The 573,727-nt window shown below is 41.6% G+C and overlaps 26 protein-coding genes, 1 non-coding gene and 1 pseudogene across 40 annotated transcripts; 14 read left to right on the top strand and 14 right to left on the bottom strand.

Annotated features, from left to right (window-relative positions):
• Positions 1-8,814: 8,814 nt before the first annotated feature.
• On the bottom strand, positions 8,815-42,523 carry mtrr (5-methyltetrahydrofolate-homocysteine methyltransferase reductase). Of its 2 annotated transcripts, none has more exons than XM_084939168.1 (15): positions 42,452-42,523; positions 41,323-41,467; positions 40,740-40,893; positions 40,450-40,567; positions 39,823-40,327; positions 39,620-39,733; positions 39,358-39,514; positions 39,177-39,265; positions 31,056-31,236; positions 25,974-26,016; positions 23,423-23,603; positions 22,650-22,768; positions 16,563-16,655; positions 12,582-12,776; positions 8,815-9,853 (listed from the first exon to the last, which is right to left on the bottom strand). In XM_084939168.1, exons 2-15 carry the CDS (start codon positions 41,464-41,466, stop codon positions 9,709-9,711), a joined length of 2,238 nt encoding a protein of 745 aa, XP_084795294.1. In that variant the 5' UTR covers position 41,467; positions 42,452-42,523; the 3' UTR covers positions 8,815-9,708. The 2 variants fall into 2 exon arrangements, with proteins under 2 accessions (XP_084795294.1, XP_084795293.1); XM_084939167.1 differs by lacking the exon at positions 42,452-42,523 and adding an exon at positions 42,054-42,165.
• Positions 42,524-42,755: 232 nt separating this feature from the next.
• Positions 42,756-46,753, top strand: cct5 (chaperonin containing TCP1, subunit 5 (epsilon)). Its single transcript, XM_084939161.1, has 11 exons — positions 42,756-42,994; positions 43,379-43,439; positions 43,636-43,800; positions 43,998-44,196; positions 44,664-44,856; positions 45,016-45,165; positions 45,297-45,416; positions 45,577-45,762; positions 45,852-45,989; positions 46,092-46,272; positions 46,441-46,753. Exons 1-11 carry the CDS (start codon positions 42,890-42,892, stop codon positions 46,566-46,568), a joined length of 1,626 nt encoding a protein of 541 aa, XP_084795287.1. The 5' UTR covers positions 42,756-42,889; the 3' UTR covers positions 46,569-46,753.
• A 74-nt stretch (positions 46,754-46,827) lies between these two features.
• cmbl (carboxymethylenebutenolidase homolog (Pseudomonas)) lies at positions 46,828-50,771 on the bottom strand. 3 transcript variants are annotated; one of them, XM_084939165.1, is made up of 6 exons: positions 50,728-50,771; positions 47,981-48,198; positions 47,747-47,854; positions 47,502-47,644; positions 47,331-47,422; positions 46,828-47,210 (listed from the first exon to the last, which is right to left on the bottom strand). In XM_084939165.1, the coding sequence occupies exons 1-6, from the start codon at positions 50,737-50,739 to the stop codon at positions 47,031-47,033; spliced, it is 753 nt and encodes a 250-aa protein (XP_084795291.1). In that variant the 5' UTR covers positions 50,740-50,771; the 3' UTR covers positions 46,828-47,030. The 3 variants fall into 3 exon arrangements, with proteins under 3 accessions (XP_084795291.1, XP_084795289.1, XP_084795290.1); XM_084939163.1 differs by lacking the exon at positions 50,728-50,771 and adding an exon at positions 48,479-49,127; XM_084939164.1 differs by lacking the exon at positions 50,728-50,771 and adding an exon at positions 48,479-49,124 and having other exon boundaries at positions 46,829-47,210; positions 47,981-48,195.
• trnat-agu (transfer RNA threonine (anticodon AGU)) lies at positions 49,448-49,521 on the bottom strand. The gene has a single exon. It is a non-coding gene; the product is annotated as a tRNA-Thr (tRNA).
• LOC146380222 (E3 ubiquitin-protein ligase MARCHF6-like) lies at positions 50,109-67,713 on the top strand. Its single transcript, XM_084939160.1, has 25 exons — positions 50,109-50,498; positions 50,969-51,068; positions 53,966-54,039; positions 54,295-54,438; positions 54,913-54,985; positions 55,143-55,311; positions 56,659-56,845; positions 57,725-57,786; positions 57,896-57,928; positions 58,011-58,062; positions 58,189-58,247; positions 58,364-58,444; positions 58,629-58,697; positions 58,961-59,035; positions 60,117-60,251; positions 60,389-60,609; positions 60,870-61,007; positions 61,099-61,321; positions 62,196-62,265; positions 62,415-62,596; positions 62,878-63,012; positions 63,124-63,213; positions 63,431-63,563; positions 66,702-66,837; positions 67,148-67,713. Exons 1-25 carry the CDS (start codon positions 50,480-50,482, stop codon positions 67,233-67,235), a joined length of 2,748 nt encoding a protein of 915 aa, XP_084795286.1. The 5' UTR covers positions 50,109-50,479; the 3' UTR covers positions 67,236-67,713.
• On the bottom strand, positions 67,322-68,954 carry LOC146380221 (arylamine N-acetyltransferase, pineal gland isozyme NAT-10-like). Its single transcript, XM_084939166.1, has one exon. The coding sequence runs from the start codon at positions 68,824-68,826 to the stop codon at positions 67,966-67,968; it is 861 nt and encodes a 286-aa protein (XP_084795292.1). The 5' UTR covers positions 68,827-68,954; the 3' UTR covers positions 67,322-67,965.
• A 534-nt stretch (positions 68,955-69,488) lies between these two features.
• LOC146380220 (palmitoyltransferase ZDHHC20-B-like) lies at positions 69,489-78,607 on the top strand. Its single transcript, XM_084939162.1, has 14 exons — positions 69,489-69,651; positions 70,816-70,842; positions 71,212-71,306; positions 71,423-71,543; positions 71,634-71,703; positions 71,790-71,822; positions 72,092-72,212; positions 72,815-72,850; positions 73,095-73,227; positions 73,436-73,562; positions 74,905-74,994; positions 75,081-75,193; positions 75,285-75,332; positions 75,488-78,607. Exons 1-13 carry the CDS (start codon positions 69,534-69,536, stop codon positions 75,326-75,328), a joined length of 1,128 nt encoding a protein of 375 aa, XP_084795288.1. The 5' UTR covers positions 69,489-69,533; the 3' UTR covers positions 75,329-75,332; positions 75,488-78,607.
• An 8,631-nt stretch (positions 78,608-87,238) lies between these two features.
• Positions 87,239-101,850, top strand: slc51a (solute carrier family 51 member A). The gene is made up of 8 exons (XM_084939159.1): positions 87,239-87,523; positions 90,873-91,024; positions 91,106-91,179; positions 91,493-91,651; positions 93,299-93,410; positions 99,311-99,448; positions 99,580-99,685; positions 101,454-101,850. The coding sequence occupies exons 1-8, from the start codon at positions 87,403-87,405 to the stop codon at positions 101,597-101,599; spliced, it is 1,008 nt and encodes a 335-aa protein (XP_084795285.1). The 5' UTR covers positions 87,239-87,402; the 3' UTR covers positions 101,600-101,850.
• Positions 101,851-105,468: 3,618 nt separating this feature from the next.
• pdk3a (pyruvate dehydrogenase kinase, isozyme 3a) lies at positions 105,469-116,634 on the top strand. Of its 2 annotated transcripts, XM_084939155.1 has the most exons (12): positions 105,469-105,810; positions 108,035-108,176; positions 108,320-108,391; positions 108,831-109,015; positions 109,113-109,202; positions 109,894-109,971; positions 110,194-110,270; positions 110,404-110,505; positions 110,616-110,723; positions 110,840-110,953; positions 114,539-114,659; positions 116,470-116,634. In XM_084939155.1, the coding sequence occupies exons 1-12, from the start codon at positions 105,708-105,710 to the stop codon at positions 116,553-116,555; spliced, it is 1,278 nt and encodes a 425-aa protein (XP_084795281.1). In that variant the 5' UTR covers positions 105,469-105,707; the 3' UTR covers positions 116,556-116,634. The 2 variants fall into 2 exon arrangements, with proteins under 2 accessions (XP_084795281.1, XP_084795280.1); XM_084939154.1 differs by lacking the exon at positions 116,470-116,634 and having other exon boundaries at positions 105,470-105,810; positions 114,539-115,359.
• A 3,769-nt stretch (positions 116,635-120,403) lies between these two features.
• pcyt1ba (phosphate cytidylyltransferase 1B, choline a) lies at positions 120,404-130,994 on the bottom strand. 2 transcript variants are annotated; one of them, XM_084939156.1, is made up of 8 exons: positions 130,781-130,994; positions 125,646-125,745; positions 124,261-124,377; positions 124,005-124,156; positions 123,097-123,175; positions 122,871-123,013; positions 122,405-122,593; positions 120,404-122,085 (listed from the first exon to the last, which is right to left on the bottom strand). In XM_084939156.1, exons 1-8 carry the CDS (start codon positions 130,859-130,861, stop codon positions 121,861-121,863), a joined length of 1,086 nt encoding a protein of 361 aa, XP_084795282.1. In that variant the 5' UTR covers positions 130,862-130,994; the 3' UTR covers positions 120,404-121,860. The 2 variants fall into 2 exon arrangements, with proteins under 2 accessions (XP_084795282.1, XP_084795283.1); XM_084939157.1 differs by lacking the exon at positions 130,781-130,994 and adding an exon at positions 129,571-130,726.
• Positions 130,995-131,943: 949 nt separating this feature from the next.
• On the top strand, positions 131,944-189,945 carry pola1 (polymerase (DNA directed), alpha 1). 2 transcript variants are annotated; one of them, XM_084939152.1, is made up of 37 exons: positions 131,944-132,108; positions 132,560-132,687; positions 132,936-133,032; positions 133,138-133,215; positions 133,297-133,412; positions 133,604-133,666; positions 133,939-134,040; positions 134,148-134,316; positions 134,408-134,576; positions 135,312-135,484; positions 135,602-135,714; positions 135,946-136,059; positions 136,134-136,208; positions 136,310-136,448; positions 136,583-136,737; positions 136,850-136,934; positions 137,111-137,172; positions 137,929-138,018; positions 138,122-138,238; positions 138,344-138,519; positions 138,686-138,815; positions 141,352-141,471; positions 141,563-141,653; positions 141,745-141,869; positions 142,004-142,153; positions 142,926-143,048; positions 155,544-155,576; positions 155,900-155,992; positions 156,098-156,303; positions 156,415-156,547; positions 156,685-156,816; positions 156,917-157,091; positions 157,612-157,793; positions 160,320-160,451; positions 169,370-169,486; positions 177,498-177,594; positions 188,906-189,945. In XM_084939152.1, exons 1-37 carry the CDS (start codon positions 132,060-132,062, stop codon positions 189,040-189,042), a joined length of 4,446 nt encoding a protein of 1,481 aa, XP_084795278.1. In that variant the 5' UTR covers positions 131,944-132,059; the 3' UTR covers positions 189,043-189,945. The 2 variants fall into 2 exon arrangements, with proteins under 2 accessions (XP_084795278.1, XP_084795277.1); XM_084939151.1 differs by having other exon boundaries at positions 134,145-134,316.
• Positions 189,946-194,536: 4,591 nt separating this feature from the next.
• On the bottom strand, positions 194,537-202,179 carry arxa (aristaless related homeobox a). Its single transcript, XM_084939150.1, has 5 exons — positions 201,634-202,179; positions 200,751-201,315; positions 199,283-199,328; positions 197,299-197,630; positions 194,537-196,607 (listed from the first exon to the last, which is right to left on the bottom strand). The coding sequence occupies exons 1-5, from the start codon at positions 201,821-201,823 to the stop codon at positions 196,340-196,342; spliced, it is 1,401 nt and encodes a 466-aa protein (XP_084795276.1). The 5' UTR covers positions 201,824-202,179; the 3' UTR covers positions 194,537-196,339.
• A 10,782-nt stretch (positions 202,180-212,961) lies between these two features.
• hgd (homogentisate 1,2-dioxygenase) lies at positions 212,962-220,483 on the top strand. Its single transcript, XM_084939147.1, has 14 exons — positions 212,962-213,157; positions 214,334-214,405; positions 214,543-214,631; positions 214,735-214,840; positions 215,708-215,767; positions 215,853-215,944; positions 216,039-216,073; positions 216,205-216,284; positions 216,569-216,668; positions 217,614-217,738; positions 219,453-219,557; positions 219,651-219,777; positions 220,014-220,195; positions 220,277-220,483. Exons 1-14 carry the CDS (start codon positions 213,020-213,022, stop codon positions 220,418-220,420), a joined length of 1,455 nt encoding a protein of 484 aa, XP_084795273.1. The 5' UTR covers positions 212,962-213,019; the 3' UTR covers positions 220,421-220,483.
• Positions 220,484-220,980: 497 nt separating this feature from the next.
• On the bottom strand, positions 220,981-223,561 carry ndufb4 (NADH:ubiquinone oxidoreductase subunit B4). Its single transcript, XM_084939149.1, has 3 exons — positions 223,351-223,561; positions 221,967-222,110; positions 220,981-221,140 (listed from the first exon to the last, which is right to left on the bottom strand). The coding sequence occupies exons 1-3, from the start codon at positions 223,525-223,527 to the stop codon at positions 221,078-221,080; spliced, it is 384 nt and encodes a 127-aa protein (XP_084795275.1). The 5' UTR covers positions 223,528-223,561; the 3' UTR covers positions 220,981-221,077.
• Positions 223,562-223,595: 34 nt separating this feature from the next.
• LOC146380212 (sperm-associated antigen 16 protein-like) lies at positions 223,596-224,438 on the top strand. The gene has a single exon (XM_084939148.1). It carries the CDS (start codon positions 223,635-223,637, stop codon positions 224,412-224,414), a length of 780 nt encoding a protein of 259 aa, XP_084795274.1. The 5' UTR covers positions 223,596-223,634; the 3' UTR covers positions 224,415-224,438.
• A 12,262-nt stretch (positions 224,439-236,700) lies between these two features.
• Positions 236,701-256,191, bottom strand: LOC146380211 (uncharacterized). Of its 3 annotated transcripts, none has more exons than XM_084939143.1 (7): positions 256,123-256,191; positions 241,561-241,842; positions 239,817-239,864; positions 238,048-238,158; positions 237,612-237,731; positions 237,277-237,357; positions 236,701-237,182 (listed from the first exon to the last, which is right to left on the bottom strand). In XM_084939143.1, exons 2-7 carry the CDS (start codon positions 241,672-241,674, stop codon positions 237,132-237,134), a joined length of 525 nt encoding a protein of 174 aa, XP_084795269.1. In that variant the 5' UTR covers positions 241,675-241,842; positions 256,123-256,191; the 3' UTR covers positions 236,701-237,131. The 3 variants fall into 3 exon arrangements, with proteins under 3 accessions (XP_084795269.1, XP_084795270.1, XP_084795268.1); XM_084939144.1 differs by lacking the exon at positions 256,123-256,191 and adding an exon at positions 241,929-253,197; XM_084939142.1 differs by lacking the exon at positions 256,123-256,191 and having other exon boundaries at positions 241,561-253,197.
• Positions 256,192-256,249: 58 nt separating this feature from the next.
• LOC146380209 (rab effector MyRIP-like) lies at positions 256,250-382,111 on the top strand. Its single transcript, XM_084939139.1, has 17 exons — positions 256,250-256,365; positions 263,943-264,149; positions 321,427-321,648; positions 354,613-354,749; positions 366,098-366,178; positions 368,082-368,179; positions 368,495-368,575; positions 369,266-369,427; positions 370,869-371,049; positions 371,370-371,896; positions 372,673-372,822; positions 373,072-373,845; positions 376,867-377,055; positions 377,145-377,306; positions 377,459-377,554; positions 377,769-377,829; positions 379,468-382,111. The coding sequence occupies exons 2-17, from the start codon at positions 264,040-264,042 to the stop codon at positions 379,509-379,511; spliced, it is 3,075 nt and encodes a 1,024-aa protein (XP_084795265.1). The 5' UTR covers positions 256,250-256,365; positions 263,943-264,039; the 3' UTR covers positions 379,512-382,111.
• Positions 342,006-343,970, bottom strand: LOC146380210 (E3 SUMO-protein ligase ZBED1-like; annotated as a pseudogene).
• Positions 382,112-382,195: 84 nt separating the features above from the next.
• Positions 382,196-395,483, bottom strand: prlh2 (prolactin releasing hormone 2). The gene is made up of 4 exons (XM_084939146.1): positions 395,398-395,483; positions 384,080-384,182; positions 383,481-383,664; positions 382,196-382,576 (listed from the first exon to the last, which is right to left on the bottom strand). Exons 1-4 carry the CDS (start codon positions 395,424-395,426, stop codon positions 382,374-382,376), a joined length of 519 nt encoding a protein of 172 aa, XP_084795272.1. The 5' UTR covers positions 395,427-395,483; the 3' UTR covers positions 382,196-382,373.
• On the top strand, positions 386,672-399,463 carry shrprbck1r (sharpin and rbck1 related). Its single transcript, XM_084939140.1, has 14 exons — positions 386,672-387,355; positions 388,002-388,176; positions 390,233-390,307; positions 390,420-390,561; positions 390,685-390,775; positions 390,895-391,216; positions 393,672-393,772; positions 393,882-394,052; positions 395,154-395,314; positions 395,406-395,517; positions 395,630-395,809; positions 396,296-396,394; positions 397,864-398,007; positions 398,171-399,463. Exons 1-14 carry the CDS (start codon positions 387,077-387,079, stop codon positions 398,249-398,251), a joined length of 2,133 nt encoding a protein of 710 aa, XP_084795266.1. The 5' UTR covers positions 386,672-387,076; the 3' UTR covers positions 398,252-399,463.
• A 1,011-nt stretch (positions 399,464-400,474) lies between these two features.
• Positions 400,475-414,467, top strand: oplah (5-oxoprolinase, ATP-hydrolysing). Of its 2 annotated transcripts, none has more exons than XM_084939137.1 (28): positions 400,475-400,617; positions 401,807-402,013; positions 402,242-402,433; positions 402,840-402,954; positions 403,782-403,905; positions 404,560-404,755; positions 404,986-405,151; positions 405,387-405,525; positions 405,711-405,778; positions 406,338-406,513; positions 406,604-406,729; positions 406,830-406,942; positions 407,029-407,199; positions 407,937-408,074; positions 408,302-408,440; positions 408,786-408,898; positions 409,160-409,311; positions 409,397-409,557; positions 409,659-409,760; positions 409,848-410,022; positions 410,278-410,462; positions 410,707-410,853; positions 410,964-411,098; positions 411,238-411,387; positions 411,604-411,761; positions 411,849-412,009; positions 412,132-412,229; positions 413,781-414,467. In XM_084939137.1, exons 2-28 carry the CDS (start codon positions 401,843-401,845, stop codon positions 413,931-413,933), a joined length of 3,924 nt encoding a protein of 1,307 aa, XP_084795263.1. In that variant the 5' UTR covers positions 400,475-400,617; positions 401,807-401,842; the 3' UTR covers positions 413,934-414,467. The 2 variants fall into 2 exon arrangements, with proteins under 2 accessions (XP_084795263.1, XP_084795264.1); XM_084939138.1 differs by lacking the exon at positions 400,475-400,617 and adding an exon at positions 400,642-400,733.
• Positions 414,468-415,695: 1,228 nt separating this feature from the next.
• foxh1 (forkhead box H1) lies at positions 415,696-422,612 on the bottom strand. Its single transcript, XM_084939141.1, has 4 exons — positions 422,432-422,612; positions 420,277-420,829; positions 419,549-419,653; positions 415,696-419,336 (listed from the first exon to the last, which is right to left on the bottom strand). Exons 2-4 carry the CDS (start codon positions 420,727-420,729, stop codon positions 418,371-418,373), a joined length of 1,524 nt encoding a protein of 507 aa, XP_084795267.1. The 5' UTR covers positions 420,730-420,829; positions 422,432-422,612; the 3' UTR covers positions 415,696-418,370.
• Positions 422,613-425,531: 2,919 nt separating this feature from the next.
• On the top strand, positions 425,532-445,506 carry ppp1r16a (protein phosphatase 1, regulatory subunit 16A). 3 transcript variants are annotated; one of them, XM_084939135.1, is made up of 12 exons: positions 425,532-425,693; positions 427,529-427,583; positions 437,539-438,575; positions 439,133-439,203; positions 440,895-441,040; positions 441,306-441,409; positions 442,424-442,548; positions 442,868-442,993; positions 443,074-443,149; positions 443,247-443,376; positions 443,482-443,650; positions 443,778-445,506. In XM_084939135.1, exons 3-12 carry the CDS (start codon positions 438,329-438,331, stop codon positions 444,303-444,305), a joined length of 1,722 nt encoding a protein of 573 aa, XP_084795261.1. In that variant the 5' UTR covers positions 425,532-425,693; positions 427,529-427,583; positions 437,539-438,328; the 3' UTR covers positions 444,306-445,506. The 3 variants fall into 3 exon arrangements, with proteins under 3 accessions (XP_084795261.1, XP_084795260.1, XP_084795262.1); XM_084939134.1 differs by lacking the exon at positions 427,529-427,583; XM_084939136.1 differs by lacking the exons at positions 427,529-427,583; positions 442,868-442,993.
• Positions 445,507-450,484: 4,978 nt separating this feature from the next.
• On the top strand, positions 450,485-469,590 carry LOC146380203 (alanine aminotransferase 2-like). The gene is made up of 12 exons (XM_084939132.1): positions 450,485-450,588; positions 450,687-450,875; positions 456,082-456,171; positions 456,735-456,843; positions 457,027-457,160; positions 457,551-457,794; positions 457,997-458,076; positions 458,286-458,422; positions 458,906-459,080; positions 460,812-460,967; positions 461,053-461,165; positions 469,095-469,590. Exons 2-12 carry the CDS (start codon positions 450,729-450,731, stop codon positions 469,183-469,185), a joined length of 1,476 nt encoding a protein of 491 aa, XP_084795258.1. The 5' UTR covers positions 450,485-450,588; positions 450,687-450,728; the 3' UTR covers positions 469,186-469,590.
• A 78-nt stretch (positions 469,591-469,668) lies between these two features.
• On the bottom strand, positions 469,669-473,454 carry pdia4 (protein disulfide isomerase family A, member 4). The gene is made up of 10 exons (XM_084939131.1): positions 473,125-473,454; positions 472,689-472,863; positions 472,305-472,510; positions 472,083-472,221; positions 471,787-471,992; positions 471,519-471,677; positions 471,221-471,372; positions 470,819-470,975; positions 470,468-470,701; positions 469,669-470,356 (listed from the first exon to the last, which is right to left on the bottom strand). The coding sequence occupies exons 1-10, from the start codon at positions 473,198-473,200 to the stop codon at positions 469,941-469,943; spliced, it is 1,920 nt and encodes a 639-aa protein (XP_084795257.1). The 5' UTR covers positions 473,201-473,454; the 3' UTR covers positions 469,669-469,940.
• A 3,997-nt stretch (positions 473,455-477,451) lies between these two features.
• pkd1l1 (polycystin 1 like 1, transient receptor potential channel interacting) lies at positions 477,452-497,390 on the bottom strand. Its single transcript, XM_084939935.1, has 52 exons — positions 497,255-497,390; positions 496,228-496,371; positions 495,891-496,096; positions 494,215-494,278; positions 493,140-493,305; positions 492,548-492,787; positions 492,198-492,330; positions 491,911-492,114; positions 491,610-491,788; positions 490,734-490,937; positions 490,442-490,605; positions 490,116-490,346; positions 489,858-490,016; positions 489,523-489,588; positions 489,264-489,443; positions 489,102-489,179; positions 488,745-488,887; positions 488,328-488,448; positions 488,087-488,222; positions 487,646-487,838; positions 487,108-487,164; positions 486,673-487,023; positions 486,364-486,591; positions 486,053-486,166; positions 485,763-485,914; positions 485,544-485,644; positions 485,082-485,280; positions 484,884-484,967; positions 484,346-484,553; positions 483,861-483,967; positions 483,619-483,718; positions 483,400-483,528; positions 483,077-483,250; positions 482,798-482,984; positions 482,607-482,698; positions 482,194-482,501; positions 481,998-482,082; positions 481,718-481,903; positions 481,515-481,633; positions 481,329-481,439; positions 481,132-481,240; positions 480,909-480,974; positions 480,614-480,699; positions 480,288-480,522; positions 480,078-480,182; positions 479,679-479,819; positions 479,413-479,547; positions 479,005-479,229; positions 478,637-478,801; positions 478,292-478,444; positions 478,079-478,176; positions 477,452-477,976 (listed from the first exon to the last, which is right to left on the bottom strand). The coding sequence occupies exons 1-52, from the start codon at positions 497,388-497,390 to the stop codon at positions 477,760-477,762; spliced, it is 7,974 nt and encodes a 2,657-aa protein (XP_084796061.1). The 3' UTR covers positions 477,452-477,759.
• Positions 497,391-507,889: 10,499 nt separating this feature from the next.
• skida1 (SKI/DACH domain containing 1) lies at positions 507,890-513,887 on the bottom strand. The gene has a single exon (XM_084939130.1). It carries the CDS (start codon positions 513,478-513,480, stop codon positions 510,964-510,966), a length of 2,517 nt encoding a protein of 838 aa, XP_084795256.1. The 5' UTR covers positions 513,481-513,887; the 3' UTR covers positions 507,890-510,963.
• Positions 513,888-522,196: 8,309 nt separating this feature from the next.
• mllt10 (MLLT10 histone lysine methyltransferase DOT1L cofactor) lies at positions 522,197-569,664 on the top strand. 3 transcript variants are annotated; one of them, XM_084939127.1, is made up of 21 exons: positions 522,197-522,612; positions 525,511-525,590; positions 532,318-532,372; positions 534,594-534,703; positions 535,137-535,240; positions 536,436-536,529; positions 539,452-539,541; positions 545,907-546,005; positions 546,312-546,648; positions 547,340-547,558; positions 547,678-548,169; positions 553,434-553,594; positions 557,569-557,686; positions 560,956-561,046; positions 562,070-562,260; positions 563,574-563,723; positions 564,391-564,446; positions 565,723-566,024; positions 566,371-566,394; positions 566,715-566,805; positions 567,157-569,664. In XM_084939127.1, the coding sequence occupies exons 1-21, from the start codon at positions 522,450-522,452 to the stop codon at positions 567,436-567,438; spliced, it is 3,309 nt and encodes a 1,102-aa protein (XP_084795253.1). In that variant the 5' UTR covers positions 522,197-522,449; the 3' UTR covers positions 567,439-569,664. The 3 variants fall into 3 exon arrangements, with proteins under 3 accessions (XP_084795253.1, XP_084795254.1, XP_084795255.1); XM_084939128.1 differs by lacking the exon at positions 566,371-566,394; XM_084939129.1 differs by lacking the exon at positions 539,452-539,541 and having other exon boundaries at positions 522,199-522,612.
• The last annotated feature ends 4,063 nt before the right edge of the window (positions 569,665-573,727 follow it).

Here is a 573,727-nt window from a genome sequence, read left to right as displayed (position 1 = left end):
CGTAGTCTGTTTCTGACAGTCTGGTAAAAAAAACATGCACATATTTTTCTGGGTTGTCTTGTCACCGGTGCACCTGTTGTCACTTTAATTTGCAGCAAACACATGCACTTTCATTCGCTGGAGGTCACTCTGTAGTGGTCTGGCAGTGCTCACCCTGTTCTTCCTCGTACAAAGGAGCAGATACTGGTCCTGTTGCTGGGTTGATGCCCTCCTGTGGCCCTGTCCAGCTCTCCTCACATAACAGCCTGTCTCCCGGTATCTCCTCCTCACTGTTGAAACTGTGCCGGGAGACACAGCAAACCTTCTCGTGACGGCACCTATGGATGTGCCATCCTGAAGGAGCTGAACTACCTGTGCAACCTGAATGTGCAGGTGCTGTCTCACGGTATCAGCGGTGACGGGAACAAAAGTAGCAGAAAAATCAGCCGGGAGATATAAAGAGAAATAGCGATGGCCTGTGGTTACCACCTGCATAACCATTTCCTTTTCCTGGGCTGTCTTGTTGCATCTCCAGTGCACCTGTTGATACTTTCATTTGCACCAAAGCAGGTGAAAAAAAACAAAGGTTTCTGTTTCCTAGCTGGACAGACCGATATCCCTGAGGTTTAACTGACTTTGTGTTATACAATAATGGTCAAGTGTTCCCTTCTTCTTTTAGAGCAGTGCATTTATGTTAAGTATATTCATTCTATCCTTGTGTTTTACAACCCTGGATTTATTGTTTTGAATTACTCTCACTGCCCCTGTTAAGCTCTGCCCACAGTGAAAAGCTCCAAATATCAGACAAATTCAGCAGCTTAGTGTTGAGCATTTAGCATTTAAGAATTTGGTAATTTATCCCCAGGGTTGGTGGAGACCCAAACAGAGGTAAAAGTGTCCAATACTATGTTCAAAGGCCACAAGTGGTTATTTAAGTGTGTTTACTTCCATTCCATTTAATCTATATAGTGCCAAATCACAACAACAGTCATCTCAACAATCAAACAATGCCCTACGAGCATGCATTTGGAGACTGTGGGAAGAAAAAACTCCCTTTTAATAGGAAGAAACCTCCCGCAGATCCATTTAAAAAACAAACAAACAAACATACTTTTATACCTCTATATTAGCCTAAAGCTTGAAGAATGAAAGCTTGTATCACCAGAAGTTTCTTTGCTAAAATACTACATGCTGTTTTATTAAAAAAGAAAGGTAAAATAATGGAGCTTGCCCATACTAGCCATATGGTTAAAAACGTTTATCATTTAAATGCACTTAAAGTCTGTTTTTGAAAATTACTTTTTCCTTCCAGTAGTTTGTTTACCCTGTTTTTAATCTCCATTTTTAATACGTGTGCATATCTCCGCATATCAAATCCATTTAATGCCCAATCTCTCAAATGGGCAGAAAACATAATTCCTGCACTGATGCATGGTTTGCCTTGAACACTGATAAACTGCACTACAAACAGTTTATGTTGTAACCTTCGTAATTGCTCTTCCGTATGTACAGATTTTTCAATAAAACCGTAATTACGCAGCAAAATCCCAGACGTCCCATTACATACACACAGGCTGTCACTTTGTGGGACGATGATTAATCACACAAGTAGTTGCCCGTTTTTAAATGCATCCTTAATGCTTTCTTTTGCCTCAGGGGCTATATTTCACTTCTTTTCCACGTTATGAGTTTTGATGAAGGTATAAACTTTTTACGTGGCTCTTGGACCCTGGATACGAGGACAGCCAGTTTGTGGTGTATTATTTATTAATGTGCTAAAGTGTGCGTGTGTGTTTGTGCTGTGGGATGACTCTGTGCCCATCTCTACAGGAGTCAAACCCAAAAAAAGGTTCAGGTGTTGTTGTAACTCAACCTGCTTCCCCTCCCACTGCACAGAAAGCACACTAATAGATTCAGGGTCAGGCACCTCTCACATTTTCCTGTCGCATTTCTACCTGTTGTCCATTTTATCTTCACCATCTTTATCTGCCCATCCTTATCCTCTCAGAGGAAAATTGATTTTGAATGCCTCTCTCGGTCTCCGCTCTTTTTCTATATTTTAGCCCAATTTCCAGGCTTTTATGGTTAGTCTTTCCCTCTCAACTGTGTCATTCTACTTTCAGCATCACTTTGTTCATCCCTTTCACAGCATGGTGCGGGGAGTACAGCTGGGCATTAATCTGCCACTGATGAGCCCCACTCACCAGACAGCTCATGCCTGCTTATCAGGCGTTGGGTGATATTAGGACAGTTGCCAGTGCTACAGTAGAATAGCAAAAGTACAAGGCAAAGGCTTTGGATAAAAACATTGTCACAGCAGAGAAGCTTTTTAAAACTGCACACAAAAACTGATATGACAGCGTTTTGAATTCAGAGTGGACACGTTAGCTAAACTAGTCTGAAAACAGCAGTACATTACAATTTCCTGTTTGAGAGCTGAGGGGACATGAACAGGTTTGAGGGGGAAGAGCATCAAAAGTGGTTAAAGAATAAAAATGGATAGGAAATAATGACAAAAATGGTTAAAGCAAAACATGCAAGAGCCAAAAAAGTGAAAAGTATGCATAAGTAAATTAATTATTTACCTTTTTATCCTATAAGACAGTTAATGTAGCTAGCTAAAATTCCAAATAAATAGTTATTGTTAGCTAAAACTAGGGCAGCCGCTGAAATTATTAGCTAATAGTATGGATTAACAGTTATGGATAAACTACTGAGCGCACTCACTAAACAGTGGATAGCTATCAGAGGTTTTAATGGCAAAAGTAGCGATCGATTGGTACAAATAGTAAGCTAACAATTATCCCTGAAGCATTGAAATGGTCTTTCTAGAAACAAGTCTCACAACTTAGAGAGTATAGGTATGCATGTTGTTCAAGATTTACCTGCCATGTTGGATGTAATACAATCACTGCTTGCTTTGGAAAATTCTCCAATTAGTTGGCAGTGGCAGTTGTTGGCTTTCATCGGGGAAAACTGTCTACAAAGAAGATGTTGCACCAAAAACCTCCTAGTGACTGCTTTGGTTGCAAGAAGCTTGCCAGTGTTACCTGTTCTTTTTATCTGCAAGTACTTGCTAACTACTAGCCGAGCAGCAGCAAAAGTGCAGAAGGTTAACCTTCAAAGTAAAAGTTGTGCCTCTGTGCTGCAGCCAACATGTTTCAACAGGTGTAACTTTTACTTTGAAGTAAAACTCACACCTGTTGCACTTTTTACAGTTTCCCTACAGCTCTAAGAGTAGCAAGATAATGTTCAAAGCCACTTCTGTCACTTGTATTCAAATGACAACCACAACAATCTGCCAGGTTTTGTCAACCAGCTGGGAAATATACATTTTCTCAGGAAACAGGTGGGTTGCTAGAGAAAAATGGGGGTCGCTGACTGGTCTGTAGTATGTGTGTGACTGGGACTTCAGCAATAATTTACCCAGTGACTGCAATCAACCTCCAGCAAACACTTGCACCCAGTCAGGGAATAGATCATTTTCCCCTTCTGACCAGTGGCTGCTGCTCTTAAACCATGTGTAACTGGGGCCGTATTCACTTGATCCGACATCGCCATCGTGACGCATCCAAAATGGCCTGGAAGTTAACGTGATCATAGTTAGTTAGTCTGCAAATCTCAATAAAAGATGGATGTAGCGACCTTGACATCATCTTTTCTTTTGTGAAGTCCCTCTAGTCCCTCTTGCTCGTTGAGCAATATCTAATGAGCATTCACCAGATAAGCCTCTCTCTTTATGACACATAGAATCCCCCAAATTTAGAAAATTGTCTTATTATTTTATTTTGAATGACCCGAAATCAGTGACTGAGATTATAAACTAATCAGTGTTTACAGAGACAGAGCCACAGCTGTCTCTTTAGTTCCTACTGGGCTAACTGACTTCAACACAAAAAGTTTATCTCAAGGACAGAGAGCTGGTGGTTGTTATAGTCAGACATGTTCACTTCACCATGCAACCAATTAGTCAAAATGTAATTTATAGAAAAAAATGTAAAAATGTGTTAATAGCCACATGCTAATCAGATTAGCTGCTGACACGTGAGACACGTGAATCTAATTGCCTCGCTGCAATAATCTCATCTATACTTCTCACTTTGTTAGAATTGTACTCTACATGGAAACACTGACAGCATCTTATAATAAATTTTTTTTGCAGTTGTGCCATGATCAGTTTTGACCAGGGACATGACTTCAGGGCTTCAGCTACATTTCCAGGTTTTTTGAAGCCACAGCTGTCTCCTCTCTGGGTGGTCTATACAAAGAACACAGGTTTAAGAATCTTCCCTGTCTGCTTTACTTTACAGACCAGGACGTCCAGCTATCATGCTTTCTATTGCAATGCTAGGATAAATATTTAAAAAACACTTACCTAAATTAATGGGGAGAGAGCTAGTCAGTGGTCCCAGAAGAAGTGCTTAAAAAGTTTGCCTTCACTTCGGACATTTACATTTACAGAAAGTTATCCTTCTGCTAGATGTGTGCAAAGTTAACACTGAGCTTTATTAACTAAGAGCAGTGAACAAATGTCATGCAAATTTATGCTACAGGTACAGTAAGCCAAGGCTAACAATACACAGGCTCCAGGCTCCAGCTGAAAGTGTAGTGAAGCTCTACTGTGTACAGCAGCACAACTGGTTCCTGTAATTCCCAGCTCAGCTTTTGATTGGGTCTTTGGGACAGAATTTCTCCTATAGATTTATGACCAGACTTCTTTTGGGTGCAGTGAGTCCCTTTTAAACTGTCTCCACTACAACTGAAAAATGCCATTCATCCATCTGGGTCGCAGAGGTCTAAGCAGTCCCTCACCTCCTCTATCTCCCTGCCACCCCCTTCAGCTCTTCTGGGCCAAGCCAGCCGAAAGATGTAACCTCTCCAGCTTTTCCTGGGTCTGGCCCGGGGCCTCCTCCCAGCATGACATACCCAGAACATCTAACCTCGACTCCTTTCAGGCTCCATGTAATTGCTAAAGTGGTCCATATCTAGTTTGAAATGAGTTTAAATAAGAGGCGGTGTTGCTGAAGGGGTTTTGAGTCTATTTGACAGGGCTGTGGGGGTCAGATCCCAACCATCTGGCTGTCTAAACTCTTAAAACTTTATTATCGTCTTTTAGTCACAGAGCAAATATATCACTGTGAGATCAAGCTAAACATGAGGTGGCACTTTTCACCCACGGTATCTGTTAGATTTTTAAATTCATTTAATCAAGTGCATTTTTAGATATCTCCAGACGTGTTTAATTGCGCTACATAGCAACACAAGCTCGCCGTATCCCGCTCGACAAATAAAGACGTCTGTTGGGCAAATGTCAAGCGGTCACAGTTTACCCTTCCATCTGCATTTCCCTCCACCTTTCCATCCATCCTGGGTGGTACGTGCATGTTTTTGCTGAACTGCCTCATCTCAGCACTTAACCTCCAATTTGCATAAGTCATTATGGCTGTCAGGACAGAGGAGACCATAAATTCTGCTAAGTGTTCATCCGTCGTTGTAAGTTTAAAAATGCCCAACCAATTTTTACATTTCTTTGACTAATGGAGACAGAAAGCACATCCATCGCTGAAACATCATTAATACATTTGATGAGCCAAGCACTTTCTGCTTAATTCATGTGGACACACAGTACCTGAGTGGTATGGAAAAATGCTTCCCACACAGGTCACATGTAAATGTCCGCGAGTATATGTTTTAAATTTATTCTGACACTTCTCACAGAGCGCTCGCTGTAGCCATTTGAATCCATCCCAGTGGGAGAACAATACTTTCTTATTGAGCACTTCCTCCTCCTGCCAGTATCAATTACAGCAAATGTTTGTTCTGCCAAATCAGAAGCAGGGGTATCTCTCGCGGTGCATCAATAAACAGAGACCAGAACAACACTGGTATCTCACAGTGAAAACAGGAAACTCAATAGAAGCGCTGCAGACTCTTTAGGAAAACATAAATTTTTCTCCAGCAATGACAGATGCTGACGTTAAAGTATGTGTGCGCAAGCTGGGATGCAGCTGGGATGCTGAAGCGCAGGCTGACTCATACATGCGTGTGTGTTCACAGGGCTGCCATCGATGCCACGTGAAAGGAATGACTTTACATTCCTGAGTCACTGATGGCAGACAGAGCTGATGGCTAAACACAATTAAGGACAAGTTAGTGGAACTTTAAGGAGACAAATATTTTCTCTGCTTGTGTCAATGGAAGGATTCTCACTAGCTTTCCGCTTAAATCAAAGCCTCAACCTTCACAGAAAATACACCATGTGCACAAGTATTATGCACATGAGTGTTTTTGACTATATTTTCATTTTTATGCATATTTTCCAACTCCACTCTATAAAGTTGAAAGCTTATTGGATTTAAGAATAAGTGCATAATTATTAGGCAGTTGTTGCTGTTGTTGTCCAGGTAAAATGGGCCAAAAAAGATGTTTAACTGACTGTGGAAAGGTGAAAATGGAATGCAATATTCTTGAAATTGCTAAGATGTTGGGCTGTGATCACAGAACCACCAAAAAACTCTAAAGGGGGGGGGGGGGAGAGATGCAAATTAACTGCAGAAGATTTGAATGTCAACACTAGGCCAAGAAATATCTGGATCATGGCTGGATCAGTAACGGAAATAGAGCTCCACTTCTAACGATGCCAGCAAGGTGGAGTTGGGGTCCTGGTGTTATTAAAGATGAGCTAGTTGGACCTTTTCAGGTTGAAAATGAACTCAAAATGAACTCAGAAATCTACCGCCTGCTTTTAGAAAACACTTTATTCAAGCAGTGATGCAAGAAGATTATAACAATGCTCCATCGCATCCACTGAAGCGCTTCATTGCGTAGCTAGCCAGCAAAGACCTTCATTTTTTACCCCTTGAAAGCCTACTGGGAGTAATCCTCGAAGCTCTTTTCTGAACTTAGTAGTTTGTGTCATATTTCAGGCCTGCTTACAGGTTCCTGCCTATGCAGCTGCCCTCGGAAAAACTCAAAAACTATTCTAAAGGTTGCAAAACCAGGTCTTTATTGACACCTACTGAGTTATCAGAACTCATCATTTCGGGTGCAGGAGATCATCTTTATGGGGCAAAGAGTCCAACAAATGAAAATAATCCAGATAGTGAAATTGTTTGTCATGTAGTTGCATCATAATTCTGCACTCTAATTGTGCACACACAGATGTTCTCCTACAAAAGCCTAAACCTCACTTCTACTGTTATTAAATAGTCAGCTTTGACTTTCATTTACATTTTGGATTGACCAAACACACTTTAAAAGAATTGAGCCATTCAGGGAAACTATCAGTTTTAGCTAAAGCAAACACACACTACCCATTTCCTGCATGCACACACACACACACACACACAGCATCTGAAAACGAAATCTTCCATAGGGACGAAACTTGCGGTTTACTTTCAAAACTCCCACCGTTGTTTGAGCGTTAGTCATATTGTCTGAGGACCTTTGCCAAATGAATTGGACATACTGTCACTTGCCTAATTAAGGAACCATCCTAGCAGATCTCAGGGAGGGAGCGTGTGGGAGGTCTAGTGACTCTCCCCCTCATCATCATCATCATCACCGCTACTTGTACTTTCTGCACCGAGGAGTCGAATGTTAAGCAGGTCTTCTCAAAAATTCTCAGAGCTCATTGACATAAAGTGCATCTCCCCACTTGGCTCACTCAACACTTCCATAATAAGAGTCATTATCTTCAGCACACATCTTTCTGCTTCATTTAAGCCATTCTTAACAAGGAGCATCGATCACGGAGGTGCTACTGTTCTGCGGTCGTGCTGACCTCCAGCACTCTGATTTATTCCTGACCGTCTCCTCGGCTCCGTCTTTCACTCGCGCTGCAGGACAAAACTGCCACTGTGAGCCTTTTTAATTATCAACACATAATTTAATACTTCATCAGTCGTAGGTGGTCGCTGGACAGGGTGACATAAGCAGCCGTCAGGCTCTACGCTGGGATCATTTTTTATAAATGGAGACGAGGGCATGTTAATAGAGCAGGTAAATAAGGGCAGAGCGATTACAGTCACGTCACTTTGATTAAACTTTGTTTCTTGTTGCAATTTGCGTACCGGCATTTAATCTCTGCAGCATCAGATTGCAGCTTTGAACTCGACAGAGGCCACGCATCACGCGCGTGTGTGTATGCATATGAGTGCGAGATGAGATTGGTGACGCCGTTAGATTTAACACAGCATCATTATTTTGATTTCGTCCTCCTCTGCTTCGGTGACTTGGTGAAGCAGCGGGGCGGTGAGAGATGAGAGTGAGGAGGTGCAGCCAGCTGCGCCTGGACAAACACAAGGACAGCTCCACCTTTGATGACACTGTATTAAACCAATTATTCACTATCAGGGATTGTTTCCTGCCAAAGTAAATGTTGTGTTTTGTGGTTGGAGAAAAAAAAGAAAATTAAAAAAAAAAAAGTAGCGAATGAGTTGTCATCTACAGCTCAGGCAGTGGTGGAGATTGTAAACATGTTTTTCTTCCCCCCACCTCCTACAAGAGGATAAATAAAGAAGACCGCTGTTAGAAGATTTAATTCTGAGAAGCCTCTCTCTGGGGTTCTGCGCTGCACTAAGAAGCCTATTGTGAAAAGTCTTCAATTAGCAGAGCAAGCCTTCATCTTCTGACCAAAGTCACCTTGAACAATCAAATTATCTTTAAATTTAAATAAAACAATCGCTCCCAATCAATCGGAGTTCATTAGCGCCATATAATTCCCATTGCCTCTCAAACGCCACTCCTTTTCATGCACTTCAAACGTATGCGTGTAAGGTCATCTACAAACACACCTGTGGGTGCGCAGCAGAGAGAAACACGAGACAACAAAGGTTTACTGTGAAATGTCTTTTATTTCCCGACCACACAAAGCACAGATGTGTTTGTTTTACCCACAGTTTGAGAGGTTTTAGTCGGTTTTTCGGGACTTAGAAAAGTTTGCAGTTCACTGCCTCCAAAGCTGGCACTCTGCAGGGTGTGTGGGGGCAGACAGGCACAAACAAAGTCAGTTAGATAAATTGCTCTAGTCGGGCCTTTGCATTATCATTGAGAATCACGCCCTCTGTGCTTGAGTCTTGACACGCGGTAATGATAAATGACTGAAAATCCTCCCTCATCTCCGTGGAGTTAAATTATACAGCTGTCAATCAGACGATTTTTAGGATCGCATACATTAAAACCGGCATTTGAAATTTGAGACTTAAGGTAAAATGAAGAAGGCGTAGTAGTTTTGCAAAGAACAGCCAAACTTTTATACCTGAATGATCATAAACCATTTCCCGTGTGTGTTTTGTTTAACAGCTACAGATTGCTGAGTTGTTTCCATCTACGCAGGAGTGATATCCCGCTCTCGACCCCATCGAAATCACTCCATCACAGCCAACGGAAGTAAATGCCTCTTTTTTTTTCCAGGCAAGGACAAACGGAGGAGGCTTGTCTACACTAAAAGCATTTCCACACTGCAGGACTAATCTGCAGCACCACTGCCCTGACCAAGGTCATTTCTGTTCAAAAAGCAAAGCCAAAGATGGTGTAGTGAACCAATATCCCCGGGTCAGTGTGGTGCATTCCTTCTTGGCAGCACTGAGTTGTGTAAACTATCTCCAGGCTTCAGCACCACAATTTTATGGTTCTCTGGGTCACAGCTGAGGATGCTGATTTTTTTTTTTTTTTAAAGAAGGTTTAAGAAAGCCCCGTGAATCCTGCAAAGTATCTAATCATCAACTGTCAGCCCCAGATGTCCTGTAAGTAGCGCTTCTCTTCTCTAAGCGCTGCCAGTCTTTTCATGGCCTCCAGTTGGTCCACCTGCAGCTCCGTTTTAATTATTTCCACCAAGGTCTCATTCACGTCTTTAGCCATGTTTTTAGCATCCCTGCAGAAAGGAGGAAAAAAAAGAACAGTCATTTTAGGCAAAAGAGCAATATAATCAAGCGACAGGATTTTTATACGTCTATACGCTGCGGCAAGCAATCTTTTAGAAAACCACTGAGCACAGCCGATGCTGGAGTCTATCCTGGAAGGAAATAGCTGAAATATCCATCTTGCTGTAGCAGTCGTATTGGGGGAGATTCATCATCCAACTGAGATATTTTCTGACTCTAAAAAAACTCCCACACGCCTGACGTTTCAAAAGTCATCTACTCCAAGGTGGGGAAGGGTGAAACATGAGAAAAGGAATGTGGTATGTAGCTACATCATGCATATATGAGTTGGCATGTTGGTTTTGCACATGCAATATAAATGATAACATAATGCTCCATTTGAGTGAAGGCAACAGTTGCAAAGATGTCAGAAAAATGATTTTATGTTCTGTTTAAACAAAAAGAAAAAAGAAGACAGACAGTTATCTTTCTTATTAACAAGCCACGTCTATCACTCAGAAAAAACCTCGTTGTACTTTCATGTCAAAGCAATTCAGCACTAAATTATTAGATTTTCTTGTAGGGTGCTTTATTTGATCCATCGGTGAGCTCATGATGAAGCACCCAAACATTACAGTCGCACTCAAAAGAAATATCTTCAAAGACAAGAGGAGTAAGAAGTCCTGCGACAGATGGTATTGCTCCCTCAGCGCCCTGATCTCAGCGTCATCAACCGAGTTTGGGATTACACGAAGAGACAACATGAAACAACTGAAACCTCTTCACAGAGCATGTTCAAGGTGGGAATATTACACCTTTATTTTGCCCGTAGCTTTCTGCATAAAAGGTACAAAGGCAGAATGGGAAGGCTTTCTTGTTGCTCCTTCAAGCCAGCAGCAGAGGCAAGTGACGGAGCCGAATCGTAGCCTGTGTAAAAGTCAGAGCCGCCGCAACGGGAAGCCGCCGCCGTGTTAGATGTCACGCCTCTCTGATTCCACAACGTTGCCATACCTTGTAGAAATCACACGTCGGGGTGGTGTGGTTTAGTCTAAACAAGCCAACGTGTCATAAACAGGGGTTTTCTTAAACGCATTAAGGCAGAATTGGTTTAAAAAGAGCTCCTGATTGTAAACCCACATTAGAATCGTGGCAAATTCCCCGGCAGGCGTGAAACAACGTACCTGCCAAACACCTGCGAGTGTTTGCCGTTTACAAGCCAAAAGGTGGTCATATAAAATACAAAGCTTCATTACTTTTTAGTGTGTACATTTTTCTGGATGACTGCATGCTGAGCGGATAAACAATAAGGACGATTCATATGTGCTTTATGGATTTCATGCTCATTCGCTGCACACTTGCTATCGACCACTCTGAAAGCACCAGATCGAGCTGGATTGTCTTCAGTGACTCAGGAGTCCTTGGCAAAACTGACGAGAAGCCTGCACGCTAACTCAGAAAGCCTGACTCAAATCTTCTGCCTCGTGTTCTGTGTGCGCTGGCACATAGTCAGCCTAACAGAGTTACAGCCTAGATCCCAAATGCTGCCCATATTTCAAAGTTACCCAAAAATTCATTCTGCGAGAAATGATGAACTTGATTATGGTGTTATACGCCACAGGTCTGGAATAACTACAGGAACTTTATTTGGAAGCACTGGCTTTATACACAATAAACCACATTCAGAATATATTTCACCACGACTACAACTAAAATGTAACTTATAGTTTCACAAATGTGTCCATCTGCGCACACATTTCCTTTTGGACAGAGAGGGCTTCTCACCTGCCCCCAAATATCCCAGCTGCACATCGCTGGAAGCGGATGACATATGCATCTGCTGACTGCTGATTGGACGACAAGTGGGCCGGAATAAGTGAGGGATCGACAGCAGAGTTCACAGGAATGGGAGAACCACAAAAAAACATCAAAGATCAAAAATACTGCACGAAAAGCGCAGAGTGTGGCGTCAGTGGCCACATTCTTTGTTACACTTTTTCACTTCAGCTCTCTGTATGTTATAACTTTGTCTGCAGCTGGCTGAAGGACCGACAACAGCAAAAGCCTTGTATTTTGTACAATGCTTGAACACTGCCTCCATCTGACAACAGTTCTCTGCAGGTAGACCGGACCCCCCCGAACTGCCAGACTGTGAACCCTCGCTCTCTCCTGAACCACCCAAACAGTCTAGCTCTCATCTAGCTTTCTCTTACATTAAAAAGTTGAAGTTTCATATGTGCAATTATCCAGTGAGCCAAAAGTTTGGCTTCACAGGATTCACAGCTCCGGCTGTGAGCACAGCAGCCCCAGTGACCTTCTTACCAACCTTCTGTTTGTGTGGGTCAGCTTATCAGGAGAAAGCCGGCTTAATGGGAAAGGAGCAGAAATGTCTTGTTTCAGACACTGGCTGCACAAAGGCCCAATATACAATATTTAAGAAACATTTTGAACTGGAAATAAAAAATACAAAACTGGAAATGTGAAATTTATGAACATCAAACGTGAGCATAGAAAGGAATCTATACTGCAAGGCAAAGCAATGTGACAAAACCAGGCCTAAGTGTTAGAAAGAGGAGCTGTGAGTGAGATGCAGGCTGTGATAAACTTAATAGAAGTGCAGCCGGAACATGATAAAGCCGAACAAGGTGGACGTCAAACAAAACAAAAAACAAAACAAAGAAAAGAACAACCATCACTCAACACGAATTAAGGCTGAAATAAGATCCAGTGTGTCACTCTTACCCGCAGACATAGAGGTAACCGTTTTGTTTGAGCAGGATGTCAGTGATGTGCTGGCTGTTAAGCAGCAGATTGTGTTGGACGTATCTGGGACGTGCGGCTGAGGTGGCGGCGTCCTCGTGCTCCCTGTGGTCCCTGGAGAAACACACCATGAGGTGGCTCAGGATACCTCTGGACACAAAGCCCTCGAGTTCCTCTCTGGGACAAGACAAATTGCAAGCAGAGGTTATTAAAGTTATTCCTGTAATCTTGGACAGTCTGTTCCTCATTTTGTGATGATTAGACTTGTCAAAAGCAGTCGGGAGGCCTCATTTTTAGCTGCTGGTGCAGAGCAAAGATCAGGCGATACGTGAACTTTTATGTGCTTTTTACAAGAAAAAAAACCCAATTTAATTTAACATTTTTTCATTGGCTGTTTATTCTTTCACATCCAACACTCCCGTGGGATATTTAGCAATGGTTTCCACCATCTCACAAGATCGGAACTACAAACATTTCCTATGAACCAAAAAAAAAAAAAAAAAAAATACTGTCAAGCTCAACACCGAACACTGATGGACAAAAGGTCTGAGCAAAAATGTGCCAGACAACCACTTTGTCTTCTTTAACAAGAGAAGTTTGAAAAAAAATATGGATTTCATAAGCAAGGTCGAGTCACTGTTATAAGCATCTTTTTACAATCAATCCTCCCAGTCTGGCAGTGGGGTGTAACCTTGCTCTCTATCTGTGTTTTGCTTGCCAACTACTTCTTCTTCTGCCTCAGTGTTTTTACAGGGCCTGGGGTGCTATTGGAAGGGAAGGCAGGAGGAAGGTGGTGAGGGAGTAAGGTTTATTGTGGCTCAGAGCATCTTGTTTAAAGTTAAGCAGTCGGAATGAGCAGAAACACACACGCAGACACACGCACCCAGTCATAACAGCCCCAGCTCCGAGATCAGGGGTGAAGGTCTTTGCCTCGGGGGGGGGTCTGTGTTTTGCAGTAACCCCTAGACTAAAATAAGGCATTTTTTGATAACACAGAGACGCTGTGGTGTGAATACTAAAGGGAGAGGCGAGCGCCGTTGCCCTTTGTTCTATTTGAAATGTCCAGAATTGTTAGTTCTTCTGCAGCGTGTTTACCATCTAACCTTCATTTAGAGACATCATTAAATTAAAAAGAAAAAAAAAATTCTTCGAGGAAAAAATCTTTTGACCAAGATATGTGATTACAAAGTCTGTTTGAACACAGGAGCGACCAGATGAATAACAAGGAGAAGGATTGCCGAGTTTGTTTGTTTGACGTCTGAATATAAATCATCACAGATTGATAACCGTGCGAGCAGAAACCGGCAGATGATAAATGACAGTTGACTTCTTAGAAACACACAACAACCCGGGGTTTTATGAGAGCCAAACCCTGCCAGATTCCTCTTTGTGCTTCGACACGTAACAGCCTGTGGCAATTTCCCGGACCCTGACGTGAACCCAGCGGGCCTTCCAGTCGTGTTTTCCCTGCAGCGTGAAATCACACGCCATAAAGAGGCTGAGGCGTTGCAGGGAGGGCGGGGGGAGAGGATAAGTGCGGCAGAGGCAAAAGGGGAGGACAGGTTTGATGTGGCATGCAGGCAGATGAGCATGAATCTCTCGCAGGGATGTTAAGTGCTGCGGCTGATTGAGGCGTGTCACGAGCCTCGTTTGTCTTCTGCATTCAGAGCACGACCGGAGGGGTTGGTCCTTTACATTCTTTGCATTGCATTAAAAGCAATATATGCTTCAGTTTACATTTCGACCTGTGATTCTGACAGAGGCAGCTGAACTTTTCTTTTAAAATCTGGGACGTTTATACAAAAAAAAGAAAAACATTACAGACTATGCTAAGAAGGTTTTTGCATTCCAGGGCAATGCCAGACATCAAATTGCACTTAATTTAAGAGAAATCCAGCAGGGATGAATGCAGGCAGTCAATTCAACTGCAGGCATGTTGTTCTCATTCTGCTAACCTATTTAAATTAAGTACAACGCTTCATGGGTGGCTCATAAAACACAGACTAATCATATTGGTCAACACTGTGGGGGTATTCATCAGAGAAGCCCACACTGTGAGCAAACACTGCCTGCTACCTGGCTGCGAGTTCGTATTTAACTATGAGATAGAGGAAACAAAAGGGAACAAACAACATCCTCTGTGATCTATCCTTGTTTGATTAAGGATGCTAATCCATTCATGCTTTTTAATCCTGCAAAAGAACTCGATCAGCGCACCGGTGTTGAGCACACGCTCACTGCTGGTACTACCAAGAGCTGATCAATTAGTATGGAGTCAGGAGAGAGAAAAGCCAAAACAAACTAATCAGAGCAAAGATCTCCTCTGAGGCTGACGTCGGCTCAGAAATCAAGAGCGGTGGTTTAATATTTAGTACAGTTTAAATGGATCAAACTTAAGGTAACTTAAGATTGGCGTTATAATACAACCTAGTGCCTGCGTTGAAATCTAAACCATTAAATGTTCTCAGTGTTTCTACTACCAGTGCCTTCTGGGACCTCCCCTCCTCAAAGGTACCGCTCTCTTCCCACCCAAAAGAGAAAGAAGGTAAAAAGAAACTGAAGGCTTTTTATGTGAAACTGTTTGATTTCAGCACTGTGTCAGAGTCTGTTCTGTCATTTACGGTTGCGCTAGTAACACTCATCTCCTCTGCTCCCTGCTACCGTGTGTGTGTGTGTGTGTGTGTGTGTCCATTTCATTGTTTGCTCCAGTCCAACTCTCCTCACACAACCAAGATAATGTTACTTGAGATGAACAAAGCTCATTACAGGGAGGGGGGCGGTCCTTCAGATCTTAATTTTTTTTTAAAGAAAATAAAGGGCGAGAGAGAAGGGGGGACACAAAAAACAACCCCTTCTTCAGTTAATAAAACAAAAACAGAGCCGGGCTGTGATTGAGTAGAACCAATCATTGAGTCTAAATCCATTAGCAAATATTGAATCTGTTTAGGTTTGGCTGTTGACATTTAAAGCCGCTATGGCTAACATAACTGTTGCATTTGGAGGTCTGGGCAGCAGACAAATTAAAGTCTAATACATTTACTTTATTTATCTATTTTTAGCTGTGAATCCTGCACCGTATTTGTTGTGGAAAATATTTAGTATTAAGCTATTAAATGCTTTACCACCACCACCACATGCTAACTTGCTAACTACATGCTTTTTAAAGCTTTTTACAGCTTTTAAGGCTGTTGAATATAAAAGTGAACTAAAACAGTCAGAATTTGATTTATAGGCTAAAACAATGAATTAAGAGAAGCTAAAAGTGATCCTAATGCTACAGACCCCCTGAGGGAAAACAGTGGATGTTGCCTTTGAAATGGCATTGGGGAGGGGCAAATTGGCAATAACCTGGAGTCTTCCACTAAAGGTTGGATTTCACTGTAACATGACATTGGTTGTATTTATCACCAGAATACAACCAGTTGAGTGAGTTCTGAGTTGACTTGCTGGGACTGACTGTGTTCACAATCCATTTGCGTTTATAAATTAAATGGTAATTATCCCTAAAACCAACATTAACCAGACTATAGATCCCATGTTTTAATAAAATATACCTTTAGTGGAGCTTTAATATTGCATATTTTAATACTTTAATTTTTAAAATATTATTTGGATATTCTAGGAATTTCCAGATAACAGCTATATAAACCAAACCATGTTAAAAGGTCAGAGGATCTTGCAACATTAAGTAAAGTAGCTGCGTATGCATGTTAGTTTTCTTCCCAAACACCCTAGAACATACCCTGAGCATTTAATATACAGATATAGATATATATATAAGTGAATAATAAAACTCACACATTGTACATTCAGACTGCAGTCTTCATTATGCAGGTCACAGATTTTAATAGATGGAGAAGTGCAGCAGCAAGGTAAAGAGGGTTATGGAGAGGACTAAATCTGAATCACAAAAGGTATGTGGGTCTGAATGACGACTGAACTGAAAGGAAAAATACACTTTACCGAAACAGGTAGTCTCGGTCTCTGTGGCGGCATCCAAAGAACAGCCAGGTCTCTCCAAATATGGCCTCGGGGTTCGTCTGTCTCTCCTCCTCTCTGAAAGTCAAACAACAGATGTTAGTGGTCAATCAATACAAACAGACACAGGCCCGATGGAGGACAGTCCTTCGTCACAGCAAAAGGCTAAAGAAGAGATGTGACGCTGTTGAGCACTGTCTGTAATGACAGGAGTGGCGCGTGCACAGAGACGACCTGTGTGTTTAAGGAAGGACATTATATGCATTATTAAATTCCACCCGAGCACAGGTTCCATCACAATAAGCAGCTGCTGAAAATGAAACTAGGGCTCAGTGTGTGAGTGTGTACAAGTTTTACTCCTACGTTTATGTGTGTCTGTTATTCGGTGCAACAACATAAAAAAAAAAACTGCTCCTGAAAAAGTGATTTCTCTTGTGGCTTTGGAGTTTGGCAAATCTCCCAGAGTCCTTTGCAGGCAACAGCAATGCAGCAGCACAAAGCGGCTCTGAGGATGCCGTTATCTGTGCCACACACCTGCCGCAAAGGTGACAGCTCTCTCCCAGATAACAGTTGACCTCCAACCTTTCATGATGCCATCAGTCAGTTGACTGTCTAAAGAGACCGGCATTATCTGTTACCCTAGCTGTGGGTGAGTGATTTGGGGAGGGGCTAGCTGAAGTGACCAACCATGACAAGGGGCTGAGAAATACCACAGAGAGACACTGAGACTGGGCTCTTTGTGCTGCACCGCTGCGCTCCGAGGATACGGTGCCTGTTTCCCTAAATCCCATCCTTTGCTGTTCACAGACAGACTGAATCCTGCTGTGTTTTCCAGCTATCACAAAATGAAAATGGCAGCCAGCTCCTGAGACTAATGGAGGGATATTGTGCTAAAAGAGGTGATAATACTTTTAAATCTGTGCTGAAATCATTTACTGGTTAATCTAATAAGTATTTCAGCACAAAAAATAAACGACTAACCTCAAAATTAAGACAAAATGAACTACATTTATCGAAATATTTTAAATGATCTGAATGTTTTGCAAATTTTCACCTACTGGACACAGTCTGAGTCATCTCACACCTACGTCTAAAACTGCAAGATGAGCAGAGACGAAGACTCAGGATGTGGATAAGAAAACAAGCCGACTGCACGTGAATCTCCAGGCAAAAGATATTTTTGCATGGAGTTGGAGGCAGTTTTGTGGGCAAGACCTCCTTTGAAGGCACGGGTTAGAACTGGACTGGACTGGATATGTTTCACGAGGGAACAATAAATAATCTAGATTGCTTTTGCACAACAACAGCTAATAAGACTCAGGTAACCAAGACGGTTCAAACAGCACGATGCAGATGACATAAACAAGGTGGAAACATCTTTGATTGGAAAGGCGAGATGAAATATTCGATATCCACTGCACAAAAACAAAGGTGTGAGTCAAAGCCAGGAAGAATCTAAATTTAGCAGAAGACTGACTGGATTTTATTGTCACTATGCTATTGGATGATAGGTCGCTGAATTGGTTTAAAAAGGTAGAGGACACTTGTATCTGTTTTTTAAAAGATTTGTACTTTTTTAATATAAATTTGAACTCAGCAACACAAAGAAGTCACTTTGGCCTGTAGACCACAAAGAACTCTTAATTACAGTGTTTCCAAACAACACTATGTAAACTGGTAAAGGTCAGATCTATGAGTCGCAGGTCTATTAGCCCTCATATTTAATTACAGATTGCATAAAGACAACATAGTAAACACTGAAACTCTGACGTTTTGTTTTTCCTTTTAGAAAACATGCTCATTTTGAATGTGATGCCAGTAATAAATCTCATTAAAAACTCTCTATTTAGTTATGTTTACCACATTGCAGAAAAGTAACTAAATTTAACACTCTCCAACTGTTTTTTTAGTAAGAAGGCACGCTGCTGAAAAAACATGAAAACCATGGTTCAGCACTTGCTTTGTTAAAATAATTAAAGTATTCCCGAAAAAGTAAAGTGTCTGGATGACAGCATATGCTGCTCCAAAACTTAACTTAGCATTAATGGCGCGCTCACAGATGTGCAAGTTTATAAAACCATGTGCAATAATGCCCTCCCCCCATACAATCAAAGATGCTTGCATTGAACTGAGTGCCGATAACAAGCCAGATGGTTCGTCTGCTCTTTAGCCTGAAGGACGTGGCGTCCACGATTACCAAAAACAATTTAAGATATTGACTGGTGAGACCACAAGACACTTTTCCACTTCCCCTCAGTCTGTCTTAAATTGACTTGGGTCAATTTCTAAATCTTGTTTATGTATGGATTTCCCTTGGAAGACACAGATTTAACTTGCAATCCTGGATTCTGTGATAAACTGACACTGACAAAAGTCTTGTTGGGCCCACGCGGTGAGTTTCACAACAGAGACGTGTCTTCAAAACTGTTCCTGAAGAACAGAAAAATCATGACTGATTGCTCCCTGTATACTGTGATTTTACTGATATGATGTACCACAGGTGATGGAGTTCCCAGATTCTACATAATAATACATTTTTTTATCCTGAAATTGCTGAATTATTTGCCCACAAAGTCTTCCAAAGAGCAGTCATACCCTCCTTCTCTTTACTTTGGGAAAAGCAAAATCAATAAATAAACATCTCCATAGGAGTTTCTATTCATTGCCACTCATTTAACTAAAGTGTTGCCAGTTACTTATTGGGGAATGAAATGTTTATGAAGTGTCTATTTAGCATAACACATCTCTGAATTTCATTTCCTCCATCTCATGTTTTGAAGCATGTTGCTGGCATCTGTGCAGTCTCTGCAGTACACTGAACCAAATAAAGGTTTAAATGACTTGCAAATCATTGCTTTCTGTTTTTATTTACATTTAACACAGCATCCCAGGTTATTCTGGAAATGAGGTTGTATTTTCTGACATTTTATAGACTGAATTACCAGATTCATTACATTTTTTTTTAAAAATAATGAAGAGATTAATCAATTGTTTTGTTGTAGCGCTACACTAATTAGCCATAGGCAAAAACAAATCAATGCGCAAGTGTGACTGCGAATACTAAAAGCTTAGCTCTCATTAATTAAATGTAAAGTTGACCAGTAAGTAAGAAAGATTCAGGGAATACATTTGTTTGAACTTTGCGACTGAGACCGGGTAACAGAGCTGTCTGGCTGACTTCATCTGAACGCTCAGATCCCGTCCATTAGCATCCTGGACGAGATTCTTCTGATCTGCAAACAGCCTCAAGTAAACTCATTTTAGTGGGCTCGTCTCTCCTCTCGCCGCCTGCCCTAAAGGGATCAATACCAATATGAAAAACCTGGATTCCATTCTGAGTAGACCACACCGGCGCCTTTCCCTGAATACAAATCACATCACACCACATACCCACACTATAACAGCCTGCAATAAAATCCCAGGGGAATGCAGCATCTACAGAGCACTCCATTTGGGGTCGAAATCAGAGGCGGTTGCCTTTCAGCGCCATTCAGTTGATCAGCAGGAGGGGAAACTGCAAGGGAAGCTGAGGTTAAGGCCTGGTAAACATCACAATTATCTCATATCTTTCATTTTCATCTTTGCAGCTCAATGCGAGTGGCACTGAGTGCCTTTTTACATTCTAAAAATACAAAGAGCCAAAAAACAACAACAACTTGAGACTTAATCACTGAAATTGCATTGCAGAATTACTATATACATCCAAAGTGATGAATTCAAAATGTTTTCATAATACGGAAGCAAGATGCTTAAGCTGCCTAATTGTTGTCAGCTTTCTGTTTGAACTGATAAATGGAAGCTAAATATTTGCTCACACAAAAACACAAACTTTAATACAAATTGTTGTAATGAATGTACCAAATATGCCTACTGGTGCACCTAAAACTGAGAAAAAAAGATTCTTTTTTTTCCACTCCAAAAGAAAAACTTGTTATGTTATGGCTTCTAAGAGGATTAAGGCAAACCACTCACTTAAAATACAATATTTGTTTAACTGCCACTGCTCCCAGCTAAACTGAAAGACGCTGAAAATCACATTTGCCATAAAATCCTTCCACGAACACAACAGCAATCAATACCAGACTACTGGAGGCCCTTATTAAAATCTCCTGGTACCACCAAGTGAGCCTCTGACCTTTAGAGACTCTTCTTCTACTTGTTACCAGTGTTACAAACTCGTACAAAGTACTTTTGAAAACAGCCATCGATTAACAGTGGGGGCGAACGAGGGGAGAGGTAGGAAGATCGAAGTGTCCCCGTGTTGTTTTGTTGCTAACAGGGCCCTTCTCAGGCCTCGAGGCAGATACGGCGTCCCGTTGACAAACTGGTGATTGTTATCTCCTATCAGAGTGCAGCGTCAGCCGCCGAGGCTTTGTTTGGAATCTCAAGATAGATTGTGCACAATGCCGCGCACCGCGACAGGTTTTTACAATCCTCAAGCAGAATACGCAGCTGGCAGGGGAGAAGATGAGAGACGCAGACGAGGAGAAGCGACTGTCGAGACAGCTGGGATGAATTGATTCACATGGGCTTATGCTGGAACAGTCAAGAGCTGCGTGATATAAAAAAAGAAAAGAAAAATAACAATACAAAAAAAAAAAAAACAAGTCTTTAAACTGAACTTTAAGGACATATTTGATTAGGAGGCTGCGCATTATGAACACGCAGCCTTGCAAAAATCAATCAAAATTCTCGTCCGCTGCTGTAATAAAACACTCGAATGTGAATTTTTATAGATTTACATTTTGGAGAGCAATATTTGGCCTCAGCTGTAAGGATGAAAGTAAGACTAATATGTTCATATCAGTGCCTTACATCAGAGCACTGTCCCTCTGGCTGAGCCTTTATCATTAAGAAGAAGAAGAGCCTGCCTGTGAGTGCTGCGACCAGGTCAGTCAGAAAACGTGCTATCTTCATCGCTCCATCCCACAGGCACTAGCAAAGCATCACCCCAGATGACCACTCATCTTTCCCTGAATCTTTGCGGCAGACAATCCACCGCTGCCATCACTTCAGCCGGTGCCGTGTCACCTCTCAGAGCAATCACGCGCGGACACCACCCACCACTACAGAGCAGACATCCGGGGGATTTAGAGACAATTGGAGTTGACTGGGGCACAACCTCATTTACACAAAGCCACCCAAGAGTTAGACATGTCAGTCTGACTAAAAAGGCTTACTGCGCTTTCTGACAATTCATGGTGGCTATAAGCCTGGTTCAACACACAGCCATCAGCCCGGATCACATTAAATCCTTCTGACAGGTCATCTTCTCGCAATCTCGATTTAGCCATCAATTCAGACAATTAAACAAAATGTCACGTTTTCCTCTAATTGAGAGCACTCTTCAATCACAGACGTACAGCGCAGCGATGGTTTAACTAGCTGGAGAGAACTACTGCCTACTAAGCTAACAGTCAATATCCTTCAATCACCTCTTTGGCAATTACAAGCAATGATTTGCTCCAACATGACCACCACCTACTGGAGAATTTACTTTGAAATCAATATCACTCCACGTGCTGCTTTAACTCTTGGCCCTTTATTACAGAAGTCATAAATTTGTGCATCAGAGAAAGTGTCATTTATTCCTGGAGAGATAAGTAAAACACCTGACATAATCCCTGACGTGATCGCAGCCCTCGCTGCTAGATTTATTACGGCTTATGTGATGTACATGACGTGGTCTTTTTACCGGCTTTGAGAAGGGTCTCATTTAATTGTCTCTGCAGATTACTAGAAAATATGCACAGATGATGAGCACTTAACATCACTTCAACATTGTGAATATTCATTAAAGGCTGCGTAATTTCAGCTGGAAATATGTGTGCGACACTTCGCACAAATCAGCACATAACCCGATGCTTGACACGGACATTTCGCTGACCCACTTCAGCTGCGAGTTTTGGCGCCGATTCAAGTGCATTATTACATGCGCTTGAATCCTCTTGACGGAAACATTTCCAAAATGGGAGATCTCAAAATATGCAATGAGCCTCTTATTTGGGGAAAAAAGTCACTTGTGTTGCAAGCTGATATTCTATTGTGTGCTTAAAAAAAACATAAGCGTACCTTTGCTGGAGGAAGCCGATGAATGGAGCGACTCCGGTGCCTGGGCCAACCATAATGAAGGGCACTGATGGATCAGGGGGAAGCCGAAAAGACGCGTTGGGTCTCAAACTCACATGGATCTAGCATCAAAGGATATTAGAGCGCATTTACAATAATTAGAGTAATTACAACAATGCCAAGGAGCAGCTGTGGGCTTGCCAATCGATTCATTGATCTACTTCTTACTCTAAGATATACTAATGAGAAAACTCATGAGCTGCAATTGAAATCCATAGGGTATGTGGTAGGGAAGACTGCTTCCTCTAAGTTAAACTACTTTACTTTAATTAACCACACACAACTGGCTCAAAGCTCACTCTCTTTACATGTCTGAGCTAGTAAAGCAGAGTTTTCAGAGGGACATAAAACACGTAGTGGAAGCTGTCTGAATCCCTAACGCCCAGCACAGCACAATTTCAAGCCGTTTCAACTGTTGCTTTCCACCCCTTCTAGTACCTCTTGAACTGTAATACTAGAAGGAGAATGGGGCAGTCAACCTCTTTTGCTATTTTACTGGAAAAATCGAAACAAAGACAAAGTAAGGCCCAGTAAAGTGTAGCAAGATTTCAACCTAGCCAGAAGGGTACATCTATTTTTTCTCACCCTATGAGCGTTTTCTTGCAACTCCTACAGCGCTTGTACCAGCAAATATGAGCACTTAGAAATTTATCAGCCAAGACCACAAATGTGCACAATCTACTTTCAGCTTTTTTTTACCCCAGGCTACTCATTACCTTTGGCAGCGCTGGGCTGCTGGACGAATCAGCCTTCCCATGGAAAACCAGGCCAGGATTGATGAGGTCAAACAGCCAGCCAGTACACAAGCCTCGCCTCCCCGCGGGCCGGCTGGAGCATGCTGGGATCTCTACCACGTTGAAGACAAAATGAAGCTTTCCTGGGTGTCTAAGACGAGAGCTGCAGAGATGGCACCACAGATGGTTTTAGATGGAAAAAGGCAGAGACAGGGGGGAAACATCAGCATGTGAGAGTGTGTGTGCAAGGCATACAGACAGTGACAAGCAGGGAGGAAGTGAAAACAGAGTGAAACACAGAGCGGCACAGGGAGAGCAGAAAATTGGGAAAGATTATATTAGGCCAATTACTTCAGCATGGCCGTTACTTACAGCTACCCATTTTGAACAATTTCAGCTGTTTAGTGATATCTCAGGCACAACAAGTGGTAAAATGACTCAGTTTGGAGGAAGCCTCACAGAGCTTTCACCCACTGTATCTAGTAGTGTTTTTTTGGATCCTACGCTTGAGATTGACATCATACTGTGTATTAGCCTCCTAATAAACACGTATGTGTACATATTTTCTTAAAATCAAACCAGAATGTAATTTCTGCTTCTCGAAGAATAAAAGCTTCTGTCTTATTTGCCTCGATAAAGATGCCCCTCTATTCACTGTCGGCTAGAGCACTCTCGCACACTCTTATCCTTCGCTCTCCGGTTCCTGTGGGCCACTGGAGACCTCTATTGACCACAGCATCAATAATGCAGGTCTCTAATGTCTCTGCACCATCTGATAAACTACAGCCACTCTCTCCTGTCCGTTTCCCATCTCTCTTCGCGCGCACACACACACAAGCAGCTAAGGGAGAGACTAATGAGAGGAGCAGAGAAGTTTTGACATTGCGTTAGATGTTGCTGTTCAACATGAATGGTAAATGGTCTGTATTTGTATAGCGCTTTACTTGGTCCTAAGGACCCCAAAGCGCTTTACACTATACACAATCATCCACCCATTCACACACACATTCACACACTGGTGATGGCAAGCTACATTGTAGCCACAGCCGCCCTGGGGCGCACTGACAGAGTCTCAAAGCAAACCTAATGGGCACTAGCTTAAAAGGGAGCGCAAATCAATGACTAGCTAAGTGAGGAAAAAAGAAGGAACACTTGGCCTATTTAAACTAAGCACAGCTAGCTAAAGTCTATGCAATATTTAAAGTCCGTTCATTTATGCAGTTTCTTCCTATCAATGAAATCTACAAACAGCCATTCAAACTAATATATACCACATAATGTGCACGTCTGGCAAAAGGAGTCCAAAACAAGCTTCACACAGATACGAAAAACTTACATAAAGTGTCTTACTAAAGTGTCACGCTGCCAATTGCCACCAGAAGAGCTTCGCTGTGCCATGGCACGAATTCTCAGAAACTCTACTGGAGAGATGAAACACACTTCTTCCAAAGATACTCCCACATTTGGTGATGGAGACTGCATCTAACACGCTGAACCCAAAATCTTCCAAAAGGTGTATATCTGGCTTGAAATATTGCGGCTACAAAGGCCACACCATATGATTCATATAATTTTCATGCTCTATGTCCCCTTGTGCCCCAAGGAAGAGAGAACTGTCATGCTGCAAGAAACAACCCATACCAGGAAAGAAATATTTCTTCACTAGAGGTGGTCACTCATAGCCAACACAATGCTCTGCACGCAACATAGCACGCCCCTGGACGCCCTTGCTGTAGGTACAAGTGTTCAGGTTTTTCCTTTAATTTGTCACCCTACACAATTCAAATGACTATTACTTTTTAAAGTTCTTTCTAAGTACCTCAACAAATCTGATTTTATATTAATGCCAGATTTTATTAAGTTAACAGAGCTTCTCTCTCATGTTATTAACTCCCACTCCCTCTCCTTAACGCTCTTAATGTCCGATAATTTGAAAGCTCAATCCACCCCGTGGAGGGATTGGCAAAATAGCAGATCTCCAGTGGATGCTGTTGCATTTCCCAGCTGCCAACAGAGCAAAATCAATATTTTATCATGCAAACTCAAACTCTCTTGTCCAGCGATGCCTAATAAACAAACCTGGGCATTCAGCGATATATATCATGATGCATGCGTAGGAATAAAACAGCAACAAGACTTTCAAAACAAGGTTAGGCAGCTATGAGACCAAACAACACACACACACACACACACACACACACACAAACAAATGGATTTCTATTATACTTGTGTAACGCAGTATTCATGCACAGCCATGTAAAATGTATATGAAATCAGGATACCATATTTACTTGACGCACCACCACCACACACACACACCCCACCCCCCAACAAAACTGTTCAGCATTAATCCAGCCCCAAACCAAACAGGATAGTTCTGTTGTGCAGAAACAAAACACCAGCTAGCGTTTAAAGATTTAGGCTTCCAAGACCACTTAGAATAAAACAGACATACTTGGGTGGGTGACAAAGCACACTTGTGCAGCTCTACAGTACAAAGCGTATTCTTCAGTGTAATTTTCCGTCACCTTACCTGGCTGCTGAATAAGGCCGGGGTTGCAGTTTTGGCAAATGCTCTGAAAGGCAAGCACAAATGTCAATCACCGCGCTGTCTTGCTAAGATTTGGTTACATAGTCAATCACCACAGAGAGGAGACGAATTATGTGAAAGTCATTTCGGTCCATTGAAACGTCCTACCTACCAATCTATCGTCAGTAACCCCCACCCAGGTTACAGTCTTGTTTCTAGGACACACTTCTATATTTATGAAATTACAAACTCAGGGTTATAGAATCCCAAGTGTCCAGATGTGGAGCCAGTAGGAAACAGATTGCTTATGCAGACCTTATTTCAATGCCAGCCATGAAGGTGCCCTCTTTTGGGTAATATGTCGCACACATTGTATATGCGAGGAGGTGTCAGATACATTGGGAAAACTTTTTTTAAGAGTTTGAGATAACTTTTTACCTGACAGCAACAAGATATGCCATTCTCTATCCAGTGCCCAGCACCACTGATTAGACACTGGCAGAGAGAGAGATTGAGAGTTGTGCGACGTGCTTGCTGTGCACTCGCTACATTTTATTTGTATCTCGGTGATAAATGAAGCCGGACAAGTAAAGCACCACTATATGTACCAGCTGAGGCTGTACAATAACACATTTTTCTGCTAAATTGCCAGAGAAACAAACAGCTGGTCTAAATCTGCTCTCTCCTCTCTTTCTGGATTTCTCTGACATCTAAACAGCTCAGAGGTTTCAGAGAGACAGCTCCGCACTTTGACGTCCATTTCATCTCTTTGCGCTGAGATATTTTAAACAAACGCAAAGGCTTTGCTGAAACAGCAGTTAGCTACTAATAATTTATCCACATACCCTCAGACACTGAAAAGACCAACAAAACTGAAAAATAAAAACAGGGCCAGGGGCTAACATCAGTTTTAGACAGTAAAGAACAGTTGGCTAATAAAATAAACTAAATAAAAGCAATGCACATGTTTTTTAATACATTTCCTAAGAAAATAAAGATATTTAATACTTGGTTGCGATTGGGTTTTTAACCACTTTAAGTACAGTGAGCACAGTGAAGTCGTTGTCATGTTTGGGAGCCCAGTTTGGGATGATTTGAGTTTGTAACATTGTGTTATCCTGCTGGAGCAACAATAAGAAGATGGGTACACTGTGTTCATAAAGGGACAGACATGTTCAGCAACAATACTCAGGTAGGCTGTGCTGTTCAAACAATGCTCAGTTGGTGCTTAGGGGTCCAAAGTGTGCCAAGAAAATATCCCCCACACCACTACAACACCTCCAGTAGGGTAACCAGCACCCCAAAGGCAAGATGGATCTATACTTTCATGTCGTTTACACTAAATTAAATCCGAATGCTGCAGCAGAAATTAAGATTCATCAAACCAGGCAATGTTTTTTCAATTTTCATTGCCCAATTTTGGGGAGCCTGAAAACCGCACCCTCAGTTTCTTGTTCTTAGCTCCCAGAAGTGGCAGCCAGTGTGGTCTTCTGCCGCTATAGCCCATCTGCGTCAAGGTTCAACATGTTGTCGATCCAGAGTTGCTCCTCTGCATGCTTTGGTTGTTCTGAGTGGTCTTTTGAGTTACTGTTGCCGTCCTATCAACTCGAAGCAGTCTGGCTATTCTCCTCTGACTTCTGTCATCAACAAGGCCTTTTCACCCAGAGAACGGACGCTCACTGGATAATTTCTCATATTTGGACCATACTCTGTAAACCCTAGAGACGGCTGTGTGGGAAAATTCCAGTAGATCAGCAGTTTCTGAAATACTCGGAGCAGCCAGTGTGGCACCAAAAACCGTGTCACGTTCAAAGTCACTTAAATCACTTTTCTTCCCCATTCTGGTGATCGGGTTGACCGTTAGCAGGTTGTCTTGATGATGTCTAAATGTCTGAAGGTAGTGAGCTGCTGCCACGTGATTGGCTTATTACATATATCCATGAGCGAGCAGTTTGAAAGATGTACCCGTGAATGTGTAAGTATGTCTGTGGCTGAAGAAATCTAATTGTTTCATGACCTGCCATCTTAGTGAAGCATTAAATTATTTCCACTATCACAGAAAATCAGATGTGTAAAGAAAACCTGGAAGATTAGGTTAAAAAGAGTATTTTATGGGGAAAACATATTCTTTTCTTTGATGTAAATTTAACTGAAAGTGCAGTTTTGCATGTCAGTATTTGAAAAGCTGCATAAATATACTCAATAAAGAGATTCCTTGTTATATATTTGAAGTCAGAGAAATAGCAGTGTCTTGTATTTCTCTTTGAGATGCCTCCAATATCCAGCACGACTCATAATATTAAAACTAGCCGGAGCAAAGAGGACTTATATTCTGAAAGAAGTCCAAATGTTTCAGACTTAGAGGCTTAAAATGTATTAACGTATCACAAGGTGAGCCAAGATTACAGGACGGCCTTGTTTTGTTGTAATCAATATGCATGTACTGGAGATACAACCCACAGTGAATCATCTGTAAATAAATCTTTAGAGATAATTAGAGCTAAGCTGCACCAGAATGGATAAATAAATCGTTCCTGTTTTTAAAGTTTCTCAAAAACCAACAGTGAGTTGCTGCTTAATGGGACAAATCCTCACATGCGAAATATCTGAGGATCCTTTCAGTCGGTGCAAGTGTACACCTCTCCATCAGAGGGTGTATCGTGTATGTTAGCGCTATCCTCCACAGCTGTGCAGAGCTTGAGTTGTTGCCTTTCTATCACAGAGTGACAGCACATGTCTGAATCAGAGGACAATCAATCCATCATCTCGCATCAGTGCGCTGCAATGATACTGGTGGTAGATACAGAGGATGGATCACTTTTAAAACCCTCTGAATGCAAAGCTTTTTTGTCGCAGTCAGTGGCTCAAAGATACATTTTTAAATATGTAATCCAAAAAAGGCTTAAGAAAAAAAAAAAAGCATAGTCCCAAGATCCCCACTATGTTTTCAGCGGTATCATCGATCATAGTGCACAACAATATAATCTATTTCATCTCAAAAGTCTCTGTGCTGCAATTTATATGCAGAGGTACCATTTTAGTAGAATAAATGAGATAGAAATGTGGTTGCACATAAAAGTATATACTTCTCGAGATTTATGGAGAGTTTCTTTGGCTGTGCATGGAATTAGAGAAGTTGTTAGCATTAAGGCGTTAAGTGAAATTCTCCTCAAGAAGGTTTTTGCAGTTTTTAATAGCCTGCAAATGCTAATTTCAAGTTATTTCTGAACGAAGGACCTGCTAGCTCATGGTTTTCCGAAACCATTTAAACATTTTCTGTGGCGTTTTTATTGCGACTTAAGTGAATAAAGTGGGAATAGAAGTGATATGCAATCCGTTCTCTGTGACCAGGAAATTTCATTTTAAATTTAATGCTTTTCCTCAAAACAGAAGGGCCAATAACCTCTTGGGATACAGACATATTCCCTTTACTTTACTTTAGTGAGGATTATTTTATTCTGCAAGTTTAAGTCCAGCAAAAAAGTAAAAGAATAGAAAAGAAAACTGCACCTTGGTACGATTTCATTTGAGGTCTGCTGTAAAGTAATTGAAAAAGATGCTCATGGACAGCATTCAGTTCCCAGGGGCTTTGACCCCAAAGTTTTTATCTAACACTCTGTACGAATCAATGAACTATCAACACGACATCTGGCTCTGAAAAGTGGGCATCTTTCTCAATTTAGACCCAGCATCTACTTTTGTAACCAGCCTGCACTTGGCCAAAGACATGTGGGTCCAGAGACATCTCTCCTCATTATTTACACTTAGTGTAAATCAGCCTAAACCCTAATCAGCAAATGCCTCCCCTTCAGTTGAGGTAATGAACCAAGAACACTGCAAAAATACAGCAGTGTACTTTAACAGCGACACCCTGAGTCAGAGTTTACCATTAACCTATGATCCAAACTGACCCTGTGCATTCGTGTCCTTGCAAAGCTCAGTGGTTTACCAGTATACCAAATAACAGCTGCTGCCCTGAGGGGTCTGCAACGCCGCATTCTTCACGAGGGCACGATTGTCCCCGTTGCCAATTTCTGCATCAGTTCACCAGAGTAAAAGGTGCTGTGGTTGGCAAGTAGGCCTAAAATAGCTGACATTGGGGTAGGCCAGGAGCTGTGACACAGCTGTTTTAGAGGACAGCTCAACTTGTATATGAAGCTCTAGCCAACTAATTTCACTGTCTGCTAAGTTTCAGTCAAAGCTTATTAGATCTATACTGAATGAATGACCAGCCAACTATCTTAATGAGCTGAAAGGAAAATGTTAGTTTCTTACCAACAGTTCACACCAAGGGTCAAAAAAAAGGAGACGATAGGTGGCAGACAGCAGGGGAAAAAATCATCAATATTATTAGCACAATGCGAGATCATGGATAAACTTCAAAATATATATCTTGACTTGATCTATATCGTTATATTTACAAAAAACAGGAAACAAAACAATATTGGAGCTGCAGATTTTAAAATGAGACGAGGAAGTGAGCGTTGACCCTTTGGGGAGCCTCTTGATGCCCTCTCTCTGACTATTAGGTATAATTAAATGCTCTGACCAAATCAACCATGAGCCTGTGCTCACAGAACAGGGCTTTACTAAGGCTACAGTGACCCCTGCTGGATGAAAATGATCCAGTCAGACAAACTCTGAATCACAAAAGACAGAAGGCAGGCGCGACAATAACACGAGGTGTTATTAAAAGTGAAATAAATAGTTCTCAAACAAATAATTCCACTGACACTTAGTGCGGGTGCAGTCAAAATCCCACTCTCACGTCAATCATTGTAATTCTCCATTTCCTTAAAGCAAATTGAAAACTTGTTTTAATTAAACATGCAAGTTTGAAAAAAAATGCAATGATTTTTTTGAAGACACTGGAAAAATCCAAAATATAAAATACACTTATCTATGATAATTGGACAAAATTATGTCTAAAACTGTGATTTTTATCACACTGTGTATTTTAGAGAGGCTTTCAGATTCCCCATTAAAACCTGGAAAAGATCACTTTATCAATGATGATTATACGCTCTGTTAGTTGGTGGAAAAAAACGGAAATTTTCTGAGTGAGCTAACAGCAGGGAGTCTGACCTATAAGGAGGCTGAAAGGAGGTGAGCAGGATGGGAAGGCTGTAAGAAGCTCCAAAACGCTGAGGCTCGGGTCTCTCACATACAGGTTGTAGTCTGCAGCACCTTGTTTACTGCAGAGCTCCTGCAGTCTCCTCCTCTGCACGCTGTCCCCTGTATGCTCCACCAGAGCTCGCAGAAACGCCTGACAGAGACACAGAAATCAGATGCGCTGTCACCCGAAGCTGTTCTGCACCTCCGTCAGCCACAATGGTCGTGACTTTTACAAAAAGGAGAGCCAGCCACACTGTACACAAAGTCTGAAATCTAAACAGGTAGACCCTGACTCCAACCCCATTATGTAGCACAGCTATTTTAATATGCACAAAGCCATTTCTTCCACTACAAAATTATAATTTTCTTTTTTTTTTTTATAAAAAAGAGGGGGGGAAAAGGCCTTTAAGACGACTGAGAAACTAGCAGATGCGAAGAAGCAATCTTTTAATTCTCAAACAAAGTCCTAAAAATCGATTAATGCAATCAATTACCCAGTTACATTTGCAGAGGACATGCAGTTTAATCGGCATTTCATTCGTTTCATTAGTAACTGCTTGTTATTTTTATTGTAGGCAGCAATTAAAATAAAAAGATTAAAGGGATCACAAAGAAACATTAAAATGCTTCTGCTTAAAATTTAGTCTGCAACCATGAATCAATCAGATGCTGTAATGTGAACTTTAAGTATTTGTCAAGAAGTGCTCTGTATAATCTCAGTGATTCATTACAGCGTTGACTGCATGTATGCAAAGATTTGTGGCACGTTCTTCAATGCACTGGATCGAGTGTAACATTTTTCTCAGCAGAATTGGAGAATCAGGATGTACAGCTATATCTGCCTGTGTTTGATGCTGCTACACATAAGACTGGGAAGTCTCATTGCCAAAGAACCAGAGGTTATTATCTTTCCCGATCCTGGCTTTAGTGAAACAGCTGAAGTGCCTGCATTACACAGGCAGGTGTTGTAAAATAAAACATTTACTGTCTTGTAAGTCTTCAAATAACACAGTGGCAGGAAAAAAAAATCTATTGCTGTGCAGGAATTTAATAGAGGAAGCTGTGAACAAAACGTCTATGAAGACTTCTGAGGGAACTGAACTGCGTGAAACCGTTAACGTTTCGATGTTCTACATCTTTCTGACACTTTATCAATTTTTTGGGTGCAGTTCAAAAAGAGTCTTTAAATAAAATCCAAGCAGAATTCAATATATAATGGCTTGCTAACTTAATTCATGATTATGACAAAGCAACTTTTTATTGCAGAGGGTTTTATAAGCGTGTCAGATATTTTGAAATGCTTAACAAGAAAAAGTAACCCATCTGTCTTTTTTCTTCCATTTATCCTATTCTGGGTTGCAAGATGGAGCAGTGGAGCCTATGCCAGATATCAAAAGGAAGAGGCGGGGCTGCTAGTTGCCAGTCTGTTGCAGGGCTAACACATAACACCTACAGTCAGTTTAGAATCATCAGATAACCTAAAATCTCTTTAGATGCCTTTACACTGTGGGAGGAAGCTGGAGTACCTGGAGAGCGAGCATGCAAACTCAGACCCAAGACCTTCTTGCTGTGAGGTGACAATACCAACCACCGCTACTCCCAGAAAATGTAACCTTTTTAAATAAATACAAACCTGTAGTGTGCGTGTATCATTAAATATAAATTGTGTTTTAAATGTTGTGCGATTTAAGGGTTCCCTTTCAGTCGATTCACTCGGTACAACACATAAGTATGGGATATCACGCCCTCGCGTGTCCTGGCTGAAGAAACCTTTAATCACGCCTTTAAGGCAGATGACGTGTGATGACACGCGCACGGCCCCGCCTGCACATATAGCCGCTGTCATCGCAGTCATCCCTCAGTTCTTACGCTCTTCACCTCGCTGAGAACACCTCTGCTGAGTTGGGCTAGCTAGCTGCTGCTAGTTAGCTCCGTTGTCTGCCGACTTGAACTTAGCTTAACTGCCCCTGTTGGTGTTAGCCTCCACCGCGCAGTTGGTGTGTAGGCTGCCCACGGAGCGCTAATTTCAAGTTTTCCCGTGCAGCGTTTTGCTTTGTGTTTTGGAATGGACTCCAAACCGAAGCGAGCAAAGCAGAAATCTTCTGTTTGCCCCTGTCCTCAGGGATGCGGTTTCTCTTTGCACGACAGCGACCAGCACGATGCCTGCCCTGTCTGCCTGGGGATCGTCCATGCTAGGAGAGCGTTGACGGAGCCCGAAGCCTGTGCGTTTTGTCGCCAGCTCCGGCGCTCGACCCTGGAAAGACGGGTGACGTTTGTGGAAAAAGTGCTGGGACGCTCGGCTGTCACACGGCATGACCCTCTCCTTTCCGAGTCTGGAGCCCCGGCTTCGTCCGAGTCCGAAGACGAGGATTTTCCGGTCGATGTCCCCGCAATTAGCTGGGCTGACCACATGGAATATGTTGACGGGTTAGCCGATGACGAGCCGGAACCATGCAGGAGCGCTGACGGGCTTCAGCCTGGGTTGAAGCCCGCCAGCGCTCCCCAGGACGATGATGACGTGCTGGACATCGGCCTGGACATCCATGGTTTGTCGGAGGATGAGCAGGAGAGCTCATTGTCGGCCCAATGTACCGCCGCTGCTGTGCCGGTCGGCCACGATGACACCTCTCTTTTCTCCCTGTTTCGCCGTGCTGCTGAGAAGCTGCAGGTGGACTGGCCCTCTCCTCCGCCAGCTCAGAAGCCGTCGCGGTTCGCGGGGTTTTTCCTCCCACCGGAGCCCGCAACGGCCAAAAACTGCCTTCCCATGTTCCCAGACTTTCTCTGCGAGCTAACAGCATCATGGGACAAACCTCTGTCTACCCGCGTCACGGTGCCCAGCTATGGACAGTACATGGAATTGGACGGCGCCGAGGGGGCTGGCTTAGCTAACCCACCCCCTATGGAGCCGTCTCTGGCTGCTTATCTGGCCCCGTCCCATAACCATGGTGTCGGCGGCCCCGCAACTCTGCCGTCCAAGCACTGCAGATTCTCTGCTTCGCAGCTGGAGAAGATTTATAGAGCTCAGGCCGGCACTGCTCGTGCCATGAGCTCTGTCACCATGCTCCAGACGTACCAGGCACTGTGCCTGACGGAGCTCGGATCGCTGGTTCCTGATGACAGCCCACTGGCACCTCTTCTTAACGAGGTCAGAGTCGCCACAGATTACATCCTCCGTGCGTCTCGCTGTGCAGCGCTCTCCCTGGGCAGAGGGATGGCTTCGACAGTAGTGGCGCAGAGGCACCTGTGGCTGACCCTCTCTGATGTCCCGGATAGGGACAGAGCTGTATATCTGGACGCACCAGTGTCTGCGGCTGGGTTATTCGGACATTCACTTGAAGCCATTCAGGCTAGATTCGATCTGAGGAAGAAGCAGACGGAAGCTCTGCGCGACATCGTCCCCAGACGTCAGCCCAAGCCCAAGCCCGCAGCTAGCTCTCACAGGCCCGCCGCTCCTCTGCCGACTGGCAAGAGACCGGCGCCCACTGCTGAAGTGGGTGTGCCGCCAGCGAGAGCACATCCTCCAGCCCGAGCTCCACGCCAGTTGGCCTGGGGCAAAGGCCCACCCTCGGGCCCCCAGCGGGACCCGACGCCCAGGAGGAAGAAGCCTCAGCCCTCCTAGCTGTGGTTTCGAGTGGAGAGGGGGTCCAGCAGCAGGGAGACGCTGTTTTTACCCCTCTGTTGCCGCACAAGAGGTGCCGCTTAAGTTCTGTTCAGGTTGTCAGCCCCAGAAGGCGCTGCACTTTCCTAACACTGTCTCCCAAGCACAAAACCCCTGCACACAAAATGCCTCAGGTAACTCCCTGTTCAGGTGTGTTAAATGTTCAGGTGACCACATCGAGTGTTCCCGCTGTTTTTCATTGTTGTGCCCCAGAAAAGGTGCCTCCAACAAAATGTATAAATGTACATGTTTCCATGTTACAATCAATAAAGAGTGTTGTTTATTCTCAAACAATCACAAATGCTCAGCCTGCAGGCAGAATGAGCCAGGTCAGGCAGGTGATGCAGTCCCCTGCAGACACACTGGGGGGCGACAACGCCCCGCCGACGGTGCTGCAGGTCAGCCGGCTGGCTGCTCACTTCCCTCAGTGGCGCGCTTGCGCCCCCTCTCCGTGGGTGCTGCGAACCGTTGCCATGGGTTACCGGTTGCAGTTCCGGGTCAAGCCGCCCCGTTTCCAAAGAGTCGTAAACACGACTGTCAACACCGAGGCGGCCATGATACTCAGAGAGGAAATAAAGGTGCTATTGCAGAAAAGGGCAATACGAGTGGTCCCCGCTTCGGAGACAGACAAAGGTTGGTACAGCCGTTATTTTGTTGTTCCGAAAAAAGGGGGAGGGCTTCGTCCCATCCTCGACCTGCGAGTCTTGAACACGTACCTACGAACGTACAGGTTCAAGATGCTAACACTCAGACAGCTCTTGAATGCGGTCGGCCCGGGAGATTGGTTTGCAACAATCGATCTAACAGATGCTTATTTTCATGTGGTTATACACCCGAAACACAGGCAATTTCTGAGGTTTGCATTCGAGGGCGTAGCCTACGAATACCTAGTGCTGCCGTTCGGGCTGTCGCTCGCTCCTCGCACCTTTACGAAATGTGCCGAGGCAGCGCTAGCGCCCCTCAGAGAGAGAGGAATCCGCATCTTAGCCTACCTAGACGACTGGGCTCTCGTAGCTTGCTCCAGAGAGCAGGCGGAGACACAGCTGTCGCTGGTTCTGTCACACATTCAGACACTGGGGTTCTCTGTGAACTTTCAAAGGAGCTCGCTAATCCCGAGTCAGCAGATTACTTTTCTCGGTTTGGAAATATGCTCGCTTTCCAGCCGCGCACGTTTGTCGGAGCACAGAGTGGCCGCGTTTCATCGCTGCCTTGCTCAGTTTCAGCTGGGACGCAGACTGCGTTTCCAGACGATATTAAGCTTGTTGGGCATGATGGCATCTATGATCGCCGTAGTGCCACTTGGACTGTTAAAAATTAGAGCGTTTCAACGCTGGACTCTCTCTCACCGTTTGTGTGCATCGCTTCACCTCCGGAGGAGGCTGACGGTAACCGCGTCTTGCATGCTAGCTCTCCATCCTTGGAGGGAGCCCGGGCTGCTGCATCAGGGCTCTCGGATTGGGAGGGTGTTGTTTCGCAAGGTGGTGTCCACAGATGCTTCCCTAAGAGGGTGGGGAGCGCTGTGCGAGGGTGCATCAGTGAGAGGGATCTGGTCCGCAACCCAGCGCCAGCTGCACATCAACCACTTAGAGCTGTTAGCAGTGTTCTTAGCTCTAAAGCATTTTCGTCCAGTCCTGGAGGGCCAGCATGTCTTAGTCAGGACGGACAATTCAACAGTGGTGTCTTACATAAACAGGCAGGGAGGAACACGCTCTCTTCCCCTGTTGAACCTGTCTCGATCTCTGCTGTTATGGTGCAGTGTTCATTTTCTGTCTCTAAGAGCCACCCATGTCCCGGGCCACCTGAACCTGGGGCCGGACCTTCTCTCCAGGGGGGGTCCTCTGGTGAGAGAATGGAGGTTACACCCTTTAATAGTGGCTCAGATTTGGGACCTATTTGGCAAGGTGCAAATAGATCTTTTTGCTTCCAGGGTAAATACTCACTGCCCCCTGTTCTTCTCCATAATCGACCACGATGCACCCTTGGGCTTGGACGCACTAGCGCACCAATGGCCAGACGTGCTCCTGTATGCATTTCCCCCAGTGGAAATGATATCTCCAGTTCTAGAGAGAGTGCGTCGGCATTCCCTCTCTCTGATTCCAGTGGCCCCTTGGTGGCCCACAAGGTCGTGGTATGCAGAGATAATCAGCCTGCTAGCAGCAAGTCCTTGGCAGCTTCCTCTCCGCAGGGATCTCCTCTCTCAGGCGGGAGGAGAAGTGTTTCATCCGCGCCCAGATCTGTGGCGCCTTCATGCTTACCTGCTGAGAGGTTAAACTTGATTGCTAAGGGTTTGCCACCTAGTGTGATAGCGACAATTCAGAGCGCTAGGGCCTCATCTACTAGAGGCTTGTACGCTTACAAATGGCGAGCCTTCGAGCAATGGTGCCAGGACCGCCACACTCTCCCATTTCAGTGCTCTATTATGGATGTTTTGACATTCCTGCAGGAGCTGCTGGATAAGGGCCTTTCATTTTCGACAATTAAGGTTTATTTGGCAGCTATATCTGCTTGTCATATTGGCTTTGACGGGGTGACACTAGGTGCGCATCCCCTCGCCATACGTTTTCTGAAAGGAGTTTGCCGGCTGAGGCCCGTGCTTAAGTCCAGTGTCCCTGCTTGGGACTTGTCTTTGGTGCTGGAGGCCCTTTGTAGCCCCCCGTTTGAACCCATTGAGTCTGTGGATATGAAATGTCTTTCATATAAGACTGCATTACTTCTCGCTTTGGCTTCTGCAAAGCGAGTGGGTGACCTTCATGCGCTCTCTGTGCATCCCTCCTGCACACAGTTCTCTTCTGATGGCCACAAGGTCGTATTGCGTCCAAATGCTGCCTATTATCCCAAGATCATGCCTGCATCTTCTAGCTCAATGGAGTTTGAGTTGCTGAGTTTTTGCTCCCCTCCTTTTGCATCTGAGGAGCAGAGGAGGATGCATTCTCTTTGTCCAGTGCGTGTGCTACGCACCTACATTGAGCGCACTCAGAATGTGCGTTTATGTGACCAGCTGTTTGTCTGCTTCGCTAATCCAAATAGAGGTAGAGCTCTGTCGAAACAGAGGCTGTCCCACTGGATTATAGAAGCTATCTCACTGGCATACGGCACCAGTGGTCTTGCTTTGCCCCACGGGGTGAGAGCTCATTCCACCAGGGGGATGGCAACCTCATGGGCTCTTTTTAAAGGGGTGCCTGTAGCTGATATTTGTGCGGCAGCTAGTTGGGCATCACCGCACACTTTTGTGCGGTTTTATCGGTTGGACGTTACAGCCCCTTCGGTGGCTCATGCTGTCCTTTCTGCTGGGTCTACCACTCACTAAGGATGTGGTGGTCCGATTCCAGTTCGGTGGCTGCTCTGTGGGGCGTGTATATATGTCCCATACTTATGTGTTGTACCGAGTGAATCGACTGAAAGGGAACGAATAGTTATGTCTATAACTTCTGTTCCCTGAAGGAGAGGAACGAGGTACAACACAAGGTGGCCCCACTGAGCAGTTTGGCTCGGTGAAGAGCGGCTATCGAACTGAGGGATGACTGTGATGACAGCGGCTATATGTGCAGGCGGGGCCGTGCGCGTGTCATCACACGTCATCTGCCTTAAAGGCGTGATTAAAGGTTTCTTCAGCCAGGACACACGAGGGCGTGATATCCCATACTTATGTGTTGTACCTCGTTCCTCTCCTTCAGGGAACAGAAGTTATAGACATAACTATTCGTTTCAAAGGGTATCGAGCACTGGATTCAGACCAGTATTTACAATGACGTGCTTATCAGAGCTTTAGGGTTATTACCATATACTGTCATGTTTTCTGCAAGTGTGTAGTGAAGAGTAAATAACTGATACAGCTCAAGCCAGATGGAATTTTCTTTTCACTTTTCCTCTTTGTTTTTCATTAAATAATCACTTAAGCTCTCTAATTTAAAAAACAACAACAATCAAAATAACAAGATGATGTGAAAATAATAACTTCACCATTAACAGTTTTTAATGAATCACATTTAAGGAATCAGAGGAAACTACTGCAGGCCACATCGCCAGCCACAGCTCACAGACTGACGAAAGCTCAACACTTTGGCAATTTGACATTTTCACGCACCAAATGTGAACTTAATTTTAACGTTTCAACAGAGGGATCACGGAGGTTAAATGATTATTTCAGCTTTGGACCAGGACTTAGTAAATCCAGCCTTGCCTGAGCGTATTAAACCAAACTATACAAACACCTGCAAAACTTCTGGGTCCAGACCCGCTGCTGACTCACACTACTCGACACATTTTTCTCCCAGCTTTGACACAACAAATAAAAACAATGTGCAGTAGCGGTGTCAGAAAGACACATTCCCTTTATTATGCTAAGACAGTAAAATAACAAGCAGATTGTCACATGAAAAAGTGACTTTGTTTATGCAGCAAGTAGCTGCAAAGCAATATAGGGAAAATGGTACCTTCTTGGGAACACTTCTGATCTCCAGACACCATGTGAGCAAAAACAGGAGAGAAACATTCTGTGGGATGTAGGGTGGCACCTGGGCACCTTTAAGAGGGGAAGAAGGAAAATTAAAAGGATGAGCTTAATGGGGTCCATATTGTGTGTTATTTTCAAGAGCGTACCAGTTGTAGTATTACCTTTTTTCGTAGTGTCTTTTTGCAGCGAAATATTGACATGGTGGTTCCTTTGACTGTGAAGGCCCAGCCTGTGGAGCATGTGGTCCACGTCTGCGGCCCTGTTTGGGCAGAACACATCAAAGGAATCCCCTGGTTGATAAGCCAACACTGGGTAAGCCTGAGAATGGAAAAAAGGAAACTTACAACACTGAACTTGCAATCTAAATCTTTACTGGGGGTTAATTAAAGCTTCATTTAAATGAGCATCTTTTCTCATGCTTACAGAGATCTCCAGTTCCAGGAGAAGTGCTGTCTTCACTGCATCTCCACTGGTCAGTTGAACTGCCTTGGATATAGGCACCTGATGAAGAGCCTCTTTGTTTAATGGCCCCACAATCTAAAGAAAAATATAAATAAAAAATTAGTGGCCAGTGAAGGAGGATACATGGGCTAAATCCAAGTTCTAGCAGCAAGAACATTCATCACCTCTTCCATAGTGTCCACCTCCTGAAGAGAAACATCTAGATAGGTAGGAGGCAGAGCAGGAACATTGAGCGAGGACTCCGATAGCGGTGGCACGGAGCATGACAGTGAGTGTGCCAGTGCAATGTGGGGAACTCCAGTTTCCTCTGTGTGTGTTTTTGATGCTGATGTGGAAACTCTGGCAGCGTCACCAGACTGGGATGCCAACCCAGGGCTCCCCGCAGGAGAAGCTGGCTTGAGATCAGAAGCGGCAGAAACTGAAGATGAAGCAACAGATGCAAATTTGGAGTCTGCGGGTACAGATGCTCTGACTGACTCGCAGTTCTGCTGGTCAGCGATGCTTAGGAGGTTCAGTTGGACATCTGGAACTGATGAATCTGGAGTTTCTTTGGTTGAATCCTCTGGGCTCTCTTTCAAGTGAGCTGTCCCAACAGAAGCCATTTTTGATAAGGATTCTTTGATGGCTTTCCACAGTCCCCCAAGCCAGGGATCCACAACCAACTCCAGCCTAGAGAGAACAAAGTTCACAAATGACAGCAGCATAAACAAAAGAAAACCAATATGGGTTTAATGTGTCTGCATGTGCTCTGAAAGTTGGATGTTTACATTTTCTTTCTCTGCAAAACTTACCCTATACCATCATCTGCATAACCCGTAGCATAGAATTGCTTGGCTCCGAGTTCTTGTAGACGGCGCTCAATGGTCTTGCCACAGTTGCAGAAATTTGCATAATTTGTGTCTCCTAAAGCTGGAGCAGACAGAGGGAAACAGATTGAGACTCTCCAGCAACTGTTCAGAAAGTAAACAGCGCAATGCTCTGCATCGTGATGATATATACAAACATGTTTTTCAAATTAAACTCCCATACGGATAGATGACCTACAAGGAGCGTTACCACAGACCCTTATAAAAGAATTTACCTAAAAGTGCATAAGAAAGGTGCTTATAGTGATCAGTGGAGAGGGTCTTCCTCTTGATGCGCTTTAAAAATTTTAAAGCATTATCCGGCGGTTCCCCATCTCCAGTAGTAGAAACAACAAAGACCACTGGGGCACTCTCCTTCTCCAAATTGTACTGGAACCAGTTATGTGAATGACGAGAGAAACACAACCATCAGTCAGCATCATATTTATTAAAATGTTGTTGATGTGTTGTTTGGTATCATTTTTCTTTTATTAAACTTTTTTAAACTATCGCTGAACTGAGGGAGACTTGGTAAATATTTTACTTTATACAGATATGTACTTCACCTAAAGTGATTGTATTTGTTTTATTGACATATTTATGTTGTTAATTGTTGTTGATATTTATGCTTTTATGGTGTTAGAGCCTTCATGTGTTAATCTTTTTCTACCATTCCTAAACTGGTGCCTTTATGGTAAAAATTCCCTTTATACAGATGCTAATAAAGAAAAGAAGAAAGGGACAATATCTTCATTAATTGGGAAAAGTACATCACAACACACGACTAAGATCGCTACATAAATGAAAGCTAGAATGTACCTTCTCGTTCTCATTCAAGCAGCTGAGATCGGCAACCAGCCCATGCTCCTCCGCCTCCTCGGCTATCCCTTCTGCTATGGACTGGGCTTGGCCCTTCTGAGACCCATACAGGACCACAAACCGAGGCTTCACTTCACAGGGCATGCTAGAAAATCCATACAGAAAAGAGGTCATTTTTGCACTGTGTTTATAACTACATGACATTTTATAATTAACAATTTTCACAGTAGACCATGGCTGCTCTGATCGTGTGTCTCAGCAAGGACTTAGTGCACACAACCAGGAGGCTAATGCTGATTCATTTTTATGTTTACAAACTTGCTATGTCCACTCGGGTGTGAGGGGTTGTCAGCGCAAGCATGATGCCAAAATTATGTAAAACAAAGATGAAGCAACAGATGCAAATATATCATTACTCATACCTAGTACTAAGAAGTCGATTTGCTAGGTTAACAAAAAGACTGCTTACCTATGTTACCACAGCGTACAAAGGAAATCAAAGGAAGTGTTTGTAGACCGGTTCTAACTGCATATCTAGCGTATTAATGTAGTTCTGATCACAAACATTTGTGCTTGTAATCTGTGGTAAACATACAGAGGCGCATACAGTAATTTCAAAGATACATCAACACATAGATGGACTTAGTGGACATGACAGTGACCGTAATATTTTATTTTTTCTAAAGGAAAGGAAAGAAAAACAGGTAGTCTTTACAGGTGTTTTGGCTTACCAACATGCGTGAACATTTGACAGGTTACAGACAGACTGCCACAGAACAACCTTCGTAGCTTTCGCAGCCCTGGACGCCACCATCAAGTAACCGGACGTTACGTCATTTCTTGACGTTTAGAGAAGTTACCATAATAGTGCACGTGGGTATTAGCGTGCTGTTTCATACACTTCATGCATTTCCGTAAAAAGCAGCGGATTTACATTGATAGCAAAGTTACAAGTTTCGCTAAAAGTTAGTTAGAGGCGACAGATAACAACTTAATTCTGACACATCGCATTCAGGTCACGTTGTCAAAGTATAAGTCCGGTCTTTAAAACATGAATCTTTGTGAAATATGCTTATATGGAATTAAAATCAGATATATGTAGTGTATTCAGTTCTCTGTGGGTGTTTACCTTTACAAAAGTGCGGTGAAAATCATACAGTAATATGTCCTGCCCTTCCCATGGAATTTTATAATATTGTCACTGCAATTCACGCGAGACCAGGTCACAGACTGAGATTGAACGAGATCGGGCGAAACCATATTGTAAAAAAGTGTCTTTTTACTTTAATTCTTACAATATTCTAAGTGCGATGAGGCGATGATTTTTTTTAGAATATGTATACACTTTTTAAATTTCTTAATGCTATCTTATAAAGAAAGAGATTACAACTATGTTATAGGATACACTCAGCAGTACTTGGTTCCGCCCTCTCCGCCCGCAGAGCCTTCCAGAAGTCGCCGGCGGACCCGTGCGGCTCACAGCTTAGTCACACTCCAGATTTCTATTATTAAAACTCATTATTTCATTCTTTATATACTTAATACGTGACCCAATCCCTCCGTCAACATGTCCACTTTGGGGACACTGGCTTTCGATGAGTATGGAAGGCCTTTTATCATCATTAAAGACCAGGATAAGAAGACACGGTTAACGGGCATTGACGCATTGAAGGTACAATGGGCTAGCAAGCGCTACACAGCTTTTCGTTAGAAAGCTGCTATTTTACAGTTAATTTAATGAGTTGGGTACACAGATCTCGTATGACAGGTGGTTTGCGATTACTAAGCACAGGTTCATCATGTAATCTTAAGTTGTTTGTGCAAGAGCATCTCTATAGCATTAGCCAAATAACTAGCCAGTCATGCTAATGGTGGGGCCCATGTGCTTTCTGTAATGCGTTTAGCCGGTAGGAGCTGCTGACAGGGCTGTGCCCACTTCTCTCATCGGTGATGCACAGAATTTTAGGTTTTGGGTTTTTCAGGCAAAGGGAAGTTCTACCTATCTTTGGAATAAAATAAAACGTGTGCATGACTCGGAAATGTTTCTATTTTGCAGTCTCATATTATGGCAGCCAAGGCAGTCGCGTCAACGCTTAAAACGTCTTTGGGACCAAATGGTAAGTCTGAACCAGTGTACGTAGTGTTGCCATACCAAACTGTCCAAACGGTTTGTCATTTTGAAAATGAAGCCTTTGTGTTTGAAACTATATGTCATTATTGCTTTTCGTGAATTAGAGTTGGCCGTTAGAATACCGATTTTTAACACTTATTTCTCCTGTGCCTTTTTTTTTTCTTTTTACTTTTTCCATGCAGGTCTTGATAAAATGATGGTTGACAGAGATGGAGAGGTAACTGTCACCAACGATGGCGCCACCATTCTCAGCATGATGGATGTGGACCACCAGATTGCCAAGCTTATGGTGGAGCTGTCAAAGTCCCAAGATGATGAGATTGGTGATGGAACCACTGGAGTTGTAGGTATGGAAAAGGAAGATGAGGAGGATGGGTTTTTTGTTTTGTTTTTTAAATAAAAAAAGAAATACAGACTTGGGACTACTTGGGAGAAGTTCTGATGCTCTCAATGTAGACTCTTCCATCGTATGAGGGAACTTTTATCTAAACTATGGTTGTAGATTAATTAGATTTTGCATTTGCATCTTCTCTGTTGCCCTCAGTTCTGGCCGGAGCTCTGCTGGAACAGGCTGAGCAGCTGCTGGACCGCGGAATCCATCCCATCAGGATCTCTGACGGTTACGACCAGGCCGCACGTATCGCCACAGAGCAGTTGGACAAAATTGCTGAAACCTTCCCCTACGATCCCAACAATACAGAACCTCTCGTTCAAACAGCCATGACAACACTGGGATCCAAAGTGTAAGTCCCCCATACAAAATATTGTTGGGTTATTTCTTTTTGTTTATTAGTGTTATTTTTACTATTATGTTATAACTAATACAATTAACAGTAATTATTTTGGACTAGTTTCCTCTGCTTGTCTACATTTCCAAATGCTCTTTTTGACCTAGCTGGCACGTCTTTTTCTACATTGTCATAGAGCAGATAATAACAACTGTCAGTAGAGAAATTTCCTGATTATTATTCTGTTTTTGAGTTAAGGAAGGGAAAAGATGTTGTTTCAATACATTTTGTTTAACAAAATCTCTAAAGTTCTTCCAGCATGGATGCAGAAATATTTCTGTTCATTTTAAATGAACCTGCACTTGTGTTTCTGTCAGAACTGACACAGACTTATCATCATGCAACAAATGCAAAACCTTTTTTCAGTGTTTTTGCAATAGCATTGTTACCACGCTTTATCTAAAGTTCTGTTTGTCTTTCAGCATCAACCGGTGCCACAGACAGATGGCAGAGATTGCAGTGAATGCCATCCTCACTGTGGCCGATATGGAGAGGAAGGATGTCGACTTCGAGCTCATCAAGATGGAAGGCAAGGTCGGAGGAAAGCTGGAGGACACACAGCTCATCAAGGGAGTCATAGTCGACAAAGAGTTCAGCCACCCCCAGATGCCCAAGGTATGATCGATGGGAATTTGTAACAGGATGTCATTGGCTGTCTGGTGTTTGATCAAAAAGAATCAAATCAGTTGAAAGTTTCTGGGGCAAAATAAATATTTCTGTTCTGACCTCCATCTGTAAAATTTGATTAACAGCTTGTCCTTTGTTATTTTACAGGTTCTGAAAGATGCTAAAATTGCCATTCTTACCTGCCCGTTTGAGCCTCCTAAGCCCAAGACCAAGCATAAGCTGGATGTGACTTCTGTGGAAGACTACAAAGCTCTCCAGAAATATGAAAAAGAGAAATTTGAGGAGATGATCCAACAGGTTGGTACCCTCAGAGTCTGTTAACAACTGATGTTTAACCATTTCATTTATTGACTGATTAACATAGAAATCGCAGCCGCAAATAAGTATACACATATCGGCACACATGCTTATGGGCACGTTTATTTTAGGTCAAAAGTAATGGGGCTAACTTGGCCATCTGCCAGTGGGGCTTTGATGATGAAGCCAACCATCTTCTGCTGCAAAATGACCTGCCTGCTGTGCGTTGGGTTGGAGGGCCTGAGATTGAGGTAAGACGAGATGCAAAATTACTCTTTAATCAAACACTTTTTTTGTCCTTTGTCATTTTGATCAGTCAGGTATTTGCAACTTTTTGCCATATGTTACATCAAGTACAAAATATAAAGTGGAGTTTATGTTGAAGTGTCGATATCAATTGTTTGTCTGCAGTTGATAGCAATAGCTACAGGAGGCCGCATCGTCCCGAGGTTCTGTGAGCTGACACCGGAGAAGCTCGGCACAGCTGGTTTGGTGAAGGAGATCTCCTTCGGCACTACCAAGGATCACATGTTGGTTATCATGGAGTGCAAAAACACCAGAGCTGTGACCATTTTCATCCGTGGAGGCAACAAAATGGTGAGCCCAAAAGCAAATTCATAATTACATGTTTTGTTTTTTTTAATTATTATTCCAGTTTGATTAAGTGTCATTATCTTTCTTGATAGATCATCGAGGAGGCTAAGCGTGCTCTCCATGATGCTCTGTGCGTAATCCGCAATTTGGTCAAGGACAACAGAGTCGTGTACGGAGGTGGTGCTTCAGAGATCGCATGTGCCCTAGCTGTCAACCAGGCTGCAGACAAAGTAAGAGAAATTGCATCAGAGACTTTCTGACCTCAGCGTTTACAATAAACATGATTGTGTTCCTGCTCGACTCTCATTGACATCTGTCAATTTCCTTTTCAGTGCCCATCATTGGAACAGTATGCCATGAGGGCTTTTGCTGATGCTTTAGAGGTAATCCCAATGGCACTGGCTGAGAACAGCGGGCTGAACCCCATCCAGACCATGACAGAGGTCAGAGCCAAACAAGTCAGAGAGAACAACCCATTCCTGGGCATTGACTGTTTACACAAAAACACCAATGGTAAGCAACCACCTGCACTGCACATAATACACTGCTGTAGATACTGAACTAAACATGGCTTCAGTCTGGATTACCACCTTTGGAGATGACAGCACTGCACTTCAATGTTAAAGCACAATGATTTATGGAGTTCTTTATTTTTTTTTCCTCCCTTCTTTCCCCCTGTAGACATGAAGCAACAGCATGTGATCGAGACCCTGATTGGCAAGAAGCAGCAGATCCTGCTCGCTACTCAGGTAGTCAAGATGATCCTGAAGATAGACGACATCCGAAGCCCCGGGGAGACCGAGGACTGAAGCCCTCCTGAACACGAGAAAGGCTCGGGCGCCCTCTTGAACAAATGCCGTTCTAGAGGTTTTCAGCACTTCCCCGAGCATCGTGTCCAAGCTGCACCACGAATCGCTATTTATAGTTGGATACAACATGTTTAAGCTGTTGTAGTACCAGAGTCACCATTAAAATATTGGTCTGTTGAAATTTCCACACTTTTGCTTTCAAGTTCTTTATTTTATTTATTTATTTATTTATATTCAAGAAGATATAATTTCAGCAATTATTTACAAGATTATGTAATGAATCCACGAATCCATTTTGATTTACGATGGCAAAAAACAGTTGCTGATACAAGCTTCCATAAGACACAGGCATCAATATTCAGACAAAACCAACAGAAAAACTCATGAGCACCTCTTACTGATTAATTATTGTGGATATGATTATATAAAGCAGAGTTTTAAGGTGTTTTCTGACATTCTCATTTACATGTACGTGTTGAGCCAGTTGAGCAGGTCTTTTCTGGCCTCCTGGATGTAGGGTTTGTCAGCGGGGTTGATGTCCTCTCGCTTGCGGTGGACAAATCCGTGAGTCTGACCAGGAAATATCTTCACCTGGTAGTCCACTTTGCATTTCTCCTTCAAGTTGGCTTCAAGAGCACTCACCTGATGGGCAAAAATGATGTCAGCGCACATGTCATGGCAGAAATTCTGACATTTTTAAGTTAACATTGTCTGCATACAAAAGTTGCTGCTAAAACAAATCGGTCCACAATTCACACTAACCTGGTCCAAAGGGATAACGCTGTCATTCTCTGCAAAGACGAACAGTGTTGGACTCTTCAGCTCATACCTGTCCTCTCTCTCTCTAACTATTCCTGCACAGGATCACATAAAACCATAACAAAAACATTTTCCATATACCACACCTCGTGTTCTGCTGTAACAATGGCATACCATAAACAGACACTCCAGCTTTAATCTCTGGATACAGTAAGGCCAGGTAATGTGTGGCAACCCCTCCCCAGCAAAAGCCTACTACTCCGATATGTTTGGCTCCGCATTGATTCTTCAGGAACTTCAGCACTGCATCCACCTCTCTGAGAAGGAAAAGTTCAATGAGTGTGCGCTATCACACAAGGTCAGAAAGCTATCAAAGCTATGAGTAGCTGCTGCATTACGTAGTTCACGCGTTTGTTTACTTGTTAATAGCTGTCGGCTTCTTGTCCTGAAGCCACTCTTGAAAGTTGGACCAGTCTTTTGTTGGACTCCAAGGTTCCTTTCCAACAAAGAAGTCTGGACAAATGGCTCTGCTCACAATAAAACAACAGAAAAAGGAGGAATCAAAATCTCAGAAAATCACTGATTCTAGAAATCCTACATTCGCCTCAGGAATCTCAATCCAGTCTATCAATGAGTCAGTCACATAAACGCACATGTATCCATTAGCAGCAAGCATGTCAGCCATGTATCTGGTGTTGGGAAGCTGCCAACCGAATATGTCTTGAATGACAATAATGGCCTTGTCGGATGCAGTGGATGGTTTTACTACATAAGCTTTAAAGTGCTCTATCTGGACCTCCTGGCCGAGCGCTCCATACTCCATGCGATCACCAATATCGCAGGGACACGGCTTGGCTTCGTTTGCCATCTGCTGGCAGAGATGAAAACAGAAGCACAGAAAGTATTGGTAAAAAAAAGGAGACAGTAAAGCTGGGATGTATTAAAAAAAGAAGAAGAAGAAGAATGTCCCGTGTGCACACATGTGACATTTGCGCAACAAAGCATGACAAAGCAAAATACTTCGACATGCTTTGCTGCATAACTCTTTTCAGTTAAACGATTCCACCCCTTCTATATTTTTTCCATGTAAACTAATGAAATCCAACACTGGACAGAAAAATCCGTTTGCAAAGACGACGTGAGAAACATACCTTGCTGGTTTGCGAGTTTCTGGGTAGCTGCCTGGCTTTGAAAGTCAAAATATTGATCTGCTTATAAAGAGGGGAGAGAGCTAGCAGTTGGTCAAAGCTGAAATTCCTTTCCACTCCCACTTTCAAAATAAAAGTGATAACACTTTTATGACTTTCTCCATGCATGATTTCTTTCTTTCTTTCTTTCTTTCTTTCTTTCTTTCTTTCTTTCATGCATGGTTACAGGGAATATTTTTATGCTGCAAACTGTACGCGTCCTATTTTTGAATGAAATCAGTTGAATTTAAACTGTATTTAATCTTTAAACAGGTGAGAAGTGACTATCTGAGGACAAACCTGGTATTGTTTTCACAGTATGTGTGTCTGTAACTGCAAGTGGTGACTGATATTTTTTCTTTCCTATCTCTGGCTTGCTTAAATGGGATAGGGTTTTGTTGTTTAGTGTTATTAATTGATAACGTATGTATGCAGGGAGTGTCAAACATAAGAATAGCATAGAATAGCATAGGATAGAAACATGAGCCCAGAATAACTCCGGAAACGACTCCAATCGGGCTGGTTTTGCATAGATTTGGGACTTTTTTCCTTGTTTTTTTGTTTGGGTTTTTTTTGTTGTTGTTTTTTAACAAGAGACCCACATTAAAACAAAAATAAATGAACGAATGATTTTTTTTGATGTAAAATGATGAAAATGTTCCCTTTTGTAATCTGAGTTAATGATCTACCCTAACGTCTGTATTTTTACAGATTTATGTATTAATTCTGGAAAATTTCTTTCATTTCATTATTTTTAGCAGCAGGATGTGCTCATCACATTGAAAAACATAGACATATTGTTCTTTATCTTGTGTTAATTAAGATTAAACGTGTAGTTAAATTTCTTGACAGAAAGAGGAGCTAATCTGGTTCGGCCCGTTTAAGATTAAAGTGGACCAAGAAGTCAAATTAATTTGACGACCCTTTGCAAAAAGGCACCGCTGGGATTCGAACCCAGGATCTCCTGTTTACTAGACAGGCGCTTTAACCAACTAAGCCACGGCGCCGGTGCGTGGCAGACCGCGTATTGCTGTAGTGGCTGATTGACTGGTGTCGAGACTTCACATTTCAATTTTGTTATTGTTATTCTTGCTCTTTTTTTGATACGTGTACTTTTCTAATACAGAATATTGGTTTATAAGTACAGAAACATATAAAGAGAGCGAAATAAAGTTCCAAGATAAATGCCGAAGCTCATTTTTGTAGTAAATGATAAGTGTACAAGTATTGTGGTGACAAGTTTGACCACATATTTATACTTACGTACAGCTCTTATCTGTTCGGAAAAACCTCCCAATAAAAATGTTTGTTCCTGTTGTTCCTGCAGAATTTAATGTTTAATAGTGACGTCTACTTGACACTTTTATTTCTTATTTTCGAAATATTGCAGGTGCTCTTTCTCTCTCATTGTATATAACTTTTAATTTTGCGTCTATCTTTTTTATTTCATTGCATTTTTATTATTTAGTTTTATTTGAGTAAAATATTACACGAAATACAATCACGTGACGGTTGTTATGGTCGTTTCCCTGCCGTAAAACTCGAACCTCTGTAGGGACGTAGGGAAGTAAAACTGTTATGACAGGAGCCAGAAGTGTCGTTGGCGCATGCGTTAGCGGGTTAAGCTAGCCATTTGTCTCCCAGGTTTAAACTGTCGTATGATCAACACCCTGAGATGTAGCGTTTCCCCCCTGGTTTCTTGTGTTACATTAGACATACACAGTGAATTAGAAACCTTTGTGTACTGGCGAACATATACTCGACGCGAGAAAACACAGCGGAGCGAAGATTTATGTTTTAATCTGTGGGGAAACCATTTTATGATTGTCAATGCAATTGACCCATAAGGATATTGTCGTCTCGCTAGCTTAACTGAGCTAGCTAAACGATACTGTCCGTGTCGTGGATGGGTTCACGGTACAAATTAGTCGAATAACAGACGGTGACCGGTGCTTAGCGAGCAACATGGATACTGCTGAAGAAGGTAAATTAAAAAAAAAATGCCTCTAGTAGCTTCTTTCTCATCAATAGTTAGCATTAGCTTCACAAGTGCATCACCTCGCCGACCGCTGAGCTGGCCTGCTAATGGTTAAACTTAGCTGGCTGGATGTAGCCAGCTAAGACGGGAGAAAACGGTGTTTTAAAGCACACGATGTTAGCATGTGGGGATAGTGCAATAAGTAGCGGGGAGCGTAGAAAGGACCAGAATTTACCAGTGATGTCATCAGTTTCCTGCTGTGTGCTCTGTTTACATAAGCCACGCTGCTGGTGCAAATATTTTTTTAAATGTTGCTTTTAACTAAATATCCTCTATTACTGTGCATATATATGTATATATGACACCACATACACACCCTCTGACACTTGCTCTCGCGTCTGTTTTGCTAACCCTTGGCGAAGAGGATCAGACATTCATTGAAATTGAAACTGTTGTGTGTTTTTGTTTGTGTGTAGCGGATATTTGTCGCGTGTGCCGCTCTGAGGGGACTCCAGACAAACCCCTGTACCACCCTTGTGTCTGCACTGGCAGTATCAAGTTCATCCACCAGGAATGGTAAGTGTGTTAGGCTGTCTCTTCCTCTTTCTGTCAGCTTTCATTGTGACCTTGTGAAGAAGTAGTTCTCAGATCCTCCCAAGGAAAACTTTCTCTTTTTTATGTTAAACATTTAAAAGAAAAAAAAATCATACAAACAGCAGGGTAACCATGGTGTAACTAATTAGATTCAGAATGTTCACAGATGCTGCCTTAGTTACTGCAAGACAGTCATTTATTCTTACTTTTCCCATAACTTCTCTAGCCAAGGATGTCAAACATAAGGCCCGGGCCCCAGAATTGACCTGGCAAAGACTCTAATCCGGCCCACTAAAAGGCTTTGGAAACTGTGATTGAGTGCATAACTGGGAATTACTGTTGGATTGCCCTTCTTTTCTTCATATAAAGACTTCTCAGGGTTTGAACGTGTACCTAAATGTTTCACATTAATAGAAAGGGGAGTTTCGCTGGTCTGGCCCACTTAAGATTAAAGTGCACTGTATGTGGCCCATGGTGTAAAATGATTTTGACATCTTGGTTTTAAGCTAGGAAGTCTCCTGACTCACAACGTAAACAAGCGGTTGTGAAAGCTTCATTCAACCCAGTGTTGCTAAATCGATGTATTGCACATGATATAGCATTGTTCTTTCATCATTTTGTTCTTGTGTCAATATTAAATAGTTTTCAAAAGGCAGTTTTGTAATCAGATCATTCCAATATGGTGCGCACATTTGCCCTTGATTTGAAAATCAAAGTAATCTGGAAAATGAAATTTCCTTCCTTAGTTTAAGTTCTGTTTGTTGAGAACTTCCTGAAGCACAGGTTAGGCCCTCTCTGTAGTGGTAACAATATTGTATGGCAGTATACCATATTACAGGTCTTAGGTGAGAAATTTGCATTGTGAAAATTAAAGATGAAGGTATTTTGAAGTTTGTGAGTGTGTACAAGAGCAAAGTAAAGACCAGACCTGGATTGTTTTGCGTTTTTTGAAAGTTTTGCTTAGATAAAATAGTTCTGTCCAGTGTAAACGCATGTTAATCTTAATGTTGTTGTACTGTAGGAATCGACTGATGGTAACTCCCTTTCATGACCCATATGCATATTAATAATAATAATAATGCTACATTTCAGTGTCCCAGTAAGCTGGAATGGTGTTATTATAGACAACATACTATACTATACAAACACAGATTGTTTTTAATTAGATAGTGCGGATTTTACAATGAAATATTTTTTATTACCCCTCAGCTGTAAAAGACTGATATTGTCAGTCTGATACTGAAGTATATTAATACTGGGTATTGTTATTGTAAGAGCGCGGATGGTGTGAACACATAACAAGGCGACGTAGGAGCTTGAAATTGATACCTTAGATTTATTTACTAAAAAAAATGGAAGATTTCAACCACAAGGTCTAATAGGGCTGTGCGATATGACCAAAATCTCATATCCCGATATAAGACATCTATCGTCCCGATAACGATATAAATCACAAAAAATTACCATTTTCTGTAAATTCTGTGAATTTCGGGGAGCTCCACAGCTCGAAGTGTTTCCAGCTGGGCGTCGTGTACCTGGAGTCGAGTGTTTTAACCGATGCATAAACGATACATTTTTAGACATAAGTTGTAACGGCCGCCATTTTCTTTGTGAGTATGTTTTACACAGTGTGCTGCGGGGAAAAGCCCGCTCTAACGTTTGAGTCTAAGGTTTATTTTTTAGCACCTGACGGCTCTTTTTTGCTTTTCATCCGTAAATACTCTGCATACTATTTCGTGTGATTCAGTTTATTTCGAAAAGTCTCAACAGGATCTTGAGCTTTATTGTGAAAGGTTTATATGGAAAATAAACAAGCGGACACTCGATGGTTTTACTGTCGTTGTTGCTAACGACAATGCATAAAAACAGGCGCTTGTCTGTCCGTAGTGTGGTTATATTAAATATAAGAGAAAGAGAGAACTTTAAGACATTAATATAGCCACTACAGTGACCATCAAAACGATGAAAAAATATTGCCGTAAACCGACACCACGAAACAAACGATAGCGTAAAATGAAACGATAGATGGTTTTATATCGTCATCCGCTATATATCGTTATATCGAACTGCCCTAAAGTCAAAGGTCAAATTTTTCTGAAAATCTTGTGAATGCAATAACTCAAGAACAAAGTGACATTCAAAGCGATTTTATATTTGCATCTACTAAAAATCCTGGATGAGTTTAAATCTAGTTGACCATGATCTCAAGCTCAAAGTAAGTTTTCTGAAAATCTTGTGCATGTCATAACTTGAGACCAAAGCAATGTAGGGTTTTGAAATTGATACCAGGTGTGTCTATAAGGAGTCTGAGAGGTCTCACAGTGACAGATTCAGTAGTCCCAGCTGCACTTACATTTTCATTGCATCATATTGGTGGCAGTGTTAGTACTATTATAGCCATGGCAGTGGTATCATGAAAAGGTTATGTTGGGTCAACACTTCAGACCTTTGGAAGTGTCTGGACTGTTCTTTAAATCTGCACTGTTGCAATCCTTTGTATTGGCAATTGAATTTATCTAACTTAATCCAAATATCTCAAACTGACCAAATCTGAAGACACCAATTAATAAAATATTTTTTTATGGATTATTTCAGGCTTAAAATGTCTTAAATGGGATTTTGAAAGGACTTCCTAAAAACTCATGCCACTTTTTGGAACCAAAAATTGGCATGATTTACACTAGGCATTTCAGGCCCTGAAGGTTAAATAATAGTGGGAAAAATGTCTTATATTGGGACACACATAATACATTGGATGTAACACATGAATATGTGTATGAAGCTGTTTTTCAATCCAGTCATTATTCATGTGCTCAAAATGTGAAAATAGAGCACAAATATTACATTGTTTTCTTCATTCTTTAAATGTCATTTTACAGTTTGGTCCAGTGGCTGAAGCACAGCAGGAAGGAGTACTGTGAATTATGCAAGCACAGATTTGCTTTCACACCAAGTAAGTCCTTGTGACATTAACAGATAATCCATTAAAATGCATTTTGTAGCCGCAAGCCTCCAATTTAGCCTTACGGAGGGGGCCATATAAATTGTTGTTTGTTTGTTTTTTTGCATGTGATTATTCATTAGTTGGTGCTGTTTTCATTTAGTGTTACAGAATAATCTAAATAGCTGCTATTAGCGAAAAAAGAAAATGACCAAGCACAAAAGATAATTTGACTCTGGTTCACTCTTTCCCATCTGTCCTCTTCAGTCTACTCCCCAGACATGCCCTCACGTCTGCCCATCCAGGACATTTGTGCCGGCCTTCTTACCAGTGTGGGCACTGCCATTCGCTACTGGTTCCATTACACACTGGTGGCCTTTGCATGGCTTGGTGTTGTTCCTCTCACTGCATGTAAGTATCCACAGACATGAATACAAGGAGAAATTATCTTTAAAACCCCTTTAAAAAGAAAAAATTTGTCTAACATGTATCAGTTATTTATAAAACTTTTAGAAGTACTGTTATTTTAGTGTTGATGACCAACTTATTTAATAGATTTGGGAGCAAATATTCTTTATATGGTGACCCTCTAAATGTTTTTCCTCATCTGCTGTATGTGGAAATGTTTGTGCACTTACACGCATTTACAAATGTCCCCTTTCTGGGGTGTTAAATACAGTCAAAGTAACATATAAGGTGTTCATGTTAGCTAATGTTAAAGAGCATTATAGGTTTAGTGTCACTACATACATAACAAGAAAGTGTGTTCTTTGTTCCAAAACATGTAAATCCCTCTCAGTACTTAATGTAAAATTGTAAGCCTGAACTATACAAATTTTCATACAATAGAAACGGGTAGATTTTAAATATGTTTTTTTTCCCCAGGTCGCATCTATAAGTGTCTTTTTACCGGCTCTGTGAGCTCTCTTTTGACACTGCCGCTGGACATGCTCTCTACGTGAGTGATAATGCTTTTTATCATCAACTGTAGCACAAAATATGCAAAACCTGATAGAGATCAAGATTGTTAGCTTGTTTATTTTCTTTACTGGACAGTAGATGAGTAACAGAGGATCATTTTTATTGAATGTGTGCTATTGTTTTTATTCCTACAGGGAGAACCTGCTTGCAGATTGTCTACAGGGTTGCTTTGTGGTTACCTGCACCCTATGTGCATTTATTAGTCTGGTATGGCTCAGAGAACAGATAGTCCACGGTGGAGCGCCCCAGTGGTTAGAACAGCACCAGCCACCACAGCCCAATGCTGCCGGACAAGCCAATGAGGTACTTTGCTGGACTGATTACTAAATTCGATTCTTAAATGGATGGTATAATTGTGTTTCTTTGAGGTTTAAAATGACACAGTAAAAAAAATTTGATTTAAGTAATTCACTTAACTGCAAATTAAAAACATGAGCTATTTAAATGCTAACCAGAATAACATGCTGCATGCACCTTACACATTTATGACAATGTGTGTAATTACCATACCACATCCTGCTGTAGCAAATGAATCTCCTGCTAATTATCCAACTCATAATCAACTTAAATTATAGTGGTGGGACAGATCATTGAAAGTAAATGGAAGCAAATGTGTAAATGTTTTTACTGTGTTTTGGATGGTTTTTTTTAAACCCCTAGCTGTAAAAGGTTGATGGGATATTGTCGTCACCCTGTTGTCACACGTGGGTGAGTGTTTTGGAAACCCAAGTTTGTGATTACAATAAGTTGAGTACTAGATGACATAGGATTTGGAAATTCATATCATAAGTGCAGCTACTAAAAAATCTCAACCTCAACATCAGGGGTCAAGTTTTTAAAAACATTTGTGAATCCAATAGCTGGACAAGAAAGTGAACTAGCATTTTCAAATACCTTATCTTAGATGCATCCACGAAAAACCTCAGGATGAATTTGAATCCTGGTGTCAAGGTCAAGTTATCTGAATATCCTGGGAATGCAGCAAGTTGAGAACAAGGAGACGTAGGATTTTGAAATTCAAACCATAGGTGCAAATATCAAAATCTCAAAAAAAGTTCAAGTCCGGTGACCTTGAACTCAAGGTCAGAGGTCAAGATTTTTTGAGAATCACCTGGAATTGTCAAATTTATATGATGGGTACATTTACTAGTAGGCTGAGGGGTAGCACTGGTAGCTGCTAGTATTTTTATTTTCCTTCAGTTACACATATTGTGGTTGATTGTGTTATAGATAATTAATATACTAGACCAGCGGTCCCCAACCTTTTTTGCGCCACGGACCGGTTTATGCCCGACAATATTTTCACGGACCGGCCTTTAAGGTGTCGCGGATAAATACAACAAAATAAAACTAGTACCGGTACCAAAAAAAGAAGATTTATTCATAACACACGTGAAAAGACCCAGGAAAACCGAGTTAACGATAAAAACAATAACAAAATAACGCCGAAAACCAATAAAAACCCTGAAAACCATACATTTACACGCCTGAGCCTCAACTCTCGCGGCCCGGTACTAAACGACTCACGGACCGGTACCGGTCCGAGGCCCGGGGGTTGGGGACCGCTGTACTAGACAACATATCGTGATTTCATTACATGGTAAGTTACTCTGTTTTTTGAAGTTATGCACCTTGTTCCCTCTCCCCCAGGCACAAGCTGCAGGTCAGGCAGCAGCTGGTGATCCCCCTGCAGCCCAGCCAGCACCTGCTGATCCTCTAGCCCAGAATGAGGCAGAGCCCGAGCCTCCTGACGCCCCCCAAGAGCAAGGCGATGATCCAGAGCTGGAAGAGGAGGCAGCAGCTGCTGAAGATGCAGACCCCAACAATGGTGCACAAGGTGGGACTTTATTATTTCTTTACTTAACTTAAGATGTATGCATTTTTTTCAGCTAAATTAAAATTGTATATTGCAAAAAGTGATTCTTTTTTAAGGTAGATTTCGCTGTCATATACATCAGTTCTTAAGTTGTAAAGTTTCATGAATGCAAAATACAAATAATTTCAAAAATGAAAATAGAAATCCTCTCCGACAGCCCGACAACCAAAAGCATGTTTAGTAATGGAGTAAGAGGTTTTTGCATTTTTCAAACAGCAGGTTTATGGAAATGCCACTAAACAAACCCAAGAGCGGGAGCACTGCCATTACAGCATACAAATGGGTCCCAAAGTGGCCTCATTTGTTTGACGGTTTGCCAAAGCATCACAGTTGATTTGGGAACAATATAACATTATGTCAAATTTTTGCCCCATAGCCTTGAAATCACACTCATTTGTTCAGCTTTGTTAATGGACTGATTTTTGCATCAAGCTAAGCAGAAAACCCTGAAAATAAATTGCTATTGTATTATACATTACTCTAGCTGTTGGCTGTCACTACAGCTAAATAAATTGCACAGAAAAAGCCTGACAGTAGCACAATGTTCATGTCAAACTAACAGATTTTCCCAGAGCAACATCAATAATGTAACAATAACTGTTTCAGCAGAGCGGGGAACACATTGCTTTTCATTTACTGTTCGCAACAAAAGCAGGACAACAAGAAAAAATGTACCACCGCAGAATGATTTGCCTGAATAAACATATGATTTTGTTATTCTTTGACTATGTCTGACATGTAGGGAGATAAACTGATTGTTTTTATATCGATTATGTTTCAAGTTGCTGACTGTTTTTTATTAGTCTACAAGGCGTTTTTTGTCTTTATCTGTCTGTGTAGATGACATGAACTGGAATGCTTTGGAGTGGGACAGAGCAGCAGAGGAGCTCACCTGGGAAAGGGTAACTGCTGCATAACATTCACAATCTCCAGGCACCTATTTATTAGTATGTAGCTGTTGTCTTGTCTCTTTTCATATTTATACACAAACTATTTCAATTTTCCAAACAGATGCTTGGCCTGGATGGTTCACTGGTATTTTTGGTAAGTCCTAATCTAAATAGATTTCTCTAAATAAATCTTACCTTCTGAAACTCAAGTAAAGATTGGTGTCTTTGTCTTGTAGGAACATGTGTTTTGGGTGGTGTCTCTCAACACACTGTTCATCCTGGTCTTTGGTGAGTAAACTGAAACAATGATGTAGCATAACCATGATCATAATAGCCCTTTTTCTGACATCAAAATGAATCCACCGTATAACTAATACAGTAATAAAAATGTCGTCTTTTTTCCCTTTCATTTAGCATTTTGTCCGTATCACATCGGCCACTTCTCTGTTGTTGGTCTTGGCTTCGAAGAATATGTGAGAAAATGCTTCAGTCACTTTATAATACAATTGCATGTTCCTTGATAATAGCTTTAATTTTCTGATTACAACTTTGTTTTTGTTTTGTTTTTTTGTTTTGTTTTGTGTTTTAGGTCCAGGCTTCTCATTTTGAGGGCTTAATCACAACAATCGTTGGCTACATACTGCTAGCAATGACTCTCATCCTGTGTCATGTATCCTTCCATCTAAGTTCATAAAAAGCCCTGATAATGCCTAATCCAAACCTATTCTATCAGTCTGGTGCATGCAGGCTATAAAATTAAAAAAAAAAAAAGTATGAGAAAGGGAACATGAGGTAATTCAGGTCTGTGCAAATAAGAATATATGTGCAGTATTGATCCTTAATGGCTGTTTTAGGGACTGGCTGCTCTGGTCAGTTTCCAGCGCTCCCGGCGTCTCCTTGGAGTCTGCTACATTGTTGTCAAGGTAACATTGACTGCATTTTTTTTTCTTTGTGTTAGTGATGTTGACGCTGGCGTTTTCACTCTCTTAGTATCTAAGATTTTGTTTGCAATCATACAATAAAGATAGCTCTAGCCATTGAATAGGTCCCTGGATTGTTATAACACACAAGTGCAGAACTTTGTGTATTTCATGTATCACTACTTGTCACAGAGGTTTTTTAGTCTTTTTTTGTGTTTACATTTAATGTTAACTGATACTGACAGCAGCCTTTTCTATCCTTACAGGTCTCTCTGCTGGTTGTTGTGGAGATAGGTGTTTTTCCATTGATCTGCGGATGGTGGCTTGACATCTGCTCTTTAGTAAGAGACTAATTCTTTTCATCACATTTTCACTACATCTCTGTTGCTCTTGGACTTTTTGTTTTAATTAAACTGATTGAGTATTTTAGCTTGGGGGCCCATACTCTAATTAACGTACTTGGCAGATGTGATCGTTAAGTCTGATGTTTTATAGTGATAAATACGTAAGTTTTCTTCTATCTAAAAGCGTTTTCCGAGCACCAGTGACTGAATATCTCTTGTTCCCTGTGAAATTTCAGTGAATACTCCTATTTTATTCCATTTTCATACATTTTGCCAAATGAGAGGGATGGCTAATACCCCGTAGAGGCTCTGTCACAACACCTTTGAAGTGGCTTTCAGCAGGCCTGCTCGGCACACAGACAAAGCCAGATGCTTTAGCTCACCCAGTTCATACATTCATCAGTGCACACAAAAACAGAGAACAGACTGGTTTGGAGGACTGGGGAGTGAGAGAGTACCAAACGCCTCTATGCTGTGGCTGTCACTCTCTTTGTTTGTCAGAGAGTTTGTTTGTGCTAACACTTACTAGAACAAAGTCTCTCTCTACCACAACATTGGCTTGCATAGTACTTATCCAAATCATAACACGGCAGTTGATATATATATTTTTTTCCTGATCCTGTTTTCCAAAGCCAAACAACCTTCCTCACAACAGGTGGCGCAGCTTACACAGCAGAAGGGAACCATGTCTCATCTGCTCTGCAGCTGTTCGCCTGTGAAACAAATTAATTGGCCCTGAAAATGGCCAGTGTGGTGTAAGCAGCTCTTATCGCTTTGCAGTCAAAAGCAGAAAGTTTTGCATTTTGTATTTACAAGTGAATTTGGTTTCCGTTTCAGTGCAGTTTATCTGCAGTGTATATATCTACATCTAAACTATTTGTCCCATGTTAGCCTAAAACGTAAACATTATGGTTCAGTGCAAACATGCAAAAAAATCTTTCTTAGCTTTATATAGCAGAGGGTGAATCCTTTAAAGTATTTACATTTAGAAAAACATGAAGTTTAGAGCAGCTTTTGAGCAAAAACAGGTGATCAAAGCATCATCTTAGACCCTGCTTTTATTTGATTCATCCTGCAGGAGATGTTTGACGCCTCGCTGAAAGACAGAGAAATGAGCTTCAAATCAGCACCTGGTACTACCATGTTCCTGCACTGGCTGGTGGGAATGGTCTATGTCTTCTACTTTGCATCTTTCATCCTCCTGCTGAGAGAGGTAAGAAAAACAGACTCTCAAATGCATTCAGTTAGGGAAACAAGGACTGTGAGTGCTTCAGGTTAATTTTTCAGATGATAGTAAAGAGGAAAAAAGTCTTCGGCGCTCTAAATCATTCCACCTTCTGCCTCCATTAGGTGCTGAGACCTGGAGTGCTCTGGTTTCTGAGGAACCTCAATGATCCAGATTTTAACCCAGTGCAGGAGATGATTCACTTGCCCATCTACAGACACCTGCGGCGGTTCATCCTGTCTGTGGTTGTGTTCGGCTCAATTGTCTTGCTCATGCTGTGGCTTCCCATCAAGCTCATTAAACTATTGCTGCCCACCTTCCTTCCCTACAATGTCATGCTCTATAGGTAAGCAGCGTACATAACAAAGATATAGTTTACTTATTAATAAACTGTGTGTGAACCCTGCTGGCCTTTCTATCTGAAATGATCTGAGAAACCACTTCCTGTTCATACCAAAGTGGAAGTATCACCACATGTGAAAAAGCAAGATTTGCAGTTACAAATCCACTTGAGTTTATGCTGTTTGACACTTAAAATAATAGAAAATGTTTAGTCTGGTGTTTGTTAGATAAATGTCTGTTTCTTTGTCACTTCTTTCCTCTCAGTGACGCTCCTGTCAGTGAGCTGTCTTTGGAGCTGTTACTGCTTCAGGTTGTGCTTCCAGCTCTACTGGAGCAGGGACACACTCGCCAGTGGCTCAAAGGCCTGGTCAGAGCCTGGACAGTCAGCGCAGGATATTTACTGTAAGCCAAGTTTGAATACACACCCGAGGCAATGATATTTCCTTATATACTGACTGTCTGTAACTGTGTCACCACTTTGTGTTGTCTCCAGAGACCTCCACTCCTACCTCCTTGGCGAACAAGAGGACAATGAAGCCAACCAGCCCGTGAACAACAACAACAATAACAACCCTCCGCATGTTCATCACAACAACAATAACAACCCTGCACCAGCTGTTGGTGAAGGGCTTCATGCAGCCCATCAGGCCATCCTGCAGCAAGGGGGACCAGTGGGTTTCCAGCCCTACCACCGACCTCTTCGCTTCCCTTTAAGGGTGAGAAAGGCTTTTTTCATATATGTCTTTAAGGAGTGCACTTTACAGATAGATGTGTAGGGAAGACCAGGATGCTGTGGTTCTGAAACTAAACAGCTTTTAGAGATATGAATGGACAGCCATCTTTGACCATGTCTTTGAGTGTAGACTGTAGTGCTCTAGCATGTCTTTTAGTTTCACTGACAAAGTTGACTGACGTCCAGGTTTCTTCTCATGCATGAATGTGATATAATAATTGAAGGGCTCTTTGTGACTTTCCAGTGGGGGGTTTTCCCCCCAGATTTCTGATGTTTGCACAGTTTTAGTGACCACAATAATGCAGAACTATTGCCAGCTGCCAAAGCATCTGTGTTTTTTTTCCTTGCTCTAATTTGTATCGCACACACAGACATGTTCATTTGAAATAAAGAAAAAAGGTTGTCTTTAACACTGGAACCCTGAGAGGTTGTTAGTTTTTATTCAAATTACAAGTAAGATTTGACAAAGCAAACCCCTAAACATGCAAGATGTAGTTTTACATATGATTTATATTATTTAATTAAGGGTCCTAGTCCTCCACGCTTTAGAACAAAAATAGAGGCTATTTTTACAGATAAAACAAGTCTTAAAATAAAGATGTGTCTCCTGTAATTTGTGGTTTCTGAGTCAAATTTAGAAATCAGCCAACGCCCTAGCAACCATTTACTGCCCATCTGAGCCTGCACAACTCTGTCATTATGATCTTCATCTTTCATGTTAAACACCCTAATCTCTGAGATCCTGTTTATACTAGCCTTACATTATGCAACCGGAGTCTGTAAAATAGAGCTTTGACTTTGCAGCATGTCCCATCTTGTAGCTTTTAAACTGAAATGTGTCCCCTTTTCCCCCCCAGATTGTGCTGCTTATAGCTTTCATGTGCATCACTCTGCTGGTGGCTAGTTTGGTGTGCTTAACCCTACCAGGTGAGATGTGGTACTTTTCATATACACAAACACATCATTTAAAAAGTACAGTTCTTTTTACGGGCAAACATATATATACAGAGTTAGAGTTGCTGTGGTCAACTTTTTTTCCTCACTGTTTTGTTTTGTTTGTTTGTTTTTTTTTACAGTATTCACTGGCCGCTGGCTGATGTCCTTCTGGACAGGAAATTCCAAAATCCACGAGCTGTACACAGCAGCATGTGGTCTGTATGTCTGCTGGCTTTCTATCCGCGGGGTCACTGTTCTGCTGGCGTGGATGCCACAGGGACGCACTGTTATCGTACACAAAGTCCAGGAGTGGACACTCATGGTGAGCATCAGTGAGCTGACTGGGTTGTTGGCAAACTTCGAAGTTGGGCAGCAGAGGGTTGTGCTAATTGGTTGCTCCCTTTCCAGCTTTGACACTGTGTTTTTGTTAAATGGATGTAACTGAGAATGAGCTCTCATTAGCTGTTATCCTAAATTACCAACTTGTTCATTGAAGTAGCATTCCAAGCACATTAACCTTTATAGTGCCGTATATGTTTCCTTATCTGGAAGTGGCATCTCTTAATGATTTTTTTTTTTCAATACCCTAATTTGCTTCTGTAGATCCTGAAGACCCTTGTTGTGGCTCTGCTGGTCGCTGGAGTCATTCCTTTGCTACTGGGCCTGCTGTTTGAATTAGTCATCGTGGCTCCGCTCAGGGTACCCTTAGACCAAACACCCCTTTTCTATCCCTGGCAGGTAAGGATTGTATGCATTTTTTGTTTCTTTTCCCTAGTGGGATCTTGGAGGTTACTAAATAGAGCTTAAGGAGTTCTTACACTTATGTTCATCCATTGAACTTGTCTGCAGGATTGGGCTCTCGGGGTTCTTCATGCCAAAATTATTGCTGCCATCACTCTCATGGGCCCTCAGTGGTGGCTGAAGACTGTTATTGAGCAGGTTGGTACTGGACACACCAAATATCCAACTGATACACTGTAAACATTTTTACAAACTATCAGACACTTGACTACATAACTTTGAAAGGGTTTTATTCTGTTGACTCACAGTGTGTAGTTTGCTAGTCTGTCTTCCCTATCTCTGTCATGTCTGTTTCTTGGAGATGAATTAAATTAACTGTTTAGTACATTATAAAGTGTAAACTTTTTCTCTCTAGGTTTATGCAAATGGAATTCGCAACATTGATCTCCAGTTCATCATCCGTAAACTGGCAGCTCCTGTCATTTCAGTCCTGCTGTTGTCTTTATGTGTGCCATATGTGATTGCTGCCGGGGTGGTACCGGCTGTAGGTGAGTATCTCTCTGCATATGGATCTTAAGGCGTCACTTGAAGAGTTTCCTAACCAAACTAGGACTTTCTCATTTACAATATACGGCACATTGCAGTCTTAGTGGCAAAAGAAATGGAAATTACTAACGGTTTCCTCTAGATTTAAGCTTTTTGTGAGTTCAGCAATAAACCAGAGGGGGAAAAATGTTTTAAAGGATGAAATTATAACCTCCGCACTCTGTCTCACTTCCCATTATTTTCTAAAATCACAACATTTCGGTCCAACTGACCTTCATCAGTTACAAAAAACGATGTGTACAGTCGTGGCCAAAAGTTTTGTCAATGACACAAATATTAGCTTTCGCAAAGTTTGCTGCTTCAGTGTTTCTGTGACGTATTGAAGTATAATTGCAAGCACTTCATAAGTTTCAAAGGCTTTTATTGACAATTACATCACATTTATGCAAAGAGTCAGTATTTGTAGTATTGGCCCTTCTTTTTCAAGACCTCTGCAATTTGTCCTGGCGTGCTGTCAATCAACTTCTGGGCCAAGGCCGACGATGGCAACCCATTCTTTCATAATCAATGCTTGGAGTTCGTTTGTCCACCCGCCTCTTGAGGATTGACCACAAATTCTCAATTGGATTAAGGTCTGGGGAGTTTCCTGGCAATGGACCCAAAATTTCAGTGTTTTGTTCCCACCACTTAGTTATCACTTTGGCCTCATGGCACCGTGCTCCATCATGCTGGAAAAGGCGTTGTTCTTCACCAAACTGTCCTTGGATAGTTGGAAGAAATTGCTGTCGGAGGATGTTTTGGTTTGGCGAAATTGTGAGTGACCCCACTCTCTTGAATGAGAAGCAGCCCCACAGATGAATGGTCTCAGGACATGGTAGCCTCACTTTTGTTTTTTTTTCCAGGCTTTTTTCCAGATGTATTTTTTGCAGAATATCAGTCTGTCCCTAATGGGGTTTTTTTGTTTTGTGTTGGGGGGGGTTTTGGGGAGAAGTGGCTTCTTTGCTGCCCTTCTTGAGATCAGGCCATGTTCCAAAAGTCTTCGCCTCACTGTGCGTGCAGACTTGCTCTCACACTTGCCTGCTGCCATTCCTGAGCAAGCTCTGCACTGGTTGCACTCCGATCCCGCAGCTGAATCATCTTTAGGAGACGGTCCTGGAGCTTGCTGGACTTTCTTGGGCACCCTGAAGCCTTCTTCACAACAATTGAATCTCTTTCCTGAAGTTCTTGATGATCCGATAAACGGTTGATTTAGGTGCAATCTTAATAGCAACAACATCCTTGCCTGTGAAGCCCTTTTTATGCAACACAATGATGGCTGCATGTTTTTTTTTGTTTTGTTTCTGTTTTCTTTTTTGCAGGTAACCATGGTTAACAGGAAGAACAATGATTTCAAGCATCACCCTCCTTTTAACACATCCAGTCTGCTATTCTAACTTAATAGGCAAGACATAAAGATCTCAAGTTCTGTGCTCATCAACATTCTCACCTGAGTTAACTAGAAGATTGAAATGATCTCTGCAGGGTCTTTTATGGCAGCAATGAAATGCAGTGGAAATGTTTTTTGGGGGTTAAGTTCGTTTTCATGGTAAAGAAGGACTTTTCATAACATTCAGAGTATATGGAAACTGCTATCATAAAAACGGAAGGAGCAAACTTTGTGAAAACCATTACTTGTGTCATTCTCAAAACGTATGGCCACGACTGTACACAATCACTCACACACAATAATATGTTCTTTCCCATTCATCAAGTAGAATTCAATCATCCAATCAGGGAACACTTTACACATTTTTACACATGGATGCTATTAATTAGATAATGAAACTAATAAATACACTGGTTTTGTAATAAAAGCCTCCCCCAAAAAAGTGGCAGATTGTGACTAGGGCTGCCACAAACGATTATTTTGATAGTCGACTAGTCACCGATTATTTTTGCGATTAGTCGACTAATCAGATCATCATCCATTGTAAAACGTACAGCTTATTGCACCAGCATGCATCTGCTCTTATATAACTATCATTAGCTTACAGCTTTAAGTGTTTAAGGTATGTGCTAACTAAAAATAAAGACAAGATGATAGTTTATTAAATTTTAATGAAATTTGCAGATTGTTTCGGTGAAGTTTAATAAACTCCTTGCTATCTAAAATATAACAGGACACCGGAGTATATTCTCGAGCATCTCACACTTCTGATAATCAGTTGTCTGCTTGACATTTATTCAGCTGTGTAAAAACTATAACTTTAATCTCAGCCAAACCGATTTACTCAGGAACAAATAAAATACCAAAAAAAAAGCCAAACAATAACATTTGTAAGTTATCTAAGTGACTTATATATCATGTTTAACCTGAGTAGCGAAAGACAGCGGTGGGTTTGAAAACGATTTGCCGGGAGTCCGGTGTTCTCACGGGCTCTAGTGAGCCTTGTCCCCGGCTAGCTATCGAGCTAGTGGGTAACAGAAGTCTCCGAAAACGTCGGAGCGCTTTTGAAAATATGTGGTGTCCTGATAAACTGAGCAGATATTTGAAGTTTACACAGTTACATTCTCGCCTGAAAATATGTTAAACGTTTATTTTGTGACCCAGAAAGAATAATAAGAGTAACATTAAAACTAACTAGCTGCCGCCATTGTTGTAAACTGAGCTCAGCTGGGTTGCGCTATGAATTCTGGGACAGAGCTACTTCTTCGGGGTTTAACGGCAGCTGGCATCCTTGTACATGCAGTGCTGCCATCTTCTGTTTCAGTCCGTTATTACACTCTTAAATCCTACTACTTATTCCTGCGTCTTTTGGGATCTTACAAAGCTTCAAACGACGCGTCGACTATTAAATCAATCGTCGACGATTTTGATAGTCGACGTAATCGTGACTAGTTGACTAATCGTGGCAGCCCTAATTGTGACCTACCTTCTGATTTGTTTGGGCACTGAACTGGTGATAAATCTGCCACTTGGACTTGTTATTGGAGATGTACCGTCACTAGGTAATAATTCTAATATAGTTAACACCTAATTTAACATAACAGGTGTCCTCAAAATATCACATTTCTTCTCATCTTGATGGAGTTAATGATAGGAATAATGGGAACTCTTGAAAAATCATATAACTGAATACAATTATGCTTTGTTTTTGCAGGCGTTACCCCAGAGATGGAGATTCTAATGCAGAGGAGAATCTACCCCTTCCTCTTGATGGTCGTCTCACTTATCGGCATCCTCTCCTTTCAGATCCGACAGTTTAAACGTCTTTATGAACACATCAAGAACGACAAGTACGAAACTTTCAGCACTGATCAGTCTGGAGAAAGCAGCATGTTTTTTTTTTTTTTGTTGTTGTTGTTTTTTTAAGTTTGTCTTATATTGACAACCTCTCCCCCTTTTTCTTTTTCAAATGTATCATTTGGTGCATCATTATAAAAACAAACTGCAGATTTAATATAGGAGGTTAAACACGTTGTTCAGACTTTTTGCTCTAGTTGGATATTTTTTGATTATTGTTTCATACTGTGTGTGTAGCCTTCAAATTAGAGTTAAGTCCATAAAAATGAATAGTAATAATGCTGTAATAATCTGTCTTTGCAGGTACCTGGTCGGCCAGAGGCTTGTCAACTACGAACGCAAAGCTGGCAGAGGAAGCTCAATCCCACCCTCCAACCCTGTCGTAGAATAAATATTTGTGTCACATGATGCCATGTTTGTTTTTTGTTTTTTTTAACCCATGACCCTGCGCACATCTTGTCCAGCCCATGGCCTGTCTGTTTTTTTGTTGTTTTTTGGGGGGGTGGGGGGTTCAGCTCAACCCTCAGACTGTAATCCTTGAAATCACCTGTGATTATTGCTGGACTTTATGGGTGTTATTCAAATTCATTTCATCAAAGTCAAGATGGGAAAACTTAGTGTAATAACTGGACAGCTGAGTAATCCCCTCAAACAAACAGAATAGGCAGGAGCATTAAAGTTTTCATTTAAAGCCCAACATCTGTATTGAGATTCATGCCTTGCTTTATAAAGTGCTGCCTGATTTAAATGTACATGTGTAAATACTTTGGAAGGAGACTTTGTCTTAAAGGACCGATGTGGATTAATGCAATGACCATTGTACATCTTAAAAGTGTATGTATAATTTATTAAATCAGAATGACAGTTTATTTTCTGTTGCATCTTTTCTCATGGCAGATCAGTGTCTGCGATTGATTAACAAGTACATCTGGGTTTTATCAGAGGTATAGACTTTTCTAACTTAAAGGTTAAAATAATGTATAAATTGCTTTGCTCAGACCTCAGTGATTAGATGAATTTTAAAAACAAAAGCCATTGGACCTAATCTTAGAGTATTCATACATTTTGTTGTTATGGAGCCATAAGACATATGAATTTATCCCATATAACTGTGCGTATGTTTAATATGTGATTAGAGGTGGTGTGATTTTCTCATCCTTTGCAATGAGCGTGGAATTAAGTACAATTCCAAACTTTTCCTTTAGAACACCAGGAATCTCTTCATCTTTAAGTTCTGTGATGGTTTCCACCACATGCCCGTTCTCTTCTGTTGGGAATGTGGTGGTGATCAATCTGTGGCCTATATAGGTGAGCCTCCCGCCAGGTCTCAGAACAGTGCAGAGGGACTTGCAGAAGAAGATGGAGCTGGGGGAGGTCTGGTGGTATTGGCACATCTCAGTGAAGTCCTCCTTACTCCGACGTTTAAGGGTGAACTTGTAGATCTCTTTCCAGTCTCCATCTACTCCTCTGTTTTCTTCCTCTTGCCACTCCACAAAGTGCATCTCCAGGTCCTTCCTGATCCGGTACACTCGGTGGCCCTGCTCCTGGGGGTCTTCAGTGTCCAGTGACAGCGGGACACTGAAACCGGGAACCCCGAACCCGACGTCACACAGCCATCGCCGGGCCTCAAGTTCAACCAGTAGGATGAAATGGTCGAAAGGTGGCCCGTAGCAACCCGTGAACCTGCTCTTCACCTGGCCTGAGAGTATAGTCACCTGGAAGCCCAGTTCGGTCAGCAGCCAGCGAAAGAGGGTGTTGTTCTCATAGCAGAAGCCTCCTCGGCGATGGTTCACGATCTTGTCGTACAGAAGGGGGAGGTCGAGCCGGACTCGACCCCCGCTGTGCACCGTGAGGTCCTCAAACGGCACCGACAGGAGGTGGCAGGTGTGCAACGTCCGCATCGCCTCCAGGCTGGGCTCCGCGGGGCCCGTAAACCCGATGCGCGCTAAATATTTCCCCAAGTCCATTTCCACGGAAGTCATTTTCGCTTCTGGTTATGGCGTTTCTATATACTTAAAGCAGGTTTATTCCCGTGTTTCACTTTGTGTTTCTGTCCGGCTGTGAGCAATATGGCGTATTCAAGGAAGTTCAAAGTACAATGCCTACTTAAAAAAAACAAACAAACAAAAAAAAAAAAAACTTACGAAAAACTTAGTAAAATCCAACCTAAATAAAACTCACTGCTTTTTATTTCAAAATGCATTTGGAAAAAACAACAACAATGGATCAGAAATGTGTTAGTGTTAAGCAAAGTGCGATTAAACGATTAAAAGATTTAATGTTTTTTAAAAAGTATGTCGAGTATTTAGTATTTTCTAAGAATTACGGGTAAATAAATAGTATAATTACAATTAAACCGCTTTATTATTGCCAACATATTTATCTTAAGGTTTATTTTTCTATATTATTTAAAATCCATAATTCTTTATACAGAGATACATTTGGACACGTAGACAGCAGGAAATATATCGATTTAGTCTACATTACTAGGGTTTGCCGTGCTACATGTTATACAACTGTGATAACCTAGCTGGGCTTGGTGCCTTTGTTGTATTTTATGTTTTATACTGAAGCACTATACTTGGTTTCCTGGTCGTATATCATCGCTCGGCTCACCTCCCTGTTTCACATTTTTTGTTATCGTGACGTCACCCGTCGACACTCCCTTCTCCACAGTAGAGGGGGAAAGATGGCGCCCACACACGTACTGAGATGCTGTCAACGGGGCTTAGCATGGATACCTGTGATTTTTATCGCGCTCGTCGTCTGCTGGTCATACTACGCTTACGTGGTGGAGCTTTGTATATGTAAGTAGAGACCTCGTCGTCGTTTGTCGCGTCTTTTAAGGCCTTGAAAAGCCGGTGCTAACCATATTTCCTGACAGCACACACAAACACAGCGGCGGCTGCTGGCCAGCAGGAAGTAAATGAACTGCAGCCCAACAAAGGTGTTGGCAAACCCGTCCAAATCTAGATCCAGCTAATTTTCTGTTGGTTGCCATCGCCCGGGTTGCCATATATTCAAAAGAGGACTGTTTTAGTCAAAGAAAAACTAGCACTGTGCTGTCTTTTTTATGTTAAAGCTACCCGTCTTGTCTCTGTGGTTTTATGTGAAATTAAATGAGTGTGGATGGAGAAATAAACGGTATTTGACTGGCTGACACATAAATACCACACAACATGGCTCTTTTAATTAAACTGGCTTAAGGCAATAGTTGCGGATTGTCCCTCCCAAAAAAAAAAATATATATATATATATATTTATATGTGTGTGTGTGTGTGTGTGTGTGTGTGTGTATATATATATATATATATATATATATATATATATATATACACATAAATTCATGTAAGGTTGTGTCTAAGTGCTGTAATTCAGCTGTGAAAAATTCAACATGTGTATTTTTATTAGTCAGCTCCTAAAACTTAATCTTTGTTAACTATTTGGAAATGGAAAAAAGGTACACTTAACAACAGCAAGGTGGACTAATTAAATTGTCCTAACATGGTGTAGGAGATTAATGAGGCAATATAAAAGATTGCATGGCTGCTGTGCTCGTGAGGTGTGACTATGTATTTATTTATTTTTCTTCCTGCCCCATTTTTAGGCTTTATTTATTTATTATTAGATAAACGACTAGGTGAAAGTTTCTACTGGTTTTCTTTTGGTTTTTATCAGATATGTTGGCGTAAATATGGGAACTGGTTACACGCATAGGGGAAAGCTTTTTTTCTTAATTAAGGGGGCAGGGGGCGGTAGTTAATTAATTAATTTCTGATATGGATAACTGTAAAACATGCCAACCTTTTAATTTATTCGTTACTCGTGTACAGTATCAGTATTTTGAAAAGCATGCTTTGTAGAAGTGAATACAGTGTGGATAAATGATATGGTTGTTTCCACCATAATGTATAAAAGTTTATCAGTATATATAATATCTGACATATATTGTCTATGTTTTCTCTTTGCAGTCACCATCCCCAGCATAGGAGAGCAGAGTAAGTGTCCCAGGACATCAAACAATGTTTGTTTAATAAATCGTAAATGGAATTTTACTGAGCTGAGACTTTTTTATTGGCATAATCTTACTTAAGTTTCTGGAAAAGTACTCTGTAGACTTGGCTTTTTAAAGAAAAGGCTGGCACAGAAATTGTGTTTCCTCTCAAAGCGCTGAGGTTGGCCTGCTTGTAGCCCAGCAGCTCCTCCTCATCCAGCATAAACTATTAGCTTTCCTCTCTAATTAATTAATGGCGTAGTTTTTTTTTTTTGCTCTTAGGCCATGTTTTGCGTTACAGTGCCATTTCCTTATATAACCCACATATCAGTGCGTATGTCCTTGATCCTGATGCTCAGTTTCCCCCCTCCAGTTGTCTACCTGATCTTCTTCCACCTCTCATTCGTCATGTTTGTGTGGTCTTACTGGAAGACCATCTTCACCAAGCCTGCTAACCCTTCCAAAGAGGTATAACACTAATCCAATCCTCCAAAACAAAACAAGCCTGCTCTGTCTGCCTGTGTGTAATCCCCTGCTGCAGTAAATGGCAGCTTAAAAAAGGTATTTTGCTCCCTTCCCTCCAGTTTTGCCTCCCCAAGGCTGAAAAGGAACGCTATGAGAAGGAGGAGAGGCCAGAGTCCCAGCAAGAGATCCTGTGGAGAGCTGCCAGCAGCCTCCCTCTGTACACCCGCACAGGCGCTGGCGGTACGTCTGTGTCACTGAATGTAAATGAGAATGAATCTGTTCTGTTTGGAATTGAGTTATCATGATGATTGTTGTGCTAATTTATTGCAGCGATCCGCTACTGTGACCGCTGTCAAGTTATCAAGCCAGACAGATGTCATCACTGCTCAGCATGTGACATGTAAGGGAATCTTCTTTCCTTAAATTTTTTCTCTTACTCTTCAGTTTTTTAAAGTTAATCTTTTGTTTTTATTATTTTTTTGGCAGGTGTGTGCTAAAGATGGATCATCACTGTCCCTGGTATGTAAGAGCCACATCCTGTTGGTGCATTGAGTTAGTTAACCAAGAATAAAGTGCTTTCTAGACAGAAGTTCATTTTACTTTGTTCTCACGCTTTATAACTAACATACCTTAAATTACGACACGTTGCTACACCTTTTCAGAAACTGCTTAATAATGCCATTTGTTTGGTGCTACCTCACCAGTAGCCTCCACCTTTTGCAAACTTTGATAAGGTTTCTGCACCGGAAAGGAAACTGCATCCAAATGTGGTGTTTGTGTGTCTGCAGGGTGAACAACTGTGTGGGATTCTCCAACTACAAGTTTTTCATCCTCTTCCTGGCCTACTCGCTGGTGTACTGTTTGTTCATTGCAGCCACCGTCCTGCAGTATTTCATTAAATTCTGGACAGTGAGTAATGACGCACTGACACGCTATGCCCACTCGCCCCACAGCATGGAGTGAATGTGTGACACAGATGCAGAATCGGGTGGCACGTCGTAGCCAGGATGAGCATCTCTTGAGTTGGCTGTGCATGGCGCTGACCTCTCCTGTGCTGCGCTGTGCCGCTCCTCTGTTTTCTCTGTCCTCTCTCACCCTTCACCCTCTGACCGGCCCCCGCCCTACCCCTCTGTTTCCCCTTTCTTTTATCCCCAGTTCTCGCACACTGGCTCATTGTTCTCGGATCTTTTCTCTTTTTCTGCCTCCCTTTCCACTATCGGAGCCATCAGTCACACCACTCATGTGCCCGCAAACACCTCCTTTCTCTCTCTCTCGTAGCTGTTTCACTTCAATTTTCTCTCATCTCTTCCTCTTTTATCCCTTTGTTTCTTGCCAGTCCGGGCACAGTTTTCTTTCAACCCACTCTCTTTCATTCACCTCCCCCGCAGCTCCCCACTTTTCCACCCAACTTGGCCTTGACTTCTATTTGCCTCCTGATTTCTAAGTGCTCCCCCCTCCCGTCTGTTCTCTCCTGGTGTTGCTAACCACTCTTGTTTCTGTTTGTACTAAAGCTTTGCCGCAGGAAATCGGCAGAAAACTGCCCAAAGGTAACACAGCCATCCTCCGATGCCTCCCCCCTCCCCCACCGTCCTCACCGTTGTTGTTTTCGTGATGTGCATGCAAGTGAAGTGGCTCACATGAGACTTTTTTAAAAGTCATTTCTCTGCCTTTTTTTTTCTTTTTGTTTATATCAGCTCTCTGTCATTGCTCTTGCATTTCCAGAAATATCTCCGATGTGAATTTGTTATTGATGGCTGCCTGACTCTCCTCTTCTCCCGTCTCTCCCCCTAGAATGAGCTGACAGACACGCCTGCCAAATTCCACGTCTTGTTTCTTTTTTTTGTGGCCGCCATGTTCTGCATCAGTATTTTGTCCCTCTTCAGCTACCACCTTTGGCTTGTAGGGAAGAACAGGTCGACAATAGGTATCGTTTTCCTTGTATTTAATATCTAGCAGTGATTTCAAATATTCTAACAGTTTGTGAAGTTGAATGTCATTTTTTGTCATCATTATCACTGGAATAACTTTGTTGCTAGGGACGGAGTTTTGTTCCCCTCCTTTAGTGTTTGTCTAACAGTTCTCTTTCCCCTCTGTCTGCCTTTTTCTCTTTTCATTTTCCTCTTACCCTGCAGAGGCATTCAGAGCACCAGTCTTTAGGACAGGCTCTGATAAAAATGGTTTCTCTCTGGGTTTCCGAAAGAATATTGCTCAGGTCTTTGGTGACCAGAAGAAGTACTGGCTGCTGCCCGTCTTCACAAGGTAAAAAAAAAAAAGAGAGAGAGAAAAACTTTCACAGAGAGAGAGACAGACATTAAAGGGAGTGTTGTGGTTTGCCGTACACACAAAAGATTCCCGGGAGGAGACAAAACCCAAGCCTCTGAAGGTAACAAGCTAGTGTATTCCTAGCGCAGATCCCAAGCCCAGATAAATGAGTTGCATCAGAAAGGGTATCCAGTGTAAAGTGTGTGCCAAATCATGTGTACTCTTCCATCTGCCGTGCCGACCACTTGAGAAATAAGGGAAATATCCAGGAGTACCTTTCAGACAGAGGAGATCTAAAGCCCCTTTTCCATTAGTACTTAATCAGATCGACTCACCACAGTGCGCCCCGATTTTCAGAGTTTTCCATTAGGTCATAGTACCAGGTACTAAAATAGTACCTGCTCAGCCGAGGTTCTAAACAAACAGAGCAGGTACTAAAATGTGACGTTGTCAGACTGGATGCCACCGATTGGCGGGTCAATGGCGTCAAAAGATGAGTCATGAGAGTGTCTTGTTACCAAAAACTGAAACCGACATTTTTGAAACCTGGCAAAGTTGTTGCCTTTGTGTTGCATACTAATTAAGTCACAGGACCCTCGGCCACGTTGCTATGACAACAACCACACACATTTAGTGGTACTTGATTGTAATGGAAAAACCAGTCTGAGTCGTGGTGAGTCGATCTGAGTAGGTACTAACGGAAAAGATGCACAACAGAACCAGGAAGACCAGGATTTCTGTGTTAAATAAACAAAACCTGAAGAATCTGGTATAATTGTTTAAATACTGAAGTAAAAGCTAAAGCTGTGATGTTATTCTTTTAAATATAAGCCTAACTTTGTTGCAGCATAGACTATATGGGTTCGAAAAGTGAATCTAGAGTGTCTTAAACCTGCATTCTTTGTAATGAGCAGCAGGGGGCAGCAACTCAAGTTGCTTGTCGTTGGGGTTTTTTGTTTTTTAATAGAAGTCTGTAACAAAATGTCTACGTGTTTTCCAGATTAAATTATGGCTACACGTGCTAATTTCAAGCCATATTTAATACAAAATAATGCTTTTTTGTATTAAATACTTTCACATTAGAGTACGAAAATAAAATAAAGCAGGCTCCACCTATCACTTGTTGCATCTGGTTTATAAAGCACAAGTGCCAGATGCTAAAGTCGAGCCTTTAAAACAGCAGTCTGCAGAACAGTTTGTAACATTATGGTGTGTCCATCTTTTATATACAGTCTGTGGTTGCAGCAGCTCCTGAGGAAGTTCAGCTTCACGTTTTTTGGGGTTTTTTCTAATCAGTTGACAGCTCTTAATCTTTAGTTTCTCTGCTTGCTTACTGCAGCCAGGGAGATGGTCTGACGTTCCCCACCCGACTGGTCAACACCGACGTGGAGCAGGCCACAGTGACGCTGCAGTCAGAGCCCAGTAAAAGGTGCTAAATCTCGGTGCAATAGTAGAAGCTTCTGATAGGGCTTTTATTTTGAGAAAAATGGTGCTAATGGCAGCTAATTTTTCCAGTGCTGCTGACATCACTGTGAGTCCACTCAGCGAGTCTCAGAATCGCCTCCTGAGCAACGAGCAGCATGCTAATAACATCGGAGACCATCTGGCAAATGACACCCTCAAATCAGGTGAGTCCCAGCAGGGGTGTTATTATTACATAGAAAGGCTGAGCTGTTGATGTAAATTCTATCACGTATTCTGTTCTGCTTGTCTTCACAGCTGAAAGCGAAACCATTACAATCTCAATGGAGAGCGAGTCCTAACCAGGTAATCACAGTCAGCCACCTCTCAGCGAGTCTGTAGCTCTGGCTTAATGGTCAATCTGACTTTTCCAGATAGAACTGCTTTGTGTAAGTAATAAATATATGTATGAATATATATATATATTTTTTTTTTTTCTTTTTGTTTCTTTCCTGCCACAGGAGAAGCACCTCAGTCATCTACTACGATGCCTTAAGCAAAGCTAGAGTTCAGTTTCTCAGCAGTCTGCCAGCAGATGCCCATTTAAATCCATTCACAGTAACTATGGAAATGCAGTCCATTATCACAGTCATGTATTCCGTGCCATTAGCATTTCCACATGCTGTGTCATGAACGCATCTCACACCTCTCTTCGTAAGACATGAGACAAGGTTGTTTGCAGTTATGCGCATAAACACACACACACATACTAACAGTATACTGTATACATATTTCTGTTGCTTTTTTTTTTTTAACCTCTCACAATTGAAGTATTTATTGACGAGGACCGCTTTAAAGTGAATCAGTGCTACTGCTGAAAGCCTCCCAGGTCCACCAAGACTTGGAGATACAAAGCTGCCGTGAGGAGAGCCTGGAACAGCTTTTTTTGGTTTGTTTTTGGTTTTTTTAGAGAGGCAGTACACGATGTGGAGATGCATTGATTTACCCTTGAGTCTCATGTTGTCTCATTTTTTTAACGAGTATACGCGTAACAATGATCGACACCTCTTGAGATGGATGCTTCCCAACAAACCTGGACTATCTTACAGAAGACTCCACCACACGGTGAATCCGTGCACAACAAGGAAAACTCTAACCAGGTTTTGGGTAGACTTTTTGGGGTTTTTTTTAATCCATCAGAGCACAAGATGGCGCATTTGCACTTTGTAGATTATCCATCAAAGAAAAAAGTGCTGCTTTTTTTTTTTCCTTTTTTTTTTCTTTAAACAAAAAAAGTTTAAAAAAAAAAGGTGTTATGGATGTTGGTCGATCATTTGATTTTTTATTTTTTTTTCCTTTTTTTAATATAATGTATTGTGTGTGTGTCCATGTGAGAAAGAGAGAGATTGTGTGTAACAGTTGAAGTGGCAGTAAGTTTTCTTCTTTCCTACTAACAGACTAAAAGAATCAGCTTTATATGTGTTTTTTTATGGCCCGCTTGTGTCAAAGGAAAAAAAACAAAACCTGCTGCTTCGACTGGACGGTTTAACTTTGGAGATGAAGCTCGCTCACTATTTGTTCTTTTAGAGGCTGATCCATGAGTCTTAGCCCGCAATGTGCACAGCCTGTTTTTCTACAACTCAGTGCTTCAACCTTTACAAAGAACACCAACACTCTGCCAAATAAGGGCTGGCCTGTCAGGAGCTCTGACCTCCGAACCTGAAGTGTTTACAGCATATTAGCTTTATCCTAACCTCACTGGCCAATCTCATCATAACCAAATTGAATTCAACAGTAGTCGGGGCGCAATATTTTGTACATTTATTTGTCGCTCCGACCTGCTGTGGGTCATGATGTCCGTGCAATACCAGTGCTGGCCAGCAGGTGGAGACAAGAGTCCTGTTTGTCCACTCTCATTCAGCTAAATGTCTTTTCTTTTGTGTGTGTGTGTGTGTGTGTGTGTGTGTGTGTGTCTTTTTGATATCACTACATCACTTCCTCGGGGCTCACTTCACTTTCAGGTTAAATCGCTTTCTTAATATCCTTTAATATGCATTAAATTCCTGTAATAACTCATCTGGATTTAATTTGAAAGTGAATTGAACCCCTCTGATAGAGCTACAGCCTCTGCTCACCTTGTTGCTGTAGACATGTGTGGATGTCTGTATTTTGGAATCGGCTCGTTGTTGTGATCTTGAGCGTGAGCTTGTTTAATTCCTGTGCCGTGTCAGTGTGTAACATCTGGGAATTTACTCACGGGGTCTGCGGAAATCTGTAAGGAAAGTGTTTTTAATACCCAGAAGACAGTGTTGCTCACATTTGTCAGCATGACCAAATAACAATTGTTCAGGAGTGAGTTCCTTTTCCAAGAAATGTTATTGTTTAAGTGCAGCATTGTAAGGCGATGCAGCGAATTCCTGATGTCTGCCATTCCTCACACCTCTGATCACATCCCTGAGTGTTGCTGGAAAAGCCTCCTGCTGAATATATCCAACCAGACACTGGTGGTGTACAAGTTTACAGCTGTTTCTATCATGTACAGCGTGTTAGTGTTATCGTAACATGTGCTGAATGTATCACAGACGGGACAGTAAAGGTATGAGTGTTTTTAAAAACAACAACAACAAAAAAACAGCCTGATCTTTAAACTTCTTGTTTACTTCTTGAATCCTCCAATCATCTTTGACCTTTTGAGCCCAAGTATATTTATAATAACTCTTTTTGCAGAGCAGTTATTGGAGAATATTCACTATTGTATAATGACGTGGTTGAATCAAAACAAACAAAAAAAAAGGTAGCAGGTTAAATTAATTTCTAAGATCATGATCCAAGCCAAGGTTATGTTCTGATTATATGTAGATCTTTTCTAAAAATAGCACTCAAAAATTTCAAGAAATTAAACTTTAAAAATAAGAAGACATTTTTGTATCGTGTATAAGGAGCTCGGCTAATTCCACTTATCATTTACAGCCACTGATTCTAAAAGTGTGGACTTGTCCTATTGTTTTCAAAATGCCTGTATTCTCTCTGGGCTGTTTGTCCTTGAGACTAAAGTGCGCCTGTGTGTGTGTTTTGTAATGCTTAAGTGAGTGTTCTTTTGTAATATTGTGGTCTCGGACAGAAGCTTCTGTGCAGCGATGAGATGATACCTGATTAATGCTCAAAAGCATGGCGCCTAACTTCTGTAAAGATGTTTTACCATGATAACGGGGTTTATGGTGTTATAAAAGTCACTGTTTGTTTTTGTTTTTTGTTGTTTTTTTTTAACTATAGCTAGCTGTGTTATTTCAACTCTATAAAGCCATAAAAACTCCTTTGACAATGGAAGAAGGATCTGAAAACCTCAGTCTAATATCAGCTTTTCTTTTCTTTTTTGTTTTTAGACTGACAACACGTTACATCTGTGTTCATGGTGCAGTGCAGATGTAGCCATCATAACTTGCTTTTTGCTACATTCTGGATTCTTTTTTGTTACAATGTCCTATTTTACAATGTATGTATATATATATTGATAATGTAAGAAAACAGAAGACAGCATATATTTTTCTTGTCTGATTAATTTTACTGTTCCTATTTTGTGAATGAAGTACATGCCTCTACACAATTAACGTGAAAATAACAATAAATGTTTTTCTAAAAAGCTCAAAGCATTATACTTTTTTTTTTTCTGAGAACTTAAAGCACTTTTTACTACATGGTTCATTCACCCAGTCATGCCCACATCACTGAAATCTAACACTCGTTCACACACTCACACTCTGATGGATGCATTGGGAGCAGCTCTGGATTCAGTAGCTTGCCCACAGACCTTCTGATTGGTAGATGACAAGTTCTACGTCGAAGTTTCCCATCAATGTAGGATTGAAAATCCTGGAAATCTGTTCAGCGTAATCAGGAATGCTGGAAGTCACCTCCTCACGTCTGCCTGGGTGTTAAAGAGTACGCTGCAGAGTTCCAGGGAACTCGCATCATACTAAGCCTGTGTTTCGTTTTCCAACATAAGGTCTCAAGTGATATCACTTGAAAAGAATTTATTACTTTGTGCATCTGTTTTTCATTTTTCATATGCAGCATGTTTATGTAGGTTCTCAGTCATCCAGGTCACGGTCGTCTTATGAGCTTGAGTTGAAGGCAGATAGACTTCTATATTTGATTCTTAAAGATGTTCAGCCTCTGATCCAAAATGGAATCCCAGGTGTGAAACATCTAGTGGGGTTGTCACCTTGTTGGGGGTCCTGAGTTGTTGACCCACCCTTTCAGCACATGACTTGCAAGGGTCACATGGTCCCAAGCTTGGCTTATTTGTGAGGTAAGTAGGTAATTTATTGATCCTACAAGGGAAATTATTTGTGTTACACTACACTATCATCATAGTTGAAATAAAAATGCCACAGGCTCTTAGTGATGGCATTATACTGTGCAAGATATAAATATATAATCAACAGTGATTTAAAAAAAAAAAAAAAAAAAAACTTAAAGAAGAGTAAAAACAAAACTGAGATTGTGCAAGAGACTGGTGCAAATCGGATTAATACATTTTAAATGTGCATTCAATCTAGGAACCAGCTGCAAGATGGTTTAATAACAGACCGTGCGTGTGAAATCTAATGCCTCACATGGGTGCTCATGCGAGTTATTGTACAGTTTGATAGAGACAGGTATGATTAATTTCCTGAATAACTTCCTCACTCCCCCTGCTGTACAAACTGATGCCACTCTAACAGATAGTCAGCAATCCAGGAGACATTGGAAATAGTGACACCCAATGCAAGCAGCCCCTCACTCAGCAGAAGTTGTTGGATTGTATTGACAATGGCGGAAAGACAGAAACAAAAACAAACAAACAAAAAACACGATTCTCACAATGTTGCAGCAGGTTGTAGAGATGCTGCAGGACTCTAAGACTAATGCGATCGGGTCCTGCAGCCTTGCTTTGGTGTTGCTGTTCAAGTGTTTCACTCGTCTCCTCAGCTGGCCACTGGATACTCCTCACTGGACTGTGCAGCATTGCTTAGCTCATGTTTGGGTCTTTTGTCCCTGAGATTATCCAATTTTTCTGATGTTGTTGCTGGGTCTAAAGTGCACCAGGATATTATGGTTGGAGAAAAGTCTCTTCAATGTCATAGGTTCCTTTCTATTCTATTCTATTCTATTCACTGACTTAATGAAGTTTGGATAGTAGATAGCCACATTTTAAAGGCTTTCATGGTGTGTGTGTGTGTGTGTGTGTGTGTGTGTGTGTGTGTGTGTGTGTGTGTTTAGGAGGGAACGTTCTATGCCTAGTGGTGTAAGGCCCTGATAACGTTATTTGTGTTTCAGTAAGTAGGGGAATCAAAGAAGAGGCGTGTCTGTGTAGGCCAGGAAAGGTATACTCCATGGAGAGCATGATGTTTCTGTGCACTGAAACGATGTGTTTGATGAAACCCTGTGCTTCTTAGGTTTTAAATTTCACTGTGTTGTCATTGACATACCTGCACTTCCAAATTAGTGATCACAACTGACTGTTGTTCCCTCGCATTTGTTGGGTTGACAGAAACTCTGAACAATGCGATGGCCCAAAAATAATAGATCTTAGTGAAGAAACACGCTGGGAAGATCTCTTAGAGCCTTTTCCAAAAAACTGCAGATTCCAATATTATCAAACAATTCCATGTAATTACAAGTTATTCTGATGTGTCACCACTTTGCCGAGGTCAGGAAGGAGACCCAAACTGTTACCCTCAGATGAGAGGAAATTGGTAAGGATGTTCAGAAACCACAAAGGCTCAAGCCTGCCATGAACTGGAAACTCCTGGAATGCCAGCATCACAGTTCATAGCGACGAGACTTTTACATCACCTTGGAGAGGGTGAGAGGGTGCTGACCAAAAAAGATGCCCCTGCTCCAAAATCAACTCCTTCAAGCTCGACTGAAATTTGCAGCTTCCCACATGGACAAGCCGAATGTCTTCTTGACAAAAGTTTCTAAATTCTTCTAAATTCCTTAGCTTTGACTCAAATCAACAGCTATGCGGATGAAACTTTGAGTTGGGCAGGACAATGATCCCAAACACTCATCAAAACTGGAATGGGTAATGCTGGCTAACATTAAGCTCCTAGAATGGTCTCCCCAATGCCCTGACCTCAACCCTGTTGAAAAAATTAAGATATGAGTCTGTATGCATACAACTGACCCTCGTTGGAGAAAATCCAAAATAAATTCAAACTCTTGCACACAGTCAATAGAGATGTGTGCTGTAAAACCATCCCACCCTGGAAAAAGGTCAGTTCAAAGAAGGCATTAAGAGCCCTTTCTAGGACCAGTATCTTCTTAGAAATGGTTTCATTTACCTGAAAAGCAGGACACTGATCATGGAAACACGTTTCATGGTTAACATACATAACAAAAACAGCTATATATTTGTAGAGAGAGAGCAAGTCTTATTACACACTACAGTTGCAGAGCAAACTACATGAAATACTATATTAAATTATTTTTCTCTAATCTGTTTTATCTTCGTGTTTAAGCTTTTTCAAGTAATGGCAACTAAAGAGTCAAGTATAAGTCAATTAAGTACTGTATCTACATTTCTTTCATGTATGCTGTCCAATAGAGGCTGAACCATTTGAAGTCCGGCATCACTTGTGTCACTGCTCTGACCGCTGGTGGTTGAGACAGACAATACTTGGAGAGGAGGGCTCTTCCACATGTTGCTTCAGGACAGTCAAATCTGAGGGTGACAAATAAAAATATTAGAATATAAGGTATATACAAACGTTAAATTAAACGTTAGTGTTAAAATTAAGAAATAGAAATAAACGTTTTCATTGACAACGTGAAATGTGTACACTGTAAAATGTAATATTGTGTTTAATTAAAAATATTAAATAGGCTGAACTCAGTTTTTATCACTTTGTTATTAGAACTCGATTTAAATAAGTTACCAGTACATTTTATGCAAAAACGCTGATAAACTCAATTTATTTGAGTTGTCTTAACTTAGAAAAACTAAGTAAGATGGAAGTTTTGCTTCTCAGTGTGGAAGGATGAAAGATGTGTTTTGAAAATGCCACCTCACTACCGTCCTCCTCCCCCTCGGATCAGTCCGCATGTTCATGGTGCCAGCATTTGTTATGGAACATGTTGAGCAAACCTGGAAAAGCGTCAGCTCAAGATATTATTGTTTTCATTGCTGTGAATCTTTACCTGACACACTGACTTGGTGAGTAAATGTTTACTCTTATTCAAACTGATTTTGTGGCTTCTCTTAGTTTAGCACCAGGTTTATAATCTTGGTAGCTAGTTAGTGTTAGTCTAGCGTTGCTGCTGCCGCTGGGCTCATGTTACTTAAAAATTAACACCACAGCCTTAAAAACCTTACATAAAACTATGTCGGTGAAATTTTCTGTTGAGTTTCTGTTGTTTGAAATAAAAAAGTGAGATAAGAGCCCAGACAAAATTCTTCGGGAGGTGCAGCCGTTAGGGGTGGGGTGTTTCAATCCATAGCCATAACTAACTAACTAACTAATTATATATATATCATGTTTAACCTGAGTAGCAAAAGACCGCAGGGGGTTGAAAACAATACGCCAGGAGTTAGCTGTGCTGGCGGACTCTATCGAGCCTTGACCTCCCGGTCAGCTATTGCGCTGGTGGATAACAGAGCTCTCCGAAAACGTGGAAGCACTTTTGCAAATATGTGATATTTTGATAAATTAAGTAGATATTTGACCATTACATAGCTACATTCTCGGCTGAAAGTATCTTAAAAGGTTATTTTGTGACCCAGAAAGGGTAGTCTGGGGAAAAGGAGGATCGCATTTGTCAGTGCGGTTGTTGGAGCCTGTGCGTACTTGTAAGCGCAGCAATGGCGGAGGAGCGCGGCTAAAAAACTTATTACTTTTCCTGGGTCACAAAATAAACTTTTAAGATATTTTCAGGCGAGAATGTAGCTGTGTAAAGTTCAAATATCTGCTCGATTTATCAAGACATCACATATTTGCAAAAATGCGCCGAAGTTTTCAGAGACCTGTCAAATCTAGCCTGTATTTAACAACATAAGCAAACTCTATGTTACAATGATTGCACAGCCATTCAGGATCAAATCAGTTTCTGAAAAATGTTCTGCTTTTTCTCCCTCTGCTTGCTTCTTACTGTCTTTGAGGCCCCGGACCAGCACTCCTGTTGTTGGACAGAAAGACATCAACTCAGTGGTAAGTATTTTGGTTTTCCAATATATTAGCAACTGTCAGTGACATTTATATTAATCAGGCTGGACTTTAATCATACTTTAGATCAGCCTGTTTTACTTATTGTTTTATTTGTGCTTTGGTTTGGGGAAGTTGTTTCTTTACTGATCTTTTCCTGTCTTCTGTTATTAGACTTGAGATATGACTGCACTATGCCGTTGCTGGTGACTCCAGTTAATTCTACAAGACACGCTGTGTAAGTAAACAAACAACAACAGTTTGGTCTGCATTTCTTGAAAGATCACATCCCCCAAACTTAGTTTAGAGGGTCTACACTGTAAATAGTGAAGTCTGCAAGTTTTCTTTTGTTTTGTGCCCATATCATTTTGCACATCATTATAATGAAAGTTATTGACCATGTTTGCATAGCCCTTTTTAAAATGATGCTTTCATGACATTATTGTATGTTGGGTGGTGGTCACGGCTATCCAGACTGACAATTGGGACATTGAATGTCACCTCTCCGGTGGGGAGGGAGCCTGAGATTGTCCAAATTGGAGTCTATTTTATACCAAATGCAGAAAAAAATGTTTTAAGAAAGCAATTAAGTTCATGTTCCAAAAAATATGATTGTTTTCTTGCAGGACAACAGGAGAGATGAGTCCTCCGTCACAGATGGTGTGGTCAGTGAAGATGGTCGCCTGCAGGTTCAAGCTCATTGCATCTCCAACCCACATCCACTGCCACTGTACTTAAGGGAAGTTAAAGACTTTCTTCTGCACCTACATTTGGATCACCTCGATCCATGATAGTCATTCAGGCAGTAATGCATGGACTGGAAACAAGCCATCCTTAAAATAATACAACATTCCAGCTCCTGTGTTGGAATGAAAAACAAATGTGTTGATTAAATCAGAGACTGCACTTGTGACAGAACAACAAATATTTTATTTTGATTACATAAGTAATGTAAGTACAAAACAAACTTGTGGTAGGCCTAAACTTATTTTCAGAATAATTACATCTGAGACTTTGTTTCATTGTAAGATTATAACAGTGATGGCAATATAATTGTTTGTTGTTCAGCAGAACAGTGTCCAGTATGTTGGCTGTTATACTTTGTTGTGTTTGAAAATAAAAGTTGGGCTCATTTTAACATCATTACAAAAAGTGTTGTTAATTATTTTTAATCATATTCAGGTTACCACAAATTGTTTTTTCATTTAGTTGAACTTGAAATGTTTGTCAGTAGGTAAACAATTAGTATTGTACAGTCAGAAATATAAAGTTATTCTTAATACTGCAGACTTGCAATGTATAAGTTGTCCTAACAGTCATCTTAAGTAAGCTTTACTTAGTTTTTTGAGGCAACGAGTTTCCTTAATTTTTTTGAGTTCTGGGAACTAACAAGGTTGTACAGTGTACTCAAAATGAGTAAGTTGCCCTAATTTGGTCATCTTACGTAAACTTGATCCAATTTTTTTGAGTTCTGGGAACAAATGAGCTTGTACAGAGTACTCAAAATAAATAAGTTGTCCTAATTTAGTCATTTTTAGCTAAGCTTTACTCAATTTTTTTGAGCCAACGAGTTTCCTCAATTTTTTTGAGTTCTGGGAACTAATTAGATTTTACAGTGTATCTTAAAATACAGTAAGATAAGTTAGTTAGCTAACTTTTGACTAGCATTAGCCTAGCTGCTATCTCCAAATCAGCATAACATACAGAAAACACATGTAGTGCTAGTTAGTTAACTTTATATTTTACTTGTGCATCCATGTAACTGAATATATATATAAATAACATCACTACACTCACAGAAAATTCCAAAGTAAATAAAGTATTTTTACCTCCTACATGTCGGAGTCCAAGAAAGAAACACAGATAGGCGCGGTAACGGTCGACAGACAAACAACACCAGCAATGTGTTGAATTAGACTCCTTAGCACCCAGTGAATGAACACCTAAATATTACACCGCTTTAGAGTACTCCCCAACACTGACTGTAGTATAAGGTGAAAAATAAACTCCCGGAATGTAACTCTTGTGCACTTTTATGCCTAACTCCAGAATATTTAACTCCAGAGATTTGCTGTGTAACAGTGTGCACATTGAATGGGTAGCTGTGTTTAGCCATGTGCTGTCAGAAGTGATTAGAAAGAGTAAACACTCGTTGTGGACTTAGATTCAGGAACCCTGTTGAGCATTGACCTTTGCTATCTCTGTGACACCCAGGCCCTTCACCTCTGGTGATGAGGTTGTTGTTTGCTCATCCTCGTGTCTTTCACGGTCACTTTCTCTGTAAAATTGCTTGCTGCGCTTGTCCGCAAATCAAAGCTTGGCACACGAAGACAGAAGAGCGTGCGTCTGTTTCACGGGTCAGTTTCAGCAGCTACTGTAGTAAAAAAGAAAAAACGTAAACAAAATCCAAACAGTTCAAAAAAGAGGAAAAGAAAGAATTTCAACACAATAAAAACAGAAGAACTTTTGGTTTTCGCCCGTTTTCTACTCTCCTCTGTAATGTGAGTGTTTGAGCTAATGTTGAGCCACCTAAGATAATAAAGTCTGAGTCACTTTTCCAGGGAAAGAAAACAGTATTTGCTTGTAAAAGAGGGGGGGGGGGGAGTATGAAAAGCAAAGGCAGCCACAGTTTCACTAAAGACCACTGTGTGGCTTATCCATTAAAGGGAAAGGCATTAAATAGTGATGGTGTTGACTGGATGGTGACATCAGGCTCTACAAACAAATCCAACCAGCAGGAAATTAGATGCAACCAATTGACAGTTTTATTTGAAATTTATCAGCTAAATTTAAGGTTGAACCCAAATTAACTTTAACCTAAATTTCTGGCTTCTAGATGCGAAATTGCTCAAATCAGTATTTTTTCGCCTATTTCGTGAATCACTGGCTGTAACAAGATTGCAGGTGTGAAGAGAAACCTGTTCAAACCTGTTCAGGGTAAAACTGCCAGGGTTGAAGGCTGTAGAGTGTTGACGTTTTGAATCAATTACCCAAATGCAGGCTAGTCAGGGCAAATCAGTTCTAAAGAGTCAGTCTGTAGCGAACAAGGTGAGCCTTGAGAGCCAAGAGAGTTGCACAGGCTTGGTTAAAATGACTCAGTGTTAATATGAGGTCAGAAAATGATGTGTTATATCATCCTTTTTTTGTACAGTGAAGGATGCGTACTTGTGTAAATCATCTGATGTGAGATGTGTCCCTGTTTTTGTGCCCCTCAGCCATCTCTGTTAATCATTCCTGTGACGGGTCTGTACATGAAACTCAAGGATAAAGGGGTTTAGTCTTGGTGTAAACAAAAAGAAAGGATCCAACCTCGCGAAAAGACAAGGTTTACCTGAACCAAAAAACAAACAAACCCCAAAACAGACAAACAAACAAAACAGGCACAGAGCATGTTCTCAGATATCCAGTGAGGCGTCCTATCATTGTAGTTGTATTTGGTGCTGTTCAGATGCTGTAAACCCACCTGGGTGGTCTCAAATATTTAACAGCCTTTTGAGTGCTGCTCAAAAGTATTCCAAAAAAAAGTGAAAGCAGAAAGATGTGTGTGCTTTGTAGGCGCCTCAGTCCAAAGAAATCCCAAAGAAATCCACCACCGACACCACATACACATGCAGCCCTGATGTTGTCAAACAGCCCCTCCTCCTCCGTCCTAAACTCCACTGCCTTGGTACTGTTTTGTAGTAAATTATAAAAGATGTATCCACTTAGCTCAAATCCTCATCTGTGAAGAGTTGACAGTAACAGTGAAGTGAGTATAGCTAACCCTCTATCAGATTCCACCTTATATATGTGAGTGTGTCATAATGAACAGGAGAGGAGAACGGCTGCTTTTGCGTTCAACGACGCAGGACAAGTCTAAAGTGAGCAGCATTTACAAAAGCCACGGTGGGGTCACAAACTACCACTATCCAAATCAGAATATGTTAACCAGATTGCCACCTGATTCTAAGGAGTTTCACAAACAGGAATCACATATCAGCCCAGTGTTATCTAAACGGTGAGCAAATCAATATTGCACCAATTCAAAGGAAGCAAGAGTCTCTTAATGTGGGACTACTTTAAAGTCATCCTTTGTGCGTAAGTTCCCCGTCAGATGCAGACAGCTCACCCTTGTCGGTTATTCAAAGGAGGCGGGGTCCAGTTGCACTGACTGAGTGTTTCAGGGTATCTGAGAAGCAGATATGCCCTTTTAAAAAGTTTGAGGAGACTCTCAGGAGAAGCCACTTCGGACTTTTACGCATCGAGCGTCCATGGATGGAAAGGGGACCGAGAAGGCACCGACAGGAGCCAACATGAGCAATAGATCCTTCCCTATCTCTGACCCGATATGTCAAACGGTGGACGCGCCTTTCGCCATGGATGTCATCCGCAGTGAGTAAAGCGGGTTCCGCACGGCAGATTTGCCCGTTTTCACGGTTCCCCCCAAGAGCTCCCTACGAGCAGCAAGAGTAGATCCACGGGAATTTTAATTGGTGGGAGGGTTTTTGTGCACCACTGGGTCGCAGTGCCCTGGTAACTGCTGGTTGTACTTCATTAGGACTTAATGGGATTCCTGGAAGTCTTTGAACCACACTGGGGAACGAAAGACTGAAGTTGTGCTATGTTGCTGCCCCTTTGCAGCACGATGGTCAACTACTTTGAAGTGAGGATTTTTCAGACATATGAAATAAAACAAAATAAATATATAATATAATATAATATATAGATTTAGCGAGAATTACATATTAATACTGTGTTGGAATACACAGACGATAACATATACGTGTTTTATGGTATCTTGCTCGTGCCCCCTCCCAGCAAACTATTTAAGCTCAGTTTGACGCTGTCTCAGAGCCAGGTGTGTGCAACATCTTCTCGGTTTTTCCCTACCACTGAAGTGTACAGCAAGTGATCTTTTAGTACAGTTACAGACTCCCCCTCATTCGCTTTACATTACTGTAACCCATCTGCGAACAATTAGACAAACCGCACAGCAAAGGTAAACTGTTTTCCCCCTAAAACTTTCTACAAATGTGGAGTTAATATTGTTATTGTAATAACAATATCCCAATAATAAGAGCGTGAAAGTGTGAGCCATGTTTGCACTTTCAGTTTTATTCTGTGGATGGCTTCCATTTGGCCCGAGGGCGTTTTTTTTCTTTTCTTTTCTTTTTCTTGATTTTTTTTGAAAAACGTGTTTATTATTTTAATGTGTTTAATGTCTGTTTTGGATCATGCGCACTGCTACCCATGATCAGCAACGATACACACTAAAATAAACAATATTTTGCCAAAATTTCTGACTTTAACTAAATAATTACGTGTAAATCTTCTTTGTAGTTTGCTTACATAAGAACAGTGTTAACTATTACATTTAATGGGATCTAGTTACATTTAAATTTACCTGATATATATTCAGTTTATACCAAGCGCATTTCCCTTAATTATTTTTATGAATTAACCTTCGATTCTACGCTAAATTATTGCTGCATCCTTTTTGTTGAAACTTCAGATTTTTATTTTTTGTAGATAAATGTCCTTCAGACTGCATGTCTCAGTCAGTAAATGTGCTACAAAGATGTGTAATATTACGTTAGGAAATGAAACCAGATGATTGGCCAGTGGGTAATGTTGTTGTTGTTGTTGTTGTTGTTTAAATTAATTCTCAAAAATCAGTAACAGCCCCAAAAATCAAGGATTGATTATCCACTGCAGGAGAGCGTAAAACCGTGTGGCCTCGTCACCAATTTGCTGAATTACCCAGACGGTGCCACATGCATATCTGGCTCATCGTATGGTAGCTTGAGTGGTCAAAGAGAACACTTAAAATACCGCTAGAATTTGTGATTTATAGGCTCCAGATTTCAGTCACTGTCTGCCTCATCGCAAACAAACAAATGAACGAATGTCTCTTGTCTATATTGTGCGCTCAAAACCATGAACACCAAAGAAGAAATGACACATATTACGAGAATCGTCTTAATTATATCAGCATGCCGGAACTTTTACTCAGCCCTTCCTCCCATTCTTGTTCAGACACAAACCGGATTGCAGATTTCTTATCACACACTGTTCTTTCTGTGAAAAATCCGTTTGAACAATTCAGCCGTAATTACACTTTCTAGCTGCTGGTTTCCAGCTGCTGTGGATGTTTCTGCAACTTACACTTTGCCCCGCATTGCTACTTTCCACTGTGCATAATCCTGCCCACATGTATGGCACCTTGTTTCAGAATCATTAACCAGCTTACAAGAAGCTTACCTACTGCTGTTTCATTTTACGTCTGTGATGGCACTTTTGTTTATTGACTACAAAGTAAGTTCTGCTAGCACAAAGATGAATATCAATCAGCCTAACAGTGGGCAAAGCCACAGGTGCTTGGTTTGGTCTGGCAGTATTTGGCTTTAGTTTATTTGAATGGTTGTTGAATCATTTTAACAGAAGCCCACAAATTGCCAGGATTTAACTAAGCAAACAGATAAGAGCCTTCCACTGGACAGTTACTGCAGCAATGATTCACCTCACAACAGCTGAATTCAGCACTGAGTTCTCATTTCTTCAACATCTGTGTCAGTAGGCATATCCTGTGGTCGCGGTAAAAGATGTTTATCATTTTCAGAAGAGTCAAAATGTTGGCCTGTGTCAAGCAAAGAAAACGGCCAAGATTGCTGAAACTACTAAAACTGGGTTAACTCTCTGACACACTATTAAAACTAGGAAAGATAGCGGTGACCAAACATCTAGAAATCAACTGTAGAGCTCACATTTGAGCTCACGTTTATGAAAATGAGAGCATTTCAATATGCAATATGAAGAAAACTCAACAAACTGGGATTAAACAGCTGTGAGCCTTAAGAAAAGCACTTATCAGTGAGGCTTGAAAAAAAAAGCCTTACTGAGCATAAAGGTTGGCATCTGGAGTGATGGGAAAAGATCATGTAGTCTGATAAAGATTAAAGTGATGGGAGCATCAGTGTCAGAGGAGAGCTGATGAAGCAATACTCAGCTGTCATGCCTGGTGTCTACCGAACAAGCCTGTGCAGTGCAGTGGGTGATGCTGTGATCTGGGGTTGCGTCAGCTGGTCGGGTCTAGGTTCATCGGTGTAATAAGGCCAAAAAACTGAGCTCAGTTGACAATATGAATATACTGAATCACACAGGCACAGGCATATTTAGATTCAGACAAAGCCAGAGTTCACTGGGCTCAAATTGTGCAAGAGTGATTCAGGGAACATGAAATATCATGTTTCTCTTCGGCCCACTGAGAACCTTTGGGACATCCTGGAGGAGACTTTGGGCAGCAGTCACACTTGACTGATCTCTCTGACATCAGAGGGCTCTTGTGGTTTACAGGATCAAACCTAATTGGACTTTTTCCTGTAAACAGCATGCAAGCACTTAGCTTCTCATGTTGCCATATCAGGGTAACACTTTGACATAACATTTTCAGCTGCAGGTAGTATTTTGAGCAAATGGTAAAAAATATATCAGCAACAATACCCATGAGGAGAATCAAGTTTACATTTTATTCGCCACATGCAGTGACAGGTTGCCCTGCAGTGGAATGAACCCGTCCCCCGACCTTACGCACACAACACAGACATCACATGGGGATATAAGTGAGTGCTTATCAGTGTGTGCGTGTCCATAGTTCAGCCATAGTTCAGCTGACAAAGATCACATCGACCACCTCAGATTTAATGAAAGCAAATTTATTTTCCTTTTCCTTTGTTAATTTCAGGGTTTGGTGTCTTTGACTACATCCTGTATGGCATCTTGACCTTCATGGCAACAGTTTCTTTGCTGGTCTTCTTAGAGGAATGTATCTACATCTATAGGAAAGTACCTGCCAATAAGAAGAGTCTCATCATCTGGGTGAATGGAGCAGCACCGGTGAGAACAGTTTGCAGAAAAGAAACAGATGACACAAACGTATACCTGGATCTTTAATTGACGCTTGTCTCATTTTTTCAGGCGATTGGCACCATGTCATGTCTGGGGATGTGGTTCCCCAGAGCTACCATGTTTACTGATATGTTCTCTGGCTGGTGGGTTTTTAATTTTTTTCCCACTCGTCCCTTCTCTTTTACTCACCCTCCATTTCCCACTGTGCTGTGTGTCTCTCTGACCAGCAGAGTCCTGCTGTGAAAGATAATAGTGAAACCTGAACCTCAGAACCTACAGAAAAACTGAAAACAGGAGTGCTGTTAAGTACTGTGTGACGTGTCATTTACTTTTCTACTACTCTTCCTGAGCCCTCCTCCAAAAACCTCTTTCTCTTATTCTTCCTACGTTCCTAGATCTCATTCCCATGTTCCTTGTTTCCATTTACCTGCCTCTCGTCCTCTTCTTTCACCGTAGTTACTTTGCCATCGTGGTGTTCAAGTTCCTGATCCTGATGGTGGAAGAGTTGGGTGGCGACGAGGCGTTTCTGAAGCGTGCAGGAAAATATAAACTGAAGATCAGCACGGGGCCTTGTTGCTGCTGCTGCTGTTGCCTGCCAGAGGTGGCCATCACACGGTAAATCCACAAGTGACACAGTCACTTTTCTGCTTTAGTTTACTGTCGTGTAAGCTGAAAGCAAATCTACTTGTTTTTTAAAACGCAAATGACTAACTTCTGGAGAGCACTCAGCAGATGCACATCTTCAGAATAGTCACTAAAGCTGATGATGATGATGGACGTTTTGGTTTTTTGTTATTCTTGGCAAAAGAGCCTTTTTCTTTGGTAGATTTTTTTCCTCCTTGGTAGGTAGGGGTGGAGGGGGCTTTAAGGCTATAAACGCCAGATTAAATAAACTAGATTAAACCTCACGGCTAAGTTGAGCATGTCAACATCCGCAAAAGTTCTCTGAAAGCAGTCAGAGAGATCTGAAAGCAATTTTGCCAGTGCAATCAAGCATGAGCCCTCGTGTTTGCTTGAATTCCAGGCTTATTTTATTGAAGTTTTACGTATATGGAAGAATAGCCTTGAAATGGCGCGTTCACCTGCGCCGTAGTTTCTATTTATTTACTGTCCACATTTAATAGTTCCAGCGAAGGGTGGTCAGTTTCCAAGGATGTTTCCACCGATGCTTTGATATTGGGCAATTGCTCGAGAACAGGCAGATGGCAACAACCTGGAATGCTAATGAAGCACAGACCATGGCGGGTGGCTTTGAAGTAGTCTGCACCCCTGTTCAAACATTACACAAACACAGAGCCTCTTTGCATAGCGCATTGAATTCACACTAGAGCTTCAGTCTGGTTCTCAGAATCCAGGTTACACTACTGGTCATTCAACTTGTTCGGGGTGGGGCAGCATTTACAGAACAGACATATCACCCCCCTGTTTTGCAGAAAAAAGCCAAGTGGCACCATGTGTTGCAATGGACTTTCTGATTTGGCCATTTTAATCAGATACAGGAGTCACACACTGGTTTGTCTGTCTGTCTGCAGAATGCATTATCTGAACAGAGCTGACCTGGCGTCCCAGTTCATTTTCATCCCTTAGAGAAGTGCCGATCTATGAACGCATTACTATTGAAGCCTAAAGATGATGACCAGACAGAACAGCCGCTGCAATTAAACTTCACAGTTAATGGCGATAGAAATGTTCGCTCCCAGTTCTGCTAATATGAACTTGATTGTAGTTTCAGTGTATAGAAAGGATAGATTCCAGGCCAAAGATGAGCCCAAGGGGTCTAAACAAATAAGAAAATGGGTGAACATGCCACATATTTGGCCACACAAGCATTATCTCCTTCCCACGTAGTTTCTTGGAATGAGGCCACACTGTTGCCAGGCAGTGACAGGCAAATGTGCAAAGTTAACAAAAAATCCTTTTAAAGCCTTCATTCTGCATTGCAAGATGATGACAATCAAGCCAGGGCATGCTCAGCTACTTATACCGTGCCCCGTTTTTATGTTTAAAAAAACCGACTAATGCACCTCAGAAGCACAATGTTGTTTTGGTTGCGTAACCGCAGTCAAATCTTGACATGCCAGCAGCACACAGAGATGTGTCCAGATCCACTCTTTATTGCTCCAGACATCCTCAAGTAATGTTCAAGGGCAGGTATAGTGGAACTGCACAATGAACTTTTTGTGGTTTTTACTGTAAATCAGAGGTTAGATTATTCCGGGTCATCAGCAGATAATGAAATGGTTTCCTCTGTTTCATCTCCAGACGCTCTCTCTTCCTGCTCAAACTTGGCTCCATCCAGTTTGCCGTCCTGAAGACTGCCTTCACCATCTTTTCCATTGTTCTCTACACCAACGACAACTACCATGTGAAGGATGTGAGTTGAAAGCACAGAAATGTAAACAACTATCTCTAAAAATACAAACCCAATTCTGAAACAGTTGGGGTGCTGTGTAAAGATTTTAAAATCTCACAAACAAATTTAATATTCACAATAGAATATTTTAAAAAGATATCAAATTTCTTAACCGTACCATTTTAGAAAAAAAAATCATCTCATTTTGAATGTGGTGGCAGCAACACGTCTCCAACAAGTTGGGACAGAGGCAACAAAAGGCTGGAAAATTCAAGTGTTTTGCTTTGTTTTTTTCGGGAAATATAGACACCACATTCTCTGGACTAAAGAGGAGAGGAACCATCCAGCTTGTTATCAGTGTTCAGTTCAAATTCCCTCATCCCTGATGGGATGGGGTTACATTAGTGCCTGTAGAATTGGCAACTTGCACATCTGGTAAGGCGCCAGCAGTGCTGAAAAACATATAAAGGTTTTAAAGACACATATACTCTCATCCAGATGTATTTTTCAGGGAAGGCTTTGAATATTTCAGCAAGATACTGCATACTGCAGCTATTACAACAGATGGCTTTATAATAAAAAAGTCCAGGTGTTGAACTGGCCTGTCTGCAGGCCCAAACCTTTCACTAACGGAAAACATCTGGCACATCATGAAATAGAAAATACAGAAAAGAAGGACTGTTGGGCAACTAGAGTCCTATATGGTGTAGAGCAGGACTGCGTTAACGGTTCATTAAAATTTGGCTTCTGAAACAGAAATAGAAGCAATCAAATTATTACCCCACCAAGGACATAATTCAAAGACACCATTTAAAAAATTATGCATCAGATTTCCCACAAATTTTAAAGCAACAACTTAATATGGTACTCAGTTGTCTGAATGGCCCCCACGAGTTTGTATACATGCCTGAAGATCTAGTTTAGAGTTTTGGATTTTTGTTTTAATTGGGGCATGCTCCTAATGAGATGAAAGATGGTGCCCTGGAGAATCTACTTCCTAAATCTGGACCAGAGTATCACTGAGCTCCTGCACAGCTTCAGCTGGGACCTGGAGGCGTCGTTTAGACCGAAACTTAATGTACTATTGCTACATAAGGCCAGGCATTGTCGTACACCAGGAGGAATCCAGGACCCACTGCACCAGTGGGTCCAAGGATTTCACTCCAATAATGGACGTCAGGGGGTCGTTGTCTAACCTGTAGAGATCTGTGCGTCCCTCCATGGATATGCGTTTGCAGACCATCACTGACCCACTGCCAAACCGATCATGCTGAACGATGTTACAGGCACCATAACGTTCTCCATAACTTCTCCAAACTCTTTCACATCTGTCACATGTGCTCAGGGTAACCCTGCTCTCATCTGTGAAAAGCACAGGGCAACAGAGATGGACCTGCCAATTCTCTTATTCTATTGCAAACTCAATCAGGCTCAATGGCGCTGGGCAGTGAGCACAGGGCCCAAAGGACATCCCGTCCACGGGCCACCCTCATGAAGTCTGCTACTGATTTTTTGGTCATAGACAATTACGACAATGGCCTGACGGAGGTCATCTTGTAGGGCTCTGGCAGTGCTCATCTTGCTCCTCTTTGCAGAAAGGAACACATACCAGTCCTGCTGATGGGTTAAGGACTTTCTTTGACCCTGCAAAATTACTTTAGGAGAGATGTACATGTAAATTCCAGGAGCAGGCTGTTGAAACATAGCAAACCTTCTGTTACATGCTGATGTGCTCTCCTGGAGGACTTGGACTACCTGTGCAACCTATGTAGTGTCCAGGTATACCCTCATACTGACCCTAGCCAAATTACCCATTACCCACTTGTAAATAATGTTTGTGTAATCAAAGTACACCTTTGTCATGCTGCTGAGTACGCAGCCTTTGAGGGGGGCGTGTGCTCTCAGAGAGCTTCTTGTTTGCTTCTTTAGTTTTTTCATTGAAAATGATTTAAAAAATACTCTGTTGCTCTGGACGTTTTATACACAGCTGGAACCGCAGTTGTAATTTGTAATCCAGACCTGTTGTAGAGACAGAGGGTTAATAGTCCCTTTTTTCAGTTAGGGTTAGGGTATTTTGTAAATGGAAGAGGTTTGCAGAGTCACAAAAGCTGAAGTTGGCTCAAAGCTAAGTCACAGAAAACAAAATCGCTGATCTGCCTACATGCCTCATTTTATAGTACAGTAGTTTTTATAGTCTATGTTACTGATCTGTTTCACTGAGTCATATGGTTGCGCCCTTAAATCAAGCTGTTACAGTTAAATCTAGATTCAGCCACCTGTCTGACAGTGAATTATTTTCTACCTAGAGTTACTTTTGCTAACTCCATTCTGAGTAAATCACATGTTGTTAGCCACAAGAGTCTTCACACACTTGCTACTACTTTGTTGGACCCCCCTTTTTCTTACAGAATTGCATTAGTTCTTCGTGGCACAGCCCTCAACAAGCTCCTGGAAACATTCCTCTGAGATTTTGGCCCATATCCACATGATTTTATCACAGTTAGCATCTGCAGATTTGTTGGCTGCACGTCCATGATATCAATCTACCGTTCCACTGCATCTCAAAGATGCTCTGTTGCATTAAGATCTGGTGATTGTGGAGGGTGTTTGAGGACAGCAAACTCATTGTTGTGTCCAAAAAAGCAGTTTCAGATGATTTGAGCTTTGTGGCATGGTGTGTTATCTTGCTGAAAGCAGCTGTTACAGGATGGGTACACTGGTCATAAAGGGATGGACACAGTCAGCAACAATACTCAGATAGGCTGTGGTGTTTAAACAATGCTCAATTTAATAGAATTTAGTACAAAGAGGCCCAAAGACAGCCATGAAAACTTCTCCCACACCATTACACCAGCAGCCTGAACTGGGTGAATCCAGTCTTTCATGTTTTTCAAACCACATTCTGACCCCACTGTCCAAATCTCAGAGCAGAATTGAGACTTATCAGACCAAAGAGCATATTTCCAATCTTCTATTGTCCAATTTTGGTGAGCCTGTGTGAATTACAAAAGTATCACTTTTGAATTACTGATGCCTTTCTTTCCATTCAAAGCAATTCACTACCAAACCTAGGCATCAACCAGGCATTTTCACCCAGGGAACAGACAAGATATTATTCTTTATAAACCCTAGTGTGAGAAAATCCCAGAAGATCAGCAGTTTCAGATCAGGGCGTCTGGCACCAACAACCATGCCACATTCAAAGTTATGCAAATCGTCTTTTTTCCTCACTCTGATGCTCGAACTTCAGTAGGTCATCTTGACCATGTCTACATGCCTAGGTGCAATAGCAGTTGAGTTGCTGCGATGTAATTGGCCAATTAAACATTTGTGTTTAGGAACATCCCCATAATTATTATTAGTCCTTATACAATATAATATGTATATTATAGCTCATTATGACTGTAGCTCAGGTGGCAGAGCAGGTCAGCCACTAATCAGAAGATCGGTGGTTCGATCCCACGCTGCCTCCTCGCTGCATGCCACATATCCTTGGGCAAGATACTAACCCCATGTTTGCCTACTGGTGGTGGTCAGAGGGCCCGGTGGCCTCGCCTCTGTCAGTGCGCCCCAGGGCAGCTGTGGCTACAATGTAGCTTGCCATTGCCAGTGTGTGAATGGGTGAATGACTGAATGTAGTGTAAAGCGCTTTGGGGTCCTTAGGGACTGAGTAAAGAGCTATACAAATGCAGGCCATTTACCATAATATCCTGTACAGACATGTGAAAAATATACAATAACAGATGAAGTAAGAGCGACATTAAAAACAATCACACTAACTAAAATAATTATTCTCTCGTTCCGTTAAGATGGATTTAAACTCTCCCAAGGTAACCAGTTGAACTGGTATTCCTAACAAAGTGCCCAGTGACAGTAAAATGTAATTGAAACTACCCTGAAATCCTGATAAAGCTGTTTTCATTTCTGTATTTTTGTTGTTAGTTAAGTGTGCCTATGCCAAGAGGCACACTTATTACTATTCGTCGGATTTATTAAGTGTGCCTATGCCAAGAGGCACACTTATTACTATTCGTCGGATTTATTATTAAGTGTGCCTATGCCAAGAGGCAATCATGAAACTGATCAATGATCGGCTTTTCTCTCTTGTTTGTTTATAGCACTAAACAACAGCAGCACGTTTAAGCTTGATCAGCTGTTGTTAGAATTCATTTGATTTTAATTTCTAGTGTCAGCTGATGTTTGCTGGAGCCACAGCTGAAAAAAAAGGGCTGGTCCAAACCAGGATATGTGCTTACTGAATCATCAGAGCTGAACTGGTGATGGAGAAACAGGTTTACCTTTTAGGTGACATGAATGAGTTGAAGGGAAGTTATGAACTGTTTCTGAGAGAAACAATCCACCTGTTTCAAGAAGTTATGTAGCCTTTAAAATAAATACACATTATTTATTTGAATCTTACAACCAAAGTTTGTATAATAATACACAAGATTGGCTGTAGACCATTGTTATTCATTCAGAACACTGTGTAAAAATAACAAAACAAAAAGTGAATGCAAAAGTGCACAAATATTTATTTTACGTGTTTGATGTGTGTGGCGGGGCGTGGTCTGCAGTGCCGCTGCAGGGGAGGTGGACCCACCTGAGCGGCATCTGCAATCACGCCTCTCGGGCGTAAAGTCTGTGCTCTCTCGGCTGTTTTTTTGGGTGTGTCGGGCTGTGAGATGAAAAGCTACAGCTGGCTGTGTGGGTACAGCAACCATGTGTGAAAAGTGGTCCATAACGCAATGCTTCAAAGCCTGTTCATGCAAACATTGTCGGGTCTGCCGTGGTACAATGGGACTTCTGCTCATGAACCTCTGTGCACAGTGTCTGCAAATCGGGGCTGTACGAAGTCACCTCATCTTTACACAAAACTGTAAGCTGTCATCTGTGAGGCGCGAGCGGTGTTTGTTTTTGCCATAGTTCATGGTGGAGAATGGCTGCTCTGCTGAGTTTTGCTCCCCGTAACCGTATGAATGGCAAACTACACTGATTAGCGGCGGCATAGGCACACTTAAAATTTCTTATGAAATTTTCGCTTTCTAGTTTCTATTAAACCCTGATTCTTTTGTCCCCATGATAGAACAGAGAAAACCAATTCATAGTGTGTTAAAACATTTATATTTCTTTTTATTCAATCATCTTCCGGAAGAGAGAGACACACCCTGCACAGCCCAAACGCCAGTTGCAGAATCTCTCACATTAGAATCATAAACTGTGTCTCATATAGGTATTATTATGGTACTTTACACTTCACAGTTTCAATACAACCATTGCTTATATGGCAAAGTTCCTCTTTTCTGTCTGGTTTCCTGTATTTATTAATATACTGTACAGCTCTACACGTCCTGTTTTCAGTCTGGCTGAGCACTTAGTTTATGAGTCAAAAGTGGCCTTGCTCTACAAACCTTCATTATTAAAGTACATAAAACAATATAATAAGAAAATAAGGACACTAAGGATATATTAATTACATGACATTTCTCATGTCAGCTGACAAAGCTCTGCTTATAGTACTGTTAAACCAATATTATAACTCCAATTTTGTTTTGACCATTTTTATATATAAAATGATCACTTTTGATGATTACTGTTGATGATTACTAATGTGTTGGCAGTTTCTCTAAGTCACCAAAGTTGCCTTAATTATGTCCTGCCCACTGCTGAGTCAACTCAGCTGAGCTAACATGGCAAACATTTTGCTGTAACCTTCATCTTGCTGTCAGTGTGACCATATGAGTATGTTGTCATTAGTGTTCACCTCGAGCAACGCTTGTTCTTTGCAGCACAACTATTTTTTGTTAATAGATATCTAATAGATATAATAGAATTTAATAGAATAATAGATGTGTCTGTGTGTGTGTGTGTGTGTGTGTGTGTGTGTGTGTGTGTGTGTGTGTGTGTGTGTGTTGTTGTTGCAGATAAGTACTACAATATGGATCAACTGTTTTGTAGGCGTCTTGACAGTCACAGGTTTGTGGCCTGTTGGCATCACGTTTATACACCTGAAGAACACCCTGCGAACAATAAAGATCGTCCCGAAATACGCCATGTATCAGGTAAGACACTGATCAAGCACATGTGCACACTTTTGCATAAAGACTAATAACAGATTTGAAAGACTGTTTTACCAGGATAACACAAGCTGCAACTACAATTAGTCCTTATATGTTTTCATTTGTGTCGTTAGCTGCTCCTGATTCTTACCCAGCTGCAGACAGCTATTATCAACATCTTGGGCGCGAATGGCATCATCGCCTGCTCTCCACCTTTCCCCTCGTCTATCAGAGGATACAGTGAGTTTACATCCATCTATCCAGTCAGACCAATCATCCACATATTTACAGTTCCATATATATTTGGACACTGACACAAGTTTTATTTTTGTATGTGTTTACTGAAACACATTTCGATCATAGTTAAATAATATACTTGGACATAATGTGTAAACTCCTTTCATTTGAGGGTATCCACATTCAAAATGGAGGTAGGGTTTAGGTATTCCAGCTCCTTAGCATATGCCACCTTCTTTTTAAAGCGACCAAATGTAATTGGACTATTAACTCGAAGGCTATTTCATGGGGCAGGTGTGGGCAATTCTTGAATATGTCATTATCAGTTAAGCAGATAAAAGAACTTGAGTTGATTTAAGGTGTGGTTCTTGCATTTGAAAGATTTTGCTGTGAACAGACAAAATGTGGTCAAAGGAGCTCTCCATGCAGGTGAAATAAGCCATCCTTAAGCTGCAAAAACAGAAGAAGAAAAAAACATCTGAGAAATTGCTGCAATATTTGGAGTTGCAAAATGTACAGTTTGGTGCATCCTGAGAAAGAAAGAATGCACTGGTGAACTCAACAATGCAAAAAGACCTGGACATCCAAAGAAGACAACAGTGGTGGATGATCAGAGTCATTTCCATGGTGAAGAGAAATCTCTTTACAACAGCCAACCAAGTGAACAACACTCTCCAGGATGTAGGCGCATCGATATCCAAGTGTACTATAAAGAGAAGACTGCATGAAAGTAAATACAGAGGGTTCACTGCAAGCTGCAAGCCACTCATAAGCCTCAAGAATAGAAAGGCTAGATTTGGGTTTTGCTAAAAAATAAAATAAAATAAAAAACATCTCAAAAAGCCAGCACAGTTCTGGAAAAACATTCTTTAGACAGATGAAACCACGACCAACCAGAATGATGGCAAGAAAAAAGCTAGGAGAAGCATGAAACGCCTCATGTCTCTGAATCCAAAGCAAACCACAATATCTGTAATACACGGCGGAAGCAAGTGTGATGGCTTGGTCGTGCATGGCTGCCAGTGGCACTGAGACACTAGTGTTTATTGATGATGTGACACAGGACAGAAGCAGCATAAGTTCTGAAGTGTTCAGAGGCATACTGTCTGCTCAAATCCAGCTCAATGCAGTAAAATTGATTGGGCGGCATTTCAAAATACAGATGGAGAATAACCCAAAACTCGCCAAAGGAACTCAGGAGTTTATTAAAGCAAATAAGTAGAGTATTCTTGAATGGCCAAGTCAGTCAGCTGATCTTAACTCAGTTGAGCATCCATTTCACTTGTCGAAGACTAAACTTTGGACAGAAAGGCTCACAAACACACAGCAACTGAAAGCCACTGCAGTAAAGGCCTAGCAGAGCATAAAAAGGAGGAAACCCAGCATCTGGTGATGTCCATGAGCTCAAGACTTCAGGCTGTCATTGTCAGCAAAACCATTAAAAATAAACATTTTATTTTCACTTATTTAATTTGTACAATTACTTTAGAGCCCCTGGTATGAAGGTATTGTGTTAAAAATACTCTAGTTCCTCACATTTTTAGGCAATCTTTTTGTTCCCCCACTGAATTAAAGCTGAAATTCTGCACTTCAACTGCATCTGAGTTGTTTCATCTAAAGGTCATTGTGGTAATTTACAGAACCAAAATAAGAAAAAAAGCAGTCCCAATCCAACTGTATCATATTTAGCATGCATCAGTATCCTTATTTTTTTTTTACCAGTAACCCTGTGACAGCTGAGCTTCTTTGTGTCCTTATTCTGCCTTCACAGTGATGAGCCAGCAGCTGCTGATCATGGAGATGTTCATCATAACGATGGTGACACGGCTGCTCTATAGACGACAGTACGATCCTTTACCTGAAGAGCAGGATGCCAATGAAAACACCAGGATGACTGACTTAACACAGTCTCCATGAGAACTAAATTGTGTTAATGTGTGTATGTGTATGTGTGTGTGTGTTTGTATGTTTGATTCATATTTTCTTTCAAGTATTTGATTAAGACATTGCATATATTCAAAATAACAAATATGAATTATATGTAAATGGGTCGTGTGGCTACTCATTAAGGTTACCGGGCTGCGAGTCCGCTACAAAGTGTTGATTGACAGGATACTCAGATCATGTACAGGCATGTGAAATTAATAAGAACATCCCGTGGAAATGGACTGACTCTCTTTGAAAACCTGCATTTTTTTTCGTACAAAGTAAGTGGGACTAAAAAACAAAACAGCTGAAAGAACATTTTGCAGAGTATCTGGTTATCTGGCAACAGATCAGCAACATTACTGCAAATAAAAAGAGCATCTTAGAGAGGCAGAGTTTCTCATAAGTAAAAATTGGCAGAGGTTCACCAATCTGCAAAAAAAATCAAAAATCAGAATAATGTTCCTCAATGTAAAATTGCAAAGACTTTGACTATCTCATCATCTACAGTGCCTAATGTCATCCAACGATTCAGAGAACCTGGAGAAATCTCCGTGCACAAGTGACAAGACCAAAAATCGATATGGATGCATGTGATATTCAGGTTGTAAAACGACACTGCAATAAAAACAGGTGTCATTCTATCATGGAAATCACTGCACAGGCTCAGGAACACTTCCAGAAATCACTGTCTGTGAATACAGTTCACTGTGCTGTACACAAAAACAGGTACAGGCAATAGCTTGAAGAGTTCAAATACAGCTTTACTGAAGACTCCGACATTGGACTTGTTTTGTCCTAGAGCTCTTAGTGCTACATTTGACACCACATTCTCACATTTTCGAGGTCGCCCGATATTTTTTGTGTAATAACACTTGTATACACCTTTTTTTTCCCCAGAAGAACCCTTTAGTTTTCCTCCAAAACATAATCTGCATTGAGACACAGAACCACATCTGACTGCCAGAAAACATGTTCTTAATTAAGTGGTATTGGGGGGGGGGGGTTTTAGGAGATGTTTTATTTTACAAATATGGGATTTCCCCATAATTTACCAGAGATGTTGCTGAAAGAAATATGTAGGCTAACTTGATACCATTTGAGTAATGGCTTGTAAAGTACACAAGTGAAAGAAAGCCTTTGTCTGTGGAGATTTCAATGCATGATTTCCTTACGCTTGCGAAACAGATAAAGGAAAAAAGTTGGAACAGCATCATAAATCCTCGCTGATGGATGCTGGTTCTCATCTACTTGAGGTCATTGCAATGGTGCTCAGTTACAAGAAGACAACACTACAGAAAAATAAAGCAAAGCAAATATTTTAAAAAATCACCAAAGTTCAGATGAGTGAAGTATCGAGTACTGCGGAAAAGTCTTGAGCTACCGCCTCACTAACTCAAGACATGAAGCAATATTGGATCTACACATAACAAACTTAGAAAAGAGGCTTTTTGTTACTAACAGCCAGTTCCCAAAACATATCATTTGTTTGCATTTCTTTAGGTGATTCGATAAAAAATGTTAAACTTAAAGTGTGACAGGCATAAAACTGTATTTTCTTCCTCCACTTGTCTAGTTTTCTCTATTTTTAGGACACACTGCCCATAGATATGCCAAGTCTTCGACTGTACAGCAAATGAACAGTATTTAAAAATCGTGTTCTTAAGAAACAGGAAGAAAAAAAAAATCAAAGACCTGACACGTGCATCTTCTGAGCCATCTGCTGTTGACAGAAATGGTCTCAGTGGATGTTTGGCTCTGAAGAAGCTATACTTAAATATTTCAGATTATCAAAACTGGACTTAAAATTAGTGACGGCAGGTTTTATGACAATAAATAAATGTAATTTTTTTTTCTTGAATCGTCGTCAATAAATGTGGAAGAGGTCTGGCAAGATGGGCAACATTGAGTGTCTTCAGCTATCTCTGTCATGATTTGGGGCTGCGGTGTTGCGGATCTTCTCAAAACTGACGGATTACACGTGCATAAAAGGTCATATTTTGATTCATTATACCACACCATGAGTACCATGATTGGCAATAACTTTCTTTTTCAGCATGACAATGATCCCAAACACTCTGCCACTGGCACCAAGTTTACAATGAGCTTTAAATGCTTTTTGAGAGAACTGAAGGCTGCTATAAAAGTAATGACAAGAAAGCTTGGCTAACGGAATTTAAGCTGTATGGAAGAATATAGGTGGTCATACCAAGCACTAACAGTAAAGCTTGTTACAGCTGTACTTCCAGTACATTTGCTTATATTTCAGTCTACACGTTGAACCTATTAATCACTTTAGTAACAAAATACAAAGAAATGAGGAGTGGCTTTAGACGTTTGTGCAGTACTGTATTTTAATATTCATTTATTATTAAAAAAAATTTGTTCATTACATGCTGACATTTTACAGTTTAACATCAGCGTACCTGCAATCCTTCGACTCTCTGGGTTACAAAGAGAATTGGAAATAACTAGCAGGCCAATTTTAAAGTCTTTCTAAAAAGTTGAATTAGCATTAAATTTAAAAAAGGTGATTGTTTTTTGTTTTGTTTTGGGTTTTTTTGGAAAACTATAGGTGCCCAAATAGAGTATTATTAAATGCATATAATGCACATATGTATGTATGATATGTTGGCCTACTTTAACTATTCACATGTGGTTATTTCTCCGCTGTGGTGTTCGCTCTCTGGTCCAATACAGTCATTGCTCTGGCCACTGTAGATTTTTAAAATATTGCCTCGCTAGGGGGCAGTAAAAACAAAAAAACAGTAAGGGTCTTATTTTTCGTTTCAAAAGAACCATAATCTGTTTACATCGTGTTAAAAATGGTGCCCAACCCTGTTCTTCACCCACAATCTAACGTTCTGTACCCCCCACTTCTAACATCCACTGCCCGCTGACTGCGCATGAACAGATAAACAGATATGTAGACGTTAATGACGTTGACTGACAAGCCTCTGACCAATAACATTGTCGAATTTGTCGCTCCTCTCTTGGAGCCAATCGCGGCTGTGAATCCACAAGCCTGCACCAAGTGCGGTTGAGTCGACGTTTTCGAAGGTACGTGCTGTCCACAAACGTCAATGGAGATCAATTGCACCGGATGTTTATAGATCAGCTCTTCAAATTAAAAGCTTTTGCCTCTACGCAGGGATACATTTAACTACACCTAAAAGTATTTCATTTATGAATTGGTTTACGGTGTTATTATTTATTTTTAATGCGAAAACACAAAAAGGAAACCTGTTGCAAGACAAAAAAAAAAAAAAATCATTTTACCTAAAAAATATATTTTTTTAATACGAACTTCATACAACCTTCAACAAGGATATGTCCAAAGACATTTGCTTTGGGTTTACATTGATAATGTCATTGCAATTTAAAACACGAGTGATAAGTGACCCTTATAGACCACGTATACACCAGTAATTAAGTCAATTCTTTTTAAAAAAGCATGGTATTTCTGTTAAGCGACAGTATATATGTATATGTATAAATGCAAGTCATGGGTCGGGAGGGAGACTTTAAATAATAATCCCAAGTATAAGAACATAATGTTTTATCCGTTAAAATTAATAAACCATTTAAGTTTAACTCTTTATTGTCCTTGCACGGTCATACTTTGCACAACAGTACACCAAAATTGTTGTATTGACCCACATCAGTACTAAAGAAATACATGCAAAACACAATAGATAAATAAGTACCATATATACAGAATTAAATATATACAGTATGTGCAGAAAATGAAATATGCAATATGCTAATTGAGTTAATAAATATTAATCATTTTATTTGATTATATAAAACTAATAAATACTGCGCATTCTTTCTTTACTTTGAAAAGTATGGCATGAAGTCGTCACGTCATTGCGAGGGGATTTGCAGAGCTGAGCGTGCAGTAATGTAGATCCAGGAAGCCGTTCCTGTCGCTTGTATCCTATCCTGTAACCTTATGGAGCTTTCTCTGTCGCGTCACATCGTCTCCTCCGCTGTGGCCGGTGGAAATGTGGCCGCCCCTGGGAGAAACGCACCGTCCGAGCATCTGTCCGCCTTCTCCTAATTTCTTCTCTCTCACATCATCGCTAAAACTTTCAATATGAGGATCTTCTGGTCTTTGCTGAAAAACAGCAACCCCAAAATCGAGTATTACTCCAGATTTTCACCGTCCCCGCTCTCCATCAAGCAGTTTTTGGATTTCGGTGAGTAAAGGCATCGCCTGGCACCTTTAGAGGACTTTAATGACTTGTAGAGGGTGGAGGATTTGGTGGAAGGCCCTTTTGTGTGTTTTTGTCATCTCATCAGTCGCAGCTGTGGACCTGAAGAGTCACACGCAAGCCCCGGCTCGTTATTAATAGAAGGGAACATTAGACTTTCTTACGGTCAGGTGCGTTAAACGTAGAGATCGCCTGCAGTGAAGCAGCCACATATAAACAGAGGACGGTCCTCTGTCCTGTGCGGATTTGTTTACGTTGTAAACAAGTATTGACAGGCACCCTAACGCATGCAGGTATTCTCAGTCAGACTGGCACAGCAGCACGTATGCAGTGGAGGAGCCAGCAGCCCTGCTCCTGTTGCCAAGATGCTCAGGAAGCCTTTAGTCATTTTATTTATTTTCACTTGTATCTTAGTGAGGTCGCTCTAGAGCATGAGTCATTGCAGATTGATGTTTTTTTAAATGTGTTTCTGGTTAATACCCCCCGATTTCAGTTCCCCCTCTATTGCACCAAAACATGTAGAAATCACACCAGTCGCAATGTGTGCCACAAGACGACGGTTATTAATGGTGCAGAAGCACTCAAGGCTTTCCTTAATCCGCCTCTTGATTAAACGCTGGCATGTCTGTTGCGTAATTTGTTCTCGCAGCTGTGGATGTAGAATGCGTGACGGGAAGTGTGCCGCACTTGTTTGCTTTAAGGAGAACCCCTGCTTGGCACCAAGAGAGCCAAAACATATAGGTGTCTATGTTTCACTCTGGAGCACGTGAGACGTCATCCCGGGATAGTCGCCACGGGCTTCTTTGTTCTCACGCACAAGCTTCCTCATTCTGCATTTCACAAGATTTCCCCCTTTAAACTGCTGAGTCAGGTCCAGCTTTTCCCTCGTTTCCTCTTGTGTGATCATCCCAAGTTCTAACACTGGACGTCATGATTGTCTCTTCTGTGTTGAGAGTTTTGAGGTTGTCCCCAGGGCAGCACTGTCCACACTCTAGAAGGCTCTACTTTATGTTAAGTTCCCCCACAACAGATCTAAAACGCCAGTCCCTCTAATGTCTCCCTGACCACCCGTCCCTCTTGCCAGGCAAATGACCGATGATTTCCCTGCGTGAACTTTTCGAGCTAATGTTGGCACGCACGTGGATCAGCTGCAGTCAGATGGCAAAGTTTAAGATATCAGGTTAAAGGTTGGATATTGAAACCGAGCGCTCTTCTTAGAGGAGTTCAGCACACTTGCTTTTTAAGCACCTTCTTATATGAAGCTTTGTCTTTCATTTGACCTTGATCCCCGTGAGCCGGGAGCCTCTCTGATTGCCAAAGCAAGCAAAGAACTCAAATCACGGTATTTTATTGATGGCAATAAACAGGATTGTGAAAGTGTCCGAAAGCTGATATTTATTAGCAAGAGAAAACTAAACTGGAAGCTCCACATATGCGGTTAAGTTTATAAGTATTTGGACAAAGACACAATTTTTATTATCTTTGCCTTTTTTATACCACCACCACGGATCAAGCAGTCAATATGGTTCAAGTCTAGGCTGTCAGCTACAATTCAAAGGGTTCTAACTGAAGTTCTGCATTAACCACAAGGTGCAAACCACAGGTTAAGAACAGAAGGGTCAGATTAAACTTTACTGGAGTATAATCTAGTTACTGGAGACCAAGCTGAGGGCAGAAAGACTCAAGAAGAAGCAGCAACTGAAGCATCTCGAGGGAGGAAACGCAGCCTTAGGTGATCTCCAAGGGTTCTGAGAGATGACTGCAAAGGATTTTCATCTTAGTATTTAAACAGTACTTATATTTCATTTTGATCTTGACTTGCTTAGATGTGGTGAAGTAGTTTTCCATAACCGTGGAAATAATTTTGCGATCGTCCACTTTAGTTGACTTCTGTGGTCTTTCAGGTTTTTCAGTGTTGCTGAATGCTTGTAGTGCATTTGTTCTTTTTAAGGTGGCCCAAATTATTAATTTGGTCATTGATTGATTGCTGAAGTTATTCCTATCTAAAAGGTTTATTTTGGTTTGGTGGTTTATTCATAAAACCCCCCGCAAAACCTGTTATTCATAAATGGCTAATGCAAAACTTTGACTAAATTAAAGCTGAAACTCTGTATTTCAGTCTCATATGGATTGTTCGATTTAAAAAATCTGCTGTCAGCGTTCAAATATTCCTGGCTTTATCTGTGCCTCTCACTTCTGCTTCCCTCAGGCCGGGACAATGCATGTGAGAAAACGTCCTTCATGTTCCTGCGTAAGGAGCTGCCCGTACGGCTGGCCAACACCATGAGAGAGGTCAACCTTCTCCCCGATAAACTGCTTAGCCAGCCCTCTGTCAAACTCGTGCAAAAATGGTAAGACACTCCCTCCAGAAATGTTCTTTGTGCGCCTGCCAAAGGGCAGCCTTTATGGCAGCAGGACTTGTTTTAAGGTTTATTGCCATATTGTTAGTAAGCATGTGTAAAAGTTGCCTTTTGACCTCTGTCTGTTTGATCAGGTACATGCAGAGCTTTGTGGAGCTGCTCGATTACGAGAACAGAAAGCCAGAGGACCCTCATACTCTGAACGAGTGAGTGGATGTTAGCTGTATGAAAAATTAATAAGCACGCTGTATGTACAGTAAATAAAGCTTTACAACACCCAGCTGTTCTATACTTATGTCATTAAGATTAGAGTCCCTCTAACACTGCTAATCCTCTTAGTGCACATAGATCTCTGCTGACTGCTCAGGTAACACTGTATTTATACAAAAACAATGCCCGTCTGTTAAACAGCCATGTGTCACTGATAAACACAGACAGGAATGTGCTTGGGTCTTTCTGTTTAGAGAACACATTTCCAATAATTGTTCAGGGAAAATGAAATAACAATGCAGATCCTCATTCTTGTGCTGCGTTGTGCAGAGAAATCATGGTCACATTTAAAGTTCTGGCTTGTTCTTTGTGCACATATAAAATATGTTTCTTCTTTCATGTGATTTTTATTTTGGTTTGTTTTTTGTTTTTTAGTTTCCTGGAGCTTTTGATTGAGATCCGCAACCGCCACAACGATGTAGTTCCCACCATGGCTCAGGGGGTCATCGAGTACAAGGAGAAGTTCGGCTTTGACCCGTTCATCAGCAGCAACGTCCAGTATTTCCTGGACCGCTTTTACACCAACCGCATCTCGTTCCGCATGCTCATCAACCAGCACAGTGAGTCTCTGAAAATCCCCCAAAACATTTATGTCGTTTAGCCGTTCGGATCCGTCTGTGCAGCTGAAGTTTATATATCCACACGTCTGTGTTTCAGCACTTCTTTTTGGTAACGATACCAACCCAGCACATCCCAAACACATAGGCAGCATTGATCCGAACTGCAACGTAGCAGAAGTCGTCAATGGTAAGTTTGGGAGTTATTTAACATAACCGATTTAACCTGGTTTACTAAAAAGACAAATATTCTTCACCCTCAATAAACATGAAGCAATAATTTTGAGTAAAATGCAGCTGAAATATATAAAATTCAAGGTTTATTTAGTCAGATCCTGATTAAGGAAAACTTGGTATGAACTGATTGTATACTAGTCCAGTAAAGTTTGTTAGGCCAGATTTCATAAAATGTTATATTTTGCACTGTAATTATGTAACAAAATGACACGGAAGCTTTACATGTAATCAAATTAGAGGCAGCATTTTGGGCATACAATTTGTTTTGTGTGTTCATCCTCCTTCTAATGCCGTAATTCCTCATGATCATGCTCACTCAAGTCAGAGGGAATATTTTTCTATCTATGTTTGACTTATTTAGTTATACTGAGCAAATGTATTCATTCTTCTCACAGGAAGCGGGGATTAGCTATGTTTTATATCACATCGGCCGCTCTCTGCAGTGACACAAATCAAACAAAAGAGTATCAATCTTTGCTGAGCGGGGTGTTTACATAATGATAGTTTTAAAGGAATTCAGCAGCGTGGGTCTGGCGCTGCACTTTCAGTGACTCAGGAAGGGACAGAAGATGCATTAGTGACCTGTGAGCAGAAATATGTGCCGTTCTGTGGTCTGACTTATGTTGTTTTGGCTCTTCCATCAGATGCTTATGACACCGCCAAGATGCTGTGCGAGAAGTACTACTCGGCCGCTCCCGAGCTCAAAATTGAGGAGTTTAACAGTAAGAATGCTTTGTGCTTTTGTGCATTTATGCAGTTTAAGCAATCTCCTCTGCAATTAGTCACAGCACTGCAAAAACTACAACCATGTTACCCGGTCTTTTTAGAGCTTGTGGGCACAGATTGGGGCCAGATTTAGTCCTGTAATGATCCACCACCTCATTTACTTCAAAAGAAGCTGCTTTTTAGTGTGTGTTTAGTTTTCGTGCTCCTTTTCTTTGCAGTGAAGGCTCCCAAAAGGCCCATCCAAGTGGTGTATGTGCCCTCTCATCTATTCCACATGTTATTTGAGCTCTTTAAGGTAGGCAGGCCAGTGTCAGTGCTCCTAACCTAACTGGCCCGGGTCTAATTAAATGTAATTAATCCGTAACAGGACTATAATTCTGTAAGGGCTGCTGCTGAGCTGAGTTAATAAACTCTTGGGGTGTTTGCAGAACTCCATGAGAGCCACAGTGGAGCTTCATGAGAACAGTAAAGAGGGATTACCACCAGTAAAGACAAAAGTCACTCTGGGTAAAGAGGATCTCTCGATAAAGGTAAATTTGACACACATTTGCATCATTAAAGTAATATTTAGAGGTGTTTTAGCTTTTATTGTCTTTAACTTGTTCCATTTGTCCATTGTCTTTATCCTTTTGGTGTCTAGATCAGCGACAGAGGAGGAGGAGTCCCTCTCAGGAAGATAGACCGTCTTTTCAACTATATGTACTCCACTGCCCCGACACCGAGCCTGGAGCCAGGAGCTGTCCCGCTGGTACCTGCAACCATACAATCGCATCAATATCGACCCTTGTGATCAAAAGCATCTTTTGGCTCCTGCGTTTTTTTTATATGGTTTGACTTTACATTAATTTTCTTTTTACTTTACAGGCTGGTTTTGGCTACGGTTTACCAATTTCCAGGCTGTATGCCCGATATTTCCAGGGGGATTTGAAGCTGTACTCTATGGAAGGAGTTGGCACGGATGCAGTCATCTATCTGAAGGTGAGCTATTCAAATTTGAATATTGCAAAGATCTGTAAGGCATGACACAGATTGGTGATGAATTAAAAGAAAAAACTGAACCCTTGACCTCTACAATGCCTCAGTTGTGCTGGTTGGGATTGAGTTGGATTATTTCTGCCCCTCCTGCTGTTCAAACTTTCCTATTCCAGGATTTTTCCCTACTATTATTTCGTGCATCACTTGTGTGATCATCTTAGTGTTTTTTGAACGGCACCTGAGATAGATTACTGGGGAAAAATGATACTCAGTGTTGTGTGCTGCATTTTGGTGTCTTGGGTTGTAACCTGCCATCAGTAAGAGCTGACAGCAAAGAGATGGAACTGGTTATGGCAAAAAAATAGGCGAAGCGAAAGTGAAATTAGAGTTGATGTCAGTCAGTGCCAGTAAGAGTTCTTTCTCTTATTTTTTGGGACTGGGTTCATTAATCAGGCATAAAGCTGTCAAAAGAGTACGCAGAGACTTATAAGCTGGGATTTTAGCTTGAAGTTCAAGTCACGGGCTTTGCATCCAGGCAGCCATATACAGCCAATCAGGTAATCACGAGTTCTACTAAATCTGTCAGGAGAATTGTGATTTTGATTGTGGATTCTGCCACAAAAGGTGATGTTCTGGGCAGATGGCCGAACTGCACTGTCTGGTTTTTGTGTGAGATAATACTCTCTCCTGGCTTCATCAAAATGCCCTTTGAAAGAAAAGCGTTCCATCCCTCATGTAGACTCTTGGATACTTTCAGAACCCTGGAGTCTGTAAGCATCCAGGCTGTACTGACATTAAATGGGTGACATCTAATTACCCAGGACCTTTCCTTTTGTTGTTTTTGTTTATTTGGTTTTGGTTTTCCTTTAATTTGACACCTCTATTTAACTGAGAGATGAAAATACTTTTAAAATTGGAAGGATTAAAAGAGAAGAATTCACTCCCATGTCTCTCTGTTAACTATTCTGCTGCTGCGGAAGGGGAGCTTGGACGCCGAACTTTGTGCACATGATGTCTCAAGAATGAGACGATGTAGATTTCTTTGATGACTTTTAAATCGATACCATAGCAAAAGTCTTGAATGAGTTTACTGCCTTTACTGCAGCCAACTGCAGTCTCTGGCTTCAGTTTAGTCTTTAATAACTGACCGTTATGCTGTGCTGGGTTGAGATCAGGTGTCTGACTTGGCCATTAAAGAATAGCTCACTTTTTTGCCTTGAGAAACTCTTGGGTTGCTTTTGCAGTTTGCTTGATTAATTTACTCCATGAAACGAAGTGCTGTCAGCATTGAGCTGAATCTGAGCAGAGAGTATAGCCCCGTACACTTCACAGGTCATCCCAACACTCGTACCAGCAGTCACATTGTCAATAAACACCAGTGGTTGGCCCTGAACTACGGTGAGCTTCATGAACTTTTTCTTTTCTTCTTCCTTTTCTCTTCCCATCATTCTGGTACAAGCTTTTCTTGATTTAATCTGTCCAAAGATTTGTTGTTTCCAGATCTGTGCAGGTTGTTTTAACCCAGCCCTCCTGTTCTTGAGTGCAGAGGTTTACATTTAGTTGTAAGAACCTCTGTATTCAAGGCGCCTCTTGATTGTAGACTGTGATAATGATACGTCTACCTCCTCGACTGCTCTTTACTTGGTTAGATGTTGCAAAGTTGTTTTTCTTACTCATGGAAATAATTCTGTTGTCATCCATGTCAGCTGTCTTCTGTGGTCTTTCAGGCCTTTTGATGATGACCAATGAATTTCTTCTGTTTAAGAATGTATCAGATTGTTGTACAACAGATTGTGGATGTTTGTCATGGAGTAACAAGAGAACAGGCTTCACCTGAAAACTACCTGCCTGTCAAATGTCCAGTTATTTTTAAGACTCTGAAAATTGGGTGCTGTGGTTCCTCATCAGTAAATGCAATACTTTGGTTAAATCCATTGAACTAAAGCTGAAAGTCTTCATTTCAATCGGTCAAATACTGTAGAAATATCTGGTGTATAGCTTAATACCTATGAACTAGGGATGCAACGATACACAAAATTCACGGTTCGGTTCGATACTTTGGTGTCACGGTTCGATATTTTTTCGATACAAAAAAATGTTCATTCCTTTTTAATTTGTCATTTATTAAAATTATAAATAGATATTTTAACTCAAAAGTACGGTTTTTTAATGTAATGTTGCTGAAACAACAAAATTAAAAAAAAAAAAATCTATCTGATCGAGAAATCACTCATCTTTGGAAAAGAGAGTTTATTACAGAGAAATGGTTCTTTCCAAAATAAATGCTTGTTGTTTTTGTCTGCTTCCACTTGTCTTTGCACTAGGATGATGTCGGCGTAAATGTGCAGTGATATTCGTTGTGTTCCCACTAGTGCTGTCAGCGTTAATCTCGTTAAAATTACATTAACGCCATAACGCAGCAAATCGCCGTTAACGAGTTACCGCGGATCGCCCCGTGCGTGGGGCTGGACGGCGTCAACACGTTAACAAGCTAACTGCGCTAATGCACTAGTTCCCACCAATTGAGCATTGCGTGGCACATCCGACATACTGTTTTACTTTTGTCCATGACGAGCTTACCATCAGGGTCATGCTTCACATGAAGATCAAAATAGTTCCAAAGGCCAGATCTGAATGAGGGAGGGGGAGGTTCAATTTGCCATGTTGCAACTAGCTTAGCTTCTGTCTTGCTAGCTTGCGCTGCGCTCAGTGGATTTGCACTCGACAGTGCAGCCTAGGCGGAGTAGTCGAACGCAGATTCACTGAGCGCTCAACACAGACAGCATCGTCAGAAGAAAAGTTGATAAAATAAATAAAAAATGTTGTGTTGTTCGATACATATGCGTACCGAACCGAAAGCACTGTGTCGAACGGTTCAATATCGATACGAGAATTGTTGCACCCCTACTATGAACATCAAGGTGCTAATGAAAAAATCAACCTAGTAGTTCATGTTTCAGTATACTCGCTGGCCTATGCTGGTACTGCAAGCTGGTATTTGACTGATGGAGTAAATGTGGTGTTAATTGCGAGCGGTGTTTTAACTGTGGACAGATTGAGGCTGACTTGACACTTGACGGATTTTAACTACATGCTGCTACAAACAATTTTCCTCTTAGCAGAAGCAGCTCCTTGTGTTTTAATCGAAAAAGGGGAATGGCACTGGTTTTCTTTCAGCTTCTTTGAAAGGTGCCATGCAGTTATTATATGTATGTAGGCTGATGTTCTGCAAAATATGTGTATCTGTAACCTAGCCCACCCCCCCCCAAATAAAAAGTGTGATGATTAAGCCAGAAGATGAGTAGCTTAGTTAAGCATAAAACTTGAAGCAGTGTAAACACCTTGCATATCACTATTCAAATATTAAGATTTCTTTGGCTCATCACTTTATTACCTACAAAACTGTATAGAAGCTGGAACAGTGTTCAAAGTCTTCATGCTGAGCTAAGCTAATCATCTCCAGCTTCACGGTTATTTAGACCCATCCAACTCTTGGCAAGTAATAAAAACAATGATAATAACTCCTCTAATGAAGATAAGTCAAAGTTGCTTTTCCTTGACTTGGATGTCTTGTTTCTTTACTTAAAGGCTCTGTCCAGTGAGTCCTTTGAGCGTCTGCCTGTCTTCAACAAGTCGGCGTGGAGGCATTATAAGACGAGCCCCGAGGCGGACGATTGGAGCAACCCCAGCAAAGAGCCACGTGATGCCAGCAAGTCCAAATACAAAGCCAACAGATAACTCTGCCCAGCTCGCTAGCAAAGCCTTCCCCAGGGAGCCAAAATGCTGGCACTCTGCATAGAGCATGCACGATGAAATGTTGCCCTTGGGTAAAACGCCTGGGTTAGGATTAGACCTGCTTTCACATTCCAGTCGCTAAAGGTTCTGAAAGGATGGATGTCCTCCACTCATATTGGTACCCAATGGCAATGGCCTTCATCAGCGTAGCTTTCACTGTCGTGGCTTCACCACTGGCTGTAAGACAAGGTTTAAAAGACCCCCAGTGTCCGACCCCTTTAAAAATATCTGGTTACTTTCGTGAACCTTTACAAAGATGAACTTCATTTCTTCAAGTTTACTTTCTAGCAGTACTGCCATCTCTTCCTCTGTCTCACTCACATTGGCCTGCTGCTGACTAGGCTACTGCTCTGTGCAGCTGAATAAGCTCCCCTCCCGCTGCTGATTGAGCGTCTTTCTCAGTAAACGCTCGTGTTCTGTTTCTTTCTCACCACACACAGGCAGAGTCAGGAGAAAGGGGTTAGTTTGAGTGCAAGTTAGAATAGGAGGAGGTTTTACTTCCTTCCTTTCGGATATACTCTTCACTGAACGCACAATTAGGTCGGTGTGCCCTTGGCATAGAGACTTGTTTTGGCTGCCCTCCGTTTTTAGCTTGGGGGGGGGGGGGATAGGAACCAATGGATGAAGCATACACTTTATTCTTAAAGCTTCTAAAAGTCAGGTTTTTATTTAATGAAAAAGAGAGCGAGCCTTACTTCTGGTAACGTATGGCATATTTATTGTTTTTAAAAAGCCCGCCTTTGAAGGCTGGAACTTGAAGAGCATTTAAAAAGGGACGATGTTAGAAGTGAAAAGTTGAGTGTTTTTTACTCAACTTTGTTTAGCTTTACACTTAGAGGATAGCCAGCCACCTGCAGACCATTAACAAATGGTACTAACCCTCATCAAATATATTTGCTCTTTGTCCTGATTTAACAACTACTAACAGACAAATGGAGCATCTCTCGGATGCTTAGGAAATGAGTTGTGTATTCACTGTGATTCAAATGATAGTAGCATCATCATTATTACTCTTTTATCTTTTCCAATGATCATAAGAGACTTTACTTGAGTAGCCACGATGCACTCGCATAATCTGAATTGCTCATCAATAAATCGTAATTACGTTTTTTTTGGGGTTTTTTTAGTCAGTTTGTCCTCTCAGCAAAACACCGGATGGAGGAAAACGCAGGGTTGCAGTAGGAGTACTGCAGTCGTGTCATTTTTAAGCCACACCAGCACCACGTATTGCTTAAAAAAAAAGCCCTTGCTAAATGCGATGGATCTGCTGGGATCACACTTGGACTATTTAAAAAAAAAAAAAAAAAAAAAAAAAAAAAGTGGGATTACAGCTTTTATTTCGACACTTCCTATTTCGTCCTGCTGGCACGCCACGGTGGATAAGCAACTTGCTCGCATCTTTGCCCTTTTTTATTCCTAACAATGCTTCATCGGGTCAGCGTGTATCTATTTTGTGGTACTACTAATCCTCATGGTCTTCTGAGTTTGAACAAAGTTCTGCTTTTTTTATGTGCTTTTGCTTTTTTTAACTTGAGTGAAAATAACTGAATTAGAAGCTAAATGTAAGAGCAGATACCTGACAGGCTTTTAGTTTATTTGTACGATTGTGCACAATTTCCCTTGGCTTTTTTTGTCTTTTGGCACTGACACGTGATTGCTTTTAATTCATCTTTTAGTGATTTGTAAGTTTTTAACTTGATTTTCTTTCCTTATTTATACAATAGGAAGTCATGTGGCACACACAGTTGAGGGTTTGGATAAGTCGGCAGAGGAAAATGTGGTCAAAGAAGCAGAGTCTCCAGGGCACTGAAAGTTGTGCATCAATCCATCCACTTTTTTTTTCTCTTTTTTTGGCACATGGATCATATTCAGGAACCTGTTTTTGTGCACTTTACTAATCCTACGTGTATATTTTTAACCTCGTGTAGCTTTCATGCAATCACTCCAGACCTCTATGAACTAATTAAATCGGATCGGATCCCAGGTCAGGATTTACTAATAGTGATGCAATTTTTAAATTTTTTTTTTGAGGCTGCTGAAAAAGACCAAAACTTAAATGAGTCATGGCTCAAACCTAGATTTATTTAAAGCAAATGTTGGGAGATTTTCACAAATACGAAGAGACTTATTTTTCTCATGTCATTTAGCTTCACCTGACGTGTAAAGAGAGAAACTCGGTGTGGAAACCGACATATTAACCATCAGATTTCATCACTGCCAATTCCTTTGTGACCTGCCAGTGTGGCTGATACCCTGTGAATAACCTACCGTAGAGGATGAGCTGCGTCATAGGTTAGTGGTTGATGTGTAGGCCAGTGTGGTCCTGTTGTTGACCAGTCACCTAAAAACCACATCTTGATCAAAGTTATACTTCCAGTTTCCATCATTTATTGAAATGAAGATCTTTTACTTGTAGTAGTGTACTGTTTAAAGACCTTCTATGTGGTAAGAGTATTTTAGAAAATCATAAGCATGTATGTATGTATGCATGTATATACTGTACATGCAGCCAGTGTGGAGTGATGAGTGTATTTTCCAGCCTACTGTACATCCAGCTTAAATACTGCATTTGGAGTCTCCTGGATAAGAGGTGGCCGTGCAACATCAACATACACCAAAAAAAAAAGTTTTACAATGGTCTTATAATGTGATTCAGCATGAGATGAACTTCCAATACCAACTGTCAAACATTACAATAAAAGAGATTTGCTGTTGTGTGTAATTGCTGTGTTCAGTTTTTATCCACGCTGTAACCAGATCGGGGTTTTTTTCCACAGTGTTGAAACATTCTGGTCCACACCACATACGGCGCAATTATGCATGATTACATTAAACAGTTCATGTCCCGCAACAGTATTTCAATCAGGTTGTGATCTGGACTTTGACTTATTCTTTTCTTTTTAGGCCATTCTGTTGTAGAATTGCTGCTGTGCTTGAGATTGTTATCCTGTAGCATGACCCAGTTAGAGTCCAGCTTTAACTGACTGAAAGGTGACCTCACATTTGACTCTATAATACTTTGGTATACAGATGAATTCATGGTCTGCATAGTGACTGGAAGGTGTCCAGGTCCTGTGGCTGTAAAATAAACCCTAATCATTACCCCACCACCACCGTGCTGTGAGCTGTGTTTGGGTTTCTCTGCTTATTATGGGAAAGGTCTTGTGGTTTGTTCAAATGCAGCTTTGCAAGCCTGAGCTGTGCTGTGTTCTTTATATAGAGAAAACCCCTCCATACCTAAAAAAACTGCTGAAACCTCTGCTTTCACACTTACTTATCCTTCTAATTGTTGTGGAAGGTGGAAATAATGATACAGTCTAATAGGTCGTATCTTGTTTCACATACGTAATTTTTTAAAACAGCTAAGGATTGGATTATTTTTATGTCCTGATATTTGAAAAAGTAGAAGTGAAAGACTCCATACCTTCTTTTTCACATGACCACTACCTACACCAGTTTCCATATATGTGTGCTATTGGGGTTTTATATTGTTTTTAATATCAAACTAAAGTGTAACAGTGTAGGAAATACCACACAGACCGTCACTGGAGTTTAACAGTGTTCTTTGCACATTTCCCACTAATTCAACTCTTTGTTTGCACAAAGTTGAGTCAGCTATTGAACTAAAGTCATTCCCCCCCCAGTCTCTATTGACCTTTAACTTTTTAGCGTCAATTAAAAAGTCTAAAAGTCTGCTTCATATTCTGTTATCCTTTTTTTTTTCTTTTATTCACAGTTTGATTCATTTGAACATTAAAATGAATAATAAAAAAAAGACACACATTCCCAAATTTTGTTCATATAATGCAGATTAACATGTAGTGCGTACAGGACATTAAGATCTCTACGTTGCATTATAGGGTACTTACTGTGTTGTTGGGGTGGAAGAGAGGTCTGCTCAGATGTGAGCAACGTACATTTCTAATCATCGCAGCGAGAACAGCGCTATGTTCAAGCCTGACGATGATGATGGGCTCAAAATGTGGTCATAAATATTTTGTACTTGTAAATCGGTTTTGTACTTGTAAAAAGGATTTGTATGTGTAAAAAAAATTTGTGCGTGCGTAAAAAAGATTTGTATGTGTAAAAAAAATGTGTGCGTGCGTAAAAAAGATTTGTATGTGTAAAAAAAATGTGTGCGTGTGTAAAAAAGATTTGTATGTGTAAAAAAGATTTGTGCGTGTGTAAAAAAGATTTGTATGTGTAAAAAAGATTTGTGCGTGTGTAAAAAAGATTTGTGCGTGTAAAAAAGATTTGTGTGTGGACTTAGCCAAAAAAAACCCCCTGCAAGTTACAAGTACGAATTTTGACCCTATTTTTCTTCCTTTAAGCTGATTGGTCAATGTCATGTCAATCACAAATTAAACAATCCAATCAGAGAACAGATGGGTTTGGCTGTCGGAGGGGCACTTTTTTGAACTGCAGGTCATTGAAGGATAATCTCTATATAAATATCCGATAGCAGTTAGGTCCCCTTACTTTCAGCAGCTGTTGAAAGGATAAAGTTGTGGTATGTCAGTGGTTAGAAATACCATTATTACTTTAGGATTAGTTTAACACAAAGTTAGGGCTGACCCGGGACCATTGCTGTGAGTCACAGTGCGCAGCATAAAAGTCCTTTCACATCGGACGCAGGATGTGCTGCTAATGCTAATTGCTAACTAAAAGCAAAGGATCCAGAATTTGTTGCTGGCTGCTGGGCTCTGTGGGTTTTTGCAGCAGCTCTACCTGTACTAGATGCACCTGCTCCTTGTCTTTTCTATCTCTGACTTTATGTCCTCTACAAGAGTTTCTGGGTTTTTTTTTGCTAGTTCTTCAAATGTTCAATAAAAACATGTATGCTAATTCATAACGAAGAAAGCTTTGTAATGAAGACTGTCATTTCCAAAACACTGCCCCCCCCCTGCGGTCTGCAGCGCTGTTGAAAAGGCTGTGGAAGTCCCTGTATTAAACACGTAGACCTGTGACACAAAAATCACCAAACTCAGACGACCACAGACTGTTTTCCTTCATGGTGATGAAGGAAAACGCTGGGTTGGCATGTAAAAGGGCATTTATTCCCTTCAAAGACCTGCAGTTCAAAAAAAGCGCCCCTCCGACAGCCAAACCCATCTGTTCTCTGATTGGATTGTTACATTTGTGATTGACATGACATTCACCAATCAGATGAAAGGAAGAAAAATAGGGTCAAAATTCGTACTTGTAACTTGCAGGGTTTTTTTTTTGGCTAAGTCCACACACAAATCTTTTTTACACACGCACAAATCTTTTTTACACATACAAATCTTTTTTACGCACGCACAAATCTTTTTTACACATACAAATGTTTTTTACACACACACAAATCTTTTTTACGCATGCACAAATCTTTTTTACACATACAAATCTTTTTTTACGCACGCACAAATCTTTTTTACACACGCACAAATCTTTTTTACGCATACAAATCTTTTTTACACATACAAATCTTTTTTACGCACGCACAAATTTTTTTTACCCATACAAATCTTTTTTACAAGTACAAAACCGATTTACAAGTACAAAATATTTATGACCACATTTTGAGCCCATACTATTGAACTAAAGTCATCTCCCCCCAGTCTCTATTGACCTTTAACTTTTTAGCGTCAATTAAAAAGTCTAAAAGTCTGCTTCATATTCTGTTATACATTTTTTTTTCTTTTATTCACATTTTGATTCATTTGAACATTAAAATGAATAATAAAAAAAAGACACACATTCCCAAATTTTGTTCATATAGTGCAGATTAACATGTAGTGCGTACAGGACATTAAGATCTCTACGTTGCATTATAGGGTACTTACTGTGTTGTTGGGGTGGAAGAGAGGTCTGCTCAGATGTGAGCAACGTACATTTCTAATCATCGCAGCGAGAACAGCGCTATGTTCAAGCCTGACGATTCACCCGCCGAGCTTTAATATTTTTGAGATATTTCAAGTATCGTCAGAGTTTGTCAGGTTTTTGTGGACGGCTGACATCAGATCCCAAAGAGCCAAAGAAATCTCTGCTAAACATGAAAAACTACTTAAAAAATGACATGGCTTTTTTTTTTTAATGGTGAAAATCCACAAGTGCTTCCTTTAACAGGTGAGATGCAACCTTTTATATGGCTAGATGTGAGAGTGATAACATTACCTCTTTGTGGAGTCTAAAAAATGCAATTTACATTCAAGAGGTTAATAAACAAAGGCTCTATTTTTTCTATTTCATCAAACTATTTGGTGCATGAAGCCTCAAGGATTGGATTTTGTGTCTCTTTTACAATCATCAAAAAAAAAAAAAAAGTGATCTTTAAAAGTTGTGTTTATGTCTTTTTTTCTGTATCTTGATGGGTTTTGCTTAGGATTTTTTGCACATATCATCTGCATTTCAGAAACTTGACAATATACGTTCTTCTTCTGGGCTCCTGCAGAAATTTCATATGAATATCTTAGAAGTAACTTGTGATTAGTGAATTTCAATGTGATCGTTTTTGTGAACACAGTCTAAAACAGCAAAGGCCGTGCGTTATCCAAGCATCGCCTCAGCTACTCTAGGGTTCGCAGGGGTCTGTCGTTTAAATTCTGTTTAACTAGCACAAAATTACACAAAATGAATGAAACCAGTTTCAGTGTAGACGATATGTAGAACTGAATGTAAGACGAGGTGTTTCTGTAAGTCTGTGCCTACTCACGCATAGCTATCACACCGGTTACAAGAAAACTAGGCATCTTGAAGAGAAAATGATAATCTCACGTAATAAGACAAAAAACCAAAACTGATGATATTATAAGCAAGCTGTTTGACAGTCTCTATCAGTGCTGGACAGTCAAAGATGCTGCACGGGATTTTTGTCCTTACAAAATCTGACACTGTGTCCTCATCTTCTTCCTTCCTCTTCCTCCTGTCTGCTTGGTTGCCCAGAAACAACAGAGACAGTGATGGCTTCTTAGCTCTGCAGCTCAGATTCCCCATCATCACCGTCTGCATTGCATATTTGCAACATCCTTGAGGGTAACTGTTTTTCAGTTTGTCAGCCAGTGTTTGGAGGAGTGTGTGCATGTGTTTGTGAGTGAGATGTGCGAGTGTGCGCGTGCGCGGGTTGGTGTGACCGTCTACTTCTCGTCTTCATCCCCTTCGCTCATGCTGCTTATAGAGGCAGACGCTCCTTTTGGGGAGGTGGGGGGCGAGGGCCGCGCGTTGTGCCAGCGGGCGGGGGGAGAAGGGGGAGAGGGTGAGCGCAGGGGGGAAAGTTCGCGGGGAGGGCTATTGCTGGGCGACTCTCTGGGAGACAGAGCGTAGGAGAGCATTCGACCACTGCGCTCCTGGAACACTTGTTTCTGCACAGAGAGGGGAAAGAAGATTGAAATGTTAGGAAATCAGATCACCTGAGAAAACTGAATGTGACGGGGCGCGCTCTGTGGCGCTGCTGCGGGGAAGCTGACACACCAGAGCTGCATCGGCTCATCACGCCTCCCCTGCAGCGGCGCCACAGACTGGGCCCGACCACACTGGACTTGTTATCAAATCAAAGTACAAGCAACAGGGAATAAAACTTAAAAATGTGTCAAAGACATTCCAGTGACCAAACGATATTAAGTATTTAAAAGTTTTTTCTATATTTAGTAAGCGTTGACATTGCATTGCATAGTTACTTACCCATGTCCCATCAGGTCCAAATAGTTCTAGGAAGTTTCCGATGAATTCTCTGGATTTTTCTTCCCATTTCTGAATGAGGTCGTGACTCTTCTCCTCCACGCGGTAAACAAAATGCTTGCTCTTTTCCTCAACTGTGCGAACTTTCTCCTTCATCCGATCCACTTGGTTCTGTAGCCGGTACTTCTTCTCCTGAAGGCACAAAATATTGCGGATAATTGCCACATTTTTGGAGAACCAGAACCTAAATCAAAAATTGTAAATGTTGTAAATAGGAAGCATATGTCTGAGGTCAGTTTTCAGCACCGCAGCTCTGTAGTCACATCACAAATTAAGCTCCATACAACTGTGATGCACAATATCCAAAGAGCTGTTACTTTCTCAACAGAAGAAAATCAGCTTTTTTTCACATTAATCTGTGCTAAGCTGATGTTTAGAAATACAACACAGTGCAGTAAAACGTTCTCACATTGATGTAGCTGACATTAAGCTCCTTGGCCGTGTAGCCACGTTGAAGGTTGCGTCGGGCGTAGACGTCATAGTCTCTGACAATTCTCGTAATCAGGTCAGAGGTGGAGATTCCTTCTGTGCGTTGCGTGGGTACAAACATCCCTAATATACACACACACACAGCAGGTATGTTTTATGGTGGAAAACACAGTTATTTTATGTCCTTTTAATCATCAGACACTGACCTGCCTCCTTGATGTGTTTGTAAACGTCCTCACTTCCTGCTGAGGAGTATGGAATATCATCATGAGCCACAAAATCGATCTGAGGAACAATCAAAGGACACGCACTGTTGGCACACACAAAAGTGAACATGCAGCAGAGGTCTTTCAAGGGCAAAATATGCATGCTTAAGTTAGACATGGCATGGTCATGAACACATCATTGCACACAGAATTTTGGGGTGATAGTCACAAGCGTCTCATCATTAGAGGTCTCCTAAGTAGTAAAGAAAATTTCCTTACTCACAGCATAGCATCCTCCTCAAATACTTTACTCACTAGCTACCGGTATTAGGTCACAGGTGACAGGTTTGTGTAAGTGAATGTGTGCAATACATATAGTAAATTTACTAATACTTCTACTCGAAGCACTCGAGCTTCATTCACCCGTTTACACACATTCACATAGCGCATTTATTCTCTTCCTCTAAGCATTTCATTCGTACACTCTGACAGATGCACTGAGGGGGAGTTGGGGTTCAGTATTTGGCCCCAGGGAGACACTGGGGATCAAACTACTGATCTTCTGATAAGTGAATGACCAGCTCTACCTGTATATCAAAGCACAGCAGCATTAAAGGAGCTAAACTAGATTAGACTAGGTTAGATTTGAGTGAAATATAATTGAATTTAATAGCAAAACTAAACTAAAATAAACTTAATTGCTAACACTGCCTGCACCATTGACTGAATGTGAGCAGGTAAGTTTCTTTCAGGTAACTTCACCCTGAAACCACAAACTTTAAAGCCCAAGGAACTGTCAAGATCCTAATTTTGAGCAACAAGTGTCTCAAAACTTAGCCGATTAGTGAACAAAATATTGAACAAAATACCCCCTCCTCCCACACACACACACACACACACACACACACCTTGTGTTTCTCAAGGAACTCAGGCGTGAGAGTCCAGGGTGCATCTCTCAAGACCTCATCGACATAGCGGCAGTGTCTCAGCGCCTCGTAACGTTCGTGCTCCGTCATGACCGTGAAGCCCTTGTACTTGTGGGTCAGTTCATCACTGCACACTGTTTCAAGAGCACAGCAGCGACATACATAAAACCCACGTGAGGTGTGGTGATTAAATAACAAATCTGGACAGGTGAAACCGTACCAGTGTGGTCTGTCTTACCTCCTACTATGAGGTAGGTGTTTGGAAAGAGATTCTTGGCCTGCATGAGAGCACGAGCGTGTCCAGAGTGGAATAGGTCAAAGATGCCATCTGCGTAGACTCTGACTGGCCGGTCCACTGAAAATACAGAAACAAAAACAGAAAAACAGTACAACATCACGGGAACAGGTAAGCACAAATAAGTGAAGTGGTGTGCTGTTAGAGTAACAGTGGATATAGCCTCAAGTCAAACACAGAAACAGAGAATGAGCAGGCTGCAAAGTACTTTTGCACAGCTTCATCTGGAGACACAGAGGCTCATTTAAACATTTTTAAATGTTTCCGAGCATGATCAAATTGGCAGTGCTTTTGGAGTCAAAGGATTTGTTTCCTCTTTATCGTTTTCTGACTGTTTTTCACCAGCTTTGGATTCGACTAGGGTCAGCATCACTGCTGGTAGCATGAGCCAACACCTGGACCCAACAGCGGTTGCGCAGGTTGTCCAACTCCTCCAGGATGGCACATCAGTGGGCGCCATTGTCAGAAGGTTTGGTGTCTCCCAGCACGGCCTCAATAGCACGCAGGAGATACCAGGAGACAGACAGTTATTCTAGAAGAGCTGAGTACCATATTGAGTTGGTGCAATTAAACTTCAGCAAAATTGACTAGCCTCCTGCTTTCATTCCTAAACCATTACACAGTCCACATCAATGTAGATATCCAGCATGATTTTTCCCCCCATTGAGATCTAATGTGTTTTCAAAGCGTTACAATAATTTGTTTGAGCAGTTTATAGCCATACCTTTTTAAATAACATGCTAACAGACAGAAAGACAAAGACGAAAGAAAGAAAGAGACTCTTTTGTGGAAGTAATGAGTGTAGTTGAACTGCCAGCAAGTTATTGCAATATGTAGTTAAACCCCTACATTAATTACAAGTTCAGTCGTCCCCAGCAGTGGTGGTGACATGAAAAGGACCAGTAATGACTTGCCCATTTCAGTCCAATTATCTTGTAAAAACACATGCTATTATCTCACATACTATAATTAATGTAGCAGTGCAAGTACAAGAATACATGGGAAGTGGCAGCTGTAAAAATGGCAACAGCAGACAACAACACATTTAGTGGAAGGAGTTAGCACAGAATTAGTGGTGGTAATGACATCAGGGGTAAGAGTGTAGTAGCTGCTCTGAGAGTTCATAGTACAAACACTTGGAACAGAACCATTAGTTGCAAGAGCAATAGGAGCTGTAGCAGTGCGTCGTAGTAGTAGTAGAAAAAGAAGTGATTGTGATAGAGTAGTGCAGTAGGAGATGTTGCAGAGGAATGCTGTAAATGGAAAACATCAAAGCTGGGAGAAGACTGTGCGCAAGACAGGAGGATACCAAACAGCAGGAGGTCTACCTGGGGTGCCTTTGCAGGCCTGAGCAATGGTGAGCTTCTCATGAGGCGCGCGACAGTCACAGCTGGTCTCATTGGCAAAGATGGCAGGCTCCGTGAGAGTCTGGGACAGAGAGTGACCAGGTTAAACACAGAATGAACGAGGGAGACTGATGATAGTTACTTCAGCATCCAAAGGCATTGCAGAGAAACACACTCATCTATCACTTCAGCTATGCACAGTATGCCTCCTTTTTCACGCCCTTCCCCACTTACTGTAACCTCCATTAAGTTATTGATCATAGCTGATGTCTGCGCTCTATTGGGACAGCAGCGCATGAAACAGACAGCGCTGCACTCAGTGTTATCGATCAGTCAGTGTGTGCGGGCAGACATTTACCTTTTCGCAAACCTGTGTGTGCATTGACATGACGGCACAGATAGATAAAGAGTAGAGCTACTGATTCAAAAACCTCCCAGGAAAAATGCAAAACAAGAAGAGCACTTGTGCAGCAAACTCAACAAGGTGAGGAGAGTTATCACTGGGACATGGAAGCAAAATACAGAACAAGAAAGCACAGGTGAGATATGGGTGCCTGTTAGCGTGTGTCAAAGCTATATCAAGGTTAAAGTGTTGCAGCACGCCTGAAAATGTGTCTTTTCGTGCCATCTGTTAACTGCAGGAGAAACGCTGAATCTCATTCACACAGATAAAAGGGACCTGGAGTCAGCACAGAACAGAAAGCCGTGGGAGTGTGAGAGGAGGAAGAAAGGATGGAGACAGATTCAGCCTCTCTGGAATAAACAGGCACCTGACGTCAACATGTATCCTCCAGGAGCAGCAACCGGTCTGGCATGGAGACAAACCAGTAAACGTGACACAGAGAAGGTGAGTCGGAGGGGGTTTAAAAAGGTAAATAGATTAAAAAGAAAAAAGAAAACATAGAGCTAGAGGGCAGATTTTATTTGCATATATGTATGCATCAGTAGTCCATTATAATGAAGGGAAAAATGATGCCAAATATTTTATATTGACCTTAAAACAGTACCTCACTGCCATAAATCAAAAAAGAAACATGCCGCTATTGTTTACTGAATTTTTATTACCAACCTCAAATTTGAGTAACAAATCAAGACCCACCTCGGTATCCTTATAAACCTTTCTCACTATACCCTTTAACAGACAGCTTATAAACTCTTGTGCCACTTAATGCATTGGTCAAAATTTCCAGTTAGGTATCTCAAAACTTTGATTACTTAGAAGTCAGTAAGTTGACATTTTGAGACACCTAACTCAAAATGTCAACATTTATCCCTGCTGACCAGAAAGGTGGAACCAAAGACAGAATGCAGGAGAGAGTTCATGAACTGCAAAAGCAAGCTTTAGTGGCAGCTATCCAAGTTCAAAACACAAGAAACTAAAATAAGCAAACAGATGATGTGATAAAAGATGAAAGAAAGACAGAAGACTCCCCCACAGGGGGAGAGGCACACAGGGGAACACAGTCAGCAACAGGTAAAAATCATTAGAGAAGGCAGACAGGAAGCAAAACAAAAGAAAACAATCTTCAAAGTAAAAGCCGGTAATGATTTAAAGAGGCTGACAGATACCAACAGTAACACTTAGCAAGATGACAGAGAGAAGGGAGCGGAGAGGGACCAAGGCATAAACACAGAAATGCAACAGAGAGAAGCACAAAAAGAAACACCAGAAATGTGCTAATAAACCAATAATAGAACCAAAACAACTTCTATTAAAAACTCTAAGACAGGGGGTAGGCAACTCCAGGCCTCGAGTGCCGGTGTCCTGCAGGTTTTAGATGTATCCTTGATCCAACACAACTGATTTAATGGCTAAATTACCGCCTCAACATGTCATGAAGTTCTTCAGAGGCCTGGTAATGAACTAAGCATTTGATTCAGGTGAGTTGCCTACCCCTGCTCTAAGATAATAAAATAAAATAAAACAGCTACACACTTAACACCACCACAACTAAGACTTGTAATATCCTAGAAATATAAAAGAAACAAACAGAACCTCGAACTTAAACACATTAAGACACATTAAGACACAGGATCTTAACACCTTAAGATCCTGACTAATCCTGTCTCAGTATTGGAGATAAGTAAGTAATTTTGCCACCTTTGTGCCACATGAATGCATGCTTGTACTTCTCTAACTTTGGAAATGCTCATGGCTGGATCATAGTTGAATATTTGTTTTCCCAAAAAGGAGTTCAAATTGCACATGTATAAGCTGCACAGTATAGCCTGCCTATCTGTGCAACAGCTGTGCTTTGGGGTCATTTCTTTTGTCCTGTCTTCCTCCCCTCACCACCAACCGGCCCCTCCCTGAGCGTGGTTCTGCCAGAGGTTTCTTCCTGTTAAAAGTTTTTCCTTCCCAGTGCCACCAAGTGCTTCCTCATAGAGGGTCATCTGATTGTTGGGTTTTCTCTGCATTATTGTAGGCTCTTTACATTACAATATAAAGCATCTTGAGGCGACTGTTGTTGTGATTTGGTGCTATACAAATAAAACTTACTGTGTCAACAAAAACTAAAGTTTTCCTTGGACATTTTGGCACAATATGAATGAATTTACGCAGGTAATACATTAAATCACAGTGTGGACTAGCCCCTCAAAGTACTTTTTCCATCCTTTATCATCCCTTCACTCATAAGTACCTTTCCATCTCTATCCTTGAGCTTCCTAACCGGCTGCATATCCTTTCCAGCTTGATCTCTCTGCTTAGCCAATCAATACAAGTCCTTTTCCTTCCTTAGTGTCCAGCCTCACATAGAACTCACTACAAGCATTTTCCTTTGCCTCTTCTATTATCTACACATAGCCTCCCAGTAGTCCTGCCTACTGTCTTCATCAATCTGACAATCTAACTTTTGCTTTGCTAACCTCTTCCTTTAAATGCTGTCCTATACTTCCTCATTCCACTGCACTTACAGACAACACTACAGCCAGAAGGTGTTGGTTAAAAGTGTTTATTAGAGCTTAAAAGTGAATACATGCATAACTCCTAATATGCACTATGATCCAGAAAGCATTAAGTTTAAAAGGTTTATCACAATGTGCTCTTTCTGCACTAGATTGCTATTTTTTTTTTACAAGATAAAGCAAAAGAGGACCAACCTGCATGCACAATCTTACCCTAATTAACATTTTGCTGTTTGTCATGTTAAACAATCCTACCTGTCATAAACTGACCCACCAATTTCCAATTCAAGGACATTAGAGTTAAATCAGGGCTGCAACAGAACTGGAGGAGCAACCTCATCACCTGTGATTCACCTATGGCCCAGGAAGAACAGAGCTCCACCATCTGAACACAGCAGATGGTAAAGACTGAAAACCAAGTGACCAGAGGTACAGGCACCTGACCTATCAGAGCAGGCGCTCAGTAATGCCCACTCTGGCACAAGCAAAGAACATCTGGCATAAGAAGGATTAAGGCTGGGGGGAAAGAGAGAGCCACGGGGACATGGGACATGAGACTAACAATGAGATTGGCTCTCAAGAAGAAAAAATGGCTTGATGGAGTGGAGACAGAGGTGAGGAAAAGGCAAAATGGAGAGTTTTTAGAGTTTTTAGGAGCATTAAAGCCAGAAATCACACCAGGGTGAGCAATCATCAAAAAGATAGAAGAGATAAGAAAGAGTATCCTAACATAGGAGGCTCTGTAATCCTCGCTGCAGCATTTTCGCCCTCAGCAGGACGTTCATGCTATGTTGGCTACCGTACGGACCCCTTCCCTCCTTTGGCAACACACTCAGAAACACCCACACACACACTGTCCACTCAGCACTCTAAGCATATCCCACAGCCACATGCTGAGGGGATCTGTTTCATAACAGGACCCTTTGTCTCCCTCTCTGTCACACACACTCTGTGCGCAATGGAAGACGAGAAAACACGCACACAGGCGCGGATGCCCTACCGTTCGGGGATGAGGGCAGGTGTGTTCAAGCTCCTCCATTATTCCCAAAGACTCATGGGATGCAGCTGTGGTCCCTCTGATATGTGACTCAGCATCAGTGAAACGATGCCTCTCCTCACCACTCTGTCTCCTTCCTCTGTTCCCCCGCCCACTCTCCGCTCTGCCTCTCTGTCTGTCCTCTCCTCCTCATCTGATCCTCTCTGCTGCAGAGACGCAGACTCATGGCAGAGGCCTCACTCTGACTATTTTTTGGAATAAAAAAATCTGCCTTCCGCGTTTTAATAGCAATTTAAAAAGTGCCAAGCGCCGTCTGTTAAATCACAGTTATATTCCCTTTAGTCTTGCGCCATATTAAAGCTTTAACATAAAAGACTTCTCCGAGTTAAAAGGCTTTTAACCCTGTCTGCTCAGGGGTGCCCCCTTTAGGGTATACGGGGAAACACCAGAGCACTCTTCTTTTGATTGCTTGACTCTATGTTGAAATCCTCAAATGGGAAAACATATTTGGCACGACCTGTCTGTTTATTACTGTGTACTAACAAATGAGCACAGATTCAACCCAAAACAGTGAAGAGATGAATTAAGAGATCACACTGGCATCTTTTCACGAGCCGCGAGTGAATCTGTGTCTGCGTAAACGATCTCTGCGCACTGAGGAGCTTTCTCCATGGCGACGGAAAAGAGGAGAGAGAGCTCCATGAGGTAGCCAATGAGAGAGGACCGCCAGTATACCCGGTGAGGATTGGTTGAGCAGGCCATAGCACCATCAGTGAAAAATGGCACTGAGTGGCACCGTTATCCGCCAAACGCTGATTTAAATAGATGTATGTGGGTTTTCACGTGTCTAGTGTATGTGCTTATCTTTGTGTGAGATTTGTAAACAAACACGATTGTGGAAAAGAAGAAGCTAAAAAAACTGTGCTGACTAGTTTAGTATCCCCCATTGCATAACTTAAGGTAGACCAAGCACCTATAAAGTACAGCAGTGCATTTGACTGTAATATGATCGTCGTATTTTAATATTTGGAGCATTTTCTTTAGGGTTAGATTCCGACCACTCACAAAAGTTTACCCTCCAAGCTAACGGGCAAAACTTACCCCCGCGAATCCTCACCAAAAAGAAGAAGAACAAAAAGTCAACAAATGGAATAGGCATATAAATTGCGCATAAAGGAACAATTATTTTAATGTCTATATAGGGATGTCTTACCTTTAGAGATCCTCTTCTGCGACAAAAAGGCGCGACAGGTGCGCAAGAGGAATGCGCTCTGACGCGTCGTTGTTTCACCATGGCGGAACAAACTAAATATCACAATCAGACTCACTTTTTCTCTGCTTTGCTCTTTATAAAGTGAGTGAGCTGCGCAGCGGCAAAAGTGCAGCAGAGCAACAGCAAGCTGTTTGTCTACTCTGACCAAAGGACGCATCAGCTGCTCAGCGCTGATGAGCAGCGACAACTGTGGGCCATAGTCGATATAGCAGAGCTTACTCAGATTTGTACCTCAGCAAACGGCCTAATTCATGCAATTTGCAACTTCTTACCCTAATGAGAACAAGTGGAAAAAGCGTAATGTTGTAAAGACAAAAATAAGATGAATACTACAAAGAGCGTTTCTATAACCTGGAGTGTACTGTGCAGTCCTCCGGAACTTGGCGGAGTAATCACTGTCTTTTAATGTATAGAAAGCCAAAATAAGCTGTGTGAATGAAGGACAAAACACGCTTTGTGTTCTCATTATTGGACGCACTGTGTCTCTGTGGCCCCAATCTGGGACAGGAATCTATTGTCCTCTCCATGGACCGGTTTGGTTGCTGTGGAAACCAGCTTCACTGGGGTAGCCAGGCTTTGAAAAACAGGGCAAAATAATGGCCCCAGTTCTAAAAATCCCCGGATTTATAGAATGGTTTAAAAGTTTTTTGTTTTGTAAATGTATATTGTTCTTGTTTTGTTTCTTTTAGTCAAATTGCGATGCAATTTTATTAAATAAAAAGAAATAAAAAGTCACTATAAACTCGTTTGAACCTCATACAATATGTATGCTAATATCATATAAATTGACTTTTTGAGACCACCTTTGATAAAATTTTGCTCAGAAACTTTCTCTGATTTGCATTTTAAACTTCTTTAAGTTACATAAACTTGGTTTCTGTGTAAATTCTGAAAACGGTCGAAATTGTGAATATATTTTCAGCGCATGCTCTGTTTGCCACATCGCGCCAGACCTCAGTAATCACACACACGTTTACCTGCCAGATAAATGTAATCAGGTAAAAAGGGGAGAAGATAGGGTGCAGCCCATAGGGATTGTACAACACTGCCACCTTGCGGACAGAGGTGAGATAGCGTGCCAGTTTATTGGTTGGGCGCTCTGTCGTCAGTTCCGACATATGACTTTCCCCGGGAAGACGATTTGGCGCGAGCTGTTCTGTTGTTGTGTTGACCTGCCATAACCGTACGAATAAATAAGACAAAACCCCCACTTCTCCCCATGGCTCCAGTGTCAAACCCTGAGAAAGACATGGACGCTCCGGACGGCGGTGAGTTTTGGGCCTCGCACCTCTGTTTTTGTTGACTTTTGGCGACATTGCGGTGGGAAAGCGAAGAAGCTAGCTGACACGTTAGCTAGTCCAGATTATGTTAATACGCCTGCTATCAGGCTTCGGTCATTAACACCCAAAGTGCCCACCGTTGTCTGCTTGCCAGCGTTTTCCACTGTAAAAGGAGTATTATTAAGGTTCAAGCAGGAGGACATGAAGGTAGCTACCAGAAGAGCGCTGGTGTGAAGGTCTGTTAACTTGCCACTAAAACCTTCTGTGGCGCTTCGAGAACGACAAAAATCTATATAATGACCGCCAGTAAGTCTGCAGACATTTAAATTGAATAGTAAAAGAAACACAGGGGTCAGGTCGATCTGGCATGTGTGTATTATATGTTTGAAGAAACGAGTCAAACTGTCCTTATACTGCGTTGTCTTGACCCTCTCCTCAGACGATGGAAGTGAAGCCTGTGGTTTGGCGAAGACTCGCTCCAGACGGGAGAAACGGGAGAAGGTGGGGAGGAAGTCCGCACTGGAACAGCTCAAAAAGGCTAAGATGGGAGAGAAGATCAAGTATGAGGTATGAAAGGCAGCCATATCACTGGTTCCTGCTTTAAGGTGTGTGAAGAATGTGTTAAATTGCACCTGTTTTAACTGCGTCACTGTGGCTTAATAAACAAAGCTGGTTAAGTCTCTCCATACTTCCTTTTACAGCATCTGTTTTTCACTCATTAAAATGATTCATGCTTTTCTCTATCCTAGGATGCTGTATGCAGGTGTCATTTCACAGTAGTACACCTGTGTTTTAACCAGTGTTGTGTTTTTCAGGTGAAGGAGTTCAGCAGTGTGTATGAGGAGGTGGACGAGGATGAGTACTCAAAGATGGTACGAGAGAGGCAAGAGGATGACTGGATTATTGATGATGGTTAGTGTCAGTTACCTCAGCCTGCTGTAGGAATATTTATACTGTGCCAACGTCACAATTGTTTTATTACCTCTTCTTTTTTTTTTCTTTTTCTTTTTTTGCCAGATGGAACAGGATACGTGGAGGATGGACGAGAAATCTTTGACGATGATTTGGATGATGATGTAGTAGAAGACAAAAGGGGTAAACACAAGGAGTTGATTACGTTTTCTGGAGTAAGTTGTCCAGATCAGGTGCATGAATAGGTTTTGTTTGTTTTATCAGGAAAAGGAGGCGCCAAAGGAGCTGACTCAAAGAAGAATGTGAAGAAATCTGTCGTAGCCAAACCCAACAGCATTAAGAGCCTATTCATGAACAGCAACGTCAAGAGGCCTGCTGAGGTATGTGTTTGTTAGCATCTTTGATTTGCTTCTGTGAAAAATGCCCCGTGCAGTCTACATGTAATGATTTCTGTGCCTGCATGGTGCTTTGGATATTCCAGTCAATGTAATGCTTACCAACATCCAGCTTTTTTTTTTTTTTTTTGTCCTTATGCATTTGTCAGATGTTTTTGTACTTTTGTCTCTTACAGAAAGATGTGGATCTGTCCAAAGATGACCTGTTAGGGGATATCTTACAGGACCTGCACTCTGAGGTTGGTAATTCTTCATTTAAACATGCGACAGTAGTCTGTAGCGAGGCGTTTTCATCTATTAACCACACTTGAGATTACACATACTATTCTAAAACCTGCAATGTTTTATTATGTTTCTTTTCTCACCATTTTTACTTTTCTCCTGTTTGGGCATGATGACATATTCCCTTCTACTTTTTTTTTTTTTCTTTTAAAGGCCGTAATTTCTTTCTTTTGGTGTCTTAGCCTTTGTTAATGTGGCTTTAAAATATGCTCCGTCTTTCTCTTTCCAGAAACCAGCTCTGCTGACTCCGCCACCTGTGGTGACTCTAAAGAAAAAGAAATCTGTGGGATCACCCATGAATCCCTTCTCTATCAAACCTCAGTTGCCAAAGGTAACTCGCTCCACCCTCCTAATCAAAGCATATTGATTAGCTCTTTAGACATGTTTATAAAGTGGCTTACCTGAAATTATAACCAATCATCATCCCTTTGATAGCAGGACTCACCCTCAGCTGCTGGGGTAAAGGCAAAAGTGATTCGAACGCCACCATCACACTCTGCCCCCAGGTCATCAGGCCGCCCTCCTTCGTCCACATCTGCTTCTCCTGTGGCAAAGCAGAAGGTAAAAGTGGAAGAGCTGAATGATGAAGAAAAGAACGAAGAAGAAGGTAATGAAGATGGTTTCTAATCTCTTGCCTTTTTTTTTTTTGCTTTGTGAAAAGTTTATGCACTAACTTTACATTTTAACATGTTCCTCAGTGAATGATGCCATGGCATTTGATGAGATGGACTTTGATGAACCGATGGAGGTTGGCCTTGAGGAGGAGGCACCTGTAGTGAAAGACGTTGCGGAGTCTAAACCTGAAGTAGCAGCAGTGACTGCAGTCAAAGTTGAGGCCAAAGCTGAACCTCAGGATCCAGTCCTCATGTGAGTTTTTCATGCCTTTAGTCCAGCCTCGTTTTATTTCCCATAGTCGTAGTTCTATGGGTTGTGCTAAAATTGCCTTCTTCCAGTCCCGAGGAAACAAAGCAAGGACAAGGAAAATATAAAATGCATATAGCAAAATTAACCCGGTGCTTATGTGAGTCAATTTAAATGCCATTTAAACAGGTGTTTACTTCTGTGGCATCTGTTCCTCCCGTGTTTTACCTGCCGGTGTTTCTAAAGGAATTCGAAAAGCTAAATGCGATGGCTGATTATTGCATTGGGCTATTATGAAAATGACTGCAATTCAGTTCACTTCAATGGTTCACAAATGTATCTGGGTCAAACAGCAGGGCTCCATACATTAAAGAAGAAGACAAAACATGTCACACTTCTGTGTCACACCTGCAGTCAATCCCCCACAAAACATTGCTGGACTCATTAAGGTCTGAAATGATTGTAGCTTTGAGTAACTCCAGATTAAAAATAAAGATCTAAGCCGTCTTGTTGTGTTGTTAACTTGCAGGAAGTCAAAAATCAATTCCCCAGCAAGTGAGCAGCATTTAAAGTTCGTCACACTTGCTTTTAAAAACGTGGGAGTCTTGTGTCGCCTGCTTATATATTGACTGCTTTGTGCAGTCAGCATGACCCACAGAACTAATTATGTTCTTAAACTGGAATAGTTCACATATGAGCAGATGGGTTTTTAGCAGTTTCTTTGCTGTGTTCCTTGTCAAGGTCCAGCAGAATTGGAAGCTCTTGGGGACAAGAGGAGGAGGGCGGAGGTAACGACGCTCCGGCCGAGGTGCAGGTCGATTCCGGCCAACTTCCTCTGGTGGAGGGCCCAGACGGGGAGCAGGTTTTCCGCTTTTATTGGTTGGATGCTTTCGAAGACCCATACAACCAACCAGGTGGGTCACATTTTCACCCACTGTGAGGGTAAAATACAATGCGATTACGTTTACTGTTTTTAAAAAATCATGGGCAGGTTTGTAGAGCTCACCCTGATATGTGAATTTAAATGAAAGGTGTGGTGTACCTGTTTGGAAAAGTGTGGATTGAGTCTGCAAAGTCTCATGTCAGCTGCTGTGTTAGCATCAAGAACATTGAGCGGACCATGTACCTCCTACCTCGCGAATATGTAAGTTTCATCTGTCGAAAAATTAATTACCTGTGAAAGTAGAAAGCTATGTGATTGTGTTGTTTAACTATGATTGAGTTAAGTAGTATTTTTATTTGTTTTCTACTACACAATATTAGCAATTGAATATATGGAACTATATTTTTTGGAATCTAAAAAGTGAGATGTAAGTTTTATACAGAAATATCTACTGATTAAAAGTCTAATTGGTGTTTGTATTGTATTTAACAGAAGACAAACCCCAGGACCGGGGAGGTGTCCAACACTCCAGTAGGGATGATGGATGTGTACCAAGAGTTCAACGAGCTCTCTGAGAAGTTTAAGATCATGAAGTTCAAGTCCAAGGTCTGATTAGACTGTAAAGTGTGAATGTAGTCATGTTTTTAGCTTGTGTTTGATTTCTTTTTCTTGTCCTACAGAAAGTGGAGAAGAGCTATGCGTTTGAAATTCCTGACGTGCCCACTCAGTGCGAGTACCTGGAAGTCAGATATTCTGTGAGCAGACTTGTATATATGCTATTCCCTCATTGTCCACGCTTTATCCAGCTCTTTATGTTTAGATAAGCTTTAATCCTTTGGGAAATATTGTTTCGCAGGCTGAGTTCCCCTCGCTGCCTTCTGACCTCAAGGGGGCGACCTTTTCCCACATTTTTGGAACCAACACATCCAGTCTGGAGCACTTTCTCCTCAGCAGGAAGATTAAAGGCCCTTGCTGGTTGGATATCAAGTCACCACGTGAGTAGGAGATGTAGACTTTTGTATTACTGATGAAAGATTTTACTAAGTTTAACTTTATCTGTTGGAATTTTGCAAAAAAATTCAGATGACATGTTAAACTTTGTCTCTAAACTTCACTGTGTCATTGTTAGAGCTAATGAACCAGCCGGTCAGCTGGTGTAAGGTGGAGGCGCTCTCTCTGAGGAGTGATTTGATCACCGTCGTCAAAGATCTCCCACCTCCACCACTCACTGTCATGTCCATAAGTCTCAAGACTGTCCAGAACCCTAAAACTCACCAAAATGAGGTCAGAACACACACAATCAAATATCCTGCTGGATACTGCGATTTTATGCTTTTTGCAAACAGACTGAAATACTAAAGAAGTGAGGACTCAATGCAGTCATTTTCCCCTGCAGATTGTGTCTCTAGCTGCGCTTATACACTATCGCTTCCACATGGATAAAGCTCCTCCTCAGCCTCCGTACCAGACTCATTTCTGCGGTGAGTTTTTTCATGGCATCGCACATGAGAATGTAGTCTTTGTATGCGTAGTTATTTAACAGACTGCTGTTTATTTTAACAATCCCCAGCCTTAACATGTGAAACAAAATGTCAGTTAAGAAGTAAAACCAAAGACTAAATGAGTGGGCTTGTCATTTTATTATTTGTCTTCTCAGTTATCAGTAGACCAGCTGACTGCATCTTTCCTTATGACTTCAACGAGGCTGTGAGAAAGAAGGTGAGCGCGTATCCAGATGTAAACCTCAGCGTGTTTGCACTCATTCACAAACTGCAGCTTTAAACATGCATACTAACGTTTAGTGCACAAATCTGGGATTCATCATCTTCTGGATGTTGTCCGTACTCTGCCTGTAAACTTTAAAACCTACTCAGGTGACACAAACACATTCCTCTCTATTTTTCCTCTGTTAATATACAGTACAGGTCACTTCGGACAAATATTTGCACAACGGTTTGCAACATACTGCTTTTTTGTCCAGCATGTTAACAGTTTTCCTTTTGTTAATCACCATGTTCATTGGACACTTACAGATGTCTTAGTTGATTTTGACAATTCATATTAGCAAGCATTGGAGTTCCTCTTGTTTTTGCTCCATTCATCATACTGGACTTTACTAGAACAAGCTTCACCTTCTGCTGTGCCAGTTATTTGTTTTAATTTTTTATTTTTCTATCGATGGTCTGTTATCAGTAGCGCATCGCTGCGTTTAGGACATTTCATTCTGCACAATGCAGGGAACAGCTGTGACTGGCAAACACAAGCGCATCCGCGGTGATTTAGGGAGCGCTTGATTTGCTTTTTGTTTTATTGGTGTAGCACGCATTTCCAATATCACTCATTGAAGTTTGGGAAGCCAAAATAGTGAATGTGATTAAAATTCAGTTAATTTTGCTGCTTTACATGGAACTTGAATAGAAGAAGCAGGGTGCTGTATTTTAGTGAAGACACTGACGGTGTGATTCGCTCTGTTAGAATGGGAAGGTGGAGATCGCTTCTACAGAGAGGACCCTGCTCGGCTTCTTCCTGGCCAAGATGCACAAGATTGACCCTGATGTGCTGGTGGTGAGTGGGAGACGTTGAGATTGTGATAATGATTTTTAATTGGGTTTAAAGTTATATTGTTTTGTCTCTGGCTAAAAACACTGTACATGTTTGTTTTCTGTAGGGTCATGACATCTTTGGATTTGACTTGGAAGTTCTTCTCCAGCGCATCAATGTGTGTAAGGTTCCCCATTGGTCAAAAATTGGACGCCTCAGGAGGTCCAATATGCCCAAATTAGGGGTAAGGAAACAAATTTGCTGAGAATTTTTTCTTCGAACGTACTAGAAAAAAAAAAAAAAAGAAGAAGCTTTATGTTCTTTTGTGGTGGTGCTTTTGAATCCGCAGGGTCGTAGTGCCTTTGCAGAGAAGAACGCCACCTGTGGCCGTCTGGTTTGTGACGTGGAGATCTCAGCCAAAGAGCTGATTCGCTGTAAAAGTTATCATCTGACTGAACTCACTGCTCAGGTGCTGAAGACTGAGAGAATCACAGTCCCGCAGGAAGACATTAAAAACCTCTACAGGTAAATACATGTAAAGGGTAATTTCACCAAAAACACAGGATAAGAAGTACAAGTCATTTCTTTTGTATTATTCATCTATAAAGTTTCTACATGTTATTTCTTTGCTCTCAAATCAATGTGGGAAATAATATGTGTACATTAATATATGTATGAATATGTGTGTCAGTGACTCTCCTCACCTCCTGTACCTGTTGGAGTTGACCTGGACAGACGCCAAGTTGATCCTGCTGATCATGTGTGAGCTCAACGTGCTGCCACTCGCCCTGCAGATCACCAGTATTGCTGGAAACGTCATGGTAATGCCAACAATGCTGCTCTTTCTTTAACATAATTTAACATGCACAATGATCTTATAGTTTGGCTGAGCCACAAAACTCAAATTGACAGTTTGCAGAATACCAGAGTATTAACAGTCAATTAGTCACATACTTATAATTATTTATTTATTATTTTATTTATTCATATAGCACATTTAATTATAACAGGAACATTGACCAAAGTGCTGTACAAGAATACAAAATACCTACTAAAATAACCTATAATATTGATACCAAACATCAAATATGAATTAACAAATAACTCTTATGCTGTATTAAAAGCCAGTAAATAAAAATGTGTTTTAAGATAATATTGAAAAAGATTGACAGCAGGAGCCTGTCTGATGTGTAGGGGTAAATTATTCCACAGCTTAGGCGCTTCGACTGCAAATGCTCGATCGCCTCTGTGAACCAGCTTCGACCTCGGTATGGCTAAAAGCAAAAGATCCCTTGATCTAAGAGATCTAAAGGGTGCATAAGGCTGCAAGAGGTCAGACAAATACCTGGGAGCCTGTCCATTCAGGGCTTTGTAAGTCAATAATAAAATTTTTAAAATTAATTCTGAAGTGGTGAGGGAGCCAATGAAGAGAGGCAAGCACCGGGGAAATATGTTCACATCTTTTAGTACGTGTCAGAAGATGAGCTGCAGCATTCTGGACCAACTGCAGTCTTGCCATGCAGGTCTGGCTAACTCCAGCATATAAGGAGTTACATTAGTGCAGCTGGGATGTAATAAAAGCATGAATCGCCCAAAAATGATCTCACCTTAGATAACAGCCTCAGTTTGAAGAAAGACCACTGTACAACTGAGCTAATCTGTTTTTCAAAGGTGAAATTGCTGTCAAATATAACCCCAATATTTTTGGCATGCGATTTAATAAAAGGCTAAAGACTGTGCAGGTTAAAATGGGAGGTGCTGGGATTGCCACTTGGTCCAAAAATTATCACTTCGGTTTTGTTCTCATTGAAGTTAAGGAAGTTGGAGGCCAACCGGGATTTAACTTCACCGAGACACTGAAGTAAGGGTTCTAGTAATGCACTCTCTCTCAGCTGATCAAGAAAAGCATAACAAGTCTAAGCCACAATAGCAATATCATCATCTGACATTTTGGTTTTAGGTTTCTCACACAAGTTTCCACACTTATTGTTTATTCCTTGGACTCCATATTTTTAAAAGTGATGCAATTCAGCCAATTTCCAAAAAGATGATTCTATTCATCTTCAGTTTCAGCTGACTGCAGGTTTCTCCAACCTTATAAACAATGCATTTGCATAATGAATGAACCCAGCACCACTGATAGAAGACCTCAAGACTGATCTGTAGAAGTCACTTGGATGAGTGTCGAAGCGTTTCTCCCACTGAAAACACTGTCAAGATAAACAATCATCTTTTTTGAGATTTCCTTACCTATATGATTGAGCGTGCATCAAGACAAATGCAGATAATTATTTAGCAAGCAGGCTGAAGGTGACGCTGCCTTTATGGACAAAAAACACCAAAATTAGATAAGCTACTGAAGTGGGTCATGTCAGTAGCACTGTATGGGAACAGCCACAGTCATTTAAGCTGTATCGTTATGTGTCTGCATGGCGTTGATGTCAGGGCTGTGGGTCTGGGTAAGATGTTGATATTTTTATGCTGGATTGTCATGTGCTTTCTGTATCTTGGTATTTTCTGCAAAAGCAACAGGTGAGATGTTGAAAGCAGCTTTATTCAAACAGAGTGCTCATTTCAAAAAGCATAAAATTTAATTGTAGGGTCGTATTTTAAAGCAGCTGGTTTCAGGAGCTGCAGTTTTACATATTGGTGTTGGAAATGATAACTGTTTCACTGAGTTTTCAATTAATTCCTTTTTTACGAGTTTCTTGATATCATAAATTTAGCATTTAGTACCAGTAACAGAATTACATGACCTTTGGTATCCAGCTTGATACAGCTAAAATAGCAAACATGTATTTCAGGGCGATCACACAAAGTATTTTCACACGTAGTCTTTCTGCCTTTCTGATTATTGAGTTGGGGCAGATTTACAGTGATTATTGACCAACTGATATCCTATATTTTAGCTTTGGCTTTAGCTGGTATTCTGCTTGGATCAGCTCTTTGGTCCAAATGTGTGTTTCCAACAGGGAAGTTGCAGTGTGCCCTCTGGTGGGCAAATTATACAATGTCAGCACTCGTAACATGGGTTGACGGGTTTTTCTCCAATCTTTTATCTACTTTTTAAAATTTTTATAATGCTGATATCAGTAAAAACAACTGAAAATGCTGTCACAATCCACTCACGCTTGTCTGACAAAGACATCAGTTTTACTTCACAAAACTATTTTTCTTTTAAACTTCTGCCTTCATTCATTCGTGTTTTTAACTGACTTGTTTCAAGTCCAAACTAACATGTTTTCCCATTTTCTTCCCAAAATCCTTTTTTGACATCTTGTTCTGGAAGCTCTAATCGCCGTATGTGACAGAAAATGTCCTGGAAAATGAGTTTTTCTCCCTGCTTTGTCTCTGCAGTCTCGTACTCTGATGGGAGGCCGCTCTGAGAGGAACGAGTTCCTGCTGCTTCATGCCTTCCACGAGAAAGACTACATCGTCCCTGACAAACCTTCTTTCAAAAAAGCACAGCTCGAGACGGTGAAGATGCAGCCAAATAACACACGCAGCTGAATATATGTTTTTTTCCAAATTAGTTAATTGAAATAAAGCTCCTTCTTTTTTTTTCCAGGCTGAAGGCGAAGATGATGTGGATGCAGGCAAAGGCAAGAGGAAGAAGAAGGCAGCCTATGCTGGAGGTTTGGTGCTGGATCCTAAAGTTGGTAAGCACTGGGCATGTCTAAAAAATGTATTTACTCACCTTGTTTTTTCATGTTTACGCAATTATTTTAACTCTCTTCTTCTCATTTTTAGGTTTCTATGATAAGTTTGTGCTGCTGCTTGACTTCAACAGTCTGTATCCTTCAATCATCCAAGAGTTCAACATCTGCTTCACCACCGTGCAGAGGGAGGCTCAGATCTCCCAGAAGAAGAAAGAGGTAGTGTTCAAAAGCTATGATCACAAGTTGTGTTTATAGGTTGAGCCTGTTGTCCAGCTACATTAATGCTAAATGCTTCGGATTCAAGATTCAATTCATTTACACACTTTTGACTTGTGTTTTCATGGCAACAGGAGGATGACCCAGAGGAAATTCCCGAGATTCCAGATCCTAACCTAGAAATGGGAATCCTGCCCAAAGAAATCAGGAAGCTGGTTGAACGGCGTAAACAGGTCAAAGGACTCATGAAACAGCAAGACATCAACCCAGATCTCTACCTGCAGGTACACACGTGAACACACACTAGCGGTAGGGGTGGTATTTGTGAGCTGGTGTCAGAATAGAACAGAGAAGCTTTATTGTTATTGCATGTGACGTCTTTCGTGAATGAAAAGTCTTTTTTCCATTGGTACCTACTCGGATCGACTCACCATGGTTTTCCATTAGGTCGCAGTACCTGGTACCCCCTGCTCTGACAGGGCTCCAAAGCGATCCGAGCAGGTACTAAAATGCGACGTCATCAGACTCGTAAACAAGACGCCACTGATCAGCCAATCAGTGGCGTCTTGTTTACGAAATTCAAAACCACCCCGGCTACAAGAAACAATGCTGTGGTCCCCAAGTCGGACGAAAAGTCACAGATGGAGCAGCAGGTTTATCGTCGCCTCGATGTCCACCTTTGTTATGGCGTTCGTGTCGCATACTAATCACATCACGGGATGCGCAGACGTGTTGCTATAACAACAAACAAGCACATTAGGTGGTATTCAATTGTTATGCAAAACCAGACTATCCGAGTCAAGCCCTGGCAAGTCGATCCGAGTAGGTACTAATGGAAAGGGGGCTAAAGTTGCACACATACTCAATAAATGAAAGTGTAATAATATATAAAAATCAGTGCAGTGTATAAAACAGTGTACCTAAGAAATGGCAGAAACAGACTGATTGAAAGCGCCACACCATATCATATCAGATTAATTAAATCTGTTGTTGAATATTTTGCTGTGCTGCACTTATTTTAGCCGGTTTTCCCATTGGAATATTTTTGTCCCTCAGTACGACATCCGTCAGAAGGCTCTGAAGCTGACTGCTAACAGTATGTACGGTTGCCTGGGATTCAGCTACAGCCGCTTTTACGCCAAGCCACTTGCTGCCCTGGTTACACACAAGGGTAGGGAGGTGAGTACACAAACACACTGCTGTCTTTGTAGGCTATGTGGACCCCGAGCGTTTTAGCTGTAAAGCTTTGTTTTTTAGAGCAGTATCTGGATCTATAAAAGGCATCAAAGCTTTTGGTTGGCACCAAATACACTGAGACTGATTAAATACAAGTTTATCCTACTTTCTTTTGAAAAGTGTAAAGAACAGTCCAACGTTCATCCACAAGAGGGCACTGCTACATTATATTCAGCACTGTGCAACACTCCTTACTCTGGCCTATTTTCTTTGACTTGTCATTTGTTTTCTGCTTTATCCTGACTCACATTTGTTTCTACAAATGTCTTTGTTTCTCCCACACCCTGTGCCCTTTTCTGTCTCCCAAATATGATTACATCTTCAATTTCATTTAGTCAGAATAAGAGACTTGCCTTATTTTCGGTGATATCAGTGACACTATGCAAGTATTTTCCAATAACAGAATGCCACGGGCAATCTTGAATCTAACACTCTCCATTTAAAGTCTCATTGTGTAAGCACTTCTTTCAACACACAAATGGAATGACAGGGGCATGCACGCTCAATAAATTGGTGCAAAGCAGCATGTGTACTGCATGACATAAACAGCTAAAGCTGGTATTGTAACTGAACACCCCACACACACACATGAGCACACACACACACACACTCACACTCTCCCACTATGTCAGTGGTAGTACTCATGTTCATTTAATGAGCTCTAACAGTACAAGTCCTCAGCAGAGGCATCAGGCTTTGCCTCAGGGGAGTCCTTCATTAAGATCCCCTTACACACTCATTGTGCTCCCTAATAGAGGGCAGGGCAGTAACTCACTGTGCGTGTTTGTTATTTTGTCAGTCCGTTTGGGCCTCCAGTCATGCTTGTTGTTCAGCTGACAGAGCTACATTGTTAAAGTTGTGTATTGGATTTGCTGCTACAGGTGGGAGTTTCTGTCCCTCAGCACTTCACCGTTTGTATTTCGTAGTTATCAACAGCCTGAGGTAGATGGGTTCATTTACATTTGTACCTCCTGCTTGCTTTACATAATCCGGGAAGCATCACCATTCTCGTGTAAGGAGTAGACTAGATTTCCATTATTCGAAGGCTTTGCTCTTGCCCGTGTTGCTAGATTTAGAAGCCCTAATTTAATCATGTGGAATAGACTTACAGCTAGCGGTTATTTTCACAACCTTGTTGATTTATTTGTTGTATAAAAACTGAAACCTCAAAGTTATTTATCACAGGAGGCCCAGAAATCCAAATTTAGTTGGAGAAACTGCTGACACAGATGTCACCATTAGTGAGTCACATTAAAATAGTTATATGCTACACTTTCAAGCTGATCACTCTGCTGGTGCCTGGAAGTAAGAAGGTTTCACTAGAACAGATTAGATTGGGTACGTTGAGAATACAGATACTGATGTCCAATGTCCCTGAAGCAAAAGGGAGTTCGCATCATACATAATGGGATTATACATATCTAACCAAGGCTGTATTAAAAACCTGTGAAGCATAAGTGGTGTAACAGTAAAATGATGCAGCTGGATCTCTTTTGTAATGGTGGGACTGGAAGGATGTGAGATTGTCCTTGCTTTTGAAAAAGTGTAAGAACAACTGATGTGTATATAAAAGATGTGCTTCATGAACAAAACATTTTCATCATGTCTGCACAGAAATGGAGCATTTTTGTTGCCCATTATCCATAGCATGCTAACAGGATTACCATTAAGAGCTGAGCAGACATCATCCCAATCTATATCTGAATCTGGGACTCCTTTGCCCCCATATGGAGCTCACACTGACGGTGCCGAGTCCTTGTTACGGTCAGTATAAAAGATGGAGGTAGCTACAGTGATTGGTGCCTTGAAGAGTGTTTTCATTTCGAATGCAGGTTTATTTTTATTATTATTTTTATCCGGAAGCTATGTCCATGTTTAATACTGTTTGTGGTACTTGGTGCAGATGGCTGTATCCTCAGTGTTGAGAAGAGGGCAGGGTGTAGATTAGGTTTGGTCGACTGACCCGTTTGCCACGGAATATCGAACCGTCCTCGAGGCTTAGTGCGAGCCATGCGCGTCTCCCCCAGGCTTCTTCCACCCGTCCTATCAAAATAAAGCATAAAAACATAAATTACTGTTATTAAAGAGTCGCTTGGTTACCTGATTTTTACCTGATTATCTGTTGCAGTTACTCCTCAATGAAATGATTATTCCTTAATTAGTATTATTAATAATTATTACTCTAATTAGTATGTTCAGCGGTAAATGGACTTGTTCTTATGTAGCGCTTTTCTACTCTACTCAAAGCTTTTATACAACACGCCTCAGTCACCCCAGCACTTTTTTCTTCCTAAGTGGTGCTTTCTAACATTCACATTTTCATGAACGCATCAGAGGAGCAACTTGAGGTTCTGTATCTTACTTAGACATGCAGACGGGAGCAGCCAGGTATTGAATGGCCCACCTTTCAGTTAGTAAAGGCCCTACATCCTGAGTTACAGCCACCAAAGTATGAAGTCAACCTCCAAGCCTCACAATGTGACACAAATACATTTGCCAGGATCAAATACCTTACTACTCTACAGTTATCCTTACACAGTAGCTGAACATTATAAGCCTTTATACAGAAAGTTATACTGGTGGTATGTCTCATTAGACTGCATTGGGTTTATCAAGGTGTACTTAATAATGTGTCAGCTGAGTGTTTATACTAATAGTGATTCAGATGCTTTGCAGGTTTGTTGGAAACTAAAATTTCCTCCAAAGTTTTCTAAAACTTCTCAAGTTGTCCTGTGTGGCGAGGAGGCTGTAAGCAAATTGGATTTAGGACCTCAGTACACTACAGAGTGACGCGACAAATTGGAGAGACGTGCGTCAAAAAGGTCATCAGTCAGTGTGCGGTGTACACACACGTACCTCGGCTTGCTGATGAAGCAGGAGATCCCACTTCACACAATCTTAGTGTTTTGTTTACTTTGTATCTATGATCCTACCACAACTCTATTTATATAGCAGCTTGTGTGTTTGGAGAGCACGTGGCTTCAGCACCAGCCCGCTGATAATAAGGCAACATGCTGTGGAGGATATTCTTTGAAATTTACTTTTTGACAGTTTTATTTCTATATAAGTGTGTGTGTGTGTGTGTGTGTGTGTGTGTGTGTGTGTGTGTATAAATCTTATAGCATCTAAAATAGGATTTTTGTAGGACAGTTTTTCCAGCACTTGAGCATCGTATGCTCTCTGGCTCGTCAAGGAAAAGCAGCAGATCAGCAGTAGTACGAACCAAATGTGTCTGTTTTACTGAATTGTACAGAATCCTAAAGTTAACAGGAGACAAGCCGAGTAGTTCTCGGTAGTTTCCGACTGCAGCGAGCCAGAAAAGCCAGCTGGCATTTATAACTGGGTTTCTAGTGTATTTGTGGGCATTGCCATTTGCACTCCCACCCCCATTTTAATCGTCACATTTGCACTCCACTTTCATCTCATGATTTAGGAGGCTTTTTATTTTTGTAATTGTAACATGTACACTGATCACCACTCTGTCCACAGTGTAAATCCACCCTCCTCTCGCGCCCCTGCGTGCGTTCCCTTCATCTGTTTGGATGAGTGTCCAGAGTGAATGTTCATGTGTTCTCTGTATTTACTGATTGGCCCGGCTCTCATCTTTCCTTCGCTCTCGTTTTAAAATGAGGCCTAACCCCCCGGTGTGGCCGGATGGCTCAGGCTGCAGGCCACGGCAGTGTCTCAGCCCTGGGCTTAGATGGGGGTTGACAGACCCTTGGCTGTGGACCTTCTGATCAAATTTGCCAACTTAAGAGGGGAAAGCCCCCCACTTACCTCTCCTGCTGATTCTTGTGCGTCTTCTATCTTGTGTGTGTGTGTATGTGTGTGTGCGCGCGCCCGCATGTGTTACTACCCATCTGTGTGTGCGTGCACAAGTGCTACTGGCCGAACTCTGCCCTTTGTCGGGACCATTTGTTGTGGCCCTGTTCTGTCCTGGTATGTGTGGGTATTAAAGGGGGGGATGATGGGTATTAAGAGGAAGGTGAAGGTTTAGGATTACACAGTCAAGGGTCCTCCACAGATTGATGTCCCCCTCAATCCCTCAGCGTTATTTTGGGTTCTTTTGTATGTTCGCCAGAGAGCATTTGGGTGCAGAGAAATGGTTGCATGACACAGACAGGCAGCTTGCACACATGTGATTATTTATTTTTTAATTTTATTTATTTATTTTTTGTTAATGGGTTGATAAATGCATCTGTCACACCAGAAAGATTTTTTTTGGCCGCAGGCTGCTGGATCTCTGAATTCATCCGCTAAATGAGGAGAATTTAATTTGGGGGGGAAAGGTTTCCGCAAACCTGCTTAGGGATGACGAATCAGCTGCAGGTTTAGAACAACTACATGATTTTTCCTTCGTTGACCTGTGTTATTGTTAATGTTTCTAGTCACTTGAAATGGCAAAGAGTCTGTACTTGAATTTCATTTGTGTTTATGAAATCAGAAGCTCGCTTTTTAAAATTCTCAATTGTTTAGTTTGGCCTGCTTCTCTTGCATGATGGTGTGTTTACGTCGTCCTAATCGAGTGATGTTCACAGCGCAGGCCGAGGGAAGCTGCTTATTGTTGCGGATCGCAGATTGGTTTGACCTTTGACCCTTTTGCCTGCAAATCTGACAACCATTAGCAGGTGTGTGTCTCTCAGGATGGAGGGTGACTCCTAAAAGCCATTCTGCTGTAATTGAGTCTCTGTCCTTGTGTTTAAAAACAGCCTGACGGGAGCTCGTAGTTGACATTATTGGCTGGCATGCAGAGTGAAGATAGAAGCTGGCTTCTGTAACGGAGCTGAGGGTGCAGAGAGGTCAGAGTTTGGTTTAGGTTAAACCCTCTCCCGTACGTATGTGTGTGCAAGGGTGCATGTGCTCGTAATGAAGTCTAAGTAAATATTGTTGCCCCTGGTGTCCCTTGTTCTGCTTCTGTATCATCTCTCTTGTCTCAAGAATCACAAATCAGTTCCCAGAATTAGACACAGAAATACCTGAACCAACCTATCACGTCTCATTTGTGGTCGCATCTGTCAGACTGCATGCTCTGATGTCATGTGAGTAAATACTGTTGCCCTCATTTCTTTCATTGAGGGTTTCAGAATCACAGTGGTCATTTTTACATTTCCCTGAATTAGACATAAGTATACATAAGCCTGCCTACGCCGCCGGTGCGTTTGGGGAAATGAGGGCTGCAATGTTTCCATGATCCTGTAGTCCTCTTAAAGAGTGGGCTTTTCTCTTGATGGGAGTGGACTTAACAAATAGTCACATGGGAGCAGCGCTGCTATTCTGGCATCAATAGCGTGTCTGTGAGGGCGGACGGTGGACAGCGCAGGGGCTCAGAGTTTAAACGGCGACTTCGTAACACCTGCTAATGAGGCCATGTGAGAATGAGTTTATGGCAGAGATTATAATTGATAATGGATTCATCTGGCGTGCATTTGTATTTATTTGTTTACTTTGTAACTTTATTTTGAAAAGTTCTATATAAATACTAATAAACTAAATAAGGGTTTGTTTTCTTTCAGAATTATTTATTCTATGGATTTTGTTCCCACATGAACGTGTTTTATGAGTGAGCAGCTATTTAAATTTTACATAAAGAAGAACCACATTTTGAGTCTTTGCAAACGCAGCTTTTAACATTTTAAAAAAGATTAACTTCAGTAGCACAAGTTTTTAAAATTCATTTTAGTGACTTTGTTCTAAATCAATGGCAGCCATACTGAGTAATAATTAGTATTAATAATAGTAGTAAATAATTCATAATAACAATACTAAATCATCAATAATTATAGTGACTGACCCCCAAAAAGAGCATTACTATTTACCCTGTGGAGTGAGTTGAATTTATTTATAGTGTTAGCTTTCAGTGATTAGTAAAACCAGATATTTGAGATTAAATCATCATTATTCCACATTTTGTTGCGTGCCAGTGCTTTTTTTTCCCCTTTGCTTTGCTTTTTGGGAACCATTTCTTTCTCAAATTCACTCCCCACCAACCAGTGGCATATTTAGTTGAGTACTTCGACGGTCTAGCATCTTTCAAAAGTCCCTCTGACTGTTCCTTTATTCCCCAGGCACTCACTCTATTCGATAGAGCCATAGATTTGATTCGGCGTAGATTTCAAAAGCATGAATAATCATTTAAATTCATGATAATCATGATTTAGTTATTGGCCACAATAATTTTCACTACTTTTTTTTTTTGTCTTCATGACAGCTGTATTGCACCCCCATTTAAAAAAATAAAATAAATAAAAAATAATAAAAAGTCTGGCTTCACTGCTGCTGTTGTGTATCTGCCATTATATTGCTTATTTACTTGACAATGTATTAAAAACTTGGCTGAGAAAATGCGGTGACATACCAGGATGCGTCTTTTCCTGCTATTAAAGTACAGTATTATAATTGAGCGGACAGCAGGAGGATTGTTGTCGTTGTTGAGTTATTTTCAATCAGTGTCGGCGTTTGTGATCTTGGCCGGTTGTATTAAATCAGTCACAGCTTTACAACAGATTGACCTTCCCGATGGCAGACATGAGAACACAGCTATGGCATCTGCCAGGACAGGTGTGTGTGTGTGCGTGTCTGTGTGTATGTGTGTGTTGTGCTCTGTGCTCGTGAATTCTTGCGTGCAAGTGAAATCATTTTAGTGAAAGAAGGACTTTCGGTCTCTGTGGGTGTGTACGGAGGTGTGTGCAGATATAACTTCCCAGTAGCAGAAGAGAGCCTGTAAATCTTTTATGCATCTTTGCGTGTGCGAGGCTGTGTTCGTGAAAGAGTTTTGCGAACGGGTGTGTGTGTGTGTGTGTGTGTGAGTGTGCTCAAGTGCCTTGTGGACATGTTGTGTGTATGTCACCCCCCAGCTCTGACAGTGGTGTGTTCCTCCACAGGTGCTATTTCAGTCGACCGACTGTCATCCCAAAATGCTTTTCAGCTGAGTGCTTTTCAAAACAATCGTCACTGGTGCCCCAGACTCTTTTTACAAGGGCCCTCTGCTACACAGAAGTTTAACATGCCGCTTCTGATCTGCTGATCAGCAGAAGGTTGTATGTGGTGTGTATGTGTGTGTGCCAGAGTTCAAGATGTAATGATAATGGGGGGGGTGGAGGGGCTCGCGCATTTATCTTTTGTCTTTACTGCTGCCTTTCAGTCTGCAAACCACTCATCACTCAACCAAGCAGGTCAGTTAAGACTAATATTCTTATTAAAATGACAGCCTGGCAAAAGACAAAAGATATTTTGATGAGAAGTGTATGAGGGGTGGGTGGGTAGTGGATTCAAATAAAGAATACACAAGATTGACGTGACAACAAGACATGTAAGGCCCTAATAGATGAGGCCAACAAAAAGCTGAGCAACAGCTGGGAAAAGGAGGATATCACAACAAGGCTGAACCACTCATCAATTAGCATGACAGGGTGCAATAACGCACAGCTAATGGGTACAGCTCGTGTGCAGGCACACAGGTGCACATGCAAAGACATGAGGCGCTGTTAAAAGCACTAAATGAAAAGGGAATTACAAGCTGTGAAAAGTCAAGTCAAAGACGGTGGGAAAATGCAGCTTTTACAGTGAGATATTAGGACGGGTATTAAAAAGTGTAGATGGATTTGTGTTAGGCGGCTTTGTGAAAATATTCAGTCTGAAATCCATTGCTCCCTTTTAAACTTTGATTTAAAGTCTGAGTTTTATTCTGCTGGACAGGAGGTGTTATTTCCCTTAGACTTTGCCTCCTGTAGTTGTTACTCCTGGTCACTTTTTTCTTTTCTGGTTTTTTTTTGGCATCTTTAAGTGCAAACTAGTGGTAGTACCACTTAACCAAAGTACATCTTCTGGAGCCCTGAAGTCTGTGTGTTCGAGGCACAAGGCAGATTTGTTGGGTACATTAGGTTTTAAAAATGAGTAGTGCAAAGGAAAAATGCCACATGGAAGCTGCATGTCAGTGTAAAACTCATGCAGGAATACCGCACTAATGCTTTAACTGCTGAATCTAAACTTGGAGCGTCTGAAAATGCTGCTGCTGCCAACTGCAGTGTCTTGACTCTGCTGCAAGTCACAGGTTTATATTTATTGCAGGGTTTGCATTCAAGTAGGGCACACTGGTTGGATAGCAAAGTGTTGCAGATGTGTCCTTGATGGCCAGGTGAAAAATGTTGAGTTTGTTAAATAAAACTTTTGCAGTGATCACAAAAGCTATTTTTTTAAATGATTAATTAAACTGTGGGTTGTGGAGCGTTCACCTCTTTCAGATACTAAAGTAGGACATGGTAGAAAACATTTGAGAACCATTGGTTTAGGTCAGTGCAGATCTCGCGATACCATATGTGACTATGTAATATTCAGTATGACCATATTAATGTGAACTAAACGTCTGCAGTAGCTATGTGATTATTTCTTTCAAATCAAATGAACCAAAGCTAGGCACTCTAAGGTCGAAGACTGTGGCACATAATCTCATTGCTTTTGAAATGGCTGGTTTGAAGGCGGGGCTAGGACTGTGACCACTCAGCAGCGGCTGATGTTGCTGCGTACGCACAGAATAGAATATATTCTACTTATTGCAAGGTATGTCCTTTTATTTGGAGTCTCAGTCCAAGGAATGCAACCTGACATGTGAGCCCTCACATGCAATGTGGCATCAAAAGGAAGGATGAGGTGAAACTGTGATTACAAACGTGAGAAATTCAGTCTCATGTGTTCTGTCCTGATCCTTCACTTTGCAGGAGCACTTGTCAGCGAGCTGCTCAATTACTGTCCGGTCTATTTACACTGTATTAACACCAAGGAGCTGGAAAGGATGAGAGGCAGGAATGTTAGAAAATTGGTTTTATAGTGTGAGGGAAAAAGAGCGACTCGGTAATTGGAAGATTTTGAATAGATTATCTAAATTCACTTTGTAGAAAATTGTTAAACTAAGGGAAGCAGCTTCACTGGTTGCAGGTATTAAGATGGCAAAACTCAGTCAGAAGTAATATTGTAAAAATTGAAAGAACAACTCTTATTTCGTAGCTGGAGCGAAAATGCGATCGGCGCAAAAAGCCGAGCGAGGGTACAGACTGATCCGATCAATTTGATTGATGTTAGCAGGTTAACATTAAGCACTGTGAGCCCCTCTGCTGAGTTTTTTCAGATGTTTGGCCCAGAATGAGCGTCATTCACGGTGCTGACGAGTGCAGTCATCACGGTGAAGACATACATGCACTCTTTTTACCCCCTGGGGATGTGTGTTTGCATTGGTTCGTATAGTATGTGTATGCCGGTATGTGTTTAAAGATGAGCGCGCGTGCACACACACTGTCAGTTGCACACATTCCAGCGTCATGGTCAAACGACTTGTCTTTCACACAGTTCATTCCTTAAAGCAGTCGGTCCTGCTGGAACTGACAGCATATGGAAAACCTGTCTAAATGAGTCCACACATCAATTACATCAACGCATTCTCACCTCGCTCGCTTGTCTGTCTTTCCCACATCTCCCCATTCAACACGTCTCTGCACTTTTTATTCAGTCCGTTCCATCATTTCAGCTTCATCTCCTGGCTCTTTCTCCTTTCAATGCTTTTATTTTGCTGTTTTGTTATTACAAAAAAAGTATTACTGGAGATTTCAAGATGGCGTACAAAAGCAGAGTTTTAGCCGAGTTTTGTTGATGTGATGATTGACACTTTGAGGATAATGAGCATGGCTAAGTTTCTCTAAGATGGTTCTCGTTTACTGTCTGCATCAGCAGGCCTGCATTAAAACATTGTCCTGGGCTCTGTTGGTGGGCGTGTGTTGTGCCAAGTAGCAATAAGCAATGAAATACAATCCATGGTGTCTATTTGATGACTGCATTTGTGAATTTCAAGATCTATCATACCCGGACTCTGTGGGTTTTTTAAAATTATTTTCCTCTTTCTTTCTTCTCCTACATGTTTTACCTGTTAGCTGGAGAACTTGAACTTCATCTTGTGATGTGCACTTGCTTTCTTTCGAATGGGACATTATGATGACTTATTTAATTTTTCCATTTAAGGAGTGGGAAGGTGACGTTTAAGGCTTTATATGCTGGCTTTATAGACAGCTAAGGTAAATGATTGTGGTTGAGGGTTAGATTAATCAACAAAGGTTATATTTTTGTTATGTCTGTAGAAAATACAAATAAATAAATAATATTAATGCTTTCTGTCACATTCATCTGTAAGTTCATTTGTCCTTTTTGGCAAATGAGGTCAACTCAGACTGTAAGTGTGTCAAGGTGGCGAGAGAATCAAAAACATACAAAAAGAACAGTTACACAACTAATTGTGATTTTTGGCTAATGTGATGTGGACATTTGATTCTTACAAATGCTCTTTATTGTGACGCCTGTGCCTGCATTTTTTCCTGCAGTGGTGTCTGAACACCATCAGGATACGTTGGGTTTTGTTTAGAAATGTTCAAGTCAACAAACGAGGGATCTAATTATCAAATTAGCATTCCTGTTGGAGTAGTTTATCTTTAGTTGCATTTGAATTTCCATGAGTGTTACTATGTCATGATTTATATCCTGCTGATTTTATAGTGTATTTTTTACTTTTTTGTCATTTTCCAACTTGAATTTTAGCGTCTGATTCAAATAATTTGGCTTGAAACGGCTCCTTTGTCTGATTATGTGACACTCGCATTGTTATCTTTATTTCTGATAATCCTCAGCTTCATAAAATCACATTACCCAAGGAAAAAAAATGTGCTGCTTCAAGTTTTACTTTTAATGATTCAAATATGGGAGGAATCTTTGCTGCAATTTCACACGCCTGTTTTGGTGCTTTTTTTTTTTTTTAATTAAACAAATGGACTGTTCAGCTCAGGCACAGCTGAGTTTTTCTTACTCAAGAGCTGCTGCTCAGTGGCAGCTGTTAACAGAGGAAAATGTGTCTCCGTATACAAGGCCTGATTTTCCCTCCAAGACAGATACTTTGTTATTTGTGCGACTTTGGTTTGCACTTTGATAACATTGTAGCATTGCAAGTGTACAAAACGATTTAGTCACATGCACATGTGCACACACCAATGCAAGGTGCTGGCCTAGTGTCTAACCAAGGACTCCTTAGCAGATGAGCCTGAACCATCACAGCTGCTTGTTGTGGTGTTTGTGTTTAGTAGCCGGCTGTATTTGAAACATCAACCTTCAGTTATAGTGTTTCGTATAGTTAAATGTCAAAATAATTTTCAAATGCATGGAATTTTAAAAAAGGAATAAGTAAATGTGACCTTTAGTCTGGCAGACTGAGCACATTTGGTGTCATCTTTACATTTTATTTTATACCTCTGAATGATCATTTCCTCGGGCTCGTTTTCTGTCGTAAATAAACTACTCTACACTCGCTGCAGGCAGCTGTCATTCACATTTTAAACCACGAATCGAGGCCTTTACTTTTGCTTTTGCAGTGTTAAAAATGTCTCAAATTAGATTTGTATTCAAGAATTATTGGAGTGGAGCACCTGCGCACTCAGTCTGAGGATTTATAAAGAGTTCTTTCATCTTCCTCTTTTCCAACCTTTCTTCTTCTGCTAAACAGGCAGGGGTCATTTTGTCTACAGCGAAATCCACTGCATAAGTGCAGAGGTGAAAAACTGTGTGTGTGTTTGTGGTAAGACCTTGACCTTGACTGCAGTCCCTAATGGAGAGGCTGTTCCCCTGAATGACTCAAACTCCCCCCGCCGTACAGCGGTATGTAGCAGCCCATAAAGCATGCTTATGGCCGACTCTGGTTTCAGGGAGTGGAAGCCCGACCCCGCCCCTTCCTCACACTCTGAAATAGCCGCGTCCTTGTCCCCACACGGAGCACAGTGCGAGTCGGGGTGTATATATGCGGCTGTGGTTGATTGAGGAGCAGATTGCTGGTGACAGGTCACACTGCGTTCCGTCCCTCCGACCCCCCCAGATTAGCGACCTGAGGTCCCCACACTGCCCTCCCTTCCTCTGGGCCCCCACCTGTTAGGATCCCTCTGCTGCTCAGAGCTTTCCTCACGCGCACACACACAGTGGTCAATCTGCATTTACAGAATTCTCTTATTTCTCCGTCAGTCAACCAGAAGGTTATAAAGGCCATTACAAGTCATTATGGTGTGTGTGTGTGTGTGTTGCCTGACTGTGAATTTGTGTGGGTTGAAAAGACGCCTGTCACAGCATGCTCTCATAATTGCCCTCTTAGCCAATTATCCCCCATTTAAAGCAAATCACCTGCTCTGCTCCCATGTCCACACAAATGTGTGTACACACACACACACACACACACACACACACACACACACACACACACACACACACACACACACACACACACACACACACACACAATAAATAACACGGAAACTTAATATTTAATCATTTCATCTTCCTGAGTGACATGTTTGTTTACTGTGCTTGTGTTGTGTTGTTTTTGTTGTTGGCATCGTTCAGAGTGTTGTCTCCTCTTTTCTCCAGATTTTGATGCACACGAAAGACATGGTTCAGAAGGTCAGTCACTACCAAGTTGTTCCTGTTTAATATCTCTAATATGATATGTAATTATGTGCAGAATAACGTAAAATGTACAGGACAAATAATCCTTTTAATAATGACTTCTTCACTGGATCAGGACGCCTGGATTCTTGCATCTGTATTAAGCAGCTAAATGATAAACTTTGGGTTAAATATCATTTAATTAGCCAAATCTAACATGAGATTGTTTTAGAAATTGTGCAGTTTGATGTGTGTAATATTCACTTTATTATCCCAGTTTTAACTGTATGGATTCTTTCTTTCTTTCTCTCTCTCTCCCCCCCTTTTGTGTGACTCAGATGAATCTGGAAGTCATCTATGGAGATACTGACTCTATCATGATCAACACAAACAGCAAGTGTCTGGATGAAGTTTTTAAACTTGGCAATAAGGTGTGTGTGCTTTGGGTGTTTTATCAGTTTTTACATGCGCACCATGCAGTGGAGATTATAACCAGATGTTGTCACTGAATCCGTGTGTTTGCACTTTGATCCCAGGTGAAGGCAGAAGTAAACAAGCTGTACAAACTATTGGAGATCGACATTGATGGTGTGTTCAAGTCTCTTTTGCTGCTGAAGAAGAAGAAGTATGCCGCCCTTGTGGTGGAACAACATGGAGGAGGACGTTTTAGCGTCAAGCAAGAGCTCAAAGGGTTGGACATCGTCCGTAGGGATTGGTGTGACCTGGCTAAGGAATGCGGCAAGTACGTTAGCATGGGAAACAGTTAGCGCGTCAGTATATGGAGCACTGGAAGCACCTTACAAAAGATTTTAATTTGTAAGGAAAAATTCATTGTGTTTATTTATTTTTCTAGCTACGTGATTGGGCAGATCCTGTCTGATCAGAGTCGTGATGTCATTGTGGAGAACATCCAGAAACACCTGGTGGAGTTGGGAGAGAAGGTGGCTAGTGGAGACATACCACTGAACCAGTATGAGATCCACAAGGTGAGGGAATCACTGTTTGTGTTTACTTTTCATTTGATTAAAATGAGGCTTAAGACTCTGGACATGCTGGGTTTTTCTTTTGTGTTTTGCCATTCCCATTCTCATCTGTTACTGCTCTCTTGTCTTGACTTCACCAGGCACTGACAAAGGATCCTCAGGACTACCCTGATAAGAAAAGTCTCCCTCATGTCCACGTTGCTCTGTGGATTAACTCTCAGGGTGGTCGTCGGGTCAAAGCTGGAGATACCATCTCCTACCTCATCTGTAAAGTGTGTATCTATTAGAGAAACGGGAATATCTAATTTCTTTGTGTGTTTCAGTGATATTTCAGTACAAATACATTGGAAATGCATCGTCTTTGTCCACTAGGATGGCTCCAACCTGCCAGCCAGTCAGAGAGCCTATGCTCTAGAGCAGCTCCAGAAACAGGAGAATCTCACTCTGGACACACAGTACTACCTGGCCCAGCAGGTCCACCCTGTGGTGTCTCGCATATGCGATCCTATTGAGGGTATTGACGGTGTACTCATAGCCTCGTGGTTGGGTAAGTGAATTACAAGTTATTGCAGACCCCAGAAGTGAGTAATGTTATGCCTTATGGAAAATAATTACAAAAAAGTTTAAAGGCGCCATGTTACTTAGAAATAAAATGACCAAATTGCTCAAGGAAGTTCCTACAGATGAAAATACTGCTTTTGAAAAACTGTTTTATGGATTAAATCATTACTTGGATTCACATTTTATGCACGTTTCCTCTCTTGTCGCAGAAGACATAATACCTACTTAATAATCTTGTCAAGTGCTGCAAATTATTTCCAGTTTCACTACAATACATTTCCCGTAAACACTCAAATGAAGTGTCTGTGGGTCACAGTTTAATTTTTTTAAAATAATAATAACATCTGTAGACAGCCGAACAGCTAAATACAGAATGCTTAATTGCAGCGTGACCACTTTTCATTGGTGTTTGTCAGGCATGAAATATTTTGCCTTCAGCCGTGTTTCTGAATAAACATTTGCTCTGCTGTAAACCTTAAAAAACAAGTCTTTTATTTCCATGTCAGGTCTGGACCCGAGTCAGTTCAGAGCTCAGCAGCAGTTCCAGAGGGAGGAGGAAGCCGACGGCTTGCTGGGTGTTCCCGTCCAGCTGACTGATGAGGAGCGCTATAAAGACTGTGAGAGGTTTACTTTCACCTGTCCTCAGTGTGGCACTGACAACATCTACGACAGCGTCTTTGAAGGAGCTGTGAGTAGATGAACACACCGCTGTCCATCATAAAACTCCTCTGTATTGCTTTCTCTGTTTGTGCAGGACCAGATAATCTTTCTTAGAGTTGTATTTGAAGTTGTATTAAACCCTTGGCAGTTTAGACTTCAGCTGAAGAAATGTGCTGTCTGTTCTCAGCGCACACACACAAAGCACCTCACAGATATGGCCGAAGATTGAAAGGGAAAAAAGGAGATGGCTTTTATCAGTAATGGTGTGTTTCACCGGTCTAATGGATTAATCAGTAGAGACACAAATAAAGAGCGGGAGAATAATGTTTCAGAAGGCATTTCAGTAAAACTTCCTGTGAAGGATTCATGCGTTAGTCATCCTCCATATTGTGTCTCTGTCTGTATTTTAAGACAGCTGCCTGGCTCCAGTACGGACTCTGTTTTCATTGGCATAGTTTGGACTCCACAACTTGAAAAGCCTTTCCTTAACCCCTGCGGCTCTATGGAGAGACACATGCACACACACACACACACACACACACACACACACACACACACACACACACACACACACACACACACACTGATCTCCTACCATTTGTCAGGCCAAGGTTTTGTGTGTGCGTGTGTGTTATCAGCTTCTAATGAGGAGCAGGACACACAGCTTTTTCTTGTCTAGAAGACACTAATAAAACTGACAAGCCTTTGGCCTCGAGTGGTGGAGAGAACTTGTAATAATTAAAACAGGAGTATTAAACACACTCTCCATAAAAGGATAATATCATTACACACTTGAACAGATATGCTGGTGTGTTGTACGCTGAAACAGTTGCACAAGAAAAAGCAGAATAATCTCGCCCGAGTGATCGTGCTTGTACTAAACGGCCTGCGTCCTGCTATTAAGAGTACAATGCATGAACTTGAAATGTCAGAATAAAATATAGCATTAGTCTAAACGAACCAGGAATCATCTGATTACTGATGTTAATTCTCCTCTCTGTTGCCGGAGGCCGGTATGCACGCACACACAGTGATACGGATAAGACGGTAAGTTAATTAAGGTGGTGAGCACGGTCTAACAGCTCAGAGAGAGAGGGGAGGACAGATGGGCCTTGACTCCTCCGCTGACACAGAGCCAGAGATGGTAGGAGGAGGCGGTGATGTATGATGGAGGACAGACAGAGGAGGAAAGTTGTTTGATGGAGGTAGCGGGAGAGGAGGATGAAAAGATTAAGTGCAGAGAAGGGAAAAAAATGTGGATAAGGCTGCAGGGGAATACCCTCAGTTCAGTTTTAATAGAGCGTTAGGTATCCCACGCAGGCAGTTAAATCAGCACGCTGTGAAAGCTGCACAAACCAAGACGTTGACAAAATGGCCTGCTTAGGCAGTTGGCATGGCAAACCTTTTAAAATTGTTTTTCAAAAGCCTATTTAATGTGCGGACATGAGGCGGTCCAGATAACGGCCGGGGTTTGTAGCCAGACATTGAGGAGAACTGGGAGTGTTAGAAGATATCATCCCTTTTTCATAAGTCTCGCACAGTCACAAGACAGTACTTTGAGTGTTTCATATTTTCATTTAATTGCCCGGCGATAAAATGACTAACAAGAAAGTGTTGTAGTAGATACAACTTGTTTTGAAAGGAGAGTGTGCTCTTGAAAGTGAACTTTTGAAAGAAACACGTGAGAGATAAAGAAGACGAGGGGAGGAGATTAGACAGGCTAAAATGAGAGAAGGAAAGTAAGGCTAAGATGTGTGTACGTGTGTGTATTCATAGCTGTGGCTGGCTATTAGAGAATTCAAATGAGTTGATTGACTCCAACTGGTAGAAAACTGTGTGTTTCTTTTTTTTCACTCCTAAAGAAGTGATGTAGGCAAACAAAAAGCCAGTGTGTGGCTGGGTGGGGGGTGTCACATGCATTCTTTTATGTCACAGACTTCCCTGCAGAAACCTTTTTTTGCGGCTGTCAGTGCGACAGGTAAATGGAGTTGAGGTTTAAAGGAGCAAGTGTTTAAAGGCGTTATATTTAGTGTAATTGGTATGTAGTGCGTCTACTTTTTTCATTGCATTAACTATAAAGCTCGCTGTCAAGTGGACAATTCAGGGGAACCGGGGTCATGTTGACCTGTTTTCTTCAGGCTACAATAACGTTAAAATCTACTGGACCCAGGGTTTCTTTAAGCTCCTCTGTGTTTGACATGGTCTTTGTTAAGGTTTAAAGGTAATGGTTGTGTTTGTGTGTTGCAAAACTGGGTTTGCTAATTACAGGGTTAAATATGGAGCTGTGATGAATTCATATAGTATGCATATAAGGCAGTTAGACTATAGTTGATGTTTGCCCTTAGAGGCCATTGTACCTGCTGAAGCATTTTAGTACATGTGCATGCAAACTGTAGGAGGAATTTTAAATGTCTCCTGATTTGTGGTTCCTTTTTCTTTTTGTTACCATCAATAAAATAAAGCTACTTTGCTTCATTACAGGATCATGCGAGCTTAGTGTACGTGGTTACATGCGGTTTCTTTTCAGGAATGTAATACACACTCTCTTTGTCAGGGTTCAAATGTTGAGCCTAGTTTGATGCGCTGCTGTCACATCCCTTGTGGAGGTTCTCCAGCTGACTACGTTGTCAACATCCGCAACAAACTTGTGCTTGACATCCGTCGCCACATCAAAAGATACTACGCGGTGAGTATTTCTGTTTGTATTCCCGTCTGCCTCTGATAGTCACATTTTGATGTGCAGCTGATTCCAGATAACTGTATTTCTGCTGTTTTTTATTTTCGTTTTCTTTAACCCTTGTACACTAATGCCAGGTGATTATTCATTGTTTTGCTTTGAAGCCTTAATAGGTTGATCTCTTATTTCAGTTTGAGATGTATGGGTTGAAATGAAAGCAGAGTACTTCAATTTGACATGTATTTTTGTGCGTTAATATATTTCATTGGCTAAAATATGCCCAATATTAAATATAGTATTACAAAACTGCACATCAAGGTTCTAGGGTTAATTAGTTTGACTGCTTTCCTTATTTATTTATTTAAAATCTTTCTCTGTAGTAATACAAATTTGTTCATTCAATCCAAAATGTTCCTTTCTGAATGTTAAAAAACAAAACAAAAAAATAAACAAGCGTGTCTTGAGTCCACAACGCTGCATTTATGCTTGTTACCTACGACAGCAGCACGTTACTAAAGTATTAAATAAAGGATTTGGCTGACAAAATACAAGCTCAAGCGGTCACAGAACATGAGCTGTGTGTAATGAAATCGTCAAAACTCGCTAAAATTGACCTTCCACAAAGTGTCTGTGAAAGGGTTGGACTGTATTTAACACAATGGGGGATGCAACAGATGCAGTCATGTTAAGAGAAGCTATCAAAAGGATGTTGGGCAAAAGATGAAGAAAACCTCAGCAGGGCACTGTGCTGACATTTTCAACCAAAGAGCACACTGAGCAAGTAAAATGGAAAAGAGCTCCAGAAGGATATGTCGGCGCATGATCATGGAAATAGTTAAATGGCCATTTGTACTCTGAATACCAAGTTTAAAACGCACACGCAGTTTTAGATGATAAGGTGAAATTTAAATGATAGATGTGGGAAACAGGGTCATTAAGGTATGAGCAAAAACTTAAATTACTTTAAATCAAACATAATGGACTTTAAAGATCAAGCAGATTTGTCTCAATACAAGACACCCACTTACTTGAAAGACTATTTACAATTTTTATTTGCTGTATGTTTTTCTAGCGTAAATCATTTTTGTAGGTTGTATTTAAGCATTTATGGAAGGCGTGAAAGTGTGAATCATCATCTCTCGCTGGTACCTATTCATATTTTCAGCTGTGCATTGAAAGATGATGACATGGTTGTCAAATATACATACCTATAGAAATTACGCCAGTATATTTGCATTATAAAGAAGTGCAACTGTAAATAACAGCAGCCTTTGTTCAAATCTAAGGATACTTTTCTAACAAATAGATAAAAGGCTTACATACAGTTTGATTTTCTCCGTGAAAAAACACCAGTTGACAGTTTTATCAGTGCCATGTCATCAGAAAACGACAGCCATTAGAAAATTAACGAAGAAAAGAAGGAACAAGGCGCAGAAGAAGACGGACAGTGTGTTGGTTGGACACTATTATAACAACCAGAAGAAGATTGGTCTTCCTACAAAATGTTTATCCACCGTTTCTCTATGGTTTGGAAATGAACAGATGGCCTTGACTAACTAAATATTTTGTCAAGTTGGGAAAGCAATGTTTCCTTTTACATAGAAATGTTTCTCTATTCTTACGGTGAGAAGTGCAGATTATTAATTACAGTTCTCGGTATCGACAGATGCCTTAAGCTGAGGATCAGCATGCTCCTAATGACCAATCACAAGTTAAAGTGGCTCAGAGTGGTCGGGTAGATCCTGGATTAATGAAGATGGTGATGCTGTCAGCACTGCCTAAGTGTTAAACTTTTTGCCTACAACAGTCCTATGCAGCAATGTTTCAAACCAGAACTACTTTGACATCTTATGACCCAAAAAAGGTTAAAGCAGTCATTACAGTGCAACTTAGTTTCATGCATGTTCTGCTTTACATGATAGGATAATAATTCAGTAATATTGTTGATTATTTTTCACTTAATTTAGACACTGATGACATTTCATATTTTCAAAAATGTTACTAGTTTTGTATTTTTATTTATTTGTAAACAGTCAGTACACCACGTTGGTGTAGAGTAAAATGTCTCAGGACCTTTTTAGATGGACGTAACTGAAAAACTTTAGATTTTCTCTCTGGTAACAAATCAAACCAAAGAAGGCCATATGTTAAAATGTGATCTAGTCACACTGGAATGCAGAGTCATGGCAAAGGGAAACATTGTATCGTCTAAAAACTGAATTTCAGATAATATCGAGTTGCACCCAGTAGTGCAAGTTAAAAAGTCCACAATTAGTTTCTAACAAATAAAAATTGAAAAAGCTGAGACTTCCTCACCTCGCACAGCTAACTATACTTGGAGTGAGATGGGTGTGAATGTTTCATAAACCTCTTTGCGAGCAATTCAGATCGTCATCCGTTTTATCTTGTGAGCTTTTTAGATGGCAGAAGGCCCTAAGAAGTAGTCTTCCTATGAAATATGCAATGTATGATAAAACTGCAATAATTCACTGCTATGTTAGCTAAAGTGTCAGTGAAGTTATTGAACAGAAACATGACCGTCGTGGCAGTGTTGGGACATTGAAGACGTTTGCTACATCAATATAGACCCTGAGAAGATGATTTGTAGCGCCTTTGCAAAAGACTTTGATTTATTTCTGTCGTTTTCAAAAGTCTGTCATGCCGTGGCACTCTGATTTATGTCAGTAAAGTATGTGAACACTGATATCTGCAGATTCCTCTTGGACAGAGTAGATCGAGAGGCTGTGACACATGACTGTGTAAAGGACGGTGTAGTCAGTTTGCAGCCTGGGAGTGAATTAAACAGGATGCCTGCGTTGTCTTCGCAGGGGACTCTATCTCCTCATGGCTTCCAACACCTTGTTCTTGAGTGAGTGGAATGCTGTGTGTGTGTGTGTGTGTGTGTGTGTGTGTGTGTGTGTGTGTGTGTGTGTGTGTGTGTGTGTGTGTGTGTGTGTGGCAGGGTAACTCTCCCACAGTGCTGAACAGAAATCAATTAGCGTGGTGAATGTGTGGGTAGTGAGTCCCCCTCAGCCCCTTTGTCACGATGTGTGAAACAGCTGCTACCACTGAATACTTACACGTCACACAGTAACACACATTTATACACATGCGCACATACACACACACACACACACACACCGAGGGCTGAACAGCAGTGGACACAGCACACACAGCAGGGCAATGAAGAGGGGTAATATTGTGTAATTAAGGATTCCTTTCAGGCCGAGGGAGAGTTCAAATAGAGCTGTTTGTCTGGGCAGATAGAGTGAAAGCTCTGTACCTCTGTGTGTGTGTGTGTGTGTGTGTGTGTGTGTGTGTGTGTGTGCACGTGGATATACGTATATATGTGTTGGCGTCTTTAGCTCCAACCACAGAGACATTAATCATTAGTGAAATTACCTTCTGCTCCCCACCTCACCCCCACCATTATCAATAAACCAGCACCCTGAGAATGGGCAAACACTTGCTCACTACCTCTCTCTCATACACACACACACAAACACACACGCACACGCAGCCATCATTCCCTCTTCTCATCCCCGCTGTCTTTGGCAAAATGAGAGATTCGCTTGTTTCCTGAACCACCCAATTCTTCTTCTTCTTTTTTTTTTTTTTTAAACCCCTCCCATCTAACAACCGTTACCATGGCATTTAACAAATTATTGCAATTACCCTCGTCATGCGGGTCGCCCCTGGAAACAGGCTGAGGGGCAAGAGAAGAAAGGGGGAGGGAGAGAGAGAAAGGGTGAATGAAGACCAGAGAAGGTGATAATCCTGTTTTGAACAAAAGGTCAAATTGTTGAATAGAGAAGCTTTGATTAAGCGGAGGAGGTACAAAGTGGAACCGTTTGAGCTCTTTTCACTGTGTGTGTGTGGGTGTGTGTGTGTGTCTGTGTGAGAGAGTGCGTGTCTGTGAAGTAGACTGATTTTTAGGTCTATTCACTTTAGAGCTGGAAGTGTTGACTGCCAAAGCACAAAAAACAGTTAGAGGTCTTTCTGCGTGCGTGTGTGCGTATGTGTGTGTGGCAGGTGGATTCCTCTGCTGCAGAAGTCACATCAGAGAGGCTTCTCCACTTATACAGTACAACAATGGAGCTCAAATTGTCTCATTAATCAATTATTTGATTTACAAAACATCAATTATCAATCGGTTTTTTTGGTTTTTGTTTTTTAGATGTGAATGTTTGCTCTCTGAGAGTAAAATAAGAACAGCGCTGGAAAAACTACTTTAAACTGTCTTTTTTTTTACTCTTTACTTCACTGTAAGGTAAACTGCAGTTTTAAGAGAAATGGTCAAACTGGAAATGTATACAGGATTCGAAACTGTAATGATTTAGAGAGAAGTATAGAAATGGCACCTAATTGAGTTTATTGGACCTTGTTGTTCCTGGAAGAGTGCCATAACATCAGATTGACTGATAATCTATCAACTTCTCTGAACATATAACCAGTGCAGGTTTATCCATAATGATGGTGCTGTGTAAGCCCTGAGCAGCACACAGCCTTACATGTGGTCTGCACTGTGTAGTGGTGGATTCCTCACTAACACATTGCCATGGTGAGCCATCAGAGCAGAGGATCGAGACTAAAAAAGGGGCGTGGCTTCTCAGCAGGAGTCTACAGTATAGAAGTAATGTAAGAAACAAATCTAATTTTATTGTCAGTTTTAGCCACGACTGAATTAATTGAATCAAAATCGTCAAACCTCTACTTTAATTACCATTTAAAATGGCTCAGTAGCAGCACTTTAAAGGGTTATCTGAGACTTGCAGGGCACTCGATCAGTCATTTATGGAAGATTATCAGTGGATTATTCAGACTGAACATTGTTTATAGGATTGCTTACTGAAATAAATAAACATGGAGATGACGAGGGACGGTTTATGAACTACAGCGTCGAGAGTGATGTTGAATTCTCAGAGCCTAAATTATGAGAATGTAACAAAGCGGAGGGTTTCGGATGAGATAAATGTGTTTTAAAAATAAAAAAACAAACAAAGAAGAAGCTGCAGAGGAAGGGTACATTTCGTGGTGGGCCCTGTCGTGGCCTGGTCTTGCCTCTATTTGGTTAAATTATGTGGAACTCATTTGACATCTGCATTCAGTGTGTCAGGTATCCACTGCTGTAATTATGCAATTATGAGTCTTTATTCTCGCGTCCGACTGTACACCCCCACCCCCACCCTCGCTCTTGCAATATGCCTCAATTAGACTTTTTTTTTTTTTTTTTTTTTTAATCCTTCTTTGGTCCTGATGTGCTTCTTGCTTTCAGTCCTTTCTATGTGGCTTGCAGGTCTGCCGCACTTGATCTTAACTTAATTTTTTATTTCTTTCGGTATGTGGCTTGTGTGTGGACCGGTTTTTGGGGTCACAGCGGCAGAGCAGAAGGGCATTGTGGGTTCCTCCTTTGAACCTCCTCAGTCTTTGATGTGTGCCTTGTTAATTCATTTTAATTCATGTGAATGGGCGCCAATGAATATGTTTGTACGCACACTGAATGTTTGTGTGCCAGTAAATCAGGCCCATGGGAACAGCAGTGTGTGCCAAGGCTTGTGTCATAAGAAGTACACAAAAAAGACTGCGCTACAGCCTCCCACTCTCATACTCCTTATCTCCCACCTCCATGAACTATTGTCCTGCATGTGTCTTTATCAGACACGGTGAAGCAGTCTCATTTCCCATGATGCCTAGCTCTTTGCACAAGAACAGCAGAGGTGTTTGGATAATTAGTCCTGGCGCTGGGTATTGTGGGTAAAGCTGTGAACTCTGGGACTTTCTAATTGATTTGGGACATATGTTGTGTGTTTGGTTTTCATTTAAAAGAGATTGGCCGAATTTCTCTCTGTTTGTATGTGTGTGTGTGTGTGTGTGTGTGTAGCCTGTTTGTGTAGACGACATGTCTACGCCTTCATCTCCTGTTTGGGGGAGAAAAAAACTGCAATTTTTTTCTTAAAAAAATGCATATTTTTCTGGTATTCATGTTGAACGCAATAAATAAATTTGCAGATTTTGGTTGATGTGGTGAGGTGTACGTGAGGTTACTGGAAATGTGTGCAGTTGCAGAAGGAATAGTTGGATTAGATGTATTTGTCTCTGGTTTGATCTAGTTCAGTTTGTTAAATTAAATGTATGAGAATGGATGAACATACACTCATCAGCCACTTTGTTAGGTGCACTTGTTCAGCAGCCCATCGGTACAGATATCTAGTCAGGACAGTGCATTTAGGTTTGAAGACATGGTCAAAGTGACCCGCTGAAGTTCAAAGCAGGCATCAGAATAGAGAATAAAGGTGATTTTTAAGTGACTTTGAACATGACATGGTCTGAGTATTTCAGAAACTGCTAATCTACTGGGATTTTCCCACATAATCATCTCTAGAGTTTAAAGAGGATGGCCTCAAAAAGAGAAATTATCCAGTGACCGCAGTTCTGTGAGTGAAAATGAATTGAAGAGGTCAGAGGAGAATGGAGCTTTAACTTGACAGAAAGGCAACAGTAACTCCAATAACCACTTGTTACAGCTAAGATATGCAGAAGAGCATCTCTTGTCAGCTAAGAACAGGAAACCGAGGCTACAGCTCAGTGTAATCGGTGAATATTGGAAAAAGTTGACTAATCTGGTGGGTCTCAAGTTTTCCTGTGACATTCAGACGGTCGGGACAGAATTTGCCGTGAACATAAAAGTTGGATCAATCCTTCTTTGTATAAATGGTTCAGCCTATGGGGGATATTTTCTTGGCACACCATAGTTATCTTATTAACAGCTGACTATCTTTCAAATGCCACAAGCTACCCGAGTATTCTTGCTGACCATCTCTTTATGATCAGTGTACCCATCTCCATGGTTCCACAGTCAGCAGATCTCAATTCTGCAGAGCACCTTTGGGATGTGGTGGTACAAGAGAGAAATCATGGATGTGCAACCACTAAAGCTGCAGCAACTCTCGGATGCTATCATGTCAATATGGAACAAAATCTCTGGGAGATGTTTCCAGCATCTTGTTGAATCAATGGCATGAAGAATTCGGACTGTTCTGAAGGCAGAAACCTGGTTTTAGGTACTAACAAGGTGTAACTAATAAAGCGGCCACTGAGGATGGCTCTATAGCAGTCCAACTGCTAAACCGACCTGCCACTGAAAATATTTAGTACATTATGAAAATTAAAATGGGACAAATTTTGCAATTAGTGATCCACAATGTGATGCTTTTTGGTCAGAAATTGCTGACATGAAATACTAGTCTCATATAAATCTCATAGCATCACAACGTCATTGGAACCCGGTGAAGCCCAAAATGCATAAAGAAACAGTGGCTGAACTGAAGTGCTGTTCATTTGTACTGGGTGGCTCAGTGGGGTGGAGTGGGTGGTCTGCCAGGCACATGGTTGGCAGTTTGATCCACAGCTCCTCCAGCCTGCATGCCTGGGTAACATACTAAACCCCAAAGTGCTCCACTGGTGGAAGAGTGTGTGATAGGAAGTGTATGTGTGGGTGTAAATGTGAAGTAATAACTGGATTGACTGCTCAGTTAGAGTAGAAAAGCTTTATGTAAGTACCAGTCCATTTACCATTACAGTATTGTTCACTGATGGTTTACTATAGAAACATCCTAAAGATTTTGCAGGAGAAATGCATCCTTAAAATCAAACATGCTTTTTACAATAACCTTAAAAAACCTGACAGATTATTAAAAGGACCAATACAGGGAAAAAAGTTGTTCATATAGGGTTAAATCAGCTGTAAAGAAAATAATCCTCACCATTTCTTTTGGTTGCTGCTTTTCAAAACTGATTAGAAGACAAAGGCGGACCTAAAAATCAATCGGAGCTACCGTGTGTGTGTGTGTGTGGTGGGTGAAGGGGGGTGGTATTGATAGGCAGACAGGTGCAGCAGTTTTGAAGGGGTTTATTTTGAGTGAATGGGGAGAACGAAGGCTAGCTGGATGTAGGAAAGGAGCAAAGGCGTTGATGGCGGTGGGTCTTATGCTCTGTCATTAGTTGGGCATTAACCCCCTCCCCTTTAAACCGTCTTTTAGTAATGACAGGGCATAAGAAGCAGAAAGGGGAGGAGTGATCTGGAAGAATATGGGGAGATTGAGAGGGTTAGCCCACAGCACCTGCCCAGGGTCACTACCTCACTCCAGGAGGTCCTAACTACTGCCGTTTTGGCTGCCTGCTGCTCTGCCTGTATGACAGAGCAGGACCCTGACACACAGCAGCTGAAGATACATCAAAATGTAAAGAAAAGGAAACATGAAAAGGCAGTATGCGAAGTCAGTAAACTTCTTTTTATTTCATGCAGTTTTTTTGTTGTATTTTACAAATCCTATTTGCAGTGCGTTTCTTGTCAGATTGTTGTGCAAAATTAGAGCAGCTAAATGGAAACAACAATTTTCAGCAAAATTTCCTCATTACCAGAAACAGTTTTTAAAAGCACCACAAGACAACAAGTTTTTTTCTTCTCCCCAGTTTTTTAAGAACACCTTTAGCAACAAAGTGGTAAATCAACACATTTTATAAACGAGTAATGACATTGGGTCCTTTGAATGTATTTTCTGTGTTTTCTGTGTTCATCTGATTGATGGAAATGTACATTAATTCATGTGTTTTGACATATTTTCATCAAGAATCCTTTAAACATGATTTCTAATCACTGTTGCAGTAGCAGAACTTCATTCAATTTTTAAGGCATTTATTATACTCTGAAGTATTTTAAAACTTATTTAAAACTTAAAAAAAAAAATGTTGGTTTTGTTTTGTTGTTCCTTTGTGTTTTTTGCTGTCAAAGCAGCAAGTTGAGATTTTCATCCAAAAACCTCACAAAAAATTTAACTAACAAGCAACAAATCGCAACATTTGGAAAACTTTGTGTGTTTGCAGCTGTTTCACAGCTGGCCGAACTAAGCCAGTTTCATGTGTCATAGGGCTGGTTGGTGTGCGAGGACCAGGCCTGTCAGAACAGGACCAGACGTTTGCCCATCGCCTTCTCCCGGCATGGACCCATCTGCCCCGCCTGCAGCAGGGCGACACTTAGACCCGAGGTAACGCACCCGCAAACATCAGAGTTCACACTGGCACACACGTGGCTTTGCATTCCCATTGGCTTAAAAGAAATATAGCCCAGGCTGAGTTAAATCTCCACAGCAGCATGGGTTGTTGTATTCTGTGGGTCTTTTCCAGTTGATGGTGCTATGGAGCTGCAATATCCGCTCTCATATGTGCTGTGCATTTCTGCTCATTAGCGTCACATTTCCTCAAATAAACACTCTGATAAAACCAATCTTTGTCGTGTGTGTGTGAGCGACTGTGTGTCAGTGCACGTGTGTGCCACTCTGTCTGTGTTTGGAAGGCACTAAGAGCTTGGATGGTAGTTTAGCCATTAAAAGCATCTGTCTGTCCAGCTCTGGTAGCCGCCTTATGAACACTTTGTTAGTTTGACCACTGGATTTAAAAGAAACACTCTCCCTTTCAATTTGAGCGTGACAGTTCAATCTGCTTTTTGTCTTTTCTGCCTCTGTCCCATTCTTACCATTCCTGTCTCAAGCCTTTGCTTTAACTCTCTCCTGTCAATTCTTTTTCTTTCTTTCTTTCTTTTTTTTTAACCATGCGTGTTCTGCCCCTTTCTGTCCCCCCCACCCCCCCACCGGCTGCTTTGCTGTGTCTGGCTCTGTGGCGACAGGTTGTAAACCAGAAGGCCAATTTCTGCTGTCACTGTAGCCACTTAGGCAGCCATTGCTGTGCCTGAGGGCCGTGGCACTTTAAACTGTGGGCTGAATAAAACATTTAACTCTCTGTGCTCGTTCATGCACCCTTTCTCTACTTTAAAAACTGCAGCCTGTCTTCATTTTACTTCACGGTTTGACTCCACAGACTTGGCCTTTTTATCTAAATCCATGGGTTGCTGATGATGAAGACAGATGTAAGCAGTTTTGTGTAAAAGTCAGGATGAATACTCAGAGGATATTATTGATACCAGTGCAAGACCACCGGGTCTGTGAGGATTTTCTGTGTGGGGAAGAACATCAGGTTTTCAGCATCAGTGCAAGTGTTTCATCGCTCAGTAATATTTGCATGTGACTCAGGTGTTCAAAAATCTTTGTTTGGCAATGTGCAACTGTCAGGAAAAGATGCCAGCATTGCTAAAAGGAACTTATAAGCCTGGAGCCATACGCTTCCAATGAACCGGACAATTTGGAACAGGTTTTCATCTGGTGCTTGTTCTTAATTCCCCATCCCTGCTTGCAAGGTGCTTTGCATACATTTAAAAGCGTTGAACGAAATTTTATTTTTGTTTCAAATTCAAACATTGGGTAAGACAACATCTGTGGAGATCAGGCTTGGCATTTTCTTTTAAGAACAAGGAGTAAAAATTTGCAGCATCATTTAGTAATTTTTTTTAGCTTCTTAAGTACAATACGAATACTCCTGTTATATTCAGACGAGATAATACATGGCAAAGTGAGAAATCAAAGTGTTAAGATTACATTCAGTCTTTTATTTTTGAATAAGCCCACCCACTTCCTCATCGTCATTGCATCCATCAGAGTGAATGTGGATCTATGTGAATGATAGAAAAGCATAGGGAAAAGTGCTTGAATGTGTATAAAGCGCTTTGAGTGCTTGGGTAAAGTAGAAAAGTGCCGTATGAGAACCAGAGAAACCAGTCCATTTACCATTTTGCCTTTTTATGACTCAAATGTTTTTTGCAAAAGTCATGACCCACAACCGTTTTTGTTCTGTTTCCAAGAAACCCGACTGTCATTTTTAAAGTGGTCTTCAGGAATAGTTCTCCAGATTTCCTGATTATTTTTCCTCTGTAAATTGGCTGTTTTTTGCACGTATTTTGAGTCCTGTCCTTGTGCAGTACATCCATCCATCCTTTCTCTTCCCCTTATTTCCCCTTATTCAGGGTCATGGGTGGGTGGACTGTTGTAGTCACACCTATGGGCAATTTAGAATCACCACTTAACCAGTTAGTTTGGACTGTGGGAGGAAGCTGGGGTATCCCAGAGAGATCATGAAAGGTCCCAACGATGGTAGATGGTGGATTTTAACCCAGGAGCTTCTTGCTGCAAGGCAACAGTGCTAATCACTACATGTCTGTGCTGCCCAAGAAACTTTTTTTTTCTTTATAAAGCTTAAGGAAACATTATGAATCATTAGTAGTTGTTTTTAAGCCCTTAATTACAAGCAACATGTTGCACAAACACCTAACTTGTTCCCATTTCTTTACTTAAACCCATGAACAAAGATATTTACACCAATAATGTGATTCTCAAAGTGCCATTAGCTGAAAATGTGGCAAATCTAGCCATGATGTAGAAGATATACAGTATTTTAAAGTTTTGTGCTGGAAATAGGAATTAATCATGGAAAGACCTGACAGATGTATCTGGCCCTTTAGTTGATCCATCTGTTGTATTCTTAAGGAAGGGAAAGGCTGAGATATTCTATTTTGCACAATTGCTGAACTGAAAATCAGTGGCAACAGGTCTTATGGAGTGATGAACCCACATTTGAAATTTGTGATTCAAATTGTAATCAATCCATATGAAGAAGGTCAGGAGAGGAATACAACAGTGTCTACAACCATCTGTATAAGGTGGAGGCTTTGTGGTTTGGGGGAATTATGAATACAGAAAAGTACCATCAGATTTGGATCCACCATGTGGAAAACATCTGATTGGCAACAGCTTCGTTTTCCAGCATCTAAGTGACCCCAAACGCTCTACCAATGCCATAAAAGGCATAGCTGGATAGAAAAATCACTCAAGACTTTTCAACAGTACTGCATTTCTTTCCTCTGGCTGTAACGTGCAAAGACCCATCCCTGCTTTGACTCTGATTGGCCTTTCTAACCAGCCATGTAATTTGAAGGCTAACTAAGCAACAAACCGCAAATCAGAAGCAGGATATGGGCAGATTGCATTGTTGTGTTAATGAAATAAAAGACAGTAGATGTTTCCACACATTGCAGGTGAATAACAAACAAATAATTTTGGACACTGACATGAAACTGATCTATTGTTTTAGTTGTCTGTTGAGGGATTTGAACCTAGATGGAGGCGCTGCGTGCAAAACGCTGGCTTTTACTCTTTCTGTGGCTCACGTCTGTGTCACTACCGACTGCTGCTACAGTGTGAGGCTGGAATAAACAGACGTGACACAGGGGGTAGACATGATGTAGCAAGTATTAGAGCAGTAATTGTTTTACAGTGTAGTTGTTTTTGTGATGTTCAGATTTTGGCACCTTTTCTGTGGTGTCCTGGTTTCCCCACTCACAAACATTTTAGACAAGTGGAGGTGTGACAGAAATATGCCACGTCTGGTCGAAATATAACACATGGGAATAAACTTGACTGTTTTCATGGTGTTGAAGCACTTTTTAAAGATGGCTTTGCTGCAAAGTTTAAAGTCTGTTTTTCTCCGTGTGTGTAAGTAAACAGATTCATTAGACTAATATTAAAAATACTTTTTATTATGTTATGAATTCATCTCAGAATCCCTTCGCAAGTACATCACTGAGTCTTTATTGGCCTTTAGTGTGCTAGCTTCAACATTACAGCTCTTTAAATACCTTGTGAACACAACATTTAGCAATATAGCAAAGGCTGAAGTACCCTTTGAGCAATACATTTAATTTTGAATTATTGCTGCTGATTTCCTTTGTTTTTTCCTGCAATAGTATAAGTCATGATTCGTAGTAGGCTAACTTTGACTTTTCAGCACTGTTGTCTGAATCGAGCCAGTGCACAGAGATTTGGGGCGATCGTGGCTCAAGAGTTGGGAGTTCGCCTTGTAATCAGAAGGTTGCTGGTTCGACCCCCCGCTTAGACAGTCTTGGTCGTTGTGTCCTTGGGCAAGACACTTCACCCGTTGCCTACTGGTGGTGGTCAGAGGGCCCGGTGGCGCCAGTGTCCGGCAGCCTCGCCTCTGTCAGTGCGCCCCAGGGTGGCTGTGGCTACAATGTAGCTTGCCATCACCAGTGTGTGAATGTGTGCGTGAATGGGTGGATGACTGAATGTGTAAAGCGCTTTGGGGTCCTTAGGGACTAGTAAAGCGCTATATAAATACAGGCCATTTACCATTTACCATTAACAGTCCAGCAACTTTTAATTGCTGCTAATTATGCAAAGTATTCAAGAGACCATTCATGGCAGTTTGAGCTGGTGTGGACCACTCACGCTAGCAATGAAGAAGACGAGAAATTAGCCAATTTCCACTGAGAGGTGGTCTCCTTTTTTCTTTTTTAAATGCATTAAAGTTCTGATTCTTTTTGAAACGTCCATCAGATTCATGTGCGTCCTGCCTGCTTTATCACTCTGGACACATTCCCTTCTTGCTTTTCGTCTGCCAGCATCATCATAGTTTATCGGTCTCAAATATGCAACAGCCACAAAGACGATTAGTGGTTCTACTTTTGTGTACGCTGCACCAAAGGCAGTTTTTGTGTGCCAGAGCTTCTGTAAACGGAGTATCTTGTTTGTGACTCCTTGTTCCCGTGTCTCTCTCTCTGCATCATGGTACATTTACTGTCACTGTGGGGCTGCCTCTTCTCCTTCCTCCATCTCTCTCTCACTCTGCCTCTTCCTTCTTCTCCCTCCTTCTCTCACTCCCTCTCCCCCTCTCTCTGGACACAGATTCAGAGCGTGATCTGATCTCCATGTAATGGGAGAGTAATAGGCACTCTGCCTTGATTGGTTGGTAATTTGGGGGAGTTATGCACAGGTGCAATTTGTAATATTTTCAGTAAATTAAATTTCTTTCTCTTCCTCTCTTCATCTCTCCCTCTCTCCTCGCTCCCTCGGCAGTGCTTAACTCAAATAGGCTATTTTTTTTCTCACCCTGTCTCAAATCTGTCCTGACTTTTCCTCCCCCCTCCTCCCCCCACCTCTTTATTCACTGCTTTCTTTCCCCGTTCCTTTCTTTTCATTTTCTTTCCCTCCCCTCCCTCCCTCCTTAGCTCCTACACTTATTCTCTCTTCTCTTGGCTCGCTCTCTTTCTCTCCTCCTCTCGCCCTCCCTTTCTGTCTCTCTCTCCCTCTCTCTCTCTCTTTTTCTCCCCTCGTTTTATTGATGTACGCTCAGGCGCCCATTAGAGCTCCCTTTTTCCCTCTAGTGGAAATTGCAGCATGTTAATTTTCACACAAATTACGGCAATAGCAGGTATCTCTATTTGATACATTATAGCGGGAGCAATCAGAGATAATTGAGTGCCTTTCAGAGGGAGACGGCTGCATTCACTGCCGGCTCAAAGCTGCCCCATTATCGCCTAATCGCTCTTTAAACACTGAATTTTGCCGAACAAAAATTCTTGTCATAATTTTGCTTAAGTGTATTTGGAAATCACAGTCCTTTGAGCGAGGATAATTGAAATCAAATCCCTTTCACTGGAGCTGACATTTCTACATTTCCCCCCAATTGAAATTAATTTCAAAAATTGAGCATGAATATCTTCAAATAGCAGGCAATTATGCCTTTCAATGGGGAGAAATTACCGGTGCTGAATCGTTGGAGGCTTGCGGGCGAGAGCACCAGTTAAATGCCTTTGTTTCCCGCCGTGTTTGCCTAGTAAAGATTTACATATATTGACTCATTATGGTGTCTTGTGAAGCTGATCGGCGTGACTACCACAACCGGCAATAACGCTCATCGCATCTAAAAAGCTCAAGAGTTTTAAAGCCTTGTGGCCTCACAGCTGAGGGAAAAATGTATGTTTGTTTCTCTCCATCTCCCTCCCTTTCTCACTCCCTCTCTCTTTCTGCAGCTGCAGTAGCACGAGTGCTTGTAGACTCAGTATTTACAATGCATGTTTGCAGCAAAGCCAGAAAGAAGCATGCAAAGCCGAGGCCCTTGTCCGTGTCACCGGTGCTGGGATATTTTCTGCCATGTCAAAGCCACTGGATGCTTGTAGTTTCACAGCAGTTCACACGTTCCAGCCTCTGTAACCCAAAAAAGCGGGGGGGAAAACTGGCTGTGTTTTTGTTTGGCCTGCTGCAACGTCTCTCCCTCGCATGCTCGCAGAATATTGTCTGTCTGACTACCTTTCATTAACTGCTTCACTGGTGTACCTGAGCGACAGTGTAGTGCGCAAAAGTTCTCTGGAGGTCGGATATGTGTGCGCGCCTGTGTCACGTAAAAGATAGAGGCAGGTGTTTTTAAGACTGAGGAAGTCTTGAGTGCTTGTTTTATTGCGTGAAGCCATTTTAGACTGTTGCTCTGTGATTTGGATCAATTTGTATGATTTAGCCTCTTTTCTTATTTCTTACTTTTACCTTTTATTGTATACATCCTCTCCCCCACTTTATCGTCCTCCTGACACATCTTCCTTATGGCGTAACTGTGTTTTGTAGCTGGGTCGGGGTTGTGTGCATCTGTGGGGAGGCAAGGGAAGGGGGTGGGGGGGGTAGTCAGTCAGGGATGAGGGAGGCAAAGGAGCAAGGGGTACGAGGTGGGGGCTGGGGGGGTCCAACACTCCCGGGAGAGAGGCAATTTCACAGCTGGTTTGCTCCTTAGGCAGTCAGGCTGAAAATGCTGCAGATTTGTGGAGCAAATTGAAATGGTGTCAGTGCAGGAACAAAGCGCCGAGCTGAATGACGAGGTAGGTGTGTGTGTGTGTGTGTGTGAGTGTGGGAGAGAGTGAGGTGGGGTTGAGGGGCTCTAAATTCAATAACAATCCTGTAACATTTTAGCCACGCCTTTCTGACACCTGTCAGTCAGTCAGTACGGCACGAATGGCCCGCCCACAATCAGCATTATATTGTTCAAATATGAGGTGTGTGTGTGTGTGTGTGTGTGTGTGCATTTTTTTTCTTTCCCTAAGAGGAAGAAGCGACGCGCTGTGTTTGTGCCGACCGAGCTTGTTCAACCTTGGCAACCGTAACCGAGGCTCCATTATGGGATGCGCATGGTTTGGTTGTTGACTAGGCAAGTGCATCAGCGGTCAACAGCTGTGCGTGCCATGTGGGCAAGCCATAGAAAGCCATTAAACACACACTCGCTTTCACACATCACACAGTTTGCGTATAGCTGCATTAGATACTCTTGCCACTTGATTATGCCACAGCAGTAAAAACTGAAATTACAATTACGCACATTCCCGATTGGCAGGTATAATGGGCGCACACATACTCGTTTCACTCACACACACACACACACACAGAGACACACGGATACTGACACACAGGGATTGTCGGGGGATTCTTCCTGGTGGTAATAATAAAGCACTCGGCGCACACCTGATGGCAGTGTGGGGTCGGGGCTTAGCGTGCCCTCTGCAGCGTAGCAGGGAAATGACGAGCCAATAACTGCAATTAAACATGCAGTATAATGGCTAATCAAATTGACAGCCTCGGCTGTTCACATGCCTCTCTCACAATGGCTTATCACAACAAACTATTATGAGGGAGGGTATTTCAGGCCTGATCCCCTCTTTTCGTTCTCTCTCACCATCTCTCACTTCTTTCCGAGTCTTGCTTTCTTTTGCTCTGTTTTTCTTCTTTTTTCTCTTCCCTTCCTCCCTCCCACCGCTGTCTTGCTCATCCTCTCCGTCTCTTTCCCCTCTCTCCCTCTGGCAGGCTGTCGTGTGGCTCCATTTAATTGCAGTGGAGATTAACAAAGCAAGCAAATTTGTTTTCTCGCTTTACTGTGTCACACAGAGGAAGGGAGATGTTTTCAGGGAAGTATAGTCATTTGAGCTAGGTGCACCCTCTTAGAATTATGTTTAATGTGCCTGTTTTTCAAACTGGTAAACCACTTTTATTATTCTGTTGTTGATGGGTTTTTTCCCCTCCTGTCATGATCTTGACTCCGTTCTCGCGGAGTGAATAATGGTGATTAATCACTTATTAATGCAGAAATAGAGCAGTAGTGTTGTTGGTGAGGTGGCTGGATAAGACTAGTAGTGACAGGGATATTCCACACATGCAAGAAAAATATACACGAGGCTCCTCATCTGCCTCCAAACAACAGAGCGTTTGCCTTAATCCATATCGGGTGGGGGTTTTCTTGATGAAGTAACTCTTTTTGTGTGTGTCTGTGTTCTCTCTGCAGTACTCGGAGAAGGCCCTATACAACCAGCTGTGCTTCTACAGGTTCATCTTTGACTGGGAATACGCAATCACAAAAGTACTAAATAATGACGAAAAAAGTAAGATAACACACACCCAGCATACTTGTTGCAATAAATCTAATTCATTGTTTTTCACGTGGCCTGTAGGTGGTTTTGGTTTGAGCTGCACAGTTAGAGAGCTCTTGTGTAGAAATGTCTGCCTTTACTAGAATATAACTAGTTACATGATGCAGAAACCTTGTTGTGAACACATTCATGCAGGAACTATTGTCTTTATACTGTTTATATCCACCAGCTGAGGGGTAATGGCATTAATGTTTACGTCCTGTCACAGTGTTAAAAGTGCTAAACCTTTTATAATGGATGTACAGATGTTTTAATCTTCAGTGACACAGATGTTGAATGTAGACAGTAGAAAGAAAATGCTCACGATATGATGCTTGGACTTTTGTTTTTTGTGAGTAAGGTAAGTTCCATCCACTTCCATTATTTGACCCCATGGGTTCTCCAGGGTTAAATTCAAAAGAAGGCTGATCTGTCCCAAACGGGCCAGCTTTTACACCAAAACAATCTACAGTTGATGATTGAACCCCACTACGGGCCAAATGAAAACGTAGGCCAAATTAATACATCAACCAATATTGATTGATGTATTTTGATTTCTTTGTGATAAAGAATAAGTAAGTTTCGGGGCGAGTTGTCCTCCAAAGTTTTGCCTTGTGTTTGTTTTGAAACTGGCTCTGCTTTTGTAAATTTAGTCATATTTTATTCATTTTTCTTCCTTCTCTGCTATACAGCCACTGAAAGTGAAATCAAGTTAGTAGAGCCACTGCTGAACTTTGAATTTTAATGTCCTAACAAAGCTTCCTCACAAATACATGTACAACATAGCATTAGCAATCAATGTCTTAACATAAACCTTTTACCCAGGCTGCACTTAAAATATTCACCAGTGATGTGACACACACACATGTGCGCTCACACACACACACACACACACACACACACACACAAAAGTAGCGGAGCCTGGGCATTGGATATGGGAAGGGGGGTTAAGGACATTCAGCTCCTCGACTCGACAGCCCTAATTTAGGAGTCGGATTCAATCACACACACATACAGAATGCAAAACGCTCCAATCACTAGAAGAAAGAAGGAGAGAGCCCTCCATCGCTCTGCCTCTACCCCTACCCTCACTGTCCATCTCTACTGCTTTCTCTCCCTTGCTCTCTCGGTCTTTTTGCTCTCTCTCTCTCCCCCTCTCTTGGACAGGCACTCGTTTGGCTGTGTTGATTGAAAACAGGTTTTAGATTTGGGGAAATGATAGGGGGAGTAATGGGCGCGCTGACGAAAGGATAGCCCTTCTCATATAATGGGACATGGAGCGTATATTTCCCCCCTTGGACTCAAATAGACGCTACTCCAGTGATCTGGGCGCACTCAGTAGGCGTCAGCCGCAAGGCCTCTTTACCCATAGTTCTCCCTGATTGATGTCACTTGATTAGAAAGGGCCGCTGGGCCGAGTGATTTATTTATTTGATTAAATTTTGCATGTATGTATGTTATTTATGTATGTATGCTTGAATGCTGCGGTTGTGCACACTGGGACCTGAGTAAGGCAGGGAAAGAGTGAGACAGCAGAGTTAAATATAACGTGTAATCAACAGATGACCACTCAGAAGATGGAGGGAGCTAAAATGGAGGGATTGGACCATTGTGGAGGAGTGGGGGGAGACTAACATGATTATAGCCTACATTTTTTTTGCTTTTATTTCTGTCTTCGCCCAGATGCAAGAAATCGTCGCCAATCAATCCTCGACTCTTTCTTTATGCTCCTGTGCTTTGCAGTGTTTTTGATCTCTTTGAACTTTCTCGTCCACAGTTTCTCATTTTTGTGTTTCACAGCGCAATACTGTAGAGTATATCCACTATAAGGGTACTCACAGTTTACTATACAGTGTTCAGTAAACAGCAAATGGTTGGATGGTTGTGGGTTTGTTTAACATCTTAACTTATGATTCCTGAAAGCTTTTTGATTTGGGATATTTATCTGTTCAGTTAAGTATCAGAGGGGCTGTTAATCTGCTTCAGCTGCTTTGGAGTTCATGAAATTAACAACAGGTGCATTGGAGGGGCAACTATGAGACAACTAACACGGGAATGTATTTACAGATTACTGACACATTTTCCTCCACATTTTCTGGGTGAATATTACTAATGATAGTATGAGGAGATACCTGGACCTGGCAGAGGTTCCAAAGGTAGTCCACCTCCTCCAGGATGGCACATCAATATGTGGCGTTGCCAAACGGTTTCCTGTGTCTCACAGCACAGTCTCAGCAGCATTCAGATTCCAGACACTTAGTCTAGCAGAGTTAGACAGGGCAGTAGAAGATCCTTAATCGAACAGCAAACCTGGTATCTGCTCCTTTGCCCAAGGAGGAACAGGAAGAGCACTGCCAGAGCTACAAAATTAACTCCAGCAGGCCACAGGTGTGAATGTCTCTGACCAAATAATCAGAAACAGACTTCATTAGGGTGGCTTAGTAGGCCCTGGGCTCACTGCACTGTACAGCCTGATTGGCATTTGCCTTTGAATACCAGCACTGGCAGGTCAACCTCTGGCACCCTGTGCTTTTCACAAATGAGAGCAGGTTCACACTGAGCACATAAGACAGATGTGAAAGGGTCTGAAGAAGTCGTGAAGCCTATAACATCGGTAAGCATGACCAATTTGGTGGTGGATCAGTGATGGTCTGTGGATGTATATCCTTGTAGGGACACAGACTTCTACAGGCACCCTGACTACCATTAGCTACCAGCATCAAATCGTTGGACCTGCTGTCAAGACCCAGGTGCACTGGATCCTGGGTTCCTCCTGGTGCACAATGTCTGGCCTCATGTGGTGATCTATGCAGGCATTTCCTGGATGACAAAGGGATTGATACCACTGACTGGTCTCCAATCTCACCTGACTAAAATCCAATTTAAAAAAAAAAACAAAACAAAAAACAAAAACTGGGACATTATGTTTCAGTCCATCCAACACCAGCAGGTTGTATCTCAGGCTGTCCAGGAGCTCAGTGATGCGATGTTCCAATTAAGTGCAGAGATCCACTTAGAGCAAAAACTAAAACTCTGCTTATTAATTCAGCCTGATTATTTGTGTCGATATCAGCTTGTTGTCAATTCTCAGCTGGGAAACTACTGTTAGCTCCCTTTTAGAGCAACACTGAGTAAGGTGTAGTGCAGACACTGTTCTCATCTCATGGCCAGAAATTTTATTCCTGCCAATATGACAAGAGCTCATTGTCAGTATAAAAAAAGAAATGTAGCAGACATTACACATCACACTAATAATTGCCATGTTTCTTCAGGTTAAACATGAGCATGTTGCAGATGTAGTAGATGTAGCTACATGCGTGGAGAGAAGTGGTCCAGTTTCCTCTTGACATGGTAGAAAAAGTGCCTCAGTGAAGGGTCACAGATCAGAGGATACACAGATCAGAAGGGTCCTGGAGGGATGTGATGAGCCACCAGACAGTGGTCTTAACTGCAAGTCGAAGTCATGTTAACTTGTTACTCTACTCACTCACCAGACCGCAGCACAATCCGCTGTTCTTCACCACACTTGGATGGTTTACTTTCATAAATCACATCTCCACTGCTCCAATTTCTCTTTTCATGCTTATTCCCCTAAAACCTGTTTGAGAGACAGAATGTGTGACTGTACGCTGTCTGTCACACCCAGTGTTGTTCTGCACTGCCCAGCGCTCTGCAAAGTTAACACTGACATGACAGATGCAGTGATAGCTGTGATTCTGGGGATTCGCCTATTAATTGTTGGGCAGCTCCTGCATGGTCAAACTTCTCTTGCTGCTCTAATGCCCTGATGCTAGAAACCATCAAGGTGACATCTCTCAAACAGCTATGTTAGGAATACTGATCTAAATTAGAAAGTGAAAATCACATTGACATTGCGGCCACATTTATCAAAGCTCTGTCAATAATTCAGCATGTCATGTTTCAGTCATCACACATACATCACTGTGTTAACAGTGTTTTGCTTTGTGTGGCTGTATCCATTAATCCTGTCTGGAAATACTAACAAACCAAATGTGTCCACTGCAGTTCTGTGCAAAAGTCTTGAGCCACCCTTCATTTCTTTTCATTTACATTCAAGGATCCAGACTTTCTTTTAACTTTTTAAAGTGGTCTTGAGAAAAAGTTCTCCAGGTTTTCTGAAGATCTTTCAAAGTTTTTCTTTGTACACTGGTTGCTTTTTCACTTATTTTCAGTCCAGTCCATGCACCCGACCATTTTCAGTGACACTGGACGCTGGCCTATGAGTCATTCAAGCATAAAAAAGGCACCTATATTTAGAGCGGGGCCATATGACCAAAACTATTTATCACGATGTACACTTGAAAATTTGCGATAACGATATAACTGACAATATAATTGACACTAGACAAAATACTTTACAACTCCACAACTTTATTAGTGCAAAAAAAAAAACATAAATGTATTTTCACTTAAACAAGCAGCTGTTTTTTATGTGCATTAAAGTTATATAAAAATTTAACAGTACAAATGCAAATTCCTTGCTGACAGTTTAACCAAAAGGCATTTCCAGTGGAAATTGGCCGACATATCCTCAGCATAACCATGTATAATATCCACAAAACTTAAAAAGAGGTTATACACACACACACACTACGGTAATATTATGTTGAAGCACAGTACATATCACTCTGCGAGGCGCCTGCCTACAATAGCCGTAATTCTCCGACAATCCATCAAGCGGTGCGACTTCGTAGCTTAGCAAAGTCGTACTGAAACATTTGACAGATTTTCGAGCGCCGTGTACCACATAAAATCGTTTCGAGGTCAGTAAACACAACCAGAATTCATACATAAGGCGCACGGGATTATAAGGGGCACTGTCGATTTTCAGAAAAATCAAAGGATTGATTTGAAGTGTGCTGTATTTTCTAAACAACACGGTAATAACGACGGCCCGCTAGCATGCTCTACCAAAAATAGTGCTTTGTTGTGTATCTGACGGACCAAAGCTAAACCAGTTCTGCACCACTGAAGTTGCAGCATTTTTACAAACCAGTTCTGGTTCATCTGTTTCATTCAACGATCCACTTTCGCTCTTCTCATTCTCAGTTGCCGCCATGTGCGTATGAAAACAAAGGCACTGCACATGCGCATTTTACCCATATTCTATCGCCATATTTCATTTTCTTATCGTTGCCCAACATTATACTGGTATTACCTTGAACGGTACGATATGGCCCAGCCCTACCTATATTAAGTGTTGTGTACATATGACAGATGACTTAGCAAACAACCAGTTTGTATCTTAAGGCACTTTATTATCAGCCTGTCACAAACATACAAATATAAATATATAAGTGGACAAGTATACAACTATATAGTCAATAAGCTTCAGATCCAGTAAAGACCTGAGAGATCAGGTTGACCCAGTTGATCCTTCTGCAGTTTCCTGAAGCCTTATCAGAAATGGTCTCAGTGGAAGGGTGGCTGTCAAGATGCCATTTTTAAAGGCTGAGGCATCTCTAATTACACAACAACTCAACTGAACAACTGGACTGAAAATCAGTGGTAGCAGGCTTTATGGAGTGATGAGTCGAAATTAGAATTTTTTAGTTAAAATCAGGGTGTATGGAGGCAATCAGGAGAGGGATGCAACATAAGGTGTCCACAGCCATCTGTGCGAAGGTTTGGGCTTTGATTTCAGCTAATGGTTTTGGCGACCTTGTCAAAAACGATGGAAATATTAATACAAAAAAAAGTATTGTCAGATTAGCAAAAGCTTCATTTTTCAGCATGACGGTGATCCCAAACACACTGCCAATGCAGTAAAGGATACCTGGATAGAAAAATAAAACACCACTAGCCCTTTTCCACTAAAATCTGCTTGGAATTAATCGGCTGACTCTGTTTTTAGGGTTTTCATTTAGGTGGTAGTACCTGGTACTAGGTACTTTTTTTTTTTTAGTACCTACTCAAGACTTTTGCACAGCACTGCAAATTACTAATATACAACACACGCAACTCATTTCCTCAAAGTCAGGAAAATATAGACATGCGCACGCTCACGCTGCTATAAAATATAGGTTTACGGTGTTATCCCTCAGTCCTGGGGCAGTAATAACCCATATTTACTGCATTACACACCCGGGGGCCAGCACTGCTCAGATTACAGGGAGGAGACATATGATCCTATACTCTATACTGTGTCACTGTATACCAGCACTGATTTATGAGCATTGTTTTTCCACAAACACCATCTAGGCTTTATTAATATAATTTTTTCTGGGTGGTGAGCGGAGACAGAGTCCTGCTACTAAAAGGAGCTGGTCTGGCTCTGTTTGGGCTCAAGTTTTTGTTTTCGACTCTTGAAGGAAATCAAGATTTTAGAATGAAACGTTACTCAAACTGAGTCATCTTTTGGCAGCTGGGCCCATTAAGGATCAGTGCTGCCGATCTGCTAGGCGGTCACCTTAAAACGCCTGTGGGAGCTTGTTGTGAAGCGTCATCTAATTAAATGTATAGAATCACCAGTCAAATCTGTTTTTGTTTTTGTTTTTATGCTGTTTTTTTCTTCCAGTGTTTTTGAAGTTGCAGAAGTCGCAGGTTTAAGTTCAGGATTCCTCTTGTTATGTCTGAGAAAACAAAAACCATCGATTTTTATACTATTTAGGTATTATCGCCTTATCAATGTCTATCATCCAGCACTGTAACTCTTCCAGCCTTACTGTAGCACTGCCTGACTTCTTCTTTCAGCTTCTCCTCCCGTCCTCTGCTTCTACCTCTGTCTTGCCAGCCACCTGCATCTCCTCTCTCGCCACATCTCTTTGGCCTCTCTCTTTTCCTCTTGCCTGGCAGCTCCATCTCGCATGTTCTTCTCCCAGTACACACGCTCTGCACATCCAAACCAATTCAGTCTGGCATGTCTCACTTTGTCCCTGAGCTGTCCATCTGATACGCGTCCATCTCCGTCACAGCCAACACAAAACTCAGCATCTTTAACTCACCTGCCTCCAGCTCCGCCTCCCGTCTCCAACCGATATAACGTACATCATCTCTCTACCATCGTGTAAAATATTCCTTTCACACTTTCGGTGGCAAATCACTCCCGACGTGCTTCTCCATCCACTCCACCCTGCCTGCACTCAGCTTGCAAAGCATGAAATGTTTCTTTATTGCTATAAACATATATTCATGTCATTTTGCTATTCTGCACACCTGCTGATAAAAATACTTACCAGCCTACGAAATGTGCATTCGTCTGTAGCTGATGAAACTCTGTATACTCTGTTTAGAACAAGGTTGTTTTGGTGGGTTTTATGTTTGGTTCTCAACTTCACCGAATTCCAGGTTCATTTAATTGCACTGCGAGTTGAACTTTAGCACGGGCGAATAGTGACTGAACAGAGGATACAGGAAAATACACCAAGAAGCCCGTGACACTGATCAACACTGGCAACCAGTAGCTGCAGTACTAGAGGTAGTATTTCTACTACTGCTACTCTCAGCAGGCTGCTCTCAATCTTTCATGCTCCGTACTGTCAGCACTCCTGACAGCTGTGTTTATATGTTAGAGAGATTGACTAACAAGATGTTGGTTTTGGTCTTTTGAAGGGAACTTATTGAAAAAGCGCGATAAAACGCCAGCGGCTTCATCCTTTTGTGTTTGCATTTCCCGTTGTTTACTAAAAGTACACATGCATCGTGATATGCTGCCCGTTGTGTCACATACTTTTGATTGTATCTGGGTTTTTATGCATTGTCCAACCATTGTAAACGCTGAATGTTTACCATTATGCTGAACATATATAATAAAGCCCATTAAAAGAAAATAGCTTTACATAAGAGCTCTGATTCAAAGCAGAATGTAATTTGATCAGCTCGCGTGTGTGTGCGCTTTTGTGTGTGTTATGTGTTTGTCCTCTGCGGTGCTTCAGTATGTTTGTGAGTGTGCGCACATTTGCAAGCGTGCTCCTGTCTTATCTACATGTACATTGCATTTTTGTGCCTGATTGCTGCGACTGAGTAAAACATGGAGGTAATTTCATCCGCTGCAGGAGATCTCTAATAGATTGGGCACACACACGCGCCCGCTCACACTCACACACACTCACGCGCCGAGTCACACACCGCTATGATAAAAAAAAAACCATGCTGTCCATTCCTTAGCTGGGAACATCCCGTATCAATGACTTTCAAATCATTTCATGTCACTTTTCTTCTCTGTCTCCCCCCCGCTCTCCCTTTTTATCTCCCTCCCCCCTTGTTTCCTCTGTCTGTTGCTTTTCTCTTCCTTCCATCCCCCCCACCCCACCCTCCGTAGGTCTCAATCTTGAGTGTGGGCAGTATGATTGCGTGTGTGAGCAATAATGTAATTTTGCCGCATTGATAAAATATAAATTGTCCTTGAGCTGCGCTTTTCTAATGATCCATTTACCGGCAGCTTCCCTGCCACCTCTCAGTGCTCTGCATTTGGTCCTCTTCTACCCTCCCACTCGTCGTCTTTTTCTCTCTTTTTTCCCTCAATCTTGTCTTCTTTCTCCTCCTTTCCCTCTCTTTCCTCTGCATTTTCTTCCCTCACTCTCTCCTCATCTTCCCCGCCTCCCCTCCCTTTCTCCGGCGATACAAAGCGGGGTGGCAAAATCCGCGGGTGCGATTGTCAAATCAATTATTCATTCTGTGCAATTACACTCACACAAAGAAGTTTCCCTGTGCTCCGAGTGGTGATTAAATTAACTGCTATTCCAGCTGCCCGTCGCCACCAGCCTAATAGAATATTCATGGAGGCGGCCGACGGAATGGCCGATCTCCATTAACTTCATCATGCTCACTTAATTACAGGCTTGTTATTGTATTTACACCTAGTTAGAGCGTGCAGAGCCCCGATCTACTCGTGCCCAGCACCGCCAGCGTGTGCGCGAGTGTGTGACAACACCTAGTTAGAGCAGAGATAACCCCTGATACACTCACTGTGCTCGTGCGCGCATGAGAGACCATGTGCATGCGTGTGTGTGTGGGTGTGTCACGGAGACAAAGATGGTGTCCTGGTTGACAAATTTCCATTCAGGTTCATCAATTTGACAAACTTTTCAGGATGCGTGTGCTTTCTGTTCTTATATCTTTGTTCCTCTTTTCATTCTTTTTTTTTTTTGCTATTTTTGCCCCTTTTTTCCCTTCACATCTAGGCCTTCCAATATCACCATCTCCCCTCCCCTCGCTTCTCCTCACACCTCCACCTCACGCTCACTCTTTAGGGGGAATCTATTTATTTGAACCGCACTCCCCACTGTGCCCCGACTTGCAGCAAGGTGTCTCCTTCTTTCTTTTCCTCTCCGTGACTTTTAAATCATTCTTTTATCCGTTTGCCACGCAGTGATTGAGGTGGAAAAGAGAAAGGAGTGAGGGGGGGGGAGAGAATTATTTTCTCCTACCTTTCAGAAATGATGACATGATTGCTTTCGCTTGATCATGCATCATCACCCCCCTTCTATTCCCCGGATAAATAGACTAGTCTGCCTCTCTTCTCCCTCCATTCCTGTCCATCCTTAGCTAACGTGAGGATTATCTGGTAATAGTGGCTGCTGGTGTTAAAGTCAACCACACCATCTTCTATATGTGTGCGTGGTGTGTGTGCACATGCATGTGTGATTGCTGTTTCTGTCACATAGATGTCTTTAGTGACTGAGTTATTGTGCTTTTTAAGTGTTTAACTACCTTCGTTGTCATGTATTTTGTGTGTGCGCGCGCCTCACTGTTGATCTCTGTGTATCTAACCTTTGTTCCCTTGGGCAGTCGGTGGGCTGGTATTTATCCAGCAGCCACTAATGCAGCAGGCAGGAAGGACGAGACAGGAGATAGGGCTGTGGAGATGGCAAGGACATGACAGTCGGCCATATGGAGGACTTTGTGTGCGATTTAGATAAACACAGACACGCACACACTTTGTTTAATTAATCACATCGATGTCCGTTTAATCATTTAGTCATTTAAAAAGATGAAGCCTTTAGTATTTAATGGAATTATACCACCTAAACCAGCAATGTGAACTCATCACTTTGGGCTGAGGGTAGCAGTGACATAAGCAGTTTTCACACATGCACTGCAGCCCTTCATTCTTAAAGACATCGCCCACCAGACGTGCTTGCAAGAGCGTAAATGTCCGATGTAGTCCACTTGGACGTTAGCCAGCTCCCACCCTGCTTTGGCACCAAGTCTTTGTTGTTGTCTGGTGCATTCACTGCTAGCAAGTGAATCTCATGTTTGTATTTCCAGTCCTGAGAATGAGTTTGGCTGCACATGTAGCACCCGGACCCCTGCTGGGTGCTACAATTGGGGAAAAATATCCGTGCCCGATCTTCTGAAATCGTCCAAAGTTAAACATCTGAAGACCGCCACAGTCCCAGCTGCTGCCAGCTTGTTTTTTTTTCTTTTTAATCAGTTAATATGCAAATTATTTACTCAATTTATCATTTGTTTTATAAAGTGTCAGGAAATAATAGTTAAAAAAAATGCCCCATGCAATTTTCCACAGCCTCACTGCTCATTGACTTTAATTTGCTGCTGACACCCTCTGATTGTTGTTGTTTACAAATAAGTGGTGCTGGTACCTAAATGATTTTTATTTGAAGCTCCGAGGACCAAGTTGCAAGTAAAGTGAATAAAAGTGATGACTGCGGCTTGTGAGGGTTTTTTTTTTTTCTTTCTCCCCTATAATTGAAAATGAAAAGATTAAAAACACAGTGCCCATTTTCCTGTTTCTTCACCTGCATCAGCTCGCTGTTATACCTGATGTCGCTTGCTGCACTCATTGGTTTGACGCTGTGTTATTACTTGGTAGATGATACTTCATCTACACTTGACGCTTGGTATAATACTGTAAAGATTTGGTTGTAGTGGCCGCCCTGCCCGCTCAGTCTTCTCTCTGGCCTTATTACGGCCCACCTGGAGAGATAACGGGGGCAAAATATTGACTTGATGCTCTCGTTGGGGTTTTCTATCGATCTTATGATCGTGTGTGTGTGTGCGCCATCGACCCATCAGTCCAATTCTGTGTGGTCTCCCTCCTAGCCCTCAAACTTGATAGCATTACTTGCAGATAGCATTGGATCTGTTAGCTCTCTCCACTTAAGGTTAAAACAGTCTTTAAGTTTTTATGAGTAGAAACAAAGTCATTGTGCTCTCTGTTACTCTACAGTAGGACTCTGCACAGCTTAATCCCACGGGTGGAGGGCAGCTGAAGTCATCCAAGAGTGAATAGGTTGAAATGCATGCATGATCCTTCTACAGAGCTCTAACAATATCAAATCTTCTTTCTGTCCTCCTTCAGAACCTTTTAACAAGATGAATGAAGAAAAAGAGGTCTATCGGAAGCTAAAGGATGTACCAGACAAAGCCTTGGCGTCCAGCGGGTACTCGGAGATTAACTTGGCCAAACTCTTCCAGGCTTTCTCCTCCCTCAAGTAAAACAACATAAACCTCCATGAAGACGTCACCACCAAGAGGCTCCAGTTTCTGACTCAAAAAGCTGGACACATGCTCACACAACCACATCTGTTTTCTTTGTTTGCAGTTTCCACATATAGACCTCAGCCTCCTAACCCTTATGTCATCTACCCTGTAGCTAATGGGCTTGTAATATAGCTTAAAACCCAATCACAGCTTCCCCATCCGCACACACACTCTCTCATTATTTGACCCCTTCACCCTGGCTCTGTATGGTAAAGGGGAGCAGCAATCATACCTAAATGACAGCCTATTGTGCGTGCAGAGGCTAGCTGTGCCCAGATGTGTGTGTGTGTAAGTGTGAGAGTGTAAAAATGACTTATCCTCAGAGCAGCCAGTATAGTCCAAAAGCAGCTAATTACCCAATGATAGTGACCCCAGCCTCTAAGACCACTGGATGCCTGCAGCGATCGGACACTTGTTCTGATTACTACCATTCATCCTGTGTGTGTGTGTGTGTGTGTGTGTGTGTGTGTGTGTGTGTGTGTCTGTGTGCGTGTGTGAGTCAGATCAGTGGATGAAAGAAAAGAGTAAAGGAGGATGCAGGGAGTGACGGGGTGAGGGAGGCCACACGCGCTGCTCCCTCGCTCTTTTGTCCCAGTATCGAACAGCTGATCTTCTCCTCCACTGCGTCTGTTTTAACTGATGTCATTTCATCTCTTTCACCCCCCCCCCCTCTCTCTCTCTCCTGCCCTTCCCCCTCTGTGCAAATTGTTTTTAAAGCATTTAATGTTCTGTGTAACAGAGTTGTATCTCTCGGTAGGATTTTTGTCCTGTTTCTTTGTAATGATCAGAATATTTTGATATTGAACAATTTAATGTTTTTCATACTGAAACCTCAATAAAAGGCTAAATGGATAAGAAGTTAGTCCTGTGTTGTTTGGGGAGTGGGTGGGGGAGATGACAAACTGGGTGGGTGGAGATCCTGGTTTGCCACTACGCACTGTAATGGCACTGTGATGGCACTGTGATAAAAGTCAGATTTATTAAATGGGGGGAAAAAATGTTCACAACATTGGGACATCTGGGTAGCTAAATAGAGCGTCATTCAGCATCATTTGCTCACAGGACCACTGAAAGCAACAATGAATCAATCATACTACCCAGTAATCTGTGTCCAGAGCCTGATGTAGCTCGTCATTTTCCTCCGCATCTTCAGGATCATATAGAATCTGCTGCAGCAGGTTATATGTAGTGTTAATAATATAGCTCCTGCATCAAACTGCTGCTAATAAAGTCTATAATGAGTACTAAATGAAATAAATGTCCTAATATTATATACATTAATTTTTTAATCTTCTTATTTTCACATAAAGACCAACACAGAAAAGTCATATCCTTAAAATGTGGGCAGGCTGGGACTGGTGAAGGATGCTTTCGGGGGTGATGGAAGACTTTTAAGTTTTGAACAACTAATCTCTAAATTTAATATTCCCCGAAAGCACTTTTTCAAATACCTACAGTTTAGGAGTTTTATCAGGTCTTATCATAATGATTTTACACATATTCCCCCGCTGTCCACATTAGAGAAAATCCTAACCAAAAACCCCACTGGTAGAGGGATGATATCTGAATTATATAACTTGATGATGACATCCTCTCCTGATTCATCTGCTGCTAAGCTTGAAGCTTGGAGGTATGACTTACAGGAGGAATTGACAGTGGAACAATGGAGTAGAGCATGTAAGCTAGCCCAAACACAGACAGGGAACACACGTCTAAAATTGCTACAATTTAATTGGTTGATGAGAGTGTACATAACACCAGAAAAACTTAACAAATTTAATATGCAGATTCCTGATATCTGTAATAGATGTGAAGAAGATAAGGGCACATTGCTCCACTGTTTATGGTCATGTCCAAAAATAAAGGAGTTTTGGGAAGAGGTTAGAGCAATGATAAAGGAGATTTTGTCAATTAAACTTGTGATGGATCCCAAACTTTTCCTACTGGGATTATATCCTGTAGGGTGTAACATAAATCATTTTGAAAAAATCTTCATAAACATGGGAATACTACAAGCAAAGAGAGTGATAGCTCTAACGTGGAGGAGTCTTGGCAAACCAAGTATTTCACATTGGTTCAAAGAATTGTCTTTATGTTTACCATTAGAGAAAATTACATATACTCTAAAAGATAAACAAGAAATTTTCCAGAAAATTTGGGGGCGCTACATCCAGTATATTGGGAATAAAGATCTATCTGGTTTACTGTGTGAGACAGGGACAGCCTAGCTATTCCCTGTACAGGACCACAACCATATGCTGCAATCTGAAAATTATTCTTTAAAATCTGTCAGAGGTCTCATGGACTCAAGTGCTTTCATTGAATGTACCTTGTGTTTCGTTTATCGTGTAAATTTGTTTGTGTATGTACTTTATGTATGTATATATGTAAAACTTTAATAAACATAATGTTGAAAAAAAAAGAAAAGTCATATCCCAGAAATAAGTCTAATCAGGAGCTGAGAGAAGACTTAAAGCCTTCTATTAGGACATTTTATAAGCCTGTATATTGACATGTTAGTTTGTTCTAGGTAATCATTTGAGGGTAGAGTATTTTACCCAGTTAAATCCCAGTGCACGAAGCATTCCTGCTCACTGATTGCCCCAGTGCAAGCACACCGTTAAAGGGATTAAACTATAACGTTTGCCCAAATGCATGTTAATCTATAGTAATGCCAGCCTGTGCGTACTAAATGCTGGCTGTATTTACTCAGCTCTACTTAAAGTTCAACATGTAACCCGCTGCTTCGAGTGTTTCTCGCGTTTTTCCTCCCAAGAATTCTCCTTTGTGTTAATACAGTCGAGGGATTTTTTTTACTCCATCCTGCCGTGTGCATTTCCATAAACACTGTACGCCTCACAAATCACTTCAAACCACTGTGACTTGTGAAGGCAACCTTAAGTGGGCCGAACACTTAAACCGTGATTCACTATGCAATGGATAGAACATGCTGAGTGTGTGTGAGAGAAAGCGTCTGCATGCATTTACAGACATAACTTTACATATTTATTAAAGCATATTAGCTCCACTACTTCTCCCTCACTAACTTGTTTTTTTCCTTCTTTACTTTCCCCTCCATTTAATCACCCTCAGCTCACAGTAGCTGTGCTCAGGCCTCCTGTTCCCTCTATCAGACTGCGGGTTTTTTGAGTAAGGGCCCTCGTTTTGTCCTCCCGCTTTGCAGTAAACCAGTCAAATGAAGTCCCCTGCATTAATTTGACCCTGCTAAGCTAATAAGGTCGAACAAGTCTCTTTGTATTGTCGTGTTAAGCTTTATTGCTTGTCGTTTTGACCAGCGATGGACAAGGTAGGCTTTGATGAGGGAATTAGTCCCCTATTCTGTCGCTGTTATTCATAGCGCGGTGGAACATACAAGCACCAGAGAGGGTGTCAAAAGGAGAGCTGGTCCTATTGCAAAGTGTCTCCCTTGTTGGAGCTGAAAGGGCGGTTATGAGACGATAAACCGCTTAATACACTGAGCTAATTGGATGAGAGCAAGAGAGACGGGGGAATTAAGGGGCGATCCGAGAGGGGAGCGGAGAGCCATGGCCCTGCTATTCAGGTCTTTCATCGGGCCTGGTTCTCCGCCTGGGGGGAAAGGAGGGGGAGCCGTTCATCAAAGCGCCTTTTAGAGCTCCTCTCCCGGGGACTGAGTGAGGACTGATCCGGCTGAGGCTGTGGAGTGATTGGACCTATTCTCTCTGGCAGGGACGTGGTGGGGGAGACGAGGCCCGGGAGAATCCAAAATCACGGACCAAATCAAGTCCAGCAGCTCGGGGAAGGAGAAGGAGAATGATGAAAATGGGCAGACAAGTCAGTGGGGGGAGATTTTCTGGACGTTTGGATTTACCTGCGAGAGGCGGGCAGTAGCATTAAGACCCGCTGCACTGACGCAATCCAGCAAATAATGCAGATTTGGCGTCTTTTTTTTCTTTTCTTTCTTTTTTCTTGCAGCCAATTTGCAAGAAAACAGCTCGCGATTGGACAGCCGGCCCCATTTTTATATCAACATTCATTATCATGGTCATTCATGCAATAAGGAGCCTCCTGGCCTAATCCCAAGTGCAGGCGCTGTCTTGAATGGAAGGGCACACATCCAACAAGTGTGACTTTATAAATCCAGAGCCATTGGCCTTCGACAGCATTTCAATTTTCTCGCCTTTTTGCGTTGCAAAGAAAGTTTAAGCCTCGCTCCCAGCGGGTCACCCGCCTCCTGGCATTCCCCAGATATTAGGGACAAATTGGTTTGCCATTCATTAGTTATATTCACAATAAGATTAAAACTTCCCGGACAATCTCATCAAAACCCTATACAGGAAAAAAACACACACGCTCCACCGAGCTTGAGCAAAAGAATGGGGGAAATTTTAAAAAACATGGAGCTCTCACACATCGTGGATGGTGGTTTGGGCACATAGGAGAAAATTGGTTTTTATCTCTTTTTTTCTGCATTATGCTCCAAGGGGCGGCTGGGTGACTTTGTCAGAAGCTGCATTGGGATAAATTCAGATACATCTTTCCATCAGTCTACTGCCGGATCTAATTCCTGCATGTTTGGAGTAAATTGGCTGATTAACAGGTATAAGATCATAAAGCAAAGAGCACTGAAGGGACAAGAACAGGTTTTCTTCTTCTTCTTCTTCCATAGATGCACACAATAAAAACATGGGCTACATTAATCCGCAGGGTAATTTCACGCGATTTGGTTGGGCACCGAGGAGAGTAACCATTGATTGCTGTAATAGTCCTGCATCAGTATAGCGAGATCCAATGGAGAGAGAGAGGAGGGGAAGAGGGGGGGGATTGAGGGGAATTAACTCTACGAGGTTGTGTGTGTGAAAGCAGTTTGATGAAGTGGTTTGTTACTTCATTAATGACAAAGGGGACTCGCTTCCATCGAGACGGCATTACAGATGTTAAGACCAATTTAGCGCCTTTAAAGGGTTTTAAAGGAAGTTTTGTGACGGGCCCCCCAAGATAAAGTGGGCGATCTAATTGAAAACCCCTCTCCTTTGTCGCGCGTTTCACATGTTGGGGATTAAGCTCATGAATATATGGTCAGTATTTTGTCAACTCCACTGAAGAGGATAGACGCACGCAGCGCACCGGATTAAACACCTCGTGGATTTTGGCTTTCTGCAGGTGGAGCTGCATCTCGATAGATTCCTCTTCTTTGTTTCAGCTGGCCTGCAGGCATGAGTGAACACCAGGCAACCTGTGAGTGAAGCTGGCTGGATATTTATTTTACATTCCAGCATTGCTCTCTAATGGCACCGGTGGCATACATTTAAAATAAATAAATAAATATTCAATTTAAGACAGAAAGCGTATTTTTTTCCATAACACTTTTTATTAATAGTTCTATAATATTCTATTTCGCATTATTTAATTTTCCTGGTTTTAGGCCTATGTGAGTCCTAAAGGAATCTGAAATAATAAACGATAACAATTTTTACCAATGTAATTTATTCAAATTAGTTATATTAAACCAGGAAACGTACAATCACTTAATAATTATAAGAAAAACAAAAACAAAAAGCGTCCTTCACTCATTTCCTTAAGGGGGGTAGGGAGGGTGACATAAATAATTATCTAAAAACCTAATAATTGATAAACACGGGTGGAATTCTACACAGGGCGACATTCATTACACACTACACCGAGTGCAAAGGATCAAAACACGGTCTCTTGAAATATACACGACCTTGTTTTGATTTTTTTTTTTTTTTTTTTACTTTTTCCCCCTCTTTTTTTTTTTTTTTTTTTTTTTAAACACAATATGTACAGTTTTCTCTCACACAGTCAGGTCATTAAAGAAACACCAGATCTCAACGCTGCTCGCGTGCCGTGCAGTCACACTCAGCGGAAATGCCACCGCTGCGATAATCAGACAGGGAGGAGAAAAATTGCAGTAAATTTACAGAAATCTCGCGCTGACGTGGACTCAAACCACCCTAAATCACACTGAACTGATACAGGGATTTAAAAATATAGGCCTATATATATTTATATATATATATACGTATATATGACGGCTGAGTGTGACGGTCGGGTAGGCGAGCAGTGGAGAAGAGTCAGGCTTGTAGAAGAGAAGGCTATGGAAGGTCTATGGACAGTTTTCCTTTGGTTCAGGGTGGACCTCCTCCAACACGCCTTTGTAATAGATGCAGACCTGCTCAGCCCACATCAATGCATACAGATTAAGCAGTGTTAATGTCGAGCACTCGCCGTTGTCCACATTTGAAGTAGCACAAGATTTCTTTCTAGAAGTCTGGGTTCCCCTGCGGTTCTTCAGCTCTCACAGCGCGCGCGTGCATATGTGTGTGTGTGTGTGTGTGTGTGTGTGTGTGTGTGTGTGTGTGTGTGTGTGTGTGTGTGTGTGTGTGTGTGTGTGTGGGTGGAAGATGACAGACTCTTAAGTAAAAACAGCCTGAAGATAGTCGGTTAAAAAAAGAAAAGAAAAAGGTGTTTTTAAAATAATTGAATGCAGAGAAAGAATTAGAAAAATGCACAGAAACTATGGATTAAAAACGGCCTCTTGGTGTCACCCACATTTATTAAAAACAATTAGATTAAAATGGATTACAATAAGTGGAAACAGTTTTAATCTAGTTAAATTGTATTTAATATTTAAATAACGTAAAGGCCTCTGGAATGTCGCAAAAGTGAAGTAGAAATACTCAAAATAGTTGTACTTAAGTACATTATTTTAGTAAATATACTTCCACCTTCCTCCGATGGTGATTTATTTATTTTATTTATTAATTTAATTGTATTTTTTTATGTATTTGGTAGTTAGACTTTGTAAGTCACGTTCATGTATACTATAAAATAATCAAGAAATATTTAAAAGACTTCTGTTAGACTGTGTCGTAAAATATCCAAATGTAGAAACATTTTAAAAAGTTAAATATGTAATTTAGTGGACTGTCTGTCAGGGAAGTGTGTGTATGGAGTGTAAAGCAATGTAATAATAACTGCAATTACCACGCGCACACACACACACACACACACACACACACACACACACACACACACACACACACACACACACACACACACACACACCTTTATAAAACCAGTGCTCCTTTAAATTTGGTCGTGCTATTTTTGGGGGTGGGGAAACATGAGGCAACAGGACTTCAGCTTCCAGAGGTACAAATGGGGTATTTGGAGGAGTTTTGGGTGGGTGGGGTATCGTGGGATGGGACATAAGCCCAGGACAGGGAGGTCTGGAGCTGGTGTTGAGTGTTCAGCACACCTCCTTCCCTGTGGCTCCGGTGGGCAGGATGTTTAGCTGGGTGAGCTGAGCTGAGTGTTCCTTGGCCTTGAGGCGCAGCGCGGCGATACTCGAGGCTCTGCGGTCCGCTGCGGCTGAAGAAGTAGTAGTGGAGGAAGATGAGGAAGGGTCAGGGAGGACGGGCCCCGTGTGGGAGGGGTTCTCTACAGGAGGTGCGGGCTGACGGAGGAGAGCTGCAGCGGTGGAAGCACTGGTCAGAGGACCCATACTGGAGAAGAGCCTGAAAGAAGAACAAAATGCAGAAATCTATGTATATTATTTGAAATTAAAACCATATTCAAGTTTAATTTATGCATTTCACTCTCTTTGCTTCCTACATCAGAGTGCAGGATGACCCAAAATCCTGTCAGAGTGATGGCGTACGAAGAGGAACAGCATTGCCTGCTCATTAGAATTCTCAAACCTCCTCCTTGGAAAGATTTATGTCATGTATTCCATGCTGACTTCTTTTATATTAAAGCTAAATGGAAAGCATAATGGTGTATAATGGAGAAGGTAACTGTGGCATATGGAGAGTATCGTGTCACCCCTCCTCACAGCTTGTCTTGCACAATCATCACTTTTCTGTTAATTTATTAAGGTGTTTGACAGAGTGATTACATGCCACTGTGAATGGTTAACAGTATAACATATTTGTAATCAGACACTGAGATAAACAGTGAGGGAGTGTGACTGAGGATTAGTGTAAACATCACTCATTAGAGTTGCTGGCAGTTTATTTTAAGCTCTAATGCTGCTCTGCATTTTCTGTCTATGTCTGCCTCTAAAATTGTTGTCATTTACTGTAAAACACAGGAATAAACATAAAGGTCAATTTTTTATTGGAGGACCAAAGTCCAACGGGAGATGCGTTGTCCAAAGAATTATCATTCATTAGATCCAAGGGAAGTCTGTCGATCGGTGCAGCTTACCTGCCAAAAGTGGGTCCAATAAAGGCAGGGTGGCGAAACATGGCAGCCGTGCCCAGGAAGGTGCCCAGGCCGAGTGGGGCAGCCAAGGGTGGGCCAGAGCCGTTGTGAGGCGGTGGAGCCAAGCCTGGGAAGGCTGCAGCTGCAGCTGCTGCAGCCGTCCATGCAGACTCCAGAGCTGGATGTGGGTGAGGAGGGAAGGGTCCTCCCTCTAGGTAGTGGCTGAGAGGATGGCCCGCTGCAAGAGGGCCTGGAAATGGCAGGCCTGACGGGTGGGCCTGCACCCCGGCCTTCTCGCGTTTCCTCCACTTGGCCCTTCGGTTCTGAAACCACACCTGAGGGCAGAAAAAGATGAGAAACGCATTAGTATTAGGAGCAAGATGGCAGATACAACACAAAATGATATTACTTTTACACTAATAAGTGATAAAGGAGAAAAGAAAGAACAGATTTCCTACATAGAGGCAAAAGAGGGGTCTACTCAAAGCTAGACTTACCCAGGTTAAAATTAGATCTATAACTCTCTATCCTGCTTACTTCACAGAAATGTCGCACTCTAATTAACATAATCTCTACTGAATGTTGTGTCAGTGTAGTCTAATAGTTGTCTAGTTCAGGTGGTGGCCAACAGGCGGAAAGTCACCGGTAATTACATGCAAGGTAAACCCCGCCGCTCACGGTCCCTTAAATCTACTTTCTGTCTAATTAAACCCTCCTCCCTGTAGACGGGCTTCGGGTGGGGAGAGATAATTAAGAGCGGTGTTAACAAAAGATCCAGAAAATTACCGCTGAACTGGCTCCAATAACAATTAATGCGCTTTAAATTAAATTCTTAAGAGACGTCGAACGAGTGACTTCCATCCAAGAGACTATTTAACTTTCCCACGCATCCACTGTTGCCCAGTTTGCACTGCAGAAGCACGGGACTCTCACAATGAGCAAAATGTCAACATGTGGAAAGTGACTGAACAGAGCAGGGGCTTGAGCGACAGGCACTGCGCGCGCACACACACACATTATTCCCAGAGGGCTGTTTAGCATTACACAGCCCCTCGGGAATTTATGAGTTTTTATCACCTCCTGATGGCGCCCGTTAAGTGATTTGTTCACCTACGGCCCCTAAAGAGACATCTGTTGTTTTACCTTCGGCCATAACATCTCGGAGCTTCCACCGTGTTTGAACTGTCTCTCTGGTTATAAACCCGGGCTTTCGACATGCAAGCCACGCTTTCAGTGCAAAGCGAAGGAGAGAGGGAGGGAGAGAGGAGGGGGGGGGGCATGGACGGATGGATGGATGGAGAGAGAGTGGGATTGGGGGGTTGTTGGTGGTGGAGGGGTGAGGGGGAGCAAACACCTTTAATGGTCTCTCATTCGCTCCCAAGTGCAAAGCATCGGATCAATGCAGGTCTATTGCAATCACATAATGGGAAATCAAATAGCATTATCCCTCCCCTCTTTCTCTCCCTCCCCTCCCTCCTCCTCCTCTCTCTCTGTTTCATTCTTTTTTTTTTTTTGCACACGCACACACGCACACACACACCTCGGCCTCGCCCCCTATCTGTCCCCTCTGATGGGAATTCAAACACCATCTCATCCCGGGAATACAGACAGTGTTTGCTCCTGCACTAAGTATGCTTTTTATGAATCGCCGGCCTCGGCTTAATAGCCACTAAAACGTCCCCCGTTCGCGTGTAATAACATTCAATAACAGGAAGGACCTTCCCCGCGCAGCGACTGGGGCCATTTAACACATTTTACTGTAATAAATTATTGCCTCAAATTGGCCCGTAATCGGTGATCCTCAATCAGTGACGCATATCACCGGTTATTATCCAGCGCTGCATATCGGAGACATTTTATAGAGGACAGATAAAACATTAGAGGATGCTTCTTTTCCTTTTCTCTCCTCCACCCCCTCCCCTTATATTTGATTTACAAGTCAAGCTTCTCTTTTTTTCAGATAAAAGATAAACACGGAGCCACTTACTTGAACGCGGGCTTCGGTGAGATCCAGGCGCATTGCGAGCTCTTCTCTAAAAAAATGAAATAAAAAGAATAACAAAGACAGAAAGAGGAAGGGAGTAAAAGCAGAGAGACAGTAAGAAAAGATTCAAGGTTACAGGCCACCATTTGGAAGCAAAGCAGAATTGCTGTTTTGTCCCCTCCTGTTGTTCACTGTCAACAATAGACGACCAAAAATAGGCTGGATTTTTTTCCCTCTCTTCCCCGACATGAACTGCAGAAAGACGCCATAGCCATATTCTATTTTCCCTGTCACGGATGGAAAGAAATAGGCCTAGTGATTGTTAGATTTTCCTTAGCCAAGGCCTGTCACCGTAACAACATAATGGTTGAAATAATGACATCTAAACTAGCCTGCCACAAAGCAATTGACGCTCCCTTCAGCTATATACGAGATGAGCTCGCGGTTCAAATTAGACCCACGAGTCGCCTTAAAGTAGATCGACTGAAAAATAAAATAAAAATATATATGAATAATCCCAAATAGAAAAATTGGAAAAATTGATTTTGCGTGATGTTTCAGAAGAAAAGTCAGAAGTGTCAATTTAACAGAAAATGAATGAGATTTATTATTATTATTTGGTTATTTTATTTGGTTTTGGTTCAAACTACTAAAAAAATTCCTGGATAACATAATTTTAACAAAATGTATAAAATATCAGCTTGTAAAGCTCTGGATTTCTTTCAGTGTGTGTGTGTGTGTGTATGTGTAGGAACAACGCGTGTGTACACCTGCCCTTGGGCTTGAGGTTAGGCCCTGACTTTGAGCACGCAGTATCATGTCCAGCAGGTAACCTGAGCTGCTCCACTTAATTATTCCTCCACGCAGGAACACCGCTGCCATATGTAGAAGCAGGCACTGGGTTTCTTTCTTTCTTTTTTTTTTAAATAAGGGGGGTCTCCCCGTTAGCACTTGCAGGCCCATTGTGCTCAGTTATTTAAAGCACGGATTTAGTGTGGGGCATTTTATGAGCTGTGATCGGCGCAGTGTCCTGTTACACACGCGTGGAATTACTGGGACTGTTTCTGAAAAATTTTTATGGGCTAGGGGAAGTGTTTATTTAAAAATAAATGCAATTAATTATCGCCTTCAGTTATGGAAGTATGAAGGAACCTATGGCTCGTTTAAGGTTTAAGCGTGTTCATTTAACTCTTAGCTATAATAATAATAATAATAATAATAATAATAATAATAATAATAATAATAATAATAATGTAGGGCAACGCAGTTGTATATATTTTACATGGAAATTAAAATTCAATTTAATAGGCCTACAATCGTCCCTTTTTAATTCGTTAAGGAGTGATGCAGAATAACTGAAAATAACAAACTGTATTTTTTTAAGTTAAAATTTTACAATAAAAACAACATTTTTTCCAAACACTTCCTGTTTTGTTTTGTTTTGTTTTTCTTTTCTTTTCTTTTCTCTCACCTGGTGAAGACATCGGGGTAGTGCGTCTTCTGGAAAGCTCTCTCCAGCTCCTCCAGCTGGTAACTGGTGAAGGTAGTCCTATATCTTCTCTGCTTCCGTTTCAGCATCCCTTCCTCCGAGTCACTGCCCGCCGACAGACACACGCTGTCTTCCCCGTCCCTCACGTCCCCGTCCCCGGCGTTCAAGCTCTCCCTCTCCTCGTCCTTCGGGGATAGCGCCACCGCGTCCCCGCAGCCCTCTTCCTCCTTCCCCGCGTCCTCCTCGAACTTCAGCGGACCGAGCTCCACCAGTCCCATGCTGCCGTCCTCCGAGGCCTCTCCGGGGCTCTGGTCACCCTCTCCCCGGCTCAGCGACGCGTTCTCTCGGTAGGACTTGCTACGGCTGATGCTCACCTGTGGCGCCTGGCTGATTTTGAGGCTTTCGCTAGCTTGCTCCAGCAGGAGCCTTTCCCTCTCCAGCTTCTCTGCGTGCTCATGGAGATACTTCCCCCCAGGTCCGTACAGCCGGCGGAGCTTTGGAGGCAGGTGCATGTCAGCGCTGAGAGAGATTGGCTCTTTAGTTGGCCCTGAGAAAGAAGCGTGTGAAGGATGTCAAAAATAATGAACAGGCACTTCAATTTTCTTCAAAGCTAAAATAAAATGTAATATTTTCACCGGCGTTTAAAATGACCTGCTTAGTCGTGGAAACACTTTAATTAACCAAAGAGAGATTCTTGGGGCTATAATGGGCTCACCTACAAGCTTCATTAGAGCAACTCCTGCAGAAGCGTTACTCACATACTTTAGGGCTAAATTAGTTTGCTTTGTTACCAATTCACCCCTGCTTACAAAACTGCCAACCGATGTAAACTATCATTCCAATTTTCCCTTTAAAATAAACTCACCGTCGGCGGTCCTGTCGAGCTCCACTCTGCCGGGCAGACCCGTCAAACTTTGAGCCCCTATCAGTCTGACCTTACAGGGACTCCTGCGGCCCAGAATGCTGTCTATGCAGTAAGAGGAGAGCAGTGTCGGGGATTTACTGCTCTTCCTCTCGCCCCGGTCGTGGATATCTTCCTCAAACTGACCGCTCATGTCGACGCTTCGGTTTGTCTTTCGGTAACGCCTGTCAGTCTCCCTCTCTCTACCTCTTTCCCCTTCCTCTCTCTCGGGGTCTTCTTCTTCTTCTTTTTTTTTCTTCGGCTCCTCTCAGGCCGGCTCGTCTGTTTACCGAGACCGCTCACTCCTCCCTCCTTCTCCTTCTCCTCTCTCCCCTCTGTCACTCCTGTGTCACACTCTCAGCTAATGACAGACAGCGGTTTGGCTGCCTCGCGTTGCGCTCCGGGTCTGCCAGGCGCTTCTCCGCTCCGCGCGCTCGCTCAGCATAGGCTACGTGTGGGCTGTTGCTGCGCTCTTGATTGGCTGGTGTGTGTATGTGGGGAGAGAGACAGCGCGCAGCTGCTTTATATATTTTACATTAAAGTTAATTTGAGGGAGAGGCGACAAAACCCGACATGGACTTCCCATTCCTCCGCGGAACGGACTCAAGCGGATGGAGCAGCAAAATCCAAAGAAACTAAAAAAAAAAACAACAAAAAAACTAACGACTTCTCCTGCTCGTTAGTGTAAAATGTCTCTAACACCTTTACTTACTCTAATTTATTAGCGATATAGCCTCATTTAATAAAGCAATGGGGTGCTGACAAGCTAACAAGTGTAATGATGTCATTAGCACAATGACTTTGGAGGAAAGTACCACATATAAGGCTACAAAGCACAATTTCACAGCTTTTTTCCTTCCCCAGGATACACGCCATTGCATTTCAAAATAAAAGCACACGCGTAAACGATAAAAATAATAATAGCTGACTTTTAAGTTGATGTTGCTGGCTTACTGGTGCTAGCTAACCGGGTATCTGAATAAAACAGAGTTGGGGCCTATCAGCTTTTTTGGGGAAAAGGCCCACTAACAGCTAGCCTACTTGCCATGTACATTGTATATATAAAATATGGTATTAGCAGTATAATTTAAAATACTAGTAATGTCCATAATGACGAGGACATGACATGACGACATTTTTTTTTATTAGTAATTTTATAACATAACGATAACAGTAAAAATAGTATAATAATAATAATAATAATAATAATAATAATAATAATAATAATAATAATAATAATAAGGCTTTTGTCTTCTTTGATCATTTCCATGGTCTTTATTATTACTTTTCTACTATAATGATAACTATAACATTTTAGTCTATTTCTACATTAGTTTTAACCTCATGGCTAATCCTTGTGCCAACATGCAAAAAAAAAGAAAACAAAAATCTGGCGCGGAGTTTGTGTTTAACCACTGCACCTGCGTGAGCCATGTCACAGACTGAGTCACATAGAAATATAAAAGATCAACACAGAGATCAGAATTTTCTAGCTTTTAAAAACAAAAGTTTATTTTGACAGGAGTATAAGCATTAATGCATGCATCTATCTATCTATCTATCTATCTATCTATCTATCTATCTATCTATCTATCTATCTATGTCTTACTTTCTGTCTCTCTTCAATTGCCTGCTCTCTGCTGGAGTTGGGGATTGACTTAAAAAGTGAGGGTGGCGCGCGGTGATGAGACGCCGCACGGGGAGTCGCAGGGACTCCGCTGTGGAGAGGGGGAGAGATGGAGAGATGGATCGAGAATGTAATTTTAAATGAAAGTCTATTTAACCCGCTGTGAATGGCATGACCCCTATCCTCGCCTCAGAGCCCATCACTGTTAAAAGGATCATTTTCAGAATTCAATCCAAAAACTTCAGCAAGCTGCAATTTACTCTCTCCCACTCTCTCTCCTCTTCCCCTCAGTATATATCTGCCCAGCTAGAGCTTCGCAGCAGACGAAAAATAACAATAAAATATATGTCCAAGATTGCACAAGCTGCCCCCCTTCTCTTCTCTTTTATCTATTTTTAAGTCAGAGCTTTACGGCCCCTTTTGTGATTGGAATTGGAATAAGAGCGCAATTGATCTCAGCAAAGTTAAGTTAAGGTGCAGGTCGCTTAGTATTAGAAGAAGGTAAACCCACCTAACTCGGTTTCATCTCCTTTTTTTCTTTTCATTTATGAGCCTTACAAAAAGTTAACATAGCTGCTTTTATAGAAGTATCGGCGGGAGTGTAATATGAGAGGAAAAGTAATGCTTTTTTGATAGCATTAACCTTTCGTGGCGCACATTTCCTCAAAGGCCTGTGAAATCTGCGACACGAGACGGCACAAAGACAACAGCCAATATCGTCTCGTCATCCGCGTTCACGATAAAACACGCAGTCCTGCATGCTGTCACCTCACTGATGGTGTCACATTTAAGCTATCTGCAACTTTTTATTAGCATTATTATTATTATTTTTATTTTGTGGTGTCACAAACTTCCGAGCTTGTTTATTTTGCACGCAAATCAATGTAATGAGTGTAATAACAATATAAAATGTTATGCCTTTTCCCTGCGCGGTCACAAACAGACGTGCGTAATACAGACGGGTATTTAGAGTCGCTCTGTAATTTGGGGGCCACAATTTGATTCATTTATCCGAACACTGTTATTAACCCTGTGGAAAAAGAGATGTCAGCCGCCATTTCAGCCAGCAGGACATCCGCGCTTTGTTTAAATGCACTAATTACGCGCATACATTAGCCTGAGCGTAATTTTCACATTTTTCAGTTTCCCGTCTGTTTGACGTGCAGGTGAAGAGATGGCGGAAAGAGGCCGCCTTCAGTTGCAGCGCCACCTCCCCACCCCCTCCCCACCCTGTATTTTCATAACATCCTAACTTGATAATATCCAAGGGGAAACACCGGCTTGTGCGCTTTTCTGTTCGCTTAACGCTCGCATACTGTGGCTGTGCAGCTGTGAACTAGACCCTAGAAGTCCAGAGACCTCTGAACACATTCACGCCAATAGGAAACTTCATCTAATGACGCATTTAGTAGTGCATGCGTGCATTTTAATGGCGTGCCTCGGCCTTTTTTTTTTTTTTTTTTTTTTTTTTTTTATCTGTAGCGCATGCCTCGTCCTCTCTGAAGGCCAGGGAAGTGATACTCATGAAGTCCATTTAGGGCCAGCAGGTTGCGGTGGGCCTATAGCAGGTCATTCAGCTGGCGCCATCTTCTGGACGGAATAGCAAATTGCTCGCACAGGTGAGCATATTGCACCATTCATCTGTAACCGCGCTTTCCTGCTCCATCCTCACCACTGCCTGTATTGCCAGTTCATATGGGTGGATTAAATGTAATCAAAGCGGAAACCTCCACCCACCTTTAGGAGACAGGTCAGCACGTGAGGCATTTCATATTATTATTGTAATAATTTTTTTTAAACTACTAATTTGTCGTTGCGTTTTCCGCTGCCCCCTCAAGTTTGCCTCCGCTTTGCATCGCCATGTTGCACCAACTGTCCTTGGTGACGACGGCACATCCTCCATCCATCCCCGCGCTCTGACATAATTGGACACTTGCTCTGCTTGAGAGGCCAAGCAGGAAAAAGAAGGAGAGAGGGAGCGAGTGTGTGTTGGGAGGGGAGGGAGGCTTTTAAGGCGCGCGTAAGCAAAGTTAATTAGCGGTTATTAACAGCCCGCATAATGAGAGCGAGAGGGAGTCAATTTAATGACTTTGTTAGCGCGAGTTCAGAGCGACAGGCGATGATCGAAACAACAAAGGCGAGCGCGCACGCAGCCATCATCCGTAATTTCCAGTGGTAATGCGGTCTGATCAGAAACAAAGGGTTCTAATTTCGTTCAACTGACTCGATAATTTGTCCTTATGTAAGGAAAATAATTAATGACTTAATGCTTCAACAGAAGTAGCTTTCCTTGGGAGAGGATTTTTTTTTGGAGGCCTAGTTTGCTGGAGAAGGTGGTAAGGAAATCAATTTCCAGACCCATAATTATTTACATCATGAATTTAAAACGTGGACGTGTGCCTCTGCTCCCAGTTAGTGCGCAGACGAGGGAGAGTCTATTAGGAGAGGAGAGAAGGAGTTTTGCAGTCTCCTTCTCTCAAGCAAATTGTGTGTGGCAACAAATGGGCCACTTGTTATAATGTAGGATAATAGATTTAGATATTAGAACAAACAGCAAACCGCGAAGGATATGGGCCGGATGTAGTTTGGCAAACCGTTAAATGTAATAATAAATGCAATATTTAATGCAGTTCATCAGTGCAGATCTGAAGGGTTTGGTGGCAGATGATTCCTGGTTATACTTTGGAGTCCAACCTCATTCACGGCTGTATTATCCCCCCCCCCCCCCATGTGCAGGTCATTGTGGCTACCGCCTCGCAAATCATCCAAGCGCCTGCATGCGCGTCTTTACGCATGATTTCATCATTCCACAGATGGGTTGAGTCGGAGGAAAGATGTGAGCGCCATTATCGATTGAGGGAACATGAGACGCCTGCGGGCCACTCTTGGATTCATGGCAGGTGGATAGGTCACCCACACGAGAGCGGCAATTTCACGGCCCTCATTGTCTCCACTGATTACTGCTTTGATCACAGGAATCAAGAGCCCGAGACTCTCGTAAACCTCCAGCGTGGTCCAGGGAGCTCGCGAACTGAAGAGGTCATCATGCTTCATCATCACCATAACCATCGACATCATCATCCTCATCATCACCATCCTCATCATCACCGCTAGTTGACCATACAAACCTGGGGCGCTGTGTGTTTTCACAGGCGCGTTGCCCTTTTATTGATTGCGTGCCTTAATTTTAATTCGATTGCGCGAGTGTCAAAAATTCCGCAAGAATCATCCTAGTAATGAGATAATCAAAGTAATATATGCAAATCAGTTATGTTGCCAGCTTATCAAAACCGGAGTGCCCCCCCTTGAGTCTGAAGAAGTCCATTTATTCAGTTAGTGGCAATACCTTGCGCAAATGGCGCGATGCAAATGACAGTTGATTAGACTAAATTAAGAACCTCGTTTCTCCCTGACCTTGTCTGAGTTTTATGTAAATTCTTTTTTTCCCTTTTTTTTTTGCTTTAATGTGATAAAAGTGCATTTTTAAAACCTTGGCCTTTGTAGATCTGAACAATATTTTCCATGAGAAAAACAATGGCCAACCTCAAAACATAACTCAGTGTGTCAGTAGCTTGGATGATCCCCTGACTGGCTCTTTTGTGTCTGTCTTGCTGTCTGTCACAAATCTCAGTATACCTTGACCCTGGTGCAACACCCACAGTGACAGAAAGTGTACCGTGATAACTTCCTTGCTGTGGGGGAGTGTGCCTGGAAGATGGACTAGGTGTGGGCGCCTCTGGGTGTGTGTCTCAATGTGTGTGCCTGTGTGTGTTTACACAATTATGTGTACTCATGTGTGTACCATAACATATTGTCTAAGGAGACAGAGAGAGTGCAGTTCAGACTTCCTCTCTGTGGGGTGTGCGGGGCCTGTAGATGGGAAAGGAATAAATCCAATATAGATTGCAGGGCTGCGCTGCCTCCCGCTGGGGACCCTCAGACTTGCAGGCCAGGATCGAAGTGCTTTTCTCCACCTAAATTGGCCCGAGAGGCCGCGGGAGCAGCCGAGCTACACCCCCAGCACTGGGACTGCCTACGACCTAATGATGGTGCTGGGGACAGACGCAGATATACTCATGCGTACACACAGACGGAGATGCACGTGTTTTATACGTACACACCCGAAACTCACACGCAATCATGCCCAGATTGATATAACATCAGTCACACTCTTGCACCAGTCAAACACACACTTTGAGAAGAAAACCACACAGATATAAACACACCCTCGTTCTCTGATGTTGAACACACTCATTCCTTGTCCAAAGACCATTCACCTCAAGCCTTCCTCTTCACATCTTAGGCCACCCCTCAAACCTACCTCAGCTAAACTACAGATTTAGAGGAGGCATCCTCACTACCTGTCCGCACACTCCAGAGAGGGAGGAGTGAATAGCATAACTGGCACCACACCAAGTGTCTGGACTGATATGCACTGCTACCATTTGGTTCCCCTGCAAGGAAAACACCACCAGCTCCCCAATGCCATTACGCTTCCTGCCAAACGTCCCGGCACTGTCATTTTGGTTCTGTCCAGGGAGCTAATTCTATTTGTGATGATGTGCCGCTGGGAAGGGTCCAGAAACAGTGTGACAAAATATCCTATAGATGGACATTTGTGGCTCAGTGAGTCTCGGTACCCGCTCGCAGGGCATTAAATGAACTACATAGCTCATCTCTAGAGTGTAGAGCTGGAAGATGTCATGAAAGACCGTGTGCCTTTTGCAGATACAGTTACATTTCTGCATTTTATAAACCATTTTAAATCACTTTTCTTTTCATGGGAAGATTTACGTCATCTTTCTAAACAGATTATTCTATAATGCAGATCGTAGCGCGATCTCACCAGCTCGCTGACACGTCACAGTCTTGCTGGCTGTCTTCTCTGTTGCAGGGAGCTCACTTATTACAAAATGAGTGTGGTTAAAAAGAGGATTCAGTGTTTTTAAACTGTTTTGTGGTTACTGCAAAGTGTAAGAGTTTATAGATATGCTATACCGTTTGCTTTGTAGGGCAGGACAGAGCTTTCCCATCCTGTAATAACACTGCTATAGAGCCACTGATATCCTGCTTTTTTGTGTTTGCACTACCATCTTGTATCTTTTCTCTCCTTCGTTTTGTCTTCTCTACTATTTTCCACTTTGTATTTTCTCCCTTTCAGCTCGCTCACGCCTCTCTTGTCTCTTGATACTGACACATCTTTTACCCTGTTGTCTTCAATAGTCCACTTGTGTCTTTGCTATGGAGCAATTCGTTCAGTTGTCCCTGGCTACACCCGGCTGTTTTTTTTGTTTGCAATTTTCACGTATCGCCTTTTATTTATTTATTTATTTTTAAAATTGAATAACTCATCTATGCCCTTGGGGAAAGCACATTTTGAGTTTATGCGTGTGTGTTTGTGCGCGGTGCAGACACGGAGGATGCATACTAAATATCCTGAATGCAAAGATAAGTACGTGCAGTACACAAACATAGGCCAGAAACACATACACGACAAAATCCTTTTGACATCAATAATTGGTAAATCCTCTGATTAACTTGTAAGAATTGTCCTTAGAGTGCTTAAGTAATTGTGTTTGTGTGTGTCCTTTTTTATTGCATGCACCCCCTCTCTGTAAAGCACATCTTTATAACCAAGCAATTCCAAAGCAATTTTCTCTGTGGGAGGAGAGTGTAATTTTCTATTCTGTGACACTGTGATGTGTAAGAAACTGGGAGCTGGCGCTAAAAGGTGTCTGTAGTGTGTGTCTTGGTGTGGGTGTGAGCCACTTTAATGGCCAACGCGGGGCGGGTGGCGGTGGTGGTGAGCGGGTGCATGTCAGGAAGGCCATCATTTAATGACTCCCAAATAGTGCCCTCCTCGTTAGAGCTATCGTCCTGGAAACGCGGGGCTGTGAACCACGAGAGCGCCACACGCTGCAACAGTCTTTTATCTTCATATTAAACCATTTGCATAACATTACCACGATAGATAAGATTCAGGAGATACTCAACCTACTCAGGGAGCGACAGAGAGAGAGTAGACACAGGAGACACAGAGAGGGTATACTACATGTCCTTGCAAATCTAATCAGCGTTAAATGGAGCTGTCAAATGTGTGTGTGTGTTGTGTGAGTGTGCATTTGCTACTGGAAGGCTCATGTCAGGAGTCATTTAACATTAAAGCGCAACAGTATATAACAGGGCTGTAATTACAAAATGCAAGAATCCAGATGTGACATCTAAATACAGCAGTCATTTATCGGTGATACACAAAATAACACCAAATGGCGTGTGCACTTATATGTCCTTCACAAAGTTGAGTTTTAATGTTTTCTTTTTCTTAACGTGTCGCACAAATTGTATTTGTGGCAGCAGCTCTACAGAATACAAAGAAGTAGCTAATTAGAACAAATTACATTACTAGCATTTTCAAAATTGCAGACATTATTTGCATTGACGGCAGCATTTTGTGCAGCATCAGCAGACTAACAAAAGGCTGAAATTCGTGTTTTTTATAGGCACACCGAGCTATGCTGTTTAAAGTGGTTTGCTCTGTTCTGAGGACTGTCGGATCTGCAGCTGCTCTTCCCTGCTCAAAGAAGAAAAGACTTATTGCAACAGAAAGAGCAGGAAAATGTGCAAGCACACGCTAATTAGTTGTTGCTACTTGCCACTACCCGATTAGCGCAGTCAAGAGCACTGTTGATCTGTACAGTATATCGCTATTAGTATGGATATAGTGTATGCCACTCTGCCACGTCTAAGCCACTCACAGGTGGAGTGAATAGCATCGACCATCTCATTACAAGTCTCTGTTCTTCACAATCATGTGGATTAGTAACACTCCCCGATGGCACCAGCCTCCAGCTGGACAATGTGCCTCGCCCCCACCAGTGGCTCTGGTTATTAAAATCCTGTATTGAGCCTGAAGCTGAGCATTTCTTTGTCGCTATCTTGGCATTTTGAAACTGTATGTGATAAGTGACGGATACTTCAGTTTACAGAAGGTAAGGCTAAGCCCACCCTGCTTTATCATCCTTTTGGACACAAATAGGGAAGATAAGAAATGAAACTAGAGACTGAGAGCGTGAACTGACCAGGAAAGTACTTTCTGCAGTCATACTTGAAGAAGCAGAGGGCTGTTTTCCTATTAATTTCTATACATCTATAATTTTTTTTGTAGCCAGATCCCTGTTCTTCATTTGGAATTAAGATTTTAGGCAATTCATCTTAAGCTTCACTATGGTGATCATTTATACTTTACTTAATGCTCCATAAGAGCTACTTAGGAACTGCTCACAAGGAGCCCAAAGTGCTGAACTGTTCTCAAACCTCCACAGATCCCAAACCGGTCGAGCATCTGGAAGCTGTATCGGAACCAAACCTTCACCACTGCAGCCCCCTAGTTCCTGTGTCCAAACCAAGATAGATTTGAGCTGTTTTGATGACATGAAGAGGACTTGCACAATATTTGTAACAAGGTTTTAATGTTGTGGCTATAACCACACTGGATTACAATTCCCTGCTCAGACTCTGGTAGAAGTTTAACTGTAGTTTAAGGGTATAAATAGTATATTTTAAAAGTATTATGACAAAGCTTCAGGTGAATGCTTCAGGCCCTGACACTGACTCGATAAGAGAAAATACCATTGTGCTGTTCAGCTATGGTTTTATGTATGTGTGGGTAGATGATCACTGATCGACAGCTTCCTGACTCTGCTTGCTTGAAAATACCCAGTGGAACGGGGCAACATATAATTTTTATGTGTATTACCACGCATTGTCCCTAGCATACATCTGATCAGTTTGTGAAAAACAAACAAACAAACAAAATAAATAACAACTGTGAGCCATGCAGGACACTTAAAGGACTAATTCAACCTAATAACATACCAGAAAATCGTTTTTTAAAAGGTTAATCTCTCTTTGATATTTTTAACAATACTTTACCTGAATAATGTTTTTGTTTCTCAAAGCAGAAAAAAGGTTTCGTCCTTAATGCCTGTCACAATAAAAACTGTACACAGAAAGGTCTGGGCACAGATTGAAAGATACGCTGTGTCCTGGATCGGGTGGTATATCACGGAGGATTTGACACTATGTTTTCTTTCTGTGTGTATTTTGAGTGAACTGAACCTTTAATGGTGAGACTAAGGCTAAGGGGGCAAAAATGAGTGTAGGATACTTGCGTGTGATATGAAAGGCTAAAGATGCCATCACAAAACAGAATACTTACTCTGTGTGTGTGTGTGTGTGCGAGCGATAGAGAAAGAGAGAGATTGCTTGTTTATGCACACTGGGATAGACTGTGCCAGGTGAGTGTACCGTTTACCATCAAACCATTGAATTCAGCAGGCATCTAATAACAAAGCATTTATGGCCCACTTACGCATGCATAGATATAACTGTCAGTAGGAAACAACAGTCCCTTTTCTCCGTCTCCAGCTATTTCTTCTTCTCTTAAAACACACAGGCACCATCCGGATTGGACCCAGATACTCTAGAATTCTATCATCAGACTCGGGGATGAAATTAAAATCGCTCATTTTCTTTCTCCATACAAGGAGCAGATCAATTTCCGGAGACTGGGACGTGATATTTTCCTGCCATTGGGCTTTCTCGTCTTTGGCACAGCACCCTGACTGGCTGCCAGCGGGAGGCCCGGGCCTGACTGCACGCCTCGCCGGAGAACAGTTACTTCTGCCGCGGCGAGTTTATTTGCGCCTCGCTATGAGAATTGCCATCATTTACCCTTCCCCAGCGCCCCCCTCCAGAAAGAGAAAAGAAATAGACAAGCAGGGGGAAGCGAGGCAAGAATGAGAAAGGCGAAATTGATTCTTTTTGATACATGCTGCCTGGGGGACATTAGGCACACCTCGTTTGACCACCTATTTCAAGAAATGAACTGAATAAATTTTGCGTGAAGTAATGTATAGGCCTTTTAGAGGCCTTGCGCTGTTGTTTTCGCTTTATGAGGAATGACGGGCTCGCTGCAGCGCGCAGAGGTCATCTGAACAGACGCGAATCCTGGTTTTAGGAAAACGAAATTAATTGTAGCTGTACAAGAATGTTAACTCACTTTATATGAAACAAGAAGTGAGATTGTGTTGAGCATGGCGAATGTGATGAAAACACTGAAATCTGCAGGACTGGCGGGCCCCGGGGGTCGATGGCATATTAAACAATTCACGCAGATTGAACAATGCCGCTAAATATTGGGCTACACTGCAAATATGGGGCCTTAAGCCATTGAATAAACTCTTGTTGCCCAGATGTTCGCTTTGCAGGACGTGGGGATGTGCATGGCGCCCGTGTTTGCACAAGTAGTGCGCATGAGGTCACCACTTCAGCAGAATGAGAACTCTGGCATATCTTCTATGTATGATACAAGCTTCTGACCGCCTAGCACCCGTTGTTACGCCCCACTTAAAAACGAAGTGTTGTCATACATTTTTCGCTGTCAGTGATAGGATCGCTGTGCCATTTAAAACCATGACTTGGACTTTAATCCCTCAGTGTTCCTTACCTGCATCACAAATTTCTTTTTAATCGGTCCTTCCTTGTTTGTCCTGGCAGGGACACCGGCCCTTGTTTGTGCACACTTTGACCATCCGACCCGTCCTTTCCCTTTTACGTGTCCCCCAGCTGTTACGTCACAGAGCCAGTCAAGGCCTAATTAAACCCAGATTGGGAAAGCGTATAAATCCCAGCCCCTTTTCCCTAGTCTGTCCAAACAGCAACATGCAGACACCCGAAGTGGATTTTAGTCGAAGGGAATACATTAAGAAGAAAACTGCAAGTCGATCCGTAACCACTGTGAAACGCTCAACAGCTGCCACAGAAAAAGTTCTGACACACAACAAAATGGCTGGACTCAAGGTAAGGAGACAATTCCTCGAAGCAAAACTGTTTCTAAATGTGTAAATATTCAATTATTATCGCTTATGAGCTGCGTCTGTGTCGACTATCAGACTGTGCATGCATGTGGAGTTAGGGTGCAGAACTATATCATACAGAAATACAGAAGAAAAGTTTTTATTTTTTATTTATTTGTTTTGCACCAGAATGTGTGAAATTCATGCGCCTTAAAGCCACCACAGCTCCTGTGGCCGCAGACTGAAGGGAGGCGTTTCCTCCAACCAATCAGAGCGCTGCATTCTGCAGCTGCCCAGATGTGGTTTGAAGTGCCTAAATCTTTTTTAATTTCAGTGGGAACTCTTCAATTTAATTGCAAAAACATGATTTTAAACCCCAGTTTTCCACTTTATTGCCATTGCTGCAAAATTATGGCGATGGGCTGCATTTAGTAGGCATTTGCTTAGATTACTTTTTTATATATAGAACCTTTAATATTTGACTGAAGGTTTCAAAGTCATGACACCTACTCAAATGCAAAGCTTTGCCTATACTGGAATAGTTAACAAACTATCCAAGGAATGCTGGGATCATTGCCAAGTCTAGCTTTGCTGCTCTAGCTCTAATAAACTTTTAAGAGGACAGAAAACTGACTTTGTAAAGCATTCCTTCAACTTGGGACACTGTGGAGCTTCCAACAAGCTCTTTGGCACATGATCACGCACATATGGAAACCATCTGTGTCTGTGAGTGTGCTTTCTTGCAAACTCACAATGACTCAGCAAGATGCGTGTACACTGTGACAAGTTTGATCTTCCTGCGGCAGAAGAGACGCGATCGGTAGAGGTGCAGGCGAGATGCAAAACAACACTCTTATCCTAGATGGAACATTGATCAAAACATGCTGCAGAGGATGTAAGTGTAATTAGGCTGTTTCTGTGGCACAATAACACAAAATAATGGATGACTGCAAGGGGGGAAATTTGGCATAACTGCAGTTTGTTTTATCATAGATCTAATGTGAATCAATATGACAACAATTAACAAAAAGACAAGCCTTAATGACAAGCCTTCAAGTTTAATTATAACCAGCATGAACACATTTATCCTGCATTACAATGAAGCTGCATGATGTATTTTTTTATTTTTCACTTCAACTTGTCTCCATTTGTGTGTTGGATTTGTGTTTGTCTCTTTCAGTACATGAGCGGTTTCGGGAACGAGTTCTCATCTGAAGACCCTCGCTGTCCTGGATCCTTACCTGAGGGACAGGTAAAAACCCACACTGGGCTCCTTTTGTTATTTATTCATCATTATTTTCTAATTGTTGAAAATGAGGATAATAGAACACCATATATAGTGTACATATACACAGATTACAGCATTTTTTATGTTCCATGTGCTTGCAGAATAATCCCCAGGTCTGCCCATATGGCCTTTATGCCGAGCAGCTTTCCGGCTCTGCCTTCACCTGCCCGCGTCCAGCCAATAAGAGGAGGTGTCCTTTTCTGTTTGAAACCTAAATCAGGTTTTATAGTGACTCCAAATGGATCCCAGACAATATGGATAACTAAACATTTCCCTTCCTCTTCTTTCTCTAGCTGGTTGTACCGCATCCTTCCATCTGTTAAACACAAGCCATTCACCTCGGTTCCCTGTGGAGATCTAACAGAGAACTGGAACGAAGTGGAGCCTGATCCTAACCAGGTATATCAACACAAGGAGTCCCTGCTCATTTTGGGCTTAGTTACAAATCAAAAGTCTTTCATCGCTTTTACATCTGTGTAGTAAATGTTCAGCTGAAGCCATAACAAGTTTAGCATAGCATTTAGCCGTCCCAGTGTGACCAAATCTACGCACTGTCTTCTCTAAACCTCACATTAATGCGGTTCATTTTTTTTGTTTAATCCATAAAAAAATTGTGGTAAATGACACTGTTTGGGGGCCAGCAGATTCCCTTCATTTTCAGTATTGTGCCTTTAGCTTCACATTTACCACACAGCCTCCAAAGCTATACCAATGTTTTCGACAAGGAAACAATTTCAAGCTCTTCATACTGTTAAAAGTAACAGTGTTGTTTCAATCCATTAAAAATGCTGGTGACATAAGAGCACATACAGCCACAAATTTCAAATCTGTGATTGGTAGTGACATGCTGTACGTGACATCATCATCAAGTTTGTCTGTTTCAGACAAGTTTACGAAAAGCAATGATGAAGCATGATAAACAGTAGATATATTTATATATATATATATAGTAACTTATTTAGAAAATATTTTCCACAGATTGATTTCTTTAAATACACTGAAGGTGCACAATAGGTACACTACAATGAACCGCTTCAAGTAAAAGTTACTGCTACTACTCTACTCTACTGCTACTCATAAATAGAGGTAAATACTGTAAATACTAATAGCTGGGAAACTAAACATAAACAGCAAGCTAGTAAGTAATAAAAACAAACATTTAAAGAAGCTGTAAAGCAGGCCCACTGTGAAATAATGGTGGTTATTATAATTTTACAGTAAAAATTTGTTACAGTGCAGATTCTGACTCTGAGGTTTCTTTCACAGCTTCGATGGCTGCCATTCACCATCCCCAAAACTACAGAGAAGAAAGCGGACTTTGTGGCTGTAAGTCAAGCTAATTTTTTCTCTTATTTTTAATTTTTATGAAAATATCCATCTGATTTTATTTGCGTCCATCTCCACGTTTCAGGGTTTGCATACTGTCTGCGGTGCTGGAGATGCCAAATCTCGTAATGGCATCGGAGTCCACGTGTACACCTGTAACACCTCCATGGTCGACAGGTGAGAATGTATAAATTATGTGACGAAAGGATATATTTTTATTGATGAAAAACATTTCCAGCCTTCTTTTGATCTTATTTTATTCTTGTTCCAGGTGCTTCAACAACTCAGACGGAGACTTTCTGATTGGTGAGGAAAGGAGCGCTGTTGTTGTTTTCGCTGTCATCTATCATAAGAACAGTGATAGCTCAAACATCAGCCTGCCTTCTTCTTCAAATTTTCTTTTCTCTGTGTCTCTCTTTGTCTGTTTGTGTGCGCAGTCCCTCAGCAGGGAGAGATCTTGATCACCACAGAGTTTGGGAAGATGATGGTCGAGCCGAACGAGATCTGTGTCATCCAGGTGGGCTGTATGTTTTCCATCTCCCCGGTTTTCAAAGAAATCTGCCGTTGTGTCTGCCCCAACATCCCACTTACCATATTTAGAAAGGCATTGTTTGGTGCTTTTTGAAAGTGACCTCAAAAATAAGCGACGGTGGAAAAGAGGTTTTAAGCTACCAAAAGCCTGACCACCTGGACAGCAGCACGTGTGCTTTTCAAAGTCCGTTCAGAACTGAAACAGCACACAGTTGATACTTAATAGGACAAAATTTCCTCTCACTGCCACTTTTCACATTTTTTTTTTAGCAAGGGATGCGCTTCAGTGTGGATGTGTTTGGGGAAACCAGAGGCTACATACTCGAGGTGTATGGTGCCCATTTTGAACTGCCTGACCTTGGCCCAATAGGTTTGTATGATATTTGTGAGTCTATATAAGTGCAGCATATGTCTTTGTGTTCACTTTTCCTTGAAACGTGCTCACCAAGCTCTTTTACATCTATGTCTTGGAACAGAATGTCCATGTCTAAAACTGTTCACACTTTTCTCTGCGTAACTCACTCTGTGCTCAGAGGATAAATCTTGCTTAGAAATTTTATTAAGGAGATTAACATCTGCTGTTTTGTTTATAGAGTACATATAAAAAGCAACAACAACACAAAATGCTTCATTGAGCAGCATATTGCTGTTAGATATTTAGGAAACTAGTAACTAGTTTGTGATTTCTGTGTCTTCCTACATATAACAAAAATATTTCTTGTGCCCACCAAAGATGTTTTGGCTTTCCGACAAAGCGTCATGGCTCTAAAAATAATGTTTTATCATTAAATGTATTCACATCTACAATTGTTTTAATCTTTATTTTACCTTTATTCGCTAGCTGGGCCCACGTCCTCATTTTAGGTTGGACAGCATTTTAGTAGGTAAAGCTGAATGCTTTGACAGGACTTGAGGGAAGGCCTCGAAGGGGGCTGGTGATGGCTCCCTGCCCTGGCAGACCCGCATGCACCAAATAGAAATGAACAAGTTAAAGAATTGAAAACAAGGAGGGAGGGAGGGTGGGGGAGGTAAACGAGAATGAACAGCTTGCAGAACTGGGGGAACCTATATAGATGACAGCGTGTTTGGAGGCGTGGTCCTGCTCCTGAAATTCCAATACATAATCTCCAAATAGTTAAAATATCAAAAAATGCACAGCTAAATTGCTAAATAAGCTAACACCTTAACTACATGAAACCACCTGTGATTACGTGATCTGTCACCCCCAATTGTTTCCTATTTTTTTATTGTTATCATTATCATCATGATTATGCCTACACTGCCTTTACTTTGACACTTTGCGTGTGTTTTGCAGGAGCCAATGGTCTGGCTAACCCGAGAGACTTCCTGTGTCCGGTTGCATGGTATGAAGATCGCAAAGTGCCCACTGGTTACACCATCATCAATAAATACCAGGGGAAGCTGTTTGCATGCCAACAGGTGGCTATTGTGGCACACAACTTTATCTGTATCACTGTACTTCCACGCATACCTGCGGTCTGACAGGGACACACACACACACACACACACACACGGCTTACTTGCCCTATTACCCTATTTAGTTTTGTGTCTGCTTCAGTGAACGCCATCGAACAGCCGCAGTGACTAACAGGAAACTGTCCAAGTGAAGCATATGATCCATTAGCTGCTCCTGCCGACTGAATTGCCATCCCTGATGATTTAATATCGAAGCATTAGCTGTTATCCATTCAGCAGGTTTCCGCCTCGACTCCCTTATGAGTCTTAATCACTCATAATTAGTTAAGGCATTCTGGAGCTGCAGACAGTGTACCTGTGAAGCTTTTGCTTTGTAGGAAAAAACCTTTTTCAAGTTAAGCATTAATTTCAACATATTTCAGCCGGGGAATGATCCTCCCCCTCCCGAAATGTCCTGTTGGGCGCATAATTGGATCGACACATAATGTCTGACAGGAGGTTTTTTACTGAGGCAGGGAGGAGGTGGGAGGAGAGGTTTGTCAGGGGTGGGGGTTGGGGGGGTTGTAACCGTGGAAACCATGTCAAACCACACTGTTATTATTCATCATAGGAAGTACACTAGGGCAAGATACTGTCTTTTCTTTTTTTGAAGCAAAACAGACCTCTTCCCATCTTCCTCTCTGCTTCTGCTTGAGTATCTGCCACCAGTTATATGCTCTTCCCAGAGAGTGGACCAGAGAGGTTGCAGGGGTAAGAAAATAAGATGGGGCGGCGGAGGCCTCGTATAAGGGAAGATGCTGCCGCTCCTGCCTGGTCCTGCTGTTTTGTTCCCCCGCAGAGTGCCGAAATTGCTCAAATTAACTTATTATTTGCTTGACTGGACCAATATGTTTGTGTTTTGTGTGCGTGTGTGCGCAAGTGCTCGCTCGCCTCCATTTTCCTCCTTTCATTTTAATCGAATGTAGTGGAGTTATCACAGATGAATGTCCAAGAAATTACCTGCACTGGATTTCCCGAAGGCCTCTTTGTACGTCGACTACTGTCAATTGAGTGTGTGTTAAGTTGTTTTCGGCGTTCATTAGTCACGAATGTTTGCGTGTGTGAATGCATCTGTATATGTATATGTATTTGCCAGCATTCGTCGTTGGTGTGTATTAGCTTTTCGTGTGTGGAAAAGCTTGTGTGTAAAGGAACAGGGAGGTCAGTATGGAGGCAGCTTGAGTTGTAATGAACTATATTGATTTTAGAGTTGCTGTTGAATGTCTTTTTTCGCAGTGACATTATCAGAACAGAGAAACTATATAAAATTGCTGTGGTTTTAACAATCAAGATAAAGAAATATCTCTGCACCCACTGCTGCCGCTGCTCCCCTCTCCCCATAACTGCGCTGCTGCGAGCGTCAAAATGCTCAAAGTTTGGGAAAGTTTGATTGTGAAGCCAATTACCCCATAATACCTGGAGCCTCGTATCACAAAGAAAAGGGGGGAATGAAAGAGAAGAAAGGATGAAAGAAGCACACCCTCTTTCACAATCAACCCTTTTCATTATGACCAGTTTTTTTCTCTTTATGTGAAGAAGTACTCTCTCTGGGAATTTAAGATTACAAAGACATTATTCATTGTTCCGTTTTCCCTGTGAAAAGCTCAATTTAAAGCCTTTTGTGTTTGTTGCTTGGGTAGACTCCTCTTATTTGTTTTGTTCTGTGCTCTGCACGTAGGATTTCTCGCCATTCAATGTGGTCGCCTGGCACGGTAACTACACGCCTTACAAATACAACCTGAACAACTTCATGGTTATCAACTGTGTGGCCTTCGACCATGCGGTGAGAGTTGTGTTTAGGGACACGCCAATAGCACTTTTGAATGCAAATAGCCGTGCTCCTCACCCGTCGCATGTTTATGATCTCTCTATATAGGATCCATCTATCTTTACTGTGCTGACTGCCAAATCCACTAGACCAGGGGTTGCCATTGCTGACTTTGTCATCTTCCCCCCACGGTGGGGTGTGGCTGACCACACCTTCCGCCCACCATACTATCACCGTAAGACACACGCACACACATCCATTTACCCAGCCTGTGTCAAGGCAGTAGGTGAGAACAAACCACCTGCTGTATGACTCACTTCAATGGAGACCCCACAATAGTCTCCTTTTGTCCGATTTCATTGCAGACCTATAAGGCCATCTAGCGGAAATCAGTGTTACACCTGGCATATTCAACAGCAAACTAGACACATGACGCTGCTGTGTTACAGCTCCTCCTGCTTGTCACTGTAGGTAACTGCATGAGTGAATTCATGGGTCTGATCAAAGGCCATTATGAGGCCAAAGAGGAGGGTTTCCAGCCAGGAGGGGCCAGTCTCCACAGCATAATGACCCCGCATGGCCCGGACGTGGACTGCTTTGAGAAGAACAGCACTGCTGAACTCAAACCTGAGAGGGTGGCTGAGGGAACCATGGTAAACAAACAAAATATATATATGGTTAACACATGACCAAGTCGGTATCGTTTATCACAGCGTGCTTTTTCCTATCACCAGGCTTTTATGTTTGAGTCGTCCTTCAGCATGGCGGTGACAAAGTGGGGTCTTCATACATGCCAGAAGCTTGACAAGAACTACTACCAATGTTGGGAACCTCTACGCAGCCACTTTAACCCCAACTGGAAGCCTGGCAAACAGTAGAAACCCAGTGATTCAGAATGCATTAAGAGCAAACAAATCAAAATAAATATATCAAAATAAAAATTTCACTTCTCGCAATCCAATGATTTATTTGTGTTTCCCGAGTAGATTTGTTGACAGAATAAACAGGAAGAATAAAGTAATTTCCTTCTCACAGAAGTATAAAACCAAATTGTCGTCACATGTGTATTTTTATTTTTAAGAAACATAACTGCAAAATTAAGGAACAATAAGAGGCAACCTTAGACCAGCATTCTGTTTTACTAAGAGGTGAAGAGACCCTGTCTTTACCCCTCATGCTACTGTTGTACCAATATTGCCATTATCCTTTAATATCTAAATAACACCGCAGTGCTTCTTTATTGGACTATATATAGTCTTGCTTTATGTGAAACGGGGATCATTGATATCAGCATGTCTTGCATTTTCTTTTCCTGTGCCAATCTGAACTTATGTGAGAGGGGGGAATCGAGTCCTTCAGTCTCCAAGTAGATCCTCCTTGCCTCTGTGTATAACTGCAGACATGCAAATGGTACTTTCACACATGAAAGCCACGTAACTCTGGTTTGACAATATAATTTTATTCGGTTAATAATAATTACACACATGGACATCATCTCTAGAACACACAGGACGAGGGTCTTTCTACACCCGGGCTCAAGATGACAAACTGAACTTGCGCTCGAGGGTACCGGCCTTAATTTGCTCCTCCTTCCTATCCTGTAAAACAGATGACAAACAGATGATAGGTTAGTGCGGTTTTCATAGAAACAAAGTCATATCGCCCTCACCCTCATCACCTTCCAGACGTTTTCTCAAACTCCATGTTTTATGAGTGAGCTTTTTATGATTTTCAAGCAGCTTTTTTTCCCCTTCCCAGCACCAAAAAAGGGGGGTTGGGACAAATATGATAGCCCAGCAGTGTGACAATTGGACCAAATTCTCCCTGGAATCTCAATTGGCGAGGACTTTGACGGTGAATCTCCATGACAATGGGGTAGAAAATGAAAGCAGGCAGCATTTTGGATGAAGCATTCATTTCTAACGTGAGCGGGTCTGTGTCAAAAGAAAGAAAACCAGATCAACGGTGCACCTACATGGGAATAATGAGTCCCAATCTTCAACTAAATAGCTTTTCAGGTTTCTATGACAGCATTTGTCACCAAATCACATTTTATGAATACCCAGATCAAATACTCTAAATGGTCAAATTATTACAGTGGCTGAAAAATGACCACTATTGTAACAGTGTAAAGTAACCATGTAACCAATACTGAATTATTTTGTTTCCTGCAGTAAATGTACTGATATTTTTTTAACCTCCAACAATACTTGGCAATTTACTCCTAGTTTCTATTGTTCTTGTTTTGGTTCTAGTCTCACATGTGCCTTTAGACAGCCTAAAGAGGGCCAGTGGGGCTTAAATTGTGGTTCAAGAGCTCTCTACAAACTTTTGTGATGAGAAAACACAGCTGAGCCGATTAAACTACCCATTAAGATCAAGCAGACAGCGAGTGAGAAGGCTACAGTGTTTCTTGTCTCATACCCTGTCTGTCTTGAAGATGTAGTAGAGGGCAAAGAGAGGTACAACTCCAAACATTGCACCCAGCAGAGAGGTCTTGTTTGTAGGCCTGAAGTGTGCGTAGGGATTGCCTCGTGCGTACACCCAGCGTGTCAAGGCAGGGTCTTCCTGTACAGACAGAAGTAAGCAATGACATTTATCACCATATGTAAACGTAGAATTCACAGCAGAAAAAAAGACTCAAATATTTACAACAAATCAACCAAAATTTAAAAGTCTCATAGTGACGTTAAAAATATTATTATCTATTATACTTAAACCTTTTATTTTAGGTGGGGAAAACTCAGGAAACAGCAGAAAAGAGAGGGGGGGGGGGCATTTTTCAAGGACAGGACATTTTTCTAGAAAAATCCTGGTGTACATATTTTAAACAGTTTACATTTACTTTACTGGTACATTTAATTTACTGGTATTGTGCTTGCTGGTCAATTTCATGAACTTAAGAGAACAAAGCCATTATAAAACGTAACAGTAAAAGTAACATGTAACTCTGCCTTTAAAACAATCACAGCGCACACAGTATAGATGGAAAAATGAGGTAATCCAACTACACCACTGAGTACCATAAAGACGTTATGGAAGAACTGAAGTATATCCAGACAGATGACAAACTAAGTCAGCATGAAGGGCTGCTACAGCTACTTTGGTTGGACATCTGCTATGACTTAAAGTTTCAGTGCAGAACCTGCACTGTAGCGATTCAAGTCGTTAGATATTATACATGATATTCGGTTATACTGTGTTTTGATGATTGTGGTTGACCTGTATAACAGGCCAGCATGCTGTATAACATGCTGGCCCACCATCTCTCATAAGTGTCGAGCTGGGTTGGGGTCCGGTGACTGCAAAGGCCATGGCATATGATTCAAACTATTTTATATAACGATTAAATCATTCAGTGAACCCTGGTGCCTAACGGATGGGGGCTACTCCAAGCTGTAAAGACATGTTTCATCACAGGATACAGTGACCCCTCACACTAAAGACTGAAGTGGACCCAAACCATGTCAGCGAAATGCTCCCTAGGAGCATAACAGAACCACGAGACCCCCTAATTTAAAACACTGCAGGGGTCGGGTTTTTTTCTGTCACCAGTCAGTTTTCAGAGCACACCAGGAAGAAAGCAACCTGTACTGCAGCGCACGGTTCCCAAGACGTAAACGATATTCGTAATGTAGTAGTGACTAGCATGGAGTGGAAGGTCTCGTTTATAATCTTATTTAAAATTTAGACTAAATAAATACATATAGTCACCGCTGTGCCCCGCTAATGCTACCCGTTAGCATTCTGGCCAATAACTTGAGCCCTTTTCAAGGGTGACATTGCTAACTAGCAAGTAGCCACTCACAATGAGCTCTTTTCTGTGCGGGTTATTGAGTTGCAGCTGATATTGGCGCTTCAGATTTGCTCGCAGTGCACCCCTGGCTTCTTCGGCACGCCTCTGCTCCGGCGAAAGGTTGAAATATTCGTTTGGATCCAATGTTTTTGGCCGAGTGGCCAAGGGCGCCTCTCGGTAGTCCGCCATGATTGTTTAATGACTGCTGGAACGGTGGAAAACGCGAGCTTGTGAAATCTCGCGTTGAGTGAGCGCCGTATTACCATAGCAACGTCAAACTCTGGCTGAACGAAGCAATGGATGCAGCGCAGGAAAGTGAAGAGAAAGTGGCTGACGGCACATCGCCTGACAGTAATGATGACTTTAAATGTGAAGACATTTCTGTAGAAGACGAATTGAGTTTAAAAGAAGGTGAAGAAGACTTGGAAGCGACGGTGAAAGCCATCCAAGACCGGGCAGAAGCCAGTGCAAGGCCCAGTTCAACCAACAGAACATCCAAACCACCAGCCGTAGTTGACTTTTTACGGAACTTTCTCTTCCAAATGGGCATGACAGAAACCCTCGATTGTTTTCAAACCGAGTGGAACGAGATGGTGCAGAAAGGACTGCTGGAGGAAGAGGGTCTCACGGTGACCCCATTCGTTCACATTGAAAACCAGCGTCTGGAAAACGAGCTGAAAACCGCTCTGAAGGAGATGGAGGAGTACAGGCGTGCAGTCTCTGCAGCAGCCGGGACTCTGGTGAGGGTGCAAAAAAACAGAGACTTTCACCGGATGCAACATAAGCGTGTTGTCCAGGAGAAAAACCTACTCATCGAGGAGATGAGGAAAGTCAAGATGCAGTGCAACAGCTACGAACCTGCGGTGAAGCGGATGAACGAGAAATATGAGGTCGTTTTAAAGCAGGTCATGCTGGCGGCTTTGGAGAGGGACAAAGCCTTCAGGGAGGTGAACGCTTCGTCAGTTCAACACGACACCCTCTGTGGAGGGGAGGAACGGGGAGGAGAGGCGGGCGTAGAGAAATACCCTTCAGTGACACAGCCGAGACCTCCGGCCCCTGCGCACTCAAAAAAATAAATTGGGTTGTTGTTACATTTACAAGAGTCTAAATATTAATTTGAACAAAATAATTTAATGTTTCTATGGTGAACGTAATTAAATAATGTATGATCTGCATGGAATTCAACAAATTAATTTATTCTTGGTGAGATGACACAATGATACAATCTAGTTAGAGTGGCTAGTTGCCTGGACTCGCGAAATGCACAAGATCACACGAGATTCCAAACCACAGGAAAATCACTGGGGTTATAAGAGGCAGAAAAGCATACACACACTAGTGTATGCTATATGCACTGTTACCTCACAACAAGAAGGTCCTGAGTTTAAATCCAAAGACACGCAGCTAGTGGGGTTAGATTAATTGGTGATTCTACCCATATGTATGAATGCTTGTCTATCTCTCTGTGTTAGCCCTGTGATGGACTGGTGACCACCTATCCAGGGATGACCCTGCCACTGACTGGCCCCTAATTTAAGTTATTTAAATTAAGTTGGACTCAGTTGCACTAAATGCGTACATTAAGTAGGAATAACAGAATTTCATAATGTAAAAATAACATTTAATAGCGTGGAAATCCTTTCCATTGTTCTTTTCATGTTCATTCAAACAGTTTTTTTTTTTTTAAATTTCTGTTCTTTTTTATAAAAAAAAAATCATTGTTGTCTGAAGGTGCTGACATGACCAACAAATTAAAAACACACAATACAAGCCCAACATTCAGTTTATAAATGAGGGCTGGGGATTAATGTTTGGTCAAGCACGCCAGCAGATTAGAGACCCGATGAGAGAAAACAAGAAAAACTGCACTCAATTAATAGAAATGTCCTACGACCTTACAGAAACACAAGCTATTAATGAGCAGATACAGTGGAATCTCCAAGACACAGAGGAAAAACAACCAGGAGCTACAAGTAAAACTTGATGAAGTGCTGGAAAAAAAATAAAGAAATTCTTCAAGAGAAGAACAAACACGCCAGCATATTACAGGGCTGACGAGAGAAAACAAGAAAAAGTGTGCTCAATTAAAACAAGTGTCCGATGAGAGGGGACGAGTTTAAAGCTACTGGTATGGACATACAGCATAGTCTCAGAGAAACTGAGATAAAGATTTGCAAGCTTTAACTAAAACTTTAACTAAAACAGGAATAAATTAAGAGTTTCTTCAAGAGAAGAAACAACTGGAAATAAAACAGAAAGAACTGGAGTGCAAACTCCAATACATGGACAAAAACCACCAAGTGCTTCAAATAATGCTTGATGAAGCACTGCATAAAAATGCAAAAATACTTCAAGAAAAAGTGCATCAGCAAGAAATACAGAAAGAAAGGCAACCTGTTCTCCAAGACTTTAAGAGAAAAAATCTAGAACTGCAAGAATGTTATAACAAAATGAAGGACAAAAGATGCAGTGTAGGTTCAATGAAATGCAGAAGAGAACTCAGGAGTTAGAAGACATGTACAACAAAGCGTTGTACAACGAAGTACAAAGCTAATACAGGAGGTGAAATCTAAAAAACTGAAAGAAAAGCTTGAAGAAAAAAAAAGAAGCAACATTTAAGAACTGGAGAAAAGACTCAAGAAACCTGAGAAGCAAAATGCAGAAACAATCGATGACATAAAAAATCTCATCCTTCAGATAAAAGAGCTCCAGGAACAGTGCCTGAGAAAGAAGAAAAAACGCTTCCACTTATTCAGGAAGAGGGACCCTCCTGCTTCCACCTCTCCTCTCCCCTCTCTCCCTTTCTCTCCTATCACCTCTCTTTGTTCACCCCTTCCTCTTCATCCCTTTTCTTTTCCTTCTTTTTTCACCCTCACCCCCCAACTAGTCCAGGCAGTTGACTGTCCCTTCCTCAGCCTGGTTCTTTTGGAGTTTTTTTCCTGTTTAAAAGGAGTTTTTCCTCCCCACTGTTGCCTAGTGCTTGCTCAGAAGGAATTGTTGGGGTTTTCTCTCCTCTCCCTCTTTCCACCTTTCTATCCCTTTGTTTTTTTCCACCCTCTTCTTTCACCCTCTTTTCCAACCTCTTCCTTTCATCTCTCCTCTCTTTACCCTGTGTTCACTTTTGAGAACACACGGCAGAGAGATAGGAGGAAACAGTAAAGACAGTCAATCATATTTTTACATGCATCAAATCACTGTCTTTATTCATGAATAATCTAAGGAAACAGTGGAAAAAATAACACATCTCCAGCTCTTAAAGATAATCCTAAACTAAACAGAAACAGCTCTGCACTGGTATACAAGCCCTGTAACTAGGGCACCTGACAATAAGCCACTATGACTAGTCTCCATCTTGACCTAGCACATTAGTCCTTGAGAGCACTAGCAACTGCTGACTAAATAGCCAGTGGCTCCCCCCAGCCTATGAAATAACAATTCAATATCAAGTAAGGAATACATAAGTTAAAGCAATGCTTAATCTTTCATTCAAATATAATGATAAGTTAACAGTGGGGACATTAGCACAAGTATAGAAAATGTCCCAATTCTGTGAATGTTTAAAATGAATAGATTATTTAAGTCTCCAGTACACTTGGCACATTCCCTCCTAGGACCTTGACTATAAAAGGAGGCCAAAAAGACCCAGACTGGTTTGACAGTTCCTGGGTGTTGGCGGATGGAGGCCAGGTGGAGTCTGGAGGAGAGGTTAGAAACAGATCAGAAACAAATCTTAAAACGTTGGGCAGCTCTCTTCATGAGAGTTCTCTTAAAAGTAATGTGGCAACAATATACACAACAGTTAGATGAAAGCCACTGCAATGTGCTTAGAAGTCTGCCCCTGTCCTTTCTGTAAGTGTGTGTGTGTTGTGTGTCTTTTGTGTTTCAGAGTAGGAGTTTTGCCCTTGTCTCCACCCTGACTACTTCACACCCGAGAAGCATCACTGATTACACACCTGGTTGCAGTTGGTCTGTTTTAAGATGGAGACATCCCCTTATTTGATGCCAGATTATTGTGCTGTGTGTGGTAACCTGCTTGGTGCCTCCTGTGTGCAAGTAACTCAGGAAATTGTCGATTTGGACTTCATCCTCATTTTTAACAAGAATGAAAGTGCCTATATGCTGGAAGTGGGTCATCCGCCCGAGTGGTGTAGAGACAATGAGCTTGTTGTTAACACCTCAAAAACAAAAGAGATGATTATTGACTTCAGGAGGTCAAGGGTAATTCCCTGGGCATCAGGATGAAGTAGAAGGTAGACTATCAATAAGCACAGAACACTTTAGAGCCATCTGGCAAACGGTTCAGGACCATAAGAAGAAGAACCAACAGCCTCAGGAACCGTTTTTAGCTATCATCACACTACACAACTAATTACAGACATATCATAGAAACTTCAATACAGATAACGCACAAGATGGCATTGAGGACACTTCTGACACCTTAAACTGGCCAAATCATTTACAATGATGCTGTTTATCTCATCTGTTCTTACCATCTGTTCTTTTCTTTATCCATCCTTTATTTATGCATTAATTTTATTTTTGTTACTGTTTTTTTTTATCTTAAGAGATCTCAAACCATATTTTATTGTACTATGTATAAAGCCAATAAAGACGATTCATTCATTTATTAATTCATTCATAATGTCCATGGCAATTGCTGGAGTCACTCAATGGTTCAGACATTATAGAAATTAACCACAAGAGGGCACTCTTTAGCAAGCTGTGGTTACACTACTGTGACTGTAGCACACATTAACCGCAGTCTCAGAGAACAGTCTCTAGGAACATGTAAAAACAAAACAAAGAGAATCTGCTGAACAGCATTCAGAGATAAAATATTAAAGTATCAGTAAAAACCCTGCATACCCGAGTCTTTATTTTTCCACTCAGGTAAGAGTTCCTTTTGTAAGGAAATGAGCCACTAAACCGACTATGGGAAGCTACTTTATACTGTGGATGACATTAACAGCCATAATTTTCTCCTCCAGGGGGGTCGAACAAGAATCCCCGGTATTGACTTGATTGCAGAAATGTTTGAGCGTGTAGATTTTCAACCACCAGAGACGATCTAATAGTTCTGTGCGATTTTTTTTTAAATCCACAAAGATGATTTAATTCAAGTAAGGCTGAGCTGTTATACACCTTGTCATTGATATGTCTGTGGTATGACAATTGGATTATGCAACACTTATAGGAATGTAAGTCCTCACAGAGCTCTCTCTCTCATCTTGAACTTCATACTTGAGTAGCAGAGTGGTACAGAGATGCTGAGAGAGCTGTTTGATCCAGAGAGGGCCGGTGTAGCTATGGAACGTGTGACCAAATGATTTATTGTCCTCTCAGGACCTTTAAAGTGCAAGCCACTCTGCAGCTTTGAAACATCTATTTACGACTTCAAAATTCAGAGTGAGACCACAAGGTTGAAAGAGATATTTAGGCTGGAATAAAATATTAATATGTTTCTGGCCTGGCTGCCACCAGTCCCCCTTACGGACCCTGTGCTGAACTTTGAGAAGTTTTTGAAAGTATTTTTCTCGTCTTGTCAGCTCCCAGAGAGCATTTGGCATTTTATTCCTTATCAGCGATGGTACGGGATGTTTACTTTTTGATGCACTTATTCTGCAAATGCTGACAGATACCAAAGATAATAATGTGATACAGAAGCAGCTACAGACTGAGAGATAGTGGAATGAAAAGGCGTGGATGATTTCTATCAGCAGCCCGCGCTATACCTTGCAAAGCTGTAATCATTCCCAGTAATCAGAAGTCATTTTGCGCTGCTTTGGTCTTTTAAAAAAGACGTCTACGCACGAGACTTGGCTTGAAAATTGGAAGCAGGTTTCTTTTTCCGACCGCAAGCCAAAATTACTTTTCTTCTTATTCATCACCGAAGGCCCCTGAAGCGGTTTGTAGATGTAGAGACAGTGACCTAATGTGTTATGCTGCTCTCTCACGGTGCTTATTCATAATATTTCCCAGCCCAGAGACTCCATTACTCTGTTGCTCATGAGGAATGTAAGTAAGGAATGTAATGTTCCTTTTCACCCTTGTTTTCACCTACAGGAACATCATCGTGCCACTTTAAGACCTCTGTAATTTTCACGAATGGCTTCAAAGCTAATGAAGTGCTGGCTGGAAGCAAGAGTCAAGTGGTATGTTATTTCCTGCCTCCCCAGCCCTTATTATCACTCGCTTTGACCGTCCATCCCTCCTCACTGATGCTTTGAGTTTGCATAGACAAAATTGCCTTTCATAGTCTTTCTAAGAACTTCTCAGCACGTAACTCCAAAGATGGCTCAGGCTGATTGGAATTCCTCCCCTGCCTGTCCCCTCAGCTCCTGTCTCTGCTGACAGCCCTGTCCACCTCACAGCCTGCGATGACCTTTAATGTCACGAAGAGGAAAGAGAGTGAGATGAACTTAACTTCCACTGTGCTTTGCTCAGGCTGAGCTGAACCCACCTGAAATCCTTTCATCTCGCTGTCTCTGTGCCCATTTCTCCCATTTTACGCCCTGTTTCTGGAGCTGAATCATAACCAAGCTTGGATTTAAGCAAAGTTTTGCTCCATATCCTCTAAAGTGTATTACAAAAAAATTCTCCTCTCCCAATTTATCATCACTTCTCTCTGCTGTCCTATTTTAATCTGTATCTATGAAATTGGTCCCGCTGTCTGCGAATATTCCCTTCTTAATAAATCAGCTTTCCACGGATCTATATAGTGGGCACTGGGTAAAACTTACCAATATTTTCTGCTTTAATGTGCTGTGCAGGGCAGAGATTTGGGCCATGACAGTGACTCAGCAGGCATCCATCACCTTCAAGGAGAGCCACACAGATGAATAGCCTTGGGATGGAATAGACAAAATCCTGCATTTTTTTCTTTTAGCCCTCCATCACCATCCACCACAGCGTTTAGAAAATCGTCACTGACATGAAAACAGGCTGTAAAACCTGTTTTGGTGATGTGATGCTCTCAGAGATCAACTCTGTTTTTCTCCCTGTGTTTTTCCAGTCATTATGTGCTCTACAAACCAAATTTCACTAAGGTGTGTGTAACTCTTGCTGAGAGTTAGGTGATCTGTCAATACTTTTTCAAGCTAAAAAAAATGGTTAACTTGGCTGAAAAAAAAGAGGACTCTGCCTGTATCTATTAAATGATCACGGCGCCTAGGTCTTGGATCCAGGATTTTTTAGTTTTTGTGGGTTCATAATTTGTTTTTGTTTTGAGAAAGAGTTTAGATTCCAGCTTTATAGCTTTTCCAGCTTCCTGTGTGCTTATGAGGTAATTTGTGCCTCTACTTCCTCGCTTTGGTTTTGTTTATTGGTTTGTTAGTTCCCTTTTGTGCTCCCTTTGTTCATCCAGTCTTGTTTCTGTGTTAAGCTGGTTTGTTTGGGTCTCTGTCTAAGTGTTAGTGATAGTTCCTCTTTTATTTTGACAGTCATTTTCCCCTCATGTTTTATATTTAGTTCTTTTTCCCTTGTCTGGTCCTCTGTGATTAGTGTCAGCTGTGCTCCCACCTGTTTCATCTTCCATCATAACCCGGTTTTCCCTCAACACAGTGCTCTCCCCTTGTTCTGTGGTTTCCCTTTGATAAGTTTAGCATTTTTGGCCCCAATCCTACCTTGTTTTTGTATTTTGGAAGATACATAAGCATTAAAGGTGCATTTTGAGTTAATTTCTTGTCTCCTGAGTCCTTCATTTGGGTCCAAATCCTGCCTGCCACACAGCTGTTTCATGACATAAATCCAAAATCTTTCAGCGCCTCTAAAACAAAGTCATGTTTCATTGTTTAATATCCCTAAAAACAAACAAACAAACAAACAAAAAAACAAACAGTTTGCTAAGGTAGTGACTTCCTCAATTCTAGCTCTTTGTAAGACCAGGCACCTTATGTTATCGTGAACAGATGGAAATGGTCAGCAATAATACTCATGAAGGCTGTGCTGTTTAAACACTGATCAGCTGGTACTAAGGGGAATGGATCTGGTTCTGAGAGCAGGAGCCCCACTCACCTGTTGTTCAAACTTTCTGTTTCGAAGGAGCAGCCAATCAGAAGAGGGCTAGCTTAATGAGAGAAGAGCTCGTTTTAGAGATTGGATGAACTGAGAGTCTGCTCCAAGTCTTAGTATAAGATAAATAAGGGTTATTTTAAAACATGCGTCATGCAAAGATACTCTAGAGGAGTTCAAGAATATGAATAAAGAGCTGGAAAAAAGAGCATAATATGATGTCTTAAACAACATTTTTCGCTGTTAAGCTAAGCTAATCTATGCTAATCATCAAGTTTGACCTTTATGTTTAGCATACAAACTTGTAATAAAATGTTAAAATGCAGTTTTTGTCAATTTTTGTCATTGTAGGCTTATCACTAATGCACTGATCAAATGATTAGTTACAGTTATTAGTTGCAAATGATTAGCAACATCAGCGGTTTAAGTGTTAGGATTATACTCCACTAGTAATATAGCCTTGTTGCTACAAGGCTCTCTTCAATATTCTATCATAACATTTTGTATTACTGTAATTTTTATGAAAAATTTAAATTAAAAGTCATATTTCAGGCAGTGTCAGAGACTGTACATTACCTTTCCAGGACTACACGCAGGGATTGCAGACAGGGTACTCCCTCTGGATGTGCATATGAAGGCTTTGTTTGTTATCAGCTGACAGGGCCTTAAAAATTCAATGAATTCTGTGTTGGACCACAAATAGCCTAGCTCTTGTGCTGCAAAATATGTTTAAAGGGCAGAAGGGAGATATATTGAACTAACATTACAACAATGGTACTGAGGTTTAGCAAATCTCAAACATACATCTGTTTTTCGCTGTCTCTCTCTGCCTTTTCTTCATTAGGGTCAGAGTGATGTGACAGGGCTGGGCCAATGTGACAGCAGTTAGAGGAAGTTTTGACAGATAGAGTTAGAGAAGCTGCTCAAGGGAGGTGATGTCAGTCCACAGAAGAGAGACAGAAGAGGTGCGGGAAGACAGCCAACGCCCTGAATCTGATCTGATCTGATGGGAAGTGACAGGAGATGAAGAGAAGGAGTCAAATTCAGCCTGAGTGTGGCAGCAGTCTAAGGTCAGCGGGACCTGAGGAGAGATGAGAATCACCCCAGGAATACTGAGTGGGGAGTACCTTGTCTTGACCGTCAGCCTACACTGAAATTGCACATTACAGAGGGTCTGCAGCATTTTTGTCACTTTTAACAAATGTTTAATCAACATAATTTGTATTAGCTGAATTTCAAAAGTCTGAAAATCAGTAGATCTGAGAGTTCGAACAGCTGGCCTATGTGATAAACACAAGCTGTCATACACTAATTTAGTCACTTTGTGAGAAGATGAGACCTAATTTCAATGTTTGTATCATGTATCATTGAATTTTCACTGCAGATGGAAACAGTTTGAATGACTTTAGCAAGTTCAGAAAGTAACTAAGTAACCTTTCTTTTTAGAGTGATTATTTGGGTAACTTGCACCATCTTATGGGTGTACGTTACTGCCACGTGCTGCCTGCAGTAATGCAAAACATTTTTCAACACTTAGGAACCTTCCAGAGATGATGAGGATTTTATAACTGAACATATGGTTTGAAGGTGTTTATTGTAAAAGACAAAGTTGTAATAACTGCCAGGCAGGCTTTGTAGGTCAGTGCAAAGCTGGCAGGGGGTGAAGTAGGACAAAGGTTGTATAGGGAGGGTAGTGGTTGTGAGTGGTGTTGACAGTTTAGTGTGTGTCTTTTTCTTCTGCTTGGCATGAGTCACATGTGTCTAGGAAGATCTGGAGTACAGAGAAAACAATCAGGTAAGCACCAAAAGCCCTGGCTAATCAAGCTAAGTTCACTTGAGTCAGTTTCCACATGGACACTATGGTGACTGTGTGGTTAGCAGTGTTGCCTCACAAATAGAGGGTAGAGTTTGCATGCTTTCTCATTCCAGGCTAAAGAGAGCACTGGAAAAAAAGGAAAAAAAAGAAAACTCAAGGAATGACCTGGCTTTGAGTGGGTGAGCAAGAAAGGGTAGATGTGCCAAAGCAAGAGCGGGAAGAAAACAACAGACAAACACAGACAAACATAAAAGAGTGCGAAAAAAAGTGGCAAAAAAGCCCCCCTGATGTCTGTGGAACCTAATTACATTAAACAGATATAGTCTTTGCAGTTGAAGTCTGTGCTGTCATCATGCCAAAAAAGAGCTCTCTGAGGAGTGCTACTGATATGTCTATTCATCATTCTGGGATGCTCCTGCTTAGATGTAATAGATTTTTTTTTCTCTAATTGGTGGAAATATGAGCGCAACAACAGCAGGCATATCTGAATTGCTTCTGGTGTCTCATTATCTAAATTTGCTGTTCTTTTACTCCCAGATTTGAGATTATAAGTTTGTTATTACCAAAATGTATACACTATACTGTCAGAAGTATTCACTCACCCATACCAGTCACTGAATTCAGCTGTTCCAATCATCCCCATGGCCGCAGGTAAGTACCAATGCATGCAGACAGCTTCTACAAACATTTGTAAAGAAATGGATTGCTCTTAGGAGCTCAGTGAAGTCCAGCTTGGTACCGTGATAGGATGCCACCTGTGCAACAAGCCCAGTCATGAAATTTCCACTCTATTGTATGTTCCACTGTCAGCTGTTAGTGGTATTATAACAAAGTGGAAGCAACTGGAAGTAAGCCAAGAAGTGATAGCCCACGTAAAATCGGGGGTCAGCAAACGTTAGCCAACTTTCTCCAGAGCCAATCGCTACAGACCTTCAAATTTTATGTGGCCCTCAGATTGTCACGATCCTGGGTCTTTTGACCCAGCGTTTTGAGTATGTATGTATGTATGTACGGTGTATATATATATATATATATATATATTTACGTCTGTGTGTGTTCATTCATGGAATGGGTCATTAGGATACAGTGGTGTAAAGGACGATGCTGTTTGATTTTGGCAGTTGCCAGGAGAATGTAACTTTTTGGTGGAAGGTGGATTATATATATATATGTGTATATATATATATATATATATATATATATATATATATATATATATATATATATATATACATATATATATAATCCATATCTTGTCTTAATGCTTCAACATACCAAGACATTTTGGATCATTTCCTGCTCCCAACTTTGTGGGAACATTCGGGGGTGGCCCCTTCCTGTTCTCAAAGGGATGACTGCAGCCAAAGCAACCTCGCTTTGTGCTCCTGTGCACAAAGCGAGGTTGATAGAGACATGGATACACAAATTTGGTGTGGAACACCTTGACTGGCCTTCACAGGGTCCCAACCTCAACCTTATAGAAAACCTTTGGGATGAATTAGAGTGGAGACTGTGAGCAAGGCCTTCTCATTCATCATCAGTGTCTGACCTCACAGATGCACTTCTGGAAGAACTGTCAAAAATTCCCATGAACTCACTTCTAAATCTGTGGAAAGCTTTCCCAGAGGAGTTGAACCGTAAGGATTAAGAATGGGATGTTACTCACATTTATATGTGTGTGAAGGCAGATGAGCAAATACTTTCGTCAATATAGTGTATGATTGAAAATGAAAACTATCCTAATTCTTTAAATAAAACAAAACAGAAGTTAATACTGTTATGAAAATCAGCCTAACTTTCTTAAGGACAGACTCTCACAGAACTTGCTTTTGACTGTGTTTGACCCATTGCATGTTGTTTGGGAAGAGGTGCACTCATCAACAAGAAACTAATACTTACGTAGTGGTTTCCAGAAATTGAAGATGTTGACTGCAAGCCACAAACTACATGCATGAACCTGACTGAGCTTTTATGGGAAAATCTCGCATGTGGCTCTGCTTTCTCACCACAGTTCTATAGATTCAGTGCTTCTGTGTAACTTTTTTTAGCCGTGATTAACATTAGCTTTGTTCTCAAAGGGATGACTGCAGCCAAAGCAGAGTGGAAACAACACCGCACACACCAGTGTCACCACCGCAACGAATGACTGAAACACATCTACGAGGATCTCTTTGTGTTGGCCACACACGATGACGCATAGTGTGTGGACTCACCCTCAAACTAACATTTATATCATTAAGACAAAATGACTTTATAAAGCTGAAATCTATTTTCAAAGCATCCGTGTCTGGTCATAGTGAGAACACTTTTTCCCCCCTTGTTCTATCAGGTCATCAATAAGGAGTTCCCAGGATGCATTAGCTCAAGGGTACAGTCTGTCAAATGATATCCTGCTGGCAGCTGTCACAGAAATCTATGTGCTTGTGTGTTTACAGAGGAGTCGGCTCGGGCTGTGTCTGTCTTGTTGCTCTGAAATGGGATTAATCAGATATTGGTCTTAATTTGCGTCAGTGTTTCGGAGAAATCAGGATGCCATGCTGCTGTGGGTTGTGACGAAAACGACACAGAGGCCCCTCACAACCAGCTAATTCAGGTTATCCAGTGACTGAACGACCGGCTCCAGGCCTTACGCGTGTCTATATTTTCCCAGAGCGAGCTGCTGAAGCATTTCTAGCGCCGTTTATGTGCTTTGGGGAAAATTCCAAGTGAATAAATAGCATTTTTTTTGTTGTGTGCCTCTGTATGGGTCTATAAAACCATAAAAAAAGAGTGTAAGCACCGTGTATCTACGTCATGAGCTGTGGGCTTTGATCAGTAAACGAGAGGAGGATGAGTCACTCTATTCACTTAGATTGCGTGGCTTGTTTTCTCCATCAGATTTCCTCCTAGTTGGGATTTTCTCTGTACATATTTCATTTTTATTTCTTTGATTTTCAGCCCCTCATTCATCGATTAACTCATTCCCGTATAGCTTTCCTCACTGTAGTGACGCCGGTGTTTGTTAAATCTGATCTACCAAAATACGGAGCAGCCCACAAAAGATGTGAATTTGTGCATATTTTTACGTCAGCGTCCTGCAGAAACACTCAAACTGAATTTATGGTTTAGACCATAATGTGTTTCCATTCATCGCCAAATGAATTAAAAATGACACAAGATATTAAAATAGAAAAAAAAAGTCTGACTCCTGAAACAGATGGCGTGAACTACATTTGGATTTTTTTCTTTCTTTCTCTCTCACATTTGCCCTTGGCTGCTGTAATGCTAATGGATCAGTGAGTCTCTCAGGTTCCTGCTGGTCTATCCTGCTGCTTCTCACGGCCAGCAATGCACTATACCTGTACCTATACCTAACACTTGCCATCTGTAATTGAAGGTTTAGTGGCATTTCAGCCTACCTGATACTCCCCTTTTAATAATCCTTCATATTTGAATAGAAACATAACAAGTCAATCTGGGGGGACAAAAGGGCAATGTGTGCAATCCTCCAGTGGAGCCTGAAGTGCTTAAACATAAAAAAACCTCCACTCCATACATCTGTTCTTAACTTTTATTGAAACCTGATACAACAACACAGGAGATATTTCTGCAAAAATATAACCCCAATCTTCATAAGGATTCTGTGATTAAATAGGTTACAACAAAATGGCAAAGAAGAATATTAATATAGGATCTTTTTGTGATGAAAAAAACAACAACATGCAGGAATATATTAGAAATTAAAAACTATATATAAAAGTATCCATGTAAATGTAGACCAACTGATAAATGTAAGCTAGCTTACAGTTAGAACAAGAAGAACAGAACAGAGGTTTTTCTACTGGGAATGTTGTCCATGTCAGCGGTTGGTTTCTCCACACGTTTTGGGGTTACATCTGGACACATTTCTACTGTGCGCAGGCCCTTGTTAGGTTTTGCAAGAATGACAAGAAACTTTTTTCTTTGTGTGTTCTCCAGTTCTTGTCCTTTATGTGCTCCATTCGGCTCTGTCGCTCTGTCCATCGGTCTGAGGATCCCCCTGGAGAGCACAGGGACATGTCGTTTAAACACAGTACGCCAGAGTTTTATTTTTGAAGAAGCGTGCAGGATAATAAACACTGTAAATGACTCACGAGGACAGAGAAAGCTCCAGAGCGACCCGATTTCCCCCTCTTGGCTGGATCGAGCTTCACTTGTCTCCTCGCTCTGATCAACTGAAAAAGCGATCCCAGACAAATCGGTGTACATTTCTGCATCTTCATGCATATATTATAACTTCACACTCAAAAAACTGAAATGCCGCCATCTGAATGATTGCCCGATATGAAAAAAAAAAAAGCAATTTCGGACAGATTATACAGGTGAGCACACCAATCTGAGCCAATAAAACCATATAAGGTGGCCTTATGACTGCTTGCACATCCGGCCTCAGCTGTTTCTCTGCACAGAGGTTGCCATGGAGACTCACCTGTACGGGGGTGGTTTCCTTGTTGTTGCTGAGGAGAGAGAAGGAGCCAGGGCGGAGTTTGTTACGCTTAGTCTTTTTCTTGCTTGCAGCTGTAACCAAGTGTCGCCGGGACCTATCAGCCTAAGAAACCCCAGACACAGGGATTAGTACATACATGCACACATTGCATTTCTTCTGCTGTGACCATCTCACAGCTGTCGCCCCTTCAGTGAAGCACTGGTCTAACACAGATGCTTTCATTTTTACTTTTACTGAGTTGGTAAGAAATGTGGTTTCTTTTCTTCTTTTTCCCCCAGCATATACATATGATCCACTATGACTAAAGCTTCTCTGGACCATGCAGCAGCTGCCACCGCCACTAAGAACCAGTCACCACCTCCCCCGCATTAGGCTTTTTCTCCCTCTGACTCCCTTGTGAGTAACAAGAACGATTTACCTGGATGAGAGTTTTAGGGAAGCCTTTGACAGAGACGGCCCCGGGCAGGCTGGAGTGACTCAGGTGGGTGTGATCTCTCCGCTCCAACTGTCTCTTACGTCTGAAGAAAACCTACAAGGATGAGACAGTCACAACCACAACCACAGAGGGAAACAACTCCTGTTACTCTGTGTGATAACGTGCGTCAAGTCTTGTGTGCAGTGGATAGTTTGTGAGCCTGGCCCTTTCTCCTTATCCTGCTCCTGGTCACATCCAGCCTCTGTTCTTTGAGAATGCTTAAAGTCAAGCGGCAACATTGAAAGGAGGAAACTGCAACATTATTATTGTTACTGGTCCAACCACTTCCTGCATCGATCTGCTGAAAATAAAGTCTGCTATTAAGCTTCTCAAATTCCAAATAAATGGATTGGCACTTTGAGAAACAACAGGTTTCAGTTTGCCATTTGGGACTTTGGGGAATAAACGGCACAGGCTCGTGGAGTCATCGCCCTGCAGCACAGTCTGCAGCACGGTTACAAATTTACCACAAAGTTACACAAGTGTGGAAATAACTAGATCATTTCCAGCATAATACTTCCTCCTCTTTTTCCATTTCACTGAACACAAAGATGACTATGTTAGCTGCAAAATATTTGTCTCGCAATCATTCACGATGCCATTTAAAGTACTTACAGTGATTGCTGTTGACCTACATTTTGTTGATTGCCTCTGTTTTCAGCATTGTGGGATGGAATATTTTACAATTGGCTGTGGCACAACAGCTGTACACTTCGGAGCTGAAGGTTAATTGCAATATGCATACATTATTGTTTGTTTCTATATCTGAAGCTGCAGGGATGCACATGCTGCAATGCTCTTGTGAGCTCGCGGAGAGTGTGTTTCTACAGGTTCACTGCCTGATGTCTCTGTGACAGTTACATCATATTACCATTTCTATCAGTAACCCAATCATCTAGTCGTGCAGTTTGCATTGATTAACACAGTTATGTTTTGCCTTCTAAAATAAGATCTGCAACTTGTGGACTGACAGTAATATCCATATCTGTCCAAACTCGTGTTTCAATTCAGTTCTATTTTATTTATACGGTGCCAATTCATAACCGCAGTTGCCTCAAGGTGGTTTATATTTTAAGGTAAAAACTCTACAACATTAGAAAGAAAACCCCACTATCATGAGCAAGCAGTTGGCGACAGTGGGAAGGAAAAACTCCCTTTTAACAGGAAGATAAATGTAGTAAGGCTTTTGACGTAGTTTAATAGATGGACATGAAAGATTACTGTTAAAATAAAGTTCTCAATCTTTTTAGTTATGAAATCCTATCACTTTATACATTATTCTATTAGATTTTGTGCAAGATTTTGTCTTATGATTTCTTATGGCCAAAAATGTCCTTTGTAAGGTGTTTTATTCTTGCCTGTATGTGCCAAACTTAGATACATTCCCTCAGCATGTTCAAAAATACCACTTTTCCCTAGAATGGGTCAGTCACACAAAAACATAGTGACTAATTCTGGCGTAGAGACATGAAAAATGAACCTGTCACAACCACCCCTTTCCACACCATTTAATTCCCCTCTATAAGTCTTTGTCTTCTCTTTCTCAGTTTCTTATACCACTATGTGTTTTTCATTATCTTGTTTCAGTAGTGGACTTCCTGTGACCATAAAGCAGTTTCCCTGTGTTTAGACCTCCTCCGAGAAGGTTTCCTTCAAAAGGAAACTAAAGAATTCGATATAAGATGTGAAGGTAAAGAGGAAGTGGCACATACCAGTCCTTCAGGTAAGGGCAGCCCCCTCTGCTGCGTCTGATCATCTGACTGGGGACAAAAAAGAAAGTTAACACTCATGCTTTATTCATTTTCCAGTACAGTTCAGTTACTGTGGCTTCTGGCAAAAGTTGTTCTCTCCACTGATGACAATGACTGCGTGATTATTTGTGAATGAGATTAGATTTTCAGTCACTTTCACAGTGTGTAAATACTCTCCTATCCCAGAAGAACCAGGCCACACTGGCCCATCTAACAATACATCATAATTTATGTTATAACTCATCAAAACAAGTCATTTTTCAGCACTCCAATCACCAAACAAGACAGCACGTCTGAGCAGAATAAAGCTGCAGCTGTTATCTGCTGGCTCTTGATGACCTCATAAAGTAAAGTGCTATGTTTTTTAAGTGTGTATGTTTAGGATATTCATCAGACCCTGCCACAATCCATTCAGTTTTCTGCTGCTGCGCACATTATGAGCTAACGAGTCCCATAAATTACGCATTTAGTGTATACCACCCCATTACAAACACAAGTGCCTTTTGGTGAGAAAAGGGAAACGCAAGTAAACTAAACCAAATGCAGCAAATATATCCTGAAAAGGATGCTGCTGCTGGTATTAGTTAGCTCCCACCACATATGAAGCCTGTAATTGCGTGTGCTGTAATTACATTACAAATAATTGCTGCAGAAGAGCACATATGTGGCGCAAACTACATCACACGGAACAGAATTCCCCACTCAGACTCTTTCATGTGTGGGTGAGAATCCCTCTCTCTCTCTCCTCCTGATGTCAAATGCATTGTCCAGATGAGGGTGATTACTTTGGACAGAACATGAGGACTGTCCACAGCAAAACGCTAACCACGAAGTTAAAGTTTAACAGGCGGCAGCCACATGAAAAGCCAAAAAAAGGGGAGCTGAAGAATTTTGTTCCACAGAAGGGTATATTTTTGGTGGAGTGTCATTATGGCTGTAAAAACCATTACAATGAGAGTTTGTTTCTGTAAGAAGAAAAAAAAATTATATGTCTCCACAGGTCAGGGTCAGACTGTACACGTCTCCATCCATTCGAAACACATTTGGCCACTATAATCGCCACAGCAGCCTTTTTTTTTTCTAAAGGAGCCAGACTGGACGTACTTACATTCCAGCAAACTTACTGGTTTCCTTTGGCCAAACTATTATATAAACACTAATCATGCTGTGTCTGAGCAGAAACAAATGAAACAAGTATGGAACTTTTACTTAAAGTGCAAACGTTTAAAAACATTTATTCCATTTATGAGATAATCCAAAGCTTCTTCATATTTAATAAGAGAAAATGCTGGTAAACAGTAACAAATGTGCTAGACATATTTTAAAAGCTTTCAGTGAGTGGAGATATGGGTTATTTCTACAAAAGAGACTACAAACAGCTACTTTGTATTATTAGTTTTGTACTTTAACTCAAATTTATAGTAAAAATTGGAATCGAATCTACCTCAACGCAACATTAGAGACGTATCACCAATTTTTAAAGCACGCTTACTTTACACGAGCCTAATAATTTTAGTTCTTTTCAGTTTCATTTGCGTTAAAAGTTGGTTATTATGTTGCTTAACAGCAAGCAAACAGCATTTAATGGGCTCAAACAGGCTGTACTTACCCCGGTCGTGTCACGGCAGCAGAGATGATGACTGATACATAATGAATGCCCTTGTCTTCTGCTAACTATCACATCCATTAGAAGTGCGTCTCTTACCTGTCCGTCTGCGGTCTGTCCGCTGACACACAGCTCTCCCCGGCTTGCTCCTGAGGCGTGTGACAGCAGGCTCGCCTGCAGGCACAGTACGCACAGCCAGACAGTAAACCCCATGATCCAGGCAGGAACTAGACTGTCCTCAGCTCCTGTCAGCTCCCTGCTTTATACTCTCGGCTCTGCTAATGGGGAACAGATGCAGGGGAACAGGAGGCTATGCCAGCTTCACACAGACAAACAGCCCACCACAAGCCTTTGCTGTGCGCCAACCAGTGGCCTGTGGTCCTGCAGAAACATGTCAGACATCTTGAGGGGCCTTGGTTTGAAAAAAGAAAGAAAAAGAAAAAGAAAGAAAGAAAGAAAACACCCACCCTGCCCAGCTACCCCGACCCAAGTGGGAGTATGAAGGCCATTTTCCACTTAAAGCTGCAGTGTAAAAGCTTCCAAAGTGTGTGTGTTAAAAAACACCAACGCAGAGAGGAAACTTGTGTTGTCAGACTTCTGTACATAACTCATAAAAAAGTGGTAGTTTGAAGAAATCCTGCATCATGAAGCAAATTTGTCTCCCGGCTCTGTAGACATCTCTCTCTCGTTGTGCTTTCGGGACATATATGTCCTGTGACTGTTTATAAAGTTCCTTAACGGATCCAAACACTTCAGTGAGCCGTTAAGGAATTACAGTAATTACTCCTCAGCAGACTTTTCAGTGAAATATGCAGGAGCCACAGACACCGTTAATTCATCTTTCAGCCTCCAGACTAGTGTTGACTAAACACTGTCAAATCAGATTTAATCACAACTGTCTGATGTGGATAAAAAAAAAAACATGATACCTTTTTTTCCTGGTTTTGGGAGGAGTTCTTATTTTTTTGAGTGTTTGAGACAGAGACAGGAACTTTTTTTTAATTTAAAAGTATGTTTTAAATGAACTGGCAATCATTTTTAAGGGTCTGGCAGTTCTCTGCAGGAATTTATTTGCCGGTAAAACGCTGGAAGACATAAAGACTGCATCTCATGATGGGACAAGCTGTACACGAGTGGATACAGTCTGTCAAGGTGTGTAACAGGATGGGGAAAAGAAATGAGAGGGAGCGAGAGAATGAATCTACTTTAAAGTCGTCAAGCCTTGGGCGCTCGCTCACAGAGGAAATGTCTCCCAGTAGGACATGCACTGCTGGGAAAATTATGGAAATCAAATAAATTTTATTCCCAGTCCGAGTCAAACCCACATGCCACTCATACTACTTTGCGTATCAGTGAAAGATTTAGCTTTTCACTCAGACAACTTGAAAAAGATTGTGAGAGCATTTCTGAGTGAGCCACGGTTTAAGTGGCGAAAATGAAACATGGTTATTTATTTTCATCCCCCAGCTCTGAATTCCAGCTCCCTTTCCTATATTTCCTGAGATGCGCTGCCTAAGACATGTTGTTGCGAACCTTTTCCCAGGAGGTTCAGCGAGACCACTGGCTAGACAGCTGCGAGCTAATGATGTGAATCGATGAAGGCGATGTTTAGTCAGGAAGAAAAGGGGAAGAGATGGGTAGAAAAGTAACCGGCGCTGCTTCGACAGTCAATCCTCACAAGTCTGCTGGCGGACAAACATGCCAGTCATGGTGCTCGACAAGCCGGGTAATTAATTCTGCTGTCATTCCTAATGGGAATCAGACTTTGTGCTTTAATTTAAAACAGCAGGTGATTTTGTGTATGAAAACATGTTGAGAAAATTACAAGTTTAAATCAAACAAACCTCAATGTGGCCAAAGACATTAGGCGAGAGTCATTTAAGTCTACACGATCTTTTACTCATTCTGCGCTTTCAGCTTTAAAGTAACTATTTTTAAAGCATCTCAGAAAGTTAAGTATGTAAAACTGCTATGCAGAACCACTTCTATTTCTCCCCCCTTCCTGCTCCCCTACAGGGAGTGTCATTCATCGGTATCTCTGCTTTGAGCTGCTGTCACTGTGTCTGGTGATGATGCGCTATGGGGAGCAGCCTTTGACCTTGTAGGGGAAAAAAAACACTCATTTTGTACACAAAGTGTCCCCGTGTCTTTAACCATGGATTTGACGACAGGTAATTTGTGATATAAATACTTGCAGAAATGTGTTTTCGTGCGAGTGACGGTAAGAAACCAAACTGACTGGCAGCAGCGTGACAGATGAGTGAAAACAGAAAATGTGACTTAGGTAACAACATCTGGATTAAGAGAAGTGACTCATAAGGTAATGGATGCTTTGCAAGGTCGACTCTTACAGCTTTATTTGTGAAAAGTGCTATAAAACATTTTCCTTTAATCCATCCAAGTGACTTTATTGTCCAGGTTTTGATATTCAGAAAATTGGCCTTTATAGTTTTGTTATGGTGTTCAGCACTGCATTGTAATGATGTCAACAGCAGCAGGACTTGGCTGTGAACTGTTATTAGAATGAGTGTTCCTTCTGCTGAAATGCAAAGATTATTGACATAATGGGGCTAACGGTAAGCCAAGTTAAAGTTATTTTACTGTAATGAGGGATTTTGTACTATGACAGCTATAAGATTTCTTTATATAGTATTTCTGGGATGTATATTTCCTTGCTTTGTTCCCCAAAACAAAGTTAACTTTGTAAAGGAAAGGCAGAAGAGGGATAGTGGATAGAGGAAGAGGACAGAGAAGATTCATGGATGTAGTGAGGATTGGTATGACACAGGAGGATGCTGGAGACAGGGTCAGATGGAGGAAGGTCATTCACTGTGGTGACCCCTAAAGGGAAAGTCTGGAGGAAGAAGACGTTTCTAAGATTTACATGAATTTGCACCTATTTTAGGAGGCAATTAGCTGAGCAGAGCATAAAGAGTGCTCACCTTGCTTATAAAGCTCAGCATTTAACATGATAAATGTGGTCTGTATAATCTATATAAAAAACAGTATTTAAAAGCAAGATGTGGTTTTAGGGGTCACGGGGTTATGTGGCAAACTTTCTTAGCCATTGGCAGGGACTGCCTGAGTTTGTTGCCTTTGAAGGAGGTATTTCCTCCTGTTTTCAGTATTTATTCTAAGCTAAGCTAACCCTTTGTGGGCTTCAGCTAAATATTTTGTGCAAGAAAATGAATGTGTAAGTGTTTTCCCCCAGTGTTTCAGGTCTCAATGAAACAGGAAAACCAAAGCTAACACTCCATATGGGGAGACTGGAGCATATCCCAGCTGACAGTGGGTGGGATTACACCCTGGGCAGGTCGCCAGGCCGTCACAGGGCTAACACAAAAACAAACACCCGCTCACATCCACACTTACAGTCAATTTAGAATCAACAGTTAGCCCACCATGCAGGGGCTCAGGAGACTGGAGCACCTGGTGAAAACCCACGCACACGCCACACAGAAACAACCCAGACCTCCTCATGCTTTCTGCACCGCCGTGAAGTGCATACAAGGTCTTCAGGTTTCTGCCAGAGCTAAAGGAAAATCAGCAGGCAACAGCTTTTTAAACCCAAATATTAGTAAAATAACAGAGATTTCTGTCACATAAGGTACCACTGACTTAACTTGGTGTGTTGTCTTGTCAACTTCCAAACGCCCATTCTGAACTAGCAAATGCTTTCAGATGATATGAAGCTCTAACACAATAATAAATTAGCCTCTTTGTTCACCAGGATGAAGCTTGTTTGTTTCATGCCGCCATTTAGCCTCCATTTAGGCATGCACCAGAAAGCAGCGTGTCTCTGCTGCTTTGTGCAGATACGTCGCTCACGAAGAGATCTCGTACGTGTAGCACGCTAATGAATGGACTCCGTGTGTGTATAATTAGTGCAGGGCCGTGTAACTATAACCTCTGCTGAGAAATGAGAGACTGCAACTCATATTCCATCCATCACCTCTCTGTACAAGCGAACAACCTTAAGGTCTGTTTGCGAATCAATACTCCTCTACAGCACATTGTCGTCTTTTTATTTTTTTTCCCCTCTCTGTGTGCTGCTGCTTTGGTAACAGCTATGTGAAAGGTGTGAGGGAGAGAATAGCAGTGAGGCTTTCAGTGCTATCATGTGGAAAGTGCAGAGGAAGCCAAAGATGAGGCTCAGGAAAAACAACACAGCTGTGCTGCAATTTGTGTGTTTGTCATTGAACAAAGACTGATTACAGTCTGGATTTTCCTTTTATCTCAACTCTTTGAGTTAATCTTAAATACACTATCATTAGTTAGCAAGAGTTTTTGCCCTTAGTCTCACACCTGTACCATCTCTGTGTGGTTCTGTTCACAGGAGCAGAAAATATTAATTGTGTGGATAGTCGGTTAAATGGTATGTCATCGGGGCTGTGGAAACATGACGTCCCAAATGTTTTAACACATATACATACATGTATTGTGTGGCTTTAAAATAGTAGAAAAGTATTAGATATTAGCCCATAAAATCAGGAAAATATCCCATTTGCATTTTGAAACAGAATACAAATATAAGGATGCTGAAAAGCACTTTCTGATTATTTTAAAGGGGATTTTTTTAAGTTTTAGTATAAACAAGTAAATGTGTGCACTGACATTTTCAGGATAAGCACCCTCCCACTTTGTTTTTCTTCCCTGACAGGCAGGCTGAAGGAGAAATTTACTCTTTTAGCTATGGATGCCACATTATAATTAGTTGTCATTTTCAAAAAGTCGGAAAATATAAGACATGACAAGTTTTAAGAGGAAGGATTTCATAACCTTTGTGAAACAGGAGGGAGATGCTTTTTAAATCCACAGAAGTCATATTTTTGATTCATGACACAGCTCATGCCAACCTCTAAGTGTGTCACACACACGAGAGGGCCTCTTTTGCTTGTTTTCAATAACTGAAAAAATAAGATCCACCTTAGGATCTGACTTTTTCATTCAAACTTTCTGGACTAATAAAAACAACTGACACAGATGATTCAAATAAATTAAAAACAAAAAAAACAAAACAAAAAAACTCCACATTAAATAAAATAATAGGCTTGTTTTCAGCCTACATGGCTTTTAGTGAAATATTTAAGACAGCAATACCTGAAAAATAATTTTCATGAAGGGCAAATTAACTGTCACAGTTTTCCTGAGATTTACTTTTTGATTTCTTGTATTTACAGTGATCTGAGTGTCTGGGTTTACATTCTGTTTAACAATTATTCCCTGGTTACCTTCCTTATGGTTGTAGCTTTAGGTTTGTCGTTAGGTTTTCTTAGTTTTTTTTTCTGATCTAGTTTCCTTTGAACATAGATATGTTGTAGAGTTTATTCAGTTCAATTTTATTAATATAGCACCAAAATCACAGGAGCAGTCAGCTCAAGGAGTTTCACATTATGAAGTAAAGACCCTGCAATAATAGAGAATACCTCAACAATCAAATGACCCCTCTTTGAGCAAGCACTCGGCAACAGTGGGAAGGAAAAACTCAGTTTTAACAGGACTAAACCTTCAGCAGAACCAGGCTCAGGGAGGGCAGCCATATGCTGTCACTGGTTAGGAATGATGGGAGGAAAACAGGATAAAAAGCGCTAATTTCAGGATGGGATGAGGATAAGAGTTAAATTCTTGTTTTCCTGGTGTGCCCTGTAATTCTTTGTCCAGTCTTCGTCCCTGTGCGAAGTGTTTCTTGTTCTAGTTATGTTATATTAGTCTTTTGTTCCTTGTATTTTGTAGCACCTTGTCTCAGATTCTTCCACCTGTGCACCAAGCTGTTACCTCCCCCGTAGTTAGGCCTTTGCTTCTTTATTAGCTTCAGTTTCCTTTTATCTTTGTCACAATGTGTTTGTCTCCTATGTGTTCCTCTCCATCCCTGTATTTGAATTCTGTTACATATTCTGTTTCTCTGGATTTTGGTCTGTTGTTTTTTTCACCATTAAAGGTGAACTTTATGTTAAACCCACCTGCCTATAGAGTCTGCTTTTGGTTCCAAATTCCTGCAAACTACAACAAACCCCCCCCACAAACCCCTCTACAGTACGAGTTTAACTCAGTCAAAAGACTCTGATTCAGTCGCTTCACACAGAAATGAGAATTCTTTGTGCTCATCTTGCATTCCTACATCATTCTTTACTTGCACTCAAAGACTCAGCAACGCTTGCTCCGAACAAATGTGGCAAAAGACAAACATCTACAATTTTATCTATCTTACTTTTGCTGTTACTTGCACTTTGCTCTTCATTCATTTTGATTGTTTGATAATGTAATAATGCAGAGTCACAGAAATGAACTAATCCTGCCCATCATGCAAAAGCATGCAAGAAAATCAGCTCAGATATGATTTATGAAAGTAAAATTCAAACAATTTGCTGCAACATAATTCTGCACAATTAGCATCGTGTAAAAGAGACCGAGGACGGATCATAAGATTCATGAAAACACGGTCATACTATAATCAGTGTTGTATCTTATTAAAACAATGAAGTAAGTAGGAAGGTGATAATTAAGTCCAAATTGTCCAGTTATTACTGTAGCAGAGTGAGCACTGCTCATTCAGCCGGAATACTAAACACAGCATCATGGGAGACTGTGTGATGTTCGGGTCATGCCCTCTCACTTTCTCTCATTTATATCCAATCCTCTCTCTGCTCTGGTTACCATGGCGGCAAGAAGTTGGATTCACACAAATGCCGCTGAGGGCTGAAGCCTTTGAGGAGAGGAGAGAGCAGACAAGGCAAGGTGTGGATGGGCTTCGGTTTCACATGCACGCCACTCCACTAGCCTCTCCAGCTGCACACTCATACACAGAGCACTACAGACACTAGGCTACCTATTATAATCGGAGAGCAATTAGTGTCACAGTGCATCTTTATTACATAAATATGGATCCATAAAGAACAGGTTTTTTTCTGGATGTGGTGTTGGAAGCTTAATAGTCTTTAGACATATAAGACCTGATATGGTGACAACCAGATAAAGAGTGACAACCGGACTGGCTCCCCACAGGTTTCAGCAGACCTTTAACCTACCTGGATACTAGCTTTTTAGGCAGTAAACACAGTGATGGCATTGCAAAGGGGCCCCTCCCATTGTGTTTTCTGTCACAAGTCACACGCGTGTATGATTTCTGTTGTTGTTATTATGACACTGGATTAGCAATGCCCTTTGTTTTTGGTTAATGTGGTATCCTTAACTGTTATTCCTCGGCAGGTTCAGGCCAGTGCTGTGTAATATTCCCATAATATCGTTGCACAACACATTGAGTAAAGCTGGAGTCTGTACCTGGTCAATGCTTCAACCAAGCCTGTCACAGAAGGTAAAACAAAGTCAAGTTTAGCCACCTGTTGCTTGTAATTGGACCGCAATAGCATAATCTTTCATTTTGTTACACAGAGGATCTCAGTACTGCCATCAAGAAGAATCCTGCCACGTCCCCTGAAACTCCTGCGATTTTTACATTTTATAATGTGCCACAGTTCACTCATACCACCTATTCCTCCTCTATTCTCCTGAGAATAGAGGAGAATACCCCTGAAACTGAAAATAAAAAATGTGACACATGCACAAAGTCAGTAGTGTTACTCAGAGAGCACTTCATGATATAGCTGGTCTGTAAAAGATTCATTGATCTGAGTGGTGAGAGCAAACTGAGACGTTAAAGCTGTGGAATCCAAAACCACTAAAGTGGGCTGAAAAATGCCGAAATAAAAGCCAGAAAAAATACAAATAAAAGCTATCAGTGTCTTTTAAGTTTGTTTTTGCATAACAAAGCTTGGATTTGTGGAAAGTTTTGTATCTCTGGGCTAAAACACAAAATGAGACGAAGTTAGATAATTGATTCATTTACATTTCATCGTTGCTACGGGTGCACGACTGCTGAAAATAATCATGAGCCATGTCTGTGTTACATGTACTGTGTGCATTAATAAGTGCTACTAACCTATGATCCAAGGCCGGCTGGCTGTAGCAACAGAAACACCTTCTTTGTAAACAGCTGTGGCTCAACTTGGCTGGAGAAAACTGCTGGCAAGCAAACTGGGAAGTGGAGTGGCTGGCAAATTTACTCTCACTCATGCACATTTGTGAAATAAACACAGGAAAGGAGGGGAGTTAGCAGGCTTATGTGCTGTGTGACTAATAGAGTCTGTGAGCAGACTGACCAGACTGTCAATATGTTGTGGTTTCTAAACAGTAGAAGGAAAAAGAATTAGTCTGGGGTTAGTGGAGGCTAAAGGGGGCGTCTTAAAGTAAGAGTTTGAATCTAAATCATTTTGCCATGTGAAGTTCCGTTGCATTTCTGCTAACCTGTCTTCAAAATCAGCCTCATTGAGTATCTCTTCTGAAGGTATTTTACTGCTAACTTGCTAACTGGTTGAGTTGTATATAGTGTAACCAGAAGGGAAGGCTGTTGTTTTCCATTATAAAAGTGATTTACCTCAACTCCTGCTCATAACTCACGTCCCAACCCAGAGGGCAATTAGTGCTTTATTAGCTGTAACAGGGGAAATGACTCCCTTCCGTCACTCCGGGGAATTCTAACAAAAAAGAAAAAGTATTCATCAACCACAAAAATGCCAAATCCATTTATCTGTTTATCAGCTGTAAAGATATCAAACGTTAAAAAAGCTCACATTTTGTCTGTTCTTTACAAGATTAAATACATTTTCTTCCATTTAATCCACACAGTGCATAACCACAATGCACAGAGTGACTCACAGTGTTTGTTTGCTGTTTGCGATGCTTTGTTTCCAGCACTGAAATGGCCACTTATGGGCAATTAGTCATGCTGAGTAGGCAGAGGCTTCACCTCCACCTCGTCACTGACTAACGCAAGACACTATATGTTGGAAAGGAAGTAAAGTGAGCGAAAGCATCGAGAGGAGGCAAATATTTTGATCCTTTTAGGAGCTAGACTGCAGAGGGTTTAACACACAAAATATAATGGGGATTAAACAGGAGCTTTGATCCAATACTCTGAGGTTTGTAGTATTTTAGGCCTTTAACGCTTACGTAGATACATGAAGCAATTACAGCTCCTAAATGCTTTGAATAATTATATTCCTGAGATCGAGAAGCATCTTACTTGCTGGTGTGCAACATCTTGCTGATCTCCTACTCAAGAGATATTCTCCTGCAAAGTCATGCTCTCCATTTTTATGCAAACATAAAGTGCACATTCATTCAACATTGCTTTGCAAAGGTCCTGCTCTTGAGTGAGCAGCCAGATTAAAGCACAATTTTGGAACTAACTGATATTCTGATCTTCCAGGACAGTTACATTGGAGGAAAGTGGATTATTTAAGCAATCTCCCATCAAAGTAATTGTGAGGCTGCCTTTCTGTTCAGCTTCTAAATGACCTCTGAAATGTCTCGTGGAAGAAGAAACCACCATGTTTGGTGGCAAGCATCGAGAGTAATTTACTGTACGAGTGGTCCCAAATGGAAAAGCTTCCCCAGGTAAAACTAATTCATAGAGTAAAGTCAACAGGAGCAGGATATTTCCTCTGTTACCCGGAGGACACAGAGACAGGCTTAGGTCAATATATGGATCACTGAGGATATCCTGACTGGTGATTGTCGCAGGTGCAAAAGCCGTTTCCTCTTATGTAAGTACATCTCACGCACCTGCTGCCTTCCTGGATGCACAGACGTCACCGCGTTTTTTACCGAGCACATGTGAAATTGTGCAGACTGTAAAATACTACATTGCAGATCTAAATTCGGACATTCTCCATAAAGGCTTTTCATCTATGAAGTAAACTTCCAACAGAAATGAAATTGATTCCTTCTTTTACGTCTATTAACTCTTTTTAAATAGAGGTCAAAGGTTGGTTTAAATGTAAAGTAAAGCTGCAGTCATTTTGATAAATTTTATTAAATATTGTGTTTATTGTGTGCATATCTTTATTGAGCTAATGTCTGTGTGTTTATTGTAGTTTTGTATTTATATTGTATTGTGGTTTTCTGCAGTTGAATGATGTAACTCTTGTTTGTGCATCACTGGGTATAAAAGCCCAACAGCAGACAGATAAATCAAATAAAGACATGAATTTATAAATCATATTCTTTTTACTACTGTTATTACTTACACTTATCTAAATGGATAAGCAGTAAAAATAATAATGTTTGGATGAGAATCACAGAAGATGCTAATCTTAGGGATTTGTGTAGTGCCACTGAATCACTCATGGGGTTGTTGTTTCGAGAACATCACCACCTCTGAATCTGTGAAGCTTTTGTATGTGAAAAACATGTTTTTTTTAAATGACCTGTTTAAAAAAACATAGTGGTTTGCATCTTCATAAACTATGCTATTATATTATTATAGTAATAACTTGAGTGAGGTTACATTTTAAAGGCCCCCTGGTGGCTGAAGATGGTTAACACCCTGTCATTTTTTCCCTAGTGGGTAGGCTTCACAATGGTAAGTGTTTTGTGCCTGTAAACTTCCACTTATAGTACAAATTGTTGTGTTTTCCACCCCCAAAAAAGTTACGAGTTTCCCTGACAAAACAGTCTTGGATCAACTCATTCTGCCTGCTAAAAATGGGATTGTGATTCACAGACCATTTATGTGGTTTTGAAGGGTGACATTTGCCAACGGACGAGATCATATACAGTGCAGCGAAGCCCTCAGAGGACAATAACCTGAAATGCCATCGCTGAGAATGTGGAGCTATAATCTGCTTCCAAACACATAAAGACCATGACTGTCACAGCAAATAATACCCACACACAGCTGCGTTTGTGCACACATGAACGCTATAACTTCAGCATGTGACATGGATAGAAGGGGGGTGTGCTTTGCCGTCCCCGTTGCTCCACTTCAGCCATAACTCCTCAGCAGGCTTTACCTGTTTGACTGCACGTTCACACAACTCCTGTAGAAGATGACTGCACGAACATTCCCACAGTTCCCACTTGTGAACATGATGAGCTTATGGCAGCTCTCAACAGGACATTTTAACAACCTAAAACACCCCAGGCTCACCGACTTTGCTCACCTCAGATTTGAGGTAAATGCAGGGTCATATAGAGAGTGATTCAGCAGCAAAACATGAAGCATGCACATTAGATTTACCAAAGTGTAAAGCTTTTAATAAGCTTTTTACATGTGCTTACGACCAGAGGATTTTGCACGTGAAACCTTAGAATGACCCTCAGCTTCACACTGGAGCTCCATACTAAGTGACCCACAATACCAGACTGGAATAGTACTGGGAGTCTCCATGCTTCAACCTCCTTCCTTGACTGCTTTCAGTTTAGTTTAATCCCTGTGATATGCATACTAACTGACTCTTGCATCCCCATTACAAGATAATTGCAGTTTATGTTATGCAGAGAATTGGCCATCCTGCTGAACTTCTACACACAGTCAATTTAGCACCCCCTACCTCACCTTTGTTATAATAGTCCACAGGTAGAACGTTTCAATATATTTGTTAGACATGTTTGCTTCCCATGGTGTAATTAAAGCTTGCAGACAAAGCAAGTAAAACCACAGTTTAACAAGCCAGACAAGTTATTTAAAGCAATCTCCAAGCAATAAGCACTGAACCATAACAAGCACGCTTGGTTTCAAGTGAACCGCTGAATATCAGGCATGCAGTCATATTCACTCTAGTTAAAGAAGCAAAATGAATAATCCCCAACCGTGACCATCTAGAAATAATTGCTAAGTCCATTTATTTATACGCCGGGGTCTTGCAGTGATGCACTTTATATGGTTTAATGGTATATTGTTTACTATAATTTTATCTGCAGTATTATCTATTTCAAAACAGAAGGTAAGTAATAAGTTTGAAGGTAACAAAAGAATAACTGACATTAATGATATTTCCAGTTTATGGTCAGAATTAATTTAATGCCAACAACCCATTTCAAAAAAGCTGCGGCATGTTTCTATTTTACTCTTTTTTAGCATCATCTGTGAGCATTTGAGCATCTGCTGTTATAAAAATAATACGTTTTCACATTCTTGCTTTTAATTGGGTCTCAGCTCCTCAACATTTCTGGTCTCAACGTGCCAAAAGGCTTTCTCTGCAAAAGACATTATCTGTACAACATCTGTATATAGTGTTTAGTGTTAATTAAGCTTTTGCAGATGCCATGTGGACTAATGCATCGCCATACTATCACAGCCTTGGAGCTGGAACGTCTGGCTTATTTTTAGCCTGGAAATTATCCTTTAAAAATCATTGAGGTTCTAATTAGAATAATTAATTACACACATTTCCAGTTTGCGTCTTTGGGTCCAGTTTAGGTCCTTAGTTGCATTTGAATATGCAAAAAACATAACACTTTGACATTCACAACCCATTTTAAAGTCTGAATAAGTATAATTAAAGAGAGACTTGCCACTGCAGCAAGTCTTGAGGAATAGTTCTCCAGGATTTCTCAAGGTCTTTCCAGTCCTTCTTTGGACATTGGCTGCTTTTTCACTCACGCTCAGTCGAGCTCTTGTACTTCACCATTCTCACCAGTTTTGCTTGTTAAGCCACTTAACACTGACCTATGAATCATTCAAGCATCAACAATGCACCTAACTCAAGGACTGAACCAGTGTTGTCTCTACATGTAACAGACAACTTAGCAAAAACCTTCGAGAACTTTGTAACTAGTAGCCGGTTGCTACTAAAAACACATAATTTTCTCCCAATTCTTTGGTTAGATCAAGGGAAATTCCAATGTTAACACAATCTGACAGGGATAATTTTTCGTGCCAACAAGGTCATGCCCAAAAACCTTGACAAAAACTTGGCATATCTTAGCATTGTGTTCAGTGTATCCTTAAAACATTTAAGCAAATTGGACTTGTGAAAGACAAAATAAGAAGTGGAAGGCCTGAAAACTGTCTACAGCAGTAAAACAGTATTTGATAGTCATGTCCTTAAGAAATAAAAAAAGGACATCCATCAAAGAGCAGACAAAGGACTTGAGAGATGCTCTGGACTTTCAGTTGATCCGGTGAAATGCTCTTAGTGGAATGGTGGCTATCAAAAAGCCAAGAAGCCAAGGCTGCGATATCCCAGATTACTCAAGTACTGGACTAAAAATCAGTGGTAACAGCTTTTATGAGTGATTAACCCAAATGTGAAATTTCTGGTTCAAATTTTCATCAATATGTACAGAGGTACGGAGGAGGCCAGGAGAAGGACGCAACAGTGAGTGTCTACAGCCATCTGTAAAACTCTTTCATAGTTTGGGGCTGATTTGGTGTCAATAAACCTAATTAGTATCAATGTTACAATAGTATTTCAGCCAGTGATGTTGACGATCATGTCAGAATTGATGAATTCTGAACACAGAAAAGTACTATCAGATTTTGATCCACAATGCAACACTGGAATGCGTCTGATTGGAAAACAGCTTCCCTTTCAGGATGACAATGATTCCAAACACAGTGCCAACGCAGTAAAAGCATACCTGAACACAAAAAGCACTATCAGTCATGGATTGGTCTCAACGTTATTAGAGCAGAGTGGGATCATCTTAGCAGAGAACTGAACGAAAGACAGCCAATATCCAGAGAAGAACTTTACATTTTCTTCAAGAAACCTGGAGAACTACTTAAAGGATATTTGACTAATAAGTGTATCTAAGTGTTAAAGGGCCTCCTTAATAGAGTTCAGGGTGTGTTGGAGAATGAATGAATATTGACTTTCAAGCTTGTCAGAATTGCACAACTCTTAAAAAACAAACAAACAACAACTTATATTGTGTATCTCCATCAATAATTGCACATGTTTTAATAAATGACTACCTCTATTTCCCCTTTTGGTAAATGGCCTGCATTTGTATACAGGGTTTAGTATGTGCGATAAAATATGACTTTGAAAAATTGCCCTGGCAACATCTGCTGCAAATCCAGCATCTTTAATTACACTTAGAATAAAGTAAGCATCAGCACTGCTTGATTTATAATACAGGCGAAGTAGCCCGTAATTGCAAAGTTAGGTGAGCTCTTTATTTTGCAAAAAAGCATGTAGGGCAACAGCCCAGAAATTGTTTTTGTGAGGCACTAGTGTCAGCATTTCTTAAGACAGAGCACTAATACAGAGAACAAGCAGCCAGGTTTTAGTGCTCTGGTGCTTTGGCAGAGCACAAGGCAGGACTAATAATGGATACGCAGGAATTGGAATGATTTTCTAAAGTCCATCTGTTTATGAAAAACAATTTATATTCAATTTTTTTCTTGAAATGGGTTTTAAAATTAATTAATTAATGCATTACGTAACTTATGTGAAAGTTAATTAAGCCAGACCATTGCAAGAGTGAAGTCATCTAACGATTTGATCCATCTGACAGAGACTTGGGACGAGCTGCCTCACCCTCTCTTTGGTTAATTGCACAGTGAATGGCTTTGTGAATGAAGCAGTCAGCCAACACAGCGCCTCCTCCCCAACTCTCCCCATGCATGAGCATCAGTGCCAACACTGGAGCTCGGGATGCCCAGGTGCCTGCAGAAAAATGAAATGTGATATTGCGTCAGCAAAGCGCGGACACAGCCCAACTAGTTTCTCTCCAACCTCGAAAATTTCATCCCTAAATATGAGTTCACGCTGTGCGCCACCAGGGAAGAATCAAGGTTTGGGTGCCAATCCCTTACCTCCCTCGCAGTGCGTCCTCCCCTCCCTCCTCCTTCTTCCTCCGTGTAATACAAACCTCGTGATCGCCCATTCAGCGGTTCCTACGTCCGCTGCTTTGGGGGTGGTGGTGGTGATGGGGGGTGGAAACACAATAAGCTGACTAACCGAGGGGCAGGAGAGGAAAAGTATCTGGGAGACGGACAGGTGTCGCGGAAGTTTACACTTGCAGAGGCGCATCCCCTCCGCGTCTTTCTCTCATTATCTGGAATAACGTGAAAGAGACTGTGACTGGCGGTCATTCGGCTCCCACTGATCCTGTGTAAGTGATTCTCCACACCGGCTCACCGAATAGGCGAAGAGGTGAACGTTAGCCCGTTATAATGAACAGGCGTAAGAGGCAGGAGCCTCGGTCAGGTGCCTGATTTTGAGATGCACGATTTAACGGCTCGGCGATTCTTGCATACCTCAGTATGAAAATGCTGCCAGCCCAGCTGCTCGTGCAAGAGCTACAGGAGATCTTTGTTGCACAGATGTCATCATGCGATCGCAGCTAACGTGGCAGCCCGAGTGAGATGAGTATAGGTGCTGGTTTTAAATGAGGGGAAAAAATGCGGTATTTTTAGCCTGCGAGGTGCAGGTGAATTTGCATCATCACAAGTGCTGGAAACTAAAAGCACGTCCAGGCAACGCACGGCGTGACTCATCTCTTTAAATTGAGAAACTAAGACGCTTCGGATTAATCAGAGTAAGCCATCAAAAAACAACTAAAGTCACATTTTTGAGTCTGAGCCACTGCAAGAAGGAAAAAAACTTTAATCCCCAGGAATGTAAGCTGGAAAAATCCTTACTTGGCTGCTACTCTGAGTTTGGTGTGCAGGTACAGGGAGCTGTTTCTCAGTGCAGCTGTTTGTGTTGCTTTGTTGTTATTGTGGTGCTGATCGTCAGCTGTTGAAAGTAACACTTGGGGACACCTGGGTCACTTGGGCGACACTCCCCCAAATATTTAATGAATGAGTCTGCTATTCTGAGGCGTTCATTCAAAGAAAAATGAAGATCACCCAGCAAAAAATCACACTTAGTGCTCATGTTACAGTAGTTCTCAACACTTAGTCACATCCACAATTACCCAGGCAGATTTAATCAGCACCTGTTTTTATTTTAACACTTCACGGTTAATGACTTGTGTTGTGTGTCTTCACGGTCTGATCTCCGCAGCCTCTTGTCTTGCTCTGCATAAAGTGGTAATTGGCCTGTTAGTGATAGATGTGACACAGCAGGTAGATGTCAAACAGGGACGAGTGATCGAGAGCTCAGTGGGGATTTTAATGCTCCCACGGTCTTGATGTTAGAAAATTATTTGGCAGAGTTAACATTTGGTGCCATATTGACCATGCATGGCTGCTTTGGACCAGCTGAGCCGTGGGAAAACAGGCCATGCTTTTTAAGCCTTCTCTTTCCTTTTATTTTGGTTGATTATGTTCATAGAAAGTAGAAACAAGATGGTTTTTTATGCAGCAGTAAAATCACAGAAGTTACCAGTAAAATAAAATTCAAATATTCCCGTGACAGTGAGCCAGCATGCGTTGTACCAGGACCGGGGGACTGAAGCAGGTTAATTGAATTTACACAGCTTTAATTTTCCTAGTTTATCTACTTTGGCATAGATAGAGTTTATAAATGGCAACAATGGAAATAGTAGAAAAATGATAGAAAGGTCAAATATGATGTAGTTAATATTGCTTTTTGTCAGTGTTGCTGCATTCGCTGCTCCCAAAGTGGCATGTAGTGTTAATGTGGGGTGAGTCGTTACTTAACCAGCTAACGTCCTTAATCTTAATTACCCTCTTGTCTGTGGTTTATATTGCATTTCCTTTGTGTCAAATTATTGCATTTATGCCATCCTATCATTATATCACAGATAATCTCTCCCCAAAGGAGGTTTGTTTTGTTTGTGAAGAGTCATGTTTTAATATAAAAAGTGATGGCATTTTATTGGCATTGAAGATTGATACTATACCCAGATGTGTAATGCAGTAGACTAACTTTGTTAGTTTTTACAACATTACGTTAATGATTTACTTGTTCCTGTCCCATTACTTTTGTGTTACTCTGCAACATGGCCCGAGATGCATTGTCTCACAATTACCAGTTAACAATAAAAGGCTGAGGCTATATGCCCACACACAGACACAAATCCCTATCCAAATGAGGACACGTACACTCTTTTAAATGTACGGGTTCTGACTACAGCGTTGGTGATGCTATTGTAGAAACTGAGGCTACAGTACTACAAGCCTGACTGTTTATCATGGTTGCCTCTCTGGGTTTGGCATTGCATTGCAAGCTCTTCACTCGTAGCTTTGTGTTAAAGTTCCCTTGCTGATGATTGCAAAGAGTCAATGTTCCCTTTTAGTGCAGTAAAAATGGAAGCAGTTTTTATCTTTCCACTCCTCAAAAGTTGTAGACTGCTCTACTATTTTTATCTTCCCTGCAAATTAACTGAAATCAGCTGATTGTAGCACAAGGGCTCAGGAAAAGTGCACATTTGATGATTTCTTTCTTTTTCCCCATCATTCAGATAGTTGAAGAACTCATGCAACACAAGTAACAACTTAATTGTTTGAATTTAGCACCATAATGGCTCATATGTACTGAGTTATATGCATTTTGTTTCTCCAAGTGTTTCTAATACCAATTCTGCCGTTGCCTTATACGCTTCTCTTTCCATTGTAGATTTGAGGTTGAATCGATATTCTCACAAATTCATCTCTAATGACAGATCTGGTCATGTGGAGCTGTTTAAAATGTTGTTTTGACATGCAGGATTCACTGTATCTGTCCTAAACTAAATCTGGTGCCACAGTTTTTATTGCTTCTCTTTTCTCTCTCTTGGCAACTCTTGATGTCATCTTGACGGATAGTGGTCATATCCCAGGTAGCAAAAACACCTTGAACACGTCTGTTTCTGCTCGCACGTGGCTGTAAGAAGACAAATGAGCAAAGTTATACACTGAGAAAACAGTGAGCTGTCACTCTAAAGTTTCAAGCACAGTGTAAGACAATTTCCAGCTCATATTCCCATTCAAAGCTGCATCACACACACAAACTGACTGATCTGCAAAGTCAGTCCGCTGCATTTACCTTCTGTCCAAAAAGTAATTTCAATGAAGTCATCCTCAATGCACTTACCTCAAGCTGTCACAAAAAGCTGATGCAATGGAGAGTGTCTAAAACAAGCAGTTCATTTAGCGCTTGGCTGCACCTGCCCTTTTAGCGCTCCAGCAGGGCCTTGTCCTCAGCTCGCCCCTCCTCTGCTGACTCTCCGAGGTGACAGACAGCAGCAGCAGAGCCAAGTGCTTTGCAGCACGGTGCAGGATGAGTCGTTTTTCTGCATGCTCCTGTTTATTTAGGATGATCTAGCATCTGCGTGTCTGCAGTTTTCTTAAAGAAATGATTGATGCAGATGGCGTGTCTTGGTGAAAATGCAGGAAAATAGAGGGGTTGTATTCTGTTCTCCTGAGAGATGCATCAGTGTGACCTATTTTCTGTCTGAAGTGATTCTCGGTGCCCTCAGAGTATCAGCCTGAACATGTTTGCTCTAGTAATCTGACAATATTACACTGGTGCACCCCATTGTTGTGTCAGTCAAAATGTGACACTAGTAACAAATCCTGTATTTTTGTGACTTTGAACAGAAAGAGAAGCCTCAGAGTGGATGCAGTTATGGTATAACATCAATATTCAATATTTTTATAATAAAGTTTTACAATGTCTTTAATGGTTTCAAACACAGAAAGATGCTATCATTCATAAATTACCTTTACTAAACTATGTATTTTTTCTAGTCACCTGACTGTCTGTTGTGTATTAGGTAATTGTATTATTTTGGCTCAAATGATGTATTTTACAGATAAAATGTATATGTTTCTCAATCAAATAACCCACCCAGGTTTCTAACAGCGGATTTTACCTGGACAGATAAGGGACCAAGGGGAAACTTAATGTTTGGATGCAGCTTGTCTGAATTCATGATAAGAGTTTCTGTTTTATCTGACTTTAATTTAATAAATCCACATATCAGTGTCATACTATCAGGCAGACAGACTGTGAGGTTGAGAAGAGGTTAGTAAATTTAACTGGGAGGTAGAGCTGTGCCTCATCGTCATAGCAGTGTAACAAAATATTATTTCTCTGTGTAATGTGTAAAGCAAGGATGTTTTCAGTGCTGCAGCGTTAGTCACCTGTTTCTGACTAATTTCCGCCATCAACATCAACCAACCACATGCAACTACTCAATAATCAGCTGGGGAATATACATTTTTTCCAAGCAACTGGCAGTTAGCATGGAATAACCACCAGTCGCTCGGGACTGCCAGTAGGCCCGTGTGACTATAGCTTAAAGGATTGGCTGAAGCCAGTGTTGAGCTACCTTAAACCTGTGTTTCATGTGAAGTCAGCAGGGCTTGGCGGCTTTGGTTGCAAAAACAAATTAAACTGGAGGAAAGGAATAAAAGAAAATTGCCTTACTTTTATCCTAATAATTGCAATTTTTGTCTAAATTGCAAGTTTTTAGTATTATTTGATACAATATGGTATTTGCTGGTGTTCAAACCAGGTTTGGGTTATGGGTAGCTACTCTATAACTAACAAGCTACTGTTTCAGTGTGCCTGTAGAGTTGGATCTGCTGTATTTATGATAATGTGCTTATTATGAATCATGCCATTATAGTGACTGTATTCAATTAAGCCTATATGAAACAGGACCTCTGATTTCTGCAGATGAAGTGTTAGATGTTTGGCACTACATAGTGTGATCGCTATTAGTTTAAAGGCAGCTTTAACCTCAGAAATTCCCCCTTGTGGGACTAATAAAGGTATCTTATCTTATCTTAAGAAGTAAAAACATGCAGATCATGTTTATTCAGTTCAGTATCCCATCTTCACTGAGAACACTGAACGGATTGTGGACCTTTGAACCACTAAGACAGTTTTGTGTTGGTGAATGCAGGTTTTTCGTTTTGTCTTTTCATCTGTGTGCACCACACCTGTGGTATTGACTTTGGTTTGTTAGTGATGCTGCAGATTAGTGACTCTACTCCGTGTGGGAAGCCTAAATTTGAGACATAATATGCACATGTTTGTGTGCATGCATGAATTGCATGTTGTTGGAAATTATCAGTGAAAGTAATAATGAACTGAATGTGTGTTTGCAGCCATCAAGTATATGCATCACTAAGCTTCAGATGCAGACACTCTCACGCATAAATGCTGCTTCATCCCTGTCCTTGACACCACTCACTATAAAAAGAAGGCCTAATAATTGCCTTCCTTTGTGGCTATACACTAATGGCCATATAATTGTAGTGTATTCATCTTCTCTATGCATCAAAAGTAACGTGGATGCAAGAAAAATAACTTGTCCTAATAAGCCACTGTTGCTGCTGTAATTTGTTCCATAGATTATAGATTGATATTCCAGCTGCTAATTTAAGCAGTAAACATGGTTTAATGCAGAATTGAGATCAGCATAATTAGTTTTCAGGTGAGAAAGTGTGTTTTTCCCGAATTTCTCAACTAGATGTGAAGAAATGCAAAGTTAGTAAGACACTGGGCACAGCAGTAACCTCATTATTGGGAAATATGCTATGTTTTCTGTTGAAACAGTGTTTCAGTATTTGTTACTGCTCCGATCAAGTAGTAAAGTCAAGCAGGGTAAGAACTGTGTGTGTATATATCATTTTATTGTGACATCACTCAGTGGTGATTTTTCTCTTCTGTAACAATCATTATTTTGTACTGAAGACTATTTCAAAGTTATTGAGACCACAAATTCATGTGAAGAAAAATGCAGAAGCGGGAATTAAGTCAATAGAAAAGCAGTGTCATTTTTCTGATAGACTTCAGTGTAGTCTGTTTTTTTCTTTTTAGCAGCCAAGCAGTCACCCCCTGCTGGTGATTAGAAAGATTGCAGGTTTAAGGTGGTTCAGACTGGGCTTTACTTTTCCATCTTTCATATACAGTCTGTGGTTAAAGTTTTAAAATCAGAGAAAGAAGACAAATGCAGGTAAAAAAACATCCTTTCTAGAGATTTTTTTTGTTTTGTTTCACCTCCCAGAAAAACAAAAAGTGAATGCCAGCCATATGATGAGTACCATTCGTACTTTTAGGCACCTGCTGGCACGTGTAACTCTAAGTGTGACTATTTTAATATCTTGAGTGGAAAAAGAAGTGTGATTCTGATAGACTGGAAAGCCTTTACAGAGGTCTTTCTTCACAGTGGCTGAATGAAAGCAGTGGTAATGTGACAGTGTGCTTACTCTGTGTGATAATAGAATTTTGAGACAGAGATTTTACTGGGGTTTATTTATTTTTTGGGCCACCGTGCTGATAATGTGAAAATTCAATTTGTCAATTGTGTATGTTCACATTTGCCTTTTGGGATCAGGTAGATTACAATTAAACATTACAAACCTATTAACAAACTTAAACTGAGACTGTTGTACATAAACCAAGTATGACTGGCTCAGTTTTATTTTCAGAAAGTTTAACAGTGTGTTGGGGTGAGCCAGGTCCTGAAGTGACTGGAGGAATGAGTAAGAAGCAGGACTGAAAGGGAGATGTGCTGTCAATAAAGCTATTGGTCCAATAATAGAATGGACATAATTGTCTGGTCTTCTGAGTCATAGCTCTCATCATAGCTCTCTTCACTGGCAGTGCTCACCCATCTTGTTTAGGCTCTGTTGTTAATGTTCTCCTCCTGTCCATCTCCTCATCTGTCTTTGCTTCTCTTTCTGTGCTGTCATTACTGTTTTGGTCTTGTTTTTTTGCTGTTGTTTTTTAAAGGCAACCCCTCTATGTCTCCGTGGTTCTATTTTTACTTCACCATATGTACTAATATGCTAGTTCATGCACCATTCGTAGAAATAAAATCATTGCAAGACATTTTATTTTTCAGATAATGACATAAAAAAATACTTCAGATGGTCAAGAGGGCCAGTTCAGTGACTACAATCAACCGAGGCGAAACTTAACAGATGGCTGTCGACTACAGCCGCCTGTTCTGGCATCCGCCTATCAGTCAAAGGGGCACCCGCTTCTAAAAATGATAACTTTAATCCTTAACGCTGTTTAAATGTGTGAATTCTACATTTTATTTGTAAATATAAAATATTATATATTATCATAATATAAAATATTATGGTATGAAAGGAAAAATTAGCTAGAGTGACCAGATTTCTTTTAAGCATGTTTACTTCAGCTCTGAAAATGGGCAGTTTAACATGGGAATCTGTGAAAGCCTCAAGTGGAGAGAAGAGGAACTGCAGTTTTGCAGCTTCCAAGGAAGATGCTTGGCTTATCAATAGAGTCTTAGCCAACATAGACTTCTATATTTCTATTTATGTTTAACCAAAAAGGTATAATCAATTCCACAGCTACTGTATTAGACAGGATTCATGGATGGCAGTATAGCACATCACATTGTTTCATAGTCTAGAAATATCCAGGAACTATACAAATGTTTTTAGAAGATTTTGAATACATTTGCTTGACATTAAATGTTCCCATAAGTTCAAAAATATATATTTTTTGCTTCCAGTGCTAGTTTATGTAACAGTATTCTGAATGGTCCCAGAATGTGTGAAGAGGATGCTTTCAAGACACTCGATATTCACTTTTCAGCCGAGGTTCATCCTGCTGGCAAAGCAACCTGTGACTCAAAAGTTATCCACAAGTCATACAAGGAAAGTTACACAGTCATTTTCACTGTAAGATGAGCATCATTCGGTGTTAAATTACTAAAATCCACTCGGACATACTCACACAGCATATAAAAGTGAATTTATTTAAAAAACGCACAATCCATTTTTATTTTTCTATCCGTTTGTCTTGTTCCAGGGTTGTCCCAGCCTCGGCCCCCAGAGCAGCGGTTCCTGTGCCTCTCCACCTCTTTGACTAGCAGCAGCAGCAGCTCGGTGTGGCGAGGGCAGGAACAATGGGCCGAAAGCTGGACCTGTCAGGCCTGACGGACGGCGAGGCTGAGCACGTCTTGAAGGTGGTCCAGCGGGACATGAAACTGCGAAAAAAGGAGGAGGACAGGCTGAGGTGAGATTGGAATTTTATATTCAGTGCCTATTTTTTATTTTGAGTATTTTTAGCACATTTGACAAGTACAGGGTGATGTGACAGGAACTGATGCAAGGCAATGTCATTCGCGTCTACAGCTGGCTCTTACCAAATCTCCTTTCTGCAACCTGCTTCTTTACTAGTATATTTCTTGTGCAATAAAATGTTTACAAAGTATATAAAAATTACATTTACTGTCTGCAAAACTAAATCTCTGAATGGTGCAATAACAGCTTGGCAACAGTGACTAGGCACAGCAGGTACATACGCCTGACTCTCAAGGACATTCAGGAGACTCGACAACAAAGACGCCCACATATGTTGAGACTATGTATTACATAGTTCTAATGTCTACTCCTTAAAAGGGTGTCTTTGTACACATTCTTCAGGTCTACAGTTTGTCAGCATCTGTACAGCTCATTTACTCTAGGAAGGGTATGTATATATGTTATCCATTTCACCAGAAATGAAAGGAAAGAGGCTCTTTAGGCCTTGGATTAATGTGCGACTTCAGACACTTTATCAAATCGAGATGCTAATCTGATTTAGACAGAAAACCTTTTACCACATAAAGTTTACAATACTCTGCAAGCTAAAATGAGGTACATAGAAAGTTATGCCTACATGTTGCGGACTGTGACGATGTACAGCCTAAATAATGAGACCAGTGATTAAAAACTGCTGATCTGGGTGAAATTAAGATTTTGTGTTGAAATGAATGACCTGCTTTCCTTTTCTGGGTAAAGACCCAATGTTTCAAAAATGAATGCATGTACCAGTTACTGAACGGGCCACTGTAATGACTGTGAATTAAACTGGGTGCTATGCTACAATGGAAAGCCTCTTAGGCATGGCTTTTGTAAAGTAAAGCAGTCAAATAAAGCAGCAGTAAAATAGCTCTTCTTCCACACAAAACGATCCCTGTGAGCGTCACCCAACCCAATCAGAGATTTCATCAGATGATGGACCAGGTTATGTGTTCAGTATAAGTTACAACAGTGATTTTAAAAAGTACTGTTTTCATGACACAGAAAATTCCAACTGTAAGTTCAACATAGTTCTCAAATGCCAATCATCTTGCTTCCTAGTACACCTGTCACATGTGACTTTAGGCCGTGCAAAGCATGGAGCAAAACTGCAACCACACTTGGTTTTTTCCCAGTAAAACAATGACGAATGTCATATTTTACCACATTAAATCTAGCTTAGTTGTGGCATCAGAAGCCTTGTTTGTATCAGGTGTTTTCCATCATGCTTATCCTCCACCATTAGATCCATATCACAGCAATTTGTCTGATGAGAGTTTATACAGAGTTTATAAATGAAGTAAAGTAGCAAAGTAGTTTTTGTAACTGAGTTTTCAGTTCTGCTGTGGTGTGTAACTCCTTTCATGTTTTCTGCTTACAGGCTGTCAGGTCTGATAGGGTCATTATTTTGGCCCTCTGGTCTTTCTCTCATGTCACATCTTCTTAATTAACAAATGCTAGACCGCTTCCATCCCTTCAGCTCCTTTCCTCCACTAAGAGTGGATTCAGTTTGGCTGTGACAGACATTAATAGGAGGCTGGCCATCAAACATATGCTCGTTTCAGTGTTGTTGTTTCATCGTGACTACAGGAGGAGGTTTGCTATCTAATGCCACCACAAAATCCAGAAAGTTGTTTTTAGCTGTTTTTCAGCTGGAATTTAGTTGAACCCTATAATTTTGAAACGCAAATATTCTCCTCTGACTGCCTCAGCTATTTTGTTGTGGAAATTTGATGTCTTTCTTCAGACTTGAACAGTGAGCCTCAGTGGTTTATTGTTCTTGAGTGAATGCCACAAGTGATTAGGCTCCTTTACTCGGAGCGCTAAACATCTTAGCTGTACTCAGAGGAGCAAAACAAAGTTGCTTCACAAACCAGAATGCAGCCGTCGGTTTGCGCTGCTCGAAACTCTACTTAGTTTCCCAGAATTAGTTTCAGAGCAATGATGCTGCATTCCCAAATTACTAGGCTGTAAAATATTCCCCCATCAGTCTGTCATGAATGAGCTGAAATAAATTATGACTCTCAGGCTGTTATTACTGCTGTTTACAGCAAGGAGATGAGCAGAATATTGATGATGTAATCACAGGGGAATATTTATTAGGCAACAATTCTTTAAAAAAAAGCAAAGCAGATAAAAAATAAAAAAACAAAAATGTTTTTCCAGAGGACGCAAAGTCACAGTTGATGTAAATTTGTCCCCCATGATAAACCTAGATTTAAGGGGTATTTCAGCCCAATTCAAATGAATTGTAGCCTGTAGTGCTATTTGTACATTAAGGTTGTTTTAATTTGTCATTTTTTGGAGTTCTGGGGAGACTGCTGCCGTTGGGGAGTGTTCTTTTCTTTGCTTAAGTTGGTGATGTGTGACACAGCAAATCATTGGTTTCTAATGAGATGATGAATGTGATTCACTTCACCTGCCAGTAGTTTGTGTATAATCAGATTATTGTGTGAAAATTGAGAGCTGTAGTTCTTAAATCTAAAGGAGTGTTTTAGTAAAGTCTACATTTGATCCAGTGACACAGATCTGCAAAAAAGAAAAATTTGCATGTTTTCAGCTGTCAAAATGGTCACCAATGTAATTAAATACAGAGGTACCCCCCTACCCCATTGACCTATAACTGCATTTTAGGCAAAATCTTACTGGAGTAGTAAACAGCAAAGCTCCAAAACAAATGTTTTCTTTCAATAGACCTTCCCACATCTTAAAAACTTGTCTGTTCCAAGGCTGTTCACAGCGTCTCATCTCTTATGAATTTTTAGTATCCGAGTCCAAACCAAGATGAGCCTCGTGGCTTCACGGGGCAAAGTCGACCATCTCATTACAATGCAAAAATGCTACAACTGTGCTTTAATTTTTAGACTGAATACCACTGCTTACATTACCCCTAACATCATCAAGCTTCATCAGCCTGCACATTCAAATGCTTTAGACTCTCTTGAATACTGCCCACGGCTAAATACTGAACAAGGACGTGTTCTTGGTCCATCTCTCTCTTGGGAACTGTTTTGCTTTTTCTTTCCGCCTTCATCTAATAAACAAAAAATATTTGTCTGGTGGTCCTTGCATAGTTTGACTTTATACAGTTCCGAAAAAAGAGAAATCCAAACAAAAGAAAAAAATCTGCATCCTGACCACTACCACGGCCAGTCAAGTTACGGAAGGAAGAAAAAGAAAGAAACCCCATATCCTCTCATTTGCACTGGAAAGTTTTCCGCAGTTTACGAATAGGAATATAACTCTCTCTCCATTTAGATATCATTCACAGCAGGCTCCCTCTGCGGTTTCTTTTTTTAACCATGCATGGCTAACTCTTTTACGATTGATTTATTGTAATTATTTATTTATTTGTGAAGGAAGGCAGCCCTGCAGAGCTTCAGATTAGGCTGGTAAACTTTCCTAGGACACTTTAAGGCTCAGCTGGCTCTTTTAATGCTGAATTTAATTTTCCCTCATGGTGAATAGGGCTGTGCGATATGACCAAAATCTTATATCCCTATATAAGACATCTATCGTCCGATAACGATATAAATCACAAAAATTTAACATTTTTTGTAAATTCTGTGAATCTCGGCTCGACTTGCGTGAAGTGTTTCCAGCTGCGCGTCATGTAGCTGGAGTCGAGTGTTTTAACCGATGCATGAAACTATACATTTTTAGACATAAGTTGTAACAGCCGCCGTTTTCTTTGTGAGTATTTATTACACGGCGTGCTGCGGGGAAAAGCCTGTTCTAACGTTTGAGTCTAAGGTTTGTTTTTTTTTAGCACCTGACGGCTCTTTTTTGCTTCTCATCCGTAAATACTCTGCATACTCTTTCACGTGATTCCGTTTATTTTGAAAAGTCTCAACAGGATTTTGAGCTTTATTGTGAAAGGTTTATGTGGATGTTACGACCCGGCTCTGCTAGGCGACAGCGGACGTAACATAAATGAGCCCAGAGACCAGGGGGTTAGATAAGAAGAAAAACATAAGGTTTATTAACACAACTGAAAACCTAGTGAAACAACTCACAGGCAATAGAGTGATTTTAAACAAACATAACAAACAACTCAAGTAACACTATGGACACCAGTAGAACACTACTCCTCTAAACATCTCACAGGAGGCAACTCAAAACAAAGGCTCAAATGAAGGCCAAAAGGCAAAAGGAGGGACACTCTACACAGTCTGTTCGAATCAACAAGTCCCTCGACGAATGAAGAATCCTCAGCCTTTTATACTCTCAGGTAATGGTAATTGCAGGCAGCTGTGTCATTGGTCTGTCGTACTCAAGGCTCCTGCAGCAGCCAATGGTGTGAGTTGTCTGACAGGTTCTGATCTGCATGAAGTTGGGGCGGGCATAGGTCCGGGCCAGCCAATACCCCGTGAGTCCTGGAGCACTTTGATTTCCATAGAGGAAGGCGGGGCCACCAGAGGCCAGAGGCCGTAACATGGAACATAAAGAAGCGGTCCGATGGTTTTACCGTCTTTGTTGCTAACGACAACGCATAAAAACAGGCGCTTGTCGTCCGTAGTGTGGTTATGTAAAATATAAGAGAAAGAGAGAACTTTACGAAATTAATATAGCCACTACAGTGACCATCAAAATGATGAAAAAATGCTGTAAACGTTTATTTTGCGACACCACGAAACAAACGATAGCGTAAAATGAAAGGATAGATGTTTTTATATCGTCATCGATATATATCGTTATATCTCTGTGAAGGTTCTCAGTCATCCAGGTCATCGTAGTCAAAGGAGCTTGCAAAGAAAAGCGTCTGGACTTCTTTAAGTTACTTGAAGACGTTTCACCTCTCATCCGAGAAGCTTCTTCAGTTCTGAACTGAACTGAACTGAACTGAAGAAGCTTCTCGGATGAGAGGTGAAACGTCTTCAAGTAACTTAAAGAAGTCCAGACGCTTTTCTTTGCAAGCTCCTTTGATATCGTTATATCGAACAGCCCTAATGGTGAATAATAAGAAATATTTGAAACACCTGACTGACTTTACCTGCTGTCTTATACACACTCAGATAAAATAAATGCATTAAAGAAATGGCACAGATAGCTATAAGTTTAGTTAGAGACAAGTGGTGCTGTTCTTTAAATTATTAAAAGTTTTAATGTTGGAAACTGCAGGTAGTCTATGATGTCTCCCGGCTTTACTGCTTTAATATTTTTAAATGAGTGTTTAAAACTATGTTTATTATTAATGGATAACACAATTCAATTTGTTTAGATAGCTACTATTCTGTTGATGCCGAGGTCTGTTTAAGGTATACATATGCTCAATTTCAGTAGTGTGATGAGATGTATTTGTCATATTAAACACCTGGATGTAATTTCATTACATCTGTAACAGCTGTTCACATGGGCTCGGCAATCAACTGTTTAAAATCTGGTGGTCAAAGGGCACTGTGAACTCATGAAAGTCATTTGACCAGAACTCAAGAATTCAGACGATAATGATGACAAGATTTCACATAAATGTCTCAAAGAGAAAAAGTGATTTAACTTCAGGTTCTTACAATATACATATGCTCATGATGTATCTGCATTTTATAATTTGTCATTGCTTTGCAGAAACATCCATATTTGAGTCGTTGTCTACTCTAATACAGCTTTAGATACACTTACTAAAGTTAGACACACTTAATATCTTTTATTGAATTTGCTGAAAGAATTCAGTGCACGCGTTTGTTATGAATATGTGCAGACATGGACTTTAACTGTAAGTTGACTGGCTGGGATATAACAGTGGGGTGCTAATCCTAGTTTCAAATGAAGTTTAAAGACATCTGAGGCCTTCATTAGTAACCCCTGAACCAGCCGTGCAGCTGTGATCTTTAATCTGAAAAATCAAACAAGAACTTAAATGTCATATTTGATTCTGTCTTGTGTGTGTGCTAGCGCTGCTGGTGCTTGACTGACACTTCCTTCCAACTGCTCTTGTTAAACTTTGCTGTTTTTTATAGAGCAAAGCACTTTTTTGAATTACAGTAGGAAAAGAAAAGCTGAACTTCATGAAAATTGGGATGGCTAACTTAAATTTAAATGGCGTACTGGGAAACTTAAATAGAACAAAGCTATTGAAAATGTCATTACTAATACTTGTGCTTATCCTGCAGTGCTGTCACAGTTACATGTTTCAGATAATCAAATTTTAATATTAGATAAAGCTTCAGGGCAGCAGGGTGGTGCAGTGGTTTGCACAGCAAGAAGATCGTGAGTTCAATTCCACCATCATCAGATAGGATCTATAATCAGGTCTGGTTGTAGTTGGTGAAATTGAAGTCAACTTTCCACAAAATGTAGTTTATCACAGTTAATTTATGATTTAACAAACAATCTATGATTATGAAATCATCTAAAAACTGGAAATGTGTTATCTTCGTGAAATATAAAAATGTAATATAAGTTACATGTAAGTAAAAAAATAAGAAATTGGGAAGGGGCAAATACTTTGTCAGCTACCAGCTTTAACTGAGTTCCACACTACAGAGCTGAAATGATATGAAAATAAATCTGTAATAGCTTCTGTTTGCAACCTCACTGGACTGCATCTGAGGGGTGAGGGTGTGCTTCTGTGTGATTCAATTAGAGGGGGTGAGCTGCTCAACCCCTGGCCTCCACCGACTCAGTGGTCATCCAGCTGGAGAGGCTCATTATGTAGCAGCAGGCAGCTCAGGGGAGCATGGGCTTGGATCTACTTAACAAACAGCACAAGCACACCCAAGGGAGACAGATTGGGAAATTATTATAGATAGCAATCCACCACTGTTGCTTTGTCAACAGCGAGGCAATGGCTGGAGTTTCAGCCGCTGGTGACTCTTACAGGTAATTTTCTCTCGGTGTTGGGAAGGATCCACTTCATTAAAGTGTCTGGCAAGTCCTTGCATGGATAGGGCAATTACTGTACCTCCAGAACTCATTTCAAATGCAGCTGTGGCAAGTCTGTCCCACCAGTTGAAAGGCTCTCCTTTATCCCAGCTCCTTTGTGTGCGTTGACCAAAGCAAATGGTGCTCTTTGGGTAAGTCTTAATTATATGTGAAGTTGTTGCCCACTGTGCTTCATAGTGATTCACCCTCCTTTTTAGTCTTGGTGTAATTGCTGGCTGAATAGCAGAGGGTGATACTTTGCATCACCAGCTTTAATTAGTCAGTAAAATTGTGAATGGTTAAGTAATGAAGTTGTGTTCAGAGAAGTGAGCAGTAACTACTGAGGTCTTTTTATTAGAGATCTTGTGATTGTTTGAAGCTTTATTCAAACCACGTGCTCCTGTTTTATTGTGCAGCTGTCATTATTGCACATTAAACACATTGAGCTTCTGTGTAAGAGAGAATTTACATTTTTTTTTCTTATTTTTTTTTGCATTTCCAACCATTAGGTCAAATGCTATGTGTCATACAAGCAAAGGCTTTGGCATCTTTCTTCTCATTTCCTAGTCAGTGGTTTCTTTTTAGCTCCGGTTGATGTGGTTGACAGGTAGGGACGGGTTCACAGGAGTCACGCTGGGAGGCTGTCGCTCTGTTGGGGACAGAATGACCTCTATTTCATCCTCCTGGCTGCCTGTGTGGAGAGAGGCAAGAGGATAAAGATGAGCTTTGTAGATATATAAAAGGACAGCTTCAAAATGTATTATTTTTGAGCCAAGATGAAAGACAGCCAGGTTTGTTTGGTCCAAGTGGCTCCTTATTCACGAGGATCAATAAATTGGTGTAATTGGATTTCAGAGCGCATGCAGTAAGAGAGGATATTGCCCTCTGTTGCAGGACAGTCCCTCTGGGCTGCACTGCCATCTCCTCTATTAAGGCTGCACTAGAACTGGGGGGGCAGATGAGCCTTCTGACATCGACTTTAAGGCCTGAGGTCTTTTCCTTTCACAGCTTCGACTCGGATTTAAGTTTACACCCACATCTATTACACTGTCGTCCTCTAAATGCAGCAGAGTGTTGTTTTATTAATGTTTCTCTAATGAAGCAGGTTTCCCCAGACTGAACTAATGACCCCGACTTGTGTCTGCTGAGGAAAAATCCAGAAATTGCGTAACTGGTCCAATGCAGCTTTGAGGTTTTTGGGCGGCTGAATGGTTCCATTGTGTTTAACAGACATGCCTTATTCTTTTCTTCTCAGTGTCTAAGGTGTTTTTTCTGTGCCATAATCCACTTTTAGGCCCTGTTTTAAAATTATTTTTAACACTTACAGTATATAACCTGTGCAGCAGCCAGTAAAGTAGGTCTTTGCGTAGTTTAATTTCAGTCTAGCTGTTGTTGTGGCAGTTGTGTTTTCTTGGCTGCGGTTCCTCTTTGGTGGGTATTAGCTGTGTTGTGTTACTGGTGTGGGTTATTTGTCTGACTCATATTGATGTGGATTGTTTTTGATGTGAAAGTGCTTTGTGTGTGTGTGTGTGTGTGTGTGTGCCGGTCTCGTCAGCAGCGTGTTGTACTGTATGTGTTTGTGTGCAGCAAGCAGGAAGGACAAATCCTTCTGACCCCATTTTTTTTTTCTGAAGCCACATTGGCCGGTGTAACATCAGCATCATTTTGTGATTATTTCACATTTCACGATCTGCCAGGGTGACATTACACTGCTCTGGTTATTGTAATTTATTTCTTTTAACTTTGTTTTAGACTTCAGAAAAGAAAAGCATCTGAATATGTTTTCTGCATAGATTTTTCACCCTGGCTACATCAGGAGCACTATAGCATTTAATGTTTCTTTAGTTGATCAGAGCTGCTAATTGCTGTGACCTCACTGTTGTGCGGTAACTGTTTTAATAATGCCACCCACTTCTGTGTGACAGGTCAGAGTGTTCTGTCTTTTAATCATATAAAAATAAACAAATAAATAAAGTGCCATTGATTCATATCTCAAATAGCAAAGCAAGCTTCCCATTGTTTGAATGGCACAATCTGCGTGCTGACTTCAGATCAGTATCTACTTAATTTGCTTACCTGTGTTTAGGGGCTATACAGGTGCCACAGACTCTGATTTCTAATTAGATTTTAATATGGCTCTAAGTACACGACATTAATATAATTGAACTTAATTAGCAGAAGGAAATATAAGTCCCCTGACCACAGCAATTATACATGGGCGTGCTTATGCATACACTGTCTTGCTCTCTGTGTACAGACACATTTTTCTTATATATGGCTCATCTTATGCTCTTATAAAAAATAGCATCTTACCTGCAACTTCACCAGTGTTTTTATTTACAACATTTAACCAGTTGGTGCTTGTTTAATTATTTTCTTTACTGGTTGTAATTTTTGGATGGATTGCAGGTCTTTTTTAAGTGTTAGAAATGGGGCTGCACAATACTGTGTTTGTTTAATCGGTATCATTTAGTTGCACCATGGTAGCCAATCATGTCTATGATCTGTTAACTTAAAAATAAAACACACTAGAAATCAGAAAATTAGAAAACTGAAATGTCTGATGAAATTTGCTGTGCGTCAGCCGAGTCCCTGGAGAACAAGCGTCTCTAACAGATGCCAGTTTACGGCGTCTTTTTGGAGGTAGGTTCTGATTTCCCCCGAGTGTGACAAATCAGCCGCTGTTCATCCCCTTGGAGCTGCTGAGCCAACAGGATTGGCTGATGAGATGGTGAAAAACAAATCCATCCTAGCTACTTGTGGCACATTTCCTTTCATAGTTCTTACGCCCCTTTAGCGTTTCCGGCTGACTGAGTAGATAGGTGTCACCTTGCCTGCAAGTAACCTGGCATGCGTGTGTGTGTGTGTCTGAGAGAGAGAGCGCCAGCATGTGGTATCTGAGCTTCAGCTAGCCAAGGTTCAAATGGAGGTGAACGGACCACTGCTCATCTTTGTCTTTCTCTGGATAAACCTGCTCATTTTCCCACCAAGATAAACTCGCGGGTTATCTGCAAGAAGACTAAGACTGATTCAGAGCAATAACTTGAATATTTCTCCTGCGGTCTGCTATGATTGCTTCTGCTGCTGGCAAAATGTCAAGTGCTGTTTTGAGTCAGAGCAAAATAGTTGGTTCCAACAGAATGATGGTCTTATCTCGCTTCTTGGTTCCTATCTCTCCCTTTTTGAGATTGGCTCATCTATTCAGTGTCAGTGTCTGATTCAGTCCCATTTTCCATTCAGTAGTATATCCTCTATGCAGCTATCTGTGGATGTTTTGCTACCTCAGTAGATACTTAGCAAGGTCCTTTATGTGTTTTAGATGGGCTGGAAGGGCTACCAGGCAAGAAGGCACCCCTACTTATTTTGTCTGAATAATTCACAATCTGTTCCCACCCCAGTCCAACTCTTCATTACACCAAGAAGACATCAGACTCATTTATCTTCTATCACAGGCCTACTCAGTGGTTTGTGCTGTTTGCAGGGTTACTAAGCAGTTAGTTAAATACCCAGTTAGTTACCCACATCTTCAGAGAAAATGGATCTTTTTTTGGGAGGTAAGGATTTAAGAAAGCGAGAAGTCCTTTGTGGGATTACATCTTTTTCTCGTGAGGATGGTGCAAGGACAGAGCAGCTGAAACTGCCAAATGAAAAAATGCATGCTTAAACAGCATCAGCCTTATGCATGTCAAACTGTGTGCCACTTGTGGAGGTGTAACATTTCTGCATCACCGCACTCTCACACTCTCTCTTTTTTTTCTTCATGGTGCATTTAAAGATCCTGCATGTTGGGAAGGATTTCATGGTCTCGGAATGCAAAATGACACAAGGAAGCATAAGTTAGCATAATGAAAAGCAGCCGGTCCATGAGGTGAAGAGGGAGACACAGTGTGTTTTATACAAGGTGCAAAATGACAGAAACTGAATCCTCTTTTCCTTTTGAAGCAGTCTTGCGTACTTGAAACTCCTCTGTATGCAGGTGATCTTCTGTCTCTGTTCTGGTTGTCTTATTTTTCTTTTGAGGTGTTTTCTTTTTCTTTTTTGTGCCATCATCCAGAGTAAGCATTTAAATATGTCATTTAACACTGAATCTTTGATGTGGTCATCTTAGCCTCTGAGGAACTTAATGTGTTTCATAACTCAAAATTCTCAAAATAATGAGCAGATTGATAATCAAAATAGCATGCCATTGTAGCTGTAGACTTAATAAATGTTGTGTGCTTTAATGAGGCTTTCAGGAGGTGTTTTAAAAAAAAAAAAAAAAAAAAAAAGCTGATGGGAAAAATTGAAGGCCGCAGGGCCATCTTGGGTACAACTCTGACAAAATCTGACAACTCCCATCCAGTATGACATCCTCTTCACCCTTTTCATCTAAAAAGTATTATAGGGAAGAAAACACACAAGACAGAGCAGGGACACAAGGAGGTCTATGCAGACATACTGACAAATAATACTTCTAACACACAGAGAACACACAGAGAACCCACAGAGGAAAAAACCTAAGGGGAATCCTTCTCAAAGTGGACCTTCTGCTTAAACGTCTCCGATTTGTTTAAAATTTTATGTTATAATATGTATATAATATGTTAATAACCTGGATGGTATCCAAATAGCTTTTGAAAAATCTTATAGATCCCTTTACTCCCCCAAAGCACAGGCCACCAAACACACAATTGTTGACTTTTTAAACTCTTTAGACTTGCCCTCACTCAGTAGGGTATCTAATAAGTATAGGTAAGGCCATTTCTAGATTGAACGCCAATAAGTCTCATGACGTAGACGGGCTGCCACCGGAATGGTACAAATCTAAGGGGAAACATTACTGTTTATTTTAGAAAATTGTTTTAATTATATTTTGTTAGGAGGAAGTGCCCCCACCCACCATCCCAGTCCTGGAAGGAAGCTTTTGTATCAGTTATACCAAAAGAAGGGAAGAATAGACTTGAATGTAAATCATATAGACCCATCAGTGTCCTGAACATAGATTATAAATTATACACCTCCATTGTAGCAAAAAGAATGGACAGTATAATAACTTCCTGGATCATGGCTTTATATAAAAATGGACAAGCCCACTACGATAAAAAAGAACACTACATATTATTGAACAAAGTTCAGTTCCTTCACCTTATACCAGGGATGTGCTGTTGGCAAGGCTGTCCACTCAGCCCAAATCTTTTTAAGTTATTTATTAAACAACTAGCCCAACCAGTACGCCAGGAAGGTAGACTAAACTGTATTTATATCGTAGGAAATGATTAAAAGGTCAGTTTATATGCAGATGATGTTTTGGTCACACTACCTGACCCAGACTCAAGTTAACCTGTTGTGATGGGATTTTTGGAAACCTATGGCAAGGTGGAGCTTGCTCCCTCTGGACTTTGGCAGCTGAATCAGATCAGTTTAAATGAACATTCTCCCCAAATTATTATATCTTTTCTCAACATCACCCACAGAAATACCCAAAGAACAATGTTGAGACTGGGATAAAAACATCTCATGATTCATTTGGAATAATAAGAAACCAAAGGTGAAATTCTCTACCTTTCAGCTGCCTGAGGGGGACGGGGGTAGGGCCCTTCCTTTATTAAGGGATTATTACTCATCTGCACAATTACAGCCACTTGTATGTTGGTGCGATCGACTTTATGAAACCAGGCGGAACAACATTGAACTTTCTACAGCAGTTAAACCATTACAAATGGTGTGTGTGGCTGTATTGATAAGGAAACGAAGGCACCTGGTCAGTGGGTAGATCTCCCCCTTAAAATGTGGGGAGACTTAGTGAAAAATTACAGGATATGGTAAAAATGCTCTGGCCAGCATATGATCCCGACTTTGCACCAGCAGTGCAAGATGGTAGTTTCCAGCAATGGATTTCTTTAGGTATTACCTCGATATGTAAATGTGTGGTATGGCAGATTTCTTTCATTTACTGCACCAGCATTTTTTCTATCGTGTAGAAAAACAACAAAATCTTATAATTGCACTTCTTTTTCTTATATTAAGATATTTGTAGGATTAAATGTGAAGTGAAACTTTACAGTGATAGAAAGGGGAGTTTCACTTGAATGTGGGTGGGCTATACTTGGCCCGTGACGTAAGATAAGTTTGACATCCCCGCACTAGAGAATCCCACATCCAAACATAAGAGACACATGCTGCACAGCTTAAAAGAAAACAGGAAGTAATGAAGAAGAGGAACAATAAAGAATATGATCTTCCTCCTATATTTGAAATGTATTGCATGTAAGTGTGCTGCAGCTTCAATTTGCAGGCTCGAGCCTTGTGTTAAAGATTTCTTGGGTTTATTTGAGCTGGCCATTGATTCTCATTTTCTCCTCCACTGGTTCCAGTATATGTTTTTTTTTTCAGTTGGAGCTTAGCTCTCAGTTTGAGGAAATGGACAGAACCGAATCGATATCTCCCTCGGGACTGTTTCTGTATTTCATGCGAGACACTCTTTGAATCATCTCTTATTTGTCTTTTTTAAAATTTTCTTTTCTGTTTCCATCTGTTTGCTCACCATCTGTTTTTCTCTGACACTTATTGCTCGCAAAGTGGAAAAGTGTATCATTTCTTTGTTTCACTCAGTATCGTCATGGCAGCACTGTATGTGTGTGTATGTGTGTATACAGTATTTACACTGTATTTAAAATCCACCACCCCGTCCCTCTGCACCCACAAGCTGAGGTGATTCCCTTTGTAGCTGATATGTAATTACCTTTCCATAAAACCCAGTTTTAAAGAAGTCACATAAAACATGCTTAATTAAAGCCGGGCTACTTGATTCTGTGCTCTTTTCTCACCCTCGTAAAGATTATGAACCAAACTTAAATCGGCTCTTAAAACACTATAAACTTAGACCTGCTTTTCTGTAAAGATACTGATTCTGATCTTTGCCACTTTAATTTCTTCTTTTATTTGTCTGAGAATGGTTATTTATGTTTTTATTATTGCTCATTTTCGGTTACTTGTACTGTTTTGAATTAGAAAAATTCGATTTAATCACCTGACAGAAATAGTAGAAGTGGTCCACTCTGACACTGTTAAATTACAGTAAAATCCTGTCACATGACCCGTTGCCAGTTAGATATATTGCATTATTCTCTGTTAGAGACTGTGCTTTGCTGCCTTTCCAGTAAGTGGTACAGAGCGTGGTCAGGATTATCCATGATGGGTAACAGTTTGTTCTCCACCACAGCTTTGAAAGTGTCCAGCTTACAGCCATCACAGAGCCAGCCTTACTAATCAGTTTATTCAGTCTGTTGGTGTCACCAGCACCGATGCTGCTTTCCCAGCAGACCACAGCAAAGTGCACTGCACTTGCCAGAACTGAGTGATAGAAAATCTCCATCGATTTGCTTCGCAGGTTACCTTAAAAGCAGAGCCCTGTGCTTTAAGTGGAGCTCCAACTTCACTATTGAGCCATTGTTTCTGATTATGAAACAATTCTAATGTCTTTGTTGTAGTGACATTCACAGTACAAAGGTTTGTATAAGAGAGGTCTGCTGAAGTATATTCCTCCAGATCTGCACCCTCAGCACATTTACTCTATTCTGCGACATTGAAGCAGTCCTGCAGTGCTGAGATGATTCCCTTAGCGAGTACCTGAACTGTTTTCATAGATGGCTTGTGTCTGCAGATATTGGGGTAAAAGGCATGAGACTTTCAGATTGGTAAGAAAGTTGAAATGTGCATTGGGGCAGCTTTGTAGGCACCTGAAAAGTTTGTGTAGATCTGGTGTAGTATGTTCTTTTTGCCTGGTGGGGAAGTTATATTGTTTAGGGTAAACTCCTTAAAGTTAAAAGGTCTGCAGTTCAACATCAGATACTTTATATCTGGTGAACAGCGCATGTCGATGACTCTTGTGTCGGTGTACCAGCCGGTGTTGACATAAAAGTAGACTCCTCCACCTCTCCTCTTACAAGAGCAAGACGTCTGGTTCACTTTGGACAGTGTAGCCTGCTAGCTCAACAGCAAAATCTGGCATGCTTGACTTCAGCTATTATTGTCATCACACAGTAACCTGCTCTCTCAACTTGTCTTTCTTATAAAGCCACTGGGAGTTGGCCAGAAGGTGACGGGCAAAGGCAGGTTTGTAGGGGTGGGCCTTTAGCCTAGCATGTTGTGTCACAACACATGTTTGTGGAGAGTTCAGTTGGTGTGGGCTGCCATCCTGAGCAGTTCGGATCAGCTGTGCTATAGATATGCATCTTCCACTTCGACGAGACAACATAAAACAGCAAAAAACCGCAAAAAAACCCCACAATAAATGTCATTTAAAGCAAGCTGGGTATGTTTGGAAGGGATGTTTGGAACCGGAAGCCCAATATTATAAAAGTATGCTGGAGAATATGACTTTATGGACGCCCAAGTTTGTAAATTTTAGACAAAAGGTTTTCAGTTGATGCCATAGGTGCATTTATTAAATATCTTCTGTCAATTTGAATCTCAGTGACCTTGAGCTCAAGGTCTGAGGTCACAGGTCAAGTTTTCAGAAAATCTTGTGAATGTGATAACTATGAGGGAGGGAAGTCTCGTAGGATTTTGAAATTGATAGCATTGTATTTACTAGGAGGCTGAGGGTTACCACTAACTGTCGCCAGTATTCTTATAGTTATCTGTTAAGGTTGCCTATACAGTGTCTTTTTAACTCTCCCACTATAATATCCATAAAATGTGTATTGCCGTAAAATGTCTTGCACTGAATTCTTTTTTTTAAACTGTAACGAGAAATTAGCTTCTCTTGTGAATGCTTTGCCCCTGGCACCACACAGCTACAGTGATACTGTGCTGTTAAACATTTTAAGAGTGACCGTGAAGATGAACGCAGGCCGAATACGATTAATCTCAGTCATAGTGGCCCCTTTGTGGCCACACAAACACTGGCCATGACAACAATAAAGACAGAAACAAGCAACACAACATTAGTAAAGAAATGATGCAAACATTTACATCATTCTTTGCCTTTAAGAGCAAATGATTGGTCATAATAAGTAACTGCATGATTTTACCCAGTTGAATTATTGGTGAACACACTAAAAAACACTATAGTTTTGGAACATTGGATTGCTGCTTATTATGATACATCATATATTATGATAATCCTCAACATTTGCAGTATCCAGCTATATTCACACAGAACATTTAATACCATTTTGCATTTTGTGTCATTTCCTTTTTAAGCATTTCTACCCACTGGAGAGCGAGATGTCTGCCTCCTCTTTTGTGAAATTCTTGCACTCGTCAAACTCTGGTTTCACAAACTGTGATGTTTGATAATTTGACAGAACTCAGAAAATGTAATTAGTCTCTTGGTATTTGTGTGTTTGTGTACGCGCGGTGTAAATGAGTCCTGCGGAACCAGACCCTGTAAAAACTAAACAAGTACTACACTCCTCATGACCTTCAACCACAATCAGAGTAAATACAGAGACGGTCTTTACCAAATCATCGCTACCTCCAGTTTATCCAAATTAAAGATGTCTTAAGTGTTATTGTTAGAAACTTCACTAACCACCATCTCGCCCTCTAATCAAAATAAAATTCCTTCGAGTTCTCAAAATGTCATCTCGAATATGCAGAAATGTAGATTTAAAGTCAATTTTTTTCTACATAAAGTCATATGGTGCATTCGGTGACATTCTGTAAATCAGAAATCCATTGTTGACATCCAGTAAACAACATATATTTTCACTTTGATTGGCTAGACATACATGAAGACATCGCTCTGACTTGTAATCAAAACAACCCAGTAATGACAGTATAAGCTCCTCCAAAGAATCTGCATCACCGCACTTAAACTTTACTGTGGTCTGAGGTGAGAGGAGCAGACGCCGACCTCTCTGGCTTAAAAGACACCTGTCAGTCAATTTGTCTTGCTAATGAGGACAAATTTAAAATGCAAGGTTGATGTTTTTTTCAGTCTACTTCAATCTTCACTTGTACCTGTACCTGCATGCCACTGTTTTCCATATACCTGTGCTTTTTCTGCACATGCTCACCAAATTGAAATAAATCAAATAAGACTCCCTCACCCTCTTGTTTTCATTTGGGCGTGCCACTCCACCACCCGTGGCTGTTTCTTCCAAGTGGCTTGTGTTTCTCTTGAAGCCGTCATTGGTTGAGTGACTGGTTTCGGGAGATTATGAGTCACAGCTGGCGCAGCAGTTGACTCTCCCTTCTCTGTTTAATCACTGCAGGAGTTGCATGCTCTGATAAAGCTGCTACTTTCATTATTAGCAAGTGAAACACTCAAACGCAGGTCTTCATTTTTCAAATGTTTACCACTGGTGGATTGCTTAGATGCATTTAAGTGCTTATTGTACCACATTTCACCCTCACCCCATGTTACCTTCTGTGATGTATGTGCAGAATAATAGCTGTTTCAGAGTTAAACTTTCATAGTTAGAAAGTTTAATCAGTTTATGGGGAACCTTGGAGGTTTTTACAGTATAATACAAACTGGTTCCAGTTTGCTTTGTTGATTTAAACATAGACTGCATATCAAAGATGGCTGTAATCTCAATGACAACAAACACTGGTTTGTTGACTAGCGTTTTGAAGCCTCAACTGTGGGATTTCAGGGGTTCAGGGTGTCATTTCTTTTCTTTTTGTCTCACCGTGTTTGTTTTATAGGGAGAGCTGGGGTGTTATCATCTAACACTAGTCCTTGGCAGCTAGCTTATGTAGCTAGCTTGGTTAGCGAGGTGCATCTGTTATTATATGTGAGTTTTGGCAAATTAAAAACATAATCCTCTTACCAAAGAAACTGAACCGCTGAGTTACTAGAGTCCTATTTTCAAATCATGATAAAGTGCAATTTGAAGCAGTTTTCATTATCATGTACAGAAGCGTTTGATACCAAAAATCTCAAAATGTGTTGGAACTTTTTTCAGTGCCGTAGTCAGAAAATGTGCATAAGCTGTAATTAATCAGGAGCTGATGGAGGCAGCATACGGCAACAAGTGTTCTAATCTATCCTTACATGGTTGAGAAGAAGAAGGGTGGTTGTGAGCACAGCAAAACTGCACATTGAAGGTAGCGACTAGTGCAGCAGCAGCTGCAATAGTGCTGCCCTGACTCTTTAATTTTAGTGATATTGGTACTGACTACATTTCTTTTAGCAAACCCTTTGTCTCACGAGTCCTTATCAAATTGTAATATCATACTATAGGCATAGGGCACAATGCATACTTGTGCCCTGACCGGAGCACAAGTATGCATTTTTTATTAGCTGCTTGCACGCTATATTATACAGTGGATTGTGTACAGTTGGTCATCCATCCATGTTTTTTTACATTTTCTTTAGTTTCGTGTAGAGATTAGAAGATATATTTCTTTATAACACTCAATTACAACTGACAGTGCTTCATCTAGCCAAAACTCCTCACACTTTAATACGGTTCCTTCCATTTCACTTTTAATGTCACCTTGAAGCCTATCGCAATCAGCTGCCCACTGCTCTTTTTCACTTCCTCATGTGTTTGAGTTGTTTGAGTCCCTATTGGAAAGGACATAAGCTGCAGTTGAAACGTGAGTCTCATATGTGTTTTATTTTTTTAGGTGAAGGTGGGCAGGAGGAGGAGCAGTTGGATAAGATTCAACTGGGTGAGAAATGGAGAGTAAGGCAGAAAGAGGAGGGAAGATAAACAGTTGGAGTTTTTTTTAATGTGTCCTTGATGAAACACAGGAGATGCAGATGTGTCAAGCTCTGTCCTATTAGCTGAGGCTGCTGCTGGCTGTTATAGCAGCTGCCTTGCATTTATGTGTGTTGTGAGTTCTTGATCAAATTTGTTTGTGTGTGTTTGTTTGTGTGTGTATAAGCATGTGTGTATTTGCATGTACCGGGACTCGGGAGGAGAGTCACGAATTTATGTTCACTTTAGTGTCAAAAGGAAGACTTAATCTATAGTTGGATGATTAAATGCACTGAAGGCCTGTGCTTAAAGAGCACTGCATCACATATGTCTTCTGATATTTTGTAAAACATATTTTGTGTCAGCATACTGCTGCTGATGGGCTGTGACTATACATCTGCTATGTCCTTCTGAGCAATGAGACATATCCATGAGGTAAAAACCCACAATGAGAAGGCATGCAATGCAGAAATATAGTCCCGTAATTTGAGCCACTTGTCCAGGTGGAAAGCTCCTTGTTGCGTTGGAGCTTTCCTCCAGTCACTCGCTAAGTCAAAGAAAGCTGATTAGAAAACTGAAGCACATTCAGCCTGCTTTACTAATGATTCCACACAAAGGAAATCTACAGAGAGTGCAGAATTATTAGGCAAGTTGTATTTTTGAGGAATAATTTTATTATTGAACAACAACCATGTTCTCAATGAACCCACAAAACTCATTAATATCAAAGCTGAATGTTTTTGGAAGTAGTTTTTAGTTTGTTTTTAGTTTTAGCTATTTTAGGGGGATATCTGTGTGTGCAGGTGACTATTACTGTGCATAATTATTAGGCAACTTAACAAAAAACAAATATATACCCATTTCAATTATTTATTTTTACCAGTGAAACCAATATAACATCTCCACATTCACAAATATACATTTCTGACATTCAAAAACAAAACAAAAACAAATCAGCGACCAATATAGCCACCTTTCTTTGCAAGGACACTCAAAAGCCTGCCATCCATGGATTCTGTCAGTGTTTTGATCTGTTCACCATCAACATTGCGTGCAGCAGCAACCACAGCCTCCCAGACACTGTTCAGAGAGGTGTACTGTTTTCCCTCCTTGTAAATCTCACATTTGATGATGGACCACAGGTTCTCAATGGGGTTCAGATCAGGTGAACAAGGTGGCCATGTCATTAGTTTTTCTTCTTTTATACCCTTTCTTGCCAGCCACGCTGTGGAGTACTTGGACGCGTGTGATGGAGCATTGTCCTGCATGAAAATCATGTTTTTCTTGAAGGATGCAGACTTCTTCCTGTACCACTGCTTGAAGAAGGTGTCTTCCAGAAACTGGCAGTAGGACTGGGAGTTGAGCTTGACTCCATCCTCAACCCGAAAAGGCCCCACAAGCTCATCTTTGATGATACCAGCCCAAACCAGTACTCCACCTCCACCTTGCTGGCGTCTGAGTCGGACTGGAGCTCTCTGCCCTTTACCAATCCAGCCACGGGCCCATCCATCTGGCCCATCAAGACTCACTCTCATTTCATCAGTCCATAAAACCTTAGAAAAATCAGTCTTGAGATATTTCTTGGCCCAGTCTTGATGTTTCAGCTTGTGTGTCTTGTTCAGTGGTGGTCGTCTTTCAGCCTTTCTTACCTTGGCCATGTCTCTGAGTATTGCACACCTTGTGCTTTTGGGCACTCCAGTGATGTTGCAGCTCTGAAATATGGCCAAACTGGTGGCAAGTGGCATCTTGGCAGCTGCACGCTTGACTTTTGTCAGTTCATGGGCAGTTATTTTGCACCTTGGTTTTTCCACACGCTTCTTGCAACCCTGTTGACTATTTTGAATGAAATGCTTGATTGGTCGATGATCACGCTTCAGAAGCTTTGCAATTTTGAGACTGCTGCATCCCTCTGCAAGATATCTCACTATTTTTGACTTTTCTGAGCCTGTCAAGTCCTTCTTTTGACCCATTTTGCCAAAGGAAAGGACGTTGCCTAATAATTATGCACACCTGATATAGGGTGTTGATGTCATTAGACCACACCCCTTCTCATTACAGCGATGCACATCACCTAATATGCTTAATTGGTAGTAGGCTTTCGAGCATATACAGCTTGGAGTAAGACAACATGCATGAAGAGGATGAAGTGGACAAAATACTCATTTGCCTAATAATTCTGCACTCCCTGTAAAGCGTGCTGCTTGCTTTTGGTTTCATCACCTGGTTCAACTTTTTCTCCACTCTTTCTCTGTGAGCATCTCTCTCTAAATATTTTTTTCTTCCACTTTCCTTTGCTCCCTTTGATGCTTGTGGTTTTGTCAGGACTGTTAATACCTTCCTCTGACATATATTCTGTTTCCACAAGCTGAGCGCTCTCTGCTGAAGCCAGTCCAGTATTCCTGTGCTCACCTCTTTTAATGTTCGGCCATCATAAACACTTAATTTTTTGGTCAGTACAGTACATCATGGTTTGGTGGATTAAGCCTGGCGGAGGCGAAGGCGGGGGCACTGCTCCTCTGCCAGTACATATTAGTTCAGGCTCTGGATTTTGGCCAGCTGTACATCTGCAATTAGATTTGTGGTCAGGTGAAGGAAAGCAGCGGTAGACTCGAGGACATCTGGAGACATGCGGAACACATATCCAGACTTCTCTTTGTCATTTTGGGAAACCCAACATTCATCTTTAATTGCAATTAAGTATATAGTAAGCCTGGGTTACATCCTGCCCGCTATGTTTAGCAACCAAACTGGGGAGGACAAATTTCTAATCCGCTAAAATGTAAAAATATAATGGTTCGGCGATGTTGCAGCACCACCTGCTCTTCTCATTTTGAGATTTTTTTTCTCCCCCTGGTGCACAAGAGTCAGACTAATTCTGTCAATTCCCCGTGTTTTATAGGAGGCTGTGTTTTATGACTGTGTCGTCTGTATTGATGGTTTTGCACAGCTGCACTGCCTGGCTGCCAGGCTGTCAGATGTTAACCCAAATATGCTGATGGAGTAGTGCCACAGCTCATTGAGCTGCCAGTCGCAACCACGAGCTGGATTGTGGAAATAAAATAAAACGGGTTTGTGATCTTCCAGAAAAAAAAAATCAACTTTAATAACACAGAGCACAGTGTGCTGGTATTTGTTTCGTCAAGTAGGTGCGATTCCAACTTTCAACATTATTTTCAACTTTATTTTACATACCCTGACCAATTAACTGCAAAAAAAATTGATAGCCCTTTTTGTATACGCTGTACAAACTGAAAACGCCGCCTTATTTTGGCCTCGATATATAGATGTGAACACCACCAGACACCCTTAAAACATAATGTCAGCACTTTAAACCCATTGTTTTGAAATCCAGCATGCTGGAGTGCAGCCAAAACAATGAAAAACATTTCACACTGCTAATACTTTCAGACTGCAGATTGCACTGCTGGCAGTGTGCTTCTAAAGCAAAAAATAAAAAAATGGCCCTATTTCTCTCCACCACAACAACCTTTCCCCCTCATTTTAAAAAAAGTTTCTATGGTTAAACTATGCTGACCAGGAAAGTAACATGCCTCTAAGCCATTAAAATGCAGTCCTGGTTTCCAAACCCTCCTGTCTGGGAGCAGCCTTGGAAAATGACCTTCTCCGTTGGGCCCATAGGGAGCACTGTTGTCCGTCTTGTCAGGACCAAGCTAGACTGTACACACATGGCTGCGCTTTCCTCATCCCGGTGGCTGACCACAGGCTCCAGACCAGACTGAGTGACCCACAGGGCTCCTGTCAAAATTATATTCAGGTCTAATTCAGTGTCAGTCTGTCGAGCTTTAGTGTGGGTAGGGGTGGGCGGGGGGAGAGAATACTACCTAGATTTTCTGCCAAAGCTTTATTTATGTTGGAAGGAAAAACAGCTGATACCAGTTTTAAATCAAATCTTTTTATTCTGCATTTTTTCCTCTAGTTTTTGTTCCTTCTTTATACTGCAGTAAATCACATATACAGAGTATTTAACAGCTGTATTCATTGCTTTTAGTGCCCTCCTCTGGTTCCAGATTTAATTGCAGATTTTAATCCCAACAAGCGCTCTCTTGTATGTCTGAGATGTCACTTTGAAATATAAAATAAATCTCTCTGTAATGACTGTTTGGAGTGTGAAAACTGCACCTCTTGGTCAATATCGTCTCCCCCAATCCCTGCTTTCATTTCCTGCGAGCAAACAGATGTATAAACATAGATGCAAGACGTTTTCTGGGGTTAATTTCTAAAATCAAATAGACTCTGGGTTTTGCGTGGTTGCTTATCTGCAGCATCCTCATGCTTTTTGAAAGGAGGCATCAAAAAGATTTGTAAATCAGTGAAGAATCTCTGATTTTTATTTATTTATTTATTTTTTGTTGTTGAAAAGATGATCTTCCAAGGCGAACGTTTCAAAGTGTTTCAGTCCATTTTCTGTGCAAAGACAAATTCCAGCAGGCGTCCACTCAGACCTCACCACGTTTTCAGTGGCAGCACGCACTCCCAGCAAAGACAGGCTGTGTGATTCGCACCAACGCAAATAGGCAACGAATTGTGTCTTCGGGCTGTACGGAATGATCGTAATAATTAACAGGCCAAAAGAGGACACTCGTATAACGCAGCTCTAGCTGACAGTATGTAGCTTTAAATAGCCGACCATTGCCTGAGTAGGCTACTTGAGCAGGCAGCACACCGTGGAAAGAGTTGACAGGGGAAGGGAGCGCAGAGGATGTGGGGTGAGGTGGAGTGGGTAAAGAGTTAGGGGGAGGGCAATAATTAGCTGAGCTTGTCATTCTAGTGATTAAACACTGATATAGAAGAGTGCTCAGTGGGTACATGGAGTTAAATTGGCTGTTCTGCTGTTAGTGTAGACGTGACACACGAGGACTGGGTCACTGCACTGCAATGCAGCAGCACATAAGTGCAGTTCACCTCCCTGCTTGTAGGTCTGAACAGTGTTTGCTTATGGGCCAGAAGTAATGCGAAAAATACTGGCTGATTTTGCTCCTGAACAGTGATCCCTTTTGGTACCTGTTACTTCCTGCATTGTTCTCACAAAGCACATACTTGATAAATAGGCGTCATTATTGCTGCTGAAAGAGCTTGCTGCTATCTTCAAAAATAAAGACGAATTTGCTGTACCCCTCTAATAAGTGCATGTTAGTTCGCAGGTTAAAAGCTCTAGTAAGTAATGTGTATTGGTGGTTATTAATATAAGCCTTTTCTGCCTTGTCTCATAATAAAAATGCTGGTACCCCTCACTCATAATGTTCGCATCAAATACTTCAGGCACTCCTCTTTTTCTTCTCTCTCTATACTCCGTTCTTGACTAAACAAGAACCTTCATTCTGCCAGGCACAGCTGCTTGATAAATATTACACGAGGCAATAAATCAACTTTTCTCCCCTGTTTTCCTCTTGCGGGGCTCTTTAATTCCCCGCTAATACTGAGAATATTCTACCTTTATTTTCTACATTGTTACTAGACATATTCTTCCTTGGGCAAAACGCAGCACTGGTTTCTAGTTTAGATTCACGTTCCAAGCACACATCGCCCTGTCACCCTGCTGCATGCAGGGAACATAAACTGTTTGCTAAACAGAAGACTCAGGCTTATAGCGAGAGTGCAAATAAAATAGTTATATGACTCTGCTTACACACAGATGCTTGTTCTTGCGCATGTTGGTATAATCAATGGGGTATTTAAATGTTGTATGAGAAATTGAGTGCGTTTGGTTACCTCGTTAGTTGATTTACACATTCAAAAAAAAAATTGTTAGAAAGTCCAGAAGCATGGATTTTGAAAGGAGAAGATGGGATTTTGGGTAATTGCTCTTGTTTTAAACCTCATGAGTCAGTAGTTCATATTTAAAAGGACTGTAGGGGATTTAGTCATGACAAACCAGTTCTACGGCTCACTGTTATTGCTCTAATCAGATGTGTTTTGTTATCATAGATACACAGTAAATGGACATAGCTTCCAGGTTGGAAAAATAAAGCAAATGCAGGAATGCCTTAAACCTGCGTTCTATCTGAAGGCCACCAGATGGCGATAGCTGTGGTTGCTAACAGATTACAGCTCCTATTGAAGTCTATGGGAAAAGAGATCTCTGATTCTCTGTAAACATTTTCCTTTATGGGCTCAGTTTCTCAGTTTGGGTCATATTGAATGAAAAAAAATGATAGTGCAGGCTCATTGGCTAAGGACCTGTCAATCACAAGTCGGTAACTAAGGAATGTACAGTTATTTCTTTGCAACCAAGATGGCACCAGCGACAATGTTTGTCTGTAGGCTTCGAAGCGGGACTCAAGAAATCAGTGGGTGGTGTCAAATTATGTACATCCACTTCTTATGCAGGCTATGTTTCTCTGGTTTCATCTTAAATTCAAATTACCACAGTGTGTTCAATAACACCATCTTTTCTATGCTTTCATGTCCAATATTCCAGTGCAACGTCTATTAATATTGACATCATCATATGGCTTAATAGCAGTAACCTTTTCAGCAGTATAAGCTACAGTAGCTCGTCGGTTGGATTGGACCGCACAGGCCAGCTTTCGTGCATCAGCCAGCCTTAACCCTGTCGCTGGTTCACCAGCAACTGTTCCTTCCTTGGACCATTTTTGATAGATACTGAACATTACAGACCAGGAACAACCTACAGGAGCAGCAGTTTTTAGATGCTCTGATCCAGTCATCTAGCTTTTTGTCAAACTTGCTTAAATCCCTACACCTGCTCATTTTCCCTGCTTCTAACCCATCAGCTTTAAGGACAAAATGTTCACTTTCTCCCTAACATATCCCACCTACTAACAGGTGCCGTGATAAAGAGACAATAAGTGTTACTCATGTCACCTGTCAGTGGTCATAATTAGGAATGGGAATTGATAAGATTTTCACGATTCCGATTCCATTTTCGATTCTTTATCGATTCTTTTTAAAAAAGGAGAACACTAAGGTCGATCAGCTTAGAACTTTGTTTCATATCTTCTCTTTGAACAAGATAGAAATTTAGGAGTAACATGGCCTTACAAACCCAACAGTGAGATCTTAAGAGATCCACAGCCTTCGGCTCTTCCATGGGGTGTCACAGGGTCCCCAGGAAAAAAAATTGTAAATGTAAAATAATAAAATAAATATTCTTCTGTAGCAATAACAAAGTATAACATAAATTATTCTGTAGCAATTACACAAGAATATCCAGTAATGTCCCTGCCTACAATTAAACACATTCACTTACCGAAAATCGGGGCCATCTGCTGTGGCAAATGGGTGCAAGGCTTTGACCACAAACTTAGTCACTGCTCGGTGACATTCGTCTGTCCTGGCCTGAAAGGAGACGCTACCGGTAGACTGCAGCGAGAACTGCCAGCATCTGAGCCAGCCAGACTCTGTCTCTCTCATCATGGTCACCTAAATGCACAGTAATGGCAGGTTTTGTAATAAGGCAGATCGCGCTAACATAATATGCACTGTTAGTTGATTATTTACCTGCCGCATTAATGGGAGAGGACGTGCAAACGTTACCGCTGCTGCTGGGTTGAGATTCACGAGTCCAGAGCGGAATTAGAAACACGACATTCATTTAAGGTTATCGCGTGTTTTGTGAGCAAATGCTTTTGCATATTCGTAGTGTTTCCTCCCTTAAATGAAATATCTACTTTGCAAGTATTGCAAGTTGCCCTGTTGTCATCCGTTCTCGTAAAGTATAACCAAACTTTTGAGCGTTTGAGCCGCCATTTACCTGGCATGAAACATGGCGCCTAACGCCATGTTTCATGCCAGGTAAATGACGCTCCGCAACGTTATGACGTCATTTGGGGCAACTGGAATCTATAAGGGAATCGTTTGCAAAAATGGCAAACAATTCCAAGGAATTGAAACAGTGGGAACCGGTTCTCAACAAGAACCGGGTTTCGATACCCATCCCTAGTCATAATGTAGTAAGACCTGATGTCACGCCTGGCGTAGCAGACGTGTGGAATGGAGATAAGGACCCAAGATGCGGACTGCTAAGTAGTGAGTGAGCTTTATTAACAAAAGGTGAAATACAGCACAACAGGAAGGGAGGCGAGGAACAGAACAGAAAATACTCTAAACTGGGAAAACTAAAACTTAACACAAAGCCAGAACATGAACGAGGGTACCTTGCAGGGAGAATCACCAGGAAGACGGAGGAACAAACACGGAATAACGGAGGGGAATAACGCAGACGAACCAGCAACTACTAAGACAGAAGACACGACTAAAATACACTCAGAGAACACAGGGAGATTACACACAGGTGGGGAACACAGCTGGGAGTGATTAACGTGACGAGACAAGGGAGGCAAACTGAAAACACTCACATAAGACGCAGACCTTCACAATAAAACAGGAAACACATACACGCAATGACACAACACACAGACTTCACACAGACTGGGGAACACAGAACATAGGAACATGAAACGTGAACAGGGAATGTACAAGAACCCCAAAATAACCAAAACCACAGAATAATAATAACATAAACACGGAGTCGCAGACTCCGGATCATAGAGTCGCAGACTCCGGATCATAGAGTCGCAGACTCCGGATCATAGAGTCGCAGACTCCGGATCATGACACCTGATGAGTTTATGTAAAAGATGGACGTAGCACCAAGACATTGTCCACTACTGCAGGCCACTGTTTTGTAATCTCAAGTTTGGCATTTTGGCCATCATCACCTTGGATGTTTTTGAAACCAAAGAAGACCATATTTTGATGACAGGGCAGACCATGGAAGTTATATGGAAGTTGGGCTTTTTGTATGTGGGGATTGACTGGATTTTGGTGCCAAGTAGCCATTCGAGGAATATTTAGCACAGTTGTGTTGGCCCTGGATTTTGCCGCTTGATGGAGATACATGTTTCATTACATTTAAACAAACCCCAAACACATTTCAAACCCAACCAAAGACAGCTTAGTAGTTTCAAACAGAGCTTTTTTTGTTGTATGCATCTACCAAGATCTTCTCTACTTCAGATCAGATCATAAATGTGATTTTGCCTCTGAAGAGGTCAACAAATTGGTTGCATATAAAGTTAATTTCCGGAAGACCAAATTGCATTCACCACAATAATTTCCTAATATTTCAATATGTTATTACTGAGTTGTTCTCATTTCCACCGGAGCTGTAAAAACTGTTATTGCCTCTGCGAGGTAGAAATTGGCTTCCTTTTTAACACGACTGTCCTGAAGATGCCATAGAGATGGATTAAAGTGTGTCTTCAAAGATTTGAATCAACAAGGCATAAGAGTTTCAGTGTGGGGACGCAGCAGCTTCATGGAAGAGTAATTGGTAATGTTTTGTACAAACAGCTTTCGATACACAGTTTTCCCTTGAAATTCTGGTATAGAAAGACCCAGTCAGATAGAAAGGTTGTAGCGACTCTGTGTTTCTCAGACAACGATTGTGTCTTGCAGACTGCTTTGTGCAGTAAGCCATCGGATTGTGGCTGCATTACTGACACTTATTCTCCACTGCTTGCACAAGACCTTTCACCATTACTTTGCTTTTACGCCTCTAAAGAAAGGATGGAGAAATAATGATGCTTCTCCTTATCTGTAGAACTTCTTCTTTTGCCATTAAACTAAACAACATCATCTGACAATGCAGGTTTAAATACCAAATAGACTCTAATGTGTAAGCATGAAATTATGCAAAATCTGTTAGAAGTAAGTGTTTTTTCACCATAAGTCTGTACAGCAGATAACCACTGGCATTATTTATTAAATTGTGAATCATCATTGAATCAGGACTGAAGTTGAAATTTGATCAAGCCAGTTCCCAAGGCAACACTGAGCAAAGTGTCTCCACCTGAAGGAGGTCTTGCTGTGAGGCTTGTTGGCCTGCACTGTAATTTATAGCCCCATTTTGTATTAGCCACACTTTATCATCCACTGCACACTCTGCATGGTGTTGTGTCAGCAATAATTATTCTCACTTCTCTCACAGTTCAAGCTGGATATATTTATGATGTGATTTTAATAAGGTAAGTGATTTTCAGAATGCCAAAGGTGTTTACAGCACAGTCAAGGGTGCAACGGGTTATTTATGTAACTCCTTAGTGTTCAGATATTAAGTAAAGATTAAAAACTGTCTTCTTTATATCACCCAAATTCTTCCTTGCACGAGTCCCCTTTCTCTTCACCTCTCTCCTTCTCTTTCCTGGAACCTGTTGGTGTTTGTGCTGCCCTCCTAAACCACCTTCCTGTCCTACTGTCATATTTTATGACTGCAGTTTAGGCTATTTGGTGATACTTTATAGATTTGTGCTCGCTGGTAGCAGTACTGGCACAATTTATATTTACATCTTTATAGATGTTATAACATTTATTACAGACTGGGGATATAGAATGGAGCCAGTGCAGTGTAATGCTACAGCTATATTGATGAACAATAGGTGCAGGTGTGATATGATCCATGAAATATGCATATATATACTTGATGTCTGTTTGTTTTGTTTTTCTTGTCAGTGTTAAAGTAACAGTTTGGATTTTTGGAAATGTGGTTATTCTGTCTTTTGCCAAAGGTTAGAGAAGAGAATTACTGCCGCTCTTGTTTTTGCACATTAAAGAAGAAGCAACTGTTCAGCCAGCAGCTGACAGTCTCAGCTTAACAGAGAGACTGCAAATAAGGGGAACACACCTGGCTCTGTCCTAGGGCAACAACACCTCTTAACAGGACCTTTATAATTCACTAATTAACATGTGGTTTGTTTAGAGTGGCACTCACAATTTTACACTCCACAATAATTTGCTACTCACTAGAGGAATTGCAGACCACGGCCACATGCCTAATTCAACTTATGCCATCCTTGTGCTGACAAAACACTTTAGATTTGTCAGGTATGGACACAGGGCCACATGTGACCATTCAGGTGTGGGTTAACCGGTGGAACCTTAGTGATTGTGGATTGGGCTTGTTCCAGTACATCCCATGGATGCTCTGAGTGGTTTGGGAAGCTTCCTTTGCTTAGGAATGTCAGCCAGCCTTCCACTGAGACCATGTTTGCTTTGTTTTTGGCAAACAGTTAATTGATCAGTTGAAAGTACAGATGCAAAAGTCAGGTCCTGTGACAGGTTTTTGTTGGACCCCACTATTTCTGAAGGAAGTTACTTTAAGATACCGTTCATCTGTTGTAGGTAGTGTTTTTGTTTGTTTTTTTTTTTTGGGGGGGGGGGGGGGGGGGGGAATGCAATGTCCTGCCACTTTGCTCAAATTTTCTTAAGAACAAACTGTAAGCATTTTAAAAACTAGTTGAGTTGTGTTAGGTGCCCTTTTAATGCTTGAATGAATCATCTGTCATTTTTAATTGGCTTAACAAACAAGCAACAACAAACCAAAACTAAGAAAACAGTTCTCTGAAAATGGTCAGGTACAAGGACTGGACTAATAATGAGTGAAAAAACAAACAAACAGCCAATATAAAAAGAGAAAACTTCAGCTAGAAGAACTATAGTTTGAAATAACTTTTAAACAATATAAAAAAGGCTGGCTCCTTGGAAGCAAAGTATAAAGAAATGAGGGATAGCTCAAGACTTTTGCACAGCACTGTACACAGATAAATGGGTTGATCCTACCATCTCCAACTCAACTAGACAGTGAACGCATGTGTTTCCCAAAATGCCAACCTATCCATGTTAACCCACTATTTGCCCTTTAGCAGTGATGCTTGTGGCTTCTGTAAATTTGGATCTCACAGCTTGGTGTAGAGGTGTGAGGGCTGTTAGGGCTCAGAGGTGACAGCAGTGAGGGTTACGGGGGCTATTAGGCCTGTAGCTGTGTGTGAATCAAACTGTGTGGGACACAAGTGCAGCTACAGAAGCAGCAGGATGCAGCAGTGATTCACAGAGTAATACAGCCCACCACTGTGGAGTTTGAAGTGTACAGAATGCTTGTATGTAGGACTGTGTGTGTGGGGAAAAGACGTGAGACGGAATGAACGTGATATTTCGGGAGGCAAATGGGAAACAGGCAATGTGGGGAAAAACCCAAATACACTGGGTCAAGAAATGAGCTTGTATATGTAGGCTTTAAAGATCTCCAGCTCTTACTTATCCTAAGTTGTCAGTCATTTCCCGTTGCCATAACGACAGTTGCACCTCCTAATGAGATTGGCTTCTTTTTCATTTGTCAGGAGATTAAGGATTAAGATCATCAGCATGTCTGACACGTATGAATGCATCACCATGCCGACATGATGAACTGCTTTCGCCCATTACGGCATTATCTGTCCAAATAAACATTCTCTGTCGTCTGTTCCATTCACCGCATTTACAGATTTGATTACCACGTACTATCCTTCAGTTATAGGATGTAGACATTTTGCAGATGTCTCGTACAGCAATAAAATAAAAATAAAATTTTCTTGTCAGACTAAAAAGTGTACCCGACATGCTCATACCCAGCAAGGTATCATTGCATATCAGCTAAGTCTGTCTTAACATAGGGATTAATGCCTAGATAGGGATTTGTCTGGTGTTAAGCCATAGTGCATGAATGCTCTTCTCTGCCTGTTATACCAGCTAAACAGATGTACATAGATGAAAATCTGCACTTTGGTTCGTTTCAAATGCAGCCCACTGGAGTCAAGAGTTGTACATGTACAGTACATCAGTTATAGCAAAAATATTACTTCCTGTTTAAAGATGTAGTTGAGAATCTGAAGAGCCAAAAATGCTGCACAAACACAGTTTGTATGTCTGACAAGAATCAGCGTGATTCCAGCTATGACTCATCCATGTGTGTGTTGTACACACACTGACACACAGTCTTTCCAAATGATAATCCGTTTTCCTTCACTGCTCTCTGAAAATCCCTGTTTGTTTGCTGCAATCCACTGTTCCTCCTCCTCTGTTTTCCCTTTATATAATTCACTGTTTCTCCTCCTCTGTACTCTCTGTGTGCTGTCTTTCACTTTCCCTAACACTCATTGTCTCTCGTATATTGTCCCATGCCATCAGTGTCTGTCAGTGGGTCTCTGGCTTGGAGCAACAATGTTCTCCTCAGATCACCCGTCATCAAGCGGGTGCTATAAGGACACAAGCACCCTGTTTTACCTCATACAGTATGTTCACATCAGTGCAGCGAAGTAGGTTATAGGTCATAAATAAAGGAGCAGTTTGACAGCTGGGGAGATAAATATTTCGTTCAGACAGGAACACTTTTGTCTGGTTAAAAACAAGGCTACAGCCAGGAAGTAATTAACTGAGAAAATATATAAGTATTTAAGTCTTATTTTTGCTTTGGACAGAACTTTCCTTACTCATTTCTCCTGCCTCCGATCTTAATGGTATGCTAGGCTAATTGCCTTTGGGTTCTAGCTTTATACCTGAGAGTAGTGTAAAAGTAAAAGTAACTACAATAACCACTTTTTACAGCAAAGATACAGAAGAGCATCTCTGAGTGTACAGATTTGAACCTTGAAGCAGAAGACCACACTCCGTACCACTCCTATCTGATAAGAGTAGAAAACTGAAGCTACGGTTTTCATAAGCTCACCAAAACTGGACTAAAGAAGGTTGGAAAAAGGTTGTCTGGCCTGATGAGTCTTGATTTCTACTGTGATTTGCATTTGGTAGGGTCAGAATTTGGTGTAAACAGCATGATGTTTACAATTTGGATGCTTTGGGAACCTTAGTACCGTCTGAGCACCATTTAAGCACCACAACCTTAGTACTATTGCTGTCTGTCAGTTCAATTTTAATCACAGTATACCCATTCTCTGATGCCAAGTCACAAACCTTAAACCAAACTGAACATCACAATTTGGACACTGTACTCTTTTGGCCTCTACAGTCACCAGGTCTCCAATAGAACACCTTTGTGATGTGGTGGAACAAGAGAGTTGTGTCATAAATGTGCATCCAACAAATCTGCCGTAACCATGTGAGCCTGTCGTGTCAATATGGACTAAAATCTCTGGGAAATGTTTCCATCACTTTATTTAGTCTGTGCAACAAATAATTAAAGCATTTCTGAAGTCAAAAGGGTATCCAAGGTTTACTTAATAAGGTGCCTTGTGTGTGTATTTTTGAAAATGTCAATATTCATTTCACAGATTTCTATTTCCTAAGCCAAATGTTAAGATTAGAAGGAAGTCCAAAGTTCGAAAATACATCCTTCAGCATAGCGCACGGATTAAAACATGTTCTAGTCATATCTATTGCTTTGAATTTGAACAGAGCTAGCTTAGCTGCTACTCTCTACCAGTATTTATGCTAAGCTAAGCACCTTCTACTCTGGTTTCTTATTTAGCAGTAGATATGCACTGATATTTACATGCAAGTCTGGAGAATCCACAAATAATTGTATCTCCCAAAATGCCAAGCAGTTCCTGTTAAAGCAAGTAGTTAGCAAAATTTCAGATTTTATGAAGAAGTGTGTTACAGCAAAAAATAACTCGTTGATCGTCCTTGCTAAGTAGTTATCTATATTCTGAACGGCTGGTACGAGCTTGAATTATTTGTAGTTATGCTTCAAGAGGCAAGTCAATTTTTAAGGCCTTTTCAGGAGACATGCTAAATCAGCGTGTGATCTATAAACTGCATCTGAGCTCATTTTGGACTTGCCTGTGGTGAAGGCCCATAATTCTCTCAGCCTATGGATATACCAGCCAGGTTACTACTCATATAAGACACTTAGGGGAACCATTTGTCATGTATGTGTGGTGACTGTCAGGGGGAAAATATACACACTTTTAGTCTACTGCAGTGCATTTAAGTATTTATCAGTGCAAATTGGGAGCTGCTTCACAGTGAGAAGCTCTGAGATAAAACAGCAGAGAGATTTAGTCTTTGACTGTTTTTTGAAAAAGAACAGTAGGGGATGCAAAGCTGGTGAACATAAGCAGTCATTTGTTCCTACTTTCAGAAAAGACTCATTAGTTTATGGATAGTCCAGCGCCCCACCATAAGAACTCTGAATGGGATGAATTTTTTATAATACCTCTTCGAAGTGTGGGCGTGGTCGCATTGATGTCCTGACAGGCAGCAGGAGCTGAACATTGTCTACTAATCATTAAAGTGGACCTCTTCTGTGTGTGTATGTGAGCTGTTGGAGCCTTGAGAAGTGTTTTAGTGTACTGTATAGTGCAGACCATACATATTACATATATGTTAACCAGGCTAACTTCTGGCTTTAAAAGAACACCGACATGGGAGTGGGCGATATGCTAATGTTTAAGCTTCCAAATTAAAAGTCTGAAACAAATGGGTGACATCACGTTGGCCACACCCATGTCTGTGGTGACAACACCACAGCATGCTCAATGCAATTATCCACCAATTTGATTGTACTTTAAGTAATTTGGTTTTTAAATTGCTGTTTGAAAAAATATGTTCACTTCGCACTCCTTCTAGCTCAGAAGTGCCCGAACTTTCTGTGAATATGGAACTGACTTGTTGTTCCTCTGGAGAATAATTAAGCTGTAACACACAATAGTTTTTAATGAACTCATTGTTTTTAATGATGTCTGTAAATGCAGCTAGAAGATGAATAGACCGACTGTCTGTTTACAAGCTGTGCTGTCTTCTGCAGCTCGTCTCCTCTGGAGGCAGGATCTTAATGAATGGTGAAAGGCTCTGTTGGCACTTTGGAAGGTCATTTTCAGACACAGCTGAATTATTACAAGCTAGGATCAATACACACTGTTTGAAGTCAACAACGGCTTTTCAAGCGTATATGGGCTTTTTTCCCCCTCTCTATTAAAAGATGTTGTCTGATATTTAGCTTTGTTTGCTATCTTTTTGCACCAGCAGATTCTTGTCGAATCTAAGTGTCGGCTTGTTATGCGATTTATTATGTTTAAAGTGAGACTTTGTGATAATGACCATGCTGAAGGTGAAATGCTCATGTTAAACTCAGATAGGAAGCCAATTATAACTGGCTTGTTTGAGCTTCTTTGTTGGAAAGCATTGATTGGGGAGAAAATGTAATATTTTTGTGTATTTTGTTTAATTTTTTTTCTAGTTACATGGAGTAAACCACAGCATTGCATAAAAATTTGCCGTTTATAAACATGCTAATGTTTTTTTTTATCACCTATAGAAGGATTTAAAAGCTGTGTATGGTGCAGTTTGCAATCAGTCAGTGGTATTTTGCCCTTTTCGGAGGCCATCCCATTCCTTGGCAGTGGGAGAGAGCTGACTGCAATCAGATGGGGAGATAAATGGCTGCCATCAAGGCTGTCTGTTCAGTTGATAGTTGGGGTTGTGAAGGTTGACACTCGCTCATGGTGAAGTAAACACACAGTGTGCCCTTACATGCAGGCTAGAGTAGACTGCCTGCCAAGTCTCTGATCTGCCAATATTGGATCTCTTGAGTGTTTAAGGAATGCACCAAATGGCTGTAACTGGAGTTTGTGTGAGAGAAAAATTACATTAATTATTCTTAGAAGAGAATGGTTTAAAAAATACAACCTAATAAAGCGTTATTACATTAACATTATACGTTTTTATTTATAAAATACACCTGCTATGTATGGTGTCAGCTCCCTCAATAATATGTTGCATTGGTATATGGCTGTTTCTTTCATGTTATGATGCAGGTGCAAGCATCATGGACTGCTAACTCTCTCATCTACCATTCTGCACACTCACACACAGCCCACCTACCTGTGCACAAGGAGCTGTCTTTCTGCTCTGTGAGGCAATAAGCTACAGTGTGACCTGCATGTCAGAGTCAGGTTCCCAGTGAAGGGGAATGGATGGAGTGTCAGCTCTTGTCATTGCGGTCACTGGGGTCTGTTACTTCATTAAACGGAGTTATTGAAGAATAGCCGGGGAACCAGATGAATCTGAGAGCTCATATTTCATTCGCTCTGGCAAAATGTGCCCATTCAGACAGATTTTCAGCCTTGTCCATTACAAACCAGTCATAACCAGTTATCTAATCTGGGACAGGTTTAATAAAGTGGCTACATGCTGTAGTCTGTTTGCATTTTTCCATCATTGTCATTAGTTGTAGATCCTTGCAGTTGCGCCTGGAGGCATTTTGCTTTGTGCCGGGTTATAACTCCTTTCAGATATTTAGAGTGAAATATGAAGATTAATTTGTAAAAGTAGTTTGTTTTTGTCCACTGAAACATTTCTCATACACAAGCCGGTTTACTGCTTGTGCCATTCCTAACTTGGCATAGATGAGGAATAGTTGTGTCAGGAAGGGGAAACATCTTTTCCAAATCATCAAGAAGGAGATTTCCGTACTGGATTGGTCAGGGCCTGGGTTAACAATGACAGACTCCGGTGATTGTGGAAACTGTGCTAGTGTTGGTCGCAGGTAGATGAGGAGGAGATGGGGAAGGTGCATTCAGAAGCAGCGAGAAATGGGGAAAGTGTGGAGGTGAGAAGAGGGGCTTTAAATGCAGGGAAGGAAAGGTAGAAGCTGTCAGAGAAAAGAAAAAAAAGAGGAAGACCACAGAGAAGATTCATTGATGTAGTGAAGATGGACATGCAGAGGGTTGGTTTCACACACGAGGATGGTAGGAATAGGGTGAAATGGAGGCAGAGGGATGAGCTGAAAATTAACAATAATAATAAAAAAAGACAAGCTTAGGGATAGCCTTGGTCCAGGGCTTTAGTAAGGAAAGTACAGTCAATTCCAAGAACAAACATGTGAAACCTAGCATTTTTGACACATGTATACACAGCTCATAGTACTAGCAATCTCCTGTGTCCTGTCACTTGTATAAGACGAATGACTACACTGTTAGTGAATAAAGAAATCTCATAATTGCATCTCATGTTTCTGCTGCACTTAAAGCAAGAAAGTGTGTGGAGTTTGTATGTTCTCCATGTTCCTGTGTGGGTTTTCTGTTCTGGGATGGGTGAATGGATATTACCACTACTACTATTAAAAAAAAAAAAAAAAAAAAAAGTAATATACATTTAAAATGGATAACAGCATACCATACTACAAATTCCATTTGTGTTATATCATTAGTATTGCCTTTTCTTCCGGTACATCATTGATGACATGCGCAGTAAGCTGACATGCTTTTCAGTGGGGCAGTTTGCTTTAGGGTTGCTTTGAGAAACGGCTTCCTGCCTGGTTTTACCATCCCTTAATGGATAAGCCAGTTTAGCCTCAAGCTAAATCATTGTTATTCGATGTTGCCTGCACCTCCAGTGTGCAAACTATATAAAGTCCATGCTCAGATTCAAGAGTGCACTGAGGTGTGCCTCGGCATATTAATTTAAGTGCTGTATGTCCTTCTGATGTTGCTGACCTGTGTTGGCAAATTAGTGAGTGAAGGGTAGCAGACGTTGGAGCAAAACACATTCAGGTTTCCTTTAATATAGTAGTAATCTCTTAGGCCCAGTCATTCAACCTCTGCCTCAGCTACACCTGTCCAGCTGTGATAAACCCTTTCCCCCTCTCTCTCTCTTCCCCCCTAAGTCAGCTGCTAAAAACAACCCCAAGGTGACCAATGCAAGGACGTCATCTGCCTGTAAAAATGTCCGTCCTTTACTTTCTCCCTCTCAATCTAAATCCCAGAAGGTGGAATTAGACATTATTATTGTCTGATTATTTTCTTCGAGGTATTTTGCATGCGCACGAGGATATACTTTGGTTTATTTGAACACAAGTGCCTTCATGTACTCTTATGTGTAACTGCAAGATTACACAGTAGCTTCTGTCCGCACGCTTCCATCAAAGATGAAAAATTCCCTTTTATCACCGATAGAGCCTCAGGAAATAATAACCACTCTGGAAATGAATGTGTGCGGCTTGAAAGCGCCACAGTATGGTCTGAGCTCCCTGTGGTGTAAGCTGTCCAGATATCATAAATACAGTATATGTGTGTGTCTGTGTGTGCGTTTTTGTGTTGCGGCTGAGGTAAATGTATTTCTTTCAGGCTATCTGAGGACGCTTCAGAACTTTGGAGAGTTACCTGCAGTTACCTCACAGCAGCCTTTATAGGAAAACTTTACTATAAGGTTAAAGCCATCTCAGTAGAATGCAAACTGACTATATGATGAGAAAATGCAATAGTGTGCACAAGTTCAGACACCCATAACACTCAGTGTTGTTATAATCTGATTTAGTGGGATTCCAAATAAAATCTGCCCGTCAACGAAGACCATCCCCTGTCAGCCTCCTTCATGTTATTGTTCTCTAGCGTTATAGCTGGCAAGATGAGCGCGTTAAAAGATTTAACAGATTTAACAGACAGAAATAAGCGACTGCAGATTTTGTTTTCAGATTGATTTTTGCTTCTGTGCTTATTCCAGGTGTAAGTGGTCTGTTGCCTGACATATGTCGCACGAGGCACAGTACGTGTGGTTGGCTCTATTGATTTGCCGTGCTGCATTATCATAAATTCAGTATGCACGTCTGTTTGCCACAGGAAGTGCATTAAGACTGTTTGTTATCAGTGCTAATCCGCTCGCAAGCAAGGCTGCACAAACAGCCATTAGCATTTTGTTTGCTCCTTTCCCCCCCTTTTTCTTTATTTCTCTCTTAAATCTGTCTGCTGCGTCACAACGTCTCTTTCATTAGATCGTCTTTATAAATCACTCAGTTGCGAGTATATTATTTTTGGATTTGGGGTTGAATTGAGGAATACGTGCAAAATGCACTCAACACTGATAAAATGCGCTTCTTCCCCGCACTTTGTCATTAGTCAAATCAAGTGCGCTGTGCAGCCACAAATGCCCTCCTTTCGCAGGCTGCAATCAATAGCTTGTCTTCTGCATTCAATACTGTATTCTGCCTTTTCTTTCCTCAAATTACCACCGACAAAAGCTGCTCTCTCTGGACTTGGAAATGGTGGCGGGTGGTGCACAACCCTGTGTGTATGACTTTGTGTCTATACTGTATGTGTATGTGGAGTCATCATAAGTCCCCCTGCTGTTGCCAGATTGCTGAGGCCGTGCGTAACAGATTGATTTGATGTATGTGTGTGAGTCTGTGCGTGTGTGTGTCTGCATCATTGTATGTTGTGGTGTAATATGACAGGGTATCAAATTTGTCACATAGACTACACATTGTCTTAACAACACAGACACAAGCTTGATTTGTTCCCCCTCAAGTATTGCACATCCCCCACAATGTGATTGTGTATGTCCCCACAACATGAGCAATAAGGGTACATGCATGAACGCTAAGCCTCTAAGGTGCAGAAGGCTGGCTGCGGCTGCCAGTCAACCTATTGCAGAAATAAATAGAGATCTGGAGTTCCTGGTCATTTCAAGAATTGGGGGGAGCGGTTATTATGTCACAGGCACAGCCAAATCCCTATTGCCTGTAATTGAACTGGCATCTCCCAAAAATAACTCCCTCCTGTCTTCTGCCTGGCTCAGCGCTAATTATTCCTCTCTGTCTGTCTTTTTCTTGTTCGTTCCTCCTTTTTTTTTTCAGTTCCTGCATGCAGCTCTTCTCTCATCACAGGGGAATTGAGTGAACGATGCTCCTCTGTAGCTCTGCATCTATGTTGCCACAGAAATAGCCACTCATTCCCTGGCGGCTAACCCAGACCTCCTCGTAATATACAGCAGAACATCCTTGCACACCCAGCATTCGTAGACCACGGCTAAAGCATCACCACACACCATAAAGTGCGACTGTAGCTAAAGTGATCACCTGACTATGGCAGATTTTTAAAGCATCATAAACTGGTGATATAGAATGAAATTTTTTAGCGTTTTAGGAGATAAATTATCTCATTATTTTTCTTGAAGAAAGGCAAAATAAAGGGGATAAACAGATAAACGTGATTAAAAGTGATCTGATTTTCCTGTCCTGTTGTTGTTTTGGATCATCATGATATTGTTGGGCCAGGATCAGCAGTGCAGCTGACTATTGACAACGCCTGAGCAGTCAGTTAGCATTGGCCAAGAAGTTACCTTATGTTTATACCATCAAACCGACATGAGTAACCTAAACTTGGCTAACAGCAAACTTAACTTGATAATACTTTTATTTCTATTGTATAAATTAATAGAGAAAACACTTGAAATGCTGACTATTTGTTCCACAAGAGAGTTTTATATGAACATTTTTTTCTTTTTCCCCCAACATTTCAAAGATATGACATCACACAATGTGATGAGTAAGTTGCAGTGTTGATCCTGGACCAACACTAGTATAATGATGGAGGAACACCAACACAGGGATTTCGGATGCAAAATATATGAAACGTCTAGTGTATATACACTATTATTATTACTTCTACGCTGGACTACTGTAATTCATTATTATCAGGATGTCCTAAAAACCCACTGAAAACCTTCAGTTGATCCAAAATCCTGCAGATAGAGTACTGATAGGGACTAGAAAAAAATAACATTTTTCTTATGTTGGCTTCTCCCCTTCATTGGCTCTCTGTTAAATCAAGAACCAAATTTAAAATCCTGCTCCCCACATACAAGATCTTGAATAATCAGGCTCCATCTTACCTTAATGACCTCATAGTAACGAGGATTTCGCTCTCAGACTGCAGGCTTACTTGTTGTTCCCAGAGTATTTAAAAGTAGAATGGGAGGCAGAGCCTTCAGCTTTCAGGCCCCTCTTCTGTGGAACCAGCTTCCAGTTTGGATTTGGGACATAGACACCATCTCTACTTTTAAGATTAGGCTTAAAACTTTCCTTTTTGATAAAGCATATAGTTATGGTTGGATCAGCTGCTGGGGGATACCCATGATGCATTGAGTGTTTCTTCTTCAGTCACCTTTTTCAGTCTTGATTTGTTTATTTTTTTCTTCAATTACTAGTTAATAAGAATAATAATATTGCTGCCCTCCCAGAGCCTGGTTCTGCTGAAGGTCTTCCTGTTAAAAGGGAGTTTTTCCTTCAACTGATGTTGTGATTTTGACACTATAGAAATAGAATAGAATTGAATTGAACTGAATATTAAAATAACACATAAGTAGGCTGCAGCATAATGCAGGCATTGACTATTCTTTGAACAACTGAATGATTCTCACATTTAACGCAAATAGTCTTTTCATGCTGATTGAGAACCTTATGTTGGATGTAAGGTGGATTTCTTACATTAAAAAATTGAAGGATTAATTAAAAGTTGTAAATTAGCCTCTGAAACCTATTTGATATATCTAGCTCTTGGCATTTCTTTCTCTCAACAGACCAAATCTGCATTGGTCCGGTTTCAGTTCGTCAGTTCTCTCCGATAAAGGAGAAGGGACAGTCAAGTTAAACAGCAATAGCTTTTCTTCAGTTTAATCTCTCAGTATTGAGCTACTAAAGAGTCTAAACAACAATAACAGAAGGCAAAACTGAAATCCCCCGCTTCCAAATTATCTCTGCACCTCGCTGTGCCTGCGTCACCGTGGAAGTAGGAGTAGAAAACACTGCGCAGTCGCTTGCTCTTTATCTCGGTCTCATTTTCTTGCATAGCTGCCATGCAGGCAAACCACTGATTGGAAACCTTATCAGAGTAGCACACATTTGACTTGGATTGTTTCCCAAAGTGAGGGCTCATTATTGCCCTGTTGTATAATTGTCGACAGCCAAAGTTGTTTCAAAGAGAAGTCTCCCCATAGCCCAGAGGCTTCATTTTAGCCATGGGTTCACAGAGAGGGAGAGAAAATGAGGGATACAGAGGCTGAAGACTGCTGATGTGTGGAAGTTTGTGGAAACTAAGCCACGGTTGGAGAGTGTAAAGCAGAAACTTAAAGGCTTGGGATGATGGTGTCAAACTATATAAGGTGTACTGCTGTAAGGTTCTCGGGGAAGGAAGACTGAAGAGAGATGTGGTAAGTTTAGTTGACACTGGAAATCATAGACGGGCAAAGAAAAGAAGTATGGAACTGAAAGGAAAGAGTTAATTGTGAGTGTGACATTATCTTAAACCACTGGCAGCTTTATAATCTGCCTGGAAGCTGTGTGTAATTGATTCTCCCCCTGCATACAGTCTTTAATAATTGCTCTTACTTTGTTGTAATGGGTAAACTCCACATTAAAATGCATTTGTCATGTCAATACAAACTCCCTCGGCATATGTATATGCTTTAATAACCCTATTGTTGTATGAGTGCATTAGCTCTGAGAGTCAAAAGTGAGAATGGGTGCCACCTTTTCAAATCAAAAATCAGATCATACTAATGCAGGTAATTACGGCTGTAAGCACTGCGATAATCTCCACAGATCACGAGTTTATCCTGTGTTAAGAAGTCTGCAAAGATAATGTTCCCTCACACAGGTAATTGCTTTAATAAAGGAATGGGAATGACATAGATGATTGCAGCTATGGTATACCTGTTGAACAGATTTGATTGGCACATTAAACCATCTCATGAACGTTGTGTGCTTTACAGCCTTGGTTTCTCCTGACATACAGTGTTTAAATGAACTGTGTCTCAGTGTCTCTGTATGTTCCCATGTGACTTTTATATGGATTCATACCCTGTTCCATCCATTTTGCCACATATGTCTGCGTACATGTTTTTATTTTTTTTTTTCCTCGTAGTGTTTTGCAACATGTCTCTTACCTCAGTGAGCTGGAAAGAAAACATTATGAAATGATGTATTTGAAGAAATGAAGCTTGTCTTTATGTGTGCTTGCTGATGCTTCAAGAATAAGTCCCTGTGGAAAACTAACCAAGAGCATAGTAAAGGAGGGGGGATGGGTTTTTCCATTCTGAGGAGCATTTAGGAGGAAAAAAGTTTTTATGAAACATCAAGTTAATTAGTTTTTATGTATTTTTTTTAAATTAAATTTGATTGGTGACTCTATTTATGGTTTATTTTTTTGCTTTTCTTTGAATTTGGTAATGCTTAAAAAACAGTGTATTTGTATGGGTAAAAATACATTATATAGACATATGTAGACATTAACCCTACAGTAATGTGCTGATGTTAATGCCTGAGTTGTCGTAGTTCCCATGCACTTTCACTTTGCAACAATATCACTAACTGCTGACTGAAGAACAACCAAGAAGAAAGACATTTCATGAACTTGTTGAAATGGTGGCATCCTATTACAGTAACAAGCTTGAATTCAGTGAGCTCTTTAGCACGACCTGTTCTTTCTCAAAGGTTTTCTAAAAGCAGACTGCATGGGTAGGTGCTTTATTTTATACACCTGTGGCAATGGGAGTGTATTTCCCATTTGATTATAAATCCTTGTTATGCACATTCCTTGTTATCTGCTCACCACATTGCTGCTAGTCACTGCTTAGAAGTCTGTGTGTAGATGGTATAGGAACAAATGGATTTCCCTACAAATTTTTAAGATGCCAAAATACAGAGCAAAATAAGGAATGTATTGTCTGTAATCATGTCACCCACACAATCTTGAATGAGACAACCGTCTCTCCTGGTTTGATGTTTGGGATTATAGGATACTGGATTTTTATCAATGGTGTGACAGTATGGAAGCTTTCTGTATGGGTTTGTGTGTACATGCGTGCATTTGTGGGTGTCTTTCCAGACTATCATAGTTCATTTCAAGTGGAAAAAAAAAAACAGTTGGGGAGAGCAACAGCAGCAGCTTCACTTCATCCCGGCTGTGGTCACCTTGAGCTTCTAATATGCTACCCTGCAGAGTGACAGGCAGGCATGAAAGGAAAAGGGGGCTTATTGTGCATTAAAAGCTACCAGTATGCCACCTATTCAGCACAAAGTGAAGATGAGAGAGACGGAGAGAAAAGACAGCAAGTATGTGGCTCTTCTTTATTTCTTGGAAGTGGATGAGTAAACCACACCAAGGCAACCACAGAAAAATGAACATGATTACTAATGCATGTTGTGTGAATTATCCAAATTCAACCACAGAATGCAAAGAAGTTTGAGAATGTGTGTTTAAAAGTTTCTGTTCCAGTGAAATATATGCATAATGTTTCAAGACTGCAAAGTAGAAAGTGGTAATAATCACTTTTAGTCATGTCCATCTACCACTCCTGAACTAGTGCCACTCAAAAAAAATTGTGCAAAAAGGTTTTATTTGCAATTAAATTTAAAAAGTTTTCTTTCATGAACGTCTTTTTTTTTCTTTTTCTTTTTTTTTCTTGTGAAATGTCCACTGCTGCAAAGTGTGGTCATTTGTGCACTCCTTTGTTGGGACTCCTTTATCACGAATGACTACGTCACGGTTTCCAGTGGCTTGATCACCTTGAGGCACTGCTGAGATTGTATTGAAGCCCACATTGCTTCGATCAGCTTTATAATCATCTCTGTACTTTTTGGGTCAAGTGTTTTTCATCTTCCTCTTGACAGTACTTCACAGACTCTTTGTGGGGCTGAGGTCAGATGAGTTGGATGGCCAATCAAGCACAGTAATAACATGGTCATCAAACCATTTGGCAGTCGTTTTGGCTCTGTGGGCAGGTGTTAACTCCTGCTCCAAAAGGAATCAGCATCTCCATAAAGCTTGTCAGCAGATAAGAGCATGACATGCTCTAAAATCTCTTGTATAATGCTGCATTGACTTTCGACTTAGAGAGGAACAGCCACTGTCACAGACTTCACGCTGGACTTCAGAGAATTCCTCAGTTCTTCCTCCCAACTATAAGACATTTATTCTCTAAGGAAATGCAAAAATTACTTCCATTTTCCAACAGGACTTTGTACCACTGAGCAACAGGCCAGTTCTTTTTTTCTCTTTAACCCAGGTAAGACGCTTCTGATGTCGTCTTCGTCTTCAAAATTTGAATTGATTTTTCCTCACAGTCCTCTTAAGGCTCCCTGTTCCTTGCAGACCATTTCTTACCACACTACTAATCTTTCATTAACATGCTTCAGTACGGCACTATGTGTACAGCCAGCCTTTTAAGCAATGACCTTCTGTGGCTTACCCTCCTTATGCAGGGCGTTGATGATTGCCACCTGAACAGTTGTGTAGTCGCCAGTCACGATTGTAGTTGTGTTTACTGAACAAAACCAAGAAATAAACACTATTTATACGTTCTGAATAGTAATTTAAAACTGGAAATTAAATATTATAAAACTTGATTTTCATGAGATATAACCTATAGTCATCAAAATCAAGATGAAAAGGCCCAAAGTATTTTACTTTCGATGTAATAAATGTAAAATACATGAAAGTTTACATTTTAAACAATGCTGAATACTTTCAGATGCCACAGTATGACTCTAGTTACCAGTGTTGGGGAGTAATGGAATACATGTACGGGCGTTACGTATTTAAAATACAAAATATGAGGAATATGAGTAGCCCGACACGGAACCCGACGTATTAGTCAGAGGTCCCTTTACTACGGTTAGGAGCCGCGGACCTGTTTTATATAGGCACGGAATAGTTTTCTATACGAGATTGCTGCAAAAAGTGCAGCCTTACCTAATGTCCACCCTACTGTTACTCATTATATTAAGATTTAAACATCTAGTTGGTATTGGTATGGCGAGTAGCCTTCAGTAATAGTAATAAATCACACAGCAATAGTACATTCATGTAGTTGTAAAAACTTTGATTCTGTAGTGGAATATGTAGCAGGAGACTACTGTACCCATAAGGCTGTGTGGGGGGGGGGATCTTCTGGTAACGAAGTAAAGTTGGGAAACTTCACCCGAACGTGCTGAGTCCAGTGTCCTCCTTGTACATGGTGTCAGAAGTGCGAACGGTGGGTCTCCACGGTATTTTCGAGTACAGTACAGTGCAGTTAATTTGCGAGAAAAGTCTTCGCATTGGTGACCTGAAAAAGACCGGCATGCAGGTGAAGTGTGGCCGAGGCGGTTAACAGCGCTAGCAACAAGACGCGCGTGCTCAGTCGAGTACGAGCCTCACATGTTGGAGGAAGGAGACGGGGTCGGCGCACCGGAAAGCTTGGATTCTGAACGTGAGGGATCCACACATCACGATGGCGACCACGGTACAAATAACTCCCCCAGAAACATTTGACTTTTCTCATCCTGCCAATTGGCCAAAGTGGATCAGAAGGTTCGAAAGATTTCGCATTGCAACCGCTCTCGACAATAAATCAGATGAGTATCAGGTTAACTCACTCCTGTACGCTATGGGAGATGCTGCTGATGACGTTTTGGCAGTTTTACCACTGAGCGATGTAGATAAAAAGAAATATGCAACTGTCAAAGAGGCATTTGACAAACATTACGTAGGAAAACATAACATAATTTTTGAAAGAGCACAGTTTAACTCCAGACGGCAACAGGATGGTGAAAGTACAGAGTCGTTCATCACTGCTGTGCACAAACTTGCAGAAAATTGTGCATTCGGAGCACTCAATGACGAATTCATAAGGGACAGAATTGTGGTTGGCATAAAAGACAAAAGACTGTCCGAGCAGCTGCAAATGGACTCAGAGTTGACTCTTGCTAAAGCCATTGAGAGAGTTAGGCAGAGCGAAACAGTAAAGAAACAACAATCAATACTTCACAGTAGCGCGGCAGCAGAGAAAACACTGAACATGGACACAATACGGACAAATACAAAACGTGGGAAAACGCAGACGTGTCAGAAGAAAGAACAAAAGCCAATCAAGCAAAGTGAAAAGGAATGTGGCTGCTGTGGTCACAAGAACAAACGCTCATGGAAAGAATGTCCAGCCAAAGAGGTACAGTGTTGAAAATGTCAGAAGAAAGGACACTTTGCTGTGGTCTGTCGCAGTAGCACAGTAATGGAATCGGTAACAGATTTCAGGGCAGCATACCCAGATGATTTTAAAGGTTTAGGCATGCTGAAGGAGCCTTACCACATTGAGATAGAGCAAGGAGCTGTACCAATAGCCCTATCCGCCTCAAGACGTGTTCCTCTTCCCCTCAGAGATGCCGTGAGAAACGAGCGGCACAGAATGGAAGAAATGGGAGTTATCTCCAAAGTCACTGAGCCTACAGAGTGATGTTCAGGCATGGTAGTGATCCCCAGACCAGCAGAAAAGCCCCCCAGAATATGTGTGGACCTCACACCCCTGAACACATCCTCCCAGCAGTAGATCAAACACTGCAATGATGAAAGATGCTAAAGTGTTCACGAAGCTCGACGCCCGGTCTCGATTCTGGCAAATTCCGCTCACGCCAGAGTCGAGGCCACTCACCACCTTCATCACGCCTTTTGGGAGGTTTCAGTTCAACCGCCTTCCTTTTGGCATAGCATCGGCACCGGAACATTTCCAAAGGAGAATGTCACAGATGCTGGAAGATTTTGAAGGGGTGATTTGTCACGCCGATGATGTGCTTGTATATGGCAGAGACAGGCAGGAGCACGACCAGAGGTTGCACTGTGTGCTCCAAAAGTTTCAGAAGGAAGGTCTCACTCTGAATGAGAAGTGTGAGTTTGCTAAAAGTCAAATAATCTTTGTGGGACACAAAGTGTCAGCAAACAGCATTGCGGCTGATCCCAACAAGGTAACAGCAATCCAGCAGCTGCCACAGCCTCAGAGTGTGGAAGATGTGCACCGTCTCATGGGCATGGCCAACTATCTTGCCAAGTTCATGCCACAACTAGCCACACTCACCATACCGTTAAAGGAACTGCTAAAAGACAGAAACGAGTGGATATGGGCGGAGCCACAGGAAACAGCGTTTCAGAGACTAAAATGGATACTAAGCTTTCCAGAAGTGCTCGCTCAGTACTCCAACCCAGCAGATACACGAGTCGCTGCAGATGCATCGCCATACGGTATTGGAGCTGTTCTCACTCAGAAACAGTCTGACAACTCCTGGCGACCAGTCACATACATCTCAAGAGGTCTCACAGACTTGGAGAGATGCTATGCGCAAATAGAAAAGGAGGCGCTCGCTGTAACGTGGGCGTGTGAAAGACTGTCATCTTATCTCATGGGATTACAGTTCACTCTAATCACGGATCACAAACCCCTGGTCCCTCTCCTGAGCACAAGAGGTCTGGACGACCTACCTCCACGCATCTTGAGATTCCACCTCAGGCTGCTGCGCTTTTCTTTCACCATGGTCCATGTTCCAGGGAAGAACCTCGTCACCGCTGATGCCCTCTCACGAGCACCGCTGGCGGGGCCTCCCTCTGCTGGGGATCTTCAGCTGGAAAAAGAGGTGGAGGTTTTCGTGGACGGTGTAGTTTCCCATCTCCCAGCCACAGATAAAAGGCTGGAGGAGATTAAGTTGGCGCAGGAAATGGATGACCTGTGTAGAAGGGTGGTGAATCAATGTGTGACAGGCTGGCCAGAAAAAGGTAAAATAGATCCAGAGTTAAGAGGGTACTGGCAATACAGAATGGACTTCAATGTGGTTCATGGTCTTCTTACGAAAGGGGAGAGATTTGTCATACCACCTCAAATGAGAGCAGAGGTTTTGTCACGTTTGCATGAAGGCCACCAGGGCGTTTCAAAATGCAGGGCCAGAGCAAAAGAGTCCGTGTGGTGGCCGGGCATCTCTACCCAAATAGGTCAGATGGTAGACAGGTGCGAAACATGTCAAAAACACAGGTTACAGTGCCGTGAACCAATGCTGGCAACGCCTGTTCCCGACCGCCCATGGAAAAAAGTAGGCATGGATCTGTTCGAGTGGTCAAAGAAACATTTCCTGCTAATTGATTTTTTTTCTCAAGGTACATTGAGATAGCTGAACCGAGACACACATCAGCAGAGGTCACTATTAATGCTATAAAAGAGGCCTTTGCAAGGCATGGAGTTGCCAAAACTGTGGTATCGGACAACAGGCCGCAATTTTCATCCGAACAGTTCAAGCACTTTGCTAAAGAGTAGCAGTTCACACATGGAACGAGCACCCCCAGGTCCCCAAACCAACGGGGAGGCAGAACGCGCTGTTCGTACCATCAATGTGGTACCTGTGGAAAAAGTATTGTGACTACAACAGAGCACTGCTAGCGTACAGGGCCACCCCACTGGAACATGGGTTCTCACCGGTGCAGTTGCTCATGGGGAGACCATTGCCACAAGCAGCGGCGAAGCTGGTGCCAAAGTGGCCCGACTTACAGGCTTTTTGCATTAAAGATGAGGAGGGGAGGTGTGAGCAGGCAAAACACTACAACCGCAGACATAGAGTCAGACCGCTTCTGGATCTATCGTCAGTACAGAAAGTGTGGATTACTACTGAAGGAACCACTGGAGCAGTAGTTAGACCTGCCAATACCCCCAGATCTTATGTGGTAGAGACAGACAGGGGTTTTCTGAGGAGAAATAGGTGCCACCTTAGACCAACAGGGACTGTTACCAGATCTGGTCGAGAGGTGAGACCTCCTGAAAGATTGGATGTGTAATTATCTGTAGTTATCCATGCATGCCCTATTCAAAGCTGGGTTAGGCTGTTAGAGATGCTTACAATACTGTGTTCCGTTTAACTGTAAGTGAACAAATGAGGGATGTGTATAATCTTCACGTTTGATGATGCTCCGCATTTCTGTTCTTGTGCACTGTTTGAGTCATTACGAAGTATGTCTTTAGCTAAAAGGAGGAGGTGTAGCGGGAGACTACTGTACCCATAAGGCTGTGTAGGGGGGATCTTCCGATAACGAAGTAAAGTTGGGAAACTTCACCCGAACGTGCTGAGTCCAGTGTCCTCCTTATACAGAATACATTTTAAAAGTAACCTTCCCAACACTGCTAGTTACTGGATGGTTCGTGTAGTGCCACTATGAGGTTAACATTTGTACTCTGATATGTACTAATGTACTGAGTTTTGGTGCATTGTGAAAGGGTTTGTAACTCTGATTTTTATTCAATAAAAGTTAGACTTTGGAGCTTACTCCATCTTCTGTAGCCTGAAGTTCTAGGCTGCATGTTTTATTTTATTTTTTTTTCAGTGGATTATTCATTTGACACTTTAATATTTTAACTTGCACATGAGAGGGATCCCTGCCATCTGCCTGCAAGCTATATGATTTCATCTCAGCTCACCAGCCTCTTCACACCTGCACATCAATCAGCAGCTTGCCAGCAACCCAACAGCTGAATGTCACAACTCCTCTACCTTGATTTGTATTACCCATGTGCCAGTCTGCTACTGCATTGCAGAGGAGAATAAGAGTTGAGATTGTGGTACTCGCTGCTGTCTCTTGGAACCGGCATTGAAGTTAGATGAACTGTGTAAATCAGCTTTATCCTGCCGGGGTCCAAAGGAAAGTTTTTTTTCTCTTCATTCGAGCCAAAATTTGCTTCAGGTGTTCATGCTCAAAGTCAGAAATGTGTGTGCATGCGCAAGAATTTAGTGTGTAGATAAGTCACTTCAGGCTGAATAACATCAGGAGGGGATGTCAAGCTGAGATCCTGACTCAAGCCTGAGTCCATACAGGCAGCCAGTCGCACTTTCATTAGTTGAAAGGACATCACATTGATTACATTCATTTCCTGAAGACTGACCTAAACCATCAATTCTTAAACCTTGCCCTCATTTTCACCTTCCGCTAAATTTAATCAATTGTTCAGTCGAACACTCTATGATTTGCAGTGAGAAGCGTTTCTTTTTGACCACAGAAGGGACACAGGTCCCACTGTGTGAGTTTTGTAAACATCCAAACACAAGTCAAAGTACTTCTTCACATTATGTATTTTCCACTTTGAAGTGAAGGCAGCTTAAGTGCTCAGAAAGGTCTCGATCACTTCACAGTTATCAAAGCGTTTAGCTGCTGTGCACTTGAAAATACTCGGATCAATAAATACAGACGCACACACACAGTTACGCTACACTAATACTATCCTGTCACCCCAGTCTATGCTCACATCCATCTGCTCCCAGGCTGTGTGAGTCACTGGGATTCTGGTGAAGTGCAGATGCTGGTTTTGCAGGTTTCTGCTGCAGCAGGCAGATCAAACATTTGATAAAAGTCTCTGTGGTATATTTTACGCTCATTTTCAGCAATACCAACATGAACTTAACAGTATCACTACATGTGACCCCCACCTTCCTGTGACATGTTACCACCACATTTTTCCCTATTGTATTAAAGTCGCGCCATTTATCCAAAATGACACTGCGCATGCCAATTTTTTTACCGTGTGTTATATCAAATATTTATGTACTCTTATGTGCTTGTATTTTGATTTTAGCTGAGTGCGCATCTCTATAGTGATGAATTAACTTTAAAAACACCCTGCACGGTCTTTAAGCAGGCTTCGATTTATGCCATTTCAGATTTCACTAGACCCTCCATATTTGCTCAGAAATGAAATCCCATTCCTTATTCATAGATTGGCGAGTCTCTCTGGCCTTCGTATAGAAATGCAGCAACCTGAAGATTTTTAAGTTCCTAGTAATATGTTTCACTGTCATGATAGTTATTCTGATGCTACTTACTCATTACCTTTGGATTTAGCTAACTGTGTGCCTGTTCAGCATGCAGTCATGTGAAACAGAAGCTTTACACAGGACTCCATGCTATCTATAGAAAATCTAACTACACTGACCCATCGTTCAGCAGCAATAACTTGAATTTATACTTTTCTCTATGAATTCATTAATCTCTCACATCGTTGGAGAGGAATTTTGTTGCTTCAGTGTTGAGGTCAGGACTTTGGACTGGACCATTGCAATGCATTGATTCTTTTTCTTTTTTTTTCAGCCATTCTGTTGTAGATTAGCTGCTGTGCTTGAGATCCTTGTCTTGCTGCATGACCCAGTTTTGGCTAAGCTTTTAAAGAGGTGGTCACACTTGATCATAATCCAGGTCATTTGATTAGCAGGACTTTGCTGCTATTTACCCTCTTAATTCCTATAGAAGCAATAAAGGTGGACTCAGTTTTTCAGAGGGCTGCATAGAGTCCTACCAAACCTGACTTTTTCACATGACTATAGTTATAACACAGTTGCTGACGCTGACAGACGTGTTTCCATATCTGTATCTAATGAAAGTGATTCGACTCGAATCACTTTTGCTTTGAAGTTAAATGTAAAAAAAAAAAAGATCAATAGATGGATAGATAGATTGATGAGATATAGATATATGATATATATCGATGGATAGATAGATATTTGCGTGGGTTCACTCCGGGTATTCTGGCTTCCTCCCACAGCCGATCTGATATCCTCGTGTTGGTGTTGTTCCCACATCATCAGAATCTGACGATGTGGGAATAACACCAACACGAGGATATCAGATTGTGCGTCCAAAGACATGCAGTTAGTGGGGATAGGTTAATTGGTAACACTAAATTGCCCATATGTCTGAATGTGAGTGCGAATTGTTGTCTGTGTCTATTTGTTAGCCGTGAAACAGACTGGCAGCCTGTTCAGGCTGTACCCTGCCTCTCACCCTAAGACAGCTGGGATAAGCTCCAGCCACCCCCCCCCACCCCCACTCTGCGACCCTAAAAAGATAAGCGGAAGAGGATGGATGGACAGTAGTGATTCTTTACAGTGATTCTTCACAGCTAATCCACCTTATTAATCACAGTGACTTTCACTTGTGTGCTAGTCATTAGCCCTTGGATTCCAGGCCAGTTTGAAAACTGGTATTTTATCTGCCCTGGACAAAACCTTCCTGGATGTTCACTCAGCCTTGTGCTGGTTCTTGGTCTCTTTAATTGCATCCAGAGCTATTTTGGCTGCTACCTGCTGACGATGCCCCTTGGAAATCAAAGCTGGTTTCAGAGTAATTCACATTTGGGCATTTGTGATGCCAGGCTTAGGTCATCAGTGCAACTGTTTTGAGAGCTATAACTCTTGAGCTCTGCACTGAGTAAGACAACAGCTGCTGAGAGGGCGATACATCATTTAGAAAGAAACGGCAATTGTTTTTGTTTTCCAGTCTGACTGCAAAATGCCATTATCTTGATTACAAATCTGACCATAACATGATTCAACATCACCCAGAAACTTAAGCCTAAGCCAGCCTGTTTGTCATCTGGGAGACTGTGTCATCTGACAGAAAGAGAGAGAGAGGAATGGACATTACGGAGAGGTGGAAACGGAGGAAAAATTACTATGTTAATGGATGGCTGGCAGACACTAGGAGTGTGAGTGAGAAGGGGATGCAGGGCAGACTTGATGGAAAAGGAGAAAGAGATGAAAAAGACTCGAGCTAATAGATCTTCAGCACAAACAGTATTTGCTGGAAGTGACAGATTGTCAGAAATAGCCTGAACATCATTAGGTCCACATATCACCCCAACTCTTCTGTATTGGATTACAAAACAAATTAGTATTCAGCGGGTGTGCTCTCTCCTAAACCCATGGCACCGTCAACATGTGCACTGCAGCGACTTATTTGCATAATCAATCGTTTTTAATTTAACAGTTTGGCATCCTTAAACTTTGAGCACCTGTAGAACTTTGCAGAGCTGCTACAGTTAATCATGTTGACATTAAGGAAGGCTTCAGTAATTAATTATATTATACTCATTTCAAATGCAGCGAGGAAACCCAGAGATGGTGTGAATACGGTGCTAGTGGTTAACCTGCTCTACCTGGCAGTCTTAAAATAAACTGAGCCGCGATGAAGCAAAATTGATAAATGTGATGGTTAATCAACAGTTTGGCTCTGTAACTATATAAGTATAGTTTTTAAATTCATTTAATGGTTACTGTCATTTTCCAAACATTCTCAGCCCACAGCCTCTCCAATGTGGCAGACATCAGGCTCCTCAGAGCTCTAAAAATACATTTTTGCTATTTTCTGTCACATTATAGAGAAAAACCATTAACATTGATTAATCTGAAAAATAACTTGAGCACTTTAATTCTGTTATAGTAGTGCAATACACATATTGATTGACAAAATAAGATTCATTTTAATGAGTGACTGACCTTATTTAATAAATAAAAATGTAGTATTTTACCCTCCTTTAAAGATGAAAGAGTGAATTTTAAACAGTTCACCCTCATTATTAAATTATTTATGGAGCTTTTTGTAAGCACAGCGCTCTTATTAAACCCAAGATCTATGTGTGAATCAATTAAAGATCAACAAGAATGTCTCAGACTGCGATATAGGAGATAAATCTCTTTGCATAGCACAAGAGAAGATGTATAAAAACAATGTACTCTGAGTTGGGTTAAAAGAAAATGTCAGTGGTACCACAAAGTCCAGTTATTAACTATTTCGCACATTTGTGTGTTTTTTAAAGGGAGCAACTGAAAGAAGACAACGACATTGGACCAAAAAGATGAAGCAGAAATTTAAACAAAAGATTGTTGTAGCTTAGTAAACTTAGTACAGTAGGAAAAACAGTGATTCAAAACAAGCAAAATTACTGTGCAATGAACCTGCGACCTTGTTGCCTTCGAAATGGTTGCTTTGAAGACTGGGATCAGGTCTCCGTTCAGTCGTAGTCAGTAGTCACCTTCCACGCGACGTTGGTGCATTGAAACACTGTTAAGATGAGGTCAGTTTGCTATGAGTTTGACTGAATGGGGTCCAGTTGACCATTATATGCAATCTGTTTGTGATAATATGGCAATTAATTATGATAAACCTGTGAAAATTGCAAATTTGTTATCATCGTCCTTCACATTAATTCCATACATTCAGAGTTCAGTCAGAAACCCAAAGATCTGAAACAGAAATCCTTTATATAGGATAATCTTTTATATAGGCATATATACCAAATAACAAATACTAATAAATAGGGGTGGGGGAAAAAATCGATACTGTGTAGTATCGTGATATTTTGTTTCCTAATAATGTATCGATACAGGGACAGCAGAAATCGATATTTTGTTACAAAAAAAGTTTTTGTGGACTGGAACATGCTCTGACTTCAGAGCATGTTGATCAGCTCCTTTTTCTGAGCAAGAATCCTGACATTCACTGTCCAAATGTGTTTAACTTTTTTTATGGCAGCAATAAACATGACAGTTTACTTATTTTCATTTAAGACATGTTTTATTTTAATTAAGTTTAAAAGTTTTTTTATTTAATTTACTTTCAAATTCTTCAGTTGCTGAATGGGCTGCATAGTTTTCACAAATTGCATAGTTCAGAATAGCTATAATTGTACCAGATGGTTGCATTCAGTTAAGTTGGACTAGACTGTAATACAAACCGTTCAGTTTGTCAACAATAAAACTGACTGAAATGAGAGAAAGACTGAGTGTGAGACTTTGATATTAGATAAAATGAATATTGATAAAGTTTGCCTTTATGTACAGAATCTGAATATCGCAAAATATTTTTAAAAATTGCAATAATATCGTATCGTGCGTTAAGTATTGTGATAATATCGTATCGTGGGATGTATGGTGATTCCCACCTCTACTAATAAACCAGTCTGCAGCCAGAGTGTCCTATTTGAAAGAGACTCGTTTCAGACAAGTTGCTCTCAGTGCTGCAGACTGACTAAGGCTGACTGCAACATGTTGCGTCATGTGTTTATATAGTAGATGGCGGTTATTTGCAAACTTTCGCCAGTCTGTCTGAGAGTGATCCTCTGAGGTGGACCATGACTGTTTGGAGACGGGTTGCCAACCACCCTGTGATCAAAAATGAGCTGGTAATTAAATGCAAGCACAAGGCAATGGCAGATGTTCCCCTTTTCTTTCACAAGGAGCTTGCAGTTCTATTTTTTTACTCTAGCATGCCTGAGCTATCAGCTGTTAGCAGGAATTTTGGAGCATTCTTTAAAATGTAATGCTATAATATTTCCAGCACATTATTATTATATTATAAGCTGTATGCCAAACACCTGTTAAAAATCAGTAACTCAAAACACTGCTTTGTGAATAGGGAGCGCCTTGTGTTATTTCTCACTGAGGCCAATTGTGCCTCACTGATACCTGGATGACCCACATGTATCTACACCGATTACTCTGCACTGAGCACAGGTTTTCATGTCTCATTAACAGGGAAATGAGGTAATGTGAAGCGATAGCAGGCATGATGAGCACTCTTTGTCTTTGGATATGTGTACATTTGCCCGATCATTTAATTAAATGGCTATAGCTAGCTGCAGTCTAACTGGGCTGCTCATTAAACCCATAACACGAAAGCAGAAAGGCAAAATGGATCCTGATCATAATCAGGATTGAGGAAAATGATTTCCAGGCAATTGCCTCTTTAGCTTATTGAGATATTAATGTTCTCTGCATATATTTCCCTTGCTTTTGTTTGTGCACATAAATGTGTTTTGAATATTTTCATTTATCATTTAATTTGAGTACAACCAATATTTGCCAGCTGCAAAACTATGAAAGCCTCCTTTTGAATACGTTTTTGGTATATAATTGTTTACGTCCGTGTCCATATGCAACGCCCACGCTCGTCACCCCAAACCCACCTCTTTCTCACATGACGCTGTATACGAAATGGTTGGTTCGTCTTGTTATTATGCTACGTCTAATGATGCATAGGAAAAGCAATCAGCGAGGCGGCAGAGGAGATCTGCTCGAGGAGCAGCGTTAATAACTTAGGGAAGCAGGAGAGTGCAGGGTCCCCGCTGGTTCGACACAACATGTACACAAAATACACACAGGAAATTTGCAATATGCTGCATTCACCACACTTTTTGCTCCCTACTTAATTTTTCATGTATGACTTAGTGGTTTGGTTAGGATGGACTCTGTGGTGTAAAGAATACTTCTAACGCCTCTGGTATGCACATATAAGCCCCATCTGCCATGCACATGTGTGCATCTGTGAGATCAGCGTAAGCTCAGTAGGCCATGACCTGGCTGAGGGTAGGGTAGAGGCTTTAAATAATTTACCCGCTGCCCATTCAAGCTGAACTCACTTTCACACCTCGCCAGCAGCAACATCTCGATCTCTGCATCTCAGCTGCCGCTCGTGCCTAATGACAAGTGATGGCTGATGATGTAAACATGGGTAAATGTGTTCTTACTCGAGCTCTCCTTCTCACTGAGGGTCATTTTAAATATAGCTGACACAAGTGCAACATCGACTGATGATGATGATGATGATGACGATGTGTTTATGATACAAATGCGAACCATTACATAATTTATTGTAGCCTCTGCTGATTTTGCATTTTGCCCAGTAAGCACAAATCCTGCAGAGGTAAACCCATGTGCATAGTTAATGTGAACACTTGAGGCTTCAGATAGGAAAGATGCTTTGCTGGTTAAAACACGGATTAACAGTCCGTATTATACTGTCTCTCTCATAAGCTTAATACCCAGCTACAGGTGAAGGATATAAATTTAGTCTCACTTAATTTTAAGAAGCTGTAGGATTGTCAGAGTCAGCTGAGACTGTGGATTATTGGTTCTTTTTTTTAGTTGGTTTTGTTCAACTTTTTAGCCTAATTCCTAATTGCTGATCAGTGGAAACAGTTCTCTGACGTGATCAGCGAGTCTTTGTCCATCATTTATGTGATTTTAAACTTTAGTTTGAGTAGCTCATCAGAGGCTTTCTATTTATGCTCCTTTTTTTCCCAGTCAGGCTCGTTTGTGAGTATTGACCTTCAAATTAACTGCGATTTAAGCCGGTTTATTGTAATTATTCCAAACCTCATAATATCTTGATTAACAAACTACAATTCAGTTTCATCTGATGCTTTGGATGTGCATGACATGCTGTCCTCAGCGGAGTTCCGACTGAAGTGCAAAAAAAAAGGCATGACAGGTCCTCGCAAATTGAAATGTCAGCCATCACGTTAATTCCACAAAATCGGCGTAAGGGAAAGAGAAGGCATTTGAGGCAGAAACATGGAGCAGCAGAGTGTTTTCACCAAACCCTTGACCCCTGCCCTTCCCTTGTTCACCCCCCACCGCCCAATTTTTCATTTGCCACAGTTTTTTCATTCACTCTGCATCGCGGCGTCCTCCGCCGTTTTCACGTCCTACCTCTCAACCAGGCGCTCACATCCCCCCTCTCTCTCTCTCTCTCTCTCTCTCCCCCTCCCCTCATCCTATCTCTCTCGCTCTCTCTCTCGCTCTCCCGGTTTCAGTGAGATGAAGCAGGAGCTGGCGGAGGAAGGCAGCAGATGCTCCATCCTCTCCAAGCAGCACCGCTTCAACGAGCACTGCTGCATCCGCTGCTGCGCGCCCTTCACCTTCCTGCTCAACCCCAAGCGCCAGTGCCCGGACTGCCAGTACAACGTCTGCAAGACCTGCTGCACCTACAGCAAGAGGGACAAAGCGTGGCTCTGCTCAGCGTGCCAGAAGGGCAGGTTAGTGTTTCCACGCAGACACGTTCACATACACACCCTGGGCAGAGGCAGGGGAGATTAGGTCAGTGGAATGAATGAGGGTGAGAGATATGAGAGAAGCTGTGAATTGGCTGACTGGAGGAGACTGAAGGAAGAGGAAAATTGATGGGGGGGTAAACGGGAGGGAATTTATGAAAGAAGAAAAGAAGATTAAGTGAGGAAGAGGGCTGTAGGAATACTGACTCTGAAGGAGACAGATGGGGAAAAGTGAATGAACGAGAGGGAAAGGTGGACTTTGATGGTGACAGTGCCTTAAGGATGGGTGTGTTTTGAGTCTTTTTCTGATTTTTTTGTTTTGCTGCTTTTTTAAACATCATACTGTTCAATCCTTTCTTACTGAAAAATCCCTGTTTCCATTTGCATTTTTCTGCATGTTTAATATGGTGATGAAGGGGAAAAGTGCAGGGCAGTTAATGAAAAGGTGGAGAAAAGTTATAAAATAAATGTTACGATTGTTGATATGAACTGTTGGTAATAGAGATACAACAAGGCAGTGGTGATGAAAATTGGCACGTGTCCATTTTTCTCCAGCAGATTTCACATTTACATAAAAAGACCCAATTTCTACAGTAAAATAAATGATTTCTTTCTGCTTTTCTCCCAAACAAAAAAATCAGGGTTTTAAAGGAATCAATGCATGTTTGTGATTTGAAGGACAAAAAAAACAAAACAATCAGGAGCGTGTGAGGCAGGGGAACGTGCCGGAGCCAATTGTGTTTGCAAATGACTGCTGTGTGTGCATATGTATGTGTCTGTTTTGGGCTGTTTATGCATGCAGTTCTGTCCAAAGCCTTGGGAGTTATTCGTGTGTCCTGACTTGCCATTAGATGAATATTAAACTCTCTGTGTCTGAGCAGGTTGTTGAAAATACAACGCCAAAGTGTGAGTCCATTTGTGGTGGATTCAGTGGGGTTTGGGATATGATATATATATGTGCGTGTGTGTGTGTGTGTGTGTGTGGGGGGGGGTTAGGCTCTAAGTATCAGCTTGTAAAAGCTTCTTTTGTATGAGGTGATGTCTTCAAAGGTGTAATTTATTTGTTCCAGAATATGTATATGTGCTGCATTTAGCATTTTCTGACTATTTGTGTGTGTGTGTTTAGGGTTAAGACAGGATTTAAGAGCGCAACAAAGCCGCCAAAAAAAAAATTATGCCACCCCTCGCCTTATTTCATCCCCTCAGTCGCCTAGCTCTGTCTCTTTCTGTCTGTCATTGATTTTTGCTGCATGGTGTATTGAGTTAGACCCGCTGCCCTCGGTCCTGGTGTGTGAGACAGGAGGGAGAAGGAGGAGTGGGAGCAGGAGAGGCAGCGAAGAAGAGGAGGAGAAGGAGGGAAAGAGATGATGGTAGTCAAAGGAGGTGACAAGATTTGCATCGATCATCTCTCCCCCTCATCTTCTTCTTATTTCTGTCTGTCTTCCTTTTGAGTGTGTGTGTGTGTGTGTGTATGTGTGTGTGCGTATCTCTGCTGGGGGCTCTATAATGTTCTCATTACAGCTTTAGACTGAGTCACAGATGGGCTTGATGTCACAGCATTGCCGTCTACCAGCTACATATAAATACAGCACTTTTCATTAGCGCATTAAACAAGCTTAAATCTGGTTTTAGCATGAATTACTCTCTCTGGGTGGAGTCATGTCGTTTGGAACAGCTTTCACTGGGAAGAGAAGGCTGGCATTTGATTTTCAGAAATAGCTATTAGTTACGATTGCAAGAAAATGCACCGATTCGATGCAAAGTACCTCCTCATCAACAGTATTTTCATTAGAGAAAACATCGAATGAAATACAGTGTTAGTCAAACTCACGAGTTTGAAAAAGTTCATGGGTTTTGTCTCTTTTTGAACCATTTCTGCTGAATCTAAATGCAAAATCTGTTCGCAAAGGAAACAAACCGCCAAATGCTCTCACTCGCATTCACCGGCTGTCCATCAACATTCACAGTGGCGTGGCCACGCTGCCCACAAGTGTGATCCAACTACGGAAAGCAGATTTGTAATCATTGCACACATGGACGCACTCAGAGGCTAAAGTCACCCACTCACACATGGATGCATATTAGAATGTATGCATGTATATCCAGGCAGACTTATGCTCGCATGCAAGCAGACATGAGGACATGCATCGGTTATATGTTTGTTAATTAAGTGTGAGCAGGACTGGTTGACATAGATGTTGTAATGGATTGCATAAATGTTTCAGGGCAACCACAGAAATGGTTGCGTGTCGATGGCAGATGGTATCTGTAGAGAAGACTCAGTGATTCGGCAGCTTTGTAATAACACCTTTCTAGCCTTGTGAAACACGCATATACACACACACACACACACACATATATATATATATATATATATATATATATATATATATATATATATATATATATGTATACACACACGCACCAAACGCATCTGTCCCCTCCTGAACGGATGGGACAGGCATGACCATTTTGCAGCCTGGTTGAATTAACGGCATCCTCGGCCCATGGTCTTCAAACACACACAACCGCTCACACACAGTATAATCACACTTGCCACACACTAGTGGTTTTTATCTGAGAAGTCAAAACATTTTAGCGGGAACTGAAAAGTAATTTTTTTTCTCCTTTCGGCTCTACACCCAAGCACTGGTGAGAATGTTAAAGGGGCAGAGAAGGAGTAAGTAAGGTCAAGAGAGAGGAAGAAGAAGGGAGGGCAGAAGGATGAAAAAGGAATGACAGAAGAGGAAATGACCTGTCCCAGTTATTCAAGAGTGGAAATGCAAGTAAATTCTCCTTTTGCTGTGTCTCACAAATCGCTTTGTTGCTTTCTCTTTGTCTCTGCCTTTGGAAAAAATACTTCTCTGCTACCCCCAGCCTTCTCTTGCTTTTAGTTTAGTATTCTCTTTTCATCCATCTTTTCCACATTTACATTAGAGCTACTGCAACTCCCTGCATTTAAACTGTAGGGGCTCCTCTGTGCATCTCTATATAGAGTTGTCAGGCAGTGTATGCACAGAGGGCTGGTCTGCACAGAAATTGCAAAAAAACAAAACAAAAAAACCGAACAGACAAAATGTTTGTACTGTTTTCGTAATCTCATCCTAAAGCATGACTTTGAGGAGATTATGGCATCTGCTACGCTGTACAGTACATGTACGCAAACACTCATGCAAACAGGCGAGGCTTGCACACAAGCACATGCATGAGGAATTCACAGAGAAGCAGAAAGCCATGCTGAAACTTACATTAATTGGGTTTTTTTGCCATTAATTTTAATGTTTTAATCAGATCACGCATGGATGCACATCATTTTACTGTGCAGCTTATGGATTAGCAAGAACAAGCGCAAACAGATTCCTGCACATATACCTCAGAGTCCTCTTAAACAGACATTTCCATGTGCGCTGCTGCAGTTACGATGTGACGTTAGCTGTGCATCGTACATCGTAAAGAGCATGTAGTCGCTACTGGTAACATGCAACCTCACACATCCACATATATGTTACATCCACTCACTGCTACAAATAGCACTCCCTGTTCAGTCCTAGAAGCTGTTTGTGAATCCGGGAGGTCCTTCTGTTTGTTTTCATGTCTAACGAGAACCATATTGATGGTTGACACCACATCTGAATGATTCAGATTTGTGATTGACAGAGGTTGTCAGTCTCATAGCAATAGGTTCATTTAAAAGGAGATGAAGGGGTGCTGATCAGATGATTCACCCAAAGGAATGTGATGCTACTGCCTCTCGTCTCGTCGTGTGAATACTTTGTTCATGGCATAAAAATGCATTTGCATAGAAATCTAACTGTTTGCATCAGTAGCATGTTTAGATCCTTTTAAAATCGTGACATTTGACATATTCTCTAGTCTGTTTCTGCCATTTGATTCCACCTGTCCATTCTTCCATTATGTATTGTAGACTATTTATTGATTGCCTAAATCTCCTTGTGCTGACACGCTGCCGTGCTGTTCTCACCACAAAGCCCCATATTGAAATCATTTCAGCTTTTAAGGCAAATCAATCTTGTAACTGTTTAATTGATTTTCTTAAACAGCCCCTCTACACCGTAGCTCATCCTACAGACACACTAGGGGAAGCTGTGGTTGGAGAGGCAGCATGACCAAAATTACAGAAGCTGTAATCTTGTTGCCTTTGACATGGTTGTTTCAAAGACGGGGGTCTCCAACCACTTGCAGTCAGTCTTCAAAGAGACTTTTGGTCTCGATAAAACTGCAATAAGATGGAACGGTCTCCTTTCAGTTTGTGTTGGAATCTGGTCAAGTTGGCAATGACATGCAATCGGTTTGTAATAATAGTGTAATTAACTGTTCCAGACTTGTGAAAATCGCGAATCTGTCACCTTCAGCATACAAAGAAATTCGCATAGATTAACTCATAACTGCATAGATTTGAAATTGAAATTCCTCCACAAATAGTGATACAGCTGCTGCAGGATGGCAATTTAATTGCAAACTGATGCTCAACCTTATAGGAATGTAATCAGAAAACAACCAATTGGCAACCAGCTGTTTCGAGTCCCTTGCAGGAAAGAGACATCACAAAAAATGTATTCTCACTCACGTAGACTGGTTCAGATTGATTGCAACGTGTTGGGCATCTGTGGTCGCAAATTTTGAAGCCATCTTGATAACCTTCTCCCACCAACGATGTGGAGATCCAACCTCTTTAGATCCAATTAAAATCAAGACACTCAAAAAGATGCTCTGGAAAAGAGTAGAATTCTTGGAACAGAGTTTAATACACTGAATCATATGAACAGCAGGAAAAATACATACAGACATTTAGCAAGAAAATTACATAGCAGAAAGCAAGAAAAGCAAAACCCCGGGTGTACAGCCTTAAGCACAGACAGCAGAGCAACACAGAGACGGACAGAGAGTAACAGCAGAGGGGAAAAAGTGCTGGGGGTGTCCTCTGGTCCTCTGATATACAGGGACCAGTATCCCCGCCCCCTGCTGCTGAGTAACTTTCCCACGCGCCCAAACACAGCTGCAGAGGTCAGGTACAGGCCAGGGTACGGGCAGGGCTCTAGCTGAGTGCCCTGCCCAAAGGGACACCCTTAGGTTAACCCTTTGCTTTGCCCTCTGACAATAGGTCACAACATGGTCAAAGGTCACACATTAATCCTAATTATTAATATATAATCTTATAACTACATAGGTTCTTAAAACACTTCAGTGTAGTTCAAAGTATGTGCGTGTGTGTGTGATTATATCGTATGATATTTTATCGTGATGTATTTACTGTTTTGGTTGTGCTGCATGAAAGACGTTGAGTGTGTATTAGGGAAGGTTAGTTAGCTGGAGAGTGAGTTATGCAGCAGAACTCTCAGCAGCATTAACTGCCCTGTTACTGTACCACCTTAATAAACCTCGGTGAAGCAAAATGTCTTGTGCTTAAGACTCTACATGAAAGTTAAAATATATATGTTCAGTGCACATAGATATATAGTGTATATAGTTACATAGTTATACATATCAAACAAAAATCCACCACACATCTGTTTGCATTTATAAATTAGACAGCAATTATTTAGAAACCTTCGCCAATCTGAGAGTGACTGCAGTCGGTCTGAGCTGAAACAGTTGTTTCACGATAGGTGCAAGCGCTTTGTGATCACAAGTGGTTGCTCAAAGGTAGCCTCTGGGCAACTAGTTGGTCACCACAACCACTTGCAATGGAAAAATTCGGTCCAGTTACCAGGCAGCCACCGGTTTTTCGTAGTTACAAGAAGATTGTTGTCTTGTTTTTACTCTAGTCTGATAGAGCCAAACAAACAGGTTGTTTTGTACAGCTGTATATTTTTTTTTCTTTTACAGTTTTATTAGAGTACATGAATTCAAATTTGCAGCTTTTATTTTGACTGTGCAGTTTCTCTGACTTTTCACCTGCCTGTCTCCAAACCCATTAATCTTCCCCCTTATCAACACCTCCACACAAATACAAAATGTAAGCATGAGATTTAATTTTCTTTCTTTTCTTTTTTTTACTGCATTCACATTTTTTGCTCATGAATATTTATGTTAGCGTCTCCAAATGATCCCAAAACAATAGCGTGTGTGTTTACTAAGACACCGGTGCAAAAATTCAGTGAACTCTCACGCTGCTGCCAGACAAGCACCTGCGGCTAGCAGAGGAAGCAAGTCACAGTGTGATCTTTTTCTGTCCTCCTTGCGGGGGTATTTTTATGAGTGTGGGTGAGCAAGACTATAGTCTTAGACGGGGAGGGTGTGCCCTACAGCGCCAGGCTGCAGATGAAATGTGTCTCATTTTTAATAAGACATTTGCATGTCTGTCTTGCTTTGTTTCTTGCTGCTTGTTTACTCCATGTTTCTGCCAGGTTTCTAGCAGCTGGGTGCACCGTGCATTGCAGGACAGGTTCCTTGCTGTTTTTCCAATAAAGAGCCTAAATAGAAAGTTGCAAGCCTCAGTGGGTGAACAATGAAAGTCCCGACCCCCTCTTTCATTCATCACAGTGCAGCACTATCAGTTTCTAGGTTGGAATGTTTAAATCACACAACACAGTTAACCGTAATGCAAATTAATGTGGGTGTAATCATATTTTGCACTGCTGGGAAATATAATTCCATGTAAACTTGCTCAGGTTTATTAAAATCAGCAGCCAAAATTTACACTAAACTGGGACTCTGAACATTCCCATACTTCCGGGAAGCTTTTTTATCAGAAACAAGTGTGCAGCTGAACCAGCTCACAAACCCTGCATCTCTCTGAGCTGCAGGCACAGGAAAGAGAGCCACTAATCACCCTCTCTGCTTCCTTCTCCTCCTCCTCTCTCCCTCCTTCACGGCCTTGTCTCGTGTCCAGCGCAGCTGACACAGTAGCCACCAGTCGATCATAACTCCTGCCTGTAATTTGCATTTCATAGAGTCACCCGGGACAGCAGGCACGCGCACGGCCTCTCACAAGATGCACACACAAACGCACTTACGGCACCCAGTGCAGATTAAGTGTACATCCACATTAATATATTTTAGTTTTAGCATGCACACTAATCTAAAACTGGGACTTTTAAGAATCTCTGCTGACCCAGTTGTGGTTTGAAAACACCGGGATTGTGCTTGAGCCTGGATGTGCCGAAACTTTTAGATGGGTGATGTCAGTCGCCCATATGAAACTGGAACAGTAGTAGTAGCTGACTCTCATGCCTTTTCCTATTTCTTCATCCTTTTGTGGATACTTGTTTCTCATTTGTTGTGTCTTTGTCTGCCAATGGGAAATGCTCCAATGTGAGTGTGTTTGCTTTGCAGCAACAATTCAGTAACTGTATACTTAATCCTTACAGATTAAGCTAAAACCTTTGGGTCTCGCTTCTCTAGATATCGACTAATAAAGTTTAAACGTTTATTAAAACCGAATAATTTCTCCTACTCGTTGTCTGAGTTTTCTTTTTATCTTCCCTAACTTTCAGTCTAGACGGTTTGATTGCCTCTCTTTTTCTTTTTTTCAAGCGATCCGAGTGTTCTCGCAGGAAAATTGAATGTCGAGTTTTATCGCAGACTCCGAGAAGAACAACCATTCAGGCCATCTTACCCAAAAGTAGCCGAATTGCCCCAGTAAGTCAATTTTATGCAAGCTACAGGTCCATCTCCTGAGTCTAGGATCACCCACTCTACCTAAATGATATAGCTGTATTTACAGTTAATATAGATGGGGATTATAAATGTGCTGTAAACTGATATAGTTTTCATTAAAGCATAGTTTTACAAGGAAAATAGTTTAGCTTAGATGTAGCCTTAGGTTCAAAGAAACTCCTTGCCTTTTCATTTCAGTTCCACTTAAGTTTTATTCAGATATATTTTCTCACGTTAATTGAAGTGTACTTGCTTGAATTTTACTAATGCAATTTGTGTGTGTTACTCTCAAACTAATTACTATAGAGTTTGGTAAGCCTTGAAGCACTCTCTGTGTGTCTGTCCAGTAAGGATTTGTGTGTGTGTGTGTGTGTTCATGTGAGTGTGAATGCTTGTATTGCAGTGCTTCTTATCGTGTGGCTCCTTGTGTAGCATAAAAGCCTTTTCTCTGTAGGGGATGAGGTCTTGTTGAAAGCAATAAATCACTATTATTCAGGTAAACATGCGAGTGCACACATGCACAAAAAGAACCTTGGACGTTCCCTCTTGCGGGTGTGCTAATTCCTGTCAGTTGTGCTATTACCAGTGTGTTATTTTGCAGCTATGGCTCTGAGTTATTAATGTCTCTCTGATGTCACTAGTCAGGCTCCACATCCCAGGCCTCCTCCGTATGTGTGTGTGTGTGTGTGTAGGTGGGTGAGACTGAATCAGTTACACCTCTGAACTGAGCACCTCTCCAGGTCCAGTTGTGGAGCGAGCTACACCGAAGCAGCACAATCCGCAGTGCCTGTGATCTGATGTGTACCAGCAGGTAAAATCCTGTAATTTCTCGACCGGGGAAACTGGCTGCCATGTTGTAACGCTCCATGTGAAGCCAGTGATTTACAGCTTTCAGTGCTCACACAGCAAGCCTGCAGCACCGAGGTGATTGGAAATAAATAAATAAAGCAGTTTGTGCAGTAAGTTGGCTAGTGGTTTATAACACAAGCTATAAAGCTCATTTTTTCATTGTGGGTTAGTGGAAATGGAGACAGAAAAGTACCTACTAATGCTGCTTTATAGTCGAGTCTATCTTTTGTGTGTTCGATTGGAAACCTTTATTGGAAATTTTTTCCACTCAACCTCTACATTTGAGTAAATCTTTAGTCCTGACAGTGTCTGGTTGGTGTGCGGTACGATACTGCACAAAAGTCTTGATTTCTTTACATTTTGTTAGGAAAAAAGGAAACGGGTCCATTAATTAAAACGTGTGCAAAAATGCGTGGAAATACCGTGTATACGGCAGAGTTTCTACAATTCTAATGAAATAATTGCTATGATCACCTTTAGTCTTCAGTGTAACTTGAACTCTCTTATGTCTCATTTCTTTAACACTCAAAGCTGTTCTTTAGATGTTGGCTGCCTTTTGTTCCATCATGGACCCCCAACTCCATAGCAGCTTAGCATCTAGACCCTCCTCTTACATTAGCTGCAAAATTATTATAGCTAATATTCCCTTCCACTAAAAAAAAAAAAAAAGGAGTCATTTTTAGTTTATTATTGATTTGGTAAATCAAGCAAACTGTATCCTCCAGTATGGTTTAAACAGACTTGACATATTTGCTGCTATTAGTGCAGTGCTGCTGGAGAATCTGTGTGTTTTACTCGTGTCATTTGAGGTCAGCACTTTTAATCCATCTACTAACATTTACAAAGTAAAGGCCTTGTAGCTCAGTAACTACTGCACATTGTCTTACTCAAATAGAAATTTTAATATGCACATTCTCCCTTTGAGCCCTCTCCTCCCTCACTGACTCATTCTGTTTCACAATGACTGCTTTTGCAGATGTGATCTATCAATAACATCTTCGGCAGGGGAGATACCCCACAGTACAGCCATTCATGTCTGATATCCTGATGGACTGGCAGGGGAAGATGTGAACTCAATGATTGGCAGATCAGTGGAATCAATCTCTGGTTTTTGGTTATGAATTAGGTTTAGTGGCTTTCACAACACACTGAGATCACAATTTATTCCTTTTCCTGTAAATCTTCAAGAATTTGGCATGAAATGAAAAATATTGCATGAATAGTAATAGTTTTTTTCTCATCCTAACTTCACCTCTCACTTTTTCTCTTCCTTTTCTGCACCCTCATCCTTCCCTCAGGCAGATCATCCTGTCTGATCTCCTGTCACAGTGAACCCTCTGCAGTGTAACAGAGGTTATTATTGCTGCGGGATTTTCATACTCATTGCACATTCCTTGGTTTGAACCCAAGAGTCCCTTTAATGAAAGTTAGTTTTTTTTAACCCAATTTTCCAGTATTTTTATACATTCTGTCAATGTTGGGTTAGATTTCAGAAGCATATATCCTGCAAAATGACTACTGAGAAGGATCTGCAAGGAGCAAGAACTGTAACATAAATCCTTTGATTGATTAAATAAATACACTGATCCATTAATCATGGCTTAATTGAACTAACAATTACTTTAAAAGTAAAGCTTCCGTTTCCCTCTGGAAATGACTGAACAGCACAAAATCTCCGAAATACAGTTTTGGTGCACCTGTTGACTAAAAGAGAGTTTAATTGAGTGTGAACATGGACATGAGCATGGTTATTGGTGTCAGACAGGTTGGTGAAACACCCTTACCAGGACTCTAGTTTCTAGAGGGTACGTCACTGATAGATGAGCAGGGATGTCAAACTCAGAGTACATCATGCGCCATATACAGCCCACTTTAATATTAAGTGGGGCAACGTAGAAGATTGGCAGAAAAGTGATCGAACTAATTGAATCATTCTGAAAATCAAAATGTGCTTGAAATGGCACTAAGCTATAAAAAACAGGCTAATACTTTGAGTGTATGTAGGTCACTACTCCCCTGCACTACATGCTGCAGTTACATTTACTGCGACCTTTTCTTTTCTTTTTTTGTAAATAAAGCCAAATATTTTTGGCTGATAATAAAAGACACGCTGACTCCGCTAAATATCTATTTACAGTCTACCAGATCTGTGATTCAAATTATATTTGACATGAGCTGACCTTGTTCCAAACACCCGGGTTTGCCAGATGTGGTTCAGCTGAGTGAGTCATGAGGTGTTTAATCAAAGTGTAATATGTCATGAAAATTAGAAACAAGTCTTTGAATGACTTTAATAGACTGGCAACATGTCCAGGCGCATCCCCGGCGCATATCGGGCAGAGCCCCGCCCCCACCTCGGCTACTCAGACCACATCTCTGTTATGCTAATTCCAGCATACAGACCACTCGTCAGGCGATCAAAACCGGTTCTGAAGCAGGTGAAAACCTGGCCAGCAGGAGCCATCTCTGCTCTTCAGGACTGCTTCGAGAGCACTGACTGGAACATGTTTAGGGAGGCTGCAACTTACGGCGACTTCACTGACTTGGAGGAGTACACGTCATCAGTGTCCAGCTACATCAACAAGTGCACCGATGACGTCACTGTCTCCAAGACCATCATCTCACGATCCAACCAGAAACCGTGGATTACTGCGGAAGTGCGTGCACTTCTGAGGACCCGAGACTCTGCCTTCAAAGCGGGAGATAAGGTGGCGCTTATAAGAGCTAGGGCCGAACTTTCTCGGGCCATCAGAGAGGCGAAGCGCGCATACGCCCAGAGAATCCACAACCACTTCAAGGACAGCGGCGACACACGGCGCATGTGGCAGGGCTTACAAGCCATCACTAACTACAGGACAACATCACCTGCCTGTGACAGTGACGGCTCCCTCCCAGATGCGCTGAACAACTTCTACGCTCGGTTCGACAGGCAGAACGACGTGGCGGCGAGGAAGACCCTCCTCCGAACGACCAGGTCCTGTGTCTCACTACAGCTGAGGTGAGGAAAACTCTACGCAGAGTCAACCCACGTAAAGCTGCTGGACCAGACAACATCCCAGGCAGAGTGCTCAGAGAATGTGCTGATCAGCTGGCAGATGTTCTCACCGACATCTTCAACATCTCTCTGAGCAGTGCCGTCGTTCCCACGTGCTTCAAGGCCACCACCATCGTCCCCGTGCCCAAGAAGTCTTCTGTGTCCTGTCTCAACGACTACCGTCCTGTTGCACTTACACCCACCATCATGAAGTGCTTTGAGCGGCTCGTCATGAGACACATCAAGACCCTGCTGCCCCCCTCACTGGACCCACTGCAATTTGCATACCGCCATAACCGCTCAACGGACGACGCCATCTCCACTGCACTCCATCTTGCCCTGACACACTTGGACAAGAAGGACTCACACGTCCGAATGCTGTACATAGATTTCAGCTCAGCATTCAACACGATCATCCCCCAACAACTGATCGGAAAGCTGAGCCTGTTGGGCCTGAACACCTCCCTCTGCAACTGGATCCTGGACTTTCTGACCGGAAGGCCTCAGTCAGTACGGATCGGGAACTGCACCTCCAGCACCACCACACTGAGCACTGGGGCCCCACAAGGCTGTGTGCTCAGTCCTCTGCTGTTCACACTGCTGACTCATGACTGTGTAGCAACACACAGTTCAAATCACATCATTAAGTTCGCTGATGACTCGACCGTGGTGGGTCTCATTAGCAAGAACGACGAGTCAGCGTACAGAGAGGAAGTGCAGAGACTAACGGACTGGTGTAAAGACAACAACCTGTCTCTGAATGTTGACAAGACAAAAGAGATGGTTGTTGACTTTAGGAGGACACGAGGCGACCACTCACCGCTGAGCATCAACGGCTCCTCTGTGGAGATCGTCGACAGCACCAAATTCCTGGGCGTCCACCTGGAGAAGGACCTCGGCTGGTCCCTCAACACCAGCTCCCTGCACAAGAAAGCCCAACAGCGTCTCTTCTTTCTGAGAAGACTGAGAAAGGCCCGGCTTCCTCCACTGATCCTGACCACCTTCTATAGAGGAACTATCGAGAGCATCCTGAGCGGCTGCATCACTGTCTGGTTTGGGAACTGTGCCATATCGGACCGCAAGACCCTACAGCGGATAGTGGGAACAGCAGAGAAGATCATCGGGGTCTCTCTCCCCTCTATTGAGGACATCTACACCACACGATGCATTCACAAAGCCACCAGCATTGTGGCTGATCGGACACACCCCTCTCACACACTCTTCACACTCCTGCCATCTGGAAAAAGGTACCGAAGCATTCGGGCACACACATCCAGACTGTGCAACAGCTTTTTTCCACAAGCCACCCGTCTCCTCAGCAAAAAGGGACTGACTGATAAACACGCACACGCACACACACACACACACACACACACACACACACACACACACACACACACACACACACACAAACATTATCACTCAGGTTAACTCAACTACCTCAAAACATTGAGACTGGACTGACTAATCAACACAAGCGCAAACACACTGACCTACACCACCAAACCATCGTACACACCAACCTGTAAATGCTCTTTTGCACAATATTATTACTGGACTTTTTGCACTAACTTCTGTACTTCCTAATTTTTGCTGCTACACTAAGGAATGTTTACTGTCCCTCCACTACCTCAACTCATCATCACAAAACCTTATTATTATGTTACGTTGTGTTTTTCTATCATTCTGTCACTTTGCTGCTCTTGTTTGCACATTTGCACGTGCACTTTGTTGTCTGCTGTCTGATAACAAAAAAAAAAAAAAAGTCTTCCTTAGATAGTTAGATAGTTAGTTTTTTTTTGTTTGTTTGTTTGGTTTTTTTTGTTAATTTATGTTGTAATTTATGTTAGGTCAGTCTGTCTTGTCTCTGCTAGCCAGCTAACTAGGCCTCTTAGTTAGCTAGTTTAGTGTTTTCTGTTAATTTATGTTGTAAATTTATGTTGCATGTAGCACCTTGGTTCCTGGAGGAACGTTGTTTCGCCTCACTGTGTACTGTTAAACTGTATATGGTTGAAGTGACAATAAAGCCAACTTGACTTGACAGGGTGTACCCTGCCTCTCTCACTGTGACCGCTGAGATTGGCTTCAGCTCCCAATTAGCCTGAATTAGTTAAGCACAAGAGGATGGATGGATGGATGGACGGATGGACGGACGGATGGGTGAGTTTTGAAGTAAAGAGGAGTGTGTTCAAATAAAATTAGGAACATAAACTCTTAAAGGTTTTCATAGTTACACATAAATGCAGTAAATATTTTATGTATCAACATAAAGTATAAATACATAACTGATGGAGTAGCAGTTCACCAAAACACATAAAAGTATCAGTTAAGTTTTTAATAGCTGATCAAAGCTATTGTTATATTTTCCACTTAAGGGAAAGCACAGGTGTAGTAATGATGGCTGCATTCCACTTTGATGATGTCACGCTTTTGCGTGTGTTGGCTCATTGTGATGGTGTACTGAAAAACTTGTGCGTAAGTGAGTCATTATTAATTCACCCTGTGCTTTCTCCAAAGAGAGGAAGCGTTTGTGTAACGCAGCATAAATTACCATAAACATGTAGAAGGTTTTATTTAATTAACTAGGTTCATTTTAAAACAGTGTTTCTGATTATGTGACTTTATCGCTGCACGCGTTTTCTTGACAAGACTTCAGAGGGCTGCCTGATATCCGTCAGTTGTCCTTGCAGCATATGCTCGGGCATGCTGAGAAATATAATGCACACATCTCACATGTGGACTTAATGCACTGGGAAATGGAGCCAGTGTAAATGAATAACAATTAGACGAATATGCTAATTTCACTACCCCACTTTCCCTGTACTGTTGCCGTTCCGAAGGACTTCAAGTGGTGTGTATGTACACATCCTTATTGCGCTCTCTGCTGCATATCAATAGCTGTACATTGCTCCAGGCCTCCTGTCTCATTGCACCTCCTCTTCCATTTTTCAGCGCTTTAAATGAGGCTTTGTCTGTGCATCACTGCGGCGCTTAGAGCACTCCGTTCACCTTGTTTAGTCATGATTTCCCACCTGAGCGAGGAGTGCTGTTTGATCTCATTTGTTGAAAAATCACATGATGTTATCAAGTCTGTACCTCCTGCTGTTTCTGGGGCTGGTGGATTGGTGCTAGATACCTCCCTGCCTGCATTGTCAGTTTTGAAACAGCCGTGTGAAGTTTTCCACCTTCTTTTTTGTTAATCATTTTATCTACTAATGTCACCAAGAAAATGGAGGGATAGGATTCCCATTTAAGCATTTTCCATAATTTCCGAGTCTCTGTATTAAGAAGTGCAATTCTTATGTTCTGTACCAGAGGGCATGCGTTTCACCTCCTTGTTGTATTGTCATATATTAAAATCAAGTACAAGTTCTCTGTCAGTTTTCTAAAAAACAAACTGGTTTCAGGGATTCTTTGCTCTGGATGTTCTACTGGAAGAGTTATAGATTTATACTTTCACTTTCTTTTAGTGTGTTCCCGAAACACAAGCAATGCCGTATCAAATCTAAATGTGGACAGATCTATTTTTTTTATTAATCTGTTGGCAAAAAAGCCACAGAACATCTTTCAGGAGATAGCTCCTCTGAACATGGAATGACCGCTGATCCATAGCAACCAATGCAATTGGAAAACAATAGGAATCCCACTCCTTTTCTGTCTCTGTGTGCCTTTCAGGCTGTGTGTTTAGAGCAGCAGCAAAGGAACCCGGGTGATGTTGTCTGATTCGAATGGGATCAAAGCAGCTGTTCATATCGGAGCTGCCAATGTGAAAGATATCAAAGCAGCAAGCAGACACACTTGTGCATAGATCTAGTTCACAAACACACACACGCATGCAAACGCAAAGTGAGGTACTTTGTGCACATTTCTTGGCATAAGAGCTCGCAAATAAGAGCGCAATGCACAAATGTACTCTGCGCTGCTATTGAGACTTGTGGTAGCTTTTTATAACAAATAGGGGGCCATGTTGCAGAGATATGTAGCATATGTGTCGGTTTTTGTTGTCTTATTTGGAATGTGTCTTTATTGTGTGAGTCAACGTGACTATTAATTTATGTGTTATGTGCATTAAGTGCCCTGAGTATCGAGTGCTTTTACCTGCAGAGGTTTCTTTGTGGAAGAGTTGCAGGTTCTCTCATGATTACCTGACTTGTAGATTCATGCATTTTGAATGAAGGCTTTCTCCACAGTTGTGGAGCCTCTCTCTCGCTCTCCCCCACTTTCTGCGTCACCACTCTCTTGCTTTCTGTCACTCTCTCGTTCTGTATCCCAGCCTCTCTCTCTATCTGAGGCATGAAACCATCCTCACTCGCCCTCGGCTAGGATCATTTTTCACCCCAGCAAACGGCCGCAGGATTCACACATCCACGCTGTTTCTGTTTACTTCAGCATACACATCTTGAGGGGGGAGGTATGTGAAGAATACGTAAGTGAGTTTGAAATCCCCTAAACCTGGGCCCATCTCCTGTTGACGGTATGAAAAAAGATTGCCTCTCTACCTGCAGAGGACACACACGGACCTAACAGATAAACATGAATCTCTCATGTTTACAAGCAGACAGACTAATGCACACTTCGGGGATACAGGACAAAGTATCATCTGGAAGAAATATATATATTTTACCACGAACACACTCAGAAATCTTGGTACAAACATGGACTGCAAAAAACTCAAAGATGGACAAAGATAAAAGGACAAGGAAGAAATATGGATAGAAGAAATGAGGTGAAGAAGAGGTTAAACACATCTTTGGGTTAGATCATGCTTGCTAATCCCTTTCCTTACACACACACACACACACACACACACACACACACACACACACACCAAAACACTTCCCTACATTCTGACATTGCAGTGTAATTCATTAGTTCATCTCACCACTTACCATGTTTGCAGCCTCTTAGTGGCTCTGGTTTATACAGAGAATGCTCACTCCTCCACTGTGCCTGTCACTTGAACACAGCATACCCTACAATCAGCTTTCCAGCATCAGATTTAAATTCTACACATCCAGATGACATTTTCATCTAGTCAGATATGTAGCTTTAAATAAAAATACCTCAAGCAGAACACATTACTTTTTCAGCTTGTTCTTTATTCAGTTTTGTGACTCATAGTTCCTCATATATAAAAAAAGAAATAACCATTGGAATTTTTTTTACTACCCAGAGTGCCAACTGCACACAGTAGAGCAGAAGGGTGCATGTAGTGTGTGTAATGGTAAACACAAGCCATAGTTATTCCCTGCCCTAAACAAGGAATTTTTGTGCTTTAACCAAACCAAACAAACTCAAAGTAAAAAGGCAAAATCACTAAAACATATGGGCTACCTACCTCAATCTCTGGGGTTAAAGTTCAGCAAATGACTCACGCCATCACCTACTTCACCTCTGCTGAATAAAGACTTGCCACGATTGTTTCAGCAAACACCCATATGTGTTATATATACCGCCACCGCCACCACCACCACTTAATGTTGTAAGCCTATTGAACCAGCTACAAGGAGGGGGAGAGCCCATACAAGCTAAATCTGTGTGAGTGATAACAGTCATTTAGCCTAATATTTAGCCTAATGGGCTGATAACATTTAAAGCAGGTGCATGAAAAAGAATGGCAAGAGGATCCTTTATCTTGTGAAGGCAACGTTATGAGTCACAGCTGAAGTCTGAGTGATCGGCCACATTAGCTCTCTACAACACTTCCAACACAGCAGCATGAAGCTGAATTAGATTCCATCAAATATCTCAACAACAAATGTTGAGAGTGCAACTGCAGGTATCTATTAAATAAGAACAAAGATAAAAATAGGATGTGCAACATATTTTTAAAAGGTTTAAATAGGTTTCTTAACAAAATGTGGAATTTTCTGTACCAAACTTTGCGTGATGTGTATAGTACAACATGAATTAGACACACTTAAATTTTACAATATTCATTCATTCAGAACTCAGATGTTTTATTAACACTTTCGAGAAAACATTTGAGTATTTCTTTCATAGTGATAAATATTGTCAAAAATGATTATTTTAAAATAAATTTGGGAGAACTGAGTATCCCATATTTATGAAGGGTTTTTCCTGTATTTCCAGTACATTACTACCAGCAGCATACAGTGCAGCTGTATGTCTGTCCATACACTGACCGCCACAACCGCTTTCAATATTGACTTTGCCATCAGATGCAGAATATCACCTTGATGTCTGCAGTGATAGCACCTAGAGGTCACTGATAATGATCAAAACAATTCCTACTTGGAGGCAGTGAGAGAAGGTGTCTATGCACTCGCACTTTGCACCCTCCACCTCTTCCTGGCTTCAATTACTCAGTGTGACAGCATTAGTATGAATAATGCAGCGCTTCCCTGCCCTGGCCTGGAGTACGGTGCACGTCTGCATGTGCACACTGACATGAAAGAGGAAGGGCAAAGGTTCTTCTGAGTGATCAAAGCCAAAAACTGGCAAAAAGATGCTTAAACAGCAGTGTGTTAATGCACCAGTCATCCAAATGAGCTTAATCTTTGAACTGGTACATTTTCCTTCATATGTTGCCATATATGATTTTGCTTTTCTGATGTAGTTTTGGAAGGTTTTATCCTCATGAAGCTTACATTGGTAATTAAAAGACGAGAAAAATATAGGCTGAAAAGATTATGATCTGACCTAATGGTGAAATAGTTTGAAGGTGAGGTTATATCCTCTCACGCTGCGGTAAAGCCCTCTTAGCTTAGTATGTGTTTGGTTAGTCATATAGGGTAGACTGTCACAGAGGCCACTGGTTGATGGATGGCACTCTGTTTCATCTACACTGCATCCATCTTTGCAGCCTGCTATCCTCTCATCCACTTCACACTAACACCATATCTCCAATATACAGTCCCTCACAAGCCTGATCACACTGAAGCTATTGGTGCATGATGATGTGTCACAGTCTGACATATACCTTTTGAATATTGTTTCCACAATCATAAGACACTCCAAGTTGATCTATATATGTATCTGTTAAACTCAAACTCTTTCGTGGCATGCATTTTTAATTTCTCTTTGTTATTTGGGCTGATTGGGACGTGATGAATGTTTTTCTGAGAAAAATGAGATCCACATATGAGGACATTCGTTTTAAATTTTGATAAAGCAGTGGCAGTATAATGTCTCCGTAAGTGGATAACAGGCCCTTGTAGAGCAAAATTTAGTATTTTGGACTAGACAACCCAAAATGTGATGTCCACATATGTGGACGCCAGGTCCTAGGAGGTTAAGAAACTCTTTTAATACTGTTACCCTGTTTTAATTTACCCAGATTTCTTTATGAAAAATATACAGAGAAATGAATGAAGAGACCAACTTGAAAACAATATGTTGACAAAAAAAGCAAAAGAGGGAATGAAGGGGGAATGGTGCAAAAGGCATAAAGAATATGATGATGATGATGATGATAACTCCTTTTCAGCTCATAGTAAAAGACAATGAGGGATTTCTCCTCTTCAGTTGGTGAGCCATTCCCCTCTCAACCCTCCCATCTATCTCAGTCACCACAAAATCAGCGATGGCGCAGAGAAAACACCATGCTGTAAATGGGAAAGGATGGATGAGTAAGAGAGAAGAGATAAATTAGTGTGTGTGTGTGTGTGTGTGTGTGTGTGTGTGTAGACTTGTTTTACTACATTTGTGGGGTCTGATAACCAGGAGCCCACTATACTTGTAGGATACAACAGCTTTTGGGGACCCCACATGTTTCAAATTGCAGGTAGACAGCCAAGGTTTGGTTTTAGAGTATTGGGCTAGGAAATGCAATGAAGGGTCACCATAAAGAGAAGTGTACAAGGATGTGTATGTGTGTGTGAGTGAGCGTGTATGCACACTGCATGCATTTCTGTGCCTAACATTAATGATTCATTGTCATCCGTCTCCCACGCCCTGTCTACCAGACTGAGTCTTATTAGCTCTGTGCCTGTTTATGTCTGTGTGAGTGCTCAAGATAATGTTATATTTATCTTTATAGTTACCTGAAAGTGTTCCAGTTAGCACAAACAGGTTAAACTGAGGTAATTAAGAAATATTAAGCACGACGATTATAAACTGTAAACAGTTCCTATTGTAGTGGGCTTGTTACAGTAATTACTTTAATGTCGTTTTCATCACAAGAATAATTAGCCTTCGTTTTTACGTCCTAAATTCCTTTTTTCGGTCCTGATGCAAATGAGGAGCTTCGACCTTCTAGCTGTAGCTCTGAAACATAAAACACATTTTTACATTTCTTATTCTCATGAGTGTCACTTTGACTTTCTGACTTTTTAGTTGCAAAAAAATTGATTGCTACATAGAAAGAGAGGTTAAAGACAACTGCTAACTTTTGTCACTAGCACGTGTGCATTACTTTCACAGTCTGGCTAAGCATGTCCAATATTCTTTAAAAAAAAATGCTAATATTCAGATTAGTGCTGTCAATAGATTAAAAAAAACGAACTAACTAATCTCACAATTTTCTGTTATTAATTGCGATTAATCGCAATTACTTGATTAATAGCCTGGCTCCAATTACATTTTTTTATTCTTTGTATTTTAAGATTGTGTTGCATAAATGTCTGTTACAATGAAGTAAATGCAGAATAAACACAAAGAATGTATGCTGAAATTCAAAGAGAATTTTAATAGTTTTCATCAATCTTTAACACAGTGAAAACTTACAAAAAACCTTTAAGGCCATCAACAGTGACCGAACCCAGGCCTACAGGTTAAAGTGAATATCATAACAATAAAGGGTGCACAAAACTCAGTATTTAAAACACAAAAAGACACGGCTGAAAACCCAGAATGTTGAACATTTTTCACGTCAAAGGAGCGATCTGGCTTAGTCCTTCTTTGCACTCAGCCAGTTACTGAGGCAGACTATTCTGTTTACATTGTCTGATGACAAAGAAGCACGCTTCTTTTGAATGATGTGACCTGAGAGTGAGAATAATCTCTCACAAGGCACTGTGGTTGCAGGGGTTGACAGGTACTTGCTTGCAATAGGTGCCAGCCTGGCATGTGCTCCTTCTCTCTTTAACCACCACTGTAGTGGACACTCTCCTATGTCAATTTTGGGCTCTGCTTTGTACAGATTCAGACAGCAGTCTATAGCATCTTCCTCTTCCTCTGTATCTGAATCAGGAGAACCCAGCAAGCAGATGGACATCTTGCTCTTCTTTGGTGAGGGTTCCTCTGTTGTCTGAGCAGATGGTTGGTGTGCATCCGTCTCTGACATCAGAAGGTCATGTACTGATGCCCACACCTCTCTTCTTTCATCTTTGGAAAGGCATTTAAGGTCTTTAAACCTGGGATCAAGGGCAGTAGCGATCTTCAGCCATGTGAGATTGCTGCTGTCCCTCCGCTGAGCTAGGTCTGTGGTTAAAAACCTTAAACCTCAAAACGTAGACTGGGTCATCATCTGAGGGCTCCATAATCCTGAACAAATGACACAAGGCTGGCAACACCATGGAACAGGAGACATACCGCTCTCCCCCCAGCAGTTCGGTAACATATCTGCAATAGAAAGATCAAGTCTGTATTTTTCTATTAATCACACAGAGACAAACATAAATACCACATATGAAAATACACAGAGAGGTGGAGGTGGAGAACATACTTGAAAACAAAGCTAGAACGCAAAGATAGACACACAATCATGAGAAACAAAATGATTTACCTGCCAGGTTCCAGTAGTTCCTCCAGCTTTTGCAGTCTGTCAAGCTCCTGGTCAGTCAACATGGTCACCTTGCTGTTTTGTTGAGTCAGGATGGTGGTCAGCCCAGATTTGTTTCTCTGGATCCGCTTGATCATCTCTAGGGTGGAGTTCCATCTTGTTGGAACATCCTCAACAAGCGGTTCTGTTTGATGTCCATGTGCAGCTTGCTGTGCCTTTAATTCCTGAGTGTTTGCTGGACTATGCTTAAAATGTCCAACAATCTTGCGACATTTGGCCAGAGCCCTTTCAAATGCGCTGTCATTAAGAGAAACTGTGACCGTTCTTTGCAGAATGTGGGCCATGCAGGGCATGTGTTCAAATGGAAGTAGTCTGGCGGCTGCAACCATGTTACGAGCACTGTCGGTGCCAAGCGTGGTTACCTTGTCCTTGATTTTCCATTCGTTTGCAACATTCAGAAAATGGTCAGCACACGCCTCAGCATAGTGTCTCTCTTCAGTTTTACTCACTGTTAGTGCAAACGATTGCATAGTCCAGTCGTTATCAATAAAATGCGCCATGACCCCCAAGTAATTATCGTTGTTCACCGAAGTCCAGTGGTCTCCGGTGAGAGCGACGTTCCTTACTTGCACAAGCTTGCTGCACTGCTGAGCCCTCTGGTCCCCATACAAAGTGTGCAGTCTCGACACAATGGTTCCTCTCGAGGGCAGATTGTAACACTCATCTCCTGATGCAGCGCGAATGACTTCTCTCAGTCCATCATCTTCTACTATGCTAAATGGTCGGCAGTTTTTAGCTATCCAAACAACCAAAGAATTGGTTAATTTTTCTCTCACATTTTTTGTTATTCGTCCACGAGCGCCATACTCCTGAAGCGTAGACTGGCGAGGTCCCGTAGAGGTGGATTCAGTTGGGTGTTTTGCTCTCAGGTGATACACCAGTGATGAACTGCTTCTGTGGTACTTGAATTCAGCTTTGCAAATTGTGCATCTTACTCTCGTTTTGTCCAACAAGCCATCAGGCAACTTCTTAAAGAGAAACTTTCCACCCAAAAGTCCGCCCTCGTCCATGCTTGCGTGTGTTAGCTAGTGTTAGCTAGATAGTAGCATGGTGTCACTTCTTCTTCTAATCATTTCTGTCAGGCCAAACGCCAGCATAGCACACTGTTGCCCCCTCCTCCAGAGGTGCTCATGAGTTTAAAGGTCTCAGATTACAGGAAATTAATAAAAAAAAAATCAGCGTTAAATTTTTTTAATGCGTTAAACATTTCGCGTTGATCTTAACAATTAACGCGATAATTTTGACAGCACTAATTCAGATAAATGTTGCTAGTTGATATCATTATGTTTTGGGGCAATAAACCACTAAACAATCCATGCTGTCCCTGTTCTGCTAACAACACCTCAGCAGTGGGACCATCCTCTGCCTCATTTCCTTTCTTTTCAGATTAAACATACATGTGTAATTTTTCATGAATGAGTTAAGTTAAGGGAAGCATTTCAAGAGAAACAAAGAGAGTCAGACATGCAGTGATACTGAAAACAAAACAGGCCGAACAAAAAAAAAAAACAGGAGGCTTCTGCTGTCCCAGTGATTTTTGTGTTTTGGGTGGTGGCGTGTGACTAACTTTATGGGAACTGTTTCCAGTATGAGGGCAGCCAGAGGCTCATTTGGTAAGCAGGCCCTTTGTTGGTTTCCTAATTGGTGGGAATGCAGTGAAATGGCCAGCTTTATCGTCTGGTTGGCTGAATTTTTTGAAATACATTTAAAAAGTGAAGAATGTGGCCCTAAGGTCACAGCTACACAGGAATCATTTCAATAGAAAAAAGCATGTATATTCAGACCCACACACACGGGGAGGGAAAAAAAACTCACTTGAGTGTAATAGGAGGTGGTTTATAACGTCTTCACCGGAGAAAAGAAATGGTTTCCTGTGGCAGTGCTATTCATAATATTCAGAAATGCCCTTGTGAGATAGAGACAGGCATGCGGGTCTACTGACCAGATTTGTGGGTTTGGCTTTTAAAGCCATGTGCCGCCTTTAGTGTCTATTTGCATATAGATTTCAGACTGGAAGCACTGCAGGGTATTTAGTCTTTAATGGGCATCAGTCTGCTCTAAAAACTTCTACAAATAATTACCGTTAATCTGATTTCTCTTCAGCTGCATGTGACCTCTGTGGTGTGTAGAACAATAAAGCTGTGCTTATGCTATAAATGACACTAGTGCATTAATGGGATGTGTCTTTCAAGCCAAGGACAAGCACTTCATCCGCACCAGAAATGCAACCCGAAACCTTTTTCATCTTTCTTTCATGCAAGCGGAAAGCGAGGTGAACTTTTCCATACAGACCGTTGCTTTAGTTGACCTGATTCAAAATGTCAGACTTTAATGTCTGGAGCTGTTCTGTAACCTTCTCTGAAACAATTTCCATACAATATGTTCCTCTTATGTGGGGGGAAAAAAAAAACCTCTTTCATGGTTTCCTGGCTTATCAAGCACACACACACATATAAATTCAAAGTCATCTTAAAAGGCCAACTGCAACTAAAGACATCTTCGCTTCCCCCAATTTTCCACTGAAGATCGATTCACGTGGATTATAGGATGGTGGTGTGCTTTCAAAAAGACTTCTAAAAATAGACCACGCAGAGCAAATGCCCCGTGTGCCTGGCATCCATGACGCCCATCGACGCAATGACCTTTCTTCTTAACATGACCATCGTTGCCTTAGTTTCCTATCCTGCTCTGCCCTCTCATTCCCCTCCGTTGCTCCTCTCTCCTGCCTCTGACTGGTGACAGTGTATCCTGATATCTGTCTGGTGTTGTCAGGCTCGGTCCTCCTGCTCTCTAACAGGCTGTTAAGAATGACACTTCGGTACATTGAGCTCTGGCAGCTTCAGCATTCAGGATTACCACTTTTTTTCCTGTTTGTCCTTGTGTCAAAGTAACTCGCAGAGAATGTCTGAGGTTTGAATCAGGTTAATGACCTCTATTCAGCTCACCCTTCTCTCATTTCCCACTGACTGATTTTTTTCTTTTTATACAGCGTACGTGCATAGCTGACATTATTATTCAGCTAAGTTTGCAATTACTGAGCATATACGGGGGTCAATAGGGAAAGGGCATGTCTGCAAGATAATTGTTGATCGAAACGTTTGCAATTAGGAGGACTGATCTTCTCATTACAGGATAATCTCAATAATAACTTCGCTACATTAAAGTATTTCTTCCACCTTTGATGCTGTAATATTGGGGATATAAAAAAACATATATTTCCTGTTTTTTTTTTTCTATTCAGTTATTGTGTAATCTCTAAAATCCTTTTTATTTGACTGCATTTTCATTTCCTTGCTGAGGTGTTTGATGACATTAAGAGGATAAAATCAGGGCTCCCACAGTGACCTAGGGAAAAAAAAAAAAACACAAGCGATGCCATCTTATTGAGGTTTATATATATATATATATATATATATATGTTTTTCCCTATGTTAATACTGTCCATATGTACATAGCGCTGCAGAACTGTACCCCCCCCCAGCATGTTTACACTGAGTAGGAGATGCTCTGTATCTCATTGTACAACTGTATAGTGACAATAAAGGCATTCTATTCTATTCTATTCTATTAATTACAACCACAAGCTTTGTAGTTCTCTCACACGACATTTAGCTAATTCATTTTGTTTACACGCTTTCGCCTCATTCAGCCTCTAATCATATTGACCGTCCATGATTTTTGGCTTCAGATAGCTGCTCAGATAAAGGCTGCAGGGAGCTGCAGTTTTCATTATCAACACAGAATAGCCAGATGGAGGAGGACTTGTGTGGTGGAAAGCGTAACTGCGGTCTATTCTGTGACAAAATTCCCCACATTGCTGGGCTGCTGCAGCGTGCTGCCTCTCCGCATGCTCCGCTTAAAATCCCATGTGGTGCTCTAGCTGTGCAGGAGGAGGACTCTGAGAGCAGATTATCTCCTTTTCCTATATGCTCTATACAGTCACGTCAAATAATATGTAAATGCGCCGCAGCTGGTGTTAAAAAACCTTCTTTGTAGCTTTCTCATGTCGCCAGATGGCCATGTAGCTTGTGTATGGAGTGGTTTAAAGTAAATATGTCTGACATCACTTTTAACAGACCTACATGTGCAGCTGAACAGCAACACACGACGACACATCTGGCCAGCTGTTACAGGAGCCAAATTGTGGTCAGTGCCCTTACTTAATTCTCAAATGCTCAATTACTCCACTGTGTACACGCCTTAATTTTGGTTCACTTTTTCTAATTTCTCCAAATGTTAATCATATTCTATTTCATACTGTATGACAAGCAGTAAAAGCATTACTGTCATGTGAAGGCTGTGTGCAGGCAGGAATGGTGGACCCAAAATGCAGACTCACGGAAACAAAACGTGAACTTAAAAGGGTAACAAAACTAGGACTACAAAATAAGCTTACAGACAGAACACACAGCAAAATGAGGGTAGATCACGACACCGACAAACTGAAACACAAGGCTTAAATACACAGAGGGCGCAATCAGGGAATGGGCAACAGGAGGGAAACACAGCTGGGGCAAATCAGGCCTAACGAGACAAAGGAAGCAAAGCCAGACGCATTTACATGAGACACAGACTTTCAAAATAAAACAGGAAACATAACACAGACTGAACTTACAGACACAGACTCACAGGCAGGCACTACAACAGAGGGAACAGAGACCTAACAATACCAGGCTGTTTTTCCCCATTAGTTCAAACTGTAAACACAGGAAGAGAGAGATTAATGAAGAGCCCAAATTGAGCTTATAGCTCCAGGTAAGTTTACTCCAGGTCATGAAGCATGGGTTAGTTTCTGGTTTTCATTTTTGCGTATTTGGATCAAGCTGCAACTTCAAAAAAAGAATTGTGACTTGCAAACATGCCAAAACTGCAGTCCATCCAGTAGAAAATTGCACTGTAGAAAAAAAAAAACTCAATGGAAAAACAAATGCTTCTGGTCAAGACTTTTCACTTTAAACTAAAGGGGGTGACCCACTGTAACATATCTTACAGGTCAAGAAAACAACCACACATCTAAAATCAACACAAACACTTTCTTAATTTATTCCTAAACCTTTGCAATTAAAAAACACAAATATCTACACTGTGTAGATATTTGGGGGCTCAACGTCGCCTGAGTTTCGTATGTTCTTGAGCAGCATATTTGAGCCTCTCTTTATTCAAATAAAGTATTCTTCAAGACGTGCCTGTGCTGTGACGATGTGTGAATGACAAGGTAGGTAATCCATGCCAAAATCGCACCATGAGGGGTGAATTTCAAGCTCCAATTGAAACTCAAACCCTCATGACTGATAAACTTTCGGTCTGTCCAAAAACTTCAAATGCTGTTATTACATTTATCTGCACAGTAGAGCAAATGCTGTTTGCAATACCCTGTATTCTACTAGTTATTAGATAATATATGGTTCTAAATAAGATATCTTACAGTTTTAACATTTCACAAACTAAACTTGTAAACATTCTGCATCAACCTCAAGGAGAATATTAAATGTCTCTCATGAGTAAACACTGATTGATCTAGGCGTCACTTCATTCAGAAGGAAATTAATTAAGCTCAGTGTCTAATCCTTCATCGATTAACTGATTTTTAAGAAAGCCATTTTGGCAGTGCATAAGTAGCATAGTAATTTCCATACTGTGCCCTGGTCTCTTTCAGCTGCCAGCACTGAAAGGTGAAGGTCTAAAGAGAGAGCTGAATGATAAAAAGTAGGATGGACACACATGAGGCAGAGAGATGGGGAGAGAGAAGGATGATAGCTTTAGGCCATGAAAGAAAGCTAGCAGAAAGAAGCAATGGAAGAGTAAATTTTCTGCCCATTGCTTAAAGCTGTCTGTGCTTACATTTGTATACTTTTTAAAGATACAGATAAGTGAAATGAATGTGCCAAAGCACCTTACTTTGAACCTGAAGCAACTGTCCAAGTTAAATCCTGTGTATATTTAAATACATGCAGCATGAAAATGCTCCGGTCATAGTGCCCTGTTCATTAAGTGACCTCCTGCTCTTCCTGTGATATATAGACTGTATCCTAGAAACAGATGCTCGGTGTTCTCTACAGACCCTGATCATATGGTCAGCGCTCTCGGACTTCTAAATGAGTAGCATGCAATGTGTTGTTTGGGTTGTTATTCTACCCGTATTTGAACATCATATCTGGCATTTTATATAATATATTTCCAGCTGAGGTGTGCTTTTAAATGAGCACATTATTTATTCCAGCAGGAACAGAAAGCATGCAAGAGAAAGGATGCAGAAATAATAATAAAAAGCCCACTCACTAAATTAGAAAAGGAGAAATGGTGCATGAAATAGAAATACGCCTCTTACCGCCTTATTAAATAATGTATTATTTTTATTTTCCTCTTCCTGCCTATCTAAATGTCAATCACAGAGGAACAGGCAGTTGATCAATATTCATGCTGCTTCCTGGAAAGGTTATGTACAGGACTACTGCTGTGTGAGCGCTGTTTTCCTGCCTCCTGCAAGCCACATGCTGTTTTAAATCGTACCGACAGGTTAGTACGGTTCTGCCCAGGTTTGCAGAAAATCTCATGGGCATTGCAGTTGACCCACGATCTTGTCCTATTCTGCCAATGCCTATATTTTAGTAGCATGTCTTTAGTGCTGTGATATAGTGAAACAGACAGCATTGCTATTAACACCAAGCTGAAAACGGTGCCAATTATTTTACAATGCATTGCATATATACAAAGTATAATGTAAAATAATCCGCATTTTTCTCAGCTTTGTGTCATAAAACCTGTGTGCATGACCGGCTATATTCCTTAAAACACAGATGAAAAGTACAGGGTCCTGAATACTTAAATAGATTTAGGTTTCAGTTTCTTCCTATCCTCAAACTATTATGATTCTTTCCAGTTCCATATATTATTAATTATTAATGTTCTTAATCTTTCACTTTAGTGAACGGTAATAAATACTGGCACTGCTGCCCCTCATTTCATTTACTTTAAAGCCACCCTCCCTCTAAGTCACCTTTCTTCTGATTGGCTGCCCCTAACAAAGAGAAGGTTTGAAAAGGAGGTGGGCCTGAGTGTCTGAGATGATATTCAAGACATCCCATATTACTGACATTATGTAAAGAGCATGAAGCAAACTGCTAAATGAAGACTATTCTTGCCAGTATATTTTGAAAAACCCTCACTTTATATTCACCATAAAAATAGATTTTTGTTACTGCTGTAAATCAGTGCTTATGTAGTTTGTATTATTAATAAACACACAAAGAAATTAAATCATGTATTAAATCATATGGTATATATTTCCCTCTTGTCCTGGTTTTATTTCCACAGTTTACAGTGTGCATGTTAAATCAATCTCTCATTCCCACTTCTCCCTCCTGGACAAATCTAATCTGCACAAGCACACAACTGTAGAAGCAGCAAAAGATGCAGATGAAACACATTCATTCTTGTTGGGACCGTTTTCTCCTGGTGCTCATATCATAAATTACAATTAAATTCTCTCCCTAATCAAGCTTTGATTCTTCACCATAGCTTGCAATATCCAAAAATGTCACTGAGCTAAATGTTGTATCTTGACAGCCTCTAGGGTTGCTGTTGGGGCCCTTGGGTGACCTAACATTCCTTTGGAGAGGGCACAAGTAATACACTGACAAATGTCAATCGAGGTCTGGGCTTCTATGCTTAGGCTGCTGCCTATGCAACTAGAGAAGGGAAAACTTAGTGTAGACTACTTCAAAATTTTATGAGGCAAAAAAATGAGTTATTGAGTTTGTGGAACGAAAACAGGATTGTACTGTATGGAATAAGTCATTGAGCTTTTGTCTCAGTTAGACCTCACAACCTGGGAGCTTTAACCTCCCCTGCATCAGGCACTTTGATCTAAACCTGGAGCTGAATACAATCTCATTTTTCATCTTTTCGTCTTACATTAACAAGATCAATCACGCCGCGTGTCTTCAGAAGGGAATGTGGTTTGTTTGATGTGCTGCAATAGTCAACCCCCACCTTCCCTTCTCCTTCCGTTGCCTCTACAGTGACTTCAACAGAAGCTGAACCAACTAATTAGAAGGCACAGAAAGTCAATTATGATAATAGTTTCCCTTTTCTGGGGGAGGTGGGAAGTCAGCAAATCCAGCTACTCTTATTGCACTTCTTTGACGTACTGTTATATATATTTTATTTAGGATTCATTTAGATGTGCAAATTGGTTTCTGAAGTACAGAGGGCAAACGGGGTAGAGAAGAAGGCCCTTTAAGAAATGAAGCGCTGGTTCCAAAGCTTCGGCAGGGAGTTGAGCAAAGTGATGATGACGGAAGGGTAAACCTAGCGTCAGGAGACCACAGGAATCCCTCTTATTCATGCAGCAGCTGAGCTTCAGGGAATCTCTTAGCCTCATTATTAAAGTGCGTATGAGTATTTGCAGAAGCTCACACAACAGTGGAGCTCTTGCTTGAAAGCCTCTGCTTATCCACTCTACTCTGCTCCCTTCTTCATCTTCTTTTTAGATCAGATCACTCCAGGGAAGCAATGTCATGCTTCATTCATCAAGACGCCTCTCCCTCTGTCCTTAATCCATCTGTCTTTTTTTTAAAGGGAGCGCTTGACTATAAAAAGTTTGTGTCACTGGTATGGAACGAAGCAGATGTCTAAGCTGGGGTTTGCATTTACTGGTCAGCTGTTTTTTGTGCCAGTGAGACTGGCAAACCAAGGAGTGAAGGCTCTGGGCCACTGTGAGGCTATATATATGTATATATAACATACAACCCCAATTCTAAATAAGTTAGGATGCTGTCTACAATGTAAACCAATAACTTATAAATCTCATGAAGCCACATTTAACCCCAACTCTCACAACAGACCATAGAAAACATATAAAATGTTTAAATTGAGAACATTTGAAATTTCAAGAAAAATCTAATTTTGAATTTGATGGCAACTACACGTAAGACCGGGCAAGTTTAGCACTGCGTAGCATTCAGAATCTTGCACACAGAGATTTGCTATAGATGATGAGATATTCTTTGCTATTTCACATTGTGAGACAAATGCTGTTTTTTCCAGAGTAGTGAACCCATTTTTATTTCAGACAGTCTTTGCCTCAGATGCACTTTTTTATATCCAATCATGTTCTCAAAAGGTTGATTCTGCTCATCTGGACGTAGCGTTTTCAGTGGGAGAAATGTTTCTCGCTACGTCCAGATGAACAGAATCAACCTTTGGAGATTTGCTTACCTGGATGATTGAGAATGCATCAAGACATCCAGTTATGTTGCTGACCTGTTGCCGAATTAATTGAATTAGTTGCAAAATGTTCCTCCAGCTGTTTTCTTTTTAGTACCACTTACTTAACCTACTTCCAGACATTTTTGAGATGTGTTGCTCATATAAAATTTTAAATTAGCACTTTTTTTTAATGAAATAGTAACATTTATGAGTTTAAACATTTAATATGACATCAGCACTGGATCCTTTGGGTCTCAGTCCATGGATGGGATTTTCATAGACTTATTGCAGTGCTTAGTTGGATTAAAGTCTGGGCCAAAGATTTGGACTCTTTGAATGGATCAACAATGCAACAAAGTGTTGCCAAGGAGTTCTATTGTTATTGTTGTTGGTCTGCAACAAAGTTTATGTGGATTTTATGTGTCCAAGTAATATCCATGATTGACAGCATCAACGTTCTCCCAGAGAATAATTTCACTCTGAGTTGATCAGTGTTAGTCTTATTGGTCTGGTGTCAATATCCTTGGTGCACTTTCGGTATGCCTTTTTGAAGATGTTTTAAAAGGGGACAGATTTTTTTTAAAGAAAGCCAGAGGCAGCATACTCTAATTAACCACAAATTTAACTGACTATGGTGGAAACTATTAGTATGTTAAACAGTCATAATTTCAGGAAAAAAAACTCACATTTCCAGGTAGTACTGTGGCTTTTAAGAAAGTAGGGCATAGCAGTAGTGACAAATTCCAAATGGCCATGGGGTTTAGCAGACAGTCAGTGATACTTATTTTCATTGTGCTCTATACATAGATGCTACTCAGGCATACAACTTCATTTCACCATTGCTTTGCAGCACTTTCATTTCCTGCAGTATTTCCTTCACTTTAAAGATTGCCCCCAATGCACCAGCTCATTTCAGAAATGGACCCTATTTGTAGTTCTCCCTCATATGACGCCAGCTCATAACTGCGTTGCACTCGCAGATTCATGTCTGTACCGCCTTCCCCGAGCCCATATGGAGATGAAAAAGAGCCAGGCCTTTTTACTTGAGCTCAGTAGCCACCATTAAATTGACTGGGTTGACCCCGTGGCATGAAATTAAGGAGCTGAGGCCCATTGAGCAGCCCAGCTGATAGAGGCAGAGGATAATAAATCCAGCGGAGGGAGGTTAAAAAGGAGGGAGGAGGGGATGGATGTGGCAGACCATGTAGCCTCAGGGACACACCACATCCCTTTATTAGAATAGCTATTTTCACCCTCCCTTTTCCCAACCAGTCCACTCATTGAGCAGAAGCACCAACATGCGCGCGCATTAAAAAACTCTGTTATGTCTGTTTGAGCTCTCTCACTTTGCTCTTTCATAATATGGGAAATAGAGCCAATGATATGTGCAGCATGGTGTCATATTTGCACAGAGAACTGTGTGCCCGCAGCCCCGGCTCTCAGACCTGAAGCCTGTTCATTCATATTAAAGATAAAAAAGCAGACTATTGAACTTTTGTTGGGGGATATTCTCCACTGCTGATTTGGTGTTGTCAAAGCATAATTAATCAATTATTATGTACCACAGGCTTTTAATGTATCTGTTTTTTTGTGCACAAAATGTTGTAACACACACACACAAATGACAAATGACAAATTACAAAAGAAATGTTCATCATTTATGATGATTTGTTTTGTGAAGACTGTTCCAAAGGCAGAAACATACAAACCCTAACTGTGTACTATGATGTATACAGTGCGTTTATGTGGCTTTCTTTGCTTGAACAGTGAATATGTCTTTGCTTGTCCTCCCATGTGAGTGACAGTGGCATGGAAAAGCACGAGGAGAGCAGGAGGGACTGCAAGATAAACCACAAAGTTGGCAGAGTTTCATGCAATCCAATGCAACGCTGGCGCAAAGGGAGCGCGTTTTCTGAGGGATTTTCATAACCCTCGCCGTTATGAATTACTGCTTATGTAATCATCTGCTCTCTGCTAAGGTCTGCCTGGCTGCCCTTCAAGCATCCACACTGGTCCGTGCATCAAGAAATAAGAAAAGGGCTGAAAAATGATGTGACGACAGATCTGAAAACCGCAAGCATCCACTGCTGTCAAACACACAAGACGCTGCTAAGATGCTGCATAACAGTGCTGCTCAAACGGTTTTGTAGCTTCTATACAGCCTACACATAACGAGAGGAAGAAGCCCTTGAAAAGCCAATTTGCTTTAAATTAAAACACATGAAAAGTCCACAAAAACAGAGATCCACAGTCCTGTGTGCGTCACTCTTTAGTGGGTAATACATCCATTCATTTCTTAATTGATCTATAAGGTCTGGTTGCCTGCCTATCTCTGTAATTATTAGAAGATACTCATCTTATGCAGATTTAATTGTTTTGGCTTAAGCTCAAAGTTATAATCCTGCTGTGATTATAGTGAAATTTAACCCTACCACTTTTATTGCCATCTGTTCATTTTGACTCAATGTCGTGTTTCCTTTCGCTTGTACAGGATTTTGAAGACGCAGTCGCTCGAATGGTATTACAATAATGTGAAGAGTCGCTTCAAGAGGTTCGGCAGCGCCAAGGTTTTGAAGACTCTGTACAGAAAGCACATCATCGAGAGAGGAACGTTCTCTGATCTCCCAGGTAAGTACATTCCTGCATATTATGATGATTTTTTTTATTGCCATATATCTTTTTTAACCCTGTGATTATTCCCTTCGGCATTATTTTGATTTCAGATACAATCTTTCTTTGGCAGCGTCTGCATCTCGCTGTGATTAAAGCAGTTTGCTGGAAAGATGATCAAAAAAATTGAGATTCTTGGTTTTGGCCAGACATTAAGAGTAAACGCAGCCAAGCTCACTTGATTGCTCATTAGTCCGCGTTGTTAAATGGTCACTCGCTTTGTTTCACGCGTTTTTGCCGTCTCGTGTAATGAGTTGCCTAATTGTTTTGTCATCGGTAACAAAGGTTTTGTCACACACATGCACGTCTTCAGCTCAAGCGAAACTCGCCGCTGCGCATCCTTTGACTCTTCTTTTGTTGTTTTGAGAAATCTAGTCTCTCAAATGACTCTCTTGGTTTTGTTGAAAATACTTCTGCACCTATGAACTGGCCTTTCGTGCAAGTGGGTGAGTCACTGCTGCTGCTGGTGCTCACGAGTGTTGGAGTTGGTAATGGTCATGGTTAAGCTACCCTCCGGAAAAGTCCTGCCACTTAATCTCAGGCTCAGGTCACTTTGCTTCTTGTATATACCAACAGATTTTTATTTTTTTTCTCCCAGCCTTCCTCTGCTTCATGTAACATTGTTTTGACCAGGCTGCACCATGATCGGGCTGCACCCTGTGGCTGACAACAAGGCATTATTTCATATCCTGGTACATGGGATTAAATGGAGGAAAAGAACACAGAGGGGATAAATCAGGTCAGAGTTGAGGCACGATTAGATGAGCTGAGATGTTTAGGGAATACATCAAGTTTTTTTTGTCTGGAATTTCTAAAGTGATTTGAGAGGCACAATGAATATAACAGCCAGAAGGAATTATATCTGCAACTATGTAACGCACACAGTAGAGGACTTTAGCTATAGTACTACAGCCTGCAATGCAACTTACATTAATTATCACTGGCGTTATTGTTGTTTCCTTTTAATGGGATTGGCCAAATTCTGCATGACAAAGATCTAAAAGTATGATGTCCAGAGCAATGAATACATGTCTGATGTCTATATGTCTAATAACATGGTGACAATTCAGTTTAGCAACTATATGGTGTTATTAAAAGCAATAAAATGCTGGTTTTTAAAGCTTGATCGCACAGCTTTGATGGGACTGTTTTGTTTTTACATCTACACTCTGCGCATCAATCTTATTCTTAAAAAAAACAAAACTAAGTATGCAGTTACTCAATGGCTTCCACGCATTTTTGACATTTTGCAGTTCATTTCTATCATTTTCACAGTAGGGTGTCCTTCTGGGAGAAGTACAAAGCTTTCATGGTTTTTATTTTTTTGGTTGGTGTGACTGTAGCTTTTATTTTGGTATGTGAGTGGACAAAATGATCATCCTTGTAAACCTCTAGTTGTTTGATTTCCTCTCCACTTCTCTCCCCTGTAATCATCGATCCTCCTCCCCATTCTGCTTGCACTGGGTCCTCTCCTCTCCTCCATCTGGGGAGGAGGAGGAGGGATTATGTGACTCTGCTCATGGTCTTCCAGCTTGCCTGAACCAACCAGTAGATTACACAGCTTCCAATTCTCAAATACCCACTCACACCCACTCCCAGTAACTGGCTAACGGACTGCCCATATGATATGGATATGCTGTGACGTGTGCAGGCCGTTCAGGTTCTGCGTGTGTGTCTGGATATTAGTGGCTTGTACAGGAGAGCTGTGGATGTCCTCACTGTCAGAGGTTGTATTTCATTTTTGTGTTTGCATTAAATATATTATCATTCATCCTGCATCCACCCCCCTTTGTGTTCTGTCAAACTAACTAAAAATGATCAAAAGACAGAGCTAAAGCTGAGAAAAGTAAGGGCTTTGACTTTAAGAAAATTGCTCCTAAAACCTCCTTTTTGGCTGCTAATAATTAAATATGTCAAGTGTTTTGACAAGTTTATAAGGGAAACAGATTAACACGATTTACATCAGAACTGCTGAGCTTCAACTTCAACAGAATAATAAGATCAGCAAGTAAATCAGCAATAGATTGCGGTGGGTGGTGGTGGGGGGATCAATTATAAAGATGTTGCTCATTAACAAGCCGATGTTGCACCATCTCATTTGGTCTGTTTTGCTTCGAGAAAAATAAGTTTTTGTTATGTAGCCCAGAAACTCCACCAGAATGTTAATAATCTCTTTTCTTCATGCATACAGAAAAGCGGCTTCATAAACCATCCCCGGCTATATGTGAAATATAATCTGCTTTCATAGAAAAGAATGTTAAATATTTCATCACCAAGGGGCCACTGAAAGTGAAATCAGTTCCACACGAGTGTGAAATGTCAGCTGCCATGACGGCCGGTGGGAGTGATGTGACTGTTCTACATCTATCGTGTTTCCAAAGAGAGAGTGCGACCTTCTCTTTGAGGACAAAGAGAAGGTCACGCAAGGAACAGAACATGCTCTTTGTGCTTTCACGTCCATGTTTTCCTGTTGAAGGCAGCGATGCTCCTTTGTGGGAATAGTCTGTGTGTGCACGGAAGGATACGAGTGCTGCTCTGCGTGATCAATGTGGCGCCTGGGGACTTTTTCGCATTAAGAATGGATGAAGTGTTGGTGACCACGTTCTCTGAAGACGAGCAAATCGCATATCAGTGACGACAGATAGAAGACTTTAAGGGAATCATCCATCCGTCTATTCTCTTTGCTTTTCTCAGAACTGATCCAAGTGTCTGATTAAGTAGATCAGCAGATGCAAAGCACTAATCTGGATGTGTGTTAAATTAGTAATTAATGCCTTTGATGGGGAATATAGCATCAAATTAAAAGAAATGTGTGCAGCGGTTGTTTTTAATTGTGCATTAGTCTCTCTTAAACATTTTAGTATTAAACTCTTAGCCTGCAGCGAATAAGAGCCTACATGTCAACAAACTGAAGCTATTAGACGTGACAGAAAACAGCAGAGATATGGTATAGTGTCATGGCAAGAGGCTAGAGGGGAAAGCACTTCTTTCTCTTATGCACACAGAGCACATGACAGAGTATGAATCCATTTAAATTTTAATACTGATATGAAATATCAAGAATCAGTTCCAAGCTGGCATCAACGCAGGAGTACAAAACTGCTGACGCCAAGGTTGGAAACAGTAACAACAGTGTGGGAGAGGGCCCACAGATTCTGTCTTCGGTCATTTTCTTCCCACTGAAATGACCTGAACTGCGGTGCTACGTAATCATTGATTCTCAAACCTGTCGAAACAACACTGGCCACTTCCATGATGGGATAAGAGGATTCCTGTGTTCTGGATCTATCTGGCTGGGGCCTTTCTGTCTGCACGGGCACCTTCATCAATTCAGTTAAGTTCAATTCAGTTTTATTTATGTAGTACCAGCAGGAATAGCCACTTCAAGGTGCTTGATATTGTAAGGTAAAAACCCTACAGTAATACAGAGAAAACGCCAACATTTAAACAATGCCCTTTGAGCAATCACTTGGCAGTGACAGTGGGAAGGAAAAACTCTGAAGAAATCTCCGATAGGCTCAGGGAGGGGCCTTTCGGATGGTCTGCTGTAACTGGTTGGTGGTGATGTGAGGACGTCAGGACAAAAGACACACTGCAGAAGACAGCCAAAGATGAATAATAAGTAAAGATTAAATGGAGAGTAGTGTGTGAAGAGCAAATGACCATCATCAGTCCCTGACATCATTGTCCAGCGGCACAACCCTGATGTGATGACTGAGCTTTACGTGCTGGTAATCAACTTTTTTATAGCTGGAGCACGGCTAGGTGGTTATACATAATACAGGTGTCTGTCATCTAAATTGTGGCATCTTGCTAGTACCTTGTCAAACATAGTTATTCAAACTTCTAAATTAGTTTAGTTTAAGCCACTTGTCTGCTTTGGAGCTTAGGAAATTAAAATGCTTGTATCTGATGATGTCAGTAGGTTGTTCTTCCTGTTGAGTTGCCGTTGAGCAGTCGAAGAGGTGTGCTTAAAAAAAGTGGCTGCCTACTTTAAATAAATATTGTTCCATGTTCATGTCTTTTGCAAAAGCTGTGCTTCTTTCTAAAATCTATTTCTGTTCCACTGTGGTAAACTGGTTTAAGTGCAGTAGCCAATGTTGGATATTGGCCATTGGCAATTTTTTTTTTTATAACAGATTAGCTTTGGATTAAATATCTCCATCACAATGTAATGTTTATAGATATCTCCCTGCCTCTCCAGTCTCATTTTATGGTATAACATCATAAAATTCGCCATGAAACGCAGCGCGGTGAGTTGGTTATAAAAGATCAAGAGCAGGAATGGTGAATTTTTTTTCTGACACTTAAATCTCATTCATTTCAAATGGAGGATTACTGATGTCCTACTTTTCTCCTGCCTTTTGTGTTTGCTGTCACATCCCTTCAATTGCTCGGGAGGCTTACCTATCGAGGAAGGTGACAGTGACTTGAGAAATCCTCCGGCATCGTATCACCTTCAGTTCTCAGTAGTGAGAAAGTTGAGGGAGAGAGGAGCAGGCGTGTGAGTAAACCTGATGTAACTTCAGGTTTGATGTGTAGCTGCAAACATTTGTGCAAATCTTTCTCTTAGGAGTCTCTTTTCTTTTCTTTTCTTTTTCTCATTCTTTGGAATGTGATGCATATTGTAAAACTGGATTCACGCAATTCACATGTGGTGATAAAAAGCTTCAGCGCAGCTACAATAATACAGAATGTGTTTCCATGCAAACAGCAGATTGCTTTCAAATACAATGCTTTACATTGGCTCAGCTTTTATTTTATGTGCTCATGAGGCAACTTCTTTTAAATGCTGCTGAACGAGGTCTGGTCTGATCCATTTCTGTCCACTGACTGATTAGAGTCTCAACCTTCAGCACTGAACTGCTATGCAGTAGGTTACATGTAGCTTATCTAGTGAGTCACAGACAGGACAATGTGAACAGTGACCTTGAGTCTGTCTTCGTGCTGTTCTGCTAAAATAGTGCAGAAGAAGAGAAATGTAGTAACAAAACCCAAGGATCTCCTGGATCATTTTTATATATATATTTTTTTATTTTTAAGAGATTTGTCCTCATTTGAGACCTTCTTTTGCACCTTTTATGATAAAGCTATTCCACCAGACAGTCATGGAAATCATTTATTGGCATGTGTGGGATCTTTTCTTTTGATTGGCTTGGCTCTTTGAGCTGAAAGCTTGGTGACTCTTAGTACAGTGCTCTGTATGTGTGCAAAGATGAGGGCAAAATGTTAACCGGGAGCCTAGAGCTACTGACGTTTAAAGCAAACAACTACAAGGCTTGGACTTTTAGTGGTGTCAACAAGTCAACTGCATCTGCTGGCATTCATTTAGATACAGTATGTGTGTGTGTTGATGCACTGAAAGGTCTGATCTTTAGCCCCTGGATTTAATACCACCTTGTATTATTTCTAGTAGTTTTTCTACATCCCACTCCTCTTTTCAACTACTCCTATACTAATGTCTAACCTCTTAAGATTTTCTGCCATAATGTTTGTTTTTATCTTTTTCTTTCATGCAGTGCTTTGTGTGGGATTAATGTTTTCTTCTTCTCCCAAATGAGCATTTTCGCTGACTCGGGGCTGCATTCTTGAGTCATTAAACAGCATTGTTCGTGACCTGTTTCCTGCATTAGAAAGATTAGTCCAATCGGCTGCTTGCTTCAAGTCATCAAGTCAGTCCTTTTAAGTAATTACGGTCTGCAGGTGGCTTTGGTTGCTTTTCAGAAGTGGAAAAAAAAAAAATTTGAAAGCTGCAGTTAATTAGTGGAAACATTTTTCTCCTTCATTTTACTGCTCGCCGCCATCATTTGAACTTTAAAGGCCGTGTTTGCCCCGATACTAATTAATTTCTCATCACGCATGAACCCACACGCTTCCAGGTGCTAGAAGCCCCACCTGGATGAAGTTATTTCATCAAACACCCTGCATCGTGTGTCTTACATTTCATGATAGATTTAAATGACTTTGACATAATCTCAAATAAGGATAAATAAAATGCCAAATTCTCACAGATAAATAAACGTTACTTTTCTTCACTACCTAGGCTTTCATGATGTGAACAGACACTCTGTCAGTTAAGCTATTGTTCTGAGGACTTTGTTTATGAGACTGTATATGCTGCCAGATGCTGCATAGTAATTGAAAGGAAACGGCCTAGACTCTCCTCCTCCTGCTGCCGCTGCTGCTGGCACTTCAAGAATGCTCTAAGTGGAGCTTTATTGGCTCATTTATTCATGCACCCTCACTCTCTTTTGTTTCCTCTGTCTTTCCACATAGTCTGTTTTATGACACTCTATTTATTTCAATCAACATAACCCAAATTGTTTATGAGAGCATGCAGTTCCGCTTGCTTTTGTAATCAATATTTTTATTCCAACACAGCAGAGAATTTGGATTTCTGCAGCACGCAGTGGCCTACTAAACCATATTCAATATCCGTACACGGTTTTTATTCTTGTAAGACAATCGTCTTGATGTATTCTCAATCATCCAGGAAAGTAAATCTCCAAAAGTTGATTCTGTTCATCTGGACGTAGCATTTTCCCACAAAACGCTACGTCCAATCAATCCAATCAGAATCAACTTTTGGAGACTTGTAAGACAATGCATGAACTAGATTAAGTTCTTCATCTAATTGTAATGCCTTAAAATTTAATAAAATCTGACTCTACACTGCTTCTGTCTTATATATGGAGCATTAAAGAGGTTGGAGATTGAAGCACTCTAGAAGGACAAGGAGGTTCTTGAGCAATATGCTAGCTACATCCATCAGCTTGTTAAGGTTGTAGGCATAGACGTCCTGTGGGCGAAATCCAGAAATCAGTGTGTTCACAGTGGCGTATGCCTTAGCAAATATATTATTTACTATTTTTGCAATCTTACTTTAGTGCGTTTGCTCATAAATCAGTCATAAATCGCTATCAGCGTTGTAGCACGGTAACATTTTCAGTCAGCAGTCTCCGGGGGCGACATGCTTTGCATATTTAAACGTCATCAGCAGGGTCGCCAACTCACACTGTTCACATGGGACACTTGCTGTGAGCCTCTGGCTTATTCTCACACTGCCATTGACAACACTCAGCAAATGTTGCCTCATTTGGTTGTATTAATTCAGCCTTTGGAGCTGAAGATATGTATGATGCACACTGCAGCCTCTCAGACAGTGTTTCTGTGTGGACTCTGTATCCTCCTTCATGTGTCAACATGTGTTTCCACAAACACACCAAAGCTATTAATTATACAGGAAACTGCTCTCAACTGGTCAGTTAGAAAAGTCAATAACGATGCTAGTTCTGTCTGTGCAGCTGTAATTTGAAGCGCCTGTGTAGTTAACTTAAACATACTGTGGAGTTAAACTACTGCATACTAGCCTATGTAGTGTATTGTATTTATCCATTATACACTATATGGACAAAAGCATTGGAACACACCTCTTAATCTTTGTATTTCAGTCCCTAGCTGTTTAGTGTGCCTTCACAAACATGTATAACAAGAATTAGCAGAATGTAGCAGCCTGGATGCAGGACTCAGCAGAAAGAGGTGAACTTAACTTTGTTGCTGGCAAAAGACCATGAAAACAAGAAACTATCATTTTAATTTATAACTATAATAGGGCGATGTAGGAACTGACTGACAGACTGACAACAAGCTGAACTGACTGACAGACTGAACATCACAAACACAAGACAAGGGAGTATCAAAATAAAACAGGAAGTAACACACACATACTGAGAACCAGACTATGACACGCGCACTTGCCAAAACAGGGATATTGACAGCCAGAGAGACATGGGAACACGAATGGGGAGACAGGAAAGGATCACAAAAGGAAAATGAACTAGAATGTAGACAGGCTACAAACAGAGGATATAATACATGACCAAGGAATTCTACTACGACAGTAAGGAACCAAATTCAAAGAAAAAACCTTCCGGTCTAAAAGTCAGATAACATAATAACCAATACAGAAACATATAGACAGATATGAGGTACAAAACAAATATACAGACATACTGTATGATCATTATAGTGTGATGATGATGATGATGATAATAGTGCATCTGACTCCTAATCTGCATCACTTTTGTTTTTGGTATTGTGCTCTCCAGTTCAGCTAAATTGGGTGAAAAATTTTGCACTTCTTCCATATGGAAAGGTTACTTGGGGAAATACCTTACACCACATGACTCATTTTTCAGCAGTGCCCACACCTGCTTATTCATACTTATTATGCAGGTATGTAGAGATTTGTGAATGAGCGAACAAAAGCAGTGATTTCAGACGTGGCTTATATTTTAGTGTCTCATAGCACAAAATGAGAATAAAACACCTCCAAGGATTTAAAAAGGATTTTTAGTGACAAATGTGCATCGTTGTTTTTCATTATGTCAGCACATTGATTTACATCCATTTCCTGGAGATTTACTCCAACCCTAAAAATAACTACTAGTAAAGCTAACCTTAGCCTAAATCTCAGCTTTCCCCAAACATTTAAACAACCTTCAAATATAACGATTTTCAGTATGGGGTGGATTTGTCCCCTTAAGGAAACGTAATGATGGATATCAGTGTCATTCTGAGCAAACTAATGACTCTGTTGTGTCCTATTACCCAGTAGCCACAAAGCTGCTTTGGACATGTGACTCATTGATGAGCAGAAGAATGGAAAATAAAACAATGGTGTGGTAAACCCTCTTTGGCAGTCACTGTCATTATACAAATGCTGCAAAGCTTAGTGATATGAATAATTTCACAACATCTAATTATTTTTGGCATCAAAAATATCAGAAGCAATGATGTTCTTTATTTAAAACGGACATGCAGGTATATATTTTATTTAGAAATTGTCCAGCTAATTGTGCCTTTCATTTTAAATTTTTTGTTTTGTTTTCACGGCTGTTTTCGACCTAATTCCAAGCCGCAGCAGGCGACTCTTTCCGTGAAATGAGCTTTGAAAAATTAATGTAGGTTAAAAATCAAGCATTCACTACCCAGCCAATCACCGTTTGCTGAAAACATTACCAACTTTGCTGGTGAGCAGAGTAGAGCATTACAAATGGAGTAAGACAGATATATTGTTCAACGGTCGGTGAGGGGAATGTTAAATAAGCAACTGTTTGCCAACACATTTGCCGTATTCACTTTATTATGCGATAAGTCAATTTTGTGTTTGCAGCTCGTCGCGAGCGGAGGCACTTTTTGTTAAATTTGTAAAGTGCTCGTCGGTGATGAATATACGCTGAATAAACGACAGCGTGCTCCAGGCTGCTTCCATTAAGGTTAAGAAAGATTTTCATCCTCTGTGTCGACATGCAGTTCCACCCACTTTCCTACCAGTCAGTGTGTGTCTGTGTGATTCTTGTGAGGCGTGTCACTTTCTGTGACAGCGGTCTTTTCTGTGTCTACATTGTCCTGAGCAGCTGCAGGTAATTTCCCCCACCTATTGTCCCCTTCCACACTGTCAGAAACTATAATTCAGCTCTAACCAAGCGAGAACAGTACCACTCTGTTGGACTCCGTGTGAGTCAAGGTGAGACAACTTTGGAAGAGGAAAGGAGGTGTGGAGCGTGTAATAGTTTGGGGACTTGTTATACCTTACTGCAACTGGGAGAACTGGGCTTACAGGTGGACATGCACGAGGCAGCGCAAAATCTATTGCAACTCCTCAAAGTAGAGTGAGGCAAACGCGACTTTAAAGCCGTGCGTAGAGGCACGTTCAACATTGTTTTTTCTGGGGGTCAGAAAGAAGTAATATAGCAGTTTAGAGGCTTTCGGACTCTGCACTATAATGTTGCAGAGCTTTGACAAACAGTAGTTCATCTTGCAGTAGAGTTGGACTAGTACAGCACGGCTGACAGCTGGCTCTGTTACTGCTGCTCTCATGGGGGAATGGAGAAAATGCTGTTTCTGTAATTTTGATGGATTTGTTTTTTTTGTTTACTTGGCTTCCTTTTTTCATCCGTGGGACCCATTAAACCCGGGCTGAAAGCCTTTTATAAGATGTATTGCTGCTCCTTGCAAAATGTACATATTCAGGGGAGATATCCACCTTTCATCCAATAGAAACACTGGAGTGTGAAAGAGTGATGGCTCTGTAACGGTTTGCCTGTTTTCTTGGCAGTGTTGCAGTTAGCTGTGGCAGAGATCAGTAGCAGACTTGCACCAAACCATCGGGCACATTCTGCTGCTTCTGTGTATTTAGTCAGTGACAGCAGCCCGTCCAACAGGAGCAGCATCGGGGCTAGATTAACGGCAGAAGCTATAGGAGACGGGCCAAGAGTGGGAATCATGGAATTTAGTCTTGCTTGTGGGTTTTGTTAGCAGCAGGGGCTGAAATGTTGGGACAAAGCCTAGGCTTTGAGTAGAAGTTTGGTTTTTGTTTTGGCTCCGGGTGCTAAGTGGAAACAAGCTGAAGTGAAAACCAAAGATGGAAAAAGAGCAAGGATTCATGTTTGAGAAGGACTTATATCAGAGGCTAAGTTGGAAATTCACCCAGAGAGCTCTCTGGTGTCATCTGACAGTTTGTCTTCTTAAAATCTGCATGTCCACGTGCTCCCTTTTCATTTTTTTTAACAGCTAGATTGATGTGAAAGGCCACAATAAATGGGAACCACAGGGGAGATATCTAACAGGAGTTAATGGGCCACTAAGGGAATATTTGGTTTTGAAGGCGGGCACATGGTAACTACTACTCCTTCTCTGGGGTTTCACAGCTCTTTAAGTAGACCTGTCAAAATTTCCATCTTGAGTTACAGGAACATCCCTTTTGCTGTAACGCTAGATTTCATGAATTTGCTCAAAAAAGATAACTGCACAAATATAGCACAGACTCACAAGAGATTTGGCTTGAATTAGACACAAAACACACACAGGAAAAACAACACACCACTGCACTGTGATGCTTAAGAGAAAGTGTCCTTGGTGAGCAAAAACATGTCATTTGTTTGAAAGGCAAAGGGAATTATCAGATGAATTGTCATTTTCTTTCAACTGTCATCTTATTTTTGTTTATTTCTTTTTCTTTTAAACATCACAATTGGGAAATGGCGCCGAGTCGAAGAAGCGAAACAATACAAATTGACAAGATGACAAAAGTGCAGTTGGGAATCCAGTTGACAAGAGTAGAAAAAGAGGTCTTGGTGACATTGGCAGTGTAACCTACTTTTAACGTGGTGACAGACCAAAAAAAAAAGCATGCGGCGATTATATTTTCTGGAATGATACACGCAGGATATTTGAAGTTCTGTGACAGGCTGTGTTTGAAAGCTTTTATCTGAAGACTTCATTTCACGGCCTCTGTGTTTCAGAAAGCAGTGTTCACGAGGGAAGCAACGACAACGATGGCAGCGTCTGCGGCAGTGACTCCGCCTTCTACAAGCAGAGCGAAGGTGAGGGATGCGGTGATGGAAGGGTGGCGTTTTGTGGCACTGCAGATGGGTAATTCCAGCCACAGATAGAATCAGCATGCTTGTGCTTTTCTATATCTCCTGGATGCAAATGCAAATAAACCTCCTTACATGCAAAAGTGCACATAAATAAAATCCCCGCCCTGTGCTCACCACAGACAGCAGATTTTCTTGTGGTTGCTTATTATATTTACACGTACGCTTTCATAAATGGATAAATATGCTAACAAGATATGCGACTGACAATAAACAAACACAATTTTGTTTGTTTACTGGTAATTATCTGCTGTGTGCAGTGATCAAGATCTGCCACTTAGATAATGTCAGCTTCTAAAAGGCCCACGCAGAAAAAAAATACCATATGCTTAATGTGTGTATGTGTGTATTTGTGTTTATAGGTGTGTCAGAAATGCCAACAAAACTGCGCTCTTTTATGATGATTTAAAGCAAGGGTAAAATAATCGTACTATGAGTCAAATTGAGGGTCGTTGTACACATTAAATAAAATTGTTTGAAAGGAGTGCCTGCTTGGTGCTGATGTTGCATCCTAGCAACATCAGCACTAAGCAGGCACTAAATAGGAGCTAGAAGGAGAAAGAGCGTATTTCTCCCATATTACCTTGCCTTCGATGGATCTCTGTTAAATCTAGCATTTTGAATAATATCTTGAATAATCAGTCCCCATCTTATCTTTTAGACCTCATAGTATCATATCACCACAATAGAGCACTTCATTCTCAGACTGCTAGTTTACTTGTGGCTCCTGGGGTATTTAAATGTAGAATGGGAGGCAGAGTCGACAGCTTTCAGGACTCTCCTCTGTGGAACCAGCTCCCAGTTTGGATTTGGGAGACAGACTGTGTTTAAGATTAAGCTTAAAACTTCCTTTTTGATAAAGGAGATGGAACTAGATCAGGTGACCCTGATTATGCACCAATGGTCTCAGGCTGCTCCCATTAAACACTTAGCATTTCTTCTTCACTCACTCTTTTTCACTCTTTTTTGTGTTTCTACACCACTGTGTTTAACCATTAGCTATTATAATTACATTCGGGACAGAAGGCACCCTTCCACAGTCCCTTCCCTTGTGCCCAACAGGTCACAGCAGATGGTGCCAGTTTCTTCTTGTTAAAAGGAGTTTTTCCTTCCCACTGTTGCCAACCAATTAGTCGTAGAGGTTTGTCCGATTGCTGGGGTTTTCTCTGTATTATTGCAGGGTCTTTACCTTACAATAGAAAGCACCTGTCTAATTTCAATGGCATGACTGCTGCAATAGTTAGAAACTAAAATTTGTGCAAAAAGCTCAAATAAGGTAATTTAGGGGTCTAGGAAACTATGAATGTCTGTAGGAAATTTCAGGAAATATTCATTTAAATGCGCTATATGGACCAAAGTATTAGGCCACTCCTCTAAATCTTTGGATTCAGGTCTTTTCAGTCCCATTGCCGCTGATTTATAAAATCAAGCACCTAGCCATGCAGTGCGCCTTTACAAACGTTTGAAAAATTCGGCCTTTTAAAACTGAATTTGAGAGTGGTTTGTGTAAAGTTAATTAAGCAGTGTCTATGTCTCTCTGTGCAGAGCGCTGATGGACTTAATAAAAGTCTCTGATGCTTTGCTTACTCAATAACAGCATAGAACCGAATCTCCATTGGCATTAACATCAGCACAAAAGCTGTGCACCGGGAGCTTTGTGGCATGGGTTTCAAGTCGATACTGTAGGTATAATGTGTATGTGGCCCAGTACTTTTCTCTATGTAGTCTAGTTCATTCTGGAGCGAAGCAGTGGATCACTATCACCATCCACAGGTGAGGGAAGGTTAAGGGAACTCTGTATACATGTATGCATGCATTTATTCTTGTGTGCGCTGTGTTGTGTTATCAGGGCACAGTATGGCAGAGACACTCACAGTCGCCCTGCGTGTTGCTGAGGAGGCTATAGAGGAGGCCATTGCTAAGGCAGAGGAGTTCAGTGACAGCTTGGTAAGACATCCCTCTCTTCCCCTTCTTCCTCTCCCTCTCTTGTCCTCTGCCTCCTCTTTTCTTCCCCCCACTTTTCAGAGCTTTCGTATTGCCTTCCTGCTCTCCATCCCCATATTTTCAATCCCCTATATCACTGTCATGGCTTCTTACTTCTCCTCTCCTCTTTCCTCCCTCTTGGTCTCAGTATCAGCGGGATACAGTCATGGTTTTTGGCAAAGACCTTTGCACAGACTCTCTCCTGGTAATTCACATTCACTTTGAACTGAATATGGTGTGTGTGTGTGTGTGTGTGTGTGTGTGTGTGTGTGTGTGTAGGAGAAACAGAATGAGGCTCGGTATCTGCGGGACCACAAAGAGGAGCTCATAGAAGAACTCGCCACAACCATTGTACAAAAAGTAGGTATTACTTTACTGCAGGTTTATTCGTCTCTTTTATGTGGAAGCATTAATTGCAGCTAAAATCTTTCAAAATAAAAAAAATGTAACACTTCAGGCTATGCCTTTCCTCTCCACCCTTTACAAATGGATTGACAAATAATTACGCTTTTACTCTGTAATTTCAAACAGAAGTCATCGCACTTATATAACGTTTTAGTGAAATATGGCACAGGAAATAATTTTCAAGCAAGAAAAGAGCAGAAGGTCTTTGAAAATGATAATTTAGAGTGTCAAAATCTGCATAAATTACTTTAAAATTCAAGTGACAACTGCTTTAATTTTACACATGGCACCTAATTTGCATGCAGATAGTGAGTGGATCTGCAGTTGTTTGATTGCCTTTGAGTTTAAAGTCAAACGTGTTGGAAATCAGTTCACTGGAAATGAAATACTTTGAAGATTTCAGCACATAGTGTTACAATAAAATTTAAATGAAAATTAAATCATCGCTTTAAAAATTATTAATGGCTAAACATAAAATTCTGTTGTACGAGCGCATTTCTGTTTTCCATTGTGCATTCATTATTCTAGTTCATCCTTTTAAAAAGCTTGTTGTGTACGCCTCATAGCTTGTATGCACAGTCTCTGTCATGTTCTCTCTCCTCATCGCCTTCTTCACTTCCTTTTTTTCTTTTTCTTTTCCCTCAGATCATCCAGAGAAGGAAGCGTTCAGAGATGCAGACAGAGTATGACTTTGTCTGGCCTCAGTCTCAGTCTCTGATCCAGCCCAGTGAACTGCCCTCTCCTTCTCAGCCTCACACTTCATCACAAGGACCACAAGACCCGCTCAAAACCTCCTACTCTCTCTATGTGAGTCCCTGTGTCAGTCTAAACTGTTGGGACATATGGAGCATGTCATGCTGCCGTATTCAGCCATCTCTATTTAAGTCAAAAACAAACATGCAGAATAAATACAGATAAAGCATAACCGGTATAGCCAATGAGACACTTCTAAGAGGCACTAGTGTGTGATTTCTTAGTAGCATGGATCACATACTGCTCTGTACGTGACCCACCGATGACAGGTTCTCTTTTTTTGACTAATTGTGAATGCAGTCACTTGAAATTAGGTAGCACGATTAGATTTCCTAATATAAGCTGTATGTTTTTTTAATACTGATTTTTCTTAATGATGTGTTGGAGAATTCTGGAAGAGTTTACTTACTGTTGTGGGTTTGAGGGAAAGGTCCTTTTTTTGAAAAAAGATAATACAATATGCCAACTACAGCAAGTCCTCACATAGGAACGCATAGGCAAATCAATAGTACACAAACCTGGCACGGGTTCATACTACAAGTCAACAAGGACTCCTGGAGATTTGTCATCGTCCTGTGTGTGTGCAGAGCATCAAGGCTGCTCTCCCCAGGGCTCTGCCTTCAGTTTCCTGCTGTTTCACTCAGTGAAGATCAAAGTCTTGTGAAATACGCAGGGATCCTCCTCGACTGCTCTGCCTGCCATGGGATAAGCTGCGTTTATCAGCTCTCTACAAAACCACTCACTGACAGACAAAGCATGCAGATTTACACTCACATGCGTACTTACGCGGTGTAACACTAAACCTTAATGTTGTACCCCACCCTTTTTAAAGAGGAATTTTTGTGTGTTTAATTCTGCAATTAATTTCTCAAATTTGGGAGAAGAATAAAGTATAGCTTAGCTTATTTTTCGAATTGACGCCAGAGTACAGATCAGACACTATTCCTAAAAGCTGCCAAATGTAAAATGCACCAAAAAGCTCTCATGAATGTAAATTATGTTGTTCCACAGATACACAAATATTACACAAAAATACACAATACACAAAAATTCAGTAATAAAGGACTAGTGATTTAGTATATTAAAATCTTGATCTAATGTAAATGTATAACTTTTATTTGTTTCACACAGAAAGAATCACAGGAACTCCTTAGTAGATATTTGCTCAGTGTTATAGCTCCACCTGCTGGTGAGAATGGTACATTGCAGCCGGCATAGTAGTGACGCTTTAGGTTTTTTAATTGCTGGACAGGAAGTGAATTGTCCAGATGGACCAAATGCTCTCATGTGTATTACTTAATTACAATATATGGATATTATATTTTCTGGCCAAGTGCCAGTTATCTCTGTTTCTCCGCTAAAAATCTGTCTGAACTTCCTGTCAACAAAAAACAAAAAAAAAGAAAGAACTTGTCAACAGAGTTGTGTACCATTCTTTTGATCTGTGTCATATTTCTCTGTATTTAACTGTGTGTGTCAATGTTTGTTCTTGCAGCGGTTGCGGTCAGCGTTCTCTCTCACCAGTGACGACTCCCCAGAGAAGGGTCCAGAGGAGGAGGTAGATGAGGCTGGTGGCGGCAACGACGGCTTGCAGGAATACGCTTCTCTGAAAAGGGAGCCAAAGGCGGCCACATCTTTACCCACCTGGAAGAGCATGGATCGCCTGGATAACTCGAGTAAAAGTCACACTCACAGACTCTTTTTGGTTGAGCAGCTTTCCATTTCGCTTTTATCGGTTTGAATATAACTTTGTGTAGATGCATAACTGAATAGCTTTAAAGATTTTTAGACAAAGGCCATAGATTTACTTTTACATGTCATAAAGATGCACATACATACAAATTATTTGTAGAAATTTACCCCATGCATTGCTCTATATTAGCCTCATATAATTTTATTGAGAGTATGGATATTGAATTTATTTAGTACTCTCTGAATCCCTGCAGTTGACTCCGTTCTTCTATACTTCCTGCTGCTGCTTGTGATTTTCATCCAGGTGCCTCTTCAGTGCTCCAGAGTCCAGACGGCAACTGGATTGCTCTGCACAGTTCCCAGCTGTCTCGGCCCAGCCTGCTCACCAAGAGGAAGAGCCTGTTGTTCAGCGTGCTGGAAAAGGAGTCCGGCGTTGTCTCCGCTTACGACGAGATGGGATCTGACTCAGAGGAGGACGATGAAGGTGGCTGGGGTGCAGCGCTGAGGCAGTTTCGCCGCAAACTGTCAGATGAGACTTACTACACGGACTCCCAGCACGACCCCGAGTGGATTTACACTCAGCATCTCCCGGTCACCTCACCATCCTCGGGGCAGTACACCAACACAGAGACTCTCAACTCAGACTCCGAGGCCTCGTCAGTGCTTTCTGCGTGTCCCCGTAAACCACCCCACAATCTGATGAGGAAGAAAGGACCCCCGGATACGCACCTTCACCCTCATCACCAGCCGCTGCATCACCAACACCTTCAGCAGAACTTTTCTCCATACCCAGTCCAATCAGAGTCATTGGATGTGAACTTTAACCCTAAGGTGATGTCTTTGAATTATCCTGTTCTACAAAGTCAGATGTAAATATTGTCCTTTGTAATGAGAATTTTAGAGTCATACCAAGTAGTTGGTGGACTAATATCTGCAAATATTATAATTATAATATCTGCAAACACCTTTCAACCATATTATCAGTGTTGATGTTGTCCACCAGAGGGCACTCTGCAACTTGCCTGTTGGAAATGTGTGTATAGATCATCACAAGCACAACAACCCGCTGATCAACAGCAGAGCAGGAGAGAGCATAACTGAAGAACCACACATGAGAAATGTTAAGGAGATTCTAAAAGGAAGAAAGAAAGAATATTGACTGATATATCAGAGTATTGGCTTCACCAAATATCGGTATTGCTATCAGTCTTAAAGTCCTATATCAATTAATTACTTAACAGCTCTTTATTTGCTGATTAAAAGGTCATGACTGCTTTTGTAGAACTAGGGATGCTCCCTGTTACACTTTTTTTTGTACTCTGAAAAGAGACTCCATGTTCTTTAAGTGAAAAGTACCCACCCCCCAGTTAGCTCTTTTTTTAGTAGAGACAACAATAGAGAACAGAAGATACGTGCGTTTTTACTTGCAGTGCTTGGTGCAGAGGCTTCAAATGAGCCGACAAAGATACAGAAATAATAGTTGCGTTCAATTAAAACCTGATAACAAAAGACAGTCCTAGAAAGAAAAGCATGTTATCATGTGAAAGCTTTAATCTGATATGTAACGGTGGCACATGTACCTGTTTACTTCCTGTCACTGTTCCCAGGTGATGGGAGACAGTAGCGAGGCAGAGGAGAGGCAAAGTGATCCCGTCAGAAGATCACGGCGACGCAGGAAGAGTAAGAGGGAGTCATCATCAGAGCAAAACAGGACTGGAGGCCAGAGCCATCCACAGTCCGTCTACCCCTTAGTGCAGGTAAAATTTAGCGATTCCTTATTGGTTGTTAAAAGGAACTCACTTTAAAATCCATCTATGCATCTATTTATTGGGGCTGTTCGGCTTGGTTGTAAAGCATTGTTTCACCATTAGAAGGCACCAAATGAAGGTCTCTAGTTCAGGCTACTTTGCTCTTTAGGGTTAGGCTTTAGTCTTTAAAATCTGCAAATATAGGTTACCTGCTCGATTTTTACAATTATCTTTTGATTTTACATGTCGACCTTTAAGGAAAACAGTGGTATTCTACTCCACGCCCTGCTGAAGAGGGGATTAAGTGAGGAACAGCCAAAATCTGACACTATACCAGTGGCCACAGCTGCACCAGACGCCTTCAAATTAGATGCTATGACAACCGAGCCAGAGGACCTGGACACAGTGGCGCCAAATTCACCGGTCCCCAGCCCTTCTCAGCCCCCCTCCTTGACCCTGGGGCGAGAGCTCTCATCCAGTAGCTCAGGGCCTGGATCCACAACCAGAGATCCTCTAGAAGGGGAGCTGCAGTCTAGACTTGGTCAGCTGGTCATCAGTGCCAACAGCAAAGACAGCAGCTCATCCGAGGAAGAGTGCACAAACTGGCCTGCAGACAGGCAGACGGATAAAGAAAGTGACAGACAGAGAGAGAAATTGAAGCCAAAGGAAAGAGAGCGAGAGAGGCAGCGAGTGAGTGACAAATCAAGAGAGAGAGCAAGCGAAGCAGTGGAACAAGTGAACGGACAAGAGATTAAAAGAAGTGAGAAGCTAATAAAGAGTCCCTCGGTGAGAGAGGACGGCAGAAGTCGGGAGAGGAGGTTTGAGAAGGCATGCGAGAGTTTAGATATGAAAGTGGAAGACCAGGAACAAAAGAGAGGAGACAAAAGAGAGCCCAACAGGCAGAGTAAGAGACAACATAAACGAGATGCGGAGAAGGAAGCGGGACAGAAAGGGGGCGCGAGGAGCAGATCCAGTGCAAGTTCGCCTGCTGTTACCCCTTCTTCCCACGAGGGGGCGCTGTCAAACAACCAGGTGGGGAGATGTACACAAGATTTGATTTTCATCCGCAGATCGTCTTCTGCATGTGCTTGCATTGCAGTCTGTTTGTTGCCTGTTTGTAAGCTTTTAAATTCTTTTTTTGTGCCTTCAAAATCTATTTACCATCACAACCTCCTCTGTTACTTACCTGACAATCAGTGCTGTCATTATCTGTCCCTCATCCCACATTTTCTCTGTTTTGCTGTGTTGTTTTTGAGTTTTTTGTCTGGTCTGTGTGTTCCTGGTGAACGTGTGTGTGCTTTCTGTATCTGCGTATGTGTCAGGTGGGACAGAATGACTTGAAGCAGCTTCAGAGGCTCTCCTCTGTCTTACAGCAGGTGAGATATAAGGGCTAGAAAGAGGATGTAGTTGGAAGTCACGCACAAGGATACAAAAACCTGCAGCCATCCCATTTCATTTATGACCTTAATATCTTATTTACATGCACTGTAGTAAATTGCATTATGTTTGCATACATATGATTAAAATGCTCTATTTTTTGGACTCTTTATCAGTCCATACAGTGCTGTGCAAACCCCTCATATCCCTTCATTTTGCTTCCAAGGGGCGAGACTGTCTTGCAATTTTTTAAAAAGTGTGTGTTGAGCAGTAGGTTTCCAGGCTTTCTGAAGGTTATTCGTTTCTTCACATTTCTGTATAAGACTATAAATTACTTTGATTTCTTGTGCACTACAAAAGTATGTGTATTATCAGAAATCTTTATTGTTTAATGTATGACTTTTGACATTTATTGGGCAGGTAAAATAAACTTTAAATAACTAGATGTCAAAACTACAATCCGTTATGTCAAAAGTAATGTTCCAGCTGATATTTAAAGTTGCATTTTTTTTGCATTTATAATCAACTCAGCACTGAGAAATCAATAACTACACAAAGTCAGATAGATGGGACACACGCACACACTTGGACAATACATCTGAGGCATGAGGGTCGATGCTGATCATTAAGCAGACTCATTCTAAGGGCTTCTATGAGTAATGCTCGCCTCTTGCTTGTATGACACATGTACTGGTGTGATCTATTTCTGATGGCTTTCACAGCTCCCTTTACAAATCCGCCAGGACGCCTCAGTGCGATGTGAATAGAGGAAAACGTGCGACCATAGCCGTGATATTTGGGCCTTTTTGAAGCGATATCTAGTGTTTTGCCTTTATTAAATGAATCCGAATGAAAACTGACTAGCTCACTGCCGTCGTACTAATTCACAGCATTTTCAGCGTACGTGATCTTCAGCAGGTAAGGGTCTGGATGGTGTACAGAAATAGACATAAAGCAAAGCATATTGAATAAATAATCCCAGATTCACAAAATATCAACCACCTTCTGGTTCTGTCCATGTGTTCATTACTTTTCATGCCCTTATGAGCTCATCCCCACTAGAACCACTGCTGTGGACACAGGTGGTGTCATTTGAGGCTTTGAGGCTTTAGAGATTAGCCCTCAGGGTGGAGAAGGTAATTGGGCCTGGTGTATGCACAGAGGGAACGATACAGGAAAAAAAGTTGAACAACAACTTTTTATTCCTGTACGCCAATCTGACCTCCTTACTTATGTATCTTCCCTGTGTGTGCCATATTCCTATATTCAAAAGGCATCAAACTAGTTTCTTTGTTTTTTATGTACTAGGATCAACTTTCCTCATTGATAGGAGTGAGATATCAGTGTCTGTGATGACTGTTTGATCAGACGGGTGATAGCCTACTTCTTTGAAGTGGATCAGCACATCTCCACTCCTCCTTTGACCAACCCAAATCGATACCTCACTGTGTCCATCTTTTTTAAGATCGATCAATAGTGATTTAAAAAGGAAAAAAAGATAACCAGCATCTCGTCTCTTTTTCATCACTTACCTTCTCCAGCTAAAATACGGCTTTTCAGACTGTCACACTGTGCCCGAGAGGGATCGATGTACTTCCGATAAGGCTTCAGCAAATTATTCATTCATTATGGAATAACATCTTTCTCTCTTTACTACTATTTCTTATTCTTGCTCAGTGTTTACATGAGCTCAAGAGGATGAACTTTCTTCACTCACCGTCTTTACTTTTGAATCATTATTTGTCACAGATGGCATGAATTTGGAGGCAGGCTGCTTGGGTTTGGTTGAAATGAGAGATCTCCACAGCTGACTTAAGTCATTTCCATTTCCTGATTAGCCGAGGCATCAATCGACAATCTTATCTCCTCTACTGGCAGATGTTAGATTATTTTGAGTAATGATCCAATCCTCAGCTTCACATCCAAATTGCAATTGCTTTCCTGAAGCTCAGTGACCAGAGATGGTGTGTCCACAGTGCCATCATTTTCCAATTCAAAGCCTAAGAAAAAAAAAAAAAAAAAACAACTGAAGATGACTCACTTCTCTGGCTTTGTCTTGAGACCTCATTACCCCATTTCTCACATCCCTGTTCTGCACCCTCTGCTTATCCAGGTCAAGCATGTGTAGATGTGGGTCCTCACAAAACATTAATTAGGCGACCAGAGTGACAAATATATGTGCACTTGTCACCTGCAAAATGTTCTTTTTTTATTCATGTACTATTATTTTTAAGGCTTTACAGTGTGAAAACCAAAGGGGGCTAATGCAGCTGATTAAAAAATGATGCCGCATTATCTTTATTGGCTCACATTCATTTTTGAAATGGGGATGTTTTTACAGCGCTAATGATTGCATAATGTTCCAAAATTGAATAGTTGCATAATTGCCTTTTGTCACATCCCCTTGCTCTCGAAATGAAATATATTTTTCATTATCATTTCATGTGTATTACACTACATTAAGCCCTTGCCCTTAAGGTGATGTTTACAGATTAAATGTACTTGCTTGACATTTTCTGCTTTTCTCACACATTAAGTCTCTTTAACAGTGTGAGTAATAAGGTTTTCCCAGTTTCTCTCTGACTCCAGTGTTTCTGGACATTTCACTTGAATTCATTTTAATCTCACTTTAATTAAAACGGTCTGTTAATTCTATTTGTTCTTTGACTGGAGCAGAAGTGCTCAGCGGCTTCGCTCTGCAGCATCACCACGGAGGTGCTAAAGGTTTTGAATGCTACTGAGGACCTGATTGGTGAGGCGGGAGGCGAGAGCTACACCCCTTCTGAGTCTATGAGTGCTTCTCCCATATCCAGCAGCTCTGAGACCCGCAGGTTGGACCAGAGGCTTACCAAAATGGAGGAGAATGTAAGCTAGAGAGCACCTCCACCCAGTAGTTTTGCCTCCTGAACTTTTGGTGCTTATGGGAACTAAAGGTTTTGCTCTTTTCTGTGCAGGTTTATCTTGCTGCTGGTGCGGTGTATGGCCTCGAGGGAGCACTGGGAGACCTAGAGCACTGCGCCCGCAGTATTAGCAGTGGGACGACAGACCAAGAGCTGGCCTTCCTGGAAGATCAAGTGGCTACCGCGGCTGCTCAAGTCCAGCAGTCTGAACTGCAGGTACTTCAGAGGATCGATGACTGTTTGCACACATCTTTATACTGCTAATCATATGTTATAGTCTTACTAAACCCTGAACAAAAATAAGAAGAACTATTACCTGAGACATTCTCCTTAAATTCTCTTGAAAAAAATCATCTTTTTGCTTTAAGATATCAAACATTGAGGCAAGAATATCAGCTCTGAAAACGGCTGGGCTGAACGTGACTGTCTGCAATCGCTTCTCCAAGCTCAAGCCAAAGTCTAAGGTACTCACTGGCCTTCCTGCACTTAATCTTTTGCACTTTATTTGTACTTTCAGGCCATATGTAATGTCTTTAAAGAGTATTGGTGTAACTGATGAACTTGTCTGTGCTTCTATAGTAATGAATGGTTATTGGAATAAAGAAATGGTCAGATATGGTTGGTTTGTTGATTTTAATGAACTATAATAGATGAGCGATGGTAATATTCTCATTACAGCCTCAAACCCTGGACTCATCACGCCATCAGAGGAGGAAGCTTCCAGCGCCTCCACTAAAAGGTACCAAACGTGCTAATTTTGCTCACTTTGGAGAAATCTATTATGTTGAGACAAAGAAAAATGTGTTTATGTATTTTTTTTAAAAAACTGAACTAAACTGCGGACATATGCAGGGTATAGCCTTGTATATACAAAGTGTGAACGTGTATGCTTATGTACGCGTGTGAAACCAAGACACCTAGAGATGGGAACTGAGACAGAGGGGAGGGACATTTTTATTCGGCCTTAGATAACATCTCACATTTTATGCTTTGTCCTAAAAGAAGAGAGAGGCCATTGAATGGATGTAAGAGTGAATACATTTGCTAAAAAGAGACTAAGTAACTGAAAAGCCCCATTAGATGTAAAGCAGCCAAATGGAAACACACACACAGTCCAGGGGGATAAGGCTGTTTTATCAACCAACTGTAAGTCGGTTCCTTTTCATATTCGTGAAAAGCCTCTTTCTGCTGCAGCTTTCTTTATTTTCTTTTTTGTCTCTCTTTTTTTCTTCACCATCATCTACACAATGACTTTGATTCAGGGTGGCTTTTTAACAAAGCTCCAAAGAGAGACAGCAGAAAGGACAATGGGTCAAACTCAGTGACCAAGACATTGATTCAGTAATTCCACCTTAGTGTGTTCCTTCTATCAGTCCATACAATATGCTCCACATTTGTAGTGAAAATATACTGACATTTAGCTATACACCACCAAACTTTCTTGTTGCTTTGAAATGATCATGAGGAAAATCACTTTTTGATCCAATACAACATTATGGAATAAATATAAATGACTTGTTTAAACCAAGGTTGTGATGAAGCCTTTGCAACTGTGTGTACTACCCCCATCACAAACTATCAAAATCTGTCTTTTACCACTACCATGTCATAAATCTGCCAGTTTAAGACACTGAAGTGTCTAATTACTCTAATGTGTACTGGAGACCCCACTCCTATTCAGGTTAGAGCCAGTTTGCAGAGCTCTGTGAAAGGAGTGATACACGTTGTTTTATGAAACCTTCATTTTATCTGGCAGTTTCCAGAAACATGATTTATTGCTTAAAACAACAGCAGTTGAGAGTTTCATGGGAAAACATTGTGACATTCCCAAACCAGATGCTAGATGTAATTTCTCCAGCATGTCCTGCCCAGGGCCTCCAAGACATGCCCAAAACACCTCATGTAGAAAGTGCCGAGGAGACATCCTAGTCAGATTCCTGAACCACCTCACTTGGTTCCTTTTGATGTGGAGGTGTAGCAGCTGTACAGTGAGTACCGCCTCAATGACTGCGCTCCGCACCTAATCTTACCTAAAGGAGAACCAAGACACCCTAAGGAGGATGCCCATTTCCTCTGCTTGTACTCACTATCTCACTTTTTCAGATCTAGGCTCAGGCTATCTCAACCTATCATGGCCGTCTGTCACGATAGGTTGGGGGTGAAGGATGGAGACAGGACAAAGGACATAAATACACATATATGTGATTTTTCCCAAAAAGTTGATTCTGTTCATCTGGCTGTAGCATCATCGGGAAAACGATATATCCAGATGAACAGAATCAACTTTTTGGGGATTTCCTTACCTGGATGATTGAGCATGAATCAAGACACACGTGCTTTTCTTAAAATAAAAATGTGGCATTTATTCTCATTTCAGAGAAGTTGGAGCCAGAGCAGCAGGTTAAAGTATTTCGGCCATAGTGACAGTCAACAGCACAATGAGTCCCTCAGGGCTATTTTCAAGCCCCGGGGACAGGGGCTCTTCACATCCAGTGCCTTGACCCAGCATCTGCCTCTAGCTCCAGGCCAAGCAGGGGCCACCACCTGCCCTGTGTAACCCAACTCAGCACTCACTCCTCACACAAGCTCAGTACCCATCAGTTAAAGAGATCAAAGAAGACATCGCTGGATCTTTCTCTTTTAACAAGATCTATTTCATGCTGTTTTTCCTCCTTACTGCACACACATAGACTCACACACACACACAGAAATATGTTATTTAACAGTCGGTTTCTCTGCCTTAAGATCTGCAAACACTCCTCATAAACCGACTTAAAAGAATATATATGTACAGATAAAGAAAAACTCAGTTTTCTATCTGTTTGCAAGAGTGTTGTGAATCAATGTGCAATGAAGCTGTGGAAAATCATAAGAAAATTTGTGTGATTCAGTGTCCTGAAAAGAGGCTGAGCCATGTTTTATACTGCATCGTCTTTGTCACCATGAACCAAGAAATGTTACGGGGGATTTATTCAAACTGTTTTGTTTTTTTGATGATTGTCAATATCCACCCGCATATAGCTATCAGATGGTAATCACCAAATGGGGATGATTGTAACCTTCAATATTTTACTGATTTATACAAATCACAAGCAGACCAGAGTTAGAAAAAAGAGCTGTTTAGATGTTCAAAGTATCACATCACCAGTGTTTTGGTTTTGTTTGGGGGAGGTTTTGTCCATTGCACCATGTGCTTGATGACTATAAAGGAATAGCACATTGAGAAACTGTAGCTGAGAAGAAATTAAGCTAGTTAAAAGACCAGGTCAACATGTTGGAAATATAATAATTTAATGTCTTGCTGTGACCTAAGTAACTTAGTCCAGCCACTGTCAAGACAAACTGTCAAACTTGTATCAAGAAAAAAGGAGAGGTCAAATTGAGAAATGGGCAGCTAATGATAATCCGAAACCGGAGGGAGCTGGACAGAACCAAGCTCACCGCTTCCTCCTTTTTTAGTCTCTCAGCTAAGCTAAGCTAAGCTAAGCATCCATTTGCCATGCTGACATTTCACTGGTGAGGAGTATGTAAATTTATTTAGGAAAGAAAAAGCTGATTTGTAGATACATTCACATATATTCCAGTAATTGGAAATTGTGGGTTACAACATTTAAATAGATCAAAATTAAACAATAGATCTGCATGGAGCATCCATCTGATATTCAAGTTGGGTCTGAAAATCCTCCTCCGTGACATATGTAGTTTCTCCAACGCAAAGCCATTCTTCCTCCTCCCTGTCATTTTCTTTGTTTACTTTCAAACTTTGTGGCCTTTTATTTAAGGAGAAAAAAAAAAAGAGTATTTTCATGTTTTCCCTTTACCGGGGTCACGTCTGATCTTTTGTGTTGCATTCAAAGATTCTTGTAAAGATTTTTACATAAGGAAGTCTGACGGGCTATATAACAAATGCCATGAAACCATGATTTTGTTACGAGCAATTTATTTTTGTACTGAACGTTTTTATGCAATACCACTGAAATAAGTACTATTGCAAATTAAAGGCTTTATTCTCTCCTCAAAGGAACCCACCTCAGTCAGTCCTACCAGACTCTCTTATGTGTGATGACTCAAATTGCTTTCAGTGTAAGCTTGCATTTACCATTCGATGTTCTGCCAGTAATGACGATGGTAAATGCTTTGAAAACACAGGTGATGAGAGGCACACTTGTACTCCTTAAACACGAGAATACTGCCTTTCAGTTTTGGGAGATTTTATGTTAGCCATGCATACAGTTATCAGAGTTCTTGCTTTGGCTCCAGCTTAATATGAGCAGGTTTGGATTCTCTGATAGTGTTTGAAAGGTGTGATGATCTTCTGTATGAATGCTCTGCCCCTTCTATTAGTGACCTTTTCATCCCCAGCCTTTCGCATCTTGGGTTTGCACATTGATCTTGTATTTTTTGTCAATCTTGTTCTCCAGAGGTGTTGATGTAAAAAAGAGCATGTTTCTGGCTTTATCAAACTGATGAAAAATGTCTCTCTAAGAAGCACAGCCACAAGGGTCCAATCATCAGTGTCCTGTATTTTTCTAATGTAAAAAAAAGAATAAAAAATAACAATATCTCATTGCAGAATTTGTTAATATACTATATGTGTGAAAAACATGGATATGATATGATAATGTGTTTATTGCCCAATCATAGTTGACAAATCGTTCAGTGTTGTGCAAGAGACTGTGTATAATTGTCATGACTTGTGAGGCTGGATTTGCACAGGACGTCTCGTTGGTTGTTGGAACAGTGTCGCGGATACTGAGAAGTGATGAGATTCTCCCAGAGCTAAAAACAAATGTTGCTTTTGTTCCTGTTTAAATCCAGTCTGAACGACTATGAAGAGGTTCACTGTGCACAGCTCCACAGGCGGGCCATTCACTTTTATGTGCAATTGTTTGTTGCAATCCATACGATATGTTGGGGAAATTATTAACAAGCAAAAAAAAAAAAAAATGCAGATTCTCTATGTGCCACAGTACTCTGAGAAAAAATGTATTATGAAATAAATAAAATTCGCAAACTTAAAATTGTTTTTGTTTGCTTGTTTTTTTTTCAAAGAAAATGTTTTCCTTCACACTCACGAAAGTTACAAGCAAGGTTACAAGCAGATATAATCATGACATCCTGATTTATTAATCAATATAGAGTGCATTTTTATGTACAGACATGGGTGAGGCTCATAACAGACACGAAAGAAATATAATTATGAAGACATGTATATAGTGTCGATTTTTTAAAAAAAGACACTGAAAATAAAACTGAGTTTTTGGATGTGGGGAGGAGAGCACATCACGGTAGCCAATCACCGTCCTCCCCGTCGAGCACTTTTCCAAGGTTCTCCTTGTTTCTCAGGCTGCTGAGCAGCAGCGCCAACGTCCTGACGACGGGCATCCCATCGCTGCCCAGAGCCTCCAGACTGCTGTGCCTCTTCCCAAAGCGCCCAATGGGTCTCACCCCACGCCCCACATACCAGAATGGGTCTATCTCTGGACCTGGAAACCAAGCAGAGACAAGTTTATCAGTGCCACATAAAGCAAGGGATTCATACAAGATGTTAACAGCTATGTTTGAAAACAGAATTAATATTTAGGAAAGTGGTGGTTAAATATTCTGTTAGTGGACGGAGTGTGAGGACAAAGAGTACTATTACAGCCACAAAACGGCATGATTTTGTCTCCCCCCCCCCCCCCCCCCCCCCTTTTTATTTTTTATTTTAAAAATGTCTTTTAGTGGCTATCATTCAGACCTAAAACAATGGCATTCTGATATATTACCATGTAAAGTCTGAAAGCCTTTCAAATTAACTGCCAAATATGTTTTCAGTCTTTAAACAACTCCTGAAACGCATGAATGCTCACATCTGTTCAGAACGTTTAGTATGCAACAACACAGAAGGCTGATCAACAGTATTAATAAATTAACAAATGCGTTTCTATCAAAACATTTAATTCAGTAACAAAATATCCAGCGTGGGGAGCCAGTATTAGTACTCCAATAATGATACAACCACATACTGAATTTACATTTGATGGCTGGTGGAAGGTGAAACCCGGTTAGCATTTCCTCACTCTGAATTAAACAGTGTGTAATTAACCAAATCAGTTTAAAGTCTAATAACAGAAAGTCTCCTGGTTACACTGACAGACAGCATATCTTTAAACTTAATAACTGGAAATAAAGATTTCAATGGATATAATAGGATTATTAAGAAATAATTACATTAGATCTATTGAATTCCATACACTCAGACACACACTTTATTAAATTGTGGTTGATTTAATAAAGTGTAATAGCCTATTTAGCTTTCTTTTTTTTTTTTTTTTTTGAGCGCGTAAATCCCATCTGATCCTTATCGGGAAAGTCAAATCTGAATGATTTAAAGAAAACGGGTCTTACTTCTGTTGTCTACATTATGAACAATGTGGAAGTCGTGCTCCACTGTGGTGCTGTGAGCGCGGCTGAAGCTGGAGGAGAGAAGGAGGAGCAGCGCCAGAGCTGCGGGCAGCCAGCGGCTCGTCAGGACGCAGTGCCGGACATCAGCCGCTCTCACGGGCAGCATGCTGCGGTGTCGCTCAAGGCACTAAAGACAGGACGCAGTTATAAGTAACTTATCACTTTTGAGAAGACACTGAAAACAGGAGCTATTCGCAAAACCAAGAAAAGACAGAGCTTGATAAAACTGGAGATTTGTTTTAATGTGCCTTTGTTGCGCCCAATAGCAAAACTTAACGAAACACCGTTTCAAGTAGGATTAAGTCTTTTAAACCTCGGGACTAATCACTGAAACTGTAATCTGAAAACTTGAATTTCATAATTCTGGATGATGATAGAAACTTTGTGATGGTTATAAATCAGAGATCCTTTGAGATTATGTGCAGGTTGAAATATTATAATTAGCCGCAATTAGCACAACTGTAGTTATTGAAAGCAAAGTAAAAATATTTGCATTTTGCGTTAGACATGCAAAATGCAAACCCCAAATGGTAAATACTTACCCTGAACTTTGGTAACAGGCTGAGGTCAGTTGGTGGACGTCTTGAGTCTTTATTGTTGGCAGGTGTGCCCCAGCTTATATATATCTCCATGCTGCCCATGAGGCTGTTGGATGATGAATCAAGAACGTCAGTCAGCCACAGTGATCCCAGACTACTGGATGCATCACCCTTCCTCTGCTCCTCCCACTCTTTAAACCCCCACTCATCCTTTTGAGAATGGAGGTTTGCTTTCAGAGTTTTCCTGACGTCTGTCACGCAGCAGAACAGTCCATCAGCAGGTCAATGACATGCAGACACCTTTAAATTCATGAACATGGGGAGACCCACCAGCCCAAGTAGGTCTGTGAGACAATGAACCGGAGCTTTGGTGGGCGTTTTATGATTAGCCTTTCATCAATCAGCGTGATAGGGACTGGGTAGCACACCATCAGCTGCTGCAAAATGCTTCTTGGTTAAGATGTCTTCTCACAAGCTTTTGGAACTTCACTGATTCATGATGGGTGCTGAAAAGTCACATACACTCACAGTGCTACACATGAGGAAGAAGTAAGTGGAAATATGCTATATTTGCCACTGGTAGGTACTGAAAGGTGACAGTGAATCACAAGTGAGATGCTATGCATGGTGAGGAGAGATTTTCAAATGTATTGAGGTGTAAAGCTGCCTTGGGGCCCAAACCAGCATCTGTAAAGGTCAAGAAACTGTAACACAAACTGCTTTGAAGGTGTCCCTAACAAGCAGGTGTACTTTATTCAAACCAAAAAAATACATCTGTAATTTTTGTCAGTTATGTTACAGTATGCATCCGTTCAAATGCACATCAAATAATTATTAAACTCCGTGTTTATGTTCATGTACACAACTCCACCCTGCGGCAGCACTTTTGTGCGCCTCCTACCGATTAGAGCAGCCATAATTGCGTCATGGCTGAGATCAGATTGTATGTTGCAGAGTGCGGCTGCAGTAATGAGAAGATAACAACCTGAGGATGTGCAATTGCAACACAACGTGGAAAAATCCATAAATAATGAAGCAAATTAGATTTATGACAGGGAACCCTTATTTGCTGGTGTCACCCTCGGATGCATTTTGCAGATGAATACATTTAAAAAGGGCACAGAAAAATGTTCTCAGTTCCTGGTGTGCAATGTTTTATCTCATTGCTGTGATGGGTGTTAGCATTGTTTTCTCCTGCCCAGATAATTCCAGCTGCACGTTTTCCTGCCTGAAAGCAAAAACACATGACATTGCAGTATCTTTCATTTTAAACTTTTCTCTCGTGACTGTGGGGTCATAGGTCCCCGGATAATCGCTGATTAGCTTTCTTTGTGTTATAGAAGTATTGATCAAGTCACAGCACCAGGTAACCAGCAGGGCTTCCTTCTCCATGACACGCTATGCATAATATATCTGAAAGATCAAGATATGTTAATTATTTATAAATGGCAGCCAAGTGGAGCCAGTGGCCTAGTGGCCTAATGGACAAGGCACCAGCCTCTAGAGCTGGGGATTGTGGGTTCAAGTCCCACCTGGGGCGAGAATACATGGGGATCGATAGGGTTAGTAATTTAAAGCAGGTTGGCACAGGCTCCTAACCCTACTGATAAAGTCCTCCCTGTTGTGATTCATGCTACACTTAAGTAAGCTTTCTTTAATGTAGTTAAACATCTTTACACTGGCAAAAACTGGAGTTTGTCCCACTTGAGATCAAAGAGGGTTGTATGGGGCATACCATGTTGGGTTCGATCTCCCTGATCAAAAGCATTTCTCTTCTTTCCTACATTGCTGACACACTATCCATGATCTAAAGCGTGTGAGGATGGGACAACAGGAGGTATTTCCCTTGCACCTTGAATTCAGAACAAAGGCCATTTATATAGAGAAACATTCTACATCCACAAACCTTACCCACAGACAGCTCAGGGGGCGAAAAGGACATTAAAAAAGGACACAAAATTTTTATTTTTGTGAGGACATGAATATTTTAAAAGTAAACCTTTTACGAAAGGTCACTGTTGAATAGATGGCTGGTAAATGTTTTCTGTTGAATGTCACAAAAGCCATTTTCAGGCCATCAGATGAGAGCAATGGACCAGAGAGGCCCAGAGGCCTAATGGACAAGGCACCAGCCTCTGGAGCTGGTGGTTGTGGGTTTAAGTCTCACCTGGGTCGAGACTACTAAAAAGGACACTTAACAAAGTCTCAAAAAGTGAGAACTAAAACGAATGCAGACTGAAAAAAACTCCTTTGCTCACACGTGCTTTAGTTACACGGAGTCACTGCTGATCTTGAAAATCTTATATAAATACTATATATATTTCCACAGACATGAATTATTTAGAAGATACCGGGAACATGCATCCACCGTTTTTGTAAACTGAATGATTTGCTGCCTCTCTGTGGTCAAATGCGCACATAGACTTTTTTACTGGACTACATCGCAAACAAATATATGTGTGCAATATATAAATATATCGTGTGTTAAGAGAGAAGAAAGAAGTGAATCTTCGGTGCAGCTAAAAAAGAAACAGCGTTCACATGGTTCATAAATATTACAGCAGCATACGTCACCCAACGAGGAACGCATGCGCAATGTGAAATGAAAGCAAACAGCAACATATCGATACCAGTCTCAAACTTCTACCATAACCTTGGAGTCAGGACGGCATTTATGGGACTACAGGCAAGGGAACTTTACTTAGAAGCCAAAATAAGACACACCGAATCTGCCTGAAACGGAGCTTTCTCTAAAAAAGAAGAGAGAAGTGAAACATCGCTCGCGTTTGACTTTTTGGAAGTGGCTCTAAAATAGTTCTCCGACTCTGCGCATTTGCTTCCTGTTGACACTGACTCTGTCAAATAATCAGTCAAACGACTCACTGACAGAAATGTAAAAGAAAGGAAAGCCGAGACCAGGTAAGAACGCGGGACAGGAGGTAAACAGACAGGCAGACGGGACTCCGCTGGAACTATTTTCTACATGAGTCTTCGGGCAGGATGTCGCTGAGTTCAGGCGGTTGGGCTCACTCCACCCCCGACCACACACCGGACCACTCCGCCGCGCTCCCCAGCCACTATGGGGCCTCGCAGTCTCAACTTGGCTGCCACACCGTCCTCATGTCGGTTCGGGTGTCAGTGTGCCATTCTGGGATTCGGCCGCTGTGTCTTCCGGGAGCAGGTGATGAGTCACTGAGACTGCAGCTCAGCATGGACCCGGGGAAATCCGGGGAATTCCGGCTGTCGCTCCTGGAGAACGGCGGGACTGGCCGGAGTGTGGTGAGTTCACAGCAGTGCGGGGGTTGGCTTGTTGTGGTATGTGTGTTTAAACGTTGTTAACATGCTGTTAAAAGATAATAGGAAAGAGATGTATTCTAGATGTACCTCCACATCAATGCAAGGCTTTATGTTGTCCATGTTTATTTTTTAATGAGCACTACCTCAAGCAGTGCAGTTTTCTGGCTTTACACCAAAGCCATTCTGGTCTAGGAAATCCCCGCAGACCCTCCAGGGTCTTAAGTTTCTTATGTAAATTGCCTTATGCAAAGGCAATACCCTTGACAACTTGAGGTAGTGATTCTAAATCATTAAATATTAAAATGTTTTTTGACAAGGCAGGTTCTTTTTTTTAAAATAGATATTACCATTTTTACCACTCTTTTGTGAAGGAAATTAATGTCTGTCCATATCCTCTTTGCACAGGTTGTTTGGGTATTTTTAAAGGGCACCCATGACCAGGGGGGACAGATTCAGGCCACTTTGCTTGGAAGCAAATGCTATGTTTTATACACATGTCTATTTTATCTAACTACATTTTTTTTTTACAATATAGTGGGAAATTAAAGTTTAGACAAATCCATCACACAGTGACAAAAACGACTGCCTTTGATTTCCTCTGACTGTCACTCGCTCTTTATTATTTCAGACCATCGCCGAGTTTGATTTGAGGAGCGTGAACTACGAGGTGAAGTCGCCAAAGTGCCACGAGCTGAGTTTGGCCGTTCCTCCCAATGATCGCATCAGCTTCAACTTTCGCTGCGAGCAGGAAGCCCAGGAGTGGGCTACTGTTTTGATGTCGTCACTAAGAGAAGCACACAGAGGTCAGTCACCCAGGAGAGCAAATACTTGTAGATGACAAACAGATATTTGGCCTTGGAGCAAAGTCCATCTAGCCTTTTTATTCTGCTTATCCAGTTGACCCAGAAAAACAACCATTAACACATGACAAATTTAAAATAACCAAATAATTTAACCCCGCTAACTGCATGTCTTTGCACTGTGGGAGAAGCCAGAGTAACCAGAGAGAGCCCACTCAGACACGCTGAGAACATGCAAACTCCACACATAAAGACTAGTGCCGGATGGTAGAGTCAAACCCAGGAACTTCTTGATGTGAGGCAATAGCTTTAATTTGCTTTAAATTGTTAAATCCTCCCAATTCTTTCGATCTTTGGGCTGAAGGAAGGACAATACTCGGTGTATAAATGCTCAATCAACAATTACTTTATTACATACAATTCAACACTTTATGAGCATCAACCATCCGAATGGGGAGACATGCATGCAGAGGGTCACAGCAAATCTCCAACTGGTGGAGGGTTACTCAAACTCTTATAGCCTTTAGTGGCCCCCACCTAGTCGTAAAAACCTAAACATTCATTCTTTCTAACTCCTAGCGAGCCTGACTTATGGCCTTGGCTCCCTATTTTGTCTGCCTTCAACAACGGCGGCAACGGTGGGGGTGAAGCTCCAGTGGAATGTGCTCTCTGTCTCCTCCACTATCAGAAAAAGCAAGGTCCTGACTCTCCGAAAACAGCATTTCTTATAACTCAGCAGTATAATGCATCATAAACAATATCATTCATTCACACTGAATCAGCAGTCTAATGTAATACAAATCAGTTTAATAACTGTAATAGTTATCACCCTCTTCTAATTCAGGAGAATACTACAAACTAAAACTACATAATACTTTCACAATCATTAATCAGGGGTATAACATGGCATAAGATAATATTATAACACCACACCACCATGGTGCAAATGCATTCAAATTTGCAAAATATTGTAGGATGCTTTTGTTATGCTGATCCACCCTGTAGGGAACTTGTGTTTGTGCAAATTAAGGTATAAAATTGACTGTGTTCAGTGGTTGGTAGCAACACCACCATGAACCTCACCATTCCAAGCTTCATCAGAGTATAAACCCTGTACTCTGATGAACGATAAACCTCAGATTGTCTCAGTAGGCTAATGATGACCTCATTGTGATGTTCGTAAAGCTATAAAGTGTAGTTTTAAGTAAAGCGAGCATCGTTTAAATCATGCCCTGAGCTTTTTTCCTTATTTTTTAACATACAATACAGAGAACAAACCTGCGTCACTTCGGTGTTTGTTGTGACCTACCCTTCCCTTAACTTCTCCGGTATATGTATTACTGCCCATGCTGACTGAAGGATGCTGAGGCCTGTGTGAGCTGAGAGCTCTTTGTTCTCATCATGGCTAAAAATAGTTGTTTGTGCCGCTGGCTGTATGTTTGAAGTTGCACAAAATCCAATCAATTAAAATTTATTTAAGCATGTTTTTAACTAAGCAAACGCAACCGCAGTGCTGTACAGATTATTGGACGGGCAACATGAGTAATATATGCAAAATGTAAGTTGGTACATGTTAAACCGTATAAGATAAACGTCACATACACATTGATTTATTAAAATAAAATCGAGAGCGATTACTTGGACCTGCATGAAACACTGCGCGTCTTTCCTGGTCTGCACGGCTGCTCGACAGCGTTGCACTCAAACAATGGGGACCTTTCTTTTTTGAAAAAGTGCAGCGTTGTGTGCGTGACTGGGATACAAACTGTGGAAGTGATGGTCTGATATTCAAATTAGCCCTGTGGAACCAAGCACAGCACTTCCACTTTCATAGTGGAAACCGAGTGGCAGACGTTAGCTGTTACTCTTCATATTTCCATACGTTGCCTTGCTTCCCCCTCAGGGCTCAATTCACACAAACTTGCGAAATGATAAAATCACAGAATGATTGAGTTTCTTCTGGAGCTTAATGTGTTTTCTTTATCTCTTTCTTGTCTTTGAAATCTGTTTAGTTAAAATCTTTTTTCCCCCTCTGGGTTTCAAATTTATATATTGGCAGCCTTCTCTCACCATGAGCCACAGCAGCCCCCTGACGGTCTCCATCATCAGAACACCTTAGCTTTGCAGCAAACAGGTGAGTGTGACACCTCTGTTTCTGTTTTCATTCATTTATTTGTTGTTAGCGCCCTTCTGATCTCTGCATGTCTCTCTGTGTTTCATCATGCGTGCATTTCTTTCATCTGCAGAGGACACTTGTATAGAGCTGACCAAGGCGATAGAGGCAGGTGACATGCAGTCTGCTTCTGCCTTTGCTGCTACGCTCGCCCATCAGCGTGCGGCACTTAGGATCCAGCCCTCCACCAGAGACCACGAATACAATGAAGTCAAGTAGGAACACGATTACTCGTTATGATTTCAATACTTCGCGGCACGATCTATAATCAGTAGTTTTATGTTTCGATAATTTGATGTAATCTTAGTTGTTTGCACGGGTTTCATCTTGTCTCGCAGTTTGGCTGTCGTAGTGGAGGATTCGTCCTCATCCTGTTGTGTCACTGTGAAAGTTTTCCCACACATGACTACTGCGTCGCTGAAACAGCAGGTTAATTTGAGCTACACATATATATGTTTATCATATTCCTTTCACAGCATGGTTTCGATTCTGCCCCACTGTTAATGTTTCTCTCTCATTCATCGTCATTCTCTTTGTTTTTTTTCTAGATGTTTCTCGAATACGGCTTCCACCCACGAGTGCAGCGCTGGGTGATCGGCCAGTGCTTGTGCTTCGACAACCGATCCCTCGCGTCGTACGGTGTTCGTCAACACGGTGACACGGCCTTCTTGTACCTCTTGTCAGCCCGCCACGCTCGCTTGACCCCGCAGGCCCTCCAGCAGGATCAGGAGAGCATCCTCCTCTTCAGCCCTTCATCTCAGTCTTCTCCAAACCCGCCACTCCCTGCTACCTCTGCAAATGGCCCCTCATCTCAGGACTGGAGGCCTTACACCACACTTCCTTCTAGACTCCGTACCAATACTAACACTGGTAAGATGTGGTCTCTTCACAGTGGTTTATGTGAAATCTGAGCTATTTAAATCACAATTAGACGTGTATTTGTTGCTTTACTAACAAAGGGCCTTTGAACACCTTATCACTAAAACCGTTGTGATCATTGCTTTGAAAAATACACCATGGTATGTTACATTCTTATCTTCTATATGTTATTCTAATACAAGATGAATCTTCCCACAAAAAAGCAAAAACTTGGCGTGATTTAAAATTGAAAGGTCTCCTCTTTAAGGTTGTGTTCTTGTGCACCTCTACATTGCTTCCAGGGCTCCTGCTATTTTAGATCAGTTCCTAGAAGTCCTGTTCTGACAGTTTGCAAGTGTGCATCTGTGGCAGGTGGGAATCATAATACCCCCCAAGATACAGTATTGTTGCAATTTTTAGCATTTTGCAATAAGCTGAGTATCTCAATATCATCTACTACAATTTATCAAATTATTACAAATTATCTTTATTTATTTCATAAAATGTCGATATTTGGTTCCCCTATATTGATACAAAATAGCCACGCAAAATATTGCAATACCGTGCAGTATCGATGTTTTTCCACCCACCTCTATCATCTGTGCTGTGTTCCCGTTCCAATACTTAGCGATTTTTTTTGAGTATGAAAACAGAGTAGGGCTCATGAGTGTGATGGTGTGATGAAAAAGCTTCTGCCTGCTCAGTTCAGCGCGTGTTGAACTCTCAGGCACCTTGAGACGTTACAGTAGTGGCCTGCATTGACAGCCTAATGCTGGGGGAATGAACGTTTCACACGGTGGGGTGAATGTCGAAGGGAAAAGAGTGACAAGCATGCTCCTGACCTGTCTGACAAAGAACTTAATATTTTGTCACACAAAGTAGGTCACAGCACAGTTTCTGAGACATGATCTAGAAGCAGAAGTGTTTGAAGTTGTTGCGCACTGCCCAAGAAGACCAAAAATAGTGACTACATTTAAATTAAGTATGGCTTTTTGTTTTTCAGTGACAGATTCAAAGACTTTATTGATCTCACCTTGTATGACTCTTTAACACCTTATTTCTATTGTTAGATAAAAATAAATAAATAAATAATGTAAAGTGAGCAATCCCCTACTAAACACTGTGCCATAGTTTGTCTGTGACTTTGTATGGTCTGTATGGTCTGTGACTCAGCAGAATACCAAGGAAAAGAAATAATTACTCAATTTAAATCTATATGCATACACTTCATATTTGTGTGTCCAGCCTAATGATTAACATTAGACAGTGTAGTTAAATTTATATTCTACTTTAAAAAAAAAAAACAACCATTAGAATCCTTTTTTGCAGTTGCAAGTTATATATATTATTTGCACCTGCTACTAGGGCTGCCACGATTAGTCGACTAGTCACGATTACGTCGACTATCAAAATCGTCGACGATTGATTTAATAGTCGATGCGTCGTTTGAAGCTTTGTAAGATCACAAAAGACGCAGGAATAAGTAGTAGGATTTAAGAGTGTAATAACGGACTGAAACAGAAGATGGCAGCACTGCATGTACAAGGATGCCAGCTGCCGTTAAACCCCGAAGAAGAAGAAGAAGCCGTGTCCCAGAATTCATAGCTCAGCGCAGCTCAGTTTCCAACAATGGCGGCAGCTAGTTAGTTTTAATATTACTGTTATTCTTTCTGGGTCACAAAATAAACGTTTAACATATTTTTAGGCGAGAATGTAGCTGTGTAAACCTCAAATATCTGCTCAGTTTATCAAGACACCACATATTTTCAAAAGCGCTCCGACGTTTTCGGTGACGTCTGTTACCCACTAGCTCGATAGCTAGCCGGGGGCACGGCTCACCAGAGCCCGTGAGAACACCGGACACCCGGCAAATAGTTTTCAAACCCACCGCCGTCTTTCTCAGGTTAAATATATATAAGCCACTTAGATAACTTCAAAATGTTATTGTTTGGCTTTTTTTTAGTATTTTATTTGTTCCTGAGTAAATCGGTTTGGCTGAGATTAAAGTTATAGTTTTTACACAGCTGAATAAACGTCAAGCAGACAACTGATTATCAGAAGTGTGAGATGCTCGAGAATATACTCCGGTGTCCCGTTATATTTTAGATAGCAAGGAGTTTATTAAACTTCACCGAAACAATCTGCAAATTTCATTAAAATTTAATAAACTATCATCTTGTCTTTATTTTTAGTTAGCACATACCATAAACACTTAAAGCTGTAAGCTAATGATAGTTATATAAGAGCAGATGCTGCTGGTGCAATAAGCTGTACGCTGTACGTCCAATGGATGCATGATCTGATTAGTCGACTAATCACAAAAATAATCGGTGACTAGTCGACTATCAAAATAATCGTTTGTGGCAGCCCTACCTGCTACATATATCAACCAAAGCCATAAAGTCATGTTTGCACGCAGATTTGATGTTGGCTGCTTAGTCTCTTTTTTTCTCCTTAAATGCCTCAGGCGGTTTAGAGAGGCAAAACATCCGAGAGATCAGAGATCTCATCAACCTAGAGATGCCCCAGCTTGATAAAGCCCTGAGCCCGAAAACATCGCCTACCCAGGTAATGTAATTTTTATCAACCTATCGAAAACATATACTCAAAAGACACACAGTTAAGTTCAGTAAGGTAAAAAGAATGTAGAGAATAACGGCGCTAAACAAATTTTCAGGGTTGGTCATGTCCTTCGTGCACCTACATTAACAAACCAACACGGCCGGGCTGTGAGATCTGCAGTACGGACCGACCTGAGAACTACGTTGTCCCGGGGGGATATCGACCTGATACACTGGAGCTCAGAAGAATTCAGAAGGAGAAAGAAGCTATCCGACAATACCAGCAGGTATTTAAAAAAAGAATACATTCCGGGTAGTATGAACGTGCTTTTACGTGCACATACTTAATATGATTTCTGGAATATAACATGATGATGGGCACACAAAGCTCAGTTAAAAATTCAGGGAGGGGAGCACCACTTAGTGACACACAGTTTGGCCAAATTTGACAAAATGCTCAAAGTGAAACCAATGAAAGGGAGAGGGTGATATGTATTTATTTAGAAAAAAATTAATAACCGTGGTATTTGAATTGAAACTTTCAGGCTCTCTCAGGTTGACTCTCTTCTCTTCTGTCTCTGTTTTTTGAAGGAGAAAGGGAGAAGAGAGGGGCTGAAGAGTGCTGGGCTTCAAAACACCTCACTCCTGTTTAACCTGGACCAGAACTACTGAACATACAGACACAGGCAGACATACACCTTATGTTCATTTCTATCCTTGAAGCACCATCTCCACTGCAGACACTGCCCATGACTATATTCATGTATATCCACATTTATGCAATAAAACTGTCAAATTTTACCCCTGAAGTCATTTTAAGCTGTCTTCATGCATCGGTTGCTTCCCATATTTGCAGATTCATAAGATCGTACAGTTTACAGGTTGTGTGAGAACATGTTACTTTTTTTTTGTTTTTGCACATTTTCTGAAAAATGTGGAAAAAGTGCTCTGAATGAGCAGTAATGCTGACAAGGACGAGCAGGTTTTTAAAAAAACCTGTGAGATTTCTTTTTACATTGTAACCCTGGTCAAATATACATGGCTCCAAAAGACGTTACTCATATTGAACATCCAGTGACAGTCGTAATCACTGCAGCCTTTCAGCAAATCAAATGAAGTGGCTTTTTAATGAACTCTTTAGGAGCAATAGTTGCCACCGAGTTGAATGTATGAGTCATTTATTTTGCGCTGCGATACTGTATATACTCTGAATGGATAAAAATAAAAGGTTTTGACTCTGTGTGCTTGTCTGTGTTTGTGTAAATGAGGATTTTGAGCATTTTCGAGTTTAAAATGCACATTATAAGAAAAAGCTGGAAGAGCGCAGTTTACAGAACTTGCCTTTAACCCTCACTTCCCTCCTCCAACAACACCGCTCCTTCTTCCAGGCGAGGGAGGAGGAGCGAAGGCAGAACTTTGCCCGGCTGGTGATGATGGATGGTCAGGACCTGGTGCCTAACCCTGAATCTGTGGAGTGTAGGATCTGCTATGCAGGCTTACAGCCGGGAGATGGCATCCTCCTGAGGGAGTGTCTGCACTGTTTTTGCAGGTAAAATTTAGGGGTGGCGGTTTTTTGATTTGCTTTGTTTTTCTTGTACACCTTGGGTGACTTTTCTGTGTTTGTGTGCATACCTGCTTAGAGAGTGCTTGCGCTCTGTCATTATGCTGAGCGAGGAGCCCGAGGTGTCCTGTCCCTACAGAGATGACACATACTCCTGTTCCTGCTTCCTGCAGGAGAGGGAGATCAGAGCTGTGAGTGAGACCAACTAACAGCTTCTGACACATTTTTTTTTTAAAAAAACTACAGTTTTAGCTTTTAGTGTTAGCACACATTTACCATCTTCCTCCTGTTTCCTGGTGACAGTTGGTTCCTGCGGAGGAGTATGAACGCTGGCTGCAGAGGGGTCTTTCAGTTGCAGAGTCTCGGTGTGAGGGCAGCTATCACTGTGCTACTCCTGACTGTCTGGGCTGGTGTGTGTATGAGGATACTGTCAATGTCTTCCACTGCCCTGTCTGCAAGAAACACAACTGCCTAATCTGCAAGGTAGAAATCATACACAGTATATACTGGTATAAAATGAAATTTAATAATTTATTCCTGTCTTTTGTTCCTATATTGGGTGCTTGAACTCATGTGATGCATTAGATTTGCACATATACTATGTAGAGATGCAGATTGAACTTTGATCTAATTAATTAGTCCAAGCTAATTTAGAATAAGTTTATTTGAGTGGCTTCTGCCAGGAACAGTTCGTTTTAATTGCACATTATGCTGTTAAAAATGAAAAATACTTTGTACAAATGAATACATAAATTAATAAATGTCCAAGTATTGACATGCTTTTAACTGGTTTGGTTGCCTCATGCTAACTGCAAATTGAATAAGAAATGTTTATTTCTGCAAAGAATGCCTGTTTTGCTCATTCCTAGCTACATTTTTATTGAATTTATCCGACTGTCCTAGAGTGATTTACATAAATTACAGTTTTTAAAAGATCCTTATTTGTTCCTCTTTCTATTTTCTCCTCAGTCTATCCATGAGGGTATGAATTGTAAGCAGTACCAGGACGATCTTGCAGCGCGTGCTATCAATGACTCTGCTGCTCGAAGGACAACACATCTACTAAATGTGAGCTACAACAGACATGGAGTTGTGGTCAGAAGTTTTCATACATTCCTTGTGGCATGAATATCACGGTAATTTGGGGTTTTTAGTTATTTCTTTGAATGGCAGGATACATTTTTATTACTTTGAAAAACAAGAATTGGGTGCACAAGTTTCTAATGCATACAGGCTCAGATCTATACATACAACCCCACTAACATTTGGTTAAATATCTCATAGCAAGTTGTACTACGAGCAGATGTTTTGGTAGCCATCAACAAGCTTCTGCTATAATTCTGTCTGTGATATTTAACCACTCTTCTTGGCAGAATTGGTAGAATCCTTTAAATTAGTTGGTCTCTTGGCACAGACCCGCTTTTAGTCCACAAGTCTTCAGTAGGGTTGAAGTTTGGGAAGACCATTGCAGAAGCTTAATGTTAGCCTGCTTTATCCAATCCAAAACCAGTTCATGTGTGTATTTGGAATCATTGTCCTGTCTCAACACCAACTGAATCAAAGTTTCAACCATCTAGCTGTTGATTTGCGGTGAAGCTGAAGAATTTGGAGGTAGTCCTTCTTCATTATTCTATCCATTCTGTGTATTGTACCAGTACCACTGGCAGCAAAACAACCCTAGAACACGATGCTACCACCACCATGCTTCACAGTTTTACTTTGTTTTTAAGTTTGAAAGCCACACCCTTACTCCTCCAAACATGTGTCTTGCAATTGTGGCCAAATAGCTCAATCTGACCATAAAACCTTTGCCAGGAACACATTTGGCTTGTCCATGGGGGCAGCTGCAAATTTCAGTTGAACTAGATGGTGTTGATTTTGGAGCAGGGGCGTCTTTCATGATCAGCACACAAATCCCTTTTATGCAGCAAATAAAAACAAAAAGTTGTAGTCAATCACAGTTACTAACAAGAAGTAAGCGTGCCTTGGCTTTGTCAAGTTAAAAGACATTGTAGAACCTTCATCACTAATTAATAAAATATTTAAGTGAGTGTATGTATATATTTGTGCCTGTGTGTATACTGTTAATTCTCTGTAGATTAGCGAATATCTCAAATAAATTCAAACTTCTGCAAGAAATTCTTGGTTTTAAAGTAACAAAGTAACAAAAGATGTATGCTGAACAGTGCCACCCTGGAAAAAGAACCGTCCAAAGAAATCATTAAAATCCCCAAATTACCATGACAGCCAATGATGAGTGTATGTGAACTTCTAACCACAACATCTGTACTGTATGTGGGATGTGGGACATGACAGAGAGTTCTTTTGAGTTGTATACTGTTTTAAGGCTATTTGTAATGCACAGAGATAGAAGGGACAGTGTTACAGATCCATTTTTACCTCCACTCATAAGCAGTGAATGGCTTTGTGGTCTAATGCTTACAGACAAACTGATATATACTGGTAATGCTTTCCATATCCTCGGGTCTCATATTCTTTCTTCTTTTTCTTGTTCTCATTTTATCTCTCACAAACAGACTCTTGTGCAGTCAGGGGAGGCCATGCACTGTCCACAGTGTGGCATCATTGTACAGAAGAGAGATGGATGTGACTGGCTGCGCTGTACAGTCTGTCACACTGAGATCTGCTGGGTAACCAGAGGGCCACGCTGGGGGCCAAGGGTATGAAATCTGTCCTTTCTACCTTAACTTTAACAATTTATCTATTTTTGCTTTATTTAGTAACCTTGGTCAGATAGACTCAAAAACTGTTTATGTCCACCTAAAAAGACTGCAAAGCCTTGTTTTCCATCAAAGCATGTTCCTCATTCTGTTGCTTTTAAAGGGTCCAGGAGACACCAGTGGAGGATGTCGTTGCAACGTGAACAACCGAAAGTGTCACCCTAAATGCCAAAACTGCCACTGAGAGGGTCAATATGGGTCAGATTGCCCCGAATGAATGAGTGACTGAACTTGGGGAAAAAAGCTGCTCTCTCAATAGCATGGAAAGAAAGACTGAGATTTCTATTTAAGCTATATTTAATACAAAACTGTGCAGAATTTATACATTAAGTACATACTGAGATCTTTAATCAACAAATCTCTAATGGTCACTTATTTTCACTGGTTTTTCCACTGGAATCCGAATGAAAGAAATAATATTTTTACATGTCGCTGCATCTCACTAATAAGAATGTGGTTAGTAACGAAGATGAGCGTGGTCAGAATTATGCAGTATAAAAAAACAGGAGTATTTACTTTGAATGCATGTTGTGCCTTTTCAGAATGTTTGCACAGCTGATGTAGCAGTACGGGTGTGTTACTTTCTGCCTAAGCAGTTACGAGCCTGGATGCATTACAGAAAACTGAAGTGGCCTCGTTTCTCGTGCACAAAAATCGTAGCAGGGTGTTTCTGAATGAAACAAAATGTGACAATTTCTCATTGTGATAGATGAATGTGATAAATAGATGAAGCAAGAGTCCCGAGTTACATATAGAAGCATTTCTGAATGTGTGTATGTGTGTGTTTGTACGTCTGCGTGATGCCGTGTAATGACTGCATGGGTGCCTTGTTACCAAAGAGGTTTGAACTGAAACAAGTGTGTGTCTGATTATTCCTTCGATTGGGATCCGTTGGTCTGATGCCTGAGAGAAACCAGACTGTTTTCACAGAGTCGTGTTTTATTACCCACGACTCTGTGTTCCCCCAGAAACTGCTCACATTTGAGTATTGTGTGATGACATCACCAATAAATGTCAACGTGTTAGTTAAAAGGCAGGTATTGGTTGTTAAGTTTATATTTCCTGTATGGGGAGGCACATGTAAACACCTTTTGTCAATAAGCTTTTATTCCTGTAGAAGACCTCGGATACAATAAAGTAATTCATAACAGTGTAAATACTTGGAACATGTTTTTATCCATGTACGCATCAATGCCCTCTCTCTTCACTGGAAAAGGGGGGTGGGGGCGGGGGAGAGAAGTTGCCTAACTTCAAATTCCTGAGTTTTCCCTCGACTACACTACTGCCCAGAACTGACAGGCCAAGAAAAGATCCTCACTCCTTTCTGTGTGTAAAAGTCAGCACTGTGCTGCTGCCTTTCTGTTGTGCCTTAACAATAAATAAACATTCAAACTCACACGTGTGTTTGTGAGTGATTTAATGTAGAACTGAGTGAATGAGCAGCCTTAAAGCTGTCATCATGCTTTCTAATCCTTTAGTAGGGTACATTTTTCACAGCTTGTAAATATTCAAAGGCTATTTTTAGCGTCCAAAGAGAAGACTTGGTGACTTCTGCATGTCTTCTTAAATGCACAAAAACATTATCCCTTTCTTTCTACTGCTCCCTTTAGGGGATTATTTCCCCATCTCTCCACCTAACTCTAGCATCCTCCTGTATCACATCAACCTTCTGCATCTCCTCCTTCACTACATCATGACCCTTCCAAACTGCTCAACCTGATATTTTAATTTCTAATACTGCCCATCCCGTTCACTCCCAATGACAATCTTCAAATCTTTAACTCTGACACTTCAGGTGAAGCTGGTTCGCCTCCTGTCTTTCTGTCAGTGCCACCATCTCCAAACCATACGTCATAGCAGTCGTTTCCACCTGCTCCACCCACTCTGCACTCTCTACTTCACCTGTCTTCTGCACTGTGTTGCCTCGGATGCTCGATCCCGGGTATTTAACCTCATCCGCCTTCACAACATCTACATCTAGTAGATTGTAACATTTTATTAATGTTACAATTCATCCATTTTGCGTATTTAATCAGATGGGACCACACTTCAGAACAACAAACTCTTCTTCACATACCTTTTATGAAGTAAAGTTTTCAGCAAAAACCCTTTAATCACCTTTCGGTTTCAAGGTTATTGCTCCAGTCCGCCATTCCTGCAGTGGACTTCCTGCGCGCCTTTTATCGCCGTTGTCACATTTTATAGTGCTTTATTGTTGTTGCTGTTTAGCATTAAAAAACAAAACAAGCACTTATTTTCGAGTGCACATGATGTTCGTTTAAGCGCAAAGTCAGTCCCACTTTCCACAGCCCCTTCTTCTTTGCGAGCACTTTCACCCAGTAACTCGATATGCTCAAATTATAGACCTTGAGCTCCCTGCAAGAGTTGGGGGAGGCGGAGTTAAGACCGGACAGCGGCACCGAGGAGCTACTTCGACGTTGTTCCTCTTGGAAAAGGAGGCAGAGCAGGGTTATGGGAGGAGGATTTGACCGACGTCGGATTATCAGAGATTAGCAGACTAGCAGTGCAGCAGCAGTGCCCGGCGGACAGGTGAGTATGTCGGTGCTGTTACTAGCTGCTTTGCTTCGTGTCCGGCATGCTTCACGCTGTGAGCTGCATGCAAAGGAGCTCAGTTCGCATCGGTTTAAGATGTGCATATATCTCAGGTGCAGAAAAACTTCACTCTTGAAGGATTCGGGCAGAGTTTGTAAGGATTTCTGTCTCTTAATGCTGGCTGACCTGTCTGTGATATTCCTGCATGCTTCCTCTGGAATATGCATGCTACTGTCCTACTTAGTGCAGTTTGATCACGTCTGTTCGCTTCATTTTGAAGTAATAGCATCAGATCACCTCTTCCTTTTTTTCTATAAAGACCTAGTGGAGTCTAGATTTGTATAAATGATCACCACATTTGTTTAAACTTACATTTCTGGGGCTTTACCGCGCATAAAGCGTCACCTTGCACAGTAGTGTGGACAAAGTTCAAGTGGATATCAAGGTTAGCGTAGTTATTAATCGTAGACTTTAAAAAAGTTACAGTTAACTGAAATTATTTTGTGAATTTTTACAACTAAGAAAACTACAATTTAGAAAAATAGAGAGATAATATGCATAGTTTTAGTTAGTTTGGTCAAAGTTTTGTTACAGCTTTGCTGATGTGGCATTGATGGACATATTTCTAGAGACTGGGTGTCTATAAGACAGCTGCCTTAAAAAAAGAAGACGTTTGTGTTTGTTGTAATACCTGTACTGATTTTCATAAGTCTTTACTCAGACATACAATAATAATTAAAAAGAGTAAAACTAAGATGGAATTAATAAAAACTAAACCGAAACATGGAAATCCACTCTGGAAACTAAACTGTTTTAAAAGCAAAAAGTCAAAAATGAGATAAATATTTAACACTAATTAGAAAATGCGAAACTATAGTAACTTTGGTAGCCATGCATGAACTTTGCAGATGCATTAGCGGTGCACTATGAGAGAGGAATGCATGTGTTGTCTCTGCAGTCTGGAGTCATATAAACAAAGAAAAACCTGGAGGTCTAGCAGAGAGAGGAAAATGAGTTTAGGAGTGAGCATGGTGGCTGGCTGCTGGCTTAAAAATAAGAAGGTGGTGTTTTTTAAATGAGAAATGTTCCTTCTCCTTCAAATTAAAGGTTCCTTAGTTGCTTCTGTATCAGCACAGTGTTGAATGAATAATTTTAACTTCCACGTTCTCCTGTTTTTTTTTCTTAGTTATAGACTTGGGAGCGACACTTTACTTTCTTCACTATGGCTGAGACTAAGGGGAAATTTGACTTTGCCATCGACCGGGGTGGCACCTTCACCGATGTGTTCACCCGGCTGCCCGATGGTTGTGAGAGAGTCCTGAAGCTGCTGTCCCGGGACCCCCAGAACTACAAAGATGCTCCCACTGAGGGGATCCGCAGAATCTTAGAGGAGGTAATGTTGCGCTGTCCACCTTCAGCTAAGGAAATATCAGGTTAATTTCTGTCATAATGGCTGTCATTTCACTGTTTTTATAGATTATTAATAAGCATGTATCAAAAAAAGCAGAATAGCCGGCTCAATGTGGAAACATTATGTAATACTGAGCAACACTACATTCATATCCATACATTATCTATAGGGATAGCTGTATATGATGCTGATGTTTGCATTTCTTGACAGGAAACAGGCAAGGCGTATCCCCGCGATCAGCCTGTAGACACTTCTCTGATTGGCTGGATCAGAATGGGCACTACGGTAGCAACCAACGCGCTGCTGGAGAGGGAGGGAGAAAGGACGGCGCTCCTGGTCACAAAGGGATTCAAGGACCTGCTGCACATTGGCACTCAGGCCAGGCCAAAGCTGTTTGACTTGGTCTGTTTTTCAGCCTGTGATTGTACTGCATGCGGTGCTCATTAGTAGTGTGAGGCACGGCTTGTGTCTCTGCAAGGTTTAGTTATTATCTCGTTGTGCCGAGGCTTGTGGCAAGTACTGGAGTTTGCCCTGAGCCAGCTGTAGAGTTAACACATTAAGTGGTCGCTTATCTGTAAAGCTCAGGTTACAGATCAGTAAACTGTGGCTTACTGTGCTGTACATAGATTTTTTTTTCTTTAACCCTGAAGGTCAGCAGAACACACCAACTAAACCTGATAAGCTTTTGCACCATAACAGTCTGAAGCCTTAGCTGGTAAAAGTAGTTACTGTTATTGTTGATCACTTTCTGGCTTCCCAGTACATGCGCTTTGAGCTGCTATCACTTGTGTTTGCACGTGTGTAACAGGAGGTCGCGGTGCCTGACGTCCTGTACGAGGAGGTGATCGAGGTGGACGAGCGAGTCGTCCTCAGGCAAGATGGTTGTCAGCTGCCCAGAAAAGATCCCGAACGGATTGTCACAGGTGCGAGGCGCAGTTGTGCGCTCCCTTTACTGCTAATTTCTTCTGCCGTGTTAGCAGTATGTGGCTTCAGGTTTTTAGTCCATCCAGAATTGGTCCATCACATTGGCCTAATATTATACCTTTTAAACATTAGCAGGTTATCAGTATCAGTGTGAGCCTTTAGCTAAAGCATTGTTGTCACTCCCAAAGATCTAATTTCCACATCTGAAAAGCGAACTGATGACTTTATGGGCTCACTCACTGGTTTCATGCTATATTGTAAATTATGGCCATTACTGGAGTCAGAAAGGAGAATCCTCCAGGTATATATATAGAATGTGGAACGGTGGGTACGCCCATCTTTCACACTGACTGTGCCACTCCACAAAGCGTCGTGTGGTGCCTGTACAACTGTGGAATCTTGTCAATCTAAACAGACTGAATAATCATGAGGTTAATTAAACCAGTAATTCAGCTACCTCGACTTCCTTGAAAAACTGACAGCTATAACAAGCTAACAAACCCTAAATAGCCCATTATTTATACAATAATAACGCATTTGCCCAACAAGCAAAACAATGGTTCAAGTGCAAAATGCAGCTTTGCATTTTTAATGCAAAATGCAAAGCTGGCCATGGCAACACATCTAATCTGTGGAAACACCTGGATAAAGCACAAGGATTTTCTTTGGCATTGTGTGTAAATATTTTAAATATATAACAAAATATTTCAGGTGAGAGTTATGTTTTGAATTTATTTTTTCAGAGTGAGGAAAGTATGGAAAAAAAGTTCTGTTGGCTATTGGTTCAAACATGGAAGCCACTAATCCCTTTGTGTGTCTTTCCCAGGCAGTACTGGGGATTCTCTTGAGGTGTGGAAGGAGTTAGACCTGGAGCAAGTAGAAAAGGACCTGAGAGGAGTTTTGGCCCGTGGTATCACCAGTCTGGCTGTCCTTCTTCTGCACTCGTACACGTCAGTATTACAGCTTCTTTAATATTTACTCACGATCCTAATCTGCTCTCTTGTCCTCTCCCAGTAACTTGCGTCCCTTCCTTTATCATCCTTCTGCATAGTTATACATTTCCCATGCTGTCTCTCTGTGTTTTTGTGGAAGTATGTCAGGAGTGCGGTGTCCAGCAGCATGTTTCTAGTACGAGTTGTGGTGCAATGGGTAGAAGTTCAAGTTAGCATCAACCCCACCCTCAGCTTCCCACTTATTGTGTCTCCTGCTCTTTGAAATTGTTTTCTTTCCTTCTCTCCTCGCTCTCTTTTTTTAATCTTGTTTTTTAACTTTATTTTATCTTGTATTTAAATGGCTTTACAGTTGTTACAGAAGTTAAAATTATGCCTCACTTGCTTCCATTATATAAATAAGCTGACCTCGGTCTACCGATGTCATACCTCAGCAGCCTTATCTCTTATCTCGGTACCCAATAGTTCTCATTTTATGCTTTCTGTCACATGTCACACTGAAAGCCCAGACTTGGTGTTCTTTGCTTTAAGAAGAAGGTGATCAATGGACACTGAAGTGATAAGACAAACACATTATACTGCAGAACAAATTACGTAAGAGTTTAATGTTTCACTTGCTTTCTAGGATTACGTCTCTTTCTCTCTGTGCTTCAGATGGTCCGAGCATGAGAAAGCAGTGGGCTCTCTGGCTTGTCGCTTGGGCTTCAGCCAGGTGTCGCTTTCTAGTGAGGTCATGCCGATGGTGCGGGCGGTGCCTCGAGGATATACAGTCTGCGCCGATGCCTACCTCACACCCAAAATTCACCAGTATCTAAAAGGTTTCACCTCGGGCTTCAAGGATGGCCTGAAGGTTTGTTTTTCTCGCGCATCAGTCGATATGTTTCAGGGCTTGACAATTTTCAGAACTCCCTTGTATGCATAAGTACTTTTCCTCTCAGTTAGACACTCTCCCACCACCCCTTTAAGTACCACCAGAGACAAACAGCATCTCTCAGCCACACAACCCACATATAAATTTGTACTTAACCACACCTTTAAACTAGTCTGAAACATAAACCTCTCATGTCTGTGTGTCTTCAGGATGTAGATGTCTTGTTCATGCAGTCAGATGGAGGCTTGACTCCCATGGAGCAGTTCTGCGGTTCACGGGCTATTCTATCCGGCCCGGCGGGAGGTGTGGTGGGATACGCCATCACCTCCTACAGTCAGATGGAGAAAAAGCCTGTGATTGGCTTTGACATGGGCGGTGAGTGTATGTGGGAGCAAAGGAGACAACTGAGCATCTTCTTGATATTGTCTTGAAGTCTTTTTGTGTGATCTTCATACAGTTTGTTGTCTTCCATGTGCCACATTCAGGATTTGATATTCCTGATCCTATGGAGTAAAGTTAAGCTTCTCTTTTGGGCGATGTTTTTAACTTTGGTTTTTATCTTTAGCTTTTCGTGCCTACATGAGCCGCTCTCGTTTGTTGTTGTCTGCAGGAACGTCCACAGATGTGAGTCGGTATGCAGGCCAGTATGAGCATGTGTTTGAGGCTACCACAGCTGGAGTCACCCTGCAAGCACCTCAGCTGGACATCAACACCGTGGCTGCAGGCGGAGGATCGCGACTGTTTTTCAGGCAAGTTTGCACAAATTGTGTAACGGACGGTGGGACCAGCTCCATATTTGCAAGCAATCTTCTGTAATACCAGTATAATGTGATAATTGTGATATTACCCATTCTGACTTTGATTGTTTTATATTTTATTTATTTTCTTATTTAATGACTACTCTCTGTGTTTCTCTTCTTTCTAACTCTACCAGATCGGGGATGTTTGTAGTTGGACCAGAGTCTGCAGGAGCACATCCAGGACCAGCCTGCTACAGAAAAGGTAACAGCTTTTCCGTTATTCATGTTCTGCTGTTGCCAGCTTCTCTCGCTTTCTTTCTTTCTTTCTTTCTTTCTTTCTTTCTTTCTTTCTTTCTTTCTTTCTTTCTTTCTTTCTTTCTTTCTTTCTTTCTTAATCTAGTGAATCATTAATTGTGCAGTTTCAGCTCGTTTTTCCCATCCATTCTTTAAATCATTATACTGAGTCCAGCACCCACTGGCACGGAGCTTGTTCTCCTGTCCTGTTCCCGAGGTTAATCATCCGATTTATGCTTCAGAAGGCTGGAAATTGGCACATCCAAAGTTGAGATGATATAACACAAACTCGCCTCATAGTTCTCAGTCAGAACTGTAAAGTGTGTTAACAAAAAGAAATCGGAGTCTTCTTTGTTGACGTTCCCTGTAGATTCATTGGTTAGCCTTAAGCTTCATTTCAGATACCACCATCCTCGGTGCCAAGTAAAGCACTGAACGCTAAAGCTGACTCAAAACTCAGAACAATGGGGTTATTGAAAAACAGACCGAGACCTGATTCCCTGTCGGGTGCTGTGGTATTTTCCCAGGTGGACCTCTGACTGTGACAGATGCTAACTTAGCCCTGGGTCGTCTCATCCCTTCCTTCTTCCCAAAGATCTTCGGGCCCAAAGAGAATGAGCCTTTGTCCCTGGAAGAGACCACGAAGCATTTCCGCCAACTCACTGAAGAGATCAACGTCTTCCTGTCTTCAAACCAATCACAGGCACTGATATTTACTGGACTACTGTGTGGAGTAAGTTCAAATATTTATGATGATATTAGGTTTAAATACTCTTCGTGCTTTCATTTGAAGGCTGATGCTAATGGGGCCAACCACTTACACAGCAGACAATCAGAGATGAGCATGGAAGAGGTTGCCATGGGATTCATTCGTGTCGCCAATGAGGCAATGTGCCGGCCAATCAGAGCTCTCACACAGGTATGTTTGGTATTAAACTGCGTTTTCTATATTTCAGCATAAAAAAAATCATCTTGTTGTTCTCTCTCCCACTCATCTCCCACCTGCTCCACTCTCGCAGGCCAAAGGCCACGATACATCTCAGCATGTGCTGGCGTGTTTCGGGGGGGCAGGCGGTCAACATGCTTGTGCGATTGCCCGCTCTCTTGGGATGAAGACTGTCTTTATACATAAGTAAGGCTTCTAGATTCTGTTTCACTAGAGGTGAAAGACAGCTGAGAGCCACGGAGTGAGCAGTTGCCTGTGTTTATGATTTGCAGGTACAGCGGCGTGCTGTCAGCGTACGGTCTGGCTCTAGCAGATGTGGTGGAGGAGGTGCAGGAGCCGTGCTCTCTGCAGTATGAGCCGGCGTCCTTCAGTGAGCTTGATCAAAGGGTTGAGCAGCTATCCAAACGCTGCCACGATACACTCCGTGCACGAGGCTTCACCAGGTTAGAAACCACAAAACAATACATGGGCTGGGGTCAAGCACATCTGTAAGACTCCAGGCATGCTAGTCAACTTTCAAAGCTAAACCGCATACTGCAGCTATTACAGCGACATGGCTTTATAGCAGAAGAGTCTGGGTGTTAAACTGGTGTGCCTGCAGTCCAGTATCTGCTTTCTTCAGTTCCCAGATGTTTACACACTATTGTTAAAAGAAGAGGAGGTGCTACTCAGTAGTAAACATGGCTGTGTCCCACCTCTTTTGAGATGTGTAGCTGTTATAAAAATCAGAATTTTTGTAAAAATGGTTCATTTTCTCAATTTCTCGCTTTAAAAATTTGAATAAATAAATCTATTTTGAATAAAATATGAGCTTATGAGATTTGCAAATCTTTGCATTCTGTTTTTAGCTTTATTCTACACAGGGTCCCAACGTTTTTGGAATTGGGGGTTGTATATAAAATTCTTAAATCCACAGAATAAAGTGAAGTATGAATATGTGTGAAACAAGTAGAGGTGACTATAAAAGTTTCTGTCCATTCAATTCGGATATGCATAATTTAAAGGATGAATGTTAAGGAGGCACCAACTCATTTAAAGATTTAAAAGCAAATAATAAAATGAAAAAGGGACTTTGTGGCCTTGCTTACATTTTGTAAGACGTGAATGTTAAGAAGTCATGATGTTTGTTGAACAATCATAGCCGCTAGACTAAAGTAGTCTTGTTTGTCGTCTGCTTCAGCGGTCAGATAACCGCCGAGGTTTTCCTCCACATGCGTTACGAGGGCACGGACTGCGCTCTCATGGTTACCGCTGCCGGATACCCCAGCAACGCCCGGTCCTGTAGAGCCGGAGACTTTCGCAGTGCCTTCACCAAACGGTTTGCTCCTCTTCTCATTACCCATTCGTGTCCTGAGCTTCTGGCTGCTACATGTTTTCGCTTTCAGGGGGCTAAATCACTGCTGCGTACACTTTGTTTATATTTTTGGCTGTTGTTGTTCATCTTCTTTTATCTTTAGGAGAAAATATTACATGACATTTGTACACAGTACCCTTGATTTCTTACTCCTCCTCTTAACTCTTTTTTCCTTCTTCTTCTTATTACAGTTATCTGAAGGAGTTCGGGTTCACCATCCCAGACAGACCCATCATGGTGGATGACATCAGAGTGAGGGGTTGTGGGCAGTCTGGTATTACATCAGTTTACAAAGCAGAGATGGGACACAGACAGGCCAAACCAGCCACGGTAAATGGAGTCACTTACCGGGTACCACATATATCACTTATCAGACATGATCACACGCAGGCAGTCTCACCAAGGCCTGAAGGAAAAACGATCAAACTTGGGCCACTGCATGGTCACCGGCTCAAGCTGTGACCACGTCTGAGTTTTTAGAAGCTGAAAAAAAAGAGCCTTTAATAAAACAAAGGTGGTTACCAGCAGGTGAACATAAAAAAGCAGCATGGGAGAAGTGGGAGATGCCATTTGTTCACAGACAAATGTTCTGTTCCATCATTGTAATATTGATGTTTTAGCTAAACTTGTGGGCACATTTATTTCATGTCACTCTGTTTCTGCTCTTCTGTGTAGATAACCAAGTGCTACTTCGAGGGCGGTTACGTCGACACCAGTGTGTATCTATGGGAGGAGCTGCCGTGTGGTCACAGCATCCAGGGACCAGCCATCATCATTGACAAAAACAGGCAGGCATTTGCTTTTTGCTGACAACTACCAAAATTAAACATATTTAAATCATTTTTTTTATTCTTTATGCTCTCCTTTTTGCATTTTCTTAACTCGGGACATTAAAATCTATTTAAATTAAGCAAATTAAACCTTTGAGTTATCAGTTGAGGTCCTTGTTTCAGCAGTTTTTACTTCTGTGAATGTGACTTTTAATTTCCTGTGCTGATTTTTAAATGTGTTGTACTTCGTACATGATTTGCTCCCATTTCCTCCATCAGCACCATCCTGGTGGAGCCCTGTTGTGAGGCTCGTCTGACAGAAGGTGGTGACGTTTGCATGACGGTAGGCTCAGACCCTCACTGCGCCCTCGGCACTGAGCTCAACACAGTGCAGCTCTCCATCTTCTCCCATCGCTTCATGAGCATCGCGGGTATGCCAGCATGCAAAATCAGATGAGGAAGGAGGTTGTTGAAGAGTATGAACTTCCTGTTTACCTCTTCTGTCTTCCCCTACAGAGCAGATGGGCAGAGTTCTGCAAAGAACCTCCATCTCCACGAACATCAAGGAGCGACTTGACTTCTCCTGTGCTGTGTTTGGACAGGATGGAGGTCTGGTGTCCAACGCGCCTCACATCCCCGTCCACCTGGGAGCCATGCAGGAGACTGTCCAGTACCAGGTGAGGCACGAACAGTCCAGCCATGTGTGAGTGAGTTTTTCTTAGTGTGGCCATACACGTTGAATGACAAAAGGATGTTGTTCTTTTTCTTCTGTGAGCAGCTCAGATCACTTGGGAATAAGCTCAAAGAAGGGGATGTGATTTTGAGTAACCACCCATCTGCTGGGGGCAGCCATCTCCCAGACCTCACAGTGATCACACCGGTCAGTCCACCAAGCTTTTCAACACTATTTCTTCCCTCAAATTCTTCTTCTATTCTTTCCTCAGTGCCTTTTTTCTTTCTTGTTCAGGTGTTTAGAAAAGGAGTGAGCGGCCCTGTGTTCTTTGTGGCCAGCAGGGGGCACCACGCCGACATAGGTGGCATCACTCCAGGCTCCATGCCACCCCATTCCACTTCCCTTCAGCAGGAGGGCGCTGTCTTCACTTCCTTTAAGCTTGTCACTGGTGGGGTCTTCCAGGAAGAAGGTAAGTGAGGAGGAGACGAGTCAGGACCTGAATGTGATACACTACTGAAAGGAGAGAGCATAGAAAATCAAGAGATGACACTTAACTTAAGATAAAGAGTCATTCTTTGGCACTTAAAGGACTCTTTGTTTTTAAAATTACTAGTAAATAATAGTTGTTGTTTTTTTATTGCTCTGTTGACAATTTTATTTTATTTTTTTAGCATTCATTTTGTTTTCTATACCCCTTACTTCCTCTCCCATCTCTCTGTATCAGCTGTAACTGAAGCTCTGATAGCTCCAGCCCACTACCCAGGCTGCTCTGGGACTCGAAATCTCCATGACAACCTGTCAGACCTGCGGGCTCAGGTGGCGGCCAATCAGAGAGGGAGCCAGCTGGTGGGAGAGCTGATTGACAGTTATGGACTTGCTGTGGTTCAGGCCTACATGGGATACATCCAGGTAAACTGTTGCTACAAGCAAAAATTTAAAAAAGAAAAATTTGATTTTTTTTGCCCCTCAAAAGGTTGATGATTTCAAATCTCAGTGACCTTGACCTGAAGCACAGAGGTCAAGATTTCTGAAAATCTTGTGAATGCAATAACTTGAGAACAAGGCGATGAGGGGTACCACTGGTGGCCGCAAGTATTCTTATTTCTGAAAAGTATGGGCTATGAGGGTGTTGTAAAGCCTCTGTGCATTTTAGAGCAACGCAGAACTGGCGGTGAGGGACATGCTGAGAGACTTCGCACGGCGGCGGCGGCAGGAGACGGGCTCCTTGGAGGTGGAGTCAGAGGATTTCATGGATGACGGAACACCAATCAGACTGCGTGTTCAGATTAATGAAGAAGAGGTGAGGAGGAATCGTAACACAGCATATTTATTAGTTTGCAAAGCTGGGATAGAAACCGCTCTTCAAGAAGAACTATGATTGGTTAAATGTGTCAACCTCCTTCTTTACAGGGCAGTGCGGTGTTTGACTTCACAGGGACAGGAACAGAGGTGTGGGGGAACTGCAACGCTCCACGGGCCATCACCCTGTCTGCTCTTATCTACTGCCTGCGCTGCATGGTTGGACAGGACATCCCCCTCAATCAGGTGAAAATCCAGTTCTAGGAGCTCCTGACTCACTTTGAATAACTCATGGTTTGAATGTTGGTTGTAATTTTCGGGGGCGAGGGGCTATCGTGATTCATTCGGGCTGCTTTTTTGACCACCTTTCTTTTCCCATGTTTAGGGTTGCCTCGCACCCATCAATGTCATCATCCCTCCTGGGTCTATCCTCCAGCCTTCCCAGAATGCAGCTGTGGTTGGAGGAAACGTGCTCACATCCCAGAGAGTGGTTGATGTGATTTTTAAGGCGTTTGAGGTGTGCGCAGCCTCACAGGTAAATGATATTCCAAAATATGTTTGCAAAAATGCAAAGTTCCTACTGTGAAGTTTGACTGATGAAGCATACATTTGATAGCTATATACCGCTTTTCTACTGTTGTGTGTTTTCCACCTGTAGAGTAAACAGCTTGTTGACATGGTGTGAAACACAATGCATTGGCATTCAACTGACTAGTTAATGGTGTTTTGTTTATTTCGCTCCTTCCATTAGGGCTGTATGAACAACATTTCATTTGGAAGTGAGAAAATTGGTTATTATGAGACTGTTGCTGGAGGAGCTGGGGCAGGGCCGGGCTGGAACGGGCGGAGTGGAGTTCATACTCACATGACAAACACCCGCATCACTGACCCAGAGATTCTGGAGAAGAGGTGGAATATAAGTTGACGATTTGTGTCGTGTAATGATATCATTTCTGTTATTCACCTGAATGCCGTCTGTGTCCTTCTGGTGTTCAGGTATCCAGTGGTTTTAGAGCAGTTCTCTCTACGGCCCGGCTCAGGGGGTGCAGGGAAATACTGCGGTGGAGACGGTGTGATTCGTAAACTTCTGTTCAGGAACAAGGTTGTTCTGTCGGTACTGACAGAGAGGCGATCCACTCGCCCCTATGGCCTCCGAGGTAAATTCTCAATATCAAAGCCTGATGACAGTACCAATGTCCTCAACAATTAAAAAAAAAGTCTAAATGCTCACATTTTCCTTACTTAATCTTAAAAAATGTAATCTTTTGTTGGTGGTCAGGGGGAGATGATGGTGTAGCAGGGCTGAACCTCCTCCACAGAGCTGAAGGCAGAGTCCTCAACCTGGGAGCCAAGACCAGTGTCAGCCTTGACCCCGGGGTAAGGCTGTGCTGTGCACGTGTGAAGCACCGTCGTGCTTTAGTGTACTTATAATGACACTACACAGAAAACATGCCAGCCCAGAATAACTATATACAAGATGACCGTAGCATCCAAGTCTGAAAACAACAGAAAGTTGAAGCCAGCGGCCATCAGTGGGCTCTGGTTGCAAAAAGCAATCTAAATCTATATCTGAGGTGTCTTGAATTATTGATTTCTATAGGAAAATGAGCCTACTTCTTGTTTACTGTAAACTCATGAAAAATACATTTGTCTCTTGATACAATTTTTATTTTTATTAGTTTTTAGATTATTTTGGGGTCATTTTGCCTTCATTAGATACTGAAGCAAGGAAGATTGACAGACAAGAAAGAGGAGAGAAAGAAGGGGGAAGACACTGAGCAAAGGGTGATACTCAAATCTAGGCCACTACACTCCAACCATGCAGCTTATGGTCGGCCACAGCATGATCAGTTTGTTTACAAAAAAAGGTTCAATTTAGATAAAAGTGGCAGACCTGAAACGGGTTAAACTTAAGGACATGGCTTTATTGTGGTTGAAAAACCATCGATTATTATCATGGAGGCAACATCAATTGTTTTGGTGGTTTTTAAGCCTTGTGTTTAGCAGGGTTGGCCACTTCCAAGTTAAAGGAAGTAGGACAGGAACACCCAGAGTCTAGTTTCCTCTTGGAAGTGGAAATGAAGCAGGTGGAGGGCTCGGATGGAGATGGGGAGGAAGTGGGTCGCATGAATGAGAGCCTGAAAGGCAGAATGACAGAAGAAGCTACTCAGTTCACAAAAGGCTGGAAAGAAATGACAACGTGAGAAAGCAGTGCAGGCAGATTAGTGATGCATTTAAAGCCAGAACTGCACAGCTATCTTAAATTATAATTCACTTTGATATTAAATAACAAGCTAACTTTGGTGAATCAAAAATGTGCTGATAAACAAATTGTATGCACCAGAGAAACTGAACATCTGTCCAGTCAGAGCAGAGATGTCAAACCTATATTACATCATGGGTCACGTACAGCCCACTTTAGTGTTAAGTGGTCCAGACCAGTGAACATTCCCTATTTGTCACTGCACAGAAGCAACTGCACATTGAATCCTGGAGATATCTTAACATAAGAAAAACAACTGCAGTTACAACAGTATGTCGTTTCATGACTTAAACATACAGTTTAAACTCCAGAATTTATGCCCTCCGCATTTTTTCCAAAGCAGTCCAGTGGGCTGGATTAGAGTCTTTGTAAGGCATATTCTGGCCCGCGGGCCTTACGTTTGACACCCCTATCTTAGAAAGCCTTTGTTTCCAACTGTAGGCTGAAGAACAAAATAACTGCGCCCACCTGTTACACCCCTAATAATGCATTACTTTGCCAGTACTTTAACATGAAATGGCACACTGGCCATGAAGACCAAAATCATTGCTTGGGTTGGGTATAAACATGGAAACCAAGCCTTAAGTAACACCTAGAGGAGCTTCGTTTTGTGGTACTTCTGTTGCTTGATCACAGCTTTTGTGTTTGTGTGTGTCCCCAAACAGGACATGTTCTGCCTCTACACCCCTGGAGGAGGTGGATATGGAAAAGAAGAGGAAGCAAACAATAGGCCTCAGACCAAGCGAAGGCGCTTGAATGAGACATTCTCCGAGAGGGGTAGCATCTTTGAATACAGAATGGCACAAGAGGGAGTGTGAAAAGAAGTGAGAAAAGGAGGAAGAGTTAAGACAGTTTTGTCATTGTACTGCAAAAAATTTGCGAGACACATACTGAGTAAAAAGGATTTCAAGCCTACATGCAGGCTGGCAGAATTTCAGATTTTTACTTGAGCACCATTAAAAAATGTTGGGTTTTTTTTTTCTCTTTTTTTTTTGCAGTGTCCGTGTTTAAAAGATGCAGCACAGAAAAATGTGGCGTGTTACGCAGACAGATTGTGCTTACATTTGCAGGGAAGTTGGCTAAATACTAATAACTCAGGCTGGGTCTGTCCTCACCAGACTAAATATGGCATCAAAGGACCTTTGTAACGGACATACAGTTGTTATATGTTGCATATCCATCACTCTGTTCTTATACTGAATCTACTCAGTAGTTTTAATGTTTAGTTCCATTTGATGCTTTTTCAAAAAGCATTAATTTGGACCTCAAAGAGTCTTTTTTTTGTCTAATATCGATTTCAAGATGTTTTTCTTGTCCTAACAAATCAGACAAATAAACTCTACTAAACTCTACTACTAAACTCTAATAAATTTCTACTAAAAAGATTTTCTTTGCACCATAGCAGTCACACACACACAGATTTACTCAAAATTTCAAATGACACAACATTGTGTTGCACAAACTACACTCATGAGGACAGTTTAAGCTTCGAATGCAGTGAAGCTAAACTCAATTGTGATCCAGGCACGTGCAGGCTCAAATTATTTGACCTGGATCATGGATAGTTAATGAAAATAGTTTGATAAGGATGACTTCTGACATGCCAGAAGAAAAGTCCCAGGATTGTTGAATGTGTTGGTGCGGGGTGGGGGCATGTCCCTGTTTAAAGTGTTGTCCCCTCCTCCCATCTCTGGGTCAGGAATGATCGTGGAGCAGAGCAGGAAGGATAGTGAGGGAGTGCAGGCATGCGTATGCAGCAGATAAAGAGATAGTGGTCACTGCAGGGGAGGCAGCAGGAGGCTGACGGCTGCTGGACGATTGATGCAAATCAGCTGGGTGTGTGTGTGTGTGTGTGTGGATATAGCTGTGCTAGAAACTCCCATTATGGAGGCCGTGGACTGTGGATCAAAGAAAGCTTCCTTGTTTCTGGATTACAATTCCTGTGATAAAACAATCTATTGTTTGTGAGGTTTCAAAATGCCTCTCTGCTGCTGCTTGGCCCACTCTGTCTTTTCACCTTATCCACTGGCTTATTATCAGTATTAACTTTAGGAAAGTACTAACGATAAAAAGAAATGAGAAAAACTAGATTCACAAAATACAAAGAAAAGGGGGGGAAAAGGAGTATTTAAAGACACACAAATGTTACACTCACACTCCGTCACACCAGTCAAAGCAGTCAGATGTGTTGGCGTCACTAGAACAGCTTAAAAAAAAAGTCTGTTACCAAAAATACCCACAAGAAACCTGTTTGCATAAAAAAGAGAGATTGGAGAAGCTCAAAGACACATGCAAGAAAAAAATATTTCATTGCAAATCCCCAAAAGCTGATTCATTGCAAATATTTAAGTGCATTGCCATTTAGTTTTTCAATTGATACATTTGTTTCTCATATAGTAAATAAAGTAATAATAATGACAAATTAATTTCTTGGCAGTTTCAAAACACTCAAGGACAGCTTATAGCACAAAAATAACAAAAACAATATAAAAAGATTTTAAATCACGAGGCTGAGCGTGAAGTACTTAAGTGTTTTTTCTTTTCTTTTACTCCCATGCAATTTCAAGTAGGAATTCCAAGTTAATTTATTTAAATATTTCAATAATGTCATTTTTACAACCTTCACTTACATAATAATACATTCAAACGAGCCTCATCCATCAGTCATATGGTATTCGCATATGTAAATTCAGTGTAATTTGTGATGATGTAACACTCAGAAGACATTCTGCTGTTCTTTTTATTTTGAGGTGACACAAAATACCTGAGGTTAAATAGGCTGGCTTGTAGCGGACCAGTCTATTCATTTTTACACCGCTGCTTTATATTTAAAGGGCATCAGAAGATTTATTCACAAAATAATCATGAAAAAAATAGCTTGTTATTTTCACGTGACTAGCCTAAGCTTTATAATTTGAAATTTTGATTCTCAAAATACAAAAGTTCAGAATTTTTTTTTTTTAAAGTAACAGAAACCATCATCTAAAACCGGTGATCCTGCATATAAAGAAAACATGCTTACCAGCCACTTCATTAGGTACACCTATTCAACTTTTCATTAATACAAATCTGCTAATCACACAGCAGCAACTCAGTTCATTTATTTATATAGACATGGTCAAGATGACCTGCAGAAGTTAGAAAGATTAGACTTAATTAATTGACTAATTTAACTGACTTTGATCACTCCACGGTTGGTCCCAGACTGGCTTGTCTGAGTATTTTAGAAACTGCCGATCCACTGGGATTTTCCCACACAACCATCTCTGGGGTTTACACAGTAGTCCAAAAACGGGGGAAATATCAAGTCAGTGGCAGGAAAGGGGGAAAAAAAACAGTTACTGAATAACTACTCATTACATCCAGGGTATGCAGAAGAGCATCTCTGGGTACAAAAACTGCTGATCCTTAAAGCAGATGAGAAACGGCAGAGGAGTACCACACCAGGTGCCACTCCTGTCAGGTAAGAACGGGAAATTGAGGATACAATTTGCAAAGGGTCACCAAAATTGTACAAGAGAAGATTGTAAGAATGTTTGATTTGATGAGGCTTGATTTCTGCTGCAACATTTGGATATCAGAGTTGGCATCTTGGATTAAAATAAAACAAAACTTTAAAGCATGGATCCATCCTGTCTTGTATCAACAGTTCAGGCTGGTGCTGGTCATCTAATAATGTGGATGATATTTCTTTTAGTCGCCCAGATATGAACTGAGAATTGTTTAAATGCCACAGCCTACCCAATGTCCTCAGATGACCTGGACAGTAACTAGATCTCAGTCAAACAGAGCATATTTGGGATGTAGTGGAATAGGAGATTTGCTTCATGGATGTGCAGCTGACAAATCTACAACTGTGTGATTAGCTTCATGTCAATATGGGTAAAAATCTCTGGAGAAATGTTTCCAGTTCCTTATTGAATTGAAGGCAATTCAAAACACAACGTGGGGTCCCACCCACTGCTAATAAGGTGTACCTAATAAAGTGGCTGCAGAGTGTAAATAAACATAAATAGTGCAACCACAATACGGCATATTCATGTAAAGTTAGCAGGATTTTGCACTTAACAGCGTAATTGTTATACAGCCTCACAAAACACCGAACAGCACTGTTAATATAAACATTTTATTTACATACCCTGTTAAACTCCAGAACATTCTTTGGATACCCAAAACTTTTGAGCTGACCTTCTACTCAGTACTGTAAAAAAAAGAATTGTAAGAAAAATCACAGTAAAATGTCAGAAAACTAACAAAACATTCATCTGTCAAGGTAAGGAGACTTTTAAAAGCAGCTTCCTATAAAAGATGATTGTAATGGCATTAAAATAGTGCAAAATAACCAGCAGTGCAAATTCTGCAGGAAATGATTCAGTTTGAGGTACGTTTTGGCTGTCAGGATGTGAAAAATAGTCTCCAGTGTCATGACAAGCTGTCAGATTCTCAGATTATATCACTTGAACTGACTTCAGACTAAAACAAAGATATTATAAAAAATTACACTGTCTCCAGAAATCTTTTGTTTTCTTCCCAGTACAGATTTCCTTTCCCCTCACACACAATGACAGAAAAAAAGAGTAAACAAGGCCAATGCCACCATCAATAGAACCAACACAGACGTACATAAACAAATGGTATCTATTGGTATCTATCATAATAATTTAGATGTAGGCACTGATCTGTGGACCGTCGCACCATAAAGACAAAGATGCAATGTCTTCATTTACTAACTCTACAGTGTCAGTCTTTAGCTCATATTTACTGCATAGGCCTCATAGTCCACTTCTTTGTGGCTTTGTATACATTCAGTAGTCACAATAGGTAGAAAACATTCAAAAAATGATAATAAAGGTTAAAAAAAAGAAGCTTGTTTATGCAAATAAAGAAACAGTGCAAACTATAGGTGCAGTGCAATGACTTTACACAGTTTCACTGAAAGACTGAGGTAGATACTCGTTTTGTTGTACAGTTATTATAAAAGGTTTTCTTTCAGTGAAGCCATGTAATACTCCATACACTGTTTCTTTTTTTTTCTTTTTTTAATTGCAACATAAAAACACTTTCATCTCCTCCTGATAAAACTGAGTCAATCGATAACATTGTCTACAGCTCAGCGAGTTTTGTTTTTTACATTTAATGTAGCACTTCTTGAGTTTGTGGAAGTGGCAGACAAAATATAGTTCCTTTATGGATCTTGGTGTGCATCCAGTTGTTTGTCATTGTGGTTTGGTATCCTGTTTGGGTGACAGTAATACTCAGTATTGATGGTACCGGTTGAGAGGAGCCCCATTCTGCAAAGAGTACTGACCGGGCTGCTGATGGTGTGGGTGAGAGTTTTGACTGGCTGGTACCAGCACATCAAACACACTCTTATTTGGAGGCACAGATTGCAACATGTTGTCCAGGTCCATGAGTAAAGGAGGGGCTCTCACTGAAACTTGTCTAGTGGGGAGGATGGGCCAGTATGTATGGCCCAAGAAGTGACTTGGTGTCATGGGAGAGCTACCATAGCCGTAGATGGGTAGCCCGCTGTGCAGGGGCATCAGAGGACCCCCGTTGAAACGCATGCTAGGTGGGGCAACGACATTAGGGGGTGCATATTTAGCGTAGGAGGTAGGCAGCTCCCATGGAGGTGGTACAGTTTCCCGTCTGGCTGATTTCTGCAGTGGTGGCCTGCAAATATCTGCCCCTGCTTCCACATCAGGAGGAACACGCTTCCCAGTTACTCCTTTCCACTCTTCATCAGATGAAGACGAGGAAGAGGAGGACGTGGAGGCTGGGCTTGCAGAGCTGGCAGAGGCACTCCGAGCAGAGGAGGTGTAACGATGTTGCGGAGCCGGTGAAGGCCGAGCCCGAGTCACCTCACCCCAGCAGCCCCCTGAAGCCATATCTAAATTCCCAGAGGCACTGATTGGCCTCAGGCTGTGTAGCAGGGAGTCGATTGCGAAGGACGAATCCAGCTTAGGTCTGTACAAGTCATCCTGCGGTGGGAAAGAGTTTCCAGAAGATGTGGGAGGGAGCGAGGTCACAGGTTCAGGGGGCGCCTCAGACTCAGGCTTGTGTCCCTGCATGATGTAAGGAGCCAGATCCTGAGCAAAGATCGTTTCATCCTGGCGGGACACGGCCGTGTTCTGCCTCTTGAGAAGCTCCAGAGGAATGCGGCTCAGCTCCACTGCCCAGAAATTCCCTTTGCCCTGTGGCTTACCTGGGTCTTTTAATACCTACAAGGTGGAGGAAGGATGGACAGTAATATTAGTGCTTGCCTGGACAACCTAGTCTGACAGGATTGGCCTAGTTTCATTAATAATTATCACAACACAAGTGATTTAAAGTGGGTTCTAGGTGGTGTATTCCTACGGGAGTAGGTTTTTTTTTAGTTTTAGTTTTTTTTTCTCTGTTTAATGATCATTACATAACATTTTACCATACAAACCTTAACAAAGCAGTCATATGAGGAAAGGTTGTGTCGCACAGAATCTCGCCAGCCTTTGTAGTTTCCTTTGAAAAATGGAAAGAGGGTACTGATCTCCTTGAGGATCTAAAATTTAAACAAATATCAGCATTAAAGTCTGAACCAACACACACACACCAGCATCACAGATTTTCGTTATATGGTCACTATATTAACTGCAATCCATGCTTGCGTAGAAACAGCTCGGTGAAACTACAAATTTCAACGAAGGATTTGGATTTTTATACTCATTGAACTTAAAATTGAAACAATTTGAAAATACGTTTTCCATCTGGTACAAAAAGCGAATGGAGCCCCCATTTGAAGCCTAATATTGGAATGTACTGTATATCTTATCACGGTTTCTGATACAGATCTGCGTCTGGTTCCACTGCAGTCCAGCCTTATCTCAGCAAACCAAGAAGGGAACGGGTAGAAGTCACTCAAGTGTCACGACGATGTGGCTGTTTAGTGTCACTTTAGGAACTGTAAACGATCTTCTCAGACAGATTGTAGAAATTTCGCATAAAACTCTAATGGAGTCTACTCTAAATACACGACGCAGTGATGGATTTGCTTCTGCTGATGAAATAAGTGACGATCATAAGCGGCACCGTGCGTAAAACACCGCGCGCGTCGTCTACACACAAATGCCAAACTCCGGCAGCATTTACACAGTTAACACATAAAAGCATTAGTTTTATCATTACCTCTGCTAACGTCAGCTTCTTCTCTGGAGACCTCTGGATGACCATGGCGATCATTGCAAGATAGGAATACGGAGGTTTTGGGTACCTCTGGTAGTTCTTTTTCTTCCCATTGCCGGCATTTCTTTTCTTCCGTTCACTTTTCCACATGTCCTGCGTTTCATCCTGCTTAAACTGTCCATCTTGATCATTCGGGTTTAAAGATCCAGGCGCTTCCTCTTTATCCATGAATCCCGTGGCGCCGGTTGGTTCCTCCGAGCGCGGCAGCTGCTGGGGAGGCATCGGATCCGTGAGGTAAGGCCAGTATTGGGCTGGTGAGCTCCACGGCGCTACGCCGCTGGGAGAAAAACTCTGCTGCTCATTTCTGTGGAAGTCAAGTTGATGGTCGAGAAGTTCTCCTAGGTGGGATGAAGCGATCGGTGCCAAGAGACTCTGCCCCGGCCAATGCTTTGTCATGCTGATCAGTCAGGGGAGGAATATCGCTCTGCACGTAGAGGGGGAGGAGGTCAAAGAGTCGGTCCTTAACTTCTGGCAGACTGCTGGCTCCAGGCTGACTCTATTTGAAGAGCAAACAATTAACAGTTTCATGTAAATCCCGCTGCGTAATCGGGGGGGGGGGGAGAGAGAGATGCGTTATCTGAAAGCAGAATGACTGATCGGCCCTGGGGGCTGGGCTGGGTCTGTGTGCGAAGAGGGGAGAGAAAGAGGGCAAAACTGTAAACCACCCATACGATACCTTATCAACACGCCGACATGCAACGTAGGGATTCCACAACTACTTTAAAATCTCTGTTTACAAGATTCGTGGATGGAGACTTTAAGTGTTTGGGGAACACATCTACATTAATACAAGTCTGGCTCTACACAATTACACATTTTAGTCTTATCGTACACTTTTTAAATTATTTGTCTATTTAATTTTAATATCACTAAAGCTTTTACTTGGGCTTAGATGTAAAAGGTAAAACTTGTGGGGGTAGGGTGGGTACAAATATTTTCGATTTAACCTCGGATGCAATCAACAATTATAGATGAGCAATATACACAAGAGAGGGCTAATATACAAACACTGAAGATGCCCCTTTCAGTACTTCATTTATTTATTAATTATTAAATAAGCAATTCAGCCTTCACTGCCTACTGAATTCTTTTAGAATGTTTTTTAATTGTGAGAAACTAAAATCAAATTAGCCAAATTGTGTATTTGATTTGGCTCTTAATTCCAGAGGAGAAACTATTCCCATGAAAGCTATTCCTAAAAAGAAAAAGAAAAAAAGCATAAACTACGCTGATCAGCTGATTAGTAGGTGCAGAATATTTGAAGTCATCATTGTTTTGTGTTGTTTGATAACGCGCTGCAGTCGACGGGGGTGTTTTGACACAGTGGGGTCTCCCTCTGGAGTGTTGAGCATGCCATTCAGCGCTGAAAAGACTATTTTCGGGTATGCGCCTCTTTTGTTCAATTTAACGTAGTGCTAATGTTGAAACTCTTGCTTCCCAGCAAGACAGTGAAAACAAGTTGGATTAGAAGAACCCCCATCGGGAAGCTGGAGACTTTTCCATCCCAAGAAAAAGAGAAGCTGCTTAGCATGTGAGGAAATACGGGGAGCGGGGGGGTTTCAACACCATTTGTGGGGTTTCTGGCGCTTACAAGCTGCTAAGTGTTGTAGTTGGGTCGAACATTCACACCTTAAACAGGGGCAATCACGTACACCCCCAGCTGCTGGAAAATGCCTCAACATCTCCCTCAAGCAGAAAAAAAATATCAACAAGTCAACCAAAGAATCAACTTTAGGATCCATCATGTGACAAAGCGTGAACTTTGGCACGGGATTGTAAAGAGTTTCGCACTAATGCGCAGATTAAAGATGATTTGATCCAACAGTTGTGTCACCTGAAAGTTACAGAAGCAGCAGAGCTGGAAACAACTCAGTTTTCCTGCAATTAAAATCCATTCACTTTTAATGGGCGCTACTGGGCGTTTTCACATTGACCCCCACTCACATCACACCACTCCACAAGTTAACCTTAAATGTCCAGGCAACAAAGCTGATGACGCTCTTTTAATCAGGTTGCTGTAAAAATTAGAATAAAAAAGGACGCTCTGCTCGTTTTTGCTTTGTTTCAAATAAATAATTCGCCCGTGTGACAAACTTACCGCACAAATGTGTAATTTCTGCAGGCAAAAATATTTGAATGAGTTTGTTTATTTGTTTTTCTAGGTCAGATGGCACTCCTAAACACGGTGAACATCAAATCTCCGTCGCACACCTGCTTCAATTTGGGTCAGTATTTTTCTTACACTGTCGGTGACCTTCCCTGGAGGTTTATCCCCACCTAGCGGTTTCACTCAAAAACCACAGAAGTACTAACTTCATGGAAGAATTAAAATTAAGCATAATTAAATAAGATTCATAAATATGTAGAATTTAACGGGGTTAAATTCCTCACATCTCTTTCTATTTGAGAGATTCGGAGGCAACTAAACAGGTATAAGAATGATTCACAGCCTAAGAGTCAAACAAAAAATCAGATTAAAAATGGAAAACCTCTGTAGGTTATACATAAAGAAAATGAATACATGGTATATGTCTGAAAGTTAAGAAACAGCTGAAAGTAATGGATACATTTTCAATCAGGGAATGGCAGATTAATTGTAATGCTACAAAGTAACAGATAATAATAATAATAACGAAAGTAAAAGAGTTAACTAAATACAGTATTACTTTTAAGAGGTACTGGAAAAACAGTACCGAACACATGCTGAAACCTGACACAAAAAAGGGTGGGAATCACTGGTATATATGGGGAATCTCCTAAACCACCACGCACCATGTTTCCACCTGCATTTGCATAGCATTCTCCAGTGAAGGGCTCAGTGCCAGACGCACTGATTTGAATACAAACTGTCAATTCATCCCTTCCTGTTTGCTGGAATGCCAGTTAATAGGTTTGGTCTGGATTAGAGAGCCACACATAAAGAGAATGGGGTCCTACGTGAATAGGTCAGCATCGGGGACAGGGCTCTTCACATGGGCTGACAAATCCTTCCTAAGCTGTCATCAATCCCGATACCGGGATAGAGGAGGAAGAAAGGCATGCTCTTTGTCACAGAGAAAGTAAGGAAAAGTTTGATCTGAGATGTGTCAATTAAGACAAGAGTGACTTTTGCTAACTTAAGCAATAAAAAAGCATACCATTGGTTAGTACTAGCATTTAGAAAAACCTTCATCAGGTGTTTCTGACCTTTTGTCTGTAGGGTGGTATCAGGCAGTTTATCTGTCATGCCACATGAAATCTGACTTTTCCGAAGCATTCAAAACCAGAATAATGAAAAACTAAAAGGCCTGAAAATAGTATTTTCATTTACGCTGAAGATTTCTTTTCTTTCCTGACACAGAAATGGATAATAAATATTTGTGTAAGCCAAATCCAATTGATTTTAAACATGGGCATCACTGGTTTCACAAGGCTCTTCACATGGGCTGATTGAGTCCAGTCCAATTACTGAGTCACTCTTCTCTTTGTTTGCCATCATTTTCATGAAACTCATTCTATGCATATTCAAAACACTTGAAGAAGCACTGCACTGAATCTTCTCCCGAGGACCAGAGATGGTAACAAAAGCTCCAACGCAGGTTCCTTGTTGTGACTCTGCAGGGTATCACCGCTGTGATGCATAGCTGGGTCACTGCGGGGGTCAGCAGGTCACAGCGTCTTCAGTGTCTATCTCTTTTTTAGGATTTAGTAACTGATTCGGGTGCTCACAGGGACACCTTGTGTATTTCATTGTCCAGCAGTGTTTTTGGTTGAGTGCCTCAAAATTGATTTTTAATTATGGGAGTGTTAAAGACACACTTGTTTAGGCTTGTCTGTTGCAGCGATTATCATTTAGTTACCAAACACATCTTAACAGTTTACAGTGAATTCACATTTCTAAGAACGCAAGTGCATAGGCAAACACATCCTTATACATGCAAACACACCCTCAATATTTGACTTAAAAATGAAGGATGAGTTGTTTTTACACTAAGGCAAGTTCAACCTGTTTATTTTTTAATGTTTTTTTAAATTGCTTTTTAGTAGTTTTTTGGCAATACTGTGTATTTACAAGTATCTATTAGTGTTTGTTAGTATTTATTGAATGTCTATCATCAAGGCTGGACTGGTAATTTGGCATACCGCGCATTTGCCTGGTTGGTCAATATAATTGTTGTTTGTTTGTTTGTTTGTTTGTTTGTTTGTTTGTTTGTTTGTCTTTGGTCGATATGTTTATACAGGCAACAGGTCGTAGGGCCGCTGTGCACCGGCCCTTCAAACACTTACAGCAGCCCATTGGTGCATTTTCATTATTGACACTGGATTGCCCAATCAAATATCTTAATTTCAAACTGTTCCCTCCCCTGCCAGCGTTCCCTGTACGCCCGCGCACCTTGTATAAGAGATTTTATTGTGGAAGACGTGGTTGATAAAGACAGCGAAACGAAAGGTGGAGCTGAAAAGCTGAGAGGCAAAAAGAAAGACAAACAAAAATGCAACAAAATGAGTAAAATTAACCGGCATGTTAGCAGCTACACTGTCAACAGCAACAACTAGTAAAAAAAAAAAACCAAACAAACCCTCGCGTCACAAACAACTGCTGTTCTTAGCACTAGTCTTGGAGAAGTGCAGGAGGAGGGACAAAAATCCCAAAAAGAGAGTGGTAAGAAAATAGATGGAGGGGAAAAATTAGGAAGGGCAGAGATTCAAGTAAAATGAATGGCTACTTTGACCACAAGCCACCGCTAATAGCTAAAGTACAGCTTTTAAATATAACATGATGCACTACAGTATAACTCATTATTAGTCAGTACATAGTGTCGTGATTGCTTTTGTATCAGTCCTGGCCTGTCTAGCATGTATGTGGAGTTTGTTAATGCCCCCCTGGGGATGAATAAAGTATCTATTAATCTATCCACTTAAAATATATTTATAGAGCCATTATGTTTGTTGCCATTTCTGCTGCCCTCTTGGCCAGATCTCATTTTAAAAAATACATTTTTTAATCTCAGATAGACTTTTTTTTGTACCTGGATAAATAAATGATGTATAAAATTCACTTTGTCAAAAACTTTGCTGCGTACACATTGGGATATTTTGGGGGGTTTTTTGTTTTGTTTTTTTGAGTCAGCAAGTCATTTATAACAGTTTAAATACGGGCATGTTTTTTGGCAGATGATCACCTGTCTCCTGCCGCCCCGCAACCTGCAGACTTTGCCGCCCTCTGGTGGAGGCTGTCCGGCGGGAGGAGAGGGCGCAGGTCCGGTTGTTATGGTGAAGCATTTCCCCAGAGGGCTGGCTGAAGCTGGAGCTGCGGCGGACAGCAGCTGATTCAGTTTCACGGCTCGCCCAGGACCTACCGCTGACAGGCAGCGCAACAGGTAAGATGTCGCCACTTTGTTTTTCTATTGTTTTACAATGAATCTGCACGTCCTGCTCGGTTCAAACGATTGTGTATAAGTTGAACTTAGTTGTCGCCGAGACGTTAACGTTAATTATCTGAGGGCAGCGGCTCCGAGTTCAGCGTCGGTGAGCAGCGAGCTAATGCGAAGCTAAGGTAACGTTAGCATAATATGACTTCACCACAGGTAGCCGCACAACAGGTACGCTTGCCAATTTTTCAACTTATAAAGTCAAGCGTGTGGGATACAACTACGTTATGAGAGCTACGAATGAAGCAAGTGGGGAAAGAGCCGCTTGCATTACCTGTCAGCAGACAATACACCTGTTGGGCTTGTCTATGAACCGCTAGGTCGGTTAGCTAATCCCGTGACAGGAGCTAAAGCTTCCGCTGCTGTTGCTGTTAAAACTTTCCATTATTGTATTAATGTTGTTTAGCGCTATAGCGATCTCATCAAACTGTGATGAAAAAGTGAAGGTGATTTGGGACTAAGTTTAACTTATTTTTTAAAAAGCTAAATATATCACAGCAGCGTGAAAGGGCGACGTGCCAACTTATACAGTTAATTACCCTGACGTAAAAAAAATACAACTCATTTATCTTACATGCAGCAGCTCAGAGTTCAGGGTCAAGTAGATCCAATCATTTACTGAAATGGGTTTTGTTGGATTACTTTAACATTAGTTGAATTAATCAACTATTTTGTTAATAATAATAATAATATAATAATAAAAATAGCAAGCTCAGTCTGGCAAATGATATTACAGGTTGATGACTGAATGAATAATAATGAAAAATTCCGATATCTTATGATAACATCTCTTTTCTCAGCTAAAAGCGAATTGTAAAGAGAATTTATTTGCTTATTGTGAAAATAGGCACACTGCACAGGGGCAGACCCACAAGTCTGAAGGGATTAAGGAAGAAAAGGATTATTATTCACAATCAAGCACGGCCCTTCAGCTATTTGACTTTAATTCCATCAATAACTTATTAACCTAAATAAACTCAGGCATTTGTTCTTGTCAGGCCTATGTTTAAAGTGCCTCTTCAACAACATTGACTTGGTATGTAAAGTTAAATATTTGCAGGTTTCACAATATAGACTAAAATTAGTTTGAGGGCTCCTTGATACATGATGTGACAGCCCACACAGTGCTGCGTGCTTTCAGAGACTTAGGAAGAATGGATAAAAAGGCCGGACTGTGATTTTACAGCAAGAGTAGCAATCGCCACTAAACTAATAGATTAATTCTGTAAAGTAATTCTGTCGGGTTTGGGGCTCTCTCTCATCTTACTGAGGCATTTCTTTATTATCCCATTATGGGATAATAAAGATACATCTCATCCTGTCACCTGGCACCATTTAAAGATCCCTGTTTTCTTTTTTGTTTCTCCGCCTCTCCTCCTCCGTTCCAGCATGACATGACCCTACTTCCTACTTACAAGCAGTCGGAGGAGTTGAAGTCAAAGCTAGTCTGGCTGTCTCCTCCCCATCCTGTCTCCTCCTCATATTCTTCTCTATCTCCTTCACATTCTTTCCTCCACATCCTTTTAACCCTCTCTTTCTCTCTCTCTGTCCACATCCTGTCTTCCAAAAAAAGCAGCGGCTCTTTTGTGTGACGTATCTTTGCCTTCATCATTGTGTTTTTTGTTTCTCATGGTCTCTCCTAACCCTTGGCTGCTTGATAGAATTACTGAGATTTCTGAGTGATTACATGGAGCAACTCAAACCTTAACACATGACAGGGCTTATTGTAGATCCTCCTCCCTCGCTCTCATTTGTAGTGATTATAATTTTGTCCGTCCTTCAAGGGCTGCAGCTACAAACATTTCCTGTATCAGTACCCAAAGTGGAAATTATTTCAAGGTATGTGACATCTTCATTTGTCTTGCTTTGTCCAAGCATCAGCCCAAAAAGACGTTAAATTTTAAAACAAGTTTTTCTTTTTTCTTTCTTTCTTTCCTTTTTTTTTTTTTTAACGCAGAGAAGCAGTGTAGATGCTACACTTGGGTAACGCTTGGCTTTTTGATTAGAAATAATGGTTCATGATTTGACAAGCCATTCCCAGCTCTATCCCTTCTAACAGTGAATATTTGCGAGTATCTGGCACACATTTTAGGCTACTTTGGCATTGTTTCAGACTGCAGGCGGGATCATTCCCGAATCATCAAGCTACACTGACTCAGCAATGTTTGTTTCAATGAGTGGGTCAGTAAGGTCCTCTGTTTCAAATCAAATAGCTCACCAGGCTGGAGGCTGTACACAGGAGCTGTCCGTTGCTGTTTTATGATGACAAACCCATGATTGAAGCACAGAGGACCAAGTGTGGCCAGATTTAAGGTTGGCTGTTTAGGCTGTATTTTCTGTTTTGATCAGTCCCACCCACCTGGTGAATGTTTGAGCCCCAGTATATGTATTCATAGTACTCTATTCATTCTAGCTGTTGAGTGAAAGGTTGTATTTGTCAGCAGCTGTAGACAGACCTTCCTGTTAGGTCACTAGGTGGAAAATTAGTCAGAAGACTACAAGTGTCACATTGACGAAGGGACGTTTTCCCAAACATAATAAATGTTAGTCATATTTTTCAGCGCATGTGTGAGTGTGCGCTGTGGTGTCTGCCATGCTAAAATTTGTCTTTTCCTGTGTAGTTTCCTGTCTCGTCTTTGCCCAACACTGGGAATCACAAGGTTCTTCCACAGTCTTCCCACTAACAAATTCCCCATTCTTTATATAGCAGAAGCAAAACTAACAGACTCATGAGGCTGAGGTCTGTTGTGCATCAAGTGTTTGTAGTGAGTACATCGGTAAGGTAAGATCACAGCATCGCAGAGAAATTGAAGCAAATTTTTAAAGATTATTATTGATATCATGTAGTTACATGAGATTGTTCAGATTTTCATTTATAGCTTTCTCCTCATTTCTTTTTGAATAGTTAGCAAAATCCTTCCTTAAGAAAACAAAAGGACGGGGGAGGGGTTGCTCTTTGTTGAACACTTGATCCTAGTGTATACTGTTGAAAATATGCAGTGCTGTGCAAAAGCTTACATTTCTTTCCTTTTTTCCCTCTACGAAAATGGGAAGTCGTTGCAGCTCTTTATTGAAATGTGCAAAACTACAAGAAATACAGTATAAAAAAACAAAAAATTTTTGTACAATTCTAACAGCTTTATTCTTCAGCACAGTCTGAACTCTCTTAGACAAACTGTCCAGGGCTCGCAAAATCGCTAGCCCGACGTCCCGGGGCTAGCGATTTTTCCAGTCGGGCTACCAAAATCTGTCTCTGCCCTGCCCGTCGGGCTATCATAGGAAAATATATTTCAATGCTTTTGCATTCTTTCGGAAATGTAGCTGGGTAATTATGTCATTGGCATCGGTGAGCCACTGTCAATATGTGACATATTGAAATCGTGTTTGAATTTGCGCTTGTTTTTTGCTTTCACTTTGCAATCGCGCGAACTGTTTTATAGAGAGCGACAGCACTGATTGGTGAGTGATGATAATTTGCGCACCAATTCCTCTGACATCGTCTTATCAATCGTTAGCTTACTATGCAAACATGACAAGTGAAATCTCCCGCAGCAAGCTTAAACATGTGAGAGGTTGATCGCGCAGAGAATCGCTGAGCGTTATGTGAGTGCGTGTGTAAAAGCAGCAGGATATATATTTTAGTTCTGCTGAGCCAAATAAGACAGGTCAGGGTGAAGAAGTGACAGCCAAAGAAAAGCTTACCACAAAACGGAAAGGTTATGACAAATCAGACTATAAGGCAAAAAGAAAGTGCAGCTTTATGGTTTCATGGACAAAAGAATTTCTGTGGCTGCGATATGATGAGCTATATAACCAGGGCTGCACATAAGTGGTCCGCAGGTGCGCATTCGCTGTCAAAATAAAAAACGCGCACAAGATAAGAAGTTGCACCGCGTGTTTGCGTACATAAGATTTTCTGGAGGAGGACAGACATTTGTTTAGAACTCTTAAAGATGTCGAAGAAGCTCCTTTAAGCAATTACTTTGGTTTTCCTCCACATCCAAAGAAATGTCAGAAGGAGTCCGAACCACAAAAGAAGCACGTATTCTCGGAAAAGTGTTTGCAGGAGGTGAGCTGGCTTCAAACAAATGATGAACGCACAGAGGTGTGGTGCAGAATGTGCCGTGAAAATCCCACTCTAGCGGACAAAAACAGTGCCTTTTATATGGACGCAAACGCGCGTTGCAACTTCTTATCTGGTGCGCGTCTTTTATTTTGACAGCGAATGCGCACATGCGGACCACTTATGTGCACCCGTGTAAATAACATAATGTTCTGCCGGGTGTGTTGTTGCTTTTCCCTCGATTTCTGAGTCGACAAGCGCCTTTGTTACTGGGACCAGTCATTTTAAGAAAGGCCCCCATTAGAACCCATGAGAAATGGAAGAAATGCATTATTGCTCAGTCTGCAATATCTTTCCCAGAACAAACACCAATTGCAAATAACATACTAAAAATAAACCTGAAAATCAGTTTAGAATAGCGTACTATGTTGCAAAGAGTGAACTACCACTGGCAAAATTTAGCAGTCTTTGCAAACTTCAAAAAGCAAATGGCCTCGATCTTGGTTCCACTTGCCTCTTTCCTGTGACTTCAGTGGAAATTTCAAATTCAGGATCTGACACAGACTGATTCATGTCCTACACAGTTCTTACAAGTTCATAGAAATTTCTGTTCAATTAGAACCAAGTATTTGAGTTGATGATTGTAATTTTTATACAATGTTGTAATTTGTGTTTAAAGAATTTTTTGATTAATGTTTTGTTTCCGTTACAATATTATACATTAAAGTATAATATTGTAATGGAAACAAAACAGGAAACAAAACATCAATCAAAAAATTGCTCTCTTTTTTATTCGTGCTACTTAAATTTATTTTGGGCTACCAAAAACTGAAGAGTCCCTGCCCGAAGGGCTACCAGGGATTTTGAAATTTTGCGAGCCCTGACACTGTTCCAATTTTTTAAGCTGAATCCAGGAAAAGTGCCAAAGATGATAACAATTTATTTGCCTTTGTAAAAGACTGCTAGTAACAATGTGCCTTAAGATACAGTTTAAAATGTCTGTTATGTGTAGACACAACACTGGTTCCTTGAGTTAGGGTCCTTTTTCAGGCTTGAATGATTCATAGGCCAGTGTTAAGTGGCTTAACAAACAAAACATTCCTCTGAAATGAAATGTGAAAGAAAAACTTTGAAATACCTCCAGAAAGCTTGGAGAACTGCTGACCACGCCCACTTGCGAGAAATTGTAAAGAAAAGGAAAATTACAAGAAAGTCTGACTCCTTGGAAGCAAAATCTAAAGAAATCAGACATGGCTCAAGACTTTTGCACAATACTGTAGTTTCAATATTTATCTTAGAAATATCCTCACATGGTGACGCCTTGTCTACAATTGACTACAACCAAGCTATTAATATGTCCAGAGAGGCAACACAGTATTGGGCCATGGACTGTTTATCTTGTAGTTTTTTTTCTCTAGTTCACTTCTGAGCTGCTGGTCTGTCTGAGTAAGATAGCATTTTCATGTTGTGAGGATACTGAAGACGTGTTTTCTCTTTTTCACAGCAACATGACTTGTACTTTGTTTGGCTAAATCTGAACTATCGGAGTAATACTCTAAAGGGATAAACTTCCCTACTTTTAGGCTTTAAAGCAAAGACTGGACTGAAAGGTTGTGGTTAAAGTGGAGTCAAAAACAAAACAAAACTGGACAGTATATGATTTAAAGAGACAAGATCCAGAGTGGAAGTGGCTGATTTTGACACATACTGTTTTTTGCGTCAGTGTGTAGCCACAAGTTAGCGGTGTTCACACTCACAGCAAATACTTTTGTGTACATTGTGACTATGAATCAGGTGCTCGCATTGTTTCGTTGATGATGGGCTAACACAGAATTACTTGCGATGTTGAACTTAATTTGTCCTTAAGTCCAATTTTTACCCCTTAACTGTAAAAGGCTAATGGGGTATTGTACAGGGAGTGCAGAATTATTAGGCAAGTTGCATTTTTGAGGAATAATTTTATTATTGAACAACAACCATGTTCTCAATGAACCCAAAAAACTCATTAATATCAAAGCTGAATGTTTTTGGAAGTAGTTTTTAGTTTGTTTTTAGTTTTAGCTATTTTAGGGGGACATCTGTGTGTGCAGGTGACTATTACTGTGCATAATTATTAGGCAACTTAACAAAAAACAAATATATACCCATTTCAATTATTTATTTTTACCAGTGAAACCAATATAACATCTCCACATTCACAAATATACATTTCTGACATTCAAAAACAAAACAAAAACAAATCAGCGACCAATATAGCCACCTTTCTTTGCAAGGACACTCAAAAGCCTGCCATCCATGGATTCTGTCAGTGTTTTGATCTGTTCACCATCAACATTGCGTGCAGCAGCAACCACAGCCTCCCAGACACTGTTCAGAGAGGTGTACTGTTTTCCCTCCTTGTAAATCTCACATTTGATGATGGACCACAGGTTCTCAACGGGGTTCAGATCAGGAGGCCATGTCATTAGTTTTTCTTCTTTTATACCCTTTCTTGCCAGCCACGCTGTGGAGTACTTGGACGCGTGTGATGGAGCATTGTCCTGCATGAAAATCATGTTTTTCTTGAAGGATGCAGACTTCTTCCTGTACCACTGCTTGAAGAAGGTGTCTTCCAGAAACTGGCAGTAGGACTGGGAGTTGAGCTTGACTCCATCCTCAACCCGAAAAGGCCCCACAAGCTCATCTCTGATGATACCAGCCCAAACCAGTACTCCACCTCCACCTTGCTGGCGTCTGAGTCGGACTGGAGCTCTCTGCCCTTTACCAATCCAGCCACGGGCCCATCCATCTGGCCCATCAAGACTCACTCTCATGTCATCAGTCCATAAAACCTTAGAAAAATCAGTCTTGAGATATTTCTTGGCCCAGTCTTGACGTTTCAGCTTGTGTGTCTTGTTCAGTGGTGGTCGTCTTTCAGCCTTTCTTACCTTGGCCATGTCTCTGAGTATTGCACACCTTGTGCTTTTGGGCACTCCAGTGATGTTGCAGCTCTGAAATATGGCCAAACTGGTGGCAAGTGGCATCTTGGCAGCTGCACGCTTGACTTTTCTCAGTTCATGGGCAGTTATTTTGCACCTTGGTTTTTCCACACGCTTCTTGCGACCCTGTTGACTATTTTGAATGAAACGCTTGATTGTTCGATGATCACGCTTCAGAAGCTTTGCAATTTTGAGACTGCTGCATCCCTCTGCAAGATATCTCACTATTTTTGACTTTTCTGAGCCTGTCAAGTCCTTCTTTTGACCCATTTTGCCAAAGGAAAGGAAGTTGCCTAATAATTATGCACACCTGATATAGGGTGTTGATGTCATTAGACCACACCCCTTCTCATTACAGAGATGCACATCACCTAATATGCTTAATTGGTAGTAGGCTTTCGAGCCTATACAGCTTGGAGTAAGACAACATGCATGAAGAGGATGATGTGGACAAAATACTCATTTGCCTAATAATTCTGCACTCCCTGTAGTCACCTGGACAGGCAGTGTGGATGCCCGTGTTTTTGCATGTGCTAACTCGAGAAGAAGGCAATGTGGGATTTTTTTAAAAATATACCAAAAGTGCATATATAAAAAAATCTTGATGAGTTCAAATCTCAGTGACCTCAATGTCAAGGCCCCAGAGTTCAGGTTTTCTGAAAATCTGGTGAATGAGGGGTAGCACTGGTAGCTGTGAGAATCAGTGTCCTGAGCAGAGTGCAGTTGTCACATAACATTATTTACACTCTCCAAGATCAGCTTGCGTAGTGAAAAACATTTACAAGGATGTTGTGTCTTCCAGAATTGGTCCTTGGCAAGAGAAATTGTCACTGTGTTTCCTGCTGAAAGGATTTAGGAAGTGTTATCATTGCTACACTACTTGGTTTTGAAATGGATACATTTATTATTAATGGTTTCTTAGTGAAAAAGATGTGATGGAGGTCAAAAAACCCATTAGGCTTGGGACATTAATGTAAACCTGGAACTCTGGCGCTGTTGGTTAAACAAACAAATAAATGCGCTTCATTGGACCTTAGTATGAGAGGATGTCTTACATGTTTGCTAAACTTAACACTCCACGGCATAACATCAGAATATATTGCTCTGATGCCAGAGTTTGTGTTTATGTGTGTGATCGTACATTTTAATTAGAAATAAATTCATGACATTATCTATGTTAAGTTTCACAGGCGAGAAAGTTGGCCTGTGTGCGATGTATCATGCCTCCCATCGCTACCCGTGTGTAATTTTGCTGTGTGTTCAAGTCCCATAGTGTACAAAAGATGCATGCACGAGCATTCACATGGACACAGTTTGTAACTTCTTCCCAAGGTAGTCTAATCACTTTACCCATGTTCTACCTACCTCTCCAAGTCTGACTGTCTGACTTGCTCACCAACATGGATATCTCTTCTTTCTCTCTTTGACTCCTTTTGTCTCTCTGTTATTTTCAGTTCCGGTTAATAGCATGAGTTACTAAACTGTGGCTCCATATTGGCATGGTTTACTGATTTTCCTAACAGGTGAAAGATCCCTAGTTTGATCCTGGGAGGAGAAATAAATCCCTTCAGCATTGCATCAGAGAGGAAATCTGAAGAAAAACAACAATCTGCCAAGTCAAACATGTGGAGCTATCTGCTGTAACGAAATAAGAGGGAAGCTAAAAGTAGCTTTTAGTGACCTATTGTTAATCTCCAACATTTTCTTTAGACTGTAATTTGAAAAGGATTCAGGAAGTATTAAGTTTGGTATTAATAGTATAGTTGGGTAACTTTAACAGTGTTCTTGCATTTTCCTCAGTGCATTATCTGTCATTGTGAATCAGTCAACACACTACATATATGACAGTTTTTGGAGGGATGGGTTGTTTTAAGTGACATGTGTTTTTGATGACTGGATTTTATGCGTTAGATATATATGGATTAACCACACTATGGCTGCATCCATAGGTTCATGGATATTTCTTAAAATGGATTTTTCTGAGTTTGTTTTGAAATTGCAAAAAGCATTCTCAGGTGTTGTCAAGAGCACGCCAAGGCAAGAGGTGGTGATATCATCCTGAGAACTATTCAATGCCCACTACAGAGGACATATTGAATAGACTATTGTTCTAATGACCCATTGAATAATCATTGAGGTTTTGCCGACATGTGACCACTATTAGCATGATGTCAATTTGTCTGCCATTCCGGATGTTTGACATTCATGGGGACCATGTAGGTTTAAGTGAATAAGTACGTAAATCACACACAGACATGGAGACCTGTCTGCAACAATCTGGCAACCTCCTGTTGCGAGGGAAAAATATGTATACCTCAACCAGTTGGCAAAAACCTGTTTGTGATTTGGCTGTTATTATATTGCTGTGGTCGTAGAATAAATCTAAGTGATGCACTTGTCTAGAAACATTTCAGATATTCTCCAAGCTTGAGAACAAACGGAGAAAAGTCTGATTCAAACTGTAAATGGACACAGTTGGCTCAACCTTTACTTTGAAGATGAAGCATCTGCATTTTCTTTTCTTTTTTTTTCATTTTTCAAGTTTTGCTACCACTGGGTTAATAGTTGCCAAGTATTTGCACACAAAACATGAAACATTGCAGGCAACTGTAACCAAATCAAACACTAGGAGGTTTTTGATGCAGCACCTTCTTTGCAGCGATAACTATATGGTGGAAAACTTGTAAGCAATGTGGTCATGAGTATAAGAAACGACAATAATATAAGAAACCACAATAATGCTGTCATCCCAGAGTGATACATCATGTAAGATACACACCACAACAGTGGCAGGCCAGCACAGTTCCAGCAGGTCAGGTGAGCCCATATTTTCATGGTGAGGGTAGAAACACAGTAAACCGGTTTTATAGTCACAGGGACAAAAGGGGCACACTTTTATTATCTGCTTAGTCAGTAGGATATCGTTATTCAGAAAGAGCGGTGAGGGCAGCCTTGATTCTCACATTGATCACTTTAGAAATGCAAATCATCAAATTCCATCTCTTTAATGTGCGCTGTTGTGAAAGTTTATCACTCTTTGTTTGTGTAAACTCGGCAAACATGAAATGTTAGTGAAGTAAGAATCGAAGCATCTTTTTTCAGAAGAAATGAACTTCTGATGTGCACAAATTAAGTAGTGGCTGATTTTTGTGAAAGATGTGGACTAAAGGATGTATTTTAATATACAGGTGATTTATTATGGCTTTGTTGTTTATGTCTGAGTGTCAACATTTAACATAGGCTTTGAGTATGAAAAGATATCTTTAAAATTCACAGCACAGGATAAAATGTCAAAAACACTAGGTTTGGGAGTCTGACAAAAAAAAAACCCCCAACATATTTAAGATATTTTCCCCACTGATCTCTCAGATTGTGTCTGGAATTATCCCACTAATACATCAGTAAAGTTCTTGAAGGGATTTTTCCAGATTTCTCTAATCCTTTTCCCCTTTAAAGCCCCTTAAAATGCCACAAAACTTATTCCCCTTTTCATTAGTTAAGTGCAGTATAACCAAGGCCACTAACTGTAATTGGACTATTCTTTAATAGTCCGTATACTTACTGTTTACTCTTGACTTTTACAGTGCTGATTTTTGGATACTATGGCTTTCTTCTCTGAGGGAGAAAGTTTAAAAAGCTATATTGTACAATTGTCAGTACATTCTAATTGAAACTAACCTTCATTACACATATCTCTGTCCTGTGCATTCCAAGTCCGTATTAATCTGTGTATTTAAAAGACAGATCTGCGTAGTAGCCTTCAATCCATGGAGAGAGTCAGAGTGTGACCTTAAACTAAGGAAATCCTTACATTGTAGCTTGTGACAAAGGGTGAAGGGTTAGGTATCCTGAAAATGGTAGGTATACACAGAATATTAATAGTTCTTGCCTGTCCCCAAGGCAAGAACTATTAGTCTTTCAAATGGCAGGGCAAAACCCAATTTAAAAAGCACAATTATAGTTCTTTGTATGCTATATCATATTGCACACAAGGCTTTAAGATATAGGCCTCTGCACTTAGTTTGTAACAAAGGACTATTTGTGTTTAATACAACTATTAAAAACACTGTTGGAGTCTTAATGAGGTGAAAGTCCAAGAGGACCACTGTAATTGTTATGTCTAATGATTCTACACTTGATTGCCCTCTAATCTTGCTGATTTATGGACTGGTGTGTTCTCCCAGCTTTTTTTTTTTTTTTTTTTGTCATTGGTACAATGTTGCAGTAGCTGTGTCCTGGGACTACAGTCTTATCAGTCACTCTCTCTATCTCACTGAGTGCCTCTAGTTGACCTTCCTCTCAGCGCTCACTGGCCCAGGCCTAAATAATAAATGAACAGCCTGGAAAGAGCCGAGTGTGTGAGCCGCGTATCTCTACTTGGAAGTGAACGAAAGCCAATGAGAGTGATCTCACTGACCAGGGTTGTCAGGGGTGGGAACTTGCACCATAACAGGTCACATACTTGTTACTTAACTGCATTGCCACAACATCCATCACTCACTCTCACCGTGTGAATACCCTGTAACACATGTAATGTGTGTGCTGGGCTGCAGGGTGTGTCAGTCATTAATGAAAAGCATCCCACCCTCTCAAGTTTCCTTCAGGAGAGGAGTGGGAGAGGAGGGAGTAGGGGAGAGGAGCTCAGGGGTTAAAGATAACAGGATTAAGAGAGCAGTATGTTGTCATTATACTGTAACATAGCCCTGACATTTTGTCTCACTGCAGTTTTTCCTTCTCTCTCCCTGACCCACAGGCTGAAGACAATGTCATTCAAGTTGGTGAACACGTTATACCTAGATCACATCTTTTGAAGATTTACCAAAAAGTGCACCAACACTATCAACAGGAAGTTGTGAAATGTTGTTATTTGACCACCCAGAAATATTTTAATTCTGTCAAATATTGTTTATTGTCAGTAACTGAAGTAGGACTCCTTTTTTTATTCTCATTGGATGTTTGGTTCTTTCCACCTTGTGGATTTGTTTTTCACTGCTGCCTATGGATTCTCACAAATCCACACCTCCTTTGGACCATATACTGAAGCATGATTGCTATCTGTTTGGATTAGAAGCTAAGATAGACTGACCTTTTATAGTTGTGTTTTGTTTTCTCTGTTTGCCAAGTGGATGATTCGCCAAGTTACCCAAAGTAGAAATGGATTGGAGGACTGACAGCTGGTTGAAACCTACCCTTTGGATTATTATGTTTTGGACACCTTCCTGCTGCTATTTTACTTTAGCACGATAAGAGTTTTTAAAGATGGGAAAGAGACAGAAATATCTGTCACCTGATTGCACAACTTAGTTTCTTTCCCATCATATTTTTGAAATTTTTGCTGTTTTTTGTGGTTCAAGTTACTTTTAAAGATGAACTGCAGTATCTTTTTGTGTTCTCCCACCCTGATGTAGGCCTCTTTGGCTTCCCTATAAAAAGGACAGGAGGCATATGATAAATTAAGAAGGCTGAAACCCCCTAAAGGATATCCTCACATAAGTGAAAGAAACAGTACTATAGTAGCTGAGCCGCTGTGGCGGTGCGGTATCATGGCAGCAGATCACGGCGAGCTGCTTGCTGAAATGGCAACCATGGGGCGTCTGAGTGCCACAGAACGGCTCAAGCATGCCAAGAAGCGCCGCGCTCAGCAGCTGAAGGCTTGGGCACAGATGGAAAAGGATGCAGCACGAGGGTCGAGGGCCAAAGCAGATAAGAAGAAGCCACGCACCACCAAAGTGACATTCCCCAGTGCTGTCACCCTGCTTGATGCTGCTTCCCGCAACGACCTGGATGAAGGTGGGTATACACACTGCACAAAAAGGTCATAATCAGAAGACAACAATTTTTTTCAAATGCTTCAGCTTAAACTCAGTGATTTTAGAGCATCAAAGTGCAATTATATACTAATCCAGGGTATTGACACCTGTAGAAGACTGATCCAGATCTCAGAAACGTGTGAAGGGAGACCCCAGAAGTATTGGTGTGCCACGAATTGACTGTAATGCCGAGGCTTCTTTGTCCTGTAGCTGTTGGCATTTGCTGAAAGAAGCTCTTGCACTGTAAAAACCAATGACTTACAGGAACTGAAGAAATTGTACTGAATATATTAGAGATTAAAAATAGTATTAAGAGCTTTATTATAAGTTGTTGGATCTGAGCTAGTTGGTAAGGTGGTAAATCCTTTTACATTTTACACATACCATCTTGTAAAGATTGTTCTATGTTCAGGGCAGGTAAATGGCAAGGTTGTTTTTGTTTGTTTGTTTGTATTTTTATGGAAAAGACTCTGCCCTGGTGGTCATGCATAATCTGTATATACATGATTGTAAATTTCTTCTTTTCTTTTTTGCTAGTGAGGGAGATGCTTAACAGCGGAATCAACCCAGATCTAGTCAACGAGGATGGACTGACTGCTCTGCATCAGGTACACATGCATTTAGCTCCAGGAGCCGCCACCAGTCAACCACTGTTCACTGTTAACACTGCACGTTGTACAAACTCAAATGCCTCCTCTTACATGCCTGTACTACACACTTACACATACATTACAAGAGCGGTTTGCTTTGCCGTTTCCCTTGGAAAATTTAGTGTTTACACAGAGGGCTGAGTACATGTAAATTCTTTTCTTTATCCAGTGCTTTAGTTGACATTAATACTAATGTTTAGATTTTTCTATCTCTGCTTGTACTCGTTTTCTAACATCATATTTTTTCCCTCAAGTTTATTCCATCCGTTTTTAATAGACGGTCGACAATTTTCAGAGGCTTCAAGTTAATTGGAAAATTGACTGACAGGCAGTTTCCATGACAAATTAAGCAGAAGAATAGTTCCATTTGGGATTTTCTCACTGGAACTCCTAAAATGATGTTCAAAGAGATGTTGTTGTAAGTGAGGGAGACCATCATTAGGCTGAAAATCCGCACAAACCTACCATAAATAGAGGAAAAACATGAGGAGGGTCCAAATCAGGAATCTTGTTAATTCTTAAAAAGAAGGAATGCTCTGGTCATGTCAACAAAATCAAAAGTCCTTAAAGACCCAGAAAACAGCTAAGGTGTATTATGACATAATTATTTCTGTGATTGAGAAAAACAATTTCACAACATCTGACTAAGTTAAGAACACACTCAATCGCTCTCAAGGTCTGCAAGTAAGAGACGCCTTTATAAATGTAAATACAGAGGCTTTACCAAAAGGAACAAACCACTGGTTACACTCAAGAACAAGATGATCAGATTAGACTTTGACAGAAAACCTCTAAAAGAGCCTGCACAGTTCTGGAAACAAAAGCTTTGTACAGATGAAACCATTATAAATTTGTGCCAGAGTGATGGGAACAGAAAAGTGTGGTAAATGAGAGAAACAACAAGATGAACCAAAGCATACCACACTATCTATCAAACTTGGTAGGTGCAGTGTCATGGTATGGGCATGTATGGGTGCCACAGGCCACTAGTGTTTATTGATGATGCGATTGGTGATAGAATGGCAGGATGAACTGTGAAGTGTACAGGGCTATACTTTCTGCTCACATTCAGTGAAATGCTGCAAACTGATCAGAAACACAGTGTTAATGGATAATGGGTCAAAGGAAACTGCAAAAGCATCCAAAGAGTTTCTCAAGGCAAAGACATGAGACATTTTTCAATCGCCATGTCAGTCAGCCAATCTCAAACAGAGCATGTTTTCAGTTATTAAATACTAAACTGAAGGCACAGAGTCTCACAAACAAGCAGCGACTGAAGCATCTCAGCGGAAGAACAGAATTTGGTGATGTCCTTGGGTTCTAGACTTTAGGGAGTCAGTGACTGCAAACGGTTTATACGAAGGTGTTGAAAACAATCCTTACATTTAAAACATTTACGTTGGTTTGTCCAATTATCTTTTGAGATTTCCAAAAATGGAATATATAAAAATATATAAAAATAGTTAAAAATAGTAATTCCTAAATGGTTATTACAGTACTTTGATTACATCCAGTGGATTCAAATGGAAATTTTGCACTTCAATTACATCATGTTTAAAGTTGCACACAGGCAAAAGCACAGTATTAAAAAAGAATCTGTCGTTGTCCAAAAACTTATGGGCCCAATTGTATCTGTTGTCTGTTCTCAGTGCTGCATTGATGATTTTGTGGAGATAGTGCAGTGTCTGCTAGACGCTGGTGCCAATGTGAATGCTTGTGACAGTGAGTTGTGGACCCCTCTGCACGCTGCTGCCACCTGTGGACACACTGGTCTGGTGCAGCTCCTGATTCAGGGGTGAGTGCTGCCTCACATCATAACTTTTCTGTTTCTCTCACAAAATGTTTACATTTCTAAGCTAATATGTTTTGTTTATAATGTGCTTTTTTTGTTTCAACCTCAGTGGATGTTATTTGCTAGGCCACATTAGAGACTTAGAGCCTTCTTGGGAAGAGAAAGCAATTTCTGAACCCAATGCAAATGAAAACACTTAGAGTGACACACCCTAATATGCAAAGCTGCTAACTCAGGTCTTTTTGCATATGGATATGTGTGCTTTCAGTGGGGCCGATCTGCTGGCTGTCAATGCGGATGGCAACATGCCTTATGACATCTGTGAGGACGAGGCTACCCTTGAGCTGCTGGAGATGGTTATGGCTGAACAGGGTCAGTGAGAAGTTTGTGCACAGATTAACCTTCCTGCCTTTGACAGGTTGGGGGAAAAGAGGCATGATCAAGCTTAACTTACCTGTCATGTAGGGCTGCACGATTTTGCATAAAATGAGAATCACGATTTTTTTGGCTTAGAATTGAGATCACGATTCTCTCACGATTTTCTTTTCCAGTATAAATATTTATTGCACTTATTAACTGCACATCAACTTCGTAACAGTTGAGACTGAACATAAAAACAATAAATAAACATAAAAACAACAAATGTCTCACGTTTTGTTGTTGCCGCAAAATGTTGTACTGCTTGAAATTCCGTCTCCACCGTTGCTCGACACTGCGTGTATAGAGCAGGTAGTGCAACAATAGAAAAATAGTTGCGGGACGGCACTGTGTAGCGTTTGTCTAGGGTGTTGATCATTTTCCTAAATCCCTCGTTTTGCACAGTGTTGATGGGAGCCATATCTTTGGTCAGGTGATAAGTAATAGCCTCCGTAATTTCTTTGTGCCTGCGGGAGTTCGACGTGTATAGGGAAGCGCTGTATAAGGTTCCCGTTATTGATGTTTGGGTGGCTGACCGGGACGGATTTTCTCCAGTCACTTTCTCGTCATCCCTGACCTGCTCTCCGTCGTTTTTTCCCTGCTAATTTTAGCATCACACGGCACAGCTTCTGTATCACGTGGTATAAGGCTCCGCCCTTGTCATTTGTTGAGCAGGAAGAGTGAGCGCTTGTTTTCATGCAGATTACGTCCCGGATCAAAATGCGGTACAATCGTCGTCTTTTTTTTTTTTTTTTTTTTTTTTTTTTTTTTAATCGTTGTCATTTGGAAATGAGATCGCACATAAGTATGATCGCGATTTTCTAACGATTAATTGTGCAGCCCTACTGTCATGTATCACATTTGAAATCAGATGGCCAACATTTATGTGCAGTTCCAAAGTAGGAAGAAAATAAATCCAAGTCCAAGTGATCTTTTCAATCCTGTCCCTGTGTGTGTTGTTTTGTGAAGGGATAACTCAGGACCGTATAGATGAATGCAGAGGGGCTAAAGAGGCGGCTATGCTGGCTGACATTCGGGCTCTGGCTCAGAGCGGAGCAGATTTAAACGCACAAGATGATAATGGAGCAACTCTGGTGAGACACAAGGACGCATGCACATGAACTGTGTGGTGCACTTAAGATTTGTCAGCTCAGAGTTCAAGTCTATATCTAATGCTGTAAAGCTAGATATTTTAAAAACATCTGATTATAAATGCAATAATTCCCTGACTGTTAACAGGTTGCACAGGTTTCCTGCATTCTTTGTAATGTTTTACCAACCATTTCTGTAACATTCAGCCAATGTAATAATAATATAAAGGTCCAGATAATTGGGAAAATATTTTGTTAATTTTATTTTGTTGTGAAATCTTGTTCTTTACTGACGTGCAGTTCATTTTCTTTATTCTTATAGCTCCATATCGTATCTGCTAACGGCTATATGTCTGTGGCTGAGCTGTTACTAGAGAACAAGGCTCAGGTGGATGTGAAGGACTCTGATGGGTGGACTCCACTGCATGCTGCCTCCTGCTGGGGACAGGTTCATACTGCTGTCATGCCTAAAGCAACTAGTTTTCTGAAATGACTCATTCATAGTGTTTTGTGTTTTTTGTTCCATAGATGCAGATGGTGGAACTGCTGGTGGCACACGGAGCCAATCTAAATGCAAAGTCCGTCTTAGAGGAGACACCACTAGGTGAAACTAGAGTATTGTTGTTGCTGCTGTTTCTGCCTTTATTATCAAACCTTTTCATGAGAGACACACAAGTGTCAAACTTGCTTTTGCCTTTCAGATTTATGTGTTGATGAGGAAGTCAGAGCCAAACTGATGGACTTGAAGCACAAACATGATGCCATCATGAAGAGCCAGGACAGGCAGAAAGGCACACTGCAAAGACGAGCATCTAGCACAGGAAGCAGAGGGTGAGCGTGGAGCTCAGTGGAACCAGAGGGGGAAAAGCATACACCGAAGTTGAAATGGATCATTGTTTTACTGCTTCCCCTCCTGTCTCTCATTTCTATGTGCAGTAAAGTGGTGCGTCGCGTCAGTGTGAACGAGCGCTCCAGTCTCTACCGCCGGGAGCACCACAAAGAGGCCATGGTGTGGCAGGAGCGCGGTCGACAGCCCGAGCCGCAGGACGACGATGAGGACAGACAAACCGACAATGAGTTGCACCAGCATGCCACCATGACCATGGTGATGGAGGTTTTGTTTGGGAAATGTTTCTCATGACTGTTTTTGTGACCATTACAAACAGTGTAAATGTTTTGTGGTTTTTTTTTTTTTGTTTGTTTGTTTGTCCCCCCCCCCCCTCGTGTTTTAGGTTGCTACTCGAGGTGCAGCAACATCACATTTGGAAGAACTGGAGGCTGCAGACAGGAAAATTATGCCCAGCCTAGGGAATGGAGAGACCTCTGTTTCTCTGGCATCTTCTGTACCTGGAGAGCAGTGGAGTGGGGGAGGAATCATGGAGCGCAGCGCCTCCTACCAGCTCGGCTCTGCGTCTGGAGCGGGGTCTGCAGAGGGCGAGGGGGCAGACAATATGACTCGGGAGAAATCACACCACACCTTGGCTGACCTGAAACGCCAGCGGGCAGCTGCTAAGCTCAATAAATACCAAGCACCTGCACCACCGCTGCCCTCGCCCGTTGAGGAGGAGCCCTCTGTTGCAGCAGCTGAGGTGACAGCCATTCAGGCTCAGCCAGAACCTGAAATGACGCCTGCCGCCGAGGCAGTCTCCCCCAGCCAGGTGTACTTCACCCCAGCCAGTGGAGATCCTCCACTTCTGAAACTCCGAGCCCCTGAGGAAGAGCAGTCCGACAATAAGGAGCCTTGCTGTGGACTCATGTAGAAAGAATCATGCAATCAGACAAATATGCTGCCTATAAAGTACAAAAGCTGGTGGCAAAAAGTGGCAAAAAAACCCCTGTTAAAACAGACATGCTTTAAGTGAATCACTGGAGACTCTTTAGGTTAAGGCTACATGCCAATGATGGATCAATCTGCTTTGCATTTCCAAGTGAACTAAAGTGCAATCTGTGATTATTCCTCCTTTGATTAGCTTTCTCATTTCTGTTGCACATTTCACACCTTTAGCAGGTCCTAGCTTTCCCTCCTGCTTCACCTACAGGAGAACTCCAGATTGTAGTCTTGCAGTTAGAAGCAGACAGCTCCCCCACTCCATTTTTTGGGGCATTACATTACTCATCTCTTAAATACACAATTAGACTGGCTGAAAGCCATACAATCATGTGACGTTTTCTAGATAAGGCAGAAGACTGAATTGCAGCTGATTTGTTTTAAATCAATGAGGTTCTTTTTTTTTTCATAATGAGTGCTATGACAGGTACATGATCTACATTAGCGTACATTTATATTGTAAACGAGAGTGAAAGAGGTTTGTTTCTTTACGGGGGATTGATCATGATTGGTTTAATCAATATTCTGAATTTATATTTAATGAAGATGGACCGTTTCCTTGCTTGATTTATTTTTTCTCTCCTTTACTTTGGACTGAAAAATTTTTCTCTTGTTGCTTTCAAGTGCACAAAATTTGAAATGGTGCAATTTGCTAATGAACCATTTGTCTCTACTGTGGGGAAATTTAGCTCAGCCTATCATCATCATCATCATCTATCAGATTCCTATTTTTCTGTCAGTATTTCTATTTTTCTACCCTCAGAATGTAATCATATTATTTATTCTTCCTGATCCGGAGACAATTTATAAAAAGAAAATTATGATATGTTTGTGTTAACTGAATTGTCAAAGAGTCTGTTTAGTTTTCTTGTCAAACTGAGCAAACGTGTCACGATTGTTTATCAGAGGTTGGTGCCTTCATTAAATGTCTTATTTAAAAAAAGGTTTGCAACGCTTGCACGAAGTCCCACGTTTAAATTTTGTGAGCAGTGGGATTATTACATAATCGGTCTGACATGGACTTGATGTACTCTCAATGCACTCTTTTTCTGTATTGCATTTCAGTTTTGTTAGTGATTTTTACTGATCCCTGTTTAGAAAAACAAAACATAAAAACATGTTTTCACAAATGATTTTTGTATATATTTTTTAATATGCAAGAACTCTTAATGAATGTATCTGGATGTTATGACTGGGATGCTTACAGGGAGGGGATCAGATCAGATAATGGGTTTAAAATATTTTATTTTATTCCAACTTACATTTTAAGTGTGTGATTTGAGGCACAGATTTGATCAGGTTATTGCCTTATAGTTGGTTCAAAAAAAGCTGAACATATCCCAGTCTGTCTTGTTTGTTTGATGTTGATGACAGCTCCCTCTTGTGGTAAAAATGATCAGCTGGATATTTTTTACTTGCCCTCACTCCCCCTTTTGTCGTCCTCTTAGATCAGATCAGTCACTCTCTGACTTTCCGCACATCTCGAATGACACAGTCTGTTCCGAGCCATCTGCCAGAGCAGCAGTTAATACACAATGACAGCTTATTTAGGTGGTTTAACATTGTGGTGCACCAGAATTACCTTCATCCACACACATACACATATGCGCACAGATCCTTATGTTGTATAAGGCCTCAGTAACAGTTACCGAGGCCTTATGTTGTATAAGGCCTCAGTAACAGTTACCTTTATGGGGAGGGAGTGTGTTAAAATTGGAAGCTGCTTATGTTCAGACTTGTTTTGACTGTGAGTCAGCACCACTGAGTTACAAGGACCGAGCCTGTAAGTCTCTCTTATAGTAATTACATAGCTGTTGCACAACATAAGGTATGTGATGTTGATCTGTCATTTAACGTTGAGGTAAAGTTGGAACAGATGATGCACTTACAGTCTGACAAAATGCACATGAAAGTCACCAGGGCATCACATGCTTGTGTGTGAACTGTTTTAGTTTGGGATATCAAATGTCTTTCCCAAACTCTTTCCAAGCCATCGGGGGGTGGGGGGTCTCACACTGTCCTACAGATACACATTCACACACCACCTCTCTGTCTCTGATTAAAACAAATGACATGCAAAGGAAGGAAATTTCCATGTGAGAAATGAATTTTATTTGACATTGCACCCCCAGCATCAAGTTCCTCTGCATTCTTTGCATTCTAGGTGGTTTTTCTCTGGTACTGTAGTTCCTTTCGCATGAAAAGACAGCACAGTGATGTGTTGTGGATGTAATTTATTAACCCATACCTTCGTGCCACAGTCCAATAACATAAACCAAAATACAGTATACAAAGCAAAAGAATGAATATAGTTCTAAGAACTTTGAAAATCAATATTTGATAATGACCACTATTTATTCAACGCAGTCTGCGCTCTCTAATGGAAGCTGTCTTGTAGTTTCTTTAAGTAGTCTTCAGGAGTACTTCTCCAGGCTTCTTGGAGGACATTTAAAGCTCTTCTTTGGATGTTGGCTGCCTTTGGTTTCCTGTCAAGATGAGCCCACACTGCTTCAACACGGCTCCACCATGTTTTAGAGTCGACTGTAGACACTCACTACTGTCCCTGTGTTTCAAATTTGGATTCATCACTTCATAAAACCTGTTGCTACTGATTTCAGTCTGTGTCTTGTGTAATTTGGCATACCTCAGCCTTTTCTCTATGTTTTCCTTACTCAATAATGGCTTCCTAACAGCAGCTCTTCCACTGACACCATTTCTGATAAAGCTTGAGCGAACAGCAGATGTATCAATTGAAGGGGCAATGCATCTCTCAGGTCCTCCGTCAGGTCTTTGCTGGATTTTTTCCCCCTGTTTCTTAAGGACCTGACTATCAGATGCTCTTCTGCTGTAGTCTTTAGACCTGCGCCTTCTTTTGTGTTACTCCATCAGATTTTTTAAGGGCATGCCACACACCATACTGAAAGATGCCAAGTTTTCAACTAAGAGCTCTTTGAAAATGACCTTCTTGGTACAGTTTTATGCCTTTCAAACTGTGTTATCTTTGGCATTTCATGATGATTTTTGTGACAGCTGTTAGTCACAAAGAGCCTAAAGATACAATTTGAAATGGGTTCTTTGTTAAGTTGTGTGATGTGTAAACACAACATTGTTTCATGCCTTGACTTAGGTGCCGTTTTCAGAGTTGAATGATTTGTAGGTCAGTGTTAAGTTGTTGAACAAACAAACACATTCTTCTGAAAATGTGAAGGTACAAGGACTGGACTCAAGATGACTGAAAAAGCAGCCAGTTTCCAGTGTAAAAAAAAAATTGAAAACTTTCAAAACTCTTGCCCCAAACCCTCTTTAGAAGTCTATTTTTCTATAAGTTAGCTGTTGCTATTGCACTTAATGTCCGTCATAATACAGGGCATTATTCATCAACAATCCAATAGAAATGATACTGTTAAAATGACACAGACAGCATTAATCTGACTCTCTCCCTCCGGCAAAGAAGTTTCCATTCTGAGTTGACAACATAATTAATAGTTACTCTGTCGTTACATTCACTGTAGCAGTATACCTGTTTTATGGATTTTTTTAAGAGCTAGAAACGCTAAGTAATAAAATTAATGAAACCTGCATTTCATTTATCTGCTTGACAATCGGGGTCCTGGTATTGCGTATGCTGACTGTCAACCTGTAATGGCTGTCTGGGACACCTCACTGTAAGAAAAGCCAGGCCTGCTTCACCTGCTATATCGAGTCAAAATCTCTGCTTCAGAGCAGGGCCACTGTGTGGCTGATATTACACTGTTGTCCAGTGGTGAACCCACAGCAAATTAAAACCCAAGTTTTTGTTTTCAGCAAGAATTTTCTGAATGAGAGAAATAAAAATAGAAGTTAGATGTTTGATTGTATGATGTGTGATTGACACGGATCTCTAAAACTAAAAAGTATTTGTATTAATATTATTATTTTTTAAACACAAACCTAAGTAAAATAACTTAAAACTGAAACTAGTTATTATATGTTGTTAACAACTATTGTAACTGCAGTTGTAACCACTGACCTACATTATGAACAGATAATTCAAAAAGTTGTTTATTAAATACTGTCTGGTTATTGATTAACTGTACTAAAAGTCAGATAGTGGCTTCTTCATGTTGCTCTACTGTTTTGCTCCACATTGATCACAGCAGCGGATACTCAAGAAGGACATTTAATAAATTGGACTAGTCTTGTAAGATTTTACGAAGTACAAATTACGGTATTCGCATGATAACAGAGCCATTGTCGCGATGAAGTCCATGTCCAAGGTAAATAAAGTATTTCTACAGCAGACACAACACGCCAGAGGTCTATTCCAGGCGAGTTAGTCAGCCAGTTTTGAGAACCTAGCATAAATATGACTTTATAACAGTTGGGAATTGTGCTTATTGCTTAGCTCTTTTCTAATTATACAGTTCAGTTTTGTTTTGTTTTTTTAAAAAAGAAAAGAAAACCGCTTTAATGTGGGAACTTTGACCTTGACTTAACCTTTAGTGCTTTTTCTTTCTTTTGAGTTGTGCTGCTTGTCTTCATGAAAAGCCAATAAAACTAGCAAACTAACATCTTCCAAACGCCTTCTTCTACTGGACAAGCCACACTCTCAAGCAGGACAAATAAAGGAAGAAAAATCTCCTTATTAAAGAACTTGGGCTGTACTTTGTGCACTCTTTTACCATCCATTTTTTCGTCACTGTTATTTAGGTGGCCAACATTGGCTCGGACTTGCACACGCTAACATTGTCTCTTAACGTAAATTAGCCGCTGCTTGCTAACAACGTTAAATGCTACTTACTGATTTATGAGTTCATGCTTTAACTTTAAAGAAATACTTCCCGATGCATAACAATTAAGAATAACTGTAAAAACATGGAAGAAAAAGGCAGCTGAAGTTAAATTTAGAGGCCGGCGGATCGATCCAAATATCCAGTATGATGCCAATGCTGGCATCGGTATTGGATTGATACTGACGCAATAGGATCGATATCTTGATGCACGCTCAGTCATCCAGGTAAGTAAATCTTCAAAAGTTGATTCTGTTCATCTGGACGTAGCGTTTTGTGGGAGAAACATTTCTCCCACAAAACTGGACCTCCCAGCCCATTGTTCCTTGACTGGGCTAGTTTCAGTCATTATGCAATGTACCGTTTATAAGATTGGGGAAACCTGCAGTCAGCTGAGACTGAAGAAGTCACCTGGATGAGTGACAAAACGTTTCTCCCACAAAACGCTACATCCAGATGAACAGAATCAACTTTTGGAGAATAGGATCGATACTTTGCTTCTATTCTCCAATACAGTATGTTGCCCATTAAATTTTCTTAAATAAATTATTTGTTTAAATGGAAAAATAGAGCTCAAACATGCATTGTGAAACATTTATTAGCCTTTTTGTGCTGACTGTATAGTCTTTAACCTATATACATAGCAAACACTAACCCAAAGCGATTTAGAGTCTCAAAAAATGTCTGTGAAGGTTCTCAGTCATCCAGGTCATCGTAGTCAAATTAGCTTGCAAAGAAAAGCGTCTGGACTTCTTTAAGTTGCTTTCGCATGATGGGTGGGGGGGCCAGGTTTAACAATGAGCTCACCTGAAACCCTGACTGATTGGGACCCACACCCATTTTCACACCTTGGCTCATCAGGGGGTCCTTTTGTCCCTCTGTGGGGGGATATTCCCACTAGGTTTAAATCTGGGACTCCCCACCATTTGACCTTAGAACTGAAGAAGCTTCTCGGATGAGAGGTGAAACGTCTTCAAGCAACTTAAAGAAGTCCAGACGCTTTTTCTTTGCAAGCTCAGTCTCAGTATTTTTTTAAATAACCAATTTTTGTGGAAAGTGGAAATCACAAAAACTTTGTAATCATTAAAATGTCACTGTCACACAACACACTGTCATGCTCCCCTACATAAGCTGCCTTTATAGGTTAAAAGTATTGGTATTGGTATCGGCAGGACCTGCACCGTATTCACTTGGTATCGGATCGATAACAAAATTTGCAGTATGACACAGTTAGACGCTGACGTCAGTCACGGTTAGGAAAATTCAGCCAATCGCAAGGGACAGCGCGCGAAGGCGGGCCAGCACGGGGCGGCCCTGGGAGAGGCGGGTGGGGATACAAACACCCAGGGTGCAGAGGCTAGTGTGTCAGTTGAAGCTTAAAGGAAAGGGGCTTGGAGGGAAAGTAAACACGGAAACTTTTCTGACAACATCCCCGCTGAACAACTGGTAACTGCTGATATACTTTATCTGCTCCCCGTGCAGCTAGGAGCGTCTAATTGCTGAACTTCTTATCTTTTTTTTTTTCTTTCTTTTTCATCTTTCAGATAACGCTTCAGCTTCAACGGTGCGCTCGTGACATAACAAACATGTCCCAGCAGGCAGTGAACGGGGTCTCGCACCGGGGCAGGGTGCTGACTTTGGACAGCATGAACCCCAACGTTAAGCGGGTGGAGTACGCGGTCCGCGGACCCATCGTCCAGCGGGCGGTGCAGATAGAGAAGGAGCTGAAGGAGGTAAAGTGGAGCCAAAGTTGGACAAAGCAGAAGAAAAGCGCGAACTGAGTTAAGAGTATCGCTGAGGTGGCACTCGGGACGGAGTTGGGTTTCAAAAGAATGGCTTGTTAATTTAAAGCTATGTGCTTTAAAGTGCGGGTTCTAACTTGTTTTTTTAAAGTGTTAAATCATATTTCCCGTGTTTTTTTAATTGTTTTTTTGTTTGTTTTAGCCAAGGGGGAGACAAGGTTATGCAGTTATGTACATACCCAGCTGTTGAAACTATTAAACAGCTGGAATCTAACTCTACACAGCCGTCATAGGTCACACCTGTTGGAAATACCCCCTTTATATATAAGCCCAGAAATTATTAAGATTGCCTCATATTAGATTTTGGCACACAGTAAGTAAAAAGTGTAATTTCCCGACTCTGTTTCCTCCAGATACAGTTACAAAATAATAATTCAGGGCAGGCTTTGTGCATGAGATGCTTGACTTTTGCTGACTGGCTCAGGGAGTGGAAGCAGGACATTCAGGGCAGGTCAGCATTCAAAGTGTTTGCATGCGCCACGATGAGCTTGTCGCCCTCTGCTCGTCTTACATTCAACAGGGCAATATTGATTTACTGTGCTTCCCTTAGGAAGGACGGCTAGGCTGAACAAGCTGTCTTTTGAAAGCTGTAACGCAACCCTCGGCTCTGCAGTTATGTCCTCTTCACGAGACACGTGATGAGCCTGGCCTTCTTTGAGTACACTTTGCTCTCATCTTGCCAGGGGCGGCCAAAGGATCCAAAAGGATGTGTATAATACAAAGGGTTATTACATAAGAGGAGAGGGTGCACTCTCTGTCCTCCTTTGTTTCTTTCTGGGTTTACCCACCTCCCTTCTGCACGCCGGGGAGAGGTTTCATTGAACTGAGCTGCAGCTGTGAGGCCCAGCAGCCTCAGAGGCCTTTCTGTGCAAGGAGCCTTATAACAAGCAGCCCCCCCCAGTTCTGGTGAAATGTGGCCTCACTTCTCTGGTTGTCAAATTGTTCTTCTTTGCTTATTGAAGCCAAAGCAAATCCTGCAAAAAAACTTTTCCCAGAAGTCATGACAAAGTTGACTCGTCATCTATTGGTGAGCTTCCTGTCAAATCTTTAAACTGGAACACTTACTGACAACTCAGCAGATATTATGCGTGTGTGCGTCTGTGTGATAATGACCCAGACATCTGGCAGAACAGTGCCCACAGTACTAATTCAGGCATGAACCTAAGCTTCTGGCAGTTCTGCACTTCCTGTCATAATAAAAGGGTGACAATACACCAGTAGAACGGGGAAAAAGAGCCCATCTATTACTGTAAACAGTTCTTTAATTTTCTTTTACTGAAATGAACATTGAGTGCATTTCAGTAAAATTGACTTTGATAAACCACATGATTAAAGCAACAAGGTTATTTTCCACTTTGCCTCAGTTATAGCTTGAATGAACCGTGTTCCAGTTACTCTAGCACAGTTAAGCATAGAGAACCAAGAGTCCAAACTACAGCTGTTGTAAGTGAAATAACATTCACGATGACTGTCAGGCCTGATGTCCCACAGGCTTTCTTGGCATGGTCTGCAGGTCTGGTCTGCGTAATATTCACCTGGTGCTGACTGAGCAGGAGAAACGGAGCAGCGAGCCGGGGAACCAACTGGCTCCTATTCTACCCGGAGAACAGCAGTCTCTTTGTTGCTCGAGAATGGGGGCTAAAAAGGAAACATGCTGCATCCCGTTACTTAGATTCCAATCAAGCTCTTATCTGACAAAATCCTAACTCAAAGCACATTCGAGAGCTTGCTCTTGATATTATTCAAGGACACAAAAATGACTAATAGTGACTTGGTTTCAAGGAAAACACTTTCAGTTGAACTTAGAGGCTGGTTGCTTGTTTTGTCATGTAGAGCACAGTGAATCATGGCAAGAATAATGTAAACAGCAGTTTGTTTGTTGTGTGTATGTAGTTGTTTAACCCAAAGGAGAACTTAAACTACAGGACTCGACAGGATAAGGATAAAGCTGTCCTGAGAAGCCGTAAGGTGTATATTACCACAATATAGTCCACTTATTTTGATGAATGTTAAGAAGTAAATAAGACCCAAAATGAATGTTGGGTTGAGTTTACCAGCAATTTTTGTTTTCTTTCTGTAGCTATTTAGAAATGTAGTGAAACGTAACATTATTTCATCATGATAAAAACAATGCCCAATCATTTTCATAGATTAAAACAGCGGTCTCCAACCTTTTTTGCGCCACGGACCGGTTTATGCCCGACAATATTTTCATGGACCGGCCTTTAAGGTGTCGTGGATAAATACAACAAAATAAAACTAGTACCGGTACCGAAAAAAAGAAAATTTATTCATAACACACGTGAAAAGACCCAGGAAAACCGAGTAAACGATAAAAACGATAACAAAATAATGCTGAAAACCGATAAAAACCCTGAAAACTATACATTTCACACCTGAGCCTCAACTCTCACGGCCCGGTACCAAACGAGTCACGGACCAGTACCGGTCCGAGGCCCGGGGGTTGGGGACCGCTGGATTAAAATGATCCTTTTGGTCATTTTGGTTAACAGAAATCTTCTGTTTTGTCTTAATTATTTTATAAATGGTTAATATGTTCAAACCTGATGCTTTTCACTGGTGAAAGTCTCTTTCTCTTTCAAGTGAGGTAAGGAATTACATATAGGAAACATATAGGAAAAGCCCTGTAGAACCCATCTGAGGCAGGTTTCAGAATAGACAGTGGCTGCAGTTCTGCAGAAAACAAAACAAGTTCCCAAGATTTTTTGGGAGGTGCAAGAATTGGTGCAAGCCAGTAGAATGAGAACAGCATTTCCTGAATTTCAGAACCACAAAGACAGTTTACATAAACAGGGTGCAGTAAGCTCCAGATGTACTTCTAGAACTGCTCTGTGGATTTTTTTTCTTTTTATGTCCTTTGGGTTTTTTTTTAAATTGTATTACTAGATAATAAAATGTTGTATCCTCGCCTGAAATGCTAATTAAAGGGCACTTGTGGAAGTGTTTGGTAAAGTTAAATGGCCACACAGCAGTGCACGGGTACTGTCGCCTCACGACAAGAACATTCCTGGGCTAAGCCTCCTGGTACGCTGGGGCCTTTTTGTGTACTGCATGTTCACTCTGTGCTTGCATGACTTCCTCCCATAGTCCAAACAAATGCTTCTCAGGTTAAATGGATTTCTAAATTGGCTATAGGTGTCAAATGAGAATGTGTGGTTGTCTCTCTTGATGGTTTGGTGACTGGTCTAGGATGTACCCTGCCTCTTACCCACAGTTATGAAAAAGGATATACCACAGTTCCCCTTTGAGTGAAGTGTGGATGTACTATGTAGTTGTGTTTATATCACAATGCAATACAAACTGGGGATTTGCAGTTTTCTAATTGTATTTCAGACAAACCTTCAGTGAAGGCTTAGTACAGTTTTCACTTTAGTTTTATGACTGGCCCAGGCTGTCCAAAGTAAGAGAGGACATCTGTTATCACATGTCCTCCTCTAATTAACAGCAAAGGGTGGTGCATTTTGTGATCAGTAAATAGACAAATGGGCTCCAGACCAGCGTGTGCATAATTCGGTTAGGTGAAATAGTTGACAAGGAAGGGCTCAAATAAAATGAAGGTGGACAATGAGGTGGACAGAAGCAGAAAATGGTTTGGATAAATAGAGGAATGAAATGAAGAGGATTCAAGAGTGTCTTATAATTGGATTCAGCCTGCAATTTGTGAGTGAAACCCCAACATCAACAATAGCAAATGACGTTTTTGTGTGTCTGGTAGCCCTGGCAGCAGGACTGTGCCCTTCCAGGCCAGCACTTTTGCGCTGCAGCCCAAACTACAGTCTGTACCAGAGCCTTTGTAAAACAAAAACTTCTAATGGTGAGAAGATCCATGTGAGGTTTTTGAGGGGACAAAAAGCTCTATGTGAGATGAATACAAGGACTTCTGATTTGAGAGATTATCTCATCAGGCCTGGGAATGCCTCAGAATCCCCCAGGAGCAAATGGAAAGTGTTGCTGGGGGTAAGGGCCTCTAGAATATCCTTCTTGGTCTGCTGCCACCATGATCTGACTCCCGATAACCTCAAAATTTTCAAAAGAAGAGCAAACCAAATAGGGAAAATGAAAAATACAACACTGCTTAAAAGTTAAAGGCACTGCAGCTAAAACCGTAACCAAAAGCAAACATTGCACATGAAAAAAGAAGATAAGCCTAACAATATCGAAGGACAAGGTGACTGACTTTAACTGCAGTTGTAAATTCCATGACATTAGTGTGTTCATTAATGATTACATGTATTCTTACAGCTCCTGAGACAAGTGTAGCCTGTACATTTGAACCCCTGGCTCTGTTAAACATGCTTGGGTGGAAGTAAACATAAAAAAAACATAATTCATGCTTGGCTTGCTTTCTACTCTTATGGTGTCAGCAAGTACAAGCTTTTATTGCTTTAAAGGATTACATGACAATACCAGTGCTTAAAGGGCAAAGAAATGCTAGGGAGCGTTTGCTGTCGCATTTTATTTGTAGTGTGAACAAGCAGACAAAAAAATCGGATTTGATCAAAAAATCGGAATTGAGCATTAAGACCTGCAGTGTGAACGTAGCCTAAATGTCTGTCATGTATATGCTTGTCAGAAAGAAAACATTCTCTTGTGATCGTGTTGAAATGGTGATCCCGTTCTCATACAGACTTTATTATTTAGTAATTTGAGGTTTTATGTGTAGTAATCAGTTATATGCTTGTAAGCTATAACCTGAGGTTGCTCAGATTAGGAGCACAGCAAAGGTGATTTGTGATGTACCTCTTGGAGTTACTTTGCAATTCTCAATCCTGCTTCCTATGAGTCTTTGTTTTAATCTCTCCCTACAAAGAGTCTCTTATGCCGGGTATGCTTCTCATCTGCTCTTCTCCAGATGTCAGTTATGATGTAATAACCATAATCATTTTAACCATGATTGATGTTGGAAGCAATCAAAAGAAGGAACGGAGAAAAAGACAGGGAAAACAGTAACGTTTCTGCTTTACCTTTGCTCACTTGTTTCCTCCTCACTTACTCCTTTTTTACACGTCCAAACTTGTTTGGTGAGCATATGTTCCTAGAATTAACAATGCAAAGATTTATTTTTCACACTTTGTTCAGTCACTGATATCAGGTACCTTTCTCTGTTTTGTTCCAGGGAGCGAAGAAACCTTTCACAGAAGTCATCAAGGCCAACATAGGGGACGCCCACGCTATGGGTCAGAAACCAATTACATTTTTCAGACAGGTTAGACCACTCTCTTAAAGCATACAATCTGTTAAGGCCTGTGTTTTTGCTAAGTAGGACGGACTCATAATTACAGAAGGAAACAAAACTGTATGACAGAAAACCCAAAACAACCCTAAAACCACATATGAAATAATGTTGAAGCAACACATTCCCGCTGAAGAAATATTTAGTGGCCAGCTCATTGTTATTCTTGCAATTTAGGTCATATATTATGAAACTGGTGTAGCATGGTGGTGCAGTGGCTAGCACCGTCACCTCACAGCAAGAAGGTTCTCAGTTTAAACCATATGAAGCTTCCATGTTCTCCTTGGGCCTCTGGGTTTCCCCCAGATGCCCAAAAGCCATAGATGTCTATGTCATATACACAGTACTTTCAGCACTGAGATAAAAGTACTCAAATAGAAGCTTAATGGTGGCATTTTAGTGTAACTTTCGATATTGGATTTAAAATTAAACAACATGAACAATAAATGCTTAACTTTGCAAATAATTACAGATTGAATAAGACACAGTGGTCACAGTTGTGGGACATGTAGTGATTTTTGTTCTTTTCCTCTCAGGTCTTGGCTCTCTGCTCTTATCCAGCACTGTTGGAAGATAGCAAGTTTCCTGAGGATGCCAAGAAAAGAGCACGGCGCATTCTTGATGCCTGCGGAGGCCACAGTATAGGTCAGACAACTCCCCCTCACTACACCAACCACATTCTCTGTCCCAGTCCTTCAGCACCTATGTCACTAGCATCTACGTCTATTTGTCTGATTATCAATCATTAATTTGGACAGTCTGTTCTCTGTGTAAACTGGTCAACTAAATATGTTACTTGTTAAACAAAGTTCAGTGTCATGTCATTAGGGGCCTACAGTGCTAGCCAGGGGATCGAGTGCATCCGTCAGGATGTGGCGCGCTACATCGAGAAAAGAGACGGTGGCATCCCCTCCAACCCCGACAACATCTACCTCTCCACTGGGGCCAGCGATGCCATTGTGGTATGTGCTGACTCACTTTGCTGCTGTACAAATGGCAACTGAGGACAGGTGCTTTAGTCAGCTTTCGTTAAATATATACTTATCTGTACTTTGTACATCTCTAATACTACTCCACCCACAGACCTTTGTCTGTCTCACTTTTATGCAACCCAATCAGGCCGCTGAATGACCTTAAAATACTCTAACTTCTGCACTAAAGATCCCGCAGTATGAAACTTGTTTTTCCCCAATATGTTTCTATGTAGGTGTTAAAGTTTGTCTCCCAACAAAATTGATTGTTTGTACTCTTCTTTTTAATGTACACAATTAACCCAACAGTCCATACATAGTCTCCATAATAACGACACTCCACTCTGTCCTCCTTTTTCTCTTTACACCTTCCAATCCAAGACCATATTGAAGTTGCTGGTGTGTGGGGAGGGTCGTGACCGAACAGGAGTGATGATCTCCATCCCCCAGTACCCTCTGTACTCAGCTGCCCTGGCAGACCTGGGCGCTGTCCAGATAAATTACTACCTGGACGAAGACAACTGTTGGAGTCTGAACATCACAGAGCTCAGGAGAGCGCTCAATGCTGCGAGGGAGCACTGCAATCCTCGTGTCCTCTGTATCATCAACCCCGGAAACCCCACTGGTACACCTCTTTGCAGTTTCTCCATGTGACGTTAAGGAGCTGCTGATGTTTTAGAGTCTTGTTGTGTATGTGTGGACCAAAACCAAACCTAGTTAACAATAATATTTGATCTTGGACAGTTAAGACTTCAAAGACATTTAGTTTATTCTCTCTGTCTTCACACACTTCTCCTAATTATCAAACTCTCTGCCCTGTGTGACAGGTCAGGTCCAGAGCAGGCAGTGCATCGAAGAAGTGATCCGATTTGCTAAAGAGGAACATCTCTTCCTCATGGCCGATGAAGTACGTATTTCACATTCTGCTTTGTGTCAGAGTGCAAACTTTTACGCTTTAAAGATTTCTTTCAAACTTACTGCACTGCAGCAGTTGTTTCATTTACTTTGCTAATATTTTATCATATACACCAAAAGGGTGTGAGAAAAATGTCTTTGATGTTTATAATATAATGAAGTGTTATTAATGTTAATAAAGCCATGTTTATTTTTTTTTAGGTCTACCAGGATAATGTATACGCAGAGGGCTGCCAGTTTCACTCTTTTAAGAAAGTGCTGTTTGAGATGGGACCGGAGTACTCAAACATAGTGGAAATGGCTTCGTTCCACTCCACCTCCAAATGTTACATGGGAGAGTGAGTATCTCACACAGATACGGCCACACACATGCACACGCCATAAATATAAAGAAAATAAAGTGAAAGCCAGTAAATATGAGTGGAAGCAGTAAACAAGATTAAAATACACAAAAAAAATAATTTTGTTACATATACACTATGTAAAATTTTACATTTATTAGAATCTGGTTAAGTGAAATTGACTTGATTGCTTTTCTGTTTATACAAAGCATATTCTCTTAATGATTCATTGTTTGAATAAATAAACCTTTGATTTTATATATTTCAGCTCAACATAATTACTTCACGTTTTCAGTGGGGGGTTATGGTTGAGTTTTACAGATGCTTATTAGTAATGCACCTCAGCTAAAACCAATAAACAAGCATGAAAACCCCACAGGGCAGCTGAAAATGGTCCTTGGAGTTGTTAATCCTTGCTGACGTGTACATCTCCTTCAGTTAGAGCAAACTTTACCTTTCTTGTCTCTGTTTGTTTTCTAGGTGTGGATTCCGTGGAGGATACATGGAGGTCATCAACTTGGACCCTGAAGTGAAAGCCCAACTCATAAAACTAGTGTCTGTGCGTCTGTGTCCACCAGTCCCCGGACAGGCCCTACTGGATCTCGTGGTGAACCCCCCACAGCCTGATGAGCCCTCTTATGCCACTTTTATGAAGGTCTGAGTGTATGCAAACAGAATTAACTAGTGCAAACATCGCCTCACCTAATCTACACACAAAAGCTGTGTTAGGATTGATAAAGTTCTCAGGTGGCACTCAGTCAGATCAGGTTTTGAAATTTGAACATACAATCAGAGCTGTTTTGTTTCACATCTTCTGGATTTCTAAACTGACTACTCATTGTGGTCTGGTCTTCATTAAGTCTCAATTATAGATGACCACAATCTGACTAAACAAGTATGCAAACTGGTAACTCCCACAGATGTTCTCTTTAGCTGTTTGTGAGACTTACACAATGATGAGAAAGATTTTTGAATCATTCCTTAAAAAACACTCCTGTTATTTCATCACTATTTGTGGTGTCCGGATTGAGCTTCCCTATTCTGATTACTTCGTCTCAGCTGCTCCATCTTTTTTTTAAATTATTTTCCATTGTTGTTGATTTACTTATGTTGGACTTTTGGTTACTGTCTTTATGCATTACATAACCCTTGGATGTGTCATGGACTATGCCCCGAGAGGCGCCTGTAAAAAATTTTTATTGTTTCATCAATGAGTCCAAGGGATTCATGTTCTGAGATAGCAAAATGTCCTGTAACCATTCTGCTCCATGCTTCATGATCCAGAGTTAAGATGGACTTTTGGTGTTAGTGTGAAGTGTTTGCTGTCTAAAAGTTTTATAGAACATTAATATTATATTTTGAAAACTCATTATTTTTGAAAAGCAGTAGTTTCTTTCATGTTGCCCATTGACATTTTATTTAGTCTGTTGTCTTCTAGCAAGGTGCAAAAATTGCTTCATACCTTTTTTTGAATTACACTTGGTTATGTTTTCGCCCATTTCAAGACTGCACTCTGTGCTCTTGGCGTGATCTTTCAGTACCCTTTTCTGGGAGATTAGCAGCAGTCTTGAATTACCTTCCTTGTATGCAGTTCGTAAAAATATAAAGTGAACATTACACCCAGGTATTTGCGAAGGCTTTTGTAACCGTTTTCTAACTTTCGGAGATCTGTAATGCTTTAAACCTTGTTGTAATCAAGGTTCGGTTCACACTGGTCTTTCTTGGGCACAGACTTTCACAACCAAACTTTGAGTTGCTTTATTTGCTGGGAAGGCCTCTACTGCAACTCACACTTCCAATCTAATCTCCTTACTTGGTACACCTGACTCAGAGTAGCTTTTAGAGAAGTCAGTGTCACAGAGGTTCTCTTAGGTTGTTTTTTCCAGCCTGCTTTGTGAGTAGTTAACTCGATGTGTTCAGTGAGGACTTGAAAGACAGCTTGATCATCATTAATGTGCTCATAGATAGTGCAAACCTTCAGTTGTCTTTGTTGTTGCAGTGTGTAGCTGCGAGTTTTAGCTGTGGGAAAGTCTGATCTTCAATTATTGTGTAGTGAATGGATGGCTACATACAGGTATGCCACCACTGGCCACAATGGGGCTGGTAAACAAACGATTGTTTGTGTTAGATTCAAAGCCTACGTCCTGAATTACACATTGAAACCAGATATACATGTTTTTGTCTACCCAGTATCTTTCCTTACTATTTTATACATAATACAAAATAATCACAGTTGGTACTTCACCAAAACCTGGCAAATGAACGCCAAAGTTAAAACAGTACATAGTATCATGTGAACATGGGCTGACATAGTAGCATTGTATTTTATTTTAAACGGCTTTCACTCGTATAATGCTGACAGTTTTACCTTTTGTTTTCCCTCCAGGAGCGGACGGCAGTGCTATCAGCTCTGGCCGAGAAGGCCCGGCTAACAGGGCAGATCTTCAACACAGTGCCTGGTATCACCTGTAACCCAGTCCAGGGAGCCATGTACACCTTCCCTCACATCACTCTACCTCAGAAGGCCATTGACAAAGCCAAGGTCTGCTCGATACACCCACTGCATCCCTTGAGTTACTCTTGTGTGCAGGCAATTTTGCTTATAAATAAGGTGTGTGTGTCTGCAGGAGTTGGGCCTGGTTCCAGACATGTTCTATTGTATGAGGCTGTTAGATGAGGAGGGAATCTGCCTGGTACCAGGAAGTGGCTTTGGTCAGAGAGAGGGAACCTACCACTTCAGGTCAGTATGGCTAAATTCACATGTTGAGTATGTTCAAATAGTTTTTGCTTAGAAAGATTTCAAAGTGAGAGAAGTGACCTGGAAGTATATGGATGGAAGAGCTGTTGGAATTTTCTGAGTAAAAGAGCTCCAGTGTTTCCTTTATTATCTTCTGTAGCACAAAATACTGATATATTATGAAAAACACAAGCCTGTTAAACCCACAGTTGAACTACTAAATCTCCTTCTTGTTAGTTTGTTGCCCTGCATAAAAAAATGTAGATTTGTGTAAGCTCTCTAAATCTAACTTGTGAGCAATAATAATTAAAGTGTATCTGTATGATTTACATTCATTTCTGGGGTGTGGGGGTCTTTTGAATGATCATGAATTAATAAAAAAATATGGGATAAGAGCTAGATGGAGGGAATTTTCAGTCATAGAAATCCTAGAAAAGGAGTTGATGAGGAGTTATTTACACTCTGCAGCAGTAAAACTTAAAAATAATAATAATACACTTTATTTATTTATTTAGATTTATTTCATTGTTTGGCTATGAGGGACATTTACTAAGCGAGGCAAATTAGCTTGATGCCGCAATCACAGGATCATCTACTAACGGTGTACTAATTTACATACACAGCCAGTTCATTTCAATAATAACCAGCATTGTGCCCAGAGCAGAGCAGATTTGTGGCTCAAAAGCCAGCAGACCCAGTGAAGGAGGGAGTCGGACCAAAATAACACAGTGTAAACGCAGGCCTTAAGTATGTGTTTCTTTGTGAAAACAGCAATGTAGTTCAAGCAGAGGCTGAAAAGGAATCAGTGGTTCCCTTTCAGTCGATTCACTCGGTACAACACATAAGTATGGGATATCACGCCCTCGCGTGTCCTGGCTGAAGAAACCTTTAATCACGCCTTTAAGGCAGATGACGTGTGATGACACGCGCACGGCCCCGCCTGCACATATAGCCGCTGTCATCACAGTCATCCCTCAGTTCTTACGCTCTTCACCTCGCTGAGAGCACCTCTGCTGAGTTGGGCTAGCTAGCTGCTGCTAGTTAGCTCCGTTGTCTGCCGACTTGAACTTAGCTTAACTGCCCCTGTTGGTGTTAGCTTCCACCGCGCAGTTGGTGTGTAGGCTGCCCGCGGAGCGCTAATTTCAAGTTTTCCCGTGCAGCGTTTTGCTTTGTGTTTTGGAATGGACTCCAAACCGAAGCGAGCAAAGCAGAAATCTTCTGTTCGCCCCTGTCCTCAGGGATGCGGTTTCTCTTTGCACGACAGCGACCAGCACGATGCCTGCCCTGTCTGCCTGGGGATCGTCCACGCTAGGAGAGCGTTGACGGAGCCCGAAGCCTGTGCGTTTTGTCGCCAGCTCCGGCGCTCGAGCCTGGAAAGACGGATGACGTTTGTGGAAAAAGTGCTGGGACGCTCGGCTGTCGCACGGCATGACCCTCTCCTTTCCGAGTCTGGAGCCCCGGCTTCGTCCGAGTCCGAAGACGAGGATTTCCCGGTCGATGACCCCGCAATTAGCTGGGCTGACCACATGGAATATGTTGACGGGTTAGCCGATGACGAGCCGGAACCATGCAGGAGCGCTGACGGGCTTCAGCCTGGGTTGAAGCCCGCCAGCGCTCCCCAGGACGACGATGACGTGCTGGACATCGGCCTGGACATCCATGGTTTGTCGGAGGATGAGCAGGAGAGCTCATTGTCGGCCCAATGTACCGCCGCTGCTGCGCCGGTCGGCCACGACGACACCTCTCTTTTCTCCCTGTTTCGCCGTGCTGCTGAGAAGCTGCAAGGTGGACTGGCCCTCTCCTCCGCCAGCTCAGAAGCCGTCGCGGTTCGCGGGGTTTTTCCTCCCACCGGAGCGCGCAACGGCCAAAAACTGCCTTCCCATGTTCCCAGACTTTCTCTGCGAGCTAACAGCATCATGGGACAAACCTCTGTCTACCCGCGTCACTGTGCCCGGCTATGGACAGTACATGGAATTGGACGGCGCCGAGGGGGCTGGCTTAGCTAACCCACCCCCTATGGAGCCGTCTCTGGCTGCTTATCTGGCCCCGTCCCATAACCATGGTGTCGGCGGCCCCGCAACTCTGCCGTCCAAGCACTGCAGATTCTCTGCTTCGCAGCTGGAGAAGATTTATAGAGCTCAGGCCGGCACTGCTCGTGCCATGAGCTCTGTCACCATGCTCCAGACGTACCAGGCACTGTGCCTGACGGAGCTCGGATCGCTGGTTCCTGATGACAGCCCGCTGGCACCTCTTCTTAACAAGGTCAGAGTCGCCACAGATTACATCCTCCGTGCGTCTCGCTGTGCAGCGCTCTCCCTGGGCAGAGGGATGGCTTCGACAGTAGTGGCGCAGAGGCACCTGTGGCTGACCCTCTCTGATGTCCCGGATAGGGACAGAGCTGTATATCTGGACGCACCAGTGTCTGCGGCTGGGTTATTCGGACATTCACTTGAAGCCATTCAGGCTAGATTCGATCTGAGGAAGAAGCAGACGGAAGCTCTGCGCGACATCATCCCCAGACGTCAGCCGAAGCCCGCAGCTAGCTCTCACAGGCCCGCCGCTCCTCTGCCGACTGGCAAGAGACCGGCGCCCACTGCTGAAGTGGGTGTGCCGACCGCGAGAGCACATCCTCCGGCCCGAGCTCCACGCCAGTCGGCCTGGAGCAAAGGCCCACCCTCGGGCCCCCGGCGGGACCCGACGCCCAGGAGGAAGAAGCCTCAGCCCTCCTAGCTGTGGTTTCGAGTGGAGAGGGGGTCCAGCAGCAGGGAGACGCTGTTTTTACCCCTCTGTTGCCGCACAAGAGGTGCCGCTTAAGTTCTGTTCAGGTTGTCAGCCCCAGAAGGCGCTGCACTTTCCTAACACTGTCTCCCAAGCACAAAACCCCTGCACACAAAATGCCTCAGGTAACTCCCTGTTCAGGTGTGTTAAATGTTCAGGTGACCACATCGAGTGTTCCCGCTGTTTTTCATTGTTGTGCCCCAGAAAAGGTGCCTCCAACAAAATGTATAAATGTACATGTTTCCATGTTACAATCAATAAAGAGTGTTGTTTATTCTCAAACGATCACAAATGCTCAGCCTGCAGGCAGAATGAGCCAGGTCAGGCAGGTGATGCAGTCCCCTGCAGACACACTGGGGGGCGACAACGCCCCGCCGACGGTGCTGCAGGTCAGCCGGCTGGCTGCTCACTTCCCTCAGTGGCGCGCTTGCGCCCCCTCTCCGTGGGTGCTGCGAACCGTTGCCATGGGTTACCGGTTGCAGTTCCGGGTCAAGCCGCCCCGTTTCCAAAGAGTCGTAAACACGACTGTCAACACCGAGGCGGCCATGATACTCAGAGAGGAAATAAAGGCGCTATTGCAGAAAAGGGCAATACGAGTGGTCCCCGCTTCGGAGACAGACAAAGGTTGGTACAGCCGTTATTTTGTTGTTCCGAAAAAAGGGGGAGGGCTTCGTCCCATCCTCGACCTGCGAGTCTTGAACACGTACCTACGAACGTACAGGTTCAAGATGCTAACACTCAGACAGCTCTTGAATGCGGTCGGCCCGGGAGATTGGTTTGCAACAATCGATCTAACAGATGCTTATTTTCATGTGGTTATACACCCGAAACACAGGCAGTTTCTGAGGTTTGCATTCGAGGGCGTAGCCTACGAATACCTAGTGCTGCCGTTCGGGCTGTCGCTCGCTCCTCGCACCTTTACGAAATGTGCCGAGGCAGCGCTAGCGCCCCTCAGAGAGAGAGGAATCCGCATCTTAGCCTACCTAGACGACTGGGCTCTCGTAGCTTGCTCCAGAGAGCAGGTGGAGACACAGCTGTCGCTGGTTCTGTCACACATTCAGACACTGGGGTTCTCTGTGAACTTTCAAAAGAGCTCGCTAATCCCGAGTCAGCAGATTACTTTTCTCGGTTTGGAAATATGCTCGCTTTCCAGCCGCGCACAGAGTGGCCGCGTTTCATCGCTGCTTCGCTCAGTTTCAGTTGGGACGCAGACTGTGTTTCCAGACGATATTAAGCTTGTTGGGCATGATGGCATCTATGATCGCCGTAGTGCCACTTGGACTGTTAAAAATGAGAGCGTTTCAACGCTGGACTCTCTCTCACCGTTTGTGTGCATCGCGTCACCTCCGGAGGAGGCTGCCGGTAACGGCGTCTTGCATGTTAGCTCTCAGTCCTTGGAGGGAGCCCGGGCTGCTCCTGTCTCGCTCTCTGCTGTTATGGTGCAGTGTTCATTTTCTGTCTCTAAGAGCCACCCATGTCCCGAGCCACCTGAACCTGGGGCCGGACCTTCTCTCCAGAGGGGATCCTCTGGTGAGAGAATGGAGGTTACACCCTTTAATAGTGGCTCAGATTTGGGACCTATTTGGCAATGCACAAATAGATCTTTTTGCTTCCAGGGTAAATACTCACTGCCCCCTGTTCTTCTCCATAATCGACCACGATGCACCCTTGGGCTTGGACGCGCTAGCGCACCAATGGCCAGACGTGCTCCTGTATGCATTTCCCCCAGTGGAAATGATATCTCCAGTTCTAGAGAGAGTGCGTCGGCATTCCCTCTCTCTGATTCCAGTGGCCCCTTGGTGGCCCACAAGGTCGTGGTATGCAGAGATAATCAGCCTGCTAGCAGCGAGTCCTTGGCAGCTTCCTCTCCGCAGGGATCTCCTCTCTCAGGCGGGAGGAGAAGTGTTTCATCCACGCCCAGATCTGTGGCGCCTTCATGCTTACCTGCTGAGAGGTTAAACTTGATTGCTAAGGGTTTGCCACCTAGTGTGATAGCGACAATTCAGAGCGCTAGGGCCTCATCTACTAGAGGCTTGTACGCTTACGAATGGCGAGCCTTCGAGCAATGGTGCCAGGACCGCCACACTCTCCCATTTCAGTGCTCTATTGTGGATGTTTTGACATTCCTGCAGGAGCTGCTGGATAAGGGCCTTTCATTTTCGACAATTAAGGTTTATTTGGCAGCTATATCTGCTTGTCATATTGGCTTTGATGGGGTGACACTAGGTGCGCATCCCCTCGCCATACGTTTTCTGAAAGGAGTTCGCCGGCTGAGGCCCGTGCTTAAGTCCAGTGTCCCTGCTTGGGACTTGTCTTTGGTGCTGGAGGCCCTTTGTAGCCCCCCGTTTGAACCCATTGAGTCTGTGGATATGAAATTTCTTTCATATAAGACTGCATTACTTCTCGCTTTGGCTTCGGCAAAGCGAGTGGGTGACCTTCATGCGCTCTCTGTGCATCCCTCCTGCACACAGTTCTCTTCTGATGGCCACAAGGTCGTATTGCGTCCAAATGCTGCCTATTTTCCCAAGATCACGCCTGCATCTTCTAGCTCAATGGAGTTTGAGTTGCTGAGTTTTTGCTCCCCTCCTTTTGCATCTGAGGAGCAGAGGAGGATGCATTCTCTTTGTCCAGTGCGTGTGCTACGCACCTACATTGAGCGCACTCAGAATGTGCGTTTACGTGACCAGCTGTTTGTCTGCTTCGCTAATCCAAATAGAGGTAGAGCTCTGTCCAAACGGAGGCTGTCCCACTGGATTATAGAAGCTATCTCACTGGCATACGGCACCAGTGGTCTTGCTTTGCCCCACGGGGTGAGAGCTCATTCCACCAGGGGGATGGCAACCTCATGGGCTCTTTTTAAAGGGGTGCCTGTAGCTGATATTTGTGCGGCAGCTAGTTGGGCATCACCGCACACTTTTGTGCGGTTTTATCGGTTGGACGTTACAGCCCCTTCGGAGGCTCATGCTGTCCTTTCTGCTGGGTCTACCACTCACTAAGGATGTGGTGGTCCGATTCCGGTTCGGTGGCTGCTCTGTGGGGCGTGTATATATGTCCCATACTTATGTGTTGTACCAAGTGAATCGACTGAAAGGGAACGAATAGTTATGTCTATAACTTCTGTTCCCTGAAGGAGAGGAACGAGGTACAACACAAGGTGGCCCCACTGAGCAGTTTGGCTCGGTGAAGAGCGGCTATCGAACTGAGGGATGACTGTGATGACAGCGGCTATATGTGCAGGCGGGGCCGTGCGCGTGTCATCACACGTCATCTGCCTTAAAGGCGTGATTAAAGGTTTCTTCAGCCAGGACACGCGAGGGCGTGATATCCCATACTTATGTGTTGTACCTCGTTCCTCTCCTTCAGGGAACAGAAGTTATAGACATAACTATTCGTTTTCATGAAAGGACAAAGTCTCTGATACAAATTCCCGGGCTCTGTGTGAGGTCCCGTCGGCTGAGACTGAGGTGGTGTGCAGGGTTTATCCAGAGAAGCTCTGCGTTATTACAAACCTTTCCACTGTATAAACTAGGGGTGAGGGGGGGAAATTGATGCAGCGGTGATATTTTGTGTGGCAATATTGTATCAATACAGGGACACCAGATACTGATATTTTATTAGATAACTTAAAGTACTCTCAGAATACTGACCCTATATCTTTGTTTTTCTAATAAATTCCAACCTTTGTAATGAAGTAGTAATTTTCATCAGTTCTCATTTATATGACCTAACTAAATCGGTGGGGTAAAAACATGTGGATTGGTTTAAACCCCACAGCACCCAGTGTGACGTTAGTCTAGTTTGATTCGGTTGTGGTTTAATGCGGTTTGATTCTCTATGCACTTATCAAATTTCTTATCAATTTTACACCTTTCCTTGACGTCATGACATTTTTCATCAAGGTCAAGGTAAAGTGATTAGGAGGTATTTTTTGTATTAGTCAAACCTAACTACCGCCCCCTGCTGTCCACAATCAGAGTTGAAACTTTTCAGGTGTAAAATAAAACAAAAGGACATTTCACTTTGCATTCATTTTTTAAGTCATATTGATATATATTCACCAACAAAAGAGAATGAGACACGAGACCACTTATATCTGTTTATTCTGATGTTGCATTACGTTTCTTTCTGTGCCAGTATTTCCATCTTGTTTGCATATGTGCTCTCACTAACACCCTCTGCTTATCCCCAAATCCAATTCCAGTCGATCACAAGTTCTCTTGTGACATGAACAGTTTTCTTTAAATATGAACTTTCCAACTCTCCCACTGCCCTGCACTAACATTATGCTGAATATTCTGAATCTAAATACACCTAAGTTTGGGTTTTATTAGTCCTTTGCCCTGCTGCTCTTCTATTTGTCTCCCTTCCATCCTGAAGTTTGAGAAGTTAAACTTCTCTATCTTACAAATACAAACACACACACTTCATGACTTCAGGAGAGTTTGTGATCCTGTTCACTTTGTGGCTCACTTGTGGGTGTGGTGACACGTGCCTCATAAGCTTATCACTCATCTAACTGTGAATTTCAGTTGTGCTGCACAGAGGCAGCTGGCACTCTGAAACTCAATCCGAATCTGCAGCTAACTAGTCAGTACCTGTTCAGTCAGTTCATAATGTAAACATTTTGATTTAACTATGGAGAAAGTTTTACCTTGCTAATTTATGGCTCAGCGGTGACACCTTGTGTCAGTTTACAGTCACACAGGTTTAAGTCTAAGCAAAGTGTGCATTTAAATGAAAACAAACTAGTCAAAATAAAATAATGTAGTTTGTACAACATGTTGAAAAAAAGCGTAATTCATTGCAGTTTTTACCTCTCAGCTGTATGAAGCTGATGAGGTGTTATCCTCACCCTGCCACACAGGCAGGGCAGGCAGTGTGGACACCCAGGTTTGTGAACATGATAACTCAAGATGAACGTGAACTAGGATTTTCAAATGCATACTACACCTGCACCTCTACTAGGAGGCTGAGGGGTAGCACTGGTGGCCAACAGTATTTAACCAATACTCCTTGATCCAAAAACAAAAAGCTGTGTTGGATGAAGCCTGATTGTTTGCACCGTCCTTCTATTACGTAAATCTGATTTCCAGTTTTACAGCACCTCTACCGATACCTTTATCATTAATCTGAACCCACCTTTTCTCCGTCCAGAATGACCATCCTGCCGCCAACTGAGAAGCTGAAGGTGGTACTGCAGAAGATCCGGGAGTTCCAGTTGCGCTTCACACAAGAGTTTTCTTAATAGTCCCACATCTCAAGAACCAACTGCTCAGTGCCAGTATCATTAAGTACCTTTACGTGACTGAGGCGGAAGCCCCATTTATGTTCGTACAGTACATGAAGAAGATGTCAATAAGTTTCACTACATGATGCACTTTCTTAAAGTATTGCCCTGCCAGTTTTTAATGTTCAAACTGATGATAGTACTGATTGTCTCTGCAGTTTCTTATTCTGCTGGTGCATCCCTCTCCTGCCAATTCATTTTAAGGGATTACTTGATTAACTAACAGTTGTTCTATGCCCCTGCCACGTTGAGGCGTACTCTCTGGGCTGTTCACATGTCTCAGAATGTAGCCAATTGTATTGGTAATTGTTTTAATTGTTCTTAAATGTAATTAAAACCAAACACTTGTTTTCTGAAACTGCATGCAGTGGCTGTTCCTATATTTGCAACACATTCTCTGGCATGACTTGTATCCATTAAACAAACACAAAGAGCCACATCTCAGTGCTGGCCTGCAAATGTGCCGGCATTTTCAGTTTTATTTAAAAAGGATTAATCTTGAACAGTGCTTACATGCTTTCAGAAACAAGAAACCTGAATCTTGGAATGAACACAAACTAAAAGGATGATTGAAAAGTAACCATCGCAGCAAATCAGTAACACCATTTTTGTTTAATTACTGCATTCCCTTCACCTTCCCAGAGGTTTTGTCAGCATCCTCTGAAACTCTGCACAAGCACAGTAAGAGTTCTTTGCTACTTCTCCGAGGAAGTTCAAAGTTCGTCTCTCTTCTGTGATAGCTTTGTGGCGTGCTCCTCCAAGAACTTACTGAACCCTTCTACTGTTCTGTCTCCACCTTCGAATTTGATGGGGCTCTGCTTCTTGTTGCTCGGGGCGAAATATATCGTGGGGAAGCCTTCCACTTTGTAGCTGTCGTTGGGTACGTCGTTGGCTGTGGCGTCCATCTTGGCAATCACCAGGTTTTTCTCACCCTTGTACTTTTTGCCCAGAGCCAAATAATCAGGCTCTAATTTCTTGCAGTGGCCGCACCAGGGGGCGTAAAACTCGATCAGGATGTCCTTCTGGGTATCCATGACGATATCGTCAAAAGTTTTTCCTACAACCACCTTAACAGGTCCTTTGTTGTTCTTTGGCACCGGCTGGGACTTGATGATGGGTTTAAGCTTTCCTGTGGACAAAATTTAGAGTTTTAGTGAAATTTACACATCTGTCAATACAAACTCTAAATGAACAAGTTAAGTCCTTCATGCAAAAACCCCACACAGATTTTAGCACTTGCCTTTCTTAAAAGCCACGACAAAATCTCTCAGCACTTCCGAGTCAAACTCCTCGGGCTCCATCGCATATTTTTTGCCTCCATTCGCCAGAATTCCCACATTCACTTCCTCTCCGCTCTCACTCAGGCCCAGGCCCTTCAGCTCTTCCGCATAATCCTCCTCATCAGCGATAGCAAATGTATACTCTGGGAAGTCTTTGGCTACATCGAGCACCTTGCCCCTCCAGAACTGTGTAGCTGAAAGTGAAAGGAGACAAGGCGTATGTGTTACAGCACAGAACTCCTCCCGCATGAATGTCGCTGCTATTCACAGTAGTTGCAAGTGTAAGCAGATGACTCCTCCACCCTACTCACCTTTTCTGTAGTCAAAGCTGAAGTCAACGCCATAATACACAACCACCAGGGGTCTTTTTGTGTAGCGTTTAGCATCGTTGCTTGGTTTTCTGTGTCCCACAAGAGGAATTACGTGTTTTTTGAAGAACTCTTGCACGTCAGACACCACCGTCGAGTCCTGTGTTATGAAGAAGAACGTGTTGATGTCAAATGTTTTTTCCCCCCCAACGCAGCACTGCTGACATTTGCAGATCAGAGTAGTGCAACAATCAAAACGATAGCTGCTGCTAGGCGATGCAGTCCATTTATGCACCAACGGTGACTGAACGAAAGCACAGCCATTTGCAATGCTGATGAGTTTCATACACACTGAAACAAAATTCAAATCAGTCACAACAATCTGTTGGAAGTAAAAGACTGCACCTTGACTGAAAACGTGTGAGACGATGGCTCGTGCTTGGAGCGGAATTTTTCAGGCTGGACAATAACGACGTGACCGGGAGAAACTTTGAGCAGTTTGGCCACTTCGGCACTGAAGGAGTGACGGAAAGTGAAGTCCTCCCTTAGCGAGTTACCTGCAAGCCAAACAACAGTGAATACAGTTAATACATATGCAAATCCCAAAGAACTCCAGAGAACTGAAGATGAGTGATATCAAAACCCAGAGGCGAGGGGAAAAAAAACAAAAAAAACTGTACGCTATTTTTATGGAATTACTTACAAGCTTCAATGTAGATGTCATAGGCTGCATCCTGCTCGCTGGAAAACACTCCGACTATGACAGCATCATCGCCATCTTTGATGAGCTCCTGGATCTGTTTCGCTGCCTGTACCTGCTTGGAGGGCGGCCCAGCCTGCTCACTCATATAGTCAACAATCCCTATGGAGAAGGTGGAAGACATGGATCAGCTTTGTTAGAGGATGAAAAGAAGCCAAATGTACATGCTGTGCCAAACCGCAGTATACATACGACACATTTTGTGACCTACCATTTGTTTCTCTGGGTCCGTTGTATTCAAACACCTTGCCCTTCCTGAAGATCTTCAGAGTAGGATAGCCGGTGACCCCGAAGCGTGAGGCGAGCTCGCTTTCCACTGTGGCGTCCACCTTGGCCAGAGGAATGGGAGGAGTGCGCTGGCTCAGTTCCTTGGCCGCCTTCTCATACTCTGGAGCCAGACGCTTACAGTGTCCACACCTGGAGGTGATAATTAGTTTATTACTTCCCCCCCCCTCAGAGACCATCTACAGTTTATGGCATCTAACCAGTACTTCATAACCGACTCACCATGGGGCGTAGAACTCCACCAGGATGATGTCTGCGTTATTTACAGTGTCATCAAAGTTGTCCTTGGTCAGCACCAGTGTGGCTTCAGGAGGGGGCTTCCAATCTGGTTGAGCCACCTCTTTAACACGCTCCACAATGGCTGCAGGAAACTGATAAAATTAGCCATGCCGGTGCTTCATTTGTTTAACAAAATGATGCTCAGACTGGACGAACCACTCTTACCCTTCTCTGTCCGTTCTCCGTCATAGTCCACAGGCTCCCCGTTTTTAAGGATCTTTATGGTGGGATACCCAGACACATCGAACCTGCTCCCCAGACCACTGGCCACTGTCGCATCCACTTTGGCTACAGGTATAGGAGGGTCATTCTCCTTGAGCGTCTGGGCAATTTTTTCATATTCTGGGGCAAACTGCTTGCAGTGACCACACCTAAAGTATACCAAAAACAAAGGGACACAGATAATGCAACAGGATGTAGACAGGAAGAGGCACGCTGTAAAGTTTGCATGGCTCATTGGTTACAGTTTGAAAACAATCAGAGCTTCTTCTGTTTCTCCAACTCACTCAGACTCATAAGGATTTAAGCAGTTTGGCACATCCAACTTACCATGGAGCGTAAAACTCCACCAAGACCGTGTCTTTGCCCTCTATGAAGGTGTCGAAGTTGTTGTCGGTGAGCACCAGCACCCCGTTCTCTTCTTTCACCTCTGTATCGTCGTCTTCATCATCCTCTTCATCGTCACTGTCCTCTTCATCAGTCTCCTCTTTGCTTTCTGCAACATCTAAACACCAAATAAGCAAGCAAACAGAGCACACACTGATTTCAGTCCGTGTCAGATCCACCACAGCCTGGATTCATTTCTTGCGTGCATTCAGTGAAGACCCTAAAGTGCATTTATTCAAGTGTGTTGACATTAGCGGTCCTGTTAGCTGGCAAGCTAACACAACTACACTAATTAGCTCGTTAATTTTAACACAATAAACCGACCTTCCTACTTCAATAAATAGTTCAGCTGCAGGGTTGTACAAATGCCCACACTCACCCTCTTCACATCTGCTGACAGTCGCGAAATGTGCAACGCCAAGCAGCACAATTAGCAGCAGAGCAAGCTTCTTCATTGTGTCCACAGATGATACGGCCCCGCGTCAACCGTTGTTGCTGCTCGATCACGAGTAGCCGGCTAATTAACTTAGCTAATAAAAAAGGCTGATGAATGTCATCAAAAACACTGCGGGCTGCACAGACCAGCCGCCCGGATCAATACTGATGTGTGGCCCCACCAACCTTTAGCATACCTTTCATACAAACTAGCCCTTCAGAAAGCACACAGTTCATCACCCCCACCTCCTCCCCTGTACTGGAACTTCTCTGACTTGCCACGTCGTGATTGGACGCCATCATCGACTGTCCTCCAATCACACGTCGCCACTCAATTCCTGAGGCTGAAACGTTGACAGATACTATTGGATGCTTTTGTTTACTGTTTTCTGGCTCACGGCAAAGTTTTTCAAAGCGTTTGTTTGTTTAGTTTCACAATTTTAAAAGTATTTTTTATGTTTTAAATGACTGTCACTGCACAGGACTATTTTTAGCCTGATGTTTAGAGGATTTAGGGAGGAAATTATTCATTAAACAGGAGGAGAAGGCCTGGTGATCTGTCTTTACATGTTTACAGCTTCCTGTGTTGAAGACAACAGAAACCCATAAGGGTCATTTTCATATCTTACTGTTCCAACTCCACTTCTTTTTCTTTCGACAGTTCCCTTTAGGGGATGCCACAGCAGTTAATCTACCTCCATGCATCTCACCCTCCCCTGTCACACCAGCCCTCTGCATGGCCTCCTTCCCTACTTCCATAAATGTTCCAAATGTCCATACCAAATATCAACACTGCTGAAATCTGGTATTTATACTGGAGTGATATTAAGTCAACAGCATTGATACTTTGTTTCTGTCCTCTGAGTTCAGTATGTAACCCAATGAATTGTTATTGTTGGTTTGTTTTTGTTTTAGAAATGAACAAGTATACCTTAAAGATGCACTATGAAAAATGTCTGAACATTTTTGTGTTGCTTGTCTTGTCTATTTTATTCAGTCTGTACACACATTTAAAAGCCCCATTCCAGGTCTCCAAAAAACACAGTTTCAAAATACATAAATGCTAAAAGGTGTGTTTTGTTGTTTGGGATTTTGCCGTTAAAATATGTTAAGAATTTGAAAATTGATATTCAATTTGCAAATCAATCTGCTCTTTCCTGCATACACTGCTTTTATAGGTTAAGAGTATCTGTATTGCTATCGACATAGGCAATACTGGCCCTGTGTTTACTTGGTATTGGATCGATGCCAAAATCTGGAGTATTGAACAGCACTACTCTTTGGTCTTCCCCTTTTCCTCCTGCCTGTCACATCTATCTTCAGAATCCTTTGGCCTCTATTCCTTCTCCGTGCATGTCCAAGCTGTCCAAACTGCTTAACCTGATCTGTCCCTCTAGTCATGTTAATTCTGGTCACTCCCAATGAAAAGCTGACCATGTTAAACTCTGTCACTTCCAGCTTAACCTCCTGTATTTTGTAAGAAAGCAAAACTTTTATTCGTACAGCACATTTCAAGACAGACATCACAAACATAAAAAAGAGAAAAAAGAAAAGTTAACCAAACACAAATCTAAAAAGATGAGTTTTTAACTGTTTGTAGAAAGAGACCACTGAGTTTGCAGATCTCAGGCTCAGAGTGAAAAACTTCCAGAGTCTGTGCAGTAAAAAGCTTTGTCACTGCCACTGTCTCCAAATAGATTGATGGATGGATGGGTTACAAACTTTTGTACTAACAAGTTTTTAAAAAGTTATGCTACTACTGGGTAAAAATAACAAAGTAAATGTACCTTTTTGTAGATAAATTAAACTGGAGGAGGTGGCTGGGGAGAGGGAGGTCTGGGCTTCTCTGCTTAGGCTGCTGCCCCCGGGACCCGGCCCCGCATAAAGCGGATGATTTGTGTGCAATACAAATACACTTATTCTTCTTTTTTATTACTAAGTTATTATACTGTGTTGTGTTGTTTGTGTTGCTTTCCCAGATGAATGTGCCTGATCCCATCTGCCGGTGGATCACTGACTTCCTGACGGACAGGAAGCAGCATGTGAGGCTGGGAAAGAATGTCTCGGACTCCCGGACCATCAGCACCGGCTCCCCTCAGGGCTGTGTTCTTTCTCCTCTGCTCTTCTCCCTGTATACCAACTGCTGCACCTCCACCCACCAGTCTGTCAAGCTAATCAAGTTTGCAGATGACACCACCGTTATTGGACTCATCTCGGACGGGGATGAGTCTGCCTACAGGAGGGAGGTTGAACGTCTGGTGTCCTGGTGCAGCCACAACAACCTGGTGCTGAATTCCCAGAAGACAGTGGAGATTATTGTGGACTTCAGGAAGCACACAGCTCCACTCCCCCCCATCATCCTGACTGACACCCCCATCACCTCTGTGGACTCATTCCGCTTCCTGGGTACCACCATCACCCAGGACCTCAAGTGGGAGCCCACCATCACCTCCGTCATTAAGAAAGCCCAGCAGAGGATGTACTTCCTGAGGCAGCTGAAGAAATTCAACCTGCCAACACGGACGATGATGCAATTCTACACTGCAATCATCGAGTCTTAGAAATATGGTATCTAACCAGATTCATACTCTGGATGGCATTACCTTGGCCTCCAGTAACGCTGTGAGGAACCTTGGAGTCATTTTTGACCAGGACATGTCCTTCAACGCACATATTAAACAAATATGTAAGACTGCTTTCTTCCATTTGCGCAACATCTCTAAAATTAGAAATATCCTGTCTCAGAGTGATGCTGAAAAACTAGTTCATGCATTTATTACTTCCAGGCTGGACTACTGTAATTCATTATTATCAGGATGTCCAAAACACTCGCTGAAAAGCCTTCAGCTAATCCAAAATGCTGCAGCAAGAGTACTGACAGGGACTAGAAGGAGAGAGCATATTTCTCCTGTTTTGGCTTCCCTTCATTGGCTTCCTGTTAAGTCCAGAATTGAATTCAAAATCCTGCTCCTCACATACAAGGTCTTAAATAATCAGGCCCCATCTTATCTTAATGACCTTGTAGTACCATATCACCCTATTAGAGCACTTCGCTCTCGCTCTGCAGGCCTACTTGTTGTTCCTAGAGTATTTAAAAGTAGAATGGGAGGCATAGCCTTCAGTTTTCAGGCCCCTCTTCTGTGGAACCAGCTTCCAGTTTGGATTTGGGAGACAGAAACTATCTCTACTTTTAAGATTAGGCTTAAAACTTTCCTTTTTGCTAAAGCATATAGTTAGGGCTGGACCAGGTGACCCTGAATCCTCCCTTAGTTATGCTGCAATAGACGTAGGCTGCCGGGGGATTCCCAAGATGCATTGAGTTTTTCCTTTCCAGTCACCTTTCTCACTCACTATGTATTAATAGACCTCTCTGCATTGAATCATATCTGTTATTAACCTCTGTCTCTCTTCCACAGCATGTCTTTTATCCTGTCTTCCTTCTCTCACCCCAACCGGTCGCAGCAGATGGCCGCCCCTCCCTGAGCCTGGTTCTGCCGGAGGTTTCTTCCTGTTAAAAGGGAGTTTTTCCTTCCCACTGTCGCCAAAGTGCTTGCTCATAGGGGGTCATATGATTGTTGGGTTTTTCTCTGTATCTATGAAGCGCCTTGAGGCAACTTTTGTTGTGATTTGGCGCTATATAAATAAAATTGAATTGAATTGAATTGAATCGAGTCCATCCTCACCTCCTCCATCACCGTGTGGTACGCTGGAGCCACTATCAGGGACAAACAGAGACTGCAGCGTGTTGTGCGCTCTGCTGAGAAGGTGATTGGCTGCAGACTCCCATCTCTGCAGGACCTGTACACCTCCAGGACACTGGGGCGCGCAGCTCGGATCTCAGCTGACCCTTCTCACCCTGGACACAGTCTGTTTGACATGCTCCCCTCAGGCAGGAGGCTCCGGTCCATTCGCACCAGAACCTCTCGCCATAAGAACAGTTTCTTCCCCTCTGCTGTTGGACACATGAACAATAACCGTATGACTGTTCCCACCACTAACACATGACCCTACGCTGTGTTCACTGCATCATTCCATGTTTGGCACTGATCACCACCTGCACTCATGTATATATCATGTATATATCTATCTACTTAGCACTTTTAATTCTTATTCTTATTTTCATTTTCATGTCTATTTAAGCGTAATTTATGACAGTATGTTTGCACTGAAGCACCGCAGCAATTTCCTAATGTTGTAAACCTGCTCAACATTTGGCAATAAAACCCTTTCTGATTCTGATTCTGCGTTGTGATGTGTCGTATCATGTCGTGTTGTGTTACATGTAGTGCCGACGTAGGACAGTTTTCCAATTTCATTGTACTATTGTACAATCGTACAATGACAATAAAGAGTTATCTTATCTTATGAAGATGGATGGATGGATGGATATTAATAACAGCAGATTTGTTGCTTCAAACATTTTAATCATGACTTTTACCCACAACCTCGATACCAAGAAGAAAAGAAGTAGAAGGTTTGTTATGCATATATCGTGCTGTACTATTCCACATGCCTTTACAACAATTAACAAATATAAGAGTGAACAATGAATTCATGATTTGGTATCTCCATGAGGACTCTAGTGTTTATCTGGGACTGCTCTCCCAGGGTCTTCATGGACCAGAACTTTCACCACAACCTCTGGTGGTGAAGTTGTATAGGCGGTCTGACTTTTGCCTGCTGACTCTGGGCATTTTTTGCCCTTTAAACTATCATCAGATGCCACAACAAAGTTGGAGGAGGGGTTACATCCAGTCTGACCCCTCTGCTGCAGGATGTCCTTGTTAGCCTGGGACCTAGAAGTGTTATAGTTAGTCACATGATTACGTTATTCACCTTTAGTACCTGCTTAAAAATAATACCTACAAACTGGGTGGAGCCTTTTCTATTTCTGTTACCTGAACAGGTGAGACATAGTTGGGGTTCCTCCCAGATTTAACAAACATTGGTCATCTGAATGTGTGCCATTCATGATTATCTGTGACCTTGCTGAGCCCTAATAGAATCACACAGAGTTTCAAATATGTTGATTTTACTCCTTAAATTTATTTTTTTGTGTGTCTTTAAACAATCAAAGTTTATTTGTATGGCACATATATAGACGGATTCACCTGTGAGTCCATGTTGGAGGGCTCTGGTGTGGGGGAGATGACAGGACTGTCCTCCCTGTAGCGATGGGCTTTGAGGTGCAGGCTGTCAGAGAGGGCATTGAGTCTGAACAACAGTTCGTCCACTAAACGTTCACACTCCTCGAGATAGTAGGCCTGAAAAAAGGGAAAAGTCTATTTCTATATTGGAAGGAATCAAAATAATTTAGTCAACTGGCACATTTCTAGGAACAAAACAAGAGCTACTGACCACAATCGGAGTGGTTTTTTTTAATCAAGCTATATCTAACTACATAAAGCAAGCTAACTGTTCTGTATTTTTTCTTCTTTTTTGAAACTGTTACTTACCCTCCCCTCTGTATGGTTATCAATTTGTGCTTCTTCATGTTGCCCAGTAGTCAGCTCAGAGACCCTCAGTCTGATGTAGTTTGCCAGTTCTGCAATGGTGATCAAATTCCTCCTGCTGTGAGATCTTCTGCCACTTCTAACCAGTGAGGACGTCACACCAATCACCTACAAGAAAGACACGATTCTTACAGAACAATGAGGTGACCTCAGATAGGGTTGCTGTCTATTACAGAAATCAACCTTTTGACAACAAGTTTTACAAACCCCCCCCCCCCCCCCCCCCCACACACACACACACACACACAAAACAAAACAAAACAAAGCAACCAACCACATAAACAAAAAGTAATAATATGGGAAACATGTACCACTGCTGTCCACACCACAGCAGACAGATACAGAACTCCACAGGTAAATACATCGCAATCAGAGTGGAGGAGGCCTCTGTTATTGCTGGTGGCTCTGAGTCCCCGGTAGAGGACGCAGGGCAGAGTCCTAAGGAGGACGTGAATAGGGCTGACTGCCCAGGAGCTTTGAATGTGCAGCAGATGACCCAAGCAGGACGATGCCATCAGCAGGATCACACCTGAAATCTAGCACAAGAGAAGATGCAACAATTTCTAGTCATTTTGGCAAGAACACTTTGCATAAAGTACAAAATATATCAAATATCACCAATGTAGGTGCAATAAATGTCGACTGCTTTATTTTGCAGCAAGTACTATTACAGTGCTTGGAGTGAAGACCTTTCCTAAGGAGAGTTATAAAGTGTTTACCATTGGCCATAAAAGACTTGAGAATAAGCGGGAAAGGAGTTTAGCAGGGGTGGCAAAGGTCCTGTTCACCCTCGCCACAGCCACACACTTGATGGTGAGAAGGAAGAGCATGATGCCACGCAGAGTACGGAGAAACTGTAGAGGCAAACATATCTCTGCATTCTTAAAATGTACTCTAACTACAGTGCAAACAAGCCACTCATAATGATCGCCTCACAGGGTTTATTCTTTATTTTCCAAGAGAAGGTGCTGTAAATTTCTCTCACTTGTTCCCAGGAAGCCAGGAGGCGAACGTCCACACGGCCTCTGTGGTTGTTTCTCTCCAGCAGCTCTGCAGCGCTCATGATAACAGCGGAGTGATAAATGTGACACACATAGTGCACAAGTGTCGCTGTGGGCACACTGACCTGCAAAAGACAGAAAGAGGGAGAAAGCTGCGTTCACTGTGCTTCATGGATAATTTGACCTTCAGATAATATTTCTGTGTGTTTTGCTTGTCAGGGTTGTTAGACAAACAGCCACAGGTTACTTTATCCTTCCAGTGAGGTCGTCGTGATCTTGTTTGGATTAGTGTGCGTCTGACTGAGAGCTGGTGTGTGCGCCTGCTTTCTAAAGTCTTACAAATATTTATGCTGGAATGATTATTTTGTCTCGGGCAGACTTACTTCCACCCAGCTGCAAGGTGTTGTCCAGTATCCAATCAGCCCTTGCTGTCCCATACTGGACACTTGGCATGAGATTTGTATGAGAGACAAGAAGAGGAAGAGAAGCTGGTCAGAGGGGAGGAAGGAGAAAAAAATGTATTCAAATGTGTTGTAAACTTTAATCTGTAGCATCTTTTAAGACTCAGTCTATAAGTTAGTGTAGTGTTTTACCTTGCAGACCATAACAGCATAGTCCCAGGCAGTAGGAGTGTGATGTACTCTGACTGAATGGACTTCCACAGAGGGCAGCAGGACACCGGTGGGGCTGCGCTCAGCAAGCAGCGTCACACTGGTGAACAAGTTCGGTGCGGGGCTGTACAAGGTGAATTGAACCTTCAGGGCCACCGTCCGTCCGTCCAACCAGCCAGCTGAACGCAGAAGTTTCAGTTTTGATGCAGAATCAGACCTGCAGGAGAGGAGGAGAACTGCTGGTGTGATCATTATTTGGAAGCAAAAAAAGGTGAGTTAATCAACAGTTTCCATCGTGGATCTCTCACTTTGTGTGTCCTAAGCCAACTGTAGCGCTTGGTCCTGAGTAACAACTAAGGCGACCGCATAGCGTTGTTGAAGTCATAACAGGTACCTGGAAATTGTGAGGCAAGAAACACAACTAAAGTACAGAGACAGAATCTAGAAATCCAGATTTTACAGTGCCATTACAAGTTTAACAAATGTAAAGTACAGCATTTTTCTTAACTAATTGTGAGTACTTATAAGTGCAGGAAGTCACGCATTCCTTAATGTAAGAAAATATGAATCTATCCTTCTATCAGTTCATCTTTGGTCACAAACCTCAGTTGGAGAGGTGACAGATATTTCAATCTTCTGCAGGATTGGCTCTCCAATCACAATATGTGGCTGTTGAATGACATCAGAATGTCAAGATGTGGCACTTTGGTTTGACTTTATGACTAATCTTAATTTTGAAGGATCAAAGAGACGTGAACACGTGGTCAGAGTTTTCTTCACCAACCTGGAGTTTTAAGTCCCTTTGGAGCTTAAAGTCATAGCTTACCTCTGTTTTGGCTGATGTGTGCTCGTACAGTGACTCTATCAGACCTGTCTGTGACCAGTTCCACCACTCCGTATGCTTTTGTATCGACATAAATGAATGATCACGGTTCCTAATAAAAGAAAACATCTGATTTTTCTCTGCTTTAGAAGTAAGTGTGAATGTCAGTGAGATGTACAGCAAGAGTGCGCAGGTGCTACCTCACAAAGTGTCTTCTGACAGCTCTGTTGAGCTGGTAATGGTCCCTGAATGAGCTGTCATAGGTTATACACATCATCAGGGAAAGCATGGCGACACTGAGAGAAAAATCCCTGCATGAGAAGGAAAAGCACTTAAAAGTCTTACATCAAATATAGAGGGGTGCGCATGCATTCGCAAAAGCACACCTCAGGGTTTTATGAATAACAGCCACTCTTCTTTTCCTCCTATGAGTTTTCCTCAGCTCTGCCAGAGTCGGTGGCCGTACAAGACCCAGGTACCGAGCTCGCCGTCGAGCTCGGAGCAGCTGTAAACGATAAATAACCGAGTTCACATCGCAGAAGGAAAAAAACCAGAACAACATTAAACTCTATGAGCGTCTGATTATTACCTTTTTAAGGTGTGAGTGTCGTTTGTAGGGAAAAGCAGACTCAGTAAGCTGCTCTTCAGCTCCATTAATGCCTCTGTGGCTCCAAAGTTTCACAGCCTCAATATTGAATTCCCTCAGTTTGAAAAAAGTATGAAAGTCTGATGTTTTTCTGTGCCAACAGGAGACAGCCATGGCCACTGCAAGTATCTGTAAAAGAAAAACATCAAGATGATATTTTTATTTAAGGTTTGTGCCATTATTTAGTTGTGTAGCTGATTATAAAAAGCACATATTATGTTACCAAAGCTGGCTGAATGATGAAGATGCAAGACATCAGGGAGATGAAAAGAGAATGGACCCAAAGCAGAACCTTGCCACTGTTAAACCTAACACATCAAAACGCACAGAGAGGCTTCAACAGCGTGATACTGACACCTGTGATACATTATCATAACAGATAAAACAGCAGACATCACAATGAACATTACTTTCACTACCTCATTCCCAGCACTGCAGAGAGCACCAGGCAGGAGAGGGACAACAGCAGACACAGAGTCCAGGCCAAATAGACATGCCGCTGACATGTTGGTCTTTCTCTCAGTTTGTCGGTGGCATCATAATAGCTTCCTCTCTCAGAGGAAGAGTCTGGTGAACATCGTCCTTGGAGACCTTTCTCTTTTTGACCTGCCCTGGACAAACAAGCTCTTTGGGTTTCATGAAACCTGCTGCTGTCAGGAAGGAATTCAGACTGTTTTTTGTGGGGTGCTTCATCAGCATTACTGTATGAAACCGACAGGTCTGCATCCTACAGCAGAAAAAGAAAGGTCAGGCAGTGATGTTAGAAGCTGTGAGAATGAAAATGAGGAGAAATGGAAAGGAAGGGAATACAGAAACTATTCTGAGGTGTAACCTGGTATTTCTGCATCCAGGATTCATCCCACTGCTGGAGGCCGCTCCAGGAGAGACGGTGGTCAAACGTGCTGTCGCTTAGTGAGAGGGGGTCTGTGAGGAGATGATAAAATAAAAGGATAATGAACAATTCAAGAAAGGACACAACAAAATGCAAAAAGAGGTCCACACGTCCACAGAAAACCAATTTACCTTCAGAATATTCCTTTTCAGTCTTTCTGCATTTTACACGATGGACTCGTGACCCCGTCAGCTGTACCGCACGCAGTCGAAACAGGAAAGACACCGCTGTTGCTACGGGCAGCACAGCTACCACGCTTACAAGCCCATTTGTTACAGCACCAGCGGACACATCGACAAAACCCAACGCAAACAGCGGCTGCAAATACAGAATAAGTAGATGCATCATTGAGCTGTAGGTAAGGCATTTCAGAGCTCTTGCTCACCAAATCTTCAACTTTGAGGGCCTACCTGATCATCCGTTTGTGCGACGATTACTGCACCAACACATGCGTACCCCAACAGCAGCAGCAGACACACACTTAGTCTTTGAGTATGTGTGAAGGAGCTGGGAGAGGGGCAGCTGTACACGGATACCCATGTATGGAAATCAGGCAAGTAGTCATTAAGCTTGAGACGCAGCATCTGCAATTACACAGAGGGAGACCTGGGGTGACACAGCAGCTAATATTACATTAAGCTTTATGTCTAGTGTAGGTTAACTCACTGTGACGATGCCTTGTGTGCAAATAGAGAAGCCGAAAATAGTTTTTATGTGAACATGAGTGTTGTACCTGAGCAAAGTTTATCCCCTGAGTGCAAACACGCAGCATCCTCTCCACTCGGCCATCGCCTTTGCTCACAGCCAGCCAGCACTGGGCAGCAAACAGCCAAGAGCATCCCACCACGTGCCCTCTGAGCACCTGAATAACAAGTCAAACCGCCTTAAAAGTCCACTCATCAATGAAAAGGTGTGTTCACAAACAGTTTTTGTTATAGTATTTTTTTATTACCTCAGATACCTCCACCTGTGTAAGGTACCAATCAGGGGAAGGTCCAGAGTTGTCATGCCAGATGTGAACCCCCCACACTGGGCCCAGGCTTTCTGCTGCACTGTGGAGGAGAGAAGACACAGAGATTATAGCACGTGGTAATGAGATAATGAAACATTACACTGCTTTATCTCCCTTTTTCTTACATACTGAACACAAACACAAAGAAAAAAAACTTGTTTCTAAATCACTGAGGATTTTACCTAAGTATGAAGATGTCTTTAGAGTTCCTCCTGAACAGAGTGCATCCTGGGACTTGTAATTCTTTTGTCTGTGAGAACCCATCTTCACCATACAGTGATATGTACACCTGGTCAATATATAAAGATTAAAAAAAAAACATTAGTCTGGGAAGCAAAACTTTTAAAAACTTTTTTTATGTGATTAATTCTCTTACACTAATCCATAACATGTTCTGAATTAGTGTACGAAAAATATTCAGATAATTTAATAAAGCATGTCAAACGGCATCAGGTGCTGCAGAATGAGGAGTGTTACAGTTTATCTGCTTTACCTGCTCTGTATGCAGGGAATAGTATGTGGAAAACAATGGGAAAATGGGAAGAAAGACAACAAAAAATGAAATACACAAATACAGTGGCCATAAGGATCCAGGAGGAGCATATTTTGAGAACAGCTAAATACCATAGGAGCTGATAAGTTTGAAAGAAACCAAAAACAGCCCTGCCTTTGCACTCATACGGGCTGCAGAGCTGAGACCCGTGTGGGTTGTAACTGCGTAGAGATATGGATCAGATGCAGAGTTGTCAGACAGGTAGTGAACCCTTTGACTTTGCGTGGCAACAACATCAGCTCTTTTACACGCCGCCAACCCCGCGACGTACAGGCACACGAACAGCAACAGCATGCCCAGCACTGTCAGATCAGTGGATGTGCTGAGGTTTCAGAGAAGCAAAGAGAAGGAGAGAGATGCCTTAGAGGATGCGTTAAATATCAACACTAATGTTATATTTCTATTTTTCATCTACATTTTGTTTGCAAAAGAAACTTAGCTTCAACAGGTCAAGAGGTTGATATATTTCAAAATACAAATAAAAGAAAAAAAATCTAGCAATCCTGTTTCATTTTATTACGTTTCAAACCTGATGAGCAAAAAAATCCTACTGTTTCTTTCTTCCCCCCCCCCCCTTTTTTTTGGTAAAATGCATGTAAAAATATGGTGCAGATCAGTGTTTTTTGTTATTTTCCAGGTCTCGGTTGGTCACCTTAGGAACGGGTTCACATCTGCTGTGCTGTGGATGCTCTGGATCTGCTGCTGCTTCACAGTCAGCGGTCTCAAACGGTGGCAGCTAGGATTCAGCAAATATAAAGAAGCATGTTAATCACCTCTGCATCCAGATTTGTCCTCTAGTGTTTGTTTGTTTTCTTATATTCTCACACATAGATACACTCACATGCTTTACCTGCAGCTGACAGCTGAATCTGTGTCTGCTAGCTGTGTTCTGCAGCCCTGATGTGTCCAGGCCCCCTGCTGGCCGTCCCAGGACAAACACAGACTGCTGTCCACTGTCAGACTGTAGCTTATCTCTTCAGTCAGGTGATTGGCTCTGGGTGCTTTACCAAAATCAGCATTAAGCAGTGCCAAGTGACCAACACCTGCAGCTGGAAGTTTTGGGAATTTGTTACAATATTTCCCAGCGAACTTACTCAAAGCACGTACATGTTCGAAAGATGACTGACTCATACTACTCAGCTAAAACATACATGGATCAATTGATTTCTATTAAGTTTAACTGAGATTCTGGGTAGATTTTTCACTCCACAAATAGATGATCAGTCTTAAAAATACTTTGTAAAAGGACAGAGAATTTAACAGAAGGAAAGACCAGGAGGGCAGAAGAGTCAGAAACAGAAAATGGTCTTACCGCTGAGGTAGGATGAGGGCAGAGTGATGCGTGAGGTGTTGCTCTCCCACCTGTAAATCTTGCGCAGATGGTGCATTCTAGGAGTCGGCTTTTCAAACATCCTGATACAGTGGACACTCACGGTTAGATATGTGCCATAGTCTCATCTTTCAGTCAAAACTCATTCAAATTATTCTGTTATTATCTGAGTATGAGTATAACACGGTACTGTAATAATACCTGAAGAGCACCATGAGGGGAAACGCCTTTTTGGTCGTGGGTCTGAAGAGTAGAGTGAACTGGATGGACTGCAGCAAGTGTTCCTGGGTAATGTTGAAGCTGTGGTAGTTGACCCGGCTGCGCAGGAGGGTGAACTCCCACGAAGAGCTTTTCTGCAGCAGAAATGCAGTCTCGTGTTGTTGGAGTAAAGATACAACACTGCGCGTTTTAAGAATTTCTTTTAACAAAATCTTATTATGAAGAACCTCTCATTTTCCACAAACAAAAGAAAAGGACGATCAGCAGCTCACGTTTCTTTGTGTGTGACGAAGCTCGGTGTTGAATGGTTGAATGAGGGAGGAAACGTGGATCCTTCTCCTCGTGTTGCACTTGTAAAGACTTAGGTCAACCACTGGTCCACTTACCTGGAAATCCAAAGAATAAGTAAGAGAGATGTCTCACCTTTAACCCTGTTAAGCTGAACCATGAAATAACTGGTAGAAAATGTATCATTCACAGTTTATGTTAAACAAACAAAACCGATAAAGGGGTTAGAGTTAAAAGTCTCACTGATGGTATAGATGTTAAATCACTGTATGTGCAACTACTGAGCAGGTCTCACCTGTGTAGGATTGGCCCAGGTGTAAGGACTGTGAGCAAGCTCGGTGAGCACAGTGAGGACACACGGTCCATGCTGGAGAAACAGAATCTGGATGAAAGAAGCAGGCATGTAGACCCTGACTGAGCCACTGTTTATGACTGTGGAGGTGTTGTTTTGGGATGCAGCATACAAATGAATGAGGCTGCTGCTAACTCTGTGCTCCTTGGTCTCATGAAACAAAATGTACTTCTGGAAAACAAGAAAAGGAGGATGAATTTCATTAAAAAACTAAAACTGTGGAGAAATAGTTTTAAATGTGTTTTGTCTCACCAGCATGAGCTCTGATGCAGCCTGTAGAATATCAGCTACGAGCATCACCGCTTTCTTTGCTGGAGGTGAACGTCCTTGTTTGATGTGGCCACTGGTGGATGAGTTCACTGCAGTGCTGTTTGGAGTGTTTTCATCATTTCTTAGGTTTCCATCAGCAGTTGAGTCTTCTTGTGTAATGTCAGGTGTGAAGGTGCAAGTAGTCACCACCTGAAGGCTGTGTGAAAGCAGGGTGAGTGCTGTATTGAGCACCTTCTGGTTTATAATGTAGTGGCGATAAGCGCTAGATGCAGAAAACTGCTCGGACATCATCTGAATGTGAGCTGTTACTCGTTTGGCACTTGCTAGTGTCACCTAAAAGGAATAAAGGAAGTATTAGAAACAATCTAGCATCTACAACCCTGCTCCCAGTTTGGTTTTGTGAGTCCAACCACTCACCTGACTTGTAACTCGTAGCAGGTTGTTCAGAATGCAAATATTGTCTGTCATTGACTCCTAGAATGGAAACATAACTGAATGATTAACAGTAAATGGACTGGTTCTTATACAGCACTTTTCTACTCTACATCAGCACTCCGAGCACTTTATACAACATGCCTCATTCATAAAAACACTTTCCTTTTTGATAAAGCGGACTGGATCAGGTGACCCTGAACCCTCTCTTAGTTATGCTGCAGTACACTAGGACTGCTGGGGGCATCCCATTATGCACTGGGTGTGTCTTCTTCATTCACCTCCACCTGTTTATACACCAGTATTGCATTCAGAGGCTTAAACGAGCATTGATTATTAGTTGTCTTTTGCTCTCTTCTCTTTCCTTCTCTTTCCCCTCAGAGCCACGTGAGATGCTTGATTTTTCTTTTCTTTGATCAAAAGTAGATTTTAATGCTACCGCTCTTCCTCCCAGAGAGCCGGGGCTGTAAAACAGAAAAAGAACATTGTTGTGTTTTATCACTCGTGCTGTCAGTGTGTTTACCTGATCGCTGCTCTCAAGCTCACACAAGGTGCGAATGAGCACAGTGCGCATGCGCCTCTGTGCATGTGTGTTGGCCTCTGTTTCCAGGCTGAGTCTGTTCAGGATGCTGGTGAGGAGACTGATGTAGTTACGAATCTCCACACTGTTCCCAAGCTGCACCACAGCCGACAGGTTCCTCAGACCGGACTCCGACCTGGAGATGGTGAAAGTAAGGATTTGCATGTTCTATAGAATCTATATTATTGTTGACTTGCTCAGATTGATGCTTTGTAGTTTAACACACACAGTCGTTCTTAACAGAAGCTTTTTGGCTGACAGCATAAAATCCCTGAGTGTGCTCAAGCTCAGTGCTATTTAAATCACCAGCAGGCCCTCTTAAGTAGACAGCATGAGACATCTGCATATCATATCATCATAATATGATCACATGGGGGTTCTTACAGCTCAAGATCAGGATCATGATGGGAAGAGGAAGATGAGGTGTCTCTGAGGAAGCTTGGTTGGACTTGTACTGTGACAGGACAGGGTTTGGTGGCTGACCCATACGTGCTGCTTCTTATTTCTGTGTAAATAGTTACTGCGGCGACAACAGTAATAAGAGCAATAAAAAAATAAGGAAATATTAGAAAAATAATAATTCTGTTAATGCTCCTTAAGCAACAGTGTGTCTTTGTGTGTTTACCTTTATAGTCATCCCTGGGGTCACCTGAAGGAAGGCTGAAGTAGTATTGGAAGTCTCTCCCCTGGTACAGTGTCCTGGGGAGTCGGTCTCCTACACTGAAGCTGTACTCATACACTAAGTCCTTTGGCAGACACACACACACACACACACACACACACACACACACACACACACACACACACACACACACACACACATTTCTGTGAAGACTGGCATGCCAGGACCAAGGTCAAAAAATTTGGGGTGATCAATTATTAAAATTATGGAGTCAAGGAGAGCCCTGAAGAGGTTTACTTCAATCACTGGCAGACAGCTCCGAACTTCAAGCACTGAGTGGCAATGTCTTGTAATAAAAATGCACTTTGAAAATCTTTAATCAAAGCAGGAAGAGTGTTAAAAGCATGCGACAGAAAATACCTCCTTCCCTGAGGTGCAGAAGATGCTGAAGTGTGTGTGTAACTCGAGTCCTCTGACAGGCTGCACCTGGCATGCCAAGCCCTCTGGAACAGGATTGGTCTGTAAGAACAGCTGAGTCCGGCCCAGACGCCTGCTCTGAGATTCTCAATTCATCAGACAACAATCGAGAGGATCATTAACAGACGGAGACTGGCTTTAAAGGCAATGTGGGCATTTTAATGTTCAAGTTAAAGTACTGCAGTAAATGTAAAAAATAATATATGTCTGTGATTTTGGCCTTTTGTCCCATTATCCTGTTTTATAAATCTCTAATAACTCTCGCCTGGGCTGGTCTATATGTAGCCATCCCAAACTTACTGGCAGTGACCTCCAACATGTATCTGCTCCTGGGCCTCAGACTGAAGGGCTTGATCTTGAGAAAAGAACAGGAGATTCCTGTAGAGATTTTTAAAAGGGAAAAAAAGATGGCTAAATGCTGACACAGTGGCACAGAAGCAGGAATTTTTCTGCATAATGTACCTGTGTAAGTAAAGGACTCAAAGAGGCCTCTGTTCAGAGGGTTTCGAGGTAAGTCGAGCAAAGTCGGTGCCTGAATTGCCACAAAAGGCTTAGAATCCACTAGATTACTCCCTTCATCTTTGTGTAATCCCATATCAAACATCGAGACGTCTCCTGCACTGAAGCTCTCACCATCTTCACCTGGGAACGATCGTGAGTGAGTACCAGTAAAAACCATCTCAGATAAGAAATAAACAGTGATTGTAGATATGAACTGTACCTCTGGGTCTCCCTGCTGACATCCCTGGGTCGCCTTCCTCTGCGTTTGGAAAGGGAGCACCATAATCTGGATCTGTAACAGAACCAGCTTTAGTGCAATAATAATAACAGTCAAGCAACATAATATTGCCCCATATAACTGAAAAATATTCTTTATATTTGGAAAAAGTTATTTATTTATGATGGGAATTTTCTTCATGTTGGTTCCAGGTTGGTAAAACTCTTTCACAAACTGTATTTTTATTGTAATTTAATCAGTTTAAATTGTGCTAACAGCATCAAATTATATATAACTTAAATAGACTGAGCTTATATGGCGATTTTAGATTTTCTCACCTAGTCGACCACCCGCATTGCTACTCTCCAGAACACGAAAAGAAAAGTCCCAGTCGGCAGAGGAGTCAGACTCCACTGAAGTTTCACTGCTAATGTCCCCTTGGATCAAGTAGTCGGAATATAAGACACCGTCATTGTTGAGAACACGTGGACTAGACTCTGGCAAACCTGCGGGGTGAGGAAAGAAGTCACATTTAGTGACAGAGTGGTACACTCCAAGTCATGTATATATATTTGTTTATACAGCTAATAACACACCAGCTTTGTCTGATGTGTCTCCACTCCTGTTTGTTGATGCCCCACTATCAGCCAGGTCCACATCACCATTTCTGGTTTCAAAGGTAGCCACGGTAACGGGTGAAGAAGATGAATAAGGGGTCGTCTGGGTGTTCTGTGACACATTTGTAACAGGAGGGTGTAGAGTAGAGGTGGCAGGACTTTCCATGATGGCAGACATGGTGCTGAGATCTACTGTGTAGCAAAACGGGACTAGAATAGAACACAAGATTTTATTATTTTAATTTAATTTCCATTTTTAGGGGAATTTTTGGGGGAATTTTCTTGCAAAGTGGCACTGAATTTACCTTCTGTGAAAGGCTTGGATGAAGCATTGACCAGGTACAGACTCCAGGTGTACTGGATGTGCTGTGCAGGAATGTGGCAGTCTTCACACACGGCGCCGACAGAGAACGACTGATCCCAGTTCACACGGTCTCCCCGACACTCAGGGCAGTAAATGGACAGCTTCCTGGATCGGATGCATTTAGGCGCATGTTAAACGTCACTTAAGAATTAAAGTGCTGCTTTTAATCAAACACTTCTATTTGATTCTGTTCGGTTATATGATTCAATTGAGACTTTATGAAGAGGTCACACCCGATGAGGTTTGATGTTACAGTGAGGAAGGTCTCTGATGAAGCTGAACGCTCTCCGCTTTGGACAGTGAGCGTGAACTGGAACTGGTCAAAGTTGGTTTTTAAGAAGCTGGCGGGAAATTTGAGCACCGGCGACGAAGTGGGAATGTGCTGGTTGAAGCAGGAGCTGGTGATGGTGCTCACTGGTTTACATGCCCAACTGTAGCTATACAGAGAAAATCAGAAACACACATTAAATTTCTCAAGGTGAAATAAATACAACTAAAAATGACTAAGATGTAGGAAAATCCACCAAAATATAATATTTACATATTTATTGGCATTTTTTGCCATTTATTTAGTTATAGCTGAGCCCAATGCTGGCGACTTTTGGCAATTACAGCTCAGATATGCTACTGGCAAATGTTATGTGGGCCAGACGTGCAGCCGAAAAACAAATGAGACTCTAGGCACCCAAACTGCAACACAGAGACGAGAGAGAATAGCTTTCTGTGGACACAGCTCACTAACCAGCTTCAGAAGGAGCGGATCTGGAGAGCGCAGCTAAGTGAGCAGCTGCAGCAACAGGAACACACCCATCATGAACTGCTCAAGGCAGAGGAAAAGTCTCACGCTATAGGATAAACTGAATTTTGATCCAGGAGTTAAATAGTGAGTAAGATACCCTTGGTCAGGAGGAGGACCTAAAAAGCAAAATCTCAGCAAACCTTGAGCTGAACACTAAACTTACAGCAGAGGTAGCGGTGAGAATGGGAATGTGACCACTTCCATAAACATTTAAAACCAGAGGAAAGTGAACATTCTTATCCGTTTTTCCTCATTGAGGCAACAGCTTCTGGCTTGTTGCCTATTAAAGGTGTCAGGGCTCAATTTCTACCTGAGTGGGTTCGTGGGGAAGTCAGGGTCGTAAGATGCCTGCCCATCCAGGGTTACTATGGTGTTCCTGTTGTTAAGGAAGATGTTGGTGCCACCCTGGATGAAAGCCACAGGAGGGCTCGGCATCACCTGAACCTTTACGCTGTAGTTACTGTACACCACACTGCTGACGACCTGAACCTGCAGGAGAAACACAAGCCTCGATCATTCGTAATAATCGTATAGCAACAGAAATAACGACTTGAAATGGAGAGACCGGCCGTTAAATAGTTCTTCTGTATTATTGTATTATTATTACACACCCTGGCTGTAGCCGTATAAGTGTCATACTCCAGGAGATAGCTTTGCACTATGAGGATCTGCCTGTGTGTGTCTGTGAGAGGCAGCGGCACTGCCTGGCCTGCAGAGTCAAATAAAGTCCAGGAGTAGCGCAGGCCTCTTGATACATCACAATCCACTTCCGTTTCGTACGTCACACCCAGATGGACAACCTCATATCTTCGTACCTAGGTGCAAAGAGAAGGTTGTATTGTCTTTTATTAACGATGCTCCGCCATAGTGTACTTGTGAGGTCTGGACAAAGAGCTACCTGTAGTTTAAGAGGCCCCATGTTTTTGACAGGTGGAGGCTGACAAGGCTGGTCCACAACAAAGATGTGGCTGCTCAGGGAAGCAGAGCTGACCAGGTTAGACGCCGTCACTTCCACTCTGAACTCTCCCGTTCTGAGGAGGAAAAACATGTTTATTAAGCACACTTGTGTTAGGCTACATGTGATTTTCATATTTATCTGAAAGACAGATAGTGAGACACACTAACAAGTTTGTAAAAGGAAAATACAAAATTAGAGAATCTTAATCCTAACTTAATCTAAACTTAAAGTTCGATTTGAGTTTACAAGGAGAATGAAAGCCTAAAGTCTTGTTAAACTCTCTGACTCACCTGTGGAAGATGTGCCGTTCTGTGCTCTGTCCAGACCGGCTTGTTCCATCCCCAAAACTCCACAGGAAGTTGATGTCGGTCCCCATATTTACCCGGCAACTGAACACCACTGTATGATTCTGCAAAACCGAGGCCCGGTGGACCAGCCTGTTGAGCTTCACTGTTCTCTGGACTACCACCGGGAACATGTCAGAGGTAACGGCCATCTTACCATGTGACATGATTACAGACACATTATACCTATGGTGATGAAAGGTGGGATTTGAGATGGGTTAGTTTAATTCACATGGTGTTTGATTTATTTAATCATATTTTATTTAGAACCTGTTGAGCTATCGTGTTTAAAGACATAATGACACACAAATGCTACCAAAAACATAACCTCCTTGGTGCACGTAATAATGTGGGGATGAAACCAACTTCACATGTTTTACCCTTGTGACAGTTTTGTTGACTTTTTTTTTAACTGTCAGGATTTGAAAAACAAAACGTATGTAACCTTGTCCGTGGATGAACACTTTTTAAGCTCTGGCTTATTTAAAAAATCTCCAATTATTTTATTTTAAAAATGTTGCACATGCCTCGCTATTACCTGCCAGGCTTTAGGTATTTTCTAGTGATGGTCCTAGAGGTAGTTGTGGCTGATGTGTAGTCTCCAAAGTGCCAGACGAACACTGGATCTGGTACGTCAGTCACAGCTTGGAAGATTATATCTGTATTTGTTGGATATGCTTGCCTTGCTGCAAAAATCCTCACAGCTAAGGATAAGAGACACACATGGTCATTACAGATAAATCACACCAAAGATAATGACACTAATTAAAGATAACAACAACAACAAAAAAAGACAGAAACATTTGCCATCAATGCTGTGACTCCTCGGTGGTTACCGTTTTAGATTTAGTCTCACTTGTGGTGACAGCTTCCTGTTCTTTGTACACGCTCTCACACCTCAAGTAAAACACTTGATTCTCAGCCTGACGCTCAAATGCAACCGTCCTAGTGTGGTTGAAAAGCTAAACCGTGACCACTTCCTGTGCTCCTGTCATGTAGCTGCATTTCCTGTACAGCAGTGATGAGCTCACCAGCAGCGAGGCAGCCACGTTTGACCCCGGTGCACCTCTAAAATAAAACCTAATGCTTTTGAATATCTAACTCCGGGTCTCCAACTGGATCTTGACTCCGATCTGTGTTTGAAAACAGAGCTGACTGTGTGGGTTAAAGGCCTGTGATAGAAACATCCCCATTCCACTGTTGCCCTGTTTATCACAGCAACGTGATTGAAAATAACACCCTGAATAATTCGCGGCCCCACATGCCTGGCCTGGCATGACCTCCCATGGATGACTTCTGAATGTACGGATGCATGAACTCCTAGTAGGCCTCGAGACACCACTGATGAATGATGGCGGTGGAGAGGATCGATGCTCTGAGGTGATACTGTCCTACAGCAGTGGCGATTGAGTGCAAATTGCAGCTGGAGTGGGCGGAGGTGTGAAGGTTATCAAGGTTTGACGTGTGAGGGTACCGCTGTGCCAACAAACGAGATTGTAAGCACATGTGATGCTGCCATGGTCGCTCTCATAGGTGGGGGCTACATTTAGTGTGAGGCTGAGGACAAGCAGGTGTTTCATGGTGGTGAGCAGCTCTCACAGAAACAATCTCACCTGAAGTTAAATGATTCCCACACAAGATCCCTTTAAGGTGAGAGCAGCCGGGAGATAAGACCACCTGCAAGACCACACGACCACATGTAGAAAGCACACACACAAAGACACACACCAATGTGAGATTAAAGGATATCTCCATTCATATTTGATTTTTCTTCTCATCGAAGAAAGAACACAATGAGCAAAAATGCTTTTAAAATCTTGTATCTCTTATTTCCCGCGGTTATAAAATCCCAGCTATTGTTTTAAACATACTGAGCCTTTCTACAAAAGAGAACTATAAAATGTTTTAGTTGTTTGCACCTTTAATTTATTAATACTAGCATAATTCATACAAAACCGTTGCATTTTTTAATGACTGAAAGCTGAGAACTCACAACATGTGTTGTCTTCTGCTTCCACCCATAGAGGCATGATGCATTCACTGACACTGCGTGAACTCCGTCTGATTCGAAGGTCCACTTCTGAAAATGATGAAAAGCGTTAAGTTTTCAGATTAAAAAACATGACAGTACATTGAAGGATGAGGGATATTTCAGATGATGGAGATTAAAAAATCAAGTCACCTACAGAAAACTGCGTTCCTTCAACAAGAAGAGGAATTCCATGAATTCTTATTTGCAAAGCTGACAGTCCGGCATCAGAAGTATGTATGCCATTCTGGCTCACTAGCGTTACAGCATTTTTTTCAGTCCTTCTGCAGACCCAGCAGATTTATGGTGTTGGCTACTGCTTAAATAATGTTTGAACACTTAACCTTCTACTTTATCTCAGTTTGAACACACCAGTGGCTCTGAATGAACAAACTAAGCTCTGATGAGCTTTGATGAGCTTTAATGAGCACATCAAGGTTTGCTTATGCTTTTTTCCCTGTCACCGTAGAAGAGTTGCGTAATGACTCACAAATACGTAGTTATGCCAATCAGTAATTTTGAGGATTATGCACATTTTGCACATTCAGCATACTGAGCTGTGACTCCTAAATAACCAGGAAGCGAGTAATAAAATCTGAACAAAGAAAAGTTTTTTCTTTGTTGCGGTTTTTCCAAGATTTTTAGTTTATTATTTATACGTTATGATTCTTTTGGAAAAACTCTAGATGCAATTGGTTTAAAAAAAAGAGTTACTGGATTTACCAAATGAGTATTAATCTAAAGAAAAGGTTTTTTAAAAATACATTAAAAAAATACATAAAATACATGAAAAACAGGGCAAAAACATCAAAAATTATTTGTCATATATGTTGAATGTTCAGTTATTTTATATTTTTTGGTTGTTTTGTTTTTCTTTTTTTTTAAAGCTAACATGCACAGCTGATAAAATTCTTTGAAGAGCTGACAATTCAAGTGAGCAAAACATCTTTCTTATATATATTTTAGATATATAATATTTCTATATTAATATTTTCTTGCTGGAAAATCACAAACAGGCCAAACTGCATATATGAGCTTAACATAATAAACACATAAATCAATTTCCCATTATAAATACCCAAATAGCTATTTCCTTTTAAAGCCAAACCTGACAAGTTAATTAATTTAGACTCATTTATAAGTTATTGTTGTGTGACTTACCACTGTGCTGTTCAGACAGTGTGGCTGTGAAAGGGAAGCTGTTTCTTCTTCCCTGTGAGTAAAGCACCAGCAGAACTCAGCTGCTAATCCGTCACTCACAAACGCCTGCAGAGTGACGGGATCGGCCCGATATGCAGCCACACCCTCGGTCACACCGTCAGAGTCCAAGTGAACCGTGGGGATGCAGGAGGGAACATTCAGGGGGCCGTGGAGCAAAGACACCGTTAGGTTCCCTGGAAAGGGTGGCAAAATGTACAAGTGGAGGGTGGAGGAGAGTGTCGAGAGAGGGTTGGAAACAGTGATGTCTAAAAAGAAAACAGAAGACAAAAAATACAAACAGAGCAGACAGGATTACTCATACATGATCCCTTTCTTGATTAATTAACTGATGAAAAAATCACCAGCAAACACATTAAATTTTCTCTGGTGAACTTACTTATTTCGTATTTGCCTGCAACATTCAAAATCCAATCGGATGACACAGTAAAGGAGCCATCATCCGTCACGTTGACCTTTAGGGTCATCCCCAGAGACTCCACAGTGACATAGGTCAGGGCCTGGCTGCTAAGACCCAGGATGCCTGGAAATCACACAAATAATCATGTAAAGGATAAAAAAAAAAGAGCTTTGATATAAAGTGCTTAAAATTCTACAAATCGTGGAAATAATACACAAATATTCAGAGGTTATTAGCATATATTCCAACATACTTAAACTCATTAACAAGCATCAGTGCAGTCCATTAACTTTCTGAATAGAGCATTGTCTAGCAACTATACAGAAAATTTTGGTTTCTCAACAAACGAAAAACAATCAAAATAATTTAAAAACCTATTTATTTGCAATACATTGTAAGTAATTTTCATTAAAATTCTTCAAATTATATTACGTTTAAATGTACAATATATATCAAAAATTGAACACATACTAGTTACTTGTAATGACTTCACACCATACAACTGTAACAACAAAAATGTGTCTTATGTTTGATGCTGCTTGTTCAGTTTCTGTTGAAATACATTTTGATAAGTATAATTATTTTTAAGGAAACATTTAAATCTAAATTAAAAAATAAAGAATGGAAAAAAGACTGAAAAAAACATTTTAAATACTGAGTTTACAGATCCCGTCTGCCTGTGTGAAAACATGAATAATATTACTTGCAATAATTTATATCAAGAAATAATATGATATAATAATAAAAGTCCAATTTATAGAAGCCAAAACTACAAGTTCTACATTATGTGAGACCACAGAAAATACACAGTAGGATAAAAGTAAATTCAATTAAAACAATTTCAGATACAGATACGCAAATAATACCTGACAGTGTAAACTAATAATTAATGCATTCTCCTAGTTGAAACAAACCTTTTCAAATCAGGGAATAACTTAATTAAAGCACGGGGTGAAGAATTGCATTTCAAAGAACTTCATTGTTATAAAACACTGCAGCAGCTGACCTGGCGGCTGACTGGAACGTCCAGCGAGGTTTCCTTTCACTTCAATGACAAAAGTCTTCCCAGCCTCCAGTCTTGCTGGAGAAGTAAATACACTAATGTTGTGCAAAAATGGCCCTTCAGTTCTGTAGAGCGCCATGCTTCCATCTTGTGCTTTTCCAAGTGGTAAGTTCAAGGTACTGGAAGAGAAAAGAAGTTATCCAGGACAAAAAGCTTCATGCTTTAAGCTTTTAAAATGTACTTTAGTGATGACACGACAACACAAGTTTAAATGAGAAGAGAAGCGGCAGCTATAGTTAGACATCAAAAACAAAAGAAAGCAATCTGCTACCTCACCTTTGTCTTTCACTTCCTCCTTTCACGTCCTTTGTTCCTTCACTGGGAAATGTCTTGAAACACTCTCCAAACACCAAACCACTGAGCTGGTTCCCACAGTAACAGGTCTGTGAAGACAATGCAGCAACTCCATACCTTCCACAAAAAAAACAGTGAAGGTTAGTGTTTTACATACTGAGAGCACATGTCACATGTCAAATAAGCCTTTGTTGGTATTCTAATATATGATGTTTTAAAATTCTGTTACATCTTCTTGAAAACAGCACTTTTGATATATATACATATATATTCTTTGTTTGATTGTTTTTTGTATTAGAGATTTGCTATTGGGAATTTTTTTATTCACAAATTTTATTCATAAATGTAAAAATATTTTTGTAATTTCTTAAATTATTTCAGGATGAGAATATATTAAGATTTCTGAGAGTTTGTTTTTAAGTGCTTTTACACACAACAGATGATGGCTCGAATATGCAATAATAAAAGGCTGCTATAAAAATTTGAATATTTCTTTAACCTGTTACTGTCACCACTGTCAAACAATTTCAGACAAGCATCCAAATTTCATCTTCATCTGTAATGCTCCCTGACCCGGAAAGCTCTTTTAGCATTTCCCCACCAGCTCACCCCTCATCCAAGCAGTGTGCAGAGCAGGCTACCGGGTCAAGGTCACGGGCACCGACACCCGTGGGTCCGTGAAATCCGAGGGAAGAGCTCGCGCTGACGCATCCGATGAACCAGGGTGAACTCTGCTGACCTGATGAGGAGGCCAACGCGGACAAGGAGTGCAGTGCAAAGAAGACAAAAGCGCGGAGCATGACTGCTCGGACACGGGCCTCGACTATAGAGCGAAACTCGGGATGAACTGCGATTGAGGAGGACGCTTCAAGTGGGAGAGAACGAGAGAACAGGAGAGAGGAGCAGGTGCACCGAGACCTACAACTGTGCATACAAGGTGTGTGGGAGGTGTGAACAGAGAGGGTAACTGTATGCAAATAATGGGTCAAAGACCACGTGAGGGAGGAGGGAGATCGCGTTAATGATCGGGAATCTAACAGGAAAAAAAATCACGGCCTTTTGTTGCTGTGCAGGAAACACTATTGTTATTACTAAGTTTAAGGCGCGTGTTACCATTCTAGTTATTTAAAGGTGAAGGCTCAGGTGCCCTGCACCTGCATGTGTGAAGATGGAGTGATCCCCCACTTGCCTTTGCTAATAATTTGTGCAAAGCTTAAGGACGTTTTTGAATTTAAATACGAGAGCAGCTGCTTCGGAAGCATCAAAATGCCCGTTGCAAAATAATAATAATAACACTGTTAGATTTTAATGCAGCAACGCATGTCTGCTGCGCTGTAAGGTCACATGTCAGTGACACCCAATGGCTGGGTGTTTTACTGGACTATGAGACTTGCATCAAATAAAGCCTCTGCAGCGATCTGAACTGCTGCTTCGTTTGTGGCCAACAAAGCAGCGTCATGCGGCCTTTAAGGCAGAAAACTGAGATACGTTAAATGGAAAGCCGCAGTGAGAGAGAGGAGCGGCAGGTGTTTGCTTTGTTTTATTCCAAGGATCCATGATCATAAGAATTCTGCTTGACACTGAATTAACTGCACTAAGCTCAGGTGGCCTAAAGCGACCTGGTCACATGCTTCACGTACAGGTTATAACATTTACTGAGCCATTAGACACTCAGTGCCTTTTAGTGATTTGATGCCCAGCAGCCCCTTTTTCTCAAGCGAACTGATCCAGAGGATGTCTCCAGACTCGTTTCTCCTCTGTCACCAGAATTCCAAACAAAGGAAAGAATTCCAAAGTAATCACATGTCATTGTTTTATTGTGAGAATGAGACGCTAGTTTATATTCTGAAGGAGCAGCCTTGAATCACCTGCCAGACGGCTTGAAACTGGTCGTTAGACAGACGACGCTCGACGCCAGATTACATTTAAAAACACAAATTAACCTTATTAAACATTAGATTCGAAGTCTAATGTGGGCTACACGTGTAGCTTTATTTTAAATTACACAAGTAAAATGGAAACACGGGAACAGGTACTACAGAGAACTGTGTGGTGTCTCAGGCTGCCCCCTCTGCTCAGGTTAGGTTCGTCAATTATTTGGTTAACTGAAATAAATTCCAAATGCTTCGCGTTAAACTGGTAAATTTAAATGAAATCTCACCAGCAGTGATAATTTTGTGCTAAGTTTGAGAAATCTAAGGTTGTCAGCTCGGACGCGAGACAAAGCGTCCTCTCAGTGGGTTTATTTTATCTGAGCTGTCACGCCGAAAAGGGCAAAACCGCGACGGAACCGGTGTGACTCTTCGGAGTTCAGCTTTGCCCGTGAGTCCTTTTGCTGGAAACCAAGTCTGCGCCGTGTAGCTAACTCCGCCGGTCCACCTTAAAAAGCTCTTCCGGTTTGCTCGACATCCCCTTTAAGAGAAATTCCCAGGGCTTGAAGTTAGCGGCAGGGGGCGCTGTCAGACCGTGCCATCTCTCCATGAGTGGAGGAATCAAACACATTTCTCTCAGAGTATTTTCATACTGAAAACGCGCACTTTGTTCTGCGATTTCGTTTCATCTCGTCACTCAGGGGTCCCCAGAAGTTTTTGCACCGTTAACACATCACGGAGGCATGCATTTGGCTTATCTTATTCCACCCCCCAAAAAACAACAAAACAAAACAAAACCCAACCTGTGGTACTTTATATTAATGAGTGAGCTGTGTGTGATAGTGAAGCAGCTGAAGCTTAATTTGGGATCTTCAAATCGAAGTGGGGTTGATTCACGTGAATTAATTAAGCTGCAACGAAAACGTGTTACATGCTTTATGCTTTGGCCACCTCCCCTCCTCCTCCTCGTGCACCTCTGAAGACCCAAGAGTCCCCACTGATCACACACTGAGACACATTTTTCGAACCAAACCCTAAAAATCAGTGGCGGCGACGCTGCGTAATACCCCGCTGTAGACCCGAGTGAATCGGGAACCCTCCCGCCCCCTTTTTTTCATTCGTTATTCACGTGCCTTCCTTTCCCTGCGAAACATTTAACACTTGATCAGAAAACGAAATATTCTCGAGGACCGGCCGTGTAACGGAGAGTCCTCCTGAACGGGCGAAGCGTTATGTAAGCGGCTGCAGCTTTGCGCCCCCACCGAGGAGGACACGGAACGGAGAAAACAGCACGGCTGACTCCGGGAGACTGGAGCCTCTCGAGGTGGAGCGATGATGAAAATAGATTGTGTCTCAGTGATGTTGGGTTAGGGGTGCGGAGGAGGGATGACAACTCAGTCACTTTTTTCTTTTTTCTTTTTTCTTTTTCTTTTAAATTTGCGCACAATTGAGCGCATTCATTTGAAGGCAGTGCGCAATGAAACTGCATAACAGAGCAGATCACCCCATGATAATGTCAGACTTTCTTTCCGGGTGTTCAAAGCTCATAAAAAATAGTATTACGTTATCGTGTAGTGAGAGGAGACAGTCGAAGCACTGCTTCTAGCTCTAAAAGATGTTTCCTGCTTAGTTCTCCCAAATATAGACCTGACAGTGGTTGCCTGGTTCTTTGCGCTTCCTTTTTTGTAGCCATTTTATTTCTCGTTTTAGACAGGAAGATTAACCCTGGACAGCCCATAATTTGGCCAGACTTTCATCAAATTGCATTAGATATTCTAGTTTATAAATCTTTAAGATTCAAAAAGGCCTGCACTCAACAGACTCCAGTGACTTTTGTTATAGCAGATACAATAACTGTGCTTTTTTCTTTTCCTTTTCTTTTTTAATCAATTTAAGTTTGAGAAAGCTGCCCTGACTGAGTCAAGGATTTCCCCCGCCAGTATATTTTCCTGAAATGGAAACCAGACCACAGATCATTCATTAAATTAAGCAATTTGTGAGCCAGCCTGTTGTAGGTTGAAGGGGGCTCAGGTGTGGCCACAGTGCTCCCCAATTCGCCATGTTTGCTTGAGTGAAATATTTCTAAATGTTAGCCACAGTGGCTCACATTTACACAGAAAATGACAGAGATTCAAAGGAAAAAAAGAGGAGGAAAAGATGATAATTTGATCCTTATTTATTTATGATGTCAGGCCTGTGACATGTTGTCGGTGAAAACATGCCAAGGTGAGCAGATCAGGCGATGAAGGCAATGATTTTGCGCAAGAGGTAAAGAGACTCGCTCATCAACCAAAATAATAAATAGACAAATATCAAGAAAAACACAAAAAAGTGAGGAAATTCATGACCCCTGTAGCACTGGGGTGTATTTTTCCTTCACAGAAATTTTTTTAACTCCCCTTGTTGACCTCTTTTCTATTAAATACAGGCGAACACAGTGGCGTAAATTGGATGGATCATTCATGATTAAGCGTTTTGTACACACTGACTTTATTCATAAGATCTAATGAAGTCCAACGTCATCATATCAATACATGTGATTGTTTTGGTGATGATTAATGAATGAACGAGATACTGGACCTCCGTCTCTTCCCGATCAGCTGATGTTTTGTCTTTATTTTTTCTGCATTTTTTTTCTCTCTGCCCACATCTGTTCATCTGGCAATTCGAAAAGCAGAACACTATTTGATTCTTGTCTTTTCGGGCACAGCTTGTTTAAAGGCACTTTAAACACGCCCACAGTTCAAACGTGGCATATACCGTCCTGGCAGTGCTGGGAACAAACATGTGAGAGTGAACAGGTGCCTGCAGGAAAGTAACCAACAAGCAAATACATTAAAAAATAAATAGTGACACAAACAGAAACGATTTAGGCAATTAAGTAGCAGGAAACCAGAGCCCTGGTTTATTTTAGATTTCAGTGATGTATTCATATTTAATACTTGTTTCCTCATTTTGAAGCACATAGGTTTAAAGTTATAAGTTAAACAAGCGTATTAAAAAGCTATTTGACGCGCGCTGTGGGTCTAGTGAGGAAAGATCTCACCAGGCTCACATTACGTTGTGCAAACAAGCCTCAGTCGGGCCAAATCATAAGCGAGGATCCAGTGTAAGGCACAGATCTTATCAAAGCTGGATTACCAGGAGCGATCCTCGTGTGTTTGAGAAAACAGAAGCAACATTCAGGAAATTAGCTTTGATAGGATTTACCAAAAAAAAAAAAAACTAAATAAAAGCAACAAAAAGAAAACAGAAACAAGTTGATATTTTGTGTATTATATGCTGTGGGGGAATTAAAGAAAGCGCAGTAGCAATTATTAAAATCTTGGCAGAGTCAGGAAAGCTAAAAGAAGAAAAGGCAGTTCAGTTAAAGTCTCTGTTTGTCATAATGAACATAATCAAACAGCATGTGTTAATAAGCAATACCAAATACAATGACTACATATATGTCCGCTTAGTTTGGTTTGTACATTTGGAAAAGCTTCTTACTAACCACAGAAATTATTCCTAACTGAATCCCTCTTTCTTCCCATGTTGTCTCACATACTCATTGGATATAAAGAACTGGAGGGGGGGGATCTTGAAACCTTACCTGACAAAGGCCCACACTGCCTCCCACACCTCCCCAAAAAACATCCTATTATATTTCTCAACCGCCCAATAAAGAAAAAAATCACTTGACTGGGAGAAGAAAGGAAACTCATCCAGTCAAATCTGCTTTTGTCACGTTATGTCCTCTGCCTCCTCCGCGCCCTGCAGCACTGAAGAAAAGCCCGGGCTCTTCATCTGTCTCATGTTTGACAAATAGGCTCCTATTGGCGATGATATCTGTCGACTCAGGCAGAGAGAAATGACACTGACGTACTAATAATCGATAGTCAACAAGCTGTGGCCTGAATGCATGCAGGCCACTGGTAGACTTTTTTCTTTTCTTTTCCCATCAGTGTTGTATATTAAAGTGCATGTGTTTGTTTGTGTTGGTGGCTTTTATCCAGCCTGTCGGGTTCCCAACTCGCTGGTATGAAGGGGAGAGGGAGGGAGAGGTCAAAGGTCACTGCTGCATGTGGCCGTGTTCAAATCCTTCTATAGTGTGCAATGTTCTCAGCTGACCCGTCGTGTTATAGAGGGGGCAGTGTCCAGATATTAGCTTTCAGAGCGTGGAACATTTTAATCAGCTGATCTGGGGCTTTAAATCCATTTTGTTCAGGAGCATGGTTTCATGGCAAAATACTACTACTAATAATGATATTAATAAAAAATAATAATAATAATACCCTTAACATGCTCCAACATGGCACGTGTTCAATCATTCATGTAATGGGATTAGGCAAGTTTTGACAATGAGCAACTGGAATTCAACTTTCAGACCTTGAATGGTGATTTGTTCGTATACCTGATATCCTTTTTAGCTGAGGGGCACCTTCATTGTTAGTTTCAACGAAAAGCAAGAATTTCTGTCACACTGGCTGGAGTTTTTTCTTTTTCTTTTTCTTTGTTTTTTTTTTAAATTTCCTTTTAATGTGTGACCATAAACCAAATTTTTGCATATTTTTCACGACCAAAATTGTCTCCACAGAAATCAGAAGAAGAAAATACACTTTAAATTCTTCATGTAGTTTCGTGAATGATCAGCCAGTTAAACCTTAATGAATTATTCATTTAAAAAAAAACTAACATTAAGAATATGGTGTAAGCAGAGCTATAGGCCAGGGGAGGGAAAACTTGTTAATTGATGAAGTACAACAGGCCTGTTTCTGATCAGACTTCCTAACACTCTCGGTCCCATCTTGGCTCATAGCTGTGACTCGAGGTCAGCGCACGTCATTGCCTCGTTGATAACTGATTGGATTGTGCGTTAAAAGTTCAGCACTGGGCTGACTCTGTCTCTCCTGTCCCCAGAAAAGCCCTTACAAATGGAGTTGAGCTCCATGACGGAGCAGAAGCCCTCTGGCGCTGCTTTTCCCCGACCTCCTCTCCATCACCCACCCACCCACCAGTCCCCCTGGCCAGGGAAATCCACCAGACTCCAGCTCTTTGGACTCCCTGTGTCTTTTCTAAACTTGCTTCCAGCGCTTCAGGCTCGGTCATTAAGTCAGGGGCATTTAAATTTAATTTATACGGCTGTATAAGGAGATTATTTAATAATAATAATAATAATAATAATAATAATAATAATAATAATAATAATAATAATATATAAAGTTGCAGCAATTTACTTCCCATCTCTTCCCCACACAGGCAGCTGTCTTCTTCTCTGATCCCGGGTCTGTGCAGTGGGATCCCAGGCAAACCCCCGGGAGAGGCAGCGCTGTTTCCTCCTTCGCGTTAAGACACGATCGCGGTTCAATTGAAAGGAATGGGGGAGATGTTAATGAAGGGGAATATCATGCAGAAGGCACACACACACACACACACACACACACACACACACACACACAAAAGCACACACAGTTCAGCTGTCTGAACGCGAAAAGCTGATGAAGTGTTGTTTTTTGTTTTTTAAAAAATTTATTTTTTTTAGTATTAATAATGTAAGAACTTCTGACCTTTGTACTAATTGATTTTAGTTTGTGGGAGTTTTAATTTCCAGCCATACTAATAATTAAGCTGTCGCTAAAAAAGGGGGGGAGGGGGATTACCAAGAGTGGTAAACAGAAAGATTGTGGGAGTTGTGCTGAGGTGATACAGTTGTATATAGTTATATATCTAAATAGGAATATCTAAGCATATATGCAAGTAGGGATTTCAAGAAATCCTGGAACATAAGGCTTTCTTTGGTCATCATCCTATTTCACAGTTGCTACAGATACAAGCAGTTGCTTGTATCTGACTTTTACAAATCAAAATAAAGAAAAAAGCTGTGGTGGTCGTGCGGGGAAACCATCTCAAACCACGACTTTTTAGACGGAGAAACTTGGTTTTTACCCATAAAGTAGAAACTTACGCGGGGAGGCCGTGGTAGTAACACGTGGTGCTTCACCACAGTTAACCAATGAAGCATTTATTGTGATATCACAGACCTGAATATTAATAAGAATAATCATTTCTTCCTATTGGCTCTGATTATTGCATTCACTCCCTCTATACTGCACGCCGTTAGCGTAACAGTGTGGTTTAAGAGAACACACACACACACACACACACACACACACACACACACACACACACTGTAAAGCCTTCAATGTTATCAGAAGCCCAAAGCATAGCGCAACTGTACTGCTATGATAATCTAAACGATGACGCTGTTCAGTGTCTTGCAGTGTGTGTTTAGACTCCGTGTGATATACGGATCTACTGCATCACTGAGCATCAAATGAAAAGTGTTTATCATCCATTTCCTTTCCAAAAAAAAAAGAAGCACAACTTTTGTCATTTTATTAAAAGTTTTTTGTTATTTTTTGATCTTCAGGTTTTTCCACTGCTGGAGTTAACGATGTTTACTTTTTTGCATTAACCGTTTCACCGTTATCCGTGGCAGCAGGTCATCGCCGTGCGCGTGCACCGGCAGCACCAGCAGTTCTCCGGTGCACGGTGCATTTCCAGAAGAGCAAAGAGTGCGCTTGCAGTCTCTTGCTTTCACCGAAGTTTGAAGCGGTTCTATCCTGCAGAGCCTTTTCCGAGGGCTCCTTTGCTCCCTGAGACTCTCCCGCTTTCACACAAAACACATGTCACAGATTCATTCACTCACAGAGAGCGAGAAAGGGTGAGAGAGAGAGACTGAGAGAGAGAGAGAGAGCTGCTCAGAAATCATCTGTGAACTGCAATCCTACAACAAACACTTATTTCCACATTTTCTCCAAGTTTCCACCAAACTTCTAAACTTCAAATCGACTGTTTGTCCTTATTAATATTTCACATCTACACATTTTGCCATTCTTGAGCGACCTCGTGCAACGAGAGGAGTGGCAGGCAAATGTTTTACAGTTGAGAGATTCCACATAAAAACCTCCTGACAGCTTTTATCGGGACCGTGTATTTAATTGTCTCAAAGATCAATGCAAAGTGCTGACCCTACAACGCGCCATGTTTCTGTCAGCACTACCCATAACTTCGTTTCCCGAACAAGCAGCCAAAGACAAATATAATTTGGAGTGTATTAGTCCAGCTTTGGGGAAACAATTGTTTTCTTTTCCTTCTTCCTTTTTTTTCCTCTAAAGGAAACACTTATTGTATTGAGGCTGGTTTTGTTCTTTTCATGTATGGTTTCTATTGTTATTCTATAGAAGTTACAGTCTAGTGATTCCCAATCCGCGCAGGAATTTAACCCTGAAATGCCAGCAGCAGCAGCAACAGCATAATGGCCTGTCTCTACTCCTAGTATCGCCCCTCCGGACTCTGGCGGCAGAAGCCCAACTGGCCGGGCCAGAAAACCTGCTAGCCCCGGTTCCCCCTAACTTCCTTGCGACTTTGGCCTGGACATTATATCGCAGAGTGCCATTACTCAGGGAAACATCGCGTCAAATACGTCACACTGCACTTAAAAGTTGGAGACTCGGAGTTTTAGTAGGGTTTCTATTTTCATTCCCTTTGGTAACAGCATGGTGTTAAATTGTTAGTTGTTTTATTGGTTTTCCCCCCAGTTATTCTATCACACCCAGGACTCACGAATGTTGTAAGAAATGCAGACTGTCTGCGCTCACAGGAAATTCATGCTACTGCAAACTACTGATGCATATAATACTACAGTAACTATATATATATATATATATATATATATATATATATATATATATATATATATATAGATATATATATATATATTGAACCACCTCAAGCGCAGCGGTTGGAAATGCTGCATGCGTAAATGTCTGCGGTTTGCCTCTTGTTGTTATTGCAGACACCGGAGGCCTACCACTTCTCCCGTCCCACATCCCTCTAAAATCCACCGGAAAGGGAATCCCTTACTACTGTAAGAGCTTAACCAAACTAAAGGCACAACATGTGGCCTTCTTTGAAGGAAATTTGCCCTTAGCCATCGCCAGTACTATTACGATGCCCACATTATGGAGATAGCGACACTGTAGATCTATTTGGGGTCAATTCCCTTCTAACCTTAAAGTCTTGCCCAAGGAATACCCAACTATCTGTCTTTTTTATCTATTTATTTATTGATTTTTAACTAATGGGAGACTTGGATGAGCAATTTAGAATACACTAAGAGGCTGTGGATATTTTATAACAAGGTCACGTAAAGAAATATTAAAGGTGAAAAGGAGCTGCTTTCCATATATAAAATAAGTGGCAATCTTTGTGTATTTTAAATACCATTCTTTAATGGCATTTAGAACTCTGTCATCACACACACACACACACACACACACACACACACACACACACACACACACACACACACACACACACACAAAACAAAAAACGATTACCCATCTCAAAAGAAGGAGAAGGAGTCCGACAATTACACTCAGTCCCGTTTAATGAATGCTTTATCATTTAAAAAAGAAGAAAGGGAAAGTGCTTCAGAAATCCACCGTTCAAGTTTCTATTTCGAGTGCAGTTTTCTCATGTATATTCACAAGAAGAATGAAAAAAATCAATCAATATACAGGAAACCCCATAAAATTCACAAAAATAAATATTCAGTTTCATATAAACAACCAGTGACTTCAAATTCCGTGTCAAAAAACCTGACCTCAAGTATTGTATCCAAAGAAAAAAAATTTAAAAGTAAAAATCAAAAAGTAAATAAATGGAGGGCAGGGAAGTGAGTAACAGGAGGAGTATGGAGGGAGAGAGCATGAAGCTTGTAGTTGCTGTGCGATGCAATTGTTTACATTGATAGCGTCACTGTCAGAGAGCTGTTTGTCTTAACAGTGGAAAGGCCCTCCCAACAGGCCATTCTAACCACCTCCGTCCCCCCTCAGCCGTGCACTGTGAGAATAGGCTGGTGCGTCAGGGGAGGGGGGCCTAAAGCCAGCGCAACTCCACGGCGCAGGCGATTCCTCTTCCTCCTATGCCGTGCAACCTATGCTTTTGACATGCGGATTAAAGGTTGAAAGCTTCACTCTTGCAACACAGCTACACCACCCCCCTCCTCCACCATCGACAGCAACACCACCACTACACTCCAAACCCATCGCAACCCCCCCTTTTACTGCTAGCCTGCACAAACACGAGCTCGTGTTGTGTAGCTTCTAAACTAGCCATTTTTCTTTTCAGTTTTTTTACAAGCTTGTAGGGGATATGAGTTCAAGTCCGAATTGTCTCTCCCAGCCTCAGACATAAGGCTCACGGTGAGTTCAGTCAGAGTGGTGCTTTAATCACATGGCTAAACATCTACCACATGTATCCACAATGGTGCACGCAGAGTGAAACGCACTTTTTGTACATTTTTTCTTCTCTTTTTTCCTCTCTCTCTCTCTCTCTCTCTCTCTCTCTATACAATCACGTATTACATAGTTTCTACAATCCTCTGAATGAATGCGCCCTTTGCTGTGCTTGTGGAGGAGGCTGACATCATTCATGGGGCTTTGGGTTTGTTGTGATCTGGCTCACCCTATAAGCTGGGGCCTCTCTTTGTCGCGGACAGAAAAGCACACCAATTAGCAGAGCGCGTCCTGCAACTGCCATTAAAAACATCCACACATTCACTTAAAATGCCTATACGTGTAGGTGCTTCTCGACCACTTGATTTAAAGGCGTGTAGGCTGGAGTCTGAGTTGGTACTGCTATGAGTGGGGGCTACATTAAACAGGTCTGGGATAGCCTGCTACTACGCCGAGAGCGGCCATATTAAAAAAAAGAGGCTACATTCAGAACGGTGAGATGACGATGATGATGATGATGCGTTTAGGAAATAAAAAGGAAGCGAGATTTCAGAGAACCTGATTGCATTTCTGCCTTCCCTATAAGGAAGGCAGCCAATGATAGTAAAGAACTGTGTTTTTCTTTCATCTTTAAGAACAACGAGACTGAGAATGAGGGATGAGAAAACCAGCATTTGGATGGTTCGGCCGCACATGGCTGAATTGTAAATATTAAAATATTTAACCCCAAATCAAACAGTCAATCTTCCGGCGGTGGGGGCTTTCCCTTTCTGCATCAACAGCTCTCGCGCGTAATTTCACGTTTGTTAGAAATCCCTAAAGCTGAAAAACAACCTAAACACATTCAAAATGCAATGCATTTAAGCCCCTCTCATGTGCTTAGTCGCATTGTTTCTTATTAGTGGCTAGAAGGTGTTTTTACGCAGATTCTTTTTTTTCGTTTTTCTTTTCTTTCTTGGTGCCTCCCCCTCCACTCCCCTCCCTCCCATTATCACTAAATCACATCCCATTTTGTCTGCATTTTATATTTTCTTGAATTATTTACATGTTCACCACGCGCGCACACTCTCCCCGGCACAACTTCTTATTGCGTCCAGAGGAAGCCGAGGGCATGTGGACCTAGAGGGACACAAATCTGTCGAGTCTGTCGTGAGACCTCATAAAGGAGCCTTATTCATTCAAAAAAAAAATTCTTTCTGTTTTTTTTTTTGATTGTCTGTATACAAGGCCCGCGTTGTGTTTGGGCCTGCGTATGTGCAGTCACACGCTTGCAAACCAGGAAATAGTCCGCAGAAATAAAAACATGACTGAAAACCAGAATACAACCACTCTTAGAAAAATAATAATTTTAAATAATAACACCAACAATAATAATAATAAAAGAAATCCCACAACCACGGAGAATAAATTTATGTCAAATCTAATAAAGGCTTAACCGTGAGCATATGACCAGACATTAGCTTTTCTTGTATACATGTCTGAAACTGAATATTTGGGCACATGGATGTTTGTGGCCAAGCTGGTTAACACGCCAGAGGAAAGACAGCGCTGATATATATAAAATATACCAAGTGGCACAGAATGGGAAACCCTGATTTTTATATTATTATAATTATTATTATTTTATGATTTGCTCAGTCAAGTTTACTCCTCAATCCTAGCAAGTTTTTTTTCTTTTTTAAAGTAGCCTCGTCCCAAGGAATGCTGTGATTTTTTTTTACCCCCCTTCCTTCTTTCAGACAAAGCACAAACCACTGAAACCCGGCACCATACAATCCAACAGGTCGAGCAAATTAGAAAAGCGAACAAGAAACATTCGAGTTCACACACACACACACACACACACACACACACACACACACAGTCGCGTGAACACACCATTGAGAATAGATATTGCTTAGGATAGCTTATTTTAACACAAGTTTTTTTTTTAATCTTATATCCACGAGCGGTGTCTCACAGTCCTGTGGGCGTTTTCAGAGGCTCCAAAAAGGGGGGAATCTTGTGGGTTTTCCTCGATCAAGCTTGAAAACAAAGCGGAATGTAAATCCATTCTCATGAGAGAAAAAGGGGGACAGAAAAGAAACAACACCGATAAAGTTGCGAGCATTTCGGTGCGCACAGGTTAAGACTCTGGCTACGTTTGGGTTGGAAATGGTGAGGGCTTTTTCAGGGCTTTTTTTGCTTTAAAAAACAGCTCCGCCGTCTATTTCCTAGTTCTGTGAACGTGTGGGGGAGGGAGAATCTGGCCGCCTGGCTGCCACCTCCACACGGGGTGGGACGGAGGGGGAGGCCCGGGGCCCCTCAGCGAGTTCAGGGAGTAAGCGGGGCACAAATCCCCGTCGCTGCCAACAATCAGCGACGGCGGGGATGGGAAATTTGCCATTAGGCTGAAAGGCATTTTTGCAGGCGATGCTACAGTGTTCACGTTGCTGCGTTTGCGTCTGCTCGGTAAATCCTCCGTGGATGCCTCCTCGCGCCCCACGGGACGAGAACAAGAAGAATAAGAAGAAGAGGAGGACGACGAAGAAGAAGAGGCAGCCTTGTGGACCCTGGATAGGTTTTGTTTTGTTTGCGTCCTGGAAACTCTGGGTTTCTTACTCCCCTGCACCGGAGCCCTGCAGTTTTTGTGCCTGTGCTCCCCCTCCTCGATACACAGGGCGTCTTGACTACTCCTGCATTCCTGAGGACCACAGGGGGACCTGAGGGCCACATCGGGGCACTTCTCTGTGGCTTTAATCCCACTGTTGGAAAAATCTCCTATTATGACTCCGCTGGGATAGTGGCCATTGTTGCTCTCTGTTTTATCTCCTTTGCATTTAGCTACATTGGCCTGGCTCTGGTATTCATACTCATCACAGCTATCCTCCACTTTAACTTTCACATTGTGGAGACTGAACGGCGGCGTCCTGGCTGTCCTGTCCGAAGAGGAGGTGGCGGTCACAGAGGGCTCCTCCGACTCGGTCTTTATTTTTTTCAGTGGAGTGGGCAGACTTGGGCTGGCGATCGCTTTCGCATCCCTCCTGTCCACACATTTCTGGGTCTGCTTGGCCTCTTTGTTGTGGTCATACTGAGCCCTCAGTCCCGGGGGGCATTTGATGGGATGCCCCTGTGTCCTGCGTGAAGGGTGAGAGGCCTTATTCCGGTTGGGTCCCGGTGAATATGTGATGAGCTCATCCACAGTGTCGGCCTGGTTCGGATTTTCCCTTTTAGACTCGCTGAAAAAGCTCTCCCCCACAGAAGCTGAGTTAAAGTTTTGGGGCTGCGAGGGTCCCGAGTCCTGCTCTGTCTCTCTGCATGTGAATTCACATTTCTGAAGTTTGTCCTGTCTCCTGTCCCGTGATTGCGAAGCAGCAACATCTCCGAGGGTCTTGTGCTCTTTTTCGTGCTGCACTGGGTTGTTGTAGTGAAACGTAGGCTGCAGGACCAAAGGTGCTTTGCTGGTGTTGAGACTTTTGGCAAGCGATCCGACCCGCGCCCGTCTGAATCGGATGCTCTGAACCGAAACACGGCTCGAAACTGAGCTGGAGTCGGACTGAGAGGAGCTCTCTTCCTCCTCCTCCTCCTCCTCCTCTGAGCTGACCTCTGAACTCTCCGACTGAGTGTCATCTTCTTCCTCGCCGTCCTCTTCTTCTTCCGAACTGGCGGAGTTGCTGCTGGTGGAAAAGCCAGAGCCGAAGTCCCAGTCGGGGTAAGCCCGTTCCGAGTAGGTGCTGGACTCGGTGTCGCTGCTGTAACTCTCCGGGAAAGTTGGCTCGTGGTGGTGGTGGTGGTGATGATGATGATGTTGGTGGTGGTGATGGTGGTGGGGTCGGGGGTCGAGATAAAAATCTGGACTGAGGTGAAAAGCACCGAAAGAAGTCCCGTGACTTCCAGACGATTTGGGTTGCACGAGCAGCACCGGCGGTGCGTGGTGGTGCGCGTGCCTGCTTCTGCTCCACGAGTGCCTCGCGCTGTCCCTCCCGCCGCCCCCCTCGCGCCTCCTCTTCCTTTTGTGAAGTAGGTCGCCGGCTGAGCGAGAGAGCCTGGACTGAGCAGCTATGGCGGACTGAAGCACCACCGGCTGCCGGCTCACCGCGCTCCGGAAAAACGAGTGCCTTTGGCTCAAAGTGACGCGGTTCCCTGTTATTTTCGCTGTTTCATAGTTTTTAAAGTGTTTGTAACTGGACTTGGTCGCCGAACGGCAATCCCGCCCGTGCGTTTTGTGATAAAACTGAGGTAGTTTGGAGTCGGTAAGGCAAGGAGTCAGCTCCCTCTTCCTGCCCACTTTACCGTGGAGTGTGAGAGTCTCCGGGACGCCGTGCTGCAAACTAAACCAAACTTTTTCCCTCCACAGCTCGCCGTCAGCACGGAGGAACCCCGAGGACTCGTCCTCATCCCCGGGGGAGCACGCCGCTTTCGCTTTCCTTTTGTTGGACTTCAACACCCGCTCCGTCTTGCAGGAGAAATACAGAGCCTCCACGTCCTCCCGCGATATGAGAGTGCATTTGGCGGCGTGGAAAGCTATAGAGTTTATTGCTTTGAGCTTCCGTAGCTCTTCCAGGTCGCACTGGTGCTTCTTCACTTTCAGGTAGTCCATGCGCTTGTGCACCGTGGTCCGAGGGATGTTCTTCAGCAGGTCGGTGAAGACCTGGGACAAAGCAAACATTTGCTTGCCTTGGATGAGCAGGTATCCCAGCCTCACTCCTTGCATTTCCTCAAAGCCACACTCCAGGTCTCCCATGATTTGTGTGTATCCACTAGAATCTATTACTCCATGTAGTCAGCCTCAGTATACTGTGGATTCACCAGTGAGTGGCATAGGTTAGCGAGCTCAAGGCATCCTGCTCACACCTATAATCCAGCCACACTGCTGCGTAATGAAAATGCAAACTTTGACATGCGGAGTTAAATGGAGCTGCCCCTGTCTAATAGATTGAATGAGCCGACAGCATCCACTCCTTGCTTCTTGCCCCGGGTCCGGCATGGTGGTGGAGGAATGCGACGGATGCGTCCACCAAGCCGGGGCTGCTACCTGCCTCTGCCGACTCCACTCCCCTCTGGTCGGCAGCAGGACGAGGGGTAGGTGTACACCACTGCCTCAGCCAGAGGGATAAAATAGCTAGAAGAGAGAGAGAGAGGGAGGGAGAGAGAGCGACAGAGAGGGAGGGAGAGAGGGTGTTGTGAGGGTGGGGGAAAGCAGAATGAGAGAGAGAGAGAATCAGATCCAGAGAGAAACAGAAAGAGCTAAAATGCAGCTGCTATTCTGGATGCTGGTTGAGCCACAAATAAAATGACAGGGAGAGAGAGAGAGAGAGAGAGAGGGGAGGTGGGCCTGTCTGGAGACACCTTCATCAATTAATGCCCCTGGAGTCGACGCCCATTGGACGCCGCTGACAGGTGATGCAATAAAAATGGATATTCCATCCCCACCCACCCGCCCACCTACCCCTCCAGCACCCTGCTATTACAATAGTTTACAACTGTGCCCACAGTCTCCGCCGTCTGAGTAAATAATGCTGTTGTGACATTTTTTCCTCGATAGCTAAATAAAGAGCTGCAGAAAATCCAGCCCAGTGCAGAGTTTGTGTAGAGCCGGTGTAAGTAGTCCGAACCGGAAAATAGTCATGACAAGACGGGATGTATCGTGCTAATTCCCCCCGCGGTCGTCATCAGAATGTATGTAACCGTAGCATGCAATCGATTGCATGTTGGTAAAAATGACTCCAGTCAGCACGTGCTATTTTAGTCGGGCTGATGTGCGTTACGGACGTGCTGCTTAAACAAAGAAATTTGCCTCTTTTTCCCCCCCCTCACTGCTTTCCCCCCTGACCAGTAAACATCAAACTTAACTGCTTTAGCGTGCTCGAGCCTTTTCTCCTGATTTTTCTTCCCCAAGGTTGTAGGCCTTCTATAGACTGACCTACTTATCAGCTGAGACCACATAGGCTCGCGTCCATCCGCCTGGTGATACCGTAATAAACGAACCGGCGCTCCCACCGTTTCAGAAGCCATTTAAACCGTCTAAGCTGCGTGTGTGTGAATTTTGCGGAGTCACGCAATTCCTGTGAAATTGTACCGTGTTTAAATGTGAACCGTGATTTTTGAGCGTGATCACAGTGCCAGGTCGGGGCTGCTTTTCCAACATGATTTTCTGCATAAATAAGAATCCTTGTTTTGTAATATTAACACTGATAATAACTCTTCAAAAACCGGATCCATTTTAATTAGTTTTTCAACAAGGCACGTAGAAGCACTTATGAAATATATCATTCTATAAATTGCACGGAAAATACGCAATAGGCTGTTGCGTCACGAATATGTGCTTTGGTTATGTTTCCATCAACAAGTAGCTTATCTGAGGGGGAGGGCGTGCACCCTGACTTTTGTGAGATTATTCATTAAAAAACGAACACCTTTTGTTTCTAGAGATTTCTTTGTATTTCTTGTAAAATGCACAGTATACACAGTTTGTCTTTACGCACGTCAAAAACGCAAATACGCGCACACACTCGAACGACATTAGAATTCATTAGAATGAACGCGCAGAACTACACAAAACACTGCGGATCTCAGAGCGGCACACCTTTTTTCCACGCACACGGCCACAGATATGGGACCCCCGCCCAAACACACACACACACACACACACACACACACACACACACACACACACACACACACACACACGGGTTACCAAATAATGTGACCGTGTAGTACGGACTAATTGTTTGAAATAGCAACGGGCCACAGTTAGCCTGAATGGACTGACTATTATGTTCGCCCCTGAGCCATATTTTTTTCCTCCAATACTCCCCGGGTTATATTCCATCTTTGTGATCTATAAAACACGTGAGTCCCTTGTGACCAGTTCCTCCTGCTCCTGCTGCCGGTGCTGCAGCGCGGTGGGGTCAAACTCAGCACTGGGCATACTCGTTTCCATAAATATTAAGCCTATTTGCTTATTTGCTGGCTTGTCACTGCGCGCTGAATAGCATCGATGTTACCAGTGTGTTACATCAAACGGCGTGTCACATGTGTAGGCGTTGTTATTATAGATCCTTAAATATCTGAATGATTAAGAACATCATATCCACAATATCCCTGCAGGACCGGGACTGTGGTGCGTAACCACCAACGTAATGCTGCTGGACTCAGGAACAAGATCGTGCGTGTTAAAAGATGTTTGCTCCTTTTTCATTTCATAGCTTGCATTACACCGACTGTGCGAGATACAGCCATGGAGATAATCAAAAATATAATACCCTCTGTGTGTGTGTGTGTGTGTGTGTGTGTGTGTGTGTGTGTGTGTGTGTGTGTGTGTGTGAGCGCGCACGCGCGCGGGGGAGGAGGAGGGTACATATAAAGTCGGCTATATTTTAGTTTAATAAGTCACAGAAGGCTGTCATTAAATGCACCAATTGCATGTGGATATTAGCTGGTGAGCTGATGAGCAACTCAACGCAACCGTCTTTGTGTGTATACCTTTGTGCAACTATAACTGAAAATGGGTCTTACTGGAAGCCCCCGCGATCTCTTTAGCTCTCTTAAGTCCAGCTCCACTGCACGGGGGTCATTTGACCTGCACCCTTGTGGTTGCTTTAGATGCAACATACGCACGTTGACGTGTTCTTACAGAAAAAGTCGCTCTCGCTTGCTGATTATCTATGACAGCATTAATACATGCAACATGAGGAGTTTCACGGATGTGAAGGGAGGGGTGGGGGGGGGATAGGAGAGGGCTCGCTGAAGTCCGGGTCCCCGGGGAATAGCTCACATCCCCGAGACACTGTGCACCGTGGCCGGCCTAGGGAGATGCAGGACAGAATGGATAGTCGAGGCTTGATTCATCAGACATTCTGACCACTGCACGCCTTGTCCTTTGGACAACCCGGGTTTACTTGTATTTGGCACACTAGACCCTTGTTGTTATTTTTTTCTACTTCCTCTAATCGCTTATAGCCAAGGGTTCTCACGTAAAACGCAAGCAATTCAAACTTGCGTAAGCTCCATAGCGATCCTCTTTGTTTTGTTGCTTTTCCCTGAATGTGACTGGTCTGCAGCGGAAATCCATCCTGCAGTTACGCACAGAGACCGATGTGTTAGTTTTTGAGATAACAACCACGCGGATTTTACTCACTTTTATTGTAAAGAGTTGTGGTTTTGTCACAGACACGTCATCTATGTAGTAATGTAAAAATCACACACACACACACACACACACACACACACACACACACACACACACACACACACCTATATCGGTGTATTATTATTATTATTATTAATAATAATAATAATAATAATAATAATAATAAACTGCGAGTATTAAATATAATCAGAAATAATATTTTTTAAATAAATATATAAAAGCCTGCATCAATAAACAGTACATACTGTGCACTTTCACACCATCTGTAAAGCCTCAGGATAAATTTGCAGCACCTCTGTCGGTGGATTTTCGTCTCCTCATGTCTTAACCGCCCCAAAGTGTCAGTTTGGAGACATCTAACAACAAGTCAACATTCAAATAATTAATGAAACAAATTTAAATGTATTACCGCTTGTGTATAGATCTGCCCCAATCTGAGTATTTCCAATTAAGAGCAGGGGCTCTTTTGTCATGCACAGATGCCACAGGGCACTTATTCCCCCCTCCACTGCGCCTGGATGTCGGCCGGGGACCAGCGGGAGGAAGCAAGACCGAGTGGCCGGGAGAGAGTTCTCAAGTACGGTGAAGGTTTCTATGCAGCAGCCCCTCTGTGTGCTGAGGAAGCGTGGGGAAATGATCGTTATTAAATCTCACAGTTAAGGCTCATGCTTAGCATTGCCATTGAAACTGAGCTGTATGTGGTGAGTTATAATAGGTCTCTGTAAACTGTAGGACATATTTAAGACATATTGGGAGTGAGCGACATTGTGATCTAGATTCCAATGATGACGTAAATATAGATAATTTTTAAGACGACGTTTTAAACCTTTTCAGTTGTTAATACTAAATAAGTTTTAAGCAATAATATTTTGCATTTGTCACTTCATCGTGGACGTCCAAGGCTTAACGGGACCGATTATGGGTAAGGACTTTACTCACTTATGCAGATATAATCAATAAACACATGTGATGACGTCTGCATCCCGGTGTTTTGCTCTACTTTTCACGTGACTGGTTTATTATTAATTGTATGTGTGATTTCAATTCAAAATATAATTAATGAAAATAAAAATTTACACTTTATGTAATCCGTTTTCTTTCTTGGACGACTTTGTGCAACTTGTTCATAAGATATTATTTTTAAACCTATTAAAAAAACTATTTCTTCTTCTTCTGCATTAAAAAAATAACACTCATCAAAGCAACCGCGCCGCCTCCTGCAACTCCATCTCACTTTCTCTGCATTGGGTTTTACGGAGACACTTGGTCAAGGACGCTTAGGCACTTGTAAGCGCGTAGACCTTTTTTTAATGACACAAACCCACTGCCCCATGCCAAAACAATGAATTCCTCTCCACCACCCCCAACACCACCACCACTACCACCACTGAGGGAGAATGTGATTTTACATGCAATCCGAGCCTGAAGTATGTGCGGACAGTGGTGGGGGGAGGGTTCTCTTCACCTTTCACCCCGCCGTGTTGGAACTGTTTGTATTTTTTTCCTGGGCCCCTGTGCTACTCGCACAAGATAGAGGAGACCTGGGGTACACACCGATGGTTCTGAAAGCGTGCTGCATGTGTTCATGTCACTTTTGGTGTGTATTCACGCTTTTCTCCCCCCCAGTCGTGTATATTAACTCAGTAGCAGCCCCAATACCTAATGACTATTCACACAAACAGCCAGTTAGCCTCTGGAGTCCTCTGGAAAAAGATACAGATGGTAACATACATGTGACAGCCCTGCCTTAACCCCACATGCACATTGTCATACACAATATCATTCCAAATATCTATAAAATTGCCATATAGCCCATAATTACTTCCTAAATGACTATGAGGCTCACTTAAATTTAATGATGCATTTATTAGGCCACTACGGGTGAATAACATTAACTAAAGCTCTTTGTAATGATAGTTTGACTGATAGCTGATTGCGCGCAATTTATGAATTCAAGGATGCTCGAATCCAGCGCACGTTTGAGGGGACAGAGAGCACGCGGCGCATGTGCAGCTAAGTCACCGCTTTGTCTTTAAGACAGTTGATACAGGTTAACTTGGCTTTTATAAAAATACATAAATACATATATAATGGGGCCAAACCTATATCTCCAATTTGACGTAAACACCGTTAGCGCTCGCAGTTAATTGACTCGAAGAAAGGCATCTGGCATGTTTGCGAACGCTATTGTTTCAAAATAAAAGTCCTATTGGTAGTCATTTGTTGAAGCTTATGAGCTCAGTCTGTGAAAACATTCCTGCCAGAGTGCCACACACACACACACACACACACACACATCAATATTTAGGAACAAATTCAGAATTCATTTACATCGTAATGTTTCTTTGCTCATGGGTCTTTTTTCTTTTCTTTTTCTGATAATTAACTTTGGAGTTTGAAAAGATGGAGTTAGGCATGCAATCACCAGGACAACAGTAACTAATAACTGCCAGGCAAGCAGGGAAGTACATCTAACATTTGTGCAGCTATACAATGCATTTACACAAAGATATTGCAGACATGGCCGATAGGTCCCTGGGTGCACGTGTGTGTGTGGCGGGGGGGTGCTTTTTTCCTATGCTTTTTTCGCCTGTGTTGTCATTCCTGCTCCCCGCATGTTTTACATGCTCCTCATTCTGAACAAAGAGACGCCAAAACATAACGCAGCCACCATACAAACATAACCAGAACTCAAACACGGAAGTCCTCTGACTTTTAAATCAGTGTCAGCTATCTCACAGTTAACAAGAACAGTGTAAGCGAGGACACCTCACAATCAAAGGACAAAACAATTACACTATTTTCTACTTCTGTGCCTGGTTCTGTGTTTTATCTTGGCTTTAAATTTTGTTTAAAACTTTTGTTTATTTCAGCTCTCTTGCCCAAAACATTATGTGCTTCTGTAGCCTATATCATTTACTACATCAGTAACTGAATTAGGCCACCCAGCATGCAGAATACACTAAATCAGTCAGGAGCCCATCACATAAACTTTGCAGCATGGGATACATTTGAACTGTGAAGAAAAACAAAACTTGGATTTCTTCAGAGTGTCTCTGACAATACACAACTTTTATTGGTTGGCAAAAAGACGTTGGACCATTTCTTTAGTTTCTCAACATAAATCACCACATGATGAACTATAAAGCTCTCACGTGTTGTTATTCTATAAGGCAGCTTGGTTATAATCACACAGTACTTTTAATTATATGTAATCTCTGAGGTCACCTGGGAGTAGACTGTGTCACTTTAATTTTCTATCTCAGGGAGGGCTCTTCTCCTGCAACTTGAGGAACACCAGGCATAAATCGAGCTTTGATTTAATCAAATGCAAGTTGTGAAAAAAAAAAATAATAATAATTTTCCATTTTCACTATTTCAGTAGCTATATGGGCCCCTCCACAACTGCTGCCCCCTCCTTCGCCTCCCTTTGTTCTCTCCAGCTCTAATAGGTTTTCCCCTGCCACACACAATTCACATTTTTTTTCCTCCTTTTCCCCAGCCCCTCACCCCCCTTTCAGTGCAGTGCCCAGTGTCGACTGGAGCATTTGAGCAATTTGAAATTAAAGCAAACAATGGGCAAGCACTCCCAGGGCCCTCTCGCTCACTATATTACACGGAGAACGCTCGTGTGCTCTTGCGCATTATTGGCAAGTCATTACGTTTCTCTGGAAACCGAGAGCGGGAGCTCGCTCAGAGGAATCGGTGATGCAAGCAGCAGCTGAGTGCTTGGAATAGCATGTGTGTTCTGGAGCATCCTTGGCAACAGCATGAGGAGCTGTCAAAACAAAACTGTATATTGACAAGGCGATATGTGCAGCTTGATATAGGCGTCCCAGAGCCCATATCCTTCCAAGGATAAAAATGTATTCCCGAAGGGAACCCTGATTCCTTCCTTTAGTTTATCCACTCTACAGTAAAAAAGCTACACCTTTAGGGTCTTCTATGTGTAACTGTAGTCAAATGCAGGAGGTGTAGCATAATTCAGTTACTTGAAAACAGTTACAACCCAGAGTGACAATAGTGCAGGAGTGTGAGTATTCATATTATCCATTATTCAAAGCAAAGAGATAAATACAGGAAAATGCAGTCCTTGGGAATTCATTTCAGCTGTAAAAAAAAAAGTGAATAGGAATAGCAAAATGTAATAAAACGCTTATGATCCAGACAACAAAGATCCATGTGTGGATGTGTACAAACACACACATACATGTCTTCATCAGCACATCAATAAATAAATAAATAAATAAACACAATCTTCTTATACAATAGTAGAAAAGAGAAATGATGATGCAGGCAATGGTTTACTAGAGGAATGGCTAAAACACATCTTGTCTGCGTGTATGTGTTTGTGTGCATGTGTGTGTGTAGTCTGCTAAAACCCTCTGAATCAAAAAGGGTTTCTGTAGGTGTAAACATCCAGCATTTATCCAGGGCTGCATCCACTTGACAGACGTACAGTGTGTGTGGACAGCCCGGTCATAATTACAGAGTACCTTAAATGATATAAAAGCCCTGAGTGCTATACTTTGAGGTCACCAATAGTCATTTAGAGCAGACACTGCAATTTTCTATCTCAGCGAAAGCTCCTCTCTGACAGTGTGAGGGACTTTTATTCAGGCTTGCAAGAAAATAAAGGTTTTTGTTACTGATTACTCTGTCAGTTTGCTCATTGATTAATAAATCAGTTTTGATGACCTGAAGGCTCACAATGGTCACCAATGTAAAGACGAGTGAAAATACTCGTAACTTTTTTTCTGAACTCAAGAGCGAGAGAGGGAGGAAAAAGGATGATATATTTTATGGTAATGTGATGATATAAAACAGAGAAAAGCAGTAAACTGGCTCATTTAAGAATCTTAACCCAGAGGATTGTTTTTGTTTTGCTTTTAGATGACATAACTGAGTTTTATAATGTGTAATATAGTGTACAATAATACGATCTACTTCAGTGAGTTATTTAATGGGTTATCATAGATTTACCTGAAATCGATAATTTATTTAGTGTTTGCTAAATGTGTTTATTATGTAAAATAAAGATTTCTCACCAAACTACAATTTTGAGCTGAACAGCTTTCCACAGGACAGATTTAAGTCCTCTTAGAGTTCAAACAAAATTAACTTATTTTACACACTGGAAGCGCTGGGGTTTTGTTTTATTTATTTTTTTTAAATTTGCCTCCCTCATAAAGTGAACTGCTTTGGACCGTCTCGCTTTTCTCTCTGCTCCAAACTTTGAAACCATGTGGAACCAAAATGGTATGTTTGCTGCCGGCGATCCTCTTTTCACTTCCTGTCGGTAAGTACGCACACACGCGCGCCTTGCGTCATTACGCACTTCCCCTCCTCTATGAAGTTCCCCCTCTTCTCACCGTCGCGCCGTGACGGGGATGTTTTGGTGAAAGAAAATACAGCGTCAAAAAGGGACGTAAACACGTTTAAAACATGACATTTCGGCCCAGCGGGACCTAAAGTGGCGTCGTAGGGGAGCGAGAAGGCGTCTTCGGCGAAGCTTTGGGTCCGCCTTTATGTATTCCTCCGCATGTCCGCTTTCTTCGTAGATGGTGTCCGGCGAGCGTTGTCTGGCGGCGGACGACGAGTTCCTGACGAGTAACATGAAGGAAATGATTGGAGGGTGCTGTGTGTGTTCAGACGAGCGAGGCTGGGCGGAAAACCCGCTGGTGTACTGCGACGGACACGGCTGCAACGTCGCCGTGCATCAAGGTAAGCCGCGGAGCTTGTGCTAGGAGCTAGCAGTTAGCTCGCAGGCTAGTTATCGTTGTCTTGTTGCAAGGTTATGGAGCCTCCTCCTCCTCCTGCTCTCACCAAGGCCAGGCTCAACGCATGTTGCTGGCCCCTCCGATGATTTGGCTTGGCAGCTAACAGGGCCTGTGTACTTTTCTGCTGATGATGGCTGACAGCAGCTTTATGCACACATTTCTAGCTGCGAGGCGTGCTGTTTTCCCCCTCTACTAAGACCTGTCACGTGCTCAGAGAAGGAGGGTTACTCTCCTCTTGACAAACGGTATAAACTTAAGAGGTGAGCTCGAAACCAGGAGTGTAAACCATGCATGTAGTCAACAGAGTAAACAAATACAATAAAACTGGCTCTAAATAAAGAGAGGAAGCAGTTTAGTGTGGAAAGCATTTTTTGTTTTGTGTTTTAGGGGGTCCAGTTCAAGAAGCAAAACAGTGATTTCTGCACGCTAACTCTCACTCACTCACGTGATGACGTCCACTGTTTACATAGCTGGTCATGTGTCCATTTGGCAAACACAGTGGGATGCTATTTGAAATGTCAGCAGCTCTGAAGTCAGTGCACGGCAGTGTATTTGGACTTGTAGCACTGTTTTGTTTGTAACAATTTGTGGCAGTGTTTAGACTGCTTAGTAGGCCTGTCTGGCAGCAGCGTGATTGTAACTAAACATAGGAAACTGCTAAAGTGTTACATACTTCACAGCACTCATCAGGTCAGATGTTAACACTTTCTTTGTATTTATCTCCCTCTGTTCAAATTCGAGCTACATTTTGTAAGGTTGAAGAAATTTGCGAATAAACCTTGTTGAATATTTGAATTTCTTCCATAAGATGTCAGGTGTCAGTACTCTGTAGAAAATATGGTTTCCCTAAGTGCAATACTTTTAATTTTTCAAGGAAAACTGACATTTGAAGCTTTGAAAGCTACTTATTCTCCAGAAATTAACTAATTAAGATTAGTTGGGGCTCTGATTCAGACAGCACTCATGTCATGATCTGCCCTTGAACCGCAGCTGAAACGGCTTCTTTTTAAGTTAGGCTAGTATCAGATTAAGTTAACTAGGAACATTCAGTAGTCTATAATGGAGATGCAACGATTGGAAATTTCTTGACCAATCCTAATTTTCCAGAACTATTGAAAATAGTTTACAGTTAAAACTCACAGCATACACAAATGAAAATAAACTTTTCTTTAAAGCAAAATATTATGTTCATGCTGATGAGATTATTACATTTGAGAATATTCCCCAAACTGCAGCAAGTTACAGGATCTTATCTCACTTAACTGAAAATAGGGTACTCTGTTACTGAAAGAGGTACAAATAATTAACCACTGAACCACTTTTACTTGATGCAGTCTAGCTTACCAAATAAAAAGCAGGTGAAACAGATTTGTATAGCAAAACAAATGTCAGGTACTTGCATCATTTTACAGTATGTTTATAAATTCCCCAGATAACAGAAAATCATTTTTTTTTGTCTTTTTTGTTTTACTTGTCTAAATGATTTTCTTCATAACTGCTTTGATCCGTTGCTCATACCGAGGCTGCTAATTTATGGGTGGCTAGCCTTAGCTTTAGCCACTTTCCCTTTGCTCTCTCTTTAGGTATCTCACTAGGTTATGAATGTATTTGCGGTTTATTTAACTGTGTCTTCATTCACTTCCACGATAACAAGGTATCCTGCTTGCAACAAATTGTCTGCGCTGCATCGTGCACAGACCGCTCTTATTCGGTCCAGTCACCCGTCTTTGTCAAAAACACTAGAAATGTTTTGATTGATTGTTATAACTGAGCATTTTTGGAACATGGTGGATTTCTATAAGAATGTGGTGACAGTTTGCATGTGCAGGAAATTTTGGATGCAATATACACTAAAGCTTTTAAAGAAAAACAGTGACAAACACTAACTGCTGTTAGAGTAGCAAATAAAACTGCACGTAATTAATTGGCTCTTTCTTATAATATTTCAAACTGAATTGCGTAGTATGTGCAGAAGATCTTAATATTTCATCTTTGTTTGGTCACTCGTGTCTTCATTTGAACTCTGTAACCCTTGGATGTTTTGTTCTCTAAAATCTGGATTATAGCTGTTTATTCCAGCGGATTATGGGCTCTGGTCAGATCCGAGATAATCTCGAAATGTGTAGAGGTAGGCTATTTAGGGTAGTCTGGCCGCATTTAGGGTAGCACTGCCTTGTGCTTGTACCTTTACAACAAGTCTGATTCTCTTAAATTGAACTTGAAAACAGAAAATGTGTTAATTTAAATTGAAAACAAGTCTATTTAAATAATGTAAATCAGGGTTTTTGCCCTTGTAGTGTGGAAGTATAAAGTGTAAATTATAAATCTGTGACCTTGTTAATGCATCATCCATGTAGAAAGTTTAATGAAAAACATAACCTCTAATATAGTTAGTCTAGCTTTAAATGTAGCCAGTTATGATTTTGACATTTCCTCAAAATTTTTGTAGTTGTGTTGGAAGCCAAATAAATGCGGTGGCTTGTTTCAGTGAAACATCTTTGTGTATGAGTTAATAACTGATGCCAATATAGATTCCTAATGACAATGGTTTGCTAGTGATTTCACCATTGTCCCAAATATTTTGTAGGACAAGGAAATGATGTCAGTGCAGTGGCATAAAAATAGCATCTGTGAAAGCGGCGTGCTCAGCAGTCTGTTAGATCAAAAAGCTGTTCTCCTCCATCCAAACCAGCTTATTTGCACATGTCAGTTTCTGGCACATGTGAGGAGTGGCGATGATGTGATGTTTATGAAGATGTGAAACATCAGGTTATGAAAATGTTTTTTAAGACTGACTGTGTTATGGTTACTGTGACTGACACTGTTTGTTTCTTTACCCCAGCCTGCTATGGCATTGTGCAGGTGCCCACTGGTCCTTGGTTCTGCAGAAAGTGTGAATCTCAGGAGCGAGCAGCCCGCGTGGTGAGTCACAAAGCCCTCTACTCTTTCATCACTGATGATTTAATGCCTACAATCACAGGACTTATCCTGAGCCGTCCTATTGTTAATAAGCGAGCCAAGAAAATGGCACCAGGTTGGGTGGTGCGTCATTTTTGTGTCTGTTTATAGATCCTGGATAAAAGCGGTTGTAAAAACAAGTCCCACAGCATTTTTCTTCTGCAATATTCCTTAATGTCAGAAAAGACAAACTTGAGGGAGCTTGTAATTGCTTCTCTATTAGTCTGCAGCTTGTACAACAAGACTTGCAACTCTTTAGCACTGCAAAACAACAAGACTTGCAACTCTTTAGCACTGCAAAACAACAAATAGCTCAAGTTCATTTGTGAGAGTGTTGTGAGATCATGTTAAGAGATCGTAAGTCAGTGTTCTGAGGGTAGAATCATGATTCAAGTAATGATCCTTGTCACAAATTTGGTTAAACTATATAATCATGTTCATAAGAGTCCTCTCCAGTTATGCCACATTTCCGCTAGCACCTTCTCTGTTCGACTCTGCTCTACTCTAGAGTAGAGCAGAGTCTGTTTCAGTCGTACCACCTTAATGTGCGTGTTATAGAAAGATGGGCCTAAAGTCCCAGGATGTCATTTGTGCTTGACACAACACAACGATGGAATACATGGAGGCGACGGCATACCTGCTGCTCAGTCTGTCACAAACGATGTCTGCAGCTCGTTGTTGGATCACAGTGCTAGTTTGTGTGTAGACATTTCCCTTGCTGTTGGGATGCGGAAATGGTGGATTTGAGTCTTGTGAAGAAGTCGCTTCATGACTCATTGAGTGACGCCATTGACTGAGCAATCGGTGGCAGTGATGCTGTTCACATTTTTTGGATCAACTCACTTCAAAAAAATATACCTGGTAGCCAACGGAGAACCTTAAAAACCAGCTCGAGTAGGTGTTAGTGAAAAAAAGGCAGAAAAAAACAGGCTACTGATAACTCATAAAAGTCTGCAAGAGTGGAAATCTCCACCACTTCGGCTTTTCTCAGAGGATGTTTTATTTAGGATGTAAATTCCAATCCCAAGTTTGGCTCTGATGTGCATCGGTTGGAATCGTGTTATAACCAGTCACTCTTTTGCTTAGTTTATGTGGAGTAAGAAAGCTTGGACTTTGCTGTTTTGATACAATCTGTGAAATTCCTCCAAATTGAAATCATCCATGCAAATAAACTGTGGTCTGTTTGCCCAGCTAGTGTGGTTAATATTGGCTGGTAAGAACTGTGGTGTAGACAAGAAACAACATTTTAAGTTTTAAAAAATGGTTTCAGAATATGTCCCGAGCACATTTCCAAGTGGCCTCTTGGTGCAGTTTTGTTTATGGTCAGAAATCAAATGGAGCAAACATAATTTTGTAATAGCAGACATGTGGTTTAAGCTTATTTCAACAGTCACACTCCTAATAAATCAATCTGCTGCTTGGAAGCTGTCCTAAAACCAACTGCAGCATCTAACTGCATAAGCAGTGTAAATGTAAACAATACGGTAACCATGGTAACGCATGCTCCCGCCAGCATGTGGGCGCAGAGAGTTTACGCCGATCAGTTGAAGCTGAGGTCTGTAGTATTTGTGTCGTGTCTGTGCCGTGTGGGTTAATTCCATTAAAAGCACAGAGTGATCCTAGAATATTTCCAAGTAGGGTGGCTCTTTCTTTTTTGTTTATTTGTTTGTTTTTTGGTTCTGTTTGTTATTGTTCATGACCTGTGATGGATTTGCTGCCTGCAACAATAATGTAGTAATAATGCTAATGTGCATTTATTTCTTTGAAGTCAAAGACTATAAACATAGATATTAAAATTGTTAGACATCACACTAACGTGCTGTTAGTCACCAGGATTTGGTGAATATAGAGACACCATAGTACTGCACCTCTATATCTTAATATGTCAGTGTGTGAAAATGTGTTGATTTTTTACTTTAAACTGTTTAAATATGTTTAAAAAAATCTTAAATGGAATTCTTAAAGAGATTTGTAGCAATGCGTGACATTTTGTGAGCAAAGCAGTGCAGGAATTACTTCAAATTTGTGCACATTAGCAGAAAGGTTTGACACATCGATCTGCTTGTAAGTAATTAAAATTCGCATACAGCTCAGTTGCATTTTTGAAACCCAAGTCACAATTTGAAGCTAGAAGGAAAGATACGTTTGCTCTATATTTAACACTTCTTCCTGAATATTCAACATATCATTTGATTTTGAAGGTCAACTGCAGTTGATTGAATTATATGGTGATACACAGCAAGAGGATTTGGGGCATTACTTTCTTTAATATTCAGCTAAATTATTAGTATTGTACATGCAGCACTGAAGGGACTATGGCACATTTTTGTGATTCCTGTACACTCACACAGAGCGACCCTGCTCTTCATGCCAATGTTGTAGAAAAGACATTCAGCACTGGTTACACTTGTTGACGCTATTGTTAGCTATTGTTGATGCTGACAGTCGCTCAGGCTTTGCTATTAGATGTTATGACTTGATATTGTGTTTATCTATTCATCCTGTTCTCTTTTTAAGGCCACTTATGTAGAGTAATTGTAGCAGGTTAAATCATTCATCTCTGTATGGAAATAAAGTCAGCTGGGATTGGGGGATGTCCCTATGATATACAGTCATATGAAAGAGTTTCCACAGGATTGTGTGCAGTTGTTTGAAAAACTAAGCCCACTTCAGTAGCTTTTAGAACCATCTTTAGCAATGATAACTTCAAATAATTGTTTTCTGTCTCTTTATCAGTCTCTCACATCGCTGAGGAATTTTGGCCCACTTTTTGTCGCCTCACTTCCTTAAGGCATTTCCTTATACACAGCATTCAAACCTCCAGGCCTCCAGTTGAAATCTGGAATTTAACCGGATCATTACAGCACCTTGATTCTTTGCTTTTTCAGCCATTCTGTTGTAGACCTACAACATTATTTATATCTACTTTTTTTATTTTATGGGAAGCAGATCTGTGTGTAGGATCATTGTCCCGTTGCATGACCCAATTTCAGCCAAGCTTAAGCCTGGCCTCAAATTTGACTCTAGAGTACTTTAGTATACAGAGGAGTTCGTGGTCCACCCAATGACTGCAAGGTGCCCAGCGCCTATGGCTGCTAAACAAGCCCAAATCATCACCCCTCTACCACTGTGCTTGGCAGTTGTTGGTCTTGTCTGTCCAAAGGACATTGTTCCAGAGGTCTTGTGGTTTGTTCAGAGCTAACTTGCAAACTAAGCATGTTGCCATGTTCTTCTGACCTTCTCCTGACAAACCTTCCCAACAGGCTTTATTTATTCAGTCATTCTGTAATTGTTCTGTCGTGACTTTAATATTTAACGTGATAACCGAGGCCTGAACAGTCTGAGATGTAGCTTTCAGGTTTTTTGCATTTTTCTAAGCATTGCACAGCCTGACCTTGAGGTGAATTTGCCTGGATATATACCTCTGGTAAGAAGCTGCCCAAATGTCTTTTTTCCCCCTACAGAGGCACTCACACTTGTTGATGATCAATTAATCAAGGCCATTTGATTAACAGCACATGGCTGACTTCCTCCTCCTCATGAAAGCAGTAAGGGAGTCTCTGTTTCCCTCCTGTGTGCGAGCTGTGAGAGCTGCACATAAGTAGCCACTCAGTTCTGTCTGTGCCACTCACAATTAGAGATGAGTGTTATAGTGGTTGGATAGCACTACATGAACATTAAATTATACCAAATTCCCAGCCACATCCCTGGTGGCAGCAGCCACCAGGTTTAAGACCTTCACTGGCGGAAACCCTGGATGATGGTCAAGAGTGATCACTAATAGCTTGCTAGTCGAGACAGCTTGCTAGGTCGTTCAGCCTATTAATGCATTCAATCAATATTATTTTTAAATCATTGTCGGGTGTCAGCATTTCCACATATAACTGACACGTGACACCAGGATTCATGAGTACACAGGCGAACACACGGGTCAGATTAGCATCTCTGATATGTTTGAAATGCTCGCCTGTGTGAGAAGCAGCTACGGCTCTATATGGTTGGAGTGATGGCAGCTTATTATACAAACCTGGGTTAGTGATTTAATATTTAAAGATGATCATTTTTGTCAAATACACGCGAGAAAATGCCAACATAATACATATTAATATGTAGTGCCTTACTGCCCATCTCTTCTATAATGCGTTTTTGGTATACAGTGTGAGGGTCATCACACTGCAACAGTTAGATTATACAGAACTGACCTGACAGCAGCTTACTCTGACTTATTAAACAGAGGATTGTAATGAATTTTATATTATTGAATGACATGTTTTATTACTGAGCAGCACCCATCATTGTACCGCTCCCTAGTGAGACTTGAAAGCTTGCTTGAATTAAGCAAACTTTCATTTAAGATGAAATGGCCATGTGTACCATTCCATATTAAATCTCTGTACAGATTGGTGGACGCTGCAGTATACGGGGGCATATTAACTAGGAAGAATAAATTACAGGTCCTCACAGACTTGGCTGCTGCTCCTACTTTATGTGGTGTAACTGCCTCCACCAGCAGGTTTCTCTTTGGCATGTTCCTACTGTCCTATGCGTCATGCCTGTCAATCTGCATACTGTTCCAGTTACTATCACATTTAACTAAATAATTTTTTAAAGCTTGAACCTCTTTAAGCCTTGAAACTGTTTCAGTGTGGCTTGTTAGACGGATAATATTTGCTGTGTGTGGTAAACCGGGTGTACCAAAAAGAATCATCTGATTTCAAAAGGCTGCGGTTTTTGAAGTAATGGAGATGGAAGCTTGTGGTAAATTTTAAAATACTGAGCTGAATATAAAGTTTTACATGCAAAATGTTTGCAAGTGCTAAATGTGTTCCCCTCTGGATGCATGGCATATGTCCATACAATAGTCAGACTCCCATACTTTTGTGAGCATGTCTGGAGTCACTGCAGCCGCTGTTGTTGTGCTGCCTATCGGGAAACACGTGAAACTCAGGGATCTGCTCTTTCTAACAGTACCTGTTTCAGTTGTTACCGTTGAACGTCTGTGGAATCAAAGCATTTTGAAATTGGATTTTACTTTTTCATAAACCCTGTATTAAGGGCTTTACACACCCGATGTGTAAAATCTGTGCAAATATTTTTTTGGACTCACCTATTTTTAATGCAGCCGTTCACACCAACCGCGTAATTTCGCTGGACAAATTTGCAGCATTTATTTATTAATTGTTTTTAGCCAAGCCTGATTATTCTGATTCCAGTAGACAGATCTGAGCAATCAGACTGCTGCATTTGGCAGCATGTGCACTCGCAGCTCAAAACACGTACTGGTACTCCATATACAAATAGTAAAACAATACCGTTTTACCTCAGACTCAGAGCTAGACGCTGCTCCGGGTCAGTCGGCTCTCTGGAATTATTTCTCTGCTTCCTCAGATGTGATCCCAACTTCTCCAACAAGAGCTCGAACTGCCCCACTGACACCCTAAAATATGTACAGCAACAGCTTCGACTCCTGGATCAAACCATAAAATTCTCCGAGCTGCTGCCTCCTCATGAGAACTGGATAAACCCAGAATCTCAGTTTCTTCTTTGTCTTGCCCTGTCTTGTCTGTCTTCATTTTTTTCCCCAGTACGTTTTTTTTTTTTTTAAAGTACAAATTTTCTGCAAAAATGCAACCCATTCGGTATTCGTAAGCGCTCAGTGTGTAACTTTATAGTGCAAAAGTAGTTCCTGGTTATGTTCCTGCTGAACGCAGCCTTGGCAAACGTTGCATTTCTAATAACTGCAACAGGATGGTTGGGCTCACCTGCTCTCCACAAACACCTGAATCATCACATATAAGGTTGTCCTCTCAAATTAATATGATGTCTTTAAACCTTTAAGGACCGGACTAGACTTCGTCAGTCCAAGATTAACTTCATGTTGCTGTTGACACAGGTGCTGGAATGATCTGCCTACTTTCTCTATTCATGTGTGAAAAGCAAATATACTTTTGCTGATATTTATCATGATGGCAAACTGTTTTTCTTTTAACTTGTGGAACTAATGGAGGAATAGAAGAAATTTGACAATAACTTGCAAAGTTTCAACCACAAAAGTCTCAAAGTACTCTGCTGTCATGTTAAAAATGCTTAGTTTGCTAGGATGACCCTCAGTGGGTTACCTAAGTGAACTTTGTAACGGTCTCTGTGTGTACAAAAACTTTGAAGTTGATGGGTCATTTACTAAATGGCCATGATTTTTGTGTCTCCAGCTTTTCTAGAAAAGTCGGTGTGTAGTTCAGACTCCTAAACTTCATGTCTGATTTATAAACTAGTAAAAAAAAATGCATGTAATGTAATGAATAATTGTTATGCCAAGCTTTATTTAAATAAAACCGAGTAAAAGGATTACCTTTGATCGTTATTTTATGGCAACACATTGCCAGATTTGAAGCAAAGTAACAGCTCAGGTCTATTTCATATGCCATTTACTGCTAAAGGATTTGCGATGCTTTAATTGGATTAATAAGTAAATGAAGTTTGCTGCTGCAACTGAGTACACGCACTTAGATGAAACACAACCTTAACTTAGGTGGCAGGTAGCGAGGGTGTTTTCCCAGAGAGTTTCTGGCCGTGTGCCCAAGTCCGGGCGACAGGCCAGCTCCTCTCACTTACACTCATATTTGTCATACCTCGAGTAAGCAGATGAGGTTGACCTCTTGTTTCTGACCTGATGTTTCGTCTTTACCCACAGAGGTGCGAGCTCTGTCCCCACAAAGATGGAGCGCTCAAGAGGACGGACAACGGAGGTAGGCTTCTTCTTAGCTGCGCACACACACTCATACATGCTGCCATCTGTGGTTAACCTCTTGTGGATTTTGTCATTAATTGCATGTCACCAGCAAGTTTAAGGGCTGTAAGCATGCTGGGAGAGTTATGTTGCTGTTTGTTGTATGTGCTGCCTCTGTAGCGTCCTTGCCAGTCCATGTTTTATGAGGGTGTGTCAGTGTGTGTATGTTTATGGGGGGGCGGGACAGGATGGGTATAGTGCGTAGCCTGTGAGGAGTCTCCACACCGGGTTCATTGGGAGGTCAGCTTGTTGGAGACTGTAAATATTCTGTGTGCATGTGAGTGTGTGTGTGTGTGTGTGTTTGAGTCAGGCAGAGAGAGGCACAGCTGTGGGATTGTGTCCAGGCCTGCAGGGAGGCATCAGGACAACACTAACACACACCATTTTACTACTTTCTCTTTTATTTTACCCTTCCCATGACCCCTCTCTCCCTCGTTTTTCCTCCCATTTTTCTTTCACAATCTTTTTCCCAACTCTGTTACTCCGCTCATCAGTTCCTCTTCACTTGTTGATCTGTGTGGTGGTAGTTGTTGTTTCAGGTGGGACCGTAATAAAGCAGAGCAAGGTCTGAAACGGGTATTTGATCCATCATGTTAACATATAGCAGACCAAGAAAAAAGGAATGTCATAGAAAGGCAGAAATTCAGTTTTTATCCGTCTTCCCGGTCTCCATTTTACAGCTTAAGGTTAAAAATGATCATTTTCAATCATCATCTGTCTACATATATTTAATTGGGACTTGATTGAAACACATTTGGTTCTCACAGGTTGGTTGTAAGACATGTTAAACTTGAGGCAGCAGTTTGAAAACTTCAGATGTTGATTTGGAGCGTCATTGTAAAGTTTATAACTGTACTGTGACAGCAGAGACCACATGGCTTCTAATGTTTTAAGTGTTTATCAAAGGAGCTAATAAGCCATTATCAGAAGCTCGCAGCCCTTTGCCTCATTTGTAACGAACCACATTTGAACTCTTTTGTCTCAGCGCGGTGGACTCCGTTAAGTTCTTGACGTCACCGATGTCGGTAAAACGATGCTTTGTTCGGTTCTTGTGGGATTAAAGTGCGAACGCTGAGTTTGAGGAGGAAGGTTGTGCCAGTTTTATAGTCCTGTTTTATAGGCCTCTTCCAGATTCTTGGAGGGACTTCAAAACAACAACATGCCCCCATTTTACACTCTCTCCCTCCCCTCTGTCCCGCCCTCTGCCCTCCTCCCCCTGTCCCGCTCACCAGGTCAAAGGCAGGTCAGGGGTTCAACTGTAAGTTTAAGCCTGTTTTTGTTTCCGCTATGGGGGGAAAAACAGACACCTCCAGTGTAGCAGGAGACTCCCACCTCCATCTGACCTCCTGTTCACCTCCTCCAACTCCTCCTCAGCTCGTCGTCAATTCTGCTGCCACTCCACCGTGCCTATGCCTCACTGTCATTCTGCTGCCCCCAGTTTGTCTTCACTGACAGGAAGCTGTGCATGTGTTAAGGCTCTGTGAATGGCTGCTTAGGTAGATGACCACCAATTTACAAGTTAAAGCATTTGAGATTCTAGATCGAAACTCCAAGAGATGAGGTTCACACTGACTTATCAGCAACCCTAAAGTTACATATTTAGGTTTGTGTGACACTGCACAGCTTTAAAGGAGATGATTTATATATAATGTAGTTTCAACTGGGGGATAACCTTAAAGTTGAACTTTGTTGGCATAATTTGCTGTTTAAAACAGGTGATAAATTATTGCAATACTAAGCATAGCACAAAATGGTAATAATTGAAATACTGTCACATTGTAAGTAAAGTATTGTAGTGTAACATCATATCATGGGGTATTCCCACCTCTAGATTCAGCATGGTGATTGGGATGGGCCCACAGTGGCTGTGTTGGTTTGGGCTTTTAGTTTCAACCATTAAAAAACAAATAAAAGAAAAGTCAATTTTGTGATTGACCATCAGATGAAATTGTGTTTGTCCTCTGGGTTTACTGTGTCCACTTCCCACGTAAAGCTTTACTATATTGGGAAAACTTGAAACTGACAAAATGAACTTTGCTCACATTTTATTACTTTTGAGGACTTTTGCAGGCGGTTAACATTTCTACTTGTAAACTGTGAAATGTTACCACAAATGACCTCTGAACCTATATCTGGTAGACGTAGAGGGTCTGATAAGTCTTCTTTGTGTATCTTTACAGGCTGGGCCCATGTGGTTTGTGCCCTTTACATACCTGAGGTGGAGTTTGCTAATGTGTCAACTATGGAGCCCATAGTACTCCAGTCTGTGCCACATGAGCGCTACAATAAGGTAACAAATGTATCTATGCTCTTAGACTTTACAAAAACAGATGTATAATGTCATACTGTGAGTAATTAAGTCCAGCCGTTTTCACACGTGCACTCTGGTTGGGATAATGTCGGGAGAACCGAGTCCAGGCATTGTCTGAAATTGCCGTTTCTCATTTGTAGCACCCAACAGGGAATTGTCTGTGTCATACGTTTTCTCACTACTGGAAATATTCCCTTAAGTGAGGTGGAGCGCCTGGGTAGATCGTGCAGGAGGCACTTCACATGGCCCAGATCAGTCCCCGTGAAATCTCTGAATAATTACATAGACTTTCTGCTGTCGCTCTGACAATGGAAAGTCCATTTAATGTCCAATCATCTGAAGTACATGTGTGAAAATGGCTTATGTGTTTAAATTGAAATGGGTTCCCCTAACTGTATGTTTGCGTGTACAGACATGTTATATCTGTGAGGACCAGGGGAGAGAGAGTAAAGCAGCCACTGGAGCCTGTATGACCTGCAACAAACATGGCTGCAGACAGGCCTTCCATGTCACATGGTGAGACTCACTTGCATCACATTAACCTCACTTGACAAAGACGCACTTTGTTTCTTCAGCTGTTCACTCGCTTTTAAGACCTCTAGCTTTTAATGCTGACAGCACTGGGCAAAAAAAATAGCATGCCAGAAAATATATATTGAGCAACTTTAAATGTTAATATTGCCAACATGACCTTTAATGGTAGTTTGCTATGATTGCTTGTCTTACATTAGTTTAAGAGCTGAGCGCATTTATCGACCATTATAAATGCCAATACCACTATATCTGCAAACAGCTAGTATTGGCCGATGTATCGATATGTTGGGCTCTAATGCTAACTGGCTAGCAGTAGTACTCTTTGGTAATACCACTTTGTTTTTCAAGAGGCAGTAGTGACTTACTAAAGCACTTAACTTGTCTATCAGTCCAAAATGAAAGGAAGAAGTAGTTCTGTTCTTACAGAGTGCATATTCTAATGGATATTTCACATTTACATTGGAGCAGCTGTGTACCATTGCCACCAATGCTACTCATAGAAATCATCCAACAGCTAGCCTCTGTGGTAATTTCCAGGAGAGGCTACACATCCTCAGTTTCCAGCAGGGTCTTTGCTGTCACAAGTCCAGGAAATGAGGTTGGGTTAAGAAGTTGAAGAAGTGATAGCAGCTGGGTTTTGCATCCATACTGTTCCTTAATGGGATGCTAACTAGCTAATAAATTGGATTACGTCCTGCAAAACATGCAGCAGGAGTTTAGAAACTCCAGAACTCCACATCTCAAAATGAGCTAATTTCATATTGTGCTGCTGGTAATTTAGCTCTGGGATGTCAAGCTTGTGTGTATTTGGATAAGTTTCTAGTTACTCACAATTATTAGTGGAGTACTGCACTGAATCTGCATTGTTTTCTCCAAGTAATTATGCACTGCTACAATCTGAGTCGTTATTCAAACACTTTGAAAACGTTATTCAAAGTTTGTGCAATGAGGCACAATCATGATGAAAGTTGTTTCAGTATCTCTGGGTTATGTAACAGAAATGACAGTAGCCCTGTTTTAGAAAAAGGAAGTAGACCTTTTATTTTCCTCTTTTTTTTTCTCTTATTTTAATAAATATTTCTTCATCTTGTCCAAACCAGTATTCCTCTTCCTCGTGTACAAATCATAATTTTTTTTGTTGACTGTCTGAATTTCCCCCCATTACTCTCCACCACAGTGCCCAGTTTGCAGGATTGTTATGTGAGGAACAGGGATCAGATGCAGACAATGTCAAATACTGTGGATATTGCAAATACCATCACAGCAAATTGGTAAGTGTACTCTCAGATTTTTGTCATTTTCCAGAGATAACTTGCCTATTGTGTGTCTGTTTTAACAATGTGGATGAGAATGTGTTTTCCGTTCCACTAACTACGATTGGTGATAAGCATGTAGACATAACACACACATCACACAATTACTGGTTTACTTTCAGCACAGTGAGAAATGCCGTTCTTTTATCTCTACTTTTGTGAATTGTACATAATCTTTTCTTTCCTATTTTTCTTCTATCCCCATCTCCCCTCTCATAACTGTGTCCTTCTCCTTAATGCTTTTTTTGTCACATCTTTCTCCTCCTTTTTTTTTTTCTTCCAAACTTTCCAACAAAGTTGCCCCCCTCCCTTTAGCCAGCTTCCTGCATCTTTCAAAGACTCTTCCCTCAGTCTCACTGCTTTCTTCTTTTTTCACCTTTTCCTTCCCCTCTATCTGTCTCACTCCATCTAGCGTTATCCGTTCTCCCATCGCACCCTCCACTTCCTCATCTGTTTGTCCAAAGGAAGCACTGGCTACAATGGACTGGCTTTGCAGTTGCTGGGTGGCTTTGAGCCTGTATTTTACTGAAGGGTCAAACGGGGATAGTCGTTGCTATAATAATTGTGTAATATGACTTCTTGTTTTCAATTCAGTGTAGTTTCAGTTCGTTTCCAGAGGGCATCTTCTCATTTCAGTTTAGTTTTTGTTAGTTTCAGTGTTAGTTTTAGTATTTTAATTATTATCTTTCATTATTTCACAGAGAGCATATGTCAAAGACAAGATATAGGAAAAGAGACAGGTATAATAAAAACACAATTTCATGAAAGCAGTTCACTCAGTGTTGTAGACATTCAAAGTCTCAGTAAACATGTTCATCTGCGCTTCATCAACACTAACTACAGCCTTGATTATGACCAAAGACTGCCTAGCCCCATTTTCACAAGGCAAGCAATTGTCAGTGTTACGTTTAGTAAGGAGCTACCCTTGTGGCCTTTCAGGACAGATGCTTTATTTTTAGTGGTCGGTGAAACGTAGTACTAGTGGGGAAAAACATGTTTTTACATTTTTTAGCTCGCTGAGCCTATTGAACTCTATTGCTGGCTTTTTAAATGTTACCATTTCCTTGGAGTTGACACTAAACTGATTAACACTGTATCAACAGTCTTCGTTGTTGTGATGTCAATGCAAATTTTACATACAATCGGCAGTTTGCATGTCAAAGCCGAACAACCAAAACAGTAGCTTATCTAGGAGAGGTAGTCTAACCTGTCTGGGTTTGGTTGGCATAGCAACATTTGTTCTGACTATATCAGAATTGACATATTTTAGTGTGTTTGGCCTAATAAACATTTTACTTTGTAAACAGACTCAACAGCAGCTTCATTGGCTGTGGGTTGGGCTATGCCAAGAAAAAAGCTGCATTAAAAATGGAAAAATAAAATCCCAATAGATATTATTGGCCTGTTACACAGAAAATCACACGAAGGCGGGCCTCTACACACTGGCCAGCTACATGTCACCATCAAGCAGAATTTAGTGACACAAAAGAGCTATGAAAGGGCATATGAAGACAAAAATGTAACATCTGGATACTCGGTGGATGTGTATCCAGAGATTACTCGTGGTGCCACCAGTTTTGCATGCACACCTCTGCATCAGCTGGGGGGAGAAAAGCAAATGTGAAAAACAGGAATGAATTATTATGATTTGTGGAACAATGGTAGGATGGAACGAGAAGGCAGGCTTTGTGGTGTCAACACAAACACACGTGCACACACATTTTGCAATGTTAACAAATGCAGATGGAAAGACTCATGCTGTTACATTGATCGCTTATAAATTACTTTGGATGGTGGGGCATAATGTCATTAACCTGGCACTGTATGGATGACAGGAATGTATGAGAGAGAAACATTGATGGAGAAAGCTGAATGGATTTCATAAAATGGCGCTTGATGGATATTTACACCATGTTAGCTACATATTTTCAGTTGAATCGCTGAGTATCTAAATCTAATTGGAAACTTGGATTATCCAGCTTTAGTCTTGATTAAAGAGACATTTACTTCAGGTTGTGTGAATTTATTTTTTTCTGTATTTGAGGATTGTAAATGCACGGTTGGGCATTTCTGGCACACGGGTGATGGTCGCTGCAAAACTTTGTTACTAGCCTTGAACCCAGGTTTTAGTCAGAAAAGATTATTGGAGAAGTAATTTGGTGAAGAAAATGATGAGCTCTCAATTCTGCTTTAAGGTAGAGCCTTGTATTGTAGAAGAGAAGAAGGTTCAATAGTTGCTTCTGAGTGTCAGTTTAACATATAATGCCTAAGGAAGCACAGTTCCTGGTTAAAGATCTGTCTTTGAGTGGTGTGGCTGTTATTTGAGGGCAGCGACAGCAATCTGGCCGAGGCTGAGATTAATAGCCAAGACTCCAAATATGTACCAGGAAGTCACTTTAATACTAGTTCAGGCAAAGAAGCTTGAAGTCAACATAAATACAACTTTACTTATAGTTAAGATTTTTACTATTGCCCACTAAGAAAAACCAATTGTTTTCCTACTATGGAGTAGTAATTTCCTACACTTGCTTGACTTTGTTATATGTTACCATGAAATTAATGGCCTTAAATGTAATTTTTGAAATTTATTTCTTTTTGGCCGTATTGGCCTTTTTGGGGGTTTTGTTTTGCTTTTTTTGCCTCTGTCACTAAGCTTGCTCCTATAACTGCCATTTTTATATTTTATATGCAATGCTCATTAATGTTTTTTAATGATTTTTGAATTTTGACTTGTCCCTGAGTTCAGTCAGAATTTATTTATCCTTTTCAGTTTATTATATTTATTTTATTTTTCAATATAAGAGTTTTTTTTGGGGCCTTCTTTTGGCCTTCTGTCTGTGGACTTCATCCAGTAACTTGGAGTTCCTCTTTACCTTTTAGCGAAGGAGCAGGGGCCGGGGTAGTAGGTCTCAAAGCTTAAGTGACTCTTCCACTCAGTGTATGGATAGACCCCCAGACACGGACAAGAAGGTAAGACAGCCTTAAGATCTTACCCTCTCTATGCCTCCCACCCACGATTGTGACTCCATCAGAAACATACGCGCTCATTGTTACATGCTCACACTGTGGAGGTACAGGCAGATACACAGTATAAACTTTGAGCAGCAGTTAAAATGAATGTTGGAGAATTGCATTTACGACAAACTTGAAATGTAGTTTTATTCATTTATTTTTAGCTATTTCTATCCAGATGTCCCAGAAATAAAAAAGGCCTCGCTCATATTACGTGATTTTAACGCGTATGAGTTTGCAGAGCAATTTGTGGACAAGCAGAAGGCAAATGAAACGATGCTTTGTGGCGGGTCAGTGTAGTCATGTTGCATATTGATCTGTTGGATTGGCTGTCCTGTAAATTTGTTTTTTACATAAAAGTTGGTGTAATAAAATCAGAAAATGTTTTGTTTTCCCTTTAATATATTTCTAAAAGGAAGAAAAACCAGTGGGTTTTTTTTAAATACCACTGGTATGGGGGTGCTATCCCTTATACACTGTTGTTGTTTTTTTAAATATCTATTTATTTATTTATTTATTTATTTTCAAAGAGCCTAATACACATACAGCTAAGTAGGGCTGCTCAATTAATCGAATTTTAATCTCGATTACGATCTGGGCTTTCAACGATCATTAAAAATGACTGAGCCGATTATTAGCCCCTCCCTCGTGCTTTACTCTCGCGCTGCTCCGTGTGGCAAATCGAGCGCACCTCTCTGCATTTCGAACAGGTGTCACAACAATTAAGAGCAGCGGTCCCCAAAGTTTTTTGCGCCACGGACCGGTTTATGCCCGACAATATTTTCATGGACCGGCCTTTAAGGTGTCGCGGATAAATACGACAAAATAAAACTAGTACCGGTACCGAAAAAAAGAAAATTTATTCATAACACACGTGAAAAGACCCAGGAAAACCGAGTAAACGATAAAAACGATAACAAAATAATGCTGAAAACCGATAAAAACCCTGAAAACCATATATTTCACACCTGAGCCTCAACTCTCGCGGCCTGCTACCAAACGACTCACGGACCGGTACCGGTCCGAGGCCCAGGGGTTGGGGACCGCTGATTAAGAAGACCCGAGGGAAGCTCGGAAAGCTAAGCAGAAGTTATTTGGAGAGGAGAGTGACTGCCGTTGGTTGAAAAGAGAGGTAAAAAAAAAACTTCAGTGGTGTGGAAACATTATGGGTTCGTCAGACGTGGATCAAATAGACATAGTGTGTAAACTTTGCTACTGTGTCGTAGCTGCACCACAGAGCAACACTGCAAAGTTCACTAAACATAGATGTTTACATTTTTCATTTATTTTTTATATTGCAAACATTTGCACTGTTATCAGTATTTGCACACTATTTTATATAATTTTTTTGACAATCTTTAAAAGTCATTATTCAATACATTGTTATTGTTAAATAAATATCATCAAATAATCGAGATCTCAATTTCAGTGAAAATAATTGTGATTATCATTTTTGCCTTAATCGAGCAGCCCTACAGCTAAGTACACAGCTGAGCAGGTAGTGTTTTTCAAAATGACCCCATTATCTCCCCTTTTCTCTAAAAAGTCCAACATACCAAATTTGAGCTCAAAATTAAGTCTGTTGTACTATTATGTTTGTATTACTACATGATGAAATTGATTAAAACCCTAGCTACATTTTCCATTGAAATGGATGACTGATGGCCTTGAAAGGAATGGACTTGGTATTTTTTCTTCATTTTTAATCAGTGCTTCTCTGAAGAAAAACTCATGGATTTGATTTTTTTTTTTTTTGATAGCATCTGAGCTTGACTGTAAAATGTATTTTTCTTTTTTTTTGTGTCATATCTAAAAACTCATCACTGTTTTCTACTATTTCTCTAAGCATGTCTTTTAAAATCACCAAATTAGTTGAAGCTGATGTCCTATTGAGTGATGAAATTGTATTTCATAGATCACGCAGCTGGGATGGCTGAGCTCCTCTGTGCCTACCAGTGATAACAACTTTAATGAATGTGAGATTAGTGTGACTTAATAACTCACGGCTGTTAGTTGAACATGTAATCACAGGCTGTGTGAAATCTGGATTTTTCAGTCAGTGTCAAGTCATCAATTCTACTTTTTGTTTGTTTGTTGTTGTTGAAGAAATGAACTTGGCGTGTTTGTCTGCAGTTGAAACAAAAAACTGTCAGTAAGATATTTAAATATTTACAGTTTAATAGCACAATAAAATTTACTTAAATATTCAATAAACAGTTTATCTGCCCTTTTTAAAGTTGTACAGATTTTATTATCATTCCCTCTAAACTCTCCAGATCCATGTCCTGTTATGATAGTGCTTTAACTGTGGATTTATCCTCGCATCTTTGATTGTGCTTATCACCGGGAAGAGTTTAGCAGTCCGCAGTGATTTATCAAAACAACGACTCCTGCTGCTCGATGGTGTCGGTGTTGGTGAAGGACTCATTGGATAAAACAAACAAGAACAAATGCTTAACATACTCAGACACTTAAAGCTGTTGTGTTTATGTGTGCATGACTGAAAATACTTTAGGAATCTCAGCCTGTCAGCTCACCACAGAATCACTATCTGACATGAATGAAAGCAGTTTAGAGGTGCTTCAGCCAGTTGAATTGTTTCACGTTTTTAATCGGGGTTATCTAACACCATTGCACAGATGAAGAGCAGATATTGTTCCAGAATAACAGAATAATTTTATATCCTAAAGCAATTTTCATTGCCGGGAGAGCCTGAAGCGCACACATTTAGTTTCTGCATCAAAGACTGTGAACTTTGGACTTTTTAGATGTGGAAAAAATGATTTCAGTGTCCAGTTATAACTATTAACTTAAACTGGTTCGTATTTAAAGTCTGTATCAACAGAAAAGTAAATGAGCTGTGGAAATATAAGTGCCAATCCAAAAGTTATTTTTCTCTGAAGGTAAAAGCAGAAAAGGAAAGAATTTATTTAAATAGACGTCATTGTGTTTAATCTTGAAACCCCCGTAAGTGTTTCAAGAATGCATACAGGAGAATTAATGAATGCATGTTAGAGAAAATCAGCTCGGTAGATTATGTTAGTGACGGTGTGCTGCAAGCACTTTTTGATGCTTTGAATTTTCACTTTTCTCCTGTTATTGTGTTTTGTTTTTTTAATACAGAGGGGGGGAAAAGAGAATATATTTTAATTGTGTTAACTTGTAGAAATTTGTGGCATCAGAATTAGAATTGTATGGCACATTTTGTGTGTGTGTGTGTGTGTGTTTGGCCACGTACTACTCGGTCCCACTGCCCTGGCTTTTGTTAATACTGCCTTATTAGCATTAGAGTATCCCCCTCCTTGCTCTCTTGCACACATGCGCACATAAACACACCATCCCCATTCCTGGGTCAGAGATCAGTATGCTCAGATTTGTGAGTGTGTGTGCGTTCACATGCCTTTGTTATGTGGTTTGGAGGCTCAGATGTATACCCACCTCATGCTAGACCCTGCAATCAGCCAAGCTCCCCCACGCTGGCCGCATAGAAAAGGCCCGCAGGAAACACACACATCCATACGCACACAATGGCTGGTCAGAAATCCTGCAGGAAACTGCACAGGGGAATTCCTGCTAGGCCAGGCCGGATTATTTTCCCCTGTACTTCCTGTTCCTCTCTTTCTGCCCGTCTTCTCTCGCCTCTCCTCACCCCCTGCTCCCTCCCCGTTTGCGCCCCCCCCCCCCAAAAAAAAAAAAAAGACGATGTCCTCCTGAGGCTGTTGTGCTGAATTGTGAAGCCATAAAATATGAAACTACATCAAATTATTAACAGACAATAGTTTCTCTTCCCATAATTGGTACCGGCATTTTCTATATTAAATAAAACGATAACATGTTACATTTTAAATAATTAATTAATGCATTAATACTTGTTATGCGCGTTACAGCAACGAAAAGTGCCAAAATGTGTGCGCCTCATAGGGCTGTTTGTTTTAACGTAGCTGTACTGAAACAAATTGGGTAGTGAGCTTTTTATTTAAAACTGTAGTGTAGATAACCAAATTTAACATGATTAAATGTTGAATAATTACAGACTGTTGATTGGAAAACAGAAGTAATTTGAAGAAATGAAAAATGTATGTGAAATGAAGTCAGATGAATTGATAAATATTAATAATAGAGTCTGAATTTCAATACACATAGATGTAGCGAACAAGGGAATGGAGGTTTCTGTGCTTGTATTCTGCAAACTGTGAAGAGACAGAAGGAAAAGTGTTTGTCTTTAAAAGTGAATCTCTCTCTTTGGGGGCACGTGATCAGCATTCGACATAGACGGAGAGGATTTCTGCCCACTGCTGAATTGTTCATTGTTCAGGGGTTTGTTGATAAATAGATGCACTCATCATTACCCGCCACCACTCATATTTACCCCACACAGTCTCAAAGCCCTCTCGGACATGTCAAATGATCAGGCTGCCAGCGGTCAGCGTTAGAGAAAGAGGGGACAGAACATGCTGAAAGGCTTTGTCTCTGCCTGTATAATCAATTGACCTGATTGATAAGAGTGTGTCAGGGTAACATTGTGCATTTGTTGTGTTTCCCACGCCCAGTGCTGTGGGCCTTCTGTGTGTGTGTGTGTGTGTGTGTGTGTGAGAGAGAGAGAGAGAGTGTGTTATCCGACCCTCTTGGCTCAGGCTCTGTCCATCAACACCTACCTCTGGAATGTTAATGAAAAACAAAAAGGGAATCCCAAAGAATTTACCTCTTTCTCTCCGTCACTCTCCCTCTTGCCATAATCGTAACATCTTTGTGTTGCGGCAGAAGCAGCGTGGATCATTTGTTGTCTGTTTTAAATCGCTACCTCTACCCTGTATTTCTGTTTGTTTTTGCACTCTTTATAGCCAGTGTGAAAGCTAAAGCACATTTCTTCAGGGTAGTTGCAAACAGCTGGTTGATATCTGGAAAAATGGCCAATGAACCAGCATCAGTTGTGATAAAATATAACTGACTTATTGATTAATAAATGGTGGTTAATTGGTTTCCTGTAAATATAAGCCCAAATGAGGGGCCATTATGGAAATGAGACTGGAATTATTAATTATTATTAAATATTACTAAACCCCATAAACAGTGTTTGGCCAAAAGAGCTGTTTAAAAAAACTGTGTTTCTCAAAAGAGCATTTCAAGTTACAAAACTCAAATGAAAAATTCAGAGGTGATCTTATGTCTGAAGATATAAAGCCTTGGTAAAAAGCTGTGACATGTGATACTGAAAATGTAGGCGAATCTGTTTTTAACTACTCCAACTAATAGAAGTTAGGAAATTAATGAAAATAGTCAGGACTGGAACCTGTTTTAAGCTTCAACACATCCTCTGAAATACAGAAACCAGCAGAAGTCCTAACCTCATTAACGGTTAGCATTAACGGAAGCTGGCATGCGGAGATGTCGCACTGGAGCTGCAATCTACTGATTCGGCTGGTGATGTCTGTTAACTGCCACTCGCAGAGGAAGTCTGGCTAAACTGTCACAATCCGTCTCGCAATCAGTCCTCAGCGAAACCCCGGGTGGGGAAGAGAAGGGGGAGGTGCCGATTATGGTGTTTCGGTGTTGTTGTGACATCGAACATCCCGAGCATGTCGAGTCGTCTCTCAGGATCGCTGCGTATTTTCACCAAGAGTATACCTCCAAGAGTGTGTGCGCGCGCGAGTGCACGCACGTGAGGCTACGTCTGCTAGTACACACGTACAGAAAAGTGTCAGGGTGCGGGGCGTGCATGTGAGGTGTAAATGCACTGGCACCCAGCCACCACCTCAAGGGTGCGAGAGAGGGGTGGCGGTGTGTGCGCAGGTTTGTGAGGGTGTAAATTGAGCTGTGATGGCCCAAGAAAAAGGATATGATTGGGTGAAGCGACAAGACCTTGCACGCATCAGCACGAGCGCAATGCTCAGCTCTTTACCGCAGCATGCTAAATTGTTGTTGCCTCCTGGTCCCCTTTTATCTCTCTTCCATCACTCTCTTTGTTTTTTGTGGATCGCCAGGCTTTCATCTCAGATTGAGTCTTTGAAATGCACTGCGGCTTCTTTCTCTGCCTCTCTTCGCTGAACACACATGCACGCCGACTCGGTCTCCTCCACTTAGGTGCTTACATCCCATCTCATACATTAGCTTTTCCGCCAAGCACTTTTAAAAAATGGTCTAAAATGTCCCCATAATCATTTTTTTTTCTTCTTGCCATTTTTAGTCTTTTCCTAGTGTTTCAAATATCTAAAGAACTAAGGTTCTTTTTTCTGGCTTTGTCCTTATTTCTTTCCTCCATTCACTCATGTGCTGAAAATTTTCACTCATCTGTTTTCTCTTCCCTCCCCTCCAATTTCAATCAGAAACATAAGGAGCGAGACCGACACAAACCAAAACACAAGAAAACCTCCATGGACATGTCCCCCTCCCTCATCCTTCCGAACATCATGGTCCCAGAGAAGGTGAGAGCACCCCTCCTTTGTTTTGGTGATTAGTAACATGTGATTAAATATTAGAGTCAGAGTGGCTTACCTTGATTTATCTTTGTTAAACTCTTATATTCCTAAAACATCCTGTGGCCTTGATGTATTTGCTCGTATTTTTCACTCATCTTTTTCATTTGGCCGTGTTTTTGATAATTTCCCTTCCTGTTCCGCTGTTTTGATTTTCTTGTCCTCCCTTTTTCTGCCAATATCCTTTTTTTCCCATCATTGTCCCACCCTCCCTCCCTCCCTATTCATTTATTTATTTTTTTAACCTTCTTACAGACCTATAACAGTGGCAATTCAGGGGGAGGTGTCTCCTCTCTGCAAGCGTCTTCGCAGAAGCGATTAGATGACAGCGCAGCACGTTTTACCAACGCCAACTTTCAGGAAGTGTCGTCTGCTCACTCTGGCAGCAGTTCCAAGGACGCCTTGGCTGCAGACAGCGTCAAGGCTGCGACTGAGGTGAAGAACAAGAAGAACAGCGGTGGAGGTCACACGGTGGGACCGAGGGGCGGCCGCAAGTCTCTCACCTCCTCAGGGAAACCCCTCCCCTCTGCTGTGGTCACCATGGCAACTTCCTCTACATCTGCCTCAGCTTCAACTGGGCCTTTCCATCAAGGTGAATTGATGGTTGCAAATGGATCTCAATATTTCTCTCCCCCCACACATGGCAGTTAGAAAAGTGAGAATGCAGCGATGGCTCATCTGGTATTTTTACCCTGCACACCCACAAGAAAAACTGCAAATGCATTAAAATTGCAAAGCGTTATTTAAAACCTGAATGAACTTTTGATTCTCTGGTTTTATGGGTCCGCGTGTGCTGTGTCATTGACTGGATATCAGTCGGGCACCAGACTTTTGTCTCTCGCCGTGATAAGACTGTTTTGTCTCGGCTCTGTAATCTGGGGCCCCGTCTGAGAACAGCCCCACGCACACAAACACAGGCCGACGGAACATGTGGGGAGGTCATGGCGTGAAAGGAGTCACTGTTCACTCCTGTGTGCTCCTGTGTTTTGCGCTGTTGCAGCCTTGAAGCCCTTGTCAGTTGTGTGTTTTTGTCTAGCAGAGAAATTGTGCATTGTGTGCGCTTTCAAGAAACTGATGCAAGGGAGGGCTGCTTGACGAGGAAGGGCTGACTGTAGAGCAGATAGAGAGCATTTGAACTGATAAAATGTCTATTTTTGTTATCTTGTTTCTGTCGCTCTCAAGATGATCAAAAGGAGTGTGTTCTGGAAACTTGTACAGCTCTGATGTGTCATGTCTCTCCTCTCTTTGTTCATTCCTGTCCCACCCGTCTTTCATCCACCCAGGCCTCCTGTTGACCAGTGCCAGCAAGACCCCCTCTGCCCCTTCCTCCTCAGACTTCCTAAGTTTCACAGATTCATCGTTGCGTCCCGGTGGTGGAAGTACCTTCTCCTCCCCACCGTCTTTCAGCAGCTGCCTTGTGAAGCCAGGCTCAGAGGGTGGAGCTTCAGAGGGAACTACAACTCTCTTTGGTTCTCTTATGTCTGCAACCACAGCTTCAGCAGGTGCCACACTTCTTTTTCTTTAAAAAAAAAAAATATATATATCATTTTTGTTTAACTATTAAAAACATGTAACAATCACATTAACCAATGGGAAACGCTGTTCTTTCTCATCATTGCAGTGGGTGGAAAGCTGTATGAGAATTCCCACAGTCACACAGCGAGTGAGACAACAAGCCTCGTTGGGTCCACTGGCTACAAACGGCCTCAGCCCTCGAGCTCAGGACTGGGGATCAGCGGAGCAGCCGCAGGAGGAGGGGAAGATGGGGTAAAGAAGAAAAAGAAGGGCAACTGGCGAAACAGATTTGGACCTTGCTTTACCACAGATGTGAAGCCTTCTGAGCCCGCACCCTCCCTAACTCTCCCCACCACCTCCACCGCCAACACCACCTCCTCCTCCACCGCCTCGCCTTCCTCCTCTTCGTCCTCAACGCTCTCAGGTCGCCCATGCTTAGTTTCCAGCAGTGGATTAGGGGTTGGGGTAGGAGGAGGATCAGGAGGTGGAGAGAGGGGGCTGGGGGTCATGGGCGTGAGCGGTGGGATTCAAAAGTCGCCGTCACTCCTCAGGAATGGGAGTCTGCAAAGCAACAGCAGCTCTACAACCACTGGGTCAGGTAAGGACGACTGAGAAATGTGACGTACAGCAACGTTTCACAACCCCTTTTAGAGTTTCGGAGACTTGAAGCCCGTCTGTCAGTTCTCATGACAGAATTAGCTTTATAGTTTTGCTGTAGCTGAGCGAATAATGAAATCAATTTTGGCAACTGAAATGAGGAACCATGCTGGTTTCATTCAAGATCTATGGGGTAGTTGTGACTTGTAAGACCCCATTGTGCTCTCCAGTTTCATTACAATGATCAAAAGGAAAGTAGTTTGTGTGAGGCATTGTTGCAGCACGTTTTCCAGCTGCTCAATGTTGCAAAGGTGTATGAATGTAACACACCTGGGCAGCATATTTTAAATATTGACAATCAGAAATGGCCAGAACCGGTGACACCTCCATGTTTGTGTGTAAGAGTGTGGGTCTGTGTGTTCCTGCACACACGCGGAAGTGGTCTGTATGCTTTCTTTTTTTGTTGTTGTTTTTTTACTTTCTCATCATGTGTTCAGTTGCTTGGCAGCTGTCTTTATGCTTTGGAGTTTCCCTGATGGAAATGGCTCAGCACAGCCCGCACATCCCACATCTCCCTTTTCTTCCAGAATCATCACCCTTTTGTTTCTCCCTCCTGCTCTCAGCTGCTCGCACCTACCTGCCTTCTGCATACAGAACCAACACTCACCTGTTGATGCTGTGTGCAGCTGGAGCTTTTAGTGCTGACACCCATACACGTGCACGCAAAGAAAGTGGACATGGTGATTTAAATTCATGCTACGGATGAATCCACTGATTAAGCTCAAATCCGTTGCTGATCACTAGGCTGACTTCTGTGAGTCTTTATCTCATATTTAGGATATTTTTGATTTAAGCTTTTCTAAATTGTCCTTTTTTCCCCCACTAGAAGTGATCGTTTCGAGTGATTGATTAGCCCTACATCTGTTCTTGACCTGTAGCTTTAAAACTTGTAGCTGTGATGAGTATTGGACATTGCAGCTCAGCACCAGATGGATTGGACTGCAGCGTTCACAGAAAGCGAAGATTCAGGAGTAATTATGTTGTTTGCAACAGAGCAATTTGTAAAATGTGAAAAATGATGAGATTCTGATCAGAAATGTGTTGCTAGGCATTGGATGGTTGGCGGTCTTGATTTGCATTGTGTGTGTAGGAGTCGTACTTTTAATGGGAAAGTTGTATTCTTGCAGCTCTCTGCCTGAATCAAACCAAAATCGTAACCATTCAAAGCTTAAGTGTGTTAAAACTATAGTCTTCACAAATGCTCATCTTCTGTTCTGCATTCAAAGGTGGGTTTACTTTATATTCTAGTTGTTTTGGTCATGAGCGGGTGAGTCAGAGGACTGGTTCTGTTTGCTTTCTGAATTTTTAATTTTTTGCAGCAGGGGTGGTTGAGCTTGTTTGTGATTCCACATCCATTTTACTTTCTGGTTCTTTTTCCTTGAGCAGTTGGGGGCATTTCGGAGTTCAGCTGGTGAGAGAAGATAGGGCAAACAGTGGTGGTTATGTATGACTGTGCATCATACGTATGCGACTGTGAGAAATTAAATCATGTGTTCTTCTTCCTACTGTAAATATTTAGCCAGGGGTTAATGCAGGGCAGTAATGGGGAGGATCTTGGTGTTTATCTCCCCCTCCTCTGTCCTGTCTGCTGACTCCACCGTGCTGATGGATAGATAGTTAGCCTGATAAATATGTGGTGTTGGGTGGGGAGAAGCAGGGGGTGAGATTTTGGCTGGGTTAATGTTTGATGGCAGCGGGGTCACCGATGGGACGGACAAGCTCGCAGTAGTTTTGGTGTGTGGGGGAGGAGAGACGCTGGGTGAAGCAAAATTTATTCACACTGGTGAGTATGTATGTATGTATGTATGTATTTAAAGAGAAGGAAAAGCAGACAAGAAAACAAAAGATATCATTTAATTCCTATATTTATTAGCTAATTTATGAGATTATTTTTAACCCTTACACTTTTTTAAAAATGAATTTCCTCAATTATCAGCAGCTTGGTGTCACCTCTGCAGAGCACGTGAGAGGTTGTGAAAGCAAGGAAATACTCTGAGCAGGATTTAATTTAAATAACAAATTAAGCTTAATGTTAAAATATGAGCATGTCTATTATTAAAGTTTGCAGGTGTGTAATAAATAAAGTAACATCAGAAGAAATTATTTAAAGATTCACAAATGTCAGTATTTTAAGGCAGAGCAAAATAAATAAATAAATAAATGTAAAAAAAATCAGTAAATGGAGATTGGTTTGTAATTAGTACTTTTTTGGGGGGATATTGTGTGATATTGTGCCACATCTCAAGAAACAGAGAATTTATTATAAAAAAGGACTGCTAAATGGCTCACATTAAAGAAAAAAAATACAATACACACACACACTCAAAATATATTAGATTATGTTGGGCAGCATAGAGAAAGTACAGTTGATATGAAGGCAACGTCTACCAAACAACACATTTAAAAATAATATATATATTTTTAATGTAAATCAGAATATTTCCAGGTTTTTCACTATTAAACTGTAGCAAATGAGTTTCTAGTGTTTAAAAAAAAAAAAAAAAAGTAGTTTAGAGACCTGAATATGCTTCTTCTTATACTTATTGTGGAAACTGTTAAATTTAGTTTGCCGTTGTTGACTCTGAAACCGACACGCCTTTATCAGTCTCCCACAAACCCATGTACGTTTTCTGATGCACACACTCGTGCGTGTTACAGTTGCTGTCCTCGATTTGGCTCTAAATACACGCCTGTTTATCTTTGGTGGTAGAAAATTGTCAGAAAAACAAAAGGCTTTCTGTTGCCGAGACGTTTGTCTTTACATAAACATCTCCACGTTTAAACTCTGATGAAGTAACTGTCTGCAGTCTTTGGGAAAACAAGCTGCAAGGCTCCAGGAGAAAAGACACTGAATCAGACGTTAAATAACAGAATGTGATGGCATGCACTTTGTTTAATTTAATGTCATCTTTTTTTATGTTCTGCATGTAGGCAACACAGATTTCCTCGTGAGATAATATCGGCTCGAACTAATCAAGGTGGATGTTTTTCAAGCTTACAGGCGTAGTGAGCAGGAAGGGAAAGGGAACAGGAAAGCTGGGCGATGGAGGCTGTTGTGCTTCAGGGGCTTAACAGTATTGATCATACAAATGGGTTATAAGTTTTACAAGCTCAGGTTTGTTTGTGTGTAAAGAAATATAAATAAATATATATTGTTTTGTTCTTTGTCTTCTTTTGAAAGAATCTTGCCATGAAAAGCAGTAATTAAATCTTAAAGGGAGCAAAAATACAGGTTAAGGTTAGCAAGTCCTCGTAATGAACAGCAGCTTTGTTTTGGATGGCCCTAATACATGTTTTTCAGATTATTCATTCATTCATTCATTCATTCATTTAATTGTCAGCTCAGCCCGAGAAGTGTTAAACCTCTGGTCGATCTTGTAATCTACTTTTTGGCTAATTCCTGTGAATCAATAAATTTGGAGCAAAAAGAAAGAAAGAGTTTAGGAATTATAATAATTGTAGATGTTGAAAATATAATTGGTGTGCACGAGTAATTCAGTGTACATGAATTTAGTGTACTTGTTAAATTTGCGGGAATATTTTCATTAAAATTTTATGAGTTTGGGGAAAAACTTGGGTTTAGTTTTGTGATCTAATTCAGGAAAATAAATTAAACCCTTTTTTTTTTTAAAGTGAAGATAAATAATGCATACACGCACTGTGACACATAAATGACATTCAATTTTGGGACATTTAAATTACCCTCTGTATTATTATATTATAATGGAAATTTGAATTAAAATGAACCTTTTCCCCCCTCCTCTTGTTTCCTGCACTGTTTTTGCACCATCCCTTTGTGTGTAACCCATTTCATCAATGGCATTAGCTAAACTCTGATGAATTGTTGGTTTGGCCTCTAATCCAGCTGCTAAAAAATCTTGCAGGAGCTCATGCCCCCTGAGTCTCAGCAGCCCTGCTTTGGGTATCAATTTTTCTGGTGCATATTACAAAGTGTTATAAATAGTATGTAGGCCCATGTAGTGTGCTATCTCTCTCCCTCTCCCTCCCTCCCTCCACCCCTCCCCTCCTGGCACAAAGATCTCTTGTTCCCCCAGTGAATGCGTCCTGCCCTGAGCCATTCAGGCTTTTGTGGGCCTGAGGGGCCCCTCTCTCTCCCCCCCTCCTCTGATGGGGTCAAAGGGGGGCAGGGGCAGGGTTTATCCCTAGTTAGTGGACGAGCACAAGGGTGTGTGAGGGGAGGAAAGAGAGCGAGCAGGAAGATAAGAGAGCGCAGTGTTTTTTTGTGGATGTGTTAAAATACAGGAACATGTATGCGTGGGTGAATTACAGCAGTTTATATTTTAACTATAATATATAATTGTTATTTTTAATATGCATATGGGTAAAATTGGTGTGTTTTGTTTGCAAGACAAAGAGCACAAAAGGGAAGAACACTGTTTCGTCTCTTATCCCTCATCTCAGTCCTTAAATATTTGATTTTAAGTAATTTGTGGTGTGTGTGTGTGTGTGTGTGTGTTTCTGTAATTATTGCAGTTGAGGTTTTTTTTTATGACTATAAAGACACTAAACTATCTTACTGCATACAAGCCTGCATACTGAACCGTTCATTACATTTGTTGAATTTATTAATGACACATTACATTTCTAACAGATCTGCAGTTTGTTGAAACTTTAATTTCCTTATTTCTGTTTCTCTGGTGATTCCCCCCCCCCCCCCCCCCCCCCCCCCCCATTCATTCGCCCTGTTTTTTTTTTTTTTCTTTGTTGTTGTTTTTTTATTAAAAAGGGTCAAATGAAGTCTATTTAAGACGGGTAACAAGAAATATATTTACACTTACTGCGCAAGTGCGTGACAATTATGAAAACAAGATAATGGCGGTAAAACAATGAATAATTATTCTGAGAAAAATCGACTGTTAAAAATTTAATGATGCTTTCTAAGTCAAAATTGACTTGTATAAAATAACTGCATAGTCTGCATACAGTGTGTAAACCAAAATAAATTGTATGTACCAAAAATCAAGGCCGGTGTAAAATTTTAAAGCAGTCTGTTATTCAGACTTTTAGACTAGACGCTAAAAGCTCACATGTTCCTAGCACAAGTACTTAATACCATTCATGTAACCCATGACGATGTGACAGCGAATCATCATACACGGCAGCAGGGCACAGAAATGTAGATCTCCTCTACTTTTGCTAAACTCTTTGTTTAATCATCTTAATAAACAGCTTATTTCTCCCCAGGTGTTTTCTCTGTTGCCGATGGGTCCTCATCGGGGACGGGAGCCGTCACCATGGGCGGAGCCAACTCGGAGTTGTCACAGCAACAGCAGCCCACACCTTCTCTAGCCCCTCCCTCTCCATTCACTGCCACAGCGCCGCTAAACAGCACGGCATCAACACACGTGAGTCTGCGCTACAACCTTTCTACACTCACGTATATGGAAATACACGCTCATCAAACCCACCATAACGCACACTCTGTCTCTCACACACACACACACACACACACACACACGCGCACACACAGTCTATTCAGCGCACACACAGTCTATTCAGCACCCTCTACATCTGCCCATTCATCCACATCTTTGGCATCTTTGAGCTGAAGTGCAGATAAACTGTGGGAATACAAATAAACCAAAGCACACTAATTAAACGTCTTCCGCACCAAATCTCTCAGCACTATTGTTAATCCTCCGCACGTTAATTGTGTGTGAAATGTGTGTTTCCCGACCTTGTGCGCATTGTGTTGTCTCAGCTCAGTTATTCTGTAGCCAATGGTGAGGCTGCACCTGTAGAGGGTCGCTGTAGCTCATTCAGAGCACAAAAATAAGTCTTCTTAACATTTCAACTACAGCCTAATTAGTTTTTCCTAAGTCTAGCGAGCGAGGTCTGTGAGGAAATACTCGAGTTATTTTTATTAATGAAACTGATAGAAATCTGTTTTTGTGACACAGAGGGAACATTGATAAGTCATCTTTTTTTCCCCTTTTCTTTTTGAAAGCGAGTACACATTCAAGTTCCTCTATAATGAAATACTAGACAAACCCACCAAGGCTCTGTGTTGTTATAATATGCCTGCACGTTTATGATTTTTATCATGTCACTCAATGGGGAGAATGGTGACGGGGGTGGGGGGGCTTCTGGGCCAAGCTGGGAAAGCACTCATTCACAATACATTATGTGAGAAAGTGGAGAGAAATCAAGGCTGCGTAATTAAAGGAAATCATTCCCATCGTGAAACATTTAAGGATTTTTCTTTTTTTTTTTGTGGGGGGGAATAATGGAATGGAAATAAAAATGGTAAATTTTTAAATGTATTTCCATTTAAACCTCATATATAAAAGCAGCAGTTAAGCACTTTGAATGAATTATCCAAGACCTTTCTCAATATTTAGGCTTTTCTTCATTTTCACTGTGCACTGCTGGCTCATATAACCCTGATATCCAGTTTTAAGGTTGTTGCATCCAACGTGATCAACTTGGCCCCTTTCAAAGCACCTATCTCCTAGAAGGGTGCAGCTCTTCTTCAATCACTGACCCCAGTGTCCGTTATTTCAAAACGTCCCCAAAGTCTGCATTCTGTCTCTGTCCACCCAGCCCCATCTTTCTCCCATGTCCACTTACCACCTCTCTTTCGCTTTCTTTCTCACACACACACTTTCTCTCACCCTCGACCTTCCTTCTCTCCGTCCCCGTCCATTTCTCTTCCCCCACCTCCTCCAGTGTCCTGTGATGTAATGACATCTGACAAGCACCACAGTAGGGATGGAAAGATAGATGGTGGGAGGGGAGGGGTTGCAGCGACTGTGTGTTTAGGGGGGTTAGCGCTCGCGCTTTGGATTCACTGGCTCGGCCTTCATCTCACCCTGCTCCTTCTCTGTTCAGCACATATTCTAGAGGACGGGAGGCCCAGGGAAGCACAGGATATCACGCCTGTTTTCTGCATGTATAGAGGAGCTTGGGTTGCGGCTGTGTGCGAGTTTGTGTGTCTGTGAGAGCGAGAGAGAGAAATGAGAAGAGAGCTTCAGAAAGGAAGCATGGGGGCGACTTAATAGAGACGGTTTCTTTTTTCCCCCCACAGTTCTTTTCAAATTGTTTTAAACATGTGTGTTAGTTTGTAAAGTGTGACGCAGGCCTTTGGGCAGCAGACAAGTGAGCGCACACATTCACACACGCACATTTTAAATCGAATTGGGAGTAATTACACAACTATAGAAGGATGCCAACAACAGGCTTTCCTCTCTCTCTGTGTGTGTGTGTGTGTGTGTGTGTGTGTGTGTGTGTGTGTGTGTGTGTGTGACTGGGTGAATGACAGAGACCATTTGCTATTTTCAGTGCGCTAGCAGACTCTTGGCCTACTGTTATTGGCTATCAGCCCAGGACAGAGAAAGGGAGTGCAAGAGAGACTTTAATGAAAAATGAATGTAAATGAAAAATGAATGTTGATGGGAAAGGGGGCAGGATTATGGCACTGGGAGGAGGAAGAGGAGGATGGGGTGGGTGTAGAAAGAAATCTGAAGTCATTTCAGAGGAGGATGAAATGGTCAGAGGGAACCGGTTCCATTTTTGGAAATTAACCTTTAATAGGAATTGGAATTTGCGGGATGATTTTCTGTATTTACACCTACTGTGTGCATAAATTTCTGATATGAGATCATGGCTTTCAGGCTTTTTTGTTTTATTCCTCTGAACCTCTCCAGAAATTTAAACAAATATATCCTAATCACCCCTAAAGCAGTGGGACAGAATACATAAACACACAGGAGTTTTACTGACTCTCTAAAGCCTGGATTTGTGTTTTTAGCCTTCATGTAACTGGTCTTTATGACGTATTTATTTCAGCTCAAAATCAAACGATTTTACTCAAAGCGTTTTCTGATTGGAAACAAAGCGGAGAAAGTGTAGTAAAGCAAACTTACCCAAACTGTCAGTTTAAGCTGTTTTAGTTAAGTAACGATGTCTGGCCTTCACAATTTTTCCACACGTAAGCTGGACGAGAAACTACAACCTTGTTTCCAACGATGGATTTTAAATGCTCCTTTTTTTTTCCTCATTTACTCCTCAAAACACTCGTTTTTGTGCAATCAAAATGGTCAGCCATTTTGTCCTTCTAGATGGACCTGATTCTCCTGCTCATGCTCCACCCTCGCTGTCCTCGCTCTCTGTTGACCCCACCCTTCACTCCACAGTCCTTATTTGGGAAATGCCTTAATTGGATTAAACTCTATGCATCAGAAACACTTTGTCAGCATGTCAGCGTATTGTCGGGGTGCCGAGGCACTCTGAGCCCTGTGTGTGTGTGTGTGTGTGTGTGTGTGTGCCTAACAGAATAATGAGCTGTGGATTTATAATATACTCGTGGGTGTGTGTTTTAATTTTTTAATGTATTTATTTTTTATAAGTGATGGTAGATTTCCGTCAGTCCACATTAAGAGATGCATTGCAGACACATGCACTCTTAACCTGTTACTATAACTGTTCCACTTGATAATAAAGAAACACTGGCTGGTTTTTGTTTATTTTTTATGTATAATGCTTAAAGAACAAAATATAAAAATAAAATGATAATTATTCTGGTAATTTATATAGTAACACCAGCAAAAATATGCAGGTTTCCATATTTGAAATTTAGAGGTGTGTGTGTGTGTGTGTGTGTGTACACCTGTGTAAATTTTTATCATTATTTTATTTATTATTTTTTTTGTATATTTCAAGTCTATTTGAGCCCAGAACAGCTTTTTCTTGCTATCCTATGACATTTTATATGTTACATTTTAAAAATATTGTAATTGTTTAGAAAAATCAAAAGTGTGTGTGTGTGTGTGTGTGTGTGTGTGTGTGTGTGTGTGTGTGTGTGTACACCACCAATAGTGTATTTTTATCATAAAAGACAAAAATCATCATCATGAGCCAAAAATTAAAGACTGAATTTATTAAAACAAAAATGGCTAAAAATAATCTGATGTGTCCCAGGTTTATTCATTTATTATTCAACGTTTTAAAACGCATTTCTTGGGACACTCAGACCGTTAAAACCTGAATCACCACATGATTGTAATGTGGGAAACTTTCTTTCTCACTCTAAAAGTTTACAGCTGGATTCTTGCAAAATTCGTGAGATTATGATCAAGAGGGAATCGGTCTTGCCAGCTTAAATTTTGCCTTTCATGCCGTCAGTTGGCACTTTTTTTCTTTTTTTGAAGTTGCCTGCCTTTTTCCAAGCATGACTTCTCAGATGGTTCAGTGGAAAAGAACAATCATGCGGTTATCTGAAAACTGCTGGTTTAGCCATTATATTATAAAGAGTCAAATCAGAGAGAAAATGTGGCTTCTTGTGTCTCATGTGTCACTGTTTGTTTGTCTCCGTCCACAGGTGAGCGCTCTCCCAGGCTCTGTCTTCAACCTGGCCCCCCCCCACATGTTTGGCAACAGGCTGAACCCCAACTCGACCATGGCGGCGCTCATCGCACAGTCCGAAGCCTCACCGGCAGGTACAGCAGCAACACTTCATGCAGCAGTGCATGTTTGTTTGTGTGCATGTGAAAAAATAAAATGTGTGCATGAGAGAGAGAGCGACAAGGACACGGAGATAATTGATAGGTCAATGCCCCCTTGATCCCGCAAAAAAGGTCAAGGGTCAGTGATATTCTTAAGCCCCTCCCACTCAGTTCTAGTTAAATGGCATAGGTTTTCCTCTATATTCTCTTCTTTTTTTCTGATAAACTTTAATCAGTATGAAAGGAAAAAAATAGGCTCTTTTTGAGGAAATGCTCCTCCTGGAGCCGGCAGGAGCTCCAGCGGTAGAGAGAAAGTCCGTTTGTGTTGTCTGTTCAGCGCAGAGGAGCTGATGAGGGAGTTACGAGAGACTTTAGTAATCAAGAGTAGCCGCTTCCTGATGCAAGACATCTGGTTGGTCAAAGAGACGAGAAGCAAGAGAAAAGAGGCGAATAAAGAGTGGAGAGGAGGAAGCAGTTCCTGCTGCCGGTCAGCAGTCATCAGAGCCAGATCCAGGCTGACCCGCAGGTCAGCTCACTAATCAGGCTGACTGACAGGGGGCCGCGTGTGTGTGCGCGCATTCGTTCATGCGTGTGTCCATGTGTGTATGTGATCCAGAGACCTAAATCTGTTTACCTCACTTTATAAGCACCTATTTTTAATGGGTGCAAATCATGCATCTCAAGTTATTAACATCAGCATGTTTTTAGAAGTGAGTGCAGCGTTTTTTTTGGTTTGTTTTTTTAGAAACTACGGACAGGCTACTAGGCAGGTTCAGTGTGTTCAGCAAACCTTATATATAATTCATGAAAATGAAAATTTTGATTGCAAACTCTAAAAAAAAAAAACAACAACAACTGTTTTCTTTTTGTAATTAAGAAAGGAAAAGATTTTATACCATATTTAATTTTGTAAGTTGTTTCAGGTGTGAGTGTGTGTGTGTGTGTGTGTGTGTGTGTGTGTGTGTGTGTGTGTGTGTGTGTGTGCTATGCTGTTGTGTAAAATTAAATGTTTCCAATTGGAAATGTGTTTAATTTATAATTAAATTAAATGTATAATTCAATATGAAGTCATTTCTGACGTTTACACAATTTCAGATGTGAGTATTGTAAATGTTCTCCACTTTAATTTTAAGTGAAACTTAAATATAAACATAGTATGAATTAATAGGCCAGTGGTTTTTCTTTATTGATGAGCTTTTCTTTAGCGTCAGTAAAATTTCTTTGTGCAAAAGGTGAAATATTCAGATATTAAACCAGCAAACAAGTATTGAATATTTTCCCCCCTATATTTGGAAACTTTTTTTTTTTTTTAAATAGTGGCAGATTTATTTTCACTTGATTGACCTATTGCTTCATTGAGCTGCACTAACCAGTAATGAAAATAATCATTAAGCAGCCTTAATGAACATTGATATTTCCTTACCATAACATTAAGCACAGACGTGGAGAACACGTGTCTGCGGCTACATAAGCATGAAGTTCTGTTTGTCGGCTAGTAAGGGTCATGTGAGCGTAAACGTGCAAGGTGTGTGTGTGCGTGTGTTTGTATGCATGCAGCCTGTTTACTTTGGCAGCCGTTTCTCTTTGCTTTTGAGTGTCTGGAGGGAGGTTCCAGAGACGAAAAGGGTTACGACAGAAAAAAGGACTTGAAAAAGAAGAGAGCGAGGGACTGGAGTGGTGACCTGGTGGGGGTAAAAGCTGGGATTGACTGTCTTAAGTAGAGGGGAGTTTGTGTGAGTGTGTAAATGCAAAAGTCTGTGTGCATGTGTGATTCATTACTCTCACTGAGGAAAATGAAAAGAAGCGTCTGGCCAGGGGCCCAGAGGGAGGAGAGACAGAGACTCTCACAGAAGGTAGAGAGGGAAGCACATGCAGTTTGAATGAAGGCTTGTGTTTGAAAGAGATACAGAGAGAGAGAGAGAGTTTTGTAGATTGCAGAGCCCACAGTATTGCAGCGCATGTAGCCTGGGTCAGAGGGAAAACAGAAAAACTTGAAAAGGGTCCTCTGTCTTCACTTCTTTTTATCATCCCGGACCCTTGAAAAAATATACTCCAGAGTGGATAAATCCAGGAACAACGGCAATTTGCTTTAGTGTGTTAGAGGACAATTATGCTTTTGAAAAATAATGTTGTACGCCTGGGGTGAAATTCCAGTGTGTCTCGGGTCATGCAGACTGCCACCCCTGTATGTATCTCCAAAATTAACCAGCGTTTTAACCATCACATATTTTCTTTTATAACTAAAGTGTTTTTAAAAATTTAAAAATTAAAGAAATCCAAATATAGTTAATTGGGAGTGATTGTGCTGTGTAACTGCTCTGCAGCGCGATGAAGATCCACCCTACTTAACTATGTTTTACAGCTGGGGTCAAGACAAATCTGTCATTTCCTGCAGCAGAAACATGTCTTGAGCTCAAAACTGCGTTTTTAACAAATTGTCAAACTTTAACAAATGTCCTGATGTGTGATTTTTCAAGCCGTTAAAGAAGGCTCAGAGTCTCCGGTCTGGATCAGTGTGTGATCCAGATCCCTATAAGACATTTGAATGATCAATTTTTAAGCTTTGCAACACTATGCAAAATGTATTTACAAGCCACAGTTAAATGACTCATTTTCTCTGCCAGGAAACAGAAATAAACGACTAAACGATGAGTCTGGCTGTATTAAAACGCAGGTGATCACAAAGAGCCCGAGGATAGAAAACAAAGCAGGAAAGCCGGGTTGTTACGGATGTCTGGGATGTTTGGCAGTCTGTATTGTTTGCTTGCCTAAATAAATGAAGAAGCGTGTTTTTTATTCTTGTTTTTGTCTTGACTGGTGGCTTAAAAAAATAACCTGACAACAGTATTGTGAGTGCGCTTTCACATTCAACTTCAGCCGGCTCAGTGTGGATATTTAGATTTTTATTTCAGCATATATTGTGCAAAGCAGTTAGTCTAAGATCCATTCCTATATTACAAATAATGACTGAACAGGCTCATGCTGAAATGCTTATGTTTATGCCTGGTCTGTATTCTGATCATTAAAAGTACCCTAACTTCCAAGTAGGAAACTAAACTAAAATAACAAACAGATAAACATCTTTATTCTCACATCTAACCCTCCAAAATTTGTAGAGCATTCATTTAAAGACCACAAATGAATTCCACATTTTTATGCTCATGTCAACATTATTCCATAATTTCATCCTAACAACAGAAAAACATCTTCTGTCCGTGTTCTCGTCCAATTGATTTTTTTTCTGTGTGTGTGTCTGTGTGCAGATCAGGAGGCGGGAGACGGCAGCAGCAGCGGCGGCGGTTGTGTCGGAGCTCAGGGCTTCTCCATAAGAGCTTCTCCCAAGACCACCCCGCGGTGAGTGCACACACACACAGATACCCTCCCCAGCACTCCCTCACCATTTACATTCCTCACTGGTCCCCCTCCTTCACCCATCCCCCCCTCCCCCTTTCTGCTTTTCCCTTTGCTGGCCCCCTCATCTCCCCTCTCTTCCTCTCACTCCTCAAACACACACATGCACACTCTCTCTTTTGCTCTTGCCCCTACAGGCAATTCTTGCTCTCTCAGCCATCGATAACTTGTGTTTTTGAAGGTGGTAACCATCCTTCAAGTCCAGTTAGATGTTTTTTTTCTTGTCTTCTTGTGTTTAAGGACAGTGTGATGAGTTATTGTATCTCCTCCATTTTGGAATGTTTGCATGGATCATTCAGGATCACGGGAAAATTGATCATACAGATAAACTTTTTTTTTTTTTTTGTTTCCGCTGTTGTCTGTGGAATGGGTGATTTCACTTGATAAGGTTGGTTATATATGGTTTTATTTTTAAATCTAAATTTTTGGTCTTAAATTTAAGATAAATGACATTTAACTGCAAAAGGAAACACTGTAGCAAAATGAGGCGACTTTAAGACTGTTTAAGCTTCTTTAAAGTTTCATGTGCGAGTGGTGAGTTAAGTCATATTTTTACATTCCACAATAGGGGACAATAAGATGCCGTTTGCACACCTACGGCTCAGTCATCTCTTCCGGTGTCCTTTATTTCCCCTTTTCCCCTCTCCTCAGGCTCCAACAGCTTGTCTCAGTGCACACTGAGATTTATCGCATCAAGACAGTGCACTTCCCTCTCTCTGTCTGTCTCCCCCTGTTGCATGTCTTCTTTCTTCCTCTCTCTCCTAGTCTTTTTCTAGCTCTCGCACGCAGACAGAAAGCCTGGCCCCTTTTCATTAGGGGCCACTGTAACAACAAATTGATGTAGTTTTATAGCCAGCAGTGACTATGTTTGTCTGACGTTTATGTTAGGTCGTTAATCTCCCTATTGACCTCTCCATCTCTCCTTTTCTATCAATGCACTCTCTCTCTCTCTTCCCCTACATTCAGCTCTCCGATTGGTGGCCTGCAGATCCGCTATGACTCTTCTGGGTCATTGCCGGGGCCGGGGCAGGGGTTGCTAGGGGCGGGAGGAGGCGGGGAGACGTTGCCCCCAGTGGCCACCAGCATTGAGCAGCTCCTGGAGAGGCAGTGGAACGAAGGGCAGAGCTTCCTGCTGCAGCAAGGAGCGCAAGGAGACGGTGAGAAGACGCAAGCACCAAGCATCCTTAAAAATACAAGATTACCTAAAAGAATCATCCGATTTCAGACTATTGCTCACCAGTAACTACTGACAAACAGGCCTCTAAGCAGGGAGTGATTATTGGTAGCAGTGGCTGCAGTGACTCCAGACACACTTGCAAAAGTATGGGACGAGTTTGACTATCGTGTGGACTAATGCCGGGTGTCCACAGGGATGTGGAGCACTTGTGAAAATTTTGTATGTAAAATATACCAAAAGCTTTTATGTCCATTACTTTAAAAATATAGCCTTTTGAAATCGGATGATTCTGTTTGATACACAGTTATGAGTTTGTTAATTCAATTTAAGTCTCTCACCAGACTGATTTTATTTCTACCTGTGACACCCTCACAGCATTTTATTTAACAAATAAGTCACATAAGTTTTACTCTCTATTTAAAAGATACAGTATAAGGCAAAGGGCTGAAATCAAACAAAGGCGGGATGAAAACAAAAGGTGAATTCTCTTCATCTCAAAAATGACAGGAGATTAATCTCCTACCTCACACGCACTCATACACTTTGTCCACTTCACCATTTCCTTCTCTGTGTCAATTGATCCGTCGGCTCTTTGCCTTCGAGCTGTTGTGCAGAGCCGCTCCCTCTTTCAGTCACATTTTCACTTTATCTGTTATTGTTGCACCTGTCAATCTCTTGCTGGTTATCTACCTATCTGAACATCCCTTCTGGGATCAATAAAGTGAAAATGAAAAAGGGGGATGGCAGCCTGGTCGTTAGAAAGGCTGTCCTTCAATCGGATGAGTCAGGTTTAAGTTCCTGCATCTGCAAACCCTCCTCCTCCTCCTCCTCCTCCCCCGACACTGAGTCCGTGCAGGCTGCAGGGTCACTGTAGCTGACCTTGATCTCTGACATGTCTGTGGGGAGTATCTGTCTGATCGTCACTGTGTGTGTTGTTAATGTGAGGTATAAGAAAAGGCAGATTTAGAAAATGAGTGGCCTTTTAGAAAGTAAGGATATTGGTGAAAGGGTCAGTCCTGTAAAGATTCATCCCAGCATATAACCCAGCACCAGCACTGGTTATTTTACCTTCACTGTGGTGCAGCTAAAACAACAAGTGGGCTAACAGTGTTGACTGCAGACTGTGACGGGGCTGAGTTTTATTTCATTTGTGCAATTTTGAAGCCTTTATTTTCTCACACAGGTGTGGAGAGCAGTAAATTGAAAATTCAGAGCAGAGCTATTACAGAATATTTGGAGCAGGAAATAAAAAATCGCTGCTTTTCCTGTTCCCTCTCTCCTTCTCTTTCTCAGTGGTGAGCATGTTGAAGTCTCTGCACCAGCTCCAGGAGGAGAACAGGAGGCTGGAGGAGCAGATAAAAACTCTGACCATGAAGAAAGAGAGACTGCAGCTTCTCAGCGCACAGCTATCAGTGCCTTTCACACCTGCCACGGCCTCCTCGGGTACACAGACACTCTTACTTACTTACTTAGAAATCAAGGTGAATGATGCACACCAGTGAGCCACAGCACCTGCCTGGCATTGTGCAGGTCTGCTTTGTGTCACTGAAACAGCTGCACCCCCATTGATGTGTTTTATGGTATCAGGCATCAAGCATGGCAGCAGGAGATCCTTAAAATGTTACCTCCATGGACTTAAAAAAAATATCACAGATGCTTGATCAGATTGAGAGCTCGGGAATTTAAAGGCCAAGACGACACCTAAAGTTATCGTTCAAGCAATTTTTGCACTGAGGGTGTGTTATATTTCTGAAAAAGGTGACAGTCCAATACTGTTGGCATGAAAGGTTTGAATGTGGCCTGCAACACTATTTTGGAGGGTGTATGAGTAACAACCATCATCACCCTGCCTCTGCCAGCTTCCCTTCCTCCCATAGCACGGCCTGATGCATGCATGTGTTTATATCAAAGTTATTCAGATTCTTGCATCTGCACGTTATTTTTTTCAGCTTTAAGATCTGACTGAGCTACTCTCTTGTTCCCGATCGAAAAGATGGATTGTTGCTGGCTGACGTCATTTAGCACAGAAAATTTCTAGAACTTGAAAAGCAGGTTTCATATTTTTAGACTAGCCCTACTGAGACATGTCTAACCTTTCGGTTATCCACAGATGTGAAGGGAGCCCAGCCGGGAGCAGCTGACTCATCTTTACCTGTGGCGACTCAGGTAAGGACAAATTCATGGTTTGACTCCTGGCTTGAAATCTGTAGTCACCAGAGTTTGTGTTTTCGAACTAGTTTTTATGTTTTGTTTTGATTTCTGTTTTGATTTTCCAGAGTGGCTTTATTTTTAGTTCGTTTTTATTAGTTTCAGTGTTAGTTTTAGTCTTGAACACTCAGTAATTTATTTATGGCAAATGCCAGAGGCAAGATTTAAAGTCAGAATAGAAATTGCAATATAAACAGAACTTTTTGTAGTTGACGCACAGGCTTGTAGACTTTGAAAGCTTCAATAAGAATGTCCATCAAACCCCCATTAAGACAGTCTGTGATTCTATTTATTCTTTAACATTGTAAATTAAGCAAACTGTAATGATCGCTTTATTTTAATGTCAAAAAGGTGTGAAATAAATGTCCCAATTAATAGGCCACATCCTTCGGAGGCCGTATTTTAAGGTCAATTATGTCACAGCAAGGTGATGAAGGCTGTCCCAATTCGAAGGCTGCTCCAAATGCGGCCGACAAATGTGTCCTTCATTAACCTATCCCAGAATTCATAGCGCGGCCCTGCCAATTCCAGTTTCCAACAATGGCGGCAGCTACTTAGTTTTAATATTACTCTTATTACTTTTTCTGGGTCACCAAATAAACTTTTAAGATGTTTTCAGGCGAGAATGTAGCTGTGTAAGCTTCAAATATCTGGTTGGTTTATCAAGACATCACATATTTGCAAACGTGCTTCAACGTTTTCGAAGACGTCTGTTACCCACCAGCTCGGTAGCTGACCGGGTGGTCAAGGTTCACTGGCGCCGGCAAGAACAGCAAACTCCCGGCACATCGTTTTCAGATCCCCGCGGTCTTTCACTCGGGTTAAACATGAAATATAAGTCACTTAAAATGTTATTGTTTGGCTTTTTTCAGTGTTTTATTTGTTCCTGAGTAAATCGGTTTGGCTGAGATTAAAGTTATAGTTTTGACACAGCTGAATAAACGTCAAACAGAAAACACAGAAGTGTGAGATGGTAGAGAATGTACTCCAGTGTTCTGTTATATATTAGCGAGCAAGGAGCAGACGGCTGAGTTTATTGAACTCCCCCGAGCCCCCAAAATCTGAAGGCTAGACCGTCCCATTTCACAGCCGGCCTTCTAGGTCTTCGAAGGACCCGGCCCATGTAGACCGCGAAGGCCTGGTCCTCTGAAGGATGCAGCCTATGAATTAGGACATAGCTACAGATTCTGAATGCAGGACTTGTCATTAATGGGAGTCTCTTTCTGGTCTTCAGGATAGTGCATCTTGTGGTGGTCACAGCAGTAGTGGTTCCACCTCCTCCCTCTCCACACCTCCCTCTGTGTCCCAGAGTCCACCTCAGCCACAGCTCAATGGGGTCGCCTCTGTAGGGGCGACCCCGGCTGGGTTGGGCGGCGTGGCGGGGCTAATGGGGGCTCTGGGCGCAGGGAGTGCGCTGGGCATGGGTGGAATCGTCGGGGCTCTGAACGGCGTGATCCAGACGCCGGCCGGCACCTCCAGCCCTCACACACACACTACAGGAGCAGCTACAGGCGTCACTTTGCCCGTCAATAACAAGTATGGCTGTTTTCATCTTCCTCTAATACATTAAGCGACCTTTTCAGATTAATAAAGCGTCAACACTGGGATGCGAATTGTGTTGGAAGCCTTTGATGATAATAAAATCAATACATGTGGTCTCACATCACCCTTCCCAACAAATTGGTTGACTGTCAGCGAGTTAAAGAACTCCAGATGGGTGTCAGTAGCTTCGCATTTTCAAGGCCCTTTCACATAAGCACATAGTTAAGTATTGAAAATGTTCAGGAATATGTTTGTCTCGGCTTCCCAAGAAGTTTAAATGTGAACTTTATTGCATCCTCTCTTCCTCTTTGTGTCTTTTTGCTTCCACGATGGATTTTAGCAACTCAGCAACTAGTAAGACCAGGTGAGGCAGACGCTGGTGCCACTTCACAAACCGCCGTAGCTCTGTTTTCATCAGTGTGTCAGCTTTGTGAAAAAATGCTGTAGTCATGCATGTTTTTTTGAGTTTGAATCTTTTCTTGTTTTGTTTTGGGGGTTTTTAAGCAAAAAATAAGCTCATGTTTTTCTTTATAACTTATAGAAACAGATAAATGTTTATATTTTCTGTCACTCTCACCGTCACAGACCTGTAATGTTTTTAAAAAGTGTGCTAAACAGTCTGATACTGTGCAGGCAGAGTGTTAATTGCGTTTGTCTCACTGTGAGTGTGCTTTGTCTCCTCAGCGCGGCGCGAATCGGCCTGCTGTCTGAGCAGCAGAGATTGCTCCTGCAGCAGCATCAGCTCCACCAGCTGCTGTCCTCACAGCCTTCAGTGGTACTACACACACACACACACACTATGCACATTTGATTACTTACTACTATCACACACAGTTAAACACACACAAAGACACTGAGCTACAATTTTCTTTTAGACGATAGTCTAAATCACCTAGCTTATTAACTCTTCTTCTTCCCCTCTTTTCCACACGTTCCCCTGCTTTTTTCTTCTGTCTCACGCTCTGTTCCCCCCTCCATCCCTTATTCGCCCCTTCAACTCTTTTCTTTAATGACACCTCCACTTAATCCTCTTTTCTTTTTTTTTTTTCTTTTTTTTTTTTTCTCTCATTCTTCCTCCTTGTTTCCTCCCTCCTTGCATCTCCCCCTTCCTCCCTCTGCTCCCCAGGAGCAGCAGCAGGTGTTGCTCTACCAACTGATGCAGCAGCAGGACCTCCAGCAGCTGCAGTCCCTCTCCTCCTCTGCCCAGATTCCCTCCATCCCACTCTCTTCCGCTCAGCTGCCCATCAACAACTTGCTGCCCGGCGCCCAGAGCCAGGGCCAAGGCACCATCACCGCCAACCCCTTCCTGGCGATGCAGCACGCACACGCCGACACGCATGGCTCAGGGGCGCAGAAGCCTCGGCTAGCCGAAAAAGCCGTGGGCGTCGGAGGGCAAGACAAGACGTGACGACATATGTTCTTTTTGTTTCCTTTTTTTCTTTTTATTGTTTTTTTTTTTTTTTTTTTACATATATATATATATATACATGCGCAGAGTTTTTTGGGATCAGTCTGTTGGTCAACTTTGTAGGTTAGTGATGAGAACATCTGCAGGAGAGCAAAATGTGTTCATGTTAGATATTTGTTTCCAGCGGTGTGTTAACGCATAACACACACACACACTCTCTGTGTGGAGTTATACAGAAGACTGTCTGTAGTTTAGGTTCTGATCTCGACACCACGTTTTGTGTCATTTTGTATTATTTATTTGATTTAACGACTTTTTAGCTGCTTTGAGTCCTTATTTTGATTGCTTTGTCTACTTAAAGATTTTTTTTTAATTATTTAATACTACTGGTAGTAACTGAACGTGTGTTACTGTCAGTACGTAGCACCAGCGGACATGGTGTGTTTAGTCTCTTCTCTCAACAATTCAGTTGACTGACAGGTTCCCAGAAACTCTTATTTCTTCGGTGTTTCCTACTCCGAATCTTGTTCCAGGTTTTGTTTTGGGGTTTTTTTTCCTCTCTCTTTTTTTTTTTTTTTTAATTAATGTTTTTGTAATGGTCTGGTCTCTCTGCTGTTTCACTCTCTCAGGGGCTTCAGCCAAACCAGCAGTTGTGCTGCAGCACACAAGCTGGCACACACACAGAACTACAAACATTTTTAAAAAAAAAGAAAAGAAAATGGCAGCAATATTATGATTAGGACAACAGTACAATTCCCTGTTATAGGACTTACCAGTCATAGATGTGTGATTGACATCTGTCTCGCAGCAGTCCTGGAGGGACTATCAAATGAGGAAATGTCCCACACGTCCTCAGTGCTGCCTTCTCTCCCCGTGTCTCCTTCCCGCAGTTTGCGTACATCCATTAATGTCCGTGAGCCAAGCCTCGTATGGTCACCACAGAAGCCTTGCTTTTGACTGTCTCTTCTCTGGGCCAGATACAGGAGGATCATTCGGGGAAAAGAAATGTAAAAGAGGAGAAAAACAAAAGATTATTCAAAAAATACGTTGAATGTTCACAAAGATGCTTAAATCCACGTCACACATCCACTTTCAGAGATAAACCACGCAGTTGGTTATCAGCAAGTGGAAGTGATTGCATTTCATCTTCCCGATTGAGCCTCCTGCTGCACCTACCTCTCGAGCAGGACCAGCCTATCAGGACCTAAAAGGCCGACAGCAGCGGCCACTTAAAAACCCACAACAGTCAGGACTGGCCAATCAGGGTCCAAACCCAAGTGCCTGAGGCCAAAAGAGGAAAGTGGGATTTTGTTTTTTTTTAAAAACAAACAAATATATATATATTAAAAAAAACGTGGTCACTCTACCCAATTTTTCACAGTGCTACTGGTAATGAAGCTGCGTTGCTAAGGCAACAGATTACAAAAACTCTTGGTCCTTCAGGCTGGACGTCTCTTTAACAAAACTAGGAAGTTTTATTCTGCTGCATTCTCTAATATCAAAGCCAACTTTGTGTTGTGCTTTCTATTTATCTGGAGGTTTTGTGTAATGGGCATAAGATGATATATTTTAAAAGCCCGCTTGTTTTTGCAATTTAGCATCATTTTGTACTACTGTGTAAAGTTGTTTTTTTTCTTTTGTTCCTCTGTTCAGTCTAATCTTGCTGTAAACCCTTTTAATGATTTCTATTTTTGTCATGTGTTTAAAGCTAGGAGCTACTTATTAGTTGGCTGATTTGGGAGGGGTTGTGGTTGTATATAGGTGTTTGTAGGGGAGGAGGAAGTGTGTCAGGGGGGGGGCACTTGGTGGCACAGTTTTTACCTCGTTAAGTGTACATAAATCTTTCTCATTGGCCGTTGGTTGTACATAAGTGATTATGATTGGTCGTGCTGGTGTGAAGGAAAGCCAATGAAGCCTCAGTTCATGTGTGTGAATCTTTAGGACCAGACAATAAGGTTGACAGTGACTGGACACAAAAGTATTAATTTATTTTTATATGTGCAGGGACATTGTGTTTCTTTTTTTTCTTTTCTTTTCTTTTTTTTAATGTTTTGCACCATTTTCTTGATGGAAAGTCATTTTATACTCTGGGCACCATGTTTTCATCTGTGCACACATTTTGTTGGATAAATTTTCTAAGAGTGTAAAAAAAATTGGTGGGGGATTGACAATGTATTTAAAAAAAAAAAAAAAGAAGAAAATTAAAGAAACACTCTGGTTAAGTAAGAGCAGCGTTTGGTGTTTGTATCAAAGTATCAGTAAAAAAAATGCATTAGACTTTTACAGTTATGAAGTACGGTTTATATCTGAACTGGCTGTGGAGATATTTTCTTCTATTATCATCTAATGACCGCATCATGTCACAAAATTCAAATCTTAATCATGACAATTCAGTTGAGCACCTTTAGGATGTGTGCAACGGAGGAGTCAGATCATGGATGTGCAGCAGACGAATCTCCAACTCCTGTGTGATCCCTTCTGTCAGTACGGATCAAAATCTCTGAGAAATGTTTCCAGCATCTTGTTGAATCTGCGCCATCAAGAATTAAGACGCATCTGAAGGGCAAAGACAGGGTCCATAAAGACGAGGCGTACCTAATAAAGTGGCTCCTGAGTATGTAATGCAATTTTTTTTTAAGGTTTTTTTTTTTTTTCAAACAAATTTAACAAATTATATAAAATATGAGATTTTAATAAGTTATTAAGCTTGGCCACTTTTGTAGGGGAACACAAAATCACACATGCTGTAAATGTGTTTGCTTTTACCGTGACGCTGATCAGTAGAAAGAAACTAAATGAACCAGAGAGAGGGCTGGACACTAGTTTTCATCCGGCCTGGTGCTAAAACAGCACTAAAAACCCCCAATAAGATGACATTTAATTCAAAACAAATGCACACAGTTTAAAAATCCCCCAACAGAGCCCGTTCATAAACTCACTAGTTTTAAACCACCTCACAAATACTTCTTTAAAACAACTAATGTTATCAAAAAATAAATTACAAGCTGCATATATTTTAATTCGCTGATTAAATCCATGTTATTTTTGTCCTTCTGCCCATATGTCAGATGATTTACGAGGTGAGTGTAGATGAGATTAAAATGTTCCTGTTAAACCAGTGGTTTCTTTTCCCCCAGTTTGAAGCCACTCTTACGAGCGGACTTGTAAGCTGTATTTTGAATAGAGTCAAACCTTTCCTGACTTATACTCCGTGCCATTAATTACACTGTAAATTGTGGACGAGGAGGCGCTAAACGGGATGTGAATTATTCTGTAACAAGAAGGGAGGTGAGGGGGGGGGAGAAATAAATAATCATCGAGCAACCAAAGTGCCAATAGAAACTCAACATCTTTAAATTTAAACATTGTGCTTCGGGGCTCCTGTCCTTACAAATATGCACCCACAACCAAAGCTGATGACTTCCAGCTGCCGCTGCTGTGTTTGCGTTGAAGAGGTGGGGGCACCATTCTGCTACATCTGCTTCTGCCCTGGTAATTAAAAGCTCACTTTCCTCCTGCACCCCCCTACTCCCTCGAAAATACACCCCCTCCTTAGGAGTGTTGAAACCCACCCCCCACCCCACCCACGCTCGCCCGCGCGCTTTGCATGTACACGCACAAATACACCCAGAATCTAACCTGCATTCAACAACGCAACCCCCCTTTTTCCTTTACCCGAGCACTTGCTCATTCACCCCTCCCACTGCCAACTATCCCTCACTGTGACCTCCCCTCATCCATCCACCCTCCACTCACTATCAGCCCTGTCAATCAAAGCTAGGCTGTTTAAAACGCATACCCCCCAGCACCACCACTTCCCCACCTCCACCATCTTTTATTAGCCTCCCACTAACAGCCCTGCCTCTCTCTCTCTCTCTCTCTCACACGCACACACACACGCATGCGGGCCAGAGCCACTGTGTCCATCATCGATCAAGCTCCCCCAGAAGCATTTTCCAGGGTTGGTAGGGCTTACCAGCTGATTCAGGACCCCTGTGTGCTGCCCAACCAGGTGCCTGATTACAAAGTCAAAACATGACTAAGCCCCGGTATTAGGAGACAGGAGAGCTCTCTGTCTTATGCACACACACACATACACATAGAGCAGATAGCAGGCCAGCAGGAGGGTTAAGCCCGGGATGATTAGACAAATGTAGGGCAGATATCTGCGGCTTCAGAGGCAGGCTGAGCCGCTGTCACCGAGGAATGCTCTGCAGCATTAAAGATACCTGTCTCACACTGAGCATGCTCACTCTGCGGTTCAGTTTCTACTTAAATATTCTCCTTTTTTTCAGGTAAGGCTTTTGTAATTGATTAGTGTTCGTGAAGGCTTTGAATAAGCCCCAAATAATAAATAAATAAATATGGAGAAAAGTGCAGTGAAAAGAAGGTTTTATATTTATGGGTTTAAAATCTTGGGGGAAAACATTTTACAAAAGTTAAAGAAATATTTCAACTAGCAATGCAGAAAGATCAAACTTGATTTGTAATTGTGTCATTTGACTTTTATAAATAAGTAGAGGCCTTACATTAAAGAAAACCTAGAAAAGTAAGCTGCTGCAGCAGGTTGACACCAAGTGTGATTTTTTTTTCATTTATAAGATTTAAATTTATTTGTCTTATATGCGTCAGCCTCTTGTTCCAGCATAATTTAAAAGTAAAAACATGAATTCACCCCCATGGAGTGAAAACCAAGAGTTTGTAAACGAATTGATTCCTTTACTGAGTGAAACGGGGGGAAAAAGTCAAACTTGATGTTAAATAAACCTCCTAAAAATGCTTTCAGGGGGCTATTATTTTGAAAAGCCGACAGGTTGAAGATGCGCAGTTTCCACAGGACGTGAACTTTAACAAACTTACAATATTTGTTGCAATCATCGCTCCCATTCTGCCACACTCCGGACCGAGCAGAAATAAAACTACAACAAAAGCCATAAAACAAGTTCGCCAGATGCCAAAAATAATTCCTCTACACGGGTTTCGGCACATGTTTGGTAATTCAGCTAAATTATTTAATTAGACCCCAGCCTCAAATAGGGAGAGCAAAGAGCAATAAAGCCGAGAGAGGCTTCAGTGTAGTAAACCATTAGTAAGAAAGAGGCTGTCGCTGGTTTGTACAGTAATGCAGTGTAAATCATCACAGAGTGGCTGCCATTAGGAGGCTTAATCCTGGGCAGAAACCTGCAGTCAGCTGCCAGGGGCCCTGATCCGGTGCCGAGTGGAACCAGATCCGACAAACAGAGGTGTTTAGGTCCGTGAGGGCAGGAGGAAGAGGAGGAAGGGTGCAAGAGACAGAGTGTGGAGGGAACAGCTGAGGAGATTCCCAGCGAGAGTGTGTGTGTGCGCGTGTGTGTATTTGTGTGTAACCCCCCCCCCCACAGGTCGCTCTCCTGTGGGATAATGGTGGCGAGGAGAAGCAGCAGGATTCAGCCTCATCCCTCTTCATTCTCAGACAGCTCGTATTCTTCTGCTAAGTGACACTCCTCTGTCACCCCCGGCACAAACACACACACACAGACATGCATATATACACTATTCTCAGAATCCTCTCTTTCTTTGTGTGTGTGTGTGTGTGTGTGTGTGTGTGTGTGTGTGTGCCTTCCAGCTGAATTACACCTCGCAGTTTCCTCGAAGCTTATTGATGCCACTGCAAAAATGACAAAGCAGGACGACTGACAGTAAACAAGCTGAGCACCCTTTTTACTTTCAAAGTCAAATTTGCCCACTTGTCACCCTCGATCAGATCTGAAAAGCTCTGCAAAGCATTTGGACCGCCATAGACTGTGTTGCCTACAGCGGTGAGAAGTTATACGCAGCTTGAAAATTATGCCAATAATGCTGAAATATTACGGAGAGATTAAAACTACACACAGCTCTGGAAAGATGGGAAACAAGTACAGAAGTAAAAGCTCACAAAACTCAGTGAATCTGTCTGTGTGGAAAAATCATAATTGTGGAAATTGTGTAAAATAATAATAATAATTAATACATATGCAATATTATCGTATATATTTTTTTAACTATATTTTAGGAATGTATTTTGGGGGGCTTTGCGGTGTTGCTTCCAACACAATAAAAACCCACGCCTAAATAAATAAAACTAAAAATAGCAATAAAATATAGTTTAGATATAGGCTGCGTTCAGTGTCAATAATTACCATAGAATAATTCATTCAAATAAAAGGCGTTGTATAATAAAAGTGTTTGCAATGCGGAGGAGCACAGCCAGGAGTTTCCTGGTCGCCTCTCTGAGCTGCAGCGTGTCCCGCTGACTCAGCGGCGCCTGCTC

The sequence above is a fragment of the Perissodus microlepis genome, chromosome 9 (assembly GCF_051167445.1).
Source record: "Perissodus microlepis isolate ML-2025 ecotype Zambia chromosome 9, ASM5116744v1, whole genome shotgun sequence".
NCBI lineage: Eukaryota > Metazoa > Chordata > Actinopteri > Cichliformes > Cichlidae > Perissodus > Perissodus microlepis.
The sequence above is the reverse complement of the archived record's forward strand: the minus strand, read 5'-3'. Positions and strand labels throughout refer to the sequence as shown.

Excerpts from the sequence above, each read along its gene's own strand:
- LOC146380203 (XM_084939132.1), top strand. The coding sequence starts at position 450,729 with ATGTCCCAGCAGGCAGTGAACGGGGTCTCGCACCGGGGCAGGGTGCTG. Across the intron at positions 457,161-457,550 it reads GGGCCAGCGATGCCATTGTG|ACCATATTGAAGTTGCTGGT; the intron begins GTATGTGCTGAC and ends TTCCAATCCAAG. Across the intron at positions 461,166-469,094 it reads GAGGGAACCTACCACTTCAG|AATGACCATCCTGCCGCCAA; the intron begins GTCAGTATGGCT and ends TTCTCCGTCCAG.
- pola1 (XM_084939151.1), top strand. The coding sequence starts at position 132,060 with ATGGCTCCAGTGTCAAACCCTGAGAAAGACATGGACGCTCCGGACGGC. Across the intron at positions 132,688-132,935 it reads GAGAGAAGATCAAGTATGAG|GTGAAGGAGTTCAGCAGTGT; the intron begins GTATGAAAGGCA and ends TGTGTTTTTCAG. Across the intron at positions 134,041-134,144 it reads TCAAACCTCAGTTGCCAAAG|CAGGACTCACCCTCAGCTGC; the intron begins GTAACTCGCTCC and ends TCCCTTTGATAG.
- pdia4 (XM_084939131.1), bottom strand. The coding sequence starts at position 473,200 with ATGAAGAAGCTTGCTCTGCTGCTAATTGTGCTGCTTGGCGTTGCACAT. Across the intron at positions 472,511-472,688 it reads GTGGAGTTTTACGCTCCATG|GTGTGGTCACTGCAAGCAGT; the intron begins GTAAGTTGGATG and ends GGTATACTTTAG. Across the intron at positions 471,678-471,786 it reads CGGACCCAGAGAAACAAATG|GGATTGTTGACTATATGAGT; the intron begins GTAGGTCACAAA and ends CCTTCTCCATAG.
- foxh1 (XM_084939141.1), bottom strand. The coding sequence starts at position 420,729 with ATGACAAAGCATTGGCCGGGGCAGAGTCTCTTGGCACCGATCGCTTCA. Across the intron at positions 419,654-420,276 it reads AGAAGCTGACGTTAGCAGAG|ATCCTCAAGGAGATCAGTAC; the intron begins GTAATGATAAAA and ends TTTAAATTTTAG. Across the intron at positions 419,337-419,548 it reads CATATGACTGCTTTGTTAAG|GTATTAAAAGACCCAGGTAA; the intron begins GTTTGTATGGTA and ends TCCACCTTGTAG.
- LOC146380221 (XM_084939166.1), bottom strand. The coding sequence starts at position 68,826 with ATGACTTCCGTGGAAATGGACTTGGGGAAATATTTAGCGCGCATCGGG.
- shrprbck1r (XM_084939140.1), top strand. The coding sequence starts at position 387,077 with ATGTCGCTGAGTTCAGGCGGTTGGGCTCACTCCACCCCCGACCACACA. Across the intron at positions 394,053-395,153 it reads CTATCCGACAATACCAGCAG|GCGAGGGAGGAGGAGCGAAG; the intron begins GTATTTAAAAAA and ends TCCTTCTTCCAG. Across the intron at positions 395,315-395,405 it reads TGTCTGCACTGTTTTTGCAG|AGAGTGCTTGCGCTCTGTCA; the intron begins GTAAAATTTAGG and ends ATACCTGCTTAG.
- LOC146380209 (XM_084939139.1), top strand. The coding sequence starts at position 264,040 with ATGGGCCGAAAGCTGGACCTGTCAGGCCTGACGGACGGCGAGGCTGAG. Across the intron at positions 369,428-370,868 it reads AAACCTCCTACTCTCTCTAT|CGGTTGCGGTCAGCGTTCTC; the intron begins GTGAGTCCCTGT and ends TTGTTCTTGCAG. Across the intron at positions 372,823-373,071 it reads CCGTCTACCCCTTAGTGCAG|GAAAACAGTGGTATTCTACT; the intron begins GTAAAATTTAGC and ends TCGACCTTTAAG.
- pcyt1ba (XM_084939156.1), bottom strand. The coding sequence starts at position 130,861 with ATGGTGAAACAACGACGCGTCAGAGCGCATTCCTCTTGCGCACCTGTC. Across the intron at positions 125,746-130,780 it reads GCAGAAGAGGATCTCTAAAG|ACTCTCACGGAGCCTGCCAT; the intron begins GTAAGACATCCC and ends TCTCTGTCCCAG. Across the intron at positions 124,157-124,260 it reads CACCTACCTCATAGTAGGAG|TGTGCAGTGATGAACTGACC; the intron begins GTAAGACAGACC and ends CTCTTGAAACAG.
- cmbl (XM_084939163.1), bottom strand. The coding sequence starts at position 48,691 with ATGAAAGAAAGAAAGAAAGAAAGAAAGAAAGAAAGAAAGAAAGAAATC. Across the intron at positions 48,199-48,478 it reads GAAACTCGCAAACCAGCAAG|CAGATGGCAAACGAAGCCAA; the intron begins GTATGTTTCTCA and ends CATCTCTGCCAG. Across the intron at positions 47,423-47,501 it reads AGCTGGAGTGTCTGTTTATG|GAATAGTTAGAGAGAGAGAG; the intron begins GTATGCCATTGT and ends GATCCTGTGCAG.
- hgd (XM_084939147.1), top strand. The coding sequence starts at position 213,020 with ATGCAGACACCCGAAGTGGATTTTAGTCGAAGGGAATACATTAAGAAG. Across the intron at positions 215,768-215,852 it reads AGAAAGCGGACTTTGTGGCT|GGTTTGCATACTGTCTGCGG; the intron begins GTAAGTCAAGCT and ends TCCACGTTTCAG. Across the intron at positions 216,285-216,568 it reads ACGAGATCTGTGTCATCCAG|CAAGGGATGCGCTTCAGTGT; the intron begins GTGGGCTGTATG and ends TTTTTTTTTTAG.
- mllt10 (XM_084939127.1), top strand. The coding sequence starts at position 522,450 with ATGGTGTCCGGCGAGCGTTGTCTGGCGGCGGACGACGAGTTCCTGACG. Across the intron at positions 534,704-535,136 it reads CACATGAGCGCTACAATAAG|ACATGTTATATCTGTGAGGA; the intron begins GTAACAAATGTA and ends TTGCGTGTACAG. Across the intron at positions 557,687-560,955 it reads GTCCGAAGCCTCACCGGCAG|ATCAGGAGGCGGGAGACGGC; the intron begins GTACAGCAGCAA and ends GTCTGTGTGCAG.
- prlh2 (XM_084939146.1), bottom strand. The coding sequence starts at position 395,426 with ATGACAGAGCGCAAGCACTCTCTAAGCAG. Across the intron at positions 383,665-384,079 it reads GCCTGTTACCAAAGTTCAGG|TGCCTTGAGCGACACCGCAG; the intron begins GTAAGTATTTAC and ends TCCTGTCTTTAG. Across the intron at positions 382,577-383,480 it reads TCATAATGTAGACAACAGAA|GTCCAGAGATAGACCCATTC; the intron begins GTAAGACCCGTT and ends CTTGGTTTCCAG.
- oplah (XM_084939137.1), top strand. The coding sequence starts at position 401,843 with ATGGCTGAGACTAAGGGGAAATTTGACTTTGCCATCGACCGGGGTGGC. Across the intron at positions 406,514-406,603 it reads TGTCTTCAAACCAATCACAG|GCTGATGCTAATGGGGCCAA; the intron begins GCACTGATATTT and ends TTTCATTTGAAG. Across the intron at positions 410,463-410,706 it reads CCTACATGGGATACATCCAG|AGCAACGCAGAACTGGCGGT; the intron begins GTAAACTGTTGC and ends TGTGCATTTTAG.
- ndufb4 (XM_084939149.1), bottom strand. The coding sequence starts at position 223,527 with ATGGCGGACTACCGAGAGGCGCCCTTGGCCACTCGGCCAAAAACATTG. Across the intron at positions 222,111-223,350 it reads CGCACAGAAAAGAGCTCATT|GAAGACCCTGCCTTGACACG; the intron begins GTGAGTGGCTAC and ends CTGTCTGTACAG. Across the intron at positions 221,141-221,966 it reads ACATCTTCAAGACAGACAGG|GATAGGAAGGAGGAGCAAAT; the intron begins GTATGAGACAAG and ends TCTGTTTTACAG.
- mtrr (XM_084939167.1), bottom strand. The coding sequence starts at position 42,136 with ATGGTGGCGTCCAGGGCTGCGAAAGCTACGAAGGTTGTTCTGTGGCAG. Across the intron at positions 12,777-16,562 it reads GACCGAGACTACCTGTTTCG|AGAGGAACTCGAGGGCTTTG; the intron begins GTAAAGTGTATT and ends GTCTTGTCCCAG. Across the intron at positions 9,854-12,581 it reads GGTTACCTCTATGTCTGCGG|GGATGCTAAAAACATGGCTA; the intron begins GTAAGAGTGACA and ends TCCTTTCTGCAG.
- LOC146380211 (XM_084939143.1), bottom strand. The coding sequence starts at position 241,674 with ATGGGGTTTACTGTCTGGCTGTGCGTACTGTGCCTGCAGGCGAGCCTG. Across the intron at positions 237,358-237,611 it reads AGGAAACCACCCCCGTACAG|TTGATCAGAGCGAGGAGACA; the intron begins GTGAGTCTCCAT and ends TCGCTTTTTCAG. Across the intron at positions 237,183-237,276 it reads CTGGAGCTTTCTCTGTCCTC|GGGGATCCTCAGACCGATGG; the intron begins GTGAGTCATTTA and ends TGTGCTCTCCAG.
- skida1 (XM_084939130.1), bottom strand. The coding sequence starts at position 513,480 with ATGGGAGACCTGGAGTGTGGCTTTGAGGAAATGCAAGGAGTGAGGCTG.
- ppp1r16a (XM_084939134.1), top strand. The coding sequence starts at position 438,329 with ATGGCAGCAGATCACGGCGAGCTGCTTGCTGAAATGGCAACCATGGGG. Across the intron at positions 438,576-439,132 it reads CCGCAACGACCTGGATGAAG|TGAGGGAGATGCTTAACAGC; the intron begins GTGGGTATACAC and ends CTTTTTTGCTAG. Across the intron at positions 441,041-441,305 it reads GTGCAGCTCCTGATTCAGGG|TGGGGCCGATCTGCTGGCTG; the intron begins GTGAGTGCTGCC and ends GTGTGCTTTCAG.
- LOC146380212 (XM_084939148.1), top strand. The coding sequence starts at position 223,635 with ATGGATGCAGCGCAGGAAAGTGAAGAGAAAGTGGCTGACGGCACATCG.
- cct5 (XM_084939161.1), top strand. The coding sequence starts at position 42,890 with ATGTCCACTTTGGGGACACTGGCTTTCGATGAGTATGGAAGGCCTTTT. Across the intron at positions 44,197-44,663 it reads ACAACACTGGGATCCAAAGT|CATCAACCGGTGCCACAGAC; the intron begins GTAAGTCCCCCA and ends TTTGTCTTTCAG. Across the intron at positions 45,166-45,296 it reads TTGAGGAGATGATCCAACAG|GTCAAAAGTAATGGGGCTAA; the intron begins GTTGGTACCCTC and ends CGTTTATTTTAG.
- arxa (XM_084939150.1), bottom strand. The coding sequence starts at position 201,823 with ATGAGCGGTCAGTTTGAGGAAGATATCCACGACCGGGGCGAGAGGAAG. Across the intron at positions 201,316-201,633 it reads GCTCGACAGGACCGCCGACG|GGCCAACTAAAGAGCCAATC; the intron begins GTGAGTTTATTT and ends CTTCTTTCTCAG. Across the intron at positions 199,329-200,750 it reads TACCCCGATGTCTTCACCAG|AGAAGAGCTCGCAATGCGCC; the intron begins GTGAGAGAAAAG and ends TCATTTTTTTAG.
- LOC146380220 (XM_084939162.1), top strand. The coding sequence starts at position 69,534 with ATGGCGCCCACACACGTACTGAGATGCTGTCAACGGGGCTTAGCATGG. Across the intron at positions 71,307-71,422 it reads CTGCTAACCCTTCCAAAGAG|TTTTGCCTCCCCAAGGCTGA; the intron begins GTATAACACTAA and ends CCTTCCCTCCAG. Across the intron at positions 72,851-73,094 it reads CGGCAGAAAACTGCCCAAAG|AATGAGCTGACAGACACGCC; the intron begins GTAACACAGCCA and ends CTCTCCCCCTAG.
- pkd1l1 (XM_084939935.1), bottom strand. The coding sequence starts at position 497,390 with ATGGCGCTCTACAGAACTGAAGGGCCATTTTTGCACAACATTAGTGTA. Across the intron at positions 484,554-484,883 it reads GATGTGAACCCGTTCCTAAG|CACATCCACTGATCTGACAG; the intron begins GTGACCAACCGA and ends CTGAAACCTCAG. Across the intron at positions 478,445-478,636 it reads ATAACCATACAGAGGGGAGG|GCCTACTATCTCGAGGAGTG; the intron begins GTAAGTAACAGT and ends CCCTTTTTTCAG.
- LOC146380222 (XM_084939160.1), top strand. Across the intron at positions 54,986-55,142 it reads CCGCTGGACATGCTCTCTAC|GGAGAACCTGCTTGCAGATT; the intron begins GTGAGTGATAAT and ends TTATTCCTACAG. Across the intron at positions 60,610-60,869 it reads TACAATGTCATGCTCTATAG|TGACGCTCCTGTCAGTGAGC; the intron begins GTAAGCAGCGTA and ends CTTTCCTCTCAG.
- pdk3a (XM_084939155.1), top strand. The coding sequence starts at position 105,708 with ATGAGGATCTTCTGGTCTTTGCTGAAAAACAGCAACCCCAAAATCGAG. Across the intron at positions 108,177-108,319 it reads GTCAAACTCGTGCAAAAATG|GTACATGCAGAGCTTTGTGG; the intron begins GTAAGACACTCC and ends CTGTTTGATCAG. Across the intron at positions 110,954-114,538 it reads ATGCAGTCATCTATCTGAAG|GCTCTGTCCAGTGAGTCCTT; the intron begins GTGAGCTATTCA and ends CTTTACTTAAAG.
- slc51a (XM_084939159.1), top strand. The coding sequence starts at position 87,403 with ATGGATGGAAAGGGGACCGAGAAGGCACCGACAGGAGCCAACATGAGC. Across the intron at positions 91,025-91,105 it reads GGGTGAATGGAGCAGCACCG|GCGATTGGCACCATGTCATG; the intron begins GTGAGAACAGTT and ends TCATTTTTTCAG. Across the intron at positions 91,180-91,492 it reads ACTGATATGTTCTCTGGCTG|TTACTTTGCCATCGTGGTGT; the intron begins GTGGGTTTTTAA and ends CTTTCACCGTAG.